Below are 576,716 nucleotides of genomic sequence, written 5' to 3'. Positions count from 1 at the left end.
CATTATATTGAGTTCTGCTTCTTGAGCTGATACTAGTACCAATAAAGGTATATTAAATTAAGTTCAATATACTTTCAAATATAGTACAGTGAAATATTGATTAAATATAAATTGTGAAGGCTTTTAATCTCTGAGAATTCTATGCTTTAAACAGAATTATAATTTGTAAGCTTCTGTCTTTCAAGTTGAAGGAGATAGTAGCTCAACAAACTTGCACATAACTTCTCCCTTCAAGGACGTTTTACATAATGCCAAATTCATCCTCTCTGAACTTAGAGCACTTTAGTACCTAGAAGGAATTCCTTTAATTTCTCATTTTAAATATATTGTGGGCATTTCATAGTATTCTGCAAAAGCAGAACTACCGTCCCTTGCCAGTTGGGTAAACAGTAACAATGCACCTGGTTCACTCCAGCACTCAGATCCTCTCTCCCAATTTCAGAACAGAGGGGATTCAGTAAGATCTCGAGGTCACTTAAACTCCAGCAAAGAACAATGAATACTATTGCAAACAAACGAGGCGCTCCCACATGTAACAGCAAAGGCAGAGACCCCTTGATTTAAACCTGTGACAGAGTGGTGAGGGGGACAAGAGGAAAGAAGCAGACAGGTCAGCTAATGGTCTTGGAATAAGCTCTCCAGGTGTACTACATTTTTTTCCCCACCTGGGGCTGTCATCAATGTTTCAACATCTGATGTTTTATTTCCTGCTTTCTTCTTGCCTGCCATAGAAAATTGAACTAAAATTTCCTCTTCACAGAAAGTATCATTCAGATTTCTTATTTCATTTTTCTCTGACCTGGGAGCCTTTTAAGTAGGACTTCCTTTGCAGGATGCAAGTTTGTATCACAGAGGGGGAGTGGACCTGTGAGTGCCGTCACATGTCAATCATTACCCTGTTTCCTGCTGAGAGGTGTATTTTGATTGGTTTTTACTCTTTGTTCCATCTCCTTCCTATACTTCCCTGGTAAAGAGAGGACAGTGCTCTAAATATGAACAGTTTGAAAAGAGAGGGTGTTCTTTGCATAGCGAATTACAAACTTGCCCCTCATCATCATTAATGATTTCCACCTCCATTCTGAGGTGTCAAGTGTCACTTCCACATAAGCTGAACTGGTGTCTAATGATGTCTTTGTCCACTTCACTGATTTCAAGCTTTTCCAAGGCCAAAGTTTCCATCAATCAGCTGCATGGCAGGGAGGATGTAATTTGAATACAGTGAGAGCCCAATTATGCCCAAATGGAATTGACAGTGCAGGAATAATTGAGGGAGGAATGCTTTTTAAGATATGTCATCAATTTGTCTATCCTGTTCCCCTGCTCTGAAGTGCTAGGGGTCATAGTGTGGAATGGGGAAGTCAAAGGTAGGTTTCTACACTTCGTGTGTCACTTGCCTTTGTTGTCAGTGGATGGAATTTAGAAGCCTGGGTCACAAAGAGCTGCTCTTTATATAGATAAACCTGCTACTAAGGTACAAATCTTAGATTGTAGACTGTTCATGGATTCTAGAAGAGCATGTGGTAAACTATATAAAATATTAATTAATATTCAAAATTGACAATACCAGCCGGGCATGGTGGCGTACACCTGTAATCCTGGTGGCCCCAGAGGATGAGGCAGGAGGATTGTTATTTCAAAGCCTGACTCAGCAAAAGTGAGGTGATAAGCAATTCAGAAAGACCTTCTCTAAATAAAATATAAAAATGGGGCTGGTCGAGTACCCCTGAGTTCAATCCCTGGTATTCCAAAATAAAAAAAAAATTGACAATACCAGCCACCTTGAATAGGACAGATCATGCTGGAACCAGTACATAGAAATCAGTACACACACATACACACACACATATATATGTGTGTGTGTATGTGTGTGTGTGTGTTGATTTCTTCTGCAACCTAAGAGTGATCTTCTTTTGTGGTTTAGACATGTGAAAAGAGATGAGCAGACAGGTTAAGACATGTAGCCAAAGTCACAGAATTAGGGAAGGATTGAACTCTAGACCCATCTGCTTTCTTCTGTTCTGGTCCTTTTTCCCAGCAGTAGGATGGAAAGACTGATAAGGAACATGTTTTATTGTCAGTGAGTTACATTATTTTCCTATAAAACAATACACAGAAAGCAAGATTTTGACTAAGCCTAATGTTTTCCTGGACTTATAAAGATAAGGTGTTGATAGTATCTGGTATGATTAATTCTAGTCATTCTTTGACTACACCGAGGAATGCCTAGAATACTGGTAAATCATTACTTCTGACTGTGGCTATGAGGATGTTTCCAGTAGAGATTGTCATGCAACTCCGTGGACTAAGTGGGAAGCTTTGCCTTCAGTGCAGGTGGGCAACATCCAACAACTAGGGTCCTAGAGAGAACAAGAAAGAGAGAAAGAGATTTTCTCTCCTGAAGCTAAGACATGTTCTTCTCCTGCCATGAGACATTAGAACTTCAGGCTGTCTGGCCTTCGGACTCCAGGACTTAGACCAGTTTCCCTACTACACACACACACACACACACACACACACACACACACTTCCTAGGTTCTCAAACCTTCAGCCTCAGACTGAGAATCATACCATCAGCTCTCTAGTTCTGATGCTTTTGGACTTGGACAAAGCCAGCTACTGGCATCCCACATTACAATACTGTAGACAGCCTATCATGAGACTTCTCAATCTCCATAAGTACATGAGCCAATTCTGCTGTTATGTCCCTTTCATCCATCTATCTATCTATCATCTATCTATCTATCTATCTTTTGCATATATTCTACTTAGTTTGTCTCTCTGGGGAACCCTGACGAATATGATGTTTATAGATGGAAACTTTGACCACTCTAATTCTGATCCAGTGCATTCCAATATATAGAAATAAAAATCAGAAACAGTTATCTATTACTGGGGGAAAAAAACCACCCCAAACTTAGATATGTAAGCATAGAAAAAATCATTTACCATCTGGAAATTTAAAGACTTAAATTAGGATTTTTCATGACCTCAGATGGGATGGTTTGATTGAACAGAAGAGTCACTTCCTGGATGGCTCAGTCACAGAGCAAGTTATTGCAGGCTGTCCCATGGGGGCGTCATGGAATTTTTCTCCATCTGGTCTCTTGACAAGGCTAGGTCTTCAGCCTGGCAGCTAGAATCTAAAAGGAAGTATCCAAAGAGCAAGCCGTCCAAAATAGAAAAACACAATGTGAAAGCACTTATCAAGCCTCAGCCTACCTTGCATTAGCATAACCAAGCTATTTTCATGGAAATCCCCTGAGTGAATGTGGGAGGAAACTACTAAAAACATGGATTGCTTGGGTGCTCTCTCTTCCAGCAAGGAGGTCCATGGAACAGGGTAGAGAAGAATGTGGCTGTGGAGTCACTATTCAAGACCTCCAGAGACCAAGCAGGAAGCAGGTCTGATTTTATTGTGTAGTTTCCATGTATATATACTCAGGCAGTAGCTAGGCAGATTATAGGCAGCCACTAATACACTCTCTTGCTAACTGTCCTTACAGGGACCAATTGAGGAGCAAGCCTTGGAGTAAGCGCAGGGACTGCAACACATGGCCTCACGCCCAGGGCTGTGCCTACTGGGCAAGAGGTCTGTAGCTCATGAGCCTAGCAGAAGGGGAGTGGCCTGCCACTCAGACGCCATTAACATATGCCATGTATGCAGTACTCCATGCACTTGTCCCCACAATGTATACCAGAAAATTTGGTTTCTTCAAAATCAGAGCATACTAACTTTGATCTGAATAGGGGCTTTGGCTAGTACTGCCTGTGTAAACTTGAGAAAATTTCTTAGGCTCCTCTGTTCCTTTCTTTCCTCATATGTAAGAAAATGTTAACAAAATAGTCCTTATTCCTTTGTTAGCTACCATAATTTTCACATTCTATGGGATTAGAACCTTTATCTCTCTAAGAATCCAGCTATTCTGAATCAATCACTAGTAAAAGGCACCATGGCTTAATGATTGTGTAGCATGAAGATTCGTGAGTTGGTTGAAAGCAGCCAATCTCACACTTTCATCTTACCTAGCATGAGGTAAAATTTTTGCATTGTGTTTGAGAAAAAAAGCAAAATAGAGATTTTAAAAGCTTTATGGAATGTTGGTATGAAAGCAGTCTGACTATACAAGAGCACTAGGATTTGTTGCAAAGCCTGAGATGTTAGGAGTAAACAAGGGCAATTTTGCTGCTGATTGAAAGCATCTTTTTTTTTTTTAAAGAGAGAGCGAGAAGGGGAGAGAGAGAAAGAGAGAGAGAGAGAATTTTTTTTAAAAAAATATTTATTTTTTAGTTTTCGGTAGACACAACATCTTTGTTTGTATGTGGTGCTGAGGATCGAACCCGGGCCGCACGCATGCCAGGCGAGCGCGCTACCACTTGAGCCATATCCCCAGCCCCTGAAAGCATCTTCTAGAAATTCCAATGTTGTTAAACTCAGTTTCTCCATATCATAAATGAGATGTTAGAAAAGCTAAATAAGGTAAAAGCTGAAAAGCAGTCCTCACAGACCCCTCTGCCACTGTATATATTCAATAAATGGTAAGGTATTGCACTCATCGTTATGAAATCATTAGTGACCCCAAACTTTAAAACTTCAAACCCTGAAAGACACCCAATCACCAGTATCTTCATTTATATATTGTCTTGGGTCCAGTGCAGATTTCAATACATTTGCTCTGGCCTCTGCTTTAGAGTCAGTCCCATGTCGTTCAAATCATGAAGCATGTTCCCCTCTAAGTTGAGAGTCCCTCCTGCAGAATATGTAAGATATTTACATTTGAAATGGAGTCATTGTACACACTATTCAATGTTTTATCAGTGAATAATATTTTAACACTATATTTATTATCCATAGAAGCATAGAGATTCAACTATTTTATCAGAGAGTAGAATAACAATGTAATTATTAACTTTTCCTTCACCCTACTGGTGTTGAGAATCAACAATGTTGGACTAACACGATGAATCCCTAGGACTGGGTACTCCACCCTTTCCCTCTTATTGCTCTACCAACACCATATGAAGCATGGTCTAAGACAGCTGCCCCAAATTCTCCCATTGCACCTGCAGCCCCATCGGTGGGAAGTAGAAAAGGAAAAGTGATTCACATTCCCTTGCTACACATATCATTGGCTAGAAAATAAGGATATGTCCATACTGAGCTTCAAAGGAAGCTGGAAGATAAAGTTTCAGCTGGTGCCTGCTTGTTCAGAAAAAAATATGAATGTTGAGCACCAACCAGTAGTCTGTTCCCCATAGCATATAACTGAAACTCTAGTTGATTATGTTATTTTATTGATCTTTCATTTTTATTACCAGGGATTAAACCCAGTGGTGCATAACCACCGAGTCACATCTCCAACCCTTTTTGTTTTTATTTTGAGACAGGGTCTTGCTAAGTTACTTAGGGCCTCGCTAAGTTGATGAGGCTGGCCTTGAACTTGTGATCTTCCTGCATCAGCCTCCTGAGTCTCCGGGATTGCAGGCATGCATTACCATACCCAGATATTTTATTGCTTTCCTGAGAAATACTTTCTATGTCAGAATCCTCCTTTGAAGAAATAATGGAAGGCTTTTCATTAGATATAACTAAACTGTAAAGTTTTATTATAATTTTAAGAGGAGGCAAAATGGTTCTGTAGTTGGATATCAGGTGGCATGTATTTTTAAGTTTTCTCAATGAGCAAGTGATAATGATAAAAATTAAAATGAAATAGTAACATAAAATTATAGTAAAAATTAAAATTTTGGGGGGAGGTGAGTAAAAGTTTACTCCAGGAGTTGGCATAAAATTCAGTACTGGCTATTCTTTGAAATGGACATCATTACCCTAGGTACATGTATGACTGCACATATGATGCCATATTACATTGTGTACAATCACAGTGAATGAAAAATTGTGCTGCACTTGTGTACAATAAATCAAAATGCATTCTGCTGTCATATGTACCTAATTAAAATAAACTACTTAATAGTAATAATAATAAAAAGAAGACAAATTAACTCATTTGCTTTATAAATATTTATTTGATAACTGAATGGCCCATGTAATGTTCTTATCTATGGACATAACATTTGTGGAATAAAACTAAACAAATTTTTATTTACATTCTACTAGGGGAGAGAATATTAGGAAGCAAGGACTATTTTATCTAATGTCTAATTTTCTGCATTTACTATGCAAGAAATTAAAAGAGGGTGAATGAAGTCAGGAAAAGCTATTGGAAGAAGTTACATTTAACCCTCCATATGCTAATTATAAAGAAGGTTTAGTTTTGCATTCAAAGTAATAATAAAAAGGAAGACCATTACAGGCAAGAGAGCAACTAACACAAAGGTGCTGGGCATGTTCAAGAAATAGAAAGTGGCCCCAAATAAATGTGGCATAGTATATAAGACAACAGTGGTATCAGTGGAGGTTGGAAATGTAGATGTAGCCAGCTTACACAGAGGCTTTTAATCCATGGTAGAGAGTTTAGATCCTTCTACAGCCCTAACAGGTGGTTAATATTGGCTGCCTTTCTTAAAGTATTTAAAGAGTGAAGCTCAGGTAAAACTTGGCTGTTTACAATCAAAGGCCAAAATGTTCATAGAAAATGAAAAGATTGTGAACTTTCCAGAGTTGGACAAGCAATGTGACTTGAACTGTAGTGGGCAGATCCCTCCAGACCTGGTCAAAATGTGTGAAGTTATAGATCCTGCACTTTGTTTGAGAGGAAAGGAGAAAACAGATATTTGCTGAACAAAACAGTGAAATCTGTTAGAGACCAGGTAGTCGTTTGGTAAAACAGTTTTCTCTTTGTTCCTATACTCTTTTTTTAGTTTGATGTACAATTTATACCTGAAAAGCATTTAAAATTGATGTGTGTCATTTCTAAGGCGATTCACAGAAACTTCCCATGCAAAATCCTTCAAACTTTTATTTTGTCTGCTTAATATACATAGGCATGGTGATTTCAGAAATATAATGCTCAGGTAGTATATCAATAGAATGGAACACAGGTCCTCAAACACCATGTGTAAGATAACTTGCTGATCTGAAATTCCTGTTTTTAAATCTAAATGAGTGAGAAATGCACTTCTATTGTGCTTGAGTCATTTGTTTGGAGGTTTTAAAATCATTACCTTGCCTCAGACTTTCTTTATTATTAACCTAAGGGATACAGAACAGGTTTTGAAAAGAGGCAGGATACTGTTTCTCTTTCTTTATGTTTTGTCATGCATGCTAACTTTTAGATCTCTATTAGAAAGCCATTTAAGCACTTAGAATATATAGTTCTGGGATTCTCAGGAGAAATCAGGAGTAGAAATTTGGATGGCATTGGAATCTAGATAATATTTACACCCATGGTGCCAGTCTATATTTAAGAGAAGGAGGCTTAAGCATGATCCAGGAGCAATCAGCATGTAAAAATAAAAAAAATTTAAAAATTTTTTTTTAAATAAATTAAAAAAAAAGACAGAGCCAGAGAAAAACCCAGGAATCACTAGGAAGGTTAACTTGGGTTGATGTCACCAAAGGTGAATCTTGCTTAAAAACAAATTTACATTTGAGGTTTCTAAAATACACATCACCCTGGGGGTCTCTTTGGGAGGCAAAACTTTACAGCCCCTGGGATAGAATGTCAAAGTTTATTTCTACAGAAATAAACTGTAAAGGAAACCACCAGCTCAGTAGACCGCACACCTGTGTTTTCTGAAATCTTTTCTCAAGGGAATATTGAGTCAGAAAATTTGAATTTAACGCTTCATTTCGCATTCCCCCAAGTACCAATGGTGCTACATAAACAACCATTTCCTGTAACCTCAGACCATACATCCAGTTCTCACCTCACTCTTGTCACCCACACACGCTGACAGGTTTCTTCCCAGCACAAGGTTTGAAATGAGCCAAGCAGACAAACCAGGTAAGCAGGGAAAGAGAGCAAAAGTGTCCACCAGGAGAATGTCACAGACAAAGCACACAATCACTCATCTTCAAAGAGCACACAACAGTGGTGAAATGATCACTCCACATTCTCTTCACATCAAAAGAATACTGGAAAAGGAGGGTTACTGTCTGTGAATAAGGGCCACAAAGGACTGATGTGAGCTCAGAAACACAGGGGAAATTCATACACCATTCCAGCCTGGGTTTGGGGTCATTTTCCAGCAAATCTCTAGGCAATGACCCCATCGATATGGAAGTAAAAGCTTCTCCTTGAAGGTATTTGGTTCTTCAAGTTGTTATTTCAGTTTCTTAAATGCCCATCTAAGTAGCTGTACCAAAGAGACTTCAAAATTCAGTGGATTAAATAAAATAGAAGCTTATTCTTCTATTTCATTCCACCTAAGGACCCAGAGGTGAGCCATTAGGGTGATGGGGTGGCTTTTATACTCAATATGTGGCTCACACAGCAGCATCCACAGTGATTACTCCTCCTTTCTCTGTTTCTTCACCACAGGGAAGGGAGAAAGGGAACAAGTGAAAAATAAGTTCTATCTTTAAAGGAAATGCACCTAATTACACACATCACTTCTGTTCATTTTCCGTGGACGAGAACCTTGTTATACTCTTAGCTGCAAGGGAGGCTGTGAACATGGTACTGCCACCAGAGACCCAAGGATCCAAATGGAAGTGCCATGTAGTTTGTCCATGGAGGCTTCTACTTTGAGAGGAAAATCAGGAGAATGGATTCTGGAGGAAAAGTAGCCGCCTGCACAATAATGCCTAAAACAGCATTTGAGGTTCACACACAAAGTGGCTTTAGATCTCCACTCACCCAAGCTCAGGCTCCTGGGTGCCATTCACTGACATCTTTTTCTCCTTTCTGGCTTTCCATGATATTCTTTCAATACTGACTTCAATGGTGTAAACATAACTAGGATGATGCAAGTCAGGATGATGATAGAAATAAAATAGAATATGCCATAGGTAATAAACTGTCTAAGGGTTGAAAATATTTGTGGTAATTGATCTGAACAGCAAAACAAAGTCCCATTTTCTGAGAAGAGACAGACGGAAATTTATGCTTCACTTTCTCCTATTGACCCCTGTCACAGCTCTGGGAGAAGCCATTGCACTATGGTCACATAGTCCTATAATTACATTTATAGTAATTATAAATTAGTCTTTTCAAGCTCCATGTGAGCACAAAGCAGTCCTTTCTCTATGCTAGAGCAGTCACTGTCTGTCTTTTATGTGTTCTTGACGTGTGTGTCTCTCCCCTCAATGGCAAGCCATTCTTTCTTATGCTTATTACACACATATTTAACAGTATCTGGCACTGAGTATGTGACAATAGAAAAGTAATATAATATTAATACAATACAATATTAATACAAGTTAATGCAAGATGATAAACCTATGAAATATAAGTCCTTGTTCAACTGTGAATCACATCTAGAAACCACCTCAGAAAAATGGCATTTACTGAAATAAGTTTTGAAAAGATGTTCATAAATTAGTACAAAACAAATAACCCTAGCTTACTAGCAAGTGTTCCCTCTCAGAGAAGCCTGATCCTGCCAACACTAATCCAGCAGATGTGGAATCCAAAAAGATCCTCTGCAAAGGTTAACAGATCAGTTAGAGGAAAAAGTCCTGATGAGTCATAATACTCAGCTAAATAACCTTCATAATCTAATGTCCATGTGACATTTTTCCCTTTGTAAGGCTTCACATGCTAATATAGCCTTAAGTGTGGCTTATTGAATACATCCTAAGGAAAGCAACATACCAGGAAATTCTTCTAAGCCCAATATGTTATAAATTAATGAATGACAATAGAACATTAAAGGTAAGCACATTGACATAACTCTCTTAAAAGTTGAAATTCTTATTTAAGAATAAGTTGTTCTATAAATAGTTTCTTGAAAAATGTTTACCTTGGGATATGCATTTTTATCTGAATATATAAATAAATGCATATATTTATATAGATAAAAACATGTTATAAATATATTTTTATCTTTCTGTGATATTCAAAACAACAATAGATAACAATTGACTTTAAAAAGAAGAAAATTTTAACTATTAAAAAAATGAATTCTAGGAAGATTTTCTTATACTTGAATAGGTTGCTCTTGTTCTTTCTTTGATTTCCTCTTAAGAATTCTTACAAAAAACAATAAGGAAAAGACCCAATAAGACTGTATCTAAGGAAGATCACTTGACCTACAAATGAGAGAATATATTGTGAGATTAAAAGCAAGCAGAGAGTTAAAATGTTGTTGTAAAAACAGTTCCAATATCTATCATCTGGGATATCAACAGCCACTATACTTTGGCACATCCAAGGAGACAGAACGCATTCCTGGTCACATTGAAACTGTGTGTTGCACATGTTGCTTTTAATTTTATCAAACAATAAGCACTATGTGTATTGAACATATTATCTTTAATTTTATTAGACTGAAAATTTTTTCAGGGATAATAAACCACATCTGCTTATATTTCTATCTTACTTGTGAAAATTATTATGAATATAAGTAATAATAATAATGATCTTGGTTTTCTCTTAAAATGGATAGTATTTCCAGATTTGGGTTAACCTGTGAATATATATGGAGATGGCCACTTAAATGTGTTGGTTGCTTCTCTGGAAATTCAATTTAAAGTGGCAGATGGAAAAAGAAAGAACTGGAGAAAAAAATAATAAAAGGAAAAAGCTTTCTTAAAAAAAAAAAAGTTTTTACTCAAATTTTAGTCTTCCCCAGTCCTTCAGTTTTCCCACCTCTCACTTGGACAGTTAATAATACTTGACATTTATAGAGCTGCTTTCAAAACAGAGACCCAGAAGGCTTAATGCACCATGTTTGCTGGCAGAAGGGGAATGAGCTCACACACCAGGTGCAGGACGCCCCCTCCAGTGTGGAATGCAGCAGCTGGTCACAGCTGGTAGGTAATGAATGCTGCTCAAAGGCCCAGAACAGGAAGTGAAAAGGAATGACAATCTGGGATCCAGTTGAGACTTCAAGAGCAACAGGAGGTGGCAGCATGAGATGAAACACTGAGAAGTTGCTTGAGTATCAGTTTTGCAAAACATTTAGCCTTCCTTGTCAAAGGCAGAGGAAAAACATTTTCTGGCTTAATGTAGGGGATTATCAATGGAAAGTAACTGAGTCTTCCTAGTGAGCCCTGACCTCTTGGAAGAGCACAGCTTGAGGGGGTGGGGGCATCTTCCCCTGAAATGGTACAAGCAGGAAGTAGGGATGCCTCTGCATTTGGGGCTTGTGTCTTAGGCTGCAGATGCAGAAAGTTAGGATTTCTTCCCACTGTACTTCAGTGGGCAATATTGTACCCAGAAGACAAGAATAAGAGTGGTCACTTTTCATTTGAGGTTTTAAAGTGATGTGGTCAATTCCTAATATTTTAAAGATTTGTTTTCTGGAGAGTTTGTCTCATGCCTGGAGAATTGAAACACTATTTCCAATCTGTTCACTTTTGACATTTTTAGCACATCTCCTTAAATTATATCCAGGCAGTAAAATAAATGGGAATGAAGGCTCCAGGGCTTCCTGTTTTTGTTGCTGTTCTTAGAAAAAGATTTAAAGAAAATAAAGGGGGAACATATACCTCTGGCTCATTTGGACTTGTTGAGCCTTTTGGCTGATGCAAAATTAATAGCAACTGTGAGAAAATCACTATAGATATGATAAATGTGAAACTAACAAAAAAGACTTGATTGCTCTGAGATGGGAGGCTCAGGGCAGGTTGTGCAAGGGACTGAGGTTTAACCTCAGCTCAGGGATCTCTTGCAGATAGAGCCAATAGATTTCAGCATATATGCTATGTTAAGGAAGACTGCAACCACAGCCAATGAACTTAGCCTAAAATAATGACAGGTGATGGAGGCAGCCCAGGTACAATACTCATTTGCAATCTTGGTAGGCAATTGAGTGCAGAGAGGCATTTGAGGGTTATTTCCCTGAAATATGTTGTAGGCATTGTTATTAATTTAAAAGAAAAGCTTTCCTATAATGCAACTCAAGGGTATGCAAAGCTCTCCTGAGACCTCCAGAGTTAACTTCTTAGATGAAGACTCAGCAATCCCACTCCTTGTGCTGAATTCCATTTTCTATAAAAGTCATTCTAGGTGTTTGAGGAAGCAGAAGTTCAGAGAATTAACACAATTAGAGCTTCTCAGGGCTTTGGGAGTGGAGTTGAGGACAATGACTTACTTTTACTAAGCATGTCAATATGTGCCAGGAAATGTTTGTATTTATACTCACTCCCTACCATGCTTCATGAGGTAGAAAATTTTGTTTCTTTTATAGATGAAGAATCTAAACTTCTTGAGGTTAAAGTTCAAGCATGTAGCAAAAAAAATGAATTCAAATCTAAGTATGTCTTACTTCAAATATAGTTATACTGAGTGATGTTTACATGTATCAGCATTGTTATGGTTTTGATGTGAGGTGTTCCCCAAAAGCTCAGGTGTGACATAATGCAAGAAGGCTTAGAGGAAAAATGATTTAACCCAATCAGTGAATTAAACCCCTGCTGGGATTAACCAAGTAGTAACTGAGGTCCTTTAGCATGTGGCTGGAGGAGGTGGGTCCCTGGGGGTATGCCATTGATGTGTATGTTTGTATCTGGTTAGTGGAGTATCTCTGATCTGTTTTCTGATCATCATGTGAGCTGCTCTCCTCCATCACACTCTTCCGCCATGAAATTCAGCCTCATATCAAGCCATAAGAAATAGAGTTGGCTGTCTATGGACTGAGACCTTTGAAACTGTGAGCCTCCAAATAAACTTTTTCCTTTTCTAAAATTGTTCTTGTCAGGCCTTTAATCACAGCAGTAAAAAAGCTGAATAAAATTTACATTCCTACCATGATCTTCATTTTATGGATGATGAAATTGAGATCAGAAAAGACCAAGTAACTCGTGTAAGACAGTGTGTCTACTGCACGACAAAGCTAGAATTCTCCTAGGCAGACCCACTCCATGGGTACATTCCTGACAGCCATAAGATCTAATCTGCATTCAAAGCACAAGACCTTCCATTACCCTGCATCACCTCTAATTTAAAGAATAATAATTCCTTGATGCATGGGGAGGTTTTTTTAAAAAAAACTAAACTAAAACCTCTTTAGATATACAATATGCAGAAGAAAGGTCAGTGTAGATGTCTTAGAAAATGGCACAAGTGATAAGGATAGAAGATGACCTTAGTAAGGTGGACAGGAAGCAGGATTGTTTAGATTATGGGAAGGAAAACTGTGAACAGAAACCCTCTTTCCTGAAATAGATTTGAGGATCTGACCTGACTGGAAGAGAATTACATTTGGCTAAAGATGAGATAAACTGGAGATTTCCTTTGCATCCTGTGCCTATTTCCTGTCATCTTGTCTTTATATATGGTGGACTGGACTTGATGGTCAGATGGGAGAGATGTAAAGAAGGAGGGGTAAAAAGATTAAAACTAGCATGGAGCTGGAAATTTTATTTAAAAGATTTAGATCCTAGGAATTTAGACTCTAGAAGTAACAAATCTATTATTTGGGTATTTTTACTAATCCACAAAAATTCTTATGACTAGTACAGGAAAAAATGAGAAAGAAAAATGGGATCTCATGGTAGTCAATGGGAAGCCAAGTAATTAGAAATAAACCATGCAATGAGAAATAAGCTAAGTAATTAGAAAAATGGTGCTGGTTTTCTTTCAAATTGGAGCAAGTTTTCTAAAAATATGGTTGCTATAGTTTGATGTTGAATATTTCCCAAAGGCCCACTTGTTAAAAAATTTGGCTCTAGGGTGAAACTAGGAGAGGTGCTGTGGACCATAAGCAGGTGAGCCCTTATGGGAGGTTCTTAGGCCATTAGGAATGTACCCTTGAAGGGGATTTTAGGACCCCAGAATGTCCTCTTTGTCTTTATGTTCATGGTTGTAAGTTGAGCAGTTTTCTGAACCACCCATTCCCACCATTGCCATTCAACATTCCCACCAGAGGCCCAAAGCAACAGGCCCACCTAATCTTGTACTAGAACCTCCAGGACCAAGGATCTTTTTTCTTATATGTTAATTATCTCAGGCATTTCGTATAGTAAAATGAAATTAGCTAACAGAATGATTCTCACCTGCATCAGAATTACCTGGGTGGGAGAGGACTTTTTAACATCTAGAGGCTATTTGGTAATTACATGCTGCAGGTGACTTCAGTAACAGAAATTGCATACTTGTAGTCAATGTCACTTTTATATGTGGTGGAACCATGAAATCCTATGAACATGCTGTACTGCCATTTTAAAATCACCAAGACAGAAACAGGAAGAGCATAGAAATTTCCTTTTAAGGAAAAGGGAAATTGAAGGACAAATTTTCCTCTCTTTATATCCCTGGATTGTGGTTTGGAAATGTTCATAAAGTAGAGACTCAGGAATAAAACTTACAGAAATCAGTTTCAGAGCTGACCCAGAAAGAATCTGGTTTGACACAGACCTGATTGGAAGACACCTTTGCTAGTATATACTCTACCTTATTCTGCAGTAATGGCATGCTTGTCCCAAGCATTCACCCAGGGAAAACCCTAATAGAATTAGTAAGATTTCCCCCTTGATCCAAGTACAATGATGGGAAGTTAGTGACTAAAGCTTATTAAGTACCAGATCATATGGCATGCACTAGGTTAAGAATGTGTTTTAATCAATTTACAAATTCTGCAAGGCATATGTCTATTATAACTTTTAATGAATGAAAAACTATACTTAGAGTTAGTGAACTTGGTAAATTCCACATAGACTCCTAAAGAGAATTGAACTAAGGATACTCAGACCCCAAAAGTCACATGCATTCAATGATATCACATTGACTCCAGTCTAGAATTTAAATGAGTTGATACAGCTACAAAGGAAAAGAAGATACAAGACCTGCCTTGATGAAGGATAGTAGTTGCACATAAAAGAAAAAATTAAAAGCAGAAAAGTGTATGATCATGCATCTTCCTGGAGAGCGTGCAGAAAACGAGTAAGGTTAGCCTATCTTGAGTCACAGGAGAGACCAGATGCAGCAGTCCCTTTCCATGTCTTTGAGAGAATGATCATTGAACATTAAATAAATGGTAAGTATTAGTACAAAAGAAATACAACAACTCAAATAATAGTTTATCATTTTAATATATATATATATATATATATATATATATATATATATATCTTCTTTTAATCATTACAACAACTTCCATGAACTTGTTTTAAAAATCTTTATTTTATTGGTAAGAAAACTGTGGCTCAGAGAGTTTAACTTGTTCACAAAAAAAGCAGAACTGGTACATGATTGAGTCAGGAATTGATCTCCAGTTTATACGATTCCAAAGTTAAAGATTTCTTCATGATTATGCCAACTCCCTCTCTGCTATTGTAAGTATTCAATAAATATTCATAGAATAGAAATAAATTCTGTGGTACAGACTCATCAATAAGACTTCCATTCAGGCTAATAATTGTCAAAATAGATCCCTTTTTATAATGGTCAATTTGATTTGAAAAGTATTTATTTAAGTTCACTGTCTCTGTAAATCCTTTCACTGCAAAAAGAACTAAAAAATGGGTAAACACAGCCCTCGCATTAGAAGGTGTATTATTTTGTGTAAGGACTAAAAACAGCACACAGACTACTATATGATGAAAGAAAGGTTCAACCAGGCACTCTAGAGATTCAAAGTAGAATTAGAGACCAGTTAGGTTCAGAAAAGTCTTTAAAAGGGTAGTGAGGTGGGTTTGAAGAGACTCTATTATTGTGACTCTATTATTGCTCAAAAACATTGTTTTCCCTGCCTGAGAATAGATTATGCTTACCAATCCTAGTGACCCCAGATGTGGTCATATGACCTGATTAGCTAATGAGAGGTGAGTGAAGTACTGATTTTCACTTTGAAGCAGAAAAAGCTTTAAGGACCATGAACCATGTTTACCGTCTATTTTCCCATCTGTAGGCAATTTTTCAGATAGACTTTATTGTATCAAACTTGACCCAGGAGGGAAAGTAATGGGACTTAGAACAGCAGCTGAGCAGATACAAGTAGGAAATTAAAATAAACAAAAACAAAAACAAAAAACTTGGGATAATTTCAAGGTCATTTGTCATTGTGGCACATCCTAGCTTACCCTGATTCACATGGTCTGCAGGAACATCCTGCAAGTAGAAGGTCATGCATTGATTTCAAATTAAAAGAAAAAAAAAACTGAAGTAGAAGAAATAATAGAAGAAAATCCTCAGAATATAAAATATGGAATACTCAGAATTCTGAATCCTGGCTACATCTTAAAATTTCCTGGCTTATTCTAATGTGCATTCAAGATTAAGATGTACTGTTTGTAGTCATATCCTTTTATGTTGCTAGTAAGGAACTTAAGTGCCAGAGAAAAGGGACTTATCCAACATTAATGCTGGACAGTGACAGGTCATGACCTCTCTCCTCTGGATCCCAACCCCAGTGTTATTGCCACAATACAACAACTAAAATTAGAAAAAAATCTATTTTGGCTTTAGATGTTGACATAACCTGGATTCAAATTCTAATAGAAACTTATGACTTACTATGTTTAGCAAGTCATTTAACTTTCCTGAGCCTTGCACTTTTTTTTTTTTTACTGACAAAATGATGATGCCTTTAACTGCCTCATAGCATTGTTTAAGTAGATGATGCATAATTGGACAGATGTTAAAAATAAAGTAGGCATAATCACTCTGAATACTGACCACCAGGTTTCAATGCTCACATTTAAATTTATTCTATAATGGACATATTCTTGGTTCTTGTTTTTTCAAATATACAGTGGGTAAATATAACCACTCCTCTTTCACCATTATTGTGCAGATTATATGTAGAGTTGAGATGCTGCAGAAGCCAAAAGATGCCATCCATCACATTGTCATCTATATAGCATCCCTGAATTTGTACATCCAGAAGGTTTTATATTAGTTGTTTTGTGCAGAGTACTTACAAGGAGCATACCTGGTAAATAGTACATGCTTAGTAAGCATCATGTTTTTACTGTGTTTTCTAGCATGCTGGCTGAGAACTGGAACATCCACAGTATGTGTTCATTGAAGGAAAGACTGAACAGAGTACATTATTTGTACAATTAGTAGACTAGTAATAAAGGGGGAAGAATGTAAAAATGAAGGAAGATGGAAATTAGATTGTAATGAATTCGAACTGCAAATTAAATATGTTGGGTTTTATTTTCTAGCTAATGGGGAATAATTTAATATCTGAAGAGAGCAATATCATACATACAGAAATTATAAGGTTGAATAAAGGGTAGTGATTTATACAGGTGCAGTGGAAGAGGAGACCAGTCATAACACAGCATAAATAGTCCAGTCATGGGCTAGATGGCATCTGAAGGATGGGACGGAGGGGATTAGCATGAAGAGAGGATAAGACATCCTGAGAAAACAGGCTTCTGAGAAAGCCAGAATAAATCACCTTCTGAGTGTGCACTGAGCATGCTGGGTATGGCCCCACTTCCATCCTTGATTTGTTTTGTGCTCTCAGAAAACAAGAGGAACAAGACCTGCTCAGGGACTCTTCTTCTGTTTCTGGAACAATAGATGTGATATCATTGATCCCTGCTCCTCCCTAAGATGACTCCAGCTCCAGAATCCCATGTGTGAAGTCGAGAACAAGCTGGGGCAGTTAGAGAAGATGGCGGGGACCTGGCTGCTGGCTATTGCACAAGCCTGTCCAGCTGCAGAGCTGCAGGTGGGAAGCACAATGGGAAAATGACTCTGCTGTACTCACTTATCCTCATGCACTCAGACACAGTCACACACACACATGCTCCCTCACACACACACACCTGTGCAAACAATCCCACACACAGTCTCTTTTCATGGAAGTTGCTAAGGAATATGGAGTTGTTCAGCAGACAACTGACGAATGTATCTGTTGTCCTCACCCAGGTGACTACAGAGCAGAAAGTCAACTCTGCTGATGCCCCTTGGTTCCAGGTGACTTGAAGTAATATCACATGGATGAAATTAAAAATTTAAAAATGGCTATGTAACACTGGGTTTGGAGTTTCATGTGACCACAAATCAAACTAGGAGGGGTGTCCAGCCCAAAGCTCCTTTTGTGATTCCCTGCTCAAGTCTTCATATGCACAAGGATTTGCCTCCCAAAGGGACAGGTTGCCAGAAGCGATTAAAACCAGCTTCTATCTAACTGAAGAACAAATGCTCTACCTTTCTTTCCAAATACATTTGTAAATTTATTGTAATTAATATCCCCTACCCCCACTTAAGAAAATATTGCTCCTAAGAGAGAAATATCAATGGCCTATGACCAGCAACTTCTAGAGCATTCCACTGTGACAAGACCCGAATTCCCCTTTGTCCAGGCTGGTGACTAATGAGGCCACAGTGGTCCAAGTCCCCCTGGAGTCCCACCCCTCAAGAACCAGGACAGGCAGCGTGGGGCTGTAAAACTGTGTTGATGGGGAATTAGGAGGTCTGATTTTGGTGCCAGCTCTGCCACTAACATTTTTGTTTATTTAGTTTCTAAATTATTTATCTATAGCCAACCTTAGTTACCAAAGAATCTCAGGTCTTTATACATAAGCAGATTAAAAGGAATCGAAAAACATGAAAAAGGAGAAATGATGATACGCTAAGTATAAAGATGCAAAAGCTGCCCACCAGTAGGTTGCTCTGGTCTTCCTGGCAGCTCAGAAAATGAGAAAAACATGACAGGCCACGTGAACCTTCATTAGAGACAGGAACACTGATTGCTAAGGAAAAATACTTTTTGCATAGTTTTTTTTTTTCCTTTTTAGCCCGCAAATCCTTAAAAGATATAATTTGAAATGTAATTTAGGGTATATTGCTAAACATCAGAGAAAGCAAAACATCATATTGATATTTATGTCATTGGCCACTGTGCTGGTCTGAACACTTTGATGTTTTCCATAATCTTTTGATTGATGAGGCTTAAAAGCACTGCACCCAGGTTTGTTGTAAATATGAAATGAGATCATAGCTAAGATAGCACTGTGTCAGCAGTGAATGTAAACAATTACATGTAAGAAGTGTGAGCCTCAATTCATATTTTGAGCAAAGCACAGGTAAGGAGGGACCCTGAGCTTTATAGAAAGCCTTCAGCCTACGTTCCACCACTCCAGACAGGACAGAGCAACCTTCCTATTAAGCCACACAGTTCTTGGGTGACAGAAGCTCTCCAGATTCAGAGAGGCGTAGAAGGAGAGCTGACTCCTAGACAGCTAATCTAGGAGTATAAATCCGACTTGTGAGAGAGGATGGGCCTCTATCCCAAACAAGAAACTTTTGGGGACTCCTTTGTAAGCTAATCATCCTGTCCTTCTTAAAGTTTATTGGAGATTTTTCAGGAGGAACTGGAAGATGGCGGCGAGGGGAGTGCATTGCCCCTGTGTGCCACGTCACAGTGTGGGAGAATGACGAGTCAGGACGGCTAAAGGCTATCTTGTTAGGAATTTCCAGCAATAGCAGGGTGCTCCGGAACCGGGAGGAAGGATTTACATCGCACGAGGATCGGCTACGGGGGCTCAAACGCGAGAGATTTGTCCACACAGAGGGTCACACTGCTTATTCAGCAAATCGCCCCGCGGCTAGAGTCTGCGGTGCGTGCTGGGAAACGAGGAGATAGCGACGCAGGGATACAGCGCTGCAGTTTCCGTGGGCTTCTGCCAGCTGTGTAATTACTAAGTGCTGAATTCTGGGTTTGAGACGGGGGAAGGAAGCGGTCCAATTCAGTTCTCCACACTGGTCAGACCACAGAGGAGGCCAGCGGCCACCATCTTGGAGAGCTGACGTCACCATCCCTGTTTTCGACTGAACACAGCTCATTCAGCCACAGAACAGGTAATTTCAGGCTGCCATTCGCCTGCGGCTTGCAGACAAATTACTCAGGCTCAGTGCTAAATAACCCGCGGAAACTGCTTCTTGGAGCCTGCTCTTATCAGAGCATACACGGAGCACAGAGCGGCCGAGTTCCGGCTCCCGGTTCTGCTCTGGCCCAGGGCTAAGGAGCCCGCGGAAACTGCTTCTCTGTCCAGGTCCTGCTGAGTACTGTGGAGGTAAATACCAACCGAGCCTTCGTGGGCAGTGGCAACAGGACTGAGACTGGGACTGTGAGGGCCGGTCAGGACTCACCCGTTGCTTTGGTCAGCTGGCAAAGGGAACAAAATGCTGCCATTCGCATAGGATACCAACATGGCAGAGATCTGATGTCATCAGAAAGCGGTGGAGGAGAGAACTTCATCAATACCAGCGGCAACAGAAACAGTTGTTCTCCTGGTAGGGAGGGTGAGTCACAGACACCCCAGTCTCTCTTGCTTTGTAGTCGAGCCACAAGGGGAGGAGCGGGGCCGCCGCCTGAGCCCGGAGCAAGCCCAGTGGCTCACCGGCGTGGTGGTCGAGTGACCCCAATTGGAGAGGGGGCGGAGCGGAGCCGCCACCCACGCCCGCAAGGTGGGCAGACCTGCGACCAACCTGCAGATCAGGCCAGTGGTCCGCGGGCGTGGTAGGAGGGGCAGGGCAGAGCCGCCACCCGCGCCTGCAAGGTAAGCAGACCTGCGACAGACCGTCTGATCAGGCCCAGCGGCCTGCCAGCGTGGTACACACGTCACCCCAACTGGAGTAGGGGCAGAGCAGAGCCTTCGCCCGCGCCCAGATCAGGCCCAGTGGTCCGCCTGTGTGGTGGTCACGTGACCCCAATTGGAGTGGGGGCGGAGCGGAACCACCACCCGTGCCCGAAAGGTGGGCAGACCTGCGACCGACCAGCAGGACAGGCCCAGTGGCCTGCCGGTGCCACAGACACGTCACCCCATTTGGAGGAGGAGCAGAGCAGAGCCTTCGCCCACGCCCGGAACAGGCCCAGCGGCGGTCCTGGGTGTGGTAGACAAGTCACACCAATTGGAGGGAGGGCAGAGCAGAGCCGCCGCCCGTGCCTGCAAGGTAGGCAGGCCTGCGACCCACCGCCAGAACAGGCCCAGGGGTCCGCGGGCGGGGTAGACACCTCACACCAATTGGAGGAGGGGCAGAGCAGAGCTGCCACCCGTGCCTGCAAGGTAGGCAGACCGCCGCCCGACCCTGCAAGGGAGACTTTTCAACTATACAAGAGCAATATAAATATATAGGGGGAAAAAATTTTCAAAAACACAACAGTTTCACCAAGCAGAAAGAAACGCAAGCAGTATGAAAAGACAAGGAAAGAAAGGACCACAAGCAATGCAGGTCAACTCAACATTAGAAGAGGTAACAGCTGCAGCAGATGGAATGTCAGATAAAGAATTCAGGATATACATGCTTCAGATGATCTGGAGTATCAAGGAAGACATTAGACAGCAAAATCAGACAACGAAAGATCACTTTGACAATGAATTACAAAAACAAATACAGGAAGCAAAGGATCAACTATACAGGGAGATAGAGGTTATAAAAAACAAACAAACAGAAATCCTAGAAATGCAGGAAGCAATAAACCAACTTAAAAACTCAATGGAGAATACTACCAGCAGAGTAGAACACTTAGAAGATAGAACATCAGACAATGAAGACAAAGTATTTCAACTGGAAAAGAACATAGACAGCTCAGCAAGACTGTTAAGAAAGCATGAGCAGAACATCCAAGAAATATGGGATAACATTAAGAGACCAAACTTGAGTCATTGGGATACAGGAAGGGATAGAACTCCAAACCAAAGGAATGAGCAATCTATTGAATGAAATAATAAGAGAAAACTTCCCAGACTTGAAGAATGAGACAGAATCCCAAATCCTAGAAGCCTACAGGACGCCGAATGTGCAAAATCATAAGATATCCACACCTAGACACATTATAATGAAGATGCCCAACATACAGAATAAGGAGAGAGAATTTTAAAAGCTACAAGAGAAAGGAGGCAGATTACATTTAGGGGTAAGCCAATCAGGATAACAGCTGATCTTTCAACACAGACTCTGAAAGCTAGAAGATCCTGGAATAACATATTTCAAACACTGAAAGAAAATGGGTTCCAACCAAGAATTGTGTATCCAGCGAAATTAAGCTTCAGGATGGAAGATGAAATTAAAACCTTCCACGATAAACAAAAGTTAAAAGAATTTGCAGCTAGAAAACCATCTCTTCAAAACTTCCTCGGCAAAACATTATAGGAAGAGGAAATGGAAAATAAGAATGAAAACCAACAGTGGGAGGTAGGACAGTAAAGGGGGGGGGGAATAATCAAAGAGGAAAACAAACCATGTTTAGTAACAGAAATAAACAAATATGGCTGGCAGAACAACCCATATCTCAATAATAACTCTAAATGTTAATGGCTTAAACTCACCAATTAAGAGACACAGGCTAGTAGAATGGATCACAAAACAAGACCCAACAATATGCTGCATACAGGACACGCATTTGATAGGAAAAGACATACATAGGCTGAAGGTGAAAGGTTGGGAAAAATCATATCACACATATGGACTTCAGAAACAAGCAGGAGTGTCCATACTCATATCAAATAAAATAGATTTCAAGCCAAAGTTAATCAAAAGGGATAAAGAGGGACACTACATACTGCTTAAGGGAATCATACACCAACAAGACATAACAATCATAAATATATATGCCCCAAACAATGGTGCAGCTATGTTCATCAAACAAATTCTTCTCAAGTTCAAGAGTCTAATAGACCACCATACAATAATCATGGGAGACTTCAACACAACTCTCGCCACTGGACAGATCTTCCAAACAAAAGTTGAATAAGGAAACTATAGAACTCAATAACACAATTAATAACCTAGACTTAATTGACATATATAGAATATACCACCCAACATCAAGCAGTTACACTTTTTTTCTCAGCAGCACATGGATCCTTCTCAAAAATAGATCATATATTATGTCACAGGGCAACTCTTAGACAATATATAAAAGAGTAGAGATAATACCATGCATCTTGTCTGATCATAATGGAATGAAACTGAAAATCAACGATAAAAGAAGGAAGGAAAAAGCATACATCACTTGGAGAATGAACAATAGGTTACTGAATGATCAATGGGTTATACAAGACATCAAGGAGGAAATTAAAAAATTCTTAGAGATAAATGAAAACACAGACACAACATATCGGAATCTATGGGACACATTGAAAGCAGTTCTAAGAGGAAAATTCATTGCTTGGAGTTCATTCCTTAAAAAAAGAAAAAACCAACAAATAAATGATCTCATACTTCATCTCAAAATCCTAGAAAAAGAAGAGCAAAACAACAGCAAAAGAAGTAGAAGGCAAGAAATAATTAAAATCAGAGCTGAAATTAATGAAATCGAAACAAAGAAACAATTGAAAAAATTGACAAAAATAAAAGTTGGTTCTTTGAAAAAATAAACAAAATCGACAGACCCTTCGCCATGCTAGCGAAGAGAAGAAGAGAGAGAACTCAAATTACTAGCATACGGGATGAAAAAGGCAATATCACAACAGACACTTCAGAAATACAGAAGATAATCAAAAATTATTTTGAATCCTTATACTCCAATAAATTAGAAGATAGTGAAGGCATAGATAAATTTCTTAAGTCATATGATCTGCCCAGATTGAGTCAGGAGGATATAGACAACCTAAACAGACCAATATCAATTGAGGAAATAGAAGAAACCATCAAAAGACTACCAACTAAGAAAAGCCCAGGACCGGATGGGTATACAGCAGAGTTTTACAAAACCTTTAAAGAGGAACTAATACCAATACTTTTCAAGCTACTTCAGGAAATAGAAAAAGAGGGAGAACTTCCAAATTCATTCTATGAGGCCAACATCACCCTGATACCTAAACCAGACAAAGACACTTCAAAGAAAGAAAACTGCATACCAATATCTCTAATGAACCTAGATGCAAAAATCCTCAATAAAATTCTGGCAAATCAGATACAAAAACATATCAAAAAAATTGTGCACCATGATCAAGTTGGATTCATCCCTGGGATGCAAGGCTGGTTCAATATATGGAAATCAATAAATGTTATTCACCACATCAATAGACTTAAAAACAAGAACCATATGATCATCTCGATAGATGCGAAAAAAGCATTCGACAAAGTACAGCATCGCTTTATGTTCAAAACTCTAGAAAAACTAGGGAAAATAGGAACATACCTCAATATTGTAAAAGCAATCTATGCTAAGCCTCAGGCTAGCATCATTCTGAATGGAGAAAAATTGAAGGCATTCCCTCTAAAATCTGGAACAAGACAGGGATGCCCTCTCTCTCCACTTCTGTTCAACATAGTTCTCGAAACACTGGCCAGAGCAGTTAGACAGACGAAAGAAATTAAAGGCATAAAAATAGGAAAAGAAGAACTTAAATTATCAGTATTTGCAGGTGACATGATTCTATACCTAGCAGACCCAAAAGGGTCTACAAAGAAACTATTAGAGCTAATAAATGAATTCAGCAAAGTGGCAGGATATAAAATCAACACGCATAAATCAAAGGCATTCCTGTATATCAGCGACAAACCCTCTGAAATGGAAATGAGGACAACCACTCCATTCACAATATTTTCAAAAAAAATAAAATACTTGGGAATCAACCTAACAAAAGAGATGAAAGACTTATACAATGAAAACTACAGAACCCTAAAGAGAGAAATAGAAGAAGATCTTAGAAGATGGAAAAATATACCCTGTTCATGGATAGGCAGAACTAACATCATCAAAATGGCGATATTACCAAAAGTTCTCTAGAGGTTTAATGCAATGCCAATCAAAATCCCAACGGCATTTCTTGTAGAAATAGAGAAAGCAATCATGAAATTCTTATGGAAAAATAAAAGACCCAGAATAGCAAAAACAATGCTAAGCAGGAAGTGTGAATCAGGCGGTATAGCGATACCAGACTTCAAACTATACTACAGAGCAATAGTAAGAAAAACAGCATGGTACTGGTACCAAAACAGGCGGGTGGACTAATGGTACAGAATAGAGGACATAGAAACCAATCCACAAAACTACAACTATCTTATATTTGATAAAGGAGCTAAAAGCATGCAATGGAGGAAGGATAGCATCTTCAACAAATGGTGCTGGGAAAACTGGAAATCCGTATGCAACAAAATGAAACTGAATCCCTTTCTCTCGCCATGCACATAAGTTAATTCAAAATGGATCAAGAAGCTTGATATCAAATCAGAGACACGCCATCTGATAGAAGAAAAAGTTGGCTACGATCTACATACTGTGGGCTCGGGCTCCAAATTCCTCAATAGGACACCCATAGCACAAAAGTTAATAACTAGAATCAACAAATGGGACTTACTCAAACTAAAAAGTTTTTTCCTCAGCAAAAGAAACAATAAGAGAGGTAAATAGGGAGCCTACATCCTGGGAACAAATCTTTACTCCTCACACTTCAGATAGAGCCCTAATATCCAGAGTATACAAAGAACTCAAAAAATTAGACAATAAGATAACAAACAACCCAATCAACAAATGGGCCAAGGACCTGAACAGACACTTCTCAGAGGAGGACATACAATCAATCAACAAGTACATGAAAAAATGCTCACCATCTCTAGCAGTCAGAGAAATGCAAATCAAAACCACCCTAAGATACCATCTCACTCCAGTAAGAATGGCAGCCATGATGAAGTCAAACAACAACAAGTGCTGGCGAGGATGTGGGGGAAAGGGTACACTTGTACATTGCTGGTGGGACTGCAAATTGGTGCAGCCAATTTGGAAAGCAGTATGGAGATTTCTTGGAAAGCTGGGAATGGAGCCACCATTTGACCCAGCTATTCCCCTTCTCGGTCTATTCCCTAAAGACCTAAAAAGAGCATGCTACAGGGACACTGCTACATCGATGTTTATAGCAGCACAATTCACAATAGCAAGATTGTGGAACCAACCTAGATGCCCTTCAATAGATGAATGGATAAAAAAAAATGTGGCATTTATACACAATGGAGTATTACTCTGCATTAAAAAATGACAAAATCATAGAATTTGCAGGGAAATGGATGGCATTAGAGCAGATTATGCTAAGTGAAGCTAGCCAAACCCTAAAAAACAAATGCCAAATGTCTTCTTTGATATAAGGAGAGTAACTAAGAACTGAGTAGGAACGAAGAGCATGAGAAGAAGATTAACATTACACAGGGATGAGAGGTGGGAGGGAAAGGGAGAGAGAAGGGAAATTGCATGGAAATGGAAGGAGACCCTCAGAGTTATACAAAAGTACATACAAGAGGAAGTGAGGGGAAAAGGAAAAATAATACAAGGGTGAGAAATGAATGACAGTAGAGGGGGTAGAGAGAGAAGAGGAGAGGGGAGTGGAGGGGAGGGGGGATAGTAGAGGATAGGAAAGGCAGCAGAACACAACAGACACTAGTATGGCAATATGTAAATCAATTGATGTGTAACTGATGTGATTCTGCAATCTGTATATGGGGTAAAAATGGGAGTTCATAACCCACTTGAATCAAAGTGTGAAATATGATATATCAAGAACTATGTAATGTTTTGAACAACCAACAATAATAAGTTAAAAATAAATAAATAAATAAAATGGTACAATCTGAAAAAAAAAAATAAAGTTTATTGGAATTAGCAATGTTTTTCTAGAAGTTGAAAAAAGGAGCTAGAGTGACCCTGACCATCGCTTCTTGTAGCTGTAAGCCTTTCTGGTACATTCTGCTGTTCCTTTGGTTTTCCTGTTCCTTAGTAGAGTAATCAACTGCATACCTTTCACCCACAGCAAATTGTTAGGCTCTGACACCACACCCTTCAGGGAGGGCTGGGGCCAGGTTCTAAACCACATTCAGCTGGTAATTTCACTACAAATTGCTGCAAGTGTTGAACACCCCCCCCACCCCCGGGGACTGACTTAATAGTTCCCCCTCCTCACCCCTTTTCTCATGGGCTAGTCAGAATCTGGCTTGATAGGCAGCTGAGAAGGGAAGTTGGAAGACACTGGGTTATGTGGTGGGTGTTTTAAAAAAGAAATAGCTCATGCTTGTTATTTGGAAATCTATGATTCATGCTCATAAACAGAGACAGAGGCTATGAATGATCTTGATTTTGCTTGCAGTGCTGGAGTGTGCAGGTGAGTTCAACTCCAACCCCCAACGCCCTCCACTGCGGTAGCCATCTCAAGCAGGTGCAGGTGGCTCCATTCAAAACCCCACAGAGGTTGGCCTTTCACTACTTACAAAGCCCTCTCATAGGCATTTCCCACAGCTTTGCCTGAGGAGCAAAACTTAATCCTTGAACTTTATTTTTGTTTTGAATTTTAAGGCCATATTAAATCATACAAACTCCAAAAAGCAGACTTCTGGTCCTGAAACCAGCACCTTGGTTCTGTGGACCAGGATCATGAGAACCAAAGAATCACAAAAGGATAGTCTCTCTATGCTGGATCTGCAATTGAGAATGCTCAGGGATTCCTTCCCAGAAAGAGGTGAGTAATATCCGTGATTTAGGGATTAGCATATTATTAAAATAGCTGCCATGAAGAAGAAGTGGTTACAACATGGCTTCCTTAGCAGGGAGAGGCTCATGGCAGCCCTGGCATGGTTCCTCCACTCATTGTGTGGCTTTTGGCAACTTAGCTCTTCTGGGCCTCTTTCCTTTCCTGCAACATAGGAATTATGACATCCTTATAAGGGTGCCATAGAAATTTAATGTGACACATTCTCCCCCCACTTTAATTTTTTTAAGCTGCTTAATAGTCCAGCCCACTTTCACTCAATTAGTAGCATGTACTTATGAAGCATCCACTGTTTATGTGTTTTTTCAAAGAGCATTTCAAATGCTTTTCCCGCCAAGTGATTACCACCAAATCTCCTCTCTTGCTTCTCTCTGCAATGCTGCAGTGCAGGGTACCCCACATAGCTTCCATTTACCTTCAGGTATTGGACCAGTGTCATGCAGCATGTGAGACTCAATCCTATCCTATTTAAGGCTACAGTCTCCTATCCCCACTCCATCCCTTCCCAGCTTATCTGGTGTCCAGTTTGTCTCACCTTCCATGAGGAGAAGACATGGGCTGCTATTTCTCTTTGCTTCTCCATTCTCTTCAGAGTCTAAAAGCTCTGAGAGAGGAGAAATTCCCCAACAGTGGGTGGGTCAGCAATTTTCTGTAGCTATACAAAGCACCTTGCCAGAGTACACCCAATTCTTTATTCTTTCAAATGCCCTCAAATCTTTCATTTTTATTTGTGTTGGGACAGAGAGGCCCTGCTTCTTCTCATAAAAACCATGCTGGATTCCCAATATCCCAAACATTTTGAAATTTAGAGATTCCCTCCTGTATTGGTTTCCCCAGTCTTCATTTCTAGACTATTGTCATGGAGGATGGGAGCTGGGGTAAAAGACCCAATTGGCTTCCATCAGGAGTTTGTTGTGGTCAACTTTTACAGGCTCTTTGATGGCTCTCTCTAGAACCAAAGAGGAGAAATTCTCAAAATATAGCATGTTTCCTCTGGAAGGTTTGTTGGAACACAGATCACAGGCCCCCATCCTCAGAGTTTCTGATGCAGTAAGTCTGAGATGGAATCTCAGAATTTGCATTTCTAGAAAGTTCACAGAAGAGGGTGATGCTAATGACCCCAGGAATCACATTGAAGACCAGTAGGCCAGAGACTCTGAATTTCAACACATGTCTTTTGGACCTCACTTTTGGGGCATCAGAAAAAGCCCTATCTGGTGTCCTTTCAGATTAACAATGTTGCATGCTAATATTTTTAGTACAATTTTACAGATAAGAAAACTGAATTTGGGAGAGACTGAATGATTTGTCTAGAGTTAGAGGATTAAGAAGCAGGAAAGTAAGGTCTGTTACTCAGATTTGCCTGACTCTAAATCCCTGAATTTTCTGATCAATTTTATTTAGGCAAAAATGGGATTGCAGCAGGGGGCAAAATATCATTCATGTTTTCAGGCTCAAGAGGCCTGAGTTGGGTAAGTCAGAATTCTTCCCTTTTGTGCCATTGTGCTATTGCTACAATTGTTGATCAGAGGTCACAGCTGATCCAAGCTGGAAACTCAGGTTTCTTTCTTTGGTATTTCTATAGACCGGGATAGATAAAGTAGACTAGAAAATGTATAGCTCTTGGCCACTCTTTTCTTGTGCTGTGGACCTATGTTCCAAGGTATTATCTGCAGATAGCAGGGCTTAACCTGGGAGTGTGGATAAAAAAGAACAAAGTTGCAAGCAGTCTCTCTGTTCTTTGGCTTTATGAAATGGCCTAATGACCTTACAATGACCTTGCTTTATTCCTGGCCTTCTATTCCTTCACCTTTCCCTTAAGCTGCTTTGAAGTAGTTCTGTTACCTGCTACTAACTAGTAGTTTCTTTACTAATATATGTTATGCACATATTCTACAAATCTTTATAGTCTGACTGTCTCTTTGAAGAATCCATAATCTCCTAGTAAAATTATGACTGCATTATTTGTCATTTGGGGGCAGCAAAGAACTTATTATCCATGTTGGTGTGCTAACATCTCCATTTTTATATATTTCTGGTTTCCTATCCTTGGAAAAAAAAATGATGAGGGTGTGTAGTGTGTATGTGGGAGAGGAGAGTGAGGGCTCACTACTATTGTGCACACAAACACACACTTCTCTAAGGACTGGCCCTGCCTGCTGCCAGGCCCCTGAATCCTGACCTGCCAGATGAAGCTTCCCCCCAGGTGTGCCTGGGATGGTTGGGCAGATGACATTCTGCCCTCTGAAGCCCTCCCTGGGTGTGCAAGCCCTGAGCACCCTTCCTAGAGTGTTTCCCTGTGTGCTCAAAGTGAGTTTGGACCAAGAAAGGTCAAAATAACACCATTAATCAACCGGACTTGTTCTTTTTGAAAAGTTCATTCCAAGGATCTGGGATTAGTACTTTGTTTTTGCCCCATACCGAGCCACCCACAGAGTCTTCATTAGGCCCTTGGCTGCTCAGGAAGCCATGACTCAGCTGGGAAGCCAACTGAGTGGCAAGGTCTTTTAAGGGTAATTTAGCTGCATGTAGAAGCTCTGACTTATTCTTTTTCCTCCCTCAGGTAATGGACACTGTGCCTAAGTGCTCCTGGGCTGGTGACAGGACTCTGAGTACCCCAGGACTCCTCCGCCTTCCCCTCCCAGAATGTATCCTAAAACACTTCTGCACACTGCTTCAGAACTCAGCTGTCAGAACACCCCTTTCTCTTGATTCCCCTCCAGTACTGTTCACTCAGCCTGTGCGGAGAACTCAGAAGAGCAGAGCCACAACTCATGCAGGTCACATTTAGATTATAGAAGAGGGGAAGAGGCTGGAATAACCACCTAGCACACAGTAGTATATAAATGTGTCATGGATTGTTAGGTGTATACATGTGGCCAGTGGTGAGGTTAAGCAGGAGCTATAGTAAGTAGGGCCACCATGTTTTGCCAAGCAGGCTCTACCCTACACAAATCCAGGGTATGGTTCACATGGACTATACAATGTACTATCAAAGTATAATATAGTTTTTCCTTTTTTACTTCAAACACATTTATCCTATGCTTCCTTAATAATTAAAAATAAACAATAAGTTTTAAAAGAAGTGATTAAGTATGCACAGTAAGACTTTCTGGTTTATAATAAGCCAATGAAAAGTAAGGCATAGATGGTCTGACAGAGCCAGTTGTGTGTTGGACCTCATATACACCAGCTTTCAAGAGCCAGTTCTTGGTATCTCCACTCAACATGTGTTCATTCATTTCACACCAATAAATTGAAATTAGCCGTGATAAATTATTTATACATCAGAAAGAGGTAGACACCATAAGATCACCCCTCTCCCCACTGTGAGAGCTGGTTGTTTTGCCTTTACCAGCACACTTGGGGCAGTAGCCACATTGTACCCTAAGCTCTCAATTTCTGTCAGGGACTAGCATTACTTAGTCTCACAAAAATACCCTTATTTTCATAGTATCTCTTTTAAAATACCCCATAAAAGCTGTTCTTGTCATACCCTAACCTCACCTGAGATCCAGCCCTTTAGTTTCTTTGATCCTTAGCTGATGAGCAACTAAACCCAGCATGTAAACTCTGTCCATGTTGAACCTATAATCATTTAGTGACATTTGACAGACTGTTCTAGAAATGTTTTTGGAGAAGTGGTTATCCTATAATCCTTTAAACTTTTATAATTAGCTAAGAATTTATACACCTGAAAAAGTTTATCCATGAAGTTTTAATTCAGCTTTTCTAAACTTTTGCAGCTCCATGAAGGTGAGTATATGTGATTTATATTTTAGATCAACTAAAAATCTAGCAAACCTGGTAACACTTGATACATATTAGTTTTAAGGGTATACTATGATTTTTTTTATTTTTTCAGCTAATATCTCTATTTACTAGGTAAGAATTTTCCCAGAAGCATTCATAGAAAGAGGTTCTTACCCTTGTAACTGGATTTAAAGATTATGATTTTTTCAGCTCACAGTAAATGTGGTAAGCCATGATCACATTGATAATAAACAGATACACAGCATATTAAAAGGATTAATGAGTGCTTACAAAAATGGAAGAAGGCAGTTGAAAACTTTTCTTATGTCAGAATCTTACATTATTTTCTTTTTAATTTTCTGGTGCTGGGATTTGAACCCAGAACCTCATGCATGCTAGGCAAGCCATGCTCTATCAGAAAACTACGCCCTCAGCCCAGAACCGTACATTCTTTACCAAAAATGGAGAAAAAGACATTTCAAATGACTTATACCCCCTTCGCTCATCAGTTGGTCATAAATGTGTGCATTTCCCAGAATAAAGAGGAAAGTTTCCAAAGCAATATATTTTGTCAAATTTTTCTTTCCCACTTACAAGTATTCTTAAGTTAGATTATAAAATGTTATTTAAAGTGGTTAGTATGATTCAGACAATGGAAACATGGATATTTCTCCATGACGAATAAATTATCATTTAATTTGTTGAGTGTGTTATTTGCCAGACTTTGTGCTGTGCTGCAATTCACACACATTCCTTCATTTGGTTCTCATAGCCATATTTTGAGGACAGAAGTTCCTCCTTCACAGATGAGGAGTCGGGAACCTGAGAAGTTAGTCCACTCAAATGTTCCACGGTTGGTAAGTGGCCATCATTGATGTGCTTGCTATTTTCATAATGTATGTGGCCAAAGCATGACCTCATGCAAATGTCAAATTATATGTGATAGCAGATCAATATAATCCCTAGGTTACAAACATAAAAGTATTTTTGTTAGCGAAATAGAATGAATTTTGGTCTTTATGCAGTATTGCATAGTTCACTTAGAAAACCAAACCAAAAAAAAAAAAAAAAATTCTTTGTAGCTTCTACTGACTGCTTTGCTAGCATTTATCTTCAAGTTTGAGCAGACAAAGAACAAGTTGAGCATACAACATCACTCAAGCTCTGCAAATATATAAACTCCTCAGGGAAGATCAACATTGGCCTAGGAGAACTTACGGAAGAAAAAAAGACTCTTTCTTCACCAAACAGTAATCACTGGGGCTCTTAAAGTATCTGGGAATATAACAAACACTACAATCAATGAAGATGTGTTTGGATTCAACTGTCAAACTTACTGAAGATTAAAAAAAAGTTCCATCTTTAGCAGTAACAATATCTGAATCATATGGTGTGCGTCTGGCAGACCTTCTTTCCCAAATTGCCCAGCTAATCCCAGCGCATCTCCGTTTGTGAGTACAAAGCAAAGGCAAGTAAAATGCCGATCAGGAAAAGAGATTCATTCTGTGTCAGAAAATTCATTCTGTGGCCAATCTCTTGGATGCAAAGCACAGAGAAATGAAAGTAAGCCTCCACTTCTACCACCTTTGAAGGGATTGTGGAGCATGCACAATCTATCAGGATCTGGGGCTGTGACAGTTACTCTTCAAGTTGAGCAAGTGTTAGACTCTCCTATGGGATCCACACAGAAATGCACTTGGCCCTTGATGTCAGGGTCTTAGGGTAATTTAGCCTGAATTCCTTTTCTGGTTTACTTTAGACACTTCTGGTTTCTGTTTCATATAAAATTCTTAATCTGCTTGTAAAAGTACAAAATTAAGAAATAAACACAGAGAGAAGACTTATCAAAGGTTAAAACAAGAGAGTTTTTTTTTTTTTTATTGTACAGGATTTAGCACCTCAGTCTGAACATAAGGAGACAGACTCAGCTTCCGCGCTAAGGCCAGCTGACAGAACCCACTGGTGGTATTACAACTGGATCCCTGTTTCTTACTTCTATCCACATGTTCTCCATCCATGGATTCAATCCTCAGATCAAAATATTCAGAAAAAAATTGCATCTGTACTGTATGTATACATAGTTTTTTTCTTGCATTACTCCCTAAATGGTATAGTATCACAACTATTTCATAGCACTGACATTGAATTAGTTATTACACGTCATCTAGAGAAGATTCCAAGTATGCAGGAAGATGTGCATAGGTTGTAGGCAAATGCTGCCCAATTTTATACAAGTCTTGGACAGCTACAGGTTTTAGTCTTTGTGGAAGTCCTAGAACCTGTCCCCTGCAGACAGAGAGAGACAACTATGTATTAGAAATTGATAAGACTTATAAAAATGTGTCAAAAATGAATCTTTTGATTCATTGTGACAGTTAAAGAATAAACCTGATTAGGCAAAAGCGGCTCAAATATTTTATATATCTAGTTCACCATGAAGAGAAAAGGACAGAATTCATATTAATGTGCTATTAAACTAATATGCCTAGGATATATTCTAATGTTCAGCTTTGATTCTCAGAATATGACTAACACCCTTGGAGTAACATACATGAAATCTAATGAGAAATAAGTCCAATGAGAAAATCTATACTACCATAGAGAAATATATAGTTAAAGATAGTTATACTTCTAAATTTAATATCCCCAAATATAAGTAAAGACAGTTTCCTTACTTTCACAACTTTTGTGTTCTTAACTTGGAAGCATAACAGGCTTTACCTTTTTCATTAGGTTTTTCACACCTTCCAAGATTAAAAATACAAAATTCTAAGTCCCTGTGACTTTCACATTTCTGTATGTTTTAAGTGCTTCATGGAAAGTATCAAAGGTGTGTCTTTATAGTGGAAAACACAGCACAGCCCATGAGGCCCACCTTTATAGCTAATTTATCTTGCTACACATTTAAACTGAGAGGATCTATAAAGGTCATTCACATACATAAAGAGTTTCTGGCTGAAAAGGGGAAAGGAAAAAGAAAAGAGGTACAGACATATTTATTCTTACAGACACAGTGAATCCAAGGTAGTTAACGTAGCTTAAAAGAATGCCTCTATCCTAAGGGGAAAAAAAAACAATGTCGATGACAGTGCAGATTTTTCATAGAGGCATTTTACCAAATGCCATTGCAGCGTCTGCTGAAGGAGGAAGGCAGGGGTCTGCCCTATTCTTGCTCTACAATTAATATGTTATCTCTTCATCTTTCAACAACAAAATTCCTCATAAAGATCTTAGGCAGAGAGGTGGAATTATTGGGGGGAAATCCTGGCAATTCTACATTCTTGTCTACTGTTGCATAAACAGAGGTCATTGAAACACTCGATGTAAACACGCTTTTTCCTTAAGTAAAGAATCTGGAGCTGACAGCCCAGAGAAAAACCTTGAACTTCACACACCCTGAAGGTCCTATGTTCGTTCCATATTTTCTGAATTTTATTGCTGTTGCATTAACTGTTAGGTGTCCATGCTATGTGGTAGCATTGGGTTTGCAGCCTACCCTCCTCTCTCCAAAACATTGCCTGCACAGGTGTGTTCTAGTTCTGGCACAAGGTGCTCATTACAGGGATATGAGCAATCTTACCAAATGTTGAAATGCCCCCTAAAGGTTTCAAGTTTGGCAGTGGGCCAAGGTTGGAGTCTGCACCTTGACTGATTTTTGCTCATGAGATTTGAGAAAATAGAGAGCACCACCAATCTTGCTAATTGAAGGAAGATTGTAATGAGTGCCTGATCCACCCAAAATCTTTTTAGGAAGTTTCCTTGACCCTCTAGGGTACAGAACAATTAATTGTTACAAATAAAAACATTATTTACAATTGAACAGTGTTCTGGAGTATATAGGGCAGTGATACATTAGCTATATCTTTATGAGGACCCACAATGGGGAACCCCTTCAAACCTTCCAACCCCAGTCTTCACACCTTGATTCCTCTACAGTATTGGCCAAGTCAAGACTGATCTAACTGTTCTTACCCAATTGGGTCTAGCTTGAGCTTCTCTGCCTCATCTGACACACAGTGTCTATCCTAGTCACCCTTCCCAGAGCTGCTGGTGGTAGGATGTTGTTGATTTGTTGACCCTGGGCTCCTATCTCAGGTGAGGTTCTCTAGACACAGACACAGAAGCAGAGAAAGGTTTGCTGAGGAATGATGCCTATGAATAAAAATTAAAAGGTAGACGTGGAAACAGGCAGGGGGCGTTGTCAGAGCTCCATGAAAACCTGATGTCTCCACCAGCCCTGGACCATCTCCACATATTGCCATTAGAGAGGTTCAGTGTAGGGTGGAAATAGAAAAGGCCAGCCTCTCCCATCCCTTCACTCTCTCACTGGATGAAGGTATCTGAGACACCTCTCCTTTTGAAGAGTCATTGAAGGGCCACCCAAGGGAAGAAGAAGCCCTCAGCTGTCAGGCAACCATATTCTTTATAGCTAGCCAGCTTGCAGGATCAAAGAAGCACAGGTCCATGTCTGCCTCAGTCCCCAGCCTCTTGATAAATTGTCTCCTTTTCCAGAAAGTCACTTTTCACCTAGATTTGACAGAAACTTGCAGGTAAACCCAGGTACCAAGGTATCCTACTTAAATTTTAGGTATCTGAATCTTTCCAATAAAATAGTTAAGGATCATGAGATGAAGTGACAGGCCCCAAACTGTACAACTAGTAAGGAACAGAGGCACGATAAAATAAGATATAGCTGTGGAAATACTACACAGTTTTCCTGGTAAAACAAGGCTTACCAATTTTTATCAAGACTGTTGGCAATGTTTGTGACTCTAGGCAGTGAGCATTATACATGGGTACATCATATGCTCTTTGCAATCACAGTGAGATAGTATTGTAGCCTCCATTCACGGAAGAGAAAACCAAGTCTTAGAGACATTAAGGATTTTCCCCAAAGTACATAGCCAGTAGTGGCTGAGTAGGACTTAAAGCAGGGTATGACCCCAGCACCTGCAGCCATTAGTAGCATGATTTTCTTCCTCATAATGGCTATCATTGCTGTAGAATTATGCATTTTGAGTATACATACCCTGTCCCTTTAATAGGACACCCAGCCCTAGACATCTACTGGCTCAACTTAGGCTTTTGTACTTTATGATGATGTGAAAGCAATATGCATTCTGTAGAAGTCATACTTCAAATTTTAAATTTTGGCCTATTCCTGGGTTAGGATTAGGATCATGCTGGAAAGCACCAGTAGTTGCAGCTCTCAGTCATCCAGTCAATCACAAGGCAAAACAACGGATAACCTGCAGTGTACGGTGTACTTAAGGGATGATGTTCAAGAGCTTAGGTGCATTAAATGCATTTTCAAGATCTTTAACTCTCTGTGGGTTTATTAGGACATACCTCCACTGTAAATTAAGGAACATATGTATTTCCAAAGTATGTTTTTTTATCTTCTGTCAAACATAATATTTTTGAGAGATCTTAGTTCAGGAGCTGTTTATATACTATGAAACCCTAAATTAAGAAAAAATGGCTGAGGCTGGAAGATGGCGGCGAGGGGAGTGCATTGCCCCCGTGTCCCGCGTCACTGTGTGGGAGTATGATAAGTCAGGACGGCTAAAGGCTATCTTGTTAGGAATTTCCAGCAATAGTGGGGTGCTCCGGAACCTGGAGGAAGGATTTCCATCGCACGAGGATCGGCTACGGGGACTCAAACGCAAGAGATTTGTCGCATGGAGGGTAACACTGCTTATTCAGCAAATCGCCCTGCAGCTAGAGTCTGCAGCGCGCGCTGGGAAACGAGGAGGAGATAGTGGCGCAGGGATACAGCGCTGCAGTTTCTGCCAGCCGTGCAAGCACCGTACTCAGTGCTGAATTCTGGGTTTGAGACGGGGGAAGGAAGCGGTCCATTTCGGTTCTCCACACCAGTCAGACCACAGAGGAGGCCAGCGGCCACCATCTTGGAGATCTGACGTCACCTTCCCTGTTTTCGACTGACCGCAGCTCATTCAGCCATAGAACAGGTAATTTCATGCTGCCATTCGCCTGCGGCTTGCAGACAGATTACTCAGGCTCAGTGCCTGAGTGCTTCTTGGAGCCTGCTCTTATCAGAGCATACACCAAGCACGGAGCGGCCGAGTTCCGGCTCCCGGAACTGCTCTGGCCCAGGGCTAAGGAGCCCGCGGAAACTGCTTCTCGGTCCGGGTCCTGCTGAGGGCCGGTCAGGACTCACCCGTTGCTTTGGTTACCCGGCAAAGGGAACGAAATGCTGCCATTCGCATAGGATACCAACATGGCAGAGGTCTGATGTCATCAGAAAGCGGCGGAGGAGAGAACTTCATCAATACCAGCAGTGACAGAAACAGTTGGTCTCCTGGTAGGGAGGGTGAGGCACAGACACCCGAGTCTCTCTCGATTTGTCGTCGAGCCAGAGGGGAGGAGACGGGCCTCCGCCTGTGCCCGGAGCAGGCCCAGCGGCTCGCCGGCGTGGTGATCGCGTGACCCTAATTGGAGAGGGGGTGGAGCGGAGCTGCCACCCGCGCCCACAAGGTGGGCAGACCTGCGACCCAGTGGTACACGGGCGTGGTAGGAGGGGCAGGGCAGAGCCGCCGCCCGCGCCTTCAAGGTAAGCAGACCTGCGACAGACCGTCTGATCAGGCCCAGCGGCCTGCCAGCGTGGTACACACGTCACCCCAACTGGAGTAGGGGCAGAGCAGAGCCTTCGCCCGCGCCCAGATCAGGCCCCGCCAGTGTGGTGGTCACGTGACCCCAATTGGAGTGGGGGCAGAGCGGAACCGCCACCCGTGCCCACAGGGTGAGCAGACCTGCGACCAACCTGCAGATGAGGCCCAGCGGGTCCGCAGGCGTGGTAGGAGGGGCAGGGCAGAGTCGTCGCCCGCGCCTGCAAGGTAGGCAGACCTGCGACAGACCTGCGGATCAGGCCCAGGAGCCTGACGGCGTGGTACACACGTCACCCCAATTGGAGTAGGGGCAGAGCAGAGTCACCACCCGTGCCAGGAACAGGCCCAGTGACCTGCCGGCGTGGTAGTCACGACACCCCAATTGGAGTAGGGGCAGAGCGGAGCCGCCACCCGTGCCCGAAAGGTGGGCAGACCTGCGACCGACCAGCGGGACAGGCCCAGTGGCCTGCCGGTGCAACAGACACGTCACCCCATTTGGAGTAGGGGCAGAGCAGAGCCGCCGCCCGCGCCTGCAGGATAGGCAGACCTGCAACCGACCAGCGGATCAGGCCCTGTGGCCTGCCAGCGTGGTACACTCGTCACCCCAATTGGAGTAGAGGCAGAACAGAGCCGCCGCCCGTGCCCGGAACAGGCCCAGTGACCTGCCGGCGTGGTAGTCACAACACCCCAATTGGAGTAAGGAGAGAGCAGAGCCGCCGCCATCTCACTCCAGTAAGATTGGCAGCCATTAGGAAGTCAAACAACAAGTGCTGGCGAGGATGTGGGGAAAAGGGTACACTTGTACATTGCTGGTGGGACTGCAAATTGGTGCAGCCAAATTGGAAAGAAGTATGGAGATTTCTTGGAAAGCTGGGAATGGAGCCACCATTTGACCCAGCTATTCCCCTTCTCGGTCTATTCCCTAAAGACCTAAAAAGAGCATACTACAGGGACACTGCTACATCGATGTTCATAGCAGCACAATTCACAATTGCAAGACTGTGGAACCAACCTAGATGCCCTTCAATAGATGAATGGATAAAAAAAAATGTGGCATTTATACACAATGGAGTATTACTCTGCATTAAAAAATGACAAAATCATAGAATTTGCAGGGAAATGGATGGCATTAGAGCAGATTATGCTAAGTGAAGCTAGCCAATCCCTAAAAAACAAATGCCAAATGTCTTCTTTGATATAAGGAGAGTAACTAAGAACAGAGTAGGGACGAAGAGCAGGAGAAGAAGATTAACATTAAACAGGGATGAGAGGTGGGAGGGAAAGGGAGAGAGAAGGGAAATTGCATGGAAATGGAAGGAGACCCTCAGGGTTATACAAAAGTACATACAAGAGGAAGTGAGGGGAAAGGGAAAAATAATACAAGGGTGAGAAATGAATGACAGTAGAGGGGGTAGAGAGAGAAGAAGGGAGGGGAGGGGAGGGGGGATAGTAGAGGATAGGAAAGGCAGCAGAATACAACAGACACTAGTATGGCAATATGTAAATCAATTGATGTGTAACTGATGTGATTCTGCAATCTGTATATGGGGTAAAAATGGGAGTTCATAACCCACTTGAATCAAAGTGTGAAATATGATATATCAAGAAATTCGTAATGTTTTGAACAACCAACAATAAAAAAATTTAAAAAAAAAGAAAAATGGCCATTTTCTATTATAAGAACCATACTTCAGTTAAACACACCTAAGGACTACAGCAAAAGCTCACCTTCACATTTTCTAGAAACCAAAGGAAAATGATAAGAATAAGAAAACTATGTCATGAATTTTTAAAACACAAAAACATACCTTACAGTGTGATTGTGCCAGTTTTCTAGAATATATTATACTGAACTATTATACTCTTTAAATAAACTGAATTTTTCTCCAGTTTCACAACCAAGTTACGCTTTAAGCTAAAAGCTTGGCATGTCTGAGGCCTTAATCAATACTGATTGATTGAATATTAGCATTTCCTCAACAGTGTTATTTTTCACACCAACCAGAAGCATACTCAACAATCATTGAATTCATTAACATCTTTTAATCTTGACATACATAGGGCATTAAGGTGAAATGACTGAATATGGCCCTTATCAGCTCCATTCACAGTAAGATCTGTTTTCTTCAAGGTTGGTTTTGCTGAAAGGCAAAAAGTCAGTAGGCATTTGCCAAGCATTTCTAGAAAATGAACTATGGAAAATTAAGCGGACATTTCAGGGACTCATTTTATTAGCATGACCAGACAAAGATTAGAAAGGAGTAACAATTGTTCAGAAATGTAAATTGCAGCATTATCGAAAAGGAATATCACTGTATTTTTAATTAAGTCTGAGAAGGAGACTATATTACAGCTCATACATTTTTAAAGGATTAAGTTTATGTTTTGAGTACAACAAATATTTCTGATTGTTTAAGATAAATTCTCTTAATTCCTAATTTTTACTAATTTTATAATGAAAACATTTTTTTTTTATTTCCAAAATAAAGAATTTACAAGTTCACTTCAGGGATCATTTTTATCTACCCATTTATTTCCCTTTAATTTTGTGGGATTTGACTAGGTTGGAAACGATTCTTCTTCCACACAATGGCAAAGATTGCAATAAAATGACAAAACAGAACTCTACGAACACTGACAATATCAAAATACTGTTTCACCAAAATATTTATATATGCAATGAGCTGAAGCATTATCCCCAAAGGGGTTGCATAGCTACCCTCTTGTCCCTGCACTGTATCACAGTGACCTTGACATGGGAGACACCCTTGTGTTCCTTCATTTTAGGAACAATTCTAATAAACTAAACCACCTGATTCCAACTTCATGACTCATTTCCATGCACTTCCCTTGTACTCATCTCATTTGGCCTATAATTTAACACTCGGCAGCATACAGTTGTATTTTAAACTACTAGTCCAGTGTTGTGCCATAGATTGTGAACCCCTGAAGGTCTAGGCTGGTGTCTGATTTCTCTCTACATCACCCACATGTCCCTCCCTCTCTTGAGCACATAGATTAGCAAGTGTGTGAACAGTTGCTGGATAAGTAAGTACTGAGCAAGGAAGCAGAAAGGAGAGAGCAAGGTTGGCAGCCTTGTGTTCTTTACGTACATATTCAGAGAGAAGTCACAAAGCGGCTCTGGGTCTCTTTCTCTGGTCTATAAAATGATGATAGTAATACCTCCTTGCTGAGTTATTGTAGGGGTTAGGAATGCCAAGAATAAAACAACCAGTTTATTTTCTTGTGCATCTATAAAGGATGGGCTCTAGTCTATATCCCAAATTTTCAACTCTTCTTATAACAGAAATTTAGAAAACATGTAAATACAATCCAAAAAAATAAACTCATAACTCACTTCACATCCCAACACGTGGAACATGCTGCTATTTATCTTGCTTGTCTCTCGTTTTTCTTTGACATTTGATGGTCTCTGAAACAAGAATATGATGGTGTCGAACGCTCCTTCACCTGGTGGTATACATTGTGTGCACATTTTCAAATTATTACATCACCTCTTATACTGTTTTCCATGGAAGTACTTCATTCTCTTGCTGTGATGTAGTTTAGCCAAACATTATCTACTGCAGGGACACTGTTGTAAGTGATTCTGACTTTTGATAAAGCTGAGAGAACAACTCAGTCATCTTTAGGTGAGTCCATTCAGTATAAAGCAGGTAAACAAAGCCACAATATAATAATATATTATATAATAATTATACAATAATTATATAATTATTTTAAAGGTCAAACATATAATAAACCAAAACCAATACAAACAGAAAAAATTATAACATTGGTTTGGTTTATTCATTTTTTTCTCCTCTGGTAGGCCCTGGAGATACAAAGATGAATAGTATGGTCAGTCCTCATATTGCACTCCATTGTCAGTAAAGTTTCTATTTAAAAATATTACAATGAAGAGAATCATGGTATTTTCTTTTCATCCCACAATTCTGGAAGATAAAAGTAGACATCATGACAGTCATGAACATACCACCTCATAGAGTGTGATACTGAAGCTGAAATAAGAAGAAAGAATAGTGATTTCTGGAGTTAAAATACTAATTCTTCTATCTTACTTTTTCTTCCAGGTTTAATGAAGCACACTTGACAAAACTGTATATCTTTAAGGTGTATAGCATGATATTTTGATATACATTTTGAAATGATTACCAAAAGCAAGCATATTAACATATTACTTCACATAGAGAATTATTCCCTTTTGTGTTGAGAACACTTCAGATCAACTTTCTGAATTTCAAGTATAAAATACAGTATCACTCACTGTGGTCACCAGACTGTACATTAGATCTCCAGAACTTAAGCCACTTGCATAACTGACCCTTTTGCCTGTTGACCTACATCTTCCCATTCACCCCTCCTGCCAGCCCCCAGCAGCCACAAATCTACTCTTCCATGACTTTTTCTTCATCAGATTCTACATGTAAGTGAGGTCATGCAGTATTTGCCTTTCTATGTCTGGCTTATTTCACTTAGCATAATGTCTCCCACTTTTATCCATGTTGCTACAAAGGACAGAATTTTCTTCCTTTGTAAATGTTGAATAATATTCACATTCTATAATAGTGTTTATATTAATTTATAATAATTTATCTATCCAGTTATCCATTGATGGACACTTAGGTTGATTTCATGTTTGGTTACTGAGAATAGTGATGCAGTGAATGTGAAATGCAGATCTCTCTCACATACTGACTTCATTTACTTTGGTTATACACCCAGAAGTGGGATTTCTGGATCATATGACAGTTCTATTTTTAATTTTGTGAGGAACCCCAATATTGTTTTCCGTAACAACTGAACTAATTTACTTTCCCACCAACAATGTATAAGCCTACAGCCTTACCCCATATTTGTTATCTTTGGTCTTTTTGATAAGAGTTATTCTAAATGATATGAGGTATCATCCTTCTGTGTTTGTTTTGTATTTCCCTGATAATTAGTGATGTTGAGCACATTTTCATATATCTGTTAGTCATTTATGAATTTTATTTTGAGAAATGTCTATTCAGATTATTAGCTCACTTCTAGAATTGAATTTTACTTTCTTTGTGCTGTGTAGTTGAGTTACTCATATATTTTGGATACTAACCCCTGATCAGATATATGGTTTTCTATTCTACTTCAAACAAATTGTGTCAACTCACTTCACTGCATCTGGCACTTCATTTCGGCTGGTTCATAGCATCACTTGGTCCTTTTGATTCAGTCTGAGTGAAGCACAGTTCATCCAAACTTCCTGCATTCGATACCCCATGATCATTAACATTCTTTACTTCTGTCTTTCAGGAATAATTATAGATATTTATTTGCATATAAATAATGGTGGAAAGGAGTCTTTCAGACTCTGTGTTTGCTCTGTAAAAAAGAGCCTTTTAAAAAAATGTTCAACAGAACAAAGAGCTAATCTATGCTCGTCAGATAGGCCTTCCTTTATTCAGGAAAGAATTTATATATGGCACAATTTGTACCTAAGTGAAAACAAAATTTATAGTACATAGTACAGACTGTGGGGGCATAAAAATAATGGCTCACATCCCATGACCAGGATTGAATTCCTTTCCAGATCTTGAATAAAAGTTACAGGGGAGGCTGTATCATTGAAAGGAGACTAAGCACATGAACACCTGTTCGGTATACGCTTCTAGAATGTTAAAGTTTGACACAATGATGCGCCTTCACATTCAAATGAAATGCTGTGAAGCAGAGCTTCAATATAAGTCTGAGAATATCTTCCTACTGTTACTCCATAAGATCGCCCTCTTCTTGGTTCTTGTACATAGACTTTCCAGAGCTCAAAATCAAAGATAATAAGGGAACTGAAAAAAAAAAAAAGTACAGTACTGTATTTAAAAGTTTTAATGGAAAAAATTTCCTTATGAAATATTAATTACTAGAATTAGCACAAGAGATAAGAAATCCTAAACACCAATAACAATTTAAAAAAATTCTTGTTCAATGTAAATTCCTCCAGCATATGGAGGGAGAAATCTCCCCCCAAAACCAGAATAACTTTGATACCAAACCTCAATGCATATTGCCAAGGAAAAGAAAGGTAAATGTATACAAAGACCTGATTTGGTGACTATTTTATTAATACATTTTAAAAACACTAAAAATAGTGATATGACATTGAAGTTCCCATCAGATTAAAACCCCAACTTACATTGAAAAACATAGCAATCTAGAAACTCAAAGTTGCATCTTATGTTAAAACATACAATAAGTCAGTACATTCATGAAAAGTATGTATATTTGCTAGTAATAGAAGCAATGCAAATTAGTAGTGGTTAGTATATTTAACAGAATTATGAAGTTATATAGTGAAATAGTTGAAGACACAGACTTGGAATCTGTAGCTTCATTCTACTACCACCTAGCTACCTATCCTTGGGAAAGTCACTCAACTTTTTTGTTTATCCATTGTTATTAATAGAAAATGAGTTTATACCAACATATCCCTTATAAATATGCCCTGCACATGACTGTTAATCATACAAACATTATAAATTTATTAGTATTATTGGTATGTGAAAGGGAAATATTTCCAAACATTTTTGGAGGGTCACACATAATTGTACATTTATTCTGAAATGCTAATTGATTAATTCATTCAAAAAATACTTATTTGATACCACTTATGTGACAGGAACATGGACTTTCCTGGATTGTCACTACTGAACAGAACAGATAAATTGTGTGATATCATGATCCTTTTATCCTAATGGGCAGTGAGTACATACATATTTCAATATGTAACATAAGATCAAGAAGTTGTACAGAAAAATACTTTATAGAAAAATAAGAAGTTGGTAAGTAGAAGGTGACAAGAGGTCACTCTTTGAGATAAAATGGTAAGTTTGGTCAATGGTACTAAGTTGCAGTTAGGAGAAATGGGCTCTGGTATTCTCTTGCATGTAGCATAACTATAGATGATAATGTACTGTATACTTCAAAAAAAGTTAGAAGAAAGGATATGGAATATTTTCATCACAAATAAATAAATGTTTGAGGATATATATATGCTTACCCTGATTAGAACCTTCCTTAATAGATATGTATATGGAGACATCACATGGTACCTTACAAATATGTTCCATTTGAATGTGTCAATAAATTTTTTAAAAAATTCAAACTGATACAAGAAAACTTTTCAAAAGAGTTGAATTTGAGCCGAAACCAGAAAGAAAGAAAGAAAGAAAGAAAGAAAGACCTACCTAAGAATGAAGAAGAGCCTTCCATAGGATGAACTGTGCTCGAGGAAGAACAAGAACAATTTGTCTAGAGCCAGCTGAGCAAGGGAAACAGAGACAGGATCAAAGTTGGAGAAGTGACCAGGGACCAAATCTTTCGGAGCCTTGGTGGCTTTTAGATTATATTTGAAGTTGTATGAGAAGCCCTGGAGGTATCAAATGGGCAGAAGCATGCAGGTAAATGTTTAAAATCTGGCTTTCCTGGGGAAAAAAGCCAGTTGTAGCCTTTGCCAACTGCCGTGGTGTGTACTCTCCCACCAAGGCCAACTTCAATATACCAGCATGAAGTCATTGGAGGTGGAGCTGGTAAGAGGTGTGTACCATCAGCTTGCTGATGTCAGTGCCAGCAGTCCTTACACTCCACAGACACAAGAAAGTGAAAAGATTTAGGAGCTTCTTTCTAACTGGTCACTACTGCAGCAGGATGGAGCACAGACCCCAAGGAAGCAAGAAGCAGAAAGCCAGGAGACAATATGCAGTTACAATAATACAGAAAATGAGGAAAAGCAGCTCATACAAGGACTGTAACATCAGAGAGTAATAGAAGCAAACACAAAGTATTTCTAAGGGTCAGACCTTGTTTCCAATCTTTTACTATTAACTCATTTAATACTCATAACATCCCTGTAAATAAACACTTTTGTGTCACTACATAATGAGAACGCTGAAGTGTAAAGAAGTAACTTGAGGTATAAAGAGGATTCAATTTCAAGGAATTTTGTTGGCTACACAATACTTCCTCTTGAATCTTGGTCAGATTCAAGATGGGTTCTGAAGACAGAGTAAATAGAATGTTCTAAATATTGCATAAATATTTAGTGGTTAAGTTACTTCTTATTGCAGATATATACATATAAAATATAGTGCCATGGTTTTAATTTTTAACATTCTATGTCGGGACTATGAGTGACAGGATTATACTACCCTCCAGTGCACTTATTACTTATAACTATATATTATTGTTTTCATTAATTGGAATAGGTATTATAAACATAGTATTTTTTCAAATACATGAACAAAATAATTACTCTTTCTTATTGAACACTCCAGAAACAAGTATCCTTGCCTTTAATTTCTCTGAACCCCAATATGGATGGTACTAATATGCCCAAATGGAGAATAGTTAATACCATTACATCTTGAATTCTCCTAAATTAGAATTTCTGAAAATAACCTAAACCTCTGCTTCTCAAACTTATTGTGCATACATCTCATATGAACTTTCTAAAAAAAAAAAATCAGCTTCTGATTCTCTAAGTCTGGAAGACAGGACTTTTAAAATGCCTAGATGAGGAACTAGACAAATTCCTTTAAAATTAATAATAATAACAATGGCAGGGTTTTTAAAAATTACTATATAAAGACTCTAAAAATCGACCAAACGACCTACAACAATTTAAGAAGCACTTATCAGGGAAAGTGTGTATCCATAAGAAGAGTGGAAGTCTGTAGCAGTTTAGCTAGGGACTTTGCTTTTTCTGAAGCCTCACCTACCATTTGTGAAGCAGAAGAAAGATCATAATCACTGAAAGCGCTGCTCTCTGCCAAAGGAGAACTTGTAGTATTTGGAGCAGATATTGGGAATTCCTGTTGTTGAAAATAATAAAGATAAGGAGTGGCTGACAGTCAGGGAAGGATTACAGAAGCCTGAGGTCCATAATGAGCAGACAACCAAAAGAACAGTATGCCAGCCACCACTGTAATGGGGACACTCATGCTGATTGACAGCCTGCTTTTTCCTGGACACCTTGGAAGCTATGCAAACCCACAAGGCTGCACCCTTAGGAGAAACCAGGGGAAGCTCTGGTGAGTCTCGCACTCATAGCTGGACATAAACCCTTAAAAAAAAGTAGAAAGTATAAAACACAGCACACTTGCCAACTCCCCAAAGTTAGAAATCATTCCCCAAGTTGTCCCTAATTTTCCCTACCTCCCAGTATTTACATTCTTGTATGATTCTTTTCCTTGAATGTGGGTAAAACCACATTCAACTGAATTACTTCTAACAAAGAGAAAGCCAGTCATGGTATACAGGCCAATCATCCCCACTCCTTGGAAGGATGAGACGGAGAATCACTTGAGCCCAGGAGCTCAAGTCCAGCCTGGCAACATAGTGAGACCCCATCTCAAAAAGAGACAGAAAGAGGGGGTGCAGAGAGGGGAGACAGAGACAGAGACAGAGAGAACCTTACAAAGGTGACAGAACACCACTTCCTTGATCATGTTACATGATATTTTAATGTCTGTCTTGCTAGGAGACTCCCCTTCTTTCTGGCTTTGATGAAATAAGCTTCTGTGTGCTACTCTATAAAGAGGCCATGTAGCAAGTAATTAGGGACAACCTCCAGCTTATAGTCAGCAATTAACTAGCCTTCAGTCCAATAACTCAGAAGGAACTGAATTTTGCCAGTTATCATGTCAGCTTGGAAGTGTATTTATCTTTCTCCAACTGAGCCTTGAGGTAAGACCACAGCCCAAGAGGCACATTGATTGCATCTTCGTGAGTCCCTGAAGCAGAAGACACAGTGAAGCCATGCCCAGATTCCTGATCCACAGAAACTGAGAGCCATTCAGTGTGTGTCACTGTAAGCTGCTAGGTTTGTGGTGATATTCTTTACACAGCAATAGATAACTCACACACCAAGCCACACACAAATCCAGTGGCAGAGGGTGGAAGATTCACTGGCTGGAGGTGTCGAAGGACAACTTCCAACCAGTCATTGACTGCCCACTAAGCACTACTGATCCAAAGAAAACTCCTAAAAGCCAGTATTAAAAATAAAAGCTAGAATTGGAAAAAAAAAATGTATTGAGGTGAGACTTTAGAGACCACACACTGCAGAAAAAATACAGACTCTATTAAATGAGTTCAGGCAATCGCAACCAGCCCAAGAAAGTTAGGAGTAAGAGCAGAGAGAAAGATGGGGAGAGATAAAAACCCAGAGTTGCTACAATTGATTAGCTATAATGTCCAGTTTTCAACAGAAATGATAAGACCTACAAAAAAAGACAGCAAACTGCTCTAGCAATAGAAATAATCACTGAGGGCACCTGGATGTTAGATTACCAGACAAATATTTCAAATTAGTGATATGAAAATTTAAAGAACCCAAAGGAAAGCACCAAATAGAGAATAGCAGTCAATAAATAAAAATTGTGAAAAATTCTAGAATTGAAAAGCACAATAGTTGAAATAAATTTTATTAAAGAGTCTTTCCTGCAAATTTGAGATTACTGAAGAAATAATCAGCCATTGAAAAACAGAAAGTGGAGAGAGTGGGGTGAGGAGAAGAGAGAGAGAGAGGGAAGGAGGAAGAATATGATTCTTTAATTGAGTGTGAAGCTCAAAAGTCAACATTTCTAGCAAGCAGCTAAGTGAAATTGATGCAACTGGCTATGGATCAATCTTTGGTTACTACAGCTCTAAACTCAATATTCTTTTAGACTACTTCTGTTTTTTCTTTTTTTTAGTATTAAAATTACAGATAGTAGTTGGGTTCATTTTGACAAGATCAAACATGAAAGGAATTTGATTCAACCCCCTTCCCCACCTTTTTTCTTCCCCTCATATCACCCTCTTTTCTCCCTTCTCTACCCTATTGATCTTCCTCTCATTCCTTTATTTATTTTTGATGGGTACTTTCTACATCTACATAAATGCCATATTCCCTTTGAAACATTCATATGATACATGCAAAATAATTTTGTTAAATTTATTCCACATCTTCCTCCCTTCCTTTCTGCCTTCCTCTCATCCTCCTTCTTCTACTCCACTTATCTTCCCTATACATTTATAATATTTGATCCCTGCCCACCCACCCTTTCTTCCCTTTATTTTGCTTTAGCTTCCACATATGAGAGAAAACATTTGACCCTTGATTTTCTGAGTTTGGGTTATTTTACTTAGCATGATGTTCTCCATTTCCATTCCTTTGCTGGCAAATGTCTTTATTTTGTTCTTCTTTATGACAGAGTAAAACCTCGATTGTGTGTGTGTGTATCACATTTTCTCAGTCCATTTATCTATTTATGGTTATCTGAGCTGATTCCATAATTTGGCTGTTGTGAATTGTGCTACTTTAAACAATGAAGTTAGACTACTTTTTTAAATAAAAAAGATAAGCATATGAATAATGCAAAAATGGAAAATACCTAAACCCTTCAAGCATTCAAACTGTTTCCAAATATTTTAAGAACATCTGTTTCTAGTCTAAAAATAGTAGTGATTCTATTTTTTTCAACAGTTTCTTAAACATATTTCGCTGATTCTCCCTTAGGTTAAAGGGACAAATAAATTCTATTCTCTTGTTAAAAAAAGGCTTTTTCAAAACACTTATAATTGACATTTTTACTAATTCTGCCTTGCTTCCCCATTTTAATCTGAATAGCTGATATGTTATTGTGCTTCTAATTTGATTCATCTTCTCTTCTTCCACTCACAAGATGAATCCATCAGTCTTGTTGAGATAATAGTGATCAAAATTCAGTGTCACTACAAATGAGCCTGCAGTACCAGTCAAATGATTTTATGAATATAATGAACCCTATCCATAATCAAGAATTCATTTAGTAACTTTGACCAGTGCCATGTTCTGACTTGGAATTGTCTGGCACAGGGAGACAGAAGGAAAGCATGAAGAAGATCTTCTGCAAAAATTACCATTAGCAATTTTTCCACAAAGAAATTAACTCACTGAAAATTGTTGCCTATTCTTCTACTAATGTTCCATACATTAGTCCCAAGACTACTGGATCAATAGTTAAGTTGCATAGATTTTTAAAACATTTTGCTTTTCTTTTTCTGGTTAAAATTTTATTCCTAGGATTGAAGTTAGAGTGAGTTCCCCTCAGAAAATATTTGTCATTTGAATTAGAAACATTAATTAAAATTAGGGTACATAAGATTTTATATATCAAACATCTCCTACAATGACTTGCCTCATGCAGCAAGAGTTTGTACAAAAAATTTTAGCATGGTTTTCTGCCCACCTCAAAAAGTCTTTGGTTAATGCACCTCTGCATAGCCAAGAGGACCTTGGTCTTTCCTTTAATAATTCATTATGTTAAGATATTTCCCAAAAAAATTGTGTATGATCAGAAGGAAAATATTGCATCATAAAAACAGGTGATTTTGTTCTTTGTCATTAAAACTGTTTAGGAGTTTGTAGAATAAAAGGAAATGTCTGTTTTAGGAATATAAGAAATTAACATTCTCTAGTATGCCAAGTAGGCACTTCAATATCAAAATCTGTATCATCACAGTATTGAACTACTCTGCCTACTTCAGAATGTTATAGTGATCAAATGTGATAACTGTTAGAAAGGTACTAGGTTGATCCTAATTAGACACATCGAGAATATGATTACTGGAGCTCAGTAGAATATAAACAAGAAAATCCAAACAGAAAAACTTAATTCATTTTTTTAATTCATTTTACCCAAAGTAACATTATTTCTGTCGTGTGCCACCATTTTCCAGGTTTCAAAATATAATCATGTGCCACATTACAAGCTTTTGATCAGAAATGGACTGCAAAACTGACAGTGTATACCACACAGCCTAGGTCAGGTTTAGTGTATGCAAACCAACCCTAGAATGAAAAACAGAAAGTGACTGCCCCCCTTCATTTATCATTGCATTTAAAAAATATTTTAAATGACTAGAATAAATCTATTTAGTTGAATTTAAGATATATTTCAAACATATACACAATATAACAGCTAAAAATAAAAATCAATTACATTTCAGTGGAGTAAACATTATAAAGGTGTTTAGAAAAAAAGAAAATAGGCATAAGCAAGTGGCTCAAAATTTAGTACTAAGAATTTCCATTAGAAAACAAACAAAATTAAAAAAAAACATGCAGTAATTATGATGATCCATGAATCTGTGGGACAAAAATGAACTGGAAGTTTAAGAAGAACTTATCCCTGGATTATGATAGACAGATTTTTCTTACATGGATTCAGTAATATTTTACATGTAATATTTTACAGTAAATCCAACAAGATATATAATTTTTTTAAAATAATGCCCTTCAAGTATTAAAATATGGTATACGTAGAAACATTTCTTTTTCTTTTTTCTTTTTTTTTCCTCCTTGGTAAAGGAGAAGGGATGGGTAAAAAATGAGGAAGGACCAATATCCAAATTATTGTGTCCATAAGTAGACTCTGTGACGAACAGACTTATCCTAGAATATATGTTAGGTACTCAATAATACTTAATTGAGAATTGGTCAGCACTGCCCTAACAGACCAAGCTCTACAGGCCCAGGACCCAAACCAGAGTCTATGATTGAATAGGTCCTGGTGGATACTTGGCCAAGCTCACCATGGAGTTCTGATGAACATACCCAGATAAGGAACACTGATCAGGAGGGAAGAGGAGCTATCAGCCCTTAGAGAAGTCTCATGCAATGCTTACAGAAGTATTTCACAGCAAAAAGTTCATGCTCACATAATAGAAATATTACTTAAAAGATGTTCTAGACAGTTTCATTTCTGTGTTTCTAAACAACTCTTTGCCCTACTCCTGCCTGTGATATGAGCTACGATGCTGACTTCTATGGACAGTGTTAACTCTACCTTACCACTGAATTTGCTAATCAGGAACACTGTGGGGGCATGGAGAATGAAACTGAACATTTATTCACTTGACTCAAGAGTTGTCTAGGCTTGTTATCACAATCACCATGCAACTTTTCCTTGATTGCTTTTTTCCCATCCACATCCCATGACTACACACCCCCTGTCATGGAATGGATGTGAAGTGTCCCCTAAAAGCTCACATGGATGACAATGCAAGAAGGTTAAGAGGAAAAATTATTGGGTTGTAAGAGTCTTAACCCAATCAGTGATTTAATTCCCCTCTAAGGATTAACTGAGTGGTAACTGAAGTTGTAGGGTGTGGAGGAGTTAGGAATTGGAGCATGGCTTCATGTATATATTGTAACTATTTAGTGGAGTCTCTGCTTCCTGATCACCTGATCACCATAATGTTCTCTGCCACCCTCTCCACCATGATGTTCAACCTCACCTTGAGCCCTGAGGAATGGAGCCAGCTTTCTATGAACTAAGACCTATGAAACTATGAGCTCTCAAATAAGCTCTTCCTCCTATATAATTGTGCTGGTCATGTCCCTTAGTCACAGCACCAAAAAAGCTGACTAAACTACCCCTTCTGCCCCTTAAAGCATAAGTGGATAATGACTTCTAGCTGCATCTGCCTTAGGATGCTGCCATCTTCTATGGTTTCCATACACCTTGTCCATATCTTCACAGTCTCTTTATTGACATCTTTGAAAAACGCCACTTTGAGTGTGCTATTGATTTCCAGCTGGTACTTGACTGAAACTCTTAAAATGTCCTGGACTCTATTAATGGTATTTCTAGAGTATAGATATAAAAGACACAGGCAGGGTAATAAAAAGAGAGCATTATGGGGGCATATATAGTCAAGAAAATGGACTATAAATATAGTAAAAAGCTAAATGACATTTAAAGAATGTGTATCTCATGTTTGTTGAATATAAATAAATCATGTAAATTAACCAAAGAAAAAGTCCTACCATAATTTTAATCAACTTATATTTCTGAAAATTGAGATAATACAGTATATAAATCTTAAAATTTTAGCTATATAAATGAATTAATATATAACTGAAGATCTTTAGTCACAATATCTGAATTTATAAGGTGAAAAAATTATTTCAAATATGACCATCAGATTACTCTGCAACATTAAAAAATGTTTGTTGAGGTACTCTGGCATAGCAGTATGATCTACAGAAACTAAGCAAATGATAAGTTCTGAAAAGTTCCATAGTGACATCTGTTTGCTTCTGCTATATCTGTGTATTGTAACACAACATTTATGGAATGTTCAAAACATGAAGTAGCCTTAAATCTGTCGCTGTGTATCATAATGATTAAAGGGTTGACATCACAGACTAGGCATTGGATATCACCACCATCTTACTTCCTCTGCACAAGTGGTTCTAATATTTAGATTCCCAGCCAAATTATCTTCTGTTATTACATTCCACTCTTTTGTTGTGAGCTAAATTTATGGGCTTTGAGAGTCAATTGAATAATATTTATATTTCATCCATTTCTACTAAACATCCAACAAAGACAATGACCAGAACCAGAACCACTAGTAGGACATAACAGCAAATGTCAAGTCTATCCATTTCTTATAAGTATAACTAAGAAGACATTGATAAAGTTAATTGACCTGCATCCAGTAGGAGTGTTTCTAAAGACTTTCACACTAGGAATCTGAGGGAGACATTTCTATCTCTGTTTAGTAAGACCTATTTGGAGGTTACTGGTTGTGACCATTGGCTTCCTTTCTGTCCAGTGTTGCTTTGGGACCCTACAAGGAGCATAATCAAAGACTGAGAATGTTTGACGCAGGGCTGTTTCGTTTCTGCTGAATTACTTGACTAAAATCCTTGTTTCTCATTATTTTTATCCTGGAACACATCTAAGGTCCTATTGACAAGGCAGGATTCCTGCCTTGTGTTTGTTTCTGCCTTAACTGTGAGCTCGAAGATAGCATTCCATTGAACATATTTTATAATGTGCAAGGCTTCTATTTAATCATCCCACATGGAATTTGAGGGCTCTCAGCCTGGTAGCTGACAAAGTACTGAGAACACACTCCCCATTCTGACAACAGCTGGCACCCTAGGATGCAACATGTTAATAAATACTCCAGTAGCCATCCCCAGAAGGGGCCAGGGCCTTTCCCCATTGCAGTGATACACTAAAAGTCCCTTTCCTAATATGGTGCTTAACAAAAAATCAAACAATCTAACATTGTACCCAGGTCAATGAAGTACTCCAATCAGAACAGAAACAGCCCAGTGCAACTTCTGAGAATGCCTATCTACATGCTATTCTCATAAACACTTCAAATAGGACAAAATATGTATACACATGTATAGAACATTTTTGCTGCTTACAACAGCCACTGGGAAATGTGTGAGAAGACAAATTGATTCAGGTAAGTAAAAGAAGGGCAAAGGGAGTGGAGGGGTGAAAAATTCACAAGCAGAAGGAAATTTTGTAGAGTGGACGTGGAGTGCCATTTTTGCACTGTAGCTAAGAATTTGAAGTTTAATTCTCTGGAAAATATTCCTACTAGATGTAGAGAAAAGGAAAAAAAAGGTGAATAGGTCACAGGGGGGTAGGAGTGGTGAGCAAGCATAGAAGGAGGGCTCCTCCAAGTCACAGGGTCCCCTGATTCTGAAGCAACACCCTCCTGAGGGCTTGTTATCCATCAGTAGGGAAGTAGAAGGCAAGTGTGTATGCTAGAGAAGGAGGCTACTGCCTCCTACCTTGAATCTAGGGTTCAAAAGTTCCTCAGGTCCAGCCAGGGGAGACTATGAGGAATGAGAACACTACACTGCCTTTTGTACACCAACAAACTAACCTATAAACTAAGTAAACTAACAAACTAACTAAATAATAAAACTAACTAAACATCAAAAAGTCACAATAGCAGTGCCAGAAAGTCTACAGTTTGAGATTCCAAGTGTCTTGTGTGTACTTTGTGTGTACATATGTGTACATATGGGCAAGAAGGCATGTGTGTATCACAGAAAGTGAAATAAAAAGGTGGAATGACAAAATAAATCTATTGTTATCTGCAAGAAAAGGCAGTCTTGTGGCCACATAAGAATGGATCTTGAGCCTCGACCACTTCCCGACCAGGTATGGCAACAGCTTTCCATGTTTCAGACTCTGAGCATTCCTTGATTCTGCTTAAGTGTGTACGCTGATGCCCTCAGACACACCTCTGGTTTTCCATTTTCTTGTAACACAGTGTATGCATTAGGGTTTTTCTCCTGTGGCAGAAAAGAGGAGTTGGAGTGGAAGTTAGAGGGAGTGTCATCAATCCTGTGGCCACCTGGGCCTGACACATACTATTGAAACTGATGCTGTTCTGTCTCTTCTCTGAATAAGTAAAATTTTATTCTCTCCAGTGTTTGTTTTTGTGTGTTTACTTAGTGACTTTGAAACCAAGTTGCAATGGGCAGAAGAGTTGGGACTTCTGTCCTTTGTAGCTGGCATAGTCAAGATCCTTGCTGTCCTCCATGTAGTTGGAGTGTTTCTTGGATGGATAAGTCTGCATGGTGCTCTGATGAACTTTGTCAGTTTGATCCCTGATGGTGGTAGTCAGAGACAATGTCTCTTCATGTCACTTCTAATTCATTCATTCAGAATATATTTGAGTACCTCACTGGTAAACAGGTACTCTATGGTATGGTTTTATGCTTGAATCGAGAATTTTTCCCTGGCTGGCCTGTGCCACTGCACAAGATTTAGAGCCAGGGTTAGGAGTAGATTGAGACCAGTGACATGCCTAGTATGATGATTTTTAGACCTCTGAAACTGTGTATGAGCCCTAGATAAACTTTTCCTCTTCTACTTTGTTCTGTCTGGACTTTTGGTCACTGTGATGAAAAAGCTAACTAAAACATCTGCTAAGCTTGAATAGCTTCTCATATCAACCTCCTATGAAATAATAGAGAGTTGCTTTCATCTTTCTAGTTACCTACTCAGAAGTCCCACCCTCCTATATGCCTCACTACCATGATTAGCATATTTCTTTAGCTCACTTTGTAGGCATCCACTTGTAATGCCAAGCAACTGCAAATCTACCCCAAACTTAGTTCTGATCAGCATTAATATCCATGACAAATGTGAAGAAATTAATTTCACATTAAATAAACTTATCAACCACATGATTTGGGAGAAATAAAAATTCTAATTAACTTGATGATTGGTATAATTCTATGAGGTGCAAGAATAGCTGAATCTAATGGAGGAAATTTAAACATAAAAAAAAAAACACAACAAGGGAGGGTAGGGAAGGGAAGACCAGAAGTTCATTGGATAAGACAAAGGGGAATAAAGAGAGGGGATGGGGGATAGGAATTGAGAAGACAGTAGAATGAATTGGACATAGCTTTCCTATGTTCATATATGAGTACATGACCAGTGTAACTCCACATTGTGTATGACCACAAGAATGGAATTCTGATTAGAATAAGATATATTCTATGTATGTACAACATCTCAAAATATACTCTACTGTCATATATGTCTAAAAATAACAAAAAAATAAAGTTTTGCTGTAGGTTTCGAAACAAAGGAATAAATCTATGGAAGAATCAGAACACATATGTAGAAAACGAGGGAATCTTAGGTTGGGTTCTAATTGAGGGAGAATTTCTAAGATTATGTTAAAAACATATTACCATAGGAAATTAGGGCAACAGATATTTGAGCAAAATATTGTGAACTGGAGAAAATAAAAGGATGTAAGGGTTATAATTGAACTTGATCGTAAACGATGAACTACAAGAAGGAAGAAAGATAGTTCAATTTAACACATGGCCATTGGAGAGGTAGAAGACCAGCCTGAGTAGACCCCTTTAATCATCATTACAAAGGAATGGATTTTTTGAGAAAGGAGGAATCAAAAGAAAAGCTAACTAATAAAAAATAGTGCTATGATTGTAGGCAGAACCAGAGGGGAGGTGCCCTTACTCAACTTAATTGCATTATTGATTTCCATTAGCAGGCATGCGTGCAAGTGGGATTGAAGCAGAGGGAAAGCACTTCACAGGGATGCCTTATGTATAGATTGTGGAGGACTAATTGTGAATAATTTATCCAAGGGATCTTTTTATGGAACAGCCCTGGGATTTTCTTGTGGCATCCCATATTCTTTGCTTGTGAATAAAATCTAAAACCACAGCATAGACTTTCTTTGGGTGGTAAACTCCCTTGCCTGACACCAGATGTGTTGTCAATATCCACTGTATGAATCCAAATGCTAGATACCGAGCATGGAACTCACCCATTCTAGCAAACAGGAAAAACTAGAATTGTGCAGAGAGAAAAAGTCTCATTTCATAAGCCCAGTGACCTCTGGGAGAAGGCAAGCCACCCACTCATTATTGCTGGTAGGTGTGGAACAGGAGAAACAGGGTTACAAGGCAGCAGCAGAGGTTGGGTTAGGCCAACCGAGGATTTTCTTCATTATAAAATGTGTTTGCTATTCTCTTGGGCCCCTGGATGCCCTAGGTATATAATCATGAGCTTATAAGGCTGAAATGGCAGACCCTGCCTCAGGGATTAATGTTGTGGAGCTTGCTCATTCCTTCAGAACTTTTTTTGAGCTGCTGGTGATGCAGCTCGTGTGCTCCAATAAAGTAGAGAAGTATAACACAATCCACTTTTCTTTCAAGAAACTTCTAGAGATGAAGCTGTGTCCCTTGGAATCGTGTGAGACATAGCTTAATCCCCAAGCCTTTTATCATCAGGAAAGAAAGGATAAATTAAATCATAACAGTTTGCATTCATTTCCAACAGATGATTCCATAAAATCGTGCGTAAGAGGTTTAAATCACAAGGCATGAGGGAGAAAGGCCACAGATCACTAGCTCAGTCTATCTGCCAATCTGCCAGGGTCCTGAATGACCTCAGTCTCATCCTCAGAAGTGCCTGGAATTCAATAATTCAGTAGCATAGTCTGTCTTTCCGTGTGTGTGTGTGTGTGTATGTGTGTACTGATGGTAAAGGATAGGAAAGTGGATAATGGGAGCTTCCTTTAACGTTCTATCATACTCTCATTGGTTAGGACAGTCTTGGGGAGAAGGTGGCTGGGGCTGCTAGGTAAGCGTCAATGCCTCTAAGGAGAAAGGATTCTAAAGCGACAGTGTTATAACACGCAACAGAACAGTTGTACTCATAGAACCAAGGCCCTATGGAGCATGGCTGCAAGTTATGGGTGGCCAAGGAGATGGCGACATAGTGTTAACTCAGGGGATCCCATCTCAACAGGAAAAGCTGCTGCTCCAAGAGTCACTGCTGCGTAGAAGCCCTGGGGAACATTCCATCATTCAGATAAAAAAGAAGATGGAGAGGCCATTCAGGAGCAAGCAAAATGTCCCTCAGTGGACTTTGTTAGGGGATCCCTGGAAGACCATGAACTGCACTCTGCAGTGTTTCCCAGGCTAAATACATCTATTGACCATACCTTTTTCAAAAGGAAATAGTAAGGAGGTTTTAAAATAAATGTATCACACTCTCCTTGCCATAAAGACTATATAATCCTCTTGGGGAGAAAAGTCATATATAAAATGAATAAAATTACTACCAAATTTTAAAAGTGTCTCTTTTTTTTCCCACAGAACATTCCTGGCTTATGTAAAAGATGCATTTGAGGCATCTGTGGCAGTGCCCCTAACATCATCTGCAATTCTATTTTCTTTGTTTGTTAAATGTACATGGATCCCTTTAAGAGACCCTAGAGAGACTGAAAAATAAAAAAGTATTCTTGCTAGAAAATGAATTTGAAAGGTTTAGAAAAGATTCCAAAAGTAATGATCATCAACATGATTTTGCTTTTAGGTACATGAGCCTGAATTATTGCCTGTTCTTGAAACCGTGGCCTAAGTGTTTCTCAGCCTGGGCTTGTGCGTGCTTTCTCACTGAGATGCTTCTTGAATGCCAAAGAGTACAGTTGCCTGTGCACAATCCCATCTTCCTTCTTTATTTCTAGAATATCCTTGCAATCACCTTAAGAGCTCTTGTTTTTCTCAACCTGGCAGCTCTGATTTCCTTGTTCTCTCAAGAGTCAGATCTGCTAAGTTAAATCTCCCTGCCCATGGGAGAAATGACAGAGTGGGGGCAAGCCATGAGTCATGTTGATAAAAGTGTATGTCCCTATTTGAGCCAAGCAGACAAAGGCAGTGGAATGAAAAGGCATCCATTCTGCTGCTCTGAATACCAAGCAGCAAGTCAGAGAGATAAAAGACAAATGAAGTCGACAGGATTTATGACAGACGTGCTCAGGAGAATAGAAAGAGGGGGAGACTTCTCACTTACCATTGCAATGGGGCAGCAACCACTTCAGGATCAACAATGAAAACTTAAAAAACCTAGAATAAGCATTGCTAGATGAAAGTATGGGGAAAGAAATATATTGTTATGAGCAAAGAATGACTTTACAACAACTGGATTTAAAGACACATAAAAATAAGGTTTTGGTGGAGGGTGGGGAAAAGGAGAAATAAACCACAGACCCACTTCACAGAAGTAAAGTTCAGTATGTCAGTGCTGTGGGTAGGAAAGATGTGTAAAACTCCCAATTTTTAACATCAAGCAGAAAAATCCTAGAAATATTACCTGCTCCTTGGGATGGATCCTTTTATCACTTAGTTTGCAACCAAAAGCATTAGGAAATAACATCATTTCTCTACATAATTATGTAATCTGTGTCTTATTCAGGGTCTAAACTTGGCTGTGTTTGTGTGTGTAGGTGTGCACACACACATGTGTGTTTTGCTCATTTATTTGGAGGAAAGCACCATTTTATAAACTACTTGTCAAATGAAGAATACTACAATAACTGATTATGAATCAGAATTCCTACTTAAGGCCCTGTTTCTCAACAATTGGGTAGGGTCTGAGATTGTATCCTACTTGCAAGTTAACAACACAGCCTGCCAGAGTTTCATGGCTGCTGACAGAAAGCACAAGATTTCTGGGTCAGAGACTAAAACTGTTATTGCTCACAGTGCAGCAAGCAATATGATCATTTACATACTTTTATCATTTTCCCTTATCCACTCTTAGTCAACTATCAATTACTATAACAAGGTACTTGAGATAAAAGGAGGAAAGGTTTAGTTGGACTTACAGTGTCAGAAGATTCAGTCCATAATTGGTTGGCTCCAATGCCTTTGAATCAGGGGAAAGAAAGAGCATTGTGGTTGGAGTGCATGATGGAGCAAATCTGCTCACCTCATGTATTTGGGAAGCAAAGATACAGGAAAAACCTCAGGTCCCAATGTCATTTTTGAGGCCATACACCCCAGGTACCTAACTTCCTTTCACTAAGCTCCACCTCCTAAAGGTAGGACCACCTCCCAATAGGGCCATCAGCTGGAGACCAAGCCTTTAACTCCTTGGACTTTGGGAACATTCAAGATCCAAACCATAATACCCACCAAGACCCACAGGGAAGGGTAGATGGGACCAGATGGCTGCATGCACACAAGGTGACTTGTTTTACAGAGAAGTTTCTGGAGCTGAGGAAGCCTAGTTCTTTGGTGGAGGAGACTTAGCAAGTCTGTACTGTGCTCTGGAAGGAGAAATACATCTCTTTCTTCTTAAGTTTGCTTGCTTGGAATTATATAAAAAATGAAGACAAAGTTGTTCCTCAAAAGAAGTACAGAAATGCAGGAGATCCAAGAAGTGTCATCTCCCAAGAATTCTTACTTCCTAACTTAAATGGAAATCTCTTCCCCTTTCTGCATCTCATCTTTCCTGATTTTAAATAAAGTGGTCAAATGGGATCAAATCTAAGATTATTTTGTAGTAATAAATTTAAGATAACTATTTTATTATTTTTGTTGCTAGCGACAGTTTTGTTAAGATTTAGCTTTTCAAAGTCTAATAATCTCAGAAGGTCACACTTTCTTCCAAATGATCATTATGGTTGGCGTTTTAAACACACACACACACACACACAGATATATGTACCTCAGCAAGAGTGATATTTCATTTCTATTTGTGTGTGTGTGTATGTGTGTGTGTGTGTGGAAAGAGAGAGAGAAAGCCCAGTGAAGTGGAAGCTGATACTAGAATTAAAAGCCATCTGTGATGGAGACAACACATATATCTCATTTCTTTTCCTACCAAATCAGACTAATTGGAAATGCATTTTCCTTAATTCAAAGACATGTAAAACAGCCTGTGAGTTTATCTTGTCTGAAATTTTCCTTTTAATCTTTTCTCCTCACTCTCATTGTGAACTTGTTCTTGGAATGAAATGATTTGTTGAAATAGGAACTTTGCAAGAAACATCCTGCTGATTCCTGCAAAAGAAGCCAGGGTCATTAGGCAAAGATCTAATGCATCCTCTACTATGTTTCCTTGGTAACTTGCCAATGTCAACCACAAAGTGCTCAGGATGGTAGTGGCTCTCAGATACCTCTGCTCTGGATGACCATGCTAACGTGCTGACACTGGGCTCTCGAGGGTCACCTTCTACGTCCGGATTTCCTCCACAAAGTCTGCAACACCACTGTCCCAAATTCCTAACTCCATAAAACCCTTGTCTAATAGTATTTGAAAGCTCCATGGGGATCATTAATCACAACATTTTCACTCAAGAAAAGATAATCCAGAATGTTCCCTAGAGGTGGGTACTGAGGCCTCTCAATATTTGGGAACAGCAGAACAGCTCTGTTCTACCCAGTTCTTGGTCTGGGCTTAGAAGCACCAGGCAGTGACACTTGATTTCATTATACAGCTCTAGTTCAACAGTCATATGGCTCCGTTGTGCCCTGGCTATCTTTATGCCCACCCCTCAAAAGGTCCCAGTCTTTTCCGTTTTTTACTATATTTACTGTTTATAACAAGATTTCTGCCTCCGTGTCATCACAGTGGTTGCCAGTGACCACTTTCTTACTATTGCCTGCCAGAGCTGACATATGTGTACATACGTATTTTGAGCTTCATAATTCATCAGGCCCCATCCAATGGATGTTAGCCAGTGTTGTGCAATGCCCAGGGTACAAAACCACACACAGTGGCCTTCCTGCCATTTGGTAAGTACTTGACGCACGTTTGTTCATTCAGTTCTCACAACAACCGGATAAATTAGGCATTATTGTATGAAGTCTCACAAGAAAATACTAAGCACACCAAGGTTTAAATTCCTAGGGATTCATAGCTACCAGATAACCAAGATGAGATACCTGCCTTGAGAACTAGATCTGAGGTCTTCAAGCTTTATAGAAGCTATAAATTTGTGTTCAATGAAGCATAAGCAAAAACACGACTAAAATAGAACAAAATTGAGTAGCTTCTCCTGGTCCTTTCTTTTGACCCTTCCCCAGGCTATTCCTTGGAAACTGTCCTAAGATCACCAAAGGCTCTCAAATGACTAATGGTGACTGGTTTTTCCTGGGGAATCCACCAAATCCCTGTGGGGTTGTCTGTTACAGTAGGTATCTAGATCCTTTTTTTTGAACCAGTGATTGAACTCAAGGGCACATCACCACTGAGCCACATCCCCATCCCTTTTTATGTCTTGCTAAATTGCTTAGGGACTTGATAGGTTGCTGAGGCTGGCTTTGAACACTTGCAATCCTCCTGCCTCAGCCTCCCCTGTCCCTGGAATTATAGGCATGCAAGCACCACGCCCGGCATCTGCATACTCTTGATAACCTCCTCTCCCTAGGCTCTGGAACAATCTTCTCCTTATCTCTAAAATCAATGTTTCCTCTCTCCCAACTGCTGCATGTACTGTGCTCAATAGACTGAAGGCTCTAAGCCCATTTGGACATGGATGCCAAGAATCAGAGCTAATTTTCAGCCCTTGGTAGAAATTTATGAGGGATTATAGATCCCCCTCTGTTAGGCAACTTTTTGTTACTACAACAAAATACCTGAGGCAGCAAACTTCATAAAGAAAAGAGGTTTATTTAGCTAATGGTTTTGGTTCAAATAGCACAGTGTAGGTTCTGCTGAAAATCTGATGGCTGATGGGGAAAGATCATATAGCAGCACAGGGAGCAGAGAGAGAGGAGAGCCCAGGCTTGCTCCTCTTAAGACAATCCTATCAGGAGATCGCAAAGGCTTTATGAGAAATACCTTAACCCCTCTTGAGGGCAGGGCCCCCCCTGCTTTGTATCACTGTGACCAAAAGGCCTGACAAGGACGTCATAAAGGAGGAAAAGTTTATTTGTGCCCACAGCTTCAGAGATCATGTCCACAGTTGACTTGCTCCATAGATTTAGGCCAGAATTGAAGCCAGACATCATGCAGGAGGGTGTGATGACAGAGGGAAGCAGCTCAGCACCTGGCAATGGGGTCATAGAGAGAGAGTGCCACTCACCAGGAACAAAACACAAACCCCAGAATCATGACCCCAGTGACCCAATCCTCCAGCCACACCCTACCTGCCTACAGTTACCACCCAGTTAGCCCATATCAATGGATTAATCCACTGATCAGGCTACACCTCTCATAAACTTATCATTTCACCTCTGAACATTCTTGTGTTGTCTCACACCTGAGCTTTTGGGAGATGCCTCAGATCTGACCCTTAACAGCCCCCAATGACCCCAGGACCTTCCACCAGGCTCTGCTTCTTAAAGGTTCCACAGCAACCCCCTGCATCCCTACCCTGAGGACCAAGTCTCCAACCACATGGACCCAGGGGTAACACCCACACCATATCCAAATAGGGGTATCCTCTAACCCCAGGCACTTGGGAACCTGATGTATCTCTCTTTTATGCCATCTCTTCTCCTCCAGATCTGGAAAAGCTTCTTTTTGCAAAGCAGGGCTACAGTGTATCAGTGTCAACTACTCCATAAGAGGTAGCCTTTTACTAACACGAAACTTACTTACTGGTGAAGTTGCTGTCAGCCTTCTAAGGAAGGAAAGAAAACAATCCATAGCCTGAATCATCCACTACTATATCATGTCTCTGACTCTCCAGGATGGGTTGTTACTCTTTGTGGACTCATTCCTTCTCTCTTCATAGTATTTAACTCTGTCTTGGGGCTCATTGATCATTTATGTCTCTCCATGTTGACTCTCCATTCCATGAGCAAAGAGATTAAATCTGCTTTATTCAAACTGCATGCCCTGAAGCTAATGCATAGTAGGTGCACAGTGAAAAATGGTTAAATGAATGAAATACCTGGACCATTGAGTGCCATGGTTGGCTATTGTTTGTCCCCCAAAGGTTCATGTGTTGGTAGGTTGGTCATTAGTGTAAGACTATTGAGACATGGTGGAACCCTGAAGCGGTGGAGCCCACTGGGAGGTGATTACAAGTCCATATCTCAAGACTAGATTCTTTTTTTGCAACAGTAGGTGTAATTTTTACCAGGCCACCTTGTGTGTTTGTCCCCTCTGCACAGTTCTTGTGATGTGCTCGTGCTATGTGATCCCATCTACCATCTTGAGACAAGCGTGATGTCTTCACCAGACGTGGCCACCCAATCTTTGACTTACAGTCTCCAAAATGGTAAGACAAAACAAACCTCTTTACTGTATACATTACCCAGTCTCATGTGTTTTGTTATCCCAACACCATTGTTAAGACCTTGGGTTACAAAGAACAAATTTATGGATTCTCTCTGTGGTACTATGAATAACTGTATTTAAGTGAAATTTGTTTTTAATCTTCAACAATGGATCTTTTAATCTTCAAACATCTATTAAACTTTGAAAGATTATTTTTAACTCACTTCTCAAAAGACATTACTAATATTTGTTCACTGTCAGGAATAATAAAAATGAGTTTGAGTTCTGTTAGCCCTGCAAAGCAAAGAAATTACTACCTGGCTATATCTGGTTGGAATGGGGAATTTGTGAATCCTTTAAACTGATTCTAATAATCCTTTTATAAGTTATCAATTTTTTTCAATGATTGTGCTCTATTGGACTTATTTTGAGGTCTATTTCTTAAGTTATTTCAAATTTGATCTAAGTGTAAAATCTATGCTTCACTTAACCTAAATTATCAACATTCAACACTTCACTTGCTTAAAAACAAATCCAATAGCAAGAATTTATTTTTATTATCATGCAAGTTTATTTTCACTTTTAAAAACATTGAATTTGAAAACCAAAAATTGACAATAGCTTTCAATTTGGTAACATGAGCTCTTGTCTTGATGCTGCATAATTTTAGTCCCCCCACACCCCACTCCAATTTTTAAAACTCCACCAACTAAAAACCCCAAGATCTCCTCCCTCCTTCTGCCAAGTGTGACTGAGATGTGGTGTCTGAATATTGGGTGACAGACTTTGTTGTTTGCAGAACCACAGGTGATGTGACTGCTGCCTTTGATCTGTGTGGTCACAGCCCCTACTTAAACACCTAGATTGCAAAGCATTTGAGGATTGGGTTTTGTCCACTTTGATTTCCCCTTGACAAACTCGTTCTCACATTATTTCTAGAGACAAATATTTTGAAGTTGAAGAACACAAGAGGTTGCTAAATATTAGCTTTCAATGAGTTACCTCTTCTTCTAGTCTATATAAAGAATGGTGTTTACTCTTGAACACACTTCAGGGCTGAGGTGCTGCTGGGCAAAGAAATATGCAGAAAAGAATGTAAACATAGTTGGGACTTGCTTGGCTCTGTAGATGCAGAAATGCTTGCTGGATTTAGGCAAATCAGAAAACTGAGAATAAGAGAAAGAGACATAAGACAAAGTGTCCTTATATGAAAATCAAAAGAGCAAAATCAAGCAAATATCTTCCTGCCTACATTTTCTGCCAGGTCTGAGGTGATTGGTACTAGATCTGAAAAGCATAATATTCCTTAATGGCCTAAAATAACTGAGAATTATTAAATTTTCCTTACTCTCCAAGCATGAAATGATAGGCCTGGTAAATTATAGTTTTAGTCTCATTTAAGTCAACGCAAGAATAATTTGTAAAACGTCAGCATTTAAGCTGATCATTCAGCCCTACTTCCTGAAATGCAGTGGGTAAGGTTAAAAACAGTTTTCTGTAAACAGATTGTCCTGACTTATCTCAAATAATGTAAGTGTTAAATACTTACAAAATTTCACCTGAACTTTTCTAAGATGGTATGTGCATTTTGCTTCCTTTCTGAACACAATAGTTAGAAGATAAATTTAATTTTTTGTAACAATTTAAGTCCAGATTGGCATTGTTCTATTTATTGAAGGCAATATGTCAAGGGATTAAAGTCCATATTCAGAGACTTCTCAGCTGTGTGATAGTCAAGAAATTATTTCATTTTTCTGATTACCAACGTTCTTCTTAATGAAAGGGGAAATATGGCCCAACTTTGAATATTTGTGAGGAAAGTAGATAAACAAATGGAAAAGAAATTTAAAAATAAGGAAAAATTATGCAAGATGAAGATAGGGGTCATGGGGAAAAGCAGTTGGTTGGAAAACTTCATTACAAATACAATTTTGACAACATTTTAAAACATTGTTCAATTTTTATTGCTCTGTTTATGGTTGGGTTTTTTTTTTGATAATGTTAATTATCTTTATATTTTCAGAAAAATATTATGCATTTAAAGTTTTTTTAATATTCATGTTGACCCTTACATTACCACAATATTTACACTTCTAGGTATGTGTCATAATTTTTCTCATTTGACAACAAATACATTTATGTTTCCCTCCTTTTGTTACAAATTTTAAAGAACCAAATTAATCTAATGAGAATAAAGACTTACATAATCCTCAAAAGTTTTTTTTTATATGGCAGGACCTATTTTTATCCCTATATTATAGGTGAGGAAACTGAGGCACTATATCCTAAGTAATTTAAATAACCTAAAGAATTTGCCTAAGAAACAAACAACCAGGATGACCTTTCAGTCCAGCAGACAGGCTCCAGAGCCCACATATACTTCTCTATGCAATCTGATGATTCCAAATTCTGCTGTTATCCTTCATCATGATTTCCTTATATTTGCTTTGCTGATCTTTTGGAAGTAATGGTGATGATTACAAAAGTCATATAGATTCATTATATCATGAGAATAATTATCAACATTTATGTAGGTGACTTATCCTCTTAGTGTATCTCATTGCTTTTATTTCCTAAATAAAATTCACAAAAAACTATTTCAAGTAAACACATTATTGAGATATAGCTCTATGTACAGAGAAATGCAAACAGTGCACCCCCTTGCTGATTAGCCTCCAAGGTGGCCCCAGTGTCCTAACATCTATAGATTACTTTTACTGGTTTTTGAATTTCATTATTAGAAAATCCTACTGTATGCATATTTTGTGCCCAGAATTGTGGGATTCATCCAACTTTTTGCAGTTGGATGTAGTTAACTTATTTTCACTAATGTGTAGCATGCATAGTATATAACAAAATTTAATTATTCTACTGTTGATGGATATTTGAATTATTGCCAGTTTGGGGTTACTATGAATGTTGATGCTATGAACTTCTTGGACAGTCTGTGGTTGCACACATGCATTCATTTCTATAGGGAATACACACAAGAATAGAAATGCTAGGTTATATGATGTGCATATGCTCAACTTTAGAGGTGCTGATTTCTATTCCTAACAGAAGGGAATAGGAGTTCACATTGTTCCACATCTTTGCAAATGTGGCACTGACAATGTTTTTCATTTTAACCATTCAGGCACATTTGTAGTAATGGAGTTTTTTTTTTTTTCTTTTTTATTCTATTATGGGATTGAGGATCCTTAAACATGAATATTCTCTTTTGAGAAATGCCTATGCAAGTTGTTTACACATTTTTTTTTTGCAATTCCTCTGATCTTTTTCTAATTGCTTCATAATAATCCTTTCTAAAATCTGGCTTATTTTTTAGCCCTTGTTTCCTCCATTCTTACTTTCTTTTAACTTATTTTTATTATGCCATTCTCCCCTCTACTACCTTATTTTCATTTTATTTGAGTAAAAGTGGTGACTACAATATGCATCCTTGACTTATTATTATAGCTTAATTATAAAATTAGTACTCTTCCTACTCATTGCAAAATTTAAGTGAACTGTAATTATGGAACAGAATAACAATGCTTTAAATGCTGCCAATGTAAAATAATATATTTCATAGACATTGGAAAGAGAATGAGGTGAAGAGACATAAGAGGAAATATATGTGTGCTAATCTCTTCATATTTCATAGCAGAGAATCAGTGAATATGGATGGCAGGCAATAAAGCAAGAAATAGAGGATTCGCTATATTATGTTTAAACTATAATGGTAGCTATTAGAAGAACAGCAACGTGTCTTTCATGGTTTGCTTTCTGGAATCTGAGCTGCTTTTTACATTGGAGAATTCCCTTTTGTGAGTCCTGGTGGGCAGTAAAAACTTCCCCAGCTCTGAACCATGCAAATGCTCACACCCTCTTCCTCCTGCAACTTTGGTCCTGGCTTTTGATTTAGGTAATCACAACAGATACGTCCTTTCAGGGACAGGGTGGGAGTGGGAAGGAAAGTGGCACGGGCAATAGAATTACCTCTAAAGTGAAGTTTGGAACATTTTTTTTTATTAGCTGAGCACCATCAAACCTCATGGCCCAACATTATGAATTAATATATGAACCATCCAGCATCCCTCTTTATTCAGATTAACAATTTCTGTTAAATTGATAAATAAAAGTGTGATGAGGACTTTCTAAAAATTCTTCATGTTGTATCTATAATTAAAACTTGAAAGATTAAATACAAGAGTCATTAAAATGAATGAGAAATGTTGAAAACATAATAATAAACAGCCATTTCAGGTAAAGCCTTAAAATATAAATTAAAAAAAAAGTAGGAAAGAATCTCAACTTCATTTTCAGATAAGAAAAAGTAAGCAATAAGATATTTTTATAATAACAAAGAACATAATATATGACACAGGTATGTGGAACATGAATTTTTATGCACCAAGTTATATACAAATATCACAATACCTGAGGCAAAGTCTACAGAGCTCAAATAAAAGGAGAGATAAACAGAAAAAAATGGCTATAAAATACATACTAAAGAAATGCACAGCAAGTGTAGGCTATGTCTTTTTTCTATGTATTGATGAGAAATTTACAACAATTGACCATATTAGGCAATCAGAAATTATATAAAGTACAATTACAGAACAAATAAGTATATAAAACTATAGTAAAAATTTAAAAACCCAAGAAAATATTATGAACAATCAATTTTAAAACTTAAAAAAACTTAGGTTATTAAAAAAAGATATTTTACCCCAAAATTCAAAATATCAAGAAGATAAAAATACAACACCAGAAAATGACTATAACTGTATAGAGAAGCAAATTTATATGGCTAAATAAGAAAGCCAAAAAGCAGGTGAACTAAATATCCAACTCAATAAGAAAAAGACAAGAAATAAACACAAGAAAAGCACAAGGAAAAATTTAATAAGGATTCAGAGTAAGTAATAAACTAGAAATTTTCTTTTTTAAGGAAATTGTTTAATCAATTCCAGAGTTATTTCCATCTTTAGAAGCAGATCAATCACTGGCAAATCTAAATTGGAAAAGAAAATCTAGTGCATAAATACAGTATGCATGCATATAGTCATACTTACATTTTTTTTGCATAAAAAAGAAAAAGAAAAAAGAAAATGCAACTAAACACAAATGATGTGGATGCATTTTTAAACTCAAGTCTACATTTATTAAAATTGACTCAATAAGAGATAAGATATCTAAGTAGCATTTCTCAATCTTTGTTTCATACTAGAATTGTGGAAGTAGGAAGAGATTGGCTGAAAACCAAAACCAGTGTTAAACTAAGCTAATGCATGCACATACACTCTGATATTCTGACTTCTGATATATGTTAAACATTAAAAGAAGTCTTCAAGTGATGACAATATGTGCAAAAAGTTGAGCCTTATTTCTATAGGATTTTTGTTTTTTAATTTAGAAAGTTATCTAGAGCTCCATTTAAAAAAGCACCAGACCTTGTTATATAAATTCTTTTCACAGTATGAAAAAATTATGTTGATGCTACTTTAAATATTCAACAAAAAAGGGGAAAACCCATCCAAAGTAATTGTTGTGAGGCCAGCATAACAATAAAACCAAATCTTAGAACATCAGCATAAAAACAAGAAAATTAAAGTGCAGGTTGATATCATATACTGTATAAGAGAATTGAATAGAATAAGAAAAATATGCTACAGGGAAGTCAAGTCTGTGCCAAGCTACAAGACTACATCCTTAATAGGAAATTTATTGAAATAATTCACCACATTAAAAGTTAAAAAAGGTCATAAATATTTCATCAGATGTCAAGATGGCATTTTAATGAGTTAATACCCATCCATGATTTAAAAGAAAATTAATCATTTAATTTCAATAGATATAAGTGAATACTTCCCCAACATGTTAAAAATATTACACATATTAACCCAAAGCCAGCCTTAAGCTTAATTGTGAAAAACCACACATATAAAAACAAGAACAAAATTCAGATGTCAGCTGGCAGGACTGGTGTACTGGAAAGGCTACAATTAGAATGCATATTTGCTCTGTCGGTAGATCATGATGACCACAAAGAAACCAATCAATATAGCAATCAACTCATCCATGATATCATTATATTATTGAATGAAAAAGTAGATGACAAACCACTATTCGACTTTTTTTAAAAAAGCTATAAATACTTGAATTTCCATATTTACTTTACACTGATGTGTTTAGATGTGCATAGAAGAAGTTTACAAATGTTGTTACCACACTGGGGGGCAGGGTGGGATTGTGAATGGACATTTATTACTTTTTAAGATTATAAAGTGTTCTTATAGCTTTTGAGGTCCCCCCCTTCCTGTTCCCAAAGGGCATGTGTTACTTTCATAATCAGGAAAAATGACAAATTTCCAATGCAGAGAAAATTACATGAATCTCATAGAAATATTATGGCTATTATTATTATTTCTGACAATATTTCAATGGCACAATAGAAACATGATTTCTTGGCAAGTAAAGCCAAGGAAAACAAAGTTGTTTGAATCCTATTTGACAATTCAAATGCTTCTTGGGAATTCTCATGAGAATATAGTATGTTGATAAATATCTGCATTGTCCTGTTACCAGTGTTCTGGAGATTATTTCAACACACTTTTTGTGAAAGAAAATCCATAGCAAAATGTTGCTTTCTGGGTCTCTGGTCATCTTCCTCTGACCCCTCCCAGCCTGACTCTTCTGAGAATACAGGAGCTGCTAGCTGCTAGCTGGTAAAAGTCGAGTTTTGCTTACAGTTGTGTTTTGTTTGTACTGCTGTAAATTATTTTTAATTACTTGCCACTTTTGGAAAATTGAAAGTCTTCATAAAAATTATGCAAGTTTTAAAAACCTGAAGATTCTAAGGCTGAGCCCATAGTCTTGCCAGGAAACAGTTCTTGGGAGCCCTGCTGGTGGGTTTTACAAAAGGTTCTAAGAACTGAGTCCTAGATCCCCTACATGAGGCATCACTCTGGGGGAATGGATTTTGCCACCCCCTGTGCCTTACAAATCCTTAAAAACTTCAGGAAACCTTTCAAAGCCTGCAGGAGTGTTCACCTTAAGTCACTGTGATTGATGAAGATGCATTATTCATCCTACATATCTATGGAGATTTTTCATTTTATGAAAGCCAAACTATGGGGGAAAAAAGAACTTTTTTTTTTCCCCACATTTGATGTACTGACTGGTCAGAAGGTACATTTTACCTAAAATAATTCAAATTACACAATAGAGGCAGTCTCTTAAATAGTCACCTTTAGAAGCCTGAGAAGATAAAGTTTGATTTTAAATGAACTAAATATAGGAAGCTTCTCAAATGGGAAGAGTCTAAGTAAGCACCAATTCCAGTTTTGTGTTACCTCATAACTCTGTGCTATGCTGCCACCCTGTGGCCAAGTGCATGGAGCTTCCCCAACATTATTTCATGAGGTCTTGTTGCCATCTTCTGGGCCATTCTGAGACTGCATGCCATGCTATTCAGGTGCAGAGCCCCAGAATTTAAATGACCAGAATTTAAATGTAATATCCACCAAATTGTGGACGTGTGACTGCTAACAATGGCTAATTATCTGTGGTCGTTTGAACATTTCCATTTTATGTATATGAAGTCATAGAATCTTGGTGAAAAAACAAATGCAGAATTTTACCCAAGGAAGTTAAAAATCAGCTATTTTCGAGAATAGGAGAGAACACCAGGAACATTCTGCATCTGAAAAGCTTTGGGTTACTATGCCCAAAGTTTTTCTGCTGGCTGCGTAATATTCAGCTAGAGGATAGTTTAAAATCAGTTTATTGGTTTTCTAATTGAGAAATTCTGATTCAGAAAATCTGTATTTTAAAATTCTCCTCTGGTGACTCCATGAACACCTTGCTTCATGAACCCACATGGAGATTTCAGCCAGTGTCACCATATTTCATATAGTCATTTGTTCAAAAGTTCCTGAATGTTTAAGTTCAGTGTACTAGAGATGTTTGCTTTCAAAGAAAGGGCCCTCTCTGTTCCAGGATGTGAACTCTCACATGAGGAGTTACATGCATACAGCTATAATGAGTGAGAAGCCAGAGGGTATGTCAAATATCCAGAGCACAGCTGGGAGCAGGGGCATAAGCCTGTTATCCCAGTGACTCTAGGGGCTGAGACAGGAAGGTCAGCAACTTAGTGAGACCCTGTCACAAAATAAAGTAAAAAGGGGTGGGGATGCAGCTCAGTGGTAGAACACTCCTGGGTTCAATCCCTAGTAACCACCTACCCCCAAAAAAACAAACAAACAAACAACAACAACAACAAAAAACCGATAGAAAGAAGAACAAGTCCTGCAAGGTTTCTCCAGTGAGAATAGAACAGCTTTCCAGGAAAATGTATAAATATCCAGGCATTTGCCAGGAAGGCCTGTGGGAATGGAAGGCAAATATCATCCTAAGAAAACAAATGCACAAAAGTACATAGGAAAGCAGGAGCTCATTATCCCTGAGAAACCATACATTACTCTTGCATTAGAACATTTGTAGCAAGCAAAAATGGAAACAGCTCAAGGGGGCAGGGAACCACATCAAAAGGCCTGTAGACCTTGCCAAAGAATGGACGTTTCATCATATTGGTGAGCTACAGGAAGTCACAGGCACTTGCATGGGGAGAAACAGGATTCAGCTTGTGCTTGGAAAGAGTCCCTGGGAAGAGTGTGAAGGTGGATTAGAGGAGGGTGCAGCAGAACAAAGAGCATAGCCGAGAATATTATCCTGAGAGCTCAAGCTTCAGATGATGAAGACCTGAGAGTGGAACTGGAAAGGAGGCTTGGAGATGAAGACCTTCCCAATAGAACAAGCAGGCGAGGACATGATTGAACATGGACCATTAAGCAGGAGGAATAAACTAAGAGAGTTCTCAGGTTTCCTTTTGCTCTGAATTGAATACCTGGGAAATTTGGAGGTGTTGTTCTCCAAAGAAGAAAACAAGGAGAAGGAGAAATGGATCTGAGTTTATATGAAAATGTGATTTTGAGACACTCCCATTGCACTATCTCAGCAGCAATATCGGACTATCTAGTGGTTAATCCAAACTTGCAAGAGTGCTGAGCTGGAGATTTAAATGAAGGAATAAATCTAGGTGGAGGTGGTACTATGTACAATGCAAAGAAAAGCAATGTGGAAGGGCCTGGAGGAATATGGATATGTAAGGATGGGTATGAAAGTGTAGGCAAATGGGCTGGAGATCCTTCTACTGGAGCTGAAGAAGTAAGATGCAACACAGAAGAGACAGGAGGCAAATAAGCTTTGGAGAACCAAGGGTGGTCCACAGAGTCAAATGCCTTCCAGTGGTTAATTGAGATGAGGAAGTGTTTGTTAGACTGCAAAGTGGAGTCCCAAGGGTTTAGCAAGAACTGTTGTCAGTGCCAGAATAAATAAGATGAAGGAAATTGCATATTGTTCTAATGTTTCCATATCATTAAATCCCTCAGCCAATATTTACTTTGTAGATATTCACCTCAGCTTTGGACTATCTTTTGAGAAGATGGAAAGAAGAAGAAAAGCTGAGGAGAGCAAGGGGAACCAGAAGAGAAGAGGTGAGGAAGGCAGTCAATGCAGAATGGCTATCAGAAATGGAGTAAAGTTAAGGGGCCCTTGGCATGAGCTATTTTATCTTTCTGTAATAGATACCAGAAGCAAATTGCATGCTCCGTGGTGTGGTAGGAGTGAGAGGCGAAACTTTGGAGGTAGCTACCAAAAGACTCTGAAAGGAGCATGCCAAGGATGACAGCATTTTAGGGAATTTGTTTGCACAGGAATGATAGGCCCAGTTGTATTCAGAGGCTCTGGAATTTTTCTAGAAGAGTAGACTCTTAACAAAACAGGCATTGAGGAATTGAAAGAACACCACCCAGTACTATAGAGTTGGTCCCAGCTATTAAGACTCTCCATTATTTGAGGTTTCATTTTTATCACTTATGAAGTGCAAGAGTGGAAACACATGCTTTCTTGGCTCCCTACAACTCTGTACCTGTACCTGGCTCAAAACCACATAGTAGTCACCATCATCACATGACATTTTCCCTCTCTCCCAGATAATAATTATGCCAGGTATAGATTACCCTCATTAATCCAATAACACTTGGAGGTAGGTACTATTATGATCCCATTTCACAGAGGGAAGAAATCAAGGCTCCTAGTCAAGATTAAGTGTAGCCAGCTAGCAAATGGTCCAGTAAGATTTTAAATTCAGGTAACTAGACTCAAGAGGGCTGGGACTCAGCCACTGGCCTATTCTATTTCCCTTTAACAATGATTGAAGACCTCAATGGAAATATTCTGAAAATTCTTTAAGAATTTGAGAAATTCAGCCAGTGTGAGAGTTGCTCCTCCATCAAGTCCTACACCTCAAATTTTGCTCTCAGAGCAGGTCCAAGCTGAGGTTCCAAAGTCTATTTATTTTTAAGCCAGAACTTTGGTAAATAGCTCAGTCCTTTCTTTAAATTGAAAGAAACCTCCTTAGGCCTGTCAAAATAATTGGACTCCTGTAATTGGAAATAAGGAATTCTTATCTGTCTCTGTTACTTAGTAAAATCTTCCTTCTTATATCTGCTTTCTGGGTTATGACTGAAATTTTCTTAAGGAATCAGCTAAGTAGTGTAAATTTTAGTTTCTTTGGAGATTTTCCTTCCCTGCTTCACTCCAAACCATGCACTTTGAGAAAAGACCCAGGCATTCTAAAAACCCAGTGACATCATTTGTGATAAAACTGTGACCCTCAAGCCGAGAGCTTCTCTAGAACATAGCATGCCACCCAACAGCCATTTGTCCTTGCGGAGTAAAAGGAGGCTCTGCCAGAACTGTCCTGCTCCAACTGTCTGGAACATTTCCACCCCATCTTAGCCGGTAGAAGACAGTAGCCTCCTGTTCTGCTCAATGCCATCTTCTGCCTGCATTCTCTGCAGGTGCTCCTAAACAATGGAATCTTCTTTTCTGTTGAGCACCTGTATCACTTACTTGTAAACATCCATTACGATGCTTATCACTGTTTGTGTCTGTCTCTTCTTTCTATTTGTGAGCAGGGTTTCATTTTCACAGAAGCATAAGGAGGGTTGGGACATTATCAGTCTGCAGGCAAGCTGCCAAGCTGTCTCCAAGTCCACCTCCTGCCCTGCCACACTCAGCTACATCAGCATATTCTAGAATCTGATGCTCAGCCTCACAGGCTCAGCAACTCAATTCTCAATTTGCAGAACGTATAGTCCTTGAAGGGGGTTTTCTCATGATAATCAATTTTACTACATTTTAAAAGGTGAATGGAGTAGGAAATTATTGATTTATAATAAATAATACACAGGAATACTCAGATATTGGTATGATCAAATATCTGAATGAATCAAGGATAGAGATGGAAAGTATTAGTTATATGAACAAAAATAATCACTGGTGTCAAATTTGTGCTTCTCAAATGGTCCTGCCTTTCCTACAGGGCTTTCATTCTTAGGACCCTCAGAGACATCTAGGGACAGGGTTGAAATTAGGTGTTGCTGAACTTCCTATCTGTGCTGGCTGCCCTTTTTTGTCCAAGTATTCTTTTTCCAAACAGAGGATTATATACCTGATGAGAAATTTACTTTCTATATTTTAACCCATTAAGTCTCAAGCTTTCAATTCTGCAGATTGCTCAGTGAAATTGACACGGGTGCATTACAATAGTTAAGAATTGACACATATATAAGCTGTCTATATGAATCAATATTTGTTCATTATATTGTCATGTATAATTATATTTTTATATAATTATATTATTACTATAATTACAGTATGTATTATATGCAATATTTAAGTTTTTATAGGTATCCAACATCTGGAACAATGGGATAAAGTAGGTTAATCTGGCCCCCTTATTACCATATCATACTGATCCATTGCCAAATGTTCTGAAATTTATGATAATTAACCCTCTATTACTTCCTCCCAGAGTTGGTGTGAATCCCCCCACTGTGTGAGGATTTCACTAGTGTGACTTCCAGCCAGAATCCTCAGGCTTGATCTGCACACTGTCCACAACGCCCTGCGTCTGTTTAGGTTCATACTGTAATGCCTAACTCACAATAATTCCCCAAAAATATTTGCACTGATTTGAATTTGTCCCTTCAGCTTTTTATTTCACTCATGAAATAACCATGACAGAAATCGCCTGACTTTGAAGAATATTGATACCACCACCTAATTAATATTATGCTAAATAGTAACCTTAATTTGCCATTCAGTTTGCCATCTCCAAACATAATGATGTCTGCCAACATTTCAAAAGAAGAAAGAAACTGCAGTGACCACGTTGGGTAAGTTACATCACTATTGAATCATTAATTTTCAGACAGTAGTTCCAAAGTGCAGTCCCTAGAACAGCAGCATCAGTATCAACTGGTGAATTAGTAAAAATGCAAAGTCTTAAATCCCTCCTCTGACAGTGAATGAGGAGCTCTGGGGAGAGGAATCAGCAATTTGTGGCTTAATAATTTCCCCTGCCCCAGGTGATTTCAAGTCATCCTCAAGTGACATAATTTGAGCCACTGACCTAAATTGTTCAGTACTTTGTATGAAATTTCTATGCCTCTCACATGCAGATAAGCAGGCACCTTGAAGCTCAAGCAGACTGAGCCCAGTAGCATACCAGATGATCAGCAACTTTCAACGAGGCAGGCCCTATGATATTCCAGTCAGTTGATATGTTATTTGGTATAATGATGTGAGCAAGGGTCACATTAAATCAAAACAACATTTTGGTTGATGTTGTAAATAAAGACAGCTCTGGTCATCACAAACTGGAAAACATCCTCAGCCAAAACAGCAGTTTAATGTTTAAGTCATTAACAACAAACTTTTTGCTAGTTATAAATCAACAAAGGAAAGAAAAGACAAAATACCACCAAAATTTTATTAAGAGGTCAAGCATCCCAGGATTAGTGATGAGGATCCTTTTGTGGCTGGGCCTAGAAAGGACCATTAAGAACACTTATTTTTAGTGGCCAAATTACATTGTTATGTGCATGGACAAATATGTATAACACCAAATCCCACTATTATGCACAACTATAATGCACCATTTAAAAATATGGAACCAAAAATAACACATATTCTGGGGTCAAACCTTGAGCAGCCTTACTGAATTATAGTTCTTCTAAGTGGTGAGGGGATGATGGCAGAACTGCAAACCACACCTCCAAGAAATGAGGAGAGAAAGAGGTCACCCTGGCTTCGATGTGTGCAGTGCAGTATGGGAAGGGCTAGAGCTGAGGATTCCAGCCCTGTCCATCAGCGCTTCTCAGGAGCCTTCTGCTGCTTCTCAGAGGTTATAAGTATCAAAAGGAATACGTTCTGTGCCAAACTCAGCCCAGGGAACTTTGCCAATTCTTGGGGGAAATACACAATTATTGTTTGCCCAGGGCAAGCCTGTTTTAAATTTTGTTCTTGGGCAGTTATTATAATGTCCCTTTTTTCTCTCAAAAAATGTTTCATTTTCATAATGAACAGTAATGGTCACTCTGTTATATAAATGTCCTCTCTCTCTCTTTGTCTCTCTCATTCTCTCTCTCTGTTTCTCTCCACTTTCCTTCTCATATTTCCTGCTCTGACTAATCCTACATTCTTGAAATCCAGCTACCAAGAGGCATTGGAGTATTGCACAACTAATCATACCTCTCTGGGAGTGTCATCCATATAAACATGATGTGTTGCGTCATTTAATTATTCAGTGCACAATCTGTACTCCAGGCTGTTCCATTTGTACTGCACTTGAATCTCTGAATGATTTTCTTTCTCCAGGATTCTCCAGGATAAATAAAGGATGGCACTATGTAAAATTCTAATCCTTGAATGGGAATTTTACCTACAAAATTAATCAAGAACGAGTCCCAGAAGACCACTGCTCCTGGCTTGTTCTATTCCTCAGACTAATCTTTTGACTTCTAACCCTTTGATGGAAGATATAGTTGACCTTTGAAATTTCTATCCCTTAAATATATAATCTGTTTTTCATATCCTTTCTCCATGTGCCAATCTGTGTGTCTTCTGTACCTTGTGTCTCCAGGTGATCTCCTAAAAAAGGAATAGAACATAGAACATGGTGAACCTAGGAAAGCAACTAATCCAGAGACCATTGCCAACCCCCAGGAGATCAGATATGCACACAGTTCATGATCTTGGAAAAGTCTGACTCAAATCAAATTCTTGGGTACAAGCCACCCTGTTTTGGCATTCATTATAAACATATAGAACATGGCTACTGTCCAGAAAATAGGTCAAAAGATCTTTAGTAACAACTTGAAACAACTTGCATCACTTAGGAAACAGGGCATCCAAATACATCAGATTGCTCAATGGGAAGACTCCTGAAATGGGAGGTATGGGACCTAAGAAGACCACCCAGGATACACCTCTAAAAAGTACCCCTAATAGCCTTGACTTAGAGTACACATCAGAGCTTGGGAGAGAACAGGGAACACTGCACTGTGGGCACAGGACAAACTCTTCTGGATGTCTTTACCATGAGAATGTCCCCATTGACTTACCTAGGACCCATATTGGGCCTGCTCCCTCCTAAGCATGAGGGCATGCACCTGCACCCCCTTCCCATGTTCAGCTGCATTGAGGTGCTGCCTATGTTTTTACTTATCCTCTATAACCTTCAAATAAAGCAAGAATCTAGGACAATATGGACATTCCTAAAAGGCCAGACCCTTCTGCCATCACTCTCCTTCACCTGAATTCACTACATATCCTATAGAATTGACTCAACCATGCCACCCTCATCAACCTCTGGAGAACTCTGCTGATAAGATTACCTGCTGATTGACACATTAATGGATTCTTTTCCATTAATACCATGCCTATATTTTTCAGCAAACAAAACAAAAATAAGCACCTATTTTTGTTTTGTTTGCTTTTATTTCTTCAATTTTTAAAATTGCTGACAACTTTCCTATGTACATATATGAATATACCGCAGTGAATCTCATCATTGTGTACATTCACAAGACAGAGATCCTAAGTAGATTAAGATATAGTCCATACTTGTATAAATATATCAAAATAGATTCGACTGTCATGCATAGTTAAAAAGAACAAATAAAATTTTTAAAAATAAATAGATAAAATAAGATAAAAAATTGCACACTGTATTGTATGTTTTTACATGGAATTGTGTGTAGTCTTACACATGCATAGCAGTATGTATCAGTCTGCACCTATGAGAGATGATACAAAATAGTTCCAATACTCAAAAGAATTCACTTGTTCTGTCCCTTTGTATTCAGATTTCCCTCCTAATCCCAACCCCTTACAATACTAACCAAACTGCTGTTCTTATGTTTTTGTTTTTACTTTTCTTGGAAGTCTTGTAAATGGAGTGATACAAGATGTAAACCTCTGAGACTAGGTTCTTTCACTTAGCACACTTTGATCAAGTCCGGAGAGTTTCATTTGTCTTAACTTGGGAGGGAAGAGTGTTACTGCCATCTAGTGGCTAGAGGCCAGAGATGTGTCAAAAGAGTCGACAATGCGGAGACATCCCTACATCATTCCTACCCAGTCAGTGAGAACTCCTAATTTAGCACAGTATGCTTGAGATTAATTCATATTGTTGTATGAATTAATAGTTTATTTTTAATATATCATAATATCTCTAAAAATTTTAAGTAGTTATGAATATAAAGGATAATTTGTAATATCTGACAACTTTAATAATGTGAAGTGAAAAACTTTTCTTTTTTTAAATTTTCTTTTAGTACATTGTAGTTATATGGAATAGTGGGGATCACTTTGACATATTCATAAATTAATATGATATGGTTTTCTCCATTTTTATCCCCAGTAAATTCCCCATTCCTGTCTTTCTACCTCCCTTTCCCTGATACCCTTCCTCTGGACTATTGGTCTTCCTTCTATTTGGTTATTAGTTTATTCTCTATCTGGCACATTATAGTTGCATATTAAATTGGAGTGCATTGTGATATATTTACACATGCACATAGAATACTTCATTTGTTTTTATTACTGACTAGTATTCAATTCTGTGCATGTACTACAGTTTATCCATTTACCTGCTGAAAGACATTTGGATTATTTCCAGGTGTGAACAATCATGAAGAATGCTGCTATAAATATTTATTCATCAGTTTTAAATGAACCTTGCCTCAAAGTTACATTTCTTCGTTTCTTTCTTTTCTCACTTTCCATACTTTCTTACCCCTGGGAACGCTAAATCAGTGGTGTCCTTAAGTTAGCTCATACTAGTTGACAGGAAGTCAACTCAAATAATTGTCAAGTTTTCAGGACTTTAGTGGTTTGGCTGATAATTAGGAATATAATTAAATATCTATAAAACTGTATGCATGCCAGGGCTGGATACATGCTCAAAAAAGACCTGAGAAGTCTTTAAGCTTTCAGCTATAGCTGAACTATATACTTCATGCAAGCAGGAATATACAGGGTAGGATAGAGTATTAAAGGGGGCCTGGTGAACCATTGTGAAACAATGTCCTAACAAAGAGCTAATGTGCAAAGGGAAGGAGAATATTATTTTGGGTTTTTTTATTTTTTATTTTTTGGCTCCAGGTTTAAAAGGAAATTTCTGTGAAATCACTAGTTCAATATCAAGATAACAAATCACATACTTCAGTGACCACATATGACAAAGAATCTAGTTTACAAATCAGAGTTCAGAAAAGCCACCCAACAAGCAACTGTAATCCATAACAGACATCAAAATAAAACCTAGGGAAGGAGGAAAATCTGATTCTTAGAGTTACCATATTTTAATGTTAAAAATGTTCAGATTTCAACAAAACAGTAGAAGGCATGCAAAGCAATAAAATATGACCTATTTACAAGGGAGAAATATTACTAAAAACTGTTCCCAAGGAATTTCAGATATTGTGCTTGCTGAAGACTTTAAATTAAAAAAAATGTCCTAAACATGTTCAAAGGGAAGGAGAATATTATTTTGGGAAACCATGGATAGAAATAAAAGAAACCTCACCAAATATAAACTGTCAGTGGAGAGACAGAAATTGTTCAAAAGTACCAAATAGAAATACTGAAGCTCAAAACTACAAAAACTGAAACAAAAATTCAATAAATGTTAAATAGCAGATTTAAGTACACAAAAGAGAGAATGAGTGAAATTGAAGACAGTAAAATTGAAACCAACAAGTTTAAGCATCAGAAATAAAAACAATGAAGAGAAGTGAAAATTCTAAACTTTGGGGAACTGCAGGTCACCAATATAATAAGAGTCCTGGGAAAGAAGAAAGAGAAATAGGGAGAGAGAATATTCAAAGAAATAACGGCAACACATTCCCAGATTTGATGAAAGATGTGAACTCTATCCATTCAGGAATCTTAATAACCTCTAAATAGGGTAAGCAGAGCTCCACACTGCAACACATCATTATCATATTATCAAAAGTCAAAGAAAGAGAATCTTTAAGGAAGCAAAGGAGTTTCATCATAGGTATGTGATTTCTTGTACAATTAATAGCTAATTTCCTATAAGAAACTTTGAAGGTCAGAAGACAGTATGATAATATTTAAATAGATAAGGGAGAAAACTCATCAAAAAGTAATACTATATTCAGAACAAAAATATCTTTAATATGAAGTAAAAACCAAGAAATTCACAGGTAAACCCAAACTGAGGGAATTTATCATTTGTAGATCTGTCCTGTAAGAAATGCTAAAAGGATTGGTTTCTGTGTCCTCTATTCTGTACCATTGGTCCACCCGCCTGTTTTGGTACCAGTACCATGCTGTTTTTGTTACTATTGCTATGTAGTATAGTTTGAAGTCTGGTATCGCTATACCGCCTGATTCACACTTCCTGCTTAGCATTGCTTTTGCTATTCTGGGTCTTTTATTTTTCCATATGAATTTCATGATTGCTTTCTCTATTTCTACAAGAAATGCCATTGGGATTTTGATTGGCATTGCATTAAACCTCTAGAGAACTTTTGGTAATATCGCCATTTTGATGATGTTAGTTCTGCCTATCCATGAACAGGGTATATTTTTCCATCTTCTAAGATCGTCTTCTATTTCTCTCTTTAGGGTTCTGTAGTTTTCATTGTATAAGTCTTTCACCTCTTTTGTTAGGTTGATTCCCAAGTATTTTATTTTTTTTGAGGATATTGTGAATGGAGTGGTTGTCCTCATTTCCATTTCAGATGATTTTTCACTGATATACAGGAATGCCTTTGATTTATGCGTGTTGATTTTATATCCTGCCACATTGCTGAATTCATTTATTAGCTCTAATAGTTTCTTTGTAGACCCTTTTGGGTCTGCTAGGTATAGAATCATGTCACCTGCAAATACTGATAATTTAAGTTCTTCTTTCCCTATTTTTATGCCTTTAATTTCTTTCGTCTGTCTAATTGCTCTGGCCAGTGTTTTGGGAACTATGTTGAAGAGAAGTGGAGAGAGAGGGCATCCCTGTCTTGTTCCAGATTTTAGAGGGAATGCCTTCAGTTTTTCTCCATTCAGAATGATGCTAGCCTGAGGCTTAGCATAAATTGCTTTTACAATATTGAGGTATGTTCCTGTTATCCCTAGTTTTTCTAGAGTTTTGAACATAAAGGGATGCTGTACTTTGTCGAATGCTTTTTCCGCATCTATCGAGATGATCATATGGTTCTTATTTTTAAGTCTATTGATGTGGTGAATAACATTTATTGATTTCCGTATATTGAACCAGCCTTGCATCCCAGGGATGAATCCTACTTGATCATGGTGCACAATTTTTTTGATATGTTTTTGTATCCGATTCGCCAGAATTTTATTGAGGATTTTTGCATCTAGGTTCACTATCTTATATTTGATAAAGGGGCTAAAAGCATGCAATGGAGGAAGGATAGCATCTTCAACAAATGGTGCTGGGAAAACTGGAAATCCATATGCAACAAAATGAAACTGAATCCCTTTCTCTCACCATGCACAAATGTTAATTCAAAATGGATCAAGGAGCTTGATATCAAATCAGAGACTCTGCGTCTGATAGAAGAAAAAGTTGGCTACGATCTACATACGGTGGGGTCGGGCTCCAAATTCCTCAATAGGACACCCATAGCACAAAAGTTAATAACTAGAATCAACAAATGGGACTTACTCAAACTAAAAAGTTTTTTCTCAGCAAAAGAAACAATAAGAGAGGTAAATAGGGAGCCTACACCCTGGGAACAAATCTTTACTCCTCACACTTCAGATAGAGCCCTAATATCCAGAGTATACAAAGAACTCAAAAAATTAGACAATAAGAAAACGAACAACCCAATCAACAAATGGGCCAAGGACCTGAACAGACACTTCTCAGAGGAGGACATACAGTCAATCAACAAGTACATGAAAAAATGCTCACCATCTCTAGCTGTCAGAGAAATGCAAATCAAAACCACCCTAAGATACCATCTCACTCCAGTAAGATTGGCAGCCATTAGGAAGTCAAACAGCAACAAGTGCTGGCGAGGATGTGGCGAAAAGGGTACACTTGTACATTGCTGGTGGGACTGCAAATTGGTGCAGCCAATTTGGAAAGCAGTATGGAGATTTCTTGGAAAGCTGGGAATGGAGCCACCATTTGACCCAGCTATTCCCCTTCTCGGTCTATTCCCTAAAGACCTAAAAAGAGCATGCTACAGGGACACTGCTACATTGATGTTCATAGCAGCACAATTCACAATAGCAAGACTGTGGAACCAACCTAGATGCCCTTCAATAGATGAATGGATAAAAAAAAATGTGGCATTTATACACAATGGAGTATAACTCTGCATTAAAAAATGACAAAATCATAGAATTTACAGGGAAATGGATGGCATTAGAGCAGATTATGCTAAGTGAAGCTAGCCAATCCCTAAAAAACAAATGCCAAATGTCTTCTTTGATATAAGGAGAGTAACTAAGAACAGAGTAGGGACGAAGAGCAGGAGAAGAAGATTAACATTAAACAGGGATGAGAGGTGGGAAGGAAAGGGAGAGAGAAGGGGAAATTGCATGGAAATGGAAGGAGACCCTCAGGGTTATACAAAAGTACATACAAGAGGAAGTGAGGGGAAAGGGAAAAATAATACAAGGGTGAGAAATGAATGACAGTAGAGGGGGTAGAGAGAGAAGAGGGGAGGGGAGGGGAAGGGATGGGAGGGGGGATAGTAGAGGATAGGAAAGGCAGCAGAACACAACAGACACTAGTATGGCAATATGTAAATCAATGGATGTGTAACTGATGTAATTCTGCAATCTGTATATGGGGTAAAAATGGGAGTTCATAACCCACTTGAATCAAAGGGTGAAATATGATATATCAAGAAATTTGTAATGTTTTGAACAACCAACAATAAAAAATTAAAAAAAAAAAAAGAAATGCTAAAAGGAGTCCTTTATATCAAAATGAAAGGATACCAGGCAGTAACTTGAAGCCATATGAAAAAACAAAGAGACATGGGCAAAAGTAACCACATAGGGGAATATAAACCTCTGTATTATTTTTCTGTCATATAACTTCCCGTTGTATTCCTATATGATTTAAAAGTCATATCTCATGAACAACCAATCATAAATGGATGTTAATGCACACGCAATAATATAACCATATGGTTTTTGAATCTACCAGTATAAAGGTAAGGAGGATGATTGAGTTGTACAGGAGTAGAATTTTTATATGCTATCTAAAGTTATCTTGGTATTATTTCACACTAGTAGCTATAAATTTAAAATGTGAATAGTAATGCCCAGTCTAACAGTAAAAAAAGTCCTAAACTATTACAGGATAGGAAATCAAAAGGAACATTAGAAAGAAAAAAATCAAACACAAAATTTATGCTAGTCTCAAATGAAATAGATTATGTCAAAATCAATACAAGAAACAATAAAGTAATCATATACTGACAGAAAGGTCATCTCATCAGGAATATAAAAGAATTATAAATACATATATATCTTACAACAGAGCCCCAAAATATACAAAGCATAGTGCATGGAAATGGAATATTGTGCCACTTGTTTAGACAGTCCATGATTTCTGTCATCAGAGTTATATAGCATTCCAAATAAAGATCCTGTTCACATTGCTTAGATTCATACCTAAAGGTTTCATTTTGGGTGCTATTATAGTGGGTCCTTAAAATTTCAAACTATTTATTTCTAATATATTGGAAAGCAATTTGCTTCTTTATATTTGCTTTGTACCTTGTGAGGTCCCTTATTCCAGGATTTTTTTTTTTTTTACTTTTTCTTTGGCCCATATGTTATATAGAAATGTGTTATTTACTTAAAGTTTATCAATCTACTCTGTGTTATGATTTCTAGTTGCTATCATTGTGTTCTAAGAACAATTTTGTGTTATATTCTTTTAAATTTAAGGTGTGTTTTATAATCCTTAATATGGTCTATCTTGGTGAATGTTTCATGTGTTTTAAGAAGAATGTATATTATAATGTTGTTGGATGACTACTCTATAAATCTCAATTAAGATCAAGTTGATGGATAGGACTTTTCATTTCAACTGTAAATATAATGATTTTATGCCTGCTTGATCTAGTGAATACTATAAGAGGAATGTTGATGTCTACAACCATAACAATGAATTTTTCTTTGTCTTATTTCAGTTTTGTTTTTGAAGGCAAAGGATTGAACCCAATACCTTCATACACTGAGCATGCACCCTACCACTGAACTATAGCCCTAGTCCTTCTGCTTCGTTTCATCAAATTTTGCCTCTGTTCGATGTTCTGTTGTTAGATGCAGACACTTTTAGGATGATTATGTCTCTTTGGAGAAAGTTTTACATTAATGGATGTCCCCTCTTAATTCAATGATGAATTTCTTTATTCTATACTCTCCTGTCTCTGAAATTAATATAGCTATACCAGCTCTCTTTTGAATAATGTTAGCATGGTATGTCTTTCTCCAACCCTTTAATTTTTAAGAAAATATTTATTTTTTAGTTTTAGGTGGACACAATATCTTTATTTTATTTTTATGTGGAGCCAAGGATCGAACCCAGTGCCTCATACATGCTAGGCAAGTGCTCTAACACTGAGCCACAACCCTGACCCACCCGTTAATTTTAATCTACCTGTGTATTTATATTTAAAGTGGATTTATAGTAGACCAAGCATAGTTGGATCTTGTTTTTTTATTCATGCTGACAATTTATGTCTTTTATCTATTGTATTTAGACCATTAAAATTTAACATAATTATCAATATATTTCCTTTGAAATGTTTGTTACATTTTAGAGTTTGAAATAAAAATTTAAATTATTTTAAGTCCTCCTTCAAACCAGGTAATATTGTTTCATATTTCCAAATACCTTATGACCAAGTATCTCTAATTCTTCTATAAGACAGAAATATCATTCATCTCTTCATTTGCTACAAATCACCTAATACATTGTTACTTTTCACTTTAACTGCTGTGATAAATGAGTATGTGAAAGATCAAATATTTTATTTTATTTACATGTTTTACTTTTCTCTGATGCTCTCCCTTTTGGAAAGATCTGAGATCAGAGTTTCTAACCAACAACAAACTTTTGGAAGAACTTTTTTCCTTCTATATTTGCATTTCTCTTGGGGATGCTTCCTTCTGAATGTCTCTTATAGATCAAGTCCACTGACAATCCTTTCTCTCAGTTTCCTTTGTTGAAGAAAGTCTGTATTTCCCTTTGTATTTTGAAAGACAACATTTCTGGAAATGAATTTATAGGTTGGCACTGTTTTCTTTCAACATTTAAAATATTTTACTCCATTATCTTTCTATTTGCATTACTTAAAAGAAGACATCTATAATTCCTATATTTGTTCCTCTCTTGGTAAGTATGTTTTCCCCTCTAACCTTTTTCAAAAATTTGTTCTTTTCTTTGGTTTTCTACAGGTAGTATGTATTTTTAGCTGGGTTGTTCTAGTCCTCATTCTAGTTGATGTTCTTTAAGCTTCCTGAATCTGATTTGGCATGTCATTCATTTTGAAAAGTTTTTATTATTGTTACTCAGATATTTCTTCTGCTCTCTTTTCTCTTTTTTCCCCCCTGTCATTCTAATTATGTGTATGTTTTACCTTTGTATATTTCCCCATAGTTCTTTGATCTTTTTTCTTTTTCCTTCTTTTCCTCCTTCCTTCCTTCTTTCATTTCTTCCTTCTTTATTTATTTTTATTTCTATTTTGGATGCTTCTTTTAAATCTATCTTAAAAAGTATGGAACCTTTCTTTAGCTGTGTCCAGTCTCCTGGCAAGATCTTTAAAGATATTCTTCATTTCTGCAATAATTTCTTATTTCTAGCAACTTTTGATTCTTAGAGTTGGTATCTATCTACCTACATTGCTCATCTGTTCTCACATATTGTCTCATTTTCCCATCAAAGCCTTTAACTTATTAACCATTGTTCTTTTACTTTCACGTCTATGAATTCCAATATCTGCAGGGTATTTGTGTCTATCTCTAATGCTTGCTTTCTCTTTAAAGTCTGTGTTTCTACTTGCCTTCTTGCATGTCTTGAAATTTTTTTTTGAACGCTAAACATTTTGCATTAGGGGCTTCAGTAGACTTTTACTTTGAACACATATTTGAATATAAGCTAGGAGCTGAACTAACTTATATATGCTACAACTGTATTGTTAGCTGAACCATCCTCTACTGACTTTGCACTTCCCTAAATCCTCCTCCTCAGGTAGAATTGGAGTTTTGCAACATTTTGAGCTATAAACCACTGTTAAATAGAGTACTCTTAGGTGGGGGCAAAGTATGTGTGATGGGAATCATATAATAATTTTACAATTATTTTTCAATCTTTAGTGAACCTATTTCTCTGAATTGTGATGTTCACAAGTTCTTCTTCAGATATGTAAATTCCTGCCTCTGTCCTCCACACACTTTTGACAAGATGGGCAAGTGTTGGAAAGGGACAAAAGACAAGGCAAAGCTCAGATAAAAGTTTTCCCCTAAAAGACAGGGATTAGCTATGGAGTACTCTCTGGGTGAATTCCACAGTGATAACTTTTCCCTTTCAGAATCACAGGGGATTTTTATTGGCTTCTCACTGTGAGAACTTGATAGAGCCCTTCAAGGTCAAACCTTCTGGTGTCCCCATAAGGCAGCAGCCTCCAGTTTCTTCTACTCATGCACAATCTCCATTGGTTCAACAAGTTTACCATTTAAGCATTCCTATCAGGTTATGGCCCTGGGAGATTCTGCTCCATGTAGGACTGGTCAGCCCTCTGCATCCATAGATTCCATATCCACAGATTCAGCCAACCAAGGATGGAAAATATTGTAAAGCAAAATTGTATCTGTACGTGTACATGTTCTTTTTTTCTTCTCGCTATTCCCTAAACAATGCAGTCTAATAGCTATTTATGTAGCGTTTACACTTCATTAGTTATTATAAGGCAACTAGAGATAATTTGAAGTACATGGGAGGATGTGGGTGGGTAACATGCAAATACGATATGATTTTATATAAGGGACTTGAGCATCATCACATTTTGATATCTGCATAGTGTGTGTCCTAGAACCAGTCCCCAACAAATATGGAGGAAGACTGCATATCTCTGCTGTGACTCTCTCTGGAATTGACTATCTCTCCAGCCTTCAAAATGGCACTTCACCTGTTCTCTGATGAGTCCAGAAAAATGTCATTGACTTTTTAGTTCATTCTGCCTTTTCTGTTATAAGGAAGAAGGTTCTCTCTTCCAAACTGTTTGCATGTCAGAGCTAAAACCAGAAAGTGCATTTTTATTTTCATTCAGTTGAAAATATGCTTCTATTAATTTCCCTTCTTTTCAATAGTTTATACAGAAATATATGGTTGAGTTTCCAAATACATGAGACTTTTCAGATATTTATCTGTTATGGATTTCTAACGAGATTCCATTGTGATCAAATAATATGTTTTGTATATCTCGAGTGATTTCAAATAAATCAAGACTTGTTTTATGGCCCAGAATCTGATATGTCTTGGTGAAAAGTCCACATGCACTTGAAAAGAATGAGAAACAGCTGTTTTTGGCTGAGTGTTTTACGAATTGGGTCAAACAGATTAGGCTGGTTGGCAGTATTATTCATCTTCTATATCCTTTCTGATTTTCTGTCCACCTGTCCCATCAATTACTGAGGGGAGGGTTTTAGGAGAAAAGAACAAGTTATCTGCCTACTTGATTATTTGTGAAATTTTCTGTTTTTTCTTCCCATTCTATCAGTTTTCAATTTGTGTATTTTAAAATTCCATTATTAAGTACATAAACATTTAGGGTTATTGTATTGCCTTGATGAATTGACTTCTTATTATAACAAAATTACTTTCTTTATTCCTCATAAAAGCTTTAGCCAGAAATCTAGTTTTTCTTATAATATAGCCATTCCTGCACCTGAATTATCTTGTTTTATTTTTTCTTTTCTTTTTCCAATGGTGCTGGGGATTGAACCCAGGTATTTGTGCATTCTTGGCAAGCATTCTACCACTGAGCCACATTCCCAACCTTCATATGTGTTTTTATGAAGTGTGTTTCTTATATGTAACATATACTTGAGTGTTGACTTTTAAAAATCCAATTTTTTTAGGCTATTGTGAATGGAGTACTTTTCCTAATTTCTCTTTCAGTGAATTTCATCACTGATATATATAGGAATGTGTGTAATTTATGGCTGTTGATTTATATCCTGCTACTTTCTGAATTTATTTATTATTTCTAAAAGTTTTATGGTGGAATTTTTTGGATCTTCTAGATATAGAATCATGTCATCAGCAAATAGTGATAGTTTGAATTCTTCTTTACCTATTTATATCTTTTTAATTTCTTTCTTCTGTCTGATTGCTCTGGCAAGAGTTTCAAGGATGATGTTGAATAGATGTGGTGAAAGAGGACATCTTGTCTTGTTTAAGTTTTTAGCAGGAATGCTTTCAATTTTCTCCATTTAGAGAAATCAATCTAACAAAAGAGGTGAAAGACCTCTAGTGAAAACTGCAGAACACTGAAGAAAGAAACTAAATAAAAATCTTAGAAGATGGGAAAGATCTACCTTGTTCTTGGATAGGCAGATTAATATTGTCAAAATGGCCATACTACCAAAAGCATTATACAGATTTAATGCAATTCCTATTAAAATTCCAATGACATTCTTCATAATAATAGAAAGGCAATCATAAAAATTATTTGGGAAATTAAGAGACCCAGAATAGCCAAAGCAAGGCTTAGCAAGAAAAATGAAGAAGGAGGCATCACAATACCAGACATTAAACCATACCACAGAGCTATAGTAACAAAAACAGATGGTATTGGCACCAAAACAAACATGGCGACAAATGGTACAGAATAGAAGACACAGAGGAAAAACCCAACAAATACAGTTGTCTCATATTAGACAAAGGTGCCAAAAGCATTCACTGGAGAAAAGATAGCCTATTCAACAAATGGTGCTGGAAAACTGAAAATCTGTATGTAGCAAAATGAAATTAAACCTCTATCTCTCACCCTTCACACACACACACAAAAAATAATCAACTCAAAATGGTTCAAAGACTTAGGCATTAGAACAGAGACCCTGCTCCTAATGGAAGAAAAAGTAGGCCCAAATCCTCACCATGTCAGCCTAGGATCTGATTTTCTTCCCAAGACCCCTGAAGTGCAACAAATAAAATCAAAAATCAATAAATGGAATGGATTCAAACTAAAAAGCTTCTTCTTAGCAAAGGAAACAATCATTAATGTGAAGAGAGAGCCTATAGATTGGGAGAAAATCTTTACTACATGAACTTCAGGTAAAGTATTAATCTTTAGGATATATAAAGAACTCAGAACAATTAACACCAAATAAATAAATAAATAAATAGCCCAATCAAATAAATGTGCTAAGGAACTGAACAGCCACTTCAAAGAAGAAATACATTTTATCAACAAATATATGACAAAATTTTCAATGTCTCTCTCTAGCAATTAGAGAAAGGCAAATAAAAACTACACTAAGATTTCATCTCACTCCAGTCAGAATGGCAATCATCAAGAATATAGGCAACAATAAATGTTGTCGAGTGCCGCAGTCTGGCTGGGCACAAATCATGAGCCACTGAAGCAGGAACAAACTTTATTTTTGAACTGCAGGAAAACACTTCACACAGCTCCCGGGGAATCCTCCCGAACCTCGCCGCTTGTCCAGGAACCCCCAGCCGGAAATATCTCTCCCGGAAATCCCTCCTCCTGCACTTCCCCAACCAATGGGAACTCTCGGGGAATCCCCGGAAATCCCCACGAGAACTCCAAAATAGTGCGAGAACTCAAAAGTTGTGGCAGAGGCGGATAGTAATGCCTCGCCTGTCAATCAATACTGTTGGCAAAATACCAGGGGCCATACAGACTCGGCCGTGGCTCTCAGCAGTCGAGGATGTGGGGTAAAAGACACAGTCATACATTTCTGTGGGACTGAAAATTGGTACAACTACTATGGAAAGCAGTGTGGAGATTCCTCAGAAAACTTGGAATGGAACCACCATTTTACACAGCTATCCAACTCCTCAGTTTATACCCAAAGAACTTAAAATCAGCATACTATAGTGATGCAGCAATATCAAGGTTTAGCAGCTCAATTTACAATAACTAAACTATGGAACCAATCTAGGTGTCCTTCAATAGATGAATGGATAAAGAAAATGTGATATATATATATATATATATATATATATATATATATATATATATATATATATAAAGGAATATCACTCAGCTTTAAAGAAGAATGAAATTTTGGCACTTGTGAGTAAATGGATGGAGTTAGAGAATATCATGCTAAGTGAAATAAGTCAGTCTCTCAAAACCAACAGCTGAATGCTTTCTCTATATGCAGATGCTAATTCACAATGGAGGGGGAGGGCACTAGAAAAGACTAGAGTTACCTTAAATTAAGTAGAAGGGAGTGAAGGGAGGGCAGGGCAGGGCATGTGGGGATAGGAAGGATAGTGAATGAAACAGACATTATTATTATTATTATTATTATTATTATTATTATATATGTGTATGTGTATATATATATATATATATATATATATATATATATATATATATATATATGACTGCATGACCAATGTGATTCTACAACATGTACAATCAGTAAAAAGAGAAATTATACCCCATGTATGTATGATGCATCAAAGTGCATAAATGCATTCTACTGTCACGTATAATTAATTAAAACAAATTTTTAAAAAATTTAAAAATTCATTCTAAAATCTGACCTATAATTGAAGTTTAAAAACATTTTACATGTACTATGATAATTAATGGGAGGCTTAAATCTATCATCTTGCTATTTGTTTTCCAACTGTCTTATTGATTATTGCTTCCCCTTTTCATTTTTTCTGCTTTGTTTGGATTAATTGAAATTTTATGATTCAGTTTTGTTTCCTTTCTTGGCTTATTATCCCAAAACATATTTCTTTGTTATCTTAGTGGTTGTTTAGGGGTTATAGCATATATTTTTATTCACTCAGTTTCGCTCTGAGTGTTGTTATACTTTTTCACATATTAGTGTCAGAAATTTAGAGCAACATACTTACATTTCTCCCTCTTAGCTTTTTGTTATTTTTAAAATGTAGATCTACATACATTTTAAACTTTCATACTACAATGTTTTAAGCTGTGTGTTACCTTTCCACAAATTTAACTTTTTTGTTTAATACATTTAGGATTTTAGTATTCTGATGTACTTCATTTTGTAGATTGACAATTTTCTTACAATTTTTTTCTTTTACCTGAAAAATGTGCTTTGAGGTTTCCTGTATTACAATTCTTTTGATGATGAAAATTTTTTGATTTTTTTTTATTTCTTTAAGTCTTGTTTCTATTTGATGCTCCCCTTCTACTTTGACTGGGCTGTTATATTTGTCTTGTATGTTTTTTCCTCTTTATTTTTCATTTGTTCTTCCTGTCTTTTGGTTGGATGTTTTGTGCTGACCTGTCTTTCAGTTCACTATTCATCTGTTCTGCTCATGTCCAACCAGACACCCCATAGGTTTTGTGTAGCTCTCTCAGCTCAGAAAATATTTCAAGAATATCTTTCCCCAGAACTTAAAGAACTGGGAGTAAGGACTGGCCTGCTGTGGGAAGTGCCAGCAGCCAAAGCCAATAGAGATTTTTCTTTTTCCTACCCCACTGCTATGACTCCTTTCAGGAGAAAGGAGGAAAAGAGATTTAATAATCCCCAATTAACCTGAAATCACAATCTGTTGTTGGGAGATCATTTATAATATGACAGAAGATGTAATCCAAGTCACCACCCTAACTTTAAATGAGGAATACTACTGTTACTAGCATTAATAGATCTTGTTTATCCCAGCTTTTTACTTTTAAGACTCCTTAAACCCTGGTGGGGCAGACACTCACCAGAGCCTAGTCCCTGGTGCAGGACCACCCCTTCTGACCACCACACCAGCCCATACAGGTTCCAAGATCTCAGTTGGCCCGGTTCACCCCTCCCCAGGCAGGGCAGAGACCACTAGAGCCTAGCATTTGGCACAGGACTGCCCCTTCCTATCAACAGACTACCACAAAAGGTCAAGCACAACAGCCCAGATCCACTCACTCCAACTTACACAGGTCCCAGATCCAGGATGCAGTAGCATCCATTGAGGGACACCAGAAGGGTCTGAAAGATCAACATCAGGGTGAGGTACAGACAATCTGCACAGGTACTACAAGAATATAGGGAAGAAACTGTAGTATCCCAGATCCACATTGCAAGAAAGGAAGACACAAGAACAGGCTCAGTGGCCTGCTGAGGGGCAGAGCCGCCCCCTCCCCCCGCGCCTGCAAGGTAGGCAGAACTGTGACCACCAACAGAACAGGCCCAGCGGCCTGCTGAGGGGCAGAGACGCCCCCTCCCCCCGTGCGTCTTCAAGGTAGGCGGAACTGTGACCACTGACAGAACAGGCCCAGTGGCCCGCGGAGGGGCAGAGCTGCCAACCACGCCTGCAAGGTAGGCGGACCTGCGACCCACCGGCAGAACAGGCCCAGCGGCCTGCCGGCGTGGTAGGCATATTGCCCCAATTGGAGAAGGGGCAGAGCCGCCGCCCGCGCCTGCGAGGGAGACTTTGCAACTATACAATAGCAATATAAATATATAGGGGGAAAATTCAATAGCACAACAGTTTCACCAAGCAGAAAGAAACACGAACAGTATGAAGAGACAAGGAAAGAAAGGACCACAAGCAATGCAGGTCAACTCAACTTTAGAAGAGGTAATATCTGCAGCAGATGGAATGTCAGATAAAGAATTCAGGATATACATGCTTCAGATGATCTGGAGTCTCAAGGAAGACATCAGACAGCAAAATCAGACAATGAAAGTTCACTTCAACAATGAATTACATAAACAAATCCAAGAAGCAAAAGATCAACTGTACAGGGAGATAGAGGTTATAAAAAACAAACAAACAGAAATCCTACAAATGCAGGAAACAATAAACTAACTTAAAAACTCAATTGAGAATACTACCAGCAGAGTAGAACACTTAGAAGATAGAACATCACACAATGAAGACAAAGTGTTTCAACTTGAAAAGAACATAGACAGCTCAGCAAAACTGTTAAGAAACCATGAGCAGAACATCCAAGAAATATGGGATAACATTAAGAGACCAAACTTAAGAGTCATTGGGATACAGGAAGGGTTAGAGGTTCAAACCAAAGGAATGAGCAATCTATTCAATGAAATAATACGAGAAAACTTCCCAGACTTGAAGAATGAGACAGAATCCCAAATCCTAGAAGCCTACAGGACGCCGAATGTGCAAAATCATAAGAGATCCACACCTAGACACATTATAATGAAGATGCCCAACACACAGAATAAGGAGAGAATTTTAAAAGCTACAAGAGAAAGGAAGCAGATTACATTTAGGGGTAAGCCAATCAGGATAACAGCAGATCTTTCAACACAGACTCTGAAAGCTAGAAGATCCTGGAATAACATATTTCAAACACTGAAAGAAAATGGGTTCCAACCAAGAATTGTGTTTCCAGCGAAATTAAGCTTCAGGATGGAAGATGAAATTAAAACCTTCCACGATAAACAAAAGTTAAAAGAATTTGCAGCTAGAAAACCATCTCTTCAAAACTTCCTCGGCAAAACATTTCAGGAAGAGGAAATGGAAAATAACAATGAAAACCAACAGTGGGAGTTAGGACAGTAAAGTGGGGGAAATAATCAAAGAGGAAAACAAACCATGTTTAGTAACAGAAATAAACAAATATGGCTGGAACAACAACCCATATCTCAATAATAACCCTAAATGTTAATGGCTTAAACTCACCAATTAAGAGACACAGGCTAGTAGAATGGATCACAAAACAAGACCCAACAATATGCTGCCTACAGGAGATGCATTTGATAGGAAAAGACATACATAGGCTGAAGGTGAAAGGTTGGGAAAAATCATATCACTCATATGGACTTCAGAAACAAGCAGGAGTGTCCATACTCATATCAAATAAAATAGATTTCAAGCCAAAGTTAATCAAAAGGGATAAAGAGGGACACTACATACTGCTTAAGGGAACCATACACCAACAAGACATAACAATCATAAATATATATGCCACAAACAATGGTGCAGCTATGTTCATCAAACAAACTCTTCTCAAGTTCAAGAGTCTAATAGACCACCATACAATAATCATGGGAGATTTCAACACACCTCTCTCACCACTGGACAGATCTTCCAAACAAAAGTTGAATAAGGAAACTATAGAACTCAATGACGCAATTAATAACCTAGACTTAATTGACATGTATAGAATATACTACCCAACATCAAGCAGTTACACTTTTTTCTCAGCAGCACATGGATCCTTCTCAAAAATAGATCATATATTATGTCACAGGGCAACTATTAGACAATATAAAGGAGTAGAGATAATACCATGCATCTTATCTGATCATAATGGAATGAAACTGAAAATCAATGATAAAAGAAGGAAGGAAAAAGCATACATCACTTGGAGAATGAACAATAGGTTACTGAATGATCAATGGGTTATAGAAGACATCAAGGAGGAAATTAAAAAATCCTTAGAGATAAATGAAAACACAGACACAACGTATCAGAATCTATGGGACACATTGAAAGCAGTTCTAAGAGGAAAATTCATTGCATGGAGTTCATTCCTTAAAAAAAGAAAAAACCAACAAATAAATGATCTCATACTTCATCTCAAAATCCTAGAAAAAGAAGAGCAAAACAACAGCAAAAGAAGTAGAAGGCAAGAAATAATTAAAATCAGAGCTGAAATTAATGAAATCGAAACAAAAGAAACAATTGAAAAAATTGACAAAACTAAAAGTTGGTTCTTCGAAAAAATAAACAAAATCGACAGACCCTTAGCCATGCTAGCAAAGAGAAGAAGAGAGAGAACTCAAATTACTAGCATACGGATGAAAAAGGCAATATCACAACAGACACTTCAGAAATACAGAAGATAATCAAAAATTATTTTGAATCCTTATACTCCAATAAATTAGAAGATAGTGAAGGCATAGATAAATTTCTTAAGTCATATGATCTGCCCAGATTGAGTCAGGAAGATATAGACAACCTTAACAGACCAATATCAATTGAGGAAATAGAAGAAACCATGAAAACACTACCAACTAAGAAAAGCCCAGGACCGGATGGGTATACAGCAGAATTTTACAAAACCTTTAAAGAGGAACTAATACCAATACTTTTCAAGCTACTTCAGGAAATAGAAAAAGAGGGAGAACTTCCAAATTCATTCTACGAGGCCAACATCACCCTGATACCTAAACCAGACAAAGACACTTCAAAGAAAGAAAACTACAGACCAATATCTCTAATGAACCTAGATGCAAAAATCCTCAATAAAATTCTGGTGAATCGGATACAAACACATATCAAAAAAAATTGTGCACCATGATCAAGTAGGATTCATCCCTGGGATGCAAGGCTGGTTCAATATACGGAAATCAATAAATGTTATTCACCACATCAATAGACTTAAAAATAAGAACCATATGATCATCTCGATAGATGTGGAAAAAGCATTCGACAAAGTACAGCATTCCTTTATGTTCAAAACTCTAGAAAAACTAGGGATAACAGGAACATACCTCAATATTGTAAAAGCAATTTATGCTAAGCCTCAGGCTAGCATCATTCTGAATGGAGAAAAACTGAAGGCATTCCCTCTAAAATCTGGAACGAGACAGGGATGCCCTCTCTCTCCACTTCTGTTCAACATAGTTCTCGAAACACTGGCCAGAGCAATTAGACAGACGAAAGAAATTAAAGGCATAAAAATAGTAAAAGAAGAACTTAAATTATCAGTATTTGCAGGTGACATGATTCTATACCTAGCAGACCCAAAAGGGTCTACAAAGAAACTATTAGAGCTAATAAATGAATTCAGCAAAGTGGCAGGATATAAAATCAACACGCATAAATCAAAGGCATTCCTGTATATCATCGACAAATCCTCTGAAATGGAAATGAGGACAATCACTCCATTCACAATATCCTCAAAAAAAAAAATAAAATACTTGGGAATCAACCTAAAAAAGAGGTGAAAGACTTATACAATGAAAACTACAGAACCCTAAAGAGAGAAATAGAAGAAGATCTTAGAAGATGGAAAAATATACCCTGTTCATGGATAGGCAGAACTAACATCATCAAAATGGCGATATTACCAAAAGTTCTCTATAGGTTTCATACAATGCCAATCAAAATCCCAATGGCATTTCTTGTAGAAATAGAGAAAGCAATCATGAAATTCATATGGAAAAATAAAAGACCCAGAATAGCAAAAACAATGCTAAGCAGGAAGTGTGAATCAGGCGGTATAGCGATACCAGACTTCAAACTATACTACAGAGCAATAGTAACAAAAACAGCATGGTACTGGTACCAAAACAGGCGGGTGGACCAATGGTACAGAATAGAGGACATAGAAACCAATCCACAAAACTACAACTATCTTATATTTGATAAAGGGGCTAAAAGCATGCAATGGAGGAAGGATAGCATCTTCAACAAATGGTGCTGGGAAAACTGGAAATCCATACGCAACAAAATGAAACTGAATCCCTTTCTCTCACCATGCACAAAAGTTAATTCAAAATGGATCAAGGAGCTTGATATCAAATCAGAGACACGCCGTCTGATAGAAGAAAAAGTTGGCTACGATCTACATACTGTGGGGTCAGGCTCCAAATTCCTCAATTGGACACCCATAGCACAAAAGTTAATAACTAGAATCAACAAATGGGACTTACTCAAACTAAAAAGTTTTTTCTCAGCAAAAGAAACAATAAGAGAGGTAAATAGGGAGCCTACATCCTGGGAACAAATCTTTACTCCTCACACTTCAGATAGAGCCCTAATATCTAGAGTATACAAAGAACTCAAAAAATTAGACAATAAGATAACAAACAACCCAATCAACAAATGGGCCAAGGACCTGAACAGACACTTCTCAGAGGAGGACATACAATCAATCAACAAGTACATGAAAAAATGCTCACCATCTCCAGCAGTCAGAGAAATGCAAATCAAAACCACCCTAAGATACCATCTCACTCCAGTAAGATTGGCAGCCATTATGAAGTCAAACAACAACAAGTGCTGGCAAGGATGTGGGGAAAAGGGTACACTTGTACATTGCTGGTGGGACTACAAATTGGTGCAGCCAATTTGGAAAGCAGTATGGAGATTTCTTGGAAAGCTGGGAATGGAACCACCATTTGACCCAGCTATTCCCCTTCTAGGTCTATTCCCTAAAGACCTAAAAAGAGCATGCTACAGGGACACTGCTACATTGATGTTCATAGCAGCACAATTCACAATAGCAAGACTGTGGAACCAACCTAGATGCCCTTCAATAGACGAATGGATAAAAAAAATGTGGCATGTATACACAATGGAGTATTACTCTGCATTAAAAAATGACAAAATCATAGAATTTGCAGGGAAATGGATGGCATTAGAGCAGATTATGCTAAGTGAAGCTAGCCAATCCCTAAAAAACAAATGCCACATGTCTTCTTTGATATAAGGAGAGTAACTAAGAACAGAGTAGGGACGAAGAGCATGAGAAGAAGATTAACATTAAACAGGGATGAGAGGTGGGAGGGAAAGGGAGAGAGAAGGGAAATTACATGGAAATGGAAGGAGACCCTCAGGGTTATACAAAATTTCATACAAGAGGAAGTGAGGGGAAAGGGGAAAATAATACAAGGGGGAGAAATGAATGACAGTAGAGGGGGTAGAGAGAGAAGAGAGGAGGGGAGGGGAGGGGGGATAGTAGAGGATAGGAAAGGCAGCAGAATACAACAGACACTAGTATGGCAATATGTAAATCAATGGATGTGTAACTGATGTGATTCTGCAATTTGTATACGGGGTAAAAATGGGAGTTCATAACCCACTTGAATCAAAGTGTGGAATATGATATATCAAGAACTATGTAATATTTTGAACAACCAACAATAAAAAAATTAAAAAAAAAGAAAGGAAGACACAAAGACAACATAAACAAACACGGGAGGAAAGTGCCCCAAACAAACCCAGACACTATAATAAAAGAACCTTTGGGCAGCAAAGTTGATGAAATGTCAGAGACGGAGTTCAGAAGGTTCATAATTAAAATGATCTGTGAATTAAATGAGCAAATACAAGCAAAAACTGATGACTCCAACAATGAGATCAGAGAGAAAATACAGGTAGCAAAAGATTACTTCAAGAGAGAGATAGAGATCCTGAAAAAAAGTCAGAAATGCTTGAAATGAAGAATACAATAAATCAAATAAAAAACTCAATAGAAAGCATAACCAACAGACTAGATCACTTCGAAGAAAGAACATCAGTTAATGAAGACAAAGAATACAATATGGAAAATAAAGTTTATCACACAGTGAAGAAAGTTAGAAACCATGAGCAGAATATTTAAGAATTATAGGACAGCATCAAAAGACCAAATCTAAAAGTTATTGGGATAGAGGAAGGCACAGAGTTTCGAACCAAAGGAATGCACAATCTCTTCAATGAGATAACATCAGAAAATTTCCCAAGCATGAAGAACAAATTGGAAAACCAAATACAAGAGGCTAACAGACACCAAATGTACAAATTTACAACAGACCTACACCAAGGTACATTATAATGAATATGCCTAACATACAGAATAAGGATAGAATCTTAAAAGCTGCAAAAGAGAGAAATCAGATCACATATAGGGGCTGACCAATTTGTATCTCAGCAGATTCTTCAACCCAGACCCACAAAGCCAGGAGATCATGGAACAACATATACCAAGCTCTGACAAAAAGTGGATGCCAACCAAGAATCTTATATCCAGCAAAACTAAGTTTTAGATTTGATGATGAAATAAAAATCTACCATGAAAAGCAAAAGTTAAAAGAATTTACAGCTAGAAAGCTTGCACTACAGAACATCCTCAGCAAAATATTCCACGAAGAGGAAATGAAAAACAGTGATGAAAATCAGCAGAGGGAAGAATTACACTAAACGAAAATCTAATCAGAGGAGAAACCAAGTCACGTCAAACACCAAAATAAACAAAAATGTCTGGGAATATGAATCATGTCTCAATAATAACCCTGAATGTTAATGGCCTAAACTCAGCAATCAAAAGACATAGACTGTCAGATTGGATAAAAAAAAAAAAAGACCCAACAATATGCTGCCTCCGAGAGACTCATCTCATAGAAAAAGACATTCATAGACTGAAGGTGAAGGATTGGGAAAAAATCATACCACTAACATGGACTGTTGGAAGTAAGCAGTGGTTTCCATTCTCAAACCAAATAAAATAGACTTCAAATTACAGTTAATCAAAAAGGATAAAGAAGGACACTACATGCTGCTCAAGTGAAGCATACACCAACAAGACTGAACAATTATCAATATATTTGCCCCAAACAATGGAGCAGCTATGTTCATAAAACAAAATCTTCTCAAGTTCAAGAGTCAAATAGAAAACAACACAATAATTTTGGGTGACTTTAACACACCTCTTTCATCACTAGATAGATCTTCCAAACAAAAGCTGAACAAAGAAACTATAGAACTCTATAATACAATCAATAACTTAGACTTAACTGACATATTTACAATATTCCAATCTTCAATGAGAGAATATACTGACTTCAATGAGAGAATATACTTTCTTCTAAGCAGCACATGGATCCTTCTCTAAAATAGAACATATACTATGCCACAAAGCAACTCTTAGCAAATATAAAAAGTAGAAATACTACCCTGCATTCTATCAGATCATAATGGAATGAAATTAGAAATCAATGATAAAATAAGAAATAAAGTCCACTCTAACACCTGGAGAATAAATAATATGCAACTGAGTGAACAATGAGTTACAGAAGATATCAAGGAGGAGATTAAAAAGTTTTTAGAGGTGAATGAGAACACAGATACAATATACCAAAATCTCTGGGACATTATGAAAGCAGTTCTAAGAAGAAAGTTCCTTGCATGGATTTCATCCCTTAAAAGAAGAAAAAGTCAACAAATGACTTACTCTACATCTCAAAGCCCTAAAAAATGAAGAAGAAATCAACACCAAAGCAGAAGACAGGAAATAATTAAAATCAGAGCTGAAATCAATGAAATTGAAACAAAAGAAACAATTGAAAAAATTGACAGAACAAAAAGTTTGTTCTTTTAAAAAATAAATATGATTGACAGACCCTTAGCCTTGCTAACAAAGAGAAGGAGAGAGAAAACTCAAATCACTAACATTCATGTTGAAAAAGGAAATATCACAACAGACATTACAGAAATACAGAAGATAATTAGAAATTATTTTGAAAACCTGTACTCCAATAAAATAGAAAATATCAAAGGCATCAACAAATTTCTAGAATCATATAATTTGCCCAAATTGAAACAGATCAATTTCAAGTGACAAAATAGTAGATGTCTTCAAAAGTCTACCAACCAAAAAAATCCCAGGACCAGACAGATACACAGCCAAGTTCTACAAGACCTTTAAAGAAGAACTAATACCAATACTCTTCAATTTATTTCAGGAAATAGAAAAGAAGCAGCGCTTCCAAACTCACTCTATGAGTCCAATATCACCCTGATTCCAAAACCAGGCAAAGACACATCAACAAAAGACAACTTCAGACCAATATCTCTAATGAACATAGATGCAAAAATTCTCAATAAAATTCTGGCAAATCAAATACAAAAACATATCAAAAAGATTGTGCACCATGATCAAATGGGATTCATCCCAGGGAAGCAAGGTTGGTTCAACATATGGAAATCAATAAATATAATTCATCACATGAATAGAGCCAAAGATAAGAATCATATGATCATCTCAATAGATGTAGAAAACCATTTGACAAAATACAGTACCCATTTATGTTCAAAACACTAGAAAAATTAGAGATAACAGGAATATATCTCAATATCATAAAGGCTATTTATGCTAAGCCACAGGCCAAAAATCATTCTTTTTTTTTTAAAAAAAAATTGTTTTAACTAGTTACATATGGCAGTAAAATGACCTTGACATATCATACATTTGAATCAGATGGGATATAATATCTCACTTTCCTGAGTATACAGGTTGCAGAATCACATTGGTCATGCATTCACATATATACCCACAGTAAAAATGTCTGTTTCATTCTACTATCCTTCCTATCTCCCCAACCCCTAGCTTCCCCACCCATCACTTCTCTCTAACTAATTTAGAGTAACGCTATTGTTTTTTTTTTCCTCACATCTTCATACATGTATTTTGTATAACAATGAGGGTCTCTTTCCACCATCAATGCAATTCCCATTCTCTCTCCCTTTTCCTCCCACCCCTCTTCCCTATGTAGAGGTAATCTTCTTCCCATGCTCTTCATCTCTTCCCCATTTTGAGTCACTCCCCTTATATCAGAGAAAACATTTGGCATATGTTTTTTTTGGGATTGGCTAACTTCACTTAGCATAATCTGCTCTAATGCCATCCATTTCCCTGTAAATGCCATGATCTTATTATTTTTTAGTGCTGAATAATATTCCATTGTGTATATATGCCACATCTTTTTTTTTATCCATTCATCCATTGAAGGGCATCTAGGTTGGCTCCACAGTCTAGCTATTGTGAATTGTGCTGCTATAAACACTGATGTGGCTGTGTCCCTGTAGTATGCTGTTTTTAGGTCTTGGGGTATAGTCCAAGAAGAGGAATAGCTGGATCAAATGATGGTTCCATTCCCAGATTTCCAAGGAATCTCCATACTGCTTTCCAAATTGGCTGCACCAATTTGCAGTCCCACCAGCAGTGTATGAGTGAACCTTTTTCCCTGCATCCTCGCCAGTACTTGTTGTTGTTTGTCTTCATCATGGCTGCCATTCTTACTGGAGTGAGATGGTTCTTAATGGAGAAAAATTGAAGGCATTCCCTCTAAAAACTGGAACAAGACAGGGATGCCCTCTTTTAACATAATTCTTGAAACACTGGCCAGAGCAATTAGACATACCAAAGAAATTAAAGGGATACACATAGGAAATGGAGAACTCAAATTGGCATGTTGATGACATGATTCTATACCTAGAAGACCCAAAATATTCCTCCAGAAAACTCAAAGAATTATTAAATGAATCCAAAATGTTCCTCCAGAAAACTCAAAGAATTATTAAATGAATCCAGCAAAGTAGAAGGAAATAAAATCAACACCCATAAATCAAAGACATTTCTGTATATCAGTGACAAATCCTCAGAAAGGGAAATGAGGAAAACTACCCCATTCTCAATAGCCTCAAAAAAATACTTGGGAATCAACTTAATGAAAGAGGAGAAAGATCTACATAATGAAAATTACAAAACTCTAAAGAAAGAAATCAAAGAAGACCTTAAAATTTGGAAAGATCTACCTTGCTCTTGGATAGGCAGAAATAATATTATCAAAATGACCATACTTCCAAAAGCACTATACAGATTTAATGCAATTCCAATTAAAATCCCAATGACATTCCTCATAGAAATAGAAAAAGCAATTATGAAATTTATCTGGAAAAATAATAGACCTAGAATAGCTAAAGCAATCCTTAGCAGGATGAGTGAAGCAGGTGGTATCACCATACCAGACCTTAAACTATACTACTGAGCAATAGTAACAAAAACAGCATGGTATTGGCACCAAAACAGACTTATAGACCAATGGTACAGAATAGAGAACACAGAGACTAACCCACAAAACTACAATTATCTGATATTAGACAAAGGTGCCAAAAACCTGCATTGGAGAAAAGACAGCCTCTTCAACAAACGGTGCTGAGGAAAGGGGAAACCCATATGCAACAAAATGAAATTAAACCCCTATCTCTCACCATGCACAAAACTCAACTCAAAATGGATCAAGGACTTAGGAATACAACCAGAGACCCTGCTTCTAATAGAAGAAAAGGTAGGCCCTAATCTCCATCATGTGGGATTAGGCCCCAACTTCTTTAATAAGACTCATTTGCCACAGAATTAAAACCAAGTATCAATAAATGGGATGGACTCAAACTAAAAGTTTCTTTTCAATAAAAGAAACAATCTGTTAGTTGAATAGAGAGCCTACATCTTGGGAGCAAATCTTTACCCCTCACACATCAGATAGAGCACAAATCACTAGGGTATATAAAGAACTCAAAAAGCTAAACACCAGAAAACAAATAACCCAATCAATAAATGGGCCAAGGACCTGGAGAGACACTTGTCAGAAGATGACATACAATCAATCAACAAACACATTAAAAAATGTTCATCATCTCTAGCAATTAGAGAAATGCAAATCAAAACCACTCTAAGATTTCATCTCTCTCTAGTCAGAATGGCCGACATTATGCATACAGACAACAATAAATGTTGGCGAGGATGTGGGGAAAAGGGTACACTCATACATTGCTGGTGGGACTGCAAAGGCAGCTATTATGCATACAAACAACAATAAATGTTGGCGAGGATGTGGGGAAAAGGGTACACTCATACTTTGCTGGTGGGACTGCAAATTGATGCAGCCAATATGGAAAGCAGTATGGAGATTTCTTGGAAAATTGGGAATAGAATCACCATTTGACCCATCTGTCCCTCTCCTTCGTCTATACCCAAAGGACTTAAAAACATCATACTACAGGGACACAGCCACATCAATGATTATAGCAGCACAATTCACAAATAGCTAAACTGTGGAACCAACCTAGATGCCCTTCAATAGATGAATGGAAAAAAATGTGGCATATATACACAATGGAATTTTACTCAGCAATAAAAGAGAATAAAATTGTGGTTTCAGGTAAATGGATGGAATTAGAGAAGATAATGCTAAGTGAAGTTAGCCAATCCCCAAAAATCAAATGCTGAATGTTTTCTTTGATATAAGGAGGCTGATTCATAGTGGGATAGGGAGAGGGAGCTTGGGAGGAATAGATAGGGCAGAGGGGTTGGAGGGGAAGGGAGGGGGCATGGGGTAATTAATGATGGTGGAATGTGATGACCATTATTATCCAAAGTACAGGTATGAAGACACAAATTGATGTGAATATACTATGTATGTAACCAGAGATATGAAAAATTGTGCTCTATATATGTAATAAGAATTGTAATGCATTCTGCTATCATACATAAATAAAAAAATTTAAAAAAGACTTCTTAAGAAGTCTTAACTTCTGTCTTATTCCAACCTTTTACTAGTAATTCCTAGACTGATACTTTTAATTATATTTACTACAGTTTAGGTGGAATGGGGTGTTCCATTGCTTCTGAAGTTTTATTGGCATAAATGAATTGTATGAAATACTCTTTTCACCTCAAAACTAGGAAAAACATGTCAACATAAAGTAATATGCTTCTTAGAACACACAAGCTTAAATCATGCTAACTATTTATGTTAAAAAGAAGTTTCACATTTTAAAAAATAGGAGGTGCCAGTATTTTAGACTGTGTTGGACATTAGCACTCCTGGACACTGTAACTTTGATGAATATATTAGATTCTACAAGTTGTTGACAGTGTTTGATTTAAATAGTAGAGTACTGCTGAGAGCCATTGTGGGCTGTGTGTGGACTATGTTGCACATTGCAGTCAGTGAGGGGACTGGTCTGGCATTGGGAACTTCCCGTGGCACCCCCCACAGGGATAGACTACCTGATGCAGGTGAACTTCCCTCTCAGCTTTGCCAAAGCTCCCACACAGCACCTGAGATGGGTGTGACCTGCCAAGATGCCAATCAACTTGCTGAATTCAAGACAGCAGGAAGCAAGACTCCACCCTTGAAACCTTACCCCTGCCTTTGATGTATCCCTTTAAATAAACCACTTGAGCCATTTTTCCGTTCAGCTCCAGCTTCTCTGTGGGCTGGACCTGTCAGGAGCTCCCCTTTTGAAACTATCTTTCCGACTTTGTCTTTTGTTCTTTACTAATTATTCTAGACTTCAATTTCTCAGGTGGCTTACACTCTCCTTGGCAGGGAGAAGAACCCACAAAGGAGGCACTGGTTGCCTTGCCATAGAACACTCAGTTCAAAGTCCACTAAACAATGCTACATGCCATAAGACATAGTTCCTAGGGATGTCAATGTACTAAAGAGATCTGAGGAAATGCTCTGCTCAGTAGTGCAGGATGTAGTGTGTGAAGTTGTTGATATCTGACTTGATGTCATCCAGTCTGGTCTGACTTAACCTGGAAGCTTAGGAATAAATAACTATGTAACAGTCATCAATTGATAGATGACTTAATACAGAACTCAGCTAGCAACTATTTTCTAAATTTGTCACTCATCTTTCAACAAACTTGTTTTGCAGAGTGATGATGAAATATATAACATCTTTCTCTTAAGGAAAGTCTTGTAGTAAATCAAATGGAAACATGAAAACATTGGGACTTGGTAGGGAAAAAAAATATGTAGCCATCATCTACTTACAGCCTGGATTCTTAACAGATGCAAAGGACTCTGCTATAGATATTCTACAGGGAAGATGTATAGAAATTAAAAGTAAACCAAATTATGTAAGTAATCAAAGAACACTCTTATTTAGAAATTCATGGTGAAAGGAGATGACCTCATGGAAATGGCAGAACCACTCTGGGCAACTGGTTCACATGTCGTTTATGATTTAATATATCTGGTTTGTTGGTACATAATGAAATGGAATTTTTCATGTGGGTGATGAACATTACCAAAATTTATACGTAAGACCCAGAACTGTAAAGAATCTTCCCCAGGTATTTCCCACTGTATTAATTTCCTCTTCTCTTGTAAACTGCTGTTCAGAAGTTCACCAAGACTGAATGGATGGTTTTTATCTGATACAGGCAGTCGTTGAAAATGTGCCAAATACAGGCATAAGCAGTAAACCCTCCAACTAACAACTTGGGGTTAGCATCCTGGGGACAATAAGCAACAAGGTAGAAAACAGAATGTGGTTGACCTCTTATCCTAAATTGCACCTTTTGATTCAACTTGTGCTTGGTAGAATAATGGACAATTTTGAGAAGCTATATTGAAGCCCTGATCTTTAAAAAACAGCAGGTGCTGTGAATACCTATAGATTCTCTTCCACTAATGTGGGAACAGGGATATAAACCCACTGGTTTCATTGAACAATTGTAATTTAATACAAGCTGCCAAATCTGACCATGATCCATGTTATAGGGTATTGTATGTTTTGTTGCCAGATGAGAAAAATGAATTTATCTGTAAATCTTAGGCAAGAAGGAGAAATACATTCTCATTTTGTAACATTTATTTCCTCATGTAATTGGTTAAGGCTTTACTTGGCTGTGTATCCAATTCAGCCAATAAAAATACATTTGATAGTGCTTTACTACTTGGCAAACCCCACTGTAAGGACTTCAATTGAATCCCCACATGCCCCTGCCTGCTCAATAGTTTTCTCCTCTCCATCTTTTCAACTTGGAAATGATACATTATAAACAGATATATTTATCTTCTAGCGAATCCCAAATGGATGGAATAAAGAGCTTGACACCAATTTTAAGCTTTTCTTTTTTTCTTTTCCTAATCATTTATTGCAGAAGAAAAATAGCCCTACAAAAATGGATTTTGTACCACATGCTCAATAAATCCTAGGTGTATTTCTCTTATTCTCTGTCCTACTAGAAACATGGCTCTATGAAGATTAATATTAAAGTCAGCCCAAGGCTGAGCACTAGATTTGAGCAATGACAAATTCCTCACCATTTCCCCACAGATCTTTTATTTTTTCTGCTAAGTTGTGAATTTCAAGCATGCCCTCTAAGTACACAGAGTGGAAAAACACACCTGTCAATAGATATAAATCAAAACTTTTTGACCTCTGATCGACACAGTGAAAGGATTTGATTTTTTGGTGTGTTATTTGAACTTTCATCTTACTAAATTTTTTTGTGCTTTCTGCAAAATTTAGATGACTCATAGTTGAAGTTCAGACTAGTATCTTGAGAACAAAAAGTAAAACGAAATTTGAAAGTCATTCTTCCCTCAATTTCTAATTTTAATGGTGAAATAGATTTTTAAAACAAGAATTAGAGGATTAAAATAAACTGAAAATGCAAATTGTATCAAGGATGAATGTGAACTCATATGAAAACACTCAACTATCTATGATTTAAGTTAATATGAATAATCTTGAATAGAGGACAGTTCTTAATAAAGATTATTAGCTTCCTACTCCCATTTTGTTGCAGATTCAACCAGGTCACATGACAATCTAACAGTCTACAGCTCTGCTGTTGGAGGTCAAACAGATCTCTGACTTCTGCTCACACAACTCTACAGTGAGACACTGGCAGAGTGGGGCTCTGATCCCAGCGGGTTTTTTTTTGTTGTTGTTGTTGTTAAATAGATGATGAGTCTATGAATTTGCCTTCCAGGTAAGACAAATCATCCTCCTTTCAGAAGGTCACCTATTCATTTATATTGCATGATCACTGTAGAGATCAAAGGAGATTATTAATCCTAAATAACCATTCCTACTAGCAGTTATAGTTGATGAAACAACTATGATAAGACTTTGTTATTTAGGTGAACTTTGGTGAAATAATTAATTACTTGGCTAGTAATTGAAAAACTGGAGATGAAAAGTCTGTAATTAAGTTCTGATCATTGTCACTAAGTACCATAGAATTGTTGGGCATTTTTATTTTTATATGTTCTAAAAAGTTTGCCATGGACACAAAACATTGAATCACAAGAAAGCCCATTTCAAAAGTAATCTGTTTTATTTCAAGTACAAAAATTTCATCTACCCATTTGTATTCACATTTTGCTTTTGAAAGATTATTTTACTTCGTTTTTAACATTTATTCTTGGAATTATCAACATGATCTTGATTGATAAGATGATTTTTTTAGTGATAGACATTTCTCTAAGCTTTGCGTACTATTTTGTATATGCACTGTTTGAGTTAGGAGGAAGGCTGGCTACAGAAAGCAATTGTGACAGGTTGATCACATTTTTCTTTTCCTATTACTCTTCAGAATTTTGTTTTATTGGGATTTTGATGGACACATGATAGTTGAGCATGTTGCAGGTTTGAATGTGATGCTTTGATTCATGTATAAAACTGTGTAATGATCAAATCAGGATGGATAGCATATCCATCACCTTAAAGATGTATCATTTCTTGGAAATGAGAACATTCACAATCCTCTCTTATAGCTGTTTGAAATAAGCAATGCACTGCTATCCTAAGGTATGTTCTATTAGGGAAGAACACTTGCCCTTGTTCTATTTTTTTTTTTTTTTTGAGAAATTGTCTCAAGTTTTCCCCAATTAAATAAACCTGAATTTGCGATTTGGGTTGCAATATCTTGATATCTTGCATTTTTAGCCTTTTCCCAAAGTCTTTCCCTGAAATTCTTTGGGTAAGGCATGAAGCCTTGTGTGGTCCCCTATGTGGTTAGGTTATTGCCCTGGGGCACTTCCCCTAATTGTGTTGATCCAAGAAGATATACCATAGCAAGGACATATCCAGACAGATAAGAAGCAGGAATTAAATCACTGAGTCTTTCTTTACAAATTATATATATATTATACTGGAGATTATATATATACATATATATATTATACTGGATATTAAATATATATATATTTATGAATATATATATATATATATATATATATTTATGAATTCATATATATATGAATTTGTACTGGAAATTAAATATATATATTTATGTACTGGAGATTAAATCTAGGGATGCTCAACTACTGAGCCACTTCCCTAGCACTTTCTATTTTTTATTTTTAGGCAGGGTCTTACTAATTTGCCTAGGGCCTCTCTTAGTTATTGAGGTTGACTTTGAACTTGTGATCTGCCTGCCTCACCCTCTAAAGCTGCTGAGATTACAGATGTGTGCCACATGCTTGACTCTTTGCAAATTCTTTTAATGATTCTGATATGTGCACTCTTGAAGCAATGACCAGACACTGTACCAGTGAACACATTAATTTCTGTTGCAATGGAGAGGGCATCTCCACTATTAGCAGACACCAGAGATGTCATTCAAATGCACTAAGTGGTGGAGATATTATGTTAGACCAAAAAGTAAGGGGTTGTTCAAATGTATGCCCATTTTTTTTCTAAGAATGTTTGTCTAGCCAAAGTATATTTGTTGATTTGAGTTTTCTGATCCTTGTTTTTGATTGCAGTTGCCTCAAATTTCATTCTCTCTCTCTCTCTCTCTCTCTCTCTCTCTCTCTCTCTCTCTCTCTCTCTCTCTCTCTCCCTCTCTCTTTTCCCTCATGTCCTCTATAATTTTTTCCCATTGCACTTAACATCTTCTAATACTATAAACCAAGAAAATTTGGAATCTTTACCTTACACTTTATTTTTTTTCTTGTTTTATAAGAATTATACAAAAAATTTTACAAAATTATAATTAGATCTGTAGCCCCCCCCACCTCACCCCAATCCCTGTGACTCTAGGTATTTCTCTTATTAAAAGAAATTAGCAACCTAAAATTTGAGGTATTATTCTCATCAATATTTTATACTTTCATTGCACATTTGTTTCTATAAGTACTTATTATATTGATTTTGTAAGTTTTATGGTTTATAAAAATAGTGTTAGACACATCATCTTTCTTGGACTTGCTTTTTGCCTACCACACATGGATACTCTCTTAATTAGTACTAGATTATAATAAATATTAATATGTGTAGGGTGAGGTTTGTGTCTTCTTTTGTTTGTTTTTGTTTTTTTGTGTATTTTTTATACTGAGGATTGAACCCAGAGGTATTTTACTACTAAGCCACATTCCCCACCCCTTTTTATTTTTTTATTTTGAGATAGGGTCTCACTAAATTGCTTAGGGCCTTGCCAAGTTGTTGAGGCTGGTTCGAACATGGAATCCTCCTGTCTCAGTGACCTGTGTCACTGTGATTACAGTAATGCAGTACTGCACTTGGCTTAGGGTGAGTTCTTCAGCCTTGCTCTAATTCAAAATTATCTTGCCTTTTCTTTTTTGCGTTATACTTTTCACATAAGTATTAGAATGAGCATTTCAAATTCTATAAATACACTACTAACAAGATATGAATTCCATGGAATTCATATATTTTAATTTGAAAATAATTGATATCTTCATGCAAGCACTGTTTAATTCTTCATATGATTCAATAAAGTTTTTTTCCTCTCTGTAAGTCTAGTACATCATTTTTAATTTCAATGTTTTTGATGTTGTGCTGACTCAGCAGACATCTTTGCATTGTATCTAACTTGGAAAGGAATGGTTTTCCATTTCACTATACAGTGTAATACCGGGTTTCTGTTCTCACGACTAAAAGGCTGGGGTCACTCCAGTTGAACTGGGCTAATTGGGCTGCGCAAAATAACCACACAAGAGACACAAATACCTTTTTCTTTGGGGTCGCTGTGATGGCTCCTCTGACCTTAAGGGTCACAGGAAGAGAGAGAGAGTGAGAGAGAGAGAGAGAGAGAGAGAGAGAGAGAGAGAACACGCTGACCTCTTTTAATGAGAAGCTATTCAAATGAGGCAAAGGGTCAGGTTTCAAGGGACTGAGTCTATCTTCATGATGTCCACTGTCAGCAGGTTGACTGACATCTGGGTAGGCCACACCCAAGGGCACAGAAAGAGAAGGGGACACACACAAGTCACTTCCATGGAAGATTCTATCCTAAACAGGGCAAGGGGTTATATTACAAAGGAACAGGTTAGCATAGTTCCACCCATGCAGGAGACACCATACCTTGAACCCAAGAAGGGTGGGGAAAGTTTTGCCTCATTTCTGTGACTGAGTGCCTCAGCACCCAGCCAAGGAGTGTGACTCAGTAACATGCAAGGTTGGTCTCCCAAGGTGTAAGACTTGTGTAAGGTTGAGTTAAAATCATCAGTAAGATAGTTGCCTTAGATGCCTTGCGTACATGTGCAGACATGTGTGAATCTTGAGTGGATGTTGGATTTTATCAAATGCAAATGCTTGTTTTATACACATTTAGGTATATATAGATATGTCTTATATTTTAATGCATTTATGTGGTGAATAGAATTAAGGTTTTTAATTTCACATGTTAAATCAACCATGAATTCTCATAATAAATCCACCTTGACCATAATGGTATTAAGAATAATAAAGTGGTCTTCTATTTGCTAACATTTATTCAGGAATTCTATGTTTATATTCATAAGAAAGATTGCATACTAGATTTTTCATGTGGATGTTTTTAAGTTTTAGCATCAATATTATTATTAAACTCAGAAAAAGAATTAGGGAGCATTCCTTCTTTCCTTCTTCTCTTTGAAATATTATGTATAAAAAAGGAAGACTGCAGTTTTTCATGTCTAAAAGAATTAGTACCTTAAACATCTAATATAGAGGTAATTTAGAGAATAGAATTTTGTTTACTGATTTAAAATTTTAATGGTTAAAAGTCAATTCTGGCTCTGTTTCTTCTAAAATCACAAATTTGGTATGTTACTTACATATAACTGAAAATTGGATATATTCAACTCAAAATCAATAATTTCTAGAAATCTCTCATTTTCTGTTGTTATATTGTTTTTGTTAGTTTTTTTCATCACTGTGCCTAAAAGACCTGATGAGAACAATTAGTGTGGGAAGCCGTTCTCGCATGTGATTGGGCACCTCCCTGATTGGGTGTGAGGCATTCTGGCTAAACTGTGTCGAACTAATCCCCACCCTCTCTAGGTATGAGAGCCCATCCGTGTGGGGGTGTAACTGACCATTGACCCTGAGACCAATCACTGACCCTGACCTTGGAATGCTGTTCCCCTCGACCTTCATTGGATGGAATTTTCCCCTGAATTTCTTGTCCCCAATAAAAAGCCACTCCCTGGCGTGTTCTCTCTCTCTTTCCTGCTAGTCTGTGTAAACCTCGCTGCCCCATTGGGTGGCTCGAGGCAGGAGCCAGAGGGGAGAGCCGTCTTAGACCTGGTCAAAGAAAAAGGTAAATTGAGTTTTGTGTGTTTATTTTGATCTCACTAGTTAACTTCTATGCTTTGAACCTCTTGTATGAAGCCAGTGTGCTTTTGTGTCTTTGCCTGCGCAATAACAACAGAATTTTCCATTTTATTAATAAATTATAAATTAAGCAAGCGCTTTTTTCATGTATTTTGTATTTTTTTTAAGAGAGAGTGAGAGAGAGAGAAGGAGAGAGAGAGAGAGAATTATAATATTTATTTTTTAGTTTTTGGCGGACACAACATCTTTGTTTTTATATGGTGCTGAGGATCGAACCCTGGCCGCACACATGCCAGGCGAGCGCGCTACCGCTTGAGCCACATCCCCAGCCCTGTATTTTTTTTTTTTAATTTGTGCTCCTATTTTTTTTTTCCTCCTATCTGCTTTGGAGACCATACCTTTCTTTAAGAAAGGAAAAAGTCTTATTGTGAACACTTAGCTCCTTGATTCTATCCTTTGATTTTTATAGAAACATTTCAGACTCTAGTTTTAGGTGCAATTCACAACATTGGATATGTAGCATTTCCATTATAGTGCTTAGTTTCCATGATGAATTCTTTGACCCATGACTTATTTAGAAGTATATTTCATATTTCCACAAGAATGGGTTCTTTTGGTTCTTCTGCTCTTGTCCTCTAATTCGTTATTATCCAAGTGGGACCTGTGAGGTAGTCTACTGTTTTATTTGGTGAAATTTCCCTATGGCTTAACACATGGACTTGAAAGAAACACTGCTTCTTCTGTCCTTTGCCACATTTCCCCTAAGGGTTTGTGCATGCCTCTTCCCATCAATCTTGAGATACCTTTATTCAGTTTAGATATTAATATTTCTTCTCATATATGGGTTCCACACATATTTTTTTCCAAATCTTTTCTTTTTTTATTGGCTTCAATAAAATAATCTTTTAGCACACACACACACAAATTTTATTTAGCATTTATAAATTTGCCTGTGTTTATTTTAATGTGTTAGGATGCCGTATTACTCAAGATATGTGGACTCCTATATATTTTTGGACTTTTAAACATATTTTCTTCAGGGCAAGATCCAGATTTGGGGAAAAAATTTCATTTAATTTTACATATTAAAATATTTCTTAAGAAAAACTGCAAACAGAAATACAAAGTTGGGTACAAATGTGAATATTTGTTTACAGCGTTTGAAAGAAATCATGAGAGAATAAATGTATTTTAATATGTTGCCAAATTCCCTGAACATCCTCCAAATCCAGAAAGATGGCATTGTGTTTTTATTGATGACTACCTAACCTTTATCTAAAGAGCTTTTATCTTCCCACATTTCTTTACTTCACATTCTTTGATCATCTCTTCATATAACTGCAACTTTACACTATTTTTTTTTACAGAGAGAATAAAGAGATATGTTAGTCTTTCCTCTAGCAGAAATAACCCAGATTTATTTTATTATTGAGAGCTGGGTTCTTAAAACCACTTGTAGAATTATTGCATGAAGTGTCTTTGAAACAGGAAATTTTGAAAAAAAAAAAACCATTTCACTCAATTTTTAGCAACAGAGAAAAACATATGGTGCACTGTGAAGCCAGAATTAAAGACAGGCAATCAGTGTAGAAAGATAAATTGGGGCAGATTGAAGAAAACTGACCAGTTTGTGTCTGGAAGGTTGGAGACTGCTCTCTGGGAGTCTGAAATGTCAATGTTCCCAGAGCTTTGCCCCTCTTAAAGAGTTGTTAATGAAGCAACTCCGGAACAGACAGGAAGCTGAGAATTAATTTGCCCTGGATCCTCTTCCTGTACTTGGCCCCTCCAGCCCACCTGTTTCCCACCTTTTGGCCTCTCCACTGGCATCTCCTGATCACATGTACAGGATGGGGGACAATAAACCAGAGAAGGGAGAAGAATGCACAAAAGGGACAAAACTTCCTTAAACCCATGGATTCAGCCATTGGGACCCTTCCCCCCACCCCAGAAGTCTGTTTTACTATCCTTTAAATAAAGCTTCTTACTTTCTACTCTATCCTTGCCTCCAGCGCACTTCTTTGGTGTTATCAAGGACTCATCAAGGTAACTGGTAACTGGCAGTATCAACTACATCTCAAGTCCACTCTTGAAGGGGAGAGCTTCCCTTTTGACTCCGTACCAATGAGAATTCCATCTTCTATCATCAACAGTGTGTGCTTGACCATGGGAAGACTTTTCCACAAAGCAACTTCGGGCTCTACACATTCCAAACCTTGTTTTTCCTCTACTATTCTTTGCTTTGGTGCTGTACACAGTACTGATACCGCCGGTTATCAGTGAGGAGTCCTGCTTCCCCACATGTTGAAGTATAATGTTAGAGAAGCACGCTGAGGCAAGCATATAAAGCATGTTTTATTTAAAAAGGGGTAACATAGACTTCTCCTGGGAGGGAGAAGGGGGCCATAGCTGGTATCCTGGTATACCCAGAAACTAGGTGTTCTGCCTTTTTATTTCTCCTAGGCTTCCTTTGTTCTCCTGTCCTCTTCCCCTTATCTTTCTCCTTCCTGCATAGGTGACTAGGCCCAGGAAATTTCAGTGGGATGGCCAAAAGGTGGGAAACAGGTAGGCTGAAGGAGGAAGAACACGTTGGAGCATCCAAGGACACATTAACAACCTGACAGCTCCCTGTAGGGAGGGGCAATTCCTGGGAAAGATTACCTTGGCAACAGGTTGGAGCAGGGTTGGGTTCTTGAGAAGGGTGGAGCAAGGGCTCTGAAGTAATTAACATTTCAATCCCTCAGGAGACAGGCTCCAACTTGCCCGACTTACTCAAAATTGGCCTCCTTGATCTGACCTGATTTGATTTACCTATCTATACTGACTGCCTGTCTAATTCTGGCTTCAGTAGGACATGATCAGAGTATGGTTCAAGTATGGTCCTGTATCTTCCTGAGACATACAGAGTTAGGTTGGCGACGTGGGCTGCACTAACATCCTGGAGGCAGTTCCTCCGTGAGGATGGTCACCAAGTGCTTAAGCAAATACAAAGTGACTACAAGTCACTGACATACACCACTGAATTAAAATTAAATGCATTTCTTATTCAATCTCCCCTCTGTGAGACCCCATAAGCTCCTATGTTATTTCTCGTACCATCTGGTAAGATAAATGTAGGTAGTACGGAAGAATGGAAAGTAGATTTACCAGGAGTTAGGAGTTAGGACCTAAAGTTCCAAACCTTGGGTATTCTCTCAGTCTTAAAAAAAATCAGGAATGCTAACTCTTGGAAGAAAAGACAGTGGTTATTGTAAAGTGCTTGCTTAGAAGGGCATCTTAAGTGACAGCCATAATTAAGACAAATTTTACTTTCCTGCCCAAGGGCCTTTCTGAGAAACGCTCACCACTCCCTTAACTGCCTGCAGGGCTCTAATCCCTGAGCCTTGCCCCCATAAAAGTCCAGAACCCCTAGCCTGTTTTGCCTCTGTCTATTGAGAGATGTGCCTTTATTTGTCAGCTTTGACAAATAAACTCTCCTGTGTATTTCTGCCTGGTCTCCGTCTTTCATTTCTGGCTCACCCATCTCCCAGTTCCTTGCTTCCTTTCAGTTATAGCTACTGGTGGTTAAAATAACTTCAACAAATTCCAAAATGGGAGACCCTGAGGACACACTGCTAGGGCCACACTTAAGGCATTAGAAACAGCCTGGGCAACTGAGGGGCTTTATTTTGAGGATCCAAATTTTAAATTCCAAGAAAATCTTCTGAGTTTTTAAGCCTTTAGTCTCTCTATAAATGGTTAAATCTTTGTGTTAGTTAGCTGTCTGTCGCTGTGACGAAAATGCCTAACAAGAACAACTTAGAATAGGGAGACTTTATTTTGGCTCACTATTTTAGAGGCATCAGCCCATGGCTGACTTCATTGCTCTGGGACAAAATTGAGGCAGAACACCAAGGTGGGAACATGTGGCAGAAGAAACAAGACACCAAGGACCAAATATAAACCCTAAGGTTACACCCCCGTGACCTATTTCCTCTAGCATGCCCCAGTCACTACCTCATACAGTACTCCTTTGGAATTATTAATCTATACAATGAGTTAACCTACTGATTATGTGATAGCTCTTAAAATTGAATCATTTCACCTGTGAACATTCCTACATTTTTCTCACACATGAGCTTTCAGGGGACACTTCATAGCCAAACTGTAACAGTCTTTATTATAAAAGTTATTTTGTGCTTAGATTGTTTATATTCTTCATCCTCACTGTGGTATCTGTGCTCTTTCAATGATTTGTTAGTTTTCTGGGTAAGCATTCTGTGACTCAGGTACCATCTCTGGAGTCTGCAAGTGGCCAGGGCTCTGTGAGTGATGGGAAATGATGCCATTCTCCCCATGGCTTATAGAGGAGAAGCAGAAAAGTCCCCCCACCACCATCACCAATTGAGGATCCTGAGTAATCCCCTCTTCTCCTGAGACCCCCACCTCAGCGAACCCGCTGGTCCACTCAGCAACTTCTTAGCATCTGGGTGTCAGGTGCACAAACTCCATTCCTAAGCCCACATTGCTCAGGCTTCCCATACCTCAGCAGCCTATCTTCTTCCCAGCATCTGGTATTTTTTCATCTTTGTTGCAGAAATCTCCAAGGCTCATTTCTGAGAACTCATACAATCCATAAAAAAGGAAGCCCCAGGGCAAACATATTTGAGTTGGGTTTGTTTTTCTGCAATAAATCATACAGATAACATAACAAGCTTTATGATGCACCTGACTGCTTTTTGCCTGTGTGTGTGTGTGTGTACGTGCGTGCACGCGCATGCACGTCTCTGTGTTAAATACCTTTTCTTGCTTTTCTATTCTTTAACTATCATGACAGAGAAACAACAGAACCAACAAGACCCTTGAGGTTTGCTATATCAAAGTTTATGGAGTGCTTTAATTATTTTTGTAATTATAAAAACATGCAGAGAATTATAAGTGATGTTATGATATTAAACCAAGATACACAAAACAGTTTTGTATGCATGGTCAATATAAATCATTACCTGGCTATATTACAGTATTTATAGATAAGGAACTTTCTTTTTCAACAAAGGATTTGATTATCTTGAGCCTTAATATTAGCTCATATGAGAACATTTATCCAAATTAAATCAAACAAAGGATGAGTATAGTAGTATCTTTTTATTTTTTATTTATTTATTTTTTTGCAGTACTAGAGATTTACCCAGGTTTCACAACATGCTGGCAAGTGCTCTACCATTAAGCTACATCCTCAGCACCAGGAATACCTTTTATCTGCAGTTTCACTGTTACCTGCAGTCAAAATATTAAATGGAATGTTCCAGAAACAAACGAGTTGAAACTTTCAAATAACTTATGATAGTACATTATTAAAATTGCTCTGTTATTAGTAATATTTTCATAAAGCTCTCATTGTACCTAATTTTTAAATCAGAAATTATCATAGGAATATATCTATAGGAAAAAATATAACATATACAGGGTTTGGTACCATCCGTGGTTTCAGGTGTCCAAGGAATGTCCTTAAATGAAACACCTATTTATAAGGGGGTTACTCCATCTCTCAAACAAACAACTCTATTGCCTCAACACATTTCTGTTCATTAAAGGCCAGTTGGAATGACTGTGGATGTGTGCAGAGCCCTGATCAGTTTGGCATCTGAAATGTATGGGGATGAGGTCCATTTGGATTCAGGGACTTGCTTTAATATTTTGGCTGGATTACTGGACTGTAGGTTTTGCAAGAGATGTGGAAGCTGGAATGGGAGGTCAGAGATATAATTCACACTTGTCCTACTCAAGAAAGGCAACTCCAAAGCCAGTGGACTCGCTGCACTGAGAGCTGTATCTGCGAACATGAACAGTGTTTGGTAACCTGTGCCATTTTGGTGGATGGGTCAACTCAGAAAACTTCATTACAAATCAGAATGTTTGCAAAAGAGCATAGGATGGAGCATTTTGAACAAGTCTAGAACAGGGGAAAAGGAAACCACCCATGTTCAGGTTCTCAAATTGGCTCTACAGCCAATCGGTTGGGTTGTGTGAAGTCTACTGAGATCTCACTCTGTGGCTCTATTTCCTTTTCTTACAATAGAAATGATAAATTTAGTTATTTAAAAGAAGAAGACCTTTGGCGTGGCCTAAACAGTATATTGCTTCATCTTCATGACAGTTTCTCAACCCTGGACCCTTTTCCCAGTATTGTCCACAAGTAGGGAGAGGCACGGAGAGTGATGTGCACAGAGAAATCATCAAGGGGATGATCTCACAGAAAGGCTGAGCTGGAATGCAGCCCCAGGTCTCTGCCTGCTCTGCCTCCTTTCTGCCCCGCCTCCAATACTGTGCACTTCTCCTGCTGTTTCCATCTAGCTCCATAGAAGTAGGCATGCGAGGCTCTGTGGGATAGTGAGGAGTTACTTAGGGTAATTTAATTTTTATTACTTAACACATGCATTTCAAACAGAAGAAGATCATGATGACCAGAAAAACATGGAATGTATATACACTATTCAGCCATAAAATGGAAAAAAATCCTGCCATTGGTGACAACATGGATAACCCTGGAGGACATTATGCTGAATAAAAGAAGCCAGGCACAGAAAGACATACTGCAAGATCCCCCTCATATGTGACATCTAGAAACACAGAACTCACAGTAACAGAAAAAAATGGTGGTTGCAGGGTCTGGAGGTGAAGGAAACAGGAAAAAAAATATATTGTTCAGAAGAAGCAAAGTTTAGGTATAAGAGGAATAAATTCTGGAGAACTGATGTACAGCTTGGTGACTATACTTAATAAATCCATATTGTTTATTTGAAATTCAATAAAGGATAGTTGATGTTCTGACCACACACACACACACACACACATCCATACACACATACACACAAAGTTGTAATTATGTATAGTAATGGGCTTAGTTATTACATTGATTGTAGTAATAATTTCACCATGTATATGTATATCCAATCATCATGTTCTATACTTTGAATGGATACAATCTACTATTTCTCATTTAAACTGGGTGTGGTCATCAGGGGAAGAAATCTAAATCTTAGATGACAATTAAGAGTACCTCTTGCCAGGAACAGCACATGCCTGTAATATCAGTGGCTTGAGAGACTGAGGCAGAAGGATCACGAATTCAAAACCAACCTCAGCAACTTAGTGGGGACCTAAGAAACTCAGCAAGACCCTGTCTCAGAGTTTTAAAAAACATGTTTTTTAAAAGGGATAGGGATGTATCTCAGTGGTTAAGGAGCCCTAGGTTCAATTCTAGTATTAAAAAAAAAAATCTCTCTAATAAGAGTACCTCTCAAGGAGTTAATTCATAAGCATTTGAAGTGTTGAAATACACACACACACACACACACATTTACATTTATGTGTGCTGTGTAACCTTGGATCTGTTCATTCCCTTCTTTGTATCTCTAGTTTCACCCTTAACGGGCCCAGTGCTTTCTTATTTATAAATATGCCCAATGATTTATCTCACCAGGCTGTTCTGAGGCATAAAACATTATCATATGTCTGCATACTTTATACACAAGCAGTATAAACATTTACCCTATCTGCCACAAAGTCTACAGGAGTGAGCAGATATGGATTCATGTGTCGTTTCTGCTTGGGATGGAACAACATGATGTGCCAGGATCGTTTCATAGGAAAAAAAAATCACAAGCACTGATGTCACATTAACATGGATTCAAATCCTGACTGTATCACACTCTAGCAATATCTGAAATCCCAATATATAAAATGAACATACTCTGTACTTAAGAGATATAAAACTTAATAATTCCCAGGAATAGGGGAAGTTGGCCTTGAGGGGCAGAGCCTGAGAAGACAAGCATTTGAAGTCTCCATCTGTCTTCTTGCAGCTTCTTGTTCCAATGTAAGTCCCAGAAAGGCAGCGATGCTACGGAGAAAGCATGTGGCAGATGCCAGGAACAGCTTTGATTTTCCTCCCTTTCGGTGGTGGCTTCTCTCTCCTTGGGACTTGTGCTAAGAACTTGAACTGTACAATTTCATATCATTTAAGCAAAAAGAGATATTAGGGAGTTCAAGGGGCATCCACTTGGCAAACATGAAAGCCTGCTTCAAGACATCTTTATAGGCTCCATCCCAGTCCCCATGCTCCTTAGAGTTGCCCCCCTGCAGAGCTCAGAGAGGCGTCAAGCCCAGGCTGCTGATATCCTGTGGCAGCAATTAGAGAAACTGCCCTTCAACATGGGCTTTATTTTATCCTGTGATTGCTAGGGAGAGCTACAAACAGCATCCAGCAGGCAGTGATAGCATTACCTGTCATCATTGTCACTTTCCATTTCATTTATGTTCAGCTGCCTTAAATACCAGAAAAGCAGTATTACTTAAAAGGCTGAGCCGTGCACTTCCAGGTTTATCAGAATAAGGCAGAAACCAGGCTGGGTAGTTTTAAGGGCACAGGAAAAACAACACAGTTTGGTGACAGGAGGTTTTGAATTATAGTGGGCAAAGATAAGCCAGGTTCCGATTAAGACTTTAAACATCCAAATAGGTGCACTTAAAATAAATAACCCCATAGACTCCAGCTGAACCCTCGTGCCTTTTGTTATCAACAAGCTGCTCAGCAGTAGCTTTCATAAATTCCAAGGATTAAACTGCACCAATTGCATTTGGGATTCAATTGCACATTCTGAAAAGGAATGGTGTTTTTGTCTGGGCATTTTTAAGTCAGGTGGTAACAGGAGCAGCTCTCTGTTTTTTTGAGACTTTAATTTGGAAATGATGATAGCAATCATTTATTGAATCCTTTCATCTACTAGGTAGGACCTGCTCAAGGACTTTATGCCTAATTTCACTTAACTCTTGAGAAATCTTATAAGTATTATTCCAGATGAAGAAATCAAGACTCAATCAAATAGCTGGACAGTAATTGAGAGCCAAAATTCCAATAGAAGGGATTATTATAGACTCAAAGTAACATTTGATTTTTTTCATACCCAGGAAAATCATGCTTTTCCATCACAGCACACTTATTATAAATGCAAAATATGGCCAAGTCTACAATGACGTTAAATGTAAGATGTTCCTTGTGGATAAACAAGGAAAATAAATTCAGCCGTTGAATTGTCAATCAATTCCAAGACATTCTCATTTCAGATATAAAAAAAGTGTGTGTGTTGCGGGGAAGAGGAGCACCCTCTAAGATCCACAGAAAATGGCAATTTAGTGTCTCAGCTTAAATGTAAACCACAAGAAAGTAACATAAAGGCCCAGCGTGCAGACAAAGTGTTGATAAGCAAAACATGATCTGGCTTCCTTTTGCTTTCTCCAAAGCTGAGAACAAAACCCAGAAGTCTACTATTGCTGTTTCCCAATTCCTGCCTGCAGATGGCAGTGCAGGCCACTGGATATGGCCTTTGGCCTTAAAGAAAAAGTCTTCAGAGGATCAGGCACAGGTGGGGCAACTTTTTTCACAGCTATAATTTTTATTTGCCCTTTCAGAGGTGGTTCAAACCCAAGGGTCATTTCTGTGGCAAGTTCCTCCATCCTTTTGATGTCTTCTTTTTCCTTATTAACTATTTTCCTCCCCAACATTTTCATATTCTGAAATGGGCAGATGCATTAGTGTTTTTCCTCACACTTTAAATCAAATATTGAGGGATTGGCTGAAGGGGAGGTAGCTGTTGTCTTGGTTATTCTTTCTTTCAATATATGTAGAGAATATTTCTCATGTAGGTTTTATTGCTTGATAATATCGGGTGATAAGTCTATTTGCATCACTTTCCTCCTAAACCCCTCAATGCCTCCCAGAGGACCTTCGGGTAAATTCTAAGCATGTCATTATGATTCTAGACTACCTCTCCTACCACCCCAGGCTCCAGCCCCCCGTGACCACCTATGAACCCCCAGGCCTTAGCTTATGTGCTCCCTCTGCCTGAAATATTCTTCCACCTGTTATTCTGCCCATAAAGCATTATGCAATGAAGTTCAAGTGCCTTAGTGGAACTTTTTTCCACCTGAACTTCATTGTTCTCCTCAGGCACGACCATGGTCCCTGGCAGTTCTCTGTGCTTACATTTCTTGATATGCCAGCCAGTTAAAATGATAGCTATCGATGTGGCAATCTTCTCTCCTCTGTCTTACTTACAGTTATATTCCCAGTGTAGAGCTGGAGCTGTAGTAGGTAGCCAATTGATATTAATTGAATGAATAATTGACTGCCTGTTTTCTATAATGTACCAGAACTGATATTCCCTAGGGAGGTTATTTTTTACTTCTTCACATTAGAATCACTTGGAAAGCTTTTAAAACTCCTTAAGGAAGAAGTTATTTGCAACAACGTGGATGAAATTGAAGAACATTATGCTAGGTAAAATAATGAAGTAAGAAAACCCCGCAAAGATGGGCACTGCATGCTCCCATATGTACAATCTAAATCAAATTCAAAGAAGAGGGTAGAATGGTAGTTACCAAAGGCTAAGGCATATGGAAAATGTGAATGTAATAGTTAAAAGACATAAAGCCTCAGCTAGATAAGAGGAATACATTTGTTTTTGTTTTTTTTTTAAGATAAATTTCACAACATAGTGAATGTAGCTGATAATTTAGTATTGCCCATTTAAATATTAATAGGAAAGTGAATTTCAAGTATTCTCAGCACAAAGAGTATTAAATATCTGAGGTGATGGGTAAGAAGTCTTTGGTTCATTGGGGACATGCCCTCAAAGGGAATTTTGGGATCCTAACCCCTTCTTGTCTTTCTTGGCTTCTCTGTTCATGAGGTGAGTAGTTTTGCTCTATTATGCACATCTACCATGATGAGCTTCCTTGACACTAACCCAGGCAATGGGTTAGTTGATCATGAACTGATCATGAACTGGAATCTCCAAAACTGTGAATCAAAACAAACCTTTTCTCTTTATGAGATAATTGCCTAAGGTATTATGTTACTGTAACAGAAAGCTGACTGTTGCAGAGTAATATTCCCATTGTCCTCTTATGTATCACTAAACTTGTACCAAGCACTGTTTTAGGCTCTGGGAGGCACAACAGTTAAAAAGACAGAAAAGGACTATCCTAATTAAGATGAGGCCCTGCTTGCTTGCTGTCAAGAAGAACCATAGGTACAATAAATAAATCAATAAAGGAGCTGAGTTTAGATATTATGATTATATTATTCAGAGAAATAGTGTAGGAGGTGGCCAGGGAAGACCTCTGTGAGTTCAATTGTACATTGTGTGAGTGTATGTGTGGTGGTGGTGGGGAGTTCACATACAAACACATATTTTATCTCAAGGATATTCTCTAGTAGAAAGATCTTTGTACTGTGTGTCTCTATTATGAGTAAGTTCTTAGTTAGGCTTGAGCGCTGATGTGAATGTTATTGATTTTGTAAGTAGACTAAAGATTTGCAGGGTTGGAAGAGCTGGCCTATCAAAAGCAGCAAACATTAGCTTTAGTCTCCCAAATGGTACACCTCTCTCTTTGGATGATGACCAGCAAACATGTCTTCAGCAGTTATGCCAGCTGAGACTTCTGTGGGCCATAAGTACATGATCCAGCCTACGCATGTAAGCCATTGTCCATCAAGGGGATGCACACAGATGCAGTAGAATACACATATACACAGGTTATTTGAGTAACCAAGCACACAGCCAGCCATTGGGTGCTCTCTGATCCCCAGCCTGCTCAGTGATGCTCCTTCATGCACAAAGGTGATCTTTCATCTTAAGTTCAAGCAGGGAAGCAAAATGAGACACCAGAGAGGGACTCCTTCTATCTGGCTTGTGAACTTGGTTGTTAAAATGTACACTCCAGCTGTCAACTGATGGAAAATCCAAAGAACATAATTTAAGTCTTCTTTAATACACAAAGATGTTTATTGGGACAGTGAAGGACTACCAGACTACATGGCTGCAACAGTTCATACTTGTAATCCCAGCAGCTCAGGAGACTGAGGCAGGAGGATCTCAAGTGCAAAGCCTGCCTCAGCAAAAGTGAGGCACTAAGCAACTGAGTGAGACCATGTCTTAAAAAATAAATACAAAATAGGGCTAGAGATGTGGCTCAGTGGTTGAGTGGCCCTGAGTTCAATCCCCATCACTCCCGCCACCAAAAAGAATTACTAGACCAATATTAAACAGAAAATCCTAATGCAGATAGACACATTAACTTTGAAGAAACTTTTGGCTTATAGGTATCTGTCAACTTAGGAAAACTCAAACTTTTCCTTTAACAGTCTAATGGGGCAAGGAGGATGAAAAAGTCAAAGGGCTAGAAGGGTCTTTTTCTAGGATGACAGTATTATTCTAGATTATGGTGATGGTTGTATAATTATAAGTGTATGGTAAAATTTATTGAATTATATATTTAAAATGGTAGACATTATGGTGTGTAAATTACATTGTAAAAAACTGCTTTAAAATTTAACAAATATTTTCAACAATCAATTTGATACAGGTGAGTTTTATAGTAATTTTAACATATAAAAATGGGATTTAAAAAACAAATAAAAATAAGGAAAAATATAAAAGGGTGAGAAAAGACATAAAGCCTTGTGATGTTTAGTTTTAAAGGTCAGCTTGACTGGATTGAGGGGTACTTAGAAGCCTGGCAAAGCATGGATTCTGGGTGTGCGCTTGAGGGTGCAGATGGGAATGTGATTTGATAGACTGAGTAGGGAAGGTCCTTCCTCAATGTAGGGCAGCAACATTCAAAAGGTTGGAGGCCTGGCTAGAAGAAAAAGTTGGAAGAAGAGGGCATTAGTCAGTGTTCTCCAAAGGAATAGAACAAATAGGATGTATATATAATTACAAGAAGGGATTCATTTTATTGACTCTCCCCATCAGAGGCTAGACAGTACCACAAAGGCCTTCTGGATGCTAGAGAACTGGGAGAAACAGCAGGTGGTCAGAGCAACGAAGCCTCAAAGCAAGAGGTACCAATGATGCAGCTGCAGTTCAGTGCTCAAGGCCTGGAATTTCCCTGGAAGGTCGCTGGTGCACATTTGTGTTCAATGGCTAAAGAATTTGGAGTCTGATATCCAAAGGCAACAACAGCAGCCAAACTCACCCATTGAAGAAAGGTCAAGTGTACACAAATGATTGATCCTTCTTCGTTTTCTGTTATTTTTATTCCATCTAAGTCCCCAGTTTACATTCAGGGCAGGTCTTTCCCCATTTAGTTCACTGACCCCCATGCCAACAATCATCTCTAGAAACACCCTCAAAGACACAGCCAGAGGTATGCTTTGCCAATTTTCTAGACATTCCTCATTTGACAACCAAGATTGACTGTCATGACAGGGTAAATTCTCTCTCTTCTGGGCAGGATGTCTTTTTTCTCTTCCCCTTGGACATCTGAACTCCAGGTTTTTCAGCCTTGGACTCTGGGACTTTCACCAAAACCCCTGCAGGGCTCTGAGGCCTTTGGTGTTAGACTGAGAGCCACAGTGGCTTCCTAGGTTCTTGCATTCTTGGGTTCTTGGTTCTTAGACTGAGCTACACTACCAGTTCTGCAGCTTGAAGATAGCCTATTGTGGATTATCTCCACAAACATTTAAGCCAGTTCCTCTCTCATATATCTATATCTACCTACCCATCTATCTTATTAGTTCTCTCTGAAGAAATATGACAAGTACAAATGTCATGTGTAAATGTCTAATGTATTCTTTTTTTAAAATTTATTTTTTATTTATATACGACAGCGGAATGCGTTACAATTCTTATTATACATATAGAACACAATTTTTCATAACTATGGTTGTATACACAGTATATTCACAACAAATCGTGTCTTCATACCTGTACTTTGAATAATAATGATCATCACATTCCACCATCATTAATAACCCCATGCCCCCTCCCTTCCCCTCCAACCCCTCTGCCCTATCTAGAGTTCGTCTATTCCTCCCATGCTCCCGTTCCCTATCCCGCTATGTATTAGCCTCCTTATATCAAAGAAAACATTTGGCATTTGTTTTTTTGGGTAATATATTCTTGATCTATGCTCCAGATATAAAAAAAAATGAAAAAGGACAGAGACAATATGTGAAGAGAAAATGGCTGAGAATTTTCTGGAATTGATGAAAAACTCCATACACAAATGTAAGAAGGTCAGTGAATCCTAGGATAAATGAACAGAATAAATAGCAAAAGAAATTCATTTCTGGAAACATTATAATAATATTGGGGAAAATCAAAGATGAAGACAAAATCAAAAGCAGCAACTTCATGGGAGGGTACATGGGAGTTGGAGTTTTTGATCAATGCATGTGGAGTTTCAGATTTGCACAAAGTTTCTAAAGATTAATGTATAGTCACATGAATACAGCTGACATTCCTAAATGGTGTGATTGAAAATAGTAAAAATGAAAAATTTCATGTCATATTTCAGACAGAGCTTTAAAAAAGAAGAAAAGCTGGCTTTAGGGCAATTGCTACAGTCAGTTTAAGTCTGGGAACAGTTTCAGACTGGGAACAGGTGCCTTAGGATGTTATGCAGTTTTAATGAATTAGGAAGAAGAGACTCAGAGAGGGATGCAAACAGGAAAGAGGAGGAAGTGAAGATAACAGAGGAATAACCGGCTAAGGAAGTAGAATAAACCAGAAGAATGCCCTATAGCAGAAGCCAGGAGAAGTGCTGGCAGGGAGCTGTTGTGTTAGAGGTGCCTGATAGACAACTGCCTCATCAATTGATGATACTGGTGTCTTTGTGTCATGGCTGTTGTCAAGTCAAAGTTTGGCTGTGTCATGTTGACAAACCCCCATCAGATGTCCTATTCCTCACAGCCATGATTTGCAAGAGAGCCTGACCTCCCTTTGGGAGAGAGCCTGAGTATATGTAACATGCCACCTGACAGTGTGACAAAGATCAGGATCTTAAGGTTACAAGTAGCCCAAATAAAAAAGTAGCCCACCCCAGTATTTCCCATAACTGCACTTCAAAAATAAAACAAAACACAAAATGCAAAAGGCATTTCCTAACCTAAACCAGCTTACCTTTGCACAACTGAAAATACTCTATTCCCCATATGAAGCCAATAAAACTTACCTACTTTGCTCAAACTGCAGCCCCCAAACCTCTGACTGGGATCTATTCCCGTTTTTAATTCTGTAACAATCCCATTCTGATGTATTGAAAACCACAGAATTATTACAAAGACAGAAAATGCCAGAGCAGTCTTGGTGGAAAAAGACAAAAAAATGAGGAAACTAGTTGAAATACTTATATGCAATAAGGAAGGAAATTCAGGTAATAAATAGGTCTACTTATTTTCTCTGCAGCAAGTACCATGGCTGTGGATAATAATGGTGGCTTACCACTTCCATGGCTCACTCAGTGTCTACCTTACCTTATGCTTATACTTCAGCAGTCATGGTATTGGATCAGTGGTTTGATCCTAAAAACATCACATATGGATATTTCAGCCTTGGTGGTTCTACAGATATAGACTTGCAAAAGTTTTTCAACTGTCTTTCACTAACTTTCTTATTACTGTTTAAAAATATTTCAGTGCTATATTGGACAATAATTAAGATGAGATTACTTGATGATAAATTAATCCTACTGTACAATTACAAAACAATGCCCTTCACAAAGCAATAAGATTTTGAGTCTCCTCAGCAACAGTTACTTAAACCCTACCAGGTAATTCAATTCTAGATGTGTGGATCCAACTGTTTTATTATCAAAATAAATCTTTTTAAACAAAAAATGGCTTAAGACAGAGTCAAAATGCCACAATAGTATTTAACTAAGCTCAATTTTGCCTGTTTAAATGGTATGTAATATTTGCTTCTCACTGATTAAACCATTTTCTACACAAACTAGACCAAGAAATATCTCCCACCTTAAATTCTTATTCCATCTGCAACTGTTACTTGCTGTTTTTTTACCCTAAAATTCATGTGCTGAAGATCTGACAACCAGTAATACAGAATGTATTAAATGTATTAAAGTGATGGTTAAATTAAAAGGAGACCCTCAGGCCCTAGTCCAATCTCACTGGTGTCTTCATACGAAGAGGATATTTGGACACACAAACACAAGTTTGTACACACATTCAGAGGAAATACCATGTGAGGATACAGCAAGAATGCAGCCATCTCCAAGGCAAAGAGAGAAGCCTTAGGAGAAACCAGACCCACTGATAACCTTGTTATTGGTTCTTCAGCCTTGAATATTATAAGAAAATAAATGTCTGTGATTTAAGCTACCTGGCCTGGCCTGCTTTAGTATGGAAGCCCTACAATCCTAACACACCAACCAATTAAAAAGATCCAACAAAATTATTAGTTAATAAATATGTGAATTACCTGCATTTATGTTTTCAATATTTTCATCTATCAGAATTGCATAAATTTTGTATTTACTAGTCAGAGAGCATTGCTTGAAAATATCAATAGAAAAATCAATTATAAAATGTTTCTGCTGCACTGGGGCAGAGGGTAAATGTTATCTCCAAAGTAGCCCCATTGTACTTGATGAAAAGGTCAGATGTTTGTTGGTTTATCATCATGACCTGAATTAAGTGATCTGGATGTTTTTATTTCAGCAAAACCTCTCTGTTTAGAAGGTATTAGACGATGAGAATGATAATGTGTCTTAGGTCAATTGCCCCCAAATCAGACACTAAGACAGGTCACATTGTACAATTGATTTATGAATGAAGGAATCCCAAGGGAAATCTGTAAGTGAATGGGAAGCATGGCAAGGGCATGATTTCAGGAAAAGTTTCACATGGAATTGTTCTAATTTATCCCACAAGTGAGCTCTTGAGAGTGAGATGTTGATGCAAGGCAAGAGGCACAGGAATTTCAAACTTCTAAATCCAATCTAGCTTAAGAGAAAGAAATCTCCAGCTCCTAATATAAACAGTCCACTGGAAAAAATTAGCTGCAAAAGAGAGCAAAAGCTTCTTAGAGCTCTGGGGCCCCCCAAAATAGAATTAAAGGGTTCCATAGACATTTGGATGGAGTACCAGTATCATATACCACAGTAAAACTGGATTGTCCTCCGATTTCAGTTTCTCTTTTAGATTCTGGGACATATGCTGGAAGTTCAGAAAAACTTCTGGAAAGTTCAGAGCTTTAAGAACTTTAGTGTCAGCATCATGAAGCCCAAATATTCCTATTCATGTCCCCTCCTATTCCAAAAATTCCACCAGGAAAATGCTGAGGCTTTCCCCGGGACAGTTACCCAGAACTAGCTAACTGAACTCCAGAAAGTCTTCTTCACTCTTTCTCCCCTCAGCTTTCTTCTCAAGCTTCTCTGTCCTTCCTATCTTCCTTTTGATCTCCTTCTCTCATCACATTTTCCACTAATCATCTCTGATGCTATGCATTTTGTTGGGGAGGGCTTTTGGTTAAATTTCTTTCTGAATTAATCTGGCATCTTTACTTTAATCTAGGTTACAAGAATGATGTCACAGGATGCTTTCTCCCAGTGTCTTTTTTTTTTTTAAACAGGGAAAGAGAGAGAGAGAATTTTAATTTTTTTTTTTTTTTTTTTTTTAGTTTTCGGCGGACACAACATCTTTGTTTGTATGTGGTGCTGAGGATCGAACCCGGGCTGCACGCATGTCTGGCGAGCGCGCTACCGCTTGAGCCACATCCCCAGCCCTCCCCCAGTGTCTTGAGAGTATGCATGCTATGCATGCTTTTGCCAGCCACTTCAAGATGGGTTGAATTAGGATTTGTAGAAGTCACTTGCTCTTTGGCATATATATATGGGAATCTGGGCCTGATACGGTATAGCAGGAACAGACATGCAAGAAATGTGAGTCATGTGTTGCCTATCTGTGCTTCCAGGGCCTGTTTAGGCCTAATCTTTATTTATCACTTCCTCATGATGATGTTCTTCCAAATTCAAAAGATACAAAGTTTATAACTCCTAATGGGTGACTCAGGACCTTTAGTTACCTGATTTTCCACTCCTAGGAGGCCAGTTTTAATCAATATAGAAACCCCAAAGTTCTTTTCTATGAAGGAGAATAACTTTTTCCCACAGAGTACATAAATTTAACATTCCAGTGGACTGGGAATCTCCTATTGGTGTTTGTCACCGTCTCATGTGTTATCATGATCCACTCCCCCAAATTTGTATATATTCACTGGATCTTTTTGAGCTTCCATCTGGAGCTTGTGAACAGGTTTCTTTTGTTGTGGGACCCACTCACATCAAGAAGCTGCATTCACTTACCTAGGACTGCTTCAACAAATGACCTCAAACTTGGCATGTATATATAATATTCTCTCACAACTCTGGAGGCCAAGCATCTAGAAATCAAGATTTCAGAAGGATGGGCTCCTACCTGAGGATCCCTTCCAGCTCTGGCAGCGGCTGGCAATCCTTATCATTAATTGGCACATAGACACATCATGTCCATCTGCTTCACTTTACTTCCCCTTTTGTTTCTCTGTGTAACTTCTCCTTATCTTACAAGGACACACGAAACCGACTTTAGAGTTTAGCCTCAATCTAGCATAACCACCCCCAAGGCTCTGAAATATATCTAAAGAGGACCTTTTCCCAAATTGGGTCACATGCAGAGATTCTCAGATTTAGGATATGGACGTATATTTTAAGCCATTGCAGAAATTTTTTTATTACTCCTTTATTAGCTTTAGATATCAATCCACCTATAGTTTATGTTTTTAATAGTACACCATTTAATGTGGAATGACTTGTCCTTTACTTTTGGAGAAAACATCTTTGACCATGAACTGACAGACTATTATATTTTCACAGAGTTTATCTTCACTCCATGCTATATATGAGTTTTAGTAAGGTCAAAATACATCCTTCTTTCAGAGTCTAGAAGTGACTACCACCACTGTATTTGACCAGCCTTCTATTTTATGGGTAGGTAAGATAGTCATGTCTTTGTAGACTAAGTTGTGGCAAAGAGCCAAATGGTTAATATAATTTTGAGGTACAATGATTATAACATACCAGAAGGTGAAATAAGTCATACTCCAGTGGATCAATATGAAGAAATGCATAGATTAGCTCCTTGAAAGAGATCATTGCAAAGAAATCACACCCAAATTAGATGTAGTTGAAATTGATACCTGTAAGTTTCATTAATTCACTTTCATTTTCCAAGACAATCCAAAACCAGTTGACTCTGGACAAATTGGAGAACTAAATAAAGGCAAAATAGAAATCATAATACCTGTATCTTTCAATAATTTTTATGGTAGGACAAGTTTCAGTATTTTCTTCACGGAACTTGTAATAATTTCACATTACTATTTTGGTAATTAGGCCAGCTTTAGGGCCTTCTAATTTCCTCTTATTTTCATAGCTCTTATGTGAAAATCTGGACGAGATACTCATCCAGGATAGAGAATATATATAACCACAATATTCCCAACAAGTAGATATTGGGTGAGAATAGATTTGTGATCTACTGGAACTGTGACAGGCACTTGTGGATCAAAACTCCATTTGTGATTTGACCCTTGTAAGACTCCATTCTGATCAGCATAAACAGTGGTATTCTGAGTTCCCAAGAATTGGTTTTAGACATGGCTGTAAGCTGTGACTTTTGAAAGATCTGAGTATCTTTCTTTCTTAAGGGAAAAATAATTATGACAAAACCATTACAGGAAAGTTGAATGAAAGAGTCAATGTCTACTCTCGATTTTTTTTTTCCAGAGTCTGTCTTCAAGGGAAAACAGGCATTTTCACTTTCAGAAAGGTGGAGTAAATGTATTTTTTCTGTTCTTCTCACTAGGCACAATTAAGAATTAATATTGTTAAAAGGTATGGGGCTGGCTGATATGCAGATGCTAATTTATAAGAAAAGGGGCACTAGGGAAGATAGAGTTACCTTAGATTAATTAGGTAGAGGGCAGTAAAGGGAGGGGGAGGGAGTGGATATACAGGGGTAAGAAGGATAATAGAATGAAACAGACATTATTACCTTATGTACAGATATGACTGCATAACTTATGTGATTTTATGACACGTACAACCAAAAAAAATAAGAAATTATACCCCATCTATGTATATCAAAGTGCATTCTACTGTCATGTATAACTAATTAAAACAAAAAATTAAGAAAATAATTTCTAAAAAAAATAACCTGTTCAAAGTTCTCTGCTGTGCAAAATTATCCTTCAGATATGAAAGTGAAATAAAGACATTTTTAATTAAACAAAAAAAGAAGAAAAACAAAATGCTAAAATGATTTTTATCAGAAATTTTACATTACAAAAATTTTAAAATAAACTGTTCAATCTGAAAGAAAAATGATACCAGTAAAAACCTAGGCAGTCTGGAAAGAATAAATTGTTCCAGAAATGATAGATACACAGAAATAGATACATATAAAAGACAACCTCCTTTAATTTTTTAAAGATACATATTATGTTTTGAAGAAAAATATTAAAACATTATCTTGCAGGATTTATGCAATCTGTGAAAGCAGTACATAATAAAATGATAGTGTGTGGTATAAAGCAAATATCGGCAGATTAGGGGTTATTTTTATAGATCTTTTTTATTAGACAACATGCCATACTTTTTCCTTCCTAAACTACTTATGGCTGCTTTTGTGCAACAATGGTGGAACTTGTTTGGTTTGAAAAGAGTAACAGAAGTGGATAAATGTTACTATGAAATCGCAAGATTTCTGCATTTTAGAAGTGGTGTAATGTTAAGTTTAAATAGACTAAGAAAAATAGGAGGCACATTGTTATCACAGGAACAAACTTTTAAAAAGTATGAGATAGAGTCAAAAGTACAATACAACAACTTGTACTGGAATTGTAAATGATAATTGTTAATCTAAAAGAATTCAGAAGAGGTAGAACAGAGGAACATGAAAGAGAAGATAACACAGAGGAGTAATAAAAGAGTGGATAAGAACCCTTCTATAATGGTAATGGACAAAAATTAAAAAAAAAAGATTACCAGAAAGCAATAAAAAAGACCCAATGTTATGACATCTACAAAATGCACATTTCACACATATAGATCTGATAGTTTGAAAATAAGTGAAACAAAAACAATGTGCATCCAATTCTCATTATTCATAGACTTCACGGTTGCAATTTTACCTATTTGCAAAAATGTAGTTGTAATTTTGAGAGAAATACTTACAGGGGTTTCACATTATTCACAGAAAAGAACAGATCGGTGAAAAATTTCATTCCCTAATCCTGCACCACCTGAGGAGGAGCAGAATCAGACTCTGCCCTGTTTTAGCTGTAATTCTGTGAACAAGTGTTCTTTTGTGGTCTATTTAGGGCCATGTTTTTCAAATGTTTTTTTGTTCATCACTTTGTTGTTCACAGTGCCGAAGAGTTTTCTAGTATTCTCTAAGTGAAAAAGATCTGTGGTGTGTCCAAAGAAGAAACTGATTGTGTTAGATAAGCTTCCTTCAGGCATGAATTATAATGCTTTTTATCCTCAATGAAACTGACTGATTTTAAAGCAACAGAATTAAAAGAAAACTGGAAGCAGGTATAATAATAAAGCACCATGTGTATTTTAATTTGCAAAAAAAAAAAAAAATGTATGGGGCTGGGGTTGTGGCTCAGTGGCAGAGCTCTTGCCTACCATGTGTCAGGCACTGGGTTTGATTCTCAGCACCACATATAAATAAATGAATAAAATAAAGGTCCATCAATATCTAAAAAAAATTAAATATTGTTAAAATATACATACAACCTATAGTGATCTAATATTTGATGCAATCTCTGTCAAAGTTCCAATTGCATTTTTCACAGACATGAAAAGAAAAAAAAAATCCTAAAATTTGTATAGAACCATAAAGGACTCCAAATAGTCAAAGCAACCTTTTTTTAATATTATTATTTTTAATTTCTTATCCTAATATGTTATATATGACAACAGAATGCATTACAGTTCACAAAATATAGAGCACAATTTTTAATATCTCTGATTGTATACAAAGTATATTCACACCATTTCTGTCTTTATACAGATACTTAGGGCAATGATAGCCATCTCATTCCAATACCTTTTTTACCCCTTGCCCCCTCCTTTTCGCCTCCCTACCTTTTGCCTTATCTGGAGATTGTCTATTCCTCCCACACTACCCTTCCTTACCCCACTATGAATCAGCCTCCTTATATGAGAGAAAACATTTTTCTTCTGTTTTTTTCTACTTTTTCTACTTCTACTTTTTCTTCTATTAGACTCAGGGTCTCTGGATTTATTCTTAAGTCCTTGATCCATTTGGTTTTTGGGGATTGACTAACTTCACTTAGCATTATTTTCTCTAACTCCATCCATTTACTTGCAAATGCCATGATTTTATTCTTTTATTGCTGAGTAATATTCCATTGTGTATATGTGCCACATTTTTTTTTATCCATTCATTTACTGAAGGGCATCTAGGTTAGTTCCATGGTTTGGTTTAACTATTGTGAATTGTGCTGCTATAAACATTGCTGTGGCTGTGTCCCTGTAGTATGCTGTTTTTAAGTCCTTTAGGTATAGACGGAGGAGAAGGATAGCTGGGTCAAATGGTGGTTACATTCCCAATTTCCCAAGAAATCTCCACACTGCTTTCCATATTGGCTGCACCAATTTGCAGCCCCACTAGGAATGTATGAGTGTACCTTTTTCCCCACATCCTCGCCAACACTTATTGTTGTTTGTCTTCATAACAGCTGCCATTCTGACTGGAGTGAGAAGAAATCTTAGAGCAGTTTTGATTTGCATTTTTCTAATTGCTAGTGATGACAAACATTTTTCATATATTTGTTGATTGATTGTACATCATCTTCTGAGAAGTGTCTGTTCAGGTCCTTGGTCCATTTATTGATTGAGTTATTTGTTTTGTTTTGTTTTGCTTTGCTTTGTTTGGTGCTTAGCTTTTTGAGTTCTTTATATACCCTAGAGATTAGTGCTCTATCTGATGTGTGAGGGGTAAAGATTTGCTCCTAAGATGTAGGCTCTGTATTACCTCACAGATTGTTTCTTTTGCTGAGAAGAAACTTTTTAGTTTGAGTCCATCCCATTTATTGATTCTTGATTTTAATTCTTGTGCCAAAGGAGTCTTATTAAGGAAGTTGGGGCCTAATCCCACATGATGGAGATTAGGGCCTACTTTTTCTTCTATTAGACGCAGAGTCTCTGCTTTTATTCTTAAGTCCTTGATCCATTTTAAGTTGACTTTTTGTGCATGATGAGAGATAGGGGTTTAATTTCATTTTGTTGCATATGGATTTCCAATTTTCTGAGCACCATTTGTTGAAGAGGCTACTTTTTCTCCAGTGCATGTATTTGGCACCTTTGTCTAATATAAGATAATTGTAATTTTGTGTGTTAGTCTCTGTGTTCTCTGTTCTGTACCATTGGTCTACCAGTCTGTTTTGGTGCCAATACCATGCTGTTTTTGTTATTATTGCTCTGTAGTATAGTTTAAGGTCTGGTATAGTGATGCCACTTGCTTCACTCTTCCTGCTAAGGATTGCTTTAGCTATTGTGGGTCTCTTATTTTTCCAGATGAATTTCATTATTGCTCTTTCTATTTCTATGAGGAATGTCATTGGGATTGCATTAAATCTGTATAGTGCTTTTGGAAATATGGTCATTTTGATAATATTAATTTTGCCTATCCAAGAGCAAGGTAGATCTTTCCATCTTCTAAGGTCTTCTTTGATTTTTTTTCTTTAGGGTTCTATAATTTTCATTATATAGATATTTCACCTATTTTGTTGATTCCCAAGTATTTTCTTTTGAGGCTATTGTAAATGGGGTAGTTTTTCTCATTTCCCTTTCAGAGGATTTGTCACTGATATTCAGAAATGTATTTGATTTATAGGTGTTAATTTTATATCCTGCTACTTTGCTGAATTCATTTACTAGTTCTACAAGTTCTCTGGTGGAACTTTTTGTGTCTTCTAGGTATAGAATCATATCATCAGCAAATGGTGCCAAAGTGAGTTCTTCTTTTCCTATGTGTATCCCTTGATATCTTTCGTCTGTCTAATTTCTCTGGCCAGTGTTTTAAGAACTATGTTAAATAGAAGTGGTGAAAGAGGGCATCCCTGTCTTTTTCCAGTTTTTAGAGAGAATGCCTTCAATTTTTCTCCATTAAGAATGATTTTGGCCTGGGGCTTAGCATAGATAGACTTTATGATATTGAGGTATGTACCTGTTATCCCTAATTTTTCTAGTGTTTTGAACATGAAGGGGTGCTGTATTTTTGTCAAATGCTTTTTCTGCATCCATTGAGATGATTATAAGATTCTTATCTTTAAGTCTATTGATGTGATGAATTACATTTATTGATTTCCATATGTTGAGCCAAGCTTGCATCCCTGGGATGAATCCCACTTGATCATGGTGCAGCATCTTTTTGATATGTTTTTGTATTTGATTTGCCAGAATTTTATTGAGAATTTTTGCATCTATGTTCATTAGAAATATTGGTCTGAAGTTTTCTTTTGTTATTGTGTCTTTGCCTGGTTTTGGAATCAGGGTGATATTGGCCTCATAGAATGAGTTTGGAAGTGCTCCCCCTTTATCTATTTTCTGAAATAAATTGAAGAGTATTGAAATTAGTTCTTCTTTAAAGGTCTTGTAGAACTTGGCTATGTATCCATCTGGTCCTGGGCTTTTCTTGATTGGTAGAGTTTTGATGGTATCTTCTATTTCATCACTTGAAATTGATCTGTTTAAATTGTGTATATCATCCTGATTCGATTTGGGCAAATTATATGACTCTAGAAATTTGTCAATGCCTTCAATATTTTCTTTTTTACTGGAGTACAGGTTTTCAAAATAATTTGTAATTATCTTCTGTATTTCTGTAGTGTCTGCTGTGATATTTCCTTTTTCATCATGTATGTTTGTGATTTGAGTTTTCTCTCTCCTTCTCTTCATTAGCATGGCTAAAGGTTTGTCAATTTTATTTATTTTTTCAAAAAAACCCAACTTTTTCTTTTGTCAATTTTTGCAATTGTTTCTTTTGTTTCAATTTCATTGATTTCAGCTCTAATTTTTATTATTTCCTGTCTTCTCCTAGTTTTGGTGTTGATTTGTTCTCTTTTTTTTTGTAGGGCCTTGAGATGTAATGTTAAGTCATTCGTTTGTTGACTTTTCTTCTTTTAAGGAATGAAATCCATGCAATGAACTTTCCTCTTAGTACTGTCTTCATAGTGTCCCAGAGATTTTCATATGTTGTATCTGGGATCTCACTTACTTCTAAGAAAATTTTAATCTCCTCCTTGATGTCTTTGGAGGATGAAATCAGAAAGGAGCCTTAGGCGTGCAGTGTGTGGCTGTCGGCTGACTTCAGAACCTGTGTGAAGTTGCAGGTGCAGGCAGGCTACTACTGCATGTAGGGGACTATATCCACTGCTACAGAGTCCCAAGATGGCGGCAACTGGGGGAGCGCCACATTGGTAGATGGGGGTCCACCTGGGAATGACGGCTGGAGTTCCTGCATGGGAGAAGCTGCCCCTTGTCCTACGTGGGAGTGGCATCCATGATTTATGCTTGGGTGGGTAGCCAAAAGATCTGTGCAGATGCTGATGGTGTTGCTCAGTACTGGTAGTCCTGTATGGGCAAGTAGTTGGGAGACCTAATTGACACTGAAGCTTGGAGCACCAGATGGGCACTGTGGCTATTATTCCTGCTTGGGAGCAGGAATATCACTTGCAGAGAAGCATTATACTCACTACTTGAGTCCCAGATTACAGAGCAACAGAGAATGCTGCCTCCCTCTGGCCCGCCATCTTGGATCTCCCCGCACTTAATGTTCTTTAAGACTCACAGACATATGACCAGTTCTGGATCCATGACCAATCTTTTTTAGGTACCTGGGATTGAACTCAGGGGCACTCAGCCAATGAACAGCCACTGAGCCACATCTCCAGCCCTATTTTGTATTTTACTTAGAGATAGGGTCTTTGTCTCACTGAGTTGCTTAGCACCTCACTGTTGCTGAGGCTGGCTTTGAACTCTCCAGTCAAAGTAATCTTGAGCAAGAAAAAGAAAGTTAAAGATATACATTCTCTGACTTCAAATTATACAACAAAGCTGCAGTAATCCAAAAATAACAGTACTGGCATAGAGACAGACATATAGACCAATGGAATAGAATAGGGAGCCCAGGAATGGAGTTATGCCCGGGAGTGTATGAACAGGGGTCTAAGAGTGGTCCCCCTGAAGGAAATCAGGAGCAGTCATTTGACATAAGAAATAGAGAAATTAGCTCAACGAGAAACAGCAAATATCAATTTCATGCTTGACTTTTTTTTCTGCTTTTAAATTAGATATTTTCCCATCTTCCCTGAATAGAACTGGGCCAGGCTTACCTCTTTAACTACAGCTCTCCCCACTCTCCCATGATCCCTTCCCTTCTAGGTCATGGATGTCTTTCAGGTCTATGAATTTTTTTGGTCTCTTTCTTTGGTCTCATTTTTTGGCCTCTTTCTTTCATCACCACATCTTTCTGGTCTTCCAAGCTCATCTGGTTTCTCTCTTCCTCTTTTGTCTACTTAAGTAAATTAAAATCATTCTCTTAGGAAAGCAACCATCACTGGGATGCCTTCCTTGACTCACCAAGACGGGATTAAGTTTTCTTGTTACACAGTCCCATAAAAAGATGTGGCATAATCACAAACAAAAGCATTTGTGTAAGCTTGTGTTCTGGACATTAGGCAAATCTGCAAAGGATATCTCTTTCCATTCTCATAATGGTTCTGTGCAGTGCTTGTGTTATTACTCTTGGGAAGATAAGGCTACTTAGGCCAAATGGTTTAGGAATTTGTCCAAGGACACATCAGTAGTAATAGTATGTGCCAGTTTTATTACTCTATTTATTTATTATTTGTGTGTGTGTATGTGTGTGTGTGTGTGCACATGGTATGAGGATTTAACCCAGGGATCTTCTACCTCTGAGTCACACTTCCATCCCTTTTTGTCTTTATTTGAGACAGGGTCTTACTAAGTTGCTCATGCTGCCCTAGAACTTGCAATCCTCTTGCCTCAGCTTCCCAAGTCGCTGGAATTACAGGCATGGGCCACCATATCTGACCCAGTTTTCTTATTCTAAATACCATGAATTTCTGCTTATTCTTTGTAGCCCTGGTGTATTAAGGGCTACTGACAGTAGAGGAATCATTGGTGCTGAAGGCTTTGGTAATTTCTAACACTTTACTCCACACAGGAGCTGGTAGAAGCTGTCAAGGAAACAGTCAATTAGTGCTGTGTTTAAGGTTGCTTTTCATCTGAATTACCTGAGTCCCTAAAGACTCTCTTTTTTGTTTATCTACCAAAATTGAGCAGACTTCAGGCTTGCGCTAACATGGAACAATTAGTCCAAGAATGACAATTCTGTTTTAACTGGCTTTTCATGTCTAAAGATATCCGGGTACCTTGTTAACACTCGGTATGCAGCTTTCTCTAGAGGTGGGTTCAAATGTGGGAGGAAGTGGGAAGTCATTCCCTATATAGAAGAAGATGTAGGAAAGGAAAATTGTGGTCTTGTTCTCTTCCCTTGTATGTGCATAATACTTGAGGGTTTAGAGTTTGCACTTATCATTTATAACTTTCTGCTCACAAGTATAAGTTTAGCCAAAGCAATTTTAACATACTCAGAGTGTTCTGTTTCAGAACTTTTGTAAATAGAAAATAAAACCCTCTTAATAGTCTATGGCAAACAACCTTTTCAGTTTGCTCTAAAATAAGGGTTTTATGGGATGCAGGACTTTTAGGGCCAAACCTGGGAAAGTTCCCAGCAAAATGTGATGAGGTGGTTGGCCTATCCAATATAGATGTTCCTGAATAGATGGGGAGTAGGGGGTGGTAAATAGCCTGCTGACTATTTTTGTCATTAAAATTTTACTGAAACACAGATATACCCATTTATTTACATATTGACAATGGTTTCATGTTACGCTGGCAGAGTTGGAAGAGACTATATATCCTAAAAAGCAGAACATATTTACTATCTACTCCTTTATAGATAAAGGTTGCCAATCTCTGATATATATTTTCCCTGAAGGAAATCTTACAAAGGAACTGTGCAAAAAGAGCTGAAGAAGTCTTCAAGGATAACCCAACCCACATCCAGAACTGTGAACCCTACATATTTTATTGCATGATCGATCGACAGCCATAAAATGGTTCTATATGGTAAAGTTCTAAAAATCCACTTAGTCCTTAATAAGAAGGTAATGCTAACCCTTATCTAGAAATACCTATACGATCATTGCTATTTTATCTTATCTAAAGTTCTCTTCTTTGTCTAAGTTCAGTGCCCTGGGATTTAGCCTCCTACTATCAGGATAATTTGGAGAATTAGAATTTGTCAATGATCAACTTAGTTCTTTAACCTATATATTTCCAACAAAGACCTATGACGCTGGCTGCCTGCTTTGTCTACCAAAATGGACTCTAGAATCAGATACTTTAGTTCAAAACATAGCTCTTTATCCTACTACTGTAATCCTGTGTGGGTTCAACTTTTTTGATCTGTTTTTTTTTTTTTTTACCTGTTAATGCAGACACTAGTAGTCCCTGCTAGGTCACTGTGGTAGGTTAAATGAATTAATGCAGTCAAAATACTAAATACAGGGCTATACATCAGAAGCATTCAACACAGTTAATTGGCTATTATAATATCATTATTATTAATAGCTTCTAAAATCATTATTTGGTCAATTATTCTAGCTCAGACTCCAAACTAAAACATAAAACCTACTGGGGGAAAAATGTGAATGTGGTGATCATTTCTGTCCTCACAGGTCCAAGAAGCACTTTCTCAGAGACATATGCACTGAGCCTCTTGGGACTCATTCAGTGGGTCCCAGGTAGCATAATACTTCATTCTTCTCAGGAATTCAGCCAGAGGCAGAACTGGCCACTCTACTTTGATGTCACAGGTAAGCACAGAGTCACTGAGGGAGGTTAAACAGTAGCCAAGGTCACAAGAGTTAGTACACAATGTTGTTCACATAGAGGTTCTCCTCTTATTTCTCTTGATGTGCAGTGATTCCTTAACTAGTGTTTATCGCCTTCTGTGTATTTTTAAATAATCCATAATGCAGATATGAAAAAAATTATTAAATGGTATTAGATATTGAAATATTGCCCTAAACATCTATAGTAAGGGCAAAACAATTTATTGATAAAAGAAGAAAAATGAAGTCAGGTTAATTCAGGTAGGTCCTCTGACACTGGTCTCTCTGAACCTCTGAGACTTCACAGAGATTGGTAGCAGAAGCCACAAACATGGGGACAGGGGAAGCCCTGAGGAAGCTCATTACAGATATTGACTTCATCCTGAAATAATATTTTAATGAGAACATTTAACTCACAAAATACTCCTTTGCTGAAAACTTTTGTTCTTCCAATGCCTCTTGTGACACATACTTTGACCCAGAAAATTTATTCTGGATGATCTGAGAATTTTTGAGTTGAAGAGGACTTGCTATATTTTTGATGCTGAATGTCTCCCACAAGTGATGTGAAAGGCTTGGTCTCCAGGGCAGTGCTATTGGGAGGTGGTGGAACCTTTGAAAGGCAGGACTTAGTGGGAGGTCTTAGGTCATTCAGAGTGCCCCTGAAGGAGGCTGCAGGACTCCTGTCATTCCTTCCTCATTCTCTTTGCTTTCCGTCCATGAGGTGAGGGCTTTTGCTCCACCACATACTCCCACCATGATGGGCTACCTCACTACAATCCCAAAGCAACATTATGAACTGGAACCACCAAAGCTGGGAGCCAAAACAAACTTTTATCTTTGTAAGTTTATTACTTCAGGTTATTTGTTATAGTGATACCAAACTGACTAGTACAGGATTTTGGGGGGGGGGGTAATTTTGAACAACACTATTTTTTCTTTTAATGATAACTGAAGTTCAGTGAAACTAAATGGCATGTCCAATGTCATAACTTAAAGAATTAAAACTAACATGATGGAACTTATATCCCTTGACTGTTGGTTTAATGTTCTTTCTTCTGTGAGCTTTCCCCTATATGTTCCTGGTATATTTTTCTATAACCTATAAATCATATTCTAAGCCCAACCTCTTTAGTTAGTTTGGAAATTGTGACATTATGTTTAGGCTATAAACAGGCAAAATCCCAGGTCAGACCCAATTTTTGAGTCTGTGCAGTCCTATCCTTGTCTGAGACCTGAGTTCTACCTTTCATAAAAACTCCATTAGTTTTTCCTCTCTCTATGACTTGGTTTGTTTTATTGTAATGTGGATTGGCAAAGTTTATCTTCATCTGCACTCAGTATTTAATAGAATACAAGAACATTAGCATGAAAGAAAATCAGCACCTGGTAAAGACTAAATGGTAAAGGAACAAGTGTTCAGAGAGGAGACGGAAGCACTTTGGCTGCTGCCAAACAGCAGCATTGACTGAAGGAAGCAAATGGTCTGCACGTAATTCTGTGAAGCAGCCTGAGACTAGTGAAAATTCTAGATGTGAACCTGTGAGTGATGGAGACCCAGCTCAAGAAAGAAACTAGAGAAAAGGGTTAATTGTACAGCAGTCACTTCTTGCCACATTGCAATGAGGGCTCAGGCATCTAGCTAGGTGAATTATGTTTAAACATGGTCTCCTACCTTGCAAACTTTTTGATGTTGGTCCAGTTGTATAACCTCTGTAAGTCTCAGGGGTTTTTTCAACAATAACAGGAATAAAAATGATATTTGCTTCACTGAGTTAAATTTGTAAATATTGTCTAGTGCTTGGTGTGAAGACTTAGGACATGCTAACCATAATAATTATAATTACTAGCATCATCTTCATCATGACCATCATCATTGTTTAAGTCAGCTTTTTTTTGTCACTGTGACCAAAAGACCTGAGAGGGATAATTAGAGGAAGAAAAGTTTGTTTGGGTCTCACAGTTTCAGAGGTCTCAGTCCACTGACAACCGACTGCATTGCTCTGTGTCTGAGATGAGGCAGAGCATCAGGGCAGAAGGGTGTGGTGGAGGAAATTAGCTAAGAACAAGGCCACCAGGAAAGGGGGGTATTCCACTCATCAGGGATGAAATGTAAACAACAAAGGCATGGCCCCAGTGATCTAATTCCTCTAGCCACACCCTACCTGCCTAAAGTTACCACCCAGTTAATCCGTATCAGTGGATTAATCCACACATGAGTTTGTGGGGATACCTCACATCTAAAATCATAACAATCATCATCATCATCATCATCATCAAAAAAATAATCACCATTCTGTCATAAAGTCCATTTCTCCTTTCTGGAAAGGATCTGCAGTTAAAGAAAATCTCCACTACTTATATCTGCAAACTATTTATTTTATGTTATGGTTTTGGGCATACTTCCACATTTATTTAAAATTACAGGTAACATATATTTTAAAGTTCACATTTGGGGGATTTTTAAGAAGTTATATGGTGCACATATAGAATATGCTACATCACAATCCCAGCAAGCTCTGGAGTAACACCCTGTCATCACTCATGCTCACTTTTGTGTCCAGGGTCCCCAAGATTGCTTCCAGACCTGGTTTATCATACATTTATATTCCTGGATATGAATTTTTACAACATAAAAACACAAAACCAGCAAAGGAAAAATGCTCATGGGGAGAAGTCCAGAGGAAACCAGGCATAAGGTTCCAGGAGTATTCCTCAGTGGACTCACAGGATGCACTTAACATCTCTGGCCACACATTGCTACAACACAGTGAAGTGTTGACTGCCAGAGAAGCTCATGAGACACTTGGAACTCAGAGGTTTTAGTTATGATTCAGACATACACATCCTTTTGCTCAGCACTTGCCGAAACTCAAGAATCCCAGGAGAAAAACAGGTTTTTAGCATAAACCAGGGGTTTGCATGAATAGCTTGAGCACAGTGACCCACCACTATAAGTTGGGGAACGGTAGCAACCTTCCCACAATCCAAGTTCCCAGAGTCTAGTGAGGAACCAACCTGGCAAGGAGGCCTTTTCAAGAGTGTGGCAGTTTCAGTTCTATTCTGTTGACTTTTTGACCCAAATTTTTGTAGGAAAATATATGAATAATAATACTAAGAGGGATAAATGCAGATTACAAACTCATGTTAGTTTAGCTTTGCTACCAACTAAGATTACATATAGTGTTGCTGTAAATGATGTCATGGAAATCAGGTTTGCAGAATTTCTTGGATTTTGGAATTGCAAGTAAGGAATTATTATTCTATTTTTTTCTCTGTCTCCTATTTTTTTCCTATATCCCTTCCTTCCTTCTTTCTTTTACCTTTGATAAGTTCTCTTATTATATAAAATATAGAAGAATAGCATAAAAATGAAGTATATAATTATAAGTTATTTTTTAACCACATATAAAGTGGTACAATATCTCTTGAAGGTAGATTGTAATAAGTTCAAGACAAATTGTAAGAGAACGACTAAAATAACAAAACATATAGTACAGTTAATATAAAAACAAGGTGATGAAATGGAATCATAAAAATACATTTGACTCATTCCAAAGAAAGTAGAAAAGGAGGAGAAGAAAAAAAAAAGAAAAGATAGGACAAATAGAAAATGAATTAAAAAATTATAGATTCAAAAATTATAGTGTCAGTAGTCACAGGCAATGTAAATGGCTCAAATATCTCAGTTAAAAGTAAAAATGTCAGAGTGGATTAGAAAAAAATAGACCACCTACATGATGGTTGAAATGAATATTATAAAACCACAAAAAGACAGAAATAAAATAATGGACAAAGACACAGAATAGTCAACACAATATTGAAGGAGAAGAACAAAACCGGAGGCCTGACACCAGCCACTTGAAGACTTACTTTAAAGCTACTGTAATCAGGACAGACTGCTGTTGTGAAAGAATAGAGGAATAGGTCATCTGAACAGGAGAGCCCAGAAATAGGTTCACATAAATATAGTCAACTGATCTTTGGCAAAGGAGCAAAATTAATACAATGGAGCAAAGAACAAAAATTTACAAAATAGCACTGGAAAAACTGTACACCCACATGCAAATATAAAAAAAAATCTAGACACATACCTTATACCCTGAATAAAAATAACTCCAAATGGCTTAAAAACTAAACATAAAATGCAAAATTAGAAAATTTATAGATGGCAACATAGATGAAAATCTAGATGGCCCTGAGTTCAGTGATGATTTTTTAGATAGGACACCAAAGAGAGATGGAAGTGATAAACTGAATTTCATTAAAATAATAATAAAAAAATCTGTTCTGCAAAAGATATTGTCAAGAGACTAAAAAGATAAGCCATCAACTAGGAGTAAACATTTGCAAAAACATATCTGATGAGAAACTGTTACCCAAAACATATAAATAGTACTTAAAATTCAACAATAAATAAATAACCTGATTTTAAAAATGGGCCAAAATTCATAATACCTTATCTTATTGTTAGAAACATGAAGATAGTTAACAAAGCTATGTATAGTATGTTATCAGGAAAATATGAATTTAATCAATGAGATACCATTACAAACCTATTAGAATGGCCTAAATTAAGAACACTGACCATACCACTGGCTGGGAAGGATGTGGAGCAGGAGGAACTTTCATTTATTGCTCGTGGCAGGTGCTATGGTTTGGTTGTGAGATGTTCCCCAAAAGCTCACGTGTGAGACCATGCAAGAGATTCAGAGAAGAAATGATTGGGTTGTGAGATCCTTAATCCAATCAGCACTCATGATCCAATTACTTCCCCAAAGTCCCACCACTTCAGGACATTGCTATATTAGGGACCAAAGCCTACAACATATGACCCAAAATTTGAATCAATCAGATGTCTTTCAGTAGGTGCTATGGCTTGAGTGTTGCTTGTTCCTCAAAGAATCGTGTGTGGGGAGCTTGGTCCCCAGTGTGATAGTGTGAAATCTGATGGAACTTTTAATAGGTAGAACATACCATGAGATACTTAGGGTTTGCTTTCAGAAGAGATCCTGAGATTTCATCCTCTCTGGATTTTTGTTTGGAAAAGTGATCTTTTCCCACATGTGCTCTGCCATGTTGTGATAGTTTATGTTGTCCTCATCAGAGCTAAACTGATGACAGCACCCTGACTTTGAACCTTCAAAACTTTATGCTAAATAAACCTCTTTTCTGTACCAAGTTAGCCTGTCTCAGGCACTTTGTTATAATAATAAAAGTGGATTAATACAGATAACGGTATATTATTCAAAGCTCCAAGAAAATGAGCTATATAGCCATGAAAAGATATGGAAGAAACTTAAGGGGATATAACCCAATGAAAAAAAGCCAACCTTACTAAAATTGTATTATTCTAACTATATGACATTCTGGGAAACGCAAAACTGTGGAGTCAGCAAAAAACAACAGCAACAAAATTTGTGGTCTCCAGGAGTTAGAGGAGAGAGAAAGATGAACAGGTAGGCCAGAGAGGATATTTCGGACCTTGAAAATAGTCTATGATACTATAATGGTCATTAAGCATTAATCCATAGAATGTACAACACAGAGTGGACCCTACTGTAAAGCTTGGACTTTGCTGAGAATGTTGTGTCAAGGCAGGTCCTTCTGTAATAAATACAACACTGGGATGAGCTGTTTTTATTGGAGGAGACTGCACATGTGGTGGGGCATGGTCCCTGGGTTAGGACCCATGGGCAATCTGCTGTTCCTTCTTGCAGATTTTTCTGTGAACCTAAAAATTCTCTAAAAGTCAATTTAAAAATAAGTAAAAGTACAGGAGTAGCCTTAGGGTAGATAATTTTATGATGATAAGAATGCCAATTAGTCAAGAGGACAAAATAATTTAAAATGTGTGTGTACCAAATAACACACCTTTAAAGTTCATGAAGCAAAGTCTTCAGAAACTTAAGAAAACACAAATTCACAGACATGGTTAGAGATTTTATATCCTGCTCTCAACAACTGATAGAATGAGTAGACACAGAGTCAGCAGGGTTTAGGGAAGCTGAACTAACTTATCAATAGACTTGACTTAAGAATACACATTCTCAATTTTTACATAATGCCATATTAGTGACTGTTGTATTTTGCTGCCTTTCCTATCCCCTACTATCCCCCCTCCCCTCCCCTCTCATCTTCCCTCTCTACCTCATCTGCTGTTGTTTAATTCTCTCCCTTGTTCCCCCCCCTTTCCCCTCACAACCTCTTATATGTAATTTTGTGTAACATTGAGGGTCTCCTACCACTTCCATATGCTTTCCTTTCTCTCTCCCTTTCTCTCCCCCCACTCCTTTCTATTTAATGTTAATCTTTTCCTCATGCTCTTCCTCCCTGTTCTGTTCTTAGTTGCTCTCTTTATATCAAAGAAGACATTTGGCATTTGTTTTTTAAGGATTGGCTAGCTTTGCTTAGCATAATCTGTTCTAATGGCATCCGTTTCCCTGCAAATTCTATGATTTTGTCATTTTTTAGTGCTGCGTAATACTCCATTGTGTATAGATGCCATTTTTTTTTATCCATTCATCTATTGAAGGGCATCTAGGTTGGTTCCACAGTCTAGCTATTGTGAATTGTGCCGCTATGATCATTGATGTGGCAGTATCCCTATAGTACGCTCTTTTAAGATCCTCAGGGAATAGTCCGAGAAGGGCGATAGCTGGGTCAAATGGTGGATCCATTCCCAGCTTTCCCAGGAATCTCCATACTGCTTTCCAAATTGGCCTCACCAATTTGCAGTCCCACCAGCAGTGTACAAGTGTACCCTTTCCCCCACATCCTCGCCAACACTTATTGTTGTTTGACTTCATAATGGCTGCCAATCTTACTGGAGTGAGATGGTATCTTAGGGTGGTTTTGATTTGCATTTCTCTGACTGCTAGAGATGGTGAGCATTTTTTCATGTGCTTGTTGATTCATTGTATGTCCTCCTCTGTGAAGTGTCTGTTCAGGTCCTTGGCCCATTTGTTGATTGGGTTATTTGTTATCTTATTGTTTAATTTGTATTTGGGGTAAAATGGGAATTCATAACTCACTTGAATCAAATATATGAAAGATGATATGTCATGAGCTTTGTAATGTTTTGAACAACCAATTAAAAAAAAAAAGAATACTCATTCTTTTCAACAATGTATGCACCATTTACAAGTATGGACCATAAACTTGGCCAGAAAACAAGTCACAACAAATAAAAAAAATTTAAAAAGATGATTCAAATCATGTGAAGTATGTTCTCTATAAATTTAGAATTAAATTAGAATTAAAAAACAGAAAGATCTCTTAAAAATAACTGAAATTCTGAAATTAAATTACAAACATCTATGTAGGTCACATGTCCACAAATAAATCAAAAGGAAAATAGAAGATAGCTAGAATAGAAAAGGAAAATAAAAACACAATATATTAAGATTTGTTGAATGTTGTGAATAGATACTGGGTGACCTTTACAATATTAAATAATTCTATTGAAGCAGAACCAATGTCTCAAGTCAATGACCTATAATTCCCTTTAAGAGGAAATTTAACCCAAATTAAGCAGGAAAAGTGAATAACAAAGATCTGAATGAAAATAGATAAGATATAAGACATGAAAATATTAAAGAAAATAAAGGAAACTAAGAACTAGTTACTGGAGATTATCAATATATAATTTTGACAAACTAGGCAGACCGATCCAGGAAAGAAGGAAGAAAGTCCAAATTACTCATGGATAATGTTCAATGCACAGAATATATACTGCGACTATGAAGGGGTTTTTATAAGTAACTGTGGCAGTAAATTCAACAATGCAAATTCATTAGACAAATTCCTTGAAAGATATAAACTAATAAGCCTCATGCAAGAAGCAATATGTATCTTGCACGATTCTGAATACATTAAAGAAACTGAGTTTTTTAGTAAGCAACTCTCCCTTAAAGAAAACTGAAAGCCTAAACAGTTCTACTAATGAATTGTATTCACATCCTCTCCCAGGTTTTCAAGCAAACGCTAATCTTGGTGTTACTATGAAAGAATGTAATTAAGTTTCCAAATCAGTTGACTCAAAGATGGGAAAATTGTCTGGTTGGACCAAACCTTATCAGATGGACCCTTTGGAATGAGTTTTCTCTGTCAGTTGACAGAGAAAAAAAAATCACAAACTTAAACTGTATGTAGGACTAGATGTTCTATTGGAGAGCTTAAAGGTGAGCGGGGTATATAGCAAAGTATGTGGGGAAACTCCTGGACAGAGTCCTAGAGTCTGGGCTGGCAGCTAACAAGGAAACAGGGATCTCTATTCTACAACTACTCAGGACTGAATCCTCTCTGGAAGAAGAAACTGAGAAATGGATTTTCCCAAATCTCCACACAAGGTCCCAGTCTAGCCAACACCACCTTCGTAGGTAGTCTCGTGGTATGCTGAGCTGAGTAGTTTGCCACACTTTGATGGTTTTCTGATACTCAGAATTCTAAACTAATAATTGGTGCTAGTTTGAAGCACTGTGCTTGTGGTTGTTTGTTTTGAAACCATAGAAAACTAATATACTCCTGAATACTCAACTTAGGAGTACACCATTACCCTGGTATTAAAGCCAGACAATGGAAACACAGAACTCATAAAGTGATGTAAAAATTCTCAACAAAATTTTAGCAAATTGAATCCAACTACACATAAAAATGGGCAAAATGCTGTATCAAGTGGAGTTTATCAGATATGCAAGTTTGATCTGGTCTGACATTTAAAAACCAATGCATGTAGCAAGCCATGTTACAAATTTTAAAAAGCAAAAAAAGGTTTAAGGTGAGAAAAAGAATTCCACAACAGTTCAACTTCATTCTTGAGTTAAGAAAATTCCAGCAAAGTTGGAATAGGGACTCCTTCATTCTACTACTCTATAGTTGACATGATACTTAGTGATAAAAGATTAGATACTATTCCTCTAAGATGGGAGAAAAGTAAATATTCCTGTGACTTTATTTTCTTGGTTCACTGATGCATTCTGGTATCTTGAAAGCAATCCTATTCTCTCAATCTCCATAGCATAAATTATGTGTTAAAATCAGGTGGTTGCCAGGCATGGTGGTGCATACTGGTAATCTCTGCTGCGTGGAAGGCTGAGGCAGGAGGTTAGCAAAGTGGAGTTCAGTTTGGAACTCCAATTTGAGTGAGGCCCACATCTCAAAATAAAAAATAAAAATGGGCAGGAATTGTCGCTTAGTAGTACAGTGCCACTGGATTTAAATCCAGATTTTCAGTACTGCGAATAAAATAAAATATTGTGATATCTATGCTCAGCACTATTATCCATCATTGAGCTTTAGGTTCTTTTCAGAGTCAAAAGACCAAAAGAAAAGTAAAATGGAACCCCCTCTTTGCATGTAGTACTGGGAATTGAACCCAGAGTCACTTTATGAACTACATTCCCCAGTGCTTGAAAAAAAAACAAACCCATTTTGAAAGGAAAAAGGAAAAGTTTTTTTTAATCTGTGGATGACATAACTGCCTATGTGGAAAATTTAATTCACTCTATAAAATTTAAGTACTACAATTAGTAAGTGAGTTTAGAAGATTGTGGAATGCTAAATAAGTGCACAAAAATCAATTTTATTTATATCCAGCAAAGAACAATCAGAAATTGAAATGTAAAAAAGATTGGTGTATACAGTGTTAGGTGGAGAAACTGGGATTATCATATACTACTATAGGGAATATAAAATGGCACAGACACTTTAGAAAATTTATGGATAGTTGTTTTCAAAATTAAATATACATGTACCATGTAATCCAGCCAGTCCCCTCCTAGTTATTTAACTAAGGGAAAAAAAAAGGATATGTCCATTTAAAGACTTGTACACAAATATTAAGGGCCATTTGTAATTGCCATATATTGGAAGGAACTGAAATGTCCATCAGCAGGTGAATGCATGAAAAAAGTATGATATATCTACACAAATGAAGCTACTTAGCAATAAACCTGAATGAACTAGTGATATATATTACAGTGTGAACAAATCCCCAAATAACTGTGCTGAGTGCAGAAAGCCAGATTTTTTTTTTTTTTTTTTTTTTGGTACCAGGGATTGAATTATTCAGGGGCACTTGACAACTAAGCCACATCCCCAGCCCTAATTTGTATTTTTATTTAGAGACAGGGTCTCTCTGATTTGCTTAGTGCCTCACTTTGGCTGAGACTGGCTTTGAACTCAAAATCCTCCTACCTCTCTCTCCCACGCCTCTGAGATTACAGGTGTGTGCCTTCACACTTGACTACAAGAAGCCAGATTTTTAAAAGACTACAGTATATATGATTTAATTTATATAATTTTAGAAAATGCAAATGAGAAATGAGGAAGGCATAACCAAGGAGCACATGGGCAATTTTGGGAGTGATAGATATGCTCTGTCTTAACTTTGGTGATAATGGTTTCATTGATATATAAATATGTCAATCACATTCAATTGTACACCTCAAAATATGTACTTAACTGCAAATTGATCATTTATCAATATTTTTAAAGCTAGAATTATGACAAATACTAGAAGAGGATCCATTTCCAAAAACACTGTGTTTAACTTGCAGTCTCTCTCTTTAATAAACTTGAACACGATGACATTGACTTTAACATATGCAATGTTCTGTAAAAGAGTGCTTTGAAAGTTCTTCTAAATTAGTCTCTCTAATTGAAACAGAATTCATCCAGCTAATAGCCTCACAAAATTAAATTTAGTTTTTAGGATTTTGTCATATGGTTCAATTTGTGCAAATCCTCCTCATCTCCATTTAAAACCAAAAATGTAGTAAAAGTCCACAGGGAACTGTGTCTTGAGAGAAGTTGTAACTTCCAGAAGTCAGTCTTTGTTGTTTGTATATACATGGGCCTCTCCTTCCCCTGAGGTCCAGCCTGGGAGAGGTTGATGTAGGAGACAGCCAACCCAATGCCAAACTTGTATTATTTACTCAAGCATGTACCTTTAACATGGGACAGTCAGTATTCTGCCGTACTCCTAAAAGGAAGTTGACATAGCTCATTTTAAACTACACAGAACATAAGCAAATAAAAAAGGTCATCATTTCCCTTTGTTCTTTATCTCTTCCCAAGTCCACCTAAGAATAAGAGTTCTGGTTTATTAGGTAAGATCAATGCATACAGAGACTTTTTCTCCACCTTAAAATATGAAGTAATTAAAAAAAAACTGCTTATGTACAGGCTGTATGCACGAAAAGAAAAATAAACCTGAAAAAAAGAAATTATTTTCAGCACATTGTGTATGTTTTAGAAAATATCTTTATGACTGGACTCAGAGAGGGTTTCAGGTGTAGCCCTCTTACCCTGGAAAAGAGGGCAAGAGACTTCTGCAAAACCAGCCTAGGGACACTTAGATGAGTCTGAAAGGTTGGGAGTGAGGGAGTCTCTGCCCATCCCCAGCTGCGGCTCCTTAATTTCAAGATTTATCTAGGTGTTTGACACAATTACAATGGGGCCATGTATCATTCTCCCAGGGAATGTTCTCTTACTTCAAAGGGCTTGCTGTGGAAGGGCAAGACATGACCTAGTAGAGCTTCTTTGTAAGTTACTGGAAGCCAATGTGTTCCTCCTGCTCTGGCTGTGCAGGCACAAACCAAACACCATTTAACACGGCTGGCATTTTTTCTTGTCCTTTCCTATTTGGAAAAGGACATTGACCCTAGAGAAAGTCAGGTTACTGACTCATGGAGGAGGGGGAACATCAGAGGACAGAACATCCGATAATGGCCCCCTTTAAACTTCACATCCCCTTTCTGGTGATGCTCCAACAAGTTCTTAAACAGTCTCAGAAATTACAGTGTGATTAAGGTGGACATCTTCAGTGGTATCATGTGGACATCATAAAGCTCCCAATGCGGTATGACATTAAAGACACTTAACCTGCAAGATTTTTCCAATGTAATATTAGACTTTTCCAGAGTAAACGTATGGAAAAAAAAATGACAGACCAACACAATGTTTAGAGACATTCTACAGGACCTCCAGACAGAACTCCTCAAAATGGTCAAGGGCATGAACAAAAAGCAAAGAGAGAAACTGACCTCAAGCATAAGAGACCATGGAGAAATGACAGTTAAGTACAGGATCCTGGAACCCACAGAATACATCAATGGAAAAACTGGCAAAATCCAAATAACGTCTGACAATTAGTTAATAGTAAACACCAGTGTTTTTTTTAATCGTGACAAATATATTATGACATTATAAGATATTGACAATGAGGGAATCTGGATGAACTATGTGTACATCTTTGCAACTTTACCAACAATATAAAATTATTCTAAAACTTTTAAAAGGTCTCTTCAAAATTATAAAAAAAAGTTGATCCAAAAAGAATGTTTGTAGTTTGTTGAAAAAAATAAACCTTTATAGCTCACAAAGATGATGCCTGAATAAATGAAAAAAAAATTATCTAAGCAGATGATGTTCTTAAATCATTTCCTCTACACTATGAATTGCATGGCTCTCTTTCCCCACCAAAATCCCTCCCAAATTTGGTAGGTTAAGTTCTTCACAGAAGTAGAAAAAGCAATTATAAAATTCATTTGGAATCACTTCTTGGCCTTTTGGCTAAAATCAAGTGTAGTATCTGTTCTTATCAGTTTATTATCTGATATGTTCTGTATCCGAGGACAATATATTAAATGGATTTTTGGAGCAGGGAAATGGAATAGGAGCTTGCTCTATCCACCCCACACATTGACCTGGTATCGCAGTACCTTCAGGAATAGTGCACTCTCCTCAGGAGACTAAAAAAAGTCATTTGAAAAAATAAGAGACTCAGAATAGGTAAAACAATCCTTAGCAAGAAGAGTGAAGCAGGAGGCATCATAATACCAGACCTTAAACTATACTACAGAGCAATAGTAATAAAAATGGCATGGTATTGACATCAAAATATACATGTAGTCCAATGGTACAGAATAGGAGACATAGAGACAAAACTACATAAATACGATTATCTCATACTGAACAAAGGCTCCAAAAACATAGCCTATTCAACAAATGGTGCTGGGAAATCTATATGTAACAAAATTAAATTAAACCCTTATCTCTCACACAGCACAAAAATATTAATTCAAAGCAGATCAAAGACTTAGGCACTAGAACAGAGACCCTGCACCTAATAGAAGAAAAAGTAGGTCTAAATCTTCATCATGTTGGCTTAGGACCCAACTTCCTTAACAAGATCCTAAAGTGCAAGAGGTAAAATCAAAAATCAAAAATGGTGTGGATTCAAACTAAAAAGCTTCTTTTTAGAAAAGGAAACAATCAATAATATGGAGAGCCTACAGAATGGGAGAAAATCTTTACCACAAGACCTCAGTTAGAACACTAATCTCCAGGACATATAAAGAATGAATTCAAAACACACACACACACACACACACACACACACACACACACCCCAACCAATAAATAGGCTCAGGAACTGAATAGACACTTCACAGAAGAAATACAATCAATCAACAAATATTATGAAAAAATGTTCACTGTCTCTAGCAATTAGAGAAATGCAAATCAAAACTATTCTGAGATTCATCTCACTCCAATCAGAATGGCAATTATCAAGAAAAGAAGCAATAACAAATGCTGGTGAGGATGTGGGGGAAAAGGTGCACTCATTCATTGCTGGTGGCACTGCAATTTGGTACAACCACTATGGAAAGCAGTATGGACATTCCTCAGAAAACTTAGAATGGAAACATCATTTGACTCAGCTATCCCACTCCTCAGTTTATACACAAATGACATAAAAATCAGCATACTGTGGTGATGTAGCCACATCACTGTTTATAAATTTAGCTAAATTCACAATAGCTAAACTATGGAACCAATGTAGATGCCCTTCTACAGATGAATGGAAAGGAAAATGTTGTACAGATACACAATGGAATATTACTTAGCCTTAAAAAAAGAACTAAAATTTGGCATTTGCAGGTAAATGGATGGAGCTGGAGAATATGATGCTAAGCTGTGTATTCATCTGGTCCTGGGCTTTTCTTGGTTGGTAAGCTTCTGATGGCTTCTTCTATTGGTCTGTTTAAATTGTGTATATCTTCCTGACTCAACTGGGAAAATCATATGACTTAAGAAATTTGTTGATGCCTTCAATGTCTTCTACTTTATTGGAGTATAAGATTTCAAAATAATTTCTAATTATACTCTATATTTCTATAGTGTCTGTTGTGATAGTACCTTTTTTCATCACGTATGTTAGTAATTTGAGTTCTCTCTCTCCTCTTCATTAGCATGGCTAAGGATTTGTTAATTTTATTTATTTTTTCAAGGAACCAACTTTTTGTTTTGTCACTTTTTTTCAATTTTTTATTTTGTTTCAAATTTATTTATTTCAGCTCTAATTTTAATTATTTCTTGCCTTCTACTGCTTTTGCTGCTGATTTGTTCTTCTTTTTCTAGGGCTTTGAGATGTAGTGTGAGGTCATTTATTTGTTGAATTTTTCTTCTTTAAGGAGTGAACTCCATGCAATGAATTTTCCTTAGTACTGCTTTCCTAGTTTCCCAGAGATTTCAATATGCTGTGTCTATGTTCTCATATACCTGTAAGAATTTTTTAATCTCCTCCTTGATGTCTTCTGTAACCCATTTTTCATTCAGTAGCATATTGTTTAGTCTCCAGGTGATAGAGAAATTTTTATTTTTTATTTTGTCATTGATTTTCAATATAATTCCATTATGATCTGATAAAATGCATGGTAGTATCTCTACCTTTTTGTATTTGTTAAGAGTTGCTTTGAAGACAAACAACAATAAGTGTTGGGGAGGATGTGGGGAATAGATATACTCATACATTGCTGATGGGACTGCAAATTGGTACAGTCAATATGGAAAGCAGTATGGAGATTCCTTGGAAATCTGGGAATGGAACAACCATTTGACCCACCTATCCCTCTCCTTGGACTATACCCAAAGGTATAGTCCAAGGACTTAAAAATAGCATACTACAGGGACACAGCCACATCAATGTTTTTTGGTTTTTATTTATTTTTTTAAAGAGAGAGAGAGAGAATTCTTAATATTTATTTTTTAGTTTTCGGCGGACACAACATCTTTGTTTGTATGAGGTGCTGAGGATCGAACCCGGGCTGCACGCATGCCAGGAGAGCGCGCTACTGCTTGAGCCACATCCACAGCCCCACACATCAGTGTTTATAGCAGCAAAATTCACAATAGCTAAACTGTGGAGCCAACCTAGATGTCCTTCAGTGGATGAATGGATAAAAAAATGTGGCATATATACAAAATGGAATTTCACTCAGCATTAAAAGAGAATAAAATCATGGCATTTGCAGGTAAATGGATGGCATTGGAGAAGATAATGCTAAGTGAAGTTAGCCAATCCCAAAAAGCCAAATGACAAATGTTTTCTCTGATATAAGGAGGTTGACTCATAGTGGGGTAGGGAGGGGGAGCACGGAGGATTAAATGAATTCTAGATAGGAAAAGGGGTGGGAGGGAAGTGGAGGGGGCAGGGGGTTAGCAAGGATGGTGGAATGTGATGAACATCATTATCCAAAGTACATGTATGAAGACTCAAATTGGGTCTCACCATACTTTATATACAAACAGAAATATGAAAAATTGTGGTATATATGTGTAATAAGAACTGTAATGCAGAAAAAAACAAAATAACAAAGTACATATATAAAGGTATAAATTGGCATGAACATACTCTATATACAAAGATATGAAAAATTTTACTCTATATGTGTAATAAGAATTGTAATGCATCTTGATGTCATGTATTTAAAAATATCAATAAAACTAAAAAAACCCTAAAGGCTGAATATTTTCTTTAATAAGCAGATGCTAATCCAAAATGAGGGTATAGGGAAGAATGAAGGAACTTTGGGTTGATTGGGCAGAAGGGAGTGAGGGGAGGCGAGAGGGTTTGGGGGTGGGAAGAGTGATCGAATGATATGGACATTATTACCCTATATACATGTATGATTACACTACTGGTGTGACTTTGCACCATGTACAAACAGAGGAATGAGAAGTTGTGCTCCTTTTGTGTACAAAGTGTGAAAATACATTCTGCTGTCATGTATAACTAATTTTAAAAAATCTTTAAAACACGGGTAATTAAACAATTTAAAAAAATATTTCAATAAAAAAAAGAAACTCATGTCCAAGTGACGTGAAGAGCTGTACAAACAAGGAGATTGTACTGATTATTTTTTTCCTGTGGTGCTATTGTGCAAACCTTTATTTATTGTAACACACAACATATAATTACTATTTACACATCTGTCTCCTTGCACCTTGATTTTGTGTGTGTGTGTGTGTGTGTGTGTGTGAGGCAGTAACATGTGGGTGGAAAAGAGTCTTTGGAATCAATAGCTTAACATATAAATAAATCCCAGCGGTTGAACTTTCTAGCAGGGTAACTGAACAGTGTGACACATTTCTATAAGTTATGTTCTTAATAATAAATTAGATACTACTAGTCTTCCAAGGCAAATTGTTAGATTCTGGAATGTTTATTTCTGTGCAGGACATAGGCAAAATGATACAATTTTAAAAATTAAGGTATAAAGAAAATTTTTGGTTTCCATGGAAAACTACATGGTTTATAGCACACCAGCACAGATAACCTGAGCCCAGCTTTTCATAGCTTTTAAACTATCTTAGTCAGATTTAGGTAGGCAAATATAATGCAAAATATTTTTTGTCTATAGATTTAATTCAGTCCAGTGTAGGAATAACTCTTGCCCCACCATTAGAAAAGGTAGTTTTTCCATCCCACTTGCTAATTCATTTCAATATTTAATGATTCCATATAAATTTTGTGTTCTTTTGTCTCCCCTCTTTGAACTGGTCTTAACATTTTAAAGGTCTCCCTCATCAAAATGAGACAATCAGTTGACATCTATATGATAGCCATATTTTACTTTTTTTTTGGAAAATTATTCTTTAATAAGATATACATACTATTATATTCATCTTTGCATTGCCTATGCCTATCCTGATATAAGATGTATAGTAAATGTTCATCAGATATAATTGGCACTGGGTTTTAAACAAATGGACTGTTCAAAGAAAGAAATCTTGCAATCTGAGACAAAATACAAAAAAAAAAAAAAAATAGACACTGGCTACCTACAAAAGATCTTACCGGAGCTATAGACAGGGAGAAATTTCCAGTGCAAAGTCAGCACCTCTCCTGTGAGAGAGTTTCAGCCTTATCCATTAGGGCTCAGAAAACCCAGCAGCATTGCTGTTGTCTCACTTAGGAGGAAATGCAGCTCCTTTGTGGCTAAACAGCTCACAGCAATCTTTGCCATTATTATAGGATGCTAGGAGGCCCTAAGTGGAGGTGGTTTTCATTAGCACCAGTATCCTCTGCATCTGCCAATTCTCCCCAGACATCATGGAGCTGGTGATATCACCATAGGCTATGTAAATGTTAAAGACTACGGATTTTATGTTCAGACCAATTCAGGCAGGGTCAATCTCAGCATATTTTGGCTGCATGACCTTGGGACTGAGGATCATTTTTATGAAATGCTGAGTCAAGAACACTCAAAAAAATAATCCCTACAATGACTGGGGAATTAAACTGAAGTCATAATGACTCAACAATCATAAGGAAATTCAAAAGGGAAGACCATTTGTTATTTGATTTCAGTTGAAATGATATTCTAAATTTGCCTTCACTAACTGCCATTGCACTCTCCTGGTCACTGGGTCCCATTTGCTCATTTTACCACTGGAATACCAAAGGCACTAGAGGTCATGGAGGGTCCTCCCACAGTGGCACAGTGATGCATGGCATAGGAGGTACGAGAATTCAAGTGTCCCATCTGCCTTAGCACAGCTTGGAGGCACCGGTTCCAAGTCCCACATGGAAAGCAACAAAACAATATTCTACTTCAAACAGCCCATCACAGCCCTTTTAGGAATGGAGTAAAAAGCATACGGCAATGTAGAGGGATGGGAATGCAGCTGCCATTATCAATGCTCCTGAGATCAGCACTCTGGACCTGAGGTCTTTAAAATGTTGTACGGTGCACCTACACTTTAAATGTCCTAAACTTATGGCACTCTTGAAACTTTGGCCAACTATTTTTGCAAAACCCATTAACTAAGCAATGATACAAAAGCATCAGTTTCAACCAAGTAGATGAAAAAATGTAACTATGGTTTCAGTTGATTTCAGGAATAAGTCTGTATATTTTTCTTCTATAAAATTTTGGGGGAGCTGAGTACAGTGGCACATACCTGTAATCCCAGAGGCTTGGGAGGCTGAGGCAGGAGGATCACGAGTTCAAAGCCAGTCTCAACAAAAGCAAGGTGCTAAGCAACTGAGACTTTGTCTCTAAATATAATACAAAATAGGGCTGGGGATGTGGCTCAGTGTTCCAGAGCCCTTGAGTTCAATCCCTGGTACCCCACCTCCCAAAAATATGAGGGGATAATCCCAAACCTTTGGTATCTGTACTCTTCTTAGCCCTCAATAAGGGAGCCAAGCAACTGATCACTGTTTTTGCATGTGTTCTTTTAGTGAACTTGCTAAGAGTGTGTGTGTGTGTGTGTTGCGTGTATATGTGTATAAGAGTGTGTGTATCTGAGGTATGATAAGATTCTCTGTTCAACATTATAATAGGTATTTGCAGAATGATAAAAAGAGGAAGAAAATCAACCTTTATAACCTCAAACCTCATAAAAGAACCTACATCTCCACAAAAATGCTTGTCTAAAAATGATTTTATCAACTTAACTTATAATAGCCCCAAAGTGGAAACTACCAGGTTGTCTATCAAAAGAACAAATAAACCAACCGTGATATAATTATACAGTAGGATATCATTCAGGAGAAAAGGACACACTCCCATGAACTTAGCAAAGTGGATTAACCTCAAAAACATCAGCAGGAGTGAAAACAACTCAACCTTACATAAAGAGTACAAATGTGCTATTTTATTTATTTAAATTTCTACAATGGGCAAAGCTAATCTGTGACGAAAAAATATGTTGGAACTGAGGTAGGCAGTGGATGTGTCCCTTTTTTATTTGTGAGAGTATATCTATGTGCGTGTGTGTGTGTGTGTGTGTATATATATAGGTAGATATTGACTAAGAAAGGTTAACAAGTAACTTTGTATGGGGAAAATAATGTCCTATTATCTTGCTATCATAGTTGTATTCATTATTCAAAACAGTGCATTTACAAGTATGAATTGTACATATGAATTACATAACATCACTATCAAAAATATCAAACACTAGATAATGGCAAATGTGGTGGATTTAACAATGTCTAAAGTTTACTTTAAAATGTGTTAATTTTTAAATTAAATTTTAATTAAATGAAATGTAAGTTAAAGACTAGTTGATAGGATAAAGGGGTAGATAGTTTGATTGGCATATGATAAAATGTGTACTAGAAACCAGGTTGTGGGGATACAAGGTAAGTATTGCAAGTTGGCTGTATACTTGTGATCTTCCATAATGAAATGTTGAGGGGAAAGCCCAAATAAAGTTAAAGAGAAAAAGACTGCTTACATACATGAGCTTTATCATCTTCATTGGCATCACTACCACACCCACCATTTAAATTCTTTGGAAATCTGCATGGACTCAGGTACATTCAAAATATGGATGACTCTCACATGAGACCTGAAAAGTTGGTGCTAGTTTCAGCTCACATATAAATGAAATTAATTTGCTCAAGTTTGCCAGTTAATAAGTGGCTAAACTTGAGCTTATTTCTACATCAGTTTTCTTCTTTTACTTTATTTACTTGTTATAGCTTTTTTCCCTCAATATGATTTTTGACCTCCTTTGAGCATGTGAAAAAGCAATGGAAATCTAATATGGGATTCTAGAGACTCAAGCTTGAAATTTTGTTGTTCTGACTATAGAATGCCTTAGGAAAGCAGAAAGAAATGATTAAGCAAAGTTTGAATAATATGAAAATATATGTATAAATAGGAAATAGAGATAACTTGAAGGGCAATTTTTATGATTGATTTTGTTATGCTATCCATGGCTCTAGAAGATATGAGGTCCTAGTGTACAATAGGAGACACTGAGCTGGACTTGGGATGGAGCATGGTCAAGAGCACTGTTAATCAAAGATAGTATGGGTGTTCTGAAGTTACTCATCTAAGAACAGGAACAAAAATCCTGCCACATTTATAGAACCCCTTTGATGATGTTGCACCTTTCTTTTGCTTACAAATGAAAGATGCATAAGGATGCTTTGGCTTAATGGTCTTATCTTTGATTGTTCTCCAGTTAGTTCAGAAGGCAAAACTGCTCATTGATTTAATGTGGTAGCTTCATTTCCAAATTACTTTAGGTTACATAAATTTCCAAATTACTTTAGGTTACATAAATCTAAAATATAGTGAGATCCTGTCTAAATTTCTTAATGAAAAAAATAAGCACATTCTTGGTATATTTCAAAGAGAATAAGAAGCAGTATCCTGACCTAGAAATTTTGTTTGGCATAATTAGGATCTGGAAATTTTCCTGGTGATAGTCAAAAGATTAGCTAAAATGAGAATGATGAGATCCATTTAAAGTCTTAAATATTATTCCATTTTGTGAAAAGATACCTTTTAGTACTGAGGCAAAGATTTGTAAAATTGAAGTGCTCGATCCATACAGACTTACTTTAGTGGAAGTAAACTATTTCCTGTCACTGTGTAATATAGTCTTGGAAGTAAACTATTTCTCATAAGATGGTCTAATAGAGCCCGTTTTCTGCTTTTAGTTGAAAGTGGATCAACTCAATGAATGAATACTGATGATGTCATGACCATCAAACCCCTGACTGAGAATAGATGATGTTTTAAGGATTTGGAGGCTGGACCCTCTTATATGAGCTGTCAGCAGGATATTTGATGTAACCAAATTGAAAATAATAATAGTAATACAGTCAACTAAGTTCTTGGATGAAAATATGAAGAACTTTGGATCGACTGAAATCTGTTTTAGAAATTGATTACCTGAAAAATGACACTATAATTTTGTAAAGAATTACATGATTAATTTAGAAATCTTTAATCCTAGTGCATTTTTTTTCTGTGATTTGAAACAATTTTAGGCAAGGCTCTTCTCTCATTTACAGCAAGTGTCATCCAGGTCTCCATAGAGAGATTGGGTCTAATGTGTATTGGAGTAGACTTCAGCTCCTAGCCATGATGGAATGAAGGAGACTGGATTTGCTCTCCCACATTTAACAATGACAGCCACATATCTGAAACAATGGCATTTTTAGGCATCAGAAAACAGACAATGCAGTGCTGTGAGCCCTGAGAAAAGGAATAAATAAGATGAACCTAAGTTTGCCCCACTTCACTGTCTGGAGAGTTTGCAGGCTGTGGCTCAGAAATGGGGACCCCAAACAAATCCCTGTGGCTTTGTTTGATGAGAAAAGATTAGGGAGACCAAGATAGCCATAATTTGTGGTGGGGAATAGAAAATGGAAAAAACTACATTATATAGAGAGATGAGAAAGAAAGAGGTAGATATGTATACTGAGAGGTAGTTGAGAAAAATTCTTTTTAATGTTTAGTTGAATGCTAATTAGTTTATGTATCAACAGAAATCATTAGAGGAAAGCTGATCTAAGAATTCATAAAGTTCAGACATCACCAGGTATAGGTCAGCCCCATAAGAGAGTAAGAAAAGACCTTAGACATGGAATAGGCTCTTTAGGGGTTATCTTCCTAGAGGAAAAACCACTTTGTACCCACTCAATGCAGCTTAAAACAAAGCCTCAAGGTATCCAAACGTTTTCTTTTTTTTAAAAAAAATTTATTCTTTATAGTTATATATGATAGTAGAATGTATTTTGATATAGCCTAAGTACATGGAGTGTAACTTTCCGTTTTTGTGGTTATACATGATGTGGAGTTACACTGATCATATATTCATATATGAACATAGTAAAATTATGTCTGATTCATTCTACCATGGTACCCAAACTATGTAAAGTGTTTAAAAATATTCAACACCCAATTACACAAAATTCACATCGTTTGATATTTAATTAACATTTATGTTCATGTAGAGAAGCAAGAAAAAAAGAAACATAACAAGTAGAAAAAGCACTCAATTTAATGAAATCCAGAAAGGAAATTATTGGATTAGTGCACAAGGAAGGTAAAATCATAGTATCAATTACTCTCTACTTTTAACAAAGTAGAAGAAATCATTAGAATGAGGAGATAAATGGAAGAGTAAGAAGACTGAAAGAGTGTCTAAAAATGAAAACTAAAATGTCTGAGATGAAAGTTACATTGTATTGTATTAATAGCAGAGAAGACATTGCAGAAAAAAAAACATTAATCAACCTGAACTGTAGAAATCGAAACTCTCCAGGGTTGGGGGTATAGCTCAGTGGTAGGGCACTTGCATGGCCATGTGCAAAGCCCTGGGTTCAATCCCAAGAACTGAAAAAAAAAAAAACACCAAAAAAACCAGAAATAGAAATAATCCAAAATGAAACACCCAGAGAAAAGAATCTTGAGGGGAAATAACAAACAGAGCACTTGTGAACATTCAGACAATATTCAGGGACCTGACATATCTGTAACTGGCATTCAAAAAGGAAAAGCAAGGAGAGCATGAGAAAATATTTGAAGAAATGATGATCAGGACATTTTTCATCAGATCCAAACTTTATGAAATTTAAAAACTCACAGATTCAAAAGTTCAACAAGCTTTAAGCAGATAATTGATTGATCAGACATATATCATATCTCTGTTGTGCTTGTTAGGTGGGAAGGGCAGCCTTTCCATCAACTCTGGTGATCCCATCCTCCTGGTTTCCAATTCCTTGTGCAGTTACTTTCCTTGCATATTCAATGAGTTTATTGAGTTTTATCTTGTGAATAGATTATGGGATGGGGTGTCATTGCCAAAATTAGGATGTAAAATGATGGCAACTTCTATCTTCAGGTTTCTCTTATGTTTTCTCTTTTCCCCATGCTTTTGCCTCTCTCTCTCTCTCTCTCTCTCTCTCTCTCTCTCTCTCTCTCTCTCTCTCTCTCCCTCCCTCTCTCTCTCTTTCTCATTATTGGTTACCACAACATGAAAACTACGATGTTTGAGAGGGATGTAACATTTATTCATAGTAGATAGGACATTGCAGGAAAATATCATCAACTTCTTGCATCTGTGAGTTTGCAACTTTCAGAAAGTTTGCATCTGATGAAAAACGTTTTACAAAATATGACATACATGTAGCAAGGAACCAAATCCTACCACCACTTATGTGTGAGTTTTGCAGCAGATTTGCAGGGTCCAGGTGACCACTGAGATGAACACAGCTCTGGCAGATGACTTCACTACCATTTGGGAGAGCTCCTGAGTCAGAGATACCCACTAGGGCACTCAAGAATTCCTGTTTCACAAAAACTCTGAGATGACAAATGCTCACTGCCTTAAACGGCTGAGTTTTGGGTTATTTGGTATACCAAAATAGATAATTTTTACATTGCATATAGGTATAATATTTTAAAAAACTTATGTTCTACATACTGTCTAGCACTGAGTATGTATTCTAGGCATACTTATAAACAAACAGATGTTTAAAAGTTAAGACTGGTATTGAACTATTTCATAAAGGTAGAAGCAGTTGTTCTTGAGTGAAATATTTTCAGGTTGGAATCTATATTACTGTGGGGATTACTGATAGCTTTTGGTTGAGGAATGAGAGAATTCTTTGAGAAGAAGACAGTATTTTTACGGGCATTAGAAAAAAATAGATTCTGGATATGTTTCTGTCCAGATTTCTTTCTAGAAAAAGTAAGAGTGAGATGGGAGGAGAGGTGGGAAGTCAAGGGCTATGTATAGGAAATGAAAATGGAAGACAGTGTAAGAAAACAAGAATAAAGATGTCAAGGAAATAAAAGACTTTTTTTTTTTTTTTACAGAGATAACTAATTTTCTAGGGAGCTTATGTCAGGTGGATCTTGATATTAAAACAAAACATCAATTCTTGCATATTCTTGCAAAAATATCTTGTAATAATAACTGTAAAATAGTTATTTTTAATATTACACTCTTCTTAGGGACAGTGGGCATATGCCTCTACCTGAGTTGCATTTATAGAGATGAGCTAATGAGTTTTCATATTCTTAGAGCATAATGCAGTCAGGTAGAGTACAATGGTAGCCTACATATCCCTTCATTAAGCAGAGTATTGCTTCACTGCAAAAAGCTGCAGTGACTGCCACACCTTGAGGGAGGTGTGAGTCCAAAGAAGAAAAATCCATTTTCTTGTCTGACTGACATTGTGGCAAGAGAGTATGAACTCTGATTTATATTGGACTCATTATCCTCACTCCTGACATAATCAGGCCATTTCCTTTAACTTCATTGCTATCTTATTTATGCTAGCCTTCTGATCTCTTGGTTTTGATGACACTATAGTAGTTCTCCTTGCCAATTTAAGTTCCAGCTTGGTTCCCCCCACCGTTCATTGATCACTGGCTTTCTCATTTTTAATTTCCACCCTTCTGACTTCCAGTCACACTTTTCATAGTGCTGCTAATGCTGCCCTTTATTTTCCTGCCACGTGTCATATTCAGTTACTGTGGAAGTTTCCAGTTTGCAGAGGACACAAGCCCCCCTGGAGCATACCTTGCTACAACAGGCACTTCCCAACTACAAAAAACAGGAGCGACCCACAGGACGATGTCACCAGAAACATTTGAAATTCTGGTCTGGGACTCCACTTCTAACTCTCAGAAGATACTCTAACAAAGTCATGATTCAGTAATATGCTAAAATATTACTGAAATCACATGATGACATTAGGATCTGCTTGGTTCTCAAGAGAAGGGATTATTTTTCATTGCTGGAAAGATAGTCTTTTCAGAACCCAGTCATTCCAGACACAAAACTTAACAAAAACACAGCGTGGTTTCATCTGTATGAGCATGTAGCTCTCTTATTTTGTGGTTTTCCTGAGCATATTTTACCAGTGAATGTGCATGGGTGAAGTGTATGCAGTTTGAAATATAAGGCTGGGCTTTTCAAATGAAAGGTACCCAGGTGGAATGATTATGCAAGTTCAGCAAGTACAGCTTAATTTCACCATAACCCATGAGGGATAAGGAGTCAGGTCACATGCTGCAGCAGGGTAGGTGCAAAGGTCATTGTGAAAATTTAAAAATGACAGCTATAGATCTCTGACAGCAAATCTGCCAGGAAGTTCTCTTCCCTTTAAAGCAGCTACTTGATTGAATAGGGGTTTTCCTTATTTTTTTCTTCACTTAAAATTGATGAACCATAACTTTAAGTAAATATGCTTTTTGAAAGAATTATGTCTTTTAAGGGAGTGTATAATTTTTTTTCTACATTTAGATGATGCTTCACAAGAGGGTAAAAGAAAAGATTGCTGGAAATTAAAAAAAAATAATTTAGTTTTCAGGTCAGATTTCTTAGCTCTTTCAGTCTTTATTTGGGGACCAAGATTTTCTCAGAAAGTAGCAACAATACTCATTGTAGAGTTATACTTAAAGATCAGTGTGTCAGGTAATTGTACACCAAGTCAGCTTGAAAATATTATTATTAGGTCCTTAATGAGGCTCCATATATTTTCTGACTACTTTCAATCATTAATTAGTGATTCTGTACTTTCTTTGTAGGTCATCATTATAGTCTGTAATTGAAGCCTGGATGAATTAGAACTTCTTCAAATTATATGTCCCACACAGTCACAAAAAGAGACTGGAGATGTCAAGTCTAAAATTTGGTAATGTCCTCAGCCATAAGCATAGTTATTATTTCTCCCTATGTGTTTGCATTTTAAATTTCTGATTGAATAAACAATTGTGGAAATATTACCAGGCCTAGTTTCATTCCCTGAATTGATCTTTGCCTGCCAATTGAATCTAGGCACATCCTAGGGGTACAAGCTGGGTTTCACCCATCAGGACCCTTTCCCTTAGACCTTGGGGCTTCCTGGAATCACAATTCTTATAATTCCCCTTATTTGATATCTGGACTCCCGCACTTGACTCTTTACTTGTCAGGTTCTGTGGGTGACCCCAGCAGACCTACTTTCCTCTGACACTCTAGGTCCTTATTTATTTACATGGCTTTCCTCTGAGCCAAACGGTACCTTGGAGGGCAGCAACCACCATGTTTTACATCCATAATGTTGATCATAGAGCTTGATGCATTGATTTTCAGAGGACACACACTAGTCACCTGGCTTCTGGCCACTGGCCCAGGTTTCACTGTATGTGAATTTGAATGTCTTTGGGTGGGTGTGCCTTCTATTGTTTGTGATAGTCTTTGTTTTTTTCATATGAGATCACAGTCAAGCATTTATTTTATGAGCCTGATCTTCATTGGCATCCTCATTTGTGGTCTGATTGTAGCTGCTAGCATATGTTAGTTATGTGAAAGACAAAAAAAAAAAATATCAATCAATGTGCTGCTTATTGCTTGGAGGCTTGATTATTACCCTAATATTACAGTCTTGAAGATTTCTCTATTTTTATCTCGGACTTAGGGGAATAAAAGTAGACAGAGGTAACTCCAATATACAATGTACAAATTAAAAATTTTTGAAAACATGTCAGAAGTGGGCCACTCAGCATTCTAGCAGCCCAATTAGAGAGAAAACAAGTTCACTTCTGATATTTGCAAAACCCAGAGGATGCAAACAAACCAGCCACCATGAGAAAGCCTAAGATTTCTGCTCTTAAGTGACAACTTCAACTTCAGATCATTTTAAAACACACACTGCAATTTTAAGAAATAGACCCTAACCAACAGTCCAAAAGCAAATTCAACAATCTGTCTCTCAAGGATGATTCTTTTTATGCCCATCACTATTGCCAATGGTGACACATTAGATATTATTCAGTAAAACAATTGAGCCCACAGTAATTTTGTATAATAGGAATCTCTCTCCTGGATAAGGTATGGGGGGGGGGTTGTCAATTAGCTCACTGGATGGAATTTAGGACATCAGATAGAAAACAGCTGATGCTGAAGGAGTAATCTTGAGCAAGGCAAATATTCACTTCAAAAAGTAAATTTCATTATGCTTTACCCATCTGATGCATGTGAGACTAATTCTCTTAAGATACAGCTTTCATGTTTCTTATAATCTGCAGTTTTGCAAAGCAACCAGTACCAGATGTTCATCTTGGCCATAAAAAAATTTCATCCAGTAAAAGGTTAATATCCATAAAACTTGAATGTTGAACAACTTACTATCTGCAAACATTTTTTAGCCAATCAGCTTGTGTTAAATATATGTCTATGTATTTGAAGAAACTTGCTACATAGAGATATCATTAAAGTAATTAAATGCTGGTGTTTGTTTCCATAAAAAAGATTTTATAATAAGGCTTTTTTTTCCTGAGTAATCAGAAAACAAAATGCATTTTCAGTTAGGGCCCCATTTTTGTTCAGGAGAGTGAAGACTGCAGGAAAAACACATAGCTAATAAGTGACAGAGTCAGGTCATAGTGAGCCACTAAATTTGGTCTTCACACCTGCCACTATAAAAAGGAGATGACATGATGATTATACAATAGAAAAATAAAAGAACCTGAGTAAATATGATAACAAAGACTATTTGCACCATCAATAAAAGGAATGCCCCTTTTCTCTATACCATGTAATGAAGTGCATAAACTTCCTTATAGCACACACTAAACATCTGCTACTTGGACAACAGAATAAATTTTGCCTTAACCATCACATTTGTTTCGCCTCCTGGTAGATCTAGATCTACATGTTTATGTCTCAATTGTTTTTCTTCTTTTGTTTTTATTGGCTCAGAAATGCTGAGAAGCACCAATGAAGAAAAATATGAGGGATGCTAAGTGCCAAGAACTTGTATCACAGCTGGCATTGGTAGCAGAGTTTAGACAGCTTTCTCTTGGAAATTGAAGGGACTTGTCCTCTCAAGAAAAACCCTTCATTCTCCACTTGGAGCTAGGCAGAATTGCCTGCATGGTCAATTCTGGTAGGATGATACAAGGTGGTCCTTTGTGGTTCCCTCTGAGCAAAGAAGAGTCAGAATTCTAGCTCCTATGCATGTATACCTAGGGTATTCTTTCTGTTAGAGAAGACTGCTCCATTCCCATCATCACAGATTCTGGGTGACTGCAGCAATTGTAGCTTGCCTCATTTAAACTGCTCTGGCTCATTCAAAGCTAAAACAGGAACAACAACATTGCTAAGATACTTCCACTGCACTGCTTCTGAATGCACACAGAATGTATCACATCTCTGGTGCTGCAAAGGATGTGATGCAAAAGAGTACATGGGGAATGCAGAAGACATCTGCCATTGAAAATTTAAAAAGACAGGCACTGTTGTTAAATAGTCATGCAACCAAATATGCACTAAGATATAAAAGCAATTTTGTCAGGAAGTAGGAAATCTCCACCTCAGTCATCACAATGACAACAGTGCTGTTTCTTGAGAGGCCAAATACCTTGTGAATTAGGTGAATTATGAAGGTCAGAGGGAGAAGGTTGCCTATTGTAAATTCAGGAAGTATTTATTATTATTATTATTATTTAAAGTAACAACTGACATCATTGACAAGTGCTCATAGTGTAAGACTTGGATCAAAACCTGTTTAAATTAAAAAAAATTCAATAGGACAATAGCATATTAAAAATTGATCAGCCACATACATGAACCCAGCTGCTGTTCTAATTGCTGCTGTGGTTATGCAGCAAACTTCAACTAGTAAATGTGACATTATTATTCCCTACGTGAAACACACTGCTAAAGGAGGCGTGTAACATATTGGGCTAATTAAAAGACAAAAGAGACCCGAAAACCCAAGGAAGCTGGACAGATGAGTTCCTTGCGTGTGGTGGGGAGAGTATCACCATAGATATCTGTTTCACTTTCTGTAACATTTAATGATTGCAAAATGCTGGTAGTCATTTTTTACTTGTGGTTGGGCTGCCGGAACCACAGAACAGGAACTTCACCAGAGCAGGAGTTAGAGGGAAAAAGCTTTTAGTGTGGGATGGCTTACTATTTTAATTCATTTATATTATTAGTCAGCTTTAAAGGTATGGTTGCTTCTTCTCCTGCATTGTTCTTTTTCTTCTTCTTTTTAGACTCTATGTTCTCTAATTATCTCTCTTCACTGGGAGGGAATGTAACCTTTAACACATTGAAAAAAAGTGTAGATTTTCCATGGGCCTCAGCTTGCTCTGACTTGGCTGGGAACTTGATTCCTACCTTCTAGCAGGTTATTTCATGGTTCTGAGGCTAGTTCTTCACCTTAAAGCAGGGATATTATCAACTGTTTCACAGGTTCATAAAAATTAAATAAGATTGTTACATGCCAAGCTCAGAGACTGGTGCAAAGTTGTCTTCCTCAATGACAGCTATAAGTGGGATTTTTATTGTAATGCACCTCTTTTTCTACCATTTCTTCCTATCTGTTTTCTCAAATTTAAACCCATTCCCTATCCTCTATATTAGTATGTGTTATCATTTAGCTAAACTTTATTAAATGGTTACTGTGGGCCATCACACTGACTTCATTATTTCTCTGAATATATGTGAATATATTTCAATCATAATTGATTAAAGGGAAAATTGGAGTTCAGAGTAGTTAAGTGAACTCTCCTATTTACGTGATTAGTTGCCCAGCAAGGATTTGATTTGACGCCTTTCTGATTCCAGAACCTAAGCTCTTAATCTTCAGTTACACCAATTAAACTCCTGTCAGTTCACAGACCTCCCCATTCCCAGAACAATCTATAAGATGCCTGGTTTTGTCTCACACCAGCCTGTTTCTCTTGTATCTAGTTTCTTTTTCTTTTTTTAATTATTTTTTTTTAAATTTATATGACAGGAGAATGCATTACAATTCATATTACACTTACAGAGCACAATTTTTCATATCTCTGGTTAAGTTCAAAACTACTGTTTTTGGGACTGAGTCCTCAAAGCAGGCATCTAACGTGCATGTCTCCTCCTAAGCCACCCAACACCTGGCAGAGCATAGAATCAAGGCTCAGTAAACTCGGGCTCATGAATAGATAGGAAAAGGAACTGACCAAGCACGAAATGGTGCAAACTGCAATAAAAAGAAAGGAACGAGGAAGGAAGAAAGGGAAGTGCAAGAGTAACAAAAGGCAAATATTTACGGGCCACCTTAGTGGCAGTAATCACAAGAGTCTTTGGGGGCCTCTGGGAATACCCAACTCGCTGGGCCCACAAGTCAGCCTTATTTTTATAGATGAGGAACCAAGATTCAGAAAGCATATCTCTGTAGATTTGAGTGACTGACTTCCAACCTCGATCGCTCACACGTGGCACGGGTTTAACAGGCCGCCAAGCTTGGAAACCTCTTTCTAGAGTGAGGGAGTTAAAGAGAGAACCGATTTTCTGTCCGCTGATCTTTTAGAGACCTGCTGAAAGTACCAGCGAAGACAGGTTTTTAAGAAACGACGTTTGCAGGTCACATTTATCCTTTCGGACTTTTTGGACACACCTTCCTTTTCTTGTAGATCAACCCAGACGAATGATTTGCAAGTAATCACTGTTTCTACGCCCAGCCAGTACCCAGCACTGAGCCCTGGCGCCTTCACCTAACACCTGGCAGAGCAGCCCGCAGCTGCGCCCGCGCTAGGCTCAGAGGCTTCTCAAAGGTGACGCGCGGCCGCCTCCTCCCCTTTAAGGCGGGGCTCGCAAGGGGGTGCAGAGGAAGTCCCACGGCGCTCCGCGACGCCCTGCCCTCGCCGCGTAAGGGCTGCTCCCTAAGCTCGGGAGCAGCAAACACCGCCACAGCCACAGCCAAGGCAGATCCCGCGCAGGTAAGGGGCGCGTGACTACCCTGCTCTGCAGCCCCTGGGACGCAGCGTAGGACAGGTGAGTGTGGTGCGGGGCTCACCTGGCAGCACAGCGGGTTCGCCGCCTGCTCTCTCCTAGGGTGGGCGTCAGATCTCAACCCAAGTAGGGAGTTAATAGACCTTGAGAGTCCAGGATGGGCATGTAGCGGAGCTATTGCCCTCCCTTGTAGCTGCTGGTTCAGCAGTGTCTTGTGGACGACAGAAATGCAAAGCTTGGAGTGCAAAAGAGCCCTTGAGAGGAGGGCAGCCTGCTTCAGGATTTCTTTGCCTTTTAAAGGCCAGGCATTGGGTCTTCCCCAGGCGCAAAGGTATTAGTCACTTCTCTGCCATGGCCTGGAATCTCAGTAGAGGTCATTCCCTCCCTGGGAAGGTTTTGATGTGCTCGCTTCCTGGAACTGCGGAGATTCAACTTAGGTTCCTTGCGTTGACGTTTATCCAGTTAAAGGAGAGCAGAAAACTCTAGGTTAAGAGCAAAATTTGCAGTCTTAAATGTATTACAAGGAAGAAGAAAACTATGATGTCGATGTTACTTTAAAGTCGTTTATTTCTGCAATCAGTACTTTAGTGCACTGTTCATTTGTTAGGTAGTGCCGCTGATGGCTTTAAAATGATTAGATTTCCGTAGAATGGGTTTTCTTTGGTCTGATTGAACTTTTGTGCGATGTCTGAGGGTTTCAGCCTCCTCTGGATGGTTATGTGAGTATGCTCAAGTGTACTTTGCTGGGCATTTAGAGATGCCAAAGAGCTACTTGGTGAACCTTGGGACCTTAGAACACTGGTTTCAGTGACATGCAGAATTCAGTCACCATTTATTGAGGGATTTTAAGGATGATGCATTCATGTTTTAACTTAAATCAGCAACATTTGAATTGAACAAATATTGATTGTATGTCTGTTAAGAGCAAACCTCTGCTGTGCTGTTTAGTAGTACAGGTGTTGACACAAAGGGGCAATTTAGGGCATTTATTCCTTACAGGTTGGTGTTCAGAATAAGATTAATGGCATGTTATGCTTTGCCTCCAGTCCAGCATCTTATTATATGCTGGTAAACAGTATCTAAGTGCAGGGAAAATGTAGTTCTTTGACTGTATGGGTTATTAGCTTGATCACTCATCCATAGCAACAGGAATTATGAATTATTACAATCAACTATGGGTCTGAAAGTGTAGCTCAATGGTAAATCACTGAACTAACATGTTTGAGACCCTGGGTACCACCCCAGTACTGAAAAATAAAATCAATCATGTGCCATGCTAAACACTTTGTCTTATGGTTTAAATATACAAATAGATATTACTTCCCTGTGCAGATGAAAAACTGAGGAAGGGAGCAATTCAATAATTTGTACAAAGTAACTGACCCAGGAATTGAATGTGAATATATCTGAGTGCTATTTTAATTTGATATTCCAAGCAGCTGTGACAAGAGATAGTATAAATCTGACAGATTTACTGGAAATTAGAATTCAAATTTAAATTCATAAAATTCACCTCCTGGGGTTTAGTTTGTCATAAATAAAATGAGCATTGTTTTCTTTGTACTTGTGTGGTTACTATGACCTACCTGAGACAAGTAGATAAATAGCTGTTTTTTTTTCAGTTTGTTTTCAAACTGTGAAAATTTTTAAAGTTTGTCATGTCTTTCTTAACATATTTTTAATGTACTAATATATCCAAGTGGGGTCAATTAGTGAAACTGCTATTACAAATTGAATGAAGAGTTGATTTTTATTGTATTCACATGCTTTAACATATTTTAGCTTGTTTTCTTTCCATGCCTATAAAGTGACTAGAAACTACTGTTGTTACCTAGAACAAACTGTGTGTAAACCTATATTGATCAACATATCTAATATTTAATTAATTAATTTTAAAATTTTGATTCTTATATTTATTTTTAAAGACTATATTTATTTTTCCTCAAAGTTATCTTAAGCAATATAAGGTACAGCAATAGCAGATTTAGCAAAACATCCTAAAATTACTGATTTGTTTTTGGGGTAAATGATTCATAACAACTGATATCTTAAAGTGCAAGTAAATTTCAGAAGTGATTCTTAAATTAAAATTATTACATTGTATAGTATGAGAGTTATACTATCACTAAGAATTTATAATATTTCCTACATGAAGGACACTTGCTTTCTTGAAACTGTCTCATAATGGTTTGTGATTACACTCAAAAAATCAGAGTTTAATATTTAAATATTTGGAGATGTCAGTGGTTAACTGTTGCCTGTGTGGAGAGAATCAGGTAGAATATCTTACCTGGATCATTCTTGGCATGGATGTGTGTGTGTGTGTGTGTGTGTGTTTCTTTGGTAAAGAAATCAATAAGACACTTAAAATTTTCTATAGGGGATGTTTATAAAAGTGTTCTTGGCTTGGTCTGGTATAAGGGAAGGAAGAGAATCAGAATGGGTTAAAATTTCAAGAAATTTCTAGAAAATCCAAAGGATCAAGGAGCAGAATATGTAGAAGTGTGTGAAGCTGCTGATGCAAGCTTTGTGACTCCTGGTAGGTAAGCAATTTGGTAGCCCTCTTTAAAAAATTAATAAAAATTGGGTATAAAGGTATATATTTATTTAAAAGGAGAAAAAAGATTTTAAAAATTCTTGTGAGAAATATATGACTTTGCCAACCAAGATCTTATTGGGCAATTCACCAGAAATGTTTACACAGAAATGCTTCCTGATTGCAGTCTGGCTTCTCCTCTCCTGATAATACCTCGCATCTACCAGCAGCTTGTTGTTCCCGTGGGGGCCCATGCTGATGAAAAGCCTAAAGCTGAAGCTCTGTTACTTTCAAAGAGAGGGAAAGTTGTGGTTGGAGGCAAAGGACTCCTGGACCTTGGAGCAGAGAAGAGACTACTGGGTGGGGTAGCCGAGATCACTGGCTCCACAGGAACTCTGGGCACTCCTGTCCAGTGAACAACTGGGATCTGATCTCTAAGACCTTCCAGGTTATTGGTTCACAGCGACGTGTTTGGCCATTGGCTCTCCAGAGTTTCTAACAATCACTATTTATTGAAGATCTTCTGTGTCTCAAGTACTAAGTAAGGTAAAGTCCTAATTGTTAGGGACTCCTAGTCTGGTGGAACTGATTTCATTGACCACAGTGCATTGCATTATTTTAAGATTCTGCATAAAGTGACCATGGGAGCTGTTGTTTGGCTTTTGATGCTCAATCCTTTTGGAGATATTGGTGTACTTACTGAGATGGAGTCCAGGAAGGGCATTCTAAGGTGGGCAAAAAGCCATAGAAAGCCCTGTGGGTTTGTAGCTGCCTGTTGTCCTCTAGTAGTAGTGTTAGTATTTCTCGCTGTTCCTCCAGAGAAGCAGCATCTATATACCTGAGATTAATTTGTTAAACATGCATGTTCTAGCCAGGTACCATGTCGCATACCTATAATCCCAGTGGCTCAGGAGGCTGAAACAGGAGAATGGCGAGTGCAAACATAGCCTCAGCAGTTTAGCAAGGCTCTAAGCAAATCAGTGAGACTCTGTCTTGAAATAAACTTAAAAAAAAAAAAAATGGCTGGGGATGTGGCTCAGTGTTAAAGTTCCCCTGAATTCAATATCTGCTACTAAAAAAGAAAAAGAAAAAAAAAAAAGATGTTCTCAGGCCCCATTCTGGAGCACAGAAGAACAGAAGTCTATTTTAAGAAGCCACTGGATGATGCTGGTACATGCTAAAGACTGAGAACCATTGCTTCTAGAGTTTAAGAGAACTGGTTGGGCATGGAATCCCTTGGGAAGATTGAAGGAAGGAAGTAAAAGTGATATTATATTATTATAGTCATACAGGTTAAGCATCCATAATCTGAAAATCATAATTCCAAAATCCTCCAAAATCTGAAAATTTCTGAGTGCTGCCTTGATATCATAAGTAAGATGCCATGAAACTGTTTCATGCACTAAATTATTTAAAATGTCATGTAAACTTACCTTAAGGGTATGTGCATATGAAAAAATTAAGAGTTTTGTGTTTAGACTTGAGTCTTATCACTAAGAGATCCTATTATATGTACAAATATGCTAAAATCTGAAAAAAATCAAAATACTCTGGTCCCAAGAATTTCAGATAAAAGAAATTTTCTACTTGTAAAAAAAAAAAAAGTAATCTGTATTTCTCTCACTAACGTGTATTGAGCACCCATGCTCTGAAAATATTAACTCTTAATCATCAGCACAATACCAAGATGAGGCAGGGCTCTTGACACTTTTATTTAGATGTGAGACAACTGAGGCAGAAAGCAGCAAAGACAATTTACCATGGTCACACAGTTGGTAAGTGACTCAGTCAGGATTTAAGCACAGGAAGTCTGGTTCCAGAACTTTCTATCTGGTCCTGCTTCATGCTTCAAGTTGGATGTTGGCATTGGGCAAGAGGTCTAGAAGGCAGGCTGAGACTGTTTGGGACACACCTTTTTGAACAATCCTAGTCATTTCCTGAACACTTAGTTTTCATGAGCTTTTCTTTAGGAACAAATTCTCAGATTTGAAAGAAGAAATGTTGTTATTCGACTCTAATGCAAACTTTAAAAATTTCATGAGTAAATGGACATAACTTCATACACATGAAAACCATGGAAGTGTCTCTCCTATCACCTTATTATCATAGGCTCATTTGAGTGCCCCAGTGAAGTGCCACATGGATGATTGTGGAAGATGGCCTTGTTTAGGATGCTGAGATTTAGTCTGGATATTAACTCCCTGTAAATGCTATCCTCTTTCCCTGGCCACAGAGCAATTCCATGTGATGTTGTGTTTATCCCTTATATATGGGCAGGCATCAAGAAGTGCTGGGCCTTGCATTTTCAGTATATATTATTCCTGAAAACAAATTCTATACATTTCATCACAGGATAACTTCACAGTGTCAGGCAGCATAAGTAAGACTGTATATGGATTAATGTAAATGTGGGAGCCTGTAAGTGATGATTTGCCCTTGGGTGTGAACTTCAGATTACTGTCTTCACTTTACCTACCGAGATGAATAACTGGAGTTAATGGTGAACAGCAGAATCTGAGCACCAGTTGTATCATTCACACATTCTTTCCTTTGAGTGGTGACTGATTGCCTGCTAGTTGTGCTGAGTGTTATGTTAAGGACCAGAAGCAGGTACAGGTATGTTCAGGACAGACAACATCCTTCTGGACTAGCAGAGAAGTACTTGCCATGAAGTATTTGTTACAAGGAACAGAATTAGAGACACTTTCGATGAGAAAGGAGTTAAGCTATTGTCTTTTAGGAGTGATGTTATTTGGCTTGGCTTAAGGCAGTAGGGAAGCAGAGGTGTTGAAGGAATTAAGAGAATTCCAGGAAATTGCAAGGGTGACCAGGTGATGAGAGGGAGGGAAGTATTGGCTCTGTGGATCAGGTTTGTGCTAATAAACAGGGGAGGCCTGTGTGCAGAGAATGATGACTTTCATGGACACTGTCAGTTTGAAATGTCTGTATGACCTCGTGGTGGTTGAACAATTGGATCAGTAAGGTTCTGAAGTCCAGGAAGGAGGCTGGCATTGCAGAAATTTGAAAGAATTGGTCTTCAGGTGGTAGTTGAATAATTGACTAATTATCAACGATTGGCTATAATAACTAAATAATTATCAACTGATTAAACTAAATTCCAACTGATAGAATATTACAACTGAATCACTTAACAGATTGAATAACATCAACAATTACATGATGGAGAATGTAAGAGAAGCAGGTTGCACAGGAAATTTGGACCTTTCTCACTCTGGCTAGGAAAAATGCATTCCTCCTCCTTTGATATCAAAGGTGAAGGTTTACTCCTCATATTTTAGCAGACAGAGATGAATTTTCCACACTTTTGGCCTTTCACTTGTCTGAGAGCCTGAGATCTGGCTAGTGGAAGGAGGTTCACAACACAGAAAAGCAAACAAGAACCCAGTGAACAAAGGGGTGTTGATGATACCTGATTTTCAGAATTTGACTCCATATAATTTTTAGAGAGTAAAATGTTTCATATCCTTAATTTGTTATTTTCTATTATGATAGACACTTTTTATTTATGTAGATCATGTCTCATAAACTAACCATATCAGTTTGTGTTATACAAATTGCCCAGCGCTGTCTTATAGCTGTTGCTGATACACAAGTCAGAAGATTACTTTTTTTTTAAAAATAGGATATTTGGTTTTCTTAGGTGCTCAGAGTTAAGTAAAAGGCTTATTTAGAACATGGGTTTAAAAGTAGCTGAGATAAAATGATTTATCCCAAAATGATTCATTGATCATGTACTACACATACTATGTGCTGGAGGTGCAGTTGTGCATAAAATAGATCTCCAAACCCTCAGAGCAAACAGCTTGGTGGGGGGTATCAGACATTTGACCAATAATTGCAATAAAGGTGCTGTGGTTAAGGGTGAGGGCCAGGTGGTGTGGGAGCAGGTGCTCCAGGGCAACCTCCAGGCTGTATTTTCTGCCCTCTGCAGGAAGCAGAAGCTGGGGCTAGCTGGGAGAGGTAGTGTGTGAGAAACTGCTGAGCAAGAGCAGGAGCATGAACATGGAGAAGGTTTACAAAGTACACAGATTGTCTCTAGAAATGGATAGATGGGTGCTTTTGAGGAACTGAAAGCTAAAGCAGTCTATTAAAGGTTTGCTAATGAAAAGCTAACTAATGAATGGGAATATTCATGAGAGGTCAGTGAACCACTTAGAAAAGGAAAACCAAACTGCTTGATGGATCTGTGTATCTGGGACCATATTTTGAGAAGTGCTGTGAAGAGTTTCTTCAGAGCTAAGATGCAACGGAGGTGACAGTGCAAAAGAACAAAAAAAGTGAAAATACCCTGCTTAAGCCAGACTAACACCAAAAACAAACAAAATTATTATGTAATATTTCTTTTTGGTGGTGATGAATGAGAGGTCATTTTTAATATTTTTAACCTTGGCTTAGTCAACTCAGACTAAGAACAGAACATATTACTGCAACCCCAATAACCTACCTTATTGCCAGAATAGTTTTGCCTAATGTCAATGACACATATCTATCTATATAAATAAGCTTAGCTTCCTAGATTTATATTCTGGAAATGACCTTTGGGATCAGCTGTTCTTTTAGTGCCACCTTTATCCTCCTCTTGGTGCCCAGGCTGTTTCAATACCTCACACAGTCAGTTGGTGACAGCATCTGTTGGACAAATGTGTCCCTAGCTCTCTGCTCACAAATGCATCTGTGGTTTTTTCACTATAGTGTCTGTTGTCGGTTTCCAGAACACACCCTGGAACGAACTAACTCTGCCTCCCTCAAGACTTTGCTTCTACAAGGCAACCTCCCCTTTCTCCTTTATCTTCTCTTTGGTCTGCATGTCATCCAATTTCTTCCTACATGATTGAGTGTTTTGAATTCTGTAGGAATCCTTGGCAAAAGTTTCCTCCAGTGTTTTGGGCCTGTCTCAGCAGGTAGCCTTTCACTGACATTTCTTTTGTTTCCCTAAGCCTCTGTGAGCTGGCACAGAGCTTCACCACAAAGGTTCTTGGGAAGGAAGTTTTCTTTGTTAATATTTGAACTAGAAGACATGGCAGGGCTAAGAAGTTACATGATGAATTGTCTTTAAATATCATGAGCATTTTTTAATGTTAAAAAAAAAAAAAGATAGATGTGGCCCTAGTCACCAATAAGAGATCGGCATTTGGTCACTTTACTTTCTCTCCAGCTTTAGCCTTTTGTCTGTTTCTAGTTTTCTCACAATAAACCCAAGGTACTAAAGTAATGCCTTTTGCTTAGATTTTATGTTCAGTAGTCAATGTGTACCTTTTCATTGACAGTTGTTTTTTTTTTTTTTTTAATTTCATGAAAGAAGTTATTTTTTTTGTGTGTGTCAGCTTTTTGTCATGGTGACCAAAATATCTGACAAGAATAATTTAGGAAACATTTATTTTGGCTCACAGTTTCACAGGTTCAATCCATGGTTGGCTAACTCTGTTGCTCTGAGCCCAGGGTGAGGCAGAACATCATGCAGAAGGGCATAGAGGAGGGAAAACCACTCAGCTCTGCCAGCTGGGAATCAGATACAGAAAGGGGAAGGGAAACGGGGAAGTTATACTCTTCCTAAACCAACACCCACCTCATCCAGCAAGCTCTACCTGCCTACAGTTATACCCAGTCAGTCCATTCAAACTAGTATGGACTGATAATGTTATAGCTCTCACAATCCAATCATTTCACCTCTGAACACTCCTGATTAACACATAATCTTTGGGGGGACACATCATATTCAAATAACACCTATGTTATAGGACACACATACTTAGCTGCTGTATTATTTTATTTTTTGTACCAACCACCTGATGTTACTGGGCCTCTACTCAGTGGCAACATTATCTTAGTCACACTCATCCCCTTAGAAACTCCACTAGGTAGAAGCCATTCCCATTTTACTGATGAGAAACTGACACTGGGAGAAACCACTAACTTGTACAAAGTCACCCAGTTGGTTGGAGTGCAAGCCTATGTCTTTTTTAGCTTTTCCCATTGCTTCATTTCAAGTCAGTTACATTTCAAGCATTTCACTGTTTTGCTTCTCAGATGACCTTGGGTCTCCAAGACCCATTCTAACTTAGATTTCAGGAATTCCTTTCTCTTCTGGGTTTGGAAGTGACTAATCTACTCATTATCAGGTACAATACAGAGGTGAGACCCTTTAAAACATCAGAGAGCATGCTTAAAAGACACATCCAGGAACCCTTGAATCCTGTTTACCCTATTATGTATCGCTTTAGAGCAACTTCCTGTGAAAAGATTGTGAGTCTATGAACTTGGATTTTCAGGAAAGGGCTCCTTCATCTGACCCAAGTGATGCTGTAATGTGTGATTGTTAAAATCCATTTGTTAAATGAAGGAAGCAGTTGCTTACATCTAAACATCACATTTAATTCCTGAATGTTCACGTGAGACCAGCCTTACTGTGTTTTTATATTCTTAAGTGAGATAAACTTTTAAATATAAACAGATGTTGACATTTCAAAACCAAGATAACGTTTTTATGGTGCTATTGATTAGACCTAGGTGCTTTTTTTTTTGTATTTATATATTTATCAGTATCAGGATGTACTTATCAAATGCAATCCTTTCAGAACCCACAGTATAGAGATTGGTTGATTTTCTGGTTGTTATGATCTTGCAGATGCCAAAGCTTCTTTTCTGAACACTCTGCTTATCCCCAGGAGGGCTTCTGATATACCTGCTAGGTACCTTTCTTTCCTTTGGGCATAAGTACCTGTGACTTCTTAGGACATGACAGCTGATGCCAAAGCTGACAAGAGTGTTGGAGGGAAAAGAGAGGATGTGACTAAAGCTCCCTAGCACCCTCATGTCCCATGCACAGCCTCTTGTGCCTTTGAGAACACCTGTGTTGCTGTTTTTATTCTTTCCAATAAGAAGCCAGTCATTTTAAGATGCATTATGAATGATAGCTGGGTATTTGGTTGAGGTCTTTTTAAACATAAATTTTGCTTAGCAATTGTGAATATCTTATTCTTGAGACTTCATAGTAATTTCTGTGGTTTGCTGTGACAACCCAAACCTACTCAGTAAGAAAACCAGACATTGCCTACCAAGTCTTTCTTGCCTGTGGCTTTGAACGAGCATTCACTGACTTAGAACTTACAATGTTTTGGTGTTACCGTTGCTTTTAAATTACATTTTGAAGCATAATATGAAATAGTACAGAACAAAATGCTCTTTATGTGCACAAATTGCTGGCATATGAATGCATGTGTGTATATATATGTATAATTTTTTTTCTGAAAATAATCATGAGAAACTTACTAGTAGTCACTTTAGGGAGAAGGCTGTCAGGGTTGAGTCATTTTTCAATGCTTGCTTCTGTGCACAATAACCATTTCATAAGGCATATCTTTTAAAAAACATTACCAAAGCTAATCGGAAGGTGAGATAATAGGCCTTTTTTGTTGTCTTTAAAATTCATTTAAAAAGCTTGTTTGGGATATGACTATGGTAAAAATACTTTGAATTTGTTTAACATTTTAAAGATTTTGAACAAGTCTTTGGCATTTACTGTCAGATTTAATCTGTTTCTCTGAAATCAGGTGAACTCACACTACTGTCTATGTAATTTAAAATGCTTACAGAGACAAAATTTCCCAAGTTTCCTCTCAGTACAGCAAGCCTTCCCCAGTGCCTTCTCTGAGGTAGGCCTGGGGCAGAACTGCTTAAGAAACCTCTACTACAGGAAGAGATTTGGTTTTAGATTCAGACAAACCCCACTCAAATATCAGCTCTGCCATACATTAACTGCAGGCCTTCTCTGTTCATAAAACCTAGTTTTCCTAGGAGATAAAAGTACTTAAATTAGGGTGCGCTGAAGTAGTAATTTATGAAGAGCACCTTGCACATGATAGGTACTTTACAAGGAAAAGAGAGAGCTTGGTCATTTAGTAATAAAGAAACCTACAGAGGTGCCCAAAATGTTCTGGCAGCTTTTCCCATCCAGCCCCATGCACTGATGTTTTGTCCTTTATTACTTTCAGACCAGAATAAGGAAAGCAAGCAAGGAGTGGTGGTACTAAATTATTGTATTTTAAAAAGGAAACTAAAGGTGCATCTTAGATGACGCTGAATTTAAATTCAGTTCATTTTTTCCAATTTAAGGCTGTTATTTTTAAGAGATGAGATTATAGAACTTCCCCTTCTTAATAAAATGCGAAACAAAAATGCTTTAGGTTCTTTTGTTTCTAAGATGTTTTTTCAATTTTACCTAAGTTGGAATTCAGAAAGCTGATATCAGACACACACAGGCATCCTATCGATATTGCTGGATTTAGAATTTTCTTCATAATTATAGTATAATTTGATGAAAGCTGGGCCACTCTTGGGGCAAAGTGAAAAATGTCCCCTCAGTCTGTATTGACAAGTGCCACTTTGAAGACTGGCTTTGGAAGGTGAAACCTAATCGATGACTTCACTGGATCCACATGCCTACATTTTTAATTGCCAAAAAAGAATAAATTGACTATGATATGCTGTTTAGAAAATAGATGTTTAGAGAAAATAGAAAAGGTTTCTCATTTCAAAAGCTTGTCTCCCTGGAAAATCAAGATTAACTTCATATAAGACTTATTTGTGGCGTTCTCTTGTAGCAGAGAGGATTTTACAAGCAGGTAAGGTCAGCTTAGACCGCGGGGAGGAGGGAAAATGTGACCTGATGGAAGGACGGAGGAAATTGACTGCCAAAGGTTTGTGGGAGTGCCTGGGAGAGATCTTCACTGTGTCTCTTGTTCTTCTCATATTGCATAGCCTCCTGAAACTTGGTTGAAGAGTGCTTTGCTAGTCATTTACTAGGAAAACGTTCTATGAAGAAGTCACTTCATGTGTTTGCCTTGCATGCAAAAAACTCTGGGTTCAATCTCCAGCACCACACACACACACACACACACACACACACACACACAAGTCACTTCATGGGAAATTAGGTGATGAAACAAGGCCAAGGTTGCATAAAGATCAAGAATACAGAGCTAGGATACTACACTAAAAATCTTGGCTCTTTTAAGTATTGACTGTTTGACACTGGGCAAATTACATAAGCTTTCTGTGTTTCTGTTTATTAATCAGTGAAATGAGGCTTCTAATAGGGTTACAAGGATTTCATGACAAAGTCCTTAAAACACTTAGTACCTGGTGTCTGTTACATCATTTGCTCCATGTGAGTGGTGGCTGCAGGTGCTGCTCTTGTGTGTTATTTTGGAATACTAAAGATAGGGAGAATCATTTTGGGTTTAATGAAGTATGATGGGATGGGTCGTGTTGCCTGACCTTAATAAGACCTTATATTTGCTTCATATTTAAAACTTATTTGCAGTATTTTAGCTCAATGGGAAGATTCTTTTGGATCTTTCTAGTCATTCCAAGCCTTTTCTTAGATGATCCTCTATGAGTTGGGTTCAAAAATGCTCATAGCGAGAGGTGATAGAAAACTGGGCAAGTTCATTTGGGAATTATCAATTTAAACCTCTTCATGGAGCTGACACTGGCATTGATGGAATTGGAGCAGTGGGGGAAATCGATATAACCTTTTTAAAAGATAGATGGTTTTAATATCAATAATGGTTGTCATTACCTTTTCATTTGAGAGAGGATGTTATAATAGAATGCTTTAGAAATACTGTACTGAGGGTTGACTGCAGTCTTTGATAGTCTTTTTTTTTTTAAGTCAAAAGTCACATGGTTTTGGCAAATGTCATTTTAAAATACATCACTGACAGGCATAGAAATACATTCTTCAAATAAACCATGTATCACATAAGTAAAAGGAATATTAATTCATATTTTAGAGTTTTTAACTTTATTTTTATTTTTTTCCTTATAGGCAAGGAGGGGCTTGGGGTATGTGTGTTTGTCCATGTATGCATACCCAATTCATTTTAATTTGTTTGAAGCGATTTTTCTCATTTGATTCAGACATTTGAATCTGTTCAGAGGGGAGTAAATGTAGTTCAGCCAGTTTCTCATAATTCCTTCTTGGAGTTTATGTTGCCTTTTCTTGGGTTTGACATGCTGGGGGACACCAGCTGTCTTCAGAATCCCCAAGAATCTCTGCTCATTGAAAACCAAATGTTAATGGAAAGAAGAAAAAAGGGGTATGCTCACAGACTCCTGCCATCACTCTTAATTCTAGGAAACTTCAGTTCTGAAAGTTCTACAATCTTTTGGAAAAACAGTTCTCAATTATGTGGGCTTTACCCTGTTGTAGAGGTCAAGGGTATCATTGTCAATCTGTTGTCTGTGATTTTTATAAAGTTGGTAAGAGGTGTGAATTGTTCCATTAATAAATGATTTTGAAAAAACAGATGGGGATTTACAGGTAGGATGAAAACAGTCTCCGTTCTCACCATGGTTACTCTTTACCATAGTGACTCCTGGGCCTCTAATGAGGCTGTGCCATGACTGATGGTTATTACTGATTTTATGCTCTATAGCTCCTGTATGAAGCTACCCATATCCCATATCATAGTGCAATAAATGTGTTCTACAGCAGATGTCTCTAAAAGGCTTAAGAGTTGTTATACTCTTTAGCTTGATGGAATACTCTGGTCTCCATGTAGGTTTGTATTTCTGGTGAATAGTGCCATGACAGCTGTAGATATAATTCCCTTCTGAATTTATTCTTCAATGAAATATAACTGCTATGTGGCCGGTATTTACATGGAGTAGGTAAATATAGTCCCTTACCCTGAGGTTACTTACAGTATTGGAATGGGGCTGGATTAGGTGATAAAATAAATAAAATAAAAAGGTAACTTTGAATCATCAGGGCCATGATGGATGTTGGCATGATGAGATTATGGTACAGTATGCTGCATCATACTAGAGGGTCATGGTTAATGTTAGGGTAGGGCTGTCTAAGAGGTAAAGCTTGATCGGCCCTGAAAGAGCTGGTGATTGACATGTGGGAACATATAAGTAATAGCCCTGAACCAACATACAAAATCCATAGGCTGTCACTCCAAATGTTTACATGCATTTTCTCCTTTTACTGGGGCTACAGCTTTCTGCTTCATATACACATTTCCTTAGACCAGGTGGGACTGGGTATTCTGAACATGATGGGCTCTGCCAGGCAAGGTCATTACCATGGGTCAATTGAGCTTTTTCCCTGTGTCCAGCGGAGTCAGGTGAACTTTGCATCTAGCGTGAGCTGCTTCTTAGCTTACTTTCCAGGGACACTGGCTGGATAGATAAGTCCAGAACAGTGGCTGGACTTGCTAGAACTTTCCCTTTCTGCCTGAAATATGTCACTTGATGCTTTAAGCTCTCTGTAAATGCCACACTGTTCTGTCTTGAGCTGTCAAGATCCCGCTCACTTACATCAAGACACCTGCTAGAAATTAGAGCTTCCTCTACTTCCGTTCTGAATCTTTTCAACTATGTATTCCCTTCCAGTCATTTTCTATTATTAATGAAGTTTGGCTTGTATTATATATTTATGGAAAATTAATCTAAGTTGGCAGTGAGACTTTGCAAACATGCAAGTGTCTGGATGGAGTCCTTTATGGTCCATCAGTGCAAAGTCACCCAGTGGTATAAAACCTGCCTTGGTGGCCTGAGTAGTTTTCATGTCTTGTTGATTAACTCTGAGTACAAAACAGTATCATTTGGTTACTTCAGAATGTGAGGAGATGGTAAGACAGATTTATAGCTTTATATAGAAATGGAAAATTACTAAATTAAGTATTAAGCTTAGGTACTATTTAAGCACTTGAGTTGTGCAGATAGATGTTTACCTTGGCTATTCTCTCTGGAATCTTCTGTACAGAGACAAAAAACATGGTGAGATTTTATTGTAAATATGTAGGAATTATAGGAGCTTAATAATAAAACAGAGTACACAGATATCTGTCCTGATTTCTTACCACATGCTTGTGCTATGTGATGTGGCTATAATCCTTTTTATGAAAATTGTGTCCTTTAGAATATTACATTTTAAGATGCTATATTTTTTCTATTGGGGTTTGTGCAAGAATTAATTATGTCATATTTTGAGTTACCTACATCTAGAGTTGATTGTTTTGAGAAAAGCTGTAGGCTATTCTTGGTTCTTCCACAGTATGTTTCTGATACTGGTGCTGAGACAGAGATGACAAATTCCTGGCTCAGAGCCCCACTGCTCCACTTTCTAAAGCCAAGGGCAGACGTTCATCTCGATGCCATTGTATTTACCATTCAGCCTCAGAATATTTTGTAATAATAACTCCTCAGATAGCTGCTATGAGTTGATCTGAGTTGACCATCAGAAATCTAGTTGTTATCCAAGATTGTGTTTGATTGGATGTATTTCTTTCTGTTGGGAGAAAGAATCCACAGGACACCCTCCCATCCCCAATATTGCTGCAAGCATCACTTTTATTTTTATATGTAATTATTACACAAACAAAATTATATAAATACTAAAAGGAATAAAAATAAATGTGAAAAAGGAATGTATATTCTGATTTGAAAAAAATTAGGCATTAGCAGTTTTTTTCATGTTTCTTTTCAGTTTAGTCCCTACATTTACATCATTTTATAGTCATAAACGTAATTTAGGTGTAACTTTGTAGTTTGTTTCCCATTTAAAATGACATCACAAATAATTTTTCAGGTGACCACATAGCATCAGAATTAATTTTTAATGGCTGCATTAATGATGATTTATGATTTGTATTTCTGTTACGATATGTGTGTATCTCAAAGTACATCTCTTAATGTGCACTCTGTATAGAATCTCTTAAGCTTTTGGTATATTTATAGTTTCTATTAACTCAGTTGGCACCTTGTGAAGACTGGGCAAAACACTCTACGCTTCACCTGTGATCATGGAGTAATTTAAAATTTCATGTGGAGAGCATGTATTAGGAGTTGGTACAAAAGCCCATGAACCATGTATTTTTTGTGTGGATTTTCTTTAATATACTCGATCTAAAAGCACATTGAGGCAAAGCACCTGGCTCCCCAAAGAACCAATACCATGGAATTACCTAGAAAACAAAATTTAGCTAAGTGGATTTATACATTACCATGGAGACATTGAGTATTAGCTCAGCAAGGGTCTTTGTCTCCCAGTTAGGTGAAGTGACATGGGCTTTTCGGGGCAAAATCACTCAGAGAACAATAACATTAGGAGAAAAAGTGGTCTGAAATAATACGTTTTGATCTTTATGCTTATTTATATAAAATTTAGCATTATGGAAGTAAGCAAAATCGACAGCAGAGCCCAACAATTTTAGTATAAAAAGAATCCATTTGGAGGGAATAAAGGTGTCTCCATCGTGCTATTCCATGTGGACTGGTGTTGAGTGTTTATAGAGGAAGCAGCAGAAGATGTCTTCATCAAGTTTAAGCCAATATGAAATGAGTCCATTGAAATCTGTACTCTCACATAAGAAGTGTAATTACAGGAGATTAGAAAATAGTGGCCTTTGGATAACCCCTGTTTGATTGGCAGTGAATACAAATGTAGTAATCTCACGTATATATTTGAGCCAAGAGCAACTCTTGAAGTCAGAGTAGTAGGTGGTGTTGGACTGCATTACTGCAGGGCTGCCCTATGCACAGCTGGAGTAGTGCCCAAGGTCTCACCTGAGCTTTTGACCCTGCTCTGGAAACCTGAAGTATTGTAATTTTACCAAATACATCCTCTTAAAAGATATCACATCATAGCTATATATTTGTCCCAATTTGGCTTACAAATCAATTTTTACGACTGAAACAGTAAAATATACTCAATATAAATTGAACCATTTTCAGTGGCATTAGTCATGTTGCTCAGTCACCACCACCGTCCAGCACTCTGTTCAACTTGGAAAACCGAAACTTGGTATCCATGAAACAGCTTCTCCCCCTTCTCTCTTTTCTCTGCTCTTGGAAAACATCCTTTCTACTCTCCTTTAATATTTCACGACTCCAGGTGCCTCACATAAACAGAATTAAAGTCATGTTTTTAGGTTTCGTTTTGGCTAATCTCATTTAACACAATGTCTTCAAGGCTTATCCAAGTTCTAGCATGTGTCAGAATTTCCTTATTAATGCTGAATAATATCCAATTGCATGTGCATGACACATTTGGTTTATTGATGTGTTTGGGGGGGGGGCACATGTTTATTCCTACCTTTTGCCTCTTGAGGATAATGCTGTGATGAACACTTGGGTGCACAAATATTTTTTTTTAAGTCATTGCTTTTTAGTTCTTTTTGCAGAATAAGCCCAGAAGCAGAATTGGTGTAGCACATGATAATTCTACATTTCATTTTTTTGAGGAACTGTTGTACTGTTTTCCATTGCAGGCATTCCACTTTCACCAGGTGTCTAAGGGTTGTAATATCTCTAGATTTTGGCTTCACTTGTTATTTTCTGTTTTATTTTTTAATTTTCTTTATTTTTGTAGCCATCTTGATAGGTGTGAAGTAATCTTTCTCACTGTGGTTTTGACTTGCATTTCTCTAAAGATTAATGATGGCGAGTATAACTTCTTTTCAAAGACATTCATTGTATATGCACTATGTAACTTTTTGAATTATAGTTGAATGGAAATTACCTAGAGACCCAAAAGGTCTGGATTCTAGCCATGTCTCCCTCTTGAATTAGCCATTTGACCTTCAATTCTGTTTAACAAACTTTAATTAGGGCCCCTGCCCAGTGCTGAGCCCTGCACCACAGAGAGGAGAAAAATAAACTACAAATTTTCCATTCATTTCTCTGGTCTATATATTTCTTGTTTCTGGAAATAGTTCTCTTGGTGTGGTGGTGGTGGTGTTTTAATGTGGTTTTTTTTTTTTTTTTTGGTTGTTGTTGTTGTTTGTTTTTTGTTCAGCCTCCATAGCTTACATCTTTTCTAATTCTAAAATTTTTAACCTAAAATTATAAGTATAACTCAGTGTCTTCAGACCTAGGTGTTTTAGTCAGCTTTTTCAATGCTGTGACCAGAAGACCCAACAAGAACAATTTTAGAGGAGGAAAACGTAATTTGGTGAGCAGAGTTTCAAAGGTCTCAGCCCGTAGGCAGTTAACTCCATTGCTCTGGGATCAAGATGAGGTCGAACATCATGGCACAAGAATGTCGTGGAGGAAATCTGCTCAGATCAGAGAGACTGATCTGTTCACCAGAAACAAAATATATGCCCCCAAGGCACACCACAATGACCCACCTCCTTCAGCCACCCTATGTGCCTACAGTTACCACTGGGTTACTCCCTATCAGGGGATTAACACACTAAGTTAAAGCTCTGATTAACCAATCATTAAACCTCTAAGCTTTCTTGCATTTTCTTACACATGAGCTTTTGAGGGACACTTCATATCTGAACCATGAGAGTAGGACAAGAAAATTGTAAGGCAGGAGGAGAAAGGCAATTGGGAGGTTTTGGAGGAATTTGCTATTAAAATCTGAATCTTATGCATTTAAAACTTCCAAATAGTTTGATTTCATGTATCCTTATAAATTTTTTTTTTTAATAAACCTATTTGAACCAAATACTGTTATTCACTGTGAATTCACTGGCCCAGGATTACTGAGTGTCTCCTCTACAAACTTCTTGAAAGGCTATTTCTTGTTACAACCTACTTCCCTGCCTTCCCAGCTCACCGCAGGCTTCTGTGTCCCCAAGGCCTCTATTGCCAAATCTGATGGTGTGCCTCAGTCTTCCTCAGCTGACTTCTTCGGTGTTTTGAAATACTTGCTCACCTTCTCTGGGCTTCCTTGATCTTGCTCCACTTCTTATCAGTCCCTCCTGTCCTTCCCTGGCCAGATGCCCTCTGTTTGGTTAAAAGTTCTCTCTTTTTTTTTTTTTTCCTGTGTGGTCACTAAAAATTAGTGACTCCAGTGACGTGGTCACTAATCCTACTTTCTTTTCACTTTATCCACTTGTTTAAGAGCAAAACTTTCCCAACCTTCCACATTTCCATCAAAACCCTGTTCCTTAAATCAGAGAAAACATTCAGTATTTTTTTTTTTTGAAATTGGCTAACTTCACTTAGCATTATATTCTCCAACTCCATTCATTTACCCGAAAATGCCATGATTTTATTCTCTTTTATTGCTGAGTAATATTCCATTGTTTTTTTATTCTAATTTGCTATATATGACAGCAGAAAGCATTACAATTCATATTACACATATAGAGCACAATTTTTCATATCTCTGGTTGTATACAAAGTATATTCACACCATTCATGTGCTGATTCATAATGTGGTTGGGGCGGGAGGCATGGGAGGATTAGATGAAATCTAGATAGGGCAAAGGGGAAGGAGAGGAAGGGAGGGGGCATGGGGGCAGGAAAGATGGTGGAATGAGATGAACATCATTACCTTAAGTAAATGTATGAAGACACAAATGGTGTGACTCTGTGTACAACCAGATAAATGAAAAATTGTGCTCTATATGAGTAATATGAATCATAATGCATTTTGTAGTTGTATATAAGAAATTAAAACAACAACAACAACAAAACCTGTTCCTAAACTCCAACCCTGAATATCCTATTGGACTATAGTCTGTTTGAGTTTTGATAATTTGTCAGTGCATCCAAAGGAACATAGTCAACATGAACTGTACCTTATCACTTGTCAGTGACTCTTGCTCTTGTTTCTCTGTATTAATGGGTGATTTCACCATATCCCCACTGTCCATTCAGAAACCTTAAACATATGTTTTTGCTCTTTTATACCTCTCCAACACAAAAAAAAACTAACAAATTAGTTATTCCCTCAGTATCTGGGAAGGACTAGTTCCAAGACCCTAGTGAATACAAATATCCAAGGATGATAAATTCCCTTATATAAAATGGTGTAGAATTTACATACACCCTCAAACATCCTTCCATGTTCTTTAAATCACTTCTAGATAACTTATAATTACTTATAAATACATTGTAAATGCTTATAATTACTTATAAATACATTGTAAATGCTATGTAAATAGATTTTTAGATACTGTATTTTTAAGAAATAATGGCAATAAAAATGTCTATTCATACAAATGCAATTTTTTTGGTTAATCTCCCATGTTCCAATCAGTGGTTGGTTGAATCCATGAATGTAAAACCCATGGATATAGGGGCTGAATGGACACAGCTCACCTTCTCAATCAGTCCCCTTCATTCTTAATTACAGTTTACTTACATTGGATTCATACAGCTACTGTGTGCTCTAGCATCCTATTTTTAACATCCCTATAGATTTCAGCATGCTCTTGGCATTGCTTTGGTACCCATCTCTCCTACTAAATTGAGTGCTTGTAGAAAATGATTGGAATATATTTTATTCCTTGGGCTAACTGGAAGGTTAAAAAAACATAGCTTCATCAACATTGTACTCCAGCTTCATTTTTTTCTTAGAAAACATAAGCAATATAATAGCTTCCTTTGAATATTATAGAACTGATGCTATTATAACAAATATCCACTAAACTCAGAACAAATTTTTTTCTCAGTTTACAAAAGTATAATGATGTTATAGCTCAGTGATGGGTGGAAACCAATACCTGCTTTTAACTTGGATCTTTATGATCCAGAGCACACTGTTTATTTTCACCTTCGTTGACTCAAATTTCCAACTGTACAAGTTAAAGTTGCACATGCGTGTACTAAAAGGATGGGACAACAGTGGGTGACGTGTTTTGATAGTATTTGATGACCCAAAAAATTTTTCTTCATAGCATTCACATTTCTTTTTTGTTTTTGGTACTAGGGATTGAACTTAACCACTAAGCAACATTTCCAGCTGTTTTGATTTTTTATTTTGAGACAGCATCTCACTAAATTGCTTAGGGCCTTTCTAAATTGCTGAGTCAGGCCTCAAACTTGGCAATCCTCCTGCTTCAGCCTCCTGAGCTGCTGGCATTCAGATATTCTTGTAGTCACTTCCTAATTGCTTATTATTATTGCTACTTAATTCATAGGGTATTTAAATCTCAACACTTTTAAATTAGCCTTTGTAATTTTCTGTGCCATTTCCCATTCCAATGAATCAATAATTATAATGTTGAATGACTCTTTTTGGGGAATTTAATTATTCCTTTGAATCATGTCCAGAAGAGAGATGAGATGATACCCTCTTGGGGATGATAGCACAGCCTAGTAGATACCAACACAAATGCCATCAGAAGGAACCTGGATCTAATCCTGGCACTGACATTCCTTAGCTGATAGGTGGTTAATTTCTAATTCTAGTCTTCTTTCTGTGTAGAACCAGGACAGTGTTACTCAGCTGTATTATGTATATGAAGATTCAGAAAAATCATAGACAAAAAGTGTTCAGAATAATGCTTGCACATGGTCACCACAAAACAAAGGGTCACTCTATTATCCCTAAATTAATTATCTTCTTCATTTGGGAATCTCTAATGTGGCCAATGTTTGTTTTCTTGGAGTAATTTTTTATATTTTTAAATGAAATTGAAATCAACACAACTCAGCTCTACAAAGATTAAGATTTTATATGCTGATAGTGAGTTGTAGAAGTTTTGAATTCATTACACTATATAGTTGTCCTAATGAGAATTAATCATTAATTTGTCATTGACAACAACCTTAAATGATTGATGACCATTTATTGAGAAACTAATGACTTAACTAGAGAAAAATTTCAACTCATCATTTTGCTTACAATTTAAAAGACACTTTGTATTATTCTAAAGATTGAAGTTCCCAGACATATTTTACCTAACACTTATATGAAAGAGGGTCATGGAGAAGGTAAATAAATGTGATATAGGGCTTCACAAAGCAATGTTTTATAAATACAGAATGTTTTAAAAGTCTCTTATTCAAACATAAGGCATAGTCTTCCTTTTTTGTAAAAATATAGTTCAGTGGATAAAAACAATAATTGAAAAATAGTCTTCAGCATTTTGATCTTATAATTTGCATACTGATTTTCCTGGTGAGATCATCAATTTAATGAGGGCAGTAATGATTTCAAACATATCTTTAGGGAAATTTACTAAGTTTCTGATTTGGTTAGCCTAGTACTCTGGAGTCAGTATAGAAAGAGGATCAAAAGATTTGATACTGTTTCTAGTATTAAATCTAGAGTGTGTTTTCTCATTTTTCTGTACAACTGAAATTTTTGGTATCAGCAACCACTTAAATATAGATGAATACAGATGAATAATTTTTAACCAATATCTTTTGTCACAACACTACACTTTATCACTATATTATAAGTATTTTAATAATTTTATTTGTGCTTGTTTTCTCTGGGTAGTGATAAATTAGATACAGACCTCCATATACCTGCTTTTAGTCCCACAAAGGGAGGCTGGACTCCTGGAGGAATCCTAGAGGGCTTGATAAAAGGGTACAAAACAGGGTGTAGAGGTGGAGGATCTGGGTTTAGGCTGGAGGGTCCTAAGGATGAACCAAGGGGAGGCAGGATTAGCTCTGCACTGGGTAACATCTTGACCCTGTGTATCCCAGTGGTCTTTGCTTAGGAATTATGAGGAAAGAAGTGGACCTAAGTGGTTGTCAAGAATGAAGTAATCAATCTAAACAGGAGGTTATTACAGTTTTGGACAACTATGGGTTGGCCTTGGTGAAAATGCTTTGTGTTGATCTTGCCAAAAATGCTTTGTGTTGACCTTGGATTTGTCCATCACATTCTGATTATTAGCAGAGATGACTTCTATTTTCTGAAATACCTTAGGAAGGCATTTGTTTCTCTCACCCCATTTACCAATGCCCAGAATAGTTCTTTTTGGCATATATGGTAGGAAAAAATATAGACTTTTTCTCACTCCTTCATACACCTTTGTTGAATGGAGAACTTTTATTAATAATATATTTAACTTTATGTGCTCTTCCCCTACACAATATGGGGCTCCTTTCAGATAGAAATGAAAGTCCTAGTAAATACTCACAAAAAGTAACTTGACATCACTTAGACTGAGAGTCTGTTACCGTGTCACTAGTGAATATCAGGGTGGGAAACCTCAGATTGTTGTCTGAACTGAGAGGGTCAGTCTCAGAGAAGTAGAAGACCATTTTGAAAGGAAGTGCAACTTTCCCACGTTTTTACTTCCTGAGTAGATGCCCCAGGAAATGGATAATTTGAGATGTGGTCTGTGGCTTCAAATTTCCATCAGTGTCAAAATCGCATTTCCAGCAGTGTGGAAACCAGAAGGCTAAAACCAAAGGTGCAAATTGCAAATCAAAGAACCTTGGACATTGGCTTCTTAGTTGGTCTCCCTCCGGTGATTCTGTCCCTTTGTGAAACGTTTTTCACGGCAGCCACTGAGATGCCTTAAAAAACAGGTGAAAACTCTGATCAGTCCCCTCATAAAGCTCAGCTTTGCTTGCTGTTCTCCACCCGTGTCTTCCTGGCTCACATGAAATAAAATCCCAAGCATTTGACAGCTCCTGCCACTTCTCTGTCATTTCTTTCAGGGACTGTGGTTTTGGCTTTGGGCCTTTGTATGGACTTGTCCCTCTATCTGGAATTCTCTTCTTCAAATAGCTACTCTTTCTTTTTCCTCACTCAGATGCCTGCTCACAGAGTACCCCCTTGCTATGGTTTGAATTTTGCCCCTAAATTTCATGTGTTGGAAACTTATTGCCCAAACCATATGTTGATGGTATTTGGAGGCCCCTGGGAACTGATCAGAAATCAACGAGGTCATGAGAGTGGGGCCCACAAGAAGTCACTAATGGGTTATTAAGAAAAGGAGGAAAAGCCAGAGCTAGTGCATTTGCTGTTTATGTGACGTCCTCTCCATGTCGCAATGCTGCAGGAAGGCCCTCACTTAATGCTCCACTCTATTCTTGGACTTCAGCCTCCAGAACCACGAAGCAAATAAACTTCTATTCTTTACAAATGAGCCAGTCTCCAAAACATTGTTATAGAAACAAAACTGGGCTAAGACACTTCCTTCTCTGTAAAATGGCTCTATCTCCAGATTTCTCTACCCTCATATTATGGTAAATGGATTTATTTTAATGTTGTTAGTTTACGGTTTTGCTCCAATGATGAGTGAATCCTCTCTCAAGAGGTATACATCTTTTTTTCCCCTTACCTCTACCCTATCACCTGAGTCTACAGAAAGACATCTGCATCTACTTTTGAAAATGCAAAACATACAAATGGGCCAGAGGAAGCAAAAGAAAGTCATACACAATGTTATTTGCAAATGTTAGAGTAAACTTGAAGCAAATGATCACTGGTTGAAATTACTGCTTAATGAATTTCTCAAGAGGAACACCCCTTAGCAGAGGTGACAGTACTATATACCAAACTCTATTTAAATTGAAGTTCTATTTTTTTTAATTAGCACCTTGTCTATTATAAGCTCATCTGTTTTGCATTATGTTCATTACCTGATCCTTCTTACTGGAAGAAGAGACATAGTTCTGAAAATAGTCACTGCCTAAAGGAGAAAACCAAATTCTTGTTATTACTGCTTTTTGTTTATTTTTGTTCTGAGTTTTTCGGCAGACTAAAAGATTGAATTGTTCAGGTGCTCTAAAAATGTTCTCTGCATATTCTTTTGTTCATTTACCCTCTCAGCAGATACTTTTTGAGACATAAGTTTGCATATTTACTTATAAATTATGTACGTGTACTGTGGTAATGATAATGCATATATTATTAAACATAGACAAAAATAGAAATTAAAAAGACACATTAGATCCAGTCTGAGTGGAAGTTCCCGTATTTTCTTGCAACACCCCACAGTTATTCTGGACCTTCCTAGGTATACACAGTCTACTCTGGGGTCCCCCTTTAACAATCTGGTCTCCTGCATGTGATGGGTTTGTAGGACTTCTAAATGTACCAGCTGCCAGAACTCTGCTTGGGGGATGCTGGGAGGAGAACCACTTGCTAAAGTACCTGAAGGAAAGTCATTGTATTCTAAACCCTTCCTCTTTAAAGAGACTATGGTCCTGGTGCCAGCTGGTGGTCAGGAAGCGGAAGGAAGCTGACGTTCAGCATTTATTTCTGCTGCTGTTTTATTCCTGCAGCTGTTATGCCTGATTCATAAATCTCTTCTCCCCAAATTCCAAATTTGTAAACTTCTGAAAATGGAAAGTTTTGCTTTTGTTTTTCCTACTTATTTGGAAGCAGACTCTGATCTGAATACTTCTAAAGCTATTTATGGTTCATAAATCCTATTCAGATTGAGTTTGATACGTTTGATGATGGCATACTGCAACTGAAAGCAAACTGGGCCTGTGATTTTCATATAAGGGAAAGCTGATATGCACACTATCATTCCCACTTTGAAGCCTCTCGTCCTGTTGTTTGGGATCTTGATGTAAAATCTTTTGGTAAAGGACACTGGTCATCAAGGGACAGGATTACTCATAAAGGCTTCTGCTGTAGTTTAATCTAGAATGTACCTAGAAGTACATGTGTGGAAGGCTTAGTCCCAAGCCTGTGGTTCTCTGGGGAGGCAGTAGAACCCTAGGAGGTGTGGCCTAGTGAAAGGAAGTTAAATCATTGGGGGCATGTCCTTGAAGGGAATATTGAGACCTTGGCTACTTCCTGCCTGTCTTTGCTCCCTGATAACCATGAGTTGAAAAAGTCTTCTCCACCACCTGGTCCCACCATGATGTGGTGTGCTGTCACAGGCCCAAAACAACAGGACCAAGTGATCATGGGCTAAAACCTCTGAAACTGTGAGCCAAAGAAAACCTTTTTCTCCTTATAAGTTGCTTACCTCAGGTATTTTATTAGAATAATGGAAAGCTGATTAGCATAGTTCTTTCAGGTCTGTACTGTAGAAAAGTTGAGTACCTAACTTGATTTGGTTACCTGTACCAATATTGTCCTTTATACTTTGACTATGATTGAACAGCCTTTCCATTTTTTACACCTTGGGTGAGGATCCTGTGACCTCCAGTCACCCTTCTCTTAATTGCATAAACCCCTTTCTTCCTCATTGGTTGTTCACCAGGGGATCATTGGCTTTATTCTTGGACACAAATGAACAACCCTGCCTCTATAACTGTACTCCCTCTCTGTGAGTTCAACGTCTCCCTCGTCATCTGTTTTGTCTATTTACAGAAAATTGACTTGCCCTTCTTGGGAATCCTGGTCACTGAAACATCTAACCTTTGGGATAATAGATGTATGAAACATTCTCCCCAACCGGGTGCCCAGCCTCAGTGTGCTGTGTTCAACACCAGAAGTCTCTGCCATCTGTCATTGCTCCTCCAGCCTCTAGTCTCCCCTCTGAAACCTGCCCATTCAGCACTCCTGCTGCTCAGCTTTGGGGAGCATTTCTTGATCACAGGGTGCATTCCTCGATGGGAGGTTGGCATGATTTCCAGAGTGACATTTCCCAACCTCCTGCCCTTTCACTTTCTCTCATCTCTGGACACAGACAGAATGTCTAGGAATACAGGTCCTAGCCGTCTAGTGGATCCAGATAGCATACGGGCCTTCACATTAGGGATTTTGAACTTTATTATAGTCTTCGATTCTTCAGGAGTCACTGAAGGTGACTACTTTGCTACTTTGGAAAGACCCAGTGACGTTTGATAAAGGGGAGATATTCAGAGCAAACTCTTGGATACCCTTAATATACCTTTCTTTCCTTTTAATTTCAAAATGTTAACCTAGCTGACTACCATTTGATGGATAAAGCAGCCTCGTGGAGTAGAAAGCACATGGACCCTTTATAAGGCAGTTGTGGATTTTAATAATAACTGCCACCAAAACTAGCTGGTGGCTGGGGCAAATTACATATTGTTTTTTTTTTTAGTTTTTTAATCTGTGAAGTAGGGTTTTCATGATTACTCCTAATTCCTACAGAAATTTTATGAACATGAATTAAGTTTTTGCCCTGTTAGTCAGCTTGTCATCACTGTGACAAAGCACCCAAGATAAATACCTTATAAGGAGGAAAAGGTTTATTTTGGCTCTCAGTGCCTGAAGCTTTAGTCAATGATTGGCCCTCTTGCTTTGGACCTTTGGGGAGTTAGTACATCATGGCAGTGGGAACATGTGTTAGAGGACAAGTGTTCAATTCATGGGCAGTGGGAAGCAGAGATAAAGTGGAAGGGGCTTCAGGAGTATTCCCAGTAAACCCAACTTCCTTTCACTAAACTCAACCTGCTAATGGTTTCACTATTTACTGACAGCACTGGGCAAGGGACCAACCCTTCAACACATGGGCCTTTAGGGGATACTGAATGTCCAAACTACAACATCGTATAGCTCAGTATATGCCAGGAATAGCTCAATAAATGTTGCTGATTATCCCCCCCCCGACACAGATAAACACTATGAGATATTTGTACTACAATCTGAACTTCGAAATCTAGCCATAAAAAGTTGATGATTTTGATATTACAAATACAGTCTCTATTAATAGGCACCAAAACTATTGGTTAGATCATTCTAGTAAAAGAAACATTTTCTAACCATGTACTAGGCTATCAAAATCCATGATTACCTAGTATTTATGTCTGTTACAAATGAATCCATGTCATAGTTTAAAGTCAGTGATGAATGTAATATTATTTCTTATTATGCATAATACTGGATGGAAAATCTCACTTAAGCCTGTGTGGTCTATGTGAGGTTGAATTTATTAAGAAACTATATTATACTTACTTAGGATTTTTGAAAAACATTATGACTTCTTGTACTTATTAATTAATTTATTTAGACAGGGCTGGATTTGTGGCTCAGTGGTAGAGTGCTTGCCTAGCATGCATGAGGCACTGGGTTCGATCCTCAGCACCACATAAATGTAAAATAAAGATATTGTGTCCACCTAAAAACTTAAAAATAAATATTTAAAAAATTTTATTTAGACAAACATTTAAGTGCTTTTGGAAACGGAAATGTTTTATTTTATTCCCTTCTACTTGTCATCTTTACACATTTAATTCCAACAATATAATCTACTGTTGTTTTATTCAGGGTAATTTAAGTTGTTTTGAAAGATAAACAGTAAATTATATTTAAAGAGCTTTTAGTTGATGTCAGATGAAATATTTCAGTATAGTCTGTACAATTATGATTAAATGTTATTTTAGGATACTTTAAATATGTACAATGTTTGCTAACTGGACTCCATTTAAAAATAAATGAAGATTATAATTTTAGTTTGTGTATCATGTGTTTCCTAGTCTTTTAGAAATTTGTCTTGCTATTCATTTCTTTTGGGAGATAACTAAGATGTTGCTGGACAAATTGACTTAACTTTATTTATTAAGATCAATAGTTTGTGAAACTCACTGTTATTTTTTGTTATTAATTTTTTTATTTATATATGACAGCAGACTGCATTACAATTCATATTACACATATAAAGCACAATTTTTTATATCTCTGGTTTTATACAAAGTATATTCACACCAATTCGTGTCTTCATACATGTACTTTGGATAATAATGTCCATCACATTCCACCATCATTTCTAACCCCATGCCCCCTCTCTTCCCCTCCCACCCCTCTGCCCTATCTAGAGTTCACTGTTATTTTTAAGTTTAATTGTGCAAACAAATCTAATAGCAATTCAAGATTTATGAAAGTCATAGCTGCAGGGTTTATATGTTTAAATACATTCAGAATATCCATTGCTTTTGAAAGCGGAAAGCTTTTGAAAGCTTGTTTTAAAGGTTCGTGTTCTTCTTTTAGTTGTAGAACAAATAGACTTGTACACGTAGCTCCCTCTGGACAAGATCTCTTATTTTTCTTTATTGTGGAAAATAGACTCATGATAATCCTTTATGTCAATAAGCCTGTTAATTAAACAAGGAAGGACACATGATACACTTAGCTTTGACGGAATACTGACGGGACAGTATTCATCAGACTACGCTTATTTGGTCCCAGACGTCCTGACAGTTATGTTCTGAAAAGAAAACAACACAGAATAAGTGACTAAACCATTGTCCCAGCAGAAATGTACACTTCAGTTCATGTGAAACTCAGGTCACAAAATGTTAATGCATCTATTAACACATAGCCTTGTTTTATAAGTGGTTTTGTTTAAAGACATTTTAAATACATTATAACATATATATATAGACATATATACATATATATACACATACATACACATATACACATATTTCTGGTTGTATACAATACATCATGGCAGTGGGAACATGGTAGAGAACAAGTGTTCACCTCATGGGCAGTGGGAAGCAGAGATAAAGTGGAAGGGGCTCTATCTATCTATATATGGCTTTGCATGTATAGTTTATGTAAATGTTTTTATATGTAAAATAAAATGTTTATATAATATAGGTATTTATACATAATACATTTAAAGTATGTATTACTATAATACACATACAATATGTAATATATAATACTTATATGTATAAATATGACTTATGTGCATTTTATATATAGAATACACATGTATAATATATATGAATTTTATGTGTCACTCATGCCTAAACAAAGGTTAAATGGTGCACATACTTTTTCTGTAAGGCAGGTCAAAGCCTTCTCAAGAACTCTAGACAGTACTTCAACACTATGCTTGGGGACCATTTTAAACAGTGAAGTCACCAAAAAAAAAAAAAAAAAGGACATAAGTAAGGAGAAATGGCACTAAAAAGACTGCAGAAAAGATGCCTCTTTACAGCATGAGAGCTGAAGCCAGAAGGCAGAACGCTACCCTCCTTGGTCTTATATGGGAACACACCAGTGCCAGGTGACCAGTACTTCCCCACACATGTGTCTGAGAATGATCATAAAAGTGCTGTTATGGTTGCAAATACATTTTAGGAGATGATTCACAAGTAAGGGATTCTTGAATAATTAGGGTCCACATTGGTTAGGCTGAAGTTATTTGAAGTTTTCAATGCCTTGAATTGTCAGTTGAACTCTCAAACCATTTCTTATCAAGAGCTTAATCTGTGAGAGTAATTTCCCTGGTGCTTCTTTTATTTGGTGCTAACACTTGGGATGTCATAGAAGTTTCTCACCTGTTCTGAGTCATGGACTCCACTTCTGCTTGACCAAGTGAGTTGCTTTTGCCTACTCCCTAGGGCCCTGCAGTTGGCTTACCCACCCGATCACATGCCCTCACTTGGGAGGTTTTAGAGCATGATTTAAAAAGCAGGCTGTGGTTTGGGGTGGACTGGGTTCAAATCCTGGATATATCACTTAAGGTCTGTGTGCCCTGGGGTAGGCTCCTCACCCTTTTTATGCACACTTTTTATCAAAATGAGTCTGCTTATGCTGTAGTGTTGATGATTTATGTTCTTTCATGTTCTCTGCTGTATTTAAGTTATTTAAGACAGGGATTGGCATTTAGTAAGTCCTCAACTTTAAGTATTGATTCACTTAGTATCAGTGTTCAACTTTTCTTTTTCCTTTTCCTTAAGGATTTGGTTATGCACTGCCAACAAAAGCAAATCAAAAAAGTTAAAGAGAATAAATTGAGTGAAAGAAATGAGAGCATGAAAAGCTAAAACCAAAACAATGTTAGAATCTGTCTTCTGATAATGTGATTGCCAAAATACTTATTTCTACAGGAATAGTGTGTGCCCTTTCCTTCAATTTTATCATGGACTGCTTTCATACAACTTTATTGCCAAAAATACCCTGTGGATTTTACACATATGGTGAAGGCACAGTGAGGCTGATAAAGGGACTGAGTCTGTGTAGGGGACTACATGGTCTTGGACATAGTGGGTAGGGCCTTTAAGTCAAGGTCTCCATGTAAAGGCTTCACTAATAAAGACCTCTATTAATAAATATTTTAAACCACATGTTCCATGTATGCATTTATTTACCTGTAAATTGCATAGCATAGTTCAAAACTTATCATATATACACTACGATTTGCATTAAGAGATGTTTACAAAAAGGAAACCATGTGTGGTGGTACATACCTGTCATTCTAGCTACTCTGGAGGCTGATGCAGGAGGATCACAATTTTGAGGCCAGCCCGGGCAACTTAGACCCTGTCTCAAACAAACTGGGGGTGACTGAGGGTGTGAATCAGTGGTAAAGCATTTCCCTCGCTTGTGTGAAATTCTGGGTTCCATACTGAGAAGTGAAAGAAAAGAAAAAGGATGACTGTTTTAAATGTAAACCACAGAGGCAGTGAGTAACTCAGTAAATTTACTAATTACTTATTATTTACTTGTGCACTTAAAATGGCCAAAGGAGATGAAGGTGAAATTAGATACGGCATTCTAAAAGTTATAAAATATAAGAAAACTTTTGCTCACTTAATTTATTCACTCATTTGTAGTAGGGGCAATGTGATTAAACATGCCATCTTCAACAATTTTAATCACTTAATTATTTCAGTAAAATCTCATACTAGGAGTATAATTACCATGCTGGGGATACTTACGCTTCTCATGAATATTATGTTCATTCTGCAATTTCTTTTTAAGAATATTTTTTGTAAAACTAAATAGCATCTTTAAATATCTGTAGCCAGATGTGCCAGGAGTGCATGCACACACATGCCCCATAGTCTCTAGATCCATGGCACACAGGATGATCCTGGGAGTGTGTGGCCTGTGAATACCTCTGTGCACCGTGAAGCTCTGAGTAGCTTCTGAATCACTGCTACCTAACCGGTGAGGGGACCACATTCTTCTCCCTCTGCTGGCAGCAGGTTTCTTCATTAGCACCTTTCCCTGTGTGAATTTTTGAGTATCTTTTTTGGTTTGTTTTTGTAATGATGTCTTGTCTGTCTCTTCCTCTAGGATCTATTCTTCCAGAGTTCAGGAACTCACTCTGTCTTGCTTGCTGTTGTATTCTCAGCACTTTGAACAGTTCTTGGCCCAAATTCTTGCCTCTGTGACTTTTGCCAAATGAGTAAACTGGTTTGCATATTAAGTTTATCAATAAATGTAACTCAGTTTAAAAATACACACACCTTGAAGTTGTGGTGTTTTCTTTCTGCCCACATTGGAGGTATTGCCAGCCAACGTGGGAAACTGTTTCCTGCAGAAGGGCAGGGCAAGTATAGCAAGAGAAACAGGGAAGGTCCGAGAGAAGCACAGAGTCAACAGGAAATGTTTATTGACATGCTTGGCATTTGGTCAGAACCAATCTGCCTGTCCTCCCTTTTAGAGGGAAGAAGTGAAAGTATAGTCAGAAAAAAAAAATAAGTAAATGCAATATCTTATTCAGAACAATGTAAAATGTTTTGAAATTTTGTGCAAAGGAGTTGCTTATGTTTGAAGCATATTTTGTAACATATTTAATGGTGGTTGTGGCAGGTGATGTGTCCATACTGGTATGACTGACAAGACCAGAAGTACTCAGGTGATTGCATCATTTCCACCTAGAAATCATTTGAAAGAACTGCTTGTTACTTGTCTGAAATTCAGTTGGTTTGGGTTTTTTTTTTTTTTTTTTTTTGGAATTGGGAGTCATCAGGTTTATTGTAAAATGTGCATAGAGTAAATTTCACCCCTTTTTACATATACAGTTGTCTGAGTTCAAAAGATTTGAATTGATATAGCCCCCACTACAAACCATAACTTAGAAGGTTTCTATCACTCCCACTAAGTTCCTGTTTCCTTTTTATAGTTGATTACAACCACTGGTTGTATTTCTGTCCATATAGTTTACCGTCTTCCAGATGTTGTAAAAATGGCATCATACTAAACATACCCATTCATATATGGCTTCTTTCACTTAGCATAATGCTTTCATAGTCCTGTGTTTTGTGTATGAGAAGTACATTGCTCTATATTGCTGAGTAGTACTCCATTTTAGGGATGGGCCATATTTCTAAGAATCCATTTACTAGGTAATTCTTTTAAGTGTTAGACAATTTGAGTAAGGTTTCCTACGCATTCATGTGTAAGTCTTGGTGTTGACATCTATGTTCATTTCTCTTGAATAAATACTGGTAAGTGGGATTACTGGATCATCTGTTAAGTGTGTATTCAATTGTGAAAGAAACTGTTGCACAGTTCTCCAAAGTGTTGGTACCAATTTGCATTCCTATGAGCAATATGAGAATTCAGATGCTCTGCATCCACATCAGCACTCTGTATTGTCGGTTTGTCTTTTGTTGTTGCTTCTTGGTCATTCCAAAAGGTCATTTAGTTTCAAGGGTAATGGTAAAGATCTTGATTTAGACTTACTTTAATTTTGTTTTCTTTCTAAATATATGTTATTGTTCGTTTTCTTCAGAAAGTCCCCTCTCTTTGTTTCATCCATTCACTGACTCCTTGTGGATAGTTTTTTTTTTATTATTATTTATATATGATATTGGAATGCATTACAATTCTTATTACACATAGAGCACTATGAAAAATATCTCTGGTTGCATACACAGTATATTCACTCCAATTTGTGTACTTCTTACCTGTACTTTGGATAATAATTATCATCACATTCCACCATCATTAATAACCCCATGCCCCCCCTTCCCCTCCAACCCCTCTGCCCTATCTAGAGTTCTTCTATTCCTCCCATGCTCCCCTTCCCAACCCCACTATGAATCAGCCTCTTTATATCAGAGAAAACATTCAGCATTTGGTTTTTTGGGATTGGCTAACTTCACTTAGCATTATCTTCTCTAACTCCATCCATTTACTTGCAAATGCCATGATTGTATTCTCTTTTATTGCTGAGTAATATTCCATTGTGTATATATGACACATTTTTTTTTATCCATTCACATATTGAAGGGCATCTAGGTTGGTTTCACAGTTTAGCTATTGTGAATTGTACTGCTGTAAACATTGATGTGGCTGTGTCCCTGTAGTATGCTGTTTTTAAATCCTTTGGGTATAGACCGAGGAGAGGGATAGCTGCGTCAAATGGTGGTTCCATTCCCAATTTTTCAAGAAATCTCCATACTGCTTTCCATATTGGCTGCACCAATTTGCAGTTCCACCAGCAGTGTCTGAGTGTACATTTTTCCCCACATCCTCACCAACAATTATTGTTATTTGTATGCATAGAGCACTAATCTCTAGGGTGTATAAATAACTCAAAAAGCTAAACACCCAAAAAACAAATAACTCAATCAATAAATGGGCCAAGGACATGAAGAGACACTTCTCAGAAGATGATGTACAATCAGTCGTTAACCTGATTGGTTTACCCCTGAATGTAATCTGCCTCCTTTCTCTCGTAGCTTTTAATATTTTCTCCTTGTTCTGTATGTTGGCTATCTTCATAATTATATGTCTTGGAGTTGGTCTATTATGGTTTTGAATGTTTGGGGTCCTGTAGGCTTCCAGGATTTGGCAATCCATTCTATCTTTCATCTCTGGGAAGTTTTCTAGAATTATTTCCTTTAATATGTTGTCCATTCCTTTGGTTTGAATCTCTATGCCTTCTTCTATCCCGATGACTCTCAAATTTGGTTTTTTTATGACATCCCATATCTCTTGAATAGATTGCTCGTGGGATTTAAGCATCTTTTCTGTGTTGACTATATTCTTTTCAAGTTGATAAACTTTGTCTTCATTATCTGATGTTCTGACTTCTACTTGATCTAGTCTATTTGTAATATTCTCGTTTGAGTTTTTATTTGATTTATAGTTTCCTGCATTTCTAGGATTACTGTTTGATTTTTTTTTTAAGATCTCTATCTCCTGGTAAAGCTCGTTCTTTGCCATTTGAATTTGTTTGTTTAATTCATTTTCAAAATATACTTTTATTGCTTGGACTTGCTGCCTCATGTCTTCTCTAATATTCCTTTCCATCTGAGTTAGGTATGCCTTGAGTTCTTTCCCTATCCCTGTTTCTGATGCTTCTAGGTCCTCCTGTAGAATTAAGTTGTCCTGCATTGTTTGTACTCCTTTTTTCCCTTGTTTTTTCATGATGTTCATGTTACTTTCCAGCTCTATTTGATTGCTGTGCTTCTGCTCTCTTCTATAGATTTGATTTGGTTTTGTATATCTCTGTTGTCTCTCCTTTGTGTTGGTAGACTATGCCTGCTAAAGTGGATTCCGCTGGGAAGGAATTCCGACGGTCGAGCTCCAGTGACGTCACCTCTCTGCTATGGCAGGCCCCAGGCTCCTTGCCGGGGTGTCCGAATGGGGGGGTGGGACTGGACTGTCTCTGGTTGGTTTCAGTTCCTGGTTGCTGGCAGGCGGGCGGTCTCCAGTCGCGCAGGCAATGGGTGGGCTGTCCCCGGCGGGCGGGGGTCTCCAGCCGCCCAGTCGCACAGGGAGCGGGCGGGCAATCGGTCGCTGGTGGGGGGGGGGGGCGGACTCCAGCTGCCCAGTCGTGAGGGTAGCAGGTTGGATGTCACCGGCCGGCAGGCGATCTCTAGCCGCTCAGTCGCACGGGCAGCGGGTGGACTGTCGCCAGCGGGCGGGTGTGCGGTCTCCAGCCACCCAGTTGCGAGGGCCTGGCCTCTAGTCCCCTGGTTTCTCCTGCTAGTCCTGGTTTCTCCTACTAGACCAGATTTCCCCTGAGTGATGCCTCTCGGCAGTTCAAACTGTACTCTGGGCCTGCCGTTTGTTGGGTGTGGAGGGTGTCTATTGGGAACCCTGGCACTCTATTGTTTTGATTTTTTCACGCTTGCCCCTCCCCCAGTGCTGGCTAGACAGGTTTCGTTTTCACCGCTGATGGGAGGGGGAGTTGAAAGTCAGGTGTCTCTAGTTTTCCCCGCGTCTTTATGCAGGCTCGCTGTGATAATCCCTCCCCCAGAAAGCCTAGGAAAGATTTTATGCGAATTCCCCGCTGTATGGGAGATGAGCTGCGTAACACACATCTGTTTTATTGTTGCAATCTGTCGGAGAGTGGTGGTGGTTACTTCAGCTCTCCAAGATGGTGGCCGCTGGTTTCCTTGGTGGAGTTTCTGTTGTGGGGGATAGAACTGTACTGCTTCCTTCCCTGTCTGAAATCCCAAACTCAGCCCAGGGCTCAGTGGGGGCTCAGCCAGTAGGATTCCACAGAATCCGCAGCAGCAACGTTTCTCCCTGCTTGCTGGTTGCTTCTCGGTGGTGCCCCCGATGATGTACAATCAGCCAACAAATACATGAAAAAATGTTCATCATCACTAGCAATTAGAGAAATGCAAATCAAAACCACTCTAAGATTTCATCTCACTCTAGTCAGAATGGCACCTTGTGGATAGTTTATATGGCTAATACCTTTCTGAATAATGTCAGAACTTGTATTTTGGTATATGAATTATATAGATTAAATACTACCAGTTCTCCACTGAATTATTTTTTGTATTTTATTTATTTTTTGCATTTTAAAATACAATTATCAATTTATGTTTTCCACTGAATTCTTGCTATTAGATTGTAAACTTCTTGTGGACAGGTTTTGTGCTTCTCTCATCAAAACCAGTAGGTACTCAGATGACACTTTCATATTTGTTGACTTTATTTTAAGGGGATAACTGAGTAAAATCAGCACTGAGAAAATAATTTTTAATAAAAGTGATTCTTATTTTTATTCTTCTGTGTGTAATATATTGTTGATAGGTTTTTAGAACCTAAGAGAAGCAGGATTGTCAGATTTCCAATTCTGAATCAAAGATGGATTGATGCAAAACTTAACAATGCTTAAGTTGTTAATATAAGGAATTTTAAGTGATTTGACAACATTGGTTTTCTTAGGTAGCTTCATGTGCTATTTCTAAAGTTCCCATTGAAATGTCCCCTACTTAGGGAATAATTGCATTACCTCAGATTAGATAGAGGGAAGTGATGGGAGGGAAGGGGAATGGGATGTGGGGAAAGGAAAGATAGTAGAATAAAACAGACATTATTTCTATATGTATATACATGACTACATGACTAATATGATTCTGCAATATGTATACTCAGAAAAAATGAAATTATATTCCATCTATGTATGATATATCAAAGTGCATAAATGCATTCTACTGTCATGTATAACTAATTAAAACAAATAAAAAATTTAAAAAGAAATGTCCCCTACTGCTGCAGATTTCCAAGCTCTCTTCAATTCAATTGTAAGCATAATTGATGATTTCAACAAATAATAATAAAGGTTTTCCCCTACAAACTTTGTTATCATTTAGTCAACTTTTTAAATAATTGCCTTATGAAAAATTGGGCATATTTTCAAGTTCTGGTATTTAGGTCTTTAAATTCAATTGTGAGCATAACTGATCATATAGATAGATAATAATGGATTTATCTTTACCATTTTACTTATCTTGTGTCACATGCTTTCAATGATTACCTTATAAAGGTTTATTGAAGACTGATATCTCAGTATTTTGGGCATTTTTCATGTAAGCTTTCTCATGTGGTGATAATAGCATTTTTTATTATATATGATTATGTGTTGCTGCAGACTGTTTTCTAGTATTTCACGTGGGGGTTTTCCCCTCCAAAAGCATTTTAATATACCCAAGGATCTGAGCCAAATCTTCTTATCTCTAAGTATTTTCCATAGAGCCTATTATATTACAAAGTCCTCAGGCAATTGTGCTATTACCCCAAGGATTCTCAGGGCTCAAGTCTCTACTTAAAGAATATTGTGTTATTCTCTGGGTTAGAAAATCATGTTCCAACTCTTGATATTTAACACTAGTACTGTCTTATCATAGTTCAAGGGAGAGTTCCTATCATAAATGTCTAAAAATGTGGGGAAAATAGTCCAATTTTAAACTGTTCAGGTCACCCATCAACCTTATGAAGATCATTCCAGTTGCCTTCTTTCTGATAGCAGAATGAAGTCTTGGAGGCAGAACAAAGTTCTAGGTGTGGACAGGGACAGTGCTGGTGGCTCTAGCCAGTGGAAGGAGTGTTCCTGTTGGGGACTTTTGGAAATGTGGGTGATGTCTTTGATTGTCATGATGCCAGAGACATTGCTGACACATAAAAGGTGTGAGCTGTGGGTGGTCACTGCCATCCTATTATGTATAAGACAGTCTCCTATGACAAAAAATATCCCCAGCCCAAATGCCAGGAATGCTCCATTGAGCAATGCTGAGTTACGTAGCCCTGGGTCCAATGTCTGACACTGGTAACTTGAACACATTGCGTTGTCCTCATCTGTAAAGTTGTAGTAAAATACATGTTGCATAAAATCATTGAGAAGATTAATGATATATGTAAAGCAATGAACACAGGACTAGACACATAGCAGGAACCAGTAAAGACTCTTTGGCATAGATTTTAACCCCCCAGGGTCTTTCCAGCCCATTCCAAGTAAAAGCCAAGACCCTCACAGTGACTACATAGACCTGACTGATACACATCCTGCCCCTTTGAATTCATCTCTGATTCCCCTCTCTGCTTCTGCCCCGACCTCACTAACCTTCTTGTTATTTCTTAGTCTTCCCAAGTGAGCTGCCCATTCTTCCCTGTGGACCTAAGGTGTGAGAGACATCTATCCTTCATATCTCTTTACCCTGTGCCCTTTTCCAAGGTGAGCTTCCCTTATGCATGGTATAGAAAATGCAGCCTGGCTGTTCACAGCCACGCTTCCCGTTGATGTTGCTCTTTCTCTTACCATCAGCCAACATATTAAATATGCATTAGCTTATTGTCTGTCTCTTCCAAGGAGAACATAAGTTGCATGAAATCAAGTACTCTGTTTTGTTCACTGATATATCCCCAAAGGCTGGCATATCCCCTGGTTACTTAGATGCCACTGATATTTATCGAATAAATGAATTATTCAACAAATAATAAAATTGGAAAAGAAATCAAAATTATTTAGTTATGCTTGGTTGTGTACATATGCTGTGTATTGGGAGGGGAGAGAGAGGAAGAGAGAGAGAATGTATGTATAAAAAGATTCCCCTTCTTCTAGTTAAATAGTTCTTAATGTAGATGAGGGAACTAATGATTTACCAGAGCCTTCCCATCTGAACAATTTTGAGAAATGTTTCAAGAGATAGCATAGATCAGGCTGTCCAAAAATTATATTTCTTGATATTCATTTAACACTGTGATTCTTGATTCATCTTAATTGAAAAAAAACTCTATATGTTCATTTTTATAGAGACTACCTTCAGGGTATCTTTGAATATGTTTTGAAATGTGTTGCCAATCTCTACAATTTATCAGTAAAATTGTCTATATGATGTTGGAATTATTGAGTTTTCCTGTCTGCTTGGAGGATTGCTCTCTATGTAAACAATAGGTGTGTGATGCTTCTGTTGGTATAGGTGTGGGTTGGGTACATGTTTTGAAAGGTTATGTTATGAAAGAAACTATTGACTTAATGATTTAGAAGCAAGTAAAAGATAAAGTGTGTGAGATATTTATTTAAAATAGAGATATTTTCATTTAAGTTTTTTTCTTTTTGGTAGCTGCAATCATTTATTTAAAAGACTTCACTTTGATCTTTGAAAAATTTGTTGATTTGGTGGCTCAAAAATATACACAATTTATTAAATATGCTCTGATTAACATCAGAAATGGTTTAAGAATATATGTCATTACGTATTCTAAATCAATGTTGATTTTCAGTTAATCTTTCAATACATTTAATATTTTAAAATAGTTCCTTATCCAGATTGAATAATATTTGATAGTAGAAATTAGTGTCTCATCTGCCATGGAAGCCCTGAAAATACTTTAGGTGTGTTTTGTTTCTGCAGGTAATTTCTAGAGAAGGGAAACCTTTAAATGTGATACTAATATTAGGCAGGCAAGTTTGACTTGTTTTCTAATGGAGACATTTATCTGTGGTTTAATATGGGGCCAATAAACTCAGTTGTGTGAAGAAGTGAATTACCTTCATTTACACTTGGTGAGACTTTGCAGTTGTTGACAGTATTTGATTTTTGAAAACTTGGATCTATAGCAGGGTGTCAGATAATAATTACTTTGATAAGAAGATCAAGAGAGTGCATGCACTTCTGTGTGTGTGTGTGTGTGTGTGTGTGTGTGTGTGTGTGTGTGTGTGTGTTGGCAAATGATGGGAGCAGTCAGGAGTGACAGATAACTGCAATGAAGACACTATGTGCTTTTAATATGACTGTCTTCCTCTAAACATGATCAAATCCCCCCTAGTGACCTACATCTCTTTTCCCCTTCAGACCAGTTGTGAAGGTGATCTAATTGGTAGTCTCCATTTCTTCCTCATACACTCTCCTCTCAGCCTACTCCTGTCAGATGCTTTGCCCCCAGCATGCCAACAAGACACTCATACCAGGATTACCAACTATCTCCATTCCATCAAATGGGGATTTTCAATATTATTGTTACTTGGTCTGCAAGCAGCATTTGGTGCTGCTGACCACTTCCTTTCCAAACACCCTTCCTTTGGTTTCTCTGTCCTTGGGTTCTATTTGTCATAAGATGATATCACACCTCTCCCCGCTTTCTTTGGTTATTCTTTCTAGTTTCTTTTGTGAGTTTATTCTGCTCTAACTGGCCCATAAATGTTGAAGTTCCTTAAAACTAGTTCCATGTTTTCATCTTATATCTTTCTTGGAAATGTTCTCTGTTGCCATGCCTCGAGTCATCATCTGAATGCCAATTTTCTCAACATCTCTCTCCAGTCTGACCTCTTTGCTTCACGGTCAGGTCAGGTGTCCAACTGCCAACCTGGCTTTTACAGCTGGACTTTTGAAACAAAGAAATCAAGGCTGCGCTCAGGTTATCCATTCAAAATATGAACTTCTCAGTGAATGATACTAGTTCTAATTGGGTTGGACTCCATCCTGACACACTTTCTCATCCCCTCTATTCATTCCCATCAATTTAATACCATTACTATTTCTCAAGGCCAGTCTTCTTACTGCTAGAACAGGAAGAGGAAAGAATCCGAACACAGATCTAAACAACACAGCAACCATCTTCAACTAAATGGCATGTACATGTACGGATTCCAGCAACTGCAGAGTTAATCATACCCTAAGCCTTTAGGGGAGCCACCAATTTCAGAGGACTGAAAATACAGATTTGCTTTCTGACTTGATTCTCAAGAATAAAGCTAGATAAGTCAATAACCAAAGACAGTCAATCTCTGTATAAAAATTAACTACTGTCTCTAAAAATGTATGTCACAGAAGAGTTTAAATTGGAAATTAGGAAATATAAGTAAGAGATAATGAAAATACAGCACACCAAAATTTGTAGGATGCAACTATCTCAGGATTTCCAGAGAAATTTACATATTAAAGGGATAAACAAGAAAAAAGTGGTCTGAAAGTCAATATTAATTTTTCTTTGCAAGAGTTTAGAAAAAATATCAAATAAATCTAAAGAGCATAGAAAGAATCAAAAAGTCAATAAATCAACAAAGAAAAATTTAAATTTAGGAAAAAAATAAGTAAACATGTAAATGATTCAGTTAATTCTGAGACGTAGCATTTTCTAATTAAAGTAATAAAAGGGTTAATTTTACTAAATGAAAATCAGGATTTTATGAATACCTTTTATCTCAAACAATTTAATACCTTGACATGGACAAATCTGTCCTCCACAACAAAAAATGACAAAATTGTCAAAGAAGAAAGAGATACTTGAAAGGATTGATATTTATTAAATACATTAAATTATTTAAAAATTTCACACAGAAATTCACAGAGAACTTCATTGGTACATTCTTTTAAACATTAGAAAAACAATTTTATGCAAATACTAAGAAAGTGATAAAGGCAGATGAAGTTCCTCTTTTATTCCTAACAAACTATGATAGGATATTACAAAAAGAAAATTATGATTACCCTCTTATGAATATAGGGGTAAAAATCCTAAGAAACATTAGCAAATAGAATACAGAAATATGTAAAATATTACCTTAGTAAGGTTTATTTCAGCAGTGCAAGGGTGAACACATACTTGCAAATCACTACAATTTCTCACATTAATAGAAAAGGAGAAAAATATATATTCACTTTGAATTTTGAAGAAGGCAGTTTATCTAGTGAGTTCCTTGTACAATAGAAACTCTCATCAAACTGGAAATAGAAATTTCCTTAACCTTACGAGAATTTATTTTAAGAAGCTTAGAGAAAACATCATACTTAAATAACAAAAGTTTAAAACTTTTCCCTCTGAGAGGAACTGCAATAGAAGGATGCCCATCAACACTTGTGTTTAACAATGAAAAAAAAAAAAAACAGTCATAAGTTTTAGCACAATAAGTTTTTTTAAGGAAACTCGTTAATCATTGTGAGATTTTATGAATGCAAAACCTGAAAATAGTAAACAACTATACTTTCAGAAAGACTGATGGAGCCCAGCAAGACCAGTGAATATAAGGTCAATAAAAAAAGTTTTATTTCTATTGTCAAAAAATTAGAAGTATTCCTATATGCCCATAATAGATAAAGTTTTGAAGCTATTATAAAATGTATTTTTATTTCATCTTATGAAAACTAAAAAAGTACCTACATTAAAACTTTCAATAGTGAGAAATTTTAAAGCTCCATATTATTTTCCCCATATTCTTGTATTTTTCCCAATAAGTTTGCTTCCTTTTCATTACATTATCTAACTGTGCCTACTGGGACCAATGAAGCAATACCTTCTTTACTGAAGTTCTATGATAATATTGAGTCATTGAAGATTCAGGCTTAATTTGTTTTTATCTAATATGTCTTGCCTATTATGGTCCCTTTATATTTAAGAAACTTATTTTTAAATTAACTTGTAAGAAACAAAAAGATAGATATTGATAAAACTGATTTAAAAATCAGTAGAGAAATATCATTAAGTTTTGGCAAGTAAAACATGGTTTGTCAGTTTTGTGAGCATCTTTAAAGGAACAGTTTTGGCTTTATCTTTTCTTTTTATTACATCCCCAAATAATATGAAAAATAATAATAGGGACACATTATATAGGTCAAAGAATGAAATAATAGCAATACTGTAAATATTTTAGACTCTGTTTGAAAACCTCAATAAAATTCTACACTCACTTATAAAATTTCTAAGATACCTAAATCAAGAACTTAAAACCAACAATGGAATTTAACTAACAGCAAAATCACTGGTGTCCCCAACAATTCATACACAGCCATACATATATGTGAGTTATAGCAATCACTTCCATAATTTCACTTTTAAATTTTCCCTTGAAAGTCTATAATCTTGATTCTCAAACCAAAAAGATCAACAAAAGATTGCAAGTCAGTATTACATGTAAACATATACGAATAAATTCTAAGTAAAATATTTGCAATCTGAATTTTGGCAATGGTATTTGAAATATGTACAAATAAAATAAACATTTTAATTTATCCAGATACAGTTGAACATTGGAATATCAATGTAATATACTACATTCATAGATGAAGTAAAAAATATGATCAACTAATAAACGAAAAATGTTGAAAAACTTCAACAACTTAATCATAAACTATTAGTAAAATAAGAAAAGGACATATCCTTAAAATGTTTCAAAGAATATTCAAGGATGCTCACCATTATAAGTGCTGTTACACGTTGATTTGGAATCCCCAATCATGCAGAAAGGAAAAAAAATAGTTCTGTTTCACCTTTTCCAATCCACCTATCATTTGAAAATAATTTGGTCATCTACACTGAACTAGAAGTAATTATAAGAGAAATTTTTAGTGTTAGAATGATTTCAATGAGATGATTGGAATTAAAATCTACACATAAAAACCTACTTCCCTATATACTAGTAAATATAAAATATAAGTATTAACTACAAATCTAAGGTGGCTAGGCACTGATTGAGGAACATATGGGCAATATCCCTCTTATGGAAATTTTAAAATCTGATTACAGAAGGCTACTTTGATATCATATAATCCAGAGACAACCCTCTTTGGTGTTTGCTACATGAATAAAAAAATCTGCACAAAGATGTTTGTAGCAGTTTTATTTCTATTGTCAAAAAATTAGAAGTAATCAAGGTGCCCTTCAGTAGGCTACAGGATAAACTGTGGTACATACAGAGCAATATTATCCAGTGATGAAAGAAATGTGCTATCAAGCTATGGAAAGAGAAGAGTGAACTTAAATGTACATTGCTAAGTGAAAGAAGTTAGCCTGGAAAGGTTACACAGTGTGGGGTTTCCAACACTATGGTCTTTTAGAAAAGCAAAGCTACAGAGAATATAAAAATATCAGTGGCTTCTGTGGGCTCAATGTGAAAGGACAGAAGGATGAATAGAAGGAACACAGGGGATTTTTTTAAGGCAGTGAAACTACTTTGATATTACTTAATAGCTTTACATGACTTATACATTTGTCAAAATTCATAGAAGTGCACAATGAAACTACTTTGATATTACTTAATAGCTTACACATGACTTATACATTTGTCAAGATTCATAGAAGTGCACAATGCAATGGGAGAATCCTCACCTAAACCGTGGGCTTTAGTTAATGAGTTAATAATGGGCCAGTATTGGTTCTCCAGATGGAACAAATGTACCACACTAATCCCAAAAATGTATAAATAACAGGGGTAAACTATTGAGGATAAGGAGAAAGAGGAGTTATATAGTTAATTTCTCCTCTGTACTTTCTGTGTAATTTCTCTGTAAACCTAAATCTAGATCTAAAAATAGTCTATTATTAAAAAATATGTATAAGCCAGGTGTGGTGGCACACACCTGTAATCTCAGTGGCTCAGGAGGCTGAGGCAGGAGGGCTGCAAGTTCAAAGGCAGCCTCAACAACTTAGGCTTTAAACAACTTAGCAAGACCCTGTCTCAAAAAATAAATAAATAAATAAATAAAAAAGGGCTGGGGATATGGCTCCTTTGTAGGGCACTCCTGGGTAAAAATTTTTAAAAATGAAAAAAAGATGTACAGAAAGTAATCATTTTCATTGCTATGGTGATACAAAATCATGAATCATGTTATCAGATCAATGTGTAAAGGCATTGCCAGTCAGAATTTCCTTTAGTAGTAGGAATGTTAAACAAATGAATTCTAAAATTTACATGAAATACAAAGAAATAAAAAACAATTTGAAGGAACAACAAGATAGGTGGCTTACCTTCCTAGATACCAAGAGTTAGTTTAAATCTATAGCAGTAACTATTATGTTATGACACAGATATAGGTAACCAGGTATAGACTTTATATATGGAAATTTTGCACCTGATAGATAATGGCATTGCAAATCTTTGGGGGTGGTGTAAGCCTTTGCAATAACAGGTTCTTTGAAATTTGATTATCCATATGAATAAAAAATGAAATAGAATCCTTATCTGAAACTATAAACAATAGAGCATATAAACTATAAACAAGTAGAGTAAATGATTGATTATATAAAATAAATCTTTAGAACCTTTCTAAGAAACCTGTGGCCTTGAGGATTTTAAAATCCTACACTTTCCACACCTAACGCACCTGAAAGATATTGTTAAATTCAACTCACCAATTTTTTAAAAAATGTGATTCTTGGAATAATGTTAAAATAAATATGATTTTGGGTTCCTTTCTACAATTCTTGGTTAGCAGATATAAAGTCTTACAATATGAGGTGCAGGCCAGGATGTTGCACAATGGGGACTCGTTGGCTGATGTCAGGTATACAAATTAATAAACATTCTTTGTAGAGCAGTTTGGCAATACCTTGCTAGTCAAGTTTAAGATATGCATAAGCTACAAACCAAGAATTTATCTGACATTTAGTGTTTCTCAATGGGCCCTTATTGGTAAACTGGGCAAGACAAATCTATCCAGGGGGATATCTTTCAAGTCCTAATGTGCACATACAATGTGTGAGTTATCTCCTTTACCATGTCCCTTCTGACAACCAAACATCCTTCACACATTTTCAATCTCTTCTAATCAGACATCTATCTTTGACTTAAAAACTATGGGAGAAACTGGAATGTGCATCAGAAGAGTCTATGAAACTTCTTTAAGTCTCCATAGTGGTAAAATAAGGTAAGCATCTTAAGTATCATCTGAAGGAACATTAATCAATAAATTATAGATCTTCCCACAATGAAATACTATGCATCTTTTAAAATGGCTTTAATAAAACTATATTTATCATTGTGGATAAATTTCCTGACAGTAATATTGATCGAAAAGGATGTAGTAATATACCACTTATAACTTTTATAAAAAATGTTTATAATCATGAGAATTTGTTCTATGTGTATATATCACTAAATAATATTCAATAAAATACATGGGTGTAATAAATATGATTTTAAGATAAGGTTACTTCTAGCAAGGCTTGATGAGAGAATCATCAGAGATGTGCCAAGGATTTGTTTTTATTTCATGGGTTACATCACCAGTATCTGTGTGTTATAAAAACTTCCATATGTTTGTATAGTTAAAAAAGAAAAAAAAAGAGCAAAAAAAAAAAAAAACTAAGTATAAAATGATGGCATCAGAAGTTCATGGGGAAATACATAACCAAAGCTGAGAGTCTTTGAGTGCAGGTCCAAGGGTCTGAAAATCATAATAAAGAGAGTCACATGGAAAATAGCAGGGTGATGTGTAAGCTAAAAGGCTTTAAAATTACTTAGAACAAGAAAAATCAGGTAAGATCACACCTCAGAGCGGGGAATATGGTATCTAAGCCCTCTGGTTTAGTATTTAATGTTAATACAATCTTATTGGATCTTAACAAGGAATTTTTGACCATAAAACAAGAGAAAGCGGAATGGCAAGTCTGTGATCCTTGGTGTGGTTGCAGGTTGCTACTTAGCTTTTCAAAGTGATGTGATTTCTCTAGACACAAAGTGAACCACAGGTGCTGAAGAAATTTGCATTTGTCATCTCAGAGGTTTAGTACCCATACTCTTATACTGGCTAACTTGAAAGTTGACAGAAACTATGAGCACCAGGTATTCACAGAACAATCCTCTCTCTTCCTTCCCTTACTTCTCATGAGATAAAGATAAATTTCCCAAATTATGTATTTAGTTGGATTTTTCTGTCCTGCCAGAATTCTAGATGGAGATGACTTGATTTTTTAAAAAAATGGTAGAAAACATTGCTTGCTGCTCTTTCATTTGAGTTGATATTTAGATTGTGAAAGCAATTGCTGTTTCAGTTTACACTTAAGAAGAACTTGGAGAAGCACAGTTTGCATCAGTGTTACTGAATAACTGTGATATGCTCTTCAAAACTTGGCTTTTGTCATTTTGAGACACTCTTTCCTTCCTGGTGGCTCTTATTCAGATAGCATCCTGGTCGAGGTTCAATCAGACACTTTGTGGCTGGTGTTTAAAAGGCTCATTGTTCTTTTTCCATTTAGGCAATTGCTAGCAGCCAGCTGGGGAGGGTGTCTGGTTTAAAACCATAATAAATGAAACTTCCATTAGGCTCCTTGACTTGGGGCTGTTTCCTGTAAAGTCCTTATCCTACCATTAGTGGTTTGGAGAAGGCTGAACGCTGTTTTGTTCATTAAGTGAAAGCTGAAGTTTATCGGATAGGGTAGCACAGGCTTCTTATTTAGATGGTGCTTCTGGTCCTGATGCTTGATGGAGTGTGGGCTACATTTTTGTTTGTATTTTTCTTTTTTTTTGGTGGGGGGTAACAGGAATTGAACCCAGGAGCACTCGACCACTGAGCCATATTCCCAGCCCTATTTTGTATTTTATTTAGAGACAGGGTCTCTGAGTTGCTTAGCACCTCGCTTTGGCTAAGGCTGGCTTTGAACTTGTGATCCTCCTGTCTCAGCCTCCCGAGCCGCTGGGATTACAGGACTGTGCCACTGGGCCAGGCTTTGTTTGTATTTTTAAAATTTTAAGATTTTTAATTGACACAGAGTATTCATACATACAGAGTACAGTGTGACATTTCCATACCTGTGTACAATGTGTAATGATCAGATTAGGTAACTGGCATATCTGTCGCTTTAGACATTTATAATTTCTTTCTGTTGGGGACATCAAAATCCACATTGCTAACTGTTTTGAAATATTCAATTAATTGTTGTCAACATCCTTATCCTGCTGAGTTATAACAGTTTGCATTATAATATGTAGCCCTCTAGGTGTTCAGAACAATAACCTGTGAACTTGTGTCTTAATATAAAATGGATCAGATAACACATTTCTTTTTAAGTATGCTTTTAATTAAGGAAACCTAGATATATTAAAATATTCAAATAATTGGATTTTTCTCCCCAGGCTTTTCTTCAAACCTAATCTTTGATTTATTTTTTTTTAAGTTTTCTTTTACTCTGGAGAACACACTGTATATTGAAGGAATAGCAATTTTATGGACAAAAGAGATAGTCCAACAGTATGTTAGCTTTATGTACATCTTTAAGAACCTTATTTTTTCTGAGCACAGGTTTTTGTGTTATATGTTTGCAATTCAATATACATGGTTCTGTACTGCTTACATGCATTTGGAAATTATGGACAGAACACATTTGCAAAACTTATTAAAATAGCCCTGGTTCTGGATAAGATGGAATAAAGTAAATATCACAAGTGGATTAAGGAACACCAGAATTAAAATACCACTGAACAGGAGATGAGTCTACCATTTTTTTTTCTTCCCAGAAACAACCCACTTCTATAATAATTGCCAAAAGATCTAGAAATTTTAAAAGAAGAACAAAACAAATTTGTGGTTTAGAACTGCCACTTGAAGATACTCCCTTGTTCCATTGCTTTGGCCCCTGTAGTTTTACATTGTTAACTGCTTTTGCTGGACCAAGACTTCCAAAACTGTGAGCCCCCACATAAACTTTTTCTCTTCTAAAATTGTTCTTGTCAGGTCTTTTTGTCACAATAGTGAAAAAAGCTAACTGAAATAGAATTCCAATGGAGTCCCAGACTTACCTCTATGCTGTACAGTATAAAGAAGATCCAAATGGGTCTGCATAGCTTATAAAAAGTAGACTGATACTATAATCAGAGCCCACAGAAACTAGATTGTAATTTATGTCTAGAGGCTAACCAGATCAAATGCCTCCTAAGGCAATGATATCAACATTCTCCATAAATTTAAATAAACCACAGGTTCATAAGAAAACATTGAAAATGCCCTAGGTACAATCCTTATTGACATATGAACAATGACAAAAATTTTGAATTATATGGAAGAAGGTAATCAATACATGATTATAAAAATACTGTGTAAAAGGAACTATTATATAAATGTTTTGAGTGAATAATCATGAATCCTGAAATAAACATCAATATAGAAAGTATCAATAAATAGGAGATGTGAAATAGAATCAAATGGAGATCTTAGAACTGAAAATATGATAGCCACCTCATATCTCTATCTCTTTTCCAAAAAGAATCCAATAATTTTACTATATGGATTTAATAGCAGAATGGAAATATCAGAGGGGTCTTTAAAACTGAACACAAAGCAATAAATTATCCTATCTGAATGTAATAGAGCAAAATATTGAGAAAAAATGAACAGAGATGGGTGGACTCTGGGGCAGTAACAAAAGACATACTATTTATATCATGGGAGTGTTAGAAGGAAAGGAAGAAAGTGAGTGGAGCTGAACAATTATAAAGTATTTAAAGAAATAATAGATGAAAACTTTCTATATTTGGCCAAAGACAAATTTGTAGATTTAGGAAACTAAGCTAGCTCTGAATGAAATTAATATAAAGAAACATATACTAAGACACATCCTAAACTTATCAAAACTATAAGATAAAATATTGAAAATAATAGGAGTAATGATAAATTTATAGAGACAGCAGATTCAGATGACTGAGATATCATGTCAGAAATCATGGAGGCTAAAAGGAAATGGCACCCCATTTTTAAAGTTCTAAAGCAAAAGTGCAGAATCAAATGTTCAGCTAAAATATTATTCAGGAGTTCAAGGTGAAACGGGTTTTCTCACATAAGGAAAAAATGAAAGAATTTGGAGCTAGCAGAACTACTACAAAATCAATTAACGAGATTTCTTAGATGAAAAATGGTGCAAGAAGAAAATGTAGAGTATCTAGAATGGAACAAATGATAAATACAATAGGTTCTTCTTTTAAATTATAGTCAGTATAGTTCATGGCTGAAATAAACAGGCAAACATTGTGAAAATTTTCAATGTATATAGATTAATATATGACAATTTATTAATCAGATTGGAGAGCTATGTGTTATTATGGTAGATAGAACAGTCTCTCTCCCCATTCCTATATCCATCCCCACATCCTAATCCCAGGATCCTCTGAAAATGTATTTCATGCCAAAAAAGACTTGTAGATGCAATTCAAACTATAAACTTTGATATAGGGAGGTAGTCTATATAGTTTTCTGGTGGGCCCAATCAAACAGCATGAGTCTCAAAAAGGAAAAGGTAGCAAAATAATAAGTCAGAGTGATGTGCCATGAGAAGGAATTCAGCTGCTATTTCTAGCTCTGTGGATGGAGGGATGGACCATGAGTCAAGGAATGTGGGCAGCCTCTGAAAGCTGAAAACTGCCCTTGGCTGACATTCAGCAACATTGTGGACCTTGGTCCTCACAGCCAGGAATGGAATTCTGCCTAGGAATGGAATATCTAGGAACTGAACTCTCCTTCAGAGCCTCCAGGAAGGAATGCAGCCTTCACAGCACCTTGATTTTTAGCCCACTGAGAACTGTTTTGACTTCTGAACTCTAGAACCGAAAGATAATTTATCTTGTTACACCGTTAAGTTTCTCATTAATTTTTATGATAGCAATAGAAAACAAATGCAAGTGGTCTTATTTATTCCAATTAAAGTATCAAAATATTCTCAGTAGGGTGTGAAAAGCTAACAACGCCTGTTGTAACCCATACAGCAACCCCTAAAAAATGTGTGCAAAGAAGTACAGTCAAAATTACAATTGACAAAACGGAACAATAAGAAAAAGTTCAGATAACCCCCAAGAATGTAGGAAAAGGAGAAACAGAAGAATGAAAAACAAAGGAACAAATGGGAAGCAAAGAGTAAAATAGGCCCCAAAACAAATAAATCAGTTGTAATGTTAAATATAAATGGTCTAAAGAAACCAACTAAAAGATAGAGATAGTTAGGTCATTTTATGTAATTTGTCTAACTATGTACTTTCTGTAAGATATAGGTAATGGTATGGGTAGCTCAAAGGCAAAAGGTGGAAAAATACCACAGAGATACAAATTAAAAGAAAACTGGAATGGGTATATTAAAATAATACAAGACAAACTTCAAGACACAGAAAATTTTGAGGAAGAAAGACAGGTAATGCACATTGGCCAAAGGGTCAGTTCAGCAAGACACATAACTGTTCTCAATGTGTACACAACTAACCACAGAGCTTCAAAATACAGAAGAAAAAACTATATAAATAAAAGGAGAAATAGACAAATATATAGTTGTAGTTAAAAAATATTAACTCTCTTCTCTCAGTAGTAGAAGTAATAGTCAAAAATCCTCAAGGATGTAGTAGAACGGAACCATCTAGGGACTAGATGAAATGGACATTTATGGAACTTTACCCAACAGTAATTGTAGGTCATATGGAGCAGTCTTAGATAGGCCACAGTCTGGGTCACAAATCAAACCTTAACAAACTTGAAATAATAGAAATCATATGTAAAATGTGTTTTCTGATGTTAAGCTAGAAATTAGTGAAAATATATCTGAGGACTCTCCAAATATTTGGAAAGTAACACTTTATTTTTGACTAAAACCTAGTTCAAAAAGGAAGGTTCAAGAAAAACTTAAAAATGTTGCTTCCATTCCCAGATTTCCAAGGAATCTCTATACTGCCTTCCATATTGGCTGCATCAATTTGTAGTCCCACCAGCAATTTATGAGTATACCTTTTTCCCCCACATCCTTGCCAACACTTATTGTTGTTTGTCTTCATAATAGCTGCCATTCTGACTGGAGTGAGATGATATCTTAGAGTAGTTTTGATTTGCATTTCTCTAATTGCTAGAGATAATGAACATTTTTTTCATATACTTGTTGATTGATTGTATATTGTCTTCTGGGAAGTGTCTGTTCGGGTCCTTGGCCCATTTGTTGATAGGGTTATTTGTTTTTTTGGTCCTTAGCTTTTTGAGTTCTTTATATACCCTATAGATGAGTGCTGTATCTGATGTGTGAGGGGTAAAGATTTGCTCCCAGTAGGAAAAGAAGAACTTAAATTATCACTATTTGCAGATGACATGATTCTATACCTAGCAGACCCAAAAGGGTCTACAAAGAAACTATTAGAGCTAATAAGTGAATTCAGCAAAGTGGCAGGATATAAAATCAACACGCATAAATCAAAGGCATTCCTGTATATCAGCGACAAATCCTCTGAAATGGAAATGAGGACAACCACTCCATTCACAATATCTTCAAAAAAAATAAAATACTTGGGAATCAACCTAACAAAAGAGGTGAAAGACTTATACAATGAAAACTACAGAACCCTAAAGAGAGAAATAGAAGAAGATCTTAGAAGATGGAAAAATATACCCTGTTCATGGATAGGCAGAACTAACATCATCAAAATGGCGATATTACCAAAAGTTCTCTACAGGTTTAATGCAATGCCAATCAAAATCCCAACGGCATTTCTTGTAGAAATAGAGAAAGCAATCATGAAATTCATATGGAAAAACAAAAGACCCAGAATAGCAAAAACAATGCTAAGCAGGAAGGGTGAATCAGGCGGTATAGCGATACCAGACTTCAAACTATACTACATAGCAATAGTAACAAAAACAGCATGGTACTGGTACCAAAACAGGCGGGTGGACCAATGGTACAGAATAGAGGACACAGAAACCAATCCACAAAACTACAACTACCTTATATTTGATAAAGGGGCTAAAAGCATGCAATGGAGGAAGGATAGCATCTTCAACAAATGGTGCTGGGAAAACTGGAAATCCATATGCAACAAAATGAAACTGAATCCCTTTCTCTCGCCATGCACAAAAGTGAATTCAAAATGGATCAAGGAGCTTGATATCAAATCAGAGACACGCCGTCTGATAGAAGAAAAAGTTGGCTACGATCTACATACTGTGGGGTCGGGCTCCAAATTCCTCAATAGGACACCCATAGCACAAAAGTTAATATCTAGAATCAACAAATGGGACTTACTCAAACTAAAAAGTTTTTTCTCAGCAAAAGAAACAATAAGAGAGGTAAATAGGGAGCCTACATCCTGGGAACAAATCTTTACTCCTCACACTTCAGATAGAGCCCTAATATCCAGAGTATACAAAGAACTCAAAAAATTAGACAATAAGAGAACAAACAACCCAATCAACAAATGGGCCAAGGACCTGAACAGACACTTCTCAGAGGAGGACATACAATCAATCAACAAGTACATGAAAAAATGCTCACCATCTCTAGCAGTCAGAGAAATGCAAATCAAAACCACCCTAAGATACCATCTCACTCCAGTTAGATTGGCAGCCATTATGAAGTCAAACAACAACAAGTGCTGGCGAGGATGTGGGGAAAAGGGTACACTTGTACATTACTGGTGGGACTGCAAATTGGTGCAGCCAATTTGGAAAGCAGTATGGAGATTTCTTGGAAAGCTGGGAATGGAGCCACCATTTGACCCAGCTATTCCCCTTCTCGGTCTATTCCCTAAAGACCTAAAAAGAGCATGCTACAGGGACACTGCTACATCTATGTTCATAGCAGCACAATTCACAATAGCTAGACTGTGGAACCAACCTAGATGCCCTTCAATAGATGAATGGATAAAAAAAATGTGGCATTTATACACAATGGAGTATTACTCTGCATTAAAAAATGACAAAATCATAGAATTTACAGGGAAATGGATGGCATTAGAGCAGATTATGCTAAGTGAAGCTAGCCAATCCCTAAAAAACAAATGCCAAATGTCTTCTTTGATATAAGGAGAGTAACTAAGAACAGAGTAGGGTCGAAGAGCAGGAGAAGAAGATTAACATTAAACAGGGATGAGAGGTGGGAGGGAAAGGGAGAGAGAAGGGAAAATGCATGGAAATGGAAGGAGACCCTCAGAGTTATACAAAAGTACATACAAGAGGAAGTGAGGGGAAGGGGAAAAATAATATAAGGGGGACAAACGAATGTCAGTAGAGGGAGCAGAGAGAGAAGAGGGGAGGGGAGGGGAGGGGAGGGGAGGGGAGGGGAGGGGGGATAGTAGAGGATAGGAAAGGCAGCAGAATACAACAGACACTAGTATGGCAATATGTAAATCAATGGATGTGTAACTGATGTGATTCTGCAATCTGTATATGGGGTAAAAATGGGAGCTCATAACCCACTTGAATCAAATTGTGAAATATGATATATCAAGAACTATGTAATGTTTTGAACAGCCAACAATAAAAAATTAAAAAAAAAAAAAAAAGATTTGCTCCCAGGATGTAGGCTTTTTGTTCACCTTACAGATTGTTTCTTTTGCTGAGAAGGAACTTTTTAGTTTGATTCCATCCCATTTATTGATTCTTGGTTTTAATTCTTGCACTTTAGTACTCTTATTAAGGAAGGTGAGGCCTAATCCCACATGATGAAGATTAGGGCCTACTTTTCCTTCTATTAGACACAGAGTTTCTGACCCAGCTATACATCTCCTCAGTCTATACCCAATGGACTTAAAAATAGCACACTACAGGGACACAGCCACATCAATGTTTATTGCAGCACAATTCACGATAGCGAAACTGTGGAGCCAACCTAGATGCCCTTCAGTGGATGAATGGATAAAAAGTGGCGTATATACACAATGGAATTTTACTCAGCAATAAAAGAGAATAAAATCATAGCATTTGCAGGTAAATGGATGGCATTGGAGAAGATAATACTAAGTGAAGTTAGCCAATCCCCAAAAAACTAATGTCAAATGTTTTCTCTGATATAAGCAGGCTGACTCATAATGGGGTAGGGATGGGGAGCATGGGAGGAATAGATAAATTGTAGATAGGGAAGAGGGGTGGGAGGGTAAGGAAGGGGGCAGGGGATTAGCAAGGATGATGGAATGTGTTAGACATCATATTCCGAAGTACATGTATGAAGACACAAATTGGGTGTCAACATACTTTATATACAAACAGAGATATGAAAAATTGTGGTATGTGTAGTAAGAATTGTAATGCATTCTGCTGTCATTTTTTTAAAATCAATTTAAAAAGTTCCTTGTACTATATCTAAGTTGCTCTATATAATATTGGAGACACAAACATGCAAGAAGGAATAAAAAATGAGCTAAACCAAGAAAAGGAAAAACTTAAAAATGAAAGTGGAAATATTATATCCTTACAGGTAATACATGGCTCAAAGAGGAAGTTTCAAGTAAATTAGACAGTTTTTGATCTAGATGAAAATACCATATAGCACAATTTATGGAATGCAGCTAATATGTAGTTTTAAACTTTATTTTCAAAATGAAGAAAGGGCTCAGATCAATCATTTGAAACCAGTGGTTGACAAACTTTCTTGGTAAATGTTCATATGGTATATATTTAAGCTTTGAAGCATATAGTAAGTGTTAAACTGTGCCATTGAAGTACAAAAGAAGCTATGGCCAATGTGTAAGCTGATGGGTGTGGCTATATTCATTAAAACTTTATGTGCAAAAACAGGTGGTTTTGTGGATCTTATCTGCTGGGCTATAGTTTTTCACCTTTTGAATTTAGCTACCACCTTAAAGTCAAAAGAGAAAATGAAGCCAATGTCAAGCAGAAGAAAGGAAGTCATAAAGTCATAAGCAAACATGTATGATGTTGAAAATAGTGAAATAATTAAAGCAAAACTTTTTTCTTGGGGGAAAAAGTCAATAAATTGATAAAAGGCTAACATCTTAATTAATAATGGAAGGTTGAATGCATTCTCTTCAAGATCAGAGAAATTATAAGAACTTTCACTCTCATTTACAGGAAGTCTTTAAGCAGTTTAATAAGGCAAAAAAATGAAGGTTTATCATATAAAATGGAAGAAATAAAAATATCCGCATTTACAGAAAACATGTTTTTTTCAAGATAGAATAGCCAAAGGAATCTAATAAAAATTATAAAACTAAGTAGATTTAGCAAGTTAAAAAAATTCAAGGTTATGGGCTGGGGTTGTAGCTCAGTGGTAGGGTATTTATCTAGCACGTGTGAGGCACTGAGTTCCATCCTCAGCACCACATGAAAATAAATAAATAAAAAAGATATTGTATATATCTACAACAACAAAATATTTTTTAAAAAAGGATTCAAGGTCAGCACACAGAATTCAATTGTATTTCTCTACATTAGCATTGTACAATTGAAAATAATAATGAAAAAAATATGCTCTCATTTCAACAAAAATGAAATACTTGTAAGTCTAATAAAACATACTGGATATGTATGCTCACTCCAGAATATACTGATGAGAGAAACCAAAGGAGATCTAAATACATAGCAATACAATATACTTATATTGGAAGACTTAACCTAGTAAACATGTCAGTACTTCCCAAACTCATCTGTAGGTTAATAAAATGCAATAAAAATCTAGCAGGATTTTCTTTGGCATATATAGATGAAATTATTCTAAAATTTATACAGAAGTACAGAAGAACTAGAGTAGATAAGCAAGGTAGGGAGATAATGAATTTAGAAGAGTTGCACTTCCTGATTTTAAGACTAGCATGTCACAGTAATCAAAACAAGATAGCACTGAAAAACTGGTAGCCACATGGATTCCTAGAACAGAATAGACCCAAAGAACACGCCCACATTAATGTGGCATTTGATGTTCAGGATAATGCAAATTAATTCAGTGGAAAAATGAGGCAATGATATTAGAAAAAATTGCCATCCATATGTTAAAAAGGAACTTTGATGAAATCAAAACCTTATGTAGAAACTCCCACAAAATAGATCATAAATCCCAATGTAAAAGGTACAACTATAAAATTATTAGTAGAAAATGAGGGAAACTTTTGTTAACTGGAGTTAAGCAATAAGTTTGGAGACATGACTGACCCAGAAAGTATTTTCCATAAAAGAAAAAATAGTATCTGCTAACCTTCATCAAGCTTTAAAACTGAAAATTAAAAACCAAAATTTGATCATAAGATACCATTAAAATAAAAAAAGTCAATCTATAAAATGGTAAATATTTACAAGTTATGTGTTCAAGAAAGGCCTGCTGAGAGCCATGGCCCAGTCTGTATGGCCCCTGGCATTTTGCCAGGGGCCATCCTGACTTGTTTACAGACTCTAACAAAGGCCTTGTACCCAAAATATATCAGTAAAAAGAAAGCGAGCAGCCCAATTTTAAAAAATTGGGTAAAAGTCTTGTAGTTTGCTAAACTACACATAAAAATAGCAAATAAATACATAAAAAGGTTTCCATTATCACACCCCTTAGAAAAGTGAAAATTAAACATCTGAAATCTACAGCTGTTTTATTTTTAGGAGCTCAAAACTGGAAACCATTCATATGTCCATTAAGGTGTAATAGATAAATTCTGATACACTCAGACCATGGGATACTCTCAGCAGTGAAGAATATTCATCAATGACTGACTCCTGCACCAACTTGGGTGATTCTCAAGGGTCTTATGTTGAGCAAAAAAACCTGTTTTTTTATTATTCTATTTATAAAACATTTTCAAAAAGATTGAATTATAATGATGAGGAAGAGATCAATGATTATTGGATGGGGGATTCTGAGGTGGGTATAACTCTAAGGGGAAGATCCTTCTCCTTATTGTGATGGTTATAAACAAATCTTTATGTGTGCTAAAGTTACAAAACTATACATGAAAGGGAAGAAATGCCTATTTTCCTTTAAGGTGATTTAAAAAATAAAAAAATACATAATATATATATATTTATTAAATTAAGATGATGAAACTGTTGTCTCCAGCATCCAGTGATCCTAAGCATATCCCTGCTTCCACCTGGACTAGCTCTTGAAAATGTTGCAATGTTCCAATATTGTATCCATTTCTACCAATTCCCCCTGATCCCCCAAAAGAGATGGAGGCTATGTATTTCACTGGGACCATTTACATGGAAAAACAATGTTTTCACACAGAGAACGCATTCTTCAGAGATGCTTTTTGTTCATTTCAACCTTTTCTGTTTTCCATCACATTATTTGTTGTTGTTGTGTTTCTTGGAGATTCAAAACCTCTCCATTGTGTGAGAGGTTATTTCTTCTCAGCCTTTCCATAAAATAATCAGGTTTCCCTCATTTCCTCTGAAGGGGAATGCAAGCATCTCTGGAAGTTGGATAGGTAACCTTGAGTCTGTGCAATATTCAGCAAGGAAATTCTTGGGACTTGGGTTCACTTTATTTGGTAGAAGCCAGGAATAAGCATTTTGAAAACACACTCTTGATAAGTCTGTGTCAGGAGGTGCAGGGACAATCTCTGTGAAATCATGTGGGATTTGAACTGGGGGGGATATCTGTGTGCCTGCCTCTGTCTTTGACTCTCACTCTCATTACTTGTCTGAAATCCATAATCCTCTACTTGACTGTTTTACACATCACAGTGTTTCATCATATTCTGTCACATGAGTGAGTCTTGAGCATTGCTACACCTGTCAAAGTTTCCATCTTTTGTTCCTTATCACCTGAAGTGTACTCTGTTTCTCCCACCCATGTGCTGTTGTCTTTGTGGTCAGAGACTTCATAGCACATGTGTTATAAGCAACCCTAATCCCATTGTTCTTGCTCACCTGTGACTGGCTACCCTCTCATTTTTATATTTCTAATACATGTTACTTTCATTACAACCTTTTAGTTACTTAAATTGTTGTTTTTTCCTCTGCATTCACTTTTTAGTTGATCAGAATAATGTTTCTTTTGGTCAAAAACTATCTGGTTGAAATTAGCTTGGAATTTGTATAAATTCTTTTGCTCAGAGCTTTTATTTGTATTCTTTTGTTTCTCATTCCTAGGATATTTTTCTCAAGACTGTGATGGGTGTCCTGGGACCTTTATGGTGCCTGTCACATGGTGAATGTACCAGATATATCTGTTGGCTTGGCTTTTTCCTTTCTCAAAGTCCTCTCCTGTGTTAGGTAGTGTGCTATATCTCCCACCTCCATTGCATGCTAATTGAAGGAAAATATTTATAAGCAAACATAGAAACCATGCACCTTAACATATCTGCAAGGTACAATACATGACTTGGATAATGTATTTGTGTTTTGCTAATGTGAAATACAAGTTTCTGTTTAGAATAAATTTTTCAATGTCAGCAAAATGTCATAAAATATTTTGAATATTTAAAGTCAGAATAATCCACTATGAAGTAGTTAATAAAAATAGCTAAAATTGTATTAAACACTTATTTATGATAAGCAGTGTTCTTATCTGAATGAATTCATTCAGTTCTTACCACAGTCCCAGAAATACTTAGTATTAAGTTAATCTATGAAGTAGGAACAATAATGAGATATAGAGCTCTTATGTAACTTGACTAAGTTATCTAAAGTAGGCATAATGACAATAGTGATAATGATTAAAAAAAAAAGCTTTCCTTGGCTGAACATGTTAATTCAGCAGATACTATGATTTATGCTTATCGTTTTATCTGTAAACTAGGTAATCTAATTCTCAAGCTATAGGTGATAAAACTTGGCCTTAGTGAGGTTACTTGCTCTCAAACATCTCAGTAGAATGTAACAAAGCAGAGAAGAATTCTAACCTGGAATTGGTCTCGAGAGCCCAATACCTTGATTCCAGCATTGCCCGGTTCTCACTGAAGGAACTGAGTTCATCTTGTACTGATGGTCATTGTAGAGAATAATGCCTTGACTTTCACCAGGCAAATGGCCATAGGAACCCTGATGTGTGGACTCACTGGCCTTTTCTTTTCAATGATTCAGTATCTTCTCCTTAACTCAGTTGGATAGGAGAACAAAAAACATTGAGTTCTTGATTTTAGAAAAATCTGTTTTGTGGAGACTCCTGACTTCTCTTTCTCAGCCAAATGTGGCAAAGTCATTATAGGGCAGGTCCCAGTGGCCTGGCCAGATCTTTTCACATTGAAACGATTTATGATGAGCCATTTGGCACATAAAATAAGGTTATTTTTCCAAATTTGATTTTGATTTGATCTCTGCTAAATTTGACCTGTCATCTCTGAAGCCCTACTTTTGGACAGCAGCATTTACCACCCTTTGTGATGGCATATTTATTTGTGAAGCCTTTTTATTGTTCACATCCAATTGTTGGTGAGAATCACTTTTCTCCCCCCTCATGTCCTCAGACTGAGTTTCTGAGGCTTGCTCTTGTGAGGGTTCCAGTGTGGAAGTTTTGCCAGTTATGGATGAAGACAGAACTCCCACTTTTTTACAAATGTTTTTCTCTCTAGTCGCTCATTTTTTTTTGTTGTTGTTGTTGTTATATATTTTAAAGATGCTAGGCAGAATCCAATTTGGTGTGAGCATATTTTTGTCCTTCAAAACACATACTTGACTCTGGAGAGGAAGATGGCATGTTTAAAGTGACCGCTGGTGACCAGACTGCTAGTCTGCTACCTGTTTTTACCAATGAAGTTTTTTAGAGCACAGCCCTGTTCTTTCATGTAGGTGATGTTTATGTCATCTTGGAGGTCACAAGTGCAGAGGTGAGAAGTTGCAGCACATAGTACCTGTCCACAAAGTGTAAAAATATTTAATAAGTGGCCCACAAGGGAAGCTGTTGGCTGACCCTGATTTAAAGGGAGTCCCCTGCCCCTAATCATGCTGATGAACTGCCCCTTGCACTGTTCTAGTAATTGTCTTTAGCTTTGCTTTTACAGGAAAGGGAATAAACAGTGGTCTTCCTAGGAAGCTTTCTTTTGGATCAACTTGACTGCCTCATTCACTGCTTCCAACTTTTCTATCATGGCTCTGATAAAAATCTTAAAAAGTTCTTTCTTAAAAGTTCTTTCTATTCCCAGTGTACAACTATAACATGCTAATAAAAAGAATATTAGAAGAAAAATGCTTTTCCTGGCATTTGTAGAAGTTATGATTGAATTTTTGAATCTTGATCACTCAGAAGATAGCATGGGATTTCTGAGTCTTTTCCCACTTGATGTGCCCTGAACCCACCGAGAAGGCTCATGTTTTCTCTTTATGTTCTGTTTTATAGGAGTCACCGAAGTTGTTTTCAATAGAGGCACACTCTTTTGAAGAGTGAATTCTTTTGTTCTTCATGCAACCATGGATCTGGATAAACCATCTGTCTGGGACTCATTAAAACAGCGGACCAGGCCATTGCTAATCAATTTGAGCAAGAAGAAGGTAAAGAAGAATCCAAACAAGCCCTTAGACTTAAGGGCAAGCCACCATTTGGACCGCAGGCTCAGCCTCTCTGTTCCTGACCTCCTAGAGGCTGAGGACTTGGTTCCAGAGGGTCGACCCTACTCAGGTCCCCAGTCGTCCTACACCTCGGTTCCCAGCAGCCTATCCACTGCAGGGATCATTCCCAAAAGTAGTAGCAGCTCTTTGAAACAGTCTGAAGAAGAACTGGACTGGAGCCAGGAAGAAGCAAGCCATCTCCATGCAGTGGAAACAGACTCAGAGGAGGTTTACTCCTCTCCCGCTGAGGACCATCGGGCCTCCAGCCAGGGCATCTTTGAGTTCCAGAAACCTCCTCTCAGAGTGGATGCACAAGAAGAGCCTGAGGTGAGACCAGAGCTTGCACTTTCCAGTTTCATTTCCTTCTTTTCCTTTTTAAAATGTATTCTGTGCCCTTGGAAAATTTGGTCAGGGGTCATTTTTTGTGGTTAGCTTGGATAAGGAGAATGTCATTTACAAGAATTCAAATTAATGTAATATCGATTGCACCCAGGGTTCCCATTAGTTTCAAGTTGACCTCTAAGTATTTAAAAACTGTTACAAACAGCCTCTCTAAGACATTTTAAGACATTAAATGCTCTGTTGAATGAGTTTTTTTTCCAATCCCTGGCAAACAAATGAGGACTTTAACTTCCATTTAACTTTTTGTTTAAATGTCTCTGTCAGTTAGTCTGTCTGTCTCTTTTTTAATAGACAAATCATGTACATTAGTGTGCCTAAGAAATTTATGACGGTGTGTCTCCCTTTGACTTTGACAGGGTTGGGTCTTCCTTCTATGTGTGAGGTTATGTAAGTGTGTGTATATGAGCAGCTTTGCTTGCATTCTCTAAAAATAAATTAAGAAATAAGTGATTCAGCTTTAGTATTTCAACAAGGTTAGTCAGTCAAATGTAATTATGAGACAAAGCTAGTATTTCTATGATGGATTTAATTTTAAGTCCTATCACCATCCAGTTACCAAATCATGATTTGAATAATGAATGTAATCAGAAGTTTTTATTTTTTTAAATTCCTGCAGTAATGGCAGTAAAGTATATTTCAGTGTTAAAGTAAGAAAGTTAACTGTTTCTCTATTCCAGGTTACTGTTAGAATTGAACAGAAAACTATTTAACTGGGATTTGGGGTTTATTATTCAAATAAAAGTCTATTGATTATTAAATTTATTTAGGTCTTTCAGGGGGGTGGGTAATGGGATCATGAAGGCTCAGAAGATTGTGTGGCTGTATTCTTTTGGATACTTTACTATGTTAGGGTACCACTGCTCAGTAAATTACTTAACTGTGTTTTTCTTGAACATTAACATTTATGAAATCTTTTTTGTAAAACTTACTCTTTTTTTAATATTTATTTATTTTTAGTTATTGGCGGACATAACATCTTTGTTTGTATGTGGTGCTGAGGATCGAACCCGGGCCGCACGCATGCCAGGCGAGCGCGCTACCACTTGAGCCACATCCCCAGCCCGTAAAACTTACTCTTGTATGCAAATTTAAATTATGTGTTTCCACTAAACAAAATGCAGAGTTTGTGAATTACTAAATTATTTCAGTATGGTGAGGTAACATGTTGAACTCTATACTGAAATTAATCTTCATTATCTTTTTACTTATTATCCAATAAGCAAAAATAAGTGGACTTCTTGGCTTTGATATACTTAAGTTTCCAGTTAGAAGGATTTTTAAATTAACTGCAATCAAACTGAGCACTGTGGAACTGTTTTCCCCTTTGTTTGAATGTGTGTAGGTATTTGAATGCTGCCTAGACTAGGTGCTATAAATGGAGAGCTTGGAAGTGGAGGTGGGTGAGAAGGTGACTATGCTCAAGCTATGAGCTTTGGGGAGACAGCCTTGCACAACACAGCCTGAGGCAATCAGATATTAGAGCTATTCTTGCAAAGCTTCTAAGTCTGATCCCCTAGCAGCTTAGAAGAGTGGAGGGGAATCAATGTGTGGGGGATGGGCACATATCATGTTGAGGCAGTGTCCTGGCTGGCAGAGGATAGCTCATTAGCCAAGCCAGGAAATGTGACCAACACAGACCTGAAGTGTGGCTGTGTGCTTTTGGCTATTCTGTCCTATCTGGTAAAGAGGCTTCTTAGGAAGCTTTCTGGAAGTGATGGAGGAAGGATGGTTAGTGGGTGTTGGCTGTTTGCTCACAGGCTAAATACAGAAATCCTGAAATAAGAAGAGTCCTTCAAGAATAGTTTATTCTGGATCATTTGATTTTTATGTTTTAATTTGGCCATTTTTTTAAAAATTTATCATTCTTACAAAAGAATCTTTTACTTCCCTTCTACAGTTATAGGAGATAGGAGATAGAGACTAGTATCAATTATTTTACCTAATATTGAGGTTCTCATCACTCAAGTGTCATTTATCTGCTGGTTTCTTTTTTTTTTTTTTTTTCTGCAGAGGATGGAGGGACTGAGCTGCAGCTAATAACCCCTAGGATTACCTGCAGTCAAGTGTATAGCTCTGTCCACCCTCCCCTCCTCCCCTGCTTCTCTCTCTACTACTGTTTATACTGTGTGGGCCTCTCCCACTACCTAAGGATCCAGAGTTTATCAACTGGTAGAGAAGCACTATACCCCTAATTATCTTCTCTACTAGGATGGGTTAATGTAGAGAACGGGCATGACCGGGAGAGAATCCTCTAATTTGCCTTCTGTATCCAAGGCTTAGCTTTATACCTAACAGGCAGTCTGAGCTCAACCAGCACTTGTTTAATGTAAACACTAATCATGGAAATATGTATACTCACATGAATAGAATTTTTGTTAGTGTTTTTGTCATGAATTTTCTCTAGGATTTAATTGAATCAACCTTTTGTTAATATATAAATTTTCATTTAGAAATGAAATCTCCTTTAATATGATGGTAAGTGAACTTACAAAGAAGTTTAGGCAGGTGTAGCTGCCCTAGCCCAAGCCTGATGCTAATCTAAAATCTGATTTTTTTTCCTGCTTTTTAAAATACAGAAGTCCTACTGAATTCACGTCATCTGAGAGTCTTGAAGTCAGTTAGTCTGTATCTTGGATCTGCACATCTGTTTCTCATGAATAGCCTAAGGCTTTCTACAACTTTAATGGAATGGGGGAAGAAAGGAGGAGGAAGGAAGGGGTTGGCATGTGACCAATCTGGTGTACAGCAAGGACAATCAGAGGCTTGCCAAATATCCTTGGTGTAACTTATTTTGTTTGTAGCTTTCCAGAGGGGATGAGGCAAAGGACATCTGTGGTCTGAGGGACCCATTAGAGAGTTGTCTCACTTGTTTTGTGCCAGTGCTGGTTTGGTGCCAGGTTGAACCTACAGCAATGGGATAGGACCTCGATTATCAGTCATGTCTGAATTCCACAGTTACTCTCCAGTCCTGCCATTGTCAGCACAAGAAGTGAAATATTGGTTTATGGTTATGGGGAAATGGAATGAGGAGACCAAGTAGGAAAGTGGAGATGCAGTGAAAGGGAGATGGGATGTTGGGGTGTACAAGAGACGTGCAGCCTCAAGTTGCCAGTGCAGGGGTTCAAACTGGTCATTAAATGGAGAAAGCAGACTTAGGAGAAAGGATGTAGTGGCTGAAGAGGACCCTGCCAGACCCCCCTCTTGAACCCCAGATTTTTATTGTTTGTATATCCCCCAGAAACTTTGAGATAATTTTCTGTCAAAACAATTGACACTTCCCTGAAATGTTCCCCCAGATACAGACAATTGTTTCTCGCAACTTTGTCATCACAATGTTGTGCTCAATCCCAAGTCCTGTGAACGACAGGGGAGTGTTTTTTTCTTTCCTCTCTTTTCACACTTTATGAAGCCTTCGTTTATCCATCTCCCATCTGCTTCTTCCTCCTTTTCACCCTTCATCTTCCCTTACAGAAATCCCTTTCATCCTCCCAGGCCAAGGTAACCTCTTCCTTTTCTCTGGTGCTTTTCCCAACTCTGCAAACAGTAGCCTCACCTGCTTTCGTTTTCACAGCATGCTGCTTTTCCTGTCACTCAACACTAGCCTCAGTCTTTGTGTAGAAAGTGGTAGAGAGAGGAAGGGCTGACCACGTGGAGAGGAAGTGAATTGGTGCTGGGCAAGGATGATGTTGGGTAAGGGCATCACTGACTTTGAGAAGATCACTCTGCTCCAAGACCTGGGTCAACTGTCTAGTGGACAGCTGCTTTGAGGACTGACTCATACTAACCAATTGGTCATGACACCCCTCTACCATTAGCTATCACAAGTAATTTGCAATGAGAATGAAATACTGGGTAGCCACTAAGGTTCCTTTTGATGTAAACAGCTCTTTCTTTATTGTTGTGAAGGTCCTTTGGAAGTCAAATTGTTACCAAAGTCAACTTTATTAATTGGTTGTCTCAGGGCCTGGACATGTTTCCCCAGTGCCAGTCTTTATGAGAAGTCACTTTAGAGTCAGGAGGCTGGTGCAAGTGAATCTCTGCAAGGAGGGTGGGTGAGTTCTGTGAATGGCATTTGGTGAAGTTTGTCTCACAATGAGGATTGAGCTAATGATGAGAATGGGACATCCTCACACCCCACCTCAAGGCCACCTTCCTTCTGCTTTACAGGTGACCCAGCTAGCTAACAGAGTTCATTCGGACTCAAAGTTCTGCTTCCCACTGAGCACATCTAAACTTTTACCCAGGCTTCTCTGCATGGTCACTCTTTTTCTGATTGACACACTGTTTCATTGATTATATATTATCACTTTCTGTCATGCTGATGCCTTATCAGGGTGAACTGGTATTCACATTATCTCCTTTATGTGACTTTGTACATCTGGGCTTCCATGGACAAAGAATGGTTGCTATGGACTGAATTGAGCCATCCCCAATTCACATGTTGCAGTTCTAGCCCCCACCCCCCACCATGTAACTGTAGTGGAGATATGGCCTTTAAGAGGTGATTTAGGTTAAATGAGATCATAAGTTTGGGACGCTGATCTAATAGAAGTGATGTATGTATTGAAGATACCCCTGAGATTTCTTTTCCCACCATGTGAGGACATTACAGGGAAGCTGGTCATCTACACGCCAGGAAGTGGCCTTTAACAGGAACCCAGTGGGACGGGACCTTGATCTTGGACTTCTAGATTCCAGAAGTCTGAGAAAAAAGAATTCTGTTATTGACGTTCCCAGTCTGTGATATTTTGCTATCACAGCCTTTACTGAGATGGTGGTTTTACAGTTTCATTCTCAGAGGATGATCAGTGAGATCATCTGAGACTTGAGGCTGAGGAGGAAGTAAGAACACTTTAGAATACTGTCAAACACCCCTCTCCACTCCCACACATAGTCAAATACACACACACACACACACACACATACACGTATAAAATCGTTGTTTGGAAGTTTTTTTTTCATTATATGAGAGCTCCCAAGGGTTAGAAATGATGCCTCCTTATTTTTTTCCATCTCTCAGCCTTTCTGCAAACACTCTCTATGTATATGAATATATGTTAATTTATGTTGTTTCTGCAGTTGGCTTTCAAACCAAAGCCAAAGCCAATGGTAGGTGCTTTGAGGGTCATTAGAAATTCAATTGGTTTGGGGCATATGGTGACACATGGAGTCCCTGGGTACACAGAATGCTTTCTTGAGGAGTTTCCAGTGTCAGAAGAAGAGTAAAGAAGCTAAAGTTAAGGAGACCTGAGAGGGACAGGAGCTTATTTTCTTCTTCTTATCTTAATTTTTCTTCTTTCTTCCTTTCCTAGACAGCAGTAACCTACTATAACCTATGGTAACCTACTGTAATAAGTTAGGTATTTAGAAAAGGTATTTAGAAAAGGCTGAGTTTGTTGACCTTGGTGTTTATGATGAAATTGATATTAGTCTGAGATACTGGAAAAAACTGAGCAATAATAGGCAGAACATTATGGTATATCCATGTATGAAAATACGACAAAGAAGCCCTCCCACACACATGCAGACACACACATTTTATTATAATGCAATAATAAAATAACAATAGTAATAAGGGAGATCAGTAGAGTGGAGAAAGTGAATGGTCGGGAGGGAGGATGGAGGGAAAGGGGAGGTGCTGGGGAATGAGAATGATCAAATTATGCTATCTACATAAATAAATATGACATGAATCTCAGTGCAGTGTATAATTATAGTGCACCAATAAAATATTACTTAAAAAATGCTAAGCAATCTCACACCAGTGTTAGGTGGGTGAGGGAGGAGTCTGCATAGGATGACTGGGAAATATTTACCGCAGGGGCCTCTGGATGATGAGTAAGACCCACAAGTGGAGCACAATGCAGGGCAGTTAAGCTTCATGTCTGAGGTTACACAGATAGAAGGCTTTGACCCGGCACGGCACCTGGCAGTCACAAGTACCTAACAAATGCTCACTGCTCTGATTATGATTGCATGTATTAGCCTTATTTTAATTATCTGCTTTAGTTTAGAATGAAGCAGTTGTTTGGGGAATTTTAGAGACTTTCCTAAAATCATCCAGCTATGAGAGACAGAACCCAAATATTAATTCATGATTTATACGCTGAATCCTAAGCCTGTGCACAGAATTATGTTTCCAACACAAATCTGTAAGTACAGTTTTACAACTTCAGAGGACTCAGAACTGGAGAGCCACACAAGTCAATCATAAAAGGAAGACGTTCTTTTTTCTGCATCTACTGTGGCCCATTAAACACAGTGATAATTATAGTGGTCAGAGGAGCTTACTGTCTTGGTCAAAACCAAATGATCAGGAATGGAAAGATCATTTCCCTCTCCCTGTCATCTTGCAATTCCTCCATGGAGTAGCTCCTTCCCTGACATCTCATTTGGTGGTTGGAATTGTAAACAACTAGCTTTGGTGCTAGCTCATGTGGGTGAGTTAGTGGTTTCGCGTTACTCCCATTGAGATGTTTCCAGAAACCCTGCTTGGCAACCACAGAGCTTCAGTTTAGTGACCACAGAGAAGCAAAGTATCAAACCACTGAAGAGAGGAAATGGTCTCCAGCTTGCAAAGTGAAGCAAGTGCGTCAGTCTCACTACCCCTCATTTACGTGTTCTGAACTATTTCTGTTTGATCTCCAAATCATACCCCAATATCATGGTGTCAGTGAGGCAGATATGCAGGCACGTCCCAGGACCCTTCATGAACATGGCCTCCCCTTTCTTGTGCCCTCCCTCCTTCCCGGTCTGTTGGACTGGATGCTGACCTCATGCTGATGCTAGGGACAGCAGTAGGGACACAGCAGTCAACAACTCTGGCAGCATTTCCTCTCCCTCCTGGAGTGCCTCTTCTGAAGAGTGACAGGCTACAGATGTGATCAGAAAGTGATAAATATTATGAAGAGAAATAAAGCAGAGACAGTTCTAGGGAGTGCTTGGGTTCAGCTGTCACTGTTTTGAAAAGAGGGGTCAGGAAAGACCTCTTCAGAGCAGATAACCTTGACACCAAGCCATAGGGGAAGTGAGGAAGATAGTCATGTACCTATCTAGAAAAAAAAAAAAAAACAAAAACAAGAAAGAGGGGACAGCCAGTGGAAAGGACCTGGGTGGCAGGAGTGGGCTTGGTGTGTTTCAAGAAGTATAAAGAAGTACTGTGGCTGGAGAGGAGGGTGTGAGGGGCAATGCTGGGAGACATCAGGGAAGTTAACAGAGATCATTTCACACAGTGCTTTCCCATCTGCCGAGCAACTAGTAGACTAGAGCAACCACCTGGGAGACTGAGTGGGCAGGATGCAAAGGCACCTCCTGTCAATGCTGCATCTCTCACAGGCAGGCAGAATGAGGCAGCAGCTTTTTGGGAGTGCCTGCTGTAGACACTGGGAATAGCAATCTATAGAAGCTCTGCCCCCGAAGGGAGTACTGGAGGAAGACTGCCCAGGCTGATGGGGTTGTGTGTGGGCAAGACAGCATGACCTGAGGCTCCATCAGCCAGCCCTCTAACTGTCATAAGCTGCGAATGTTGGTGGGAATGAGGGGACTTGGGTTGCTGGACAATTTCATGGAGTTTAATTTTTTTTCTTATTGTGCATGTTTATGGAGTACAGCGTGATAATTTGATACATGTGTACAATGTGTAATGATCAAATCAAATCACTTTCTTCAGAGAGTTTTTTGTTACTTCCCAAACACATCTGCTGTTTTAATAACAACAACAATAATGATACTGATAAAAAGACATAACAACTCCAGTCTAATACCACTTCCTGTGAGGTTGTGTGGAAGGAGCTCCACTACTTGCTGTGTAGGTACTATCTTATGGGACCACCTTTACTTGGTCTATTTTCTATACAAAGAGCCTACCTAGCCCAGTGTCTGGCCCAGAGAATCCACTCTAATATCCATTCATACAATTCCATTCAAATATCCAGTGAAGGAATTAATTTTTCTTTCAGTAACCTATAAAGTAAGCATCTTGTTTTGCCACTTTGAGAGATGTCTATGTTTCTTGAATTTTAAGTACATTGTTTTTCCCAGAACTGAGAGCTAAGAAGTAGCAGAAGTAGGATTTGGAACTAGGTCTTCATGATTCTAAGACTTCTTTACTGTTGTGCAGTGCTGTTTTCCCAGCACATCAGACAGGGTGGGCTGTTTCTGGATGCTCGAGGCACAGTTGTGGTACAGTGAATAGAGTGGAGTCCTGGGTGTATTCCTGAAGCCCTAACCTTCCTACTTCCCACTGGCGACCATTTATTTTTCTTCCACCTCTGGCTTCTTTATTTGTAAACTTGCCAGTTTACAAATGACAACTGGTGGACTTCTTATATGAAGATAACAAGAGTGAGTATGTGTGAATTAGGAAGCACTAAGCAATTATAAAGGGAATTATTATTCTTTAAAAATTTCTCTTGCTAATTATTATGCAAACATTTATGGAAAGTCAGTGGAGAAATATTAGTGATAAATAAAGAATGGTTTTAAAGCCTTGTACCAGTACTTGCAAACTTTTTCTGTAAAGACCCAGATATTAATTGCATTTGGCTTTTGGGGGCCACTAAGTTCCTTGGTTACCACTAATTAATTCTGGTGATGTAGCATGAAGTCAGTCGTGGATGGTAGAGAGATGAGCAGGCAGAGCTGGTTTTCAATTAGACTATTTGTCAAAACAAGTGGTAGGTTGGATGTGCCTCACAGGCTGCAATTTGTGAAATGCAGTGTGGGCAATATGGCGTGACCTGTGGTTAAACAGGGTAGATGGGCGTGCGCACGCACGCACACACCACACACACACACACACAATTATGTTTTGTTAAGTTTGTTAGATATATTCCAGGATTACCACTTTTAACAATTTTGGAGATGAGAACAAATTAAATATATAAACCTTGATTGTATGTTCAATAGCCTCCTAAAAGGTGCAAAGGCTGAATATGAATAAATACAGCTATTTGGTAGGCCTGATTGTTTCTGTTTATTTATTTAATTTTGGAATAGATATTCTGATTTTGACCTCTAATTGCCATTTGGCTTATCTTTTATGCTTTCACTGTGTCCTGAAGCTGCTTATGGTCAGTCTAGCCAACCAAACCTTTTTGCTTATTTTATTACTGTTTGTCCTGTAGATATTTATGTTTGTGATTCCTGTAGTCTTAAATATGCACATTCTCAAAAGCCTGGAGTGAGTTACAGAATGAAATAAATATGTCCTTTGCTAAACTAAAATAGAGTAGCTTCCAAAAACAAAATAATTGATCTTCTTAGCAAACATTTTACTCTTAGGTAGCTCTTCTGGATGTGGGTGTATGTTGTCTTCCACTAAAGTTTAAATAGCCAGTAATTGCTAACATAGTTTGTGATTTGGCTTCCTGTGTGTAGTTTATGAAACGATCTTTCCGACAGCCACAGGGGAGGTGGTATTTGTATAAGATCACAAGCGGTTTATACAAAAGGAAAATATTGTTTATTCACATCAGTGTCTTGCTCTCAAAATCTTCCCATAACTAGATGAGGTTTTCTTTTTTAAATAATTGATGGGTTTATTTTTGTATCTTCCCATATTCTGCTGAATTGTAATAGATTTGCATTCTTGTAGCTGAGGATCCTCCTATAAAGGGAATGCAAAATATGTGCTACCTTCCCATAAATTTCAAGTTTGTAAGGTAGAATGGAGACACCACTGCAAACTCACAGTCATTGAAAACCAACACCAAAATGTGTTTAGCTACAAGTCAGTGGTAAGACTCATGTGAGAGATGACACTCTCATACTAGTGTTCATCCCAGTATGTTAAAGCTGTATTTCTGAATGCTTGTGTGTAATTATGTAGGTCATCATGTGGAAATTTATTAGCTTCAATATTCAAAATTATTTCTTTTCCCGAGTACATACTTAAGCACAATAGGTTTAAAATTGTAATAACTGATTCTTAAAGGATAAACAATCTGTAATATATCCATATGATAGAATACCACTTAGCAATTAAATGAGGAACTTGAAAATTTAAAAGTCACTATGCTAAGTGAAAGATGCCCATCTCAAACATTTACATACTGTATGATCCCATTGATGTGATATTCTGGAAAAAAAAAAATTAAAGATGTGATGAGAGCCGATTAGGAGTTGCCAGGGGTTAGGAATTGGAGGAAGTTCTGACTGTAGTGGTATGGAAGAGAGGGGTGTTTGGGGTAACAGAACTGTTTTGTATCCTAATTGTGCAGGCATTAGTCAGATTTGTCCATGTATTAAAAATCTCAGCACTCCCACACAGGTAACATGTCAAATTTTCTTCAAATTAGTGACTTCTGTTGACATAAATATTAATTGTGCTCTTTTTAGTGAAAACAATTTTTTTTGAAAAAAATTTCTTCAAACTAGTGACTTCTGTTGACATAAATATTAATTGTGCTCTTTTTAGTGAAAAAAAGTCATTGATATAGTTATTGGGTTTACAAAATAAGGTGAAAATAATACCACTTCTACTCAGTGAATAATACCAGAGACTCTATGTAAGAATGTAGGGAATATTCAAAGTTATGTGTCCCCCAGTGGCTATAAGTCGTCCTCTTGTGCATATGGAACATTTTCCTGTTCTTTATGGTAATCACTTTCCTGCCTCAGTGTGTATATATGGTGTATGACAGTTACAGTGGCTGTGGGAATCATAACTTTAAGTTCTGTGACTTTTCTGTGAGTAAAACCAGCCATAATGTTGAATTAATGCCATTCCTCACATTGAATTTCCCTGCTGTTATAAGTGGAAGACTTACCACATTTTGAATAAGAGCTCTGTGTTCATTTCTGATAGCAGGTAAATGATGGTGGTTGTTTTGTCATTTAATTAACGTCATCATTAAGTACAGTGAGGCCAACCTGGGAGAATATATATCGTGTATAAATCTGTAGGGGGACCAAATTTAGGCATCCATCTGGCCTCTTTTCCCATTGCAAGTAGAAGATACCAGGCCAACATGATCTGTGGCTAATAACAGATATTTTAAACAGAAATTCTGAACCTAGACCTGGTAGTTTTTTTAAAAAAATTGTCTTGAAACAGGATTGGCCAAATGGAACTTACTTCATTTAACCCACTTGAGAACAATAGTGGGGGATTTTCAGGTTGCAGAGCATCAGATAACACTGGTGACTGTTGGCTCTGCATGTGAAGTCATAGTTATTGACATAGTAATCAGGAAGAAGTTGAATTCATGGGATTTGATAGTGTACAGTATTACAGATATATGAAGAGATCTTTTAATGTTGTGAAAGTTGAGTAAGGTAATTGATTCTTATCATAAAGCAACTTTTGGACTGGCCTGCTGACTTTTTAGAGATAGCACATAAAGGAGATACCAAGAACACAAAGGACAGGTAGTTTAGCAAAGTACCTGCTGCCCCCTTTCTTGTTTGCTGGGAGGTTGAGCCCAGGGCTCCTTTTTTTGTGGAAGCAAACTTCTCACCATCAGTGTTGGGGCCTGAAAGATCTCTAGCAGGAGAATAGAACTGATTCCCTGTCTGGAACTGGGGTTTTTATTGCCGCATCTAGCTCTGAGAGTGTATGTCTTGGAAGGCACCCTACCATCCAGGATCTCTAATTGTGCCCAAGATGTTCCTAGTGGTCACTATGGATGGAAGAACAAAGGACATTTCCTCAGTGCCTTGGGTTCTGGCTCCCATCCCCAATGATTCATGGTCATCTGATCAATCTCTGCAGACCTCTTTCCTGTCTCCAAAGTGGCCTCTAAACCTTGGAGTTATCTAACCATTTTTGGAGGGGAAATCCCATCTTTTATTCCACACAAGAAATCAGCTCTGGCTGATGTACCAGAAAAAACAGGAATGTGCTCCCATGGCTTGGGGGGGTGGGTGGGATCTGATCCTCTCAGTCCTCTCCATCCTGCCTTTTATTACAGTCAATTGTCCTCACAGAGCATGAAAGTTCTTCTGTGCACACCCTCGTCTGTGCACTTAAGACCTGACACAACTAAGATCTCTGCTGTTCCCCTACTAACTAATGAATCGTGCAAGTTTTAATACCTTGTGGAATCACATCCAGCATGGGGGAGGTATGTTTATATTAGAAAAGATATATCTCTCACTGTGAGCTCATTTGGGCAGAATTTGCATTTCCTAGTCTTGGGTCAGTGACTGACTATATAGTTGTTGGGCCCATGGAGATCTGGTTTGAGGAAGGTCGTTCACATCTTGAAATGCTTCCTACATTATTGACATGCTCAGTTCTCTGGATCTCAAGTTGCTCATCTCCCTTGGAGTTGAGCATAATGTTGAATTAATGCCATTCCTCACATTGAATTTCCCTGCTGTTATGAGTGGAAGACTTACCACATTTTGAATAAGACTGCATGTGTCCTGGGGGGGGTCAAGCCCAGATGGCCCACCCTTCTGTTTTCACTTGATCAATGGTATTTGCTTGCTAAGCACATGGATGAACTAGGGCTATCCATGGTCCAGCAGGAGAATAGAACTGGTTGTCCCAATATTCCAGTCAATGACTTTGGCAAAAGCTGTGGACAAACTAATGCCTTTCAGTTCACCTCTTCTGCCCACACAAACAGGACAGCAGCCCACACACCTGAAACTGGATATGCAAATATCAGATTTCCAAAGGGGAAGACCTGAGAACAGATATCATCATGGGCAATCATTCATTTGCTTTTTAAATGAAGTCTTTTCTTCTTCTTTGCAGAAGTTACATGGCAATGGTGATCTGAATGCTTCTTTGACGTCTCAACATTTTGATGAACAATCTGTGAGTGACGTTCCTTAAAAACAAACACTGAAGTAAACATTATAAGTGTTTCTCATCAAATGTTCATATTTCTTTGTCTCTTTTACTTCTAAAGAATATAAAAGCTCTACCCACCTTCACAAACCGGCCTTGCCAATTTTAGCTGGAAGAAATTAATTCAGTATCTATTGATTGGTCATACTGGAATAGAGTCTTCTAAAAATACACAGAAGCTATGAAATTGAGAGAAATGGTAAAGGAGACAAAGCCATTTTGAAGTCCTTTGAAATTTTCTAAAGAAGACTTGTCAAGGGCGGCTTTGGCCACAGAATCAATTAATTGTCTAATAAATGAATGATATATATTTTCATCTGTCCTCTTTGAGGAGAGGCAGACATTTAAACTGGCTCAATAATTTCACTGGATTCATGTAATATATATATATATATATTAAAAAATCGACTTCAACTTTATGGCCCTAGGAGATGGTATGTTTCTGGAAAGGAAAGTAATGCAGTTTGTGGGAGGTAAGAGAAGGAAAGTAAGAGGAGGAGACCCCAAGAGTGGGTGCCAGAGAATGAAAGAACATGTGGAAGATCTGGGAGACTGCTGGGCAGAGACGGTGTGGATGTCCCATGTGGATACAAGCAAGGGACATGTGTCTGATGGTCGTGAGGGCTTATTAGGAGGGATCTGCTGAGTGTCAGGCACTGAAAAGCTTACCACAGGTGGAGGAGGTGTGCCAGAGCTGTTGGGGATGGGTGTGAAGGTGGAGAATGGGAGGCATTCTATCTCTGAGGTTGGAAGTGTGGCCACAAGTTCATGGAGCCACGCTGGCAGCTGTATTTCTGCAGGCTGTTTCCTCTCAGAACTCTACCATCATACTATAAGGAATCCCAGAGAAAATTGATGACTTTAAGTATTTTCATATCCCTTATCTAATCATTGGGAAGTTCATCCTGTGAAGAAATAATCATGATTGCCTTTGAATTCAGATAAGATCCTACTGGGGGAAATAAGAAGGATTTGTTAATAAAATTGTTGCAATCTGTATATGGGGTAAAAATGGGAGTTCATAACCCACTTGAATCAAAGTGTGAAATATGGTATATCAAGAACTATGTAATGTTTTGAACAACCAACAGTAAAAATTAAAAAAAAAATTGTTGTGTCAATCAACTTTTCATTGCTGTAACTAAAATACCTGACAAGAACAACTTAGAGGGGGAATAATTTATATGGGGTTATAGGTTTGGAGGATGTAGTCCAGGGTCAACCAGCTCCATTGCTCTGAGCCCAAGGTGAGACAGAACATCATGGTGGAGAAAATCTGCTCAGCTCGTGGCAGTCAGGAAGCAGAGAGGGTGGGTGGTATTGGGGTGAGGAAGGGGTCAGGAGGGGACAAACCCTTCCAGGGCATCCCCTAGTACCCAACTTCTTTCAGCTAGGACCCACCTCTGAGTTGTCCATTCCACCATCAATGGGCTAATCCATCAAGGAGATCAGAGTCTTCAAAAGCCCACCTCTGAATACCTGAGGGTTGGGGGACAATCCAGATCTAACCCTCAAGAGTAATGTAAATAAGTTATCAATGTGAGTGGGGCTTGGAGATAACACTTGACAATGGTTGTGACCTTTTTCCTTATTGAATTTAAGAATGTCTTTGCTCGGGCAGAAATTTTCTTATTGGGTTCAAGACTTGGTGATTTATATGCCTCCTTTGTCTCTACAGACTCTCGAGGAGGCTGGTGATGGCCTAAGTAACCTCCCCAGCCCTTTTGCATACCTCCTCACCATACACCTGAAGGAAGGACGCAACCTGGTTGTCCGAGATCGCTGTGGTAAGGCCGGTTCTGTTGGCTCTTTGTAGCCTGAGAACCTTTTTCTGTCTACCCTTACGTGAAGGTTGTTAGTCATGTTTTTCATGTCGGCATGGTTTAGGACACACCAGAACTGAAGCCTAAGCATCTCCAGGCACATGACGTATGCAGGAATTCTTTAAATGCACTGAACCCTGCTGTCATTTTTTAAAATTATTAAATTAACAACACTGACACATAAAGTTACTTTAGAATGAATAACTATGGTACCCTTATGCTTGGCATATAGCAACTATTCATAAGCACATCTGCTTGACCCTATTCTTTAACTATCTATAAGAAAGCTGTGAATAGATTTTTTTTGGATGAGGTCATCAAATAGACACATTGATAGAAATGTCCCTTAAGTCCCCACCCCATCATTCTGCCTTGAAATTCCACTGAACTGTCTATAAAAGTTATTATCTGAGATGATTCTGTACAAACTCCTGACATGTCTGTATACATTTCCTTATGTTCATACCTACATATATATGACAAAATCAAGATGGAACTATAATGCCCACATTATCTTATAATAAGCTATTTTTTAACCTTACAATTTTTGAAGATTGATAACAATATCTTGAAGTTTTCCCATGTAAATATCTTTTTAAAGACAATGTAATACTCCATACTATGAAATTTCATTTATCTCTTCTAATGATGATGCCTGTTTTTTGTCTACTTTGTTGGCCATATAAATGATGTGTATTCCCCTGTGCGCAGAGAAGGTTATACTTTACATTAAAAAAAAAATCTCATGAGTTTAAGAGCAGACAGTGAGCCACACTGTCTGGGATCAAATTTTGGCTTCTTTATTCTTTGTTGTCTGATTTATAGGCTTCTAGGTGCCTCACCTATAAAACAAGAATACTAAAACAAGGTAACAATCAAAAACTTTTTAGGCTTTTAGGAGGATTGTAGATATTCACTTACATAAAGTCCCATGTGCTTAGTTGAGATTTTCTTTTTTATAACTCTTTATAATTTTCAGCATTTACATTTATTGTCTGATGCAAATATTTGTCTCCCCATCCGTTGCCTCTCCCTAATCTTATGGCCTCTTGTGTCCTTCAGAGGTTTTGCATTTCATCATGCAAATATCACTGTTTTTTTATGGTCTCTTTTTTCCATGCATTTTGTTTAGTGGTTGACGTCTTCTTATTCTGAGGAGTCTTGATCTTGCTTCAGGCCGTGACCTCTTTCTCCTGTTGCTTCTACTCCTTTTGGAAGAGCTTTGCGAGGAATGCAGGGTCTTTGGTCTGTCCTCTGTGTCTCTCACCTCTCCTTCCTCCTCCATGCCATAGCCTTTTCCTTTGGGGAGGAATCCCTTGGTTTGGTTTTCACTCATCCATCTTCTGGTTGGTTGTTAACTTTGTGCTCTTCTGTTCACTAATTGAGCTGTCATGTCTTCATTGTTATCACAGGTCTAATTTTGTGTTTCAGAGGAAATAATGCCATATCCATCTGAGAAGATCAAGGATACATTTCAAATCCATTTGGTGGTTTTCTTGCTCTGGGATAGCAGTCCGTTGTATTTGCTGTGGGACTTTAGTTTCTTTGCAGGTCTGATTCTCTGAAGAGCTGTGTTCGTCTTGTTATGCATGTGTCCTTGGTCCCCCACTTACGGATGCTACTTTCCTTTGCTGTGTCCTGCCCTATTTGACAGTAAGGAGGCTGGGGCATGCAGTTGGACAAGATGAGCCAGTAGTTCAGGATGAATACTTCCCAGTCCTCCTTCCTGTTCCTCCTGGTTATCAAGTAACACTTAAGGCCTCCTCTCTGGCTTCCTGCCTGCCCTCTGCTCTCCTGCAAGGGCCTTTACTGGTCATTGATCATCATGCAGGGAAAGGAGCCTAGTGACCCATTTATCCTCTCTCCAAACATTGCACCAACCCTGCTGAGGTGATTTCTGTTTCCTGTACCTGCTGTCTCTAAGTTTGGCATATCCCTGATTGACTGCCCTGCAGTTTCTCATCCATTCCACCCCTGCCCTAGAAACCTTTTGGCTATGACTTTCTACTGCTTATGTTTTGGACCCTGGATTCTTTTATAAATCACCTGGTTTCCATTTGTCCAGACTGTGTGAAGGATGTCTCCCCCCACTTTTTTTTTTTCTTAAAATTTCTCTCATGTACTTCTTTTTTTCTTTCCTATTTTCTCAGATGTATCATTTCAAAATAACCACACAATTCCATTCTCTACTTTCTGGTAAGTAGTTTTATCTGTAAATCACAATTGCTCATCTCTGCATTGTGCCTCTTCTTGGGTCCCATCATTGTCATAAACAAATCCATGAATAAATAGATATCTTACACTGTTTTCACTGATGGAGCATAGACACCGTTCTCTCCTGAAATAACATCAACAGGGTTTGGTCATCAGTCAATGTGAACTTGCCTCCCATCAATATCCTGACTCTTGTGTTGAGGCTGCATGGTGTCCAGTAGGTACCTCTGTCAGATAAAGCTCACATCAAGTCCATTTTGTGACCACTTACTCATAGACTAAAAGAGAGTTCTAGAGAGACTATATTTATCTTTATTTGGAAGAAGGTGTCCTAAACATGCAAATTCATGTCCTATTTTAAATTTTTGGAATTATCCCCAAGTATGAAATGTTGGGGATTTACAGCTCTGGATCTCTACTATGGGCCACTTATTGCTTTTCCAATATTCCTTTTTTTCTCTTTTGGTTTATTCAAGGGGTTCACTGTCTTTGATCGATCCTACTGATACAGTTAGGGCACAGTTCTTAGTGGGTAGTCAGTACACACAGTGGATGTTCATGAAGCACAGTGGATAATTGCAAATGTCACATAATGAAGAAAACAACAGGTTTCATGTGCAGTTGCTCCATACCCTGTTGTTTTAAATTTTTAATTGGCATATGATAATTTTATATACTTATGGGGTACAATACAATATTTTGATAGATGTATATGTTGTGTAATAATCAAGTCAGGGTAATTAACATATCTATTACCTGAACTTTTCCCATTTCTTTCTTGTGAGACCATTCAAAAATCCTTTCTTCTTGCTACATGAGATATGAAATATGTTGTCATTAGCTATGGTCACCTTGCTGTGCAGTAGAATACCAGAGCCATCTGCACCTGTCTAACTGTAGCATCCATTGGCTGAGTTCTCCCCACCTGGCTCTTACCCCTGTGACTCCCAGCATCTGCTAGGCCACTCTCAACTTCTGGGACATCAACTTTTTGAGATCTCACAGCTGAGTGAGAACATGAGACACTTGTCTTTCTGTACCTGATTTATTTCCTTTAATATAGTGGTCCATCCAGGTTCATCATGTCACAAATGACAGCATTTCAACCTTTTTATGTCCCCTAAATGTGCACCAATGTGTTTTACTACTATTAATTAGTAATAATAATGAAAATCTCCTGCATTTCTGACACCCAGTATAGAGCTCATTCCTATGATCCATGAGAACACACCCGTCACACCCATCAGTGAACTTGGGACCTTGTGTCAATTTATCAATGTCCCTATGCCCTCTCTTTCTTGAACACAGGTTTTTGTTTTTGTTTTCTTTGGGAAATTTTATTTTCCTGATATGAAATCATGTATTTTTAATTAAAAACACAGCAGATCCAATTGATCAGCTACTGATTTCCAGTCACAACAAGAATGTCCTTTTAAAGTGGTCAGCTGTGTTGCCACCCTTGATGGTAGAGGAACTGCTGCTGCAGGATCTTTAATTCTAGTTGTGCAGTCTCCTCTGTTTTTTTGAGTTTGGGAGGAGAAAAGTCACTTTTGATGACTCACTCCCTTCTCATGAAAGAGTTCAGCATTTTCTTTGAATTGTTACATAAGCATTACTGTTTTTGTAACCTCTGTCTAGAACATGGTTGGCAAACATTGTATGTACAAGACCAGCCAGTAGACAGCTTAGACTTAAATGGCCCATAAGTGACAACTATTCAACAGTCTTGACATAGTTGGAAAACAACAGTAGATAAGAAGTAGATAAGTAAGCATGGCTGTGTACCAATAATCTTATTTACAACAACAAGCAGTGGGATGGATTTGCTAACCTCAAATAATAAGGTCTTACATTGCTTACTATAGATTCTTGCTCTATGAAACTTTTTTAAATTAGCGAACTAATTATTTGGAATAAAGGAGGTACAGCATTTAATTAGGCAGTGATCAATATTGGAGGTTTATGCTTTCAATGGAAGTTTCTGTGTAGGAAGCATCTTGGTGGTAATATGATCTAAAGTAATGCACAAAATCTCAAGATTGAGAAGCAAAAAGTCATCATTTTGATATTTCACTGGGCAGCAAAGGGAAAAGACAAGGCATTTTTCTCAGAAAAGACAGCTCTGACAAATCTCAAGAATGAGTGTTAAATGGTACTTACAGGGTTTGTGAGTGATGTTTGGAACCTCAGTCCCTTGGACCAATGGAAGGTGGCAGGTGGGGTTGGGTCTTGGAAAGCAGAGCACCGTCTGCTGGTATCATTGGCCTGGCTGGGCAGTGGACTTCACTGTTTAAAATGCTGTGATCATTTTATCTAATACAATTCGTTACTTCTCTGGCTCAAATACATTTGGCTTGTTGGCTTATTATGTAGACTCTCAAAGTGGGATTTTGAGATTTTCTGTGTTTTTTTTTTCCCTGAAGAATCTTTTTAACCTACAAAACTGTAAATTATTCTTTGGAGAACAATCAGAAGGATGCTCAGACTTCAGAATCCTGGGCAGATTTGGCAGTGGTGTCTGGGAAGGAGTCATGTTGTATAGTTGCTACCCAGGGTGCTGAATGATCAACTCTGTCCTCTGTCCCTTGTACTGTGTGTGTGTGTGTGTGTGTGTGTAAACCCAGAAAAAGTCTGCCCATCATTAAAAAGAATCGAAGTTAGTGAGTGAAGGAATAAGTCCTTGTCCTAAACATGCCTATACACTCAGGAGTGACTGGGGAGTTTTGATTAGATCATTCTAGGAGTATGGCCAGATTCAGAAGATTGCTCTTTGCTGGTCATTTTCTAGTTCACAAATTTCCTTTGAATTTCTTGCTTGTGTTCCTTCAACATTTATTAGACTAGACCCTGAATTGGAAAGCTCATTATTCAGTTAAGCAGACAAATAGTTTTTGTTGGCTTGTTTTTGATTTTGCTGGGAAACATTGCTTACTATAGAACAAGACGTTCCTAAATTCTATAAATTGTCCAGGCATGGCCTTGTGCTTATCTGTTTAGCAGTCTGTAGGATAAAAATCATGGCCATCTCCCTCTACCTCAGTCATTGCTTATTTTCCCCTGTCTGACCCTTCTCCCCTTTTCTCCCTCTTACCTTCTTTTAATTTGCTGCTTCTCCTTTGATCATGTTTTACCCCTTCTCTTAATCCTTTTTCCCTTAAAAAAAACTTTTTTATATTCCCCATTTCCTTCCCATTTTTTTATGAGAAGTTAGATGTGATGTATCATTATTATTACTATTATTGGTACCAGGGTTGAACTCAGGGAACACTTGGTCACTGAGCCACATCCTCAGCCCTATTTTGTATTTTTTAATTTAGATACAGGGTTGCTTAGCACCTTGCCATTGCTGAGGCTGGCTTTAGACTTGTGACCCTCCTGTCTCAGCCTCCTGAGCTGCTGGGATTATATTATTTTTAACCATACATCATACCTCTTTTAAATTTTTGATCTGAGCCATTGTTTAGTAGCTCTTGGTCTTAAATTTTGGTAAAACACAAAGAATGATATGACCATTCAAGTTTAAATCCAACTGCCTCATAATTTCCTTGATGCACAGAGGGAAATTGGACTCAATTTCCCACAGGAAGAAACTTGACTGAGGAAAGTATTTTGGTGTCACAGAGCAAGTTTGTGCTTATGTCAGCAGCTGGGTTCTAGGCCTAGCTTGAGCTTTGGATTTGTGACAGTTAGCTCATATCCTCTGAAATCCTGCAGCATTACTGGCTGGAAAACAGTAGCCTTGCATTTACACCCTGGGTTTCCCCAGGAGTAAGCCAGTTGCAGGAGTTCCCCTCTGAGGACTGGAAGACTAGCATGTTGCTGGTGCCCTCTTGTGGCCACTTCTCAGCATTGCAAAAGGGAAAGAAAAGTCGATTGAAGGAGTCCTTGTCACATTATTAGAGCCATAAAAATCACTCCAGCTGAGTTGAGGGTTGATGGTCGTCATTTTGATGTGAGTTTTAGGTTATGAAAATTCATGATCTGTATATCCATAAAACTACTTCCATTCTCGATTGCCAGCACAGCTAGATAGTTGACATTTGTTTATAGAGTAGCTACAGCTTCCTCTTCAGGTGACCGAAATAATAGATTTGACAAGACATTTTCATATCCAAAAGGAATGGTATAGAGAAAAGATTTAAAGTTCTTCCAATAGGATAGGATTCTGCAACATAATAGGTATTTAGTAACTTACCAAACTCTTACCAAAATGTTCCAAGATAAGGTTCTTCTGATTTAACTTCTGTTCAGCTTTTATTATTTAGTAGGCTAATTTTTATGATCATACCATTTTTATGATGATACATTTTTTCTTTATAAGGAAAATATACTCCTGTATTAGATCTAGACAAAAATACAATCTCCTTTTGGCTATAATACGGGGCAAGTAGGCATTTCGAGACCTCTATTCTGTGAACTGACGAGGAGCCCTATACATCTCAAAGGGTGTGTTCTCAGGGGTATACTGAGGTTTTCATCCACTGGGATTTGGCCAGCTCCTTTGCAGTCTCTTCCATGTCCCTTGCTGTGTGTACCACAAAAAAAAAAAAAAAAAGATCGTTTCCTTTTGTGCCATAATGTGAAGTGTTATGAAGCATTGGATAATTAGTTACAAGTATGGACTTTCAACACAGTCCATCTGAACTTGACCATTTCCTTGGTCACTATTGAGCCATGAGCCTACTGGCTTAGCTGATGACTAGGATTGAGCTAGTGGGTGCATTTGTGGGACCTCTGTGTGTGTATGGGTGAGAGGTAGTGGGTGATATGGCAATATACAATGAGCATTAGCTGTGATTGCTATGGATATTCTTATTCTTGTTTTAGCTGGTTTTGTTTTGGTTTACTTTTTTAAACTCCCTATAGAAAGGAAATGATTTCAGAATTTTTCAAGTTTTATTATGGGCCCTTTCTTCCCAGTTTTTGATAATTTATCGAGCATTTTGCTTTTTTAGTTTTTGAAATCAATTTTGGCTCCCTCCACATTCTAATCCAGGCAAAGAGTGGAGATGGTTGTTGAGGTCTTTCCTGAATCCACTTCCTATTATTGAAGAGACAAGAGAAATGAAAAAGACTATTTTTGGAAGGTATATTTTTTGAATGTTGACTCTTGTGGATTGGTGGTTTCATTTTTTCTATCTTAAATTTGATGCAGCAAATTTCCTTCAAATATAATAGTGACCTGGGAAAAATTGGCATGGGTGAAGCCATGTCAACAGGTTATTGCTAGAATTTTAAATAGCACACACTTCACCAGATTCTTTAAAGATGCTTTCCTTTCTAAAGTAAAACAGGACCTGGTTTTCACATTGCTGGATCATGGGCTTTTATTTCCCAGACATATTTTTTCTATATTATAAGATTTTCATTTTGAGAAGAAATCCAAAGCTTAATAGTACATTATACTTTGTTTAATCAGTGATTAAGATTGAGTTTATTCAAAATTTTTGTAACTGGGAATAAGGTCACAGCGAACATTCTTCTGTCTAAATCTACATGTTCAACTTACGCTTATGATTTCTTTGGAAGTCATCTCTTGGGGTGGATTGGAGTTTTTCTGCCACATGATATGACCTATTCAAGATTCTCATTACAGAATTTCCTGCTTAGTCCTGAGAAAGACCTACTTTTGTTACCCACTAGAAGCATCAAAGTTGTTCAATTTCTATTTCTTACCTATGTTGGATGAAGGATAACTTTATTATTTTGATGGAGGAAAATAGTGATTTTGTTATTGTTTTAGTTTGTATTAATATATTTGGAACCTTAAATATGTTTGATTATGGGGTATTTGCTTTTATTGTACATATCTTATTCTATCTATTGTCATGTCTGCTTCTGCCATAGCCTTGACATGTTCCCATCTATTTTTCTAATTTGTCATTTGCCTTTATTTTTTTATAATTTTTTTTAAAAGCATCACTTTAGTCTCACAATCTGATTCTGAAGATTGTCTTCCTTTGTTTTCACACTGAAAAAGGACTTTTTTGGAGAGTCATACACATGAGACTCTATTTATTCTCCTTCTGTCTGGTTACGGTTTTCATTTATCTCTTCCATCTGTTTCAAATTTATTTTGATTTCTGGTCCAGTGTAGAAACTTAGGTATCCATTTGGCAAAAGTAAAACAAACTAGACCTATTTATTTCTTTCCCTAGTAATTTGACTGGCACCTTTTATCATATATTGAAATGCCATATATGTTGGGGTTTGCACCTAGTAATTCTCTTTGATTCTGGCTGACATATTCCTTTGTACAGGGGTCAGACACCAACCACAGTTTTGCTGAAAGGACACAATTAGACCACTTTATTTTGAAAATTGGAGTTTGTGTCTCAGTGTAGTACCTTCTCTGGACACCAGATGGCAAGATTTCATTGAGATGCTGGTGTGAGAGCAGCAGAAACATAGGGCAAACCAGAAACTCTCCAAGATGTAACATGGGCAGCAGTGCCCAGGTCCTGAAGCAAAGGGTGAAGCTGAGTTTTGAAATCAGTTTGTTTATTCTTTTGTGACTAGATACACATCAGGAGCAGGCAGGGTCTTCCTAACAGGCTTTAATGTATCACTGTTACTGAGGTTTGCCCTATTGAGAGTTGTGTTGCTTGGTTTTGTTTTGAGGCTCTACAAACTCATGAGTTGGTTTGGATGTTCTGGATACTCACAACCTTACTGAGTCTGTTTCTCTGCTGTTTCATCAGAATCCTGCCTAAATTCCTATGAAGCACCAAAACAAAACAGAAAAAACCTGGGATGGTCCTTGGTTTCCTTTACATAAAATGCCTTATGCACAACCAAAGATCATTGATTTGAATTTAATGTACACCTCTTATTTGCTTGAAGGGGACTTCTTAAGTGTATGCTTATATTAATTGTTCCTACTCCTAAGATGTATGTCATGCTGCATGCTGTACTACAAGTTGTCTTTTTGTTTCTTTTGACCCAGTGTCTGTAATGTTGATATGGGGTGTTCTGGACTCAGTATGTGCATGTTTATGTACACCTGTGCCCCACCCATGTGTCCATAATTTACATAAAGCTTAGTTGTGATTTCAGCCTCAGCACATATTCACACCCTGCTAAATAATGGTTAGGTGGGATGTTCTACTTCCCTCATTCTTTGAAAAATGTTTATATATAAACACACACACACATACACATACATACATACACACACACATACATACTTTTTTAAAGGGGGAGGAGAGAGAGAGAGAGAGAGAATATATCTTTTTTGTAGATGGACACAACACAATGCCTTTATTTTTTTATGTGGTGCTGAGAATAGAACCTGGGTCCCACCTGTGCTAGGTGAGCACTCTACCACTGAGCCACAATCCCAGCCCAAGTTATATATATTTATTTAAGGTACAACCAGATATTTGCTATCTATCTACATATATGCACATACATACACACATCTAATGAAATGATTACTAAAAATCAAGCCAATTTTCATATCTGTTATATAGTTATCCTTTTGTGTGTTTGGGTAGAGAGATCACCTAAAATTTATCACATTTCTAGAGTACAAGACAACACAATTAATTATAATCCCTGTGCTATGTATTAACTCTCTAGCCTTTTTCTTCCTATGTAACTATAACTGTGTATCTTTTTTGTCTACCTCTCCCTGTTTGCTCCTTCTACCACTCCTTGGAACCACTGTTCTATTCTCTGGTGTATTCAACATTCTAAGAAATAGATTCCACATATGGGAGAGATCATGCAGTATTTCTTTCTGAGCCTGGCTTATTTCATTCAGCATAATGCTTTTCAGTTTCATCCCTTTTGTCGTGAATGGCGGGATTTCCTTTTATAAGGCTGAATTTCTTCTCTTTAAAGCAGCAGTGTAAATCCTGTGTGTCTCTATGAGTTTTGTGGGATGAAGTGAGATGACACCCATTGTCAGTGTTCTTACCAAACTTCAATCCTGTTCCATCTTTTCCAAGTGGGCTGGTGCCCTTTTTTTTAAGTTCTATGCTTAAAGAGTAGCTTGTGCAGGGGATGTTTTATTGTGTTTTTAAAAGAAAGGAAAACATTAGCATATTAATCATTATGTGTCTTTTGGCAACATGGATTTCTGGAACACAGATTCTCTGGTTATCTGGTTTGCTCCTCTTATATTTCATAAGAAATATAAGCCCTTTCTAGCTTCTTTTTACTGATGCATTCCATCCACTTCCTCTTCTCTCACTTTTCTCTAGGTTGCTGTCCTTCCTCCTGTTTTGATGTTACTAGGATAGTGTGTGTGAGATACCTAAGCTTCCCACCTCACAGTCCTTCTGGTCATCTGACCAAGAATGGGGCCCAAGCCCAGTCTTTCAATGACTATCTCATTAAAAGCTAGTTTGTTCCTTCATATACTCACCAAATAGAGGATTTACTAAAATTACTGAATTTATCAGTATATTGGCATGTTTCTTTCATCTGTAAAAGAAGTTATACAAGTTGTACTTGTATATTTTAATTTTGGGTGGGGGCTTTTAAAAATACCTTTCACGGGGTTCTGGCTCACATCATTGATGCTTTATGAAGACATAACAAAAGTAGCAATTCAACAAGATTTAATTTTTTTATGCCAAAAAAAAAAAGAAGAAGAAGAAACAGAGCACATGATAGCCTAGACTGCAGAGCCCAGAAAGGAGAAGCCTAAGGAAAGAAAAACAGAAGGTACTAAGGGGAAGTTGGGTGGGGATGGGACTTACAGAAAGGGGGTGAGGGAGTCTGCAGTGGTGATGGGGAGGTCTGAGGAAGTTTTGGGGAGGCCATGATGCAGGTAGATAATCCAGAAGCCCTAGGAGAACCTCAGTGTCCAGTTCCCCAGGGCTTCCTTATAATCTGCTTTTTCTTCCATATATGTTTCCATAAACTTTTGTAAACTTGTCAAAGCAAGTTTTGATAAAATTGAAAATTTCAGATCATTGATTCCATTGTAAGTTGGTCTTTGGAAAAATCTTTCAGTAAAGTGGATTTTTTTTGAAATTGCCTGGAGCTATAGCATCTCAGGATTCCCCCAGGGACAATTCTGGCTCAAGGTACCACTGAGATATATATATATATATATATATATATATATATATATATATATATATATATATATATATATATATATATTTTGCATTGGGAGTCCCCTTAGAGGGAAGAAGTCAAACATAGTTGGGAGATAGTTCCAAAATAGTTCGATTGGGGTGTGTTAAATAGCAAAGCAAAGAGGGTAAGGCCAGTATAAGGTTGGGGAAGAAACAATCCTGAAATTGGTAATTAAAATCAGCTCCTAGACGCATAGAGCTGTCCTCTATGGAAGGATGGGACAGGGCCTAGCTGGGAATGTGTGTGTGCCCTCATTTAACTTGAATGGAAAAAAATAAAACAAAACAAAAACTAGCTGGGACTTCTTTTTTATTATTAATTTTTAAATTTGTTTTAATTAGTTATACTTGATAGTAGAATGCATTTATGCACTTTGATATATCATATATAGATGGGATATAATTTAGCTGGGACTTGTGTTAGGCTAGAAATCTGCCAGTAACTTAAGCAGTATAGATTTTACTCCATAGGAAAATCTCCTTATGTAATTAAGGAAAAATGACCTCTGTGTTTCCATAATGTCCATTATCGTTTTTGAAGAGGTCAGTGAAGAATACAGCAGGAGGACATTACTCCATCAGGATATCTTAGCCTAACTGCCAGAGAGAGGGCAGCAGCCCCTGTGCAAAAATCAGCACTGCCTTTGTTTCCCTTCTCTCAAAGTCAAGTCTGGCTCTGTTATTTAGCTAACTTCAAGGAAAGCAAGAACTTAGGGCCCCCATGTAAAAGCAGCTCGTTTTTTTTTTTTTTTTTTTTTTTTCTGGCAAGGAGAAAGGATCCTAAACAGGTGTATATATTCAGAACATTCTGAATGTGTTCATATAAATAGAATGAACCATTCCTTGTTACTCTGGCCCTAGAAGATAAGACAAAGTCAGGTTTATACTGTTTATATTTGCATGTACTGTTTATGCAATGAGTTCATATTTTCCGTAAAGACTTAGTGAAAAATTGTTGACTGACTTTAATCTGAAATTTTAAGCTCTATTGAAGAAATTTATCAGATGTTGCCAAATGTGAACTTCATATTTAAAATGGTGATTTTTTTTATGAACAATTGACTCCTTTAAGAGATACATGCAATTAAACTAGCTTAAGTCTGCTTTTATTTCAGAGAAATTGCAAGTCTAAATTTTATAACTTGGCATGTGAGCTTTGCTGATGGCCAATAAGTAGTTTATTTACAAATAATGCTTTTCTATTTAAAATAATGGATTTTTAGTTTCAATTATAAATGCTAGTGTTTTGAAATTACACTATATAGTGAGTTTTCATATATATGTGCAGATATTTAAACTGAGTCATGGAAATATATTTATGGGCATGGAAAAAAACTGATATTATTGCCTGAAGAAAGCAGACAAATAAAACCATCTGAAGGCCAATTTGTTTTTGTGAAAAGAGAGTGTGTGTGTGTGTGTGTGTATAAGTGTATAAAGTGTAAATAAACATCAGCACTAAGCTTTTCTTAGGTGGTAGGAATTTTATTTCTTCCTTAGCTCTTTTTTCTTTAACCACATCTTGATTTTGCTTTTGACATAATAGCCATGAGTTATTATATCAGAAACCACAAAGAGAAGTTGCTTGTAATTCGAGGTGTATTATTTGTATTTTATTTGCATATCACAGTGGTTTTCCTGAGCTATTCAATGTGGCATTCTGTTTATGATTTCTTTTATTGATACTGGCCAATTTTTCATTGCACCCATAATGTAATAAAAACCTCTAAGGATGATAAAGCCAAAAGGAGAATAAAATGCTCAAGTTCTCTGGTTCCTAGTGACTCCCTTCTGATGGCAGACCCTGTATCTTAATGAAGCAGCCCAATTTTTTTCATCAGGTTTTATCTCCACTTTGCTCTGAAATTCTCAATGAGTAACCCCAGGACTTCAGATAGGGAAGTAGCCAGTGTTCATGAGGACTTAGAAATTTTTAGTTTTAATACAGCCATTTCCTTATAGGGGAGTGAAAATTGTTTGACAGAAAAAATTTCAAATCACCTGAATCCCTGTGAGAAATGTATAAGATAAAAAATGTTCTATCCAACTTATGGAAAGGAAAGTGATATAAATTTCATGCCTTTAGAGATGGCAATAATGGAACATTATAGAGAAAATTAGCAGTGGGTGTTATCCTCGACATTAAAATAAAGCAAGTGAATATTAGTACTACTTAAATGGTTATACACTCTCTTCCTTTTTAACTTAATTGAGTAGTGATACTAGAAATAGTAGCCCTTACTATGAAGCATTCTAAGCAAATGGCTGGAGCCTGCAGTCATTAAAGTGTATAAGTCTGTTAAGCTCTCGAGATAACCCTTTGAGATTCGCAGATTTCCATCTTATAGGTGAAGACAGTGTAGTATAAGGAAATCTAGTCAATGGTCCGCAGTTACACAGTTCCTGGAAGGAAGGCTGGGGATTTGCACCTACCATGTCCATCTAACTTCAGATTGTATTCATTCATTCATCCTGTTTATGGTCCACCATTCATATCTTCCCTTCCAGAAACTTTGATTTGGTGAGCTTAACATTATATTCATCAATTCTCCATGTAACATTCTCTGTGTTTCAACAATATTTTCTGATATAGAGAGTGAAAAAGTTTTAAGCTCCTTGTTTGTCTTACTGGATTTCTTAGCGGAGTTTCATTTTTAAAAAACATTTATTATACATTGTATAAGTTCCAAACAAGAAAATTGCAGGCAGATTTTGCCAATGGCTATGATGGTATACCTCTTTCAGACTGGAGAGCATCTCTGCAGATGAGGTTGTTTGGATGGCCACCTCTTGTGGTCTGGGTCCAGCGTCCTCCTCAGTCTTCAACAATCTACTGTGTATCTCAGCTGTTAGGTTTCTTTGCTTTATCCTCTTTCTTCTTCATTCTAAATTATGAGCTGCTGCCAGATTTATATTTCTAATGCTTGGCTCTGATCATTTTATTCTCCTACTCATGAGTGAACCTGAATTTCCTTCACTGTTCATACTAAAATAATTACAGATGGACCAAAGGCCTAAGTGTTAAAAACAATAAGAACAACAGCAGCAACAACAACAACAACAAAACCAGAACAAATGGAAAGTAACATGGCTGAATTAATTTGAAATCTTGTAGTGGGAAAATTGCTTCTAAGCAGGATGTTAAATAACAAAGCTCAAGTTTTTTAAAAATGGTATATTTGACTAAATAAAAATGAACTTAACCTTGCCAATAGTAAGTTTAAATAAAGTTTGACAAGATTTATATTCAATAACTGATTTCCATGGTGAAGGGCTCCTCCAAACCTGTAAGCCAAAGACAAACCATGAGCCCATTGAAAAATTGCCAAAAGATAAAAACAAGAATTTCACTGATGGAGAAATACGAATGCAGGTAACTAAAATATGAAAGATCCTGAAATGTTAAAGATAGAGGAATATGGAGATAGCAAGTTCTTCATGTGCCATTGGTTGAAAATAAAAACCTATAATATCCAAAGTTGGTAAGCAAGAGAAGAAACAAATAAAAAAATATATACTACTGGTGGGAGTATAAATTTGAAAAACGTTTGAAAACAATTTGATAATATGTGTCAGAAACGGGCTGGGGATGTGGCTAAAGCAGTAATGTGCTCGCCTGGTATGCACGGGGCGCTGGGTTCGAACCTCAGCACCACATAAAAATAAAATAAAAGATGTTGTGTCCACCAAAAACTGAAGAATAAATATTTTAAAAATTCTCAAATTCTCTCTCTCTCTCCTCTCTCTTAAAAAAAAAAATGTGTCAGAAACAAAATGGCACATTTTCGTTTGTCCAACAGTTCCAGTATTAAATCTTCTTAATATAATCATCTTTGAACTTATAGTTATGCAAAAATGATTATTGCAATATTGCTTGTACCAGTAAAAAAAAAAGAGGAAGTGATGTAAATATCCATTATTTAGTGACTAGTAAATAAATTGATTAAAACCAAATGCTAAGTTATTGAAAAAACAACAACAGCCACAACAACATAAATCCCAGCAACATAAATTGCTAATATGAAAAGAACTCTAAGGTACGTTACTTGTGAAAACACAAATTCTTGTTTTTTTTTTTTCTCCCTAAAATGCCCATAAAACTGTTTATGGTGAGCACATCAGACAAACTGAACAGGGAAGAGTAATAGGGTACTGAATTTTCATTTCATACCTTTCAGGGTTTTATGCACATATTACTTTTAATTTTTAAAAATAGAAAAGTAGGACAGGAAATAAAACACCTGTAATTCTTGCTGAATAATAACTAATCTCCTTTTTTATTTTTTAGGGCCCTTGGGCCTCTGATGTGAACCTGCCTGTTAAACTTTATTTCTCATTATATTTTTCTACCTTAACTTCTGGATCCATTGGACTGCTTGCTTGGTACCAAACATCTCCATTCATTTTGGGTCCTCTCCCTACCTCCTTCTCAGTGCCAGTACCTCCTACTGGAGTGACCTCAGTCCTTCTGTGCAAGTTTGCACCCACTCTTGTTTTAACTCCCATGTCCTTTAGTTCAGTCTCCACTGATATCTGAGCTGAAAATAATGTTTCCTGCATATGAACTGGCATAACCTACCTTGTTCAGTTCTACTTGGACAATCACTCTGTGACTTGGTATTCTGTTACGGGGTGTCTGCTGCTATCAGGAACAGAGGAGCAGGATGTGGGAATGTTGTATCTCAGAAACCTCCCAGAATGCCTAGCACAGAGCCAAGCTCAGATGTGATATCAGCTGTCTGACAGGCTCAGTGCCAAGCAAGATATGGCCATTGGTAGTAGTGTCAGCATCCTGAACACGGAAGAGAACTGTCCTGCCTGGTGTCAGGAGCAGGAACAGGTGCAGCATTTTTGGAGGACCAATGACTAGCCATCAATTTCTCTCAGTATCTACATTCATCACTAGACATCTACAGGGAATTGGTTCCAGGACCCTGGCAGGTAACAGAATCCATAGAATTCAAATCTTTCATATAAAATGTCATCATATTTGTATATAACTTACATATGCATCCTCCCATGTACTTTAAATAATCTCTGTATTACTTATAATAACTATCATAAATGCTATGTCAAGAGGTGTTATGCTGCATTGTTTAGGGAATAATGACAAGGAAAGAAAGTTTTCACTTGTTCAGTACAGATGCAGATTATGCATTTTATTTTCAAATATTTTTCATTCATGATTGATTGACTCTACAGATGCAGAACTGGTAGATATGGAAGCCAAAGTGATTTTTTTTTTTTGCTTTTGTTTTTGGTACCAAGGATTAAACCCAGGGGCACTTAAGCACTGAACCACATCCTCAGCCCTTTTTAATTTTATTTTGAGACTAGGGGGTTTCTAAATTGCTGAGATTGGCCTCAAACTCACCATCCTCCTGCCTCGCCTTCCCTGGGGTTATAGGTGTGCACCACTCTGCCCAGCAGCCAGTGTTTTTAAAAAGGGAAGGACACTCAGGCCATGGATTCTGGACATCTTGATATTCTGAGTTTTTGAGACTCCTTCAGGCTCACGTGGCAGATTTGGGAGCAGCGCCTACATGGAGACCCTGTCTCTGGGCTAACTCTCATCCTTCTCCACCCACAATACCAACTACCACAAGAGCCTCATTGTGTAGGAAGCTCCCAGCAAACAAGGTTAAAGTCCACCCATTCAGGTGTCATCTCATCATTTGTATAATCTGGGAGTTGCATTCCTGAGCAGCCGACCCTCTTTTCAGAACCTGCCTAGTTGAGATGTCACTTCCCTGACAGTGAGGCACTTAGGCTCCAAGAGAGAAAATCACCATGCGCTCCCTCCCTTTCTCAAATTTTCCCTAACAATTAACGCTGCACTAACTTGACACCCTCTTCCTTGTTTGGCTTTGTAAACCCAGGTCCTTTTTTCTATTAATTCCAGACATTAATATTTTCTTTCACGCAACTGCCGCCATTCACCCGTGAAACAGTTTGAACATTATGTAGCTGTCAAGATGCCTGGGGATTACCCAGTATGCCTTGCCTGTGAGAAAGTGACACCACGGAGGCCGAGTTTTGAGATGTTTATTTTGAGAGTACGCTGACAAGCATGAAGGCCTGATCCCAGAGTGGCAATTTCATTTAATTAAAGGCCTCTTTTTATTATAGTTTTCCACCACTTTTTTATATATATATATCAGAATGATTGTTAAAGTCTGGCTAGCCAGAGGATTTCTCTTGGACTGTTAAAGGGAGGCGGGTGGGCGGGTTGCTCCCTTGCTACTGAGAATCCACTGAATGACTGTGAATGCATTTATTTTCACTATCCCTCTAAGAGCTGCTGCTCAACATGTTGTGTGTGTGCCCAAGTTTCAAATCAGAGGAACTGGGCTTCTACCCATATTCTGTGTTGCCAACCTTAAAATGTGAGAGTTGAATATATACATGTATCTATAGCTTAATTTCTTTTGTTTAGAGTTATTATCCTGGAGGCTGGGGAATCACTCAGTGGTAGAGCATTTACTTGGCATCTGAGAGGCCCTGGGTTCCATCCCCAGCATAGTAAAAAGAAAAAAAAAAAAGTCAGTAGCCTTGTTATGCTGGAAGGCTGACTTTTCAGATTGTACCTTGGTATACCTATTAAGACTTTCTTTCATTGGTGCATTATGATTGTACTTAATAGTGGGATTTGTTAGGCCATATCTGTACATATATAACATAATTTGAGCAATTGTTCCCAGGACATCTCCTTTCCCCACCTCTCTTCCTCTATAGTGATGTTACTTTCAGCTAAAATCGTTGGGAAACATTTTTTAAAGTAATTTTTAATATGGGGCTAAATAAAAACACAAAAGGACCTGAAAAATAATTCAATTAATTAATGATGGGTATTAACAATTCTGGGGCTAGGGCTGGGGCTCAACGGTAGTGCACTTGCTTAGCATTTTTGTAAGGCACTGGGTCAGATTCTCAGTACTGCATATAAATAAATAAAATAAAGGTCTATCAACAACTTTAAAAAGTCTTTTTAAAAATTCTATAAATGCTTGTGCCAGAGTAACCTAATCGATAATTTATATTCTTATATAATATTTGCTTCACTTTGATATTAGAAATTCATTTCAGTAAATATTTATGGGGACCTATCTTCCCTGTCCAAGCCACCTGGGGTAGATTGTTGGCCTTCATATACCTTTTCATAGTGCTATGCTTCAAAATGAACTACAATGCCTCAAATTTGAATTTCTTCTTTATAGCATTTTCAGATGATCTTCATCTATCCCCTCATTGATTTTTCATTCATTTATGCCTTTTTTTTTCTTTTCCTCAGGTATTAATGAGCTAGCATATCCCAGGCACTGTACAATGGTGCCTACACATGTAACACAGGGACACAGCCCATAATTCACATGTTATGTCTAAAGCCTGTTTTTTTTCCCCTCTCAATTGATCTGAAAACTATGGAAGAGGATCTGCCATTGCCCTTCATTTTGCTTTGAGCGCAGTAACTGGAGGGACATTATTCTTCCCTTTTGGTGTCCATTTCACAGCCCCTGGGAAGAACCCAGCAGGTCAGCGGTGTCAGGGCTGAGGCCAGCTGAGGGCCTGGCTGACTGGAGTTCCACTGGCAGGGGGGAAACAATGCTCTCTGCTGTCGTGCAGGTGCCTGGGTGCACAGAGAATGGCAACTCTGTTGTTTTAATCTCTACGTCCCCAGATCCAGTCTGAGTCCCATCGCCCCATCTTTTGAGCCACTGGTTCTGGAGATTGATTTATTATGATTATATTTCAAAGTATGGGGTTCTGTTGAAGCAGCCATCTGGCTAAATATTTGAAACTTTTTTTTTCCCTTTTCAGTGACTCTCTGCTCTCCCTAGGAGGGGTGTGCTTCTCCCCATGACTCCTGACACTGATGTTGGTTTCTGGAATTTTTGTGGGTAGGGAGGGGAGGAATGATGTATCCACAATGAAACCAAACAGAAAAAGCTCAGGGAACCCATTGGTATTCCGACTGTAAAGGCAAAGGGGAATTAGTCATTCACTCCCCCATTTTTTTTTTTAAATTTTTCTGGGGCTTTCTATCTCTATGCAAGGAGATGTTTGTTCTGGGTGTTGCTCTGTAGACTGCTTTGAGCCTGGGGACTATGGGAAGCATCTTTACTTAATAGAGATTCTAGACTTATACCTGGATGTTAAAACTTCTGTCTTGTTCTTTCTCTTTTAAAGGCACAAGTGATCCATATGTGAAATTTAAGCTGAATGGGAAGACGCTGTACAAAAGCAAGGTCATATATAAGAACTTAAACCCAGTTTGGGATGAGATAGTTGTGTTGCCAATACAAAGCCTTGATCAAAAGCTTCGGGTGAAGGTAACCATAGATGCTTTTCAAATCTTCTCCTCTAGTAGAAATATTTCTCAGTAGTTTTTCCATGACTTCTTAAAAGTTAACTTGCCCTTATTAATCTTCAAGGCTGGGTATTAATGATAGAGAATGAATTCTTTATACCCTTAGCAGAGACTTTATGTTTCTCTCAAATCAATGAGAGAGGCTCTATAGCAAATCAGAGTGAAAATAATATCTCCATTGATTGTATTCAAATTTACTGAATGTGGAAGAATTATTACTGGTAGTGCAATGGTGACAGGTACTAAAGCCTTTCTCATTAGGACTAACTTTATACTTAATAGAGTTTCAAGCTACTGGGTGCAAGCATCAATTGCTCTAACATCTGGGTTAACACTGCATGAGTTGAGTGCAGAATGGGATTGCTATAGAATATTTAGCAAATTTCTTATTTAATTGGCAGATCTACTCACCATGGAAAATACTAAATTTTAATGAGAGGCCATTTAAACTAAAGAGAGTGGTACATTGTGCATAGCATTTTAATTCATATGAATATGCCTTGAAAGTTTTTTCTACTGTTGTCTGGTCCATGTGTAGGCAAAATGGGCAACACTGGATAATTTTGTTCTCTGAATAGGCTTGACTAAATTTTTCTTTACCTGTACTGGGTGGATTATTTTAAGATCTGAAAGGTGGATTTCAAAATTTCTAGCCTTTTGCATTTGTTAATCGTTTAATAAACTTGATTGGTTTATTACCATTTTCATGTGCATTAACTGGCCTCTGCCTTTTGTAGGTGTATGATCGAGATTTAACCACATCTGATTTCATGGGTTCTGCATTTATCATTCTCAGTGATCTTGAACTTAACAGGTATTGTAGTTTTATATCTTAATTGTCATAAATGCAATTTTAGAAGGAACTCAAGATGATGTTAAATGGCACTTGTTTAGATCAAATAACAAAATGATATGAATGACAGAAAGAGTGCTTTAAAGTGTTATAACTCTCAACATATTTTCTGAGACTTGCTTTCTAGATGTCAAATGTTAATCAGGCACTAAGTCATTTATTATGTATTCTAAAATGTATATGGGGTTTTGCTCATTCATTCGTTAATATTCAGGATCATTAACCTAATTTAAAACAAACATGTATATTTTATTTGGGTGTTAGGAGAGGGAGATAAGTTAACCAACTGTTGAGTTAGACAATTCCAAATAATTTTTCTGGTTGGTTTACGTTCACTAAATTTAGGGCCTTTTTAACATTGTGTCTAATAGTTTTCCAGGAGAAGGAAACTTTTACTTTAAACTCCTGATGAACTACAACAATAAGTGCTACTGTTAATAAGTGCTACATTTATTTTTCTTTTTTGGCTTATAGAACAACTGAGCATATTTTAAAATTGGAAGATCCAAACAGTTTAGAAGATGACATGGGAGTGATTGTGTTGAATTTGAACCTAGTAGTAAAACAGGGTGATTTCAAGAGACACGTAAGTGTGACCCTTTTGTGCTTTTTAAACTTGTCATTGTGATTGTCCTTTGGTTGCTGGGCTGCAGATAACTGACATTTTTACCATGATTTTGGAGTGGAAATTCTTTCATAGAGTTAAAGTGCCTATCTGTGGTTATATACATCTTCTCTTTTGAAATCCTGAAAAGAAAATCTACTTAGAAATTAATTTCTATTTTATTTATGGATATGGTTAGCATTAGTGTTATTAAAACTTACATGATACATATGGTATGTTCATAACTATCATACAAAATATGCTTTCAATTATTTAGTAGTAATGTTTTAGGTCCCAGATAACTGAGATATTTTTCTGTCATGAAAAGCAGTTCTCAGGATTTAATTATTGATTGCATGTTATTAAGATGATTGAGTATACATTTGCATCTTTCCTCTTTTTTTTTAAACTTTAGCTACTAAGTGCTCTATTGGTACTGCTTTGAGAAAGATACAAATTTTAATACTCTCTGGTCTACTATATTGAAATTTCTAATTAATGTTCTACCCACTGAAGATGCCTATAACATCAACAAAACATTAGACTTCACAAGATAGAATCAATTGAGACTCTTCTTATGAGCACATTTGTTTATAAGAATCATAATGTCATTTATTTTTAGGGATTATGCATGATAATTCCAGGAATTAAAATAAGACAAAATGAGTTTTGACTAATTTATTTGAAAGATATTATTAAAGCCAGCTAAATACCTATTTGAAAAAGAATAAGATGTATAACAATTTCACATGTGCAGAATCCACTGTAAAAATCTGAAGCTTATTAATAATAATGCCTTTAAAAATGTTTCTTGAATTGAGGCAGTGGGTTGCTTAAGGAGAGAACTTTTTGTTTTGGCATAACTAGTAATTTTTAAGTAACTTATTTAATTAAAAATATCATGAATGATTTTCTAGGAATCTCATAAAGACAGCTTTAGAACACTAAACTTTTAATTGCCAGAGGGTCAACTGAACTCCTGATCTTTAAATTTAAATTCCTTATTTGAGAGAATTTACTTGACAGCAACAGAAGAAAACTTTATTAATTGCTTTTTTAAAATGTGGCACTATTCACATTTAGGATATCAATAAAGTTGATATTTTGATGTTAAAATGTGTTATTAATGCTAAAAATAAACTTTTTCCTTACTCACGTAGTGATGGAGTGTTGTTCTCTAACTTCCTCTCAGTCTTCTTCTGTGTCAATGGTACTGCAGGTGATAGGTTGCTTGAGTTGGATACTAGGTTAGAATAAAATACCATGCAAATAAGTATAATTTGCCACATGGTTGTATATTTGTTAACATATATCTGTTAAAAAAATTTTAACATACTTCAGTGGTATTTTGAAAATTAGATGATTTCCCAATAAAAATAGTTATGTATTGAAATGACTATTTTTGTGAATTTTTCTGTAGTATATTTGATTACATTTAACAGTCATATTGGCTCTTAAAATACACTTATAAATATTGCTAAAATTTAGAATTTTAGTGACATGACGGTTTCAGTTTATTTCAAATTGCAGGCCAATTAATATTAGATGCAGTATAGATTTGTTTTGCTGAAACATCTCAAAGAATATCACTATAGTTGGCTCTCCTTTTACTTGATCTTCCCAATCCCTTGTGTTGAAGAATTTTTCAGACTTTCTGCTCACTTGTTTCCATTCTTGTTCTTTTTGCCCAGCAGAGGATGATGTACAATATATTTATTTTGTATATTCTTATAGATATATTATAACAGAGAAAACCTCACCTGTTTGCATTTATTTTGACTGTTTTTTTTTGTATACTTGATCAAAATATTATCAAGGAACAGTTAATTGAGGCATAATTTATTGGAGGCCATATGTGGTTATTCAACTTACAGTGCATGTCATGGGCCCTTTGGGTATAATAGACAAAAGAAAATGTTTGTTGTTTTTATTGAGTTTAAGTTCATATTTAAAGGAAATTTTATATAACGTTTTTAAGTGGGCATGACTACCACTTGGGACTGAAGGACACTAGATTATTTGATCAAAGTAATTTATAAATTTCCTTTTTTTTTCCTTTCTTGTGGTGCTGGTGATGGAATCCAGAGCCTCATGCATGCTTGGAAAGCTCTTTACCACAGATCTACAACCTGCAGTCCTTAAATATTATTTTAAATTAAACTTTGTTGGAGAAATTTCAGTTTAAATTCCTAGTCTCGTACCTGTTTTTTCTTTTCAACACCATGAGTTGGTTTTGGTTGCTTTAAAACCACACTGGCAAAAACCTTCATCTATGCAATATTTTTAAATTTACCTTTGTGTCCAGGGATTTATATTTATGTGAGCATGGTACAGTCAGAAGGTAAGATTCTGGCTGGAAGAGACTGGAAGACAGAAAAACATGTTTTTTCCTTTCCTTTGAAAAAATAGGATTGTCATTAAAATAATGGACTCTGTCATCTGATTGCCCACGTTTAAACGCCAGTATCACCAATGCTCTGGTAAAATTCTCAGAATTATTTAACCTTTCTAAGCTACAGTTTCCTTATGTATGAAATAAGGATAAGAAGAGTATCTTTCATATGGTCATGAAGATTGAGGTTACCAAATAGTGTGCTTGGCATGCTGTAGAGACATTCAATATGTAGTATTTCATAACACAGCAGTAAGTCAGCAAATAGTACCAGTCACTTCCCTTTTTATCCTGATCTGTTTTGTCTTTTATAATCATTATAAAAATCAAGTGAAATATTATCCATCAAAGGGCCCCTAAAGAGCCCTGTGTACCTATAAGGTGGTAATTAATTTTGGTGCTTGAATTGGGTGAAAATATTCATTGTCATGTTGAGAAAATACCAAGAAACCTGATTTTAATACCCTGATTGTATTATCATAACCCATGTCATGTGCTAAATGTTGAATCCTGTTTCACCAAGGAAAGCCTTATTCACAAAGAATATTTTCAAGTCAGTTCTGTACCATTGTGTTCTAGTTGCTGGTCAATGGAGGGTAAATGGGTTTCCCTTAAAGAATATTTTTTTTGAATTCTCATTTATTGGGAAGACATTATTGTCCAAGTGGATAGGTCATTTACCTAAAAGTATTTTTTTTTTTCTTAAGCATATCAGTAAATGGGGTCTGCTCGATTAGATACATAATTGAGTTGTAATCTCCCAAATTCATCCAAGTTTTAACATCCAGTTAGCTGGTTAACCAGCCAGAGTAGAGCTTTGAAGTACTGGATGGTCACAGGAGTGATGAGAGGATTTTTCTGAGAGACAATTTTAATTGTAGATGAAATTTAGCAGCTTTCGAATGACAAGTGAGAGATCAGAAGATAACAGGGGTGAAGTTTTTTGCTATTCAGAAAATTTTTCTACCCTCCTACACAGTTATATTAACTCATTTTTATTAATTGGACAATAATGATTTAGGATTTTTTCTGTCGTATTGAATGTTGTGTCATATTGAATGAGCTATGAAAGTGAACAAAATTGTGTTTTCTGTTATCAAACCTTGGACCCCTAATCATGAACTAACATTGGTGGTAAATTTTGTAAATTTCAAACAGGAGAAATATTTTTTGCTTTTTTTATAAGAGATAAAGTTATACTGTCTTAAGATAACTTTTTTTTAATTTTTTTTTAATTTTTATTATTGGTTGTTCAAAACATTACATAGTTCTTGACATATCATATTTCATACATTTGATTCAAGTGGGTTATGAACTCCCATTTTTACCCCGTGTCTTAAGATAACTTAAAGAACAAATGTGGATAGGGTTTTGGAGTAGAGCACTTGTACAGAACAGGTGAAGCCCTGGGTTCGATCCTCAGCACCACATAAAAAAGACAAATAAATAACAACAAATAAATAAAGGTCAAGTTCTTAAAAAAAATAAGGAACAAATGTACATCTAGAGATTGAAAAGTATTCATCTGTCATTGCCTTTGCATACAAAATGCTTTGAGAAAATTATGTAACACAACAACATAAACGTGATTTTTCTTTGTTACTGTTTGCTCAAATGCACTTTCATGGTACCTTCGAAATTTGGTTATCACTCATCTGCATGTAATCTGCACCATATAATATAATATGGTTACATTGTTATCCATTCTGTTTCTCTTTCATTTTGCCATGTTCAATGTTCAATGGACATGATCCATAGCGATGGTCAAATCGGAAGCGCCTGAGTGCCAGCAAGGTAAGTACACTTGTTTTTTGTTTAGATTATTTGACTAAAACTTTATGCTTGTAACAGATACAGATGTATATTTAATTGATATTATCCATCCTTTACTTGTAACCACATTCTCTGCCTTTTACTGCCATAATGAATAAGAAAGGAACAATGTTCCTTTCACATTTTATTAAATAAAGGCATATCCAGATGTTTGAACTTACACTTTCTGGAGTGATGACATTTTATATGTATTGGCCATGTTAGAAGTTTACACTTCATTAAGCTTGGATTATTTATAATGTAGCATGGTTCATTTTAGTCCTTTAGGAAGTTATTTACCATTAGCTTGACACCAGCTTTGATGTTATAGGGGCAATGTAAAAATTGATTGAAAGGACTGAATACATGTTATATTTTATAAGTCTCCATATTTTTTGGAAAAAGTCACTTTTTGGTAAGAATTTCTTTTAAAGATTTTTTTTCATATAATACTTTTATTTTTTTTTTACATTACTAGTATCTTTATAGGCAAAATTTATAAATATTTAATTTATAAAAAGCATAAGTGTATCAAGGTAGAAATGCATTATTTAATAATTAATTGTTATCAAATTAGCAAAATTTAACTTAGGTGACTAAGTGTAAAAGTTATTTTAGAAATAAGCAAAACCCAAAAAGTATTTATAGCTTAATTTAGCACCTGTATTACTTTTTAAAAGATTAATAATCAATAAAAATAATTCCTATTAAATGATGCAATATTTGAAGATGTTTGTTCATTTCAGTTTCTAAATGGTGGTGGGGTGGATTGCAGGTGGCAGGAAGAAGCTGCACAAGCTCTCTGTATGCATGTATATACCCACATATCTGAATACACATGTGACATCTCTAAATTATAACCTAATGTACCTCAGTTGCCTACTTCTCTGTAAAGTAAGGAATTTGAAACTGGTGGCACCTCCAGGTCAGAGATTCTGTGGTGTGTGTGTGTGTGTGTGTGAGAGAGGGAGAGCAATTATAATCCATCGTGTTTTTTAAAAATCCAAAGGAACCAAAGTTCTGACACACATTTACTAAAATGCTTTGCATTTTGAACATTTTAGAATAAGTATGATAAAGTGATTTGTTATCCTACCAGTTCGCCTGGTTCCTTACACTCTTGTTCTTTTTAAAAATAAACTAAAGAGATTATAAATAATAGTGCAACATGGTCTTTAAAATTCCTCCAACTTTTGCTTTATTCCTTTATAGTCACTAGAGGGTAGAAGAACATCATTTCTCACCACAGAAGGGAGCCCAGCTCTTGCTCTCCGTATTAAGAGTTTCTGTAACCACCCAAAGCAGTAAAGTTTCCCAGAATGCTTTGTTGAAACCTGACAAAGCAGTATTTTCTCGTTTATTGATTCTGCTGCCGCACTAAAACACTGGTACTGTACATCAATAACCATCTTTAGTTAGGGAGCTTCGGTCTGTGGAAGAGCACTGGCAGTTTGTTGAAGAACATAAAGGCTAGAAAGAAAAATTGTGAGCTTGGGGAATATTGGAGTCTAGGGAGGATAGGAGAGGTTATGGAAGAATGGCCAAAGGAATGAAGAGGGATAGAAAACATGTTGACGGCTTGGATAAAGATATCAAAAATATGAAGGGAACAGAGGATCCAGAGAGCAGTATTTATATATATACTGCAGAGTTGTGTCTCAAAACTGAGTTGTTGTCTTTTTTTCCCTCCCAGTTGTGGTAGTTTCCAGAATTTTGACTTCAGTATACTGGGCTCAGGAATGTAATAAATGCCCAAACCTCGTATTTATACTTAGTTAAGATCATAGATGGATAAAGTTCATTGAAAGCTCCTTGTGATCTTATTTGTGACATGTACGTTATGGATTGGTGAAGGCTTTTTATAGTTATGTTGATTGTTTTGCTTTTGAGAGTATGCAGTTTTAAAGAAAAAAGTGAGATATCTTTTTGGCTTATCAAAACAAGTCAATGAAAACTGTAGGCACTCTGATTAATATTGTAAAAGTGGTTAAAATATCCTGGTTGGCTTTTTTAGTGTTTTTTTAACTAGAAGTTTCTTTCTTAGGATTTTCATATTAAGTAATATTTGGCATGAAGTTTACTTCATTAGGAATATCAAATTTTACTAGTTCTGATATAGTGGATTAGTGTAAAATATCATTGCCTTTTTTTTAACCTCAGTGTAACTCTTATAGCAATTTTGTTTAGATTATTGCTTCTTTTCCCATAACTTTATAATTTTGTATCATCCCAAATATTGCTGAATGGGAAAATCTTGATGGACCCCCTTCTTTACTGTTTCCTTACTTTCCTGCCCCACTTTTGATGTAGGAAATATATAGAGATTGCCTTCAAAAATAGATACAGGTTTCACCTAAAAGTCTTTATAATTAGCATTTGATTGGGAATGGGGAATTTGATTTAGAGAATTAAGTGGGATGCTGGAATAGTAGGAGTCAAATTGTAGGTGTAGGAAAGGGTAGCCCTTGTGGGTCATCAGCTGTGGCTGCAAGCCCTTAGATCTTGTGGGTGGGGCTAGGATAGGGTGCAATGAGGAGGTACCCATTGTGCAAAACATAAGAAGATACTCCGGCATAGATATCAGCTCTGCACTTTCAGTAGCTTGAGTGTGAGTAACCAATCCTGGACTCTGAAATACTTTAAGTAAAGGTGCTTATGTAGTACTTTAAGTAAAAAAGAAGAATAGACAAATGGAACAGAGATGTAAACACAATTAGGACAACACAAAAATCAAATACTAGATGATTAACATCATTGCCTATGGGCACAACATTCAGTTTCCTAGATGTCAGAACAAAAAGATAACCTTTTTGGGTCACATGACCTTCATTTTTTTCTTCTAGTTTTTAATGGTAGGAAATGGCATTAAAAATATTTCCCCAGTCCTAAATTATGAGTGTCATTGGATATTTATAATCCTTATCTATTTATTTAATCTTTTCTTAGTTAATTCTTTTTTTTATATTTTTAAGTGGAAAACTTGAGTGATGACAGTCCCTTATAATTTCAAAATATTAAATTTAAAACAGAACTTTTATAGCTAATGTCTTTGTACACACAGATTATTTATGTCCTTGGAACTGTGATAGAGTTTTCACCTACAAATATAAATCTCGTCTTCCGTGTTCATGCACATGTGGGAAATTTAAAAGGCTTTCTTTTTATCCTTATGCAAAGATTTTTGTGTAGCTCTAGAATTTATGGCTACAGGATCCTCTTCAGATGATGTAAAAGAGCTGCCAAAGAAGGTCTTGTCTGAGAGCCTGTTCCCTGGATGTATGGATCTTCTCATGTCTTGCTATAAAAGCTGTTGACAAGGAACAGTAGTTTTACATGTTGAAAATACTTGAAAGGAATATTTCAGTGAAAGCTTTTATAGACCCATGTTTCCCCTTCGCTTTTCAAAGCAATGGCCAGCAGAGCTGGAATACGGCTTTAGCATTCATTTTTCTCACAAGCTTAGTTCATTTTTTTGTGCATGTGTTTTCACTGAAAACGAAATAATAAGAGTCAATAGAGTATGTGTTAGCAATATGGGACACTGATATTGTTAATCTTTGATCACTGAGAGGATACTGGCCCAATATTTGGCACCTTGTAGATACACCCTAGTCACTGTCTTTTCTCATTGCATCCCATTTTTGAATTTTGTTATATGTAAGGAAGTATTCTGGATTATCACTCCACGGTGTTGGTCACCATCATCAGCTAAAGAGTTTGGCACAGTTGAATGTAACCTTGATATCAATGGCTGCAGAGTCCAACACCAGTTTCTAGTCCTTTCTTTCTAGATCTTTCTTTACTCCTAACCTCTCTGCCACTTGATACAGATAGGAGGAACTGAGTTGTCCTTATATCACCATCTCCCCATTATGCCTATTAGCATATAGCCCCAAATAATATCTGTTGCTAAGCTGTAGCCCGTTTTGTATGTCTTTAGAATACAGCATTTTCACTGTTTTTGATGAAGTATTCCTAGGTCACAAACTTTTGAGGACTTAGAAGTGAATTCTTTTACTACTTGAGGTGAATGAAAGCTGCATAGTATATTCTTCTAGCCCAATCTCCTTCTTCCTATTCTGCCTTGACCATGGTTTGTCATAACCCAGAGGCAAATGACTATTTTCAAGGTTGTTTCATGTTCATGAGAGTCAGTATGCTTATAAGCTGAACACCATGCCTTATTTCTATTATTCATAGCCGACCCGTGTGCTTTACGTGGAAATCACTTTTTCTCTCTTAGAAGAGTGGGTGTCGATATGATGGCATGGGGGCCGAGGAAGAGTGCACATGAATGGAAGGAACATAGAAATAGCAAAAGGTTCCGATCTCTTGGGAGGAAGGAGAAAAATAACAAAACCCTGATGGACTATATTTCATCTGTTATGTCTGCTGAGGAATTAAGGTCAGCACCCAGAAACTTTGCTCTATCTCCTGATGCTTGTTTCAGTTCAGTTCAGGTAGAGTGGGCTTCCCCTGTGATGGGTCATCTCCTCTCTTTTCACATCCCCAGCTGCATTAAGATGACAAATTTCACTTATATGTGGGGGCACAGATATGGAAACCTGAGCAATTCAGCTAACTGAGTGAGTGCAGATGAATCGATTTATTGTTGGGAGAAAGAGCGGAACACAGAAGATTTTGCCAGCTGGCTCTGTTACAGCACATCGAGAATGGCCCACCCCGCCCCCAACCACAGACTCTGCTGTTATACCTTCTGCCTCAGCACACCTCTCAAGGGTGCAAGAGAAATGTTAAAGTAATTAAAAAAAAATAAAACTTCTTTAAATTACACACAGAATATGTGGCTCACAAACAAAACATTTGGACATAGCCTTATAGTGGCATTTGCAGAAATATTTAGGGTGAAATAAGTAGAATAAAGGTCTTGTGTCCTTTTCTATCTGTGAATTCTACAAAAATTTCTCTTCTATACAGCCTTTCAGATGGAGGGAAAAAAAAAAACTTGGACAGCAGAGAACAAGTCCATCAGATCAAACACGACTGCGTTAAATACTAAAATGTTCAAAGTCCGACTGAGATAGATAAAGGCTTTGATGGAAAGTGGATATTTCCCAGGGACATTACAAGCAATAATCCAGATGTTATGGTGTAATGCAACGAGTGTCCATGGATAGATCAGGAGCTCCAGCCAAGCCGCGCCTGTATAGGCCTCAGCCTTGCCCTCCCATGCTGTTCCGCCATATGGAACCTATCTCTAGGCCCCCTTAATAACCAGCTTTGGATTCCATTTTCACAGAGCTCATAGAGCTAAGTGGAGCTGTTTTATGGACAAGTTAGATAGAAGCCTTTCCAAGATAAACATCCAATTTGAAATTAGGACATACCAAGCTACAGAATTATTTTAGGGCATATTTCATGGAAGTGCTGCCATTTTTCTTAGGCAATTGCCAGACTGTAGGATGCCCTTTGATCCTGAGTGGACATGACTCCCTATTTTATAAAAAGGATTTTGAAATAGTTGCAGCGCTTAGGGAGGAATATATCTGTCGGAACTTTGAAGCATGGCCGTGGGACAGGTCATGCCTTAGCTTGTTGGTTGGCAAGTCAAACTTTTAGAAAGGGGGGTTAAAAAAAAAAGGAAAAGAAGGAATTGCAGCAGGAAATATGAATCAAAATCTTTTTGTTTTAAAGGTAAAAGCTTTTGACCCATATACTATACAAGCTATAAAATCTAGTAAGTATATTTTGTAGGTGTATACACATCTGTGAATGTAAGCACATCTATGCCTGTCTCCATATTATGGTGTGTTGTTATTAACAAATATAATGTTATTTAATTTTAACTCTTTCACAAAACTTTAGTATATTTCTATCTGTTCATGATTGCTAATGGGAGTTAAGAAAGATGTAAGAGGAGGACTTTCATTTTTTTAATTCTTTACCCATTTGCCCACCCTGTTTTGAATCAGCACCTCTAGTGTTTGTGTGTATGTGTGTGTGTGTTTCTGGAGAAAAGCAGTATGTATCCACTGCTGCTTTGGAAGTAGATCTTCCCTGAATGATCAACAAAAGCCCTGGTATGGTGGTGTTGCATAGTTTATTGAGATGGGGGGATGACATGGGCTGGCTGAGGTAAGCTAGTATATAATTAACATTGTCCTGACATACCATTTGTTGTGATAAATTGTTACTAACTGGTGTCCAAGAAAATTGGTGTCTAAATGATCTTGAAAATATAGTGAGCGGACGACAGGAGTGAATATATAGTGTTAGAAATTCATTGCTTGACTATGATGCTGAGCACCATTTACATTCCTTAGCCCATTTATTTCTCCTTCAAATAAAAAGTCTATGCTTGTGCCATTTCTCTCATCGAGCTGAGAACAAAAATGAACGCTGCCAACTCGGTGCAGCACGTGGATCATGTGGGAATCCTAACTCAGACAGATCATAGAAAGACATTGTCTAGACCTTCAGAGAAACACGAATATGGGCAGGTATTTAATGATATTGAGGAAACTTTTTATGATTAATTTTGTTGAGGGTGATCATGGTATGATGATTATGTAAAAACAAATGCTGAATTTAGCTTTAATATATTTTAGCCAGAAAAAAATAATGAAGTGAGAAATGAACTAATGTAGGCAAAATGTTGAATCATGTGAGTAAATACATGGATATTTATTATACTGCTTATTGTGTTTACCTTTGGGTATGCTTAAAATTTTTACATAATAGAAATAAATTAAAAATACTTAGAATGCAATAATCTTTATCGTTTAATAATAAGTAATGTTTGCCTTTTTCTATATTCTGTTCAAAGTATTTATGGGTAAGCATAAATAATATAATTTAGTAAAAGAAAAAAAATAGGTTAATAGTTAAGTACCCCCTTCTAGGTCCAGCTGCTATATGATACTTAGTGTATCCTCCTTTCCACCCCACCCTACCCACTCTATCTGCAAAGCTCATTTGGTCAGCTAGGCCACTACAAGCTGAGTTTGGAACTGTTACTCTCACAGGGGCATAGAGATTTCCAAAATTGGTCCAAAGAATAAGGGAACATGGAGACATATTCAAATGTGAAGGATAAATCCATAGTCATTTTGAATGTCCAGGGATACCATGTCTCCCAGGCATGCAAAGCCTCTTTCTGATATCTCTGTTCCCCCAAATGCCTTTCTTCCCTTCTTACTATTAAAACAGTCCAAGGCCCAGTTCAAGGGTTCTTAGCAAAGAACAAACTGGGTGGGAGTGTATACCAGTGCCAAATCAGAGTGTTGCTTATGCTCATCCTTTGCTATACTGTTATAAGTCCAAAGCTGCAGAAGCAAGTCACATAACTATGACTGCAGGGCTGAGAAACCAAGGAAGAATAGCACTTCTCCTCAGGCAAGGAGTGATTACATAATCCAACACTGAAAGCTGGAATTCCTAAGATGGCCAGAATTACTCCCAATGATTATCAGTACATTTATATTTCATCTTTATTTTTTGCTCTAGTCCTCTTTGATACGCAGTCTGCGGCTCTCAGAGTCCTTGAGAAAGAACCAACTCTGGAATGGAATTATAAGTATAACTTTGTTGGAAGGGAAGAACGTCTCAGGAGGAAACATGACCGAAATGTTTGTCCAGTTAAAACTGGGAGATCAGAGGTATAAAAGCAAGGTAAGTTTTATCAATGCCACAACAAAGCTGATGTCTTTCAGAATTTAAAAAAATTTAGCTAAAACTACTTTTCTACTATAAATTTCACAAAAATAGAAGTAACTTATTTTTAGCTGTCTTAACTATAATAGAGAACATTACTGAAAACAAAATAATGATGTAGATGCAGTCAATTAATATGAGTATTGCTTTGATTGCTTAGTGTAATTTGTTTTAATATAATAACTCAGAGCTAGAGAAAGCTTTGAGTCATAGTTTTGAATGCACTGTTTATTTTCATTTTGAAAATAAAAAAGGTTTCATAGAATTCAGGGAAAAAATACCTGATGTCTCCAAAATCCTATATAAATAAAATCACATATTGCTTGATATCTGGATTAAAATATAAGAGATAACTGAAAAAAATTTTTTCAAAATTATATACCTCTTTGCTGTTTCTCACTTATTAGTGTGAATACCAAAAATAGTTATCTAAGTGCTGCTGGTTTTGATGTGATTTTTTTAAAAAAAATAGACTACAACAGTATTAAAAGTGAAAGTAATGGCATTTTTAGCTGTCTTTAAATCTTATTCTGTAAATCCAAATTCCATTTAATTTTTAATCTTAGTAATTTGGTGTGGATTTTATTTCAAACCATAGTCTCTAAACCATGGAAATTAATTAGTTTTACATAACTGTCAGACAGGAATATTTCATATGTTTTATAAATCAAAAGAGCTAAGATACTTGAAAGTTATGTCACTTGTCAAAAGCTACATAGAATAAAATTCAGTGGAAATTTTTGAAAATAGACCCAAGATATTTGCAGTTTTGGGCTTTCCAGCATTGAGGGCACAGAAGAAACAGAAAACTTGGAAAATGATTTCAGAAGGCAAGAGGTTGTCTTATGTTGTACAATTTCCAGTGCAAAATCCAGTATTAGCCATTTTTAAAATTTCAGCACAAAGGAGTAGAGGAATAAGCACATGTTGAAGAATAAGTTATGAGGATTGTGAAAAATCTAGGGTGAGTTATAGTAGAAACACACAGATAATTATTTTAAGCTGGTAGTTTTAGGCTGTACTTCATTACCAGTGGATCTGAAGTAACCACATCTCTCCACTAAGGTTCCTTTAGCCAGTCAGGGTCAGGCTCAGGATTTGTGGGGAATTATTCATCACTAGGAACACAGCTCTTGGGACTAAGGTAAAGTGTAGAATTTGTCCCGTATCTGCCACATTCCCCCTTGGGGAACACTACATATAATTCGTGGTTCTAATAGATCCCTTTTTCTTCCTGGTTTCCAAATTCTGTGATCTGATGTAGTGTGATGTGAAAGCCAAGTTAAACGACTTCTTGTGACATTGACTACACCTGAGATCAGAGTTGCCCATGTTTTTCTCATGCATAGATAGTCATTGCTAGGATTTAGTAGTTGATGCTGTGTCCCTAGAGCTGATATACAGTGTCCAACATTTTTATTCACACCTTATTCATAAATTAGATCTCCATAGAAGAAAGAAAAATGAAAATCCTGCCAATGAACCAAACACATATATGGTTTGAAATTATTCTTAGAGAATACAGACATAGTTGTGGGACTTTCAGTCTATTCTTATTAATTTTCAAGTATGGCTGCAGTGGAATTTCCACGTCTTATCCCCACTTTACTGTCTGGATCCAGTAACTGGATTTGAGAAACAGACATCAATGTACAAGTTATGGGTTTCTCATTTAATGCATCTGATCAATGTTAATTAAGACCCCAAAACAGTTAATTTATGTAGTTCCTAAGCCAGCACTGAATGTATAAGCCAACTAATATGTTACTTGCATTTTATTTTCCAATTAGTATTATCTTCTCAAGAGAGAAAAATTGCCCACTGTCTATTGATGTACATTCACTATATACACATACCAATGGGTGTGAATATGTTATTTTTGGTTTCTTACGTCGTTCTTCTGAACTTGGATAAATTATTGAATCTAAGACCAGTTCAAGTAGCCATGTTTTGCCAATTTCAGAACCCTCGAAGTCACTTTTATTTAATAAAAGGAAGTTTAACTTAATAAGGGGCAAGGCCATAGTCACAACCTCCTGCCATTTAGAAATGAAATTTTATGTGTAGCTGCTATAGCAATATATGACGTTTTAAGAAAATAAATATTATAACTGCATGTTTTCTAGACACTGTGTAAGAGTGCAAATCCGCAGTGGCAGGAACAGTTTGACTTTCACTACTTCTCTGACAGGATGGGCATTTTGGACATTGAAGTGTGGGGAAGAGACAGCAAAAAGCACGAAGAGCGACTGGGCACGTGAGTCTGCTCTGCTTCTAACCTGTGGGAGCTTGTGTGTGCATGGGTATGGTACAGAGAGATTGGGCTGAGGGAAATGGCTTCTGTGCCACCCCAAGAATTTCCTGTTTTTAATTGATAAATTCAATATTTAAAAACCATAGATAAAAGAAAACAGAATGCAATGGTCCCTCAATATTCACGATGCATTGGTTCCAAGACCCTCTGTAGATACCTAAATCCTCAAGTCTTAGGTAGGTCCCTTGTATAAAATGGGTGCAGTATTTATGTACAACCCATGTACTTCCTCCTCTACATTTTAAATTATATCTATATTAACGTAACTACTGATACAATATAAATGGCAAGTAAAATGTTGTTATACTATATTATTCATTGAATAAAAATGCCCTCAAAATGTGAATGTGGAACCAAAGGGTCAACTATAGTTTGTGTCAGGAATTCTCTGAAAGATGAGGTTCCAACTCACCCTTTGGGGACTATGTTTGTAATAATTTCCAGCATAGAGGCTGGGGTTATAGCTCGGTGATAGAGCGCTTGCCTAACACATGTGAGGCACTGAGTTTGACCCTCAGCACTGCAGAAAAATAAATAAAAAAGTAAATAATAAATAATTGTTTTAAGAAACTTTCAAGTATATCCTGTTTGGGTTTTAGAGCGCTTGCCTAACACATGTGATGCACTGAGTTTAATCCTCAGCACTGCATAAAAATAAATAAATAAATAGAAAGATAAATAAATAAATGTATAATAAATAAAAGAATTGCTTTAAAAAACTTTCCAGTATATCCTATTTGGGTTTTGCTATATATGACTTAGTCTCTTAAATTTCAATGTTCTTTGTAGCAGACTGTAATGAAATCCACCAAGGCCAATTCTCTTTTGTTTTTTGTTTCTTTACCTTGGACTCTCCCAACTTCATTGACACACTCCTCCACATACAACAAGTTTTACAGCTTCCTCTTAGGGTGTAATAAAGAGTATACTGGAAGCACAAAAGAGATGCTGCTAGAAGTACAGGTCACCTTGGATCTGCAGAACTATCCCTGCAAGCTCCTTTTGTAGATGAGAAAGTGAAGTACAAAAATTCACAAATGAGGGGCTAGTGCTGTAGCTCAGTGGGAAAGTGCTTGCTTCGCATGTGTGAGGCACTGGGTTTAATCCTCAGCACCACATAAAAATAAATAAAGATACTGTGTGTTCATCTACAACTAAATAAATATTTTTTAAAAATCACACATGACTTGGACCTGGACTCGAGAACTATGAGTTCCAGAGTCAGGATTTTGTATTTTCAAAGGCCTAGTTCTTTCAATCAAGTCATCATCACCTTTTGTTTATCCCACAAAAATAATTTTTTTATTGGTTGTTCAAAACATTAAAAAGCTCTTGACATATCATATTTCATACATTAGATTCAAGTGGGTTATGAACTCCCATTTTTACCCCGTATACAGATTGCAGAATCACATCGGTTACACATCCATGTTTTTACATAATGCCATACTAGTGACTGTTGTATTCTGCTACCTTTCCTACCCTTTTTATGCATATCTTAAGAACACAAACATTTAAAAGTATCTCAATTGCTATGGATCACCTGTTTCAAACCTTGAACTTGGGGTCAAGGATATGCCTTGGCAATGGGAGGTCCTCCTTCCACTTCTCTTCCCCTGTGGCCAGAGCATCTCAAATTGGCCTATGTTTACCTTGCCATTCCAGTTGAGGAAAGAGTTTTATTATCGAAAACTGAAGATTGAAAGTGACTCATCTAATATAATTCTTTAATTTTAAGGAAATACAGAGACCTGGAGATGCAAAAAAAATTTTTTTTTCAGGTAGCAAGGACTTTAGAGGCAGAAATGCCATGTCACCCAGCTAAAAATATGTCCAACATTACTTTGTAAAGGTCTTAGACTTGTACCCACTGCCCAGGGTTTTAGCTCTTCTTGCTGTCATTGCCTCACCCTCCCTCAGGAGTTTATTCTGAGATAGATGGGTGGGGAGTTGAATATCCACTGAAAATTCTTCCAGAGTTCTCAACAGAAGGTCCCTGCTGTAAGGAACTCTCTGACATGTTGCAGGATATTTTTAGCTAAACCTGGCTCTCATTCACCTGATGCCAATAACCTTCCCCAATTATTGGGTGGAATGCACATTCATCTGCACATACACAAGCATATGGAATATCTGCCATGCAATACACAAGTCTATATGCTTCAGGCGACCGGCACTGCCAGGACCTCTGTCAGTTGAAATTTCTGCTCTTCGCTGGCTATGTGCCATACCCTGGTTCCATTGTTTAATGCAATGTCCTCATGTGCAATCTGGCTTATCTGGTGGGCAATAGTCGCCGCTTTGTTTACAATGTCCCAAGCCAGATTTGTGTATTTATATAGCAAACCAGGCTATGCCAAACTTGCCACCTCAAGCAGGAGACCTCCTGTGGGCCAGCGTCTCATGGATGCTGCCTATCAGGTTATTGGTCTGACCTTATCTCTCCCTCTTGTGCTCACACAGGTACCCGAACTGACTCAGACCCAGTAATGTCAGTACTTCTGGCATTGTCACTGCTGTGACATATTATGGTCCTAACAATGCAGATTGTAGGAGAATCAGAATCTTTAGTGCTAGCCATGGATCAAGAGTAAGTTACACAAAAGCTGAGAATCCTGTGTCCTGCAATGCAAGTGGGCATTTGGCCCTCTGGTGATGAATGGCCAGAGTGTTATTTTAGTAGATACAAGGAATAATGCCCTTGCATTTCACACATCCTTCTGCCTTTAGTTTCCATCACTCGAGAGGAAATGCTTTTCCAAATGAGTGTTGGATTGCCTCACAGGGACAAAAATATAATTTTAAGATGTTCCTTTCACTTCAGGTTTTGTCATTTGGACATTCATTTATTATTTTAGCCATTTCCTGTTTGCAACTGGGAAATATACCAGTCTTCTGATCTTTGTGTCCTTCTGTCCTTCCTCTTCATGGATGCTTAAAGGTTTTTTTTTTTTTCCCCTTTTTCCTTTTCTGTAGTACAAAAGATAACAAAAGTATCTCTTGGGAGCAGGCTCCACAGTATTGCTGTACCAGTGGGGAGAAACCTATACTAAAATAGAATATGGCCCCTCAAATTTAAAGGAGATACTGTGCTGAGCCTATCATTGATGTGTTGTGGCTCCTTCTCATTAGTTACTTTTTAAATATCTTGGTACCCCCCCCACATTTTCTTTTATGTTATATATTCCGAGGCTCAACTATTTTATGTTCCAACTGTTGTGAAAATACCTTGTGACATCAGAAGGCTTTCTGACAGTATGAATGATCCTTAAGTGTCCCCTAATGACCTTCTCACATTTTCTTTTTGGATAACATCTTCGTGTTAATAACTGTTAAAGCTTCCCATCACAGGCAGTTTGCCATGAGGGAAAGAACATTTTATCAGGAGACAGCCATATGACCTTGGGCAATGAATTTGCTTGTGCAGACTGGCTCTCTAGCTGTAAAATGGGGCCACTGTCCGTCTTGTAGGATCATCATGTCTAACAGTAACAATGTCTATTTAACATCATCTATGGTGGGTATGATTATTAATTTTTAGATTTTTCTGTCTGGCAACTCGAGATCCCCACAACATTCGTGACTGAACTTATGCAATTAAGTGAATGAAATGTGACTATCAAAATTCAGCATTTATTCAAAATAGCGCAGACAATTTTTTGTTATTGTTTGTTTTGGGGGGTGGGGTAGAAGTGAGCAGTGAACATCTTCAAGGACGTGGTGGAAGGGACGCATACTGAACGAAGAATGGATCTGTATAGATTAGCTTGAACAATGCTGGGGTTTTGTAGCTGTGGATAGAAAGGCTGGGATGATGGTTGGTTACGTGAAGAGAACTTCCATTATCACTGATAGGTTACTATTTTCGTGATGACTAAAATATGGCCCTGCCAGCAACCAGTGACCTCTAAGCTCTCCTGAGTTATGTGGGGCTTTCTGACTTCTCTTTGTGCCATCTTCCTCCCACCTGTGGGCGCTGTCTGAGCCACAGGGAAACTGCTATGGGCTTGGGGTAAGTGAGATGAAAGTGGTTAAGTAAACTGTGTTGCCTCTAGAGTTCACTGTTTGTTCATGGTCAAAGCCAAAAAAAAAGAGAGATAGTAGTAGCTCTTAGACAGCGATAGGGAACATTTAGGGAGAGTAAAAACATAAAGCTAGGTTTAACCTGTTCCAGCTATTTAACAAAATACAAAAATATGAACATAGATTAATATTGATTATTTCATTTTGTGTTGTTTTAAAGAAATCACAATCATTTGTCTCAATGATTTGTTTCCATTCCAAACTGATTGCAGACATTAACTTGTTATAGAATATTCTAGATTTAATTCAGTTTGGGAAGGTTAAGAATGAGAATCCGTAAGTCTCTCTTGACTGGCCTGCCTCACAGTCCCTCCTCGTTCCCAAATGGTGTCTTATAAAGTGGCTCTGACATTCTACCAGTTTATTAGGGACTTTGAAGCAGTGAAAAATCTGAGCTGGAGTATTTCTCTGGACAAATTGCACCCCATGTCGTTGATTTGCTTTGACAGCAGGGCTTCGCACATTCACTGTTTTCTTCCTGTTCTCTTGCTTCCTTAGCCTCTGAGATTTACAGCTTTTAAAACTATAGCACTCTTTTTTTTTTTTTTTTGGCCCCTTGCATTTCAGTTAAAAGCTGACCAGTCTATAATATAAAACAGAATTATGGTAATGAATATGAGGTTAAAAGCTATCATGGCAAGTAAAATTTGAGCAGGTTTGGCTGACTGATATGGTAAAATTATGTGTTGAATTAAAACATCAAAATGCTGTAGGATTAATGGAGAAAGACAAGTATGGGAGGTCAAAAGCAAATGCTAAGTCAGCACATTAACTGCCTGTGGGTGAGAGAGGAAAGCTCTAATATATGCCTGTTCCAGGAAAAAAAAAATACAAGTAATTTAGTTCCTGTTTCCTTCAGGTGAGTAGAAGTGGAATTTTTAATCTGAAAGGCACCTAGGAAATACATTTATTTCAACTTTTTGTTTTTTCTAACATGGAAAGAAAAAAAGGACTGCAGAAGATTTAGTTAACAGAAAGTACTTATTTTCTGACTTGAATTTCTTGACTTCATGAGTTTCCTGACACCAGTGACATTCATTGGTTTGTGCCTTCATCTTATTCAAATATATAGACTGTGCTGTATGTTGTTAGGGCTGCAAAGTGCTGAAGATTCATTGATTCAAGGCTGCTGTCCTTGGGCACCGAATTTTTGATACTATAAGTCAGCCAGCAGTGATGGTACCATGGAGTGAGGGCTGAGCATCTCAGTACCATGGAAACCAACTTGGCATGGGGGAAGGATATAAGGGGGAGGCTTCCTAGAAGAACAGCATCTAAACAGAGACCTCTAAAATGGCTGGGAGAGACCTTGGCAAGGAGATTGAAAGAATTTTCTAGGAAGAGCACACAGTATGGACAGATGTCTACAGAGAAGATAGGAAACAATCTCCCTGAGAAACTTAATGGGTGGAATGGGTTGGAAATGTCACCTAGTGGAGCTGGAGAGGAAGGCAGTTGACAAAGTTGTGGGATTCCATGTCCCATGAATGAATCTTGGGAGCTCCTCTCCAGGTACACACACACATCAGTGATTATGCTGTTTTCATTTTCATAATAAAAGTAATCACAGAGGAGCTCCTATCAATTGTATTTTCTAAGATATGACATTGGAATGAGAATTTTCTGGTCCCTTGAGCATCAGTGTATTATACCTTGGGAATTATTATCCAAGCATGGCACTCACCTTGAATGTGATGTCACACAGACAGCCATGGGACAGGCCTACTTGGTTAATGCTCATTGATCATGTTCCTTACAGAGATGCTCTGAGTTTGTTTTCCACATTGTCAGATAGAACAGCAGTTTTAATGCTATGTCAGTTTTTATTGACAAATAGATCATTGCATAATTTGGCCATGGTCTCCTGGGCTGTGTTGAGTTAAAATTGTTTATAAAAAATTATCCTTAGACTAATATCTATTATCTTAGTTTATTTGTTTCTGTTTTCTGCAACATTGTGATTTTTAAAAAATATAATTCTGTTGCTGTCATTCACCACAGCTAAATTATTAACATTTCTGTAGGTCAAGATTATGCAGTCTGTGGTTCCTGGGCCAATACCGGATAGCTACCTGATTTTACAAAGAAAACTTTATTGGAAACAATTCTCTTCATTGTTTACAATATTTCTTACTGCTTTCTTGCTTCAAGGGTAGAGTTGAATAATTTTATCAGAGACCACATGGACTTCCAAGTGAAGGTATTAAAATTTTGGTCCTTCACTGAAAAAGGTCTACATGTGAGAAAATCCTATGCCCCATCCATAACAAGTAGATGCATAGTAGACAGAAAGCCTTGGAAAACAACAAAATATTTTTTAGGGCTTCAGTAACAATTAGAAGAAATTAAAAGACCAACCACATTATTTAGTAAATACTCTGAGACAATGTGATACAATTAATGGAAAATGGAAAAGAAGTCTCTGGATTCTCCTTTCAGGATTTTTTTTGTATTAAAAATATCCTCGAGTGTATTACAAAATGTTTACATCTTAAATGTTTTAGATTTTAGTCCATTTATCTTTGAACCTTAAAAAAAACACAGTTATTATATTCACTTGATTCTTCCCTCCCCTTAGGAAGTTTGGGTGGTTATTGTGCTAAAAGTCTTTAAAATTCTGAAGGAAAACTTCTTTAAAGGTTCTTTCTACTACCTGTTGCTAATATTGCCCATTCCTAGTTTGTTGTTCATGTGGATCATTCTCCCTGCCTCTGGCTCTGGTGGTTCTCCTCCTAACTGTAGAGCAATCTGGAACAGTGTGGACTGAGGTTGAAACAGAAAAATGGGAGGCCTGATGGAGAGGATTTTGTATGAGATGCATTCCTTTCTTCTATATTTCATTCATTCTTCTTGAATGAGAGAATAAATGGGAAGCAAGTTTAGACATTTTGTAGAAAGTCATCTTTATAGAGGAACTGGTTGTTAAAATCAGGAAAAAGGAACTTTAATTCATAAGACTTAAGGAATCAATACACATAGTTGGTGCAGGAACCTGAACAGATCAAAATCCATGTGCAAAACTTTCAAATCTTTTGATTGATGTGATACCTATATACCAATTTAACTTGCTCTCTCAAGTCACTGAAAAAAGAAAAATGGAGTATATACTCAGTAGTTAGTGGAGAATAAGAAACACATTAAACTGGTACCAGTATCATTAACCTGTTGCTTTATGGAGCTCTGGCATTTAATGTAAATACAGTTGTTTTGCATAAAACTGTTATTTCCTAGTTAATTACATAATCTTTAAAGATTAGATAAATCCAAGCTTTCACAGTGGACAAAGATGACTAAAAAGGCTGTGCAAAGGTATAATTTCTGAGAAGAAATTCAAAATTTACTTTGCATTTTGTCTGGGGTGTGGTCAGCTTTTGCTTAAAATCAACTTCTCTAATAAGTTGTGCATTTTAGTAGACACTAGGAGAGTTTGTAAAGTTATTATAAATATGCTAACATTGGTCACATCATTATTAGTTTACTCTAGAAACATGTCAGAACCATTTTGAATCATCCAATAAAATATTTGCTGTTGTCTATTTATGCATTACTTTTGACCTCCAAATAGTACAAACCTTCAGAGTGCTTGCCTCTAAATAACTTCTGACTGTGCAAATGAACAAACTAGTACCACACAGTAAACATTCAAAGAGCAAATATTACCATTGCTAATGGCATTAAAAAGCATGTGCCATCACTGAGTTAGTGAGAATTTGGACTAATTAAAGTGACCATTAAAATTCTTACAAATTTGGATCTTTTATCATTCCATAAGAAAGGGTATTATTAATAAATGAAAGTATATAACAGTGTAAAATAATAATGTGTTCCTGTGCACATATATGGAAAAATTTGTTAAGAATGTGTGTGTTCATAGTTGTCTTAAAATGATATAAAGCACTTAATATTTATTTCCAAACATGTTTAATTACCTACTTACATAAATGCATATGATATAGAAATATTAACTCTCTCTTCATGGGAGTAATTTTAGTTTTTTAATTTATTTTTTTTAGTTGTAAATGGACACAATTTCTATTTATTTATTTATTTATTTATTTGGTCTCAAGGATTGAACCCAGGGCCTCAAGCGTGCAAGGCAAGTGCTGGGAGATGGGATCAATCAACAACACTAAGCTACAACTCCAGGCCCTAGTTTTAGTTTTTTTAAGATTCCCTTTTGCTATAGAAAATATTGTTTTGATACAAAGCATAGAAAATAGTATATGTAGATCTATATATAATCTTCCTTCAATAGACATACTTGACAAATTTACTCTATGCAAAAGAAAATGACTTCTCTTAAGTGGGATCACTTTAGGTAAATAGGAAATAATTATCCATGTTTATTTAATTTTATAGACAATTATCAATAAATATTTCATCCTATAATAATAATTGGTTCAGACTTTTAATGTAATTGGTTCTTTCCATTTAATTGGGAAAAGGATTGCAATGTTTCATAGTAAACAGGAAGGTTCTGTCTATTATACCTAGGTAACTCAAAGTCATCATTTTTTTATATAATATATACCTTGGTTACCTCTTTCTGGTTATCTGCTGTCAGGGCAAGCATGCATCATTATTGATTGTTGTGAGAAGCAATACTTCTTTCTATCCTTTCCTAAAGTCTGGAATATTCATCCTATTCTATAATTGTGAAGCACAAATACGAATATTGTTAAAAATTAATCTAAGAACTATTGTCTGCTCCTGCCCCAATCAGGGCTTCCTCACCCACCTGCACACCTGCATACATAAACATAGTAGGTGTGGTCCAGGCAAACCCAGAGCTTTCAATGTTAAAGCAAATAAATTACTTAGCACCTCAGCACCGCCCCCTCCCCCCCACCCTTTTGGTGTTTGCTTCTGTATTTAAATGTGTTTGAGGTTTTCAACAACTCCAGAACATTGGCTGTTAAGAGGCGGAAAACATGCAATTTATAGCAGATGGGTACAGCCCTTCCTGGCAGTGCTGGGAGATGGGATCAATCAACAACACTTCATGCTCCATTTGTCCAAAAGAAACCCACCTGGGGAAACCCTGTGGAACTGTGCCTATTAGGAAAACACCTTAACACTTTTCTTTAATAAAAATTTGCCAGTTGGCATCAATTGGGAAGGAAATGCTTTCTCTATTAACCCTCTCCCACTTGGATTTCTCTTTATTCCTTCTTTATTTGAACCATGTTCTTTTATTCTCCTTACTCCTAAAAGCCACAACAAAGGGAAGCCATATCTATATTTATGATCCTTAAACTTGGAAACTTTTTTCTACTTAATTCTTGATCTTATTATCTTTCTGCAGGCCTTATTTGACACAGACCTGACTTATGTCTTTGCATTTGCCACCCTCGCCCCCCATGCTGCCTGCTCTTGGATTTTGCTTTATCTCTTCCTCTCCTTACTTTTAGAGTGGGGTGGTTTGGGAGTGAGTGTTCCGAGCCAGGGGAGCCCTTAGAACCTTCACTGCTCAATAAACCTGAGCTCAGACAAAGTAAGGTTTGGGGATGATGGAATGCAAGACAGGTGCTTTGGAGGTTCTACAGTGGCCTTGAGTTAATCACTTTTCTTTCTCTGACTTCTGAAAATTTCTAGGTGTAAAGTGGATATCGCAGCACTCCCGCTGAAGCAAGCCAACTGCTTGGAGCTGCCACTGGAGAGCTGCCTGGGGGCTCTCCTTATGTTGATCACACTTACACCCTGTGCGGGAGTTTCCATCTCAGATCTGTGTGTCTGCCCTTTTGAGGACCCCAGCGAAAGAAAGCAGATTTCCCAACGATATGTGAGTGTGCTGCCTTGTTACACCACTCCTACTTCCTCCCAGTTTTAAATTAAAACAAAGTCTATGAATCAAAAACTACATCAAAAGAGATCTTGGTCCCAAGTTTCATTGTGTGTCTCCTAAAAGAAGGCACTGGGCCTACGGATTAATATACTTATAGGAAGGTGAAAGAAGACTTGGAGTTTGCCTTGTTATTTTTAAATCCCAAAAAGATATTTTGAATTTTTAGCCTTTAGCAAGTCTCTTCAAGGAAGTGGCTTCAATTCAGCATGTTTGGGTATGTGCATAGAAATTTTAATGGAAGTTCAACAAAAGTGGCTTTTGTTTTTTAACCAACCATTAATGTTTGTAATGTCATGGATTTTAATGATATTGGTTGCAAGGTTGTGGACTCCTAAATTATTTTAGAATCAAGAGAGGGTATGTTCCTGTCTCAGAAAGCCTAAAACAGGTAGCAGAGGACCATCGAATCCTGAAACCCGGATAATGACATCAATGTGATTCTTCCCTAAGTAGTTGCCCTGTACTTAACAGTCCAGTCCACATTTTTAAAATCAAATACCTGTTTTGTCTTGTCTTTATTTATTTATTTATTTTATGCTGACTTTCTAAAAGCGCTTTTTTTTTTCTTTGTATTCTGTTTTTATCCCATCTTCTTTGTAAATCAATACATCCACTTGATTTCCATACATGGAAGGCACATTTTTAAGAAAGTGGCATGAAAATGAAGCAAAGATGAATCCTTATTCAATGGCAATATCATCCTCAGCATAAACTTTGTTGCCTCCAGAATCCTTCACTGTATGCATGTATTGATTAATTGAATAGATCTTTATCTTGGAGAGTACAAAGCCTAACCACATATATTTCAGTGTCACGGATTCTGCATGCCAGCTTGATGTACTCTGAAGAAGTTTGGACAGAATACACTATTGGTAGTCTCTCTGATGACTTTACATAAGCAAATGAAAATTTGATGGTAAAAACTAAAAGTATCCCCAAGCTTTCCAATGAATAAATTGCACAATTTACAAAATTCATGGGGTCTGCCATATATTTGTAAAGTAACATTATATAGCATAGTAATGATGTATTTGAATAATGCCTTAGAATTTCAGGATAATAATTGAGGTTTAAAGAAGCTATAATGAAAATAGAAATGCCAGGTGTTTCTTCAACTTACAAGCTGGCCAGAGCATTTGAAGGCAATAATGTACTCTTAAGAGGCGGGATTTTTTTTTTTTTTTTTTTTTTTTTTTTAGGTTATAAGAGTAGATATTCCTTTAAGGTATTTCTCTCTCTGCAATATAAAAGTGTATTGTTTCATGTTTTTCTCTTAGCTTAAGAACTAGTTAACTTTGTTTGGTTTAGGTTGAAAATTCAAAGAGAAACAACTTTTAAAAGTTCTTAAGAATTATGTGTATCAGGTCTGCCTATTGTTATTCTTACTGAACTTTTCCTATTCAACCCTGAGATGCCTAAATAAAATGGATTTTACTGTCTCAATATCAATCCCTGGGGATCTGCTTATGACAGGTTTTTGGATAGGTAATAACAATGTGTATCTGAAGGTTTTGAAACAGGATCTTTTTCACTGGATGCATTCTGTATGCTTGAGAAGAGGGTTTATACAATTATCTTTTTCATGCATGATTTCTCCAGGCTATCATATATTCAGACATCTCAATATTGCTTTATATGCTTAAGAATGACCAGACCAAATATTCAAACTTTGGATAAAGCAAACTAAAAATTAAAGAAAATGTGAATATAGGGTGATATTGGATACTAAATCTCTAAAGAACTTGGTTATGGCATGGATCAGAAAATTCACTCTGTTTTCATCCCCACTCTCTTTCCAGTGGTAATAAATTTTTACATGGGTCCAAATTTAGTACTCTTGCATTCTAAGTTTATACTAACTAGGTCAGAATAATGTTGCATTTAGTGTGATTTAAAATTTGCATTAAAGAGAAAAAAAGAGAGAAGAAAGAGAATGAATGTCATTCTACCCATACATTTTCCCAGTGGGGTATCTTTGCTAACACCAGGGGGCGATGTTAAAAGTAGATTGTATGTGCTTTTAATTTGTTAATTTTGGAGTTGTAGTTAATTAATTCTCAGTTACTTTTTTTTTTTTTAATCTGGCTGCTGTAAATGCCTAACTGTCCTGTGGGCTGGCATAGTGTATGTTTGAAACTTTTCTAATATTTCATGAGACGAGAAGATAATAGAATGTATGGATGCCCCATAGGCCTTCAGAGCACTAATAGTATACTAGAAAACTGTTTTCATTTGTGATCTCCTTTTCTCCCTTCAGTGCTTACAAAACTCTCTGAAAGATATGAAGGATGTTGGCATTTTACAAGTGAAGGTTTTGAAGGCAGTAGATCTCCTAGCTGCAGATTTCTCGGGTATGGAACACTTTCATTTTTTAATTGCTTTACATTGTTATTGTCATTTATTTCATGCTTTGAAATGATATTATAGCAAAGTAAGATGTGGAATAAATAGAAGTAAATGTACACCCACTGTGCAGTTTTAGAAAGAACAACCAGAGAAAAAACAATGCGGACTTGAACAATTCTGTTCTCATAGTCCCCATTTTTGGTTTTTTGCAAAAAAAAAAAAAAATCAAATACTTATACTCTGATTCAGTATTGCATTAGATTAGTTTGGATTCAGAGATATTTGTGGATTATTCATGGCATGGTTTCTTTCTTTCTTAAATTAACGTGGGGGTTGAACTTAGCTGCAGCACCTCAAATCATGCTATTTGCCCTGGAGCCCTTCCCCTCTTCCCTTCTGGGTCTGAATGTGCTGCATCCTTCACAGCGGACAGAATGTGGTTTATTGACCTGCGTGTGCTAGCATGTCTGTTTGGAATCTCACTGTGACAGTGAGCAGAGTTCAGAGCCTAGGACCACCTTGCTGTGGACACCGTCTTTTCAGAAGTTTCTCTTGGTGGTTCAGGTGAAGTTTAGAGCAGGTATACTAGCGTAGTGCTGAAGTGTGCTCTATGGCATGTAGAGTCATCCAGATTCAACAGCATCTAATCAGCGAAGCTCGTTGCCAAATTACCCCTGTGTGCTGACTAATAATTTAAATGCCTACATGACAGATGCTATTTACCAAGCAAATTGATGAACACAGAAAGTGTTCAACATCCATAGTTCTCATCTATTGACACTGTATTGGGTGGTTCCCCCCCGCCACATTTGTATTTTTAGAATGTGGTCTACTCTTTTTGTTCCTCCATACAGAAACAATTATACTATACCTGTATAACTCCTAAACTTCTGAGACTGTGTTTAAGGAAACTCAAACATTGGGGAAGTGAATTTTAATTTTAAGCACATATTATTACGAAATTATGGAAAATATAAACTTAATTTAAAACAGGAGTTCTTTCCACCCGCTTCAGAGAACCAATTCAGTAGAAATGAATACTCCGTAGTCTCTTCTGCTTCCCACCTGAAAGAAGTGCCCAGTGAGCAATTGCATATAATGCATTTTTTTTGGCCAAATGGATGATATAAATTGTAAGGATTGTAGATGAAATACTAAAATGGTTACTTCTGATAGTCATTAATACAGTTGCAAATGTTTATAGTCTCATGTTAATTTGAAAATGCTCCTTTCTTTGTACTTATGTTTTATGAAAATGTTTAATATTTCAAGTGAGCCTTTGACAGTTAACTTGACTATTTAACATGTGTCTTTGATGTTAGCAGTTTGTCATTACTAGAACATGTCTAGAGTTATTCACTAGTTTCCTAGAGCGAATTGTTATTATTTCTAAGTGTTTAGAGCAGCCCTCTTTGAATCCACATTTGTTACTATCTCAAGAAATGTCTTAAGCCCCAAGAAATTATTTATGCCTTCAAGCAGTATTTTTTAAAGATTCTTTTTGTAGTTGTAGTTTTTTAATCTGCAAAAACTAATTGTAATGCATCCAAAGTTTTTTTTTTCCCTTATTTTAAAGACTGTTTTACAATAACATCCATCTGTGGGAAAACATTTTTACATCCTATTTTATTTTTTTCTATATTATCAGGTGTCCTTCAAGCCCCCAAACTAGTATTGATGAGAGTTATTTCAGGCCAATATGTCATCTCCTAAGAGTATTTTGAATATTTAAGGTAAATAGGAAAGAAAACAAAGGAATGAATGTAAATACTAGAAGATAAGTCAAAACCCTCTTTATGTAAGAATAATTTGGGGGGAGAAAAGTTATTTTTGTTTATTTTTATTATATTCAAAATATTTAACAGATAGTTTTGTAGTGGTGAAGCAGAGTATCAAAGGATGGCAGTGTTTAAAAGCAGCAGTCAACAATGAAATGACACTGTGTGGTTTGACCAAATGTCGTACTGCTTTACCATCTCTGTGTTATATTTATGAGAAAATTATCAGTATTCTGAATTGAGACAAAATGATTTGTCATTAGCTAAACATGTCCTTCGACCACATTGATATTTGTTTTTAGAATCAAATCTCTGTTTCCCTTACATATTCTCAAGATTGTAGATGAGTCCTCCAGTGTGTTCCCAACTAAGACATTGCTTTCCCATGACAGAGTGGACCTACTCCACACAGTTGTCATGCCATTTTTCTATGTGTGAAGTGAAATGCATTCAGATTTCAGTATGATGGCACCATGGATGCAGTTTGTGTCTCCTGGAGGTTAGCATAATGACATACATTATACGCTCCACCGTTACTGCTTTTATTATCATCTTTACCAATTCCCTGATGTATAGGTAAAAAAAAAATCAGTATCACTTGATTGTGGATTAGAAGAGGCATGAATTATTGGCATGAATGAATTATTGTCAATTATTAAAAACATAAGTGACTGTTTATATCCAACCTTTTCTAGGCAGCCTTATTTTATAACCAGGTGTTCATATATTGTGATTGATCAGGGAACAAAGTATTCACCTGCAAATTAAAAAGGAATACATTAGTACAAGTAAGTATCACGGTCATTTTAGAAAGGGTACAAAAGGAAACTCCCCAGCCTTTCCACTTTTATCTATCCATACAAATTGCTTCTTTAACATAAAGCTAAATAACTGATTCTTCCAGTTTTCTTCACTTAAGCTTCAGAAACCCTCATGGAGTACAAGCCTGAGGAGGGTAGTTGGGGCAGTGGTCACCACCAGCAAGGCCATAGTCACTGTTTGTAGGGTGCAAGGACCTCAAGTACTAGAGGGGGGGGGAATGAATGCAGGTGGCAAGACCTGTTGTCACAGCTTGCTAATCTTCAAGCCACCTATCTCTTTGCAAGTGACAATTAAAAAAGAAAATGAGCCATGCAAGACTCTATGACTAAACCAGGTATTCCTCATCAGTTGTTATTGATGTTATGATTACATAGTCATAAAAAGAAATCAAATTTGAACACTTGTTACTATGCTGGTATTTTAGAATATTGGGATAACATTCATGTACTAAAGTGAATTTCTTTTCCATAAATACATTATCTTATATGAAGGAAATGATTAGTGTATTCAAATGTCACAAAATATATTAATAACCTAAGTCTACATATGTAACTGATATAAACATATCTAGAAAAGATTAGGCTCTAGTATAAAAAATATATTTATTTTAAAAATTATACATCCTTTTGTAAATATGGTATTGTGTGATTAAAAACTATTAATTATGAATAAATTTAAATTTAAATTTATCTTGGTTTTTTTTAGAGTTTCTAAAATTTATTTTTTTAAAAAAGAGAGGTTTTTTTAATTACGGGAATTTGAATTAAGCTGTCTTGTCTTGGAGCACATCACTTTAAAACTGATGGAGGATATTCTAATGTTCTCAGGTGTATGCTTACATTAGTCATGGATACATGAACAGTTATTCTAATAGAAGAGCGTGTCAGATATTTTTATTAAAGATATCTCTTCAAAAAAACCTTTGCACACGGCACAACCTAAAATCTTTAGGTAATAGGTTATGCAGTCTGATGTAATTACTTTTGTAGTAACCAAACCATAGCCTTCGTTCATGAAACAAATGATATACCATGCTTTCAGAATCAAGGTGAATGTAGCTGTGTCTAAAGGTTTAATGAGACCAACATACTTCGCTTGGACTATTTCAAGAAAAGAAGCTCATGTTGTAATGATTAAAAGGGAGACAGACATTTTATTCTGGACAAAGCTGAAAAATAGTGCAACAGGTTCCTTATCCGCAGTGGAAGCCCTCACAGAGACCAGTGCTCTATATTCTGGTTTGCCCTGAGGCATATCAGATTCATGCATTAATACCATGGAGAAAAAGGGCAGATTTTTTAATCTCATAAAGTATAAAAAAGGTAACAAAATACCCAGTGGGTTCATAGAAAAGCTTTAGAGAATTGAAGTATTCTCTGGTCATAATTGTACAGTTAGATAAGAAGATGTACCTTATACATGAAAGAGATTAGCCAATGAAGAGAAGGAAACTCTTTTGACATGCTTGCAGAGTCATTCAAGAGAGTCTGATTATGATTGATAGAATGTTGTAATTTGTGGGGTTAATTCATTGTATCAGGACTGAGACCATTATGGCCACCTTTTGTATAATGTACATGAAAATATTCAGCATCTAGTCGATGGCTCTTCACTCTCATTCTTAGAATCAAAAAGTGTTTTCAAGCGTGTACCATCCTGTCAACAGTGTTTTCTATTTGTTGATCTTGTTCTTTAAAATAATTCTTACATAGCAAAACTCCCTCTAAAGTAATCCTCTTGTGGCAACATGGGTTCTGTTGGTCTCCCTCAGCTTTATTACAGCTACCCATACACTGTTATTGCTACCAGGATGGCCCCTGCTCATTAGAATGCTTTCAAAGTATAGAACTGTTAGAAACTTAGGAGAGTTTTCTTAAACTTGTTGTTCCAATAGTAGGAAATGATAAGAATCCCATGGCAGTTCGGGTAGGATGGTATTAAGTAATATAACAAAATAATATCACATAAGCCTCATTATCCCCTTCTTCTGTAATTCATTCTCATCTTTATTTTTTATGTTTCTATCATTCTAATAATCTGTGTGTCATGATGAGAAGCTGGGGAGTTGTCAGGAAGCAATGGAAGAACAAAGCTGGAAGGATCAACTTTACTCATAGTATGGACCTGGTTTTTCTCCAAAAATCAACATGTTCTTTTTTTTTTTTTTCTTGTCATGCTTGAGATTTGTTGGCACTTCTTGCCATGAAAAAACATCCTTCAACAACAACAAAAATTTCCAAATCTATGAGGATCCTCTTGACCTATGAGTAGTGATGTCATTATTTGGACCCCTCTCTGTTGCCAGTGTTGACGAATGAGTCAATGATCACATTAACATAATCTCAAAATATCTATCAGAAGAATGGTAAAAACAACATGTTTTCAGGAAAGAAATCTAGGTTATTACAAGATGGCCTTAGTTGATAAATAAGCATGTTAGGGAGAGTTCCAGTACCCGATTCAGAAGAACAACAATACATTCAGTTCCAGAACACCCTGCTGTTTTCTAGTGAATTCAGTATAATGCTCTGACCTGCTTTTTAAGTTTTTCTCAGTTTAAACAAACTCAACTTGGTGGTAGATGTGATGATGAACACATATCACTGAATGCCTATACTCAGTGAACAGACAAACCTTTAGTGGGCTTAGAAGCTATAAGAGAGGGCTCTGTTTTCCTTCCCTTCACACTCCTTTGCTATAGAATTCCTGATGCAGGAGGTGGTGTGCACCATCAAAATAGATGAGGACCCTCATCAAAATTAGGGAGTGGTTCCTTAGGTGTGCCATTAGGAGGAGCTCTTGGCATGTCCCCCACACAGGTTTGAGTTCCCATTATTATAAGGGCAAAACACTCCATTCATTCCATAAGTGCATGAGTCCTTCCATGTACCTGTGACTCCTGCCTTAAGTACAGTAATGTTCTGTTCAATGATTTTTTCATTGATGATGAAAATTAGTGGTGGTGATGTGGCGCTTTGTTTTTTGAGGTAGCCTCACATATTAATCCCTGTATCTTGAATATGCCCAATATATATTATGTATTTAGGAAATGTTTTTCCTATTCTTTATTAAATTTATTTTATTAGAGTGTAGTTTTATGGAGAATTTCACAGATTGTCTTTTAAAAATATTTTTAGTTGTAGATGGACACAATACATTTATTTTAATTATTTTTTAATGGGTGCTGAGGCTCAAACCCAGTGCTTCACTCATGCTAGACTAGTGCTGTGCTACTGAGCCATAGCCACCGCCCTACAGATTGTCTTTTTGATATATTATTTATAAATTTCTCTAATTTTAGATAAAGCTAGACATAAAAGCATTGTTAATCACTTTTAGGTCTTCAGATACTTTTAGAAATCTACAGCTATCACACTAAGATGCCTTTTTTTGGATTTGTTTCTGCTTCTATTACCTGCTAGAAATGAAGGCAAAAATGCTTCATTGGAGAGAAATTCTCATGCTAACCTAATATAGTGCTTTCATTTCACATTTTCATAATGTGGATAATAGTTTTATTACTATAAAATACCTTTTTGGATCATCTGATTTTTATTGTGTGTAATGTGCTATTCTCTGAAACTATTGACCAATATACTGCATTTAAACCACACGATACACAATAACAGTGTTCCAGCCATATGCTATGATACTTACTTTTGAGTTATTTCTGTAAATTATAATGGTGACTATTAAGTTTTTTGTTTTGTTGTTTTTGTTTTTTTTTTTTTGAAATATAAGGCTACTTGTGTCAGAAAAAGAGTGGTTCTGTGGTTATTGTTCACTGGGAATTTTAAACCACATGCCCACTGTATGGTTTATTTTCATTGCCTGTCTCTGGAAGCTGTATCCATAGCAATACTTCTCCTCTTAAAGATGCCCTATTTTCAAGGGGACGACTATAATTGGAATTTCTAGAAAGCTCAGTGGTAGTGATTGAATGCTTTTAATTTTCATGTGATCCTCCTGGATAACTGAGCCCAAATCAAGAACTTTTGAAAATACATTAAAAACTATATAAATCTACCTTTGGCAGGCTGTTTTAACTGTCTGCCAAAGAATGCACTCTCTAGTCAAGGCAAAGTTTGGGAGTATGTAGAAGATTTAGCAGTTGTAATTTAATAACACCATATGAATTCAGTTCATTTGTGGCACTTTACAAATTACAGGTATCACTTTGATCTTAGTGTTTGGGTTCTTAGGAAGATCCTAATTTATGTCAGCAAATGTATTTCTCCTATGATAGCCCCTGCTAACATGGTGGAGAATTGGAATTGGCTCTGGGTTTCACATGAGGTGACTAAACCAGTGACTCTCTATTTGATTATAATCATACTGCTAAGGTCAAGAATAGGTGCTAAGATTCATTAAAAGACACCTAACTGATGTTGCTTTGGCAAGTCATGTTTTAGTAGCGATGTCAAGGATGAAGAGCTGGTCCAGCATTTTTAAGTGAGGGAATACCATTTCCCAAGCCATGTTTTCTGCGGAGCTACAAGAAATCAAGTGAGACTCGAAAACAGAGAGCAAAGGGACCTTTGGGGAGAGAAAACTATCAGCTTAGGTAACACTGAACCATGTGGGAGCACGGGGGCCAGGTAAAGGAATTTGGGAAACAACTTAAGTAGGGGAGTGAAGTGATCTGATATGAACTTTAAAAGTTTACTCTGGCACTGATGGGCAGCAAGGCTTTTGCACAGGGAATGAAATCATGGTGATATTAAGCAAATGCAGGGGATACTGGTGTGTTTTGAAACATGAGTGGTGGCAGGGGAGTGGGTGTAAAAATTCTGATGTCATTAACCCTTGTTTTTTCTACATTTGTGTTGCAATATGAAAACATCAGAAATTTAGTTAAATAACATTGCATCAAGATGACGTCCTCTTTGTCCTTTGCTGTCTTCCCAGTGGGGACCAGGCTACCCTTTGTTCAGAAAATCTGTCACAACAAACAGAGTAGCTCTATGCCTGTGTGATGCTGAGGAAGCACAATGTCCTAAAGGAACCTGTGACCTACTTGAAAACACAGAGCACATGTAAAAAGTAGGCCCAGCAAGAACCAAGATTGGCATTTCCTTCATTATTATTATTGTTATTATTATTATTTGTAATCCTTGTCAGCTCCTGGCACAGGGATCTCCATGTTGCAGGGATCCTAATATATCTGTTGAAGCAATGAACAGGTAGATTATATGGGAGATATTCTAATCCCTGAGCCAGTTACCACAGGAATCCGGGACCTTCCTACAGATTGCAGGGAAAATTCCAGGAAGAATATATGTCTGTACCAGGCCTGGGAGGTTAGCTGGCATTCTAATTTCTGGAGAAGAGGCACAGTTGGAAGAACATTGCACAGACAAGCTGCTCTGCATGCAAAGTGGGAAGCATGAATAAGCCTTGTTCCTGTTTGCCAGATAGGATGGGGCAGCCTGGTGTGGTTGGAAGCCGGGCAAAGAGACACATTCCTGGCTAAAGAACTGGTGAACGGCAGGCGGATCAGGATGGATCATGAGGCTTCAGTTGGCAGAGGATACAAATATTCAGAATGATCATTTAAAATTTTCTTCAATATTTGATGGGAGGGTTTATAAGTAAAGGGTTAAAACAGGGCCTAAAAGCGGTTTTTGGAAATTTTCTCTGAAACGGCAGTGCTGTCATCCTTCCTCTTTTCCCAGGTTTTTTGAGCTACACTGCTCCATACATAGCTTCAGGAATTATCTTCCTCTATAAACCCTGCCATTTGTTTTGAGTCAACAGGGTATGGTGGTTCCTGGCTGCTGGATGAGTAACATGAATTGAAATTGAGTGAAAAGTACTGGTCATGACCTTCAGGCCAGTACTTGCCTGTTAATATATAGTTGTCCCTTGATAACTCTGTGAGAGTAATTCTAGCGCTGCCCCTTAGATACCCAAATTCCAGGATGTTCTCATCACTTGTATAAAGTGACATAGTATTTATATAAAACTTACATTCTCTCACATACTGTAAATAACCTTCAGATTACTTATAATACATAATACAATGTAAATGGTTGTGATATTTGCATTATTTAGGGAATAATGATCAGGAAAAAAAAAGTCTGTACCTGTTCATTTATAGAGGGAACTATCATGGGCCAAGTTCATATTACATAATCCACCCTTGGTGGAACCTGTGGATACAGAAGGCCAATTGTATATATGTATGTAAATATATCTTCCGAATAAATTTGGAATCTGCCCAAGAAGGATATATCCAGTTTTGCTAAATGAATACTCACCTATTTTTTTTTGTTGTTGTTGTTGGTACCAGGGATTGAACTCAGAGGTACTGAACCACTGAGCCACATCCCCAGCCCTATTTTGTATTTTATTTAGAGACAGAGTCTCACCAAGTTGCTTAGTACCTCGCTTGTGCTGTGACTGGCTTTGAACTCACAATCCTCCTACCTCAGCCTCCCAAGACACTGGGATTACAGGCGTGTGCCACTGCACCAGGCAAATACTCCCCCTTCTAAGCCTCACTTAAGATTCACCTCCATTATGAAATATTTTCCCAACCAAATTAAATTTCTCTGAACTTTCATTTCTACTTCTGAACAAATGGCACATGGGTTTGGGGGATGGGAGATAAACAGGAAATCTAGATAAAGAAATATGGCTTCTTGCAGGGAGTGTCGAAGGATGGGAGAAGCATGGCTCCCTGTGGTCTGCACTCCTCACTGGAGCCCCTTTCACTTGGCCATGACTTTTCCCGGGATGGTAAGGGCATGTATGCATATGTTGTTTTTGCCAGCTTCAGGATCCTTAAGTAAAATACACAGGCTAAATATGGAAAAAAGATCTACAGACATGGGATATGAGAGGTGTGAAGACAACACACAATTGGCTGGTACAGTGGTGAATGCCTGTAATCCCAAGGGCTCAGGAGGCTGAGACAGGAGCCTCCTGAGCCCCGATCGTAAGTTCAGAGCTAGCTTCAGCAAAAGTGAGGCACTAAGCAACTCAGTGAGACTCTGTCTCTAAATAAAATACAAAATAGGGCTGGGAATGTGGCTCAGTGGTTGAGTGTCCCTGAGTTCAATCCCAGGTACCAAAAGATTAAAAAAAAAAAAAAAAAAAACACAATTGGAGATCAGAGACGGGGACAGCTCAATGTGCTATAGTGTGAGATTGAAGGAAGTTTCCACTGAAAAGATGATACTTGCAGAACAGCAGAGACCAGGAGGAGAGTTCCTTACAGATAATAAGTTGGTGGTCTTTGCATATCAGAAGCAGAGTTTGTGTTCAGGAATGGTTTTCAAATGAAAACTACGACCCTTAAAATACATTTACTACTTGTCATTCAACTTTTATAATTGATATAATGGGAAATTTTCCCATCAAAAACCCTTAGTTATTATTCAAGGAATATAAATGAATGTGAAACTGATGTTAAAAAGAATGGGAAAGGCTACTCTGTGAAAGTGCTAAAATTCCAATGTGAAACTGAATCACCATTGGTATTACTACATCTAGGTGACATGTCATCTGGACACGGGGAGGTATTTTACAGAAAAAAAAAAAAAAAACGTGTGAAGAGGAAAGGAAAAGTAGATCCTTGAAGGTCTGGACAGCAGTCTGCCCAGTGCTGTTCTCTCAGTGCTATTGGGGATATAGGGACATTCCGTTTATTATGGGAAATCATTATTATCTGCAATAAAAATATTCATCCTGTAAGTCTTACATAAGAGAGAAAGATCAAACTAAAATGGGTACATAGATTACTCTATAAACATCTTAATGTCTTTGTTTCTTCTCTCTGCCTGTTTATACTGTAATATTAATAAATGCAGCATTTTAATGAGCTTTGACTGAATTACGTTCAGAGAGTTGGTGCAGGATGTTCCTTGGAGACACATAACTGAAGTTTCCAGTTTCTGGAGGGAAGTCTGTTCCTCATTAGCTGGGACAGCTAAGAGCGTGCTTGCTCAGAAGAGTGGGAGCTGCAGCATGAGCCCACCTGTGCCTCAACAGGACGAGGCCTTGTCTCTGCCCTGCTGTGGAGTAACCCCAGGGCTTTCATTAAGAGTGTCAGGCAGTTTCCCCAGAGCAAGTGCTGATGGCATGTCATGTTGGTGTCTCTGGAGGAGCTGCGCTGACACCTACTAATAGTCTGACAAACGGTTAAGTAGCTGTTTCAGCTTGGGTTGAGGAATCAAGCATGCCATACCTGAGCATGGAGTCCAGAGCATGTGTTCGCTCCGTATTCAGTGTTGTTCTATGTTGGCAGGCTCTACCCCATATAAATCCCCTGCAGAGTACATTTCAGAGAAAACTGTTTTTTAAATAAGCCAGAATCTTTTTGCAGATGGATTTGTGTGATCATTTGATTTTTGACTGTCTAGCATCTAAAATCCCTATTATGTTCGAGGAGTTTCCCAGTGCATCTGGAGGAGACCATGTCAGAACCCACTTGCATTTAGAAGCTGGAAAGCCTAGTCTCCCTTTCTGAGCTCTGATACTGGGGCATGGGTGCATGACCAGGCAGATGTTTCATAGGAGGCCTTTGTGCATCAAACAAAGCAAAGAAGCAGGAAAAGAGAATTCATATTAGAAGAAGCCACAGGCAGGATTTAGAGACAGGAGTATCCTATAGAATTATAATATAATATAATACTAGCTATTATAATATAATATTATATTAACTATTATAATATAATACTATGTGCTTAAGTTATTCTTTGGTGGACAGCAAATTTTTTATTCTGATTTTCCAGGCTTTGCAGGGGTTCTGAGAGCTGAATTATTTAAATAAATTCTTTTTCTATGAAATTTAGACAGGCTTCTTTCCATTGTTTGCAGTTAAGACCCAAACTCATTCATTTAGTTCTGTGATTTGATTGTTGTCTAGTGGTAACTGACCACTAACGGCATCTAATGGCATTGACTTAAAAGGTTTGGCCAGGTATCCAAGTGTCTAGACTACAAGTCAGTGGAATGGAATCTTCTGTTTCAAACTGAACCTCAACCATTTATCTGCTCTTCTCCATTTTCTTAAAAAAATATTATCCTCATGAAGGCTCCTGTATACTTAGTTTCTCTCTCAATACGCAGTACCTCAGAGCTCCTAGTTATTAAGTGAATTAGATGTTGGTTCATTGACCTGAATAGCAGGTCAACAGGTCAAGAGGCGCAAGCACTCTCTGCATTAGGCCCTGGCCCAGGACTCCTTGGCATTTGTTGGAGAAGCATCTGTCCTTATGCCCTCAATTAATTTAGCATGCACGGCTTTGTAAAGTACCAATGTGCTGGGGACATAGGCAATGAGTTAATGTTGTAAGGACATTATGGAGCTATTCATTCTTTCCCTGACAGTTCCAATTCTACATTCCCTCTGCCAAATCTGACAAAAGGGAAGAGAATTTTTGGTAGCACTCTGAATTCAACTTCAGACTTAGAGTTGTCTTGCTTTTGTATGTGTGGTTTTGGAGGGTGTGGGAGGTAGGGCAGAAAAAAAGAAGAGATAAGAAGTAAGGGATGAGTTTAAGATATTTTAAGATATAATTCCAAACTATTTCATTGAATTATATGTCTGTATGTTTCATAGCACCAAAAATGTAACTCACATGGTCTTATAATACACTGAGTTTATAAAATCATACAACATTTTGTAAAAGCAACATTTTAAATCTTAAAGAGTCATTTTTACACTTCTTTTGCACGTCTTCTCACAGCCATGTAAATTATGTAAGTTTTCATAGACTTTTAATTGTAGAAGAGTAAACATGCATTCTGACCTAAAGAAAGTTTAGGATCTAAGCAGAGATGTGCTCTGTTTTCTCTTTTGTTTCCAGCTGACATATAGTAACAGTGTTATAATACAGGGTGATGTTTTGATACATACAGCGTGTAATAATTAAATCAGTGCACTTACCATATTTATCAACTCATAGATTAATCATTTATTATTGGTGAGAACCTTCAATATCCTTCCTTCTTGCTACTTTGAAATATATTCAATGCAACGTTGTCAACTGTAGTTTCCCTGTTATGGGGGAGAAGCCGGAATGCATTCCTCCTGCACAACTGTGACTTTGTACTTCTTGATGAATCTTCCCCACTCAGCTGTCACTCCTACCCTACCCAGCCTCTAGTCACTACTAGAGCAGCTTCTTTAGATCTCATGTGAATTGAGATCATGCAGTACTTCTTTCTGTGCCTAACTTATTTAATAAAATTGTCCTCCCAGTTCATCCATGCTGCGGCAAAAAAACTAGGTGTCATCTGTATTATGGCTGAATATTATTTGTGTATGTATATGTGCCACATTTTTTTATCCACTCATCCATCGATGGACCCTTATTTTGATTTTTTGACACTGTAAATAGTGTTACAATAAACATGGGAGTACAAATATTTCTTCAACATATTGACTTCATTTCCTTTAAATATATACCTGATAATGGAATGCTGGATCATGTGATAGATATATTTTTGACTTTTTGAGGAACCTGTGAATTTTATAAGGACTATATTAATGTACATTCCTCTAGCTGTGCATCAGAGTTCCCTTTCTACACACACATACTTATTTATTTGTTTATTTATTTATTTAGATAGTAGGGCAAGGTGATAGCTCCATTGTGGATTCAATTGGCATTTCTCTGATGATTAATACTATTGAACATTCATATATTTGTTGGCCATTTGCATGTCTTCTTTTGAGAATTCTTTTTTTTTTTCAGATCTTTTACCCATCTTTAAATTGGATTATGTGTAGGCTTTGAGGGTTTTTTGTTTGTTTGTTTGTTTGTTTTGTTTTTGTTGTTGTTTATTTTTGCTAGTGAGTTTATTTTTAAAATAAAACAAAGAAGTGGATCCTCTCACAGGTCAAACTGATAGCCCTCTTGTGAGACCTGTATGGTTACTGACTTTCAGCTGTATCTGAGCTGGGTGGGGTATTGTGTATCAGGTCCCAGGTTGTTAAGATGCTAAAAGACCTATGGACTTTGTCCACCTTCCACTTTCCCAAAGAGGGCTTCCAAAGAGCTTTCTAAAAGTCTCACCTTCCTTCTTTCACCAAACATGAAATTTTCATTGTTGGAAAACTACATGGCTTTTGTTTACTGTACTTTTGACCCTTTGTGGACTCATTTGTCATTGACCAATGTCTGTTCTCTTGCCAGGGAAGAGTGATCCTTTTTGCTTGTTGGAGGTAGGCAATGACCGGCTTCAGACACATACCATTTACAAAAACCTCAACCCGGAGTGGAACAAAGTTTTTACATTGTAAGTGCTTTAGCCTCTGAAATACAGAGGAGTGGCTTTAACTTAAAGCAATTATCCTTGATATGTTTGGGGCAGGCTGGGGCTCTTGAGTGGAACTTTTTGTCCATTTTTATGTGCAAAGAGTGAATTTTATTGTTTCTTTTTCCTTAAAACCTTTTATACTTTTATTTTATGGAGTGTGGTGTTAATAATAGAAGAGACCATTTGGAACTGCAAGGGAGTGTTATAGAAGGCATTTGTAAAGTAGATCTTTCAAGTGACTAAATTAATCTGTGGGTATATGGAAGCCTCCATGTATCTAAACCAATTAATTCCTCAGTTAAATAAAGTCACAAATGGAGACCTGCCTTAAATTCAAGGAGCTTGTATGCTATAACATTATCTTAAATGCCTGAAAGCTTATATTATGCCAGATTCATTAGGAAATACATATTATTTGTGAATCTTTAATGACTCCCAGAGCCTCCTTGTATTTACATTTAGCTGAATGACCCACTCCATCAAACTTGTCTATTAAGGAGGCAGGATATACTTAATTTTCCTACTTTAGATTTCAAGGCACCTGACCATCAAGGGATGGCCCCTGTTGAATTTGGGTGAAATGATGATACGTTATCCTCACAAAGCTGAATAAATGCTTAGTCTACAATAGTCAAATTTGCTTGTGTGGATTTGATGATATTAGTAGAAATCTCCCAAGGACCAATGAGAAGTGGATCAGCTCTGCCAACAGGTCTGCCAGTGGCCAGGAATAAGAGTGTCTTGTCTCTCTAACACATTGTCAGTGATCATGGCTCTATTTTCATTTTCACTCGTGTCTGCCTTCTGGTCAACAACAACAACAACAACAAAAAAGTTTCTAAATATGCCTTGGATTTTTGGCATTTGTGTTTCGACCACAGGAGGCTTTCTCACTATTTCATTAAATGTGAATTTTACCTTTCCTTTTCATTAATTTAAAGAAAATGTGATGCTTACTTTTCTCATTTCGAAGCAACTTTCTGAAATCATTTCCCTTTCCCTCTCACTCTTTCTCTCCTTTATTCTGCTCCTCTAACAGTTGTACCCTCAAGTGCACATCTACATGGAAAGAAAATGTCAGTAAAAAAGTTGACTTGATTTTTTTTTTTTCATGTGGATGTCTGAGTCTTCTATGATGGAAGGCTTGGGAATACAGTCAGTTTGATTTAATTTTTAGAATTTAATTAAATGGTAGTTTTATACTCTGAGGACACACAGACTTAATTAGTGAAACCGTGTTTTCAGATCTTCATGCAACAGACTTTCACTTGTGTGTTTTTGTGTATAAGACCTGATATTTCTTGTTTCAGTCCCATTAAAGACATCCATGATGTTTTGGAAGTGACAGTGTTTGATGAAGATGGAGATAAACCCCCTGATTTTCTTGGAAAAGTTGCCATTCCCTTGCTGTCTGTAAGTTCCCTTCGTTCATCAACAATTTGCAAGTTATTTAACAGTTGATGAGTTTCTGTGATCCGGAGCTGCTTTGTCCTTGTCAGTGCTAGAAAAAAGAAATATTCTTGTAGCTGTAGCAGCAAACTACCATTTTATTCCTTTTCCTTATGTCTGAGTTATAAAGAGACATCATCTTTTCTGTGTCAGTCCAGTATTGATTTGATCAACCACAACATTTTGTCCAGTCTGTCAATTCACTCTCAGTCTTTCTCTCCATTTTTAAGCTTGGAGTTTCCATTTGATTTCAAGGAATATGGATCTACGACTCAGATTTCCATTTATTAATGGAAAACATGTATTTCTTTATACCTCTTTACCCTACGTTTCCTCAAAATTAAATTGTTGCTAACTGCACGTTCATTCTCAGCTCTGTGGAAGACCTTTTATCCCAAAGTTCCATTTGTATTTATTTTTTTTTTTTACTTGGCCTGTTCATTTTCAGCCTCCAAAAAATATTTTGTGGAAGAAAGCAGAGATGTCTCTTAGAAATGGGAGAGTGTTTCTGTAGTCTGGTTTAAAGAGAACATACTGGGGTCAGCAAAGAGGAAATGCTGAATGAAAAAAAATACTTATAAAATACAGCAGAGAAAACATCAAAGAAAGCCAAAAACATGGGTAAAAAGGAAAACTACGGAGCACATTCCCCCATCCATTAAATGGACATTAACATGTAGGAGATGAACTGTTCTGAGAGAATTTTATGTTTTTCCTTCAGCTGGCGACACGGTTTGTTGTAGACAATGGCTTCATCAGCCTATGAGATTTTATTTCTTCCCCAAAACTTATTTTTCCAAAGCTACTTGTGCATCTTTGTGGATGGAGCACTCTGTAATTTAACCATGAGGTTTGTCTAGCTCACACAATGTTTACAGAGAGGGGAACGCTATACCTCTTAATATCTCTTCGTCTGTTTTTGATCGCTTGGTTAATTTCTCCCCAAGTTCTCATATCCCTGATGTTACTCTAAGAGCCTGCAGGAAGCATCTGCTCCCTTGTACAGCCGGCTCCTGCCAAATGCTCCGAGCTGTCGGCAGCAGACTGCGGGGCTCACAGAGAGGAGGTGGTGATTTGGGATTTCCCCCCTTTTTTATTACAGCGTTGTCAGTTATTCCTGAAAGAATACATGTAACAGGAATATGGGGCACACTTTTAGAGACCCTAAAGGTACTAGGAGAAAAACTCTTCTTTACAATTCACTTTCCTCCATTCACTAATTTTTTTGACATTTCTCTTCTTACTTTCATGCATAAATCTTAGTAGCACATTTTATTTCTTGCAAGGTGAACACATTTGCTAATTTTTTAAAACTCTCCCATTTTGTTTGTGAAAGTTTCATGCCTGTGGTCTACAATTGCAACAACTCACTTAGTCTACTTGCTTCCTTCCCTTTCTCTTTTTCTTCCCGCATGCTTTACTTGGCAGATCTAAGAATTTGACTTCAGCTACATCAGGGCTTCTCAACCTTGACACTGTTGACATTTGGAGCCAGAATAGTCTTCATCACATGGAGCTTTCTTGTTGCATTGTAGAATGTCCAGAAACATTTTTGACTTACATGCTTACATAACTTACTTACATGACTTCCAGTGGATAGCAGCTGCCACCCACTACTGCTATGACAACCAAAGTAATCTGCAGACATTTCCAAAGATCCTGAAGAGACAGGAAATCCCTCCCAGTGTAGAACCATTGACTTAAACGAATTCATTTTTCAAAACATTCCTCCAAAATATAAGGTGAAATGTTTTGTGGAAGAGCTGGTTGAAATACAAATAGCCATTCATCTTGACTTATTTTTCAGGTTCATGATAGCTTTCCTAAGGTCTGTTGATCATTCTGTCAATAGACATTGATCCAGTGTCACTGTGCACCAGGCGCTGTTTTAGGTGACACAGCGCCAATGATTACCACAGGGAAGTTCTCTCCTCACTTGGAGCTTATGGCTTCAAGATGTGTAGAAGAGGACACATAAACAAAGTGACACAAATTGTACACAGTGTGCTAGATGGGGAAAAATCAAGCAGAGGGAGGAGTACAATTTTCCATGGCTGGCCAGTGAGAGCCACAAAAGGGGACATTTGAAGGAGAATATAGATGAGGAAGTGAGTCTTATGATATCTGGGGAAGCTTTCATGCAGGTTTCCTGCTTTGCAGCAGGACCTTGATTGCCAGATTCCAGAAATCCCTGGGTACCACTGTGGATGGAATGGTGTGAGTCAGGTGGAGAAAACTGAGATGCAGAACAGGAAAAGACCCTGGAGGACTTGGAAAGCCAAAGTTTGAAGAACTTGGCTTTTTCCTTTTGGAGGATGAGGAACCACAGGGTGTTTTGAGATAGAGAGTGCTTGATTTATTTTACTTTATTTGTTTGTTTCTAGGATAAATGGGCTGTGGCACATCTGGAAATATATGCCAATATGAAAGGTCTTTGCCTTGTGAAACAGCATGGCTGGTCCCTTTTCCCCTTATGGATTTTGGAGTCCCTGGCACAGTGCATTGAATATGATACTTCAGCTGCTGCCACTCAGTGTGGCTGATATGATTCAGATTCATTTCTGATTTATTTTTGATTCTTTGATCGATTAATCGGGGAAGCGATCCGACCCCACAGTGTATCCCTGTGCTTGTCTTGACAACTTATGCTCCACCTGCCATTTCCAAATTAATTGATCTCTTATGTTTCATGGAGATATAAATATGTTTTTTTAAAAATGCTATGACCCTCACTGTCACTGGCATACTTTGAGCTGATTATTTCATTGATAATTCTATATACAAGTAATTCTAACTTGTGGTTTAGAGAGTGCATTTTAAAATCTACCTATTTAGATCTAGGATTTTTTTCTTTAGTTTATATACTGACTGATGCCTAACTAGCAAACTCTGTGCTGTACACTTAACATATGTTGAATCATTAATTCTCTGATGACTTAATAAAACATGCTTTGTTATTATGCCAATATACAAATTAGGAAACTGAGGCACAGAAAGAATCCTATAGCTGCTGAGTGATGGAAGTAGGATTTTAATTTAGGCAGTTTCATATTAGAGCCTGAGCTTCTAAGAAATGTCAGATGGGCACAGTAAAGACCTAGTAAATGAATATTGTGCCCAAAGCAGTAGACAAACAAGACCTCAAATAACAAGGACCCCAGGAAAGGAACTAGACAATAGGAAGTGAGAAGTATGGATGTAAGCATTTAGAAGACAAGGAGTTGGAACTGGGTCAGGAAGGAATAGGGTGTTGGTAGTGACTTCAGTGAGGTCTAGAGGGAAGATCTTCTATGTAGAAGAGATATGTGAGCAGTAAAGCAGAGGAGGGAAACATGCTGGGGCCAGGAGGGGCCGGTGTCTGGAACACAGCATGATTACAGAAGGGGAGGGGGAGGAGGAAGGTTACTCAGGCCTTTGGAGGGTGCAGGGAGGTTTGGCTTATTCTGTCAGCAGGAAGCTGCTGAAAGGTTTTGACCATGGGACAGAGACATCAGTGCAATTGACTAGGAAGAAAATTTTCCTACAATATTAAGCAAATCTGAGAGGAATTCACTGAAATTCCTAGAATTAAATAAGCATTAAAGAAAACGCAAGTATCACATTGTATGCTTCTTAGGAGAAGGACTTATTTTTTTTGGGGGGGGGGTTAATATGAGAAAGTATTATAAAAATGAATTTATTGGTGCTTCACTATCATGTCTATAGAATACAGAACAATATTCAATAATGTATCCTTTTATGTTTAAAAAAAAAATTTTATTTTAATTTATAATTAACAATTTGTTCCCAATGGAATGGGAACAGTTTTGTGAAAATGAGTTTTTTTTTTATTCAAGTCATAAACTAAAATTTGGCTTATGCTTTTGGAGACAATGCAAACTACATTTTTTTTTTTAAACGTCTAAGTAGAAAGTGCAGAAGGTACTTTAACTTTTAATCTTACTCTAAATGTTAATGTGTTAAGTGCATTTAAGCCTGTTAAATAAAGAGCCTGTTCTAAATTCACTATATCTTTTTAATCAGGGTGAAAGTACTAGCTGACTATTGGTTCATTTAAAATCCATATACTGAAATAAGTATATTTATTAGTGGTGGTGAATTGTTCAAGATGTATATGTACAATTGGTCGTATATCAGGATTAAAAGAATCCAGGCCAGTAAGCCCTCCTTCCATAGATTTTATTTCTCTTAGTTTTGAAAAAAAATAATTATTCTATAGAATAATCAAAGCTCTTTAATCAAATACAGGTGATTAAGAACAGTGGGAAACTGAGATTAGACTGCATTACCATCTGAAGACTTCTTCCATGGCTGGTCAGTGAGAGCAAAAAAGGGGACATATATCTCCTCATTTTCACTTTGCTCCTGTACTTTTCTAATCAGTCAATTTACTATATAGTAAACTTACTATATAGTAAATACACACAGTGGAAAGCAATAAGCACATTTCAGAGTTTTCAAAATATTTTGGGCAGTAGACATTCTCTTCTAATAATTAGTTGGCTCAATCGATTTATTTAACATGTCTATCCTCAATTTAAGTGATACTAAATGTGTCTTGAAAATCAGGCTGTATTTTCCTCTAGGTCAGTCCTTTTTATTCACTCATACAATTATTCCCTTAGAGTTATCTAATGGGCCAATTTAAGATGACTAAAATTTGCCTTACGGACTTGATCTGTAAAACAGGAAAAAGCATACATTTATTATTTTCTAATAACCAAGAAAGAATCATCCAAACTTTGAGAGACTGCATTTTGAAACAAACATGAGTCCTTTTGTATGGGTCAGAACAACATGGACACAAGAGTGTGTCATCACAATCTTGGGGCCTTCCCAGTGCCATTAGAAAGCCCCAGCATCCTCAGTGGATTCAGGTATTCGATAAGTAGCTGCACCAACAGCAACTTCACCTAGTTTTATGAGACAAATTTTCTGTAGTTGCTTATACCCAATAAATGCCATGCAAATATCTCTTTACATTTTCAATTAAGTATTTAGATGTACAAGTTTCACCTGTGATGGTTTTGCCCAATTTAATAAACTCACATAATCATAGATTTTTTTTAGATTAATGCCAAAATGATAACCATTAAAGTAAATAATATTGATATTTAACTTTACGTTATTGGCTTTATCATTAGGTTTAATACAATGTAAAGTGGTCTGTGGCTAAAATTTGTTTTTCTAGGGTATAAATTTGATCAGGGAATCCCAAGTGATTCATCTTTGAGGATAGAGAATGAGTAATAAGGAAAAGAAGATGGGTCACCTGAGAGTTTATTTGATAAAGGCAAGACTTGAATCTCAATGTGGACAACGATGGTCATTTCTTAACACAAACTTTCAATTCTCCTTACCCCTTACTCTTGTTCCAATAAGTCCATTGGAATAAATAAAAATAAAATAGGGCAATTTTGTCCAGCATCCTGGGAACCTAGGTAATGGCACCTTTAATGTGTTTGAATTATCATGAAACATATGCAGTATAATGACTGGGTAGTATATTGGTTAGGACAGATAGGCTGGGAGGGAGAAGAGAGAAAGGGAGAGAAGGGCCTACTGGGATTGCCCTAATAACGAACAACAACAAAATGACCTGGGCACCATGGCATACACTTGTAATCCCAGTGGCTGGGGGACTCGGGCAAGAGGATTGAAAATTCAAAGCCAGTCTCAACAACTTAGGAAGGCCCTAAGCAACTTATTGAGACCCTGACTCAAAATACAAAACAAAAAGAAAGGGCTAATGATGTATCTCAGTGGTTAAGCACCCTGGGTTCAATCCCTAGTACCAAAAAACATAACAAAAAACATGGCCATTAAACAGTATTTCAATGAACATATCGCTTGTGAGAGTAGATGTTGGATAGGCTCAACTTTTCTATTAAATGGAAAAAAAAATCTTACATTGAACAGAGTAAAATCTAAATGCTGCTGCATTGAGACATCTAAAATATAGTAATATAAAAATAGATAGTAAAAGTATAGAATATAAATGTAAATAAACAGTGAGTCAAAAACATGATACACTGAGTTATTCTAGTCATTATAAAAAAAAAAGACTGAACTACCAGTAAGATTATAAAAAACATGAACCTGTATATTAATTATTTCCCACTTTCTTTCCTATATAAAATACAGGAGAAAAATTGAAAAAATTAGAATCACCAAATGATAATGTGTATTATTTACCCATGTTTGAAAATATCACAAACAAAAGCAAGCTGTGATGATTCTTGGAGATTGTAATGTTCAATGTACAAATTTTAAGAACAGTTTGTTAGTGAAAATCCCTGTGACAGCCACTGAAAATAAAATACAAATAAGTATAGAAATTATTCTGCTCAAAAAATCCATTTAACATGTTCAAATATTGATTGTACGGGTCAAAAATACCTCAATAAATTTCAAAAAAGGCAGAAATTGTACTGTGGCTCCAACACCATAAAAATAGAGATTAAAAATCAAAAGAAACACGTGTTAAAGTACTTGGTGGGGAAAAGTAACTAAGTTGGATACTGAAACTGCAATCTAGACTACTTAGAAAGTAACAATTAAATACTATACATAAAAACTAAGAGTAAGGGTCAAAAGTATTATTCAAAGGAAATTTTTGCCTTGGGTGGCTTTGTCATTATATATAAAGATTAAAAATCAATTATATATCTCAACAAAAGAAACTAGAATAAAACTAAAAAAATTAGGAAGGAATTGATGAAGATAAAGAGGGACAGGTCCTGGGGTGTAGCGCAATTACTTGCCTAGCATGTAAAGGTCCTAGATTGGATTCCTGCACTGTAAAACACACACACCCCAACAATGTAAAATAGATGTCATCAGTGAATACAATAAATCCAAGTATCAGCCCCCCACCCCCAAATAATAACAAAATGGACAGGAACTTATAGAGTTAATGCCAAAAGAGGAAAAATATCAAGAATGAGGAAACAGTGAAAAATAAACAAACAATACACAAAAAACCAACAACACAGAATATTGCTGTGAAGACTACTACCAGCCTTTATTGAGGGGTCTCCGAGAAAATGAAGTTCAGAAACACACTGGGAGAATGTGTGGTATAAGTATTTTCTTTCTTTCTGTCTGTCTTTCTTTTTTGTACTAGGGGTTGACCCAGGGGTGCTTAACCACTGAGTCACGTCTCCAGACCTTGTTTGTTTGTTTGTTTGGTTGGTTTATATTTTGAGACAGGATCTCACTAAGTTGCTTAGGACCTTGCTAAGTTGCTGAGGTTGACCTTGAACTTGTGATCCTGAGAACCTGTGTTCTGTAAAGATGTGGAGTCTTTCCAAATGAACTGCAAATATAATACGGTTTTTCACATGGTTAAATGGACTGGTGAAAAACGGCAAAGAAATTTATTTTAACAAGTATGGAGTAACTTGGATATTGGGTATTTAATATACAGTTAAGTGAAAATTACTAATTATGCAAAGATGAGAACACATCATCAAATTTATTCTTTTCGTTACTCCCTGCATCCTAATCTTCCCCAAACAATAAAATAACAGATATAATTTGCTTTGTGAGTGTGTTTTTTCCAAACCTTAAAGGGTCAGGTAATTCTTCTTTAAATTCATTAAGAACATAAAAATGAGCTGAGCATGAAGGTACACACCTGTAATCCTAGCTACCGGAGAGACTGAGGCAGGAGGATAGCAAGTTTGAGTTCAGCCTTAGCAACTTAGTGAGATCTTGTCTCATACAAAAAAAAAGAATGCTGAGGATGTGGCTCACTGGTTAAGGACTAAAACCAAACCAAACCAAAACAAAACAAAACAAAATAAAATAAAATAAAATAAAATTGGAAAATTCATGAATTTTACTTGAGACTAGAAAACGTGACATCAAAAAAACACATTTAACTCACTCTTTTTTTTCCCAGTGCTGGTGTTTGAACTCAGAGCCTTGCAAATGCTAGGCAAGTGCTATATCAGTAAGTTACATCCCCAGCCCCAAAATTACAGATGTAATAAGAAGGAAATTGTTCATATACCTTTCTTGGAATATCAGAAAGTTTAGGAACTTTATTGTGTAATTTACATCACTGATATGTTAAAGGAAGAAAACAAACAACAATATAATATGAAAAAATAGTCTAATAAGTTACTAATTGAAGACACTTTCTTAATGTGATGGACGATATCTGTCAGAAATTTCAAGGCCTAAGAGTCATTGCTCAAATCCAGCCATATTCCTTCTCTTTCTTCACTTTAAATAGAGGATAACAATAGCAGTCTCTGCATCAAATTGTTTGAGAATTTAATGAGTTTGTTTATGAATTAACAAGTGAAAATTAAGGCTTTTATGTTAGCTCCAGTCAATGCAGAATTATATGAAGAAAGAAAGAATGTGTATTTTAACAAAACACATTTGTAGATACTCTTTGATGTCAGATATCTATAAACATAAAAAATTAATACATAACATTAAAATAAAAAGGTCACTAAGATCAATATTAACTAAACAAGATCAATGGCTATACTCATAGGAATGATTTTTAAAAAAAAATCTAAAAAAGCATCAGACTACAATAGAAAGCAAATTAGAATGTGTAAGACTTAGGTGAGGAAATTCTAGAAGCATACTGAAGTACTTGAAAGAAGACTAAATAATTGGAGATAATTTAATATATTATAAATTTGAAATATGAAGTTATTGAGGAAATGGTGAACTACTTAAGAGATTCTGGGAAAATTTGTTGTTGATTGATTAGGGGAAAATGTCAGTGTGTTACACTAAGCATTACAGCACTCTGATGCAAACAAACTGAAAAGAGGAATGATCAGAGAAATCTTAAGATATCTTAAGATATGGCCAAAACAAAAATCAACATCATAAACTAAAAGACAAAATATTGACTTAGGAGCATATAAAAATACTTATAGCATATAAGCAAATAGGCATCACTAATTTACAAGTTATCTTCAATCAATAAGGAATGACAATTCAACCTACCAGAAAATTAAATTAAATGGAAATCCTAATAGCCTGTAAGCATATGAATGTCTCATGATTCATTCAATTATGATCATGACGGGGAAGAATGTAGTTGATGGAAGTAGATTGCATGAGTTGGCACCTTTGCTCCTCAGTTAAACTGGCTGTGTGTCTTTGGTCCAGTAACTTAACCTCTCTATCTGAATTTCCTTGTTAATAAAATAAAGGTAAAATTATCATTATGCATGCAGTGGGTAGATATAGTGAGAATTGAATGAGTTGGCCCATATGAAGCATTTAACAGTCCCTGTTATATAATGACCACTTGTAGGATGAGCTGTCATCTTCATCTTGATTAGCAATTTAAATGATGAAATTCATTTAAGTAATCAGCCTAACAAATATAGAGAAAGGACCCTCTCAAATTCTGTTGTTGGGAGTATGAGTTGGTATAAGTCTGCAGAAGAAACTTGGATAAAATGGATAAAAAATTAATACACACATGTGTTTGAGCATTTATAGTCTATCTATTTTGAAGAGACCATTGGGGCTCAGAGAGGTATAGTAACTGCACATAGTCACACAATGTTAAATGCCAGAAGTGGGAATCATATCTATATGGGTTTGGTTTTACAGCCCTACCTTGGTCTATTGTTTTTTAACATGAAAAAAACAGTGAAAACTGTGCAGTCTCATTTGTTATAAAAAAAGAAGTTCATATTAATCCAAGACTCTTTTTCTTTCTATGAAATTTTAAGTATATTAAGTTAAAATGCCTGCAGTTGGCCAAGCTGTGGGGAACAGGCAGGCTTCTTCGCTGAGCCTGGGAATGTGAATTAACACAGCATTTCAGAAAGGCAAACTGGCTACTTGCCTGCACTATGAGAATAGATGTATTCCACAACTCAGCAAGTCCATGTCTAGGAATTTATCTTTAGAAATGTATCATGAATGAATAGAGACATCTGCAAATAAATTCATCACACTGTTTACAACTGTTAAAAATTGGAAATGAACTTAATGAATTACAACTGAGGATTAGTCAGGTTCATTGTAGAATATTTGTGAGGTAAAGAACCATTCTGAACAATGTGGGAAAATGGGTTATTATATAAGGGAATGTTTCCTATATATTTTTTATTTAAAAGGAGTTCTGTGCTGCCTTGGCTGGTTGGTGACAGTACTCCCTGCAGAACAAACAGTGACCTAGTGGACAGTTTAATCTCTCCTGTTGGTTTTAACTCCTGTCATTGGAACCAGGCCTGTTTCCAAGTGGGGTGAAGGATTTGAATTGTTGCTGTTGCAGAGGAGACCCATGGAGCCAAAGAGACCGTGAAAATCTGTAGCCACCAGTTCTTGCCATCCTGCAGGATGAATTTCAAGCAGGAATTTACCAGGAAGAGCAAGAGTACAGATGTTCAGGACAGGCACTGAGCGGGTCCCTTCTAGGGAGAACACCATGATGCTTTTAGAACCTAGGACTTTTAAGGATTTGAGGTGCCTTTGTTCTTGTTCTGTTCCCTCATCTCCTGTAAGCAGTTTATTGCCCCTTTGTCTTGATGACCTAGACACAAGGGGAGGGTATGACATGATCTTGAAGCAGTAGTTCCCTTAAGGGGTTAAAAAATAACTAGTAGGACTAGGGGAGATTTGGCAGAACAGTTCCTGTTTTCCAGATGGCTGTTTTGATAAGGTTCCCTGTGGTTCCCAGTCCTGTGACCTGTGCACTCTCTTGGATGTATGTGTCTGATTTCCTCCCTGTAAGTTCCTGCCACTTGTTGTCCGTCCCCACCCTCTGCTCATGGATGACTAGCTACCCCAGATAAAGTGTATTGTACTCTTGCCAAGCTACATGTCTGTCCTCATCACATTTTATTACATTTACATCAGCTGGGACTAACCGTGCACCATGGTGTTTGCCTTTTGCATGAAATGAAAGACATCTAATAGAAGATGCTGGGTTATACCCCAGTGTTCTCCATTTTCTAATTTTTAGGTCAAACGATGAAGGAATCAATATGACTCTGTATTTGGATTCTGATCTTAAATGTGTGTCTTTTCTACTTAAATCAACTGGTGGATTTATTCCTTCGTAATGCTTCTGATCAATTTTGCTGTTGAATCACTTGATAACTCATTTCATCAAAGTATTTTTTTTCTTCTAGTAAATGTCAAGTTATTGGAAAATAATTATTTTTTAAGAAGTTTTAGATGCAAATTTTTTCTCTATTCTTACATACCTGTGCCTATTACATGCTGATTATAAAATAGGTTAGTTTTCTAATATAATGAGTGTTATAACATTTATTGGACTCAAAAATTGTTTTCTACCAAACAGTGTTTAAAAAGCTTTTCATATTGACTTTGCTTAGAGCTCATTTAAGCAGATTTAATATTCTTTACTATATGAAAATGTTGAATAGTTTGAGAATTATTGTGAGTCAGATTAAAAATTTTAAACCAGACTAATTTCTCAGTAACTTTCTTTTTGATTACAAAATTCTGAATCATTACTCAGAAGCAAGCTTCCTGTACTCATTCATTTATTAGCTAACTTACCAATAAAATAATGCTTACCTAGGCTCCTGATATAGGCTTTATAGACAAAATATGTTTGAAAACATCTACGAGACATGAAAACACCCATTTTTCTGGTTATGGACGTTTTAGTTCCTAATGAGGTTAACTATATTACTGCTGTGGGGAGATGTCTGCCACAAATTACTGCATAGTATCAGACACTCTTTACATATGAAAAATTCAATATAAAAAGATGAATAATAGGTTGATTTAAAGAGTTACTGACAAAATTGATACAAGACACTTATGTTTGAGTCAAATGAAGTCCTCTTGGATTCAGCCCCTGAAAACTCTTCAGAGTTAGATAACTATCTTTCCTTCTTGCCTTTGTTGATACAGAACTGAAAGTTAAACTGAGTTTTTAGTTGAAACATTATCTTATAGCCAGGGATGAAAATTTGTGTATATGCTCTCTTCTAAATATTCTTTGTGCTTTTATTTTCTCACAGAATATGATATGTAAAGTTCTGAGATTTATATATAAATATAAAATTACTTACAATGAGGAATAATCTTCAAAAGTCTAAGTACAAATAATAAGCATAACGATGTGATGTACACATGTGATATATACGTGCATGTATGTTTTGTTTTCATTTCCTGTGTATACATGCACTCACACAAGAATTTGGCAAGTTAGGATGTTACAGAAGAACTTGTAATCCTGTATTGTTTTGTCAGAAGTTTAATTACATAAAGACAGTAGAAAGTGAAGATATTTTAAAAGCTAGTCTCTTCTATTACTATTTCAGTATTTAATTCTAACACTAAATATTCAAATGCATTAACCTATTAATAACCCAAATACATTTCAAGTGCAAACTATTACAATATGTTTCCATTTCCACTTATCTTTAACTATGACCCAAAAGATATTCATGATGGTGAACAGACTGAAAAAGTGAAATTAATAAATGTTCATCAACAGAATTGATAAATCTTAGTTTATTTGCATGTTGAACATGAAGAGTAGTTTATAAATGAGATCTATTTATGAATGTAATCAAATTACAAATAATATTGGTAAATACAAAATGAAGTTGCAAAATACATCCAGCTTATCACTTAGGCAAAAAATGCTAAACACTTTTTTCAAGGCTATTTTTATAAGTATAAATTCTTAATAAAAATTTAAAAATACCTGCCACATTCTAATTTATGTTCAGAGGAAAGAATGGTGATGTTTGAGGAAGTTCAAAGGGTCTTTATTTTTTGTAATTTTTAAACTTTTAAAATTCATGCATTTTAAATGAATTATTTTTCCAAAAGTGCTAAACATGGATTGCTTTAATTATATCTCTAACTTTGATGACGGCTATAATGTCCCTAGGTGGATGCTGGGTTTTGCTGACACAATGCAAGGGACATTGAGTAACAGGAAATGGCCATTTACCAAATTAAAAAAAAAATCTTCTTTTGCTATGAAATATTTCTTTTTATACTGATACCTCTTGTTCTTCTCTTGACCCACCCTAACCCTTAAGAAATCATGGAAATTTTAAGATAACAGTACAATGACTATGGATTTGAAGCAAAGCTAATTTGGATCAAATTCAGCTTGGCAAACTGCAATGCTGTTTTTGTATTTATTTCTTTCAACTTTAACACCCACAATTTATTAAGTGAGACTGTGTATCAAAGCGGAAGCTCAGAATCCTGTTTGGACACCGTTGAGGAAGGAAACCAGGTCTTTATGGGGCACCCCCTTCCTCTTAGCCACTGGCCAGGAAAACCATCTTTCTGTATAAAAGCTATTCAATCTGAGAGAGGTGGAGTGACTTTGGGAAGGAAGATGACCTCTCCCTTGTAAAGTGGAATTGCCGTTTCCCCTTGTGACTTACTCAACTCATTTCCACCACTGTTTATAAGAACACTTGTGTGAATGCCGGTGGAGATGGCAATAGTCATTTAAAATATGGCTCAAATTTCAGGCCCTCAAATTTCCTAAGATACCTAAATAATGGGATCATTACAATTCCAGATAGAATTTTTGAAAAACTCAAGTTTTGCTGAGGACCTCTTAGAGTTAATGGATACACTTCTTAAAAGCTAGAAGTTTAATTACTTCATATACCTCTATGTGTACAATGAAAAGCAGGGCTGCTATCAAATCTGAAGAGAGTGATTAAATCTAGATAATTAACATGCCTTTCAAGAGAGAGAGCTGAATAGTTTCTAAAACAATACAGGGGATGTTTTCCTTAGAAGTCATATATGCTGGGTCAGTGGGTAGCTTAGTGTATGACTCAGATGTGACATACTGGTTGAAAGAGGACATCAGAGGAACTTGTTTATTTTGAAGATTCAGATTTTGAATGATATTTTGACCTCCATATTAGGTGGGCTGATTGATTTACTTAATTTGCTTTCCTAGTTAGTGAACTATCATTTTATTAAAAAAGAAAAGATTTGTTATTTATTTCCTTCAAATAGTTTGGGAATAATTTTAGACTCATAGAAAAATTGTAAAGACAAGAGAATCCTCACATACCCTCCACCCAATTTCTCCTAATGTTACTATCTCAAATGACCGTGATAGTTTTGTCAAAACTAAGAGACACCATGACATTGGTACATTATTAATAACTGGACTCTGATCTTTATTTGGACTTCACTAGCTTTGGCACTTAATGTCCTGTTTCTTTTCCAGGATCCAGATCAGGGTATCCCATTATATTCAGTCATCTTATCTCCTTGTTCTCTTCTGATTTATGATGGTTTCCTAGTCTTTCCTTTTTTCCCATGACCTTGACAATCTTGAGGAGTATTGGCAGGAATTTTGTAGAATATTAATCATTTTGGGGGTACATGAAAGTGTGTAACCTCTGGGGTGTTTGAAGGAAAAGGCTATGTGGTTCTGTCACGATTTGTACCAATAATTTTCTATCAACACACAAGTTCGTTCCTGGTAGTTGTTACTTTACCTTCTTATCTATTATAACAGGTCTCTGGAATTAAAAATTGATTCATGATAGATTTAGGTTCTGTTTAATAAATTCACTCCCTTTGCAACTTTACCAAAGTTAGTTGTGGTTATTCTGTTTAAACCTTACAGAAAGTTTGTACTATTGTGTACTTTATCTTTTGTTTATAACAGATTAAAGACGGGCAACCAAATTGTTATGTACTGAAGAATAAAGACTTAGAACAAGCTTTTAAAGGAGTTATTTACTTAGAGATGGACCTCATATATAATCCGGTAAGTCTTATTGGGTCATACTTCCTAGCATTTTTGTACTTAAAATAAAGGTGACCAGGCTTTAGAGACTAAAACTAATGAACAGTATCTCTTGATTGTTGTGACTGGAGAGAGAGGGGATAATCATTTTTAAAACCTCAGCCCTAAAATTTGTGCTGAGAATCCCAGCTTTCAGGTTCCATCAGCAGAATCAATGGTGTTTAATTCTCAGTAAAATGAAATACTAAGGAATGAGTAAAAACAAAAGGAAAAAGTAGATCTATGTAATCTATATATCACATAAATATACAGATATAGGTAGATAACATAGTTCAATATTATATAAATATATGGGTATATATACCAAAGATGGTATATCTATATGTTATATAAAGTATAGCTCATTACATAAATATATATCTAAAATTTATGTAATATATAGATGAAACTTATACAATGAACATATAACCTATATACAAGGTAAAATGTATGATATCTATAAAAATCTCTACATAGTCTATTATATGTTATCTGTCCAATATATAAAGCAAAATTTTATATATGATATAAATATATTTTTATCCTTATGTTCCCTGGCTCTCAGTAGTGCTAGAACTCTGGGCATAGTCTTCAGTGTAAGAGCATGTTTCTCCTTCTTTTTTTTTTGTCATCTCCTCCTTTTACCTTTAAGGACATCAAACATAAGGAGGTTACAGGACAGATTGCCCCCATTCCTGCCTTTCTCTGGCAAGCATTTGTGTATGCATTGTATATAAAGGTTATTATACTCAGACAAAAATCTGGGCTTAAGGGCAAGTGGGATTAAAGCCTTAAAAACAAAATATCTCTCTTAAGTGACTTTTCAGTTGTCCATCTGATACATAGGAGAAGGACTTGAATTTTATTGTGTGTGTTTTTTCTCTCTCTGGTGGTTTGAATAAATCATTAAATCCCTCTGAGCCTCAGTTTATTTCTTATAAAATGGGAATGATGTGGTATATCCATTTATTTTTCCAGGTCATTGAAAAGAACTGAAATTCTCTGTGGAAAAGATTTTTTTTTCCTTTAATAAGCTGAAAATTGGTGTGCATGTACCAGGTATTATCTGTGTAAGCTAAGTTCAAAATAATATGAGAGGGAAATTTTATCTTCCAGGGACATTAGTTTGAGAATGTATGAACATCACTCTCCATGATGGTTTAAATTACCTCCTAGGAATTACTGAAGTGGAGGCAACACTCTCCCATATCCAGCCTACCCAAAGACTCTCCTGAAATGCTCCACAAAGACAGGCAGAGCTGAGGGTATCTGCCTTTGGACCCTGCCAGAGCCTCAGGGTCCAAAGGCATTGGTTTCCATCTTTTTTCCGGTTACTAGACAGAGGAGAAGGATGGTAAAGGCCACTTGCATGCTGTTCTTTGTAACAACTGATGTCTTTCCAGGTTAAGGCAAGTATTAGGACCTTTACTCCCAGAGAAAAGCGCTTTGTTGAAGATAGCCGGAAGCTGTCCAAAAAGGTAGGCTGGTCCCGGGCATAGTGGTGCTTACCTGGAATCCCAGTGGCTCTGGAGACTGAGGCAGGAGGATTGAGAGTTTGAAGCCACCCTCAGCAATTTAGCAAGTACCTAAGCAACTCAGTGAGACCCTGTCTCTAATAAAATACAAAAAGTGGTTGGGGATGTGGCTGATGGTTAAGTGCCCCTGGGTTCAATACCAGATACGAAAAAAAAAAAAAAAAAACAGGTAGGCTGGTCCCCTAGACTGGCTACTGGGCACATAAACTCCCAGCACCCACTGGGAGTGCTTGTCTGCTTCTTTCCCTCCCTCCCTCTCCATTTGTCTTTCCTTCTCTCCCAAAATAAGAGCATTAGGCAGTTCAATAAGAATGGGGTACAGAGACTTAAAACAAACCTATGGGTTGAAGCAGAAGGCCTCAGCCAGCCCTCCAGTATTCTCCTGAATCATTCTTAAAGAACAATTCCTAACATAGACATCCTCCTGAATTCCCTTGCCTGTCCATCCTCCTTCACTTGTAGCTATTTCAGTCTCTAGCTTTTGAAGTTGCAGGAAGGTGTTCTGCCTGGTGAGTGGATAAGGGAGTTAACCCAGAGGACTCTTCCAGACTTCTGGCCTCAGATTACCCCTAAGACTTTTCTTATCACTTGTGTGTTGTCTAAATTTGGGCTGTGTTGGCATTTTACCCCATGCTGAATTGTCTAACTTTCCCTCTGATGGTTGCTTGAAATTCCTCTTTTCGGTCCAACAAAAAGTGAAGATCAGGGACAAGTAGTGGAAGTTTTACATTTTTTTTTTTACCGTGACCTTTACCTTCCCCCGACCCCCAAGTCCCTCCCTGTCCTCTTTAGATACAGTTCAGGATTTCACTCTGTACCCATTGTCCCTCTTCAGTTGTGTAACAAAGAACAAAGTGTCCCCTTTTTAAAGCGTTTATTACTTCCACTACTTCCTTTGGGCTCAGCAGCTGTGGATGAAACAAAGCAGTTAAATATAAAGGCATCTTATCAACCTTTTGTTTCCCATGAACTTCTGGGCACAATTGGAAAAGGCCTTAACCATCTTCTAAAGGGAAGCATCCAAATAAATGTTTTGTTTCAGTCTGCCCTCATACTGGAGGTCTATGATATTTGTTTTGTATATTCTGAGTAAAGGCCTTTTTTATATTTTTTATTATTATTATTATTATTATTATTATTATTACATTTTGCTCCGTTTACCTGAAAGTTAATACTTGAGTTAAGGTAGGTGGTGTAGCTGCTTTGCAAACAAATTGAAATGAATCTGCCAAAAACAAGGAGAAAAGACATTTCCTTTGTAAAACATGACCTCCAAGTGGGGTGGATTTGGGCTCTGAGAAAAATGAGGGGCTTGAGGCTGAAATCCTGGAGTAGGTCAGGACCCTCCCAAGTGCCTTTAACCACTTAGTAACCCCCAGTGTTCATAAAGGTGAAACTTTTGCTTTTGATACAAATTCTTAAAACCCTTTAGTATGTGACAGGTATTTTTCTAAGGCGCTTAATTCTCTTAACATTACAACCACTTGTAAAGTGAGACTAATAGCAGTCCTATTTTGTGAAGGAATTAAGTAACTTGCCTAGGGTTGTATAGTTGGGAAGAGGGAGGACTGGATTCTCTTACAAGAACTATACTTTCTTATAGGCGTATAGACAAGATGAGCTGTATTACTTGAATTTTCCACTATGAATTTGTGCAGTTAATTCCAAAGAAAAAACAATATCAGCATTCATTCCCATTCTTGTGAGCTCTGACTCCGTTTCTCTGTGTCCATCTGTCTTTCTCTCTTTCTCCCTGTGTCTCACGCATACACTTTCACACATTCCATGGCTTCAAAAGCCCAGTTGCTATACCTTTCACCAGACCAGTTTTGTGCTGAATATTATTGAAAGAGTTATTCTTCATCAAATGAGCTGTAACTATACACTGGAATTGTTTTTCCTCTTATGAATGATAATATTTTTAAACAGTTTTAGTAGTATCAGACATTCCCTTTCTATTAATTTTTCTAATTGGCGCCTCCACAGAAGATAATTTAAATGATCAGGCTACTTGATCTAAAGGGAATACTTGGAGTATTTAAATCAAGTTCTCCATTTTCATTTTTTTAAAAATCAGATCTTATCAAGAGATGTGGACCGTGTGAAAAGACTCACTATGGCAATATGGAATACAATTCAGTTCCTTAAGAGCTGCTTCCAGTGGGAGTCCACGTTAAGAAGTACCATAGCATTTGTGGTAAGCTTTCTTTTTTATGTTCAAATTATTTGCTGCTTCTTTGTAGTCATTTGTCTTTGTAAAATATATTATGACATAGAGGATTATCTTGGGTTTGTCTTTCTAAGATTGTACTTAGGTCATGAAAATGCTTTAAATTAACAAAATCCTACTTATGTACCATTTCTTGAGGAGCTTAAGAGAGTCAATGTTACATACATATGTGTATATATTTAAATTTAAATATACATATGTATACTGCAAATATAATATAAATTTATACACATATATATTTTAATTTTCTGTAGTTGTCATATAGCCAGATTTGTACAGTTGCTGTCCTGATGCCTACTATGAAAAATGGCAGCTGAATAATCACATGATAATAAATAAATAGTTATGGTTTAGGTTTTAAGTATTAACAAACTTTGATATTCAAAGCATTTATTCCTATCAAGCCACTTGCTGCATAACTGATCATTACATATTACCATTTAACTCAATGTCCTAATGGAGAAATATTCATGTATATGAAGTATATTCTTTTCTCTGATAACATTGGTTCATTCTTATGAGCATATGTATAATCATAGGGTCAAAGAACTGGAAGAGAACTTAAAGCCACCTAAATATCACAGAGTATTCAAGAATTCTGGGAGGACTTCACAGTTGTTACAACACCCTCACTTTGACTCTCTGGACATTCTCTCTTATTTGTAAAGGGATTTGTTCTAAATCAGATTGGCATTGTTACCCATGGAAGGAGATACCATGTCTTTCACTGGCAAATTTTGAATGATGGTATTATGGCACTGATTTCTGTATTGAGTGGAGATTACTATAGGGGCTGACATGATGCATGAGTGGCCTATGAATAAGTACAGGTCATGATTCACAGTCTGACTTTTGCACTTCACATGATTCTTCTATCTCTTGTTTTCTAACATCAGTATTAATTTAATAATCTCTGCTACCCCACTGGCTCAGACTTAGAAAAAATGAGCTCAAGATGTCAACAGGGCCAAGGTCATTCTCACCCTCTCTCTACAGTCACCCATTCTCAATTGGATATATTTGATTTGCTTTTTCACTGCCATCGGGGAGCATTTTGTTTGATCTAGTTAATTTCAGTTTTTCCATCACATCAGGGCATAGAGGACTATGCTGTCTACAAGTTTTATGTTTAATATACCTTCTGTGATGTCTGGAGTTGTCAAAATATTTGGCCTTGAAAATAAGGAATTTGTTAATTTATATCTGTCATTGGTTTGACATATATTTATCCACCCCCTTTTCTCACATCCTCCTTAGCCGGTGGGTGGCTTTATGTGTTGGGTTCCTCTTCAACCCTGCCAATTCCACTTCCCACCTGAATTCCCTTTCAAAACTTTCCATGGAATGTTCTGTGCAATTCTGGGCAGAAGAGGAAAGTGAACACAATTGGTGGCTTCTTCCAGTCATCACGCCAGCCAGCCGCCGCAAGGAGCAAAGGATTTCCTCCTCCTTGAGTTTAGTTTCTGGCACTGTGATTTTAGAAAAACAGATCTGTTGCCCTGGATCCTGTAGGGGATGACAGAAATGATTAATGGACTGCTGGCCTGATCCGAAGAAAGATTAGAACAAATGAATAGAAACAGGTTGGCCAGGGGAGAGGACTTCTAGATGGGAAGGGAGCCTTGGCAGAAGGCGGGCAGGGGGCACTTCTCCACTGCCCCTTTTTTAAGGCAAGTCCTCCCTGGTGAGCACCACCTTGAAACAGAGCCCTCTGCGGCAGCCTGCTGCATCACACCTTCCAATGCCCAAGATCCACAGAAAGTAAATAAAGGTGCTCTTCTTCTTGCTTGTTTCCCTATGGTTGATTTGCAAGGCATATAATAATTTAAAAAATTGTATCTGTATGATACAAAACCAGACACTTTTCTTGTTCTTTTGCCTTATACAACACAGTATAACCATTAATTGCATAAAATTTATATTTGGCATTACCAGTAATCTGATTGAAGTGATTGAAATTACACGGGAGGATGTGTGTAGGCGATATATGAGAATAGTGCCATTTCATGTATAGGACTTGAGCATCCACAGATTCTGATATTTGCAGGAGATGGGGTCTTCTTCCCTCAGAGGTACAGGAAGTGATGGTGCCCACACTCTAAGGGATTTTTTCCCCTTCTGTTTTGTGAGGAAACATAAAATAACCTATTAGTTTCATGTTCTTTCCTTTATTTCAAGATGATAAAAAACATGTACATTGTGGGGATCATGGTCAATATATTCTGGGTGTTAATTTTAAGACTTTATAAAAGCAAACCATACATTTTCCAAAGATTCCTCTGTATGTGTGTATGTGTGTGCGTAGGCCAAGATCATATCTTGTTGAAAGCTGCAGTTGAAGAAAAGCAGACTTTATGGTTCCTGAGGTGTTGAATCAGAAGTGGATGGACAGCCGTGGGAGAATTTATCTCGTTAGATTGTCCATGTGTGGGATTTATGCTCTTAACACCTACGTGGAGGTTGTATTCTCAACACTAAGAAAAGTAGTTATCCTGAATTTTCACTGAACCTTCTGTGCTAATGTTGCTACATATTGTTGAATTCATTGTTATTATACAAAATTAAATTCAGAAGTTTTTTTGGTGGTCAAAACATTCCAGATCATGTCTCTGTTCTTTTTTTCCCCCCTGTGCAGAGGATAAATATAAAAAAATCTTTCAGTTCTGTCTTTCTCCTTCTCCTAAGTTTTCTAAATATGTTGGTGCATTGCATTCAAGTTTTACTTTTTAGTGCTAAATTAAATATATATTTGTGTCCCTTGAAAAAGTCTTGACCCTCCCAGTTGAAAGACAAACTGATATGTTAATTTATTGACAAAGACCAAATGTAACTAAAATATCTTTCTGGAAATTAAGTGCATCTGTGTATTTTCCTATGAATAGATGTGTAAACATTGATGACATTTTATACACATGTGCATGGTTATTTTCACACTGGCTTTGAGCTTCAGGCATATTAGTAGCTTGTGTTAGCTCACTGCTTTCTATGTTTCAGGCAGAGTCCCAAGCATTTTACAAGCATTCACTTACTTAGTTCTTACAACAATTTGCTGATGTACATAATAATTACTATCTTCTTTTGGCAGATGAAAAAATGAGGCTTTATAGGTTAAGTAAATTATCAGAGCTAATATATTTTTAAGAGGCAGAGCTGGGTTTAAACCCAGGAGTGTTGAGGATATTGTAGCTCAGTGGTAGAGCATCTGACTAGCAATCACAGAGACCCTGGGTTCAATCTCCAGTACACCAATAAACAAATAAAGCAGGACGCAGTGCTTGTCATCCTTGTATTTAGGCAGTGGCTCTAGAAACAACCATATTGATCATTTCAGATATGTGTTTAGATGTTATGCATGGGGTACTCCCCAGCTTGTCCAGGATACCTTTGGGGAAAGAAACCTTAATTATGTGGATGGTAAGATTCTCAATCACTAGCACTTTGTTTACAGGTGATAGGGCTAAAGGAAAAGAAGCAAAACATGGAAATATTATATCTGTAAAACTCCAGGGAAACAACACAAACATCGGTATTTACACACATGTGACATCCTTGGAATCTAGCTGGATGACCTGGAAAACCCTAGTATCTGGCTCTAGACCCAGTTTTGGGTCTGAGTTTTTTTCTTTCTTTTCTTGGATTTTTCTTAGATGATGTGAAAGGGTTAGCAAGGAAAGAATAAAATGAAACCTAAGTATAACCAATTGGAGGGGTCATGAAATGAATCAATACATATTTCAAGATTTTTTTTCAAAATAAGGGATGGGGTAGAGGAGAGTTATAGTCTGTATTAATACCTTCCTTCAAAATATTTTAAAACAATAGCAATCCAAGAAATAGCTCCATATTTTTGATGTATGTGGGACATTCTATATAATATCCTTAGTGTCTTAATGGAAGTACCTCATTTGATGGTAATGAAGACAAATTTGGTTTTAGAGATAATTTGGCACTGTGATATTTATATTATAGAACCAATTATATGTATGGGGTTTCACTTTGTTTTTGTTTTGCTATTATTTTGTTACAAACCCCATGATGGTCTATAAAAATATATAAACTTATGATATAACTTCATGTTTTCATATGATAAAAGAGCATTTACTCAAGAGATGGCATCATGAGAAGGTTATCTTCAATAGCAAAGTTCTTCTGATGCTTTTAAAATAGGATTCTGTTTATGTAGTTCTGCCTTTTCCTCCGTCTTTCAGACACACCTATTATGTCCAGAGAGGCAAGCATGTGGGGCATTGATGGATTCCTTGTTTTATTAAATTTTTACTCGGATATTTGATGTTTAAAAGTAATCTAATCTACCATATATCAATGATATCTTCATAAAGCTATGATTTTAACATCTATGACTTTTTTTCCTGGATTTTTTAAGTGTAGGAAAATAAAGAATTTATTCTTCAGAGTTGGCAGAGTCTGTAATATGATATATAATTTAAGGCATCAATCAACCTCCCACCAATAAGGTTAAAAAATACATCTCTTTTTTCTGTCCCTTATTTAACATTTATAGGATTTAGCATTTAGAGAGATCCTAGAATATTAAGAAACAGAAAATAATCTCACTTAGAACTTAAAACCAATAGTAGCAGTTAACAGAATCAACCTTTCTAATGCATGATAAGCATGTTTGCACAACACACACACACACTCTTACACTCATTTGCACTGTAAAAAGCAGAGAATGGGAGCTGGGGTTGTAGCTCAGTGGTACAGTGCTTGCCTTGCATGTGTGAGGCACCGGGTTCAATTCTTTGTACCACATTAAAAAAAAAAAATGAAGTGTAGAGCACTCAGGAACACAAAGTTGCCCTGCTGAACATTTTGGAAAAACTGGATGCAAGACTTTGAAATTTGCTTGTGCTCATGATTCCCCTGTGGTCCATAGAACATTCAGATTTATTTTGCTTTGGTACAAATGACAAATGCACCTGTGATTTTGTTTCAAGATTGGATTCCTTAAGTAATGTCTGTCAAATATCTTTTTAATGATTCACATATTAATGTGTTAACTGTATCTAGAAGATTTACTATTTCTGAAAGTTCTATCACCTGTTTGCAACTGGTTGTACTTGGATTTGATGACAAACACTCTTTGGGTGTCTATGACTGCACCCCCTTAGAAGTCACCATTGGATACACAAAGCACACACAGACATCCCTGTTCATTTGGTAGGTGTCTGCATACTTGGCACTAAAAGATGAACAGTATTTCTATAAAAGAGGAAAAGAAAAATTACATAGTTAAAATAAGCATTTTATACAAGAGAGGATTTCTGAGAACTTTTAAATGTGTGTGTACATACTTACAAATATATATGTATAAAATGCTTAAAATATTTGGCATTTTATTATTTGTTTTAACATTTCTTAGCTGATTTCCCACATCTTCCTTTTCATGGAAGACTACATAATATACTTTCAAAAATATATTAAAGGTTTTTTTCAGCATTTTTAAAAATAAGAACAATCCATCACTGCGCATTGTGATTATAATTTGTACCACATAATTGTACCTTCTATTGACAACTCCTCAGGCATTAGCTAATTATGCCATTTAATAAAATTACAGTAATTGCATTAAAAGATTATCTTTTGAAAATGTATAAAGACACTATTAACTGTTTTAGCATATTTTCATGTTTATATTTTCAACCTTATAATTGAATTGTGCTTCCAGACAGAATCATAGATAGACTGACTGAAATCACATGGTATTTTAGAGCATTCCTATTTTGACTAGTAAACATTAGATCATTTTTGTTTTAATCTAGAGAAGCATACATCGACATATTACTGTGTGAGACGATGAGACGATGAGTGAATGGTTCACCCTCCTCTGGTGTCACGGGTCCAGCCCCTATATCAGCGTGCCCTGTCACCACCACTGCCTGCTCTGAGCTTTCTGTTGGAGTGTCCTTGAAAGCACATATTTTCTGCCACCTTTGAGTTTTCTATGCAGGAGCCCTTGGCTTTTGTAGATCCCAATGAGTTCAGTGAAGTTCATTCTTCTCCCTAGCGATATCTTATTGTTAACTTGGAATGGGATCCTCATTTTAGGATCTTAAATCTTAGAGAAAGAAAAGCCTCTAGAAGTCACGTGGCTCCTTGATGCTGCTAATGCTTGACTGCTTTCTTTAACCTTGACCCTCTTCCTCCCTCCTTCTCTGTCCACAGAGTGGCCCAGAGTGTCTGACACACTATTAACTACTAAGATGCAAAGATGAAATTGTCATACTGATCAGTCATTTGTCCATTTAGCTTCTCCCCTATTTTTCTTCCTTTTTTCCTCTGTCCCTTTCTCCTTTCACCCCACCCATTCACTCCCTCCAGACCCTCTCCAGCACCCCTCCTCACCTTCTTTGTCCCCCACTTTTCTTCTCCCACTTTCCTTCTACCTCTCTCTTACATTTGAAAATGAAAGGTAATATTTTGATTTTTAAAGTCCATCATAAAGAGGATCAAACTAAATATTACATATGTAAGTACTTAAAAATTTTGAATTACAAGTGCTAGTAGGAATTATTATCTAATATAACTTCTCATGAGTAAAGATAAAGATGAAGCTCTTCTGATTCAGAGAAAAGCTTTCTTAAAACACACACACACACACACACACATGGTTTTATTCCAAAGGGTGTGTGATTTGAGGATTCCCGGAGGAACTGTTCCATGACAGGGTGAAAATGCAAACCTCATTTTTTGTTTTTGTTTATTTGTTTGTTTCTGTGGAGAATATCAAGAAGAACTAACCAGTTCTAGGACTAAGGTACATGCAACTCTCAAACACCAAAGCATGTTCTGCCTTCAAGGGAATGATAATTCTCTTCATGCTTGCTCTAGCAGATTAAGTTCTTCATATATAAAAAAAGGATGGTTTTATTTTGATGACCTAATACATCAGGTTAATACCACACATTAAAGAATTATGCACAGTTACATGATGGAAGGTTTGATATATTTATAGCATCAACTGCAAAATGCAAAGGCCCAGTCTTAAACCCTTACTGCTTAGGATAGTGTTGGATACACAGTAAGCATCCCATCAATGCTTCTTGGAAAATGCTAGCATTAGTGCAAATCATCTGCTATCAGATGTTTTTCTTTTTATTCCAACTCCTCTCCTCAGAGAAGGTGGAGCTTCTATGGAAGATGGTGGTCCCATCAGTGGGTAAAATCTACAGACAGACTAAGGACTTTCATCATCTTGTCTGATATGCATTTTCCTGGCCCGGCCCATCCAGGGCGGAGCTAATTAGCAGCAAAATGACTAAGAGGCAGTCAGCAGTAGGAGGGCTGGAATAGGCAGAAAGGAACTGGCCAATCTCCACCCAGGTTCAACAGCCCCTGGACCTAGGGATATTTTATTTTTTATTTTCACAAAACCAAGTGCTTTTTTTCCCCCTTCCGTCTGTTTCTGCATGTGACACCTGGATGTGCAAACATTTTGTGTGATGCAAAAATGGAAAAGAATATTTTGAAACAGAGCAAGGGACCTGGTGTGTGTGAAAACAGTCATAACCATTCTCTGCACAGGTTTTGACCTGTGGAAGAACCATGCTCAGCACTTACATTTCTGGCTAATTTGATACTGCCTTTTTTTTGCAGTCCGAGCTTTGTTATTTGTTTCTAAGCTGTCATTTTTATTAGTCTCCCTGGCTGATCTTTTGGGGCTCCGCATCAGGTGGCGTGTGCTCTCATTGTCTGGCTGGGCTTGGCACGCGGAGGGCTCTTTTATTGCTGTGTGATGTGGGCGTGCTTGCCTGGGTAGTCTGTAATTAGACCCACCACAGGTGACAGTTACAAGAGAGCCCAGTAATCATTCTAGCTGCCTGATCTGATGTTTATGGAGAGAAACCTTCTTTGTGGTCTGCTTAGGGTTTACTACAGCGTATTGTACTTTTACCATTTGATTTATGATTTAGAAAGGTGTGTTTTGTTACCTCTGTCTCTATTTTGAGGTTATGTCATTGGCATTTGAAATAACAGATTTATTGGGGGGGGGGCTTCATTGGTCTGATAGTTCAGATCTTACTTATACAAAAATATGATATAAAGACAAATCAAAACCAGGTCCAACATGCAATCATCTAAGCTATATTCTTGGAGTCTTCACTGACTAATTTTGTCTCCTTGGGGTTCTCTTATGCTATAAATCCATATTTTTCTTTTGGCCCTTTGAAATGACTTCGTTATTTCTGCCCAAGTTCTTTACAATTTGATTCAACTTATTGTCAGGAATGCTTCATTTTGTCTTTTGTCAAAGGGGTGGCAGGAAAGAAAGAAGTATACTTCTTGGCACAATCATTGTTAAGTAAGTTGTCAATGGCTACAGTTTTAATCTAGAAAACAGGGAGCCATAGAATGTTAAAGTTGGAGGGGCTTTCATTTCATCCAGAGGGAAAGAAAGAGTGAACTGTTTTCCTCAAGCTTCACAGTTTGTCGGAACCGAAGTCCCAGCCCTACACCATTTTTACAAGGTGTGATTTTTATCGTCAAAAGCTCTATAATTATGGTCTTAGCTTCTGAGTAGGAACTTTATCTCCAAAGTATTCACAGATTCTGGTATTTCTTTTAAAGTAAATTTTCCTGAACCTTACATTGGGGAAATATTTAATAAGTCTGTGGAGTTGCCACTCAGGAGGGTAGTGTGCCATAGAGGAACATAAATCTGTGTTGTTATTTTGTGTGCACTTGACTGACCTTTCTGTGATAGCAAATGAATTTTCCTCATCAAGATGTCATGGCTGTAGTGATGGTGATAATGAAGGTGATGATAATGACAACAAGGACAAAAACCTGTGGATTTTTTTTTTTTTGTGTGTGTGTGTGTGTGTTTTGAAAGTGTTTTGAGTTTTGAGTTCTGTTTCAAAAACTTGTTCTTGATTTGTTGGGCTACAATAACAGTTTTTGTGAAGTATTCAATATTTGTCTTCTATTTAGAAAGAAACAGAAAACAAAGCATGCATTTGCTAATAGCAGTTTTTCTCCTGCTCTGGATTAATCTAGGTACATTGGTTATAAACATTTTGGAAACTATTTCATAGCAAAAGCCATTATTCCTTGGAAACCAATTATTTCCTTACATTTTTGTAAGGAAGCTTCTATATGCTAATTTCTTCCTTCCAAATTTTACTTTGAAAACAGGATAATAAATTGTGTGTTCAGCTATTTAAAAATGAGTTGCCTGTGCCTTTGTTAAGTGCACCTTTTCTGGCAAAGTTAATTTTGCATTTCATTGGTGATTTTTCATTTTTAAATGATGTACATGTTTTCAATAACAAAGTGCTTGATTTCTTGGAAATTTGACATATACCTCAAGAAAGAACAAAGGAAAAGAAAAAATAAAGGGAGAGAAAAGGAGGGAGAAGGAGAAAAAGAATAGCAAATAGCTGGATGATTGTTTTAGTTTACTTAAAGATAGTCCTGCAGGTGGCGATAGAAACTCATAAATGATGAAACTGCCAAGGTAAATTTCTTTGGACTACTTGGGGATTTTAATTTCAGCAATTTATTTTTAATTTGATACAATAATCTGCAAGCAGAAATTATTACATTAGTAAAAAAAAATTAAATTTCCATGTGTAATTTTCTGCTTCATTTTTTGTAATAATTTTCTCATATAGTCTATGGCATGTTCATCTTTATGCAGAAGGGATAAGATCCAGATTATGGCCAAACTGGTACAGATTTCATATGTCAATTAACCATTTTAAGCCTTTTTATTATGTTTTATTTGTACTTAATTTTCAGTTAAGTGTTTCTGGCTATGTCATTGGTTAGGTTTGGCTTTTATGAAGAATTTTGTTTGGTTAGACCATGCTGTGTGACTGTGTGACTGTGTGTGTGTGGGGGGGTGCGTGAGCGCACGCACAAAGACACAGCTTCACATCACAGTGTTAAACACAGTTGTTTTTAGAGGTATTTCCTTCCTTAAGTAGTTAAGGTTAGTTTTAATATGTTCAGAATCACAAATTCCTCTAATGATACTACCCAGGGTTGAAAAAATAACACAAAAAATCTCTTCTAAAACATTAGAAAAATCATAGTGAATACGATATTATGTTTTCAATTACTTTAGTTATTTCATTTAGACATTATCAAAGCAAAGTTAAAGGATTAACTATTTTGGAGTTCATTGTTCACTGCTACTCAAGGTTCAAAAGTTCTTAAATTGCTTCATATATATATATATATATATATATATATATATATATATATATATATATATATTCCTTTGGCATTTTTTAAGTTTGAGTTTAAAACTGCTAACTCTGGAGTGATTTGCTTAAGCATAAAGCTAATTTCAGCTCTCCTATTTTCTTGAAGTCTCATTTAAAAAACCTTGCAGTGCACATTTTCAAGGGGAACTGCCTTGATTCTAAGAAAATGTAATTATTTTGGTTTAAATGCTTTAGGCTTTCAATGTTGAGTGCCATCATCAGACAACTGTGATAGTCTTTAGCAAATTATGTGAATTTCAGTCTTTGTCTTTCTTCTGAACATTTCACTAAGTCTTATGTTAAAGTTGAAAACCAATAAGGTCTTGTATACTATACCGTTGGATCCAGACTTCCTTGTAATAGAAGAGGGGGGTGGGGAAAAAAAAAGAAACCTTCTGGCCTTCTTATATTCTGTTTCAATTGCTCTTCCAATTACTCATGAGGGAGAAGAGTGGAAGGCAAGTCAGACCCTCTGAAAACCTATTTTGCTGTGTTCATATAAAGAATATTCAGTTCTCTGCTCTGTTAGCAGCTGACCAAAATCTAATCCATTAAAAATATATCGTGGTAAGCAGTTCTTGAAAATGTTTATAATAAATGGTAAGAGCCAAGCTTCCACTGTGAGATTAGCAGTTGGAACAGGATGTGTTCATCAGGAAATAGGTTATTGCCTGGCCAGTTGTCCTGCAGAGAAACCTGCAGGATGGATGAGGATTTAAAAGCTTGCAGTGTAAGGATTTTGTTTGATTTCTCCCTTTTGCTTTCTTTTGCATATAACAGTGTTGTTTATCACACATGAGGTTCTTCTCAATGAATCTATTATGAACTTCATTTTTATGAGCCAGAAGCCTGGCATGTTTGAGGGGGTTGACCCCATCCACACCCCATGATCATCCAATGACCTATGAATATTAATGTGACTAATTCACTTTGACAGAAGAGGCTTTGTAGCTTGAAAAAAAATAAAATTTTGGAAAAAAAAAGAGAAAAATGTTGCTGAGGATTATGGTGACATTCCAGCTTTCTGCTTGATTGCAGTCCAGCCTCTGTGAGTGGACAGTAGTGCTCATGAATAATGCCTTCTACGTGGATGATACCTATGGTAACACATGCCAAGTGACTAAGAGATCAAATACACTGGCTAAAAAGCCTTAGGGAAGCATTATGTGTCTGAGGTCTGATCTATTGTCTGGGAGGTCGGAGAGTGTTAATGCACTCTGCAAAGATTACACTCCCTCTCTAATTGCTCAGACACTTCCTTAAAGGATTTAAACAGTCAGGGAAGGTGACGCTCCTTGTCAATTTTTGTCTTCTGCCTGCAGTTGAAGTTTATCTGTCTTTCCACTGAGACCACTAGATCAAGTATCCTAGACAGTGTCAAAGGCATAAACTCTGAATTAGGAATGAAAGCAATGAGAGATGTTATTTACAGCTCCATTATTACTTGCTCTTTAAATGCTCTGCATTCCATTTCTGGTGTTTACATTGTAGAAACGACAGCACCTCTGTCTTCAAAAGGAGGGCTGAAAAGGGTCTAAGGCTTTGCTTTGACTTTTGATCAGATAGATTTTCATAATCTTTTCTCAGAGTGGTAATTCCCAGTGTGGCATTTTGCATTGGGTTTATTTCTGTTAAATGTGGAGAATGGTGAACTTTAGCATTTCCTCTGTGCCACCTCCCGCCTCCCAAAAGGCAAATGGGTGCACATACCTCCTTCTGAAATGTTTACCCCGAATTAGGCATGTACAAAACCCCTTCACATGCAGGACCTGATAACTTTGTCCAGACCTTTGTAGTAAACTTCAAGTAATACATAACCACCTTTTTAAGAAGCTCTGTTCTCTGTATTGGAGTATACTGATTCACTCTTGTGTGTCTGGGAGCTGATACACTGATTTTATCAGACTCTGTATCTCTTACATTGCTTTGATTAGATCTCAGTATTTTCTAAATGACACTGGAAAGCTAAAAGGAGATTTTACCAATTCTTTCACAGTGGCAGTTTAGGAAGTAGTGGGGGCTGTGTGTTCAGAGGAGCATAATGAAGTCATTAAATTCATAGTCTGTGGCCAGAGGAGTGGGGAAGGCAAGCTTGCTCTCCACCCTGGGTCTCCTCTCCCCACTAGGCACAGTCAGTTGTGTCATTAGGAGGTAGGAATTTGTCTTAGATCAGTCCCAATTGCTAATACAAATTGTATATGTGGCCTACAGCTTGCAATATAATATTTATGTAGCTTCTGAAAGAGACCTGGGAGGATTCCCTGTAATTCAAGATGGTAGTCTGAGTGATGGGTGTAGAAGGATTTTTTTTTTTTTTTACAAAGAAATCTTTGTTTGTCCCATGGGATTTTCACACTTTTCGACTGACGGCGTTGTATTTTACTCCTCCTGTATAAAGCTGTCAGTGTATTCGTTATATGTGTCTCTTGAAGACTCTGAGCAGATGATGGGAACAATTGCTGGAGGGAGAAAAACACATTCGAATCAAAATCTTCAGAATTGTGTTTCTTTAGGATCTCCTGTCCCTCCTTCTACGCGGACTGTCCCTCGCACTTTTTCTTATTGTGTGTTATCTCACACTGTTGGTAGATTACACTGAATGTTTCATCTGTATATAAAAATTAAAAATTCAAACAAAAATCTGGCCCACATGAAGAACAGGCCCTTTGGGCATATGGTTCATTATGCATATTCATTTAATTACTAAAACACTTGCGATGGCTTTTCTGCCCTTGCTTTCAACTTGCAAAGTTAGATCTCTTCTGTTGCACAGAAAATGTAGCAGAGAATTCTGCTGTACAAGAGAAGTAAGGAAAAGGGGCTTTGAGGAAATGCAATTCACCAAACGGAGGTAGGATCCTCAGTATGAAACTGATAGAAGCAGGAATTTCGCTCCTCTTCTTCTCTTTCCTCTTCTCCTGCCATTTTCCACATGGCCCCTGAAGGCTGCTTTTACTGTGGTTAGTTTATATGAATATGAGCGGGGAAGTAATACGAGACTAAGGATGTAGGTTTCAAGTAGGTTCCCTCTGAGCCACTCAGGTCTCATGATGAAGCTGTCTCAGTTTTATTGGTTAGAAGGGAACTGCTATGAAAGTGTGACTTTAATTGATTTTTCAGGGCAAACAGGTGGTGATGGTTTAGACATTCCCTGGCCTCCATGCCACTCCTAATTTGGGGCTGCACATATAATAGCTTTATTAAAATAAACAATCTCCTGGCTTTGGTTTTACCTGAACATCTGCCTCTAGGTTTTTAAAGAACCTCTTAAAATATTTTCATTTTGTGCTTAAAAGGACCAGATCCTAAAATAGCTGAGGAAGACTTCATTTTCTATCCATGCCATCGAACTTAATAATTCTTTTGCCTGATAATAAGGACATTAAAATTCCAAAGATATTAAAATCCAAATAGGATCATTGTTGTTCCAGTAGCTTAAATGCACACACACACACATACACACACATATTTATTTACATGATGCAACAGATTTTGAACATCCTAAGCTGAAACTTGAATTTGTGGTGGCTGGATTTTTATTTGAACTTTCATTTTGGTGAGCAAAGGATTGTTTAAGGATGTATATGTGTGGGATATGTGTGTGTGTGCGCGCATGTATGTGTGTGAGATGCACATGCATAAAGACTATTTTTTTTTATTTCTTCCTGATTTGTCGTGATGTCTCAGCATTATAAAAAGGCTTCTTGGATTTATCCTGATCAGAATAAATTTAAGACTTCTAAAAGCATTGCTAAGGGAAGGAAGACCCAAATCTTGGCATCCTTTTTGTTTTTAGTGTCAAGTATGTGCGGTTCTGATACAAACACAATTTTGCTTTTCAATTAAGCAAATAGGTAGTCTAATGGGAGGCCATCCAAGACATTCTTGATAGGATTCCTAAAGGAATTGTATTCTGTTATAAATAGCTTCACTCACTAATCACTATTGGAGGGTCCCCAAATTAAGGCACCTTAGTCTGTTTCAGGCAGGCTGAATATAGACAGAACTATTGCAGGCTTAATGTGAACTTGCTGCCACCCTGCTTCTTTTAGTGCCAGACATAAAGCTTCAAGTGAAGTAACTTAATACAGTGAACGGCTTTACTCCATCACTGCACTAATGCTAATTACATACACTTGTTTTATTACCCAGAGCGCTTTTTCTGTATTCATTCTGATCTAATCTTTCTATGAACATGGAGGAGTACGTCGTTAGTGTTAAGTTTAAGCTTTTAGTCACAATTGCAGCCTGATTTTCATGTGACCAAAGCCAGAGAACACTTTTAGAGACAGCTCTGTCCACTTAGAGGATAATTAGAGCTCCACTGGACTTCCACCATGGAGGGTCCTATGGTGCCAAACATGCACTTCTGAAATGACTGTGACACGTATCAGTACATTTAGTGGGATTTGTGTGTGTGTGTGTGTGTGTGTGTGTGTGTGTGTGACCTCTTTGGATATTCAGCTTTATAGGGAATAAAGAGCGGTATGAGGATTTTCCATCCCTTCTTTTAATCAGAGCACAGAACCTACTGATGGCTCTGAAAGTTGTATTTACCAAAATCAGACTTGCAGCTGCTCAATTACCAGCTTCTGCAAAAATGCATAATGAGAAATTTATTGTCTGATTCTACACCTGAAATTTTGATCATTATATGGGGAAAAAGCCAATAATGGTGGCACATTAGATGCTTTTTTCTTTCATTTAGTTTTGTGTTTCTCTAATTTTTAAACTAGTTGTTCTGCCTTTGAGAGTGGTGTGGGTTTTTTTAATTGCGCCACAGGTGACTGTTGGACTTTGTCCTACTTAAATAAAATCATCAAGAAACGTAAAGTGTAGGATTGCTGGAAGCATGATGCAAATATTAAAATGATGGGATTTTAATACATGCTTCACACTTAAAATGGGAAAACTGTTTAATATGAAATGCCTAATAATGTAGGTAAGCCTTTTTTTCCTCCTTAAAAATCCATTAATACATTCAAAGAGGGTTTGTGAACAAAAAATTCTATTTCTAAAAGACTCCAGTCTAAAATCCCCAACTTATATTTAATATTAAGATTACATGGAGTTCTACACACATAGGTTTCCTCTATCATCAGAATGGAGTTTGCCACATTCTTATTATATAAGTGTCCAGTGTAGTGTTAATGTAAAATTGGCAGTTTGAAAATTATATGCATTGTTTATTTAGCAAGTCATAGAGAATAATAAAAGTAAGAAACATACAATCCAGGTGTCTGTCCAAAATACTTTCAGAAATAAGCTACCAATTGGGACCACCCCACCCCCACCCCCAATTAAAAAAAAAAAAAAAAACTAGAATGAACTAGTTGAATTTTGTCTGGAGGAGGCAAGACACCAAGATTGATTTTTCCCCTAATGGACCAATCAGGTTACTTTGCTGTGTAGCATTAATTGAAGAAGATGTCATTTAGATACCAGTAATAGTATTTTTCAGATGCACATTGATTTCAGGAAAACTAATGGTTAATGAATTCTGATTTGGTAAAGTTTGTATCATTCATGAAAACCAGAGGAGGACTTGGGAGGTACAGGTGGAAATGAGAAGGTTTTTGTGGAGGATAAGGCAGGGAAGGGCATTTAACTCTGGGTCCTAAACCAGTTGCAGTTTGCCAAGACCTTTCTCCCATGATGAGTGAATGGTTCCCCTACCTTCTTGTAGGTAAGAACTGTGCCTGGAAGAACAAGACCTTTCTGTGCCTACAGGAACCTTCCAGAGGTGTAGAATAGGTTCCCTTATCAGTACAAGTGGCCTTCCATAATTTCCCTGGGTATGTTTATCCTTTTTATATTTTGCTACTGTATCATTTTCTGTTGCTATTATACCTAATTATTTTAAACTTAGGTGGCTTGAGACAACAAAAATTTATTATCTCATCTTGCTGGAGGTCAGAATTCTAACCTCACTAACACCAAGGGAGGGCTGTGCTCTGGAGGGATCTGTTTCCACCTCCCTTAGCTCATTTTCAGAGCCAACAAGGCAAGTCTGAAGTCCTTAGGTCTTTTCCTGGCTCCGTATTCTACCTCCCCTTTTCCACTCTTAAGAACTCTTGTGATTACATGTGGCTCACTCAGGTAATCCCCATCATCTCCCTCTTTTAAAGTCAAATATTAGCAATTTAACTCCATCTGCAATCTTACTTTCCTTTGCCATGTCACATAGCAGGTTCTAGGGGATAGGTCATGGATCTCTAGCTAGGTTCTGCATTACTGTCTGACATCCTTATTGCTTCCTAATGGATAAGAATTTCTGGAGCAAGCTCCGGTTTCATGCACAGAAAGTACTTTAGTAAGAGATGTGGATTTGGGAGGAGAGAAGAGATTGTATTCTGGTCATTCTAATCTGAGAGTAGTTGGAAGGAGAATGGGAGAGGGAAGAGAGGATGAGAGGGAAATGTGGGGGGATCATGAGCTGAAATTGATTTCCATGCATTTATGAGTTTTTGTCAGGATGAATCCAACTACTATGTATAACTATAAAGCTGTAATAGAAAAACAAAACTTTATTATTATGATACAATAATATATCCTAATAATTTATCCAAAAACTATATCTAAATAAATCACATGGGACTACATGTAATCAGTAGCTGCTAGGTGAGAAAACTATTCGTTTTTTTAATCCAATAAATAACAGCAATATAATGCCTTACATATGGCAAATCCTCCATGAATACTGGTTGACTGGATGTCTGGATTTAATTCTGAAGTTTTGGTTGATTTGGAATCTGTGATGTGTTTGAGCACCTTGGCTTCCAGGGCATTGATGCAGAGTAAAGACCCGAAATGAAGCATTCATGGGAACTTAATTGTGCTCACACTTTCCAAGCCACACACAAGTGGCCACACTGAGAAGGCACTAGGAGAATATTTGGTAATCATGCATTCTGAAATGATTTTAGCTTTGTTCTCTTGCATTTGTATTATCCAAAGCCATACTTTGGATTTGCGTTCAAGGCTTCCCCATTTACCTTTCACACTCTAGTCTATGAGCTTCTTTATGACAGTGCCCAACTACAGTGTTGGATAACAATGAATAGCATTTGATTTAAATGCTCAAATGTTGACCTCCAGTTGCAATTTGATGCATATTTGTGTACCTGTTCCATATAAGCCTACATCATATGTTTTATAAGGAATACAGAGATAAATGAGTAAAAAAAATCTGGTGAGAAAACTGTATATGGAACCAAAATAAACATGGTCCTACTCAAAAGTCTATGTTCCTAGTATCTTATAGAAAGAATAGCTTGTTCCAACTTGGTAAACTGGTGAAGAAGAAAAAGGATCATTTCTAGAGATGCTTTGAATCAAAGCATCGAGAAGGAAAAAAAAAAAAAAAACAGTTTTTGAGAATGGCCAATGCATATGACCAGAATGTGGGAACTATGGTAAGAAATACAGAGAGAAAGCATTGCAAATGTAATTCAGGTCTCATTTTGATTTGTTGGGCCATGAATAGCAAACAGAGTTTTAGATTCTATATGCAGTGGGAAGAAATAAAAGGCTTTGAGAATAAAATGCTTTGCTGAGAACTTACTATAGAATGTATCAGAAGTAGAGAAAATTATGAATAATATATAAATTAGGAGTGTATTAGAATAATCCAGGCCCTATTAAACTGGCAAACTGTTAGAGCCCTATTCAGTCTACTGTGGTGTGTGGGCGTTTGTGTTTGGGAAAGAAGCAAACAAGTTATTTTAAAATGATGAAATTCCTTTCCTATATTTAGAAATTGGAAGAGTTCATATCATGAACTCTTTGAAAAACTTTTTATCTTAAAATGAATTAAGATTTGAAAGAAGTTAAAAATTAAAAAAGTCCAGTGATTCCCATGACTACTTAAGTAAGCCAACTCTTCCCAGTGATAACATCTTACATAACCAGAGGGCTTAGAGTTGTTTAAACCAGGAGACTAGTGTTGACATCAGACTATTGGCTCAGACACAGATCTGTTTCAAGTTTCAGTAGCTTTTACAGGTACCTGGTATTGGTGCACTCTAGTTTGCATACCAGATAAACCTATTTATAATCAAGATGCAGAAGTATTCTATTTTCATAGAGAACCTCACACCTGTTACACCCTAATGTCCACACACCCCAAACTCAACCTTGGAAACATGTCTGTTTTCTTTCACTATAACTCTAATTTTTCATCACTGTAGCTCTAACAATGTTATGTAAAAGGAATCAGCTGGGTGCAGTGGTGCATGCCTGTAATCCCAGTGACTCCGGAGGTTGAGTCAGGGGGATTTCAAGTTCAAAGCCAGCCTCAGCAAAAGCAAGGTGCTAAGCAACTCAGTGAAACCATGTCTCTAAATAAAATATGAAATAGGGCTGTGTATGTATGCCCCTGAGTTCAATCCCTGGTACCAAAAAAAAAAAAAAAAGGAATCAAACCATATGTAATTTACTAAGATGGGCTTTCGCACTTTGTGATCTTCAGATCCATCCCTATTGTGTACATCAGTAGTTCATTCTTCTTGTCTTGAAAATTAGAGGACTGGGTATGTCACACCTACTTTTGGATGAACAATCAGCTGAAACTGAGTGGGATATGGAGCCTGTAGAGAGAAGCTGCTGTTTGATAGTACCCTGGTGTTTACCCTGTGGTCTGCCACCTGGGTTTCCTGCAAGTCTGTCTGTACTATTTGTTTGATCTCTGTGGGCATTTTGGTATAAAAGGAGCAGTGTTTCTGAATCACTGTATGTGATCCAAGGAAAGAAAGGTACCTTTGCTCAGGCAAGTTTGAGAAACAATGTGTCAGAGTCAGACTTGATATCACATTTTTTAAAAACATGGTGTGTTCTATGATGTTTCTGCAGTGTCTGCACATTTACTAAACCACAGATTATTTTAAAAATGATTTTTACTACAAAAGAGTTTGTACAGGTACGAGATAGAGGTCTCGGATGTTAAGGGTTGAGGCTGTTAAAGAAACTGGCTGCTGCCTTTTTCCGTGTGTGTTGATGGAGAAGGAGGAACTTGTGGCCGAGTACAGTAGAAATCCAAGCCCAGGACCTCAGCATCTCCCCACAGCTTTGTAACCATCATAGTTTGATATGAGGGTATTGTTTGGTTAGTGTTTTTTTATCCTCTTCTTTGTTCCCCACTCTGGACTTTCTAACTTTAAAAATCAGCACTTTGGCTTCTGTTGTAGCACTTCCAATAGAAGTGGCTACATGGGAACCCTGAATCCATGGCTTATGGAAGGTGAGAGCAGAATCACATGCATTGGTTCTGGAGTTATGTGAACTGCTATTAAAAAAAATTGCAAAACGGTTCACATGTACAAGAGTTATAAAGCTATGCACACACACACACGTTTATATATATGCACACACATTTTATTTATTTAAACAAAATAAAAAGAAAAGATCAATTTAAAAATCGAAAATTCTCATTATTTTAGTTCTTTCTCTGACTTTCTGTGACTGAATCCTCCTCCTTTCTCCATCTCAGAAGAAGTAACATTGGAACTGAATGCTTTCACCAACTCTGTATTTATATCTGAACAATGTATTCAATTATGCCTATTTTTGAAGGCTATATAAAAGAAGTCATGTTGCACTTTTAAACAATTAAAACATCTTCTTGAGGTTTCTGGCTTTTATCATTATTCATCTTATCTTTTGAAGAACAAAGTTAATTACCTTGATGAACAAAATTAATTATTTTTTAAAAAATGTTTCGGCACTGGTGACTGAACTGGGGGTGCTTTACCACTGAGCTATATCCCCAACCCGTCTTTAAAATTTTTTTATTTATTTTTGAGACAAGGTTTCACTAAGTTGTCCAGATTGGCCTCAAATTTGCAATTCTCTTGCTTGAACCTCCGGAGCTGATGGGATTACAGGCAGGTTGACAAAGTGTATAATATCAAATTAATCGATTATATTTCCTATGGTTTGTGCATTTCATGGGATGTTTAAAGAATCCTTCTCTGACCCCCAAAATAATTAAGATAGGATTTAATTTTTTTTTATGATTTAAACTTTTACATTAAAGGTTTTAATCTATTCTTGGTTTGATTTCATTTTAGCTTTCTTGGTATCAATTGACTTATACCACTTATGAAATACTCTACCTTTCCTCAGCAATTCCCACTCAGACATTATGTTAGTCAGTTTTCCATTGTTGTGACTAATACCTGAGATAAACAGTTTCTAAGGATGAAAGGTTTATTTTGGCTCTTCATTTTAGAGGTTTCAGTCCCTGGTTGCTTGGCCCTGTTGCTTTGGGCCGGAGGTGGCAGGGTACATCATGTGGGAACACATGGTAAAGGAGGATTGTTTAACCTCATGGCGACCAGGAAGCAAAAAGGGAGTCAGGAAGGGACTGAGGGTTTCTATATTCCCTTTCAAAGACGCGCCCGCCCAATAACCCAACTTCCTCCCACTACCCCCCATTCCTAAAGGTTCCACCACCTCCCAGTAGTTCTATGAGCTGTAATATAAGCCTTCAATACATTGGCCTTTGGGAGACATGATCCATACTATAGCAGTAATAAACTAGGGCTGGAATTGTGGCTCAGGGGTAGAGCTCTCACTTAGCATGCATGAGGCACTGGGTTTGATCCTCAACACCACATAAAAATAAAATAAAATGGTATTGTGCCCACTTACAACAAAAAATAAATGTTTAAAACAATTAATTAACTTTACGTATATAGGTGGACTTCTCCATTGATCTATTACCTATCCTTCTACCAGTATTACTCAAATTTTATTTGGCTTTGGCATAGTTATTTCTGACTTGGTTCTCATCTTTAGGAATGCTTTGGCGAAAATTCTTGGATTTTTATTCTCTTCCACATAAGAGTTAATTTTTGTCTTCCACAAAAACAGAAAAAGACAAAACCAATATCGAAAGTAATTCAGATTCCAAATTAGAATTCTTTAAAGCAAAGCATACCTGTCCAAATCTATAGGCTTTTGCTATTCCCAAAGTTCTAGATCATTTTATTACATAAAAACGAAACTTTGTTTTTCTGTTAATGTCTATTTGTATTGGCACACACATTTAAATCAGCACCATTGTATTTGAGCACCACACATATCTCCCATGCAGCCTTTACACTTGGATCATTTTTCCTTCTATTCAAAGTGTGTCTTTTATATATGTGTTTGCGAGACTCTTTTGGAGATAAGGGATTCCTGGCTCATGTTTTTATGAAAATATCTTTGCTTAACTCTTATTTATAGACAATTTGCTATATATAAGATTCTAAATTGAAAGACTGAAAAATACATACATATTAAATTATTCTTCTATCTTCTTGCCTCCCTTGCTGCACTGAGATATAACGTCACTCAAATTGTTTTTTTCTTTATAGTTGAATTTTCTTGTCTCTCTAGCGGTTTCTATTTTCCCCAAGTGTTTTTCTCAAGAGTATTTTAAGTCTGGATTTGTCTTTATTTATCCTAATAAGGATACTTTTAAGTGGGGGAGAGCTTCCTTTATTAGTGTCTTTCAACATTTATCAGAAATTTTAGAGCATTTTATTTTCATGTAATGTTTTTTCCTCTTTCTCACATGAACAGTCTATCCCCACCCTGAACCCTTATAAAACATAAATTAGACCACCCCGTTTCTGTCTTCCATGTCTCTTGAACTCTCATATATCTTTTTTGTCTCTTGTCTGCATTCGGAATCATTTCTTTGGAATTCTCTCTCAATTTGCTAATTTTCTGTTCAATTCCCTTTAGTTTTTATCAATTTGTACATCCTGTGTGTTTAAATTTATCCCCTCTCCTTTAAGGCATTCCTGCCCTATAATTTAGCACATATTAAATTAGCAAAATCGTAGGTAAGCATGGATCTAGAAAACCATATTTAATGCCCCTGACAGTTCTATTACATTTCTACAATAATCTTTCTACTTTTCTGGACTATTTTGTTGCTTCTCTTTTCCTCTCAAACTTAATAACTTCTCTCATCTCCACTCTCAATGACCAAGATTGACATAAATGACCCCCTGCTACCCTACTGGTTCCTTCTCTATCCCTCATCACCCTCTCTGCTGGAGTCCTCTGCTTTCGCTCTTAACTGTGGATGATCTGATTTGTTGCTGAGACCAAACTTACAACTTTCTGCTGGGGTCCCATTGTTTTTACTGTTTTAAGAATATTGTTCCAACTGTTTTCTTCTTTCTTCAAAATCATTTTACCTTCCTAACTGCCTCCTTCTCCAGTTTTTCTCCCTTTGTCTTTCTCTCTTTGCCTACCTTTTTTTTTTTTTTTTTCTTGCTCTTCTGTCCCTCTCTTTCCTAGAACATTGCTTCATTCTTTTGCAGGCACTTTTTTTTTTTTTTTTTTTTTTTTTGCTTTTTTTGCTCTCCTTTATAACAAACTCTTTGGCAGAGTCCTTACTGCATTTCTCAGTATTATCCCTTAATATTGAGTCAGGGATCATCTTACTTAGAGAAATACTTTGGCTTTTTAAATACTATATTTGATTTTCAGAACACCACCATCTCCTACTGTATCCCTATCTCTCTGGCTGCTCTTCAGCATCTTTCTCTGATCCCTTCTGGTATTTTCAGTCTCTAAATTTGGACCAAAGATCACTTCTAGGCCATTTCTCTCTATAGTTGCTTGCTTGCTAAGATTTTTCAATCTGATGTCTTTAAATACTATCTGGATACTGATAATACATAGATTTTTGTCTCTAGCCTGAGCTCCAAACCATGTATCCAGTGTCATCTTTGTTTTCATAGGGACACCTCCCATCCCTCTCCTTAAACTCACTCTTCCTCAGACTTTCTCTACTAATGAATAGATCCATTCTTACAACTTTTCAGGCCCCACACCTCGGTATCCTCACACATTCCATTTTTATCTTCTCATCCAAACGGTCTGCACGTCATCTGGGCCCTACTTTATCAGTAATTGACATGAACACTTCTTACCAATTCTCTTGCCATCATTGTGGTTCTAAGCTACAATATATTCATTAAAATGGGTCATTAAAATATTTGTTCATAAAATTTATTTCTATTTTTTCCTCCTCATGCAGTCAGTGTTCCTTCTTAGATACAAGTCAGATCATGTTATTATGGTGCTCATAACATTTTCAATCTAAGTTTGCATTGTGTCTTATGCTTCAGACACAAGGGTTCCTTGCTGTTCCTTGAACACCCTAGAAAGAAAATGGCATCCTTCCACTTCCCAGCCTTTGTGCTTGCTGTTGCTTCTGGCTGGAAACACCCTTCACCTGGATACACACACTTCCACCAAGGGATTGGCTCTCATGTCACCCTCCAAGCAAGGCCTTCTCTGACCACCTGCTTATAATTGTAGAATCAGCCCCAGTGGGTGGTATTCATGTCCTTTTACTTTTGTTTTTGTTTGATTTCATTTTGTTTCATGGTAGCTCTTTTTATCACCTGATATAAAATATATAGCTTACCTAGTTTTTCTATATGTATTATCCAAAATCTCAATATAAGCTCCATGAAGTCTGTTTTTTGTGTGTTTTTGCATTTCTTTCTTTTTTTTTTCTTCACTCTTGTCCAAATTGATATGGTCCACAGTCAGAGCTTAGCAAATAAGGGTCAAAAGAAAGATGAATAATGAATTTATGCTGGAGGGTGAACTAGTACAGAAAGATATGAGACTACTTGGGATGGGATGAGGGAGGGAATACACAGGAGTGAAGTCGTGCTAAAGAAGACAAGTTAATGTAGAAGAACAGTCATTTGATCTAAATGAAAAGTCATGTTCCACAGAGGGATATGTAAGTATAGATTTCCTGTTATATTTGTTAAAATGTTTTCTCAAATAGTTTTCTTAAAGTAACAATTTCATGTTTACATAGCTATCAAGACTTCTTCAGCTGTCCTGTGCAGAAATGACAATGTAGATCAGTGAAAAATGTATGGGTCATTATAAGGAAGTTAGTTGTAAAAGTTGACTAGGAGTAAAAAAAAACTTTAAATTGGATGCTTGATTCTAATTATAAGCAGGAAAATCAAATAAAGATCACATGCACTTTATCTTTTAGAAGAAGACACACAACACAAAGCTTTATCATCTTAAGGTCAAATAGCATTCCTTAAGTAGAGTACAGAACATTGAAGGTGCCAATCTTGAAGTTAACGTGTTTGACTAGATAAAAGTTTCAATCTCAGTTTTCATTGATAAGAGAGCATACATAGATGAAATTCATAACATTCATTTGAATGGGGAACTGTATCAGTTAAATATAATGTACTTATGTATATACCATCAACACAGCTATAAAACAGTTAATTTTAAATTGATATGAATGTTTTGATATTGTTTATAGATTCATAAATTTTAAGAAATGTCATGTCATGGATGAGAAGACTAGGTTAGTTAGGAGCCAAGTATTTGACATTTTTTTTAAGGAAGAATAATAAGTAAATGATGACAGCAAGCACAGTAGTGAGTGTTAATGCGTGGGTGGTATTAAATAGTTTGCATTTTTTTAATCTTGTAATATAATAATGAATATTATCTGTAGCATAGAGAAAGGATAGACTGAAATTTTATACAATGTACAAATAATCCTAGCACTAAAACTTAGATTTAATACAAAGAGAAAGTAATAGATAAATGAAAATCATAGGTATATACGAAAAATATTTTTGAGCATTATTAAATAAAATACACCATGTGTTAAAAGACTGTCACCCCAGTAAAGAATGGGTTTCCCCCCAAAATATGAGAGTGTCTTCAACATTATAATGAATACATTATATTATATTAAAATGAAAAGTAAATATCCTCCTTCTTTCAGAAGACATAAAAATAAAATAGTTGAACAACCACCATCTATTCCTGATTTTGAAAATAATAATAGTGAACTAAGCCCTGGCTAGAACTGATACAAGTATTCCTGCTTAAAGAAATATTTTTATTAAGTTTGGGATGGATACAAAACAGTATTTTTAAAAATAGCTAAAAGAGATCAAGAATAGTAAAGTCAATACTGTTATGTGAATTTTCTGGTACTAATTGTATGTATTTGTATTCTTAATGTGATATGACTTAGATAGTTCAAACTGAAAGCCAACATTATGTTAATGGTAGAAAAATGAGACACTAGAAGCATTTTCATTACAGTTAGGAATAACACAATAACATCCTTCTCGGCAGTTTTGACATTGTTTTGTAGGAGTAATGAGTTTAAACAAGAAAAAATTAAGTTTTGAATATTAGTAAAAACAGAAGAGATTCCATATTGGTCCAATAGTTTGTGACTATAATCTTAGAAACCCCCAGAAGAATGAAATAGAAAGCCATTTGAAACAATAAAGAAAACTTAGCAAGGGGGCAAATCTAAAAAAACTAATTTATTCAAATTATTACCTTATATATGCTAACCATGGCTAGTTTCAAAAAATATTATGAAAGAAATGATTTTATTTACCTAGCCTCCAAAAATAAAACAAGCAAGAAATACATAATAGCTACATAAAAGTAATTCTTTTAAAAGTTAGAAAAGCATCCAGGAATAAAACCATATTACTATTGGAAGGGGAGATTTAATATTTAAGAGGCAGTAACTGTCCTTTCTAAGTTAATAGGTCACAAAGTGAGTTTTTCTTGCTGGCTGCTCATAAAAATAATTATCTTATCTCATCAACTAGACAACCTGTGAGTTTAAAAAGGAAAGTGAGGCTCAAGTTTGGAAGTAACTTGCCCAGGATTTCACTCTGGCTGCCTGTGACACTCATCAGGTGTTCTAGTCTGTTCATCCTGATTAGTGTGTTCCTTGAAGGCAGAGCTCTTCCTGTCTGCATCCAGGCTCTTGCATCCACTGAAGCACTGGCCCTTGTGTTCAAACCCCACTTTTCCTTCTGCAGTAGAGGATGTGAATTCCATAAGTTGATTGAACTTGGGCATGGCAGTGTGTGCTTTGTCTGATCTAGACAGTGCTAACTAGTCATTTTCCTGTAACCCTACAGTCCCCAAATCAGCAGAATTTTAATGAATATTTGGAAATCTGAAGATTTTTGTCTGGAAATACTTGGATTTGTAAATATTTGGGATGGATTTCAGAAGTAATCGCTTTCTCTAGTCAAATAAATTTCACTGTTGGGTAGAATGTGTTCCATGGCCTGCCTTTTTGTGACCTTGGATTTTTCCAGACTGTTTTCCCTAAATTCAGGCACACTAAAATCTAGGTGCCAAAATATAGAATAGGGTGAGATCCCTGTATTTGTCTGTTTCAGTGTTTTCACTGGCCAAGTCATTCTATGCTGTTATTCTGCTACTGTTTCTAAAACTGAGTTAATTGCATGTGAACTTGTGTGTGTTTACACCTGTTTATGTTCCTAGATTGTTTAATCTTAAGTCAATGAGTAAAGATTTAAGATTATGCTCCTACTGTTTTATCAGTCACCCTGTGTTCTTTGTCTCCCTATCAGGTATTTTTGGTCACAGTCTGGAATTTTGAACTGTACATGATCCCCCTGGCATTATTGTTGCTCTTTGTCTACAATTTCATCAGACCCATGAAAGGCAAAATGAGCAGCATGCACGACAGCCAGGTGAGCAAAAATGGACATAGTTCTGGCACGTGACTTGTGGAAAATGTGCTCACAATAGGAAACAACAACTACCACCGAATCACTGCCTGAGTCTGTTTTGGTTGGGACTGGGGAGCATCCCTGCACACATACCTATTTTGCAATGGAGGTCTTTGTCTTTCCTCGGTAGCAGCTGTATTAACTGTGTTCCTGTCTCAGCCTACAACCTCCGCATAACTGGAGCCCTGTTGTTGCTGGTCTTTTTTTTCATGTGGGCAGTACTTGTGTGCACCCATCCAGTTCGCCATAAGGTTCCTGTGAACAATTTCCTCAACCACTAGAGAAAAACCTTTGGTGGATTCCTGACCCCCTTCAGGTCTTGTGGGACACTGCAGGGAGCTGACTCAGACCTTTCCATATGGGCAGCCCACACAATGTTCTCCTTTGGTCAGAAGAATCAGAGGATTCTCTGAAGCTTGTCAACTCCCAGGGCAATCAGAGTAAAAGCAGGTGGACATAGATTCTTCTGTTCTCAGGTGACCAAATTAGTTTTAATTTTTTTTTTTTTAATTCTCTCATTTTCTGTCATGTAGAAGGAAGACCAGAGAAGGGCCCTTCTCCTGGGCATCTCTTTAGCATATACATATCTTGCTTCCTTTCTGACTCTCCTGCCTCAGCTCCCCTCATCTAGGCCCAAAGAATATTTTTGTGCTCCCGTGTGCAGAAACTTGTATTTATAGACTAGCTTTAGGATGAATTTTGCTATTCCTTGATCAAGAACCAGGTTTAAAAAACAGAAACCCAAAGTTTTCGACTTGATCGTTTCCTTTAGAAAGTGATTACTTACACCTGGGGTTTCCCAAGACTCAATGCTAACCACTGTTACATATGTTTTCTTACGTTCTCACTTAAAAAATTTGTCTTTGAAACCATGAACGTTTATGGGATATTTCTGGTTTCATTTAGGATGGAGGGAAGGTGGAGAAAATGCATATTGTAGTAAGAGGTAAAACCTCAGGCACTTTCAAAATTCTTTTCTGTTCATTTTTGATAATTTAATGCAATAGACAGATTTATAATAGTAAGATTTATAACAATAAGATAATGAAACCAAATAAATAAATGGGTTTAAAGTTTAGATCCATTGAAAGACAGTGTTTTACTGAGGTATATAAATGAGGGAAATTAACAGAAAAGCATCTGTCATAACAAATGTGATCAACTGACACTTTTAAAATGTTTAATGAGATTTCATTTGGCCCACAACATGCATGATGTGTGTTTGTAGTATCTATATGTGCATGTGTGTACATATGCATGTGTGTAAATAAACTTGCATATGTATGAATCTAAGTGTGTATATAATGCCTTTTCTGTATATAAAACATTCAAATTCATTGATCTGTATAGTAAAGCATAAGGGTGGAAGAGGTACTCTTTTCATTTTATGCTTGCTGAAACTACAGTTCAGAGTGGCAAAACATTTTCCCTAAAGTCACAGATCGAAAATGTGCTAGACAGTGACTCAAGCTGAAGACTTACAACTTCCCAAATTACGCTCACTTTTCCCTCTCATAACCCAGTTTCATAGATTCTTACTTATCTATCAGCTTGCATGAAACATGTTTACTGCCAATGGTAAACAGGTTAGGTCCTGAGAGGGTCAGTGAATGTCCCATACTGCCAGCTGAAGATCATGAGAATTCTGTACCAGCTCTGGAGAAATTTCTTGATGACCACTCAGTGGTTTTGTGTACTATAGCAGAGTACTCTGGATCTAATCATTTAACTTAGCATACTACTGCCAATTTTTTGAACTGCTGGAGTGATACTAAATAGTACTCCTGACCTTTGCACAGTTAAGCAACCAGGTAAGTGTTCAAGCTGAAAATTGACCCTAATATTAATTATTAGTTGTTTAATACTGAACATTTCTTTCTGAGTTGTTTAATTCATTTGATTGTGTATGCATTTATGTGTGTTTTTAGACACTATAGTGATATGATTAAAAATTCACCTATTAAATAGCCAAGACTCCCAAAGAGATCTGAATGAGCCCATTGGCAGCACCGTATTTTGCACCTGAGCTGAAGTGGATGAGTCCACATCAGAGCCCTGGGTTTTCTTCCCTGACCTGCTTCTTCAAACCTCAGAGCCCAAGGAAAACAATAAAGCCACATAGAAACTGTAACCTATCCTTAAGATGTATTATATTCAGACAAATGCATTTTCTACTGTCTAATGTTTCAATAATGACCCCAAAGGGAAAGAGGAGTCATTATAACCATGAGCCCAGCACAAACGGAATACGGTATTCTCAGCCTTAACAGAGCAGTTGGTTCATTGTCAGAATGAGAACGAAACTGTTTACAGAAGAGTGAAAGTCAGCAATGTATTTGTGAAGCTGGATGCCTTCAAAGGGCGCTCTCCTTGTAGCTTTTTTTTTTAAACATTAATTGTTCTATGGAGATGGTGATGCCTATCATTTGTGGTCTTGCTGTGGTGTCCCTCAATTTTTTAAATGGCATTTTCAAGACTTTAGTAATAAATTTTAAAAATACTAATGTTTGAATTCTGTAGACAAAATTTAAAATGTGTATGCGATTCAGTCTCTTTGGATGATTATGGTTGAGGCTTAATGAACAAATTGTGGGGTTTTGTTTCAGGAGAGCACGGACGTGGAGGAGGAGGAAGAGGAAGAAGAGAGGGTGAGTCTTCTAAGGAAACAGCTGAACAGGGACACCAATGGGGGCAGCAGATTTGCCCCTCCAGGTTGCGTCTTTTTGGTTCTTTAATACTGTAAATCAAATGATACAATGATATTAAAATATTTTTTAAAAACCCCAGGATCTCCTGTATTAAAAATGGAACAGTTACAATCCTCTATTTGACTCTTTACCCAAATGGATTAGAAGTAGCAGTTGCCTTTCCTGTCTTACAAATACTATTTTTTTTTTCAATGGACAGGTAATATTTGTACACCTTTATGGGTATAGTGCGATATTTGGGCCCTAAGATTTCACATAATAAGATTCAAAGGGGATATAACGTCAGGAATAACTGAAATGTTCTAAACAGCATACCGATCGGAGGCTGCTCTCTGGACGAAAGCCAAGGTTAGCCCTCCCCTTTGTAGATAAAAGGTAGCCTGGGAAGTCAAAAGGAAATCAAGTGAAATTGCTGCTCCTTTAGGTTCACGTTGGCGCGCTGTGGGGTGGTCACCCACTTCCGAGCCTGTCAGTTCCCCAGCTGTTGCTGGCAGCGTTTTCAGCTATATGTCTGTGTACATCTGTCCTTTTACTTCTCCTGGGAGAATCTCTCAAATCTGCTGCTTTTGTTGTCATTACACTTTCAGACAAACCTTCTGGAATAAAATGAAAAAAGGGAAGTGCCAAATGAGATGCTTCAAGCTTAATGGACTTCCAGTCCCCTAAAACCTGTGGGTATATGGGGCCAGGGATGGTAGAATGGAGGAGGCTTCTGGGAGAGGAAAGGGCAGAAGGGAGAACCTTAAGAGTAAGTGTGCAATATAAATGCCCATTGAATAGAAATTAATTCAAAGATACTGGCTCCATGACACAAAGAGCCTGAAAATTAATTGAGTGGACCAGATGGTTTCACCCATTTAAGGCAAATGGGGTGGGTTACAAAGTAAGTTGTATTTGTTGTGCTGAGAAGATCGTTAATAGCAAAATAATAAAGTATAATATTTATAAAAAGGAAATCTTCCTTTTTCAGGTTAGAGGTTACACAGATTTACCTTTCATCCTGATGCATTGATGGGAGGGTTTACCATGTGACCATCATTGAATATTAGTTGTCATTGCCTGGCTAAAGTGCAGAAGGGATGCTTGGTGAAAGAAAATAGCCAGTATTAATGAATTAGTTATAAACCTATACACTGTACCAGTTGCAAGTCTGGGCCTACAGTTTTTCTACCAGCCAGCCAGCTGTAAATTATGGGTTCCCACAGCCCCTTCCTTGGGTTTAAAAATTTGCTAGAATAGCTCATAAAATGCAAGAAAACATTTACTTACACTTCTGGTTTGTGGTAAAAGATGCAACTCAGGAACAGCTAATTGGAAGAGGAAGAGACACACAGAGGAAGATTGGGGCTGGGGTGTGGTGCTTCCTTGCCCTTCCTAGGCACTGCATGATCCTGGCTCCTGCACATATTCAACAGCACAGAAGCCTCCTGACATAGTTTTTTTTTTTTTTTTTTTTACTTTATTGGTTGTTTTTCTGGAGGCTTCCTTAAGTCAGCATGGATGATTAAATCACTGACCACTGTAATTAAGTCCATGTCCAGTTCTTCCCCTCTTTCTGGAGGCTAGGTGGTTTGGGAAAGATGGGCCTTTCAGTTCCAATCCTCTAATCACATGGTGGATTCCTCTAGCAACCAGCTCCCTATCTTTAGGGGATTTTAAAATGTGTTGTCTCGTTAACTTAAACTTAGGTGTGATGGACATTTTTTTTTTTAATGAACAACAAAAAAATTCTCCTTTCACCTTTCTACATCTGCAGCTATTTCAGGACCTGGAGACAAAACCAAATATAACAAAACATACTCCTACCACTCTTATCACTTAGGCAGTTCCAAGAGTTTTAGGAGCTCTGGCCAGGAGCCAGGAACAAATACCAAATATATATTTCTTATTATATCACAATATCACACTAGGCAAAATTCTAAATTTTCATAAACCAAAGCTCAAAAGAGAGGAAAAAATTTTTTTTTTCTATTTGACCAAGTCTATTTAAATGAGCCACCCCAGGAATAAGGCCTTGCCCACCCTTTAGAGATCATTTGGACCAGATGTCTTTGGCCCCCCTGAAGCAGAAGAGCTTCCAACAAGAAGACTAGGAATGGAAAAGTATTGTTTGGCAAAGGGCAAGCAACAAAATTAGGCCATGAAGTGTAGATTATTGGTTGTCAAGGTCTAATCTTCCACTGAGTTGCCTCAGACTACCTGGATGTTTGCAGACAGAGCTATGTGAATGTGCTTCAAGTCTTTCTGGGCAAGGATGACAGAGGAGAGAGTGTGAATGGCAGCACCCTGGCCTGGGTTCATCCATCCCAGCATGGCCCTGCTCATGACAGTAGCATCAATTTGTCCCACGGTGAAAGGGGAAGGGGTGGCAGCAGGGCTCTCCTCACTCCCCCCAGGGCAATTTCATTCTTTACATGTTTTTATTACAGTATGCAAAGTTTATTATTTTATTACAGGTGTGCAAAGTGTCACTTCTTCTCCACATACAGCAGCCTCCACCACTGACATGTGCTCATTGTAGACATGGATACACAGTGACTAGGCGACTCCCCACCACAGTGGACTGTCAGAGAGGTCTTCTCCACTGAGCCCTTCTGGCTTCTGTTGTGTGTTAGATGTGACAGACTATGCTTCTGGGAACTGTAACACACCCATGCCAAGAGGAACTGTTTACAAATTATAAACACACAGCCATTTCTTACAGAACCAGAAGAGGAGAGAAACTCCTTTCTACCCAAACCATCCATCTTAAAAGTGACACTCCTTAATTACCAGCACCCCTTCCCACCACATACCATCACAGATGACTGTGAAAGATGAAAGGCTGCCTGGGCCCCTTGGCCCAACTTCCTCAGGAGATGAATGCACTCTCATCTTCTGCCTGTCTTGGATGCACAGACCAGGACATGATCTGGGGTCTGTCATACTTTTATTGTCTGGAACAGGGATTGTTGCAAAATGACATCACTGTAGCCTCTTGCTCCTTCTTATTGTTAAAAGTGCTTGGTGGTGATCTGTATTAGAAACCAGATTAGACTGAACAATTTTGCCTTTTCTTTCGTGAACTTTCAATGAGAGCATAGAAGTTTCAGGTAACTAGATTTTTGGCTTTCAGGAAGTGAAGCATACAAGCTAAACTTTAAAGAGAGGAAATCCTCCTTTCTTATACCTGATGGCCCATGTAAGAAATTGCTTGTTGCAAGTGTAGTTTGCAAGGGACCCCAGAACAAACAGATAATGGCTAAGTTCAGCCAACAGCAATCAGTTGACATTTCCTATTTGTATTAGATTCCATATGTGGAATCCTTCCGTGTGGACCTTATTTGTACGGATGGATTACAATGAAAATTGCATTAATTTTCTACACAGTAAAGGTCAGTAATTGAAGCATGAACCAAGAAACTATTGTGTAAAATGTTGTATCCTGTACTTAGGAAAGGTCATGCAAGACAATAATATCTTGTTTTCATTGCTGAAGGTATAAATACTTCTATTAAGAGTTTCTTTCTTTTTCCAGCTCAACAACCACTTACCTAGAATATTTCAGCATTTACTATTAGCATCAGGAAAGAGGAATCATAGGGCATATAATAAAAAGAAAAAAAAAGCAGTGTATTGCTATCAGAAAGAAACTACTCTGATGCCTGCATTGTGGGTTGGTTTATTTATAACTAGGCTGACAGAAATAGGACTTGAATGATCTGTCCTTTTAGGATCATCAATGAGGTCAGAATTTTCTGATAAAGTTTATGAAAAAAGAAAATCATCTTTTTATATCAGTAATTGATTTAAAAGCAGACATGGATGTTTTCCTTGAAGAAGGTAAGAAACATAATGCATTTTTGTTGATTGATGAACAATTTCTAATGAAAAGATGCAAATGTACATTATATTTTCAATTTGCACAAATTAGGTGTCATCATTAAAACTTAAGCACATTTAAACTGTGAATTTCACAATCCAGCAATCTATTGAATGACATTATCATTACACAGGCAGAGCCATCAAGGAAGAAGACCATGGCCTCTGTACCCAGGAGTTCTCTCTGTAAATTAACCTGCACACTACTTTCAGTGGGGTTGTTCGGTCCACTGAGGCTCATTGCTTTCATCCTTTTGTTGTAGAGGGAGAAGTTAATCTACTGTCCTAACTCAGGAAAACTATTGTTCATGGGAGACACCTTACAATCTAGTAATAAGAGTGGTTTGCTTACTATTCTTCTTGCCTTCTTAAAAGATGTCCAAAGCTCAGTAAATGGGTTTGATCAGTGATTTTTGTTAATTCTTCCATTAACAGTGTTACTTTAAGATGATGAAGTATGGTGATAGTAAGAAAATCAAAATCCAGGACGTAACTTTCGATGTTTAACAATAGTTGTAGATGTGCCTATGTGGGTATCTGTGCACACACACTCCTTTGGCGCATATACAACCCACATACAGGGCCTATTATAGAAGATCTGCTTAAGGATAAAATTTAGGGAACTAAAGTAAATGGAAATTCTGATATAAGTCCTTTTAGTTTTATTTCATATGGTTTTTATTAGGTAAGTGATCTAATTGATAACATTTGGCCATACTGTCCTAAGATTTTAATAATAAGTGGGTTCCAGCCAATTTTTAATTCTCAATTTGTGGACATTCTGAATGAGAAAAGGGTGCCTTCCCCAGTTCCTATACTCCTTTGACATGTCAGCTTGCTCACATTCTTTTTTAAAATTCAAACATCCATTCTGAAAAGGGTTTGACTTTATTACCTTTAGAAGTAATGCAAAAATGATACTAACCTAGCCCTTGGGAATATTTAAAATATCCTTTTTATTATCACACTATTGTTCCTAATACTAGTAGATACTATCTGCCATGTCTACTGTAAGGACTGTACTTAGTATTTACTTTCAAATTTTGTGAAGTAAGATGTACCAGACTGTAATTGCATAAATTGTTTATCTTTCTATTAACTAACATGTACAAAATTGAGTATAAGGCTCTGATATTTAGTAGTCTGTGCTGCATCATGGTGTTTAAGTGCTCATTGCCTAAAGTTTTTATGTCAAGCTAGGGTGGAATACACTAGACATTGTATCCCAATCATCCACAAGTAATTTTTCTGAGCACAGTAGCTGTTCCTCTTGTCTTTCCTTGTGAACTTTCTATTTCAATGTGGCCCAATCTAAGTACCAATCATCAACAAGACTATAAGAAAATTATTAGAAAAGTGAAATAAAATTTATGGAGATAATTAACAGAAAGGTGGAAGCACATTTTTCCCTCATGAAAAATTAAGTAATAAATGAAAAAGAATGAAACAAAAGTATTAATTTAAAACAAAATTGTGATATGTAAGAATTATTTAAATAGTGAGATTAATTAAAATACTAGTATTTTCAGAGTGTTCCAAATTTGCAAGCTGCTTTTATACCCTTTAACTCTTTGAGTATTCAAGTCATTACTTTTGATATTATCTTTCCCATCCACAATTGAACAAACTCAGGTTAAGAGAAATTAAGTAACATGTCCAGGATTTCTCAGCCAGGATAGTCGCAAGATTTAAACCCAGATCTTATTTCCTAAGTCTTATTTATATTTCACTGTACTACATCATTATGCTGGAGCATATCATCAATTTATTCATTCCCTTTTCCACATTATTGTTGCTGATATTTATTGATTTCTCTTATCAAAGCCTCTGTGAGGACAGAGATTGCAATAATAAGCAAGATGGTCATGCTCAATAACAGTCTTGCTGTGTGATTACTACACTTTCATCAGGATTTGTAAATGATGATGGGAATTGGAGAGGAAATGCTGGGGGAATCAGGTGTGCCAACAGAAGCTGTGTTTAAATTCACATTTAGGGTAATGAGAATTACGTTTTGCATTTCTTGATGATGTAAATATTTTTACCTTCTACCCGCTTTATTCTCCTACCTGAGAGGAAGCTAAAGGAGGCACACAGAAACGAAACAACTGTTGCATTTTGTGTATTTGTCTATAATAGTTGTAGTTATAGAAAACAGCTCTATTAACCTTGTGGTGGCACAGCATCCTGTCAGTTGGCTCAGAGGAACTGAATGAATACCAGAATCTAAGATATATATATTTATTTATAAAATGTGACCAATTTTTTAGTTCTTTGTAATGAATTTATTTCTCTTGGTGGTGTTCATTTTTTTAAAAATTTTTTAATCCTTTTATTTGATACCAGAGGTTACTATTGCAAGCCCAAAACGGTGTTACATAAAGTATATAAGCTCCATAATGACCAGAGCAGGGGAAAGGCCCTTAGAAATGATGTTGATTCAAATCCAAACACTCTGCTTTATATACATTTCCTAAAGTAAGAGAGCTACTTGAGAAACAAGCACTCTGCAGAAAGAGAACAGATTTCTCTCTTCCCACCCCCACTTTAATAGCATGAACCATGGTGTTGACACCACACGTGTGTCTGTCTGCCAACAAAATGCCCCATGGGAAGAAATCCTAAACACAGTTCCCAGTGCATTAAGCTGGGATTCCTAAAGAATAATTTTTAATCTCATATATAAATGTTGCTTCCTGTTCTTTGTTATGACAGACACAGAAGTTTTTTTCATGTTACATGCCACTCAAACTATTTCTAATGTTTATAATTCTTCAAGTTTTCAAATTCCAGGCTTTCAATATTCACTGAAATGAAACAGACCAAACATTCCTGTTGTGTAAAGTTGTATTTTTGTATCTTTAGTCTTGGTGGCTGTAATTACTGGGAGGATCGTGAGAGAAAATTTTACATCAATTTCTTTTGGGAATCCTGCATATCCTGTGACAAACGCTACTCAATTTTTAAGCATGTCAAAAGGGTTTTTTTCTGACAGGGTCAATTTTCAGGAATATCTCTCTGGTTTTGCTTAGATAATTAATAGATAAATGAGAGTTTTTTTTTTTTTCCTGAATCAGAACATGCAGGAAAGATTTAAAGTAACATACTGCTTATATAATTAATTCTCAGTTGTAAATTCATTTTGATGGTGTTAATTCTGTCCCAGAGGCTCGAAGCTAGTTTATTGCAGTGTCTCATTGGAGACACTGGAAAGGAAACAAGACCTTAAGGAAAAAAAAATAAGGGTTGCCTTCTGAATTATTCTTTATGTTTTTGGTTTATTTTTAGAGAACGAACAGCTATGTTACACCACAGGCACATTAATTGTTCCTAATTCAGCTGCTTATAAAACTTAGTCAAAATCCTCAATGCTTTTGACATTTCATAAACAAATGAGCAGTTTAAATATTACGCTCTTGCATTTGTCTTTATATCATATAAAATTTTAGTTAGAATTGGAGCTTGTTACTTGTCTTATAATCAGTGACATTCTTTAAAGTGTATTTTTGAAAAAGCAAAGTTTATGAAATTTGATTTCTGGATTAGGTAGATTGTATCCTTTGTTGCTGCTTCTGCTTGTGGTACATGCTTGGTTGTAAAGTTGGCCCTGTATCACATGAATTTGCCATTAGATTCTATAGTTTTGGAGGTTTGTAATGACAGGTAGAATTCCATTCTTTTCAAATATATCAATGGAAAGCTCTATGTTTAGCCACAATTATCTTATTTATTTGTTTAATCTCACCCATGGTTATCACTATTTTTATTACAAATGTCCTTGTATAATCAGAAGCTTCCATGTTAAGGGAAATATAAACGTGTGTGACAGCAGTTCTGTCTTTCTGAATGGATTGTTTGTGGTCTTCCTAAGCAATTCAGTAGCAGCAGCCACAGATGCGGTGTGGTGTTGTGTTTGCTAAACTGTGTTATCACCACATTCCCTGGTTCAATCTGAGATGTGTAAATAAAGTCAGCATGATGCAGACAGAGCTGCCAGATGATCTTTCCTACAACTCAGGACAACATGAGTAGACTTGTCCTGAAAGATCATTTCTTTTGAAACTCAAACTAACCCTGGTTCCTTTAAACTAGACAAAGGGTTGTTCCTTCTTTGTCTCTTAGCCTTCTTGAAAGAGACTTATGTTTAGGAAGTAGACTAAACTAGACTACCCCAGGTAATTTGCATATATGAAAATGTTTAATCCTCTGATTAGGGCATAGATTATGATCTCCATTTTCCAGAGATGCAACTGGGACTCCAAGAGGGCAAGATCTTGACATGATCCCTACTATGATTAACATTTTGTTTGTGTCCCCAAGGGGTTCATATACTGGATACTTGGTCCTCAATGTGGTGATGTGGACAGGGTGGAACCTTCAAGAGGTGGGGCCTAATGAAGGTAATTAAGTCCTGGGACACCACCCAAGAAAGGTATTAATGCTGGTCTCCCAGAAAGTGCTCTTGAGAACAATGATCATAAACTGACGCCATCTTGTATCCTTGGCCCCTTCTGCACAAACAGCTGGTTTTCTTTCTGTTTTGTTACCATGTTGTGACACAACCAGAGAGCCCTGTGTCATGCTGTTTGGACCTTCCCTCATAAGAACCCTGTGTTCCAAATTTATTCTTTATGAGTTACCCTACTCAGATATTTTGTCACAGAAACACAAATGGGCTAATATAATCACAAAGCTAGTAGATGACAACACCAGAGTTACCCAGTTTTCTCTTATTCTATAATCTGATCTGCAGAGGCGTATCTCAGTTTCCTTATGGTTAATACCAAAGGCTATGTAATGTATTCCTTGTTATATTAGCAGATATCATTAAAAAGAACAGACTATAATACCAATATCTTATTATTTGTGGTACTTGGTATTGAACCTAGGGTCTTGTGCATGCTAGGCAAACCCTCTATAACTACACTATGCCCCCAGCCCTTTTAATTTAATTGTGAGACAAGGACTTGCTAAGTTACTAAGACTGACCACGAATTTGTGATGTTCCTGCCTCAGTCCCTGGAGTAGTTGGGATTATAGGCATTTGCCACTGTACCTGTAAGATAATATCTTATTTTAAAAGATATAAATTCTGCAGTGCAGAGAATGAAAAGAACATTTGTTACTATAGAAACACATAAACACATTTTCTAAATGTGTAGGCCAATGGAGTTGGTATATCTTAGGTATATTTTAAGATTTTATATTTCTCATTTTTGACTACATTTTTTTTATCTATTAGGTTAAAATAATCTTTCATTACCTACCAGGTTGTTAAGTAAGAAAGGAAAGAGATGGTTTTCTCCCAATATTGTCAAAAGTCAGGGTATATGTTCTCACAAATATTGGGCAAACCAGTCCTGGAAAAGAACAGTAGGTAGATATACATAATTGGACAAATATCTGAACGTTGTGTCTTAAATGGTGAATAGACAACAAAGACCAGAGAGACAAAAGGAACAAATGACAGAGAAAATATAAGCTGAATGGCTGCTTTGAAATGTCCAACCAAAACTTAAAGGACTTCCTATAATAAGTGTAACTAGCTTTGGAGTTACTAGTTCTGGGCTGGGATTTTTTTATCATGTACATGTGAATATAGACAAATGATTTAATCTCTCTGGACCTTGGTATCATTAATAAATAGAATTACTAGTACTGAAGCCTAGGTAATATGTCTGTTGGCATATTGATGATTTAACAGAGATTAAGTTTGCAGTGCAGAGACTGAAAAGAACATTTGCTACTAGAGTGACTGAAAGGACAGAGATGTAATGCCACTTGGGAGAACAAAGGTGGTAGTCAGTGTAGACTGGCTCCTTTAGGATGCTTCTCAAAAAACATAGAACTTGAGGTAGACCTTTCAGTCATTCTGCTGGATTTATTTCTCTTAAACTCTAAGCCTTTAGCCCAGTATGGTGGTGCACACCTGTAATCCCATCCGTTTGGGAGGCTGAAGCAGGAGGATTATGAGTTCAAAGCCAGCCTCAGAAACTTCTCAAGGCTCTAATCAACTTCATAAGACCTTATCTCAAAATGAAATATAACAAGGGCTGGAGATATAGTTCAGTGGTTAAGCGCTCCTGGGTTCAATCTCTGGTACCAAAACAAACAAGCAAACAAACAAATTCTAAACACTTGCTGATTTCCCAGGTCAAATAATTATTTTACACTATTATAAAACCAAAGCCCTACACTTCACCTGCCTCCATCCATTTCTCCATTTAAAAAAAAAAAATGCCATAGAAGCACCCTGCTTGTGCTGCTGCAATTGTTGGTACTGAGAACAGGGTCATATGAGGTCATCTGGACTTCTCTCTGTTAGTCCACCAGTTCAAGTGGGCATAGCAGAATAGAGGGTTCTGGAAGCCATTAAGGGCACATCCAAGTATAAAACATATATATTATCTTATTGTAGCATAGAAATTCCCATTCCTTGACCAATACACAGAGATATCATCCAATGGCAATTGAAACCATTCAGAGAACAGAGACTACATTTGCTACTAATCACAAATGATGCCCATCTCACAATGATATTTGCCATCCCAGACATGAGTAGCAAATGCCTTATATAGGGTTCTAAGGAAGGCATAGAAATACATGAAAAAATGTTTCTCCTCACTATATAGAATCATACCCTGAAAGGAATTGGTTCCTTTCTATACTAATACATTTTAGGGAAAACCTATTATGCTTATCACGTATCTCTGTTTGCCAGAAAATTCCCACTTAATGATTTACCCCATTTTTAAACCAAGTATTAAATTTTATATTTCTATTAAAACAAGCTGAAATAATTTTCTTGGGCTTTTTCATGGTATACTTTTAGCATCTTTTAAGGTCATTACTGGTAACCCAGAAATACATAGGTTGAGACCAGAGTTCTCAAAGTGTAACAATAGTTAAATCTAACAAAACAACCTAGATATTCCTAGGTATCCTATCTTTAACTTCCTCTTTGCATGGGTGGATTGATTCATTATATTCAGTAAATATGAACTTTTAAAAACTGATAATGTTTTTAAATCCATAAATAATAAAAATACAAAGTGTACTTAATGAATAATCAAGTACTGATTTTCTAATTCTAAATATAGGTGTTGTTGAACTAACTGTGTCTTGGTCTGTATTATATTGCTATAACGAAATACCTAAGACTAGATTATTTGTAAAGTAAAGAGACTTATTTGGCTCAAAATTCTGATGGCTGGAAAGTCTAATTCCAGCTGTCTTCCAATGTGGGAAATAAAAATGAAAATGGCAACATGGCTACATGGAGTGGCTTTGCTTTCCAACAACCTGCTCTCATGAGAAATATGATATTCTCCCGTGAGAATATCAATTCCTTCCAAAGGTGGTAACCCCATGACCAAATCAACCTCCCATTAGGCCCCACCTCTTAAAAGATCCATCAACTCTTAATACCATTACATTGAGAACCAAGCCTGCAGCATGTGAACTGTTTACAGGAGAAACCACATCCAAACATAGCAAACTTGTATATGTTGCTTCCATTTCCTAACCACCCCAAAGACCCTGCTTATGTCATTGACATAGGTAAGCTTATTGTGGCAGAGGAAGCCACAATAGCTATTTCAACAGAAAATACATATTTAAGAAAACTATTTATGAAAATATTTAAAAATATAATACAACTAAAAATGTATATTTACATCTCTCTTTGTGGGACATGACTTTTTATTTAAATCAAATGACTTTTTCCACATTAATCCATTTCTATTCCAGTTTCATTGTACATGTATTAAAAATAGGAAAGCTGTTGTTAATCTTCCTTGAAAGTATTCAGATTTTCAAATAAGTTAATTCTGAAATCATCTGGATTTTTTCATATATGGAAAAAAATCTTTTGCAAGTAAATATTTTGGGGTGCTGGAGATTGATCCAGGGCTCAGGCATGCAAAGCATATGCTCTACCATTGAGCTATACCCCCTGCCTCTTGCAGTGAATTTTATAAATAATAAAATCTTTGACATCAAACATGACGTTGCAAATTTTAATATTTGGCATTGATGATTAATTTCTTAGTAATAGGAATGTAAATTTTGATGGAGCACATCATAACTAACAAGATACTCTTCCAAAATAAGGAACCCATGAGGCAGAAATGTACTTGGGATTGGCAGTGGTGCCCTCATTATCCACGATCACATGCATGCAAGTGATAATACCAACCAATTCAATTAGAGGTTGTAGTGCACACAGCTGTGCATGTCTCATATGTACCAAATAGAGATAATAAGGATTTGTGATCAAGATAAGCTAAAGGTGGGGCTGGGGTTGTGGCTCAGTGGTAGAGCACTTGCCTAGCATGTGTGAGGCTCTAGGTTTGATCCTGGCACCACATAAAAATAAACAAATAAAATAAAGGTATTGTGTCCATCTACAAATTTTATATATATTTATAAAATAAAGTTATATATATATATATATATATATATATATATATATATATATCTTTTTATGTGAGGCATATGCTCTACCATTGAGCTATACACCCTACCTCTTTTATATATATATATATATATATATATATATATATATATATACACATATATATATATATATATATATATATACACATATATATATATATATATATATATACACATATATATATATGTATATATATATAAAGATATGTTAAACGTAAGTTTCAGCCTAGCAGCAAATGTCTCTTTTGTTGCCCATCATCCCTTTGATTTTTGGAGTACTTGAAACTCTAAATAATTCTCAAACTATACGTTCTCTAAAGCTATTTCTCTTGTAAAAAAATCTTTTAGATTTTTGATGCATTTTTGTCATAATTATTTGGACATTTTTAATGACTAAAGTGCTAATTAACTTCACTATTGGAAATTTTCATGAACAGAAGTGAATAAAAAGGTGTCAAAAAGGCAACTTTTATTCTCTACCAAAGCAAAAGTGTATATGGTTCAAAATAAACTATGAGGTCAAAATGCTATATGCACCATTTTCTTCTTAAAATCTGAAGTGACACTTTAGATTATTTCAAAGAGTGGGGGAAATCTTTTGGTTTTTGTTAGGATAAAAATATATTCTGCCAGGAAATGGAAAGAAATTGAGAAGCCATTTGTATTTTGCAATACATTTTCTTAAATGTTCAAAGGAATCACAGAGACATCTTATATTGTCTTGAAAATTGTTTGACAGATAAAGTCATATGGATGGATATAAAAATACAATGGCCTTGAAAATATTTGGACTGAAATAGACATTTAATATTTAACATAGAGAAGGGAGAATATTCTCCATGTATTACATTTTTGTGAGTTCTCAAGGTATCTAAGTGCTTGTAGAGAGATTTTATTTTAATTCTGGTCTATGGTGGGGCTTATAAGATGTCAATTTAATAACCACTAAACTTTGAAGATGATTAAGAACAATTTTACTTAATATTAGAAATGAACAGATGACTTTATAAATGTATTTTCTTTGAAAAGTAACTTTTATGTGGGAGTATTGACAGATACAACTTAGGAAATCAGCCAAAATATATGATTATTTTCTATTAATAGCTATTCTTCACAGATTATAAAACAGTCACATGATAAGCATAAAGAGAAGTTTTTGTTTTAATGCACACAAAATATTTTTATGTTTTGAAACAATGTTTATAAAAAATGAATTTCTAGTTCTTCAGTGTAAGTAAACCAAGTTGTTAGTTGGTAAATATTCTAAAAATTATATAATTTCATTTGTTGTCACCCTTAAAATACACAGGTATGGCTGATAAGTTATTCCTTGACCCTAGATACAGTGGTGCTCTTTACCCTCATCTTTGGCTACTGAAGATTCAAATTAAAACATCAAATGCGATAAAAACCAAAAGGATATTTGGGGAATCACTTCATTTATTATTTTGGTGTGCTAATTCATGCTTTCTTCACAACCAGAACCTTTGTATTTGGTTGTTTCGTAGGGGAAAAAAAAAATGGACAACTGAAATAGGAAGTTTTTATGCAATTCAATCACATGGAAATTTGAGTCATTTTCCAAGAAATTGTTTTGACCTGAACTGGATGCCACTGAAAAGAGGAAGCCACTTCTGCCCTTTGGGTCAAATTCCCCAGTGCTTTCAAATACTTCTTTACAAATGTGAATACTTGTTTGGCAGACAGAGATGGGTTTTCACCATTGTACTCCTTAAAACATATCAGTGGGTTGCTGATTGTGAATTAGGTCGTTGTGGCAGCATATCTAATTTTTAACAAAAACTGCTTGAGGAATTGTAGTAAGGGAAAGTAAGCATTTAAAATTAGGGTTAAAAGTGAAAATATCTTCGAAGTTTGATGGTACAAGAAGAAATAATAAACCTTACTTTGCTTTCTTTATGTATTGATTGGATGGAGGACTACCGAATGATACTATAAAAGTGTAGGCCAGATGGCAGGAAGTTACCAAAAGTTCTGCACGTATATTGTATTTAAACACCCAACCAGCACCCTTCACAAGAGAGAGGCTGACAAAGGTACATGAAACCCCTGATTCTCTTTTTGGTCTGTTTCAATTCCAGATTCACAAACAAGGGCAGAGGCAAGAAAGGAAGCATGTACTTCTCAATATTTCTGCCACATTGGTGCTTTTACGAGAAATCCTTAGGGTGATGGATATTCCTTCACTCCATTCATGGCTCCATTTTGATTTGGAGCAGGGATTATAGGATGGAAATAATTTTTTTTTTTATTATAGGAATGTCCTCCTTAAATTTAGAAGCTTTTGTTCAGTAATTTAGCATAATTCTAACCAAAGTAAAATTCTAGACAAGAAATAAGTTTTGTAGAGTTGCTTGAGGTTTCATGTAGCTGGTGTAGTGACAACAATGACTCAGACAGGACACTGAATAAATCCCAATTACAGGGAAGCTAGCACATATCAGCGAAACATAAGAAACAGTGTAAAACTACAACTCTCTAGGGAATTATCCTTCCTCAAACACTTGAGTGATTTCTATTTTTATAGCATTATAGCTACCTAGTATGGTAAAATATAAAGTTTTCTACATGAAAGCTAAATTCATTTGTGGGAAGAATTGGAAACTGAGGAAGATGAACTTATATTTGCTTCCAACTTTCTGAAGAAATCAAAACTATTGAGCATCCTTCAAGGCATAATAGTTAGCCTGCAGCCCTTAGCACTATATACTGTGGCTGTCTGTGCTTGCTCTGTGTCTGGGTGGTAATCAGAGTTTCAGAAGTCGCAGGTCTAAGAAGCATATTATGTGTAAGTCCAACATGACCTTTCAGTCTCTATGGGAGCATTTCTGAAGGACTGTGATAGAAGAGGACTGGGGTGAATTTACATGTAACCTTATGTGGACAGAGGAAACCAGTTGGCCATACTTAAGGAATTGCAGATTTCTCTGAGGCAATCAACAAGTCCCCAGGGAACTGAAGTCCCCAGTTCCAAAAGACTTCCATTCATTACATGATATTGAGGTAATGAAGGAGCTTGGACACTATGAATGAAAGGTAAGTGAACAGATAATCATCTTGGGAGTCAATAAACATTAAAGTTGTGAAAAATGTGATCTCTTGAAATCATTCTGTTGGTTAAAACTATGTTATTATAGCATGGCATAATAATTTCCATAACGGAATAATGAGAAATGAAGTTACCGATTTGTATCTTTCATGTTTTCCAGGAATCTGAGAGAAAGGGGTTAATTGAGAGAATCTACATGGTACAAGATATCGTTTCCACTGTTCAAAACATCTTGGAGGAAATAGCTTCTTTTGGAGAAAGAATTAAAAAGTAAGTTCTGCATATATGTTGTATTTAAAGTAGGTTTGCCACCCACAAGGATGATGGGAGAAAGGGGGAATGGGATCAGAAAAATGCAAAAAACAAAAGCAGTGGTGTTGTGCAAACCAGTTTGACTTTGGTCGCTTGTTCTTTGGGCTTGTCAGCTTCACAGTTGGGTGGTGCCTCAGAACTAGGGTGACCATATGGCTTAGTTTACACTAGTTGTCCCAGCATAACTATTAATAGTGTCCTCTTTCACTTTCAGAAATATCCTGGTTTGGGTGATAAATTATAGATTAAAAAAATAGAATTGCCCTCTGCAGAAATAAAAAAGGAAGCAAGTATGCTTTAACAGAGACTTTTTATATCGGAACCTCAAAACACTGTGAAATTTTTTTCACTCAATTCTCCAAAAAATTGTACAATATTAACACTGTCATAGATGGGTAGACACCAAGTCAATTCAGTGCATACGTGCATGGCATAGGATAGGAGTTGACAAACTCCTCTGTAATGGGCCAAAGAGTAAATATTTTCATAATCTGACACAACTACATAAGTCTGTTACTTAAGCATAAAAATAGAACAGTCAATACATAAATGACTGGGTATGTTACATGTGTTCCAATAAAACTTTATTTACAAAGAAGGCAGGCTGGGTTTTACTCAAACCCAAATCATTCTTCACTTTTGAGCATACATGATAACTTCTTTAACTGAGTCCAAGTTAAGACTATGATTCATGTTCTTTTCACACATTAAAATCTGTATTACATGCTCTTCATTTGGTACCATTAAAACAGGGAGGTTTTCTTTCCTCCTTTAATCCAGAATTGTGCCAGGAATGTTCTAAGAATTAACACTTATCTTATTGGTCATTTCTCTTCACTATTATACTATCCTGTCATTATTCTCTGCTTTTCCATGAGGGGGGGGGGAAATCACTAATTGCCAAATAGATTTCAGTAGCACTGGTGGTGGAACGAGGTAAGACAGGCTGATGAAGAGGACAGACCCACCCCAGAAGGGACGCAGGGGACACAGCAAGGAACAGTTGTTGAAGCAGCAACAACTTATAAGTATTTGCAAGAATAGGAAGAGATAACTGGGCAAGGAATGGAGGAGTGGGGCCTTCAGTAGGTGCAAGCCCTTGTGCACCAGCTCAAAGCAAAAGACGGGTAGATACAGGAAGATGGAGGACTCAATATGTCCCTGCCATAGGGGATAGAGTTGGCAATGCCTGGAGATGAGGTGTTTCATGCAGGGCCTTCAGGGGATGGAAAAAGTCAATTAAAAAAAAAAAAAAGATGAACTACTGGCAGCAAGGAGGGTGAGAGGATGTGGAGTGGGGGCAAGGCCAAGGAAGGAAGATCATGTGGTTTGGTAAAACTGGGTCCATTCTTAAAGGTCTCTAAAACACAAGCGTAGCTGTTGTGCAGTTGATAACATTAAAGGAAATGTGTCTGATGAGAGAAGAGGGCAGAGGGATTTAAACAGACTCTCGACTCTACGGTGTTTTTGAGGGGCAGCTGTGCCCAGCACAGCTGCGGCGACCATGTCTGGGATGCATTTTCAACCCATCAACAGGGCTCTGTTCTGCCCAGCTGCAACACAGGAAGGCTCATACGGCTCAACTCCTATTAATTCTTTGGCCATTCATGATTATAGTGACCTTAGAGTCCCTGCTGTGCATTCAAGAGGGATTTCATGTGTAACTCTATTGGAATTCAGTGCTCAAGAACCAGGAAGACTTTTACCCAACTTTTGGCAACTAGCAAATAAACACAGTTGCATAAAACTCTCAGAGCAAGGCTTCCCTGCCACTAACTGGGAGAAACCCAGTGGGGCTATATTTGCATGGAATAATAAACTATTTTCTTTTTTCCTACTCTACCTTCTCTAATCAGCTTCTCTAATATTAGGCACATTTTAAATATACAGATATGTCAGACTGAAACATTTATTCAACTTGCAGCATTTATATTAGTAGAGAGCATGGGTCAAAAGAGTGATGTATATTTATATTGTCTGTTTTATCATCATTGAGTGATGGCTTCAAACCTTTAGTGGCAAAGTCACCTCCATGGAGGAGATGAGATTAAGGCCAGAGTAAGCCATTTCTATACATATTCCAGAATAAATCTTAGAAGGTACATTCATATGAATTGGAGTTACTGTCCTTGCTAGCACTGATGTTGTGAAATCCTCACCCATGTAGATGGGAAAGCAGCTGAAATCACATTCCCAATGGAAGGCCATTGGGAATGACTGATGGTTGGATTTTGCGTTTGAGAATAAGATGCCTAAAGTAACAGAGACAGAAAGACCAATGAGGGAACCAGCAACCAGGTGTGAGGAAAGCATTCATAAGCAAGTGTGAAAACTACACACCTGTGAGGAAGATACCATGTAGGAGACATGGCAGAAAATGAACAGTGGCTCTGGAGCCACGGTTTTGAGTTCAGATTTTTTGAGTTCTGTCAGAGGGAGTAAGTGATCTTGGGTGAGTCTTTCACTGTGAAGAGGAAAAAAAAAAAAAAACAATTATTCCTAGAGAACATTTTTTGGGGAGAATAACAAAAGCACACATCCTTAGGAATCTATCTCTCTGGGTGGCATGTTGTAATCACATACTATTCTTTATAAATTACCTCAAGTTTCTTCCTCTGAGTCTTAAACCCAATGAATGTTACCCCGCCCCCACAACACCTCAGTTTTTGAAAGCACTTTAAGGTTGTGGGTTACTGAGGGGAAAAGTCTATTACTTGGCTGTTGGGAGGACAAATCTGTCAGGACGTCTGATGCACAACTCCATTTCTTGCATCCAACATAAATCTATATGACTCATCTTACACAAACTGTATTCAGATCATTATTAGGACTGCACCCATTGGAAGAAAGTTGGTATGGTGACAAAATTTAAGTTTCCTCATATATAAATTTGTTGTCTTCTTCCATTATTCTGGTCATTTCTATCTGTATTTTTTAATATTTTTCTTTATATGTAAACTCTGAATTTTTTGTGAGATAGAGTCCTAAAGATTTGGTTTGTTTGGTATTATTTTCTACCTCTTATTTATTTGTAGAAGTGAAGTTAATTTTCTTACATTGACTACCTTATATCTAATAGCCTTGGTAAACTTAGTTATCATAATTTTCTTAGGAAGATCATTTTGGATTATCTATTAAATTAACATATCATCTAATTTTCAATTTTCCAGTCCTTACATATTTTAATTTTTGTGCCCTACAATACTGCTGGTTTGTAGTTATAGGACAGTGCTGAACAGAACTGGAGCTCACGGGCATTCACTTTCTTATACAGTTTCAGAGAAAAAGGTCTCAACAGTTCACCCTTAAGATTGATATTGGCTGTTGGGTTTTGTAAAGATGCTTTATGTAATTAAAGAAATTTCCTTTTATTCCTAGTTTGCTCAGAATTTTACATCATGAATGTGAGTTCAGTTTTGTCAAACATTTCTTTTTTCTGCATTCATAGAGAGGATCATATGTGACTCCTTCCATTTTTTTTTTAATATGGTGTAATATAATGATTGTTTTTCAAGTATAAAGCCAATCTACATTGCTGGAATATATTCAACCATCCAGCTTTTCTGTTATGCAATTCCTTCATATAGTGCTTGTTTCTATTTACTATTTCTGCCCCCTTAGTATTTTTGTAGCTATAATCATTAATGAAATTGATTTATAAATTTCTATTTGTGAAAATACCTCATATACAGAAGGTTTTAAATACATAAAACAAGGTTGGATGGACTGTCCTCTATCTATTCCCTGGAAGCAATTGTGTGTAAGTCTGGAGTCATTTCCTGTAATACCTGGTAGTTTTGCTGGTGAGGTATCTGGGCTTGCAGTTTTCTTTCTGAGGTTTTTAATTAAATGTTCAGGTTGTTATATATTCTTCATGTGTTTTCCATTTTTTCTTATCTGTTTATGTAAGCCTGTAATTTTTAAAGAGTCTGTCCATTTTATTTATATGTTGTAACTTATCAAAATCTGTAGCTGGTCTACTGTTGTGATTTTTATTGTCCCCCGACCCCACCCCAGACACTCTTTTCTTCTTGACAGGCATTTATCAATTAGTCCTTGGAAGGAACCAGCAATTACTATGCTCATCTTCTGTTTCCATCTTTTTCTTTGGCCTTAATGTATTATTCTTTCTCTACCTCTTTAACATTGGTGATTAAGTCACTCATTTTCAATCTTTCTTCCTAATGTGAATGTTTAAAGTTCTATGACTTTTGGTAAACACAGCTTTTATTCCATGCCAAACATTTTGGCATGTAGTAATTTAATTTTTTCTTCAAATGTAGGTAAAGCCATTTTCTCATTCCTAGTTTGATTTTTTTTCTTGGCTAAGAAGTGTATTGCTTAATTTCCAATACACTTTGGGGATTTTCTAGTTATTATTTCTGGTTTTTAGTTAAATTACTTTAAGTTCACAAAATAGTGATACAACTATGGCCTACTTTTGCATATTTTTTGTTCAAGATTGAAAAGTAGATTATTGGGTGTATTGTGCTATCTGCTTGTTAGGTTTTCTCATGTTCAGACCTTTTACATGTATAGTATCTTTGAACTTTGGTTGGCTACCTCTATCAATTAGAGTTGTGTTAAAACCTTCTACTGTGGTTGTGAATTTATCTTTCTCTGAGGTTTTGTTTTTGCTTACTATGTTTTGGAAGCTGTTATTTCATTTTTATGTGTCAAAGTTGTCATATTTTCTTGAATTATTTATCAATATGAAGGAACCTATTTAAAACTAATAAAACTTCCCTGTCTTCTTGATTTTTTATGTAGTTTTGTCATCTCCTCTTTTACTTCCTGATAAATACCTTTCCAGTTTTCCCTTTAAACATAGTTTTTTAAGATCTCAGTCCTGCACCTGGCAATCACAAACTTCAAGTTGTACCATGTAGTCTATTCAGAGTTTCTGTTCTTTTACAGACTTAAACCTGTGATTTTTTAAATACACTCTTCATCCTTGCTCTTTATGTTCTACATTTTCCCTCTATTTCCTAGGAATGGAAACACTAACGCACTCTTGCTATTCTTTCAGTTGCCACACTACTCAAAGCATGATTTCCCATGGTCTAAAATTGTCTGGAACCTTCTTTGTCTGTGTTCCATGTCTCTGAACCTCTTTGATATCATTCCTTGTTTTGGGCTTTGTGATGCTGAGTATTTTCTTTGCATGATTTTGCACTGTCTAGATTCCTATGCAAAACTTCTGTTTAGTTCATTGAATTTCTAACTGTAATCATTATAGTTTTCATTTTTCAATGCTTCTTTGTCATTTTTCATTCCCTATTTTGACTTTTTACTGTATTTAATATTTCATTTAATATACTGGTTTGGATCTCTACCTGCAGTATTTTACTTTGGAATTTGCTGTCTGCTGGGCCACATCCCCAGCCCTTTTTATTTTGAGACAGACTTCCCCTAAGTTGCTGAGAGTGGCTTTGAATTTGCGATCTTCTTGCTTCAGTCTCCCAAGCCACTGGGATTACAGGTGTGCACCACCATGCCGGGCACAGGATGATTATTTCTTGAGTGACCTTGGGATATTATCAACATGGGTTCATTTTATCTTCCTTAAATTTTATACTTGAAGCTTTTCAGTCTACGCTGGTAGCATAATCTTAGATGGCAACTCTTTCTAGCTTGTGCTAAAGTGACAACAGGCATAGTTCTCTATGTCTACTCATGGATAGTTTCTTTACTTCCCTTCCTTCCATTCATTCTTTTACTCACACTCATCTTTACCCTGCATACATCAACTTTATTCAGTAGTTCCCAATTCTTTTTTTTTTTTTTTTTTTTGAGGGTATTCTAGGCTTTACCTCCTGGGCCCGATGCACTACGCTGGTAACAGAAGCTCAAAATCCCAATATTTTGCAGAAATTATTAGAATGAAAACTGACTTTGAAGCTTCATTACCTCAGAGTTCTTTTAGTTTTATTTTTCATTCTATTTTCTTATTTTCATATTTGTGTAGTGATGGCTATTTATCTTGTATTTTTAAAGGTGTATTGCTAGGAGGGGAAACATCTATGTCTAAAAAGTAATTTTCTAGATGTAGAAAACAGCAGAAAGCATGTTTTTTAGTTAAAAATCAATTTGGTTGTTTTTTTAATGAACTACATGATTTTATTGACAAAATAAGTCATATTACATAAGTAATATGACATATTTTGTAGCTTTTATTATTTTCTGTTTCCAGAATGCTACCTGATATAATCCGTTTTCATATTCTTCACTTTTGTGCAATAACAAAAAAATGAGGGCAGTGGGCAGTTCTTGAATACCTACTAAGTGCCAGATATTGTTTTATATGCTTTCTATTTATTAAGTCATTGATTTCCTCGAAATCTACACAAGAGGATGGGAAGATGTTATTCTCATCCTACAAATGGGAGAAATAAAGCACAGAGAAGTCGAGTACATTGCTTATGGTTATGCTTATGGTTCATGATGGTTGGAACAGATATTTTCAAATTGTAAACTATTAGATTAAGAAATAATCTTCAGAGGTGACTAAAGAGCTGCAGATTTGTATCAGGATCTGCTACTCATGTTTTTACTTTTAAAAAATGCAAAAAAAGTGCCAAGCTTAATATTTTTTTTGTACATCCATTATAAAAAACAACCAAGTCTCCCATTCTACCTTCTTCTTTCTCTCCCCCAACCCTATCATATTTAGCAACTGTTAACTAGAATTGGTTAACTTGGAGTAAATCCTCAGATTCTCTTTCAGTATGATAAACTTATACATGTGATACTTGTATATATTTAGTAATGATTATATGATCATTATATGCACATTTATTTCTGCATTTGTTTTCCACTTTTCTAGTTTTGAGCCTTTATGGTAGAATGTGGAGATCATAACAGTTTTTAAAATTTGTGTAGTATTTTAGAGTATTTTATCGATTCTTTTTCTTTATATATCTCTAGAGATTCCCCCCCTTAATGATAATGAGCTATTTCCTGTTTGTATGTGTTATAAACCAGCCTGGAGCAGACATTCGTGTACTGCCTCTGAAATTCCTTAGAATACATACTGCAAATTTGCCATCCAAAATGTTCTACTCTAGAAGAGAGAGGTCAGAAATGCTTCAACGTATATGTGGAAATTCAATTCAGGATCTGCTACTCATGTTTTTACTTTTTAAAATTGCAAAAAAGTGCCAAACTTAATATTTACATCCATTATAAAAATCAACCAAGTCTATGACAAGTAACAAAGATGTCATATTCAAGGAGCATGGGAAACAGTGATTTTTATAAAATTTTCCATCATTGTACTAAACTCAGGAAGGTATCTTCTAAGACTGGCCAAATACCGGAATGGAAAAGGAAAATCAGTGTTAAGTTTGGTAATATTTTAATTTACAATAAGGACAAAGCCTCTAACTGGAAAAATATGATAACAAACATGAGAAAGGACCAATTTCTTTACCATCCAAAGACATATTTTAAAACACTTATGACAAAGTCAAGCAAAACAGCTTCAGGGAAAATTCACAAATAGTAACTGCCTTTGCATCCCCCCCCTTTTTTTGAGATTTTATAATGTGCCAAATACTGAACTAACTACTGAAATACAAGTTCTTATTTAATTCTAACAAAATTTATGACACAGGTGTTATTGTTTCTATTTTGCACAGAGGAAATTATAGTTCAGATTGATGTAGTCACTTTCCCAAACTTGCTCAGCTTGTAAACTCCTTTTTTTAGATGCTTTTATATACTGTGACGCTGAGCAAGGAAATAACTTATTTCTTAATAACTTCTACTATAAAAATCATCAACAAGCATATTAAAAGGTGTTCAAATCTACTTATAATTTAAAGAAAAAATTAAATGCATACACAAATGTTATCTCCATGGGCAAAGATGAAACACTGATAATAGTCTTAAGAGTATGAGGTACCTCATTCGATATTGTTGATGGAATTTTGTTTATATACAAATTAGCCTCTCAGTGTGCTCATCTGTAAAATGGGGATAACACTTAGCAGAATTAGTAAGAGCATTGCAGTTTAAATATATGTTCAATACTAGCACAAATTAAATGCCTGATAACTGTTACATGCTACTTCCTCCAAAATTGCCCAAATTCTTGCCTCAACTCATACAAAAGACAACAGAAGAAACCTTTACCTCTTGGTATTTTTTAGTACAAGGCAAAGAATAAACATGTAAATTTGTATGGGAAGATGAAGATTAGTAAGAACTACTCTGGGTATCCTAAGTAGGGCTCTATTTTTAGGACTACTCAAGAATCTTTACATTACATGGAATTCCACATCCCAAGGTCTAGATCTTCAAGAGCAAACAAGCCATGCTTGTAACCAAAGGAGCAAAGAGCCCCATGAAAATACTGTATGGTAAAATCATACCTATGATTAGTGGTATGATGGTTTGTAGCCAATGCCCCCCACCCATTTGAGAGCACCTTATTTCTGCCTTTTAGAGTAAATGAGCTTGGAAGTTTTAAACAGAAGATATTCGAGAATGCAGAAGCATGAAAGCACTGTAGTAATCTTTTTAAAATATTTACAACTATGTATTTCATTGACAGAAATATTGATTTGAAAGGAAGTCCACCAAAGCTTTGAAGATCTCCATGCATAGAGCCGTCTTGGCAGTATCACAGTTTTTAAATCACTGAGAGTTGTGATAACTTTGCATCCCTGTGGACAAAATGCCTGACAGAAACACTTTAGGCGAGGGAAAGGTATATTCAGGCTTACTGTTTCAGAGGCTCAGTCCACGGTAGCCAACTCCATTGCTCTGGACCTGAGGTGAGGCAGATCACCATGGCAGAAGAGCACGGTAGAAGGAGGAAAGCTTCTAAACTCAAGGAGGCCAGAAAGCAGAGAGAGCAGCAGCCAGGAAAACAAGAAATATAATCCCCAAGGGCATGCCCCCAGCTACCTACTTCCTCTAGGCACATCCCTACTGCCTGGAGTAGTCTTTTCAAATTATTAGTTCATCAAATGAATTAATCCACTAAAGGGGTTACAGCTTTCATAATCTAATCATTTTACCTTCAAACATTTCTGCATTAACACTGTGTGATGTTTTAATATGTATCTGCAAGTATTTAATAAAAAAATTTTAAGTAGACATTTTATATATCTGAGCATGAAATACATATGACAAGGTAACTCGAGAAGTTGTTGAGCATCAAAGGAAATAAAATTTATGTGGTTTGTCTACAGCACGTTTAACTGGACGGTCCCGTTCCTTTCATTCCTGGCCTGTTTGATTCTGGCCATAGCCACCATCACTTTGTACTTCATTCCACTGCGCTACATCATTTTAATCTGGGGTAAGTTTGACATGGTCCTTTTGCTAGCAATCAATTTCAGGTAAGAACCAATTACTCATTTTTAAAGAGTGACTATAAACTTTAAATGTGCTCTTGCTGGCAATTAAACATGAGATTAAGGAAAGCATTTGAGGAACAAACACTTCCAGGACCTCCCTGGAAAGGCCAGTGGAGTGAATGATCAGCATGGATATTTATAGGCCCCTTGCATAATTGTGATCAAATAAAAATGTGATCGTGCATGCTATTTCCCTTTGGGATTTGCCAGTCATAAATCCCCTTGAATAATATATTGCTGTGGCCCAGTAATTTTCTGGAAACACTGTGGTTCAAACAGGGAGCACACACCTGCATCTTGCCCTTTATATAATGTCAAAGTAGATCTGATCACTGCCAGGTTGCTCCTGACACTTCGTCTCTAGTGGACTTAAATCCAGAAGGAGTCGGGGTGAAGGAGGGAACATTCTGTGAGTATCTATCAGTTCCTTAAAAAAAAAAAAAAGAGGAAGCTGTTGTTTACCAGGGGAAATGGGATGCTTAAAAAGTTTAGCTGCTTTAAAAAAGGAGAAGCAAAAACATAAAAATATCAAACTTGAAATAAATTTCCTGACTTCATACTCATGAAGCTTTGTGGATCTTTGTGTTTGTTGCTGGGTGGCCCCTGCTTGATGTAAGGAGAATGCACTGCACTAAATGACTGGGGACTTGGCAGCCTTTGTCTTGTGACTGTTGCTGAGCTCTCCTCCCTCATTGCTTGTAGGGAGCTTCCTATGTCAGGATGTTCAAGGAAGTCACAAAAATGAGAGTCTGTGGTGAGATGCACTCATCTTTATGCATGGACAGAGATCCTGGAAATTCTGGATTAAAGCTGTGACTTTTCTAGAACCATTACAAGAATCCCTAAAAGGGATTTCACCTAAAAGGTAGAACCCTGTGCACAAGGAAAGCCAAAGGTGGACATTCAGAAATGGGAAGAGTCATGGGAAAAATAGAACTCATAAAATTACTAGAACTAACTAGAAGGATTTTGAGAATATAATCCAATCATTCTCTACAGTATTTTGAGCTGAAAATCGTATCTAAAGAAGCCTCTGACCTTGTTGCAAGTCTAGGAAGAGAAAATAAAAACATATTCTAACCCTCTCCTGAGGGGTAGGAGTTAATACTTGGTTCTATGCTATTGCTTCAGACAATGTGCCTCCTTGAAAGCTCTCTTGTTGCAACTTTCGGAAAGGCCTCTCATGCACAGGTTTGTTTTACATTGCAACAATGCTAGCACTTTGGTCATTAGGAAAGAACATGGGCCTCTCTAATGGCTCATTGATTAAGGAAGGATTTTTTTTAAAAAAAAATATTCCCATGAGTACTCTGTATGCTAAATATTATCTGTATAGACTGGATAACTGGATAATCTTATTCTTTCACAGTTGTTATTTTGTGTTTTGTTGTGTGTGTGTGTGTGTGTGTGTGTGTGTGTGTGTGTGTCTGTGTGTATGTCTGTGTTTCAAATTCCTGACCATATTTACAACTTATACCTTCATATAGCTGTCTGTCCCTAACCAGGTCTGATTCAAAATTACAGTTCTTTGGCTACTGTTTTGTTCAAACAGCTTATCTAATTTGAATGCCATGGTCTGCTGTTAAACACTAGTACATACATGATTTATTTATAGAGCTCCTTTCCTCCACAAAGGCGACTAATACAGTCATCCCTAATTCCAGAACCCCCTGTGGATACCAAAATCTACAGATGTTCAAGTCCTCTGTATTTTCACAGTATTTCCACATAATCTATACCTATTCTCCCCTGTATTTTACTTATAATAATTAATACACTGTAAACTCAGTGTAAATAGTTGTTATGCTGTATTGTTTAGGGAGTAATGACAAGAAATCTCTGCATACATTCATTACAGAATGTACAACCCAGAGACAGAGAGGGCCAACAGTACCATTTTCTCCTTTGTCAATGTTGGGATTATAACCCCTCTATTTACCTAAATCACTTTGACTTCTTCCAAGATATTGGCAGCTTTCCAACAACTCTTTGCATCTACTTAGTGAAACATTTCTCTATTTCTTGTTCAGTTTATGGATGAAACTATTAAACAGCACGGACTTTATTATTGTCTCACAAGCCAGCAGTAACCCTTTGAGCTTTACCCTCTGGAGAATTGTTTCCACCTTCTATACAGGAATTCATAGTTTACTGGTGAGCATACTAAAGACAGAGTGGACAAATGCCTTGACAATTAATCCATGATTTCATCATGTAAGACTTGCCTTTCCATCCTGGAGTACATTTTGCAGTTGCATTAAAACTTATTCATTTTCAAGGCAAGGTAGTTACTAGCTACTGTAGGTCCAGTACAATGTTTTGCATATCTTTTATATGATTCTGTCCCCTGCAGATGCTTTCTCGCATGAGAAAAGATATATGTCAAATTTATACTGTTCCTTTAAGAATGTCTCCTGGACCATATGAAGTTATTTATTTTTATGGAGTCTTAAACATATGAATAAGAGCCTAGCATTTTGCTAGATATTCATGTTCTATACCTGGAAATAATGTTTTTGTATAACTATTTTTAAAATCAATTATTTGACAGAAGCATATGAAAATATTCCTGGACTCCAATTTACTGTAATGTTTTGATGGGTGAAACACGTTTTTTCCCTCTTTAATGATTTTTTCCCTCTTTATGATTCTTGATGCAGCATCATAGATATAAATCTTTAATGAGCAATCAAAAAATCCTTTGAGTGCATGAGTCTCAGCCTCCACACCTGTACTCTCCATAGGCGACTCTTTCTTGAGCCCACCACTTCTCTTGTGTGGAACTGTGATTTTTAGAAATTGAGAAGTAGATTTCAAGAGGGATATCTGAAGTTTTCTGTAGAAAAATATCTACTGGAATTTAGTCACTTGATATATATCCAGATGGTAAAGTATCTTTAAATTTCTTTTTTAATTTTGTTTTAGTTATACATGACTGTAGAATGCATTTAGGCACTGTGATATATCATACACAAATGGGGTATAATTTTTAATTTTTTAATTGATTGTACATGTTGTAGAATCACATCAGTCATGCAGTCCTAAGATTTGATTGCATCATGTTTTCTGTTGAAGAGTTTCCCAATATTCTTTCAGTTTTTCATCACAGATCCTAGCTATAGCTTCCCAATCTTGGACTCTACTTTTAAGTTTGGGGTGTTTTGCAAGGGGGAACCAGGATTTAACTTTGTATCTCTAGTTGATAGCATCACAGCTCTCATATGAAAGGTGCTCAGGGTTTGAAAAATGAGTAAGCAAGGCTCCTGTATAGATCCCATGGAATCACACTGAAGAGTTACATGCCCATTACTTATAGAAGTTTCTGAAAACTTCTTATTCTGTTTTGAGTGCTTATTTTCAAGTTACTGAGTGTAAGGCAGTCATGAGATTTTCCATATCCTCTTTCCCCACATTTATTTATTTGTTTGTTTGTTTATTTATTTATTTTTACATTGAAGCCCTCCTTCCACCCTACTCATTTATTTATTCTGAGCTCCATCACCATTGAATGATAGTCTCTTTCCCAAATGCTATCCTTTGGGACTTAGATCTCACTTGTTTTATCATAGCAAAAAAAAAAAAAAAAGTTTTGCTTTTTTGTTGTTGTTTTTTAACAGCAGATAGACCTCTCTATGTGTATCATTTACGTTAAAATTTAAATTTACATCTAGTATCCTACTAGATGATGCCACACATTCAGATTTTTCTTGTGATCATGTATGAAAACTCTTCCCTACGGACCTTCTTTGGCTTCCTAGCTTATTAATACCCACAGTAATGATTGCAGCCCCTCCATTGATGTAGAATTACAGAATTCTTTCACATATCTTATCCAGCATGATTCTATCAACCCTAGACATTACATAGGGCAGTTTTTTTCATTAAAATTTCATGAGAAGTTTAGAGGTTGGCCTTGGGTCAGTTATAATGCAGAGGAGGGTTAAGTGATTTGCCTGAAATCACACAGTTAATGTATCATGTAGCTGAAACTGAGGCCCAGGGATTCTTGCACCATCACCTTTGTTGTGATCCTTCATTGGCCCTTAAAAATGACCAAGAAGTCCGTGATCTCCTGTTGGCCCTGGATCTCACATAATAAATAGTATGTTGGAATTACTGCAATAGTCAAACCTGGGATACCTTTAAAAAATAAGGTGTGCTTTTGAAGCATGCAATTTGTATGCCTTGTAATTTTTATTCTAACTTTTTCAAACATAGACAGTCTCAGTGCATTGTGGACTACTTCGGCCTTTATCGGTGCATTTGAGCTACTGTGCAGGTTTATAATCTTCTCAGTGGCTGAGAATGCCGTGTTTTGATCGGCTGTGATATTATCCCTGCCTTGCTGTTCATTGTAAAGACTCCAGATGCGCACACTATATATAATTAACAATAGAAGATATATCTTTTCTCAATACGTCTTTGTCTCCCTTCATCATTTTGCCTTGTCTGTTTTCTTTTGCCAAAAAGCCCATGCTACAATTAAATGTCTTTAGAATAACACAGTGAGAGTATTTTAGTTTAAAGGAACACTGGGGGAAATTTTAGTTAGAAACATGAAGCTTGCTGTGGGGGTAGAGGGAAGAAAGGCAGAGTGCAGCTTTGACTTGAGGAAAAGGGAATCATTTGCTGGGAACCTTCCCTAGCCCAGCCACCAAGCTACCATTTACTCATGAACAATGGCTGGCCCCCATTTGCAAAGCAGATGTAAATCTGACCCCCCAAAGAATGGACTGGAGGTTGGCATTGTGTCAGGTATAATGCCATGCAGGAAGTCCAGTCCTGAGATGAAAGCAAAGTAATATTTAATGAACAAAGAAAAACATCAAACCTTTTATGTGTTGGGGGACTGTTGAACTTGGCTTCTGAGTAGGAGCCATTCAGAGCACAACTAAGCTAAGAATCCATTCAGCGGTCATTGGGACTGACAGGCCTTCAGATATGATCCTTGTTAAACAAGCACCCCGTGGCAAAACTTCAGAAGGCCACCTAGTCTTTCTGCTTCTAACACTCAACATGAAAAAGGGGTTGACATTTTAGTGAAAATACTACAGATTGTGAGCTCTGGGTACATGCAAAGTAGCCCCAAGGAGCACAGTGGAAGACAAAAGGTGGTGGAGAGGACCTCTTCACTAAAGAGGAAACCATGGGCAGAGTGTGTCCTGGGCAGATACAGGAACCCAAAGTGCAGCCACCAAAGGTGGGTGCTCTACAGTGGACTCACATCTTAAAAGTTGAACCCCTCTGTAATAACCATCATCCCCATCCTAAATTAGCACATACTCCGTTGTCCAGACAAACCCACTCTCCAGTGTTGCAGTCCCCAAATTAAGTTAGCAACCATAGTAAGATAATTTTCCAATAATAACTTTTCACAGTTTCCTGCAGCATCAAAGTACAATCAACATGTCAAGTTCTGTTCTGCTGTGAGAGAAGAGAATCCTGTGAAAATGACTTGGAGGTGGTGGGAGAGAGATTGCCGCAGTTTCTTTCTAACAACAAGAAAGTCCCGCCCTCCACCTCCCACAGCTACACGGGGTCCCGAGCCTCCAAGTAGGGGCTTGTTTTGGCTAATGAAGGCCTTTTCCCATCTGGGACATTTGTTTTCATAGCAAAGGAGGCTGTTAATCAGTATATTCCAAAAAAGCCAATGAGCTCTCCAGTTTTAGTGCTTGTTTCTGCTGCCCTGCTGCTGGGACTGTAATGGGATTTTCACAGCTGAAGAAGACAGAGCCCCTCTTCCCCCGCCCCCTCCACCTTCTTCCAGGAAAAGGCATTTGTGAATGATTCCACATGACAGCAACATGTGCATGACTTGAAGTCTAGTAATTGTTTTCACACTAATTTTTACTTGTGAATACCCCTCCACACACACCCAAGTCAGGCAAGATTTTTAAAAATAGGGACATAGGTAGACAGAAAGACAAAAAGCTCTCTGTGTTTCTATTTTTCAGGCATAAATAAATTTACCAAGAAGCTCCGAAATCCCTTTGCCATCGACAACAATGAGCTACTAGACTTCCTCTCCAGGGTTCCTTCTGATGTTCAAAAGGTATGTAATGAGTGCTCACCAACAACAGGGGCTCCAACACTGAGTTCTAGCCAGCCGCAGAGCTAAAGGACCAGGAGACTCTGCTTATGTGAGTAATTGAGATAAGGAATCTGAAAAAGCCCTAAAGAGGCCTGGCTTGCAGGGAGGTGGTATTTAAAAAAAAAAACAGGCAGCTTTGTCCAAAGCATGAGATGATTGGGGGAAATTATCCTGAAAAAGAGCTACTAAAGAAGGATCTGGAACTCATACCGCGCAGCTGCAGTGTACTGATGCTTGTCCCTTTTTGATTGCTTACCTCCCTAAAGAGGACAAGATGGGTTCAGTAAGTGCAGTTGCAGGAGATCCAAACCTGAGGAGTGATACTTATTTTCTTCCTTTTTCCGGATGGCAGGCATTTATAGGGAATAGGGAACAGGAGGATTATTCTTTTTATTCTTGTTTGCCCTGATTATCTCCTGGGCCTCCCTTCTATCCCCTTTCCTGTAAAGACTTAAAGATGGTAAGGGCAAATCCCCCACTTACTTTGCTACATGGAGAGGAAGAGACAGCATGAGATAATTTGAGATCAATCACAGGTATTATTCACAGGTAATGGTCACTTAATCCAGCAGCGTCTCATTTCTGTGGATGCTCAGAGATTAATGAAGACAACAATAAGAGAAAGTCCCGAAGAATAGCTCAACGTGGGTCCTTGCAGATTAGCCTGGTATAAATCCTGAGGAAGGAAGGCAGGCAGCAATTTCACTAATGAAGAATAGGTTGATGGGGAGACATTGGATGAAATATCATCGAAGATAACAATATTGTGTTATCTGAGAGAATCCCAAATCAAGTATCAGTTTTCACCATTGGGCCACTGTGACGTAGTTGTTCCCCAGCATCTGAGTGGATCATGGAGAAATAGGGCTTAAAGGTCTTAGAGTTCCTTTCCCCTTCATTTCAAGTTCTGGAGATTAAAATGGACTATTTTTTTCTTTAACCTTCACTTTATAACTGTTAAAGAGTAAATTCATCTTCCTAGAATGTATTTTAACATTTAAATTATATAATTAAAAAGCAACCTTGCTTGTGTTTTGCACTGAAGACTGACAGGTATGTCATTCTCTGCTCCCCTAACTAAAGCTTTACAAAACACTGGAAGAAAACGGTGGGGTTTTTGTTGTTGTTGTTTTGTTTTGTTTTTCTTTTATCTGTTTTTGGCAAAGTAGAGACTAATCTGTGATTGGGCCTCATGTTCTTGGGGAGTTTAGCACAAATGCTAAAAATAGTGAACACATGTGGTCTGTAATACAATAGCTTAAATAAAGGCATTCCACCAGCAGCCTATCAAAGCTCACACACCAAAGCAATACATTTGCACTGTACCATCACTTGGGTCGAAGTGTGAGTTCATACACTATCCTTGAAGAATAGCAATTTCCATCAAGCCCCCAAGGGTTGTCTGTGCATGGTCCAAGCAACAGCTCTGAGTGGCCATCCAGTTGGAGTTGGCATGAACACAGAGACATACAACAAAAGAGCATCTAAGAAGGACATGCAGCATGCTAGTAAGATCCTCCCCGTCTCACCAAGGGCAGTGTCTAATAACACCTTGACAGTGTGCCCCTGGGGAATCACCGAGCACTCATATTTATCACAGATGTTTTAGCCATTATATTGTAAATGAAATTAATTTTTAAGAGAAATCTATAATAAAATCTGGTACCCAGTATCAATTTCAGCATTTTTCCCCTGTTAGACAAAATAAATGTCCATAATTGTCTGTGATTTTTTCCCCAAGATTTTAGGTAGTTTTTAAATGAATAATTCTAAGTTGCTATATCATATACTAAGATAAACATTCCCAAGAGGCAGTTATTAAACTTACTTATGGTTGAGAACTGACGCGCACAAAATTAAGATCATCGAGCAGTGCCCAGAGCAGGTAGAAACCCATGCATCTCATTAGAAAAATCTTCTTTTAATATTTTGGTTTCAAGAAATGATGCATGACTTCTCAAATCCTTCCTGCAATTAATCCCTCCATGTTCCTGTGTTTAGAAAATGATTCATTACCTTTGAACCTTCCTTCCTTTGCCTTGGTTTGTCCTTGGGGAGCCATTAACACACTCTGTCGTGAGCTAGGGTTACCTAACTGCCAGCAACACGTCTGTTTGTTTTCACAGGTGCAGTATGCGGAATTGAAACTCTGTGGCAGTGGCAGCCCCCTTCGGAAGAAGCGCAGCGCTCTCTAAGACGCACACAGACTCTAGCATCCTATATTGTGCACTCGGTCAGACCAATGTCACGGCTATTTCAGTGGTCCTCTGGGACCTGAAGTGTGTGCCAGGTGGAGACCATGATATGCTCTGCTCTTCTTCATGTGCACAGATGCCGACACTCCTGTGCCCACCCCTCCACATGGGGTGTTCTATCATTTGCATAGATGTCCATCCCAGCAAAAGGAACCAGTTCTGAGATTATGAAAGACACATCCATTCTCAAATAGGAGTTGAAGCAAGGCTCCCATGGGTCTGAAGTCCCTCCTTAAGACCAACCAAGAGACCACTTGGGTTTGAGAGTGACAAACTGGTTTTCACACCTTCAACAGATTCTGAGATTCAGTTACTTCTACTTCCCACCCCCACCCTCCTTTCAGATTATCATTCATGCAAGTTTCATCTGAATTAAGTCTATGGTAGCTATCTATTCAAATAATGTATATTACAAAAAGATTTTATAATAATTAACATAGTTACACCCAGATCTTTAGCAGTCACTACCATGAACATATATGTAAACTTTTGGTAACCCCTTGGTGCTGGATACCAGCCTACATTACGGTCCATTGCTGGCAATGGATGCCCCAGGAGGTCCCAAGGGACCACTCTTTGGAAGAATTAGGGTTTTCTGAAAGTATTTGGCTGCCTTAAAAAGCCATTTCTTCTCACTTTATTTATTTCCAAATAAAATGTCAATAGCTGGCTTCTGAAAGGCGGGGTTTAGGTGATGAATAAATGAATTCTGAGTATTTAGAAAGATAAAGGTATGAAGAGAAAAACTAATAAATCAGGGTGTTCCCTAAATATAATCATTTCATTTTCTCAAATGTTTTGAACAGAAAGAGTATTTTGATGGTCCAAATTTATCTTTGGTTTCCTTCTGGTAAAAGTAAGCTATTGGCCATGAAAATTTTAGAACCCTGTTCCTAGAATTTAGCACCCCAAAGTCCTCTTTTAATGGCATTTGATTCCTGCATACCCCACAATTCCTCAGTAATCCCCTGAAAAAATCTTGATTTTGTGCATATATAAAATATATGCAAATCTTTCTGTTTAAATAATATTTAAAGTTTAAAGATTGTATTTTATTGACACATACTTTGTATGTGCAATTTTATATATGTATATGTATTGTAAAGTAAAGTTGAGGTAAAAGACCTAATTTAATAGTGAGTTTACTATGGTATTTTTTTTTGTTTCTGGGTTGTAATTTAATAATATCAAACAAAATGTTTATGAAAAATGCCAAAGACTCTAAACCTTATCATCTTGTGTCTGTTTTTCTTCATATTGCATCTTCCTGGGTTTCTTTCTGGCTGAGCCAGATTTCTGCATGATTTGATTTACTTCAAGTTAATGAAGCTGGCTGGAAAAGAGCCTTGCAGAAATTATAAAAGCCCCAGTAAATCTCTTAGTTGTACATACAATAGATACCCAAGAACCTCTTTTGTTAAACCGGTTACTCAATCTTCTGTGTAAACAATGCCTCATTGTCTTGCTCCCAACTATCATCCAGTTTATCATAGTCTGTCATTTTGTAACGACCTAAGTCAGACATTTTTAAGCAGACATGTGAGATCTGATCAGTCATTTCAATGAAAACTTTCAGCAGCAAAATAACCCCTTATTTATTTAAAAGTGGAACCAATGCTTTATTGTTGTTCTTTTGCTATACAATTTCAAAATGAAACAATTTTCCCTACAAGAAGGCATCATTAGTTAGACGTTTTTCCTCTGTAGCCTGACTGGAATTCTCAGCCTTAAGTTTAGGACACAAACATTAGCTGAGATATAAGATCAGGCCCAAATCAACCTTTAATAGATTGTATATGGAAAACATTGCTAATTGATTAAATAGACACTGATTGTTAAAAAAAAGTCAATGTTAGTTATAAGTGAAATGTTAATATTGATGCAATGACAGGAATCCCTGATATCCTTGGGGGAAGTTCTAAGACCCTTAGTGGGTGCTTGACACCTCAGATAATACCAGCCCCTAAAATTTAATGCCTTAAATAAGCACTTATCACACCCTGTGGTCATAATTTTGCAGATTGATGTGTGACAGCAAAACTAACATGAATTTTTTCTTCTAAAATTTCATGTATAAAAATTAATTTTTATCCTAGATCTTAGCAACCTCAGCATAAGATTTTTTTTTTACTTATCAAATTGAAAACTTGCATATTTTCACTCAAAGGAAGTACTTTCTAGCACATCCAAATTCCCAGCATTATTACTCCTCGGCTTTGGAACCAGTATTGGGGGTTCCATGAACACAAGCACTGCAGTACTTAGTCTGATAACTGAAATGGGAACTAAGTGACTGACAGCATATACAGTATGGACACATGGACAAAAGGATGATTCACATTATAGGCAGAATGGAACACAATGGCATAAGGTATTGTTACGTTATTCAGAGTGCTTCGACATTTGCATGTGTAGTTTTGTTCCTTCTGGAGTTTTCTATTTAATAATTTTGAAGCATGGTTCACCAGGGGCAACTGAAACCACTGAAAGTGAAATTGAGGGTAAGGAAGAACTATCAGAAGTTTAAGAACAATTCTAGAATAAGTGATCATGCCCACTAGGGTATCTCTCCTTCTGAAACCATTATTGCCATCATGGGAGCCTCACCTTCATGGATGGGCCTAATCTCATCCTAATTTCCTGCCCAAGTCCCCATCTCAATACCAGGTGAGGATTAAGTTTCCAATAAGTAAATTCTGGAGGATGCACCAAACCATAGAAAAATTATGCTGGTATTTGCCAGATTCTGCTAGAGGTCAGAGTTACCAAAAGGCTTGACTCCCACTGTCTTCAACTGGACCTCCTATCCTGACACCTAAGGTATAACATTTCAATCTAAGGAACAACATTTCTAACAGACCAGTTCACAGACAAGTTTTCATTGTTCTCTTTCATGTGTTCCTGTTAGAACATAGTTCTAACCTGGACAGATCAGTGTAGTCTATCCTGGAAAATGTATTTCTTGCTTTAAATAGGAAGTTTACTTTGTGCAATATTATTTATTAATCCCTGGCAATGTTGATTACCAACTTCTAAATTAAACTATGTCTTATATTCAGACTTCTTACCTTCATGTTAATAGAAATATCTATGGACAGTAAAACAATCTTTACATTCTTTGTTTCCTTGTACCGTTATTTAATAAACATTGATTAATACTGATAGTGCACCTGAATGAAATAGACAATGTTCCCCTGGTAGAACCAGATGTTAAATTGATACTTTCAAGCAACAGCATGACATGCTCAGACTCCAGTTTCAAGAAAACAATCCTTTTATGTGCAGTGGGTTTATGAGCAAATATGAATGTTCAGAGACATCATAAGGCAATTGTAATGCTCCTGAAAAATTAATGATGTCCTGAACTTTCAAAAACTGGCACAGAAAACAATGAAATCAGGAGTTTAGGAAATACAATGAGCAGAACTTGACCATTCTTGACTATGAGAAAAGGGAGAGAAGAGTCAAGGATGGCCACTCAATGGATATTCAAGAATGCAAGAATGTTGATATTTTACAGACTTTGATGCCAAGCCTAGGAGATGGTATTGCCTTTCACTGATAAAACTATAGAAACAGCCATGGGAGGAACTTGTGAGCTAGGTTTAGCATTGCATTGAGGTGCCTGAGAATGAAAATTGGTAGAACCACTTTTTGAAAAGTTTGGTAGTATCTATTAAAACTGACATATATGCCCTATACCCTTGCCCCATATGAAGTTCACACTTAAGTATATAAACAACACTTGTATGTGTGTGTGTGTGTGTGTGTGTGTGTATATATATTTAATGAAATATATAATAATTATATATATAATGAAATATATATATATATTTATATATATATAAACGTATATATATATATATATATATTTAATGAAAGACATGGATGAATATTCATAGCCACACTTCCTCTCATTCTCAAACTGAAACTCCTATTCCATTAATATTTGAGTTAATCCACAAACTGCTACTATGAAATGGAATACAATAAAGAAGTGAATGATTAATGCTACATATAACAATATGGATGAGTGTCAAAAACAATGCTGAACTGGATACTCCAGCACAAATTGATATAATGCATAATTTCATTGACATCATGTTTGAAAACAGAACGCTATCTCCAGTTCTAGAATTGAGGATGCTTGGGGAGCAGTGACTAAATGAGGTCAAAATCAGACTCCTGGGATGATGCCAACATTGTGTTGTTTTGGTCTAGATTCCAGTTACATGAGCTTGGTCAACTGCTGAAAATTTGTTGAGCTATGAACTTATGATCTGTGTAATTTCTGCATGTTCACTGAGAAGAAAAAAACTAAAGTATGACAATTTTATTCCTATTTTACAGTTAAAAAATGGAGGCCAAACACTTAAGTATTTTAAAGAAAGAGCCAATCACATTTTTAACATTTTAAATGTGTTATCATAAACCAATTAAAATGACCATTTAAATTTTGTGTAAGGGCTTGGAGTCATTTTAAACAAACTCAAAGAAGATAGTAGTTGAATATTTAATTCTCATCTTAATACAAATCAATCATCATTTCAAAATATCTTTATTACCAAGTGTAATAGCTTATTACTCACAAAAGCATTGAAAATTTGCTTTATGTGAGAAAACTGGCCAATATAACCTCAGCATCTGAAATGTTCCAGAAAATATTTTTTAAGTTGTATTTATGTTCATTTGGCTCAGCAGCCTGGGACTTCATTTCTCATAAAAGTTATTTTTTTCACACATTAAAATTTGTATAGAAAAAGGTCCTACTGCTTTTTGAAAGTATCTGAGAACAGTTATATAGTTTTTCTCCCATAGGAAGAAATAGATTAGATGAACAGACATACACACACACACACAAATTTTAATTTCATATATTTCCAAAACATGACACTGAGTAAGATTCCAAGAATTTCAACTTTCAGGGTAAGTATTCTATGTTTGCCTCTGGCTGCCTTTGCAACCACCAGCTATAGAAAGTGTTTTGCTGGGATCCCAATCGCAGTAGCCTGCTCAAGGTTGGAATGTAATATTCTTCAATCTAGCTTCTCTCTGGAAATATTTTATTATGATGTCCATTTTTTAAAAATGGTTTTTTACTTGTTGATGGACCTTTATTTATTTATATGTGGTGCTAATTGAACCCAGTGCCTCACCTACATGAGGCAAGTGCTCTACCACTGAACTACAACCCTATCCCGTTATGTTTTTATAATTGAGAAATCCTGAGATTTCCCTGTTTTCTTTCCTTTAATTCATTATGGTAATAAATACAAGTTCCTCTTCTCCATGTATTCTCATTTAATAAGACAAATGGTTAGAAAAGTAAAAACACATGACTCATTTTTGTAACTGCATAATAAACAGGTAACGTAACTCTTTTAGTAAGTGTCCACTACATAAATTTTGATCCAAAGAGTGCTAAATACTTTGCACACTTCACATGTTTTTGTTTGTTTTAACCCCAAAAGATCTGAAAAAATTAACAGAAATAGTGAAGTATTCATTGTACTTCAAGAAGATAATTTTTGTTTCTTATTGAAACATGAATCACATTTTATATGGGTATTGGGTTGGATTTAGCCAGGATAGAAATGGGATTAGCTGGACTAGAATCTGGTATAAGGAGTCCAAGACACAATTTCTCTTTGGACTGAGATAAAGTTGGATAACAATGACCACAATGTTATGGTTTGATATGTGGTGTCCCACAAAAGCTCATGTGGAGACAGTTCAAGAACATCTAGAGGAGAAATTATTGGGTTATGAGAGTCTTGACTTACTCAGTGTTTTAATTGCCCTGAGAGGAATTAACTGAGTTTAACCGTAAGCAGGTAGGATGTGGCTGGAGGAGGTAGTCACTGGGGCTGTGCATTTGGAGCATATATTTTGTCTGTGATGAGCAGAACCTTCTTTCTGCTTCCTGGCTGTCATGTCCTGAGCTGCTTTCTCCAGCCATGACAATCTGCCATGATGTTCTGCCTCACCTAAGGCCCAGAGCTATGGATTTTGCTGACCATAGACAAAACCTCTGAAACCGTGAGCCAAAATCAACTTTTCCTCCTCTAACTTGTTCTTGTCAGGTCTTTGGTCACAGAGACAAAAAAATTAACTGAAACAGGTCCTCTGCTCATACAAAGTCATAATGTAGGGCATAGTCGAGCCCATAAAGGGAGAGACACAGGCCTATGTTATTTTGACTAAAATTTTTGTCCTTGGCTGTTTTTATTATCACCCTCTGGTATAGAAATTTTTGATTCCTGGAATTTGGAAGTTCTGCCTATCATATGGCTCTGACTAAGGAAAAAGGTCTATGATTTTTCTTTCTTCTTTTTCAGATTGTCAATGTAAGCTAGTCTGCCCCCCCATTTTTAAATTTCCTTAAATGTTTGTATTGTATATAAATAATTAGCAAAGATGCTCTTACAGGTCACCATATGACCTTGATTCCTTTGGCTCAAGGTCAGACAATCTCTCTTTAACTAGAACTATAGCATTTATTATGATCACTACCTTAAAATATAAGGGATTTACAACATATTAGTCTTATTTATTTTTAATTAAATTTAAAAGTGGAGCTTTGTGAGACTCCACTGAATCGTCTATTTAAATAATACATAGTAGGTCTTTTGGCTATTTCTAGTTAACTGCTTCCCCTACCTTCTGCCTCCACTGTCTATTCTCAAGTTTCAGCTTTATCATTACCACCAGTTTCAGTCACACTGATCACTATGACTTTTTGAAGATCATTCATATTTAAAGAACTTCAAAATCAGTTTCAATCAATTACAAAAATATTTTGCATAGTTAACCTGGTAAGTACAGACTTAAGATGTTGATCTGTGCTCCAGTTTGTTATTTTATGTGAACCATTTCAAAAGAGTTGTGGTTAGAGAGGAGTGGTAGGTTTGAGTACTTTAGAAAGAGACATTTGAACCACAGTGTTTCCTGACATTTTCCTTCTTACCACCATCTCCTTCAGAATTGATTGGGCTGGTTCAACATACTATGCATATTGGCTACTTCTGTAAAAGATTTCCAAAATGAATAATGTCTCATTCACATTAATTAATGCCCCCTTTTCTTCAAATCCTTAGTTTTTAAATGAGATTTAATTCTATGGGAGTATCATAAGTTCAATTATCATGCAGTCTTAAAACTATCCATTATGTTTTTGACTTTAGTAATTTCAGATCTCTCTTCCAATCTCCTGATGGTCTATAAAATTGTAACTTTATTTTATCCATGATTCATCTACTTATTTTTTTAACCATTGCACATTCTGTAAGTCAGTGATAGAAACATTTATATGTCTTAAAAGAGGCAATTTAAAAGGGGAAAAACTCTGTCTGGTCAATCCCAAATTTGGATTATATGGAAATGGAAAACAATTTTTCTCTTCCTAGCTGCCTGCTATTAGCGTCCGGTATTAATTGGCTTAGAATTAGACGACCACAAAGGCAGGGAGCCAGAAAGCTAAAGGTTCAAGTTCAAGATTTGCTATTTGGCACTAACTTACTGTGTGTCTTTGGCATCTCACTTTTCTTAAGCTCATTCTTTATTTCGAGAATATAAAGAATAGCATCCAAATTGTGAAGGATTTGAATAAAGAACACTCAGTACATTGGCAGGTACATTGGTTCCCTGCTGTGGCATTATATATATATATACATACACACACACACAAACATATCCATATATACACACATGTGTTTATGCATACATGTGTATATGCATATATGCATCACATGTTTTATATATATATATATATATATATATATAAAACATACACACCATAACTTTGCAGCCTGTAAAATTTTCACAAATTGAATATCCTCACTGCAAATTTTCAGTAGTTGAATATCCAGGACTCAAACCAGGAAATATCACTCCCAGCAGCCCAGGAGTCTCCCCTATGCCCCTTTTTAGTTACTACCTACTATTATCTGAATGTTTCTATCTCCCAAACTTTATATGTTAAACTTCTAACCTCCACAAGGAGGATATTAAGATGTGAAACCTTTTTAGTGTGATGAGTTTGTGAGATCAGAGCCCTCATAAGTGGGATTAATGTTCTTATGAAAGAGGACCAAGAGGGATCCCTTGCCCCTACTACTATGTTAGAGTAAGAAGAAAGCTGTCTATGAGGAAGATGGCTTTCACCAGACAATCTCTCAGTGCCTTGATATTACAACTGCCATCCTCCACAACTGTGAGAGATAAATGGTTATTGTTTATAAGCTACTCAGTCTATATTTTTTATAGAAACCAAAATAGACCAAGACACTACCTCTCATGTATGCATGCCAGTGTTTCTCAAACTTGGTACTATTGATGTTGTGGGCCTGATGATTCTTTGTTGTGGAAAAATAGGGCACAACATCATAGTGATGTTTAGCAGCACCACCAGCACCTACCAGATGCTTGTTGTACCCCTCTACCAACTAACAGCAGAAAAAGTATCTAGCTATTCTTCAATATTCCCTGAGATAGAGTGAGGTAGGGTGTTAGGAAAAACTGTCCCCAACTGAGATCTATGGAGGCCCAGGGGTAACTCCTATGTGAGCCTTCACTCTTCTCCCTCTCCTCTTGTGACTCATTAGCAGTAGTTTTAGTAAGGCAGCCACGATGGCTGAATAGGGGTGCCTTGCACACAACTCTGCCACAGAGAAGTAGCAGGGCAGCAAGGGAAAAACTGACTTCAACAAGAGTCAGGAAGAATCTGGAAATCAGCAAGGAATAACAGGAATCCTAACAAGCATGGAAAGACAGGCAACCTAGAGAAAAGGAAAAAGCAAATTGCAACCTCACCCATGGTTCCCTGGCCAGGGGAACCCCACGCTGCCTGGAAAAATTAAGCTGGATGGTGACAACTCTAATACAGAAGCAGAACAGCAGTCCTAACTGCAGAGAAATGCAGGCTCCCCACAAGCTCTGCAATCCAGTTTAGGGAGCTGGCTGGTCTGACTGACTGCTCTCCTCCAAAGAAGGAAACCACACTGGACCTACCCCAACCTCAAGGACCCTACCTATTCCCATAGATATTGCTAGGTGTCATCTTGCCTTAGGAATCAGCAGCTGGCCCCTAACGCCACCAGAAAACTTGGGCCATTGCACACCTCACTGGGAAGAAGACAGATCCTTCAACATCGGGATCAAAGCTACAGTATTCATAAGCCCAAGTTTTATTCCCTGCCAATCACTTGGGAGGGTCTCCTTCCCAGCCCACAGCCTTAGGACTGCAGCTACTGATTGATTCAAAGTCCTGGCTTTACTCATGCCTATCTCTCAGGAGCTGTCCCAGACACTTCCTTCAACTCCAGCAATATGACTATCTATGGCCCCAATCCTCAACACCACACCCATTTCACTCAGCAGGAACTAGGGAAGGTTCTTTTCCCAATCCATGCCCTAAAGCCTTTAGTTACTAATGCCAAAAGACATAGTACAATACACGCTTGTCCTTAGTGGCCAGAAGAAGGTCCCATCCATGTCCTACAGCTCCAGAACTGTGGCTACCAGTACTCACACCCAAATATCACCTACACATGCACTGAAAGACTAGGGAAGATCTCCTCCACAGCCCAAGGTCTTGGGACCACTGATGCTAGTGCCAAAAGGTCTGGTACCCCTTGTTCTTTTTCCCAGAGTCCTGGAAAAGGTATATTCCATATCCCACAAGTCCACAAAAGCAGCTATCAGATTTAGAAGTCCTATAAATGATCACAATTGTTCCACAAAATGTAGGTAAGGTCCTCCTTTTTTCTACAACCTTGAGATCACAATTGCCTGATAACACAGACCACCTGAGGCCAGCCCACAAGACCCAGGGAAGATCCCATTCAATTTTGTGTCTGCTGAAGTATGGCTACTGATGCTATAATCACAGATGTCTTCTCATTTATTCTGAGTGTCACAGAGAAGATTTCCTTCATATTCTGTGACTGGCTGCCAGTTCTACAATGCTTAACATTACCTGTACTTGTCCCATGGGACCTGGGGACACTTTTCTCTACACCCTGCACCACAGAGCCTGTTGCAGCTTCCTGTAGAAACCTAGTGCCATCAGTGCTCAATTCTGTGGAGCCTGAGGCATATAAATTTTGAAGATTGAGTCAACTACAAAGTCATCCAACTACCCCCATGAACTGCTGCTAGCCAGGCTATTGAGGTATCAGACACTGCTGACGTGAATCAAAGACAAAGAAGTCACATGGGATATGCTTTTGAGTTTCCCTATAACGTAACCTCAAATACTAACCCACGTGATATCTTATATCCCAATCTTTTACTATAAAACACAATTCCTAAAACTGGAAGATGCAAACATTATACCAGATATGCAAGTATCAACTTAAGGACAGAAGAAATGCGAAAGGAAACATGATAACTACAAAGGAGAGTAATAATTCTCCAGAAATAGATCCCAAATTGAAGAAAATCTATGAAAAGCCTGAAAAAATCAAAGTAATGATCCCAAAGAAATGTATTAAGATGAAAGACAATACAGATAAATAATAAGAAGAAATGAGAAAAGCAATTCAGGATTTGAATGAGAAATTCACCAAAAAGAGAAATCATAAAATATCAATCAGATATCGTAGAGCTTCAAACTTAAATGAATAAAAACAGAGAGAGCTTACAAAATGCATAAGAACAAGTAAGATAAAAGAATTTCTGAACTTGATGACAGGTTGTTTGAACTAACACAAAATCAAAATAAATAAATTAATAAATAAAAAATAAAAAGAATAAGTGCCTACAAGGCATATGGATACCACAAATAAGCAAACAAATACTCAAACTATGCATTATAGCAATTCCAGAAAATGATGCAAAGGGAAGAAAACATTGAAAACCTATTTCATGAAATAATAGCCCCAAACTTTTCAAACCCTCATGGAAATTTGTATATCCAGATACAAGGAGCATGAAGAATCCCAACTAGACTCAACCAAATTAAATGAAGAAATTATAATGTCAATAGTACAAGAAAAAGAAAATCCATAACAAAGTAATAGAAAGGTGTCAAACACATATAATGTAATGCCCAATGGAAATACATATTTCTCAGCAGAAACCACAAAGGTCAGAAGAGAATGGAATGTTATATTCAAAATACTGGAATGTTATATTCAAAAATACAACAACAATAACAAAAACCTTGCCAACCTGGAATACTATACCTTACAAAATTAACCTTCAGAAACCACGTAGAAATGTAGTCTTTCCCAGAAAGCTGAAAAGGCACTCATCACCTCCAGAGGAGCCTTACTCAAAATTCTTAACAAAGTCCTACACTAGAAACAAAGGGAAGATAAGTACCATCATGAAAACTTGAATATACAAAAATCACTAGAACCAATACACGAAAGAAAAGGAGAATCAAATCATTACATGACGAAAAGCAACAAATCACAAAAATAAATAGGAGAGGTGGCAAGGACCAAAAAATATACAAAACAAGCAGAATAAATATGACAGGAAATAAGTCATACCTATCAGTAATAACCTTGTCATAAGACAGACTGGTTTAATGAAGGAAGTAGGGGAAATCCCATGACCCATCTATATACCACAATGGAGAAACTCACTTCATTGATAAAGATACACATGGCCTAAAAGAGAAGGTTTAGGAAGACATGCACATGAAAACCACAAGGGAACAGGAGTAGCTATCTATTCATAACTGATTAAGCAGAATTTAAAACAAACTGTAAAAAGAAACAAAGAATATCATCATATAATGAAAGAAAGAATCAATAAAAGCAAAAAATTGAGACAACTGTTAATAATATATCTAACCCACATGGGACCACCCTAATATACAAAGTGAATAGTATTAGATCAAAGATTAGAGAGACTCTAATATATTAACAACTGTGGAATTAAAAACACACTTTCATAAATGAACAGATCACCTGGCCAGAAATCCAACAAAATTGCATCTAAGTTGACACTATAGAGCAAATGGGCCTAACATATTTATAGAAAATTTTATCCAACCAGAGTATAATGCAAGGTTTACTTATGAGCACATGGGATATTCTCTAGGATAGACTGTATGATAGGCCACGAATGGAGTTTCAATAAATTTTAAAAACCTGAAATCATATCATATATCTTCTAGACAAGAGCAGAATAAAACTACAAATCAAAAACAGCAAATGATAACAGCATATCAGAATCTGTGGGATTCAGCAAAATTAGCACTGAGAAGTTTATAGCAATAAATGCATACACACACAGAAAAAATAGAAAGATCTCAAATAAACAATCAAATAAGGTGCTTCAAGGCCTGAGAAAGAAGAAACATTCAAATCAGAAAGTTTTAGGGGGAACTCTAGAAGTTGAAAGCAAAGAAGCAAGTAAAAACCTGGTTAAAGAACTGAATTGACTCTGCTAAAAAAAAATGTACAAGTGTGTCAGGGGCTAGAAGGAAGTTCTCCTTCAAAGAATAGCCTGACACTTACAAGAAACAGCCCCCTGGGAGACATCCTGCCTGGGAGACATCCTGCAGCCATCTATCTCCCTGAGACATCCTGTGGCCATCTGTCTTCCTGAAACATCCTGAGGTTATCTCACCTTGTGAAGACATCCAGCAACTGCTGATAAGAGAGCTTCCCCATCCCCAGCATATAAATACCCCTGTGTGAACAATAAAAGTTTGCAGCTTGATCAGAACTCCTGTCTTGCTGTCATCTCTTGTGTCTCTTGTCCCTTCATTCCTCCCCACCTAGGTTCGCCGCTGACGTTGATGTGTCCTGCCAGCCGGGACATTTGGCGCCCAATGTGTGCTCGAGCCTTTGACTGAGGGGGAACGCCATCCTCCGGGAAGACTTGGCCAAGCGGAGCTCGCGATCGCCTGGGCAGACATGATGGAGAGACAGATCCAGGAGGAGAGTGGGGACAACGCAAGGTGAGTGACCCACCTTGGGACAAGCAGTTTCGTCACATGATTTGTTTTTGTCAGGCCTCAAGGAGTCCCTCAAGACACGGGGGGCGTGTGTTAAGAAAAAGGACTTAAAATTATTCTTTTCATACATAGGAGAATTGTGTCCATGGTTTCCCCTTGAAGGGACCATTGATGGTAAAAGATGGCTTAGAGTAGGAGACTGTTTAAAAGATTATTATGAATCCTTTGGCCCAGAAAAGGTGCCTGTTCCCACCTTTTCTTACTGGAACTTAATTAATGAAATTCTTAAAAGTTCACCCTTTGACAATGGTACCTTAAAACTTGTCAGGATTGGTGAAGAGGCTATGCAAAAGACCTCTCGTCCCCCCTCGGCATGCCCTTCAGTTAGTATAGACACAGATCCTTCTCAGTCTCCCCAGGACCCTGGGGACCTTCCTGGTCCCTCTCAAAATCCTACCCTAATAAATAAGGCTCCAATGGTTACCAACCGCCTTTATCCAGTTTTAAATCCAGGAGACACATTGACCCCTGGGGAGGAGGCTACCTTGGAGAAGGAAGCAGTTCGCTACCATGCAGAAGCCCCGCCACCTCTCAGGACCCTGCCATAGCCTATAGGACTTACACATCCACCTCCCTCCTATATCCCTCCTGCCTTTTGTGCTCTGGCTCTTCAGGGGCCAACTGCCCCCTCAGATATTTTTTCCCCACTTCCCTTGCCTAACCTTGTTCCCTTGCGAGAGTCTCTCCAACATAGACGGGAACAGATCCAACTTTTAAAAGAATTAAGATCCCTTGACTCTGAGCTCCGCTCATTAGCCTTAGGCACGGAGTCAACCGGGAGCTGGCCCAAGGTGGTCTAATACAAAGGCTAAGCCTCTCCAATGGCCTGTTCTTGCCTTCCCAGTCACCCGCAGTCAGATAGATAAGCCCGCCCAGGCTGAAGCAGAGGAATGGCAAGAGGAAGATCAGGACTCAGAGAATGAGGAGTTCACCCCTAGGCAGGAAGGAACCCAGAGTGTCTACAAAAAATTAAGCCTGCGTTTTCTTGAAAAACTTAAAAAGGCTTGTGCTCACTATGGCCCCACTGCGCCTTACACATTGGCTTTATTAGAAAGCCACAGCGCACAATGGCTTACTCCTAATGATTGGAAATTTTTAGCCCGAGCTACCCTCAGTGCTGGAGACTTCCTGTTATGGAATGCAGATTTCAAAGAGCACTGTCTGGAAACTGCTCAAAAAAATTTAACTAAGACCTCCTCTAAATCCTGGACTTACGTTAAGCTAGTGGGCAATGCGCCCTTTGACACTAACCATAAACAGGCGCGTTTCCCTGCTGGACTTTTGGCGCAGATTCAGATGGCTGGCTTACATGCCTGGAGACGCCTCCCTCAAAAGGGCTCGGCTACCACTTCCCTGGCAAAAATTCAACAAGGGCCCGAGGAGCCTTATAGCGACTTTGTTGCCCGGCTTAACCTAGCAGTGGAACGCTTGCTTGGACCAAGTGAAAGCGAAAGCACCTTTGTAAAACATCTTGCCTTTGAAAACGCCAACCCGGCATGTCAGGATATTCTTCGACCACATAAGGATAAAGGGGAACTTTCTGACTTTATTAGACTCTGTGCCAGGGTGGGTGCAGCCCATGCCATGGGTCTCACCATAGGTGCCGCCTTTACCAAGGCCTTTCGCAATCCTGACTCACGTACTTGCTTTACTTGTAAACAACCTGGCCATTTTGCACAAGAGTGTCCAACAGGCAAACAAAGCCTAGGGATAGCATCTCCTCAAACCGGGGCTAAACTGACCCCAGCCACCCTTTGCCCTAGATGTGGTAAAGGTCGTCACTGGGCCAATGAGTGTAGATTTAAGACAAATGCCCTTGGACAGCCTATTTCTTCCCCACTTCTCGCTTCTCGGGGAAACTCCCTGTGGGGCCAGTCCCTGGCCCCGACCTCCCCCAGGACAAACCCAGGGGCAATAAGGTTTGTTCCCTCCCAAACTCCCAACCTACCTCAAAATCCTTCTCCACAATTGCCTCCCTCCAACAAGCCACCCCAGGCAGCGCAGGATTGGACCTCTGTGCCACCACCGATACAATATTAGACTCCATGCAAGGGCCCCAGATAATATCCACTGGAATTATGGGTCCCCCTCCATCTCATATGTGTGCCCTTATTCTTGGAAGAGCCTCTACTACCTTATAGGTAGTTCAGGTGTTCAGGTCTTCCCTGGCATTATTGATAATGATTTCACTGGAGAAATAAAAATACTGGCCACAGCTATTAATGGAGTTGCGGCCATCCCAGCAGGAACAAGGCTTGCACAATTAATACTCCTTCCCTTAGATTCAGGAGGCACTTCCACCGCCCAAACCCTACCGCGGGGGACTATCTCCTTGGGCTCCTCTAATGTGTATTGGGTTCAGCCCATTTCTCACAATAGACCCACCCTTACCTTACTTATTGAAGGAAAGGAATTCCAAGGAATTCTAGATACTGGAGCTGATGCCACAATTATTTCTCAAAAATACTGGCCATCAGGTTGGCCCCTTACCCCATCCTTGACTGACCTTAAAGGGATAGGACAATCAAAAAATCCTCTGGTCAGCTCTAGGGCTCTTAGCTGGACTGATAAAGAGGGTAATAAGGGAACGGTCACTCCTTTCCTTGTTCCTGAACTCCCTGTTAACCTATGGGGCCGAGATATTTTGAGTCAAATGGAAGTTATTCTTGCCAGTCCCAATTCCATGGTGACTCATCAAATGCTTCGTATGAATTTTGTCCCTGGTACAGGCCTTGGGAGACTGAGACAAGGACTGGTTGAGCCTATACAACCCATACAAAAAACAAATACATATGGACTTGGGTATTCGGATTTTTAGTGTCCGTCCCTGACCCTCCTGTACCCCATGCAGATAAAATTATTTGGGAGACTCAGACTCCTGTGTGGGTGGATCAGTGGCCCCTTACCCAAGAAAAATTGGAGGCTGCCTCCATGTTAGTGCAGGAACAGCTGGCAGCCGGCCATGTAGAGCCCTCAACCTCACCATGGAATACTCCTATTTTTGTTATCAAGAAAAAATCAGGCAAATGGCGCCTTTTACAAGATTTTCACGCCACTAATAAAGTTATGCGCCCGATGGGAGCACTACAGCCAGGCATTCCCACACCAGTGGCTATTCCCAAAAACTATTGTAAAATGGTTATCGACTTAAAAGATTGCTTTTTTACCATTCCTTTACATCCTGAGGATAGACCCTATTTTGCCTTTAGTCTCCCTCGCATTAATTTTCAGGGCCCTATGCAGAGATTTCAATGGAAGGTTCTTCCCCAAGGTATGGCCAACAGCCCTAGTCTTTGCCAAAAATACGTCGCTCAAGCAGTAGACCCTGTGAGAGAGCGATGGCCACAAATTTATATTTTACATTATATGGATGATTTGTTAATTGCTGCACCTAATACCCATGACCTTAATAATTGTTACTTGGACCTTTACAAAGCCCTCACTACCTTGGGACTACAGATAGCTCCTGATAAGGTTCAAACACAGGACCCTTATACCTATTTGGGCCTTAAACTTCAAGATAATCAGATCCAAATTCCTAAAATACAACTACGTGTGGACCATCTTCACACCCTTAATGATTTTCAAAAATTACTGGGGGATATTCAATGGCTAAGACCATATTTAAAATTACCCACTTGTGTACTTTTGCCCCTTAATGATATTTTGAGGGGTGATTCCCACCCCTCCTCCCCTTGAAAGCTTACTCCCGAGGCATGACAGGCATTAAACCAAGTCACAGAAGCCATTGCCCAACAGTTTGTTACACAAATTTCTTATAACCTTCCTCTGGTTCTGGTTATTTTACACACTCCTCATACACCCACAGGAATATTTTGGCAGCGGGATCCACATTTTAAAAATAAAGGCTGCCCCTTGCTTTGGGTCCATTTACCCACCACATCCTCCAAGGTTATTACTGTTTATCCTGCTCAGGTAGCTTCTATTATTATTAAAGGTCACTTGCTTTCTCGACAACATTTTGGCAAAGACCCTGATAATATTTTAATTCCATATACTAAGGACCAAACCCAATTTTTACTACAGACAGGGGATGAATGGGGTATTGCCCTATCAGGCTTTTTGGGAACAATTGATAACCACCTCCCCAATGACCCCCTTTTACATTTTGCCCAATTACATCCATTTATTTTTCCCAAAATTACTCAAAAGTCTCCCATTCCTCAAGCCCTTACTGTCTTTACAGAAAGTTCCAGTAATGGCCGAGCAGTCTTTGTTGTCAATAACCAGCCTACCACCTTTGATACTGTCTATCAGTCAGCACAGCTTGTGGAATTGTTTGCCATAACACAAGTTTTTATAACATTTTTTGATAAGCCTATTAATATTTATACAGACAGTGCCTACATTGCTCACTCTGTGCCCCTGCTGGAGATTTTATCCGCCATTAAGGCTTCTTCCAATGCGGCCTTTCTGTTTCACCAGCTTCAGCAGCTAATTCAGGCCAGACAACACCCATTTTTCTTAGGACACATCAGGGCACACTCTGATCTTCCTGGCCCTCTAACACAAGGTAATGCCCAAGCTGATGCAGCAACTCATTCCATCTTTCCAATTTTTGTTGGCTCCGTTCAAAAGGCCACGGAGTTACACAATCTTCACCATCTAAATTCCCAGAGCCTTCGATTACTTTGTAAAATTACCAGGCAACAGGCACGAGAAATAGTAAAAGCATGCCCTGCTTGCGCTGTCTCCCTCCCCATTCAACACTTGGGAGTTAACCCCCGAGGATTACTGCCCAATCAGGTTTGGCAAATGGATGTTACTCATTTTCCTGAATTTGGAAAAACCAAATATATACACGTTTCTATAGATACCTTCAGTGGCTTTATTTTTGCATTACCACATTCCGGAGAGGCTACCAAAGATGTCCTTTCTCATCTTGTTTCAGCGTTTTCCGTAATGGGTAAACCAACACATATTAAAACAGATAAAGGTCCTGCATATACCAGTGCCAAGTTTAAACAGTTTTGTGCTACCTTGCAAATTTGTCATACTACTGGAATTCCATACAACCCTCAGGGCCAAGGCATGTGGAACGTGCCCACCTTAACTTAAAGACTTGGCTAACCTGCCTTAAGGCTTCCGCCCTTGTATTTACCACTCCCAGGGATCGCCTTAACCATGCATTATTTGCCCTTAATTTTCTTACGCTAGACAGTGAAGGCCATTCGGCCGCAGACAGACACTGGCATCCCTTGTCCAATTCTGTTCGCCCACCTGTTATGTGGCGCGATCCCCTTACAAATAAATGAAAAGGCCCAGATCCTATCCTCATCTGGGGATGAGGCTCAGCTTGTGTTATGGACCAAGAGCAAGCAGCCCCAAGATGGTTACCAGAATGCCTGGTTAAACAGGTTAATGACTTACCTCAACCCAGGAGGCCCTCCCCCTGAGGACAAATTTTCCTCTTTTTCAGATGCAGCCAACAATCTGTGTGAGGATCCTGCTTAAGGCACTTCTGCTGAACAGGTTTGTATATGGAGGCCTTGACCCTCCACCTTCCAACATCATGGAGTACCTTTTTGGCCCCCACAAATGCAAGGAGGATCTTGGACTCAGGCTCCCACTAGTTGGACCCAGACTGCTGACTGCGTGACTAAGGTGGCTTACCTCCGTGCCAAGGTTGACCATAAACTCAGAGGAGTTCATCAGCCTAAATGGGTATGTGTTAACAAGCCAAAGATTATTCCCCCTAGTACAAGTAAAGCTCTCCAAAATTGTTCTGCAACTTGTACACATACCCAGGCGATGCATGTCTCTTGTTATGCGTCGGCCTCAATTTGTGTTAACAAGCAGGGAGAACAATTTTTTGAAGCCACCTTAAATAAAACTCATGCAGCAGGGGTGAGAAGGCAAATACACCAAGCTACAGTCAGCTGGGTGCCAAGGCACTGTCGGTAAACCCTCCTGCTGGCCCATTAAGGCCCCTACAGGGGTCTCTGATGGTGGAGGACCCACTGATGCTGTCAAGCATCTTCAGATAATCAAACTTTTGAAACCCCAAATCCCTGAGCTCACATATCATCCCTTAATGCTGCCTAAATCCCAGCTCCCAGATTTAGATACCAATACATTAGATATTTTGGAAACTACCTTCTCCTTGCTTAATAATTCCAACCCCACCCTTGCTGGTGATTGCTGGCTCTGCATGACAACAGGGGCAATCATGCCTATGGCAGTTCCTATTAATTCTATCATAGACAATGACAATACATGCCAACCCAGATTTCCTTTTAAAGTATAGCCTATAGGCACTTTTACATTATGTCTTTTAGGCGCGATGCAGAATAATACCTATGATATTGATGTTGGAGTTACTTCCTTTGGAAATTGCTCAACAGTACAAAATTATTCCTCACCCACCCCACCTCTTTGTCCCCCCAATGGCACAGTTTTTATGTGTGGAGGAAACTCGGCCTTCCCCAGGCTTCCAGCGAATTGGACCGGTGGCTGTGTTCTTGCCTTATTACTCCCTGATATAACTATTGTCCCAGGAGACGAACCTCTACCCATTCTTAGCCTAGACACCTTAGTAAAAAGACACAGGCGGGCAATACAGGCCTTACCACTCCTTGCCAGCCTTGGAATAACAGCTGCTGTGGGCACAGGTACAGCTGGCTTAGGCACGGCTATACACTCTTACTGTCGCCTGTCTCAACAACTTATAGATGATGTACAAACTCTATCAGGAACCATTAAAGATTTGCAGGACCAAATAGACTCCCTGGCAGAAGTGGTCCTTCAAAACAGACGAGGCTTAGATTTGCTGACAGCTAACCAGGGAGGTATTTGCTTGGCCTTAGGGGAACGATGCTGCTTTTATGCCAATAAATCAGGCATAGTACGCACTAAAATTAAGCAGCTTCAAGAAGATCTAGAAAAGAGAAGAAGGGAACTATTTGAAAATCCCCTCTGGACTGGGCTTAATGGATTTCTACCCTACCTTCTTCCCCTATTAGGCCCTTTGTTGGGTTTACTTTTAATGGAGTCCATAGGACCCTGCATTATAAACAGGCTGGTACAATTTATTAAAGAACAGATTAATATTTTGGCCTCTAAGCCCATAGAGGTCCACTATCATTGTCTGGAGATGGAAGACCGCGCTGCCAACATTTAAAAGGATGTTCTACCCTTCTCACAGGCTTATTTCTTAAGTTTACATCCCCACAGATCTCTCTTTCTTATATAAAAGTATAAGTAACAGCTCTGACCAACCATCTTCTGCCCTTGCCATAAGGGTTCGCTCCTCCATGGGCCCCTCTGCTTGGGGGAGGACGCACCCATGGAGTGAGGATGTTAGGCCATAATAACGGAGGGTACAGGAAGGACTGCAGGAGGATGGATCCACGGATCCCAAAACCCAAGACCTCTGAGTGACACACTCTGGTGCATGGCGGTTGGCATGCTTCCCCCTCAAAGCCATCTCCTCCAAAAACATGCCAAGGCCACCACGAAATCTCCTAGTGAAGACGCTCCCTCAGATCAGGAGATATTCTAAGGCCTCCTAGAGGAACAGAGCCTCTATCACCCCCTAAAAACATGGCCGGTAAGGTATGGTCAAATATTTTATATAAGAAAGGGGGAAAATGTCAGGGGCTAGAAGGAAGTTCTCCTTCAAAGAATAGCCTGACACTTACAAGAAACAGCCCCCTGGGAGACATCCTGCCTGGGAGACATCCTGCAGCCATTTATCTCCCTGAGACATCCTGCGGCCATCTGTCTTCCTGAAACATCCTGAGGTTATCTCACCTTGTGAAGCCATCCAGCAACTGCTGATAAGAGAGCTTCCCCATCCCCAGCATATAAATACCCCTGTGTGAACAATAAAAGTTTGCAGCTTGATCAGAACTCCTATCTTGCTGTCATCTCTCGTGTCTCTTGTCCCTTCATTCCTCCCCACCTAGGTTCGCCACCCACGTTGATGTGTCCTGCCGGCCGGGACACAAGTGGCCAAGTATATGGGAAAAAAAGAACAATCTCACCGATCATCAGGAAAATACAAATCATAACTACAGTGAGATATCATCTCACCCCTGTTAGAATGGCTATCATCAAAAAGAGAAGGAAAACAACAAATGCTGGTGAGGATGTGGGCAAAAGGGAACTGTTATTCATTGTTGGTGGGAATGTAAATTAATACATACATTATAGAAAACTGTTATTCATTGTTGGTGGGAATGTAAGTTAATACATACATTATATGAAAATTTCTCAAAAACACTAAAATTAGATAACATAATCCCACAATTCCACTACTCAATACATATCCAAAGGAGATGAAATGATTATACCAAAAATATGCTTGTGCTCTCATGTTTATGGCAGCACTATTCATAATAGCTAAAATATAGAATCAGTGGAGAAGCCCATCAGTGGATGAACACAAAGAATATGTGGTATATATACATGGTGGAACATATACACAGTGTGTATATATATATATATGTATATATATACACACTGTGCTACTTTGTGTATTTTAATTTGTATTGTTCTTCTTTTGAATAAATGCTTTATACATGAAAAATCTCTTTGCATTTCTTTTCAATTAGTTGTCTAATCAATTTTTGTGACCCATATTTGCACAGTCTGTATTTTTAAAAACTAATTATTTCATGATTGCTTTCTCTATTTCTACAAGAAATGCCGTTGGGATTTTGATTGGCATTGCATTAAACCTATAGAGAACTTTTGGTAATATCGCCATTTTGATGATGTTAGTTCTGCCTATCCATGAACAGGGTATATTTTTCCATCTTCCAAGATCTTCTTCTATCTCTCTCTTTAGGGTTCTGTAGTTTTCATTGTATAAGTCTTTCACCTCTTTTGTTAGGTTGATTCCCAAATATTTTATTTTTTTTTGAGGATATTGTGAATGGAGTGGTTGTCCTCATTTCCATTTCAGAGGATTTTTCACTGATATACAGGAATGCCTTTGATTTATGTGTGTTGATTTTATATCCTGCCACTTTGCTGAATTCATTTATTAGCTGTAATAGTTTCTTTGTAGACCCTTTTGGGTCTGCTAGGTATAGAATCATGTCACCTGCAAATAGTGATAATTTAAGTTCTTCTTTTCCTATTTTGATGCCTTTAATTTCTTTCGTCTGTCTAATTGCTCTGGCCAGTGATTTGAAAACTATGTTGAACAGAAGTGGTGAGAGATGGCATCCCTGTCTTGTTCCAGATTTTAGAGGGAATGCGTTCAATTTTTCTCCATTCAGAATGATGCTAGCCTGAGGCTTAGCATAGATTGCTTTTACAATATTGAGGTATGTTCCTGTTATCCCTAGTTTTTCTAGAGTTTTGAACATGAAGGGATGCTGTACTTTGTTGAATGCTTTTTCCACATCTATCGAGATGATCATATGGTTCTTATTTTTAAGTCTATTGATGTGGTGAATAACATTTATTGATTTCCGTATATTGAACCAGCCTTGCATCCCAGGGATGAATCCTACTTGATCATGGTGCACAATTTTTTTGATATGTTTTTGTATCTGATTCGCCAGAATTTTATTGAGGATTTTTGCATCTAGGTTCATTAGAGATAAATTCATATGGAAAAATAAAAGACCCAGAATAGCAAAAACAATGCTAAGCAGGAAGTGTGAATCAGGCGGTATAGCGATACCAGACTTCAAACTATACTACAGAGCAATAGTAACAAAAACAGCATGGTACTGGTACCAAAACAGGCGGGTGGACCAATGGTACAGAATAGAGGACACAGAAACCAATCCACAAAACTACAATTATCTTATATTTGATAAAGGGGCTAAAAGCATGCAATGGAGGAAGGATAGCATCTTCAACAAATGGTGCTGGAAAAACTGGAAATCCATATGCAACAAAATGAAACTGAATCCCTTTCTCTCGCCATGCACAAAAGTTAATTCAAAATGGATCAAGGAGCTTGATATCAAATCAGAGACACGGCGTCTGATAGAAGAAAAAGTTGGCTACGATCTACATACTGTGGGGTCGGGCTCCAAATTCCTCAATAGGACACCCATAGCACAAAAGTTAATAACTAGAATCAACAAATGGGACTTACTCAAACTAAAAAGTTTTTTTCTCAGCAAAAGAAACAATAAGAGAGGTAAATAGGGAGCCTACATCCTAGGAACAAATCTTTACTCTTCACACTTCAGATAGAGCCCTAATATCCAGAGTATACAAAGAACTCAAAAAATTAGACAATAAGATAACAAATAACTCAATCAACAAATGGGCCAAGGACCTGAACAGACACTTCTCAGAGGAGGACATACAATCAATCAACAAGTACATGAAAAAATGCTCACCATCTCTAGCAGTCAGAGAAATGCAAATCAAAACCACCCTAAGATACCATCTCACTCCAGTAAGATTGGCAGCCATTAGGAAGTCAAACAGCAACAAGTGCTGGCGAGGATGTGGGGAAAAGGGTACACTTGTACATTGCTGGAGGGACTGCAAATTGGTGCAGCCAATTTGGAAAGCAGTATGGAGATTTCTTGGAAAGCTGGGAATGGAACCACCATTTGACCCAGCTATTCCCCTTCTCGGTCTATTCCCTAAAGACCTAAAAAGAGCATGCTACAAGGACACTGCTACATTGATGTTCATAGCAGCACAATTCACAATAGCAAGACTGTGGAACCAACCTAGATGCCCTTCAATAGACGAATGGATAAAAAAAAAGTGGCATTTATACACAATGGAGTATTACTCTGCATTAAAAAATGACAAAATCATAGAATTTGCAGGGAAATGGATGGCATTAGAGCAGATTATGCTAAGTGAAGCTAGCCAATCCCTAAAAAACAAATGCCAAATGTCTTCTTTGATATAAGGAGAGTAACTAAGAACAGAGTAGGGACGAAGAGCAGGAGAAGAAGATTAACATTAAACAGGGATGAGAGGTGGGAGGGAAAGGGAGAGAGAAGGGAAATTGCATGGAAATGGAAGGAGACCCTCAGGGTTATACAAAAGTACATACAAAAGGAAGTGAGGGGAAAGGGAAAAATAATACAAGGGGGAGAAATGAATGACAGTAGAGGGGGTAGAGAGAGAAGAGAGGAGGGGAGGGGAGGGGAGGGGGGATAGTAGAGGATAGGAAAGGCAGCAGAATACAACAGACACTAGTATGGTAATATGTAAATCAATGGATGTGTAACTGATGTGATTCTGCAATCTGTATATGGGGTAAAAATGGGAGTTCATAACCCACTTGAATCAAAGTGTGAAATATGATATATCAAACTATGTAATGTTTTGAACAACCAACAATAAAAAATTAAAAAAAATAAAAGAAAAAAAAACTAATTATTTGGTCAGTTTAACCCTTTGGGAAATACATTGTAAATTTTTTTCCAATTTGGTTATTTAAAAATTCCACTTATAATGCTTTTGCAAAAATTGTAATTTTTATATTTGTGTGTGATTTATGAAGCCATTTTTTTCTATAGTGTTTCATATTGTCCTGGATTTTAATTAACCATTAAGGAAGTTTTGTCATTCATAGGCAGAGGAACACACCCATGATTTTTATTGGGTTTTTTTTTGCTTTTTAATATTTGATTTTCATTTAAATATTTAAATCTTTGCCTTTTTGTTGTTGTTGGTATACTTTTCTGGCAAGGAGAGTGCTGTCAGAATGTCTGAAATCAGTCTGATTTTCTATTAATTATTAATCATAATTAATGAATTATTTTCCTTGGAAGTCCAAGTTTCCAGAGAAAAATATCTCAGTGTTAATTTAACTCAATTTATTCCAAGTCCTTTCAAAATGAAGTTTGGGTAATTTTTTAAAGTGTTTCCTATTTTAATATGCCCTTTTGATAAGAGAATGCACAGACACTTGTCACCTTTTGCAACGTGAATGTCTCTGAATTTATTTCACTGGTTTTTAGAACTTTTCTACCTATTTGTGAATCTTTCATTAAGAGTAAGTTTTACATTTTTTATTATATGACTTCAACTTAAATTTGTACATCTTGCTACTATGGTATGTTAATGAAAAGAAGTTCTAAATTTTAACATGGTACAATTTGTCATTTTTTATGGTCTGTGATTTTTTTTTTATATCTTAAGACAATTCTGTTCAGTCCAAGGTCAGAAGGTCAGGGGAGAAGTTCTTTGCTTGTCTCTGAAAGCTTTGTTCTATTACATTTACATTTAGATCTAAAATCAACCCAGAATTTTGTTTGGTTTGCTGTATGAAATAATGCTCAGACCTGGTTTTTCCAAGTGGTTATCCAGTGAACATTTTATAATTGATTTTTACACAAAATTATCTCTTCTGAAATTTTAGGGTGGTGACCTGATTCAAGACAGCTTTTGCTATTTTCTTTGCAAATTGATTTAAAAACATAGCCTTGCACTTTGAATTCTCACTCTGCTTCCCTTCTCTACCACTGCTATCTAACCCTTCTTTTACTGTGCCCTATTGTTTCTGCTTTCCTATTCAATTCCAGTTCCTTCTCAGTAATTCTTCCCCATTGTGAAACTTGGTCGTGGAAGAGAGTAAACTTTGGTCTGTTGAGAGACTTCAGAGTTTCTAGTGCAAAGACAGCTCCAGCCCTCTGAGCTTATCAGGCACTCACCTGAAACCTAGAGATCTTTTCTTTTATTTCAGTTTTCCTGCCATACTTCTCTGAGCACCTGTTAGAAATCTGAAGACTTTTTTTTTTTTTTAAATCACAGATTCATTATCAGTGATCCATGTTTCCTCTGAGGCATCCCTGTAGTATTTGAAGGTACCAGTAGTTTGTCACCAACAATTTGCATTTTGGGGTTCGTGGGAATGTGATGACACTTTTTGTGGGTGGCTTACATTGTAGTCACGTTTCTGGTTATGATGTCATAAATTCCCTCTCAGGGTTTATGAGACAATTTATAAATCATTTTCATCATCGTCCCTGAATTTTGTTTTAGTTATTTCTATCATCATTTTACATAGGCAAAACTGAGACCTGGGAATGTCTTGGTCAAATTCAGATAATGATGATGGGTAGAAGATAATCCAAACCCATCTCTACAAATTCCAACAAGTTTGATAATTTTGAATTAATCTACATGAGCAGCTCTAATAAAATACAATAATCTGAGTGGCTATTTTTATAGTTCTGGAGGCTGAGAAGTCTAAGATCAAGGTACTGGCAGATCCAGAAGGGAGGTCTCTGTCGTCTCTATAAGGACATTAAACCCACCACAGTGAATCTGCCCTCATGACCTAATTGTCTCTAAAAGGCCTTGCCTCCTAATAGCATCACATTCAGGTTGGGTTTCAGCATGTCAATTTTGGGGAAATAGAGTCTCTAATAGCTGGTTTACTTATGATATTTTATAGTATATTTATATTTGTTTTTATCTCATTTTCTTCAAAAAATTCCTCCACTGGAAAATTTCACAATGTACAAAATACCTTGATAGACTTGCATATATTTATCATTTATGAATTAACAAAATCTGTAATTATTGAGAGCTTTTCACAACACTTTTCTCAATATTCACAGTGTTTAAAAACACAAAGCTACAGTAACATAATCACCGTGCATTAAATTATGTGAAAGTAAGATGTTTGAGTACTAGTTATAATAAAAGAAAATAAGAATCTTAGCAAACAATCATTTTAATCTTCTTTATAATAGCCAGTTGCCATAATATAAGGGAAGACAATCAGAATACATGAGAAATTATAAACAACTTGTTCTCACATTGTGTATTCCTCTGCTGTAGATATCTGAATTTCATATGCAACAGAAAATACAAATTACTGAAGTTTCATATCACATTAACTGAATTGGAAAAACAACAACTATTTAGAAAGCAACATTTGATGGAAATTGGCTAAACACTACAGAGCAGATGATGTTTCTCCATTTCTTTACCACTGAGCAAAAGCTTAATAAAGAACTACAGTGAAACTATCTGAAAGTGCAAAGTCCACTAGAATCATTAAAAGATAAAAGCCAAATTTATAAACAGACACAATCAATGAAGTTTAATTCTGATGCAGTTTCTTCTCTTTTGGTCAAAAATGACAGGTGTCATTGAAGAGAGTCCTATTTGTTTCTATTATTGCTGTGAAAGTTGACCATAACATTAATGGATTAAAACATGCAGGTGTATATTGCAGCCCTGGAAGTCAGAGTTCAGACAGATCTTGCTTGGTTATAATCAAGGTGTCAGGGCTGTGCTCCCTGTGAGTCCACAGGAGATCATTGTTTCCTTGTATTTTTCACCTCCTAGAGTCCAGCCAGGTATTAGCTCACGGTTCACTTTCTGCAACTTCAAAGCAAGCAAGGTTGGGCAGGGTCCTTCTCACTTGGACATTTCTCTGATTGTCTTTTCCAATTCTTCCTTCCACTTTTAAAGACACTTGCAATTATATTGGCTCCACCTGGATACCACAGGATACTCTCCCTGTTTTAAGGACATTTAATTAACCACATCAACTCCACCTGAAACCCAGATTCCCCTTTACCATGTAGCCTAACATGTTCTGGAGATTAGGATATAGACATCTTTGGTGGGTCATTACTCTATGTAAAATACCCACCAGGGCTTATCTAAGCTAAAATTTGATGAGTGTCCACAGAAACACACTTCTGTGTATCTTCCTTGGCAGATTTTATCATTATTTTTCAAAGCAGAATGTTTTATACTTTTGTGGGTTATAACAGTACATGTAACGCAAACATACTTCTAATTTATAAGCACAACTACAAAAAAACAATTATGTGATGAATCAGACTATTATTATCTATTATTATGGTAAAGTATCCTTATTGGAGGATGAAATTCAGCATATAATGATGTAAAGAATATCCAATTGGGAATCAAATATTCCAGGTTCTCAATATGTATTAGCCCTTGTTAAACTCAAATTTAAAACATTTGTAGGGGTAGTACTTGAAAGACCTTGGTATAGTCATGAGCATTTATTTATCTCAAAGATAGTCACCTTATTTAAAGTCCATTAGAGAGTCTCAAGATCAACCGGGGTGAAGGTTGGAAGGAGGATAATCCAAGTGCAAATGTAACAGAGAGGGAAATGGTTTTACATAGCTGGTCCTGGTCAGGAGGCTCATCTCAGCTGAAGAAAAACCAGACTCCAAAGCTCTCACTTCTGATGTTACAATTCATTATTGAGGCATTGAATCCAAACTTCTAAGACACCTTACCCTCAGTTTCTCCACTAACTACTAGGATGATATATTTAGAATGAAGCCATTAATATTGGGATGGTGCACAAAATGTTGGCATCTACAGAGATCTTAGCATTGGATTAGTCCATTTTATTCTGTAACAATGCTCTCTCAATGTTCAATAAAAGTAGATGTTCAAATTGACCATTAGATACAGTTTCAGTTTATATTTTTTTTCCAATTCTGGACTTCAATTATCCATATTATATGTATCTCCTTCTATTTCAGGAAATCGCAAGTTGGCAACCATAATCACATCATTCTTTCTGAACAAGCTGTTTGGGGGGCTAAAAATTAAATATTCACATCATTCTTTCTTGAACAAGCTGTTTAGGGGGCTAAAAATTAAATATTCAAGTAATTTAAATAGATTGGTTTAGAGAATTTTCTTTCTGGATTTGGGCCATGAGTGGATTGAAGTCATTGATCATCTTAATAGTAAACTTACATGTTAAACACAAAGTTGCATTACTTTAACTCACTAGGAAATATTTATGTTGGAACTAGAAACCACAAAGCTAGAAATTGCATAATATAAATGCCAATTAAACTGAGTTACAGACCTGAGTCTTCGCTTAAACTGATTAACAGGATTTCTTTTCTTTCGACTCTGGACTTAGTGATATCAGCAAGCTACACAAGCTACACAGAACTCTTCTAAGGAGACATTGTGTGCGTACATTTGGAAATACACATATGCTTTTCAGCAAATAGACAACAGGTCAGGCTAATGAGAAGTGTTCGCCTGAGGAATTCTTCATGTTTTAATAGGTTTATCTTATTGTCATGAAGGACCATTTGTAGTTATTATTGGTCTTAAAGGTGAGTGCCCACATGGAAATCAGTTTTGCATTGTAGCACTCAATGAACAAAAGTTCCAGTGTAGGAAACTACTTATCCTACTTAGTATCATTTAGGACATAAATTTAACTTGACTCACATTTGTAGAGGATTTTTAATGCTGAATGAAGAGAGAAAAGTTAACTTCTTAGCTGGGTAATCTTAAGTCAATTAATTTCTCTGGGCCTTGGTTTTCTGATCTGCCAAACTGGTATTTTCATGTGTATAAAATTTAACATTTTCATGCAGATAAAAAGTGTATTGGGTATCAAGTTAAGCTGTTTAAGCACATTGAAAAAGCATAAATTATTTTGATACCTTCTATGTATAGGTCTTGGGTAATACCTATGGCCTTTGGGGTCACAGATATTTTTCTTTCTTGATTTCTCTAAGGCAACAACACAAGACTCCAGAGTTGTGGTTCTTCCATGTATAAACCTGGTTACTCAGCTGCTTCACAGGCACTGTACATCACACAATAATGTCACTGTCACTGCCAGTGTGCCCATCAGGTGAATCTGACACCAAAAGGGATAGATCTAGTGATGGCTTCCCCCATAAGAGGTAAAATGTATCAGTAAGGTTCTTCACCACCTAAGACCCTGATAGCCCTCACCATCACCAAGAAACCTAAACTTATGTTTTTAATATGCCTTTAATCTTTGCCAACACCAGCTGCTTTGGGCAGGGCTTCACAGTGTCCACAGTGCTGTACCCTCATCGGAGCTGAGATTTCTGCAACTTACCCAGCTGTGGCCCTCTCATTCCACAAATGTAAAACAAAAATCTTTCCAAATCCAGTCTGTGAAGTTCTGCAGAGGTGACTGCTTCATCATATGTACAGACACTAAAGCACTGCAGTGAAAAATGTGAAAACAACAGCAAATAAAAACACACAAAATCAAGACAGCATCAAATAAAACAATTTTCTAGTAATTGGTCCCAAAGAAATGGAGATCTGCAACTGGCCTGATGGAAAATTAAAAACAATTATTTTAAGGGAGGTCAAAGAACTCCAAGATAGTGTAGCTAGGAGATTCAATGAAATAAGGAAAACACACAAGCAAAATTAGAAATTCAACAGAGAAACAGATGCATAAAGAACCAAGCAAACTCAAGGGCTGAAAAAAAACGAAATGAAAAACATAATCAGAAGCATCAATAGCAGAAGAAACTCGGTGTGCCTGAGGACAGGTCATTTTGAAATAACCACTAGGCAAGGGCACAGGCGATGATTTACTGATAGGATCCCTATTTCTTAGGGAAAAAAAAATGAGAATTGATAAAGAGAATAGTATAAATTTTTTTTAAAAAAACCTTAAAAGGAAACAACAATATAAAGGAATTGCCTACAAAACAGAAGAAAATGTTTTCTGCTACTTTTCCAACAGATAATATCTAGAATATATAAAGAACTCTAAAAACTCAACACACACACATGCACACACACACAAATGAGCAAATAACGCAAATAACCCAAAATGAACAAATAAATAGCCACTTCTCCAAAGAATTACAAATGGCAAAAAATGATATGAAAAAATGTTCAATGGGGCTGGGGATGTGGCTCAAGCAGTAGCGCGCTCACCTGGTAAGCGCACAGCTGGGTTCGATCCTCAGCACCACATACACATAAAAAATAAAGATGTTGTGTCCACCAAAAACTAAACAGTAAATATTAAAATAAAATTATTTCTCTCTCTCTCTCTGAAAGAAAGAAAGAAAGAAAGAAAGAAAGAAAAAATGTTCAACAATTTTAGTCATTATGGAATTGCAAATCAAAATACATTGAAATTTCATTTAATTCTGGTCAGCATAGCAATCATCAAATATACAAACAATAAATGCTGGCAGTGATGTGGAGAAAAAGGAACTTTATAATGTTGATAGAAATGTAAATTAGTACAGCCACTGTGGCAATCAGTATGGAGATTCCTCAAAAAACACAAAAATAGGACACTACCTATGACCCAGATATATAACTTCTTGGTATTTATCTAAAAAATTAAAATTGGCATATGTTGTTGATACCTACATAACCATGTTAATTACAGCATAATTCACAATAAGCTAGTTATGAATCAGCCTAGTCATCAACAGATGACTAGATAAAGAAAATGTGGTACATATATCCACTTAAGTTTTATTTTTCCATAAAGAACAATAAAATTACATTTTTGCAAGAAAATAGATAGATATGCAGAGTATTGTGTTTAATAAAATAAGCCAGACTCACAAGGACAAATATCAAATGTTTGCCCTCATACATAAAAGTTAGAATGAAAAGAAATAAAAAGTACAGGGTTGGGGATGTGGCTTAAGTGGTAGCTCACTCACCTAGTATGTGTGAGGTACTGGGTTCGATTCTCAGCACCATATAAAAATTAAAAAAAAAATATAGATATTGTGTCCACCTAAAACTAAAAACTAATATATATATATATATATATATATATATATATATATATATATTTTAAGTACATAATGAAAGCAGGAGGAAGACTACCAGGGTAAAGGAAGGAATCATGGGGAGGAAGGAGGGAATGGTAAGTAGAGGTAATGTGGAATGAAATTTGATCAAACTATGTTATATGAATATTGGAATATAACACAATGAAATTCACTATTCTGGGTGATTATCATATTTCAACTGAATTAATAAAATTAACCTAAGGAATTAAGAACTACTCAGATGATTAAAACAAGGGGGAAAAAAAGAAAAATTATACAGAATCTCAAGGGATTTATGGGACACAATCCATAAAACTTAACACTCACATGGAAGTTTCAGAAGAATGAGAAAAAAATAGGACAGGATGCTCAAATGACTGAAAGTGACTGAAAAATCTCCTGTATCTTAAACAGATGTGAGCATTTACATCTGTGAATTTTACAAATTTTCATCAGTTTCAACCCAAACACAATTTTACCAAGACCTACTATAATCAAATTACCAAAATCAAAGACAGTGATAACCCTTGAAGTGGCAAAGACTTACTGCATACAATGAGACTTTCATCAATAAGTTGAGGTACATTATATAAAATATGCACATTATGTTATCGAAAATCGAATATGTGGGTAGGGGAATAAGCTAGAGTGTATACAAGTAAAGCTGTCAGCATCATAAGATAATTATAACTGTAGTATATTTCAGATAAACTTAATGACAATCATAAAGCAAAAACATAAGGTTAACACACAGACAATAAAGAGAAAGGAACCAAAGCATACATTAAACCATAAAAAGTCAAAGGAATATATGAAGTGAGGAAGAAAGCATCAAAGATATACAAAAGATCCAGAAAACAATTAGCAGAAAGAAAAAAACAGAAAAGTCCTTACCTATTAACAATGAACTTTGAATGTAAATATGAAGTAGAATTTCTAGCCAAAGTCAGGATGGCTCAATAGATTAAAAAAAAAAAGCAAACAAACAATAAACAACAACTACAAGCCGCCTTCAAGAGAATCACTTCAGCTTTAAGGGCACACAGGGTGATATGAAGAAAAGGAAAACACATTCCATTTAAAAAAAATAGCCAAAAGACTGCAAGAGTAGCTGTACATATATAAGACAAATATATAACTTTAAATAAAAACGAATAAGAAGATAGATTGTCATAGAATGACATAGGAGTCGATTCATTACAAGGATATAACAGTTGTAAATATATATGTTCCAAACTTTGGAGCCCACAAAGCAAATATTAGTAAATCCAAAGGGAATATAGACAACAAAATAATATTTTGGGAAATCAACACTTCACTCTTAAAAACAGATTAACAAACACTGAACTTGAACCATACTTCAGACAACAAATATCTAACAGACATATAAGGAATATATTCTCTAATAATAACACATTATTTTCAAGCGTAACTGGAATTCTCCAAGATCCATTTAGGCCACAAAAATCTTTAAATTTGAGAATATTAAGTCATATCACATATCTTCTCTAGTCACAGTAGTAACCAGAAATTAATAACAGGAGAAAAAACTGAAAAAAAAACTCATAAATACATGAAAATTAAGAGTTACTCCTGAGCAACAGGATCAAAGAAAAAGTGGTAATCAAATATCTAGTGACAACTTAAATGGAAACAAACATGCCAAAACTTAAGGGATGTAGAAAAAGCTGTTCTAAGAGGCAAGTTTATAACAAAAAATATCTACATTTAAAGAGAACAAATATTTTAAAGGAACAACCTAAGATTATAGCTAAAGAATTAGGGAAATAAAAGCAAAAAAGAAAAAAGACCAAGGTTAGAGGGAAGGAATGAGTAAAGATCAGGAAAGAAATCAATGAAATAGTGCAAAAAGAAAAAAAAAAGATTGATGAAACAAATATTATGAATATAACTAAAATAATAGACAAATTTACCTATACTCATTCAGAACAAAATACAGAAGTCTCCAAAAAACTTCAGATATGAGAGAGGAGACATTAAAACATATAGAATTACAAAGACTCACAAATACTAGTATAAGCTATTATATGCCAATAAACTGGATATCCCAGAAGAAATCAATTCCTAGAAACCTACAACCTATCAATATTCATTTAGGAAGAAATAGAAAATCTGAATATGTACACAGTAAAACAAGAGATTGAATCAATGATGTAAGAAAAGTCCATGATCTAAGGGCTTTACTGCAGAAATTAATGAAACACTTAAAGAAATGCTTACCAAACTCTTCTAAAGAATTGAAAAAAAATGAGAATACTTCCAAATTTATCTTGTGAGGCCAGCATTATTCCAATTAAATCCAGATAAGAAAAGTTATATGCCAATATTCCTGAAGAACAGAAATTCAAAAAAACCTCAAAAGAAGTACTGAAAAACTGAGTTCAGCAGCACATAAAAATGTTGAAACACTATGAAAAATTGGTGGGAGAAAAATTGTTTCTGGGATGCAAGGATGGTTTGACATATATGAATTTAAAAATCTGGTACATTCCATTAAAAGAATAAAAAAATAAAATATTATTTTAAGAGATAAGGAAATTGAGTAAACTGAACATCTTGGTATAAAAACTTTCAGTAAACTAGATATAAGAGGACAAGGAATGTATTTCAAAACAATGCAGGCAAAATATAATACTTGGCTAACCTCATACTTAAAAAAGCCTTCAGTTTAAAAACAAGGATGTCCTTTCTGCCAATCTATGCAAATTATAACTGAAAGTTTCTAGCAAATCAATTAGGTAAGAAAAAGGGAATAAATTAAACAGATAGAAATTGAAATGGAAGAAGTTGAATTTTATTTGAAAATTTAGGTAGATTCATCTTTAGCATGTTCAAGGTCCTGGGTTCAATCCCTAGAACCAAAGGGTGGGGGAGATATGGAAACAATCTATATACATTCTGTCAGATAAACAGATAAAGAAATGGAATACTATTCATCCATAAAAGAACGAAATCTTGTCTTTTATCATAACATGAATTAGTCTTGAGAACATTAAGCTAAGTGAAACAAGCAGGACACAAAATACTGCATGATTTTTTAAATAGGCAGAATCTAAACAAACAAAAACAAAAACAAAAAACCAACCTGATGTGGTGAATTAGTCACTCGGCTACCTCAGTCGAGGGAGGCAGAGACACGGGGTCAACACAAGACACGGGGGTGGGGGTGGGGTTGGTGAGAAGCTGGCTGGTGACAATGGCAGGCAGTCAACATCCAGCAGCCCATTTATTTTTGGAATGTATACAACTGTTATAGGGTTCAGGTGGGGAGTGCCCATCAATCATACATAAGCAAGATAATATCAATAAGCCAATCATCTTATGTCTAATGTAACCGCACTATGAGGATGCTCTAAATATTGGTATCATCAGGATGGGTCTTTGTCCCTAGGGGAGGGGGCTTTCTAAGTTAGGGGTTTCATGCTCTGAAGCTCCTGGCTATTGGTTTCCTGGCCTGGTAGCTTGGCAATGCTAACCACAAGTGCTAAGGATGCGGTTTCACTTATGGCTCACTAGAGCAGAGCACCCCATCCTGGAGGCGTTCCTATCAGGACTGAACGAGTGTATATTCTTCAAGCACTCTAAGCTGCTCATAGCCGCTAGCTGCAAATGAAAGTTATTCCAACACCAACCAAACAAAAAACCTCATAGAAACAGTGTAGAGGGATGGAGGTGGTGGGTGGCTGTGGTTAGTGAGGCTTTAGAGGTGGAGAAGATGTGCTACTCATAGGGTATACAAACTTTCAGTTATAATATGAGGCAGTTATGGAGACAATGGACAGTATTGGTGCCTGTAGTTAATAATGATGTATATTTAAAATTTGTTAAGAAAGTAGATCTTAAATATTTCATCACTGCAAATACAACAGGAAATGATGTGAGGTTGTGGAGAAACCAATTACCCAGATTTGGTAATGACTGTAGTGCATTTGTATATCAACACCAAAATATCATCTTGTACACTTTCAATAGATACAACCTTTGTCAATTATACTTAAATGAAGCTGAAAAATTATTATTTATCCCCATTATCCTCTATTTTACAGATAGGTTAGGGACATTGTTCAAGGCCACACAGTGGTAAGTCAAGGACCTGGGCTTTGAATCCCCAGACTGGCCTTGTGCTATTGACACTTCCATCTAAGGCCTTGACTCTCTTCAGTAATCTCATTGACATTTTCAAGGGACCTCCAGCTTTATCAGCTGGGACCATATTGGTTGTGTACCTCTATGAACTACTTGTGAATATCCCTGTTCTCATCAAGGCCCTTTTTAAATCCCACCATCTCCAAGCCTTTCAAGGGCCGCTGATGGCAATAGGGGGGGCCTCTAGTTCAGTGCTATCCATGGAACACCAGCATTTTCTAGTCATCCACATACATCCACATAGTTCTTGTCTGAGATGGCTCTTTCCTTACTCTTACTATAAATTTATTTTCTTGTATACTACGTTCTCTTCTGTCCTTGTAACAAAGTTCGCTGTACCATGTTCAGTAAACTAGGATTTAAGTGACACAAATTAAGCACAATCTGTGGTCCTTGCTCACATATTTATCTGCTCAAATGTTTTTAAACAACCTATGTCAGTTAACATGGCATAATCCTTCTAAGGTAGGAATCAATTTATTAATCTTAATCATCTAGTGATAAAGAGAGAAATTTATTTTCAATATGCCTAGACTTAAATATGTATTTCAGCCTATGTAAAAGTCAAGGTATTATAATACTTCTGATGTCATTTGGAATTTTATTCTAAAAAGGTCTGATCATGAGAATACATCCAATTTCTATGAGTTTCTTTCTTAATTTTTCAGGACTGATTATAGCATCAGCCTTGAGTGAAATCTTGAACAGTTGACAAGAAGTTCTTGCCTTTTAGAAATCTCACAATTTTGTGGAATAGCTTAGTGCTAGATATATTTCCCAGGTTTTAGAAAGGGTCCTAATATATTAAAATTTTTTTAAATTAAACTTATTACCTAAACATGAGCCAGTGAAGTCAGTTCTCAGACATTATAGGTCACTGAATATTGTTTCCTATGAAAGAAAAGTCAGTTGAGTTTTAGCCAGAAACTTTACTGAAAGTCAATGCCACCTCTTTACATTTATCACTGCCAGTCTTGCTCTGCATATTTCTTGGTATTCGCCATGCATTGTTAACGGTGATTGTCATGTAATTAAATCACTGCTCATCACGAGAGCCTGTTTTTATGCTGAGATAAGCATCAGACGCCTGCTTCAGGACCCCCAGATCAATAAAGATGTTCCCAGTAGGATTACAAAGAGACTGGGGTTGAGTAGGGCACCAGAATTAATTAGGAATGATTTCTCTTTTTCTTTCCACTTTCAATATATTTTTAATTGTTTTTCCATTTTCAATGGGCTCTACTCCCCACCTTTTTTTTTCTTTTTCTTTTTAATTCTACACTGATGCTCATGCATTCCTGTCCAGAGATCTGTAGGAAGTAAACTCACAATGCCTTTCACTTTTTTCCATCACATCCCCAAACTCCAACGTTTTTAGTACTGGTGATCTCAGGCTTTCATTATTTTCAAAGACTCTTTAGATCTAGGGATGACCATCTAATTCCAGGCAGCCATTTGAACATTAAAATACAAGCTTTCAACTGCAAGTGGATTTCTTGTTTCCATTGGTATGCTCCTGACAAAATGTGAAGTTTCTAGAGGTTTCAGTATATACAAAAAGGAAACAAAATCCAAATCAAACATTGATCTTTAAAAAAAATCAAAACTTCCTGTTCTTCAATCGACTGGACAATATCCTCAGGGTGGATGACCCTGTGAGAAGAGTGGGGCATGAAGTCAGGTTCTAAGTGCAAACATTATAATTAAGAAGTATGTCCTTGTACCATGGGGGCCCATGTTCTAAGGTTCAGGAAAAAATATACTAAAGGATGATGGTTTTGCATACAGAGTATTGTGAACTAAAGGACATATCAAGGGTCCAGAATGGATTCTCTGACCTGCTTCTTTTTCTCCCTTGAAGTGAGTTATAGTCCTCTTCCCCAACGTGTGTCATAGAAACTAGATCTCTTTCCCCCGGGAAGTCAGCCAGAAGAACTAGAGTTATTATTCTAATCCCCTCCACCACCATTCCCTTCATAGTTTTCTCTCTGGTAGAGGCATAGGGCAAGGGACCCTTCCTAATAGGAGATTGAGACAGACAAATGGACACACTCACAGATTCTTGCCAGTCAGGAATTATAGCAATATGTAAACAATAACAATATATGTGAGCAACTTTTTCCAGTGAGTGGAGCATGCTAGACTATATGGGAAATAGTTGATCCCAATCAAACTTTCCAGTCCTGTATAACACTAGTTTCCAAATACAGCTGATCTCCGGCAAAGTCCACTGCTCTTCAATTCTAAGTACATAATCCCTGCCTCAATCTGGAAAAGTCTATTCTCTTTCTCTCACAGTGGCCATCTGATCCATTTTCTAATGCTTTTCTTGTTACCATACCTCTTTACAAAACATTTTTTATCCCCACTACCATGCATGACCTTTACTGCTTTCAAGTTTGTGCATCTTTTAGAACCTTTCTGGTGGTATTGGTATCCCCCTCCACTCCATCAGAGGAATGTGTTTGCCCACTCTAGCCCTTCTTGGACTGTGGCCTCCTTGCCTCTAGATATGTTTAAATGTGGAGGCTTGTAGATGGCCATATGGTAAAAATGTTAGGTTGAATGGAAAGAAACATCCAAAAATGCAAGCATTGCCTAGTCTATTTCATTCATTAAAATTTATTCAATAAACTAGTCAAGACTTATGACAGGTGGCTATGTGCCAAGTTGTGTTGCTAGGCATGAATGAAAACAGAAAGCAAATACAATCTAGTTCTGCCTTTTAAATAGGACAATTAAAAGTAATATTCAGTACTTCCTAACTTATCTGGTGCTGTCATTTAGTATTAAATTTCTTGATATGGATGCAGTAGGGACACTTCTATGAAACACAGAGTCCAGAGCAAAACAAATGTGGAGTAGATGTTTTCAGGGCTCCTCTTTTTTCACGACACGACAGGCTCTAAGCAGTTCCTTATCCATACATTTCTCTCTGTGCTCATATGTCCCTGAATCCAGAGAAGGAGCTATGTAATCATATGACCAGGGCAATTTTCCTGAACCCTGGAGTGGCCTCATTTCTCCATGTAGAACTCAAGTGCCATTTACCATTTGAAGGCATTTAAGTCTGGAAGATGGCAGACCTGCCATCAAAGGAATTTGACTTTTCTGAAAAATTCTGTGGGAATTCAGAATTTCATTATGGGCTCTCTGCAGTCTTCATATCTTTTTGTAGGCTCAAATTTCTTTGCATTTTGTGTTTTTCATAAAATAAAACATTTTCGCTTCATGGAAGCTACCATGACCTTTGTGCTATTTATTGCCTCTCTCTGGCTGTATGAAATATCTGAGCTATGCAGTGGGATTTCTAAAGGACACAGGACTCAAAACCTGCCAACCTATCAATTTAGAGAGGGGGAAAAAAATAAAAGTTCGTGTGCCTCACAGATGCTTGAGATTGTGTTTGTGACTAACCTTCAGCACACACCACATTGTTAACTGAGAGCCTAGTTCTGGCAGAGTTGAGATCAGCTGTCCCTTTCTCTTCTCCATCTTACACCTCTCCAAGGCTCACATTTCCCCTCCAAATGGAATTGTTTCTTCTTTGTGCAAGTGCGCTCGCTCGCCCGCTCTCTCTCTCTCTCCATCCCTCTCCAAGGACCATGATATAATGTCTACAACAAGCCACTCTAGCCCACAAGTTCCCATGAGTGGTTTGGGAGGTGACTTTCAGTGTAATGAGGTCTTGTTGCCACTGGGGTCCTAAAGAAAATTACAAGGAGACCAAGTATATCCTTGGAAACATTTGAATTCGTACCAGATCCTCTCTGTTTACAGGTTTTGTTTGCTTATAATGATTGGTGATTTTAGAAAATGTGGGAAAGTTTAAAAACACCCTCTCAGCCGATTTCTTTTGTGGTGCTCCTCTTCACACATGCACTGGTAGTTTCCACCAAATAACCAAGAGTGTAAAATCATATGTGTTTAAGTTACCCTGTTAAAAGGAAATCTCTATGAGGTCCAGTGGGATTGTTAATCACCATGCTGAAACAAGAGACACTTCTAGCTATACCAGTTAACTGATCCAAAGGTTTTCTTTTCAAACAATTTACACTGTATTGGGTCTCTGTCACTAAAGCAAGAATCTCAGTGTTTTGATCTCATTTGCAGATCTTTGCATGAAAGACTTAATATTCATGTTTCCTGGGTATTTCTATTTCTTCTTTTTATTTATTTCTTGGTGGTATTTCCTTATTTGAATAATTTTCTTTTTGCTTTGTAATAATGTTTTATATATTTAGAATGCTAGCCCTTTTTATGTCATATATGTAAGCAAATATTTTTCCCAAATTGTCATTTATCTTTTGACTTTGACAGGTGTGCTTGGCAAATGAACATGTTCCTTATGCATCCTGCTTTGGCATTATGCTTTAAAAAGCACTCCCTAATCCAATATTTAATATTCTCCACTTAAAATAAAGTTTAAAAATGAAAAGCAATCTTTTACACTGGGAATGATCATTCAGAAAAGTAAATAGAAAGAATATTACTTTTAAAAGAACAATAAAAGCTATAGAGTAACTAGATTTTAATTTAACAATAAACACATTTTTGGAGAAAAAAAATTGAATTAAAGGACATAAGGAAAATGTATTAGATAAAGTATCATACTGGCACCCAAAAATACATATGTTGGAGAAAAGAGAGCCCTTCTAACAAATGGTGCAAGGAAAACTGATTATTCATTTGTAGAAGGATGAGACTAGATCCTTATCTCTCACCCTGCACAAATGTCAACCTCAAATGGATCACAGACCTAGGAATTAGACCAGAAACTTTGCAAATGCTAGAGGAAACCATAGGGTCAACACTCCAACTCATAAATATAAGCAACAAACTTCTCAGTAGAAATCTTAAAGCTCAGTAAATAGTATCAAACCATTAAGAATGTGAAGGGAGAACAGAGAGAAAGAAAAATTTTGCTAGATAGTCTTCTGGCAGATTAATATGCAGAATATATAAAAAACTCATCATCCCAAATCAAAATCCTGCAATTAATAAAAGGGCAAATGAACTAAATGGATACCTATCAAAAGAAGAAAAAATGGCTTGCAGTATATGAAAATATTCAACATAATTAGAACTTAGGAAAATGCAAGTCAAAACTACACTGAAATTTCATCTCACACCAATCAGAATTTCAGTCATCAAGAATATAAACAATAATAATAAATGCTGATGAGGATGTGGAAAAGAAGGAACAGTTTTATACTGTTGGTAGGATTGTAAATTAGTATAACCACTACAGAAAAACATATAGAGGTTCCTCAAAAGACTAGGCATGTGACCAGGATATGACCCAGTTACACCACTCTTCAATAACTATCTTGGAGAATTAAAGTCATCATACTAGGGTGATCTTGTATACCCATGCTTACAGCAGCACAATTCACAAAAGCCAAACTATGAAACCAACCTAGATGTCAGTCAGTGGAAAAATGGGTAAAGAAAATGTGGTATATACACACAATGGGGATGTGCATGTACAATTATGGAACAATGAATCCCACTGTTCTGTATCATTATAATGCACACACAAAACACACACACACACACACACACACACAGAAAAGTTTTTAAAAGTCTGGGGAAAATTAAGTGGTATATTATTTGATGAAACAACTCAACAATAAACTGAATACTGGTTAATATACACTGAGATTACAGAATGATAGTTGTTTTCTAAAGACCCTCCCCTGTGTGTTAGTTTGTTTCCTGTTGCTGTAACAAATTATCTAATGCATTGTAAAATATAAATGTAAGAAGTTCATTTAGCTTATATAGTTTTTTAAAAATATTTTCAGTTGTAGGTGGACACAGTACCTTTATTTATTTATTTATTTACTATTTACTTATTTATTTTATGTGGTGCTGAGGTTCAAATCCAGTGCCTCACACATTCTAGACAAGCGTTCCACCACTGAGCTACAATCCCAGTGCAGCTTACACAGATTTGAAAGATGAAAAAACTTCTCATTCCTCTGGCTGTATATGGTGCTGAGTCACAACAGTAGTGGAATCATACATGTATATAGGGTAACGATGTCTGTCATATTCTACTGTCCTTCCCATCCCCACTGTCCCAACCCTCCCCTCACTCCCCTCTACACAATCCAAGTTTTTTCTTTTATGTAAACTTTGGTAAGATTCTTTTCACACTCTAAAACATCCAAATGGAACTTACTTGGAGACAATTTGCTATTTTCACAATATCAGTTCTCTCAACATATGACATGATACAATACTTTATTGTTTTATTCAGGAAGATTCTACCTGTTTTCTGTGGGGTTCAATCCTATTTACATTTTTGGTTGCAACTGGATGCAACCTCTTGGGAGGGGCAGGATTTATTTTCTTGTTCTATTTTAGAAGTAGACATATTTGTAATATGTATATATGTCCATATTTATTATGCATATATTAATATGTATATTTGTAACATAGGAAGTTACTGGTACTTTACTTCTGGGTTTTTTTTTTGGGGGGGGGGAGTGGGCACTGGGGATTGAACCTACAGGTGCTTTGTTACTGAGCTACATCCCTAGTTCTTTTTGTTTTTTTGTGACAATATCTCACTAAGTTGCTGAACTGTCCTCAAACTTGCAATTCTCCTGCCTCTGCCTCCCGAACCACTGGGATTACAGGCATAGGCCACTGTGCCCAGCACTACATATTTTTAGCCAGCAAGAATATAAACTTAAGTTATTTTAATCACTTAGTATTAGACCATACTGAATTTTCTAGTTAGGCAATCAAGCTCTAAAAGAGCCACTTTTTCTCCCTTTCCTTATTAGAGCTATTATTACATTTTTAATTTCATTAGTTGTTATTTACACAAAAAAATCTAAATAACTGAATAGAGTAACTCTATCATGTTTCTAACTTAAAGTGAATTTAGTTTTTCGCCATTCAACGTGTGGCAGGTCCTAGTCTAGGACAGATTTTTTGACAAGCTAAAAAGAAAATTTTTATCCCCTTTTACAACGAGGATTTTGTTTTCTCTTGATTTTTATTAAGACAAAATATTTGTATACTTTTATTAGGCACAGACTAATTTGATATATGTATAATGTGTAATGATCAACTCAGGGTAATAAGCACTTCCAACTCCTGAAACATCCTAATCATGCCATGAGTTAGGAAATTTCATACTCTTACAGTTATTTTGAAATACATCACAGATTGCAGTAACTCTATTGGGCCATAGAAATACAGAACTATTCCTCCTTTGTTTTGGTTTCTCTAACACCTTTCCCTTCCCCTACCCTTCTCTTTGGTCTCTGGTAACCATTATTCCACTCCATTATTCTATGTGATCTGTTTTAAGTTTCACAAATGAGTGGTAACATGTCATTGGTTTTTCTGTGCCTAGCTTAGTTCACTTAACATAATGACCTCCAGTTTCATCCATGTTGCTGCAAATAATAGGGTTTCATACTATTTACAGCTGAATCATATTCCTTCATATGTGTGTTTGTATATATACATGCATGTATACATACACATATACATACATAGCATTTTCCTTATGCATTTGTCTATTGACGGACACCTTAGTTAGTTCCATTTCTTTGCTCTTGTGCCACAATGAACAAGAGTGCAGATATTGTGATTTCATTTCTTTCAGATCACAATAGTAAAACTGCTGAATCACATGGTAGCTCTACTTTTAGTTTTTTGAGGAATCTGCATGTTTTTCCAAGATGGCTATACTAATTTACATTCCCTCTAAAAGAGTTTTCATATGGAAAGTGATCATATATATATACGTATGAGAGGGAGGAGGAGGTTAGGAGGGGGAACAAACTAAGGATTGAACCTAGAAGCACTTTACTACTGACCCATTTCATATTTTGAGACAATCTCACTAAGCTCTTTAGGGTGTACCTAAGAGGCTGATGCTGGCCTTAAACTTGTAATCTTCCTGCATCAGGTTCTGAGCAGCTGGATTACGCGTGTGCCTACCGCAGCCAGTTTATCAAACATATTTGAACCCCTAATACGATGAATTATAAGATGGTGCTGGGTTGTGGCTCAGTGGTAGAGTGCTCACCTTGCACATGCAAAACCCTGGGTTTGATTCTCAGTACCACATATTAATAAATAAGTAAAATAAGGGTATTGTGTCCAACTATTACTAAAAAATAAATATTAAAAAAAGATGAATTATAAGAAATATGACTAGGGGAACATCCTTGTGAGCTACAATGTGAGCGTTTACATGGGCACCTTGTCTGCCTCTGATGGCATACTCCTGTGCAGACTTCTGAGCTGCACAAAACACCAAGGAGTCTGGGCCTCTTTGGCTTTTCACAGCCAACAATGCAAGTCCTCTGGTTTACTGAATGCTCCTCTAAACACTGTTTCCATTAATATGCTTTTTCTCTGATTCCACTGCAATGTAGGAAGCGGCTGTTCCTTATGTGCTCATTTTGTAAATAAGATGGTTAAAAAGAAAGTAATAAAATTCCCACTTACAATGGAGGCTTGAACTCTCATTTGCTCTGATGTACAAATGCATCTTCAAATTTGCTTCATCCTCTAAGACACTGCAGAATTAATTATAAATGCTTCCATGAAAAGTAAGTGATTAGGCCATCTTTGTTCCTTTTTTGTTAGTATGCTATGTGGGTTAAAAACGTCTTCAGAAAATTATTTGGAGAATCATAGCTCCTTGACCTTTTTGTGATAGAGATCTGAATCTCCGATTCCTTGGAATAAAAAAGATTTGATTGTGTATATGCACACATTGAAGGAAACAAAATAAAGCCTAAGAGCCATCTTACAGGGTAGCAGTGTGGCCGTGTCCCTGGGTGCTCAGATGAAGTCACAAGAGGCTTAGACACCCAACGCCTGTGGTTATCTGCAGTGGTACAGGGCTCATCCCACTCTCCTCCCCCCCCCCCCCACCTGGCAATGCTCTCCTCCTCGTGCGTGGGCGTCTGTCATCCCTATGGCCACCACACAATCATCCCTCACTTTCACAAAACGGATTTCTGTTTATGGAGCAGCTGGCAGGAGCATTCCAAGGCCAGGCGCTCCCTGAGAGGCAAGCCTGCTTCTCTCAGCTGTCAGGAGCTTTTAGAAATAACACCCTCCTCTGAGGAAGTCAGAATAGCAACAGGAAAATAAGTAAAACCTATTATAAAACAGTTGTCCAAGAACTTGGGCACTGCGCGGGGTAGAGATCGATACGCTGTGAAGGTTAAATCTATTTTCACACTGTGTTCTATTTCACAGTTTAATGGTGTTTTAATGTGTCTGTCACTGAGCCCCTTCATGTTATGCAGGTAGAGCCTTTATAAAGGAGAAAGAACCCGGCTTTTCAAGCTTCACTGTAACATCTTATTTACCAGCTGCGATCTGACACTTTCTTTTCCCTTCCCGAGCGACAGCAGGTCTGGCTCTTCCCTCAACCCCTCGGGCTCTCTTTTCTCTTCCCTTTCTTACTCCTAATTTTGCAGGAGGCAACATTGGGACCCTCTGAGTGACTCTCAGATATCTTTCTGAAAAGCTCTCCAGGGTAGATACCTGTATCAAAAAGGAAACTGACTGAAACATGCCTGACCTTCCACCCCGTGCCCTTGATTGGCATCCTTCATTTTGTGGCTATCTCCAGCTGGTTCCATTCAATACCACGCGGCTGTCCTCTCTCTTCTGCCAGGCTCTGTGCTCAATCCCCAGCTTTTCTCTCTCTCTTCACACCCCAGGTCACTGAGCACGTTTGGATCAGGGGTCTTATCCCTGTCCCTCCACCCTTTTCAGAGAAATCCTGATTCTTTATGAATTGTCACCCAAGAAGAGATTTTTGCTCATACCTTTTACAATTTATAGCATATGGTAAAAGGGCAAGCATATTCATTTCCTAGGGCTGCCAAGGTGAGTCACTTCAAACTAGTTGGTGTAAAACAACGAAAGTTCATTCCCTCACAGATCTGCAGGTTTGAGGTCTGAAATCAAGACACTGGAAGAGTCATTCTATTTCTGGGGGCTCTCTGGAGGAATCTCTTCTGTTTTTCACTTAGCTTCTGGTATGTTGGCAACCTTGGGCATTCCTTGGCTTATTAGATACATCACTGCCTCCTTCAACACAGGATATTCCCTCTGTCTCTATTCTCTGGGTCCCTTCTTTTCCTATAAGGACACTAGTTGCATTTTACAAAGGGCCCACTCGACTCCAGTATGTCTTTAGTTTAATAAGTATATGTTCAAAGACTATTTCCAACTAGGATCACATTCAGAGGTTCTGACAAAGATCAATTTGTGATGGTTAATCTTATGTAAATTTGATTAGGCCACAGTTTCCTGATATACAGTCAAATATTCTTCTGGATATTTCTATGAGAATGTTTTTGGATAAAATTAACATTTAAATTGGTGGTCTTTGATAAAAATAGATTGACTACACTATGTGGGTGGGCCTAACTAGAAAAAAAAAGACTTCTTTCTTTGGAACAAGAAGGCCAGCAAAGAGCCTTCACACTTGAACTTCAGCTCTTTGTGATCTATAGTATGATGGCTCAACATGCAAATATTGGGTATGCCAGACTACTTATTGTAAACTACTTATTAAAAACAAACAAACAAAAAAACAACCTCTCTCTTGTTCTGTCTCTGTTTTTGTCAGCTGTTTCATTGCAGTGACTAAAAGATCTGACCAGAACAATTTTAGGAGGAAAAGATTATTTGTGGGCTCATGGTTTCAGAGGTCTTAGTCTGTAGAAGGTCGGCTCCATTCCTTTAGGCTCTCATGGTGGGAGAGTGTGGCAGGGAGAAGCAGCTCACATGGTGACAAGGAAGCAGAGAGAGACTCCACTCTCCAGATACAAAATATATACCTCATAGCTATGCCCCAGTGAACCACTTCCTCCACACCCTATCTGCCTCCAGTTACCATTCAGTTAATCACTGATCAGGTTAAGGCTAAAATCAATCATTTATCTTCCAAACCTCCTTGCATTGTCTCACACATGAGCTCTTGGGGGATACCACCTCTAAACCATTAACAGTCTCTCTCACATATTCATAAAACCCGATTCTCGGACAAACCCTGACTATCTTCTATGATATGGATGAAATTTGACTCTGTCTCCCAAGGTTTCATGTGTTCAAATTTAATCCCCATCGCAAGGTATTAAGACGGGGAAATTTACTCTGACTATGGTATTTAGAGGTGGGGCTTTTAGAGGTGATTAGGACTATGATAAAATCCCAATGAAGGATATGGGGGAAAGAAACCACAAGACACACACACACACACACACACACACATTCCCTGTCATCAGATGCTTTCCTTTGCTGTGAGACTCTGCCAGCAAGAAGGGCATCACAAAGAAGCAGCCCTCAACCTTCACCTCCACCACCATGAGTCAAAATGTCCCGTGTTTGTAACCTTCCCACTGTATGGTATGTTATTACCATCAGAAAGCAGACAAATACACTATCTAGTACAGCACAAATATACAGATGAAATCTATCAAAACTATTCCATATAATACATTATTTATGATCAATAATGGAGAGACAGTTGGAAGACACCCAGATTTCTGTACGTTAGAGAATGTAAACAGCATGACATGTTACTGGTCACCCTGATTCTGAAGGGCTCAATTTTCCATGGAATTCAAATTAAAGTGGATGACATTCTTGTAAAAACACTAGAGGAACTATGAAGAGAAGGAACTTACCTCAACATTATAAAGGCTATATACAGCAAACCAAAGCCAACATCATACTGAACAGAGAAAAATTGACAACATTTTTTCCAAAAAATCAGGAAAAAGACAAGGATGTGCATGTTCACCACTTTCATTCAATATAATTCTTAGAACTCTAGTCAAAGAAAAATAGGCAAGAGAAGAAAACTAAAGGGATATAAATAGGAGAGGAAGAAGTTAAATTATCTCTGTTGATGACCTATTCCTCCATTCAGAAGACTTCAAAAAACTCCACCAGAAAACTTCTAGATCTGACAAATGAATTCAATAAAGGGACATATAGAAGACCAACATTCATAAGTCAATAACTTTCCTATACTCCAACAGTGACTCTGCTGAGAAAGAAATCAGGAAAACCTTCCCAAACACAATAATCTCAAAAACAAACAAACAAATGAAACTTGGGAATAAATCTAGCCAGAAAGGTGAAAGATCTGTGCAATGAAAATTATAGAACACTAAAGAAATTAAAGACTACCTTAGAAGATGAAAAGACCCCCATGTGTTACATAGGCAGAATATTGTCAAAATGGCCATACTACCACAGGGAATCTCCATAACAATACCAATAAAAGTTTTCATAGAACTAGAAAAAAAAACCCACATTGTTAAATTCATTTTAAAGAGTAAGAAACCCAGAATAGCCAAAGCAATCCTAAGCAGAAAGAGCAATAAGGGAGGGGCTGGGGTCCTGGATCAGAGGTAGAGCGCTTGCCTAACATGTGCGAGGCTCTGAGTTCGACCCTCAGCACCACGTAAAAATAAACAAATAAAATAAAGGTATTGGGTCCACCTACAATTAAAAAATTTTAAAAAAAGAAAGAGCAATAAGGGAAACATCACAATGCCTGATCTCAAATTATACTACAGTTATAGTAACAAAACAATCATGGTATTGACATAAAAATGGACATGAAGATTAATGGAACAGAATACACAGAGACAAACTCAAATACTTACAGTCATTTGACATTTGACAAAATCACCAAAACTATGTTGGAAAAAAGATAACCTTTTAACAAATTGTGCTGGGAAAACTGAATATCTGTATGTAGAAGAATGAAACTGAATCCCTATCTCTCACTGTGCAGGAGAGTCAAATCAAAGTGGATCAGACTTAAAAATTAGACCAGAAACTATGCAACTGCCTATTGGTTTAGGTACTGATTTCCTTAACAGGACCCCTAAAACTCAAGAAATAAAATAAAAAATCTATAGATGGAACAGCATCAAATTAAAAACCCATTGTACAGCAAAGAAAATTATATAAGAGAGTATGAAGAAAGAGCATACAGAATAGGAGAAAATCTTTGCCAGCTACTCTAACAGGGCATTAGTATCCAGAACATATAAACTCAAAAAACTTAACATCAATAAAATAACCCAATCAATAAATGGGCAAAATAATTAAACAGACATTTCTAAGAAAGAACACAAATGGCCAACAAATGTATGAAAATAAAATGTTCAGCATCTCTACCAAACAGATAAATGTAAATAAAAATTACACTGAGATCTCATCTCACTTTGATCAGAAAGGCAATTAACGGGAATATGAATAATAATAAATGCTGGTGAGGATGTGGGGAAAGATACACTCACACATTGTTGGTGGAACTGGAAATTAGTTCAACCAAATTGGAAAGAAGAATGGAAATTCCTCAGAAAACTAGGAATGGAAACACTGTATGACTCAACTATCCCACTCCTTGGTATTTATCCAAAAGAACTAAAATCAGCACACTACATTGATGCAGTCACATTAATGTTTATAGCAACACCATTCACAATAGCCAAATTATGGAACCAGTCCAGATGTCCATAAATATCTTAATAGATTAAGAATGAATGAATTTTTCAAGAAGAATGAAATTAGGGCATTTTTGTCAGCAAATGAATGAAAATGAAGAATGTCATACTAAGTGAAATAAGCCAGACGCTGGTGAAATGTTTTCTCTCATATGCAGAAGCCAGAGTAAGATCAGGAGGAAAAGGGGTGATATTGAATACTGTAAAGCCAATAGGAAGATTAGTGCAGTAGAAGGAGATTGAGTGGTACAGAGAAAGGATCATGCTATGTGCATATATAAATATGCCACTGGGACATTTTGTATATGCACAAAGCATCAATCAAAAATAAATGAGCAAAAAAATAGAATAATAGAGAAAGGAAAATAGATGAAGGATGGGAGGGAAAGAGGTGGGGAAAGGAAACTGAAATGTATCAAATTCCAGGCACATATGATTTTTGTCAAAATGAATCCAACTATGTATAACTATAATGCTCTAAAAATATACAGTGGCTGGGGGTGGAGAACTATAAACAGGCATATCTATTTTTCAAAGTATAGACTTTGAATGCTGTGAGGCTCCCTGAGACCCTTTTAGGGCATCCATAATATCACATTTATTGTCATAATGATGCTAAGATATTCCTTGTCTATTGCATTGTGTTGACATTTATATTGATTGCATAAAAGCAATGAGAGATAAGGCACATCAGTTTTAATAGGAATCAATACAATAGCCCCAAACATTGTTTCCTTACTTCCACATACCAGCAGGGAAATAAAAAGCAATTTCAATTACTAATGCCCTTGAGAGAGCAATGATAATTATTAATCTTATCAAATATGACTCCTTCTTTTAGCAAACTGGGAAGTTCACATGAAGCACTTCTGTTTCATTTTAGAAGATAACAGTGATATTGCAACAACAACAAAATCCCACTTATATAATTATTTCTGTTGCTAGCTGAACTATCCAATTTTTCCTAGAAAACCATGTTTACTTGAAAGAACAGCTGACCAAATAAAACTATTCAGCTTTGGCTCTTTGGCCTACATTTTCATGAAAGAAAAACAAAATTAGACTGTCACTTAAAGGTAAACAGCTGACAGTATTTTTTGTAAAAGTAAAATATAAACTTTTAAGAAGCAATTGGAATTTTAGAAAACTTGTATCTTTCATTGTGAATGGAATGCATCTCTGAAGAGATCTGTGGAACTATTAAATGAAGATGATTTTTAATTATATATAAAATGTATCAAGATTTGAAATGCTTATCTAATATATCAAACTAATATTTTTCCCCAAAAGACCAAAGCAAGGTATTATAAATTCATGGATGGGTAAAAATCAATTTAAACTGAAAGCCAAAGTAATGGATTTTACTGTTAATTTATGTAGTTTCAGATACCACATTGTGACTCATCTTTAAAATTAAACTATCATTGGTTGAGTTTTGGTACCAATATTTCAAACAGAATATTAAAATATTTCTCCCTTTCTGAACTACATTTCTTGGTAAGGTTAAATCTCTATACACTTGAACAAAAGCCGTATAACATTTTACAAACAGAGATAAGATATGCCTATATTCTACTTAGATGTTAAAGGTTTACAAAAATTGTAATATTACATTCTGTACCAATTATCTGAAAAATATAGGAATCATCATTAAACATGCTATTTTAACATGTGTATTTTATTTTTTTAAATAAATTTTTACTTGTTCCTATTACTTATACATGATAGTAAAATATATTTTGACATATTATACATATTTGGAGTAGAACTTCTCATTTCTCTGGTTGTACATGATGTAGAATGACATTGGTTGTGTAATTTCATAGGCACATAGGATAGTAATAGCTGATTCATTCTACTATCTTTCCTGTTCCCATTCCCCCTCACTTCCCTTCATTCCCTTTTGTCTAATCCGAAGTACTTCTAATCTTCCCAACACACCCTCCACCCCCTGCATTGTGAGTTAGATCTATATATCAGAGAAAACATTTGGCCTTTTGGTTTTTTCAGATTGGCTTATTTCACTTAGCAAGATATTCTCCAGTTCCATTTTTACCAGCAAATATGATAATTTCAATCTTCTTTATGACTGAGTAATATTATATTGAGCATATATACTACATTTTCTTTATCCATCTGTTGAAGGGCATCTAGGTTGGTTCCTTAGTTTAATTATTGTGCATTGAGCTGTGATAGACATCATTATCCAAAGTACATGTATGAAGGTATGAATTGGTATCAACATACTTTATATTTCAACCAGAGATATGAAAAATTATGCTGTATATATGTAATAAGAATTGTAATGCAATCTGCTGTCATTCACTTTTTTAAAAAATCAATAAAAATATGATCTGGTTGTGTAACTATATTATGCTAATTTTAAGTCCTTGGGTATAAACCGAGGAGTAGGATAACTAGGTCAAATGCTGGTTTCATTCCAAGTTTTCTGAGGAGTCTCCATACTGTTTTCCATAGAGGTTGCAACCAATTTGCACAGACACTAGCAATATATGTGCGAACCTCTCCCCCCACATCCTCGACAACATTTATTGTTGTTTGTCTTCATAATAGCTGCCATTCTGACTGGAGTGATGATATCTTAGAGTAGTTTTGATTTGCATTTCTCTAATTGCTAGAGATGATGAACATTTTTTCATATATTTGTTGACTGATCATATTTCTTCTTCTATAAAGTGTCAGTTCAGTTCCTTTGCCCATTTATTGACTGGGCTACTTAACATGTATATTTTAAATACTTTCATTTCCAGTAGGGTTTATTTATTAATATATTGTATATAGACAAGAGCTATTGAGGGTTCTCACTTTTAAGAAGGTAAAAATCTGGCCCTGAGACCAAATATTTGGTCTAGATTACTACTATTGCTTACTATAGTAAGAAGTAAGAATTTTATTTAAACTACAGTGAGAAGATCTATATTAAGAAATGTATTGCCAGGGGGCACTGGCTAGGAGAGTGTAGAGTTCACTGGGCAGGCCATCAGGAGCAGCAGATTGACAAGACTGGCAAGTTCAGAACCTGTCCTCAGTCTCCTCAGTGGACAGGAGTACTTCTCTCCAGGGAGCCTCAGCTCTGCATTTGAAAACCTTTCATATAACTGAAACAGGCTCACCAAGATTTATAATACCTAAGAGACAGATTCCTAAGGATACTCTCTGCTGCTTTTCAGTCAACTGATTATGAAGTTCAATCACATTCACAAAATACCTTCACATAATGCCGCAGTCCGGCTGGCTGCAGCAAAATAACCGGGGGGGTGACGAATAACTTGTGTACGTTGATACAGCAGGAGTGGGAGCCATTTATTGCAGGACAGGAGCAGTATTTATACATTCCACACAGCTTATCTAATTAGCATAAACTAGATACATCAGCCAACCAATAAGGCATCTCCACACTTAATGGCTTGCTTTTGTTACTTCTCAAACCACTCCCTCTGGCATTTTGCCAGGCACCATCCAGACTTGTTTAAGAACTCTAACATTCCCCTGGCAAAATGCCAGGTGTTATTTTTGACTTGTTTACAGACTCTAACATTTCCCCCTTTTGGTTAATTTAAATAACGACCATAGTGGTTTTTACAGAAACACCATAAATAACCTGCTACAAACAGAAAGGGAGGATACAAAATGCCACAATACCAAGCCAATTGATGGCTCCATGCAAGAAGCCCTTGGAAAAATTATACCAGCAATGACACTGTTAGCAAAGATACCGAGTTACAATTTGTTATAGATTACAGTTTGTTGTCTCAGTCCAGGTAAAGCAGTGTCTCAATAGATTAACTCACAGTCCAGGTAAATCACAGTCCAGGTAAGTTCTGCAGGCAGCTAGCTTAAATCACAGTCCAGGTAAGTTCTGCAGGCAACTAGCTTGATCCGAAGTCTCGTCCGTTTCTCAGCGGAAGTCTCCTCCGGTTTTCAGCAACACTGGAAATTCTTCCACCTTGCTCTTCACCGGCACTGGGACGAAGGCAGGAACTCCGGATGGCTAAAGAGAATCCTGTAGCATTCAACTAAGAAAGCAACCTTCTGAACAGTTTAGTATATTATCTCAAGGTTTTTTACATTTGAAATAAGCATTAATAGTGCTCATTACTCATCAGCTTCCAGGTGTGGGAGAACCATTGTAGCTTAGTTATTGGCATTGAAAATGACCAAACATCAGGGACACCAGTAGCCTCTTCTGCTGGCTGTAGTGCCTGGGCAGCCCCAGATGGCCCTGGGGAGTGTCCCGGACTCAAACTGCTACTGGGCACAGGGAGCAAGAGCCTGCGAGACTGTGCCTCCAAGTCAGGTCTAGATTTGAGCTCTCAGCAGTGGAAGAGCCGGCTGCCACAGTTTGGAAAGCCCTTGCTGCGCCATGACCAGCTCGCGCATGTGGCAGCCGCGGCGCCGATTCATGCACCCTCTGGTAATGAAAAGTATTCAGTAATAGCTTTTTGCTGCAACTTTTTTCCTGATAATCCTTCTTCTTCTTAACTTTTTTTTTCTTTCTGACTAGAGTTCCTGGGCTTCCATCAACACATGCCCTAACTATTCTTGGTTCCACTGGGGTGCCTTCTTCCCTTAGTAATTTACTTCTCACCCCTTCCATATTTTCATCACAAAGACAATACAATACACTGAGACAAAACAAGACACAAACATACTGTATCAATCTTCTCCATTTTCTCGAAATTATCATTTTTCCTCTCGCCCTATCTGCCTAGGGACGAGCAGATTTGCTCCCGTCCTATCTATGGACGGGCAGCATTTTTCGTCACTTACCCCCGAGTGTCCTGGGGCTCCCCGTAACAGGCCACCATCTGCCGCAGTCCGGCTGGCTGCAGCAAAATAACCGGGGGGGGGGGGTGACGAATAACTTGTGTACGTTGATACAGCAGGAGTGGGAGCCGTTTATTGCAGGACAGGAGCAGTATTTATACATTCCACACAGCTTATCTAATTAGCATAAACTAGATACATCAGTCAACCAATAAGGCATCTCCACACTTAATGGCTCGCTTTTGTTACTTCTCAAACCACTCCCTCTGGCATTTTGCCAGGCACCATCCAGACTTGTTTAAGAACTCTAACATTCCCCTGGCAAAATGCCAGGTGTTATTTTTGACTTGTTTACAGACTCTAACAACATAAACATAAGATTAATGTTGGAATAACTGGAAATTGTTGCAATGCCAAAATAAGACATAAAAACCACATAGTCCAATTCTTGATCACCTGGCATCCATAAAAACTTGAAACCATACTTATTCTCCAACAGTAACTATAGCAAAGCTATGCTTCCAGCCAATACTGCTACTATCCTGCCTCCAATGGAAAACATGCTGAAGCTCTTCCTGGAGAATGCAGCACAGCTGGGGATGGTCATGCTTCTCCTTTGTATTAAAATATCTAAGTTACAGGATATCATAGTTAACTATTATTAATACATCTTATGTTAGATAAGAAAATGAGGGGAGAAAGCAAAAATACTTGACTTTTTGCAAACATGTTAAATAAAATAATATAATCACCAGTATTCTGGTAGCTATGAATACTATGGTCGAAGCAGATATTTATAACTACCTTCTTATTTATCCATTCTACATTTTCTTTGTGCTCAGTAAAAGCCTCTCTGATACTCTTGGTTCTTTTACTGATGGGGTGCCCTGCATTTCGCTTCCTGAAATGTCTGAACTATTACTAATCCTGCCTGATTTGGGTTGTTGTAATTTTCAACTGATTTTCGTCATGCTCTTCGGGTATCTCTTTAACTCCAGTCAGCCTCCTCTCACATTCACTGTGTAGTATCAGCTTGATTTACAGTTGATAACCAGGATCAATCACCCTGGAGGGTTCAGTGAACCCCTTCTCTGCCTGTTGATCTAGAAGTATGAGTGGTGTGGGGACAGGTGGGTTATACTGGGCAGCTCCAATAATGGAAGGCACAGCTCTCTGCTATTAATAGGATAAGCACTTAGGCTGGGGATGGATTTGCCTCCCCTGCTTGCTCTTGTCAAAATCCCTCTGAGGACTCACAGAATATGTGCTGTCTTGTGTTTCATTTGGTTACCTAATTTCTGGGATTGTGTCTCCAAGGAATATTCACTTGCTAAGATGATGAATATAGAAGAGAGATAGTTTGTAGTCAGTTATATAAATGAGTTTGTGCTATGTGGACACATAAGGAATGTAGATAAAAATGTGTAAATCAATATGCAAAGGGTGTTTGAACCACAGGACTGGATGAAAAAAGAAAAAGAAGGTAATACAGAAACTTTGAAAATTGAAATGGGGTGCAGCAAAGAAAAACAAACTAGCCAAGGAAAAGAAGAGCTTATCCAAGATGTGGGAACATAATAAAATGTATATGCTTGATTACACAAGTATTTTGAATTTCATTTGTTTTTCACAAAGAGGAGCATGCTTTCTGCTTGTCTGCTATGCAAACAGATATGGAAATCATGTTGGAAAAGTTTGTGCTCCAAACCAAATATTTGATATCTGCTTCAAAGAAAGGAGAATACAATGAAGGGGTGACAATATGCAGGTCACCCCATCAGACAAAGAACCAGGATTATCTGAGAGGCTTTTACTGAACACAAAGGGAATGTAGAATGGATAATGGAAAAGGGTAGTTATGAATGCCTCTGTGCCCATGTGACTGGTGGCAGAAACAAGGACCTTAAAAGTGATGAATATTTCTTCTTTTGTTGAATGCATACACATATAAATTAGCCAAATACTTTAGAAGAAATTGTGCATTCATTCAGAAAACAATTATATAAGTGATATTAATTCAGGCACAGAGAATATAAACTTTAATATAATTTCTTTCTAAACATCAGATAATTAAGGAAGATTTTGGTTAAAAAAATACACACACAGCAACACACACACACACACACAACCTGAATTTAGCTTTTGAATTTGATGGGGATATGGAAGTCAGAAATGCCAGAGAATCACAGGTTTGGATATGAACATCTTATCGTAGGTTTAATGATGCTCAGTGAATGTGAATTTGGGAGAATTAAGGAAAAAATAAAGTAAAAATGGCCAGCTCAGTTAACTCCTGAGACACTTCTAAAACATTATTTTTCCTAGAATTGAGACACTTTTTATCACCATTTAGTACTTTCCCAGTGAGGTTATGAACCAGCTGCCTATAGAGCAAAAATATTACTATCCAATTAATATTTTGGAAGCTATGACAGATTATGCTAACCTCTTGGCTCAGCAGTCTGTTCTGAGCGTCTGATCATACAGGAAGTGGGATAAGCACCGGGCGGGTCAGTTCACTGGGTCCTTACCACCAAGAGCAGAGGCCATGCACTGAAGTCTTCGAATCACAGAAGGCTGCAGCAGGGGAATTTGCACTTGAATTATGAATATTTAAACAGGCTTATTAAAACTGTGCCCACAGAGAGCAAAAAATGCATTTGCTTTTAAAACAATTAAAAATATAAGAGGCTGGGTGGATCAGTCACTAAATGCATAAAATTTGGAGTCTGAAGATTCAGGCTGAATCCCTAGCTCTAGCACTTCAAAGCTACGTGCCACAAAGAAATCAAGTTAGATGTTCTACATTGGATCCAGTCCCCCATATTTTCATTTATTCTCTTTCTTCAGTCAACCAGTAATGGGAAGAGTATGGTCTCTGGACTGTCTAGATTTGATCCTTGATTTCTTGCTTACTCACTATACTTCGTGTCTCTCTGCCTCAGTTTGTCCTTCTGTAAATGGAGAGAACTCCAGTAACTTTAGCAAGGGCTTGCTGTTAGAGTTTTAGGAGTGTGTCAGGCACATGGTAAGCATTTCCTCTTGATTAAATAATATGTCACTGCTGTGTACCATGCTCTGCGGGGTGATTAGATGAAAGAGCAAGCAAGAGTCTCTGCCTACATGAAAACAAACAACAAAAGGGGTTTTGTGAAAGTCAAACTCAGACATTGAATGTTCTCTCTCATACGCAGAAGCTAAAGTAAAATACAGAAGAGCTGGTGGCAAGGATAGAATAACAAAGAGCCAATCAAATACAAATTAACAGATGATCTAAAGAAAGTCTAGTAAAGTAGAAGAGGGTGAATGGGAGAGGGAGAGAGGATGGGAAGAAAAGGGGAAGGGAAAAGGGGGGAATCATGAGCTGAAGTGGGTTTCCATGCATGTATGTGTTTGTTGGAATGAACCCAAATACTGTACAGCTTTAATGAAAATAGTTTAATGTGGAAACTGCGATATCAAAGAAGTTTTGATTGGCCAGAGAAGGCTTATGAAAAGCAGTGACTTTAAGCTGAGACATGGCAGGTGGATAGGAATTAAAGACAAAAAAAAGAAAGAAAGAAAGAAAGAAAGAAAAAAGACAAAGAAAAACATTACCAGTAGAAATGAAGAATATATACAAATAGGAGGGGAGAGGAGGAAAGAAAGTGGGGGAAGGAGAGGGGAGTTAAAGCAGGTGAGGAGGAGAAGGGGTTGACAAGGAGAGGTGAGAGAGGAGGAGGGAGAGGTAGGGAGGAGAGAAAGGGAAAGAAGAAAGGGAAGTGGGAGAGATCAAAATGTTTTCTGACAAGTTATAAAGGAGTATTATGATTTGGATATGAAGTATCCTCCAAAAGCTCCTGTGTAAGTCCAGGAATATTCAGAGGTGAAATGATTAGGATATGGTGGTCAGAACCTAATCAGTCCACACTCATTTGGATGTAGTGGTAAATGTAGGCACTCGGGGCATGGTTTGAGGAGGTGGGTCACTAAAGGCAAGCCCCGAAATGATTCCTCTTTCCAGTTCCCCCTTTCCCTCCCTCTCTCTGCTTCCTGACCATCATGAATGGAGGACTGCTCCCCTACCATTCCCTTCTGCCATGCTGTGATATTGTGCCTCATCTAAGACCAAGAGCAATGGAATCTGCCACCATAGACTAAACCTCTGAAACCATGAGCCAAAGTAAACTTTCCTTCTCTGAGTTGTTATTGTCAGTGATCTGGTGATGAGGATACAAAGCTGATTAGCACAAGGGTGAAGGCTCAGCACGAATCCAAACAGGCCAGGTCACAATTGGCCTTGGAAACAGGTTAGGGATTCAGAACCTCCTCCTGGGTAATGAAGAATATAGGAGTGCACGATGCTATTTTCATTTTAGCAGTAGCCTTCTGCCTGGGGGAGCCTCAGAGGGATGGGGCACTAGATGCAAAGTGACAACTTTTACTAACGTGGAGGACATAGGAAGTAGGCTGGATTTGGAGTATATGAGATGGGAGAAGAAAGTGAATTTAACTGTGGACCCATTGATTGGGAGTACAGTGCAACAAGTAAATAGAACTCTACACCTGGCAGGAATAAGGTCCTGGCTGGGGACATAAAATAATGACTAGCATAGACAAGAAGGCAGAAAATGAGATGAGAAGGATGACCAGGTGGGTAACCTGGAGAACACCATCCTTCATGGATGGGCCTAGGAGGAATATATTGTGGGAAAAAACGAAATTAGAACACAGACATAGGAAGAAAAGCACAGGTATTTAAAGTCATGAAATATGAGAGTAGAGAGTTTCTTAAAAAGGACAGGGCAGTCAAGAATTAAGGAATCCCTAAGAAATCAAGTATGTTTCTGTGACCTGGAGATTGCAGTCGGGTGATGGGTGGGGTGGGTGGGAGCCATGGGGCTGAGGAGTGAGTACAGGGAATGATAAGGGCCAACTATAAGAGCTTTAAGAAGGGGATGTGAGGAACAGGGAAAACTGCAAGGGAAGTGAGGTCAAGAGAATGTGTTGAAGATCAGGTGCGAAATCTAAAAAGTATTTAAACACCATGGAGAGGTCACAAGAGAACAAAGCAGGTTTCCAAAGTGGGAGGAGGAGACAGACTATAAGGAGCAGTGCAAGAGATAACTTTTCTACTCATCAGCAGGTACTAGTTCTTTTTTATGTATCAAGCCTTCAAATCATTTTCCTAATTTTTGACTGACTGTATTTGTACATGTTTATGAGGTTCAATGTGACGTTTTGATTTATGTATACATTGGCTAATAATTGAATCAGGATAATTAACATATTCATTTCCTTAAAATTCTATCATTTCCTTATAGTGAATACATTAAAAATCTTCCTCTGAGGGTTGCAAGTTCAAAGCCAGCCTCAGCAATTTAGCTAGGTCTCAAGCAATTTAGCAAGGCCCTGTCTCAAATAAAACTAAAAAGGGCTGGGAATGTGGCTCAGTGTTTAAGCACCCCTGGTTTCAATCCCTGGTACAAAAAAAATTTTTTTTAAATACTCTGACTTATATAATACATTAATACCTGTTCACCCTTCTATGCAATAGTATACCAGAATTTACTCCTATCTAAACTGTGATCTTACATCTATTGATCAACCTTTCCCCGCCACGTTACCTCTTTCTCTTTCCAGTTGCTGGTAACCACTAGTCTACTCTAAAATTCTTTTTTTTTAAGTTCTTATTTTTTTATTTTTTGACATATCATATTTCATACATTAGATTCAAGTGGGTTATGAACTCCCATTTTTACCCCAAATATAGATTGCAGAATCACATCGGTTACACATCCACATTTTTACATAATGCCATATTAGTAACTGTTGTATTCTGCTACCTTTCCTATCCTCTACTATCCCCCCTCCCCTCCCCTCCCATCTTCTCTCTCTACCCCATCTACTGTAATTCATTTCTCTCCTTGTTTTTTTTTCCCCATTCCCCTCACAACCTCTTATATGTAATTTTGTATAACAATGAGGGTCTCCTTCCATTTCCATGCAATTTCCCTTTTCTCTCCCTTTCCCTCCCAACTCATGTCTCTGTTTAATGTTAATCTTTTCCTCCTGCTCTTCCTCCCTGCTCTGTTCTTAGTTGCTCTCATTATATGAAAGAAGACATTTGGCATTTGTTTTTTAGGGATTGGCTAGCTTCACTTAGCATAATCTGCTCTAATGCCATCCATTTCCCTGCAAATTCCATGATTTTGTCATTTTTTAGTGCTGCATAATACTCCATTGTATATAAATGCCACAGTTTTTTTTATCCATTCATCTATTGAAGGGCATCTGGGTTGGTTCCACAGTCTAGCTATTGTGAATTGTGCTGCTATGAACATCGATGTGGCAGTATCCCTGTAGTACGCTCTTTTAAGGTCTTCAGGGAATAGTCCGAGAAGGGCAATAGCTGGGTCAAATGGTGGTTCCATTCCTAGCTTTCCCAGGAATTTCCATACTGCTTTCCAAATTGGCTGCACCAATTTGCAGTCCCACCAGCAATGTACAAGAGTACCCTTTTCCCCACATCCTCGCCAGCACTTGTTGCTATTAGATCAACTTTTATAGATTCAACAATGAATGAGATCAGGCAGTATTTTTCTCTCAAGGCTAATTTTACTTAACATTCTCCAGTCCAGCCATATTTTGCACAAATGACAGGAGTTCATGCTTTCCCATGACTGAATAATATTCTAGTGTGTATATACTACATTTTCTTTCTCTAATTGTCCACTAGTGGGCATTTAGTTTGAGTCCATATTTTGATAATTGTGAATACTGCTGCAGTAAACCTAGGTGTCACTTCTACATGCTAATTGCATTTCCTTTGGGTATATAACCAGGAGTGGTTTTCCTGGGTTCTACAACAGTTCCATTTTTTGAGGACTCTCCCCACCAAAATGAATGTAGCTTGATTCCATTTTGAAATGGTGAACTATCTTGACCAGGAACTTGCATGATTCTGAAGCGTTGTTGAGTATGGTTATTTTCCTTGAAATTTTGAAATTTCCCATGTGATATATTGTCCCTCACTCCCACAACACCCTTGTTAGCACACAGGTTGGGAACTATGGAATTAGAGTCAATAAACAGGATATTTTCTTTCCAAAAAGTCTAAATCCTTATAATTTGTCTAATTTTTAAAATACCATGGCTCAGTAAACACACACCACTTGGACTGACACCATTACACATCATGCTTCAGAAATTGAAATTTTTGTGACATTAATAGAACACATCAAGTTCAGTAACACTTTAGTTCTTTTTCAATTGTTCTATCATCTGTACATAAAATGTCTGGTCTTTTTCTAATAGTTCAGTTGTTAATTTTAACATTGTCTCTTCATTGCATTTCCTGATGACCCAATTTAAATTACTTACAATTTTAGTCATTCTCTATGTTATCCTAACTTATATTCTCCAGCTGTTATTACTATTTAATATAGCCTTTCTCATTTATAAATTTTCCTATTTAATATTTTGCATCACATCACCAATACAAATACTCCATATGATAAGCAGCCTTCTTTTTTCCATTATAGTTCAATGTCAAATAGTGGCTCACATGTATCAAACATTTTTCTTTCAAGAAAGAAATGTATAAAACTTATTGGTTACATAAACATGCTAAAAAAGAATACATGATATTCTTAAGTCTAGGATGGATAATAGAAGGTGCCAAAGATATTTAAAAAATAAAGGATGTGAAACTTATAAAATGCTATCCAATAACATTTTTTTCCTATGAATTAGTAAAAAAAGAAGGTCATGTTTGACAGCAATTTTTGCCATCCTAGGGATCAAAAGTGACTTGTGGGATCACATCTTAGAGTCAGCAAGGTAGTGAGTTCCTTAGTCTATTTGTATGCTATCCATTAGGATTTTTTTCTTGCCTTTAAGATTTTTGGATCAAAGACAGGGATGTTCTGGTTTTTCTTTCTTTCTTTTTTTTCTTTTTTAAGTAATTCTTACAAGTCTTGCCATTTCTTTGAATTCAGATATCATATTTTTACAAACCCATGCATATTCTAATGCAAATAAATATATAAATATTTGGCTATATTTCCTAGCCCTCAATTAACCATCAGAGAGTAGGAGAGCATAAGAGACCAACACCATAGAATGATTTATATCATTATATCTTAAAAGTTGGCTAAAGAGCTGATAGTAGAGGAAGTTAAATCAATCTGTTATCATTGCCTTAGCTACTTAAGTAGACTTAAATAACTCACCTAGAAAGTGAGGTTTTATAAAAGAATCTGAATGTGATCTGTGGTGGTTATTTTTGGCTAGGTTCATTCTCTTAAATTCAGTTCTCCCACAAATAGATCCTGAGACCAGGAACAAGTAGTTTCCCAAGAGCACCAATAGGGTAATGGGGAAATGAGAACAGGGAACAGAGAAGGAAGGTGACAAAATGCATTAATGAGCATGTTACTCTTGCAAGTAACTGGAGATCCATCTTGATAAAGAATCTGGCAGAGGAGTGAGGAAGCTGAGGTATTTGTAATCCAATTTTTATCCCTCATTGAATAGGAGTTCTGCAGGTGATGTTAAATTTCCAGAACTTCTGGTCTACCTCACTTACTTGCTTAACAAAACTCTTGGGAAGAATCATGGTGTAGATGTTCGGGGTAGAGCAACACTGGTATATTCTACATTGGAGAGAGCTGAGGTTATGGGTGGGGCATAGCTCTGTAGCATCTGTTTCAGTTCTGTCATCAGTAAGGGATCCAAACAAAAACCTCATGAGCAAGATGTCCTCCACTGGCTTAGTTACACCAAGCCCCCTACACGGCTGGGAAGGAAGATAATCTCTGTGTCACGTCCGTTATCAATACTTGTCTCATTGTCAATTTCTTATTTTCACATTAATCTTTCTCTCCCTATACTTCCCCTCTCCTTCTTCAGAGTTTAACAAAATTTTGTATTTCTTGAAAGTTTAAAGAAGAAAGTTTTATAACAATCACATACTTCCTGGCTCCCTGGGATACCGAGTTACCTACAGGGTTAGGTGGGATTTGGATTATATGTATGGTTAGTATTTTTAAAATGACTTTCTGTTGGTTATAGGAGCAAATCCATGTTCTCATCTAGAAAGTGAATAGCCAGGATGATTTTAGTATCCTCCCTCTTTTTTATTTTAAATAAATTTGATTTTGTCTGACATACTCTGCCCCATTTTCCTTTCAAGACTACTGGTGAGGGATGAACATACATAATTGCTGTTTATAGTAAGTGTTTAAATGGACACCATCACATGGCTTCAGGCACAGAACTGAAATTTTCTTTGTAAGAAATACAATAAGAGCTGTGCATTGAAGATGGTCAAAAATGATAATTATGAATGTTATTTTTAAAACTCTGGAACAATTAGATATGATGAGATGTGGATGTTCTCTGGTGTTTTAAGCCTCACAATATTAACATTGTAGTATTAGCAAAATATTAGCATAGTTTAAAAATGTTTTCTAGCGACATTATTTTACCCAGAAATAAAAACTTAAGTTGACCAGCCAATTAACATTACCCAAATTCTTCATCTTTTTAGCCAAAGAAGGCTAAGGTAGTGTTAGATAAGAATGAGGAAAATTTATAGAAGAGTTTGGTGCTGATGTCCATAATGCCCTTTGGCTTAAAGCCCACCAAGTTGACCCTGTAAAATCAATAGGAGTGGTTTTCAGGGACCTCTCCCTTCAGTTCTTGCACCAGCCCTTTTCAAAAGGGGGATTATGGACCTGAGATGGCAGATTGCAATGTGCTTTGTTAAACTGCTTTTGGAAGGAGACTTGAAGTTCAGTGATAAGTAAATAATTATCTTTGCTTAAACAGTAAACCTTGGCCAGGCAGTTAAATATTGCAAGACTGAGGCAAGAAGAGTGTTTTTTCCAACTCAGTTATTTGCATAAGGACTTGAGTCATAGACTTTTTGTTTGTTTGTTTTTGTTTTTACTTTTCCATGGAAGTAAGAAGCCATAGTGACCCATAGCCATGAAGGTCATAGCTCTCTCCACCCCTCAAGTGAGATGGTTATATACTCTAAGGTGTGGTTATGTGGTTCATTCTAAGAATGGAGAAAACAGACAAACTTGCCAAAATTTTTTAGATTTTAGACAAGCTTATATATTTTGAGGTTACCTATTATAAATAGAATTTATTTTTATCCTAAGATGAAGGGACCTTTCCCTCTGAGATTTAGCTTCTCTCTATAAGAGTGATCAGGCCCCTGCTTCCTATGGAATTCACCTACCCACCAAATGTCACTGAATGCTCTTCTATACCAGGGTCTGCTGTGGGCCCTAGAGCTCCTTACAGAATGGTATTGCCCTGCACAGCCTTTATGTCCAGCCTTAGGTATAAGCAAGGGAAATAATGATTATAAGTTATAAAAGAAGAGGAGGAGGGGGCAGAATGTGCAAACCCACTAGCCTCAGATACTCTCTGATGCTTCTCTAAGGTGCCCTTCCCCTCTCAGGATTACCTACACCAAGCCAGAGCAGGGAGGAGCCCTGTGACATGGAGCCAGCACACCACCATCCACTTCCAGCTCTCTTCTCTTCTCAGACTTACAGTAAGTCAGGAGCAAGCACCCCAGAGTTGGGACTCAATGTTCTTCTTCAAACCATCACTGGTGTTGGGAATCCTACTTAATTTAAGGTTTTTTTCCCAACTTTCACTTCATTCAGTAATTGTTACCCCAAAGCAACAACAAACCCATAAATGAAGACTTTGAAAAGTTTTGTGGATCAATTCCAGAGTGAGGCTTCCAAACACATTTGTAACGTGTTTGGAATCTAGTGTTAAGTTTGTAAAGGTATTTTTGGGAGTAGTCCTAAAACAAGGAGTCAACTGCTTATTCTAGTTCATTCAGGAAATTCCCTCAATAGAACATCTGCAGGCATTGTCCCTATAAATACGTTTTTTGCCCAGTTAACCTCAACACAAGTAAATAAGGACTTTACACCTGTAGGGAAGGTACCAACCAGTATAAATAAAGTCTTAGTTATTGAAATATGGAGTGGCTCTGGTTCTGTAAAAAGAACAATGACATTTGTAGGTAAATGGATGGAGTTAGAGAAGACAATGCTAAGTGAAGTTAGCCAATCCCCCAAAAAACAAATGCCGAATGTTTTCTCTGATATAGGAGGATGATTCATAGTGGTATAGGGAGGGAGAGCATGGGAAGAATAGATGAACTCTAGACAGGGAAGAGGGGTTGGAGGGGAAGGGAGGGGGAAAGAGGGTAAAAACAAAAGATGATGGAATAAGATGGACATTATCACACCCTAAGTACATGTATGAAGAAGACATGAATGGTGTAAGTATACTTTGTATACAAGCAAAGATATGAAAAATTGTGCTCTATATATGTAATATGAATTGTAATGCATTCTGCTGTCATATATAACAAATTAGAATAAAAATTTAAAAACATAAAGAACAATTCTCAAAGATGAAAAATGTCCTGGGTGCTGGAAATATGTTAGACAACTAGAGAGGCATGGTCCTTCATTTGTAGAGAGTATATTTTGGTGAGGCAGAGGGACATGGAAGAAAAAAATCCATTAATAATTAACTACAGTGCTAAAAAGGGAGATGAATCAAGACTTGTAGGAAATTTCAAATAAGAACCTTAGATACTGGCAACCCCCATATTTGCAGCTAGCTAACAATTTTTTTTTATCATGGCTTTAACTTATTATCTCTGAAATCACAAGATACATGGATACTTGTGCTGTCAGTCTTCTGAGATCTTTGAAATATTTGGGGGAAATTATTCTTTTCCTTTCAGATATTCAATAAGAGAAAATTATTAATAGATTGTGAAAGTATGCAGAAGACCCAGGAGAAGCCTGTGCTACTTAAACTTCATTTTCTCAGTAAAATCCTGATGTCTGCCCAGTATTTATTGAGGCTGTGCTTTCTGTCCCCACAGAGAGGCCTGCTGTCCAGTGGATTCTTGCCCAGCATAATCCTCAATTCTAATTAAGGTGCTTTGCAAGCCCACTTATCTGACATGAGCACACAGCCAACGATGAAGTGATGAGGCACCCCCACTCTGAAATGCAACCTTTGTTTTGAAATCCAGTCTTTTACTTCTCCCTGTTGAAACTCCACTGCCAGTCACACAAAGGAAACCTTGACAATCACATCTCTGGCCCCAGCAGATGCCACAGTAGTGGTTGCTCAAATTGCTTCCTCTCCCCAGTCTATTCTGCTACAAGCAGGAGGGAAACTACCCCAAGGAGTAACCCATTCAGCATTATTTTGACACTGCCATGTTGGCTTACATTAATAGGATTTTTAAAAAAATTTGTAATCACCCTGAAGAAGACTGACACTTGTCTACTTAGTAAATAGGAAAATCATCACATTATAAATGTTGAAATTTATAAATATTCTAACTTTCCTGTTGGGTTTGCTTTTCCAGGATGATAGTCTCTTTTGACTAGAGTTGGCTTATAGGAGGTTTAACTCTTTCTTTTTTTAAAGAATGACCCAGAAGTATGGTAACATAATATCAGTATGAATGGCTTAAAAAGCAGAGGGTTTGGGTGGTAGAAATAAGCCTGGGGATCATGCCAACTTTACTGAAGAGAATTTTAAGAGACAAAAATTCTCTTAAAATTATCTTAACCTCAAGGGCATACAGACAATTAGAATTTTCATGGGACAAGCTCCTCAGCTCTGCAATTTTGTTCCTACCACTACATAGATTTTTAAATATGTTGATAGCATGCGGATTTAAAAGACAAAATAACAGAGGTATAGTGCTGTAGGTACTGTATTGAATTGTAAAGCCAGCCTTGGACCCATGTTCAGTAATCACTCCATTTTGATAAGGTTCGAAAAGTAAGACACATCAAATTTTAAGGATGCCAAGGAATTGTAGTGACAATTTAGATGATTCTTATACACATAATAGTCTGTAGAGAATACAAACTTAAAAGTACATGATATGTGAGCACTTGGAGAATAGGAGTGACCAGAGCACAGAATATTATCAAGTTCCATTTTTTTAGATCTGAGCTGGTTCCACATATGTATTCTCTGTGAAAAAGCATCAAACTCTTATCAGTTGTGCCTTTCTCTGTGTTTCAATGCAACATTTACATATTTTTTTGTTCCATAGGAGATAATCTTTGCCTGAATTTCTAAAGTAAGGTGGTTGAGTATTAATGTGTAGTCTTCAAAGTTGACTCTAGGGCCAAGGCAAAAAGTTGTCTTGGAAGAACTAAAAAAATCAGTTTAATGCCTTGACTCAGGGGATCTCCCATTGGTCATTATCTATGAAAAGTAGATAATAAGACATTTACTTCCTTGAAGTTTAGTGGATGTATGGAAGGCCTGTTGAAGTCCTCCCCATTAAAATGGCTAAGGAGACATTTAGCGGTGAATAAAAGTAACCAACTTAGAGTAACATCTGCTCGTCTTCAGCCCTGTGTACCTGTAGTAGCATTAATACTAACTGGCATGCTCTATAATTTCTCCATATATCTATATGCCCTTCAGAAATAATTCTACTTGTGTTTGAAGCAAGTGTAATCATCTTGAATTATCAAATAAAATCTGATTATTATCTTGTATTTCTTTTTATCTTTTTTGTTGTCGTTGTTGTTGTTAAAGCCATATAACTAAAGATGAGTAAGCGGATTTTGACTAATGGATATAGTAGCTTTAAAATTTGGTTCCTCAAGACAAAATAAGCAAAATCACAGAGGTGTAGTGCTGTAGGTACTGTATTGAATTGTAGTTTCTTCCCATTGAGAAGTTAGGGATATTTTCCTATACAATAACTATGAGTGATTATCCTTGGATCAGTACAGTACGGTGTGAATTGAGAGGCTGAATCATAAGATGTGGGACAATTTCTAATTCATTGAAATGCTTGGGCTTGGGGTTCTGAGCTGCTATATAGGGAAATTAAGACTACCATGCTGTGAAGAAATCATAGTACATAAAGAATCATGTTTTTTTGTCATTGAAGCCCAAATGTCAGTCATACAAATTAAGCAGCCTTCTGAAAATTCAAGTCCTACACTGAAGTCCTCAAAGGTAGGGCTCCAGACACCAAGGAACAAAAAGTAGTTACCGCCATTGTGTCCTCATGGAATTTCTGGCCTACAGAATCCCTTTGCCAAATAGAATAGTTATTTTAAGTCAGTAATTCTTGCTTGTTATACAGCAACTTATCCAAAGAAGAGCATAAGGAAATTTGAAATTTCAATTGACTTAGGTGTCATTCTGCTGAAGGGACGGGGCTTTCTTTGTATGTGCAACAGTGAGCTGTGGCCTACTGGAATGTAAAATGAAGTCACAGGATATTGACAGTGGGGAGCCATGGGTCCCTATGACACACATGATGGTTGAATCTGAGCCTTAGTTGTGTCATTTGCTAGGAGAGGACTTCTGACACTTTCCCTAGCATCATCCCAGAGTTGTTATAAGAACCTTGATAAAGCTTATACAAGTGCCTTCTAAATTATAAATCATTATGGAAACAGTAGCTGTTAAGAGCTATGTTTTCTCCTTGGTGAACATTATTTCATGCTGATATTAACAATTGTTCATCTTCTAGCCCAGTTAAGTGTGAGCAACCACAGGAATATCTGGAATGATTGGCCTTTTGAGAGTTACCATCATATTGGCCATAAACCTGTAAGCCACTGTTCATTGTCCATTTTGAGTCTGTTTTCTTAGAATTAGAGCCACAAAATGAGCATAAGTTGTGGTTTGAGGAAGCAGCGAACAGAAAGGTAGAGGAATAAAGGCACCTTCTTTGTGTTTGACAGAGCTCTTGTCTGTTTCATATTTTTACTCCAGGGGAAATTGTATTTGTAGGACATTGAATAGACAAATGGCATTTCATGATTGTTAGAAATTCTATCTTCTGTCACCAACATTTCAAAGCTAGAATGTTTGAACTATCCAAGCTGAATGAGAAAATTTTCTCACTGCATAACTAATAGCATCTCTAAACTTACCTGACTATGTTCAAATTCAGCTCATAAGAATGAAGTACACACCATAATCTGATCATCATTTCCCAATTTGGTTCTATTGTAAAGTGGGCTAACATTCCTCATTAGGAGAACTTTTAATTAAATATTTGGAGCTTGCAGTGTAAGGAAAGGTTTAGGAGATTGTCCCAATGTTAAAGTAGCTTTGTCAGGATGTAGGAAATCTAAGGTCTATTATACATAATGGAACTAATTCAGAGTATAAGGTTAAATGTGGTCTTGTACATTCCTTTTTCTCTTCTAAAAGTATTGTATTTTCATATTTTCGTTGAAGTCCTCTCCCTGTGTGCATGCTGGTTTACATCCACCCCCACCCTGTGTCTCCTAACAAGCTCCTTGGTGCAGCTGGAATTAATGCTTCCTGTCGTTTTAAATAATGTGACATTGAAATACAATTTTTTAATGTGCTGGCATTTAACATGCCACAATATTTCAGTTATTTTACATTCATTTGGGTGCGCTAGTGTTATTACAGCTGTTATGAAATTCTGACAAAGAGGTGCATTTCTTTCTTCTGTTCCACCATAATTGCTTTTTGCTGCATCTCTGAACCGTAACCATGGCGATCTGCAACATTCATCAGAGGACCTCTTGTTATTTCCCTCGTGTGAATGAAAAACAAAGTGATATAAATACTAGAAGTTTTAAAAGGCAGCCTTTTTTTGCTTTCTTATTTTTTAAATTTACTTTTTTCTTTTGTTTTAATTTTCAAATATTGAAAATTTATTGGGAGGAAATTAAGTTACATAGCTTCGATTTTTCCTTTACTTTTTAAGGGAAAATTCTCTACACAAGGTCTTTCTGTGGAAAGCAGAGACAGAACTTAAATCAGAGCCTTCAGGAAGAAGGAACTGTTGTCATCAATAAAAAAAGAAAATAAAAGGTTTAGTCTTCTCTAAATTTGACTTGTGACAAATGAGTCCTTGTTTGAGACTCTTCATGTAGAATATCATTACCATATTGGAACCATTTTGCTACTGTTTTGACTCACTCTTCCTTTTGAGTGAGGAGGTTGAAATGACCATACCCTGATTGCACTTTTCATTGCCAGAAAAATGGCAATCTGGGAGAATGTCGGGAGGTCAAATCATTCTCAGTTCTCTGTATTCTTCCCTACGCTTCTTTAGTACTTCTGTTTAGTCGTAACATGTACTTCTGTTTAGTCATCTCAAAGTTTCAGGCAAAGTTAACTCAGGATTTCTGTTACATATTCTGAGTTATAACACATTACACGTAAACCAATGGGGTCCTGCTGTATTGCTATGCCAATACCAGCAACAAATGTATAGCTCCATCTGAAGCAATTGTTTTCCAATGGTGCTTTTATTTCAGTGATTTGAAGGTAAGGCAATGTGAACTCTTAATTTTATTGTGATATTATTCATGAATTTCTCTAGAACTGATTTCAAATGGTTTACTTCACTTTCCCCCCCCCCCATTTCTCCAACATTTTCTTTTAGATACCTAAAATGTATATACTTAACATTTTTATTGAGTAGAGAATGATCTGGATCCAACATAGTAGAACAGAAGTGTCCAGCACTTATACACTGAGCTATAATTAGTGTATAACTACATTTTGAGGCTACCGTGGGAGAACATTAGAAATCAATGAGACAAACCTTGTAAGATTCAGAGACCTTGGACAATAGTATATAAAGAAACAAAATTACCTAGCATCTTCTCCATAACAAAGGGAGAGTGAGTTATAAGGGTTAATGAGAGTGTCCTGGAAAATTTCACCAGCACAGGTGTTGGCAAGCATAGCTGCTGGAAAGTATCATAATCATCACAGGTGTGCAGTCCACCTTGAAGAGTAACCTGAAATCTGCCCAGTGTTCTTGATTTGGAAATAGATCTCACATCAACTTCCAGTGACCTCCCAGGGTACTGTAGCCAAGAGCCGTCTTGGGAAATGAACCATTGAGCTTGGACAGATCAATGGATCAGAAATCCCTGTATATTCTCATCTCTGGAAATACATAGATTCCCTGATATTGGCTTGGGAAGTAGCTGCCTTGTGAATTCAACATGGTCCAACAGAGTGACTATTCAGTAAGCCCACTGGGTACTGAGCACTATAGGGGATAGTCTGTTGCAAGGTGGAGGATAACAGAGCATGCCACTCTTGAGAACCAGATCAGGGCACTTGCTTTCCACATACTGAGACAAAGTATGTGGCCCACTGTGTGTGGACTTGTGCCAATGTCAGGAATATAGGAAGGTGCCCTTGCTGTTCCTGCTACTCCTACTTTTGCACCATGCTCTAGCACCTGTTACTGACAGGGTGTGCATAGGAAACCATGGATCCTGCTCCCTCCTTGCCTATAGGGATATTCTGAGGGACACCCAGAAACTCCATATATCTAGCTATTGTTCTGTCCCTGAGTATGTGCTATAGCTAATAAAGGAGTTGGGGTGGGGTGGGAAAAACTAAACTCTAGCTCATGGCCTTCCCTCAGGTACACAAGGCCAAAGAAGTCCAGGTTAAACTTACCTGGTGCTAGCTGGAGTTCTACTCTTAGGTATGCACTATTACTAGCAGAGAATTACACTATAATTCCTGCTACTACCTTGTCTATGTAGTTCTGGGCCACACCTACACCTTGTCTGACCATGCATACCTGTCAAGATAGATGTGTGCATCACAGAAAGTGTGCTGTAGTTCTCACCACTACCTCGCCCCATGCAGTATCAGAGCCAACAGTACACATTCACTGTTCAGAGGACAAATGTTTTAGGCCTCTCACAAATGCTGTGAAATCCAGCACCAGAGGCCCTTTGTAGTAGGAGAGTGAGCATTAACAGTGTCCAAGTAAACCCCATCATCTGACAAAGGCCATCAGTCCCAATAAAAGAACAACAACACAGTGAGTCCCCACACCTACTGCTGTTTGCACCACACCTGCCTGAGTTACTAGAATGACCCCACTCTTGCATGGCACCCCAAGACTGTCTATTCTAGAGAGAGATTTATATAATGAAGATCACTCCATAAAATTACTGGAAATACTTTATCTACCATAAGCCCAATTCTCAATATAGGAGCACAAGAAACATGAAAAAGAATATATGATGCTTCCAAGACAACACAGTAATTCTTTAGCAAAAATCCCAAAGAAATTGAAGTGGTTGAAATGCTGATAAATAATTAAAATTAATTAATTGTCAAAAATATGGATAAACAGTTAAATAAAATTAGAAAGGCATGCAGGATTTGATTAGAAATCCAGTAAAGAGAGATTTTGAAAAGGAACCAAATAGAAATCTTGGAAAGGAAGAGCTCAAAAAGTCAAATTAAAAACAAAACAAAATAAAACAAACAAACAAACAAAACACCTGGAAGCATCAATACATCAATAATAAGAAGAAATATCTGAAGTTGAAGACATCTTTTGAAATATCTCAGACAAAAGAAAAAATAAGAAAGAAAAATAAGAAGAAGATAGCATTTAAGATATTTGAATCACCAATCAAAATAAATATCCATATGTTTGGAATACACAAAGGTGAGGAGAAAAAAGTTAATTGAATGGAAAACCTATTCAACAAAATAGCAGAAAACTCCCTCAATCATGGCAATAATGTGGACACTCATATAGGAGGCTTATAGGACCTCAAATAGAAAAGACTAGAAAAGATCTTCACTGTGGCATAAATAGTCAAACTTTCAAAAGCATAAGAAAAAAAATTCTAAAATCTGTGAGAAAAAAAGAGCCAAATGACATTTATGGGTATCTCTATAAACTAATAGCAGACTTCACAGCAAAAACCCTATAGAGAGAATAGAATGACATAGTCCAATTTCTGAAACAGTAACTGCCAAACAAGTATACCACATCCAGCAAGGCTATCCTTTATAAACGGGGATATAAAGTACTTCTGAGACAAACAAAAATGGAGAAAATTCCTGACCACCAGACCTGGCTGGTGTGCTTATCCCATGTGTGCTTATGGGAGAACTACATTCAGAAGTGAAAGATAAAGAACTACCGCCCTGAAAGCATTTGAAAGTATAAATCCCACTAGAGGAAAACATACATAAATGACACAGGAAAAAAAAAAAAACTAACATCAGTATAATAAATCAGGACAGCACAAAGATGAACAGAGAGGAAGAATAAAGGATTTTCAAAATGACCAGAATAAAATTAATGTCAAGGAAAAAGTCCTTACCTGGAAATAATCTTGAATGTGAACATAATACATTTTTTTCCAATTAAAAGATAGAGACATAGAGATTTGAAGGGTGGCAGAGTGGATCTAAGCAGGGACCCTCAACTCCTCCACAGTCCACAAAAAAGGTGGTGAAGTAACATCTCACCAGAAAAATGGGTGACACAGTAAACACTCAGACTTAATCCTGGACAGTTTGAGACTTGAAGGGACTTGAAGTTTGGATAATGTAGCAGAAAATGAGGACCGAAGTTCTTGACAAAAATGGCAGGACACATTTAGACGTAAGTCAATAAGACTTTCTTCTGATCTTCCAGACCAGATCCTAAAATGAACTGAAAGATATAAGGAACAGACTAAGAGGAAATAAAGAAAGAGAAATATCATTTCGATGAAAAGGAACCAAATATAAATCCAGGAAAAGAAAGACTCAATACATTAAAATAATTCAGTTGAAAGCATCACCAATAGATTAAGCCACATAGAAGATAAATCCTCAAGCCTCAAAGTATATAATCTTGAAGATAAAATCAACAATACAGAAAAGATGTTGAGAGAATATTACCAGCACAGAGCTGATCTAGACGCCATCCCAGGACCTAGCTAGAACTTGGCTTAGCCTAACAACACACCTGTGGAAAGTCAAAAACTGCCAGCACATCCCTCAGGGAACACAGGTTAGAGAGGCTGGAGTCCTGCAGTTCACGGGGGCTGTCAGGGCTGGCTATAGTGTGTTGGGAGGTTGGAAGTGTGGGGGTGAGGGCATTTGGCTCTCCACTTGCCCAGGCAGGTGGTCTAGCACCCACTGGGTCCCTGGCTCCCTCCCCAGTCCAGTATCCACAAGTCCCCAGGTCCCAAGACCCATCAAGTTTAGCACTAGTCCAACACCTGCCAGGGCACTCCAGGCCCCCAGACCCCAGTAGACCAAGCCCCTGGCCCCTGATCTAGACCACTGCTCCACCTGTTAGGCCTGTGGCTTTGCTGCCTGCCCACAACCCAGCTTTCCTAGCATGCCACTTCACTGCCAGGCCCGCCTGCCCCAGCCTGCTGCTTCACACCTGATCTGCAGACTGGCCCACCCACACTAATCTCCAAAGAAGGAAAATTGGGCTGTCTTAAAACCCAACCTTCATCTCAGTGAGCCACACAATAAAAAATAAGTACCCAACAGCCCATGGCCCGTAGTCCCATGCTTAGGTCATACCTCAAAAAGAAACAAAATCAGTTGGGCACAGACAGTGAATATATATACTGTCTATTTAAAAAAAAATTTTAATTGACTTTTTAAAAAAGAATGAATTACAATTTTTCTTGAACTTATACAGCACAATTTTTCATATCTCTATGTATATACAGTATGTTGATACCAATTCATGTCTTCATACATGTACTTTGGATAATGATGTCTATCACATTCCACCATCCTTGCTAATCCCCTGCCCCATCCCTTTTCCTCCCACCCCATTGCCCTATCTAGAATGCATCTATTCCTCCCATGCTCCCTTTCCTTTACCTCACTATGAGTCAGCCTCCTTATATCAGAGAAAACATTCGGCATTTGTTTTTTGGGGGTTGGCTTACTTCACTTACCATTATCTTCTCCAATGCCATCCATTTACCTGAAAATGCCATGATTTTATTCTCTTTTATTGCTGAGTAATATTCCATTGTGTATATGTGCCACATTTTTTAAATCCATTCAGCCACTGAAGGGCATCTAGTTTGGTTCTACAGTTTAGCTATTGTGAATTGTGCCGCTATAAACATTGATGTGGCTGTGTCCCTCTAGTATGCTGTTTTAAGTCTTTTGGGTATAAACCGAGGAGAGGCATAGCTGAGTCAATTGGTGGTTCCATTCCCAGATTTCCAAGGAATCTCCATACTGCTTTCCATATTGGCTGCACCAATTTGCAGTCCCATCAGCAATGTATAAGTGTACCTTTTTCCCCACATCCTCATCAACACTTATTGTTGTTTGTCTTTATAATAGCTGCCATTCTGACTGGAGTGAGAAGATATCTTAGAGTAGTTTTGATTTGCATTTCTCTAATTGCTAGCGAAGATGAACACTTTTTCATATATTTGTTGATTGATTGTATATCCTCTTCTGAGAAGTGTCTGTTTCAGGTCATTGGCCCATTGTATATCCTCTTCTGAGAAGTGTCTGTTTAGGTCTTTGGCCCATTTGTTGACTGGGTTATTTGTTTTTTTGGTGCTTAGCTTTTTGAGTTCTTTATATACCCTAGAGTTTAGTATTCTATCTGACGTGTGAGAGGTAAAATTTGTCCACCAGAGTGGGAACAACTATGAAATATCTTATCATTTCACCAAGGTTTTGATTGTTGTTGTTCTGTATTGCTTTTTGTTTTTGTGTTTCTATATTGGGTTTTTATGTTATTTGAACAGGTACTGATTGATTCAAGGACTCCTACACATATACATATTTGTTTTTCTCTAATTTCTAGCCTTTTCTCCTAATTAACATTTATAATATTATTTTCTAATTTAAAATTTTTTTAAGTTATACATGACAGTAGAATGTATTTTGGCAGACTATGTGTATATAGAGTATACCTTATTCTATTCTGTTTCCCACTTTTTCAGTTATGTGTGATGTGGAGTTACCTGGTCATGTATACCAATACAAGTCTAGAAAAGTTATGACTATGGCCAGTTAATTCTAATGTCTTTCCTATTCCCTTTCCCTCTTCCTTCCCTTTGTCTAATAAATTGACTCATTCTTCCCCTCCCCACCCTCCCTTGTTATGGTTTAGCATCCACAAATCAGAGAAAACATTGAGACTTTGGTTTTTTGGGACTGGGTTATTTCACTTAGCATGATATTCTCCAGTTCCATCCATTTACCAGCAAATGCCATAATTTTGTTCTTTATGGCTGAGTAATATTCCATTGTGTATATATACTATATTTTCTTTATCCATTCATCAGCTGAAGGATACCTAGATTGTTTCTATAGCTTGGCTATTGTGAGTTAAACTCCTATAAATATGGATGTGGCTCTATCACTGTAGTATGCTGTTTTTAATTCCTTTGTGTATAGACCGAGGACTTGGACAACTGGGTCAAGTGATCATTCCATTCCATGTTTTCTAAGGAATCTCCATACTGCTTTTTGTAGATTTCATTGCAAGAGACATTTTTTTAATTCCTTTTCTTTCTTTAAAGTATTATTTTCGCATTCCCTGGATTTTGAGAGTTAGAATTTTTGATTGACATATTTTGATATTGTTTTGTATCATCTTTGCCACTACTCTATCTCCCTTTATTTTTTATATTGCTGACAATCAAATTTTATTCTCTCTTCTTCTTTATATTCTATTTTTCTTCCCCTTTCACATTAACAATATATTCTGTTATGACTGCTTTTGCCCTATTCAACCACTGAAATTGGAAACACTTTTCTACCCTCATCTCTCTACTTCTTTCCTCATACTCAACTCTATCCTTAACACCTCTTAAACTAATTGATGTATATAACATCTGCTCCATCCACCAATGTCATAGCATAATTAATATGGTAGAAGTCATAGACAACACTTATTTGATTTTAAACCAGACATAATGCATGATTATTTACTGGTTTTACTGATGGAAATTGCTGATCCTACTATTTTTACATACTTTACCAATTAACACTAGACATCAAAATAAGAACTAAGAATCAATCTACTGTTTTATATTGTTTGCATAGAATGCTGCTACCATTGGCCTTCCCCGAATCTGTGAAGTACTGGTGACATAGATGGACAGAATAAACTCATAAGGTAGAAGAAACTCTACAACATCAGATTCATCCAGATAGATGGGCAGATACATAATAATATGAAAAAGCAAGGAACAAACCATTGAAAACAACACAGAATACCTCAACAATAGACTTCATTGACACCACAGTCTAGAAAATGTCAGAGACGGAATTTAGGAAGTTCATGGTTAAACTTATGTACAAGGTAATAGATGTTGTAAAAAATGAAATCAGAGAAAATAGAAGAAGTGATAGATCATTTCAATAAGGAGATAGAGATCCTGAAGAAGAATCATTTGGAAATCCTCGACATGAAGGAATCAATAAACCAAATTAAAAATTCATTAGAAAGCATCACCAGCAGACTAGAACACTTGGAAGATAGAGTTTCAGGCAGTGAAGACAAAATATATAATTTTGAAAATAATGTTGACCCTATTCTTCCCTCCCCTGTCCCCTGCTTACTGTGAATTAGCATGGTTTGGGGGGATTGTGTTATCTCACTTAGCATGATATGCTCCAACTCTATCCATTTACCAGCAAATGCCCTAATTTCATTCTCCTTTAAAGCTGAGTAATGTTCCATCAATTGTATATACCACATTTTCTTTACCATTTGTCTATTGAAGGGTACCTAGGTTGGTTCCATAGATTAGAATTGAGCTTCTATAAACATTGATGTGGTCATATCACTGTAGTATGCTGATTTTACATTATTTGGTATAGACTGAGGAGTAGGATAGCTAGGTCAAATGGTAGTTCAAATTGCCTAAATGCATTCTACTGTCGTGTATAACTAATTAAAACAAACAAAAAATTTAAAAATTAAAATAAAAGAAAGTTGACAATAGAGAAAAAAATATTAAGAGAATATGAACAGAATTTTCAAGAAATATGGGATAACATGACTAGACCAAACATAAGATTTATCAGGACAGATTAAAGCTCAGAGATACAGATCAAAAGAATATTTAATTTTTGTAATTGAAATCAGAAAACTTCCCAAACTTTAAGAATAAAATAGAAAACAGTACAGGAGGCTTACAGGACCCCAAATATAGAAAATTACAACATACCCAAAACAAGGCACATTATTATGAACATGCCTAACACATATAATAAGGATTTTAATTCTACCAGAGAAAGATGACCAGTCACCTTTTTGGGGAAACCAACCTGGATCTCAGCTGATTTCTTAGTAGAAACCCTCAAAGATAGTAGGTCTTAGAAAAATATATACCATGCCCTGAAAGAAACTGGTTGCCAGCCTAGTATACCCAGAAAAATTAAGCTTCAGAATTGATGATGAAATGAAAATGTCCCATGATAAACACAAGTTAAAAGAATTCACAATTAGAAACCTGGAGTGCATGTTATGGTTTGGATATGAGGTGTCTCCCAAAAGTTCAAATGTGAGATAATGAAAAAAGGTTCAGAGAAGAAATGATTGGTTTGTGATATTTTTAACTCAATCTGTGAATTAATCCCCTGATATGGATTATATGAATGGTAACTGAAGTGGTGGGGTGTGGCTAAAGAAGTTGGGAATTTGGGGCATGGCTTTGGGGTATATATGTGAATCTGGCAAGTGGAGACCTCTCTCTGCTTCCTGATGTTCATGCAAGCTGCTTCCCTCCACCACACCCTTCCCCTGTGATGTTTGGCCTCATCTGGAGCCCTAAGGAATGGCACTGGATTTCTGTGGGCTGAGACCTCTGAAACTGTGAGCCTTCAAATAAACTTTTCCTTCTCTACAATTTTTCAGGTTTTTAATCACAGCAACAAAATAGCTGACTAGAACACTACAAAACCTTCTTAATAAGATATTTCATGAAAAAATGACAGGCAAAAGTGAAAATAGGCAAAGGGAAACTACACTAGAATAATAGTCAATCAATGAGAAACTAATTCAAATTAGAAACCAGAAATGAAACAAAATGACAGTGAATGAAAATCATGTCAATAATAACTTTGAATATAAATGGCCTAAATTTCTTAATCAAAAATATGTGCTAACAAATTGGATTAGAAAACAACAAGACCCAATAATATGCTCTTTCCAAGAGACCACCACATAAGCAAAGAAATTCACAGACTGAAGGTAAAAGGATGAAAAAAAGCATATCACTGACATGCATTTCATAAACAAGCAGGGGTTTCTATCTTCATATCAGATAAAGTGTATTTCAAGTTAAAATTAATCAGAAGGGACCAAGAAGGTCATTTCATACTGCTTAAGGGAATTACACATCAACAAGACATAATAATCATAAATATTTATGCCTAGTGGAGCACCTACTTACATCAAACAAACTCTTCTCAATTTCAAGAATCAAATAGAACACAACACAATAATACTGGGAGACTTTAACATGCCTCTCTCATCACTGGATAGATCCTCAAAAAAAAAAAAATAAAAGCTATAGAACTAAAACATACAATTAATAATTTAGACTTAACAGACATATATACAATATTTCATCCATCAATGACTGAATAAACTTTCTTCTCAGCAGCAAAAAGATCCTTCTCTAAAATATACCATATCTTAGGCCACAAAGCAACTCTTAGCAAATACCAAAAAAAAAAAAAAAAAAAAATAGACACAATATCTTGCATTGTATCAGATCGTAATGGAATGAAATTTGAAATCAACTATAAAAAATATATTATATTTTTATAATATATATACTATATTAAAAAATATTATATATTTTAATATATTATATTATATTATTAATATATTAAATATATATTAATAATATAATATATAATACTATATTAAAAAACATAAGCTACCTGGAGACTAAATAATACACTATTGAAAACTAATGCGTATTTGAAGAAATCAGGGATAAACTAAAAATATTCTTAGAGGTAAATGAGAATAGCAATAATTAAATCTTTGGGACACTATGAAGGCAGTTCTAAGAGAGTTCACTGGACTGAGAACATTAGTTAAAAGAATAGAAAGTCACAAAAGAAATAACATTACATTTCACAGCCCTAGAAAAAGAACAAATCAACACCAAAAAGCAGTACAAGACAGGAAATAGTTAAAACCAGAGTCAAAATCAATGAAATTGAAAATAGAAACAACATCAAAAACAATTAAAGTCAACAAAACAAAAATTTTGCTCTTTGAAAAAAATAAATAAAATGATAAACCCTTAGCCAAGGTAACAAAGAAAAAAAGTCTACACTAAAATTTGTAATGAAAAAGGAAATATCAACATGGGTACTAATGAAATAGAGATGATATTCAGAAACTGCTTTGAAAATCTATACTCTAATAAAAAAGAAAATCATGAAGACATTGACAAATTTCTAGAAATATATGACCTACCCAAATTGCATCAGAAGGACATAGAAATTTAAAGAGATCAATTTTAAGAAATGAAATTAAAGACACCATCAAAAGCCTACCAAAAACAACAACAAAAAGCCCAGGACCTGATGGATCTCAGCCAAATTATACCAGACCTTCAAAGAACAACTTATACCAATACTCCTAAAATTATTTCATGATGCTTCCAAACTCATTCAATGAAGCTAGTATTAACCTGACAGGAAAACCAGACAGACACACCAAGGAAAGTAAACTTCAGACCAATATCCCTGATGATCATTGATGCAAAATTCTTTTTTTTTTTCTGATTACCAGCACATTTATTTATTTATTTATTTATTTTAATTTTTTATTGTTGGCTGTTCAAAACATTACATAGTTCTTGATATATCATATTTCACACTTTGATTCAAGTGGGTTATGAGCATGCAGAAACACTGAAAAAATATTTCACCATGATCAAGTGGATTTCATCCCAAGGATGCAATATTGGTTCAACATTCAGAAATGAATAAATGTAATTTATCAGATCAGTAGACGTAAAGAACTAAGTAATTATCTCAGTAGATTCAGAAAAAACAAAACCAAAATTCAACACACATTTATGCCTAAAACTTTAGAAAACCTAGGAATAATAAGAACATCTCTACATTATAAAAGCTATATATGCTAAATCCAAGGCAAACATCATTCTAAATGGAGAAAAATTTAATGCATTCTCTCAAAAAACTAGAACAAGAGAGGGATGGTCTCTTTTCCCACTCCAATTCAATATAGTCCTTGAAACCCTAGTTAGAGAAATTAGATAAAAGAACGAAAATAAAGGAATCTGGATAGAGAAGAGCTCAAACTATCCCTATTAGCTAAGGACATGATTCTATATTCAAAATCTCCACAAGAAATCATCTTGACCTGAAATGAAATCAAGAAAGTAAAAGGATGTAAAATTAATACTCAAATCGCATTTCTTTTTTTTTTTTTAATTTTTTATTGTGGGTTGTTCAAAACATTACAAATTTCTTGACATATCATATTCCACACTTTGATTCAAGTGGGTTATGAACTCCCACCTTCACCCCATACACAGATTGCAGAATCACATCAGTTACACATCCATTGATTTACATATTGCCATACTAGTGTCTGTTGTGCTCCGCTGCCTTTCCCATCCTCCCCCCTCCCCCCTCCCCACCTCTCCCCTCCCCTCCCCTCCTCTCCCCTCCCCTCACCTCCTCTCTCTCTACCCCCTCCACTGTATAACCCTGAGGGTCTCCTTCCATTACCGTGCAATTTCCCTTCTCTCTCCCTTTCCCTCCCACCTCTCATCCCTGTTAAATGTTAATCTTCTTCTCCTGTTCTTCGTCCCTACTCTGTTCTTAGTTACTTTCCTTATATCAAAGAAGACATTTGGCATTTGTTTTTTAGGGATTGGCTAGCTTCACTTAGCATAATCTGCTCTAATGCCATCCATTTCCCTGTAAATTCTATGATTTTGTCATTTTTTAATGCAGAGTAATACTCCATTGTGTATAAATGCCACATTTTTTTTATCCATTCGTCTATTGAAGGGCATCTAGGTTGGTTCCACAGTCTTGCTATTGTGAACTGTGCTGCTATGAACATCGATGTAGCAGTGTCCCTGTAGCATGCTCTTTTTAGGTCTTTAGGGAATAGACCAAGAAGGGGAATAGCTGGGTCAAATGGTGGTTCCATTCCCAGCTTTCCAAGAAATCTCCATACTGCTTTCCAAATTGGCTGCACCAATCTGCAGTCCCACCAGCAATGTACAAGTGTACCCTTTTCCCCACATCCTCGCCAGCACTTGTTGTTGTTTGACTTCCTAATGGCTGCCAATCTTACTGGAGTGAGATGGTATCTTAGGGTGGTTTTGATTTGCATTTCTCTGACAGCTAGAGATGTTGAGCATTTTTTCATGTACTTGTTGATTGACTGTATGTCCTCCTCTGAGAAGTGTCTGTTCAGGTCTTTGGCCCATTTGTTGATTGGGTTGTTTGTTCTCTTATTGTCTAATTTTTTGAGTTCTTTGTATACTCTGGATATTAGGGCTCTATCTGAAGTGTGAGGAGTAAAGATTTGTTCCCAGGATGTAGGCTCCCTATTTACCTCTCTTATTGTTTCTTTTGCTGAGAAAAAACTTTTTAGTTTGAGTAAGTCCCATTTGTTGATTCTAGTTATTAACTTTTGTGCTATGGGTGTCCTATTGAGGAATTTGGAGCCCGACCCCACCGACTGTAGATCGTAGCCAACTTTTTCTTCTATCAGACGGCGCGTCTCTGATTTGATATCAAGCTCCTTGATCCATTTTGAATTCACTTTTGTGCATGGCGAGAGAAAGGGATTCAGTTTCATTTTGTTGCATATGGATTTCCAGTTTTCCCAGCACCGTTTGTTGAAGATGCTATCCTTCCTCCATTGCATGCTTTTAGCCCCTTTATCAAATATAAGATAGTTGTAGTTTTGTGGATTGGTTTCTGTGTCCTCTATTCTGTACCATTGGTCCACCCACCTGTTTTGGTACCAGTACCATGCTGTTTTTGTTACTATTGCTCTGTAGTATAGTTTGAAGTCTGGTATCGCTATACCGCCTGATTCACACTTCTTGCTTAGCATTGTTTTTGCTATTCTGGGTCTTTTATTTTTCCATATGAATTTCATGATTGCTTTCTCTATTTCTACAAGAAATGCCATTGGGATTTTGATTGGCATTGCATTAAACCTATAGAGAACTTTTGGTAATATCGCCATTTTGATGATGTTAGTTCTGCCTATCCATGAACAGGGTATATTTTTCCATCTTCTAAGATCTTCTTCTATTTCTCTCTTTAGGGTTCTGTAGTTTTCATTGTATAAGTCTTTCACCTCTTTTGTTAGGTTGATTCCCAAGTATTTTATTTTTTTTGAAGATATTGTGAATGGAGTAGTTGTCCTCATTTCCATTTCAGAGGATTTGTCGCTGATATACAGGAATGCCTTTGATTTATGCATGTTGATTTTAAATCCTGCCACTTTGCTGAATTCATTTATTAGCTCTAATAGTTTCTTTGTAGACCCTTTTGGGTCTGCTAGATATAGAATCATATCATCTGCAAATAGTGATAATTTAATTTCTTCTTTTCCTATTTTTATGCCTTTAATTTCTTTCGTCTGTCTAATTGCTCTGGCCAGTGTTTCGAGAACTATGTTGAACAGAAGTGGTGAGAGAGGGCATCCCTGTCTTGTTCCAGATTTTAGAGGGAATGCCTTCAGTTTTTCTCCATTCAGAATGATGCTAGCCTGAGGCTTAGCATAGATTGCTTTTACAATATTGAGGTATGTTCCTGTTATCCCTAGTTTTTCTAGAGTTTTGAACATAAAGGGATGCTGTACTTTGTCGAATGCTTTTTCCGCATCTATCGAGATGATCATATGGTTCTTATTTTTAAGTCTATTGATGTGGTGAATAACATTTATTGATTTCCGTATATTGATCCAGCCTTGCATCCCAGGGATGAATCCTACTTGATCATGGTGCACAATTTTTTTGATATGTTTTTGTATCCGATTCGCCAGAATTTTATTGAGGATTTTTGCATCTAGGTTCATTAGAGATATTGGTCTGTAGTTTTCTTTCTTTGAAGTGTCTTTGTCTGGTTTAGGTATCAGGGTGATGTTGGCCTCATAGAATGAATGTGGAAGTTCTTCCTCCTTTTCTATTTCCTGAAGTAGCTTGAAAAGTATTGGTATTAGTTCTTCTTTAAAGGTTTTGTAAAATTCTGCTGTATACCCATCCGGACCTGGGCTTTTCTTAGTTGGTAGTCTTTTTATGGTTTCTTCTATTTCCTCAATTGATATTGGTCTGTTTAGGTTTTCTATATCCTCCTGACTCAATCTGGGCAGATCACATGACTTAAGAAATTTATCTATGCCTTCACTATCTTCTAATTTATTGGAGTATAAGGATTCACATACATTGCTAGTGGGACTGCAAATTGGTGCAAACATATGGAAAGCAGTAAAGATTCCTTAGATAACTTGGAATGGAACCATTTGACCCAGTAATTCCACTCCTCCATTTGTACTCAAAGACCTTAAAATCTGCATACTACGGAGAGGAAGCCACACAAATGTTTACAGTAGCTTAATTCACAATAGGGAAACTAAGGAACCAACCTAGGTGCCCTTGAAAAGATGAATGGATAAAGAAAATGTGATATATATACACAATGGAATGTTACATAGAAATAAAGAGGAATGAAATTATGGAAATTTCTGGTAAATGGATGGACTGGAGAATATCATGCTAAATAAAATAAGCCATCCCATAAAACCAAAGGCCAAATGTTCTGTCTGATATGTGGATCCTAACCCACAACAAGGGAGGGTAGGGAGGGGAAGTAGAAGTTCATTGGATTAGACAAATGGAAATGATGGGAAGGGAAGTGGGATGGGAATAGGAAAGACAGTAGAATGAATTGGATGTAACTTTCGTTTGTTCGGATATGAATACAGGACCAGTATAATGCCATATCATGTACAACTACAAGACTGGGATCCTTGGAATGGTTTGTACCCCCAAGTATGTATAATATTTCAAAATACACTCTTAATGTCATGTATATCTAAAAACAAATAAAAATAGTTTTAAAAAATAACCTCATGCATTGAGGCTAAGCTGCTATATCTTCCTCTTTTCTATTCCTCTTAAAGAACAAGGTTTACGTGGTCTATTTTGATTTTGGAAACTAAGGTTTTTGTACTGACTGAGTGATAAAACTGTTTAATTAAACACTGATTCAGGTGCCAAAACAAAAGAAAAAAAAGACTTTGACTTTTCAATAAATTTTGAAATAAATCAGACTATTCAATAAATTCACAATAGGGAAATTAAGGAACCAACCTAGGTGTATAACATTAAAAGACCATGTCTAAGAATTACTGGTGTAGAAGAAGACAACAAAATACAAATTAAAAGAATGCAAAACTTTTTCAATGAAATACCAGAAAATATGCCAAACTTTAGTTATGATATGTAAACACAGGATGCATTTGGAACCACAAATAAACAAGATAAGAAAAGGTCCTCTCTGAGACACATTGCAATTAAAATAGTTATAATATACAGAAGGATAGAATTTTTAAAGCTGCAAATAAAAATGATATTTAGATGAAAGTTAAACTTTCTTCTGATTTCTCAACCTTGAGGGTAAAAAATCAAGGAGGGCTTGGAATAATATAAACCAGGCCCTAAAGGATAAGAGGTTACAATCAAGATTGTTAAATCTAGCAGAACTCTCCTGCAGAATTGAAGATGAAATAAAAATATTCAATGATGAGCAGAAATTTTAAGAATTCAACCACTAAATCTAGTTGAATATACATGGTCTAAACACTCTGAAAGACTTAATTTTGATGAATGTATTAAAAAAACAAAGCCCTATACTGTGTTGTTTACAAGAAAGTCACCTTACAGGTGAAAACATCTACAGGCTACAGTTAAAAGGAAGGAAAACTGTATATCATGTAAATGAAGACCAAAGCAAGCAGGAGTAGCTATTCTCATATCTGAAAAAAGTAGACTTCAAGCCAAAATTGACCAAAAGAGGTAGTGAATACATGCCAATTCATGGAATCACTGAAGAACAAGATAGAATGATTACAAGTATTTATGCCTGAACATTAGTATAATTACCTACATTAAAAAACCCTAGTCAATATAGAATCAAATAAATCCCAACAAAATATTATGTGATTTCAGCACAGCTATCTTTCCAATAGATAAATCATCCAGACATAAATTAAGACTTTCAGAACTAAAAATATCATCAATTGAATGTACCTATGGAAATCTGTAGAATATTTCTTCAAGCAATCATGAAAATCACTTTCTCATGCATTAAACATTCTCTAAAATAACTATATTTTAGGACAAAAAGTAAGTTATAGCAAATGCAAAAATTATAATTTTTTGCATAATTCCTTTCACCTCATAATGAAATGATGTTAGAAATCAATAACAAGATAAAAATAAAATATTTTAATACCTGGTACTTAAATAATTTGCTTTCAAATAAAGGATGAGTCATAGAAGCAATCAGGGGAGAAAGCAATATGTGTGTGTGTGTGTGTGTGTGTATTACTTTCTCCCTTGATTTTATTTATATATATATATATATCACATTTTTGGTATATATAGAGACAAATAGAAGAAACAGATACAACATATCAAAATTTATGAGATTGTATGAACAGCATTTTAAGAGGAAACTATAGCATGGAGTGCCCACATGAAAAGGTGGGAGGAGCCTTAAATAATCTAATGGTATACCTCAAGGTCCTAGAAAAGCAAGACCAAACTAATTTCAGAATCAATTTCAGACAGGAAATAATTGAAATCAGAGACAAAACTAATGCAATTGAGAATAATACAATTAAAATGATTAATGCAGATACTTGGTCTTTGAAAACAAGATTGATAAACCCTTAACCAAACTGAAAAAAAGAAGACCCAAATTAAAAAAAAAAATAATAATGATGATGAAGGAGATTTTACCACAGATACTTCTGAAATCCAGAGGATCATTAGAAACTCTTTAAATTTTTTTTTCTTCAAATAAACTGGAAAATATAGATGATATTGACAAATTTCTAGACATATATGACCTACCCACATTGAATCATGGGAATACAGAAAAATTTAAATATACCAATACCAAGCAATGAGATTGAAAGACAATTAAAAGCCTTCCAACAAAGAAAGCCCAGAACCAGATGAATCCTTAGCTGAGTTCTAATAAACAATTAAATAAAACAATCTTCTTTAAATTATTCCATGAACTAGAAAAGAAGGAAACACTCCCCCATTAATTTACAGTAACTATGACATCAAAACCAGACAAAGATATCTCAAGAAAGTAAACCTTAGATGGTTTTACTATTGAATTCTAGTAAACTTTTAAAGAACTATCACCAATTCTCAAACTATTCCAAACAATTCAAAGGCAGGGAACACTTCCAAACTTATTATATGAAGCCAGAATTTACTCTATTATCCAAACCAGATAAGGCTAGAGCTAAAAAATAAAACCAAAGACCAATATCTCTGATGAACATAGATACAAAAAATTTCAACAAGATATTAGCAAACTGAAGTCAACAGCACTTCAAAAAGTTCATTCACCATGAGGAAGCTGGTTTCATTTCAGTGAGACAAGGATATTTCAAAACACACAGATCAATAAATGCAATATTCCCTGTCATCAGAATGAAGCACAAAACATCATGATTATCTCAGTACATGCAGGGAAAGCATTTCATGTAATTCAACATCCCTTCATGATAAAATCCCCTAATAAATTAGACAAACATGGATAATATTTCCACATAATAAAGGCTATGTATGACAAATGCACAGTTATATCATACTGACTAGGGAAATACTGAAAGCATTTCTCTAAAATCAGGAATGAGACAAAGTGTCCATTGTCACCATTTTTACTCTTAGTACTGCAAGTTTTATCCAGAGCAATAAAGGCAAGAGAAAAAAAAATACATACTAATATTAAGAGAAGTCAAATTATCATTGTTTGGATATAACATTATTCTATATGCAGGAAAAAAAATAGATTCTACCAAGACTATTAGACTTGATAAATGAATTCAGTGAAGTAAAATACAAAAATCATCAACAACAATAACAAAAAAAATACTCCAGAAAACAAAACAAACAAACAAAAAAACCCAGTGACTTGTCTAAATGTCCATAATTAATATGCTGAGACAGAAATCATGAAATCAATCTCATTTACAATATCTACAAAAACACCTAGAAATAAATTTAATTGAGGGAATAAAAGACCTCAAAAACAATAAAACATTCAAAACACTGATGAAAAGAAAATAAAGTTGGAAAGACCTCCCATATTCATGGATTGGAGGTATTGTTAAAATGTCCATGCTACCTGAAGGGATCAACAAATTCAATTCCCGTGAAAATGCTAATGACATTCTCATAGAACAAAGAAAAACAGTGTTAAGATGCATACAGAAGCACAGAAGACCATGAATATCCAAAGCAATCTTAACAAAATTAACGAAGTAAGAGGCATCACAATACCTGATTTCAAGATATACAGATCCAGAGTAGCCAAAACATAGTATTGGCATAAAAACAGAAACAGAACAGTGGAACAGGACAGAGATCTAAGTAAAACATGTGCATATCTACAGCTAACTGATTCTTGATAAAGGTGCTAAACACCACACAATGTGAAAGGACCGCCCCTTCAACAAACTGTATCCACAAGCAGAAAATAAAATTGAGCCTTCTCTCTCACCCTGGACAAAATAATCAAGTTGAAATAGATCAAGTGCTAAATATAAGACTTGAATCTCTCAAACTACTTAAAGAAATTCTGATATGAGAGGAAAACTTATGGGAAACACTTCAAGACATTGGTAGAAGCAAAGATTTTCTGGATAGGACTCAAAAGAATAGAAAAAGCAAAAACTGATAAATAGGATTACACCAACCTTAAAAGTTTCTGCAAAGCAAAGGAAGCATCAACAAAGTAAAAAAAAAAAAAAAAAACCCAGAATGGGAGAGAATATATGCTAATTATTCATGTGACAGAGGGTAAATATGGAAAGAATATATAAGGAACTCAAACCTTAAACAAGGAAACTATTTAAAAAATGAGCAAATGAATTGAATAGACACTTCTCAAAAAGAAATGACCAACAAATATGAAAAACATGCCTGATACCATTGGTCAATAGGGAAATGCAAATCAAAACCATAAAACATCATTATACCCTAGTTACAACAGGTATTATAAAATATTTAAAAATTCTGATAATAATGCAGAGAAAGTGGAACCCTTATACACTAATAGGGGAATGAGAATTAGTACAGCCGTTATGAACAACAATATAGATTTTTTTTTCTCAGAAATCTAAAATTAGATGTAGTTTATGATCCAGGTTTTCAAGTTTGGGAGATAGATAGATATATCTATCTATCTATCTATCTATCTATCTATCTATCTATCTCCAAAGGAAATGAAACTATCATACCTAGGAGACATCTGCATGCCTATGTATATTGCAGCATCGTTCATAATAGCTAAGATATAGAATCAACATAGGTGCACATCAACAGATGAATGGGTAAAGAAATTATGGTATATATGCAATGGGATATTACTCAAACATAAGAAAAATCCTATCATTCTTAGCAAAATGGATGGAACTCAAGGGCATTATGTTAAGAGAAATAAGTGTGAAGGATAAGTAATGCATATTCTTTCATATATAGAAGCTAAAAAAAAGTAGAATTGTGAGTACTAGAGATTGGGAAGGGGTGGAGTTGGGAGAGTGTAAAGTGAGGTTGAATTTTATCTGTGCATGCTGTATACATATATGGAAATACCACACTGAGCTCCATCAATACTTGTAATACATGTTAATAAGTTTTTTGAAAGGTATATAAAAAAGGAACCTAATTCAAACCAATCTACTTATTTTTATCATTTTTTGTAATCTAGTGCTTAACCATTCAGTGTGTAGTGATATATCTATTCTTGGGTTCTTTTGGCAAGATATATCAGTATTTTTGAAGCACAATTACAAAATCAACTGACTTTGCATAAGAAATGTTCATGGAATGGTTGGGAATACTACTATGAAAATCATTTTCATTGAAGTTAAACATAACTCTGGCATTACTTGGCAAAGCATTGGGATTTGAACTTGTGTTTTCGTATGTTTGCTCTCTCCCCTGAAACTTCCAAACAACCCCCCAAAATGAATTCTATTGGACCATAGCGATAAACTAAAAGCATCAATAGTTGTGGTGGCCACAAGAGTGTGCCTTCCTGACATTGAATGTCATGGAGCTTAATTAGCCAAGGCCCCAGCTGCTGTGCTTTGAAAACCATTGTCCTGTTTGTAACAAGGGTATACTTCCTGTGACCTGCTCTCAGTCAATCATTGAGAAAAGAGAATGTTTTACAAGCAATTCATCTTTATATACCACTGTATAATTGGCAAAGAGCTTACACCTGATCATCTCATTATCCTTAACACAACTCAATAATTTGAGCAGGGAAGTATTACTCTTATTTTACAGATAAGGGCAATGAAGTGGTGGCTTAATATGATGAAATTTAACGCTACTACAAGTCTTTTAAACCTTACTTAGTTTTTTTTTTTTAATGAGCAAAACTATTGGTCCATTTTTCTATTCAAATATTTTGGTGAGTATCCCCTCAGTCAAATATGTTCTATTAAAGAGGGGCGTTAAATCAATGGATGAGCAGAGAAACAAATGCCCAGGTGATTCCTTCAACATAAGGGCACTAAGGGATGCCACATATCCTAAAGGTGGAGGACCCACATGATTAGATGAAAAAGTATGTTGAGATGTCAAACACCAGCAATGTATTGGATGGTCCAGTTCTCTTGCCACTTGATTGAGCAGACTCAGCTGAAAGAGTTCTCATTCAAACTCAAATCATTAAACAGAAAGGTCTTTGTATATACTACAAAAATAAATTCACATGTAAAGCCAAAACGAATTAATGTTACATGTAAGAAAGGATTTTCTTAAGAAACAGGAACAACCCTGATGATACATAATAAAAAAAGGAAAAAATTATTTAAAAATAAAGTCAAAACACATATATGCTCACAACAAGGAAGACATCCTTCTGAAAATGAGAACTCATCTAAACTTAAACTAGAGTAGAAAAAAAATATGATTGAATCACGAGTTTGAGGAAGTTTTCAATAGCTGATAAATTCAAATACCAGAACCTGTAGTCCACAGGGCCAGGGACCCACCCTCACTTCTGTTCCTCTCATGGTAGATCTATCCTTACTTAGGATGCTATACAAGTGCTAAGGTTTAATTTCTTCCTTTAATTATTGATGGGCCCATGCTCTATGTTGTAAGTTTCAACCAAATAGGGAATGGCTTCCCTTATCAATTTTAGTTTGAAAAATCCCAGGAATTGATTGCCAACTGCTCGTTTCTTAATTGATTCGCTGAGGCCTGGGGAAGGCAGGGTTGTACAAGAATATGAAAACACTGAGGTGACCCTGTGGTTTGGTGAGTGCGAGGACAGCATAGGAATTCCCCAGTGAAGGGAAATGGGGCTAAATAGACAACCCTCAAAATGTCCATTGCAGAAAAGTGATAGGAAAAATATTAGATTTGACAACAAGCCACCATCAGAATTAGTTCCAGATTGAATAAAATGAACAAGAAAATCTATAAACATTAAGGAAAAGATAGTTTCTAAAGAAAAGTTTCCAAATGGAAGGTTGTACTCTAAGAATAGGAATAAAAGTAGGAAAATACCAGTAGAGTTGACCATATAATTACCATGTTGTGTTTGAAGATAAAGAAACTAAAAGACAGGTATCAGAAGGGAAAATTATTTCACAACAATTCCATTGTACTTGTATGCATAATATGTAAATTGATTTTCCTAATGAGGAAAACTTCAAAATTTTAGGGAAGAAACATGAGCAAGGGACATGAACCTAAGTTAACTGAAAATACTATAAAACCCCCAGTCTCAGGCAACTTTATTATGAATCAAAGAAATGCACAGTAGAACAATTTAGGATTATCTACTTAGAAGAAAAAACTAAATGCTGGAGAAGCTATGCATATCCAAATATGCTTAAGAAATCTAACTTTTATTGGAGCAAACAGAGCATATCTTTGTAATCTTTACAATGCCTGTATCATTTGATTCTTCCATTTTAAGTGCTGTGCCTTAAGACATTAACCAGATAAGCAAAGAAGATTTCTACAATATGAGTAAGTGAAAAACTGGAAACAGAAGTATCTGACACTAAGGAATTAGTTCCTCTCTGCATTCCTCTGTTTCAGTTCACATGTCCTGGTTTGTTATTTTAAGCTCTCTTGCCTTTATATTTTCAGCAGTTCTGTGTCTGAGAGATCCACAATCCTAGATTATACCTTCCCCTCTAGTTAGTTCCATGACAACTCTACACAAATCATCTTGGAACCAATGTTTTATGAATCCCTGAAACTGGTTTCTTATACATCTCCGACTCCACTTGGGCTGCCATCCAGTTTCTTCAGTGTAGCTGGAAGGGTGTCTCTGAAGCCTGAACCTACTCACCCTCATTGCCACCAGACAGATAAAATAGCCATTGTCTTTATCTTGGCACAGTGATCTTTTCCTCACCCTGACTTCCCCAACCATGTCAATTTCCCTATCACACATTTTAACAATCCAAAGTATCTTTACCATATTATAACTATTAAATATGTTTTAATAGCTGAAAGTAGCAAACCAGGACATCTGAACTGAAATAGATGAAGAGAGAAAGTAATTATTTAGTGTCAGATACTTCTGTTTCCAGTTTTTCACTTATTCATATTGTAGAAATCTTCTTTGCTTATATGCTTGTGTTTTTGAATCATTGACAGTTATTTCCCTCACTACGGTTTAGTAAGGGAAGTATAAGATACTTGTAAAAAGAAAACATATCTTGTAAATTTCTATACTCCCAGGGACTAGCACATATCCTGACAGAGTTGGTATTCAATACATATTTGTTGAGAGTAAAGAATCAAATGATACTCAATCCTCACAATATCATGCATCACTAAACTTAAATAATTTGGAAACATTTTAATACATATACTGTACATAATACTATGTAGGATATGATTATATGGTCATATAGTTTTATGGTTATGTATGCAAGACAAAATTGCTTGGAACTAGTTATCTCTGATATACCACTGGGGTTTCTAGAAAGTAGAATTACAAAGTTTATTTGCTCCTAATTGTTTAGTACCTTGAAAATTTTCTTCCGTGAAATTATATAACTTGTTACCAGAAAAAAATTTATTTTGAAATGATGTGGCCTATAGTTGACTTAACTTAGAAGAATGTTCCTATCAATACTTGGTCACCTCTATATGGCCTGTCTTGTGTTGGGGAGGCTCTGATAAGTAGATTTCCCTTCTTGGCCCATCTCAGGTTCCCAGAGGGGCAACCTGGGCCTAGCCCTCTGATTAATGGACAGGGGAGTTAGTGGGCACTTCCACATGATAGTGGATAGGGGAGTTAGTGGGCACTTCCACATGATGACTGCAGAAACTCAGCATTGAGATGTTCACATTGGCCTGGGCCTCCTGCTCTCACCAGAGGTGTGGGTTCTCACTTGAATTCTGGATCTTTTAGTCATAAAAGGCAGGTCACCTGTACTCAAAACATGGGTTGACTTTTTAGAATGGCTGGTTGATCTACTAAAAAACTAAGCAATAAACTTATATAACTGGTATAAACTATATATGAAACATACAATTTCATATATGTGCATATATAATATTACATATAGGAGCTAGATTCTTATTCTTTAGGGTTTCAAAGCTTCTTTTTACTGAAATATGAATAAAAGTAGATCTGAGCAGTTTCCTTGGAATCCTCAAGGGCAGATGGTGAAAGAGAATTAAAGACAGGATTAAAGTAAAGAGACATCTGAGTTTGTGACAGGATAGTTTTTAAACTTTTTTTTTTTTTTTGTACAGTGATTTGCCTCTAGGTATTCACTTGATCCTGACTTCTGATCACTCAGGAAAAATATAAAACTTGCTACTGAAAAATGCATCAAGCCAAAACAAACTGAAACACACATATTAGCTTGATCAGTAAATTAGTAAAATTAAAATAAAGAATCTTCTGTTGAGGAACGTTGGCTGGTATTTCTTTTAACTGTCATCAAAATACATATCACACATGCCATCCAATTCTGAATGTTTAATGAGTAGCACAGAATCTAACAACGTGTGCTACTCATGTTTCACTTATCTAGGTGAGAAAGCAGAATATTTGTTATTTTCTTTCTATTTTCATGCGCAAGTGACATCTGAGACTTTATCTTAACTGATTTCCCACTTAAATTACTTTCAGATTAGTTTTATTCACTGACATTTATAATGGTAGGATATGGACGCTGCCTACCTGATATTTTGTTTCATAAGTGAAATCAGAAAGTCAAATTAATTTGTGTAGCCCAGTGTTTGATGTGCTATATATGTGATACTTAGCATTTTCTATTAATTTAGAGGAAATAATTTATTCTGGAGTCAACAGATTTATCCCTTCTCGAGTCCTTTGTAGACTACCCTAAAAAATATCATCTGTGGCATTTATTACATGTTCCTTGTATAAAAATGCAGCCTCTCATGAGACTGTATTTCTAAGGAAAGACTGGCAGCCTAGAATCTGGCTGTCTCTCCTCACCTCCCCAGTGGGGTGCATAAAGCAAGTTTTTATTTTTCTTGCCAAGTTGAGTGAGTATTGAAACATTTGAAAGGAGTATTTTAAAAGAGACTGCTTAATACTTTGGTGACTGATTCTCCAAAGTTGTAGTTATATTCAAGGATGACCAGAGGCAAATAAAGACCTTAAAATAACTTTCAAAACTAAGTCTCCGATTTATTAAATGAAATCCTTTAACAGAAACCTCTAGGAAAAGAGGGAGGAAGAGAGAGTGTTTTTCCTCTTTCCCAAAATGCATTGCAGGAGGAACCAGAACCATCAGCTGAGCTTGTGGCTGCATTCTAGTGAGGAGACCATTGTGCTCTACACCCATAGAAAGGTACTGGCAGATCAAGGGAAATGACGGGTCCTTATGTATAGCCTTGAAGCAGAGTACAGAGAAGTATAGAGAACGTGTCATGAAATCTTGAGAGCTTCAGCATGCTGTGTGAGTACAGAGACAGATTTCTGGATCCACCAAGGGAAGAAGAAAATGAGGAAACCAGCAGAAACTGCCTGAGAGGAATTACACTTGCAGTTTGGTGGGTGCAGAATGTAGTTTTGCTATGGGTCATGTAATGCAAGCCCACCTTCTGAAGCATCAAGGGGTAGAAGATTCTTGAGTAGACTGCTACCAGAAAGTCTATACTTCTGGGGTATGCTGTCCCTCAAGAGCATAGGGTGTGTGCCAGCAGCCACCTACAGAGTATACTTCAGGATACACTATGTAAAAGAGATCATGGAGGCATTCTCCAAACAGCCAAAGAAGATTCTATGCCTATGAAAAAGAGCTAACAATTAAGTTGCTGCCTATCCAGAGAGTATGGGTTCCAAATTATTTTTAAAAATACTTATTCAAATAGCATTTTAGTTTTCCTCCAATTTCCTTTCCCCTTTCCCAGTGTTGGAGGAGACAAAAGGGCTACAATGGGTGAGAAGTGAATGCAAATCCCAAAACAGACCTCGCCTTCCTTCCCTGATGTTGAATCCTAGTCTCTGAATCAAGTTAAGAAGGAAGGATAACCACAGGAGTTTGAAAAGATCTTTACCTGTTGAGTTAAATTGGATTCAGTTTTTAACACCTCAAATGAGATTCTTCTAGTATGAAGAGACAGTCTCAGCTATCATTGCTGGAAATGGAAGAAAGATATTTTCTCACATGAATATGATTAGAGAAAAATAAAATTACATTTTATTCACACTGCTTTAAGCACAGTTTATTTAATAAGCCATGTGACTCTGGTTGCCTATTTGTTCAGAGAGTTTGGTATCCACATTTATGATGTATACTTCCATTTGATTCCATCTCCCCTGGGTATTATCTCTAGGTGCTAGGGTAACAATTTGAATAGAGACCACTGCCTTCATGGGGAAGTGTGGCTCCTACCTCTTCAGTCGGGTGCTGGGAACTGAGGAGACTGATAGACATCTCCAGTGGACATCACTTATTTTCTTCTAGGTTTCCCTATGTTCATAGGGACTTCCTGGGGCATCAGAGCCCAGATGACAGTTCTACTTTTTATGGTACACAGTGAGGAAAATTGATTTTCAAACACAGTTTTAAATTAGATTTATAATTTCATCCCCATCCCTCTGCCCTGATATAATTTATGGAATGCAGTGGTGTTGGGTTGGGCTAAGAGACCAAACTTTGTGACTCATATTAGGACAGATTGATCCATCCTCTCCTTTGAAGGTTAAAGCTTATCATTTTCATAATTTCTGGTAGTATAACAAATTATCACTGGAAGTTTATTGTCTGACAGTTTCCTTGAGATAGGAGTTCAAGCATGGCTTAGCTAGGTCCTCTGCTCAGGTTTCTGGAAGCCATTAAGGTATTATCTAGACTACCTTTTCTTCTTAATGCAGATGGGAGAAAAATTTACTCCCACCTACCTCATTCACATTCTGGGCAGAACTTCCTTCCCTGTGGCAGTAAAACCAAAAGACCCATCTTCTGGTTGTCATTTGAATGCTGCCTCAGGTTCTAGAGTATGCTCACAGTTCCTTGCCTACTGGGCCTCTCCAAGAACTCTTCATAATATGGCTGTTTGTTTCTTCACGCCAGTAGGAGGATCTCCCATTCCAGTCTGCTCACATGGAATCTTATCAAAGGTGCCATAATCATGGGACTTTTTCCATATTCTATTGGTTAGAAGAAAAGCATGTGTTTGCCCATACTCAAGGAAATAGAGTTATAAAAAGGTACCATTAACAGGGCAATGGGACATCTTAGAGGTATCCATAACATCCTGGTTTCCTCTTGTACCCAATGAATTGTTCATAAAGTTCTAGAAGGTCAGGCCTATGTGGGTGTTGGAATAGTGAGATATGCTTTATATTCCTACTTCCACATCCAATCCATTGGCAATGACTTTGAACTTCACCTTTAAAATGCATCCCATTCCTACCATTTCACCATCTCCACCTCTATCCTCCTGCTCTGAGTACTGAGAGTTTGTCTGCATCACTGTCATCTACCTGGTTTCTGTACTTCCACTTTCTTAAATTTAATTTCCCTCACTGAAACCAGATAATTTTTATAAAAGGTCTTTAATCATATTATATTTTTAATTATAATTTAAACCAAATGGCCATACCAGATATATACAGAGCATACCATCCAACATTAGAGTACATATTCTTCTCAGTAAACACATAAAGCCTATGAAAACTGAATCATGAATATAAAATCTTAACAGATCAATAATGAGTATTAAATCAGGAATAAAAAATCTTCTAAAAAGTCCAGAACCAGTTTCACAGCTGAAATCTACCAGGCATTTAAAGAAGAAATCTTAGTTATTCTCAAACTATTCCAAAAAATTCCAATAAAGGGGATATATACAAAGTCATTTTATGAGGTTAGCATTATCCTGGTACCAAAACCAAGGAAGAACATGAAACAGTACACAAAAAGAAAAAAAATATATGTATAGACCAATTTCCCTGATTGATACACAGGCAAAATCTTCAATAAAATATCAGCAAGCCAAATTCAGGAACATATAAAAAAAAAACCATTACATATGATCAAGTGAGATTTATCTCTGGAGTACAAAGATGGTTCATCTTATGCAAATCCATAAATGTAATACATTAAAAAGGAGAAAGATTACATAATTATTTCAATACAGGCAGTAAATGCATTTGATTAATTTCTATGCAATTTCATGTTAAAGACAACTGATAAGGTTCAGAGGGAATGTACCTCAAAACAATGACAGCAATATATGACAAATGAAAGCTACATGAACATTGTTTTCAATGAGAAATTAAAAGATATTCCTCAAAGACTGGGGTGGGGGGGAATCAATAATGCCCACTATTTCTACTTATTTTCAAAATAGTAGAGGTCCTAGCCAATGCAATTAGGAAGGAAAAAGAAACAAAAAGCATCCTAAAAGATAAGTAATGAAAATATCTATTCACTGATGATATTATATAAAGATAACCCTGAATCCTTATCAAAAACTATTTGAACTTATATTCAAACACAATAAATTTGTAGGTTGTAGCATCAACACACAAAAATCAATATCACTTTGATATATTAATAATAAACTATCTAAAAAAACAAAAGAAAACAACCCACTTTATAATAGCAACAGCAATAACAAATACTAATGTGAATTTATCCATAGAGATAAAGACTTATATACTGAAATGAGCTGTAGAAGATGGAAAGGGAACACAAGCTTTGTAAAAGGAATGCAAATTAGTGTAATTTTATGGAAAATAGTAAGATGGTTTCTTAAACTAAAAACAGAACCACCATAGGATTCTATAATCCCTCTTCTGGGTATATATCCAAATGAACTAAACCATGCAAGAGAAAATCTGCTTTCCCATGTCCATTGAGTAATTTATCATAATGACCAGTATATAGAAAAAAACCTATGTGTCCATAAACAGATGAATGGATAAAGAAAATATGGTATATATACACAAGGAATGCTCTTCCACCTGAAAAAACAAGGAAATCCTTATCATTTGTGAAAACATAAATGAATCTGGAAATTTAGGACCAGAAATAAAATAAGCCAGGAACAGAAAGATAAATAGTGCAATATCTCACACACATGTGAAATCCAATATAGTTGAGTTTACCGAAGTAAAGGTAGAACAATGGTTATCAGCAGCTTGGGGTTGGAGCAAAAGGGAATGGGGAGTTTTTGATCAAAGCATACCAATTTTCAGGTATGCATGAGGAATAGGTATTAAGATCTATTGCACAGCAATGTGAGTATAGTTGATAATAATGTGTTATACATTTCAAAATAGCCAACCATAAAAATAAACTATAGGTAACTGAGATGATGCATATGCTAATTGGCTTAGCTATAACACAAAGTATAAGTATACCAAAATATCTTATTGTACCCAAGATGTTCTTCCACCTGAAAAAACAAGCCATAACACATAAAATGTGAACATATAATGATTTGTCCATCAAAAATAATTTAAAAAAATGGGAAAAACAATGTTGTACAATTTTCTCCATTTCATAGTTAGAAATGGGTTGAAAGGAGCAAATAAGAAAGGGCATCACTGGGGTTCCAGGGCCACCAGCTAATATGACACTAACATAATAGAGTTCCAACATCCATTAGTCTTTAACCTGAGAAATGACCCAGAGTAGAAATGCTTCTCCATCACCCCTATTCCTAGGCCCTATAAGTCAAGGTTGGTAAGTTAGTGGTTGCAGTAGTAAAACATAATTTTCTTGAATTCAGCTCCTTCACAAGTATCTTCATTGAGTTTTTTATAAGAGGTTCTCAGCCTCTGATACCAGCCCAAATGTCAGAGGTTTCTGACTTGGGAACTGAGTCTGAGTTCTTCAATCTAAAACCAAATCTGTGTTCCCATTTTCCCCATGTTGCACAAAATTTAGGAATGACTACCTTCATATATGGACCACTCATCTTCTCCATGCCCATGAGAGAGGCTAATAAATCAAGGTGTCTTTCTCTTCACAGATAATGCCACTTCTCAAGCCATTTCAAGTGTGTTTCCAATAACCACAAATAGGCATTCAGGGTGAAAATAAATTGGCAGTTTTACTTTGGGGAACAGGGAACTTCATACCAAAAGAATCCTCCTGTTCTTATTTTTTTCATAGAGAAAGGAAGTTGGGGGTTGGGATTGTAGCTCAGTGGTAGAGTGCTTGAGGCACTGGGTGTGAGGCACTGGGTTTGATCCTCAGCACCACATAAATAAATAAAATAAAGGTATTGTGCCCATCTACAACTAAAACATTAAAAAAAAGAAAGAAATTTGGATCACTTCTGTTTTAAACTCTCCTAGATTATCCATGAGAAGTTCTAGCCAGCTTTTTAAGGAACTTGCTTTCCCAGTAAAACTAATGTTCTAGACAAAGTTGAGAAGTGCACTAAACTAAGTTCCTAACTCTGATCAACTACTAGTGGCTACTGGATTGTGGTCATTAGGCCACTAAGGTTATGTCAGGACCGAATGAAAAGGTGAATCTGGTCAAGATGACACACCTTTGTCATAATTTTTCTTGATCTTATTCCCCAAACAACCATCTTCTGGATGACGCTGACCACACCATGCTCGACGATTCTCTGGGTTTAAGGATCAGTGTCCCTATAAATTTCCTGACTAATTTTTTAGAAGCCAAAGAAACAGCCTATAAAATTCAGTTCTGCCTTCTTAAAAAGCACAGTCTCATTTCCTGGCCAAGACAACTTGGAAATGCATACTGGACTCCTAGTGTTTTATTTTAATTTAAATTTTCCCTTCTTTGGTTTCTGGCAACAGGAAGTAGAAGTTCCAGGGGCACAGAGCATTGAAGGCTGCCCTGGCTTTTCCCTTCACAGTTCATTGGGAGGTGCTATGTGGTGTGAGGCGTTCATTTGCAGGTATAAAGTCTGTAAAATTGTATTCTAAAATTAAAAAAAATAATAATTAGAAGGCAGCATCTGTGAACCTTTTGCTGGAAGCCACTGTTTTTTTCCTAATGAATTATCCCAGCTCTGTGGCCTCTTCTCCCTGTCTCACCATGTCAGGGATTGTAAAAACTGTGTTTGCTCCCTTGCCATGCGCTTCTAACAGTCAGATGGAGATTTCTCTACTTAATATTTAACAAGCTACCTATGCCTCTGGAAAACTTTGAAAAATATTTAATTTAGAGCTACTTCTTTCTTCATAGATTCTCTCAGCTGCCCTGAGTTCCTCTCAATCCCTTATTTCCAGAAACTGTATGAATCCAAGCTGGATACAGGCTTCTTAGGAGTGCATAGGCTTCTTAATCCCCATCGGATGCCATTCTCTACTGCTTAAAACAGCACAATCCACCCCAGCAGCCAATTTGAGGAGCCATAGGTAACAAAATTTTTATGAAGTAAGAGCCAAAGGGTGAAAAAAAAAATCCTGCCTGCTTAGCAACAAGAGTCTTGTGCTCTCTTTCTGAGCTGAAATGGACAAGAATTGAACAAAGCACTACATATTAGCCAGGAGTGCCTTTGGACCACAGGTATGTTGCAGATCTGATTAGACCAAGTTTGTGGTCAGAGTTTAGCTGAAGCCATCTTCAGCTAATATGTGCAGGTGCCCTGGCATGGTCAAGGACCTGGTGGTGTATTGGAGAAGCACATAGGGAACTGGATAAGAAGCCAATCTGGGGCTGATTCAAATCCAAGATTATAGCAGGAACAGGAGATGTAGGCACTGGGGTTCTAGTTCTGAGAACCAGATTTTAGAGATTATAGGCACTGACATGGACTAGAAGCTATTTGTGGAGAGAGCAGAACTGGTCATATAGGAGAGGGAACGGGCTTTGAGGGTTCACAAACATTACAACTTTGATATTAGGGATGAAGTTATGTCCCTTCCAAACATAATGAAGTCCTAACACTTAGTGAATATGATCTTATTTGAAATAGGGTCTTAAAGATGATTAAGTTAGAAAGTGAAGTCATCAGAATAGTCCCTAATCCAATGATTGGTAGTGTTCTAATATAAAAAGGAAACTTAGGCACAGACAGTCATACAGGAAGACCAACATGGGGACACAAAGGCAGAAATAGGGATGATGCTCTGACTTATAGCCTCCAGAACTATGTACTAGTACGTTTCTGTTGTTTGATCCACCCAGTCTGTGGCATTTAGTTATAGCAGTCCCAACAAACTAACATAGTAGGTCTATCCACAAGGCAAATAAGATGAGTCTCCCAATATCCAGTCTCCATGTTCTTTGGTAAAAGAATTTGAACTTTGGATTAGCTACATTGCTACCTAAAATAATACCCCTAGTTCCCACCTTCTTTGCAACTGGCTACGGTCCTCTGTCCAGTTGTATGAATACAGATGAAGAGTAGAGGCTTTAAAAAGACTAGTTAAAAGAAAGGTAGCTGTGTATATGATTATTTTTAATCTATTCTGCTTTTAATTCTTTTGGAATTCAGTTTATCTATGAAGACTAGAGTTCTAGAAATGATCGGAGGAGTACTGGGATGGTAGCGCAGGAGGATGGAAGGAGCTGGGGGACCCTGCTCATCTTGTTGCTACCCTATCAACCTGTACTGCTTTCCTTTGTTCTGTGGTCTGACCGAGAAATGAAGCTCTAATATAAGAATTGTTATTTGGAGTTCACAGTGACAAGAAGTATAACCCATTTCTTCTAATCAATAAGTGGCTGTTGCATATAATACCTGGTTTCAGGAAGGTAATGTACTCTCCATGAACATGCTGCATTAGTGGTTGGTGAAAGCCTCAATCAAAGTTCATGTTTCCTTCTGTAACAGTAGCCTTTATCAAAGTGTGGCCCATCTACTCCTGTTCAGAGTCACTGGAGGTTTTGGTTAACATTACCAATTCTCCCATGTACTCAGCCCTTCAGAAGCCTAGCAATCTGCATTTTAATCAGCAACTAAGTTAATTTTTAAGCACACTGATAATTGAGAAGCTCCCACTACTCAAGCTACCTTATACTCAGGTACAAAGATGTATGGAACTGATTTGAGGTGCAGAAGTAAGATTGATGTCATTTCCCAATCAATCATGATTTTAAAGAAGACTGGCCTGAGGACACAGCTACTGTCTGTAGTGAGTGGCCAGAAGAGCAGAGCCATGTGTCACATTTGTTTCAGTTTAGGACAGAGAATTAGGAGACTCCTGAATTTCCTTAAGAATTCAGAGTAGAGCAAAATAGTGGGCATTCTATCACACCCAATACCTGTTATCTTCCTTGCTTCTTCCCCATTGCAAACATTTACTGTTCTCCTTGTCCCTTTCCTTATTTACTGAGAACTTCAGCACCTGGGCTATCATCTCCATTTCCAGAAACTGAATTGTATCTGAAATCACCAATGGAAACATGTAATTCTCCCAAGATAACCCCTTGGATTTCCCAGATCCTGGGTTCAATTTCCTATACTGCAATACTTAACCAATCAGCAGTTTCTATCTTAAACTCTCCCTATCTCTTCACGAATTAGTCTTTATTTTATTAAATTTATATATGCACAGGGTGCCTACCTATTGATGAAAGCAAATACATTCTTGCAAATGTGCTCAACTTTGTTTCCTCTTTGCTCACTCATCATGAGCAAACTCCCAATCCAGAGTGAACCTAATCATTTGCATTCTCCATCTTACATTTATTCTAAAATCTAAGCCTTACTGCCAACTCCCATTATGCTACTAGGCATATTGAGATCATTATGAATTAAGTGTTTTAATCACTTATCTCAGCTGGGCTATCATTAAGAGCTAGAAGACATTCCATTTCTCTCCTTCACTGTCCCATCCAAGGAAGATCCACCTGCATATGCACTAGCTCACAGGCGTTGGACTACATTCCTATTCCCATCTACCAAATCTTTTTTTAAATATCTTTATTCTATTTATTTATTTTTATGTGGTGCTGAGGATTGAACCTAGGGCCTCCCATGTGCTAGGTGAGCACTCTACAGCTGATCCACAATCCCAGCACACCCTCATCTACCAATATCTTAATTTTTCTACCTAATTTGCATCATTCTTGTCAGCCCACAGATTTTTCCCACCACTGGGGCAAACAAACAAAAAGGTATGAAATATGGATTTGGACCCAATATCACTCCATTTACTAACCACTTCATTTTGCTCATTTTCAAGTCTCAAGAAAATTTCACATGTACTGTGAGATTTTTATTTCACCTCTTTATATTACCTTGCTGTATATTCCAGGAAGATATAGCAAGGTAATATAAAGAGGTATGGGCTCCAGGCCCATACCTCCCAACTACTTTATAATATGCTGAAGTCCTCTTTGTTTTCCCTTGTATCAAAAATACTTTTACTAATGTCCTTGGTCTCTTTATTCTTGGGTCATAAGAAAGCTCTCTAGTTCTCCTTTTGAATTGACTGTGCTTCCTTCTTACATATCTGTAGTCCAGAATCTATCCTGAAGTGATATCCTAGCTTTATATATTCAATCATTAAGAAAAACACAAAGTCCTCATTTTATGTTGTCAGGTTTCTTTAGCTGCTTCACATGTTATTCTATGGTTCAGCCCCTTTTTGATTTATTCCCTCGGATGTACCATTCTCATGGCCGAAGGAAAAATGTTAAGACCTGATTGACAAAATATTCTTGTGTCTTCTACTGGACATAGGAAATGTACTAACTTCACATTGGCCAGATTAAGTTCTATGGCCAGTGTCAACATCGATATGGGACTATACACCTGTACAGAAGCATAGCAAATGTGGAGAAGAACTCTTGCTGGGAAAGAGTAGGCCAATAGGTGGGTCAGTACTTCCAACTGCTATGATTAGCACCTCTGGACCCTTCTTTGCTCTTACTCCATCATGATGGTTGGTCTTATATCCCACAGGATCTTCCTCACCCTCAGGTCAGCTCAAATGTTGTAATCTGTTAATTCTCACCCATTTGACTGCCATTCTCATCGTTTTCTATTGCATTTCTCCATAAATCCCATTGTTTTACACTCATGAATAAAGAGGAAGAGAAAAGAATGTAGACCTCATGTCTTCCATGTGTTTATAACTTTGTGAGGATCTCACCATTATATTCTTTCATCTCTTGACTTCATAACATGATAGAATGGCCATTAAACATCCCACCCTTCTCTTTGTGTATTTCCTTCTGTGAATATATTCATTTCCATGGGTAATAAGTTTTAGGTCATGTGAGCCATTTCAAGCCATCTGATTCAAGTTCAGTTAGTTTTCTTTCTTGCCCTCTCCAAATATCAACTCTTATTCCCTCTCCGAACCTTCTTCATCCTTCAGAGCACAAAAAAAGTGTTAAGTCTCTCTGTGGAAACATCCAGTTCTTCTCCCTCTGTGATCACTTGTGACAATATTATAACCTGATTGTATTCCATTTAGTGCTATTTACTGAGGATGCTTTGATGAGTGGTGTATGGAAAATACAAAATAAATTATGTGACTTTATTTTCCCAAAGACAACTGGGGTTACATATGTGTCAAATAGAACATAATAGATAGGGATTTATTTTTCCATTAGCTTTTTAGGTTTGCTTATCTTTCAGAGTAATTTAAATTGAAATGGAAGACAAATCCTTATTTGATTGTTAGGCAATTCAGTGCTATTTATTTTGTGGAAGTTGGTGTGGGATCTAAGTGCACTGTTGTTAAAAGGCTATTTAATGTCACATAGAGGGCCTATTAATTTTTTCGATAAATTGCCAGCATGTCCAGCCAATTGCATACATTTAATAGGGAAAGTCAGTTCTTCTAAAAGTCTGCCACCGTACTTTGTGGTAATGGTGCCATAGTTTATATTCTGTGAGACATACTAAAGCACTGCCTTGGATATCAGAAGTCTAGAGATAAATCTCAAAGTAAAAGTGTGCCTTGGTGAGAACAGGGTCAAAGAGTGATACGAAGTTTTTAACACAGTCATTGTGCCAAATGCAGTGAGGATTTAAAAAAAAATTCGACATGATTTTCTTTGTATTAATAACGACTCTATGATCATGGAAGTGGAATGTTAACATCACTGGTAAGGAAGAATATTTATACAAGGATCCCAAAGATGACCTCACTTGGTCTGAAAGAGTAGAAGTCATAGTCACTTTCATTTTCTTAAGTACAATTAGGAAATAATACCAACTGATTTGTCCTTTTCCTGGGTTATAGTAATTGGCTCATGAGAACAGAAGACAATAAGGAAAGCAGAGGGAATATCATCTGTTTGGGTAAGTCTGTTTGGGTAAGTGTCTCCCAAAGGTCATATGTTAGAAGTCTGATCACCAGATGTGGCACTATTAGGAGCATCCTCTCAAAGGGGATATTGGAACCCGGGCACTTTCCTGCCTCTCTTTCATTCCAGCTGCTATGAGGTAAGCTGGCCTCTTCTGTCCATGTGTTCTGGCCAGGACATGTTGCCTCTCCCCATTCCTAATGGCAATGGTCTCAGGCAACTCTGAAGAGAAACTGGGAGCCAAAATAAACCTTCCCTCCTTGCAAGCTCATTACCTCAAGTATTTTGTTACAAAGATGGAAACCTAATACAAAATAATATTGACAAGTGAACAATTTTCTTTTTCACAGAAATAATTGACAAGCAACATGAGGTAGAATTTATGCTCCATGAAATCAGGAGTCTTATCTGGGGTTTCTGATCAGCATGTTCTCCAGAAGCTAGCATAGTGTCTATCACAAATATTTGTCAACATAATCAATGTGTAAAGGTCAGAAAAATAAATATCAATGATTTTAAAATGACAGTATAAGGATGATGTCTCCTCTTGTTCCTTTAAATGTCAGAACACTCACCAAGAGAATGTTGCCATAGAACAGATTAAAATTTTGACAAGACACATTACTATTAAGAGAAAATAAAAGTAATAAACTTTGATAATGTTGTTATATTTAATTTTTTTTAAAAAAAGTTTCTACCTATCTAGGAGGGATATAGGCATTCCAGGAAGATACAGCAAGGTAATATAAAGAGGTAAAATATTGAGCTGGCACATCCTGGTGGTGGCATGAAGTCACAATGCTCACAAAAATGTAAGGGCTTTACTTGCAAAAATATAAAGGGAGGCTTTCTAAAAAAAATACAAGACGTATGAAGACAGATTGAGATAAGTATTAAATTCAATTGAATAAAACAAAATGTTTAAATAAACTGAAAGAAAAATAGATTAAAGAATAAATAAGAGCCAACTCATATTATTAGTGTATCTAAAAAGGTAAGATAATGAAATATTGAAGAGCTTATTTGTTAAAATTTCATAAAATAATGCTTGAACTTATAAATTTCAGAGATATTTGGGGCCTGGAAAATAATTAAGACAGAATGGTAGATGAAGATACATTGTAGCAACTGACTTCATTTCAAAGATTAAGAAGTATCCTTTGGAAACACAGGTAAAATTAGTCAATCTCCCATCATGGACAAAGTGAGAGTGGACTAATGGTTTTATTCTCTTGCCCCACCAACCCTCTTTCACATACATACAACAGTGTTGTGCAGTAGCAGGGCACAGCATGACCTTGCTGTACCAGCATTTTGCCTTCCTGATGGTGGAGCCTGATTTTGGAAAGTTGTTGTTAGAATATTAAAAATTAGAAAAGGACATTTCAGAAAGTCTCCCCAAAGTGTTATATGATCAGTTATACATTAATAGTCTTCTTACACACAAATGAGCCTTATCACTTGTAGACATGTTATAAATGTACATATTACATGTGAACATATTTAAATAGTATTAGAAATTGTGGTGAGGCAGTGAGTAAAGCATTATTAAGAAGTAAAAAGTGACCATAGTGTTTTATACCTAGCTAAACTGATATTATGATATAACACAACAGCAAACATCTTCAAATTTGCAATAATTCTGAAAATACAGTTACTATGAGTTCTTCTCAAAATAGTATTCTAGAGTTTCATGTAGAACAAAAAAAGCAGTCTCCAAAAGAAAAAAATTAATGAATATGAGAGAACTAGACCTACTAGATTTTAAAATTATTGAAAAAATCATAATTGAGAAAGTATGAAAATTAGTCTGATAATAGCCCAAATGTATATAGGAATTTTATATTTAATAAAGAATATATTACTGATCAGAGAATGAATTGCTAAAGTGTAGATGAAAGAATGTATTTTTAGGGTATTAGGATAAAGAAGGATTTATAAGAACAATAAAATCTGAGAATTCAGAAACATTAGGTAAATTCCAATGGATAATAGTCAAAAATTGCTAGACATCAAAAAATAAAGTTCCTAAAGCAAAACTACAGATGAAAAATTGGGAAATAAGTATTTACAACTTATACCACAGGCCAACAATTAATTCCATTCCCATATGACAGGCCTCTGGTAATCAATATCATCAGATTAAGTATCTAAGGGTAATAGGGCTGTTAATCTTATAAAGAGCTGCTAAAAATATGTCTTATCATGAGAGATATAAATTAAAGCTATGTTTTAACATTTATTAAATGTAACATTTGCAAAGATCCATTTGGAGTTTGAAGAGGATATAGGAAAATACACTCCCATACTTTTCAAATAGAAATAAAAACCAGCCTATCTTTACAGAGGAAAACTGGAAAAAAATCTATTAAATTTTAAATACAGAAATACTCCCTGACCTTGCAATTTTACTCCTAGAAAATTGATACTATTGAAAAAAATTATATAAAAACTCATATATATTCAAAGATACTCACAGAACAACAGTTTGATGTTAAAAATTTATAAAAACCCCAAATGTCCATGAAGAAAAATCATGATACATTCATGTATTGAATACATTCAATAAAGGGGAATAAAATAGTTGTTGTGTATAAAACAATATGAGAGTGGGTCCAATAAATATTAAAAAAGGGAAGTTAAAATTTTAAAAAATATTGCTGCCATTTTTTTTTCTTTTTAAGGAACATACATATCCCAGTGTGTGTTTAGAGATATCTATAATGTTGAAAACAGAACCAATCACAGCAGTTATCCTGTGGTGAGGAGAATCAGAGAGTCAGAAAAATGATATGGGAACAATTTTGATTTTTGATTAAGTCTTTTACTTCTAAAGTAATTGCAGATGTGTACCACATGACAATATTCCATCAATGACAGGCCATATATATGTATGATGGTTGTCCCATAAGATCATTATTGAGCTGAAAAGTTCCCACTGTCTAAGGAACTTTTTCCATGTCTGGTAGCCATGACAAAGTCATAGCACAACACATTATGAGTGTGGGTAATGCTGACATAAAACCTGTACTACCAATCATAAAAATATAGCCCTTAGACTTATGTATAGTCCACAGTACTTGAGAATGATACTGAAAATGTTACTGGCTTATGTATTTACTATACATTTTATTGTTATTGCAGAAAATATCCCTTCTACTTATTAAAGCAATTACTGTAAAAGAGTATGCTTTGTTGCAATCACAGCAGCCTCATACAACTTGGGTTTTCTGTGTCTCTTAATTGCATTAATAGGCCACATGGAGGGCTTTACCTTAGACCACCCAGGTGTGTATAAGGGCACTGTACAATGTTAGTGCAATGATGAAACTGACCAGCAGTGCTCAGAACATATCCCTTCTCAACATATACTTCTTGAGTGTGAGGTTCATATGTTTGTTTTACATTTGCCTATGTGAAAACTTATTATCTTATTCTTCCTACAAAGCACATTTCTTGGTTTTCTGATTTATTCCAAAAACCTTTTCATATTGTGTTAGTGCAATAACTAGGCTGCAGGACTTGTGACTTAATCATTAAGTCCTGCAATAGCTGCCTTGTGCTCTCCTGAACTGACACCTTATTTCAGAAATTTGTTGTTGGAATATTTGAAATTAACAAGCAGAGTTCCCGAAAGTCCTTGGAATTTTGTTATTTAGTCAGTTACAAATTAAATAAAATCTTATTACCCACATGCCAAACCTATTTTGGTATTGAAATTTCTATCTCAATGTGGAAGGAGGGGCAGGAAATGCAGGTGACAATTTCTATACCTCAGATTTTTGGTGTTGTTCAGCCTCCTCAGAAGTCTGGCATCTGTGAGCATTGAAGGCATTTTCAGAGATAATTTTGTTTTAAAGTCCTGACCTGGAGAGATGGATGCTAGACTGTAAAACTTCAGAGTTAGTCTCTCAATTAGTCAGATGGTAAGAGCTTTTATGCATAAAGTTTTATTGGACCACAGCCACATTTGCCCAGTCTCCTGGCTGCTTCATGCTAACAATGAGAGAATTGATGGTTGCCTAGACACAATATGTTCCTAGCAACCCAAAATATTTACTCACTGGCCTTTTATAGGTATGGTTTGTGACCTCTGCCGGAGCTCATGTTAAACTTTTAATAATTGTTTATATTTAGCATATTTAGAGATGCTTATTTTTCTGAGTTCCAGGCACAGAAGTGGGAAGCTTCCCATGTCCTGTCACTCTCATCTGAAATAAAGAATCTTCAGAACAGGGATCCCTGGGGAATGGAAAGAGGAAATGCAGAATATGTGGGCTGATCTCAGGAGCGTGGGTGCCATCCTCACTCTACAACCTCTCAGCAGAATGACCTTGTACAAATTATTTAACCTCTCTGTACCTCATTTGCCTCATCTGTACAACTAGAGGGAATAGGTACCTACTCTTCTGACTCACATGATTAATTAATGTTACTTTCCCCCAGACAGCAATGACTATGCCATTTGTTACATGGCCACACTTCTCCATGAGTCTCTTGAACTAAATATGAACTCCTAATCCAAGAGCAATTATAGCCCAACTTATGGGGTATAAGGAGTTGATGAGTTTTCCAAAAGCAAAGTTTTTCCTACCCAAAGTAGCTTACACTGGGGAGAATACATGAATTGAATTTACCTAGTGTAATGTTTAATTTGGATCAACTTGATTGGATTAGGAGATGCAAATGATTAAGAGACTTATGGGTGCATCTAGGAATGATTGGCATATGGGATAGCCAACTGAAATGGAGACTCTCACTCAGTGTGGCCAGCACTGTCCAATAGGATGATAGCTTGGATGGAGTAAAAGTTGGAAGATCAAGAAAGCAGCGCAGATGCAAGCTCCTTGATAGTTCTTTAAAACATTCTTGATTGCTGCTGTGATCATCTGAAGATATCAGACTCTTGCTTCTTCACTCTTCCAAAGCAGACTCTGCCAGTGATTCTCCAGAAACCTTAAGTCTCATAATCCCTCTTTTTCTGGGGCTTCAGACCCTTGGATGGCCCAGCTACTGGTTCTTCCAGCTCTCCAACCTGCAGATAGCTATGATGGACTATCCAGCTTCTGGTCATGTAAACCAACCTAAGAAGTCCCCCTTTTATAATTATTCTTCCTGTTGGTTCTGTTCCTCTAGAGCATTCTGACTAATATACCCAGGATCATCATGATGTGTATATGTTTTCCTGGCATGGTTATTAATAACTTTCCTTTTCATGAGTGTTTTAGTTTAGACCACAAGTCATATATATGGTCATGCTATCTCTAGTGAATGAAAATTGTCTTTAGAGAGGAAGCTGATTATGGGAGTAGAAGTGAGAAATGCACAGAAATAACAGTAAGTAAAGATGCTTAAGCAGCAACACACTTCATGGTTAAGCCCACACCATCAGAGGCCTGGGGTAGAAGATGCAAGACAAAGATAGATTTCACCATGATACTTAAATCTGACTTCTGAGATAAATCTTGTATTAAGAGGTGTATGGCTGTGGTTTGATGCAGAGCAATGAAATGAGGCCTGTCAAATCTAAGTAGTGAGATGGAGGAATCCCAAGGCCTTGGGTTGGTGTGAGGTCAAGGTTTCCTGGTGTTAATGAGGACCTGTGAGGACCCAGAGCAGGGATAAGCTTATCAGGGTAACTCCCAGGGGCAGTGACTGTTTATATCAGGGCTGCTGGGAATGCTGGGACTCTCCCTCCTTAGTGAGCCTCTATCTTTTGTGAAAGTGTCAATGCTGAGATACTTTTAAATACAAATGAGTCAATTTGATAACAGCTTTTTTTTTTTCTGAGAGGGAATGGGGTAAAACACATTGGGATGTGCAGAAAAACAGATGAAAACAAGTGCAAAAATCAGACAAACCAAAACCATGAGCTACACTTAATTATAAGACTTAATTGCAGAAATGTTGAAGAGCAAAAATGTGTGTCAGAATGAATTGTAGGAACATCATCCTAGGACTGAGGTGATATGGCTCAAACTCCAGGCAGGCTATTTGAAGGAAGGATCTAGGGTGGGGCCCAAGGCCTGTGACTAGGGTGGGATACTCTGAGTGTATGAGCTTTGTTGCAAGGAATGGCTCCCACTACCTAATTGGGCAGGCTGGTCACTCTATGTAGTAATCTCAGTCATTGTATGGGTGTGACCTTCAGAGAGCCACTGGGACAACCCTGGAAGAATGACCCAGGGATGAGCTGGAAAAGCCCTCTGGCAAAATAGTAAAATTCACCTTCTAGTTGTTCCATGTAAGTTAATAAAGAGCTTCCATTGAAGACAGAAAGGAGCATGTCCATGCCCTGCTCCTCAGAAGTTACTTTTCTGTAACATCAAAGGAAGGAGTAGGGTGAGAGGAGGAAAGGAAAAGGTGGGGTGGAAAGGAAAGAGAACAGAGAGAACAAACTCTGCTGCTAATTGGCAAACCTGCATCTTCCTCAGATAAGCTCTGTTCTCAAGGACTTTCAACCAATTGCATGTGGCCCATCTAGATTACTCATAACTGACAAATGAGTGTAGTTGTAATCAAGCCTGCAAACTTTCATAGAGGTACTTAGTAGTGTTTGGTTAAATAACTGAGACTCTAACCAAGCCAGACTGACACATAAACCTGACCATCACATATCTGTTTTCATAATTATATATTCTGTGGTTAGAATTAGAAATACATTTCCCAGGTATGAAATAATCTATTATTCTTGTATAGCATCAAACCAAAGTCACACAGTTTTAATACACTGCAATAAAAGACAAAGGAGAGAATTAGGTATTTTTCTAGACCAGGGGTATTCACAATCCTCAATGCTTCTCCATCATCTCTAAAATGTTCAACAGGGCCCATCTCCCATTACTGCTTTGGTAATTCCATGCCTACTCATTTCAGCTACTCAGAACTTTTATTGCCATTTCTTGAGGGAGCCATACTTCCCTGGGGAATACATGGTTTAAGTTGTTTTAGTCAGCTTTTCCATTGCTGTGACCAAACAGCTGACAAGAAAAATTTATTTGGTGTTCACAGTTTCAGAGACCCTAGGTCATAGACTGCTGGCTCCGTTGTTCTGTGCCAGAGGTGAGGCAGATCATCATGGCAGAAGGGTGTGGAAGAGGAGAATAGCTTGAAACGTGACAATCAGGAAGCAGAGAGAGACTACTCTGCTCACCAAAAACTAAAAATATATATCCCAAAGGCATACCCCCAACAACCTGCCTCCTTCTCCTACACCCTAGCTATGGTAAGCACATTGATTAGGTTACTTCTGTCATAACCCAATCATTTCACCTCTAAATGTTCTACTATTGCTTAACACATGAGCTTTTGGGGGACACGTCATTTTTAAACCAAGACACTCTTGTATCAGCCAAAAATGGAGGGGAAAATCCCCAAATGAATGAGAGCAGAAGTAGGTGATCAAAAGCACAGGTTCACAGGTGTCACTGAGAAGAGCATAGGACAGCTTAGTCATAAACACACTGACTCTCCTATGTGTTTAATCCTGATTCATGTCTCTGGATCCTGGTACTCTGCATAGCACACTGTCCGGTCAGATTCCCATACTCCTGCTTGGGGCCCAGATACCCTGCACAGTCTCTGGGAAGGGTCAGTGCTCTAGGGTCTCTGGTTGCAAAAGAGGTACAGGTCTCTGAACTCCAGTTGGTAGATAAAGAACTGGATGCAATGGCAGGTCCTGTGGAGATCCTCTTCCAGGGAAGGCAATGGAGACTGAATCAGTCTTACTATTGGCTGATAGAACTGGGAATATCCTTTATCTGAGTTACCTGTTCCTTTGCTGCAGAGGGGTATTCCCCAAACTTCTTCGTGAGGGACAAAGGAGTTATTTATGTCAGGAAAAACAATGCTACCTCTCTAAAATGTCAAACAGGAGGACATTTGGGTCACTGTAACCAAAATACCCAATAAGAATAACTTGGAGAAGGGAAAGTTTATTTGGGACTTGGGGTTTCAGAGGTCTCAGGACATAGATGGCTGACTCCATTGGTGAGGGAGCACATCACTGGGGAAAGGCCCCCTGGAGCAAAGTTGGTGCACTCATCACAGGGTCAGGATGCAGAAAGGTGGGGAAAAGACACCCTTCCTGGGCATGCTTACAGTGACCCATCTCCTCCATCCATGCTGCACTAGCCTATAATCATCACTCAAACTAGATTAGGTCATATTCTCACAATCTAATCATTTTCTTCTGAATATTCCTGCATTAAGAAGAGCTTTAGAGGGACGTCTCATATCTAAATCATAACAGGACTAAACATTTTTTTTGCTTGGACAAGATTAGATTAGTTAAGATGCTTGAAGTAGCATTAACTGGACTTCAGGATTAAGCAACCCCAACTAGAGGTCAAACCTTCAAATGATAAAAAAGATGTTAGACATCAGTCTTATTAGATGTCTAAGTACAAGAAAAGGGGTGTAGAGGGAGTCAAATTTTGATGGCTAAATATAAGTTGTTCACTGGAAACCAGTCTGAGATTCATCTGATTTCTGTGCTGGTAGTCATTTGAAATTTCACTGGGGCAGCATTTCTAATAGGTCAAAGCCATCTTCAGCTTGGGAAAAAAAATAAAACAAAAATAACAAACCACACCAAGAAAATGAGAGGAGCACCATAACCTCTGGTTATTGGGGCAGCTTTTCTGAAGCAGTATTTCAACCCCAATGTGACTCAACCTGAACAAAGCAAACCTTAATTTCTTATATACTGGGATTATTATGTGCAGACAATAGATCTCTCTCAAGCAACAGAAAAATGAGGTTGTACTAGCCACTGAGCTGAAAAAAAAAAATCTTCCTAGTCATTGCTTTGTCCCTGGTGACCAGGGACAGCTGACATTACTGAAGAACCTATTAAACAAAATGGTGAAGACCTTGGTTCCAGAAGTTCAAATCCCAACCTGTTCCTGTGATAGCTGCATGATTGACCCTCCATTTCTCAGCTTTTTCATCCATGAAAAGGGTCTGGAAATAGTACCTTCCTCTCTAGAACACTGCATAGAAAATAATGCATAATAGAAGCCGAATTTGGTTTTTATAAGTCAAACTCAATCTGAGTCAATGTCTGCATGAACCTAGATGTGAGAAATCCACATGCAGGCTTTAGGTCTCTCTTCTTCCTAATATGGCACAAGAAAAATGTGAGGAGATGGTTTACGTTTCCTATTAAGCAGGGGAAGTGACTCTCGACTAGTGATGGACATGATTGCAACCTGAGATGCTCATGGATCCAAGTTGTTTTTAGGCCTGTTGCCCACTTCACCAAACCAAAATTAGAATTTCAAATCACCCAGTCCTGTTACTGTTCCAGCCAGGGAGCTTATATCTGAGCTCCCTCAGCAGTAAGCAGAGAGAGAAACTGAAGGGACACTTTAAAGATCTGGAAAGATATTTGACATTGGTAAATTTTTAAAGCTGGTAGATGTGTTTAGGGGAGGCCAGTGGGCAAAATAGTCAGCTTCCAGTCCTAGAGAAGTTGTTCCTCGATTTCGGCTCGGAACAGCGATGTTGGCAAGCATGTGCTGGAAGCTTCGAGAGCATCTGGCATCCTGTGTCTAGATCCCATGGTGAACAGTAATAATCAGGCTGAGGCCTCACAGACAGCAGGTGTGGACAGGTGGGAGAGGAGAGGGGAGCAGGCCCAGTGAGGTCTGGAGGCTGCAGAACACAGACTGGTTTAAGGGGCTCCCCGAAATAACTGGAGGGCACGTGGAGGAATATTAATTTTTAGCAGTCAGGCCTGTAGGGGCTTAAATGCCTTAACTAGGTCATTAAAAGTAAATGTGATAGAACTTTATATTGAACCAAATGCTTACTCAACAGGGACCATGAAATAAAAATATTTTCAGATATTAAAAGGATATGAAATTTCATTTTATGAACCAAGATGTAAGGTCTGGGTAATATATCCATCTGCGGTTTCAAGTGAGTGCATATCTCAGGCAGCTAAAATAGGATGCTGTCTGAATTGATTTCTACAATTCCCTAAGATATTGGGTACCAATTGCTTCCATCCCCAAACTAGGTATCAGATCAACTTACCAAGATTTCTAAATGGGGCAGAGATAATAACTGATCATCTACTTCAAGTTTATGGGAGAGGTTATAGAGACCTACACAGGGAAAGCTTGAGATTGGTAGGCATAATCTTGTGTCTTTGAGTCTGATGGGTAGGAGTCAGCCTTAGCACCTTGTGCAGCAGAGTAGAGAACTGAGGCAGGGGGATGGCAGTCTTCCAACTGTCAGAAGCCATCGTGGGCCAAGTGAAAGAGGCAGCTTGTAGGTTATCTGCATGAGCAGTGGAAGGGTGTCATCAGTATGGGAACTGGCAGAAGAAAGGACAGAACTGTTGGTGAGAGGCCCCAGAGAAGGCTGAGGACTCTCTGTAAGTATTTAGGAAAAAGTCATTTTCAACTTCTGCCTTAATTGGGTAGAGGAAACCAAAGTCACAAGGGTGGCAACCAAATTGAACTATTCTGGTATCTGGACTCTTGCCCTCCATCACTTAACCACCATGTTCCAATTAAAAACAACAAAACTAAAAAATAAATGACTATTGGAATCAGAACTGTCTTTAAGCAAAGAGGATATGAGCTGGAGGAGGTACAGAAAAGCAGCCAGCTGCATCCCACCTTCTCATCTGCATGCTAGGGGCTTTAATTATGATAACTTTTAAAAATGTTGATATCATATTGGAGAGGACAGTTACTGAACAGACTTTTTGAAAATAACATGAGTGGAGAATAGTTTATAATGGGGAAGTAGCAGCTAGGATAATCATGAGGCTTGCCCTTGATATCACCTAAGACATAGGAAGAAAGCTAATCCTAAGGAATCTGTTTGAAGGGCCATGGTTGATGGAAAGAAGTGGGGGAGAATGTGGGTTTTGATGCTCCATGAGAGTCTTTCACCTAATGTAACTTGTTTGTCACACCCATCCAACACATATCCCTCGTGTTCATTATCTCAGCCTCCGCCTCTTTTATTTTAATCTTGCCATAGTAGAAGATACAAATGGCTACTGTTTTTTTTTTTTTTTGTATTTTTAGAGTCCACCCTATGGAATACATTTTTTCTTTTTCTTTTTCTTTTTTTAAAATATTTTTAGTTGTAGATGGACACAATATCTTTACTTGTTTAGTTATTTTGTTGTTGTTGTTGTTTGTTTGTTTTAATGTGGTGCTGGGGAATCAAACCCAGTGCCTCATGTGTGCTAGGCAAGTGCTCTACCCCAGCCCACATTTTTTCAAGTAAAACATAAATTTACAAAAAGGAGAAACATGCAGCATTCTCCCTGGTTGCTCTGCTTTCCTGTGTCATAGATTCACATATTCCTTCTGGTTCTCCGGGCTCTGGGGCATTTTCATAAAACTCTCCTTGCTGGTGCTCTAAGATGCTGCCTCATTCTCAGCAGCCTCTCCCCAGGGAGGTGTCCTGTCCTACATAGACTGGCTCCTGGATAAATTGAGGAAGGGGCCTGCATGGCTTTCTTCTTTGTCTCCTCCTCCTGTATTACTGATTGACACAGGCCATATCTGAGCCTCTCCAGTATGATAGTTATATCTATAAGTGCCTTTTTATTTTTTAACAACCCATACCATGGGGTAATTTTTTAAAACTTAACAGGAAAATGTGGACCATTGAATGGTTTGTACCTGTTTAAGATGTACCACGTTTCTGGTGTCATAGTTAAAACTCAGAGCTGCAAGGAGGTCTTACTATTCACTATATTTTTCGCAGAGGTAACTACCTTCCAGTGAAGCAATGGTTTATTTGACAGAATATATGCAGCACTGAGTTGGTTATGAAGTTTTGATGGAAGAGAAACAGACAACAAAACCTAAATCCACATTTTAAAGTATATTTAAACTAATAAAGAGAACTATAATTATTGTGAGCTTCACTTGAGTTGCAAAGGTGTGGGTGGCTGGAATCTTTTAATATTCTTGTCTCTTTGGTCACCTTGACAGCTACATTATTAGGAAGTGTGATGAGAACATGCTTTAGTCTAAAAGGTGAATTTCTCAAAAAAAAAATTGAGGTCAAACTAATTCATTTAAAATCTGAAATAAACACTTTCTTAATTTCCTCATGACTAGCTCTAGTCTGTGGAAAGAAAAATTATTTTTATTCTCTTGAAATCATCTGTTTGGTAACCAAATGCTTTTGTTCTTCATAATTGTTTTCTTTTTCAAAGACTTTTGGGTTCTTGTTTTCTTTATAAATATCTGAAATCCAAATTATAGAAACCAAGTTAAGGAAATTTCTATCAGATGAGTATCCAAGATTGCCAAAATATGATTTACAAAAGTAGTAATTTGATGCGGTTCAACCTAATACATAAGAGTTGAGGCCAGTCCCTGGCCAAAGGATGAGATAAAATATCTCCTTAAAATTATTCCATATCCCTTCATTTCTATAGATTCCTCCATAGTTTCCTTGTTTAGTAACAATTTATACTTCATATCAATAGACCATAGACACTATAAGCATAGCACCTGAATGGAGAATTGAGGATATAACCTATATGGGAGAAGACAACATTTCAAACAACCAGCTGGACATCTTGGGTCTCAAGATTGAATCGGGCTGATTTACACACCTGATAAGACTAATTAAGTGCAACTGGTCATCAAGAGCATGAAAAGCCAATTCAAATGTGCTGTGTTCCATGGTTAGAACTGAATCTCTTTTTTTTATGGTTATTAAATTGACTGAGATGAGCACTGATACTCCTTATTGTGGGAACCCCGAAGAAAGGAGGACACACCTGCTGTAGAAACTAGAGATTCTCATTACTTTCCTATTACTATCACCAGGGGAAATAAGAGAACTATTAGCTGGGAGTTCATCACTGCCTTACTTGTTGGGGACAATTACGTCTAGTAAAACTCAGTGTTGCTTTGGTGCTAACACCAAGAATGTTGCCATTCAAAGAACCAGGTGATCTGGAATGAGGAAACACTTTGGCTAGCAACAGCCATCTTCTCCAGGTGCATGGAGGAACAGAACTGGCAGCTCCTTGAGGAAAGAGGAAATAGATCCCAAGTTATATTTGTGGTTCATTCTTCTATGAAAAGCAAGAAGGTGAGGGGGACAGATAACCACATATTTTTTGAAATTACAGAAGTCATTACAGAACATTTTACCAAGAGTTAAGTAAAGGGGGTCAAATTATAAAATAAAGCTAGAATGAAAAAGGTGTGTCACGGCCCAGAGTAGCAGAGTCAGTAAGATGAACAGACATAACTGTACATATCTCATTATGGATATATTACAGTATGCAATGGTGGGAGCCGATTAGGTGTTCTCTATAAACCCTATGTGTCTAATGCCAGAGCCTTAGGTCCACCAGGTGGGCAGGAAGAGAATATGGAATAGTAGACATAGTAGAAGAGCAAAGACAAGCAGAAAACTACAAGCCTAGAAATGGGAACTTAATGTATGTCAATACTTGTTGCCTCTACTCTAAGGCATTTCACAGAATCTGGGTCCCTCACCATGGACTTAAACACATACCTGTCCCAAGAGTTGGGGGGAAAAGAAAAAAACAATAGGAGGATCCACCAGGAAGGGAAAGTTACTGCAGGACAGCTACTCCCTCAAACCAGCAAGGTGAGTCATCAGGTGGAAAACAATTCCTATAAGGTGAAAAATGGCTGTCCTGGATTCTGTCCAATCTCTTATGAGTGACACTTATGGCCCACCCCAAATGGAAACATACAAGTGGTGGAATTCTGAGAGATGTAGTTTTATCTAGCCATCCTGGCCCATTAAAGAGCCATCACAGAAAGCCTTATACAATTGGAGGAAGGCTGATTTTATTTACCAAATTTTATCTGCTGCTGTGTACCTCCTGTCTATGAAGGGCTGACAACTGGAGAGAGTCAGGGAGGAAAGCCAAAGGTTATGAGCCTACTAGTCCAGCTCTCCCCTCCAGTGTTTCACGTTGCTCTGAGACACATGACAATAAGGAAGTCCATGAGTGTGAGATTGCAGGAATTCAGAGAGCACCAAATTCTGTTGCTAAGAGACAAGCGTGCAAAGATAGGATCCTTTAAGTAAAAACAATTCAACATGATTTTGTTATTACTTATTAGAACATAGAATTTTTGTTGTTTTGGTTTCTTCCTAATTTGGTTTTAAGATATTTCTACCAACCATAAACCAAAAAAAACTGCTCTTCAGGAGAGTTCTAACCAGAGGAAAAGTTAGGTTCAGAGTATTCTTTGGATGAGATGCAATGAGCAGTTGCAATCAAAATGAGTGAAATAGAAGAAATTTATCACTTACAGATTCCAGAGGATGGGAGCCTGAGGGGAAGTCTGGAGGCAGAAGAAGCTCAATCAACAGGTGGGAAGCAAGAAGAAATAAGCCCAGGGACTGAGCCCTTATAAGGGTCCATAGGAGCTATCCCTCGAGGCTGAGTATGGCTCCAGTGTTGATAATGGGTTTTAGCATCAGCAGCTGTGCAATGGGTTGGTTTGAGTCAGTGTGTTAAAGAACAAGCAAGCCATGTAGCAAACAATCACATGGAGAGGGAGGTTTAACTTAGACCAGGGGTGATGGGGTACGACTGCATTGCAACTGACTGTGTCAGCCTTAAATGAATGTGGAGAGGCAGCAACTATATAAAACAGATACATAAGAAGATTCTAGAGGGGCTGGGAATATAGCTTAGTTAGTAGAGTGCTTGCCTCACATACACAAGGCCATGGGTTCAACCCCCAGCACCCCCCCACACACACACACACACACAACACACACACAAAGAGGATTCTAGAAATCAAGCAGAGTTAGTCTACAGTCGATTGCTTCTGATTTCTTCACTTATAGAGGAAATTGCTCTGTCCTGGTAACTCAACCAAATGGAAAGGTCTGCCAAAGTAATGCCCCACACCAAGAGGGACTGAAACTCTTACCCTTCTCAGGTGGACTCATAGAGGTAAATGGATATGTATGAGCCTTCTCAGGATCCAGGTGTAAACAATTGTCTGATAAAGATCTCATCTGAAAGCCCTAGGTGCAGCCTTTGGGAGTTCTCAATAGCAAGGTCCCATGCTCTGACCCTTTTTCCAACTTGAGATTTTTATGTGTACTTATCTCAGATCACCAAAGATGAGGTTTCCTATTTGGACCTAACAAAGAAGAAATGTGGACTTTGTCAAGATGAAATGCATAGATGCACCTTTGCATGGTCTCTCTTTGGAAAGTGAATGAGTGGATTGAAGTCATCCATATCAGGCAAGAAATCCATTTAAATGATATAAAGCGAAATGTCAAGTACATGGGTGCTGGGTTGCCTTGTGGTGAAAAGTAAATATATGTTATTTTATTTACCTTCATTTTTGGGAGAATTGACTCTTCTTCCAAGTTGTATAACTTAAGGAGACCTTTAATCTTAGCACAGATTTCTTGTTCAGTGTAATGGCATAAAATCCAAGATATGATCTATTGACCCCCCTTCTATCTTTACATGTCCTTCTCTATTTCTCTTCCTCTCATCTATTTTCTTGCCTTTTCATATATCTATCTACAGAAATAGGTGCAAATAGATGAAAGTGCATATGTGTCTATATTTATATATATATGAAAAGGAATAGTACCACAGCCAACAAGTTCCCTTGAACCAACTTGAATTTGTTTTCTGATAACTTCTACCTAAATGAGGTTTGGCCAATACCAAATTTTTTTACAGCCTGTTTTTGCTTTTGTTATATATAATCCCCCAAGTAGAGTAGTGAGTTTCCTTCTCTTCTTTTCCTTTTGAGATAATGGGCACACTAAAATTTTCATAAAATATCCTAAGTCACATAGCTTTCAAGTGGCTGGCTGGCTCAGGATTGGGGCTAAGACCTGTATGACTCTGAAGCCCTTTTATATTCTTGGTGTTCCTTTTTTTTTTTTTTTCCTGCTGACAAATAAAACACTTCTTAGACTCATATGCCAAGCAGCCATTCTCACAGATGAAAATGAAGCCTCCAGTAGTCAGTATGCAGAAAAAGAAGGGTGTTTGTTGGACAGTGTATTAATTTTTTTTGTGGGGGGGTGGGGTGGGGCTAAGTATTGAACCCAGGGGTGCTTTACCATGGAGCTACGTTCCCAGCACTTGTTATTTTACTTTGATACAGGGTCTCACTAAGTGGCTCAGGATGTTCTTGAACATGGGATCCTCCTGCCTCAGCCTTCTGAGTCACTGGGATTATAGGCATGAATCACCATATCCAGCTTCAAGGTACTAATTTTTTAAGAAGTAAAAATAAAAGACCAAATATAGAGAATCACATTAATAAGTAGTTACGTTTATTATATTTATTATTTCTTAATAATTTGCTTGGCTCTTTATATTTTACAGAACACTGAGATATCCACTGCCCTTCTCAGTGAATCAGTTAAATTATGATGACCACCTCACATAGGGATCATTATGATTGTAACTCTCCTGAGTTAAAGCTCAGAGAGGCTCAGCTCCTTGACGTGTGTTTCAGAGCTAGAAAGTGATAAAAACAAGACTTGCACTCAAATCCTCTGACTCTATGCTATGCTTCTCTAATTAAAGGGAAAATATCATTTTTGGTGCACTGACCATATTGAGATTATTCTATGTGCGATAAACTCTGTTAGGTAATTTAAATAAAAACCGTCCTTTCCTCCTTTTATGAAAAGACTCTATTGTTTTACCTCCTTCTCTCAGAATCTTTTATTTACCCCACATAACCATTGACCCGAATGTTAAGCCCAGTCACAATAAATGGGTAAATATGTTGATTTCTACATGCCTGACTTTAGGGCACATTAAATAAGAGCACTATTGTAGTGTTGAGCTCTTGTGGCTCAAATACCCCTCCTTTGCTTTCTTTTAAATTCCTGATACAATTCTTAGCATGTGGGTCCCTTGTTTTAAAATTCAAATTCTGTTTGATGCTGCAGCTTGTCCTTATCTGATGTGGGCCAGCCAGAATGGAATTCTGTGCTATGGAAGTCTCAGGTGCATGGCAGAAAAATTCCAGAATTTGTGCTTTCTTAGACACAAGGTCCAGACAGCTGCAGGGGCAGAGGAAAACCATCAAGGCCCTTGGCAGTAGGTGAGAACAATGGGGTAATGTGTAAACATCACTGACAGTGAGACTGGGAGTGGTGAGCAGAGAAAGGGAAGGGAAATGAGGGCAGCCACGAGAATGCATGTCCCAAGTGCCTGGCAAGAAGCCCATAGCTCTCTGTCCATTATTGAGCTGGGTATACGGGATCAGGGTTAGAAGAGAGAGTAGAAATTCTCTTGCTTAATCAAATAATAAGATACTAATGCATATGATCTTGATTTAAAAATATCTATGAGACAGAAAACATTGAAAAATGTGCTTTCTCAATAATCCCAAAAATACCATTAGGAAGAATGGCAATGTGCAAATAGTCTGAATTTTAGCATTAATAAAATTAAATGGGAATTTGATTATGCTGTGTTACAGCTACACATAATGTTCTGAAGCATAACTTTTGCAAATCTGTTAATTCCACTGGTGATTAGATATGTGTATTTCAACACATCTTGCTGCCCTTTGAAATCTAGTACAATCAAGATGTTAGATTGTAAAAGTTATTTTCTCTTTATTAAGATGCATTTCAATCCTCATCTTTAATCAACTGAAGATTCACAAGATGGCTTTGATATGCACACTGGTGTGTGTGTGTGTGTGTGTGTGTGTTGGGGGGTGGGTGTTTATGCATATCCCAAATTGATGTGCTGTCACTCTCCTCTCTAGCATCTCAGGATGTACCCTCTGGTATATCTTATTAATAAGGAATCTGTGTTGAGTTTCATTCATTCAAAAATGGGGGGGGGCGTGTTAGAAGGCTCTTTACATCTCTAAGTCCTAGGGGGTCACCCTGCGGCTTGGCCCCTCCTGTCAGAGTCTATAAGGGAAGGTGGAACTCAGCGAGGCGGAGGGAAGGCAGCCAGTTGGTAGATAACGCCTGGCTGCCCTCTGACCCTCGGGTTAAACTGCTGTCTGGGCTGCTCAATCTGGTAAGCTGAGTTCCAGGGAGGGAGAGCTGCCAGTTATCTGTCAGCACACCCAGGCAGGGACTTCATCACAGAGAGGCACACAGACAAAATCTTCCTAATGGCCTTCTCTCTTAGGCCCACTTCCTGGGCTGCTTGGGGGCACGCCAGCATACACAATTGAGGGGGTTTCCAAGTCACTGAGGAACTGGTGAAGTAAAGGAAGGAGCATGCTTAGGGAATATGGTATTCCGACTTCACAGGGTTATCAGAGCTGAGAGGATGGGGATGCACATGCCCCCAAAGTGCTGCTGTCACCTGAAGGATTCTACACTCCCACAATTCAAATAAGTCATAAAGAAAGCTATGAACAGGACCTTCATCAGGGATGAGCAGAGGGATGGGAAGGAAAGACACTGTAGTTTTATTTGTTAGATTCTGCTAGAATCTACATAAAGAAAAAGCAATGACTGAGAATAAAGGATACACACAGAGATAGACAGAGACAAAGACAGAGACACAAGCACACAAAAAAGAGCCAGAGAAAGACAGGCAGATGGAAAGCAAGAAACTGATCCAACAACAGAGACAAAGGAGGAGAGAGGGACAGACAGAGCGGGACACATACAAAGAGCAAGACGGACCAAGAGGCATGGAAACACAGCACACAGAAAGTGGACACAGTGAACAAGAGAGACACAGGGGGAGGAAAGCAGAGAAAGAGCAAGAGTCAGACAGGCAGGCTGTAGAGCGAGAGGGGAAGAGACCATTTGTGCCACAAGGCAGAAGGAACCAGGGACAGCCTGAAAGCAGGGCTTAGCCAGAGGTGGCTGGTAGAAGGGAACACAGCTGCCTGCACCCCACACTCCACTGGGGGCTTGCCCAAGAACGGGGCTTCCTACAGGACCTTGGGGGAGAGATCAGGGAAGGCTGAGCACCAATGGAAACTTTGTTCAGAGATGTGGCTCCGTGGTTGGGCTGAGGAGACAGACGCTCAGCCTGTCCTTCCATCAGCTCTCCTCCACCTCTCTGGTCCTCTCTTTCCCTCAACTTTCCTTCTGAGAATGCTCCCTCTGCCAGGATGTCCATTCACTTGTTCTACAACTGCGGATGTTTGTCCTGTTGTACAATGGGCTTGCAGCCTCATAAAACCACCCTGATAAGCCTGTGAGAGATTTTTGCCTAGAATCATACTTTCAGCTTTGATCTCTTCCAAGGTTAGCAATGGTCTCTGGCAATGCTGGGCAGTGGCAGAGAATTGCCACTCCCAGTCAGCCAGGCAACCCCAGGAGGAAGCAACCATAGCCTACAGTATGCTGTGTTGGTAAGCTAAATATTCAACAGGGCAAGTGTACCCAATGCATTTTCAAATTACAACATGAGTACCTTGTGATGAGTTTATCAGGATACAACCCCATTGTACCCCCATGTGTGTATAATATGTCTAAAGTGAGACAGGAGTTTCAGGGGTTCAAAGTCAGCCTCAGCAATTTAGAGAGACCCTAAGAAATTCTGTGAGATCCTTTCTCTAAATAATATTAAAAAGGGCTGGAGATGTGGTTCATTAGTTAAGCACCCCTGTGTTTATCCCCTACCAAAAAAAATTACATTCTACTTTCATGTATAACTAAAAAGAACAAATAAAATTTTTTTTAAAGTATAAGTCTATTGAACAGGTGTTGCTTTTACACTATCAAAAAGTTATAAAAAAGTTTAAGTGAAACATTGATATTAAGGATTTATTGAGAACTTACTATGTGTTAACTCTTTTTCTAGATACTGGGAATATATCAACGAAATGGACTCATGTTGAGGCTCCCCCTAAGAGTTTTGCTCTTTGGGTCTGTAAGAATCACATAGGGCTTTCATCAGGGTCATGATTCATGGACTGTGGAGTAGGAAGTTGGGACCAGAGTGTGGTATATTGAAAGGATGTCAGAGTGGTCTGCAAAGAGGGTTTGTGTTGTGTTTGCATCACTGGGCATTGGGCAAAGAAGAGATCTGTGCCCCCTGACCCCCTTCCCATGACAGACAGCTAGCACATTTCCTCCATTTATGTACCAGTCATTTACTAAACATCTACTATGCATCAGGACCTGTGTCAGAGGCTTCAGAGATCCCCTGATAGCAAGCCCAGTGTGACTGGAACTCAGATGCTGCGTTCTTTCACTCCTCTCCTCCACTGATGTGCAGATGCTGAAGAGAGAAGCAGGGAAGCGAGTCAAAGCCAGTGTTGTTTGCCCTTGGCACATAGGGAAGAGAAGCCCACACTCTGATGACCTTGTCCCCTCCTCTGAGCCATCCTGCAATTGAATGGTTTGGATAAATGCCCGTGTACCTCAGGAAAAAAACTCTGTGACCTCTGATAGTGTTTGTGTGAAAGTTACTCTTCTTAGTGAAAGGCGGCCAAATTGTGTGGAAAATCAACTCCAGAAAACTCCCACCTGGTCCCTAATGGAGGCTGAGAGGAGAGCCCTTGGCTCCCCTCCTCCCAGAACCCATGGAATGCTCCATCCAGGGGTCCTTTGAGGAAGGAGGGTAATGTGAGCAGAAGGAAATGCCCTCTTCCAAGAGATGTTTCTCAGGATCCTGTCGCTTTCACTTCAACTCTCTTTAACCATGGGTTTAAGTGCTGCCTGTGTGGCCTTGGCTCACATTTCGGCCTCTTGAAATGCAGGACATCACAGTTCAGTAGGTGGTGCTCTCTGCCTGCAAGTCAACCTCAGGCTGGACCTCGCCTGAACTAGGGCAGCCTCGGGGTTGGAGAGATCACTTGTTATATTAAAGGAGACTCGAAATGTCACTGCAACATGGAAGAACGTGTGCTGTTTTACTAATGAGGATTTTAGGTAGAAACTCAGCCAAATGTGACCATTTCCCATCTTGTTCTAGAAAGGTTTACTTATATCACACAGGCATTTATTTATGAATTTACTTATTCAGACCACAAAATAAATACTGTGTGTGTATGTGTGTGTGTGTGTGTGTGTGTGTGTGTGTGTATTTGCTCTTTTGTGCAAGGAAGTATCTGGAATTCTTTCTGAGACTGGTTAAGAGGAAAAAGAAAAACACATGAAATTTGATCCCTAAAGCCTTTAGACTGTATTCATAAAAAATAAATTAATTGAGTACCTATCTCTCTCTCTCTCTCTCTCTCTCTCTCTATATATATATATATATATATATATATATATATATATATATATAGGTTAGGAGGCATTTGAAATATGTTAATCCCATCATCTTTTAAGAATGTTCACTTTTCAGTGAGGCTCTGAAATCTTAAATGACTTGCCCAAGGTTGCGTAACTATTAAGTGGCTAAATGGAATTTGAAGCCAAGTTTGTGATCTCAAACCCCATTTCCTTTCTATTGCAAAAAGATTACAGGACTAGGACCAGTGTGAGACAAGGGAGGCTTTTGGTATTAAAAATAAATAAATAAGGACTCACTCTGTCTCATCCTGATGAAATATCAATAGAGATGAGGTATCAGTCCAGACACATTATTTCAATCTTTGAACTCCAATGTTATCTTTAAATAGCTGTGCAACCTGGTGCAAGTTACTTTATCTCTCTGTGTATCAGTTTCTTGATCTGTAAAATGGAGATAATAAAGTCCAAGTCTCTGAGAGTTATTGTGAGGAGTTGATGAGATAATATATATATATATATATATAAAGTGCTTAGAGTACTAGTCAGCACACATGTGAGTAAAAGACATTTTTATCATTCTACTAAAATAATTATATGGAAAGGCTATATGGGAGAAATCCCCTCCAGAGATGCAATTGAGCAGTCTAAGGGTTTAGAAAGGAAAGAGACGGCTTCCCACTGTACTGGAATAGTCTTAGAGGGCACATTCGAATTAAGTCTTGCCAAATTGAAAGATTTTGACAATTGGAGGGGATCATTTTTGCAATAACACCCTCCGCCCTTTATTTAGTGCTTGCTTTATGTCATGCATTTTACAGAGTTCTTTATATTCATTTTCTCCTTTAGTTCTTGCCGGAGTCTTTGATCTAGAAACACTTTGTAGCACTCATAGCTGAGTCAGTGTTCTTTCCTCCCCAAATCGTTTTGCTAATGAGTGGCAGGACAGAGATTTAGTCCAAGTCTGACTTATCCCTAAACTCATCCTATTAAACCTGGGCTGCACCATCAGGGAGAATGGCAGGGTCGGGGCATGGAGTAAAGGCTGCTCCACTATCTGTCTCCACACACCCTTCCTTGTCCTGTTTGGAGTGTGACAAGCCCATCTTAATACTCAGGATGCACCTGCTGCAAGTGTGTGAGAAAAGTCCCCAGAGCAGAAGGGGGTCAGAACTTAACTTGGAGTACCTTGAAGGCCATGCTACAAAGTTCAGATTTTAGTTGGGACTGCATGGGAACAGTGGCACCTTGGAGAAGCAAGTGTTTGCCGGATACGTTTATATGATAATTGAGAAAGAGCACGAGTGACCTAGAGTTTAGTTACACTTTTATTTTAGAAATGGGCAGTTTAGGATGAAATGCTCCTATAGGGTTGTATTGATGAAATTATAGGCTTATTTGTATCCATCCTAGGAGAGAGTGTTCAGAATTTTAGATGAGTTAAGAAGAAAGGTGCTAGAGATATGAGGAATTTTAAAGTGCCAATTGGTTATAGCAAATTACCTGCCTTTGGTCCTCAATCCTCTCTCTTTCATTAATTCAAATGCCTGTACCACCTAGGGAAGCATTTTAGAAATGCAGCCAGCTATTCTCTAGTGATAGCATGAGTTAGGACATTTCTACAGTGCCTAAAGAAAATTGTACTTTGTACACGGAATTGAACTCCAAGTTGAGACCTCATTATTATCCAGAATGATCCATCAGCAAGACTTTTTCTTGAATATTTAAATACCTGTACCTTACTTTTCTCCCTAATCCCACATCATAGAGTAGGGCAGAAGGGATTTCTGTTCCTTTTTGACATTCGAAATTCATAATACTAAATACCAGCTGGGTGACAAGTAAATGGCAGGAGACAGGGACTCATTCTTCTTGGTCTTTCAGGAAAGCATGCTGGAAAAGAGAACTCTCGGTTACAGCCCTTGTGGTTTATTTATTGTTTTAATGAGCCTTTGCTGTGTAACCACAGCACCATTATGACCCGGCCACACCACAAGAGAAGGAAGTTCCCGTAATCCTCCTCCTCACTCATCTTTTCAAGTTGCTGGAAGTCTGCTCCTCCCCGGCATGCTTCATGGACTTCCGGAGTTCGCTGGGTCTTTGTTCTTATCAGCTATGCCCTCCTGTCTCCCGGCCCTCCTGCTCCCCCTTCCTCCTTCCTCCAGACTGGGAGGCCTCAAGTATCCAGCCAAAGGCCGGAACCATGGTGAAAAGAAATTCTGTCCAGGAAAAGGCAGCAAGCCTCTGGGAAGACAGGGCCCGATCTCCTCCTGCCTTTGTCAGTCGTAGATAGAAACAGATAAATTTCGTGTGAGTATCCCAGGAGGCCACAGTTATTAAGAGAGTGTCAATAGTACATTCCAAAAGAGTAGTACTGAGTGAGGAATTGCGTGTGAACTGGTATGAAATCATATGGTGGGATTTTATGAGCATTTGGGAAAATGAATTCTAATTCCTCCTTTGAATTAGGAGGATGACATAGACTGGCCCAAAATAGCGAACAAGGATTCGAGGGCCCCAGTCTTTCCATCAGGTTTGCTGAACCAACCCCTGACTTCTAATAACTCTCCATGTCATCTTGCTCGGACCATCCGATGTGAGCACACGACTGGGTAGTCTAACTGAGCCCGTCTAGTTGATTTGGGCCGTGTTATGGTTAGGTATACTGTGTCTGCCTGATCGGGGAGAGACAGATGCAAATGATAGGAACACGAGGTTAAAGGAGTAATTCTATAAAATGCGTCCACTTTCCTGATCCCCACATACTTTATTTTCTAAGAAACAATTTACCTGCAGCCCTGTCTGGCTTAAGTGGACAGGATGTGTCATATTCCTCAGCAAACTACCTGTTATCTGCAAGGGAAATGCAAGCCTGAAATGAGGTCAATCAGAGGAACCCAAGTTACCCTGAAGGGGGAGATTTTGTAACCATTCTCACAGACCAAATCCCAGAATTCAGGGACAGAAGGATAATTCCCCCTAATCATAAAATCTGTAAGAATTTATGGTTAAGAATCCAAATTAGAACCAGTCAGCAGGGAACAAAGTGACCTAGAGTGGTCATGAAAGTGGGGATTTGGAAGTCTGATGTTATCCTGGTATCGGTTAAAATTCAAGAGGTGGAGCTGGGCAGAATTCTGAAAACTTCTCTGGGCTCTCCAATAAAACTGGAGTGCAGAAGAGGGACAAAATGCCACTGAGAGGATCGTCTCTGTTCCTTGAGAGTGTCCCCTTTGCCTTTTCCCATCCCTTTATAAACTCATCATCTGTGACTCTGAGTGACATGTTTGAAATCTTCATGACTTCACCACAATAATCAGGGTTTGAAGGTTTTACTTTTTCACTGCCTCAGTTTCCCAGAAGGCCCTAGTCCTGTGACACCCAAAAGCTCACATGTGAGACAATGCAAGAAAGCTTAGATTGTGAAGTGATTGGTTTATAAGAGTCTTAACCTAATTGGTGCATTAATACTGTGATAGGGATTAACTGGGTGATGACAATAGGGTGTAACTAGAGGAGGAGGGTCATGGGAGGTGTGCCTTTGGAGTATATATGCTGTCTGTGGTGAGGGACGTTTCTTTCAGCTCCCTGGTGTTAGTTATGTCCTGGGCTGCTTTCCTCCACCACACTTTTCCATCGTGATGTCCTGCCTTACCCTTGTACCCAGAGAAATGGAGTTGGATGTCTATGGACTGAGACCTCTGAAAATGTGAGAGCCAAATCAACCTTTCCTCCTCTAAAATTTTTCTTGTGAGGTCTTTTGGTCACAGCAATGAAAAATCTGATAAAAACAGGTAGTGGTGGTGAAAAAGACAGGCTGGAGTTATATGAACTTGAGTCTGAATTCAAATCTCACCATTCTCTACTGTTGTGATATGGGTACAAGGATCCAACTTTCTCTGAGCTTCAGTTCCCTCAGGTATACAACAGGGAGAAAAATACCCGTGACAGAGGAATTTGTGGTAAATAAAGCAACATATGTGAGTTTAATGCATACTAACTGCTGTCTTCCTTCTATTTCTTCCTTCTCCTGCTCTTGCTCCTTCTCTTCTTTGGGTTATTCTAGGAACACAGTGCTCTGTTTCTGATGCACTTCCATGAGGAGACTCAGTCAGATGCACTCTTGCGTGACATGGTCCAATCAGATGTTCTCAAATGGACACAGAGTCCCATGTGTATCACTGCAAGGAAGGGATGCTGGAAAATAATGCCAGACTGAGCCCTTGACCACTTCTCATTCCTTAGAGGTCCAGCCATGCTTAGCCTTATTTCCCACAGTGGCTGAGGTCTCAGAAGATGGAGGACATCACAGAAATGCCGTGATTTAAAATGTTGAAATTCGGCATGCTACTGATCATATTGGTGCCCTTTTGTTTGCATACACCAAATGAGGAGTTTTCAGAAAGCAATATTATAGTAGGAAGCCTGAAATTACTGATTCAGAAAAATAAGACATCAAAGAAACTTCATTCATTTTCTTCCAAAATGTATTTATTGTGTTTCACTCATACTAGGCACTGGTGAAAAAGGGGAAAACACAGTAGCCAGAGACTCTGATTCTGAGTGCTGGCTTAATGATGGCCAAGATTTGTTTTTTTCTTGAGGTTCTGCACATGATTGACAAGCCCTGTACCACCAAACCACATGCTCAGTTCTTTTTATTTTAGTTTGAGATAAGGTCTAAGTTGCCCATGCTGGTTAGAACATGTTATCCTCTGCCTCAGCCTCCTGAGTCACTGGGATTACTATAATGGACCACCATGTAATTCTTACATGTTAAGAATTTTTTTGTGTTTCTCCTGGAATTTCCCTTCAGTCTGGGCTGGTTCTATGACTGATCTGGTCAATAAGGATGTGGTGCCAGTGTATTAGTCTTCTGAAGCTGCCTTAATGAAACACCAGAGACTGGGTGGCTTAAACAATAGAAAGTTATTTTCTCCCAGTTCTGGAGGCTGGAATTCCAAGATGAGTTGTTGACTGGGTTGCTTCCTTTTGAGGACTCTGAGAGAAAATCTGTCCAATGCCTCTGCTCAGGTGGTTTGCTAGCAATCTTTGTTTCTAGATGCATTACTCCAATCTCTGCCTTCGTCTTCACATGACATTTTACCTGTGTGTCTTCACATTGTCTTTCCCTTATGCATACTTGTATCATTGTCTAATGTCCTCTTTTTATAAGGAATTCAGTCATATTAGATCAGGGTCCACCCTAATAACCTGATCTTAACTTCATATATTTATAAATACCCTGTTCCCAAATAAGATCCCATGCTGAGTTCCTGCTGGTTAGGAATGCAATGCAAACTTTTTAGGAGACATAGTTCAACTCATAATGGTTGGAGTCTGAGGCCAGACCTTAAGAGACTGATTTCTTAGAACATGTGCTTTTGGAAGCCAGCCATCATGTCATTAAGAAACACAATGACCTCTAGGGGAGGCTCCTCTGGAAGGACCTGAGCCACCCCTAGCCAACAGCCCTAACTCAGTTCTGAGAATCAACTTGCCACCTGTGAGTGCACCATCTTAGAAGTAGCCCCTTCAGAGTCTCTGGTGTAGCTAACCCCACTGCTCCAATAGACACATGCTATTGCTGATGAGTTTGACCCAAATCACATATTTGTAAGCAAAATAAATGTCTGTTTTTTGTTTTAAGCCATTAAGTTACATGGGCATAGATAGCCATGGCAATATCTTTGAAAGCAGATGTGAAACAAATAGTTATATGTTCATGTGTTGGAAAGGAGAAGCGCAAGGCCCCAGAGGAGGATAAACAAGATGGCTAAGCTGGTCTTTTCCTGGTCCATCCTGTTACTAAGTAAATGCTCATCTGTACGAATCAATCCTAGGTGCTTTACTAGTTTGGCATGCCTCACAAAAGGCATTTATTCCTGCCTAACTGACTCTCTGAAATACATTTAATTTGAAAACACCTTCACTCTCTTTGCATCTGTGTTTCCCTTTTGGGAAGTGGGGAGGGTGGGGAAGCAAGTAAGTGGGTGATGACAGCACCCATCCAAAGTGAACTCCATTTACTTTCATCTCCTTCATAATGGCACAGAAAATGGAGCATAAAAATATCCCATGGAAGGTTAAGTGCTCCGTACTAAATGTGGAGGGTATGGAGGAGGCAATGAAGCGAGGTTCGGAATGAACAGGGAGGGGGAGTTTGGATACGGGTTGTTGTTTCTCCTGTTTTTTCTTCTTCTGCTATTGTTCAAATGAAGCTGTGTGATACAACAATTAATATTAAAGGAAAACTGCCCAACAAATAGACAAGGATGACCTCTTTTGACAGGAGTCCCTATCCAATGTAGAGGTATTCTACATTCAGCAGACCAGAAGCAGGTCATCTTGTCTGCTAAGAAAATCTGAAGCCAGATTATTCATATCCCAAGGCTGGGGCCAGGAATGAGTAGCACCAGACAGAATCAGAACCAGGGGCTGCTTTGTTCAGCATCAGCTCCACAAGGGGACAGCTGCTTTGGGAGGTGGTGTGAGTTTGGTTCAAGGAACCCAGGTGACTCAGGCTTCAGGAAGTAGTGGAGCTTTAATCCTGGTTTTCTTGACTCCTTCCTTCAGTATTATAAGCACTGAGGATGCACTGGAGGAAAAGCCATACAAGGACTATTCTGGTGGCACATTCATTCATTCCAGGGAGGAAGGAGACATGATGTGCAAGATATGTGTGTGTGTGTGTGTGTATACCCACACACATACATGTGTTTGTAATTTTACATCCTAATAAAGTGGTAAAATGGAAGGTTAAAGCTGTCAGTCCCCTCATCCACAGACCTTTCATTCACACTCTGATATTTCCTTCTGATTTGCAGAAAAAAAGTCCACATGACTTTTCCTGACATTTGCGATCCTGCACAATTTCGTTTCTATTATTTTCCCAAATTATTTTTCTTTCCTCTTTCCTTATTCCTTGTACCCAATATGCTTCAATCTTGCCAAGGGTTTAGGAGAACAGCTGTGGAATCAGATTGCCTAGGTTCAAATCTCAGCAGTGGCCCCTTTGAGCTACATGACTTTAGATAAGTTAATCTCCCCAGTGCTTTAACATTCACATGTAAACGATGACTAGTGTAGAACTGCCTTCTCCCAGAGTGATGGTGGAAATCAGAAGAGATCAGTCATGAAAGAGCATGTTCAGAGTTAAGCAAGGTGTATATTAAGGACGATGTTTTATATGTGCACGGGTGTATACAAATATATATATATATATATATATATATATATACACACACACACACACATAATTTAATAGTGACTCAATTCGAAGTTGGAATGGATCTTACTACCATTAGTAAGACTGTGACTGTGCCTATTTTACTATTCATGCACAGTTGATAGACGCTGAATAAAATATGCTCAGCTCACTGGTGTGTCTTGCAGCGGGTGGTAAAGACCCTTAACTAGGAGGAATGCTGTTTGAGAGAGCTCAGAATGGGTAATTAGGAGACCGTGATGATGAAGTGGTGAAGAACTGCACTCTTTAGCTTAAAGAACTGCAGTTGGGAGACATATCATGAGCGCCCATGTGTGCCAGTTGGCAGCATTAGAATTCCGAGACAGAACTGTCTTTAAAGATTTCCTCCCCTTGCAGCCTGGTGGTGAGGCAGTCTGGGCTGCGCTCAGAACAGTGGTGAGCCTTTTATCATTTAAATATCATTCCAGTGGGGGCAGAAAAAAGGGACAAAATACTGAAAATAAAAGTTAATTAAAAAATAAAATCAAGAGAAATGTCTCTCAGAGGCCACCTCTGTTACAGAGACCACCTGTCATTAAGCATTTTCCTGTCTATAAACCTGAGATTGGAAGTTGATCGACTCTTCTGTTGTTTAATTTTTAATGCCTCCTGTCTGGTCCCTGCTGTAGCTATTACAGGCAAAGGCTGTCACAAAGATATGTGCCTTGCCCAGGGAAAAAGTGAGTGTTTCCCTGGACCAGACTGACAGGCACTGGGATTAAATCCTCCTCTGGAGAATTGGCTAGTAAATTAGTATGACCAGAGAGAAGGGAATGCCATAGGGAGAAGGGAACTGAAGGGTAACTCCAAGGTATCTTCATGTTCTTCAGGTCCACTAGTTCAACAAAAGTTCACTGAGCATCTACTATGTGTCATGCATGTTGTATAGAGAACATCAAAGCCGGGAGCATGGTGCCCTGGGCAGAGGATTGAAGAGGCCTCTCAAGGAGGTAATGGTTGGGCAGTAAGGTGAATGATGAGAAAGAGCCAACAATGCCCCAAAGTGGGCAACAGTATTCCAAGAAGAGGCAAAGGCCCTGAGTGGAGATGAGTTTGGCTTCTTTGAGAATCAGACAGAAGCTAAGAGAAGAGAATGCAGGCCCAAGATGAATAACCAGGCAATCTAATGGAATTGGTCAGAACTGTAGAGAACCTGTGTGAAAGGAAAGGATTTGGTCCATGGATTAGATTTCAAACCTGGGATCAAGACATTTTGATACAAATCTCATTCTGGTGACTATGAAAGAAATGTGAGGGAGGTGCTGGAGTCATCTTCATCTAGTGTGTTTGCACAGCTGTGCTCCCCAGAAGGATCGCTAAAACACTGCTGCCTCAGCCTTAGCTCAGGACCCTACCCTGGCCTTACTACAGGTATGTAGGGTCCCCCCATAAGAAGCCCCTTCCTGCTTGCTTCCCCATAGGCCCTTGAATTCCATCTTCCTACTGCTTCACTGATGCCTTCTGACACCCCTTCGTGTGCCTCCCCCCTGTCCACTGTATCCTCTGGATTTCAATATGAAGTTCTCTGTTCTCTGCAGGCCTTGATTCCGTGTGGCTGCCCATAGCTTCCTTGCGCATGATGACATGGGACCACCTACGTGTCTGCTGGGCCCCCAGACACGTGACTTGGACTCTTCTGTCTGACTGCTCTACTTAGCCTCCCACTCCCCACTAGGACAGGCCTTCTTATTTCTCAGAAGCCACTCCAAGCTGCCTTCCTTAAGCTCCCTTTGGGAAGCTGTCTCCATCTCCCAGTCAGATAGAGTTTCCTCCTCCTGGACAAGGGATCCCAGACCAGGCAGTGTGAGACTGAGGAGGAAGAGGAACCAGGCAGACTTTACGGGAAGAGCATCCCACTAGGGAAAATCACTATGCAGAAGCCTCAGTTGGAAATGAATTTGGTAGGTTGGTTTCCAGTGTTCTCTCCCCTCTGGAGTCTGAGCTACTGGGGAGTATGACAGTGTCCTTGACTTGGCCTCTCTGACTCTCTGCCACCCATAATAAGAACTTTCTTTCTTCCCAAACAAGAATTAAAAAAAAATTAAAATCATATCAAGGGGATAAATACAACCTGATGTACATTTATGAAGTGACAATATTAAAATGAATTCCTATTGTAACTTCTATCCTGAGAATCATAGTTAGCATTTAATTTTTAGAATCTTATTTGAGAGGACTTTAATTTTTTGTTCCAAGAGTGTTTAAAAAATAAAAAGGAACACCTGGTTGCATCAGTTGGGGAAGTGATTGCAGAGGGGCTGGGAAGGAGATTTACAGAGCTCCCTGGCCCTGCCCTAATTAAGCCATTTGTTAGTGTGTTTTAATAGGTGTCCTGTACTCATGGTAGCCGAGTTTATAACAGCTTCTTCTCCAGAGGAGAGCAGGAAACTTCCTCTCCACATTACACACTGTGACTTCTTCAGGGCAGGTACAATGGTTGCCTTCAAATTTACTGTCTTTATAGTGCCCAGGTCCCATGCAGATGTGCTGATTCCAAGACTCTGGCAGTGGGGCTCAGCCAGCGGTACAGTACCACAGTCCCTCAGATCATTCTGATGCCCACTCAGGTATGAGGACCACTGAGATAGGACGATGTTTTCCATGGAAGTATCCATGGGTCAGGAACTCTGCAGCAGGGTATTAGTGACCTTAAGTGTGATTTTCAGATGACAAAGTCTCTGAGTCACTTCAGAGCTTCTTACCACATTCTCAGGACCTAGGGGAATCATGTAGCTTCTTAAGCACCAGCTCATGTAATTCTCAGAGCAAATCTATGAGTTAGGTATGATTTTAACACCACTGAAATCTTTCATTTTTCCCCCTAAAAAATCACTCCTTTTCCTCAAATTGCATTGTCTTCTTTGCTTCAGCTATTTCAGGTATTTCCAGAGCAATTTCCCTGTGCACTGTAAAGCTTCAATTTAAACCATGCACTCTACTTGCTGAGCAAACACTTTTATTGACTTACTTCTCTCTTTCCCTAAATCTCCTTTGTCATTCCCCTTCCATCACCAAAATGTCATGCACCAAATTTCCTTGACTATCCCTTTATTAAATGCTTTAGTCAATTACTCAGCCTCTGTAGTTGGACACTTACGGTTGTCTTTTTTATCTGTGATTTTTTTGGTAGGTGATTTCTAAAATGGCTCACTGGGATCCCACCTCCTCATATACACACCCTTGCATGGTCCCCTCCCCTTGAATGTGGCTGGACCTAGTGACTGGCTGCCCATGAATAGATTAGGGGAAAAGTGATAGACTGTCCAGCCTACAACCAGTTAGCACCTGAAGCCATCAGTATAAGAGCCACAAGGAAATGAATCCTGCCAGTTGCCCTTGAGAGCTAGCTCTGAATACCCACAAAATATCATCAGCCTTGGCCAAAGAGTGCTTTGATCATGGCCAGTTAGAAAGAAACCCTAAGCCAGAGGACAGACCTACCAAGTCACTTTTGGAATTTTGACCTGCAGAAACCAAAATAATAAACATTCTATCAACCTACTACTCTTCTGCATAATTTGACATGTAGTAATTAATAATTAATATAATCTCATTGCAATTGACATTATCAAGATGCAGCCTGTAAGACTGATAAACACATTTGGTGCTTACTCTAAAACCATACAGAAAAATCTGGGGGAGGAGATACAACAGGTATTCACCAAATCTGGGTTTGTTTCTCTCCTTAGGTACAATGGAAACCACATTTTCCTGTTCATCTTGAATTCAGATGGAAATGATGAACACCTGCAAGATACACATAGTCCAGTCCATAACATTCCTCCATACCTTAGTTTTTGCTTGTTAATTAGTTGGTTGCAGAGGACCAAGAAGAAAACTTAAAGGAAGACTTATGAATATTGAGCTGATGAAAGGATCCTGATGGTAAGAGACCTCTCTGAACAAAGTCTTCTCTGAAAACTACCAACCAAGAGCACTCACATTGGACTCTGAGTGAACAAAAATGTACCTATTTTTCATTAGATCCTTAAGTTGCTGGTGATGCTTGTTACACAGTTAATCTAGCTTAGTCTGACCAAAACACATTTATTTTGCCTATTTTATTTGTTTTGTACTTATTATATTATAATATCACTTTATTTTTATTCTCTTAAATGCAATCCTTTAATCTCTACCATACTTTGAATAACATTTATTTATTTTCCAATATTTTCCATATCTGAAGGAGGTACAATTTTTCTCCTCAGAAAGGAAAAAAAACGATAGGGAAATAGATACATAAAGAAGCAATTAAGCTGGGTGCAGTGGCGCATGTCTGTAATCCCAGCAGCTTGGGAGCTGAGGCAGGGGGATCTTGAGTTCAAAGCTAGCTTCAGCAACAACGAGGCAGGTGCTAAGCATCTCAGTGAGACCCTGTATCTAAATAAAATACAAAATAAAGCTGGGGATGCAGCTCAGTGGTCGAGTGCCCCTGAGTTCAATCTCCAATACCAAAAATAAATAAATAAATAAATAAATAAAAAAGAGAAGCAATCGAATTGTCATATAATGGTGTAACAGAGGTTTACTCAAGGATTTTATTCAAACACATTTAACACATCAGGAACTACCCCTACCCACTCTTTTCTTATAGCAGGAATACTTAGAACCCTCTGTCTATTAAGTATCTACTATGTGGAGAAATAGAAAAGTATGGCTGTTTTAGAGGAAAATAAATTTGGTTCAAATTGTGTATGTAGAAAAAATGAAGTAATAAAAGAAAAACATGTCTAAACTTTTAAAATGTATCCAGTAGGCACTAGAGAGCCATTGATGGTTGTAGAGGAAAGAACCAGAATAATATTGTATTTTAGGGAAATTTACTAGGCAGAGATATTCAGGGTGGACTAGAAGATGGATGGCAGCATGTATGTAGGAAGATGAGGTGGAAAGTTTACTGCATGGTAGATCAGTCATGTGTCATCACCACATAGGTTAATGGATGGGAATGAGCTTTGAAAGGAAAATATGTTAAGTCTGACTGATGGAAATTACTTTGTATGAGTTCAGGACATTGCTTGGTGTTTAACTTTTCTTTTTTATTTATTTATTTTTTTTTTCTTTTTTTTTTTTTTTTTTTTTATTGGTTGTTCAAAACATTATAAAGCTCTTCACATATCATATTTCATACATTAGATTCAAGTTGGTTATGAACTCCCAATTTTACCCCAAATACAGATTGCAGAATCACATCGGTTACACATCCACATTTTTACATAATGCCCTATTAGTAACTGTTGTATTCTGCTACCTTTCCTATCCTCTACCATCCCCCCTCCCTCCCCTCCCATCTTCTCTCTCTACCCCATCCACTGTAATTCATATCTCTCCTTGTTTATTTTCCCATTCCCCTCACAACCTCTTATATGTAATTTTGTATAACAATGAGGGTCTCCCTCCATTACCATGCAATTTCCCTTTTCTCTCCCTTTCCATCCCACCTCATGTATCTGTTTAATGTTAATCTTTTCTTCCTGCTCTTCCTCCCTGCTCTGTTCTTAGTTGCTCTCCTTATATCAAAGAAGACATTTGGTATTTGTTTTTTAGGGATTGGCTAGCTTCACTAAGCATAATCTGCTCTAGTGCCATCCATTTCCCTGCAAATTCTATGATTTTGTCATTTTTTAGTGCTGCGTAATACTCCATGGTGTATAAATGCCACATTTTTTTTATCCATTCATCTATTGAAGGGCATCTGGGTTGGTTCCACAGTCTAGCAATTGTGAATTGTGCTGCTATGAACATCGATGTAGCAGTATCCCTGTAGTACGCTCTTTTAAGGTCTTCAGGGAAAAGTCCAAGAAGGGCAATAGCTGGGTCAAATGGTGGTTCCATTCCCAGCTTTCCCAGGAGTCTCCATACTGTTTTCCAGATTGGCCGCACCAGTTTGCAGTCCCACCAGCAATGTACAAGAGTACCCTTTTCCCCACATCCTCTCCAGCACTTGTTGTTGTTTGACTTCATAATGGCTGCCAATCTTACTGGAGTGAGATGGTATCTTAGGGTGGTTTTGATTTGCATTTCTCTGACTGCTAGAGATGGTGAGCATTTTTTCATGTACTTGTTGATTGATTGTATGTCCTCCTCTGAGAAGTGTCTGTTCAGGTCTTTGGCCCATTTGTTGATTGGGTTATTTGTTTTCTTATTGTTTAATTTTTTGAGTTCTTTGTATACTCTGGATATTAGGGCTCTATCTGAAGTGTGAGGAGTAAAAATTTGTTCCCATGATGTAGGCTCCCTATTTACCTCTTTTATTGTTTCTCTTGCTGAGAGAAAACTTTTCAGTTTAAGTAAGTCCCATTTGTTGATTTTTGTTATCAACTTTTGTGCTATGGGTGTCCTATTAAGGAATTTGGAGCCCGACCCTACAATATGTAGATCGGAGCCAACTTTTTCTTCTATCAGACGCAGAGTCTCTGATTTGATATCTAGCTCCTTGATCCACTTTGAGTTAACTTTTGTGCATGGCGAGAGGAGGGGATTCTGTTTCATTTTGTTGCATATGGATTTCCAGTTTTCCCAGCACCATTTGTTGAAGATGCTATCCTCCCTCCATTGCATGCTTTTAGCTCCTTTATCAAATATAAGATAGTTGTAGCTTTGTGGATTAGTCTCTGTGTCCTCTATTCTGTACCATTGGTCCACCCTCCTGTTTTGGTACCAGTACCATGCTGTTTTTGTTACTATTGCTCTGTAATATAGTTTTAAGTCTGGTATCGCTATACCGCCTGATTCACACTTCCTGCTTAGAATTGCTTTTGCTATTCTGGGTCTTTTATTTTTCCATATGAATTTCATGATTGCTTTATCCATTTCTACAAGAAATGCCGTTGGGATTTTGATTGGCATTGCATTAAACCTATAGAGAACTTTTGGTAATATCGCCATTTTGATGATGTTAGTTCTGCCTATCCATGAACAGGGTATATTTTTCCATCTTCTAAGATCTTCTTCTACTTCTCTTTTTAGGGTTTTGTAGTTTTCATTATATAAATCTTTCACCTCTCTTGTTAGGTTGATTCCCAAGTATTTTATTTTTTTTGAGGATATTGTGAATGGAGTGTTTTTCCTCATTTCCGTTTCAGAAGTTTTGTCGCTGATATACAGAAATGCCTTTGATTTATGCGTGTTGATTTTATATCCTGCCACTTTGCTGAATTCATTTATTAGTTCTAGTAGTTTTTTTGTAGACCCTTTTGGGTCTTCTAGGTATAGAATCATGTCATCTGCAAATAGTGATAATTTAAGTTCTTCCTTTCCTATTTTTATGCCTTTAATTTCTTTCGTCTGTCTAATTGCTCTGGCCAGTGTTTCGAGAACTATATTGAATAGAAGTGGTGATAGAGGGCATCCCTGTCTTGTTCCAGATTTTAGGGGGAATGCCTTCAATTTTTCTCCATTGAGAATGATGCTAGCCTGAGGCTTAGCGTAGATAGCTTTTACAATGTCGAGGTAAGTTCCTGTTATCCCTAGTTTTTCTAATGTTTTGAACATAAAGGGATGCTGTACTTTGTCGAATGCTTTTTCTGCGTCTATTGAGATGATCATATGGTTCTTATTTTTAAGTCTATTGATGTGGTGAATAACATTTATTGATTTCCGTATATTGAACCAGCCTTGCATCCCAGGGATGAATCCAACTTGATCATGGTGCACAATTTTTTTGATGTGCCTTTGTATCCGGTTCGCCAGAATTTTATTGAGGATTTTTGCATCTATGTTCATCAGAGATATTGGTCTGTAGTTTTCTTTCTTTGAGGTGTCTTTGTCTGGTTTCGGAATCAGGGTGATGTTGGCCTCATAGAATGAATTTGGCAGAGCTCCTTCTTTTTCTATTTCCTGAAATAACTTGAAAAGTATTGGTATTAATTCTTCCTTAAAGGTTTTGTAAAACTCCGCTGTATACCCATCCGGTCCTGGGCTTTTCTTGGTTGGAAGTCTTTTGATTGCTTCTTCTATTTCATCTATTGTTATTGGTCTGTTTAAGTTGTGAGTATCCTCCTGACTCAGTCTGGGCAAATCATATGACTTAAGGAATTTATCAATGTCTTCACTATCTTCTATTTTATTGGAATATAGGTTTTCAAAATAATTTCTAATTGTCTTCTGTATTTCTGTAGTGTCTGTTGTGATATTGCCTTTTTCATCCCGTATGTTAGTGATTTGAGTTCTCTCTCTTCTTCTCTTCGTTAGCATGGCTAAGGGTCTGTCGATCTTATTTATTTTTTCAAAGAACCAACTTTTAGTTTTGTTAATTTTTTCAATAGTTTCTTTTGTTTCAATTTCATTGATTTCCGCTCTGATTTTAATTATTTCTTGCCTTCTGCTACGTTTGCTGTTGTTTTGCTCTTCCTTTTCTAGGGCTTTGAGATGAAGTGTGAGCTCATTTATTTGTTGGTTTTTCCTTTTTTTGAGGAATGACCTCCAAGCGATGAATTTCCCTCTTAAAACTGCTTTCATTGTGTCCCATAGATTCCGATATGTTGTGTCTGTATTTTCATTTATCTCTAAGAATTTTTTGATTTCTTCCTTTATGTCTTCTGTAACCCATTGATCATTCAGTAACATATTGTTCATTTTCCATGTGATGTAGGATTTTTCCTTCCGTCTTTTATCATTGATTTCCAGTTTCATTCCATTATGATCAGATAAAATGCATGGTATTATCTCCACCCCTGTATATTTACTGAGGGTTGCCCTATGGCATAATATATGGTCTATTTTTGAGGAGGATCCATGTGCTGCTGAGAAAAAAGTATATCCACTTGATGATGGTTGATATATTCTATATATGTCAGTTAAGTCTAGGTTGTTGATTGTGATATTGAGTTCTATAGTTTCTTTATTCAGCTTTTGTTTGGAGGATCTGTCCAATTGTGAGAGAGGTGTGTTGAAGTCACCCATAATTATTGTGTTGTGGTCTATTTGATTCTTGAACTTGAGGAGAATTTGTTTTATGAACGTCGCAGCACCATTATTTGGTGCATAAATATTGATAATTGTTATGTCTTGTTGGTAAATGGTTCCTTTTAACAGTATATAATGTCCTTCCTTATCCCTTTTGATTAATTTAGTCTTGAAGTCAATTTTATTCGATATGAGGATGGCCACCCCTGCTTGCTTACGAGGACCGTGTGCATGGTATATTTTTTCCCAACCTTTCACCTTCAGCCTGTGTATGTCTTTTCCAATCAGATGTGTCTCCTGGAGGCAGCATATTGTTGGATTTGTTTTTTTAATCCATGTTACCAGCCTATGTCGCTTTATTGGAGAGTTTAAGCCATTAATGTTTAGAGTTACTATTGATATATGGTTTGTACTTCCAGCCATGTTTGATTATTTATCTTCTTTTTTTTTTTTTTTTAATTTAGTTTGTTTCTCCATGGTTAGCTTTCCCCCCGCCCTCTGTCTTTATAGAGGCACTTCCCACTGATGGTTTTGGTTATTGTTTTTCATTTCTTCCTCGTGTAGTGTTTTGCTCAAGATGCTTTGCAATGCTGGTTTTCTGGCTGCAAATTCTTTTAGCTTTTGTTTATCATGAAAGATTTTTATTTCGTTATCGTACCTGAAGCTTAATTTTGCTGGATACAGAATTCTTGGTTGGCATCCGTTGTCTTTCAGTGTTTGAAATACGTTGTTCCAGGATCTTCTCGCTTTCAGCGTCTGTGATGAAAAATCCGTTGTTAACCTTATTGGTTTACCCCTGAATGTAATCTGCCTCCTTTCTCTTGTAGCTTTTAGTATTTTCTCTTTGTTCTGTATATTGGATATCTTCATAACAATGTGTCTTGGCGTTGGTCTACTGTGATTTTGTGTGCTCGGTGTCCTGTATGCATCTACAATTTGTATATCCGTTTCCTTTTTTATTTCTGGAAAGTTTTCTGTAATTATTTCTTTCAGCAGGTTACTCATTCCCTTGGTTTGAATCTCTGTACCTTCTTCTATCCCGATGACTCGTAGGTTTGGTTTCTTTATGTTATCCCATATCTCTTGGATGTTTTTCTCGTGGTTTTTAACCAGCCTTTCTGAGTTGGCTAGGCTCTTTTCAAGATGATATATTTTGTCTTCATTATCTGATGTTCTGGCTTCTACTTGCTCCACTCTGTTAGTGATACTCTCAATTGAGTTTTTAATTTGGTTTATCGTTTCCTTCATTTCTAGAATTATTGTTTGGTTTTTTTTTATAATCTCAATCTCCTGATAAAGATGCTTAACTTCTTCTTTTATCTGTCTATGTAATTCATTTTCAAAGTGTTCTTTCACTGTTTGGATTTGCTGTCTCGTATCTTCTTTAAGGTTCCATTCCATCTGTCTAAGGTGTTCCTTGAGTTCTTTATATGACCATTTTTCTGCTGACTCTAGGTCCTCCTGAATATTTAGGCTGTCCTTCATTGTTTGTACTCCTTTTCTTCCTTGCTTTTTTATGCTGCTCATGTTACTTCTTGTTCTGTTTGACTGCTGAGTTACTGTTTACTCTTATAGATTTATTTGATGCTTGAGAGGAAAGATATTAGAAGGGAAGGGAAGAAGTCACTAAAGAGAATGAGAGTAGGGAGGTAGAATTCAAGGAAGGGGGAATAAGAAGATTGAAAAGAAATGAAAAGACAAAAGAAACAAGAATAACAAAGATTAGATAATAAAGAAAGAAAGAAAAGACGGAAAAAAAATTTTAACAAAAATAATAGTGATAATAAAAAATGAAAATTAAAATTAAAAAAAAATAATAATAAAATTAAAAGAATTAAAAAAAATAGAAACATTGAAAAAAAAATAAAGAACAACAACAAATAAAAATTGAAAATGAAAGAAAAAGAAGAAAGAAAAAAAAAAAGAAAAAGAAAAGAAAAAAAAATTATAATAATAATAATAATAAATGCAGTCCTAGAGTTCTATTAACTTCTCTTCCAGTAGGTGGAGCTGTGCCCACTGGGCCAAGCTTCTCCTGTCAATAGGTGGGAACCATTCACTGTGCAGCAGCTCTTTCTCCTAGACTGGGCGGGTCTCCAATCCTGAGTGTCTAGGGCCTTGTCTTGTGTTTCCTCAAGCCAGGCCGTGCTCACCTGTGGCGCTCACCACAATACTGTCTACACGCCAGGTCTGCTGCTCCTGGGAGCCCTGTTTTCATGAACACCTGGGCTCACTCTCCCTGTTTGCCTCCCTCAGACCCTAAGTTTGTAGAGCTTGGGGCTGAGATCCCCCAGCGAATTTGCTTGCCCTCCTGTAGCCACGCCCCCGGTAGCTGGTGCAAGAGACCTCAGTTGTCAGCACTGGTGGGAGCGGTAGCCGGGAGTTCCGCGCCGCGAGTCCTGCGCCACTCCTGGTTCCCTCGGTCTGGTTATTGCGTTCACAGGAGAGCTGGGAGTGGCCCTTAAGGTTTCCCCCGCTGTGTGGAGAGAGATGGCTAGGGGATTACACACCTGTCGCGCTGGTTTCACTGCAGTTATCTCCTCCGCCCATGACGCCATTTCTCTGCCATGGTGATATCCCATGCAAATGGTGACCGTTTGTTCCCTTTGCCGGATGACCAATGCAACGGGTGGGTCCTGACTGTCTCTCCCAATCCCTGTTTCAGTCCTGTGGCCACTGCCTATGAAGGCTCGGTTGGCTTTTACCTCTGTAAGTTCCTAAGGGCCGGCCAATTATTTCAGCGGGATCGTTAGTGCTGAGTCACATGAAGCAGGCGAACCGGAGCTTAATTGCCTCCGATTCGGGCTCTGTGTGTGTGTTCTGAGGGGCCCAGCCTGTACACCCCAGATCCACGTCAGCTCAGCATTGCCTAGTGATCCTGAGCAAACAGCATTTAGACAGTTTACGGCTCCCTATGCCCTCACAGTTGAAGATGTCAGAGACTTGATCTCTCTGCGCCTGCCACCATGTTACATCTCCTCAGTGATATTCATGTTGCCCTTACAGCTTCCTGGTATAAGCAAGTTCTTGGGATTATACAAACTGCTGCTTCTGTTTCCAGTCCAGATTTCTAGAAATGAAACTCTGGGCCGCGCTGACAAGCGTCCGCGCTTGTCTGCGACCGTAGCAGAGCCGCCCTGGCAAGCGTCCGCGCTTGTCTGCGCCCGTAGCAGAGCCGCCCTGGCCTCCGCAGCTCTTCAGCCCGGTGCCAGGCCCCAGGGGCCCAAGCGGCTGCCGCCGCGGCTCTCCGTCCCCCTCCTCCGGAGCACGGGTCCCCTGGCAGGGGGGTGCAGAACGACCCCAGAGCAGGCTCTGCCCGAAGGTGCAGCGGCGAACAGGCCACAGAGACGCTCGAGGCTGCAGTCCAGCCTTCGGAGGACAGGGCTCGGCACGCAGCCCAGCTGCCTGCAACCTCTAGGTGCGGCTGCCGGACAGTGTATAAGGAGCCATCAAGACAGCAAGCAGAAAGCAAATGGCGGCTCCCGCGGAGTGGATTTTCGGCACAGAAACCACAGCCCCGCCAGCAATCCCAATCCACAAACTCTCCCTGTATAAAAAATATTCAAAAAAAAAAAAAAAAAAAAAAAAGGCGGGGCGCACTGAGCTTTCTTTGCCTCGGGTACTTACAATCCACTGCTGATTGCACATTCAGCTTCTCCGCCCGGAGCGAAGCCGGTGTTTAACTTTTCATTTCTTCCATTGTATATAGGTTCATGCACACACACGTGAATGTTATATATATATATATATATATATATATATATATATATATATATATATACACACATATGTGTGTGTGTGTGTGTACTTTATCATTTTCACAAGATGTCACGCTGTATTTAGGAAAGGTACCATTTTTCATAAAGCTGTATCAAACTGTTTGAATCTTTTGCTTCATATTTAAAACAAATAACCCAACATATATGAATTCTCTTGTACCACTTAAAATTAAAAATGTTTTCTTTTCATATTTGGTGTGAATTTTGAAGACACCTCTAGTTTGTATAAGAAAAGGCCAAGAGTTCATGGAGTGGTAGAAGGGTTTCTTAAGAGATTGGGTGGATGCTGCTCCCTGTGACGCCACACTTAACTGCTTTGGGGAGAGGACATGCTGCCCTTTTTCTCAGGTGGATAGGTAGGTTCTTCAGGAGAAATGTATGCAGTTTGACGTGTGCCCTCTGCTGGGTGTGGGTGGGTGTGGGAAATGAAGACAGATGTTTGAATCTCAGCTGGATATAAATGGCAGTGGATAGAGTTATTCTTGGCCAAGCTGGAAGCTAAGTGGGTTTGTCAGTTTTTTTTTTTTTTTTTTTTTACCCAGTCACCAAAATACCTGACAAGAACAACTTACAGGGGAAATTTATTTTGGCTCATGGTTTTAGAGATGAAGTCCATGGAAGGCCAACCTCATTGCTGTGGGCCCAAGGTGAAGCAGAACATCATGGAGGAAAAGCATGGTGAAGGAACACTGCTCAAGTCATGGTGGCCAGCAAGCAGAGAGAAAAGGGGAAAGAGTCTGGAGGTAAGATAAACTCTTCCAGTGCAGACCCCCAGTGACCCACCTCTTCAAGCTACAATCCACCTACCTACATTTACCACCCGTTTAATCCATTCAAACTAGGATGGCTGGGCACAGTGGTGCACACCTATAATCCCAGCAGCTTGGGAGGCTGAGGCAGGAGGATCAGCAAAAGTGAGGCACTAAGCAACTCAGTTAGTCCCTGTCTCTAAATAAAATACAAAATATGACTGGGGGTGTGGCTCAGTGGCTGAGTTCCTCTGAGTTCAATTTCCTGTAACCCGCCCCCTCCCCACCACAAAAAATCATCCATCCTAGGACTGACTAGGTTACACCTCTCACAATCCAATCATTTTACCTCTGAGTTTTCCTGCATTAACGCAGGAGCTTTGGGGGAACCTCTCATATCCAAACTGTAACATTAAGACACAGGGTTCTATGAGGAGGGACTTATGCTCTGAGATTGGCTGGGTTGATGACTCTGAGTTCTTCAGGCTCTGGGGTTTTGTTATGACAGCCTGAATAGGCTAAGATACTCAGTAGTATTGATCCTATGTTCATTTAAAATTTTGACATTTTGTTCACTTCGGATTTTTGCATGAAATTTGATTGTTTTAAACCACTGCATTAAAATACTGTTAATCATAATTACTGGCTTTTTACTTTTTGCTGTCTCTTACATTTCATGCCTGAGCAACTCGCACCCCTGTCTCTACCCCTCCCTTCCCCAATTCAATACCATTACCATGCACATCCATGGTCTAGGGAAAGGAGAAATAGGGAAAATATTTGGGATGATTCTATTATTCTTATAGAAATTATTCTTTCTGCTTTGTATCCAGTGAGTTTACATTCCAAAATAGGCAAGTAGAAGACTCCTTGTTACTGAAGACCAAAATGCTAAAATCTGAAGGTTATATACTTGCTGAAAGCACATGCTCTTCACATTTCTTATCTATGCAACTGCTTAGATAGACCTGGGACTGCCCAGGGTCTCCAGTGGGCTTGCTTAGTGGAAGTATTCACAGACAAACAAGGATTGTATGATAGGTTTGGTCATTCAAAGTCATTGTACCTTGAAGATGTCTTCTGGCTTTTGGAAGAGGGAGACTCTTAGAAAGATGTTTTATTTGCTCCATGTATAATCTGAGGTGAAGAGAAGAGGTTGGACTCAGTTATAAGTGAGTCTTTGATCTCCAGTTCTGCTTCATTCTCATAGTGCAATTTTACTTCCCACCTCAAACCTCTGTTTATCCATCTGTAAAATGGCACCTCATAGGTCACATATAAGCTATCCAGAATCTGTTTAGTTCCATATTTCTGAAAAATATTATTCAAGGAGGATAACGTGAGATGTGAATTCATAAAGGCAGGTGGGACCAGACTGCAAAATGCTTTTATTTTCATGGAGGATACTGTGGAATAATCTGTGCATAGAACTTGGATGTACCCATAAGTTGCATGCACTAATTGATAGCTATTTTCCATGTGAGATTTTTACATGATCAACAATCTTGCAAACATTAAGTCTGGGTGAGACTCTGCATGACAGAGTCTGTTGTTTCTTGGGTACTTCACCTTTCATTTGAGTTATTGGGCCTTAACTGGGAAGACTGGCTTCCATATGATGCTGGGTCCTCAGCAATTTAGAAGAGGACACAAAGGAGGATTTCACAATTTTGGGGGGCAAGGGGACTCAGCCTGACCTGAGAAGGCCAGCATGTATCTACAGGTCTAGGGAAAGCAGCTGTGGCTCATGTAGCCCATGGGGTAAAAGTCCGACATGGCCACAGGTGTCCAAGCAGAGGAGAGCCCTTAGCATCATGTGGGAATGCTGTAGGATGAGAACTGGGCTCCAGGGTGACAGATGACATTTGGTGAGACATTTCAACTCCAACTGAACTCATGTGGCTGCAAAGCATAACATGTTGAGGAGCAACCTGAAGCCATGACCTGCTCAGTAGGGTAAAAGAACCCCTATTGATTAGGGATGCCATGCCCATGGATCTACCAGTCTCACACAGTTGAGATTCTCTAATGTGATACACCTGACTATAATCTCAGTGAGGCCCCAAGCTGTGGTTAGGAAAAAATAGGACATATCCAACTTCCCTGGAGAAGGGGCCATGCAGGTTTGCAGAAGAAGAATCAGGAGGAGAAAGAAGCTCTCCTCTACTGTATACTTCCTGCCCTGAATTTCAGAAATGAAGTGTGGAAGGCCTAACAGGCTGAGCCAAGCAGACTGGATTTTAGCCCTGAGTCTAGATGGTAACTGGGAACTGGGCAGGAGCCTTGAAACCACATTGGCTTGAACATGACCATCATCTGGGAGGTTCTGGCTCATGGGCTCTCCAGGTGCACAGAGCCCCTGAGGTCTTTGTTCATAGAACCCATCCTCCTTGCCTCTGCCTGAGGATCAGAGATGGCTGTGATAAAGAGCCTTGTCAGGGGGAAGGGTCAGTTGAGACCATCAAGGTGAAGACCAACTAGCACTAAAGTGGAAATGCTTTTGACCATAATGACACAGCTAAAACAAATATCCACCCCACAGACAAGAAAGAGATGAGGACATGGAATCACAAATTATGATAAAGTACCAACTTTCCAAATCTCTTGACAATGTTCTAGATTTAGGCAAAAATCATTAGTGAAGATTTTTCTCTCCATAATCTTATTAAATTATTTCAGGCAAAGGTTATTCAATGTGGACAACTTATTCCAATGAGTCATAGGTAAGGAACATTTCTGTATTATGATTTACTTCTTTTTCATGCATTTTTTTTTCTCATTGGTATACTTGCTCTGATCTTTGTAGAGATAAAAAAAAATCTTTTTACAGGGATTAGTGAATGTTGAGCAAGACAGCTAACCTCTTGGTCTTTTTGTTCTTGTATCTGTCATGGGGTGTGGTGACTGCTTTATGTGGGTGTAAGGATGAATCAAGTTAATTCACATGAAGCACCCACCACAGTTCTTGCACAACTCAGTAAAAGTTATCTGTGACTGCTATTGCAATTATTGATCTAACCCTGGACAAAAAAGCAGTTGTAGAACAATCTTAAAATCTAAAAAAAGACAAGATCATAGCAAATGTCTGATTCAATCAATTTTGGAAAATAAAAATCATTAGTGAAAAATAAAAGCACATTAGTAAAAGTGTTACTTGATTTTGTGGAAAAAGAAAATACAATTTAATGCCTCTTTCCTATTTATCTGGATTTAGATTTTATGTCATACAAGAAAGTATAAAACTTGAAAAAATTCAACAAGTCACATTATCAATTTTCATCATTTTTTTTGGGGGGGTGTGTATTTGGTACTGAACTCAGGGGCACTTGACCACTGAGCCACATCTCAGGCCCTGTTTTGTATTTTATTTAGAGACAGGATCTCACTGAATTGCTTAGTATCTGACTGTTGCTGAGGCTGGATTTGAACTCACGATCCTCCTGCCTCAGCCTCCTGAGCCACTGGGATTACATGCGTGTGACACCATGCCTGGCCATCATTTCTTATTCATCCATTCATCCAAAAATGTTTGAATTCTGAATATATGGCAGACACTGAATCAGACACATATGATGTATGGTCTCTTTCATCAAAGAGCTTTCATTCCAGCAGTGCATTTAGCAGTGAACATACTGATAGCTATTACAGAAAAGATTGTATGTACTTTGGGGAGAAAGACTCTTGGCATTAGGGGTAAAAGACATGTGTTCAAAAAGGACTGTAGGGAAAATAGCAAAGTCCCAACAGACTGGGGAGGAGGTTAATCCTGCAAACAGAACATACAAATAATGACTAGAGGCATGGAATTGTCTGGGGAACTCAGTTGGCTAGATCCATGCTACTCAAAGAGTCATTCATGACCTGGTAAAACCCCTGCTTCAATTTCTCCACCATACAGTGGAGATGGACATCAGAGGTGGAAGGAGCAGGGCTGCAAAGGCTTCCCATGCGACAGCCTTTTATGGAAATCATTGTCCAAGAGCTCTGCAGGGAAGTGGCCCACCATCTTTATCTCAGGGTCTTCCCACAATGCATTGCATATAGGCACCAACTGATTTGTCCAATGAACCATATGCTAAATAAGATGAAGGCAAGATCTTTATCAACAGACAACCCTATTCCAAACTTCTCAATTCTACTTTATAAGAAAAGAGTAGTATGTTGTCTCTGAGTCAGTAAAAAGAGAACCAAGTGGTATTTTGTTTGTATTTTACAATAGCTCAGGACTATGATGGGAAATATGGGGAAATATGTTGTTTCAGGCGTATTGTCTGCAGGTTCTCCTTGTTCCCACTCCCCTTGCAACTCCTAGTCATGCAGACTGAGGAACTGACCCTCTGAATTCAATTGCAAATGAAGCAAGCCCTGGTTATCATTGGTAATATTTTTAAAATGCTTGAAAGTCACCTGGGATTAAGACAGGTGCATCCTGAATACAAAGTAGTGTGCTGTTATTTTAATTATGAAAGACTCGCTGTATAGAGAAGCCCTTGGAAAGAAAAGAAGAAAATCTCAGCCATAGCCCAACAGGTGAATGGCCTTTTGCTGGAGCCTGGGGCTGGGGCTCCTGCTTCCCAGGGCCAGTGATCAAAGAGGAGGCCATGGCACTATGGGAAGCTGCGGTTCTCATCTCCCTGACAGTGTGATTTCATGAACCCATTTCCCTCTGCAGCTTCCCACCTCCTCCAGTACTGAGCAGTGAATGTCTAGAAGAGAACAGAGACTGGAGAAAAGTATGCAAGTCTATTTATCTGTCATGCTCTCAACAAAATATTTATGGACAGGATATCTTACTCGGCTCTTGGTTAGAAAGAAGCAGGGATCTGCTGGTCAGAGTGGCATAGAGTGGCACATGGGTACTCTTACCGATGCTGTTTGAGTTGATCTGTTTTCCTGGTAACAGACAGCAAGTTCCTTCCTGCAAAATCACAGAGGCTCAGATGCTGGGTCTCCTTGGAATAAGACTGCGCTGTTAGGCGCTATAATTTTTTTGATATTGCAGCACACACGATGTCTCAGAAGAGGGATCTGTCTTTTCTAACAACCATCATTTTTAGATAAAATGGAAGGTATTCACATTATGTCTTCATCTTCTATATCTCGACTAGTAACAATATCAGAACTACCCCCTCCTGACAACTATATTCATTTCTCATTAAAGATATTTCATGTTTTATTCAGGAATTTAAATGAAGCTATCAGAGCCCGGAATGGCATCCGTTTGGTATAATTGTATCTCACTGATGCCAGCCCCAAGAGTTCTAATTAATATATATTTAGCTCCCTGACTGTCTTTAGACCAAACGGTTGAGTGTGGAAGACAGGAAGGAAAAAAAATACACACACACAAGAAAGTCTTTTTAAAAAGAGAGAGAGTTTTTGGTAATTGTGCATTTCAAGAGCTTGGCTCCTAGATGCCAGAAATTACTCTCAGGTCACTGAGTGCTTTATGAAAAATGGACTGAAAGATGATAATTATTTTTATTGATCACACATTTGAAGTTATCACATTTCTAATCTCTTTTTTCTCTTTTTCTTTCTTTCTTGTTTTTTTTTTCCCCACAAAAATGCTCATGCTAAGGGAATTAAGTGCATTCACAGTGCTCTTGGGTTTGCTCTCCCTTCTCTTTTCTGCCCTTTCCTTCCCTCGACCTCACACTATTAAAAAGCAATATTGTTCCTCTTTGCCAACGTGAAAATGACTGGAGCCATCTTGGGATTACTTGGCCTCCCTAAACCCATAATATGAAAAGAAGCTAATTGGGTACCAACCTCGTTCCTTATGGGGTTTGCCATCTCCCTCATTCCCTCCAACCACATCCCCATTCTCCCTTGCAGGAAATGAGTTTGGGGACATTTCTTGTGCTGGTCTAACATTGGAATTCATAGCACTTGTGTTCACTTAGAAGCCTCAATTCACTCCGGTTCTTGGGATGCTCTGGGATTGTGGTTTATAAATCACTCCTCTGGGGCACTGTATGTGAAGATCAAGACCCCTGTGAGCTCCAGTCATATTAAATTGCACCAGGCAATGGAGCGTCCTTAAGAGTTTACAGTAAAGAAAATCAAAGACCTTATAAATAGGACAATTCAATTGACACTTTGAACATTTCCAAAGCACTGCTGAAAAGAGAAGAGGGTGCTATTTTCCTTTGTTCCCAATCTTGGTTTCATTTGCTGTTTCGCTCTTTTGTCTGTTCAACAGGACATAAACTGGGCTTTAGAAATAGGCTGCTCTCAAACTTGACTTGTCTCTTCCATAACATTTCGGGATCATTTAGTGGTTTATCAGCTTTCCATAAACATACCATGAATCTCATTCACACTACACAGATTTGTGTTCATCCCTGGATTTCTATAGCAATGATGTCAATGCCACTCCTCCTCTTTGGAATGGAAGTGGTATGTGCTTCCCCCTTTACTGAACGTGTGAAATGAGTGAAGCCAGCAACTTCATCCCAGTGAGCAAATTTCCTTAGCTGCAAAAGGAAGATATAAACATGTTTATTTCATTAGAAGGTTATTAGATTTAATGTGATAACAACAGAACAGCTTAATGCACTGAATGCCTTTCATGCCTAGCCACTGTACTCATTGCCAAGCATCCGTCTTTACATTCAATAATAAACAAGAATTATACTGCAAACTGGCAAATTTTTTTCTTCTTATACTAATAGGAAACAATATTTTTAAGTCTATATTTAACCAGGTGAAATTTCTTCCCTCTGAAGATGAGGTGTTTTGTGGGAGTGAGATCTTTGAAAACATTTCTTTTAGAAGGTGGACCCAATCGATTTGCCTCTCTATTCAGGACAGCAATGTTCTAAACGGACATGTCTCCACGTGGGATTTGGAGAGAGCAGAGAGTGCTCCAGGACTCATGCGCAGTTGACTGCCAGATACAACACCCCACGGCATTATTGACCACTGCGTCCATTTGACCAGACTCTGAGGGGTTTATGATCCGAAACGCCTCGCTGCAAGGGCCCGATGACAGGTGTGTCAAGAGGAGAACAATAACCAGAAACAGATGCATGGAATATTCACTGATGTGTCAGCCACTATGATGCATTTCAGCAGCATCCATCCTCACCCAGAAAAGAAAAGAAAAAAAAATAAAGACGGGAGGGAAAGAAAGAACATTTATTTCCATGAGGCCAATTTCCATGCCAAACAGAGCATCTGTCTGGCTTTTGTGTTTGGTATAAACAGGACTCACACACACTCAAAAATAATGTCAAAAGTTCAAAGTGTGGAGAGTTGAGAATTCTCACATGGGCAAATAAATGAGGTCTGCGGATTGGCTGGCCTTCACTCAGCTTTGCACAAAGTGTTTCCTTGGGACCAGGGTGATGTGTGGCTTTGATTCTCTGCCCTTGTTCTTCCATAACCTGGTTTGGATTGTAGCCCAGTCCTAAGAGATTGGGGGTCATTCTGGCTTGATAGTGTAAGGTCAGAAAATGGAATGAAGCTCGGATATCTCAATTGAGATTTGAGTGTATAAAAGTATAAATCAAAAAAGCAAAATCCTTGAAGGGACACCTTGCAGCTGTCGCTACAAATGAAAGGTTTCAAAATAAGTAGATACAAAAACGCTGAGGCTAGTGCAACTAATAATTCCCTCCTAGTCCTACTTGAAGAATACGGGAGTGCAACGGAACAGGAGAGGTAAAGAATACACACCACTGCAAGTGAAGAGGCTGGCCTGGAATCTTTCATAAATTTTATATTGCTCCAAGGGCAATATTTTGGGTATTATGAAAAAAATAAAAACAAATCCCACCCTTCACATGCTTTTTTACAGGATGCAAATTAGAAAATAAACCCAATGATTCAATTAAATATCAGAATTTATAGGATTATTTGTTCTTGGAAAATCTGAATAATACCAAAGTTGAGTCATTCATTCAGAAAGGAAAAAAAAAAGGTAAGCAGACTTTGTCTTCTGTCTTTACTCCTAAATGCCATCATCTTTTTTTTTTGGCTGTAGGATATTCATGATTTTATGTTTATTTAAACAGACATATCTCTAGTTTATGGGCATATTCCAGAATAGAACTGCATGTTGCTCGGAGTGCAATTCTTATGGGCAAACACCTGATCCCCTTTAATAAAAGATAAAAAGGAAACAATTCCCCTGCCATTCACAGACCTCACTGTGACTTGCCCAAAGACATGGCCTTGTGGCTTGACCTTCCTTAGCCAGCACAAGCAGCCCGTGTCCTGAACTCCAGGTACACTGATTATAATGATGCTTCCACTGCCACTTAAAGTCTCCTGTAGCCAAACTTGTTTGCATCCTGAAGTGCTCCAGGATTGTGATCACAAAGCAAGTCACAGGAGTGGCAGAAGCACTTGTGTGATGCCTTGGAGAATTGCTGTTCAACTGTGTAAAAGTCAGTCTTCTTTAAGACACTTTCAAGGTCAAATTTTTCAAGAACCTTGCTTTAAAGCTGTGGTTTTTCTGCCATGGTCAAAAAAGGCAATTCCATTTTTGGAACAATCACCCATAATGTGTTGCTTTTTCTGGTTGTTTTCCTTGTTTGGAAGAAGTCAGTGTGGAACATGTTTGTTCGATGACGTTTGTGTGCTGATTGGCTACATGAACACTTCCCAAAGTGTTTTTTTTTTTTTTTTTTTTTTTTTTTTTTTGTGGATCCCAAAGAATGTGAGTAAATTTTAGAAGAACAGAGTGACCCTTGGTCAAATAAGTTTAAGAAATACTGAATTAAACATAAAAGAGATGTTTTAAAGGCAAAATTTTCCAGAACATTTAACATGCAAGGTAGCATGGGATTTCTCAGTGGAAAATGTACTTATACCATTGCTACATTATTGTCTACGTTCCTCTTTTCCTGAGAGCATCTCTTCTGTTCTAACATTCCAAGGAACTTTAGGAAATGCTGAGCAAGGTACAATGGCACATATCAGGCTCTGTGAAGAAGAAAAACGCTGCTTTTTAAGATGACTAATATCAAGAGCAAGAGACATTGGAGTTTAAATTAGATTAATTGGCCTATGATTCTGTTTAAACCAAATTCAGAGTAAAAGAAAAGAAAAAAAAAAAAAAGCCCACAAACTGTTATGTACTTGAAATAGAAAAGAATAAGGAAAGAAGAAAAAAAAAGAAGCTTTAAAACGTGAACTAACCTCTTCAGCAGACACCCACATGTAACTTCATAAATCATTTAAAATGTGACAAGGAAAAGAAAACCTGATCAACTGACTGTCCAAATAATTATAGTTTATTCTTCAACTTTTTCTCATTGAAATCACATTGTCATTTGAGTAGTCATCTTGACACGACTAATTATTGCTATCCAAGGAGAAAGAAAAAAGCCTCAAAATATAGTTTAACCAATTCTCACCTTCATAAGCTGTCATGGGAATGAGGGAGCCTGTAGAGAATGGAAACTCAAATATTCCCCTCGCTCCTCCTCCTGCTCTGACTCACCTACATGAGTGTCCCAGGACTCTCCTCTCTTTCTGCCCCCTTCCCTCTCACCTCTCTTTCCATCCTTCATCTGTTGGTTTGGCCCACAGATTTAACCTTACACAGAACCCTGAGTTGTGACCAAGGCTCATGGGTGGCATGGGTCCTGTCACACCCTGCAATTCAGGACTGGGAGCTTGACTAGCATCATTTCCCCTGGGTGTCATCTCTTCCTCTCTCACATGCTCTGGTAGACCATTCCACATCTTGGAGGGTTACAAACAGATAGCCTCCACTTTTTTGTGTCTTTATTCCTATTCTTCAGGGACATCTGCAGTTTGGGGGTACCTTCAGAGGTATTGATAACTTTTAACTATGATCACCCTTCCCCTCAAAAGAAAGAGCACTTAATTAAAGAGGAGAAGAGAGTCAGATCCACCTGTGGATAGCTATCTGAATGTGCATGTTCCAGAATTCTGATCTTTGGAAGCCAATATGAACTTCCATGCTGGGGTTCTGTCATGGACCACTCCAAAATGAGTCCTTTCTATTAATCATCCTCATAACTCTAACTGAGCAATTAACTTGAATATATGGCTGACTTCTTCAGCAAAAAGTATGGTAAAGAAACTTGTCTTCTCACCATTTTCTTTCAAATGGAAAGAAAATTGCATAGCGTGCATGCTCACATCTGAGAGACAGGTATGAAATGGAATCATTCCGCTCTGATCATTGTTTTCTTCCATGGTTATTTCTTAAGTATATATGTAACCTCAAATCAAGGGAAAGGAAAACACCTCATTGAAAATAAAATTGCCTAAATATTTCAACACAAGCACAATTTGCTGTTGCCTGCATTCGGGGTTGCTTCCTGTCCTGGCTGGTTACAAGATCCTTCCAGGGAACATGTTTCAGGGGATGAGAATGAGGCCAGAGCCTGCTGATGTTAAAAGGACATGGCATCTGCACTAGGCTGAAGAGGGGGCTGGTTGCACAAATTAAAGTCAAACACATCACAGCCCGATTAGCAGACATGGACTTGAGTGTGTTGTCTAGTGCTTTTTTTTTTTTTTCTTTTCCTCTACAAGTAACAGTGAGGCAATTAATAATAAAAAAAAGAAGAAAAGAAAAAAGAAAATCAATAGAAAAGAAGGACAGACAGACTACTCCATTTGTTTTTGATCATCATTTTTTTCCCACCTTTTCCAGTCTTAGTTTCTTCTTCTATTTATCAGAGAATACATTTTACAAACAAATATGAGAAAAAAAAACGTTTAAATACACGTGGCTATTTAATCTGTCATTGTCTGGTTATGGTCAACAGGAATTCTTACCCAAATGCCGCTTGGAAATATAAACCCACCAAGGAAATAAAATGCAAGAAAATAAATCATTTCTCTTTTTTTTTTGCCAAAAATCAGAGAAAATAATATGTTGAAATTTTTTTTTCTTAAATGATTTAGAATTTCATCGAGCAACCTTTTCATGTACTAGAGGATTCCTCTCAATGCGTGAGTTCACCCATGAAGAGCTTTAATTACTTGATATTTTAAAAGAATTCTTTATTATACTGAGAGAGAGAGAGAGAGAGAGAGAGAGAGAGAGAGAGAGAGAGAGAGAGGAGCACAAGTGAGGGACAGAGTCATTTGTGTGGGAGAAACCAAAAGCTGTGTGTGGGAAGCAGAAGGTTTCAAATGCACCATCTTTAATGAACACAATTTTCATCCTCACAGTCAGGAGTGTGTTTGAAATCTGTCATGGTCTGCCGCGAGGGCAGGGGGTACAGTTTCATGAGGCAGCAGGGTTGAGAGTTAAGCTGGGAAAACCAGTAACCACTAATTTAAATAAAGCCAAAAGACAAACCCAACACAATTTTTGGTTGTTGTTTAATTTTTTTCCACCCCCCCCCCCACATTAATTTGTCTCAGGGAACATGGAGTGCCGAGCTCACAAGACTGGAACAAGGAGGAATTGCAACAGAAACTCAGAGAGGCAGAAGTGGCTTCCCGCTCTCCTTCTGGCCTGAACTTCCTTTGTTCCTTTAATCGCAAAACAGCTGTTTCCTCTGGAATCACACATCCCATCTGGCAGAGTCTCCACCTCCTGCACATAATGCATATCAATTCTGCATGTTGATATGAAATCTTCCTTTCCCATCCTTGTCCCTTCTCCCAACACTTCCCTCCCCCCCAAGATCCTGGATTCCCTTTATCTTTTGGGAGGAGATCAGTTAGGAAAAATAAAATAAACAAACTAGAGAATTATTTGAGATTCAGATTGTTATAATGGCAAAGTAAATCATTGATCTCAGGTATCTGCCTTGGAAACACATTTCCAGACCTCTTTTTTGAGACAGAAATTAATGGTCAGTATCCTTTTCCCAGATTACTTATTTAAATCAGTGCCTTTGCACAAGCATTTGCATATCCACAACTGTTTAGAGGACACTGAAGTATAACCATGTGGGAGATATAATGAACTGTAAACTTAAGTCCTTTCTCTAATAAATTAACAATTGTAAATGCACTGAGACTTATGGTATTAAAAAAATAAGAAATATGCAAAGTTCTGTTTATTAACAAGTTTGGAAGTAAAGGCACTGCATTACTCAAGTTTGCTTTGTCCAAGGTATCTAACAAGAACAACTTAAAGTAGGAAAAGCTTATTTTGACTCAGTTTCAGAGGTTCGGCCCCTGGTTGGCCTGCTCCATCACGCTAGGCTAAGGTGAAGCAGAAGAGCATGGCAGGGAGGGCTACTCCTCCCAGGGCAGCTCAGAAGCAGAAAAAAGAAAGGAGAAGGAGTTGCAGGTAAGATTCACACCTCCAGAGCCTGCCCCATGCCCCACTTCTTCCAGCCAGATCCCAGTCCATTCAAACTAGGATGGACTGATCAAGTTACAGCTCTCACAATCTAATCATTTCACCTCTGAATATTCCTACACTGACACAGGTGCTTTTAGGGGATACCTCATATCCAAATCCTGACACACATATACAAAAATGAGGAGAGAAAACATAAAGTACCAGTGATGTAATCATAGAAGAATGGTGTGTTAATCATATGCCTTAAAAATGTTGATAGAATATAGGGTAGTAATGAAGAGTCAAAGAATCTGTTAGATTAGGGAAGGGGAGGGAATAAGTCAAGGAATGCCCATGGGTGGAGGTGTATTGGTCAAGGTTCTCCGGAGAAACAGCACCAATAGGAAATTATATATCTATGTTTGTTTTTCCCCAATAGTCTATATATAGGCTATCCCCTCACCTCTCTAAATCTCTCTTTCTCTCTCTCAAATAAAAAAGATACATACTTACGAAGATAGGAGGAGATTTATTATAGGAATTTGGTTCACCTTGGTATATAGGCTTAAAAGTCCCACTATCTGCTCTCTGCAAGGCACAAAAACAGGAAATCTGATGGGGATGTAATTCAGTCCAAGTCTGAAGACCTGAGAACCAGAGAACCAATGATGTCAGCTGTGGTTTGAGACCCCAAACTGGAGAACAAGGTGTATTGATGTATGAAGGCAGGGAAAGATGGCAGTTTCTACTCAAGCATAGAACTCAAATTTGCCTTTCTCCCACCTTTTTATTCCATTCAGGCCCTCAGCAGTTTAGATGATGCTCAGCCATGTTGGGGGGGGGGGGCATTCATTTTACCAATTTTATATGCCAATTCCAATGCTGAGCTCTTCTAGAAACATCCTCCTGGTAGCACTCAGAAAGAGTATTTTACCAGTTGTCTGGGTACCTGCTAGCCCAGTGAAGTTGAAACATAAAATTAAGCACAACAGGTATTATTTTCTATGAGTGAGTTGGGAAAGAAATCAAGAAAATGGAAATTAAGTAAAAAACACAGAAATGGAAACACATGGTTTAGATTTGGGATAGATCACAGAAGTCATGTGGGCTGCTATCTCATTAACCAGAGGGCACAGTAGAATCTAGAGAAGAATACACTGTGTTCCAGGGCCCTCTGGATAGAGCTACAGGCACAGTTCATACTCTTCCTCCCCTGGATATATCATGCTGCTTCTGATATTCCTCTCTCTGAAGACTTTGTAGCCAATTCTCATACACTAATGGCCAGAGGCCTGAACCTCTAAGGCAGAAGAGGGGTTGGCTTTAGGTCTTAGCTTTGCATCATTATTAGCCATATTATCTTTGACAAGTCATTCCGAACTCTGAAAATATTATATTCCCATTGACAAAGTGAATATTAATTGCATTAACTCTTCAATGAACAATAATAATAATAATAATGTTTACTATTACTATAGTAATGAAGGATAATTTGAGTTGGTAGATGACTGACTTAGCTAGAGGCAATATGTTCCTGGGAAAAATGAAATAAATTATGCTAGAGCCAGATAAGGTGGCTCACACCAGTAATCCCAGCAGCTCAAGAGGTAGACACAGGAAGACTGTGAGTTCAAGGCCAGCCTCAGCAAGTCAACGAGCCCCTGTCTCTAAATAAAATATTTTAAAAAGGAGCTATATATGTTAAACCCAAGGCCAACATCATTCTAAATGGAGAAAAATTGAAAACATTCCCTGTAAAAATTGGACCAAGACACGGATACTCTCTTTTACCACTTTTTTTCAATATCATCCTTGAAACTCTAGCCAGAGCAATTAGAAGAAATAAATTAAAGAGATACAAATAGGAAAAGAAGAACTTAAACTATCCCTATTTGCTCATGTGATGATTCTATTTTTAGAAGACCCAAAAATTCCACCAGAAAACTTCTAGAATTCATAAATAAATTCAGCAAAGAAGCAGGATACAGAATTAACACCCAGAAATCAATTATGTTCCTATACAGCAGTGATGAATCTACTGAAAGAGAAATCAGGAAAACTACCTCATTCACAATAGCCTCAAAAAATATAAGATATTTGGGAATCAATCTAATAAAGGGGTGAAATATCTCTATAATGAAAACCCCAGAACACTAAGAAAAAAATTGAAGGAGACCTTAGAAAGTGGAAAGATCTCCTATGTTCTTGGATAGGAGAATTAACATTGTCCAAATGGCCATACAATCAAAAGTGCTATACAGATTTAATGCATTCCTATTAAAATCCCAATGACATTTTTTCATAGAAACTGAAAAAGCAGTCATAAAATTCATTTGGAAAAATAAGAGACTTAGAATAGCTAAAGCAATCCTTAGCAAGAAAAGTGAAGCAGGAGACATCACAATACCAGACCTTAAATTATACTACAGAGCAATAGTAACAAAAATGACATGATATTGATACCCAAACAGACATGAAAACCAATGGTGCAGAATAAAAGACACAGAGACAAACCCACATAAGTTCAGTTAGCTCATACTAGATAAAGGTGCCAAAACATACATTGGAGAAAAGATAGCCCCTTCAACAAAGGCTGCTGGGAAAACTGGAAATCCATATGTCGCAAAATGAAATTAAACTCCTATCTCTCTCCCTGCACAAAATCTCAACTTAGGCATTACAACAGAGACCCTGAGCTAAATAGAAGAAAAAGGTAGGCCCAAATCTACATCATGTTTGCTTAGGAACTGACTTCCTTAACAAGACTCCTAAAGTGCAAGAAGTAAAATCAAGAATCAATAATATGATGGAATCAAACTAAAAACGCTTCTTCACACCAAAAGAAACAATAAAAAACAAAAAGAGAGAGCCTACAGAATGGGAGAAAATCCTTACCACATGCACCTCAGACAAAGCATTAATCTCTAGAAAGAACTCAAAAAACATAACACCAAAAAAATCAATAAATGGGCTAAGGAACTGAACAGACAACTCACAGAAGAATAAATATGATTGGTCAACAGATATATGAAAAAAAAAATGTTCAACATCTGTAGCAATCGGAGAAATCCAATTAAAACTACACTTACATTTCATCTTATTTCAGTCAGAATGGCAATTATCAAGAATACAAGCAATAATAAGTGTTGGTGAGGATGTTCAGAAAAAAGCTATACTCATACTTTGCTGGTGGGAGTGCAAATTGGTGCAATAACTATGGAAAGCATATGGGGATTCCTCAGAAAACTTGAAATAGAACCACTATTTGACCCAGTTATCCCATTTCTCGATTTATATCCAAAAGACTTAAAATCAGCATAATACAGTGACACAATCACATCAATGTTATAGCAGCTCAATTCATAATAGCTAAACTACAGAACCAACTTAGGTGCTTTTCAACAGATGAATGGACAAAAAGAATGTGCTACCTATACACAATGGAGTATTAGACAGCCATGAAGAAGAATAAAATCATAGCATTTGCTAGTAAGTGGATGAAACTGAAGAATATCATGCTAAGTGAAATAAGCCAATCACCAAAAACAAAGGATTCTAATTCACAATAAGGAGAGGGGGTGTTAGGAAAGAACAGAAGCACTTTGGATTAGACAAAGGGGAATGAAGGGAAGGGAGGGGGAGTAGGAATAGAAAAGATAGTAGGATGAATAAGACATTATGTTCATGTGATTACATCACCAATGTAATTATATATCATGTACAACCAGAAGAATGAGAAATTATAACCCATATATGTATAACATCAATATTCTACTATCATGTAGAAGTGATAAGAACAAATTTAAAAAAAGGGTGGGCATGTGGCTCAGTGGTTAAGCACTGCTGGGCTCAACCCCTGGTACCAAAAGCGGGGGAAAAAGAAAGTAATTAAGTTAGATAAAGACACCAAAGTGACATTAAGGAGCAACTGAGAACATACAACATTTAATAATAAACAAGAGAACATGAGGCCTCTGTTTTATAAAATGATCTCTCCACATGAACATTTTTCTCAATAATTTTAAACAAAATTTAATACCTAGTGAATAAATTTATACACATTTGGAATAATTTATAATTATATAACTATACAGTGTTGGTCATTAAGTGTATGAATGGTTGAGTCAGGCTGCCCGGCTTTGAGTTCTGCCACTTAGAAGCTGTAAGGCTTTAGGCAAATCACTTAATCTCTCTCAGTCTGTTTGCTTATCTGCAAAAAGGAGATGAGATTGGGAAAAGAGTTGAGTATATTAGTATAAGCCAACATGTTTGAACAGAAGCTGAAACATGAATGTCAAACACTACAATCAATAGCCTTTGAAAAACAATGATAATTGGTAAATAATTAGCAAATAATACTAATATCTTAGGCATGGGTTTATTTTTGTATTAAATGTGTAAGTAAATGATTTACAAAGTTTTGGACTACTCTTTCTACTGTTAATGCTGGAGAAAACTAAACAATTTGTGTGCCAATATCTAGATTTTTACTATGTACCAGGTGGCTGAAATTATGTTGATAGGCTCAGAGCTTGAAGTGAAATAATTAGCCTTATAGAGGTTGAAACTGAAATTCCATGTCTGTAAGTACTTTATATTTTATGGAGCCTCTAACAATGTTTGTGGTTGATTTATGTTCATTTTTTCATACTTAGATGGATCTGTTATAATTGGAGAGGGTATTTCACCTAAAGTGCCTGAAATCCCAATGTACTGGGACAGCTTCTCTGGGCTTCTCCAAAGCACTAATGGACCATCCCCCTAAACCAATGGTTCTCAAAGTATCATGCCCGGACCAGAAGCAGCAGCATCACCTGGAGAGTTATCAGTAACACAAATTCTCAGGTCCAATCCAGATCCATGGCATCAGAAACTTTTGGGTGGGGACCAATTTAGTCCATGCTTCCACAAACCCTCCAAGGATTCAGATTCTTAACCAGTCTGTGCCACCGTGGCGAATCAATGCAAATATCAGAATTGACACCAGTCAGGCACTATTCATGGTTATCATGTTGCTGCTGGACAGTGTTGAAGGAACATGCACACATTCTTCCCATTCACTCCCTTTTCCATGTGATGCCTCCCTCTGCTGACATATTCTTCCTTTTAGATGTGTTAATCTTACTAACCAGACGGTGGTGAAGTGACTTTCCCCTGAGCCTCAAAGTCATTTCTGTCACCTCCTATCAAGTGTTGATTTAATTAGTTTAACGCTCAGAAGGCAGCTGCATTTTCAACTTCTTAAATTGTACCTCCCTTTCCCTAATTCACTGCCCACCCCTCAGACCACGGCCAGTGATTAGAATACTAATTTTAGGAGGACATGCTGATAGGTGTTTGGCAATGATTAGTTTAGTCCTTGAAGAGATTTAATAGGGACAGGGTGTTTCACTAAAAGGCAGAAGCTGTGATCTTGCTGTTTAAAAGAGCTTCTAGAACTAGAGAACTCTGGACAGGAAGGAAAGGGAGTGAACATGGAATTAGAAGTATAGATGCAGACAAAGAACAGGGAAAATATTTAAAGATGGGGATAGAATTCTGAAGCACTAATGTATCTTAAGGGTGGATGCACAAACGAAGCTATGGTAGAGGAGATCACATTTAGACAAATTACATATGTTCTAGACTCCTTTGATCAATGTAAGTTGAGGGGAGGAATAGACAAATACATTCAACCATCCATTCACCCTTATATGCATAAAACCATTTATCCATGCATGCAACCATCCACTTAACCAGGCCTCCATTAACCCATCCATCTGTCCACCCATCCAGACATCCATCCATCCATCCATCCATCTTCGCATCAATCCATCCATTTGAACATCTATCCATTGATCCATCCATTCATAAGTTGATCTGATCATCAGCCCATTCATTTACCTCATCCATCCATCCATCTATCCATCCATCCATCCTTCCACTCAACAAAAATCTATTAAGTAAATATTATGTGCCAGACATGATTATAGCAATGGACAGGAAAAAAAAAAATTAGTTGCCCACATGAAGGTTTCCTTCTACTGAGGGACACAGATGAAATATGGGAAAATGTAGGCTCTCTATTTACCTCATAGATTGTTTCTTTTGCTGAGAAGAAACTTTTTAGTTTGAGTATATACCATTTATTGATTCTTGATTTTAATTCTTGAGCCAAAGGAGTTTTATTAAGGAAGTTGGGGCCTAATCCCACATAGTAGAGATTAGGGCCTACTTTTTCTTCTATTAGACATAGGGTCTCTGGTTGTATTCCTAAGTCCTTGATCCATTTTGAGTTGAGATTTGACGTGGTGAGAGATGAGGGTTTAATCTCATTTTGTTGCATATGGATTTCCATTTTTTCCAGCTCCATTTGTTGAAGAGGATATCTTTTCTCCAATGCATGTTCTTGGCAACTTTGTCTAATATAAGATAATTGTGATTTTGTGAGTTAGTCTTTGTGTCCTCTATTCTGTACCATTGGTCTACCCATCTATTTTGTTGTGAATACCATGCTGTTTTTGTTACTATTGCTCTGTAGTATAGTTTAAGGTCTGGTATAGTGATGCCACCTGCTTCACTTTTCCTGCAAAGGATTGCTTTAACTATTCTGGGTCTCTTATTTTTCCAGATGAATTTCATGATTGCTTTTTCTATTTCTGTGAGGTGAATAGAGAGCAAATATTTACCCTCACACATCAGATAGAGCACTAACCTCTAGAGTATATAAAGAGCTCAAAAAGCTAAACACGCACACACACACACACACACACACAATCAATAAATGGGCTAAGGACCTGAACAGACACTTCTCAGATGATATACAATCAATCAACAAATATGTGAAAAAATGTTCATCACTAGCAAAATCAAAACTACTCTAAGATTTCATCTCACTCCCATCAGAATGACAGATATTATAGATATTATGAATAAAAACAACAAGTGTTGGTGAGGATGTGGGGTAAAAGGTATACTCATATACTGCTGATGGGACTGCAAATTGGTGCAGCCAATATGGAAAGCAGTACGGAGATTTCTTGGAAAATGGGAATGAAATCACCACCATTTGACCCAGCTATCTCTCTCTTCAGTCTATACTTAAAGGACTTAAAAACAGCATACTAGAGGGACACAGCCACATCAATGTTTTTAGCAGCACAATTCACAATAGCTAAACTGTGGAAACAATCTAGATGCCCTTCAACAGATGAATGAATAAAAAATGTGGCATATATACACAATGGAATATTACTCAGCAATAAAGGAGAATATAATCATGGCATTTGCAGGTAAATGGATGGGATTAGAGATGATAATGCTAAGTGAAGTTAGCCAATCCCCAAAAAACAAATGCCAAATATTTTCTGTGTTATAAGGAGGCTGATTCATAGTGGGATAGGGAGAGGGAGCATGGGAGGAATAGATGAACTCTAGATAGGGCAGAGGGGTTGGAGAGGAAGGGAGGGGGCATGGGGATAGAAATGACGGTGGAATGTGATGATCATTATTATCTAAAGTACACGTATGAAGACACAAATTGGTGTGAATATACTTTATATACAACCAGAGATATATAAAATTGTGTTCTATATGTGTAATAAGAATTGTAATGCATTCCACTGTCACATATAAATAATAAAAAATACAGAAAAAGAACTATATTAAAAAGTTAATGGTGATATATTTAATAGGAAATATAAAGAGAAAATTAGTGGAACCTGAACATGAGGGAATTAATTTTAAATTGGTGGTCAGGGAAGGTATCCTTGAGATTATGACATTTGGGTAATTCCCTTCCCGGAGAGTCTCATCTTAGGGAAGAGCTTTTCACTTAAAGGGAAGAGTAAGTGGAAATTTCCAGAGGTTAGAAAAGGTCTCATGTGTTCAAGGTTCAGTGAGAAGTGCAGAAATTGAGGGGAGTGATCAAGATAAAGTAGTAGGACATGGAGTAGAAGGGCAAAAGTGGCCAGATCTCCAAAGCCTTGAAGTCCATTGACTTTTGTTTCAATTTTATACTAAAGCATTCAATAAACACAGTCTGGTAAGCCAAGGGCTTGTCCATTATGGAGGAACATTGACAGATCTCACAAAATGAGCCCTTGGAGTCAGTGGGCCAACTGGAAAGGAGTCCCTGCTGAAAGATGAAGAAATTTACAAAACATGGGATAAAAAAAAATAGTCATGACAAAAGAGAAAATGGTCACTCAGCACAGAAGTTAGTCCTGTCCCTTCATGAAGGCTCTGAGTGCTGAACACAGGGTTTAGGAGTTCCATAGTGCCCAGCCAGGCCAGAAGTACCCAGTGACTATTAAGTGGATGATGATGATGCAGTTCTGGAGGGTGAAATGATAGTCGTTCACAAGACAGAAAATACTGCACCAGTGGAGAAGCAAGCTCTCCCAGGCTCTCACTGCAGGTAATTAGACTGACCCTAGGCAGCTTAGAGTGCCTGTGTTATGGTTTGGGCCTGGAATGTTCGCCCAAAGCTATGTGTTGAGGGCTCCGTGGTCTCCAAAGCAGCAATGTATAGAGATAGGAATCTGGAGAAATGATTGAATTTTGAGGGTTCTGACTACATTAGTGGATTAATTTGCTGATAGATGAATGCACTGTTAGAAGCAGGTAGGGCATGTTAAGAGGAAGTAGTTTACTTGAGGCAGGCTCAGGTAATAGGTTGTCCCTGGTTCCTTCCTCCCTCTCTCTCTCTCTCTGCTTCCTGGTTTCCATACACTGAGTAGCTTTCTCTGCCACACAGTTCCACCATATTGTTCTGCCTCACAGCAGGCCCAGGATAATGGATCTGGCTGACCTAAGACTGAAACCTCCGAAACCATGAGCCCCACTAAATCTCTTTCTCCTTTAATTTGTTTATGTCAGATATTTTGGTCACAATGACAAAAAGATGAGTAATGTCACCTGTATTTCAGTGTCTTCCTAAATCCTCCTAAATCATTAAGTGGAATAACATGGCAATAGAAGCAGCAGCAGCCACAGTGGCTGCGTTCTACATCAGACATGGATATGTTTGTGTGGAAAGAGGTCCTCTACAGCCAATTCACTTGACTGTGGGTCCTCTATGGAAAATAATTGTAGTGGGGAGAAGTATTTCAGGATTGCAGATGACAGTTGTCTGACAGGTGGTAGACACCCTTCTACATTTGCTTTTTGTTATCCCAGTCTGGAGTCTTTTTAATCATCCCATCTTCAGAGGTACATTATGTTCTCTGGGAATGGCCAATAGTTCCTTCCATTATTGTTTGGGTGACGCGGTTCTAAGGGTGGTGAAGCTGCATACTGACTAGGGGTAAACGAGGACCACTGTTCATTGAGGATGACTGCCACAAGAGAAAATCTGCCTGAGGGTGAGGAGCCTGTGCCTGATGCTCACAGCTCTGCAGTTCCTACTATAATGCCCCCCTCCAGGGATGAAGGTGTGCACCTCACAAACAATACTGACTGCTAGTGCTGCCATCTTGTATGTGAATTGACGCTATGCATCCTATTGGAGAAGAGATGTGCATGGAAAGGAATGGATTTCAATATATGCAGCAAAAGGATAATTCCTAATAGCACCAACATTTTTAGTTCAATTTTGCAAGAGGCTGATAGAATTTATCTAAAAATCTACAGTCAGCACAAGTCAGTAAAGATTGTGCTATTAATCATGTGATTGTGTTTTCAAAATGAGTTAATTTTTTTTTCTAGAAGCAACACAATGATTGAATGCTGTACACATTGCCTAAAGAGTAAAGGTCTCAGCAATAAACTCTCTTGATAGTTCTAGAAGTTTCTCTGTGGAATTTTTAATTATCTCTAGGGAAAGAGAAATCACAGTTGACATACCTGTTACAGCGTACATTTTTCAAGTCCTGTGGATTTCTTTTTTTTTTTTTTTTTATAAAATAGGGGATAGAACTTTATGTTTTCATACTGGTTATACTAGGAAGGGAACATAAACTTTAATATTTGTACAATTTAAATGAATGGAAATATGTGTATAATGTTTTTTTCTTATGGTTCAACCATGTAATTTTGATGTTGTTAAAATCTTATTCAAAGTCTTATTGAGATAGCATTTCCTGTGGAGGCAGAGAGCCGGCCTCACCGTGAGTGGCATAATTATGGTAACTCAATATTACCCATCCTTCCTTAGTCTGGTTCTGCGTCTCTCAACTTCTTCCCTACAATCGTTAAGATGCTCAAATTCATCACTTAAAAGAAAATAGAGATTATTGTATGCAATTCAGTAACTTCCCCTGTGGGGAAACGAGGCCACTTTGAAGTTCTTTTTATTCTCAAACTTCATTAAGTTTATGCCAGTGGTTGTCTCAAATTAGTTTTATGGAGAGAGGCATTTTGCAAATTTGTCATTTATATATTGCATTAAACTGACCTGATTTAGCTACGTTGTTTAGAGAAATGATATAATGTGTATTTATTCCCAGCTATTAGGTAGTAAATACATAGCAATTATTGGAAGTATGCAGGCTGGTGATGAATCTCCTAAGTGATATATCTGTTTCATCTAGAAGCCCAAATCCTTTCAAATCTGCTTACTTATTTAACAAAAATTTATTGAGCAGCTATTATATCCCATCACTGCACTAGACATGGAGACCATGAAGGCCCGTAAAGCTGGAGGGGAAGCAAAGAACCCAAACTAATCTATGCCACAACACAAAAGAGTATGTGCTCCCATGAAGGATCCACAGCTGATGGAAGAAGTGGAGAGAGAGAAAAACATTCCACTAGGAGTTAGAAAGATCTGTGAACAAAGGTGTGAGAGATGAGTAGGAACGTGCTGAGGGTTTGGGGAAGCATCTTGTGGAGAGATGGTGTGACACAACCCACGGGGCACTCTGGGGTTGTGGAGCAGCTGGAGTCATGAGCAGTGAGAAGCCGTTCATCAAAGTGATGTTGGTGTCTGCTTAGGGCCTGAGAGCTGGGGAGGTGTGTAGGCAGAGCACAGGACCTGGTGGGGATTTGTGCTTCAGAGCCTTCGTTATGAAAGGGAGGCCAGGGAAGGACTGGAGGTGGTAGGGTGTCGCTGACAGCAGGATGAAACCCAGTTCTTGAGTGTGTGTGAGATGAAGGATGAAGGTGAAAAGATGAGCCTGCGGCAGGTGTGGAGAGCATTTGAGAAAATAATTAGCAGCTTCCGTTAACCGATAAAATCCTCCCTCTCCCCACCCCTGCATCCATACCACCAGTCTAAGAGCCATCTTTAACTGAAGCAGAGATGGGGAAGCGCATGTTCTCTTTGGGCTGGTTGACACAGTCCCCAAGCTCTGTTCCCACTCTATATCAATGAGTGAAGAAGGCAGGTCCTATTCAGGAAGGCTCAGGACGTGGGGCTGAGAGGACCTGGGGATAAGCTGCCCACTGCCTCATGATACCTTGACATGACGCACTGTGCCTCCCACCTCTCCCCCGGTTCTTGCCCAGCTCCTGCCTGTGGTCGAGGGATCCACTGGTTGACTTTCTCAGATGGGCAGGGTCAAAGTGGCATCAGTGCAGAGTGCCGCTGGGAAACCAAGCTGTCAGTCATCCCTCTTGCTGAAAACGAGAAAGCAGAGGTTTCTGGATGACGGGTGCTATCTGGGCACCTGCAGGTTTTATGAGAGCTTATGGGGGGGGGGCGGTTAAAGGGCCATTCCTGCTCTGGCTACTCTACACCTTTCCTTACAGAAGGCGTGGTCAAGCATAGGGTGTGTTGGAGATAACACGGGAATCCTATGGACATGATTTGCAACCTAGGTAGGTCAGCTCTGTTCTTTTAGGCAACATACTGGACTTCTCTGAGCCCAATTTCCTTATCAGCAAGTGGGGATCGAATCTTAATTTGCTTCATTGGTATGGGATCAGATGATATCAAAACTTCAAAATTACAAAATTACAAAACTTCAAAATTACAAAAGTCACATAGTCTGTTACTGGACATTCTAGCTGGAGACGCTGATGAATGCTGAGTGGACACCAATAAAATCTTGCTTTTCCTACTCCCAAAGTTGCCTAAGTTTTCTGTAAATGTGTTGCTCTCTCTGATGATTGGCATTTTGAAGACTGGCTATTCAAAGGTGTAGTTCTTTTTTCTGTGCTTGAAATAGCCCTAACTCACTGCATTCCTAGAGGTGAAACCATGCCTCTCTTTGCCTTTGTTATCAACAAGGTTGTGAAAGATTAAACAGTTTTTGAAATATTGAAGTTCATTGTTATAGGTCTGGAACAATCAAGAACATGAGAGAAAGATGGAAGGCGATGGCCTTTATTGAAAAAAAGGAAGAGTGTATTTCCATAAATGAACATTTGACTCTATCATTAACCCAGTGAGCTGTGCATAGGTAGCTTTAGGTGTGACTACACATAGTAACCGTCTTCCTTTCATAATAACTTATGAAGAATAATTAAGAAAAAGCATCTTTCTGTCTTGATGGTTCATAATGCTCAGCCTATATCCCCTGGTCCAATATGGTTGCTGGAGTTCCAGCTCTTGCATCACTATCTAAAAAGAAGAAATGTAGCTAAAATAAAGTAAGCATCATCCTTTAAAAGTATTTCTCAGTAGTGTGTTCTCTGGCTTTCTCTTATTTCTCTTTTGCCAGAATGCAGTGTCATTGTTTTCTCTAACCATAAGAGAGTCTGGAAAATGTAGTATTTTAGATAGACAACAACCATTTAAACAGACTGGGAGAAAGGACTTTATGGGCAGCTACAAGTGCCCTCACTTTTCAGATGAGAGGAAAATGACTTTAAGTATGTTCTGGTTATCTGTTGTTCCATAAGAAATTCATACACACTTAGTGCCTAAAATCAATAAATATTTACTATTCTCACAATTTTGTGAGTCAGATATTTGGGTGGGATCCACATTTATCAAGGGTGACTCCCCTGTCAAACACAGTGACTCATCTGGACTTGCTTGAAGAGGACAATGTGGCTGGATGCAGTGTCTGGGATGTCATTCCTCAGTTCTTCGCTACTCTCTGATCCAAGATAGGTCTATTTACCATCACGCTGGGCACCTCAGCTGGGGTGGGTGAGCTTGGCCAACCATTTGTCTCTCCTGGGACTTTCCCACATGGCTAACGTGGGCTTCCCTCACAGCATAGTCGTCCTTGGAAGCTGTACTCTTTCTCTTGTAGCTGACTTTCTCCAGAAAGAGTCTTCCAAGGGAAAAAAAAAGTGGAAGTCATAAACTCCCTATATGTAGCCTCAGAAATCATACTTCTGTTACAACTCACTATGGCCAATCCAGATTCTCAGGATTGGAAATTAAACTTCACATCTCATTGAGAGGAATAGCAAAAAGTTTGCACCCGCCTAATTGCCAAGGAAACCCCGGTTAGGAAGCCAAAAGGCTAGGCCTGGATCATAGATTTTTTTTAAAATGTGACATGGGTCCAAATAACAGGTCTTGATCTTTGAAAGAGTGAATTAAGCAAGTTGATTTTAAAGATGAAAGATGATAGCTGGCTACAGAGGATGGGAGGTAGGAAGCATCTTCAAACAGCATCTTGGTTGGGTGCATAAGCTCCAGCTCTCAATAGAAAGTGCCCTGGGACTTGGCACTGAAATCTTCAAGTTGATTCTGTTACCAAGTTAGCTACCCCACCCCCCAAATCCCCTTCCCAATCCCTCCACCTGAACAACTGGGCTGCTGCTCTGCTCTCTCTTTCATATTTGTGAATACTCTCATAGGTCTGGGAAATCAGATTGTCTCATTTAAATTTCATTTGCATTTCTGTTTGAAGAATCAACCTGAGACATCAAAGAGAATCCAAAAAAAAAAAAAAATGCACTACAACAATAAATGATCAAATGACTTCTGGAAACATTGCACTTTTATATCTGGAAATATTGGATCAAAACTCCAATTTCTTTTATTGTTAAAATTAAAGAGAGACTTAAAAGAAACTGCCATGTAAGCCTGACATCTCATTTAACCAACAGACAAATTGTTATAACCTGGTGAGGTTATAACCATCAATATGTGCATTCTTTATCTAATTCATAATGAGTCAGATTTTTTTTTCAGCTACTATGCTTCGATTGAGTTTTAAGTTAATTTTCTTCAAGTTAGAAAAATATTATTTAGAGTACAGGTCACAGATGCCTAATTTGCAATCTGGGAATAATTAAATTACCAGTTTATCAGCTCAAAACAGACTGAGTTTGGTGTTGAAATGTGGCCTTTGAGGAACCAACTTCTCAAAAAAAAAAACTCATTTTAATTATTTGTGCATTTAATTTTTGAGGATCTAAAGCCCCTTTTTGTTTGTTAGCATATTTAGAGGGGACATTAGAAGGTTCTGTGTCTCAGTGAATCACCATTTACTCTGAGCCCCAGCAGGTGTTTAGGAAAACACACAAATTTAAAAAGTATGCAGTGGCCCTTCCCAGGTGCAGAAGCCCATTCTCTTTCTACCAAGAGTGTGGGCAAAGGAAGCCAGTAACCACATCTTGGACCCTTAAGCCTTTGACAGGTGCCTGGAAACTGAAGGAGTGATGTCTTGATTTACTAAACATGCAGGTCACAAAATAAGGGTAGAGAAGTCTTGGATCCTAGAGCCAAGGAGTTTCAGTTAAGGATCACTGTCCAGAGGAAGGCTACCCTTCCCAGGTGGGTGATCAGGAATGATTTGTTTGTCATCTGTTGGTCCTTAGGACTGGGTTGGGAGATTCAATAATGAAAATTTTAAGTCGCATTCAAATCAAGATATTGTTTTTTTTTATAGTTAAACTTCTTAAAAATATCTAAGAATAGCTTTTTGTTCGTTTGCTTTAAGAAGAGGGAAATGAGTGTAGGATTCTAGGGAATAGAGCAGCATTCCTGCCAGGTGCTGGGGAAGCTTCTTTTATGTTTAGGGAAACCTGTTGAAAGACCATTGCCCGTTCCTCACCCTCCACCTGCTCTAGAAGTGAGGCAGAGGATTCTCACACAGAGAATTGGTCGTGTCTGTTGAACAGAGCTGTAATACAGTGAAATCTCTCTCCTAGCAGTACAGTTTGGGTTTCAGCAAGACTAGAGAAGGAGGAGAGGAGTGACCAGGGTAGATTCATGGTAGAAGGACCCAACCCCTCCAACTAAAGGGCAAGTGGACACGGGTGGGAAAGCCTGGCTGGTGAGCTGGGAGATGGGAGCTTGAGGGAGAAAACCTTCACATTTGGGTGGATTTCAGTTTCTTCTGTGAGCAGGATGGATTGCTCTTTTCATGCCCTCACCATCACTTTGTCCCTTAGATCACACAGTAATGACTGCATTTGGGAAAATGGAGAGAAGGGACTCTTCTCTACTGGGTAGTGGGGGAGGCAGGGTGTGTGGAGAGAGGCCCCCGAGGAGAGTAAGCACAGGAGATGAGATGCAGGTTCTTAGCTAGATTACCATGACGGGGCATATGACAGATCAAGTCACAAAGACGAGTGGAACATTCAACCTGTCCCATCAAATACAAGAGGTGATGGACCCCTCGATGTGTGTGTGTGTGTATGTGTGTGTGTGTGTGTGTGTGTGTTGGCATGTTTGTGGAACAGACATGGAGAGGGAGCTTAGGCCCTGTATTCACATGGACACTAACTAGGTAGGTTCCTACCCTCAGGATGCATGTTTGTGCATTTCAATGAAGGTGGGAATGTCCAAGTGAGGCCAGAGTCGTGGACAGCTTTCCTCAGAAAGATCACATCTTCAGATTCTCTCAGGCAGCTATCGCCACATACATCATAAAGCCCCATGTGTGCTGTCCTTCAGTGCTGGGCCTGTTCCTACAGGATCCTGCCAAGGATTCATCTGGTCTTCTTTTTAATCTGTCTAGCAATAGGATTTTCCACCAATGCTTCCAGAATATTTGTTTTAATTCTATGTTATGAGCTCACCGTATGGATTTTGGAAGGTGTTAATTGAGCAGTCAAGCAACAGAGAACTGTCTGCCAGCTCTGACTCAGTAGAATGTGAGATTTTTCCAGAATTAGAACAAATGCCGATTGAACGAGGTGATGGAGAAGGAAGGGTGTTCGTGAGGAGGGAATGACAGGTCCCTGCAGTCTCACTTGTCTCCGATACTAACTCCCACCAGATTTCAAAAGCCCACTGTAACCTAAGTATGCTTCCTTCTAAAGACCAAGAACAATGGAATGAGCTTCAGTTGATTCATGCCTATTGATTTTCATATGCCCGGTCAGTCAACACGGCTTCCATTTCTGGCCCTTGCCTCCCTCTGCTTGGCCATGACATCAGATAAAACTCTCATCACATAGCTTCCCCAGCTCTCAATTCAAAGCAGTGCAGACCTTGTTCTCAGTGCTACATTTGTAAAACACATAAGACATACCAAGTCATTTCCCTAGCAAAACACCACAATGACTGTCCATCACCCTTCAGAGTTTGGCTTTTCCTACCTGCCATGCCAGCCTCCGCCCACACCCCATGAAGCTGACCACGCTGACCAAGTGGAAACCTTCAAGAGGGCACCAGTCCCCATTCTCCAGCAATGACTAGCTCTGTCGATGCTCCACACCTACTGCTTAAATGGGTTGACTCCCACACCCTACCTTACCTACCTCCACATGGCCTTTAATTTATCCACAAAAATCCCACATTTCCTATACTCTTATCAAAATATTTGTTTAACAAATCATTAACAAATATTCCCTATGAACTACATGCTAGCATACATTTTTAAAAAATAATGTCAAATAATTCCATCATAATATGTGGTTATGAAAAGAACATAAAGAGACAAACAAGCCTTTTCATATGTACTATCGCTCCTATGATTGATTTCCCGAAAAATCAATGAAAAGGTACCTATCTGTCAGCACACACACTCAAAAAGGATAAACCCCAAAATATAAGCAAAGCAAAAGCATGTAGTTCTGTGCGGATACACTTTCACAAGATTTTAACAAATTTTATAATTATAATGTGATAAGTTATGATTTTATTATGTTATGACTAGGCATATATGTTATGATATAATGATTTTTAAATGATATTTAATGTGAAAATAACTATAGTGTATGGGTTTGATGTCCTGGACCTCTATGATATGTACATATCAGATAGCTAGATAACATGGAAAAATATTACAAAATATTTCATAAATTTCCCAAACACGGAATTTTAGGGAAAAATATATTCTAAATTGTGGTATATAATTTCAACAAAGATGCTTTATAATAAAAAATTTGGGCAACCAGGCATCAAATAATGAGTTACTTTCAAGGATAAGCAGGTTACCCATGCAGAAAGTAGAAGGTAAGGAAATGTGAGGCCCCAGTGGGAGAAGAGACGCAGGAAGGAGGAGCAAAGGGAGGGCTGGGGAGGGGCCGTCTCTGCAGCAGTTACAGACCGAGGAAGAGTTTGAGAAGGAAAAGGAGGACCACCAAGGCAGGACAGAAAGAGGGAAAAGAGAGAAAGTGAATCACCTACACAAAACTTACAAAGAGCATCCTTTTGGGCAGTCCCAAAGTTGGATCCTTGTGGAAGTTCATTAAATCTTTCTAACCTTTCTATTAATATATGTTTAACCAGGAAACTGTTTCTACTCCATTGGATCAACCTGAATCCAGAATCTATTTACTTGCAGTCACCTTATATAATTTTATAGAAACAAGCAAAGGTATATTCCAGCATGAACACAGAACACTGCCCATGACGCAGGGTTATTTTAGAAATAGGTTCTTTATTTTTGTTAGGTCTGGCACACATTTGAGATGTTTTAAAAACATATTATGTCATCAAATTTAATCAGAACCAATGTAAAGGAGAATAAGAGAAGGTATAATTATAATTAGTAAAGATGATTAAAGAAATTGCAAATGATGGAAAACAAGACAAAAGCATATGCCCCTGGGATGAGTTATTTATGTTCAGAATTATTTAAAAATTGTTGTTTTTGTTGTTATTATTATTATTATTATTATTATTATTATTATTTGTGTGTGTGTGTGTGTGTGTGTGTGTGTGTGTTGCTGGGGATGGAAACCAGGGCCTCACACATACTAGGCAAATGCTGGACCACTGAGTTATGTCCTCATCCCCAATGGTCAGAATCATTTGGAAGAACAAATAACCCATAATACAACATGTGAAAGTTAATAATCAATGAGACAAATGGGAAAATAATTTATTTTAACACACTGCAAATAATAATAAAACCCACAAACCTAGAACATTTGACTAGAAGCTCTGATTCATGTCAGCATCTATTAGCTTAATATTTACACAAATGCAAGTTGGGGCTTGTTAAACTCTGACTGGTTAAGCATGATGAAAGTGCTTTGCTAAGTTTGTGCCATAAAACAAAGATTCAAAACCCTTTCAACTGTGCAGTGTTCAAGGAAGGGGCAAGCCAGTGATTATACAATTTTAAGAATAGCCTCATGTCTCTTTCCTTAGGTGAGTGTATAGAATAGTGGAGGAGAAAAATTAAAATCTCATAAATAAGCCAAGCAATAAGGGATTGCAATTAAAAAGCACTATGCAGGTAATAAATTGTTGCTGAGATAGAGCATAGTGAGGCACCTGTTTGGACAGGATGGTGAGGATGTGGCATCATAAGAACCGAAAGATGGTAAGTAGTCAAACATGCAAAGACCTAGGAGAAGATGTGTTTTCAAAAGATGGGTGAGCAAATGTTCTTATTTTCTAAATTGGAAAGAGTTTGGTCTACATGAGGGCCTGGAAGACCTGTGTCTGGGGTAGAAGACATGCAGGACAGCGTGAAAGCTGTGGTCACAGAGGCAGGTAGAGCCTGATGCTGGTACATGTACCAATGTAAGGAGTTTGATTTGAATCTGAGTCCAATGGGAAGCACAAATTTAATGGGTCTGGCAATTTAATCTTTATATTTTTAAAAGATCATCAGTTCACTATGGAACAATACAATGAACATATGAGTCATCAAGTAAGAGGCTATTAGTGAAGTTCAGCCAAGGGATGATGGAAGCTGGTACTATGGTGGTGGAAAGTGAAACAAAATGGATAGACTGAATATTCAGTTTGGAGTAGGATGGGCACAATTTTCAAATGCACTACCCTGGTGTTGGAGGCGATGAGGAATAGGAAGTCTTCTGGAGTGAGTCTCAAGTGTTTGCCTGGCTCATCTGAATAGATGATGGAAGCAACAGAAATGAGGAAGACCTGGATGGAGGGGAGGGCAGGTTTCAGGAAGACACCGAGAGTTCATTTTTGGCCATGTTGTATTAAAGATGCTTAAAGGTAGCCAAATAAAAAGCTAAATAGGCAACTGAATGTAGACGGAAGGAGCAGCTAAACTGGATGTGTGAATTTGCCAGTTATCAAAATGCAATTGATATTTACATCCTTACAAATAGATGATATTACCTTACAATGGCACGTAGAGAAGAAAATGAAAGGGTTCTAATTTATAGGTCTGAGAAACCTAAGTTATAGGTTGGGTAAAGGAGATGCCAATACAGGAAACAAAGGGAGATCAGTCAGAGAAGAATTGACATGGACATTAAATGGGTGGGTTTCAAGGAAGGAAGAGTTGACATTGTAAATAACATGGGGTTTCAGTAAGGAGAGAACAGAAAAGGGGCCATTGGGTTTGGTGAGATGAGGAAGCTAACTGATGCTTATAAGTCAAAATTCAGTTGACAGAAAACACACTTCAATAAACTGAAGCACCATGAAATGGGGAACAAATACTGTAAGAAGTTTCTTATGGCAAAGAAAAGAGACATGAGATAGAAGATGGATGAAGGAGGTTTTTTTTTTTTTTAAGAATGAGTGATACTAGAATATTCTTGTGTGTTGATGGAAATGTTTCATATTGAGACATGAGAGAAAGGAAGAGCATAATTGTAGAAGAATTGTTTTTCCTAATACTCCATAATGAAAAAGAGTCTAGAGTTCAGAAAGGAGAAGGGGAAACAGGATGCAGATCCAAGAGAATGGTGAGAAATAAGACATCATCTAGTGATGGATTTCATTTGCACAGTGACATTTGATACACAATTATCATTTAAAAATAAAATGGGATGAGGTAGAAAAGCAGTGGGTTTAGTAAGGAGAGAGAGGTATGATATAGTTGTGACAAACAGGAACGTTTATGGAATGGAGAAACGTGAAAGTGGTTCTGGTGACCATGAATTGCTTTTTTAAGTTGGAGATTATCAATTTAAAACGAAAGTAATCTGCCATACAATGGTTTTATGCAAAAGTACTTGTGTGCAATGGAACAGATACAAAGAAAATGAATGAATGTGTACAATGAATCTTCTAAATCTTCCTGCATGAGTGTGACAGAGGGAAAGGCAGGGGGCAAGGGAATTTAGGGTAACAAAAAAAGGGAATGTTTGTAATAATGAGCCAGGGTGCTAAGTTGGAAACAAAAAGAGTGTTCTATACACCTGGTACTATGGAAAATAAACACAAAAAATATGACCATACCAAGTGCTAGAAATATATGAAGAAATTGTGACTTCTGTAAATTGTTGACAGGAATGGAAAAAGAGACAATTACTTTGGGAAAAGTTTTCCAGTTTCTAAAATGTTAGACACACCTACTATATAATCTGGGCTTTCTACTTTTAGGATTTGTATATGAATGTTTATAGCAACTTAATTCTATAATGTATCAATTTATACACTTTAGGTACAGCTTATTGTACATTGGTTTCACTTCAATTAAAAGTATCCACATGTTTAACAAAAGCAGAAGGGTGTTGATGCAATGCAGTCCATGGTTTAGACATCTCAGTGTGGGTTAATAATTGTCTTCATGTTAATGTTTGAGCATTTAAACAAATGAACTCCAAGGTTAGAAACTATGCTTGGAAAGTGGTGTTCATATGTTATTTAATTCTGAGATGCAGCTATTTCTGGTAATGACAAGGTGTGATATGGGACTGGGAGATTAAATTGGAATAAGAGGGAAATGTCTTCATGGATGAAAAGGTCTGAGAACTCTGAGGCCTCCATGTTACGTGACTTATCTTTGTGCCATTAAGGACATTAGAAATGATGTCTGAGTGGAGGTAGAGGAAACAAGAGCTAGGAGATAGCATCTTTAGAAGACTCAGGAGTCCTTAGGGGGTTGGTAGATGATAGCAACAAAGAGGATCTTTTTTCTTGTTGTGACAAAGGAAAATGCCTGACAAGAACAACTTAGAAAGTGAAAATATAATTTTGGGTTCCCAGTTTCAGAGGTTCAGTCCATAGTTGACTAATGCCCTTGTTCTGGATCAGAGGTGAGGCCCAACATTGTGGTGGAGGGGTGAGATGAAGGAAAACTACTCAGCTCATGGGAGCCAGACAGCACAGAGAGAATGAGGATCTTGGGACAAGATATAATGCCTCAGGGCATGTTCTGAGTTACCTACTTTTTCCAGCCATACTCCAACAATTTGTAGTTACCACTCAGTAGTTCATTCAAGTTATTAATCCATCAAATGGATTAATCCACTGATAACTCTCTCATAATCTAATCACTTCACCCTAGACAGTCCTGCATTGTTTTTCAGGGGATGCTACTAGATCCACACCATAATATTTCATTCCTGATCTTGAAAAGCACATGTCAATGCATAATACAAAATACATTCAATACCATCTCCAAGAGTTCCCGTAGTCTTAACAGCTCCAGGATTGACCAAAAGACTAAGTTCAAAGACTTCTTCAAGGCTCAAGATAAAAACTCTTGGCTGTGATGCCCTGTAAAATAGCAAAAACCAATTTAAAAACTTCTAATGTACAGTGAATATTCCTATTCTAAAAGGTAGGAATATGGCTAATGAAAAAAGGATTAGATCTAAAGGAGACTAAACTGAGCTATACAAACATTAGATCCTGTAGCTCCGCGTCCAACATCTGGGGCACATGGTGGTGAGATGCATGCCCCAAAGGGCATGGGCAGCCCTGCCCATATGGTCTTGCCAGTTATAGCCTATATTGCCTCTTGTTCTCCTTTCTTTCAGTTTTCCTTCGCAGATACTCCATTTTCTTGGCATCTCTTAATTACTAGAGTCTGAATTGAAACTTTAGCTTTACTTTCACAGATTCATGCATTCCCTCATATGGGGTGTCCACAAGGATTTTAACCCTGTTTCAGTCTGCCTGCTTTCCCAGGCCTTCCTTTGAAATCTCTAGAAGCCTCCATGAACCCCTAACGTCAGCATCCTGAATCTCTGAAGAATTAGCACCACATGGATGATAACAAGACATACATGAGATTGAACAGTAGCTAGGCCCCCTTGGACAATGGCCACAATAACCTCGGGTCATGTAAGAGGCTGAATATGGTGAATGAAATCCCTAGAATACAACTTCTTAGGTGACCCTCTAAGAAAGTGGGCCCCTGGGGAATCTTCTCAAACAAGGTTCATTTTTATATCCTTGCATATTCTATGGTTATGATCTTTCTGATTTCTGAGATACACTTAAGGAATATGACCTCTTATCTCTGTGCAAAGTACTTGTCTTCTCCTTAGTGGTGGTAATGTTGTCAACAATTGCATCTTCTTTGTCCCCAGTTTTATACATGCTTCTTCTCTGGCCAAATTCCAAGTTTTCCAAATCTTTCTCCTCTTTTTTTTAATCTTAAGTCTCAGATTAAACCTGGATAAAAGCATTTCCCAGATAACTGCCTGACTGTTGTGCTGCTTTGAAATTTCCTTTGCTGCATTAATTAGTCCATCACCTTTAAAATCAGTCTCAGAGAAAGTCTCAGGACATGGGTAATATATTTATTATTTATCTCAGGACATGGATAAACTAAGTACTATTTTACAGAATATAACATGAATGGCCTTTAATCCAATTTCCAGTAGAATCCTTGTTCCCCTCTGAAACCTCATGAGCACAATCTTTACTGTCTGCTTTCCTATTGCTATAGTGGTTTTCTGAGCTACCACTGGAATTGTCCATTAATCCCCTTGTACATTATGAGACTTCTCTAGCATCCATCTTCAAAATTTTTCAAACTCCTCTTACAAACCAGTGCCAAAAGCTTATGAACCACATGGACAGGTATACTCATAGCAATGACCCCACTTGTCAGTATCAATTTCTATGTTAGTCACCTTTTAGTCACTGTTATGAAAATAATTGATAATAACATGATAAGAACAATTTAGGGGAGGACAATTTCATTTTGGGATCTCAGTCTCATAGGTTTTAATTTATGTCAGCTGACTGTATTGTTTGGGGCCTGAGGTGATGAAGAACAGCATGGTGGAACGGGCCTGGCAAAGCTCATAGCAGCAAGCAAGCAGAGAGAGAGGAGAGATAGAGGGGAAGTGGGAGGGGAGGAAAGAAGGAAGGGGGAGAGAGAGAGAGAGAGAGAGAGAGAGAGAGAGAGAGAGAGAGAGAGAGAGAGAGAGAAACTCAGCACAAGACATAATCCCCAAGAGTATTCCCTCAGTGATCTATTTCCTTTAGCCATGCCCCTACTGCCTGTTACCACCCAGTAGACACTCAAAGTATTAATCCATCAAATGAATTAATCCACTAAGGAGGTTATAATGCTCATAGTCTAATTACTTCTTATCTGAAAATTTCTGCTTGCCTAAGACATGAGGTTTAAGAGAATCCTCCTAGATCCAAAACACAGTATTATGATTTGGATATGAGATATCCTCAAAAAGCTCATGTGAGAGACAATAGAGGAATGTTCAGAGGTG

At 37.5% G+C, this 576,716-nt stretch overlaps 1 protein-coding gene, 1 long non-coding RNA gene and 1 other non-coding gene across 11 annotated transcripts; all 3 read left to right on the top strand.

Moving 5' to 3' along the window:
* Positions 1 to 113,538: 113,538 nt before the first annotated feature.
* On the top strand, positions 113,539 to 157,943 carry LOC131423936 (uncharacterized). 2 transcript variants are annotated; one of them, XR_009226132.1, is made up of 5 exons: positions 113,539 to 113,647; positions 141,605 to 141,735; positions 142,347 to 142,484; positions 156,450 to 156,519; positions 157,561 to 157,943. It is a non-coding gene; the product is annotated as an uncharacterized LOC131423936 (long non-coding RNA). The 2 variants fall into 2 exon arrangements; XR_009226133.1 differs by having other exon boundaries at positions 141,605 to 141,773.
* Positions 155,059 to 155,249, top strand: LOC124089498 (U2 spliceosomal RNA). Its single transcript, XR_006850754.1, has one exon. It is a non-coding gene; the product is annotated as a U2 spliceosomal RNA (small nuclear RNA).
* A 15,266-nt stretch (positions 157,944 to 173,209) lies between the features above and the next one.
* On the top strand, positions 173,210 to 396,367 carry Mctp2 (multiple C2 and transmembrane domain containing 2). 8 transcript variants are annotated; one of them, XM_046436552.2, is made up of 23 exons: positions 173,210 to 173,366; positions 233,636 to 234,171; positions 246,953 to 247,015; positions 248,727 to 248,835; positions 268,365 to 268,507; positions 269,283 to 269,359; positions 269,873 to 269,984; positions 274,153 to 274,188; positions 281,674 to 281,838; positions 284,007 to 284,137; positions 293,873 to 294,059; positions 296,380 to 296,473; positions 310,216 to 310,318; positions 311,650 to 311,752; positions 326,427 to 326,528; positions 327,950 to 328,024; positions 330,159 to 330,278; positions 356,965 to 357,087; positions 359,733 to 359,774; positions 375,383 to 375,492; positions 384,735 to 384,844; positions 390,857 to 390,954; positions 393,120 to 396,367. In XM_046436552.2, exons 2-23 carry the CDS (start codon positions 233,707 to 233,709, stop codon positions 393,186 to 393,188), a joined length of 2,637 nt encoding a protein of 878 aa, XP_046292508.1. In that variant the 5' UTR covers positions 173,210 to 173,366; positions 233,636 to 233,706; the 3' UTR covers positions 393,189 to 396,367. The 8 variants fall into 8 exon arrangements, with proteins under 8 accessions (XP_046292508.1, XP_046292518.1, XP_046292529.1 ...); XM_058576938.1 differs by having other exon boundaries at positions 173,231 to 173,311; XM_046436562.2 differs by lacking the exon at positions 246,953 to 247,015.
* The last annotated feature ends 180,349 nt before the right edge of the window (positions 396,368 to 576,716 follow it).

The sequence above is a fragment of the Marmota monax genome, unplaced genomic scaffold (assembly GCF_021218885.2).
Source record: "Marmota monax isolate L192 unplaced genomic scaffold, Marmota_monax_Labrador192_F-V1.1 WCK01_AAM20220418_F8-fsc00005, whole genome shotgun sequence".
Lineage (NCBI taxonomy): Eukaryota > Metazoa > Chordata > Mammalia > Rodentia > Sciuridae > Marmota > Marmota monax.
This window is presented reverse-complemented; position numbering and strand designations above follow the sequence as displayed.

What these genes read in the sequence shown, in the direction of transcription:
- Mctp2 (XM_046436552.2), top strand. Translation starts at nt 233,707, where the DNA reads ATGGATCTGGATAAACCATCTGTCTGGGACTCATTAAAACAGCGGACC. An exon ending in ATCAGAGGTATAAAAGCAAG is followed by an intron (nt 281,839 to 284,006) that starts GTAAGTTTTATC and finishes CATGTTTTCTAG; the next exon opens with ACACTGTGTAAGAGTGCAAA. An exon ending in AGGAAGAGGAAGAAGAGAGG is followed by an intron (nt 359,775 to 375,382) that starts GTGAGTCTTCTA and finishes CATGTTTTCCAG; the next exon opens with GAATCTGAGAGAAAGGGGTT.